Below are 576,716 nucleotides of genomic sequence, written 5' to 3'. Positions count from 1 at the left end.
CACAGTGGATAAAGTATCAGCCTTGGATTCGGAAGAACCTAAGTTCAAATATGGCCTCAGATACTTGACACTTACTTCCTGTGTGACCCTGGGCAAGTCACTTAACCCTCATTGCCCCACCAAAAAAAGGGAAAAAAAAGATTCAACCTTTTTTTTTTTCCAATTGCTGAATGAAAGCAATTTTTTTTTCAAATTCAGTTTTATGAACAACTAATAGTATATTTTGTATAGAATCAGAAAATGGACAATAGTTTGATTCCTGATTTAGAGAAGCAGAAGGAAGGGGAAGAGGAGGAGGAAGAGGAGGAGGAAGAGAGGGAAGAAGAGAGGGAAGAAGAGGAGGAGGAGGAAGAGGAGAGCTGCTAGGTTACCTTTGAGAACATGTAATCTCTTTTAAAAACCCCTAATTTCTTCCAAAAACAGAAGGGCCATATTTTATCATGAACATTCTACCAATGGTGATACATGATTTTGAATTATGGAATAATGTATTCTGTGAATAACTTTAAGGAATTAAGAATTAAAAACTGAGTGAAATGTTTTGTGAGAGAGATCTACATGCTTGAAAAATAAGATCAGTTGGTACAGGTAGCAAGGATAAGGTAGACCCATTAAAAAAATCTGTGTACTTCACTACTATATGCAGAATTTTAGGAGACACTGAGGAAGGCAAAATGGGTGAATTCCTTGTGGTGAACTCATGGGAACTCATGGTAAAAAGTTGTACATAAGTCAGACATGGATGAGTTGTTTGTTTTTTTCCTCTATATGATTGTTTCTGGATATAGAATCAATATCTCCAATGACAGATGAAAAGATGTTATCAGCCAACATCTACCTCCAAACCTAAAATGAATCCCCACTATCCAGTGCCTAAGAAATGATCATTCAGTCTCTGAAGACCTCCATTAAGAGGAAAACTATTGCCTCTCAATGTAGTTCATTTTACTTTGGAAAAATCTAATTGCCAGTATTATTTTTAATTTAGATTTTTTTCCCTTTATAACCTTCACTCTTTACTACTGGCTGTGCCTTTTGAGGTCTAATCCTCCTCCTCATGACAACCCTCCAAATAAAGCTATCAAGTATAAACTGAGCCTTCTTTTCTTCAGGTTAACACCTCCAGTTCCTACAATCAATCCTCACATGGCATTGACACAAGGCTCTTCAGCATCTTCATAGCTCAAAAATCTATTAATCACAGATTTTTCTAACTCTTCCCCTATACAGGTTTGGGGTTTTCTATTACAAACTATCATTCATTAATTTACGAAATAAGATAAAACTACAAAAAAATGTATGTAATGAATTATAGGTGTGCAGTGGGAGTGAAGAAATTGAGGGAATTAAGGGGATTAGGATAGTAAGTGCTTCAATGTGAGAAATGAATGAAACATACTGACTCCATCTTGTGACTCAGTTCCCTTTCTATTCAATTATGGGTCTACTTCAATGTCTATCATGTAAGAAAATTCATTCAGTTGTGGAAATTGGAAGAAAAACTTACCATATTTTTTTAAACCTAGTCCTTCATGGTTGGGAAGCTGGATCAACTAAACCTGCAATGTAGAGACCCTTAACCATGGATACAGGTTATGCTGACAAGAAACCCACTCAGATCCAAAGATTCATGCAAGGAGGATTTTTTTTTCACAAATGTCTATCTCCAGCAAACCATAGGTCTTATCTGGAAACTGTCCTCATTAATGAGCTATTGTTTCCATGTTTTTTTGATCTTTTACAGACATTTGAATGGAGTGAGACGTTTCTTTTTCTAACTTCAGGGAATTGGACCTGTTCACTCTCCCCCTCCTAACTTGGAAAGTTACAAATCTTTCATCCAATTAGAAATTAGATTACCTAATATTGCATTTTTCCTTTAAATTATTTGGTATGTATATGACCATATAATACATATGCATGTCTCTAAATAAGTATATCCATATTTGTCTCTAAATTTGGGGTCCAGCTCTAAGCTTGCTTCTGTTTTCACATCTGTAAAATTAGTTGGGGAGAGAAATGGCAAACCACTCCAGTACCTTTGCCAAGAAAACCCCAAATTGGGTCACAACGTGTTGGATATGACTAAAAAAATTACTAAACAGTATTAATAAATGCCAGAAAACTCATCTATAAAACAGTAGATAAGTCTGATAGAGTTACATGAGGTTCAGAGTATTCAAGTGACTTGACCACAGCCAAAAGGATCACAAATGGCAAAGTCCAAATTGGAATTCAGATCATTCTGAATACAAGCTCAATGTTCTATATACTATGGCATGCTACTGTTTATATAAACCTGAAGAATCACATAATTTCATTATTCCATTTAATGAATTAAAATACTTTTACCCACATATTGCCACAGGTATAGTTATTTCTCCTTTCCATATGATACATACAAATCTTATTTTTTCTTTTTTTTCCTTTTTTTTAGCAAAGAATTTCAAAAATCCCTCACAGGTTATCTAAGCCCATTCTCCCACAAAATGGAGGAGTCCCTACAAGACTGGTAAAAAATCTTTAAGATCCTTACAGTTTGAATTCTTTTCCACAAATGATTCCTCCAGCCTTTTGGAATTTATTGAATATTGAAATTGTTTACATAAAAAGATGGATACATGTATGTTCAGTAGTACAAAATGTGTGTATAATCTAAACATTATACATTAGAAATTGATGTATTTTATAGCCATCCACAACATAAACATTTTTTTCCTTTTCCCTATATTCATAATAGTGAAATCAGCACAATTAATTGCTATGAGATTAATTAAATTAATGTTAAGCTTCTTGACAGCAAAGATTAACTTCATATATCTGATATATACTAATAAATTGTCTAGTAGTCAGAAGTCATCAAATATTTAATGAAGAAGAAAAGAAGGGAAAGGGGAAGGGAAAGGAGGAGAAGAAGAAAAAAGAAGAATGAGAAAAATGAGGATGAGGAAGAAAAGAAAGAAGGGGAAGAAGAAGAAGAGGAAGAAGAAGAAGAGGAAGAGGAAGAAGAAGAAGAGGAAGAAGAAGAAGAAGAAGAAGAAGAAGAAGAAGAAGAAGAAGAAGAAGAAGAAGAAGAAGAAGAAACATTTATCTAATGCCTCCTACTCTGGGCCAAGCTCCATACTAAGTATTTTACAAATATCACATTTGATCATCATGACAATGGGATGTAGGTACTATTATCACCCTCATTTTACAGATAAAGAAATTGAGACAAAAGGAAGTTAAGTGATTTGCCCATGGTGACATAGCTAAGAAGTTTCTGAGGCCAGATTTGTATTCAAATCTTCTTGACTCTAAGCCAAGATCTTTATCCACTGTAGCAACATCATAATTGTGGAGAAGGTGCTATTATAAATTGGTAGAAATAATTTCCTGGGCAAAAGAAAACAAAACAAAACACCCTTACATTACTGCTTCCTATAATGACATCATTGGAATGCCTATTGTGGGATATATATATATATATATTTGTTCTTTGGTGAATGAAGAGGATATTATTGTAGAGTAATTCCAGATATATTACTCTACAATAATATAATTCCAGATATATATATATATATACATATATATATATACATATATATATATATATGTATATATATATATATATATATATATATCTGGAATTACTCTACAATAATATCCTCTTCATTCACCAAAGAACAAATCCCTTTGATAGGTTCCAGACTAACAATAAAGCAGGTAGTAACAGAGCAATGCTGTCAGTATATTTCTACATTCCTGTGTACCTGAATTTAGACCTAATTCATTTAGAATATGAATTCATAGAAATGAATAGAAATAGAAATAGGGAGAACTTAGTTTTGTGACTTGTCCATAATTCATGAATTCATTTAGAACAGTTTATATGTCCGAGAAATGCTCTATTAAAGAAATAACACAAAAGGGAAATATTGATTCAGGAAAAATGTTCTAAAAGCCCACATGGGTAAGTGGATTTAAGTTTATATGTACAGCTGTACACTTTCTACATTCCTGCAATGTGTATTATATGCAACAAAGAACAGGATGACCAGGCAACCTGAACAAATTGAAGAGACATTGACTGTGAAATTTATAATGCATTGATCATAAGCACAATTCAATACCATGTAATGCTTTTCCATTTTTTTGAACTTCACCTTAGAATGCTACATCATTAAGTAACAGTTACCGAGTTCTTAGATAATAGCTGAAGATTAAAGGAGCTAAAATGTAAAAGAGGAGATGTGGAGAGTGAGGAAAGAAAAAATAGCCCCTTCAGATGGCAGATGATGCAGGTGAAAAAAAATTTTCAGTAAAAGCAGGACTAAAGAGTGAAAAGTAGGGAGAAAGAAATTATTGGAAAAGGACTATATCTTCATCATCACTACAGAGTTCAACTGGTTTTGTGCTATTTTCCCCTTTCTTTATTTGAAAACCTTTGATAGTTTAACTTTGCTGAACCATGTGGGCCTAATAATCATCTATCTTCTGTGCCATGTGTGTTTCCAAAATTTCTTCCTTATACATGTGCCCCTTGACTTTCTCAAACATTCAATGGAGAACTTGTATTTAAGACCTTCCCAATTGGCTCTACCTCATCCTCTTGGCCATATATCATGCTATTCACCCTTTATATATTCTGCCTTTCACTCAACCTGGTATGTTCACCCCTACACTAACAGCACATCTCATACTTTCCTCCTTTCTTGTTTTCCCTCACACCATTCTCTCTCTATACTTGAAATATTCTCCTTCTATACTGTTACCTCATTGATACTTTGGGGGGGGGTGTATCCCTTATTCAATACCTGTCTAGACACTTCAATATTTTATTTACTTTTTGAGGAAGTCTAAATCTGTGCATACATTATTAGATCTTACTCCTGGAATAGAAACTTTTCCACCTAATACAGATCAGCCATTTATCTTTTTCATATATTCCTAGCTGCCTAGAAATAGGGAGAACTTAGTTTTGTGACTTGTCCATAATCACATGGTTGAAATTTTGAGTCATTTCAGTCATGTCTGACTCTCCGTGATGCCATTAGGGGTTTTCTTAGCAAAGATACTGAAGTGGTTTACCATTTCCTTCTCCAGTTCATTTTGCAGATGAGAAACTGAGGCAAACAGGATTAAATGATTTACCCAATGTCACATAGCTAGTAAATGTCTGAGACCACACTTGAATTCAGGTCTTCCTGACTTCAGGGCCAGCACTTTATCCACAGCACTACCTCAATGCCCCAATCATGTGACTGGGATGTGTCAGAAAGGGCAATTGAATCTCAATTTAACTGACTTGAAGACTGCCCTCCTGTCTTTAGCATATAGTAATTCCTATTGTAGGTATTATAACTCTCCAATTGTTAGCTTCTTCAGGGTAGTTATTATGCATAACTTAGCTCTGAATCTTCCTCAATATCTAGTCAGACATTACATATATTCAGGACTAAGTATATGTTTGTGGAATGAATGAATGAATTTTTTAAAGATTAAAATATGTTTGGTTATATCTACTCAGCATCAACAACTTCAATCAGCAAAACTATTGCTTAGTGTAATAGAAATCGAATAATCCACATTATTAATATTTCTCCTTAATGAATTGATTGAATAAATTGATGACAATGCTGCTATGTAAACATGAGCTACATTAAGTGAAAACTAAAAACAATTACTGAACAGTCTCTATGGTCATATTTATTAATTTTTTAAGTTGCTCTATTTTATGCTGAATTGCTCACTGCCCACTGCCATAATCCTATTTCTTATGAAAATTGTAAGTGAACTCAGTGGGAAAAAAGAAAATTCCCAGAATGGTTGGAGAGCTGAAGGAAACATAGTGTTCATAAAATGAGTGATCTATATTTGGCATCAAACAAAACTACAAATGACTAGTTTCTGTTCAAATAAAACTCAATGTGCAGGGCTGTCATTATTTAGGACTGAACAGATTGTGTGGATAAACACTCTAGCCAAATGAAATATCATCAGATTCTTCCTACCAAATGACAGCAAACAGATGACATAAATGTGAGACTTTAGGACAAAGAAATTCAGCAAACTGAGATCATGAAAAACTCTACAGATAGCATGAGTGCCTGGTATTAAAGTCTGAAATCATTCAAGGCAATCACATGAATGAATGAATGAGTTAACTAATTAATTAAGAGTAAATGATCCAAAGGTATTTATTAAGCACTTAATATGTTCTAAGCATTGTGCCAAGTCCTGGGTATAAAAATACAAAATTAACTAATCCTTTCCTTCCAGGAGAATATATCCTATTAGATGGAGAATGGACATGTAAGGGAGTATTAGTCAAAATGCACGTTCTGTTTGAGAACTCACAGGAAAGAGGAGTGGAGCTCTGAGTTAACTGGTATAACATTTCCAGAAAAAAAAAAAAAGTAATAGTATTAATTGATTTTTTTTTCAGGGCAGTGAGGGTTAAGTGACTTGCCCAGGGTCACACAACTAGTGTCACGTGTCTGAGTCCGGATTTAAACTCAGGTCCTCCTGAATCCAGGGCTGGTGCTTTATCCACTGTGCCATCTAGCTGCCACAGTATTAATTGATTTTTAAAAATTAACATTTTTATTTATAGTTTTAGGTTCTAATTTTTGTCGCTCTTTCCCTCCCTCCCCTCCCCCCTCCCTGAGGCAGCAAAAAATCAGATATAGTTTATACATGTATCATTATGTAAAACATTACCATATTTGGTATTTGTACAAATAATGTACATATTTGTACAAGAAAATTGAATAAAAGAAAACAATGAAAGAAAGTGGAAAATAGTATGTTTCATTCTTTTCCATCAGTATCAGTTCTCTTTTTGGAGGTGGATAGTACGTTTCATCAATAATCCTTTAGGATTGTCTTAGATCATTGTATTGTTGAGCATAGTTAAGTTATTCACAATTCTTTAAACAATATTGCTTTCTCTGTGCACAATGTTCTTTTGGTTCTGCTCATTTCACTATACATCAGTTCATACATGTCTGTCCAGGCTTTCATGAAATCATCCTGCTTATCAGCACAATAATATTCTATCTCCATAATATACCACAGTTTGTTTAGTCATTCCCCAATTGATGGGAATTCCTTTCATTTCTAATTCTTAGCCACCACAAAAAGAGCTGCTATAACTATTTTTGTACAAATATGTCTTTTTTCTCTTTTGGGGGAAGTCTTTGGGGGTATTTATTAAATTAATTGGTTTGCCAGACCAATAGGTGAAAGGGAAAAGGGACATGTCTACAATGGCAGGATAGATAGCAAGGATAGGACTGCAGTGGAAGATCATATGGAACAGGAAACTGAGTATAAAATAAACATAAAATATGTACATTATAAATTACATAGAAAATATAGTATATATTTCTTGGTAGTTTCCTATATGATCCAAACTGTCAAAGGCTCTTTGGAATCTTATTACAACTTGCTGGGTAATTTGATTTGTTCAGTATAATTTATTGCTATATAAATTAAGGAATTATATTACTGAATGATGAAATAGAACAAAGTACTCAACCAAGGAGGTTGGTTGGCATGGTTTATCATCATCATCACCATCACCACAAACACCCAAACCATCATAAACTATAGATAATATTTATATAGTGTCTAATATGTGCCAAGCATTGGTTTCCTTGATTCCATTCAAGACTTCACTCAAATTGCACCTTCTCTGAGAGCCTTTTTAATGGTCCCTTCTAAAAGCTTTCCTTCTTTTCCTTCCTGTCTCTGTGGTTATGTGTCTTTCTGTGTCTCCCTCTGTCTGTTTCTCTGTTTCTGTCTCTTTCTCTTTCTTTCTCTCTCTCTCTGTCTGTCTCTGTCTCATTGCTTCTGTCTCTGTCTCATTTTGTTCATTCCTTTGTGTCTCCAAAACTTAGTGCAATGCTTGGCATATAAGAAGTATTAAATAGCTTGTTAAGTCACTGTCTTTTCTGCTTCACAAAGTTAAAAGTATTCTTCCCATCATTTGTGAAATGCCATTTATTGAATTAAAAATTAACAAGTATGCTGAATTGGGGCCATATAGATGATGTGAAGAAGAGGGAGAAGGCTAGAGTACAGAAAGAGAGAAGTGTTAATTGGGGAGCAAGAGAAGATACTTTTTCAAGGAGAATCAGGACAATCCGAAGTCATTATACCCAAAGGAAAGGAAAGTCTGGAATATGGTGTCTTCCTGAAGTTGTACCTCTTCACCTCTTGGTTTGATAATGGCTATGTCCTATTAGCATCTATATTTCTACTAATACCTATCATAATATCTTGCACATAGTTGACATTTAACATATGTTCTTGGAATGATTATAAAAATGATTAGAAAAGGAACAAAACTTGTAGGCATAATCTTACGCAAAAAATACAGTCTTTGGTTTTAGCAACTACCATGTATCTAAATCAAAATTCCTTTATAAAAGCAAAGTAATGAAATAAAGGCTCACCAACAACTGACTTGACCTTCAAACTGACAATGTAATTCTGTAAAAGCAGGAATATTTTTCATGCAGTTCTTCAATATTAAATGATTATTTCTGTTCTCTCCAGGTAGTATGGAAAAAACCAAATGGTTTCCCATAAAACAACATTAAAATCTCTTTTAAAAATATGCAATTCAACATTGATCCACAGTTGTTCTTCCAGTAGTAGTGGGAATTCACCACATTTTGATTCTTTAAATAAAGGTCCCTCACTGCATATCAAGGCTATGTTTATACTTTAGTATCAACTAAAAAGTACTCTATCAACTATACAATGTTTTCCTAAATGTTCTCTATCCAGAGAGATAAAGTGAGGCAATAGATGGATCATAGCTGATTACACATATAGTGAGTTGCAGATCTTGAATTAGAATCCAGAGACCACTGTTACTAAATTTAATACATTTTCCACTAAAACATAGTGTAACAAAAATAAGACTAATTCACAAAATTTCAGTCTACAAAGCTCTATTTAGAGTTTTATAATAATAATAATAATAATAATAATATGAATGTGTATACTATGAATAGATAAATAAAAAATGAATGGCAATAATAATAGACCAGCTTGGCGGCTAGGTAGAGTTCACACTCAAATTCAGATACATACTAGCTTTGTGCCCCTGGGCAAGTTATTTAACCCTCTTTGCCTCAGTTCCAATGAGCTGGAGAAGGAAATGGCAAGCTGCTTTAGTATTTTTGTCAAGAAAACCCTAAATATAAATATTTATAAGGTGATGGCTTTGTCACTGGGAAAAGGGAGGAAAAGACTGGTCAGAGATTGGAGGTTGATTCTAGGCCTGGGAAACAGCATGAGCAAAATTAGTGTGACCAGGGGCCAGGTAGGTGACACAGTGGATAGAGCACTGGCCCTGGATTCAGGAGGACCTGAGTTCAAATCTGGCCTCAGACACTTAACAATTACTAGCTGTGTGACCCTGGGCAAGTCACGTAACCCCAATTGCCTCACCAAAAAAAAAAAAAAATTAGTGCGAAAAGAGATAATAGCACAAAGATTGCATATAAGGAGTATCCTAATTTGACTTGAGTGTTTGAATGGACATCATTCAAAGAAAGATGGGGTAAAATTACACTCACTGTGGAGGATCTTGAATTGTGGATTTAGTTTATATTTATTTTATTCATGTGAATTAACTTCCACTTGACCAGTTTTGATTTTTTTTTTTAAGTGAGGCAATTGGGGTTAAGTGAATTGCCCAGCGTCATACAGCTAGTAAGTGTTAAGTGTCCAAGGCTGGATTTGAACTCAGGTACTCCTGACTCCAGGGCCAGTGCTCTAGCCACTGAACCACCTAGCTGCCCCAATTTTGATTTTTTAAGGAATTATTTTCCTCAAAGAAGTTTTGTACCTCTTCTACCAACCTATTAATTCCCTTTTCACAACTTTCTTGCGTCATTCTGATTTCTTTTCCAAACTTTTCCTCTAGTATTGTTACTTGATCTTTAACATCTTTTATTTGCTTTCTTTAGCTCATCCAAATATTCTTGGTCAGATAATGTCAACTTTACATTTTTCTTTGAGGCTTTCCTTGTAGCTGTTTTTACATCCTTGTCTTCTTCTAAGGTTCTGTCTTGATTTTCCCTGTTATTATAGTCACTTTTTATGGTTGTCTTCTTTTGAAGGGGGTTGTTTGCTCATTTTTCCTGGCCTATTTAATTTTTAGATTAGTATAATAATTTATTTCCCCCCAATTACATGTTTTTTCCTGTTTCCCTCTTTATACTTCTCTTGAATCTTGTAATTTAAGATCAAATTTTCTGTTCAGTTCTGGTCTTTTCATCAGGAAACCTTGAAAGTCTCCTATTTCATTGAATATCCATCTTTTCCCCTGAAAGATAATGATCAGTTTTGCTGGGTAGTTGATTCTTGGTTACAATCCAAGCCTCTTTGCCTTCTGCAGTATCATATTCCAAGCCTTCCAATCCTTTAATGCTGAAGCTGCTAGGTCATGTGTAATCTCAACTGTAGATCCATGATATTTAAATTGTTTCTTTCTGGTTGCTTGCAATATTTTCTCTTTTACCTAATAATTCTGGAATATGGCTACAATATGCCTTGAAGTTTTCATTTTGGGATCTCTTTCAATGACTATTTCATCCTCTGTTTCTAGGAAGTTCTCCTTGATAATTTCCTGGATTATGGTATCTAGACTCTTTTTTTAAATTGTGGCTTTCAGGCAGTCCATTAATTGTTAAATTACCTCCTCAGGATCTATTTTCCAGGTCAATTATCTTTCTGATGAGGTATTTCAAATTTTCTTTTTTTTTCCATTCTTTTTATTCTGTTTGACTGATTCCTAGTGTCTCATAGAGTCATTATCTTACACCCACCCAAATCTAATTTTTAAGGCATGATTTTCTTCACTAAGCTTTTGCACCTCCTTTTCTATTTAGCCAATTCTACTTGTTTAATGAGTTATTTTCTTCAGTGGATTTTTTTTTTCGCATTTCACCAATTTAATTTTTTAAGGAATCGTTTTCTTCAGTCAATTTTTGGGTTTTCTTTTCCAAGCCGTTGACTCTTTTTTTCATAATTTTCTTCCATAACAACAACTTCTTTCATTTATTTTCCCATTTTTTCCTCTACCTCTCTTATTTGATTTTTTTTTTGGTGAGGCAATTGGGGTTAAGTGATTTACCTAGGGTCACACAGCTAGTAATTGTTAAGTGTCTGAGGCCAGATTTGAACTCAGGTCCTCCTGAATCCAGGGCCGGTGCTCCATCCACTGTGCCACCTAGCTGCCCCATCTTATTTTATTTTTAAAATCTTTTATGAGTGCCTCAAAGAAGGTTTTTGTTTTGTTTTGTTTTTTGTCTTGAGACCAATTCATCTTCTTGTTTAAGGATTCACTTATAGGCATTTATAAACCCTATTGTCCTCATCAGATTTTGTGTTTTGGTCTTCCCTGTCTTCATAGAAGCTCTTTATGGTAAGGTTTCTTTTCTGTTTCTTACTCATATTTTAGCCTGTTTTGTGAATTGAGCCCCTTCCCTGGGGCACAGAGACCATTATTGTCAGCTTCTTGTGCTGAGAACCAGGTGCCTGATCATTGGCTTTCTGTTTTGAGGCCTCTGGAGCTCACAGATATTTCATTTCTATGGGCTTGCTTTCTGGGCTGGGATGGTTTGGCCTAGTTGTACCTGTCATGTGGGTGGTTCTCTAGATGGCAGTTTTCCCTGTCAGCCAGGGTTGGGGGGGTGGCTCACAATTGTCCTGCTATGCCACCAGCTTGCTGAGCCAGGACCAAGGGGACTCAGCTGCTGATCTGTTCAGTGGTTAAGAGCCTCCTGCTGACTTTCTCAGACATTCTCCACACTGTACTGTGCTCCCCTTTGCCCAAGTGAGACAGATATTTCCTGAAGTTTTTTTTTTTTCATTATCTCAAGGTGGAAGGTTGTTTCCCTCTCTCTCTCTTTTTATGTTCTGTAGCTCTGGAATCCATTTATAGGCTAGATTTAATGTTTCTGAGAGAAATTCAGGAGAGCTCAGGCAACTTCCTGGCTTCTCTCTACCTACCATCTTGGCTCCACCACTCCCTCCCCTTCCGCCCATTACAAGTTAAAATAATTTTGAAATATTTTTTTAAGTTTTGAGTTTTAAATTCTATCTCTCCCTCCCTTTTCTCCTCCCTGAGACAATAAGAAATATGATATAATTTATATATGTGCATTCATGTAAAACAAATATGAAAATCATTTGTCATTTTTTACAAGAAAATTAAAATAAAAAATGAATGAAATAAAAAAGTGAAAAATAGCATACTTCAGGTTATAATCATATAGTATCAGTTCTTTCTCTGGAGGCAAATAGTATGCTTCATCACTAGTCCTTTGTAGTTATCTTGAATATTGTATTGCTGAGAATAGCCAAGTCATTCACAGTTGATCATCTATAATATTGCTGTTACTGTGTACAATGTTCTCCTAGTTCTGCTCACTTCACTTTATATCACTTCATGTAAATCTTTCTAGGTTTTTCTGAAATCATCCTGCTTTTAATTTCTTATAGCACAATAATATTCCATCATAATCATATAACATAATATGTTCAGCCATTCTCCAAATAATGGGTATACTTTCAATTTGCAATTCTTAGCCACCACAAAAAGAGCTGCTATAAATATTTTTATACAATTAGGTCCCCATTATTTTTTATATATTGTTTTTTTGAGGGGTAGGGCGATGAGGGTTAAGTGACTTGCCCAAGGTCACAAAGCTAGTAAGTATAAAGTGTCTTAGGTCAGATTTGAACTCAGGTCCTCCTGAATCCAAGGCCAGTGCTTTATCCACTGTGCCACCTACCTGCCCCCCCCCCCACACACACTCCTTTTTTATATCTTTGGGATATAAAGCTGGCAGTGGTATTGCTGGATCAAATGGTGTGCATGGTTTTATAGCTCTTTGTGTGTAGTTCAGAATTGTACTCCTGAATGGTTGGAGCAGTTCACAAGTCCACCAACAGTGTATTAGTATACCAGTTTTCCCACATCCTCTCCAACATTTATGTTTCCTTTTTTGTCATATTAGCAAATTTGATAGATGTGAGGTGGTACCTCAGAATTGTTTAAATTTTCATTTCTGTGATTAATAGTGATTTAGAACATTTTTCTTAGCCAGTATAAGATAGTTTTGATAATTACCACTTTATAATTCAACTTGAGATCTGGTATGACTAGACCACCTTCTTTCACATCCATTCTATTTCTTGACTGTGAACTTTATGTTAAAGTTGGGCTCTATTCACCTGGGAAAGGGTACTAGGCACCGTGCTAAGCTTCAGGTTTCTGTTTGTTTTGTTTTGTTTTGTTTTCTGCACTGCTGTTTTCACAGATGGTTCTTAGGGTTTGTAAGTTTGCAGTCCTTCTGAGGAGGTGGGATTGGCAGAGAGATGTGGTCACTGATTTCCTGATCTGCCCTCTTATTCTTTCTTACCCTGGAAGGCCCCCTGGTTCCTTTCAGCTTCAAGTGCTAGTATTCCTCTTAGGCCTGGAAGCATCATCTGAAACTGGGTGTGTGCAGTAGAATTGCTAAGCAGTGCCCACTCCTAAGCCCAGTGCCTGGGTCCCTTGTAATCTCTTGCTATACAGTTGTCTAATCCCCTTACTATTTCTGTTGAGAACTCTTGCAGCTGTTGCTCTGATTTTGTAACCATCTCTAAGGCCCATGACCGGTGTTGTTGCCTCATGTATTCTGGACTAACCTCATACTAGACCCATCTTCTGGACATCCTACTCTACTCTACTCTGCCAACTTTGCTCCATCCACCCGATTTTATTAATTTATACCTTATTGTCTCTAAAATAATAGGCAATAGGGAGCCATTGAACATTTTTTACACATATGATCACTGCTTTGCATTAAATTTATTCAAACAGTGAAGAATGGTTTAGAGACATGACAGATTGGTTATCTGGAGATCAATACTAAGACCACTGTCTGGAAATGAAAATATGAGAACTTGAATGAGAGTGATCCATGCCATGGATTCAGTTTATGTTAAGAATTCCTTCATTCATTTTCAGGAGAGGACTGGGTGGATGGTGGAGGAAAGGCAGTGACTCAACTGCGCTTTCCCCAAGCCCCTCCAAATACCTTCAAATAATGCTATAAGACATTTCCTGGAGCAGTGGAACCCACAACAGGACATGGTAAAATAACTTTCCAGCCCAAGACAACTTAGAAGTTTGCCAGGAAAAGTCTGTCCCACCTAAATGAGAGTGGTGTGCAGTCCAGTGCAGGCCATGTCAGTACAGTAACAGCAAGTGCATACTCAGCCCCAGCAAACCACCAGTAGGTCTTGGGATCTATTGTTTTGCATGATTACACATGTATAACTTATATTGAATTGCTTGCCTTCTTAAAGGGGAGCTGTTGGGGAGGGAGCAAGGAAGAGGATTTGGAACATAAAGTTTTTTAAGTGATGTTAAAATTATTTTTACATCTAATTGAGGGAAAATAAAATGCTAAGTAAACAACAAAAACATAATGCATTCATACCTTTGAATACAAAAAGAAGTTATTTAGGGAGAAGCCTTAAGAAATCAGATATTATAATATTTTATTTCTTTTTCTCACTATTATTTAATCTAGAGTCTAAAGATTCTTAACCTGAGCTATGTGTACATATATATATATATATATATATATATATATATATATAATTTCAGCAAAACTAGTTTCCTTTATAGTCCTATTTATTTAATTTATGCACTTAAATACATTATTCTTAGAAATGCAACACAGGCTTTAGCAAACTACTATGGGGGTCCAGGATGCAAAGACAAAATATGTTAAGAACTCCTGATCTAGATTGATCTGTATGCATGTATGATGCCATCTATCAACAACTTGTCTGGTCACAAAACTGCTTTTGACAACTAGAGCTTTCCTTTAGTTATTTTCCTTAAAAAGAGAAAGACAGGGGCAGTTAGGTGGCACAGTGGATAGAGCACTGGCCCTGGAGTCAGGAGTAACTGAGTTCAAATCCAGCCTCAGACACTTAACACTTACTAGCTGTGTGATCCTGGGCAAGTCACTTAACCTCAATTGCCTCAGTAAAAAAAAAGAGAGAGAGAGAGAGAGACAGAGAGAAAAAGAAGAAGAAGAAGAAGAAGAAGAAGAAGAAGAAGAAGAAGAAGAAGAAGAAGAAGAAGAAGAAGAAGAAGAAGAAGAAGGGAAGAGGAATGTAGAAACAGAATATTTTATACTATGGAAAACCTACATAGGGTATCAGATGCAATGTAAAACTCATCTTAAACCTAGAAAAGAAGATACATGATTTGGAATTTTCCTGCTTTTCTCTTGAGAGTCCTAGAGGAACTTGATTTTGCTCTCTTTGAATTACTTGTTATTTTTAATTATTACCATTTTATTATATCCAAAGGCCAAATGAACCATGGTACAAGCACAAAACTTTAACAATAATATATAATGAATTCTACATTGTTTCTGATTTACAAAGTCAATATTTTAATGAGTTTTCAAGTCACCACACATGAAGCAATGAATATCTTCACAGGCATTGCTATAATCCTAGTGAAAATGGAGAGAAAATCTGTTCACTCCCCATGCTGTGATTGGTTTCTTTCCCAAGCATGATAGTGATGGTTTCCATACATATATCATAAAATGTCAGAGTAGTGATGGCAGTAGCTTCTTGTTTTGAAAGCTATAGCTGTCACAATATGCCCTTAGTGGCCACCTGTCAGCTAGGTATGTTTACTGTTCTAGCTGAGTCTGGGGAATAAGGACCGTGTCTTCTCTGGGACAAATATCTACCCTTGCCGGAAAAGTCTAAACCCTTCTTAACTGAGCTAGAAACTTTCCTCAGAATTGAGGTCCCTTTTGGCATTTCTATTTCCCATTTGTCCTCACTTTAACATTTGCCTTCATAAACTCCTGCATTTGTCATTTAAAGATTTGGGGGCTTTATGTTGTTATTGTTTTTTTTCATAATCTGTACCCTTGTAGCCTTTGTAGTCTTCTTAAATTTTATCCCTCCTGTGTTTTTAATCCATCCATAATGGCTTAATGTTGTTCTTTGATGATGAATCTGTCTTCCATTTCCAGATGTTTTTGCTGGCAGTCCCTTGTGCCTAAGATTTTCTGCCCCCCTCTATTAGTTTCAATAGCTTCCTTGAAAAATCAGCTCAAATCCCACTTCTTTCTCAGTTTATTTTTTTTCCTTTCTCCTGGTAGCATTATTCCAAGATTATTATCTGTCCTGTAGATAGAAAATTGTAAATATGCACTAAGATTCTGGAGATAACCTGAATATGAATATGTTGTATTTCCAAAATCATGCAGGATTCCAGAGGGCAGGGACAATGCTTTTTCCTTTACTTTCTTTCCCAGAGTAATGCAGTGATTGGCACATGTTTAGATGTTACTAAAGGCTTGTAAATTGTGTGGATTTACTGGTTCCTGCCTCAACTTAAAAACCCATATCCCTTTGCCCACCTCTATTCAGAGTAAGAAAATCCAATTTAGAAGATACTTCAACATTTATATAGTCCAATAAGTAAATTCCCAAACAAGAAAAATATAATCATTTTTATAAATTCTACTAAATCCGGGGTATCAAACACATCACCCACAATACTCCCAAGTACAACCTGAGCTAGATAAAAATTTAATTGGGAAATACTTATTTAAATTAATAAAAATACAATAGAACACAGATAATATTACATATCAAACTAAGCTGACATGAAGCTCTCCCTCTCCGATGCCAAGGTTCTTCATTGTGGTACCCATTTCTATTTGAGTTTGATACCACCATACTAGATATTTTTTCCTTGAAAATGTCCCCTGAGAAACCCATTTCTTTCTGAGGACTGCCATTGCATTTTACTATACATCAGAATATGAGGCCATGTGTCTTTACATTAATCGGAAATCTGCCTCTCACAAACTACCTCCCATTACACCAAGTAACAATCTCTGTGGCCAAGAAGAAGAAGTATAATATCTATTCTTCATAATAGCCATTTAAATATTTGTGGACTCTTCTCAGCAGAAATGATGGAGGCAATTTAAAAAGACTCATGATAGAAAATACTAGAAACATCCAGAGAAAGAACTCTTGGAGTCTGAATGTAGATCAAAGCATACTATTTTCATTTTCTTTATTTTTTTTCCTTTTGTTCTGTCTCTTCTTTGAAAAGATAACTAATATTGGAATATATTTTACATGATTTCATACATGTAACCTATATCAAATTGCTTAGTCTCTTAGGAAGGGAGGAGAGGAGGGAGGGAGAAAATTTGGAACTCAACATTTTATTGACAAATGAATGTAATTTTTTTTCTTTTCATGTAATTGAAAAAATGTTATTCAGAGTATAAATAAATAAATAAATGTTTGCAGAAAACTGCCAATCCTCTTCCCTTAGCAAGTCTCTTCTCCCAGCAAAACATATCGTGTTCCTTCAATAGCCCTCTTATGATATGATCTTGAGACTCTTCATCATTCCAAGTTAATAAGATTATAGAGTCATAGCTGGGAGTAACTGATCTAGTACAAATGTCATCCTCTTCATGCTATAGATGAGGAAACTGTGACGCAAAGAAGGAAGAGTAATTTGTCTGATGTCTCATAGATATTAATTGTCAGAGCCAGGACTTGTCAATGAACGCTCTAACTTAAAGCATACTGGAGGGGCATGGGGCATTTGTTTGTTTTTCCCACCAAACTGCTCCTCCTACTGATTTGAATGGATATATATGTTCTGAACTAAAGTCAGTACCTTGAATTCAAGTGTGCTCCTGTATTTGGAAACCTAACTAGTTGTGAACATGTTTACTCTGTCTCAAATCAACAGAGTACCAGGGTCTTGCTCAAAGGAGGATTTTAAGAAACTTTGTTAAATATTAATTCAGCACTCAGTGTTTCTCTAGCTTAGCAAAAGCATTTATATTACTTATGTACCCAAGAATAAAATAAAACCATGAAGAAGTAAGGTATGTTTTCTACCAAAGTAGAGTCCAAGGTTGTGCTACAACCAGTTCACACCAGTTTGCGAGAAACTATTGTTAAATTTTCAACATGAGTATTTACACTTTGGAAATTGGCTGAAGCTCCAAACCAGGGCTTGCTTGCTTGCTTGCTCATGTGTTGGATTGGTTGATTGATTTTTTTTTTCTAAACTTAGGGAAGTGATGGAAAAAAAAATATATGTAAATTTAACTTAAAAGATGAATGGCAAAATGACCTAATTTTGGTCAGAACATACTTGGAACAAGTTCTGCAAGTTGACCAGATGCTTTTCATTGTCTAGCCTAGGGGGGAGCTTTCTTTTCTATAGAAACACAGGTGTCCATGTTCATGTTAGCAATATCTACTTTACCTACAAGACTGTACAGGGCTTCTTAACCTGGGACCCCTGGATTGTTAGGGGATTCATGGACAGATTTCATGTGATCTGTGAACAAATCTAGGGACAAAAAAAAAATCAACTTTATTTTCATTAACCTCTGACTGACATTTAGCATTTCATTCAATTAGTCATTAAGACAAAGCAAAACAAATAATATTTTGAAAGGAGTCTACATATTTCACTAGACTGCCAAAGGTGTCCATGATGAAAACAAAAGGTCAAAACTCTCCTGTCACAGAAGCAGAGATAAAGAAGACAGTCCTAAAGCATTTAGACAATAATTAGTTGAATGTGATAATAATAGACATATGTAAATGAACAACATATTTTCATTTAAAATTAATTTAAATTTCTAGAATATTTCATTGCATTTACATACAATCAAATAAATGTTTTTAAAGTTAAATGATAAAAATGAAAACATATATTATTGTTTGTTTGTCTAGGTGGCATTAATACTTAAAACAACTCAATTTCCTTCCTGTAAGATTACCCCAGATTTTGGGTGTCAAGTTTGTAAATAAACATTTTACTAGCTTGCTTTCATTTCTTTTTGACTTCAAAAATATACAGCATTGTTTTTTCCATTGGAATATTTTCAAATATAGTTCATGCTTATTTCATAAACTCACATACTGATGCCATCACATGCCTTATGCTAATGATGATCAATTAAATGTTTATATTTTTTAGTTTTATTTATATATGTTAATGGTATTGTTATAATAATATAATGATATAGAACTATTGTATAATTGCTCTACAATTCACTCATTCCACGTTTCTTTGCTTCTTGACCATGCTGTAACTAGCGGTGAGCAAAGAGGGATTTTTCTAACATAGCAAACACATTTTCCATAGTCTCATGAAGATAGGCAGCTGTCATCTACTGGTTAGACAGATGGCCTCAGGGTCAGAAAGACATGGGTTCAAAGTCTGTCTCTAGCATATATTAGCTATATTACCCTAAGTATGACACTTAACCTCATTGCTTTGAGCAAATCTCTAAGAATATAAATTACAGAAAAGGCATGCTGATCTACATTGGTAATAGGAATATCCTGATCTGGGATTTTCCTATACAAGAGAAACTGAAGAGCTAATCCTATCCTTTTTCATTATAATGGATTTTAGTTGGCAGCAGTAAAGAACACACTACCTTTGCTCCTAGAGTCTGCAGTTTCTTGGCCAAGGAATTCTTTATCTTTAGTAATAATACTTCTCAGGTTCCTTCTGGTCATATCATTTATCTCCATGTAAATGACAAGGAATGAATTTTAAATCTGACAAGTCTGAAAATATTAGTCAATCTAAAATACATGCCCCAAGAAGGCAGTAATATACCCCTGTTACTCATGTGACATTGAAACCTGCCACACTGGTATTCACCATAAGGGAATGACTAAAACCAGAATCTCACCTTTTCTTCTACTATATAATATTGAATTATATCTTTCCAGGTTTTCTAGTAAAACCACATTATCCTCTTTTAGAGTACAAGAAATTTTTTTCTTTCCTGGAGATTTCATCTCTGTGCTCTATAAGAAAAGACTCCTGTCTATTTAATATATCCAGATTTCAATAATCTTGAGTTTTTCCTGCCTTCTGTGTGGCAGATTCTTCTCCCACTATATGACTGATTGACACTGGATTGAATGAATGCCCCCTTGTGTCTTATTAAAATCTTTTTTTTTCTCTTTGTTTTTTATAAGTGCATTGCAGGGGGCAGCTAGGTGGCGCAGTGGATAAAGCACTGGCCCTAGATTCAGGAGTACCTGAGTTCAAATACGGCCTCAGACACTTAACACTTACTAGCTGTGTAGACCCTGGGCAAGTCACTTAACCACCATTGCCCTGAAAAAAAAGTGCATTGCGGGAGTGAGTAAGCTGTAAGATTTGCCCAATAAATAATTGTGTAGGAGATGTTGCATAAACAGAGGGAAGTATAGCCAGAAAATGTGGCTAACTGGCCACATTTATAGACAACCATATAGTATAGACAACTTATACACAACCATATGGTTCCTTGGTGCTGGTATGAAGTCACGAACTTTAAAGGAAGATACTCACATGTTAGATAAGTCTCCAGTAAACAAGCCTTTCATACAAGAAATGGTAAGTGGATTGCAACCTACACTAGTAAAGGAAATGCCCACATTAATGAGATCACAGATCCATCAATACATCAATGCTATTTCTTTGTCTATAGAAGGCTTCTTCTGTTCTTTGAAGAAATTCTTCATTTTTCTTTAATAAAAGAAGAGTAGTGATCTATTCTGTTAGCACTTTCATCTTCTCCTGTCACAGGAAGATCAGTTTCCACTTTGTGTATGCCCAGCTGTTACTTAGAACTGGCAGGATCACTAATGTAATATAGTCTTTGCAAAATTTTCCATGTTCCTCTTTGAACTGGAGATATATCTCTTAGTGCTCTCTCATTATTCTGACTAACTATTGCTTGTTTGCAACTTAGTTTAACAAATCTTTTGGGTACAAAAATAATCAACTTCTCAAGTACAAAATGGGGGAGGTGTGATTAGGTACTAGTTTTTCTGGAAAAAAATATGTGGGTTTTAAGGGAATCACTCAAAATTAGTCAGGAGTGTAATGGGGCAGCCCAAAAAGGAAGTCTCAACTTTGTCTTTATTGAGAGCAGTATAACTTCTGTAACAGTGAAGTGATAATCCCCTTGTACTCTGCCCTTGTCAGATAGTATGGGGAGTAATGTGTTCATCTCTTGGTACTGTGGTTTAAAGAGTACATTGATAGGATGGAGAGTGTCCAGAGGAAGGCAGATAGACAGGTCAATGGCCTTGAGTTGATGTCATATGAGCATTGGTTGAAGGAACTAAGGAAGTATAGTCTAGAGAAGAGAAGACATGAAGATAGCTGATGGTTCTATCCTAATATTGGAAGGGTTATCATAAGGAGGGGAGCTTAAGCTTGCACCAGAAGCCACAACTAGTAGCAACGGATCAAATTTGCAAGGAAATCAACTGAGGCGTCTTGTTAAGAAAAAATGAAAATAAAATACTTTATAACAACTAGAACTATCCAAGAGTAGAATGCGCTGTCTTAGGGATTGGTGAGTTCTTTGGCCTTGAAAGCCTTTAATAATGATGGGATGACCATTTTTCATGTTTTGGTGAACATAAATTTTGGTTATGGGTTGAATGAGAGTCACAAACTTCCTTCCAGTTCTCAAATTCTGATATTCTGCTTTATCTTTGTTTGTGCTGGGAGTAGGGGGAGGGAATTATCTTGCTTCATCTAGAGTAAACTGAAATGTCTATATAATAAATGATCTATAATAAACCAATGGAATCTTTGCATCCTTGAAACATTTAAAAATTTCATGAACAACAGATCTCTTAAGGATATAACCAAACTTTATTAGCATTGCTAGAGAACCAGAAAATTTTGTTTCCTTTGTCTTTCAAGTTTTATAGTGTTAATGAAGACAAAATGCCCTTATGTGTATGTTACCTTCTACTATGGCTTAGTTGGGGCTATGCAAAGGATTAAATAGATAGCTGTAAGGTAGAGAAATATCACCACGTGTCCACTCAGTAAGAGAGGAGTCAAGTAATGGAATTCATCATTAGTGTTAAACAAAAGTGTAGCAAAACACATGGTATAGGATTTGAATTGGTAATATGAAGAGAGAAAGAGTTGACAAATCACAGAACCATGAATACCCAGGGAGCTGAGACAGCAGACCAGATTGTCCACACAGGGATGGAAGAAATACTGGAGGGAGAATGTTTTCTAGTAACTGAAGCCAGGTAATAGTACTAATTAAAATGCTTTAGCCTACTCAGAACATTTGCCAATAGGAGCAACTTTTGTGTGAAATCAAGTTCCTTTAAATTGTTAAATAGTCAATATTGCCAGTTCTCAGAGCCTGCACATTCATCCCTGGTCCCATTCTAAACTTTTGTCTAAGAGTTTTCTGATATTTCTGCTAGTATTCTCCTCATATAAATATAATTTTATGTAGAAACAATATAATGTAATGGATAGAGCATTGTGACACAGAGTCAAGAAAACATAGGTATAAATCCCTCCTCTGACATTAGCTTTGTGACCATGGATGACTCACTTAACCTTTTAGTTTCAGACATCTCAAGATATAATTTATAAATTTATAATTTATGATCTGCATCATTAGTAGAAGTACTAACACTGATATTCCTAAACCAACAAAATCACATATTAATGTATGTAATTATGTTAAGTCTCTAATATCCCTTCATATACATTTTCCCAAACCATGAGTCTGATTTCTCCTACAAGGGCCTCAACAAATCTAACCTTTCTAACACTGTTACACAGATTCCATAGAATCCCCCTTCCACTCACACTTGCCCCCATACTATAACATACTATTTGATGGATTTCTTCCAGGGGAGATTCCTTTCAGACTTGGACTGAACTAAATGCTATCCTTTCAATTCTCAAACTGTGTGATTCAGTGATCTGAAGAGCTGGTGCTGCCAATCTCAGCAGACTGACAGTAGTTTATCACATCTAGAGAGATTTTATGTCCTTAGTAGTCATTTATAAGGATTGGAAGAAAGGTAAATTAATGTAGTATATTAGGCATAAATAAGGTAGTATATCTCTACACTCCTGGCTTTTGATCTAATATTAGAATGTTACAAAGCAAATTTTCACTAGTACAAATGCCAATGATTCTCTGCAGCTGAGGAGGAAACTAGTATATCAAAAAGCCACAGGGATAAAGTAGCTATTAAATACACATTTTACTTATTAACCAACATTTAGGCTACAATTTTAATTCACCACTACTGGTTGTTTCCGTCACCATCATCATTGTCGTCATCATCGTCGTCATCATCTCAGGCATTTAAATAATAAAGTGTGCAAAACGCTTCCACAAATTATCTCATTTAATCCTTACCACAACCCTTTGAGTTAGGTACTATTATTATCCCCATTTTATACCTGATAAGACAACCTGAAAGGTTAAGTGAATTGCCCAGAGAGACAAAGCTAGGAAGTTTCTGAGGCAATATTGGATATAAGCCTTCCTAACTCCAAGTCTAGCACTCTAACCACTGTGCTACCAAACTACTGCTGCTTCAAGGATATGTGATTTCATCAGTCTGATATTCCCACCTTTGGTAGCAACTCCTCTTTGCCTTTAGGAGAAAGTCTTTGTCAATTTCTGTGGCCAAGAAAAAATACAGTCACTTTCCAGTGATAAAATTATTTGGTGAATTCTCAGAAGATAGTTTCAGAGTCTGTCACTGGGCTTAACTTGAAAGCTTTCCAATTTAGAGGATCTGTTTATGCTCTCCTGACACAGCCTTCAACAATGCAGGGTCACCTCCACCCCGGGATGAAGAATCAGCATAGGACTTTAGTGAAGAAACACTGCCAATATACTGTGTTACTCTGCTGTATTAGTAGGTGAATAAATAGTGCTTGCTACATTTCTATTAGAATTTTGTGGGAGAAACAGATGGTTGTGTTATTAAATAAGGTGGAAGTTTTTGACTAGCCATTATTCCTGTTACCTAACCTTCAGATATAACATGCATACATGACAGAACTCCAAATAACAGTTGTATTTTTTTTAAATATACATCTCCTGCTTTTCTACAAAAAGTATATACATCAAGTCAAAAGAAAGTTTAATAGACTTACAATAAGGGGCATGAGAAGTTAAGTCTAAGAACACTTAGGATTCCAATTAAGTTTCTCTGTTTAGCTTTTTTTTTTTTAATTAATTTTTCTTTTTTTTTAGTGGGGCATTTGGAGTTAAGTGACTTGTCCAGGGTCACACAGCTAGTAAGTGTTAAGAGTCTGAGGCCGAATTTGAACTCAGTTACTACTGACTCCAGGGCCGATGCTCTATCCATCCACTGTGCCACCTAGTTGTCCCTGTTTAGCTTTTTAGAGTATTTCATGTGCTTGATCCAATCTATGCTTTTATTCATATTATAGATTATTCTCCTTTTTGCACTCTATGGTTGAGCTAAACTGACCTTCTTGCATCCCCTCTTCTAGCACCTTACATCTCTGGTCTCTGCACCTTCAAAACTGCCCTTTCCCATGCTCAGAATGTAATGTCTTCTCACCTCGTTCTCTTAGATTTCTTTGTTTCCTTCAAAACTCTCTTAAGTGACACTTTCTACTTGAAGATCTGATCTTGCTATCACCATACCCCACCAAAATAATTGCCCTGTATTTATTTTATATTTAATTATTTATACAGGGATTCCCTCCTGGTAGTGTCTACACACTTCTGTTTGTAGCTAACGCATTGACTGTGCATCAAGACCCAAAACAGAAAAGAGCCTCTTGAAAGAGATCTATAATTATTAAAAAGAATTTATATTGTCTATCCACAGAGAAAAGACTAAGTGAATAAAGAATGGTTATTGCCAAAATCTTAACATATATTTCTGTAGACCCTATAGGACTTGTCCAACAGTGCATAGGGAAGAGGGGAAGAGGAAGGAAAGGAATGGGGCAAGGAGGAGAGAGAGAGAGAGAGACAGAGAGACAGAGACAGAGACAGAAAGACAGAGACAGGGAGAGATTATTTCTCAATCTATCTAAACACACAAAATACATACATATATAAACACACACATATTTATGTGTGTGTTATGTATGTATACACATACACTTGAAATATATTGCTGTTGTTCAATCATTTCAGTCTTTTCTTACTCTATGTTTCCGTTTGCATCTTTTTTGGAAAAGATACTGGAGTGGTTTGCCTTTTTTCTTCTCCAGCTCATTTTAAAGATGAATAAACTGAGGCAAAAAAGGTTAAGTGACTTGCTCAGGATGACATAGTGTCTGAGGCCAGATTTGAAGTCAAGTCTTCATGACTCCAGGTTCAGTGCTCTATCCTTTGTACTACTTACTGCCTATGTGAAATAAACACACACACACAGAGAAACATTTATATATATATATATATATATATATATATATATATATATACACACACACACACACACATATATATATACATATATATATAATGCATACACTACATATATACATAAATGGGTCTTGTGAATATGCATTTACTGATATACATATTATGATTACACATATATATTTATATGTTTGTGTATATATGTCTATATGTGTGCACATTTATGTATGTGTAGTGTGTATATTGGTGTATTTAGATATAGATATAGATAGACAGTACAAATGGACAACTAGCTACTCCCAGAGTTGAATGGGAGGAGGAAAGTGGGAAGGATTGTTTAGACTAAATTGTAAAACTTTCATACTAATACAAAGCTTTACATAATAGTAAAGGTCCAACCTTTCAATAGCAATATTTTACTTACATGGCTATATAGTAATAAGAGAAGGAACCATGCTTATTCTGAAGAACTAAAAATGAGTGATACACACAATAAAAACAATGGAGTTGTTCATTGTGGGTAGGAGGCGATGTCAGCAAGGAATTGTATAATAGAAAATGAAGATGAACTTTTCACATAATGATGACAAGGGATGACAGATTGACAATTAGAGTGCTCCACTGGTAGTTGTTCAATGCCTGGAGAAATAAATGAATGTCTCCAGGACTTTGGTTTGACCCTCGGTGGTGATCTTTTAGGAGGACGTGGATGACAGTTGCACAGAATTAGTAGACATGCATGGGTTGTAATCTCAATTTCACATCTATTCACTGTCCTCCATTTCATCTGCAAATGCTCTTGGGAAAATCTGAATGCATCATGAGATAGCAGTAAAATACTGAATTCAGATTCAGGGAACTTAGATTTAAATTTTTGCTCTGATGCTACTAGTTTATAGATTTTCACCCCTATAAGACCTCTATTTTATGCTTATAAAGTTGATTTTTTGTTTAAAAAAGACATGGGAAAAGATTTAGCAGGATTTGTCTTTCCTGACTAAAGAAAACATGGTTTTATTTTGTTTTATGTACTTTCCATAATTTTTTTTTGGGGGGGGGGATGTTAGGGATGTACATGTAGAGAGGAATGGGGAAGATCTATTACCAGATAGGAATGATCCATTCTGAAAATTTTCTACCGAGTCATGACAATGATTCCCCTAACTGGTCTTCTGAGCAACAAAAGTTAATGACTGAGTGGTTTGTAACGGGAGACAATGAAGCTTTCTCTCATTGGTTTCTGATCCAGAACTCAGTGGATGTACAAAAGTGGTGACCGAGCCCTCTACTTTCTTTTCCTTTTTTGGCTATGAAGCCAATTATTAGGAATTATTTTACCCAATCTTATGCCAATTAATCTGGTAATCTAAATGAAATGGATGCATATTTTTTTTAAAAAAATAGATTACCCAGATTAACAGGAGAGGAAATAGAATATTTAAACAACCTTATCTTGGGGGGGGTGGGAAATGAACAAGACATATATAAGCTCCCTAAAGAAAAATCCTCAAGATCATATGGATCTACAAATATTTAATGAACAATTAATTGCAAGATTACATAAACTGTTTGGGAAAATAGGCATAGGAGATATCAAAGGCAAAGAATTGGAAGTTTAGGGGATGTCCATCAATTGTGGAATGGCTAAACAAGTTGTGGTATATGATTGTGATGGAATACTATTGTGGTAAAAAAACAAATAATGAGCAGGATGGTTTCAGGAAAAAAAGCAACATGCAACTTCTTATATGAGCAGAACCAGGAGAATAAGTATACACAGTAACAGCAATATTGTATGATGATCAAATTTGAATGACTTAGTTATTCTGATCAATATGATGATGCAAGACAATTCTGAAGGACATTTGAAAAATATTATTCAACTTTAGTGATATGGTGGATTCTGAATGAAGATTGAAACATTTTTTTTCAACAGGGAATTTAAGAGCCAGAACATTGAGAGAATAGCTATCCTTGCTAAGGCAGGGATGATAGATGGAAGATTTTAATCTGAGTCACAATGTCTTGGTCAATCAAGGTAATTGTGTGAATGAACATCATGAGCTTTTGAGAGTACACTTATAACTGTAACTTTGTCAGTTATTATAAGAAAAGTTGCAGTGAAGTCCTTAGAGTTGCCCAAGCTGTCCCATGGAATTAAAACTAAACAACATCAGATTCTAGGAGAGGTGATAGAATTGTTCCCATCCTAGTGATGGAAATGAAGGACATCATAGTTCTTAGTTACAGTGTATCTACTTACCTTAATCCTATTTGGATGGTAAGAAAGGTAAATAGCACATGGGAGCTACAGTGATGTATTGGGACCTGAATAAACATATTATGTTGATTGCTAAGACCATTACTGACTTCATCAATGTAGCATAGCCATATAGCCCAGGAACTGAGTAGCATTAACCTCAGTAGTGTTTTTTAACTCAGTTTCTATGGCTGAAATTATTTCATAGTACTCCAAATCATGAGTCCTTTAATCCAAAGGAGGATTTTTTTTTACCACCCTCTATGAAAGAAAGGGACAACTTTTCATTAATAATTTTTTATCAAATATTTAGCCTCACTCCCCCTAGTGGGATTAGGGATCACTGAATGAGATGGTGTTATGGAGCAAATATTATTTTTATTTATTTATTTATTTATTTATTTATTTATTTATTTATTTATTTATTTATTTATTTATTTATTTATTTATTTATTTATTTATTTATTTATTTATTTATTTATTTATTTATTTATTTATTTATTTATTTATTTGTGAGGCAATTGGGGTTAAGTGACTTGCCCAGGGTCACACAGCTAGTAAGTGTTAAGTGTCTGAGGCCAGATTTGAACTCAGGTACTCCTGAATCCAGGGCCGGTGCTCTATCCACTGTGCCACCTAGCTGCCCCTGGAGCAAATATTATTAATTCAGGCCCCAGGAAAGGTTGTATGCAAGAGGGTTATGACCAATTAAGTACCTTAATATAGGTGAACTTGAAAAATCATGAAGATAAGTTATTGTCCTAGAAGTATCATCATTTTTTTCTTTGGCTCTGATATTCTTGTTCATGTACCTGCTAATCAACAATACCTTATACCACAATACCCACTGTAAAATATAAGGATTTCATGCCTCTCTTATCTTTCACTGGGGCTTCCAGTGGTCTGGCTAGTGAAGTATGAATAGTCACCCTCCAAAAGAGGATAAATTTATATTTTTTGTTAGCAAAAGAAGGAAGCTTTTGTGCCTTGAAGAAGGTCAGATATTGAACCAGCATTTATAATTCCCCCTTCCTCTAATCTTAGATGTAACATGGATCAGAAATTTAAGATCCAGAACATGATGATTCACAAGGGTGAAGCTGAATCCTGGAATTTATGGTTTTGGTTATCATCCATATTTGGATAAGATGACATGGCATTCCTTTAATATCTTACATTTTTTCTTGTCTTTTCCCTTTTTTAAAAAAATCTTTCTGTTTTTTTTGTCTATATCAGTCTTCTGATACTATATTTAGCAGGTTCTTTGCAAGCATGAAGAAAAAGTTATTAGTAATGGTCCTTAAGTTATTTAAGTGATTAAAAGTCTTCTAGAAAACCTTTAGGATCTTGCTATTAAGGTATACAATTTGTATACTTTAATGTGGTGAGGACTACTATTTTTCAGTTCAGGAACTATCACAGGAAGTCCTATATTGTGCCACTGGAAACTCACCAAACATACCATTAATATTGTAAAAAGTCAATGAGATTGTCCTTGAAACTTGATAGGTCCAGGTGATTAAGACTTGAACTTTGGCAATAATTCCTTGCCTGACCAGCTACCTCTAGTATAAAAGGTGAGTTCATAAGTTGTGAGGATTCCTCAGGTTTGATGGACTCTCCACTGACATGTGAGTAAAGAGATCATTCTAACTGGATAAAATCCAATGGGGAATTGGAGATCATGGTAAGAGATTTCAATGAGAAATCCTTGATGAGTATAATTCTATTCTTGAATAAATTATCTTGGTTTTTTTGTTTGTTTGTTTCTTTTTTAGTGAGGCAATTGGGGTTAAGTGACTTGCCCAGGTTCACACAGCTAGTAAGTGTTAAGTGGCTGAGGCCGGATTTGAACTCAGGTCCTCCTGACTCCAGAGCCGGTGCTCTATCCACTGGGTCACCTAGTTGCCCCATAAATTATCTTGTTAATGTTGTAAGATTTACAAGTTTCTAATATCCTTCCAGCTCAATACACTTCATCATTTGAGTTGAACCCATGGCTAAATGAATACCTTTTATCCCTCCTTTCAGTATAGCTACCTAAGTCTTTCTCCTCTCTCTTTTTCAGGTACTTCTCTACTTCCTTCCTTCTTTCTTCCTTCCTTTCTTTCTTCCTTCCTTTCTTTCTTTCTTTCCTTCCTTCCTTCCTTCCTTCCTTCCTTCCTTCCTTCCTTCCTTCCTTCCTTCCTTCCTTCCTTCCTTCCTTCCTTCCTCCCTCCCTCCCTCCTTCTCTCTCTCTTTCTCTCTCTCTCTCTCTCTCTCTCTCTCTCTCTCTCTCTCTGTCTTTCTCTCAGATTTTACAGTTTCTTGTATCCCCAAAGCATACCTGCTAGTTTGTCCCCTAGTTAATACCTAAATGTACCATGAGCCATCTCTTTGGAGTGATTCTTAGTATTTCCAGAAGTCTTCTTTTAAAATGTAAATTTCCTAGGAGTGGTAACTCATTAAGCTATTATAATCCATTAGCTATTTAGTGTGAACTAATCTTTCAGTTGTCTCTGAAGGTCCTTGGGGAATGAAGTGTCATTAGAATGAGATGAGATTTAACTAGAGAAAAGGAAGGTTCAAAACAAGTCAAACTAGTGTCATGGTGTTTGGAGTGATGGAAGGTGGAGGGGCATCAGGCATTAGCATGAAACACACAGCCTGATGACAGGGAGCAGGAGACTGAAGGAAGGGCACTTGGGAGGTTTTGACCTCCCAAGGAGTTCAGGGAGCATAAGCATCTCTGGTGTAAGGGCTTCGAAAGCCCTTTTCAGGGATATTGATCCACCTTTGGTATCCACCTGTCCACCAACTCTTACCTGTGGCCCCAAGAAACTGGCATGTGTTCAGCAGAGAGACAAAACCAGGTTGAGGGTAACTTACAGTCCTCAGACCCATCAGTAAGTTAGGGGGGTGTCTACTCCAAACACATGAAGACTTCCCCCAGTGAAATGAGTAGATGAGGTTTTTTGTGTGTTTCTTTTTTCCCCCCAATAACCATGAAGGGAACTGAATCAGGTGTTGTGGGGCACTTGGAGCTTGGTCAGACATAGAAAACTCCAAGATCACCAACTGTATCCCAGGCCATTCATTACCCGTCTTTTTGCCACTGGACTTCTAAGACTCTAGAAGAGAGAGTGAGATTGATGACTTTATCCAATTCTGCCTAGCTTAAATCCAATTCACTTACAAGATATCACACCATGATACCATTGGTCTTCTTCAAAAGGAAGGACTAATAACTTAAATCTACCATTAGTCATTCCTTTGAAATAATTCTTTGTATCTCCAAAAGTCTTCTTTCAAAATGTAAATTTCCTATGAGTGGTAACATGTTAATCTATTATAATCCATTTGCTGTTAAATATGAATTAATTTTTCAGATACCTATGTAGGTATTTAGGGAATGAAGTGTCAACAGGATGTGATGAGATTTAACAAAAGAAAGAGAGATGATTCAGGTTCAAAGTCGGTGTCATGGTGTTTGGAGTGTTGGAAGGGCAGGGGCACCAGGGGTGAGCATGAAAACACACTTTGCCTGATGATAGGGAGCAGGAGGCTGAAGGAAGGGTACTTGGGAGTTTAAAGATAAACTCTGTATACTGCATTATTCTATCCAAACCAGCAAACTGCAGATAACTTCAGTAAACGAAGTAAGGCTGAGCTCACTTGCCAAGAGGCCCTTTCAAAACCAATCAATCAAAAATACTTCCTGACCACAGTGTGCAAGGAAGTAGTCATCCTTTCATTTATTTTCTCTTTTCTACTGCTACCACTGAAATAAGGCCCTCATCAACTCCTGTAGAGACTATTTTTTTAATGTAGCAAACATTTTTATTTACAGTATTGGGTTCCACTATTTTTTTTAAATAAACATTTTTATTTAAAATTTTCAGTTCCAAATTCTATCCCTCCTTCCCCTTACCCCTAGCTAAGTTGGTAAGCAAGCAGATACAAGTTATACATGTGCAATTATATAAACATTGCCATATTAGTCATTTTGTATAAGAAAACTTGAATAAAATAAAAACATGAAAGAAAGTAAAAAATTGCATGTTTAAGTATGTGTTCAATCAAAATTAGTTCTTGCTTTGGAGGTGGATAGTATGCTTCAACATTGGTCCTTTGGAATTGTCTTGGATCATTGTATTGCTGAGATTAGTTAAGCCAGTCACAGTTCTTCATCAAACAATATTGTTGTCACTGTGCACAACATTATCCTGGTGCTGCTCAAGTTGTATATCCCTTTGGGCATAGTTCCAAATTGCTCTCCAGAATGGTTGGATTAGTTCACAACTCCACCAACAGTGGATTAGGATTTAACTTTTCCAACATCCCCTCCAACATCCAAGATTTTCCTTTTTTGTTATATTTGACACTCTGCAGACTATCACAATAGTGCCCTCAATCAGTGTTTTAGCCCATTCTAATCCATACTTCCTGCTGCTGTCACATTAATCTTGCACATGCAACAGTTTTATTAATGTCATTCCTCAGCTCAAAATCTTTCAATGGTTTCCTTCTCCCTCTGAACAAAATCTAAAGTGACTAACTTGGCATTCAAAGTTATATTTGTCTGGTGATGCCCTAGCTGTAGTTCACATGATTTTCATGAAATGAATGTTCTAGACAAGTATAGACCTATAGGGGTACACATTTCATGCTTTCCCCCCTGCTTGACTTTGTTCTGGCTATGTCCTTGTGATGAGTAAAATTATATGTGTGGCTGCCTTATTTCTGTCCCAAGTTCGGAGAAAATTAGTTGAGGTTTCTAATATATTTGTTACTTATAAATTAGAAGCTTTAGCACCAGTGTGGGGGCATTAAGCGTTTATTAAAGCATAGCAATTATTAGTAAAAAGAGAACACCTGCATCAGAAACTTAAGAAAAGGCCTATCTAGCCTAGAGCTCCAGCCTGGCCTGCTTCTTCCTCCAAGTCCCTCACCATGAGTCTGTTCAAGAGCCCTACTAAGAGTGGAAGGTTTCTCTGTTCCTGGAGGAGAGGTGGTCCTTATACACTGCTTCAAGCTAATTGGCTAGCATCACCCCAATCCATTGGTTGACTGGACTCGAAGGGTGGTTCCATCTTGAGGTCAGAGTTCACACCCTCTGAGAACACACCCTCTTGAAGGCCAGGCAGGTGTGGTTTTAATTGAATTGACTTTAAGTGAGTTAATCAGCAAAGTCAGTCAAACCAATCAACCCAGTATTTTCTCACATCCTACATCTAAACCTGGTTCTCTTTAGGGCCTCTCTATTGAAATTCTATCCATGAAGACTCAGTCAATAAGACCTGTGATGATGATGATGGTGATAACTCCACTTGGAATAAAAGGAGAAAGAAAAATTCCTCTCCTCAAGAAGCTTACATTCTAATGGAGGAAGGCAACTTCTAGAAAGAAACTGGGGAGGGGAAAGGAAAGTTGAAAGTAACTAGTGAAGGGTCATGGAGCTGATATTGTAGAGCATAGCCTAGAAAGAAAAGGCTGGCCATGAAGCCTTTCTTAAATGGAAGTTCTGAGAGGAGCTATCCAAGCAGAACAAGAAACCCAAGGCGTGGAAAGTACTTCCAATGTGTAAACCCCAGGGCTGCAGTGAACTTCAGCTTGAAGAAGTTTCTAGAGTATGGTACAAAAAGTTGGGAGTGCAGCCTAGAAAGAAGTGAAAGCCCCTTGAAATTCTCTCTTTATCATAAAACATTTCCAAATCTTCTAGTTGAAAATGTGTTTCCCATCCTCCCCTCCCCACTCCTTCCTCATGATTTCCTTTATATGATTATGGTTTTGTGTAGGCATTGTTTGCCTCTATCAAATGGTAAGTTGCTAGAGGTCAGGGACCCTGTCTTAGCAACACTGTGCTCTGCACATAAAGGAAATTACTTGAATTATTGTTGCCAAGAAACAGATGACACATGTATCCTGCCCATAAGGAGTTTATAAAACAAGATAAGGAGACAGGAAAAAGATATACATGGATGAATTAGAATTTCATAGCATAAACTTATGAATAAAACTATGTTTGCTATAAAATAAAATGCTATGGTTTAAAAGGTTTTTCAGGGTCATCATAATGGACATGATATTTTATTCATGGTATGTTCATCCATTTACAATACAGTATTAGTAGGTACAGAGTAATCATAGCTATATCTAATGGTGTTTATGTAGTGCATTATGGTTTGAGAAGCGCATAAATTTGAGAAGTATGTATACATACATACACATAATTATCAAACCTTAAAGGTCTGTGTGTATATACATGCTTGCACATACACATATGCATACACATGTATGTGTATATATATGCAGATATATACACAGGCATGCATGTGTATATGTTCATATTTTTATTGAATCCAGCATTCTTAGTAATATACTAGGCCAGGAATGGTAGAGCTCTAGAATAAGCTTGTCTACCTGGAGAGCAAATATGACCCTGAGAATGCCTCAGTGTTATCATTTGTATATGAAAATAAGAATGGTACCTGCAACTTAGGGCTGTTGTTAGGATCGAATGAGCGAGTATGCATACATGCATGTATGTGTACATGCATGTACATGTACTCTGTGCACATGCATGCATAAGTGGATGTGGATTGTGTTTGTATGAAGATTTGCAGGTATAGATCAAATGAGTATATACATATGCATATACTCATTTGACATATGTGCTTATGTATAGGTATATATGTATGTGTTTATATGCACATATGTTCACATATATACCTACACATTTGGTTTTGTGTGTGTATATATATATAAATATATATGTGTATGTATGTATGTTTTATACACACATGCACATATACATACACATACACGTATGGCAGCCAGGTGGCACAAGGGATAAAACACTGCCCTTAGAAAGAGGAAGATTCATCTTCCTAACTTCAAATCTGGCCTAGCTGTGTAACCCTGGGCAAATTATGTAAGGATTTTTGCCTCAGTTTCCTTATCTGTAAAAGGAGCTAGAAAAGGAAATGGCAAATGACTCTAGCATCTTTGCCACAACAACCCCAAATGAGCTCATAAAAAGTCAGACTCAACTGGAAAAAAAACTGAACATCAATATTTGTATGCATGCATGTACACATATATGCATATATATGTGTTGCATGTATATATGCGTAAATATATTATGTGAATATGTGCATATATGTGTGTTATGGATGGATGGATATGTTTATGTGTATGTAAGATGAAATGGAGCAAGTTGGGTTTTAATAAAAAACGGATTCAAATTCTGTTTTTGACAATTACTACCTATGTGATCCTAAGCAATATTATATTTATTTGTTTTATTAACAAAGGGTTAGGTAGTTAGGTGATACCACTTAGGAAGACCTAAGTTCAAATCTGACCTCAGTTATTTACTAGCTCTGTGACTCTAGGCAAGTTGCTTAACCTTTAGCTGACTTGGTTTCCTCACCTGTAAAATGAAGATAAGAACAGAACCTTCTTAAAAATGTTGTTTTGAGGATTAAAGAAGATAATGTTTGTAAAGTACTCAGCACAGTGCTGGGCACAGATTACTATACAAGTGTTAGCAGTGTTATTTAAATGTTAATTATTATTGTCATTATTAGTATTACCATCATCATCATTATTCAATTTAACAAATATTTATTAAACAGCTAATATGTGTCAAAAATAGAGGTAATTATGTATAATGGGTAGAGAGATGTGCTTGAAATAAAAAAAAAAACGGATTCAAATTCTGTTTTTGACAATTACTACCTATGTGATCCTAAGCAAGCCATACAACCCATATTGGTTCAGGAAATTCCTTAACATTTCTCTAGTAAGTAATAGCCAGAATGCAAGCCAGATGGGATTGGAACTCAGGCTCTCTGACTTCAGTCAGTCAGGGCCCCTGCAGGATGTTTTATTCCTTCACCTTTCAGTTAACGTAACTGGAAAAGTATGGTCTGTTGTCGAATGTGATTTTTGAAATTGTGCCTATTCCCTTCTCAAACTTGCACCAAGGATGCCCTTGAGGCATGCGTAGGGTATTTTCATAAAGATTCTGTAGAGCTTGGGAAGTAGGAAGTAGTTATTGAAATAATATTAAAAGTCAGTAGTTATTGGCACCCTCTCAGTTTCCTTTTGTGAGGGAAAGTGTGGATAATACTATCTGTGATATTTTCTAAGACTTTGGTATACTCTTTCAAATATATTATGAACTGATCCCTCAACACCACCAAATTGTGTCCCCATCAGCACAGATCTCTCCGGTCTTTAGGCAATAGAGAAAATACTCAATTTGTACATGCCAGAATTGTTTGTTTTCAGAATTCTCTTATGAAAACTGATATGAGCTAGAGTCAAACAGCACTCCTTAAAATGGAAACCCAGTTTATATTAGTGAGGCGCTTAAAAATTGTCCTGTCAGCTATCAGAGAAGAGCTTGCATTCACCCTTCAGGAAAGACAATTTTAAATTCATTTCACTCATTGCTTATAATTGAGTTTAACATCCAAAAATCCTTCAGCTGACCTCCTGTCTATCTTTGTTTTCCTTTTAATACAATTGCTCAGGACAAAAATAGTACATCTAACTGCCTGAGAATGACAGGAATATTTCCTGGCTGCAGTTGGTGGGGGGGTGTAGGGAGGGAAGGCAAATTTTGTTGTGATTTTTAAAATCAGAAACAAACAAAAACAAAGAAAAGCCTCGAAGCCATCTGTTTGGGGGACATTAGAACTCACAGGTAAATAATTGAAACAGGTTAAGTGGTCTTTTTTTCCCCCCCACACAAAGAAAAATTCCAAGGCACACGACACAAATAGATCACATATGGAAACTAATTAAAACCCTGTCAAAGTAAGCTTGTCATCTCTTACACTGCAGTAAGTGAACAAGAAAATAGGACAAGATTGCATGCAAAATGGGCACAATGGTTGGCTTTGAAATCTGACAAATATTTGAGAAGAAACAGATACCTCAGTAACCAAAGCTGCTTATCTTGGGAGTTTTTGCTTATTTGGATCAGGCATTAACCCAAATTTGAAACAATTTAGCCAGGGTTTATTCCAATTCTATGTCACAGAAGACTTGAAATGTTCTGACACTTAGCATTTGAGCATCAATTCACATTTAAAAAAATATTCCCGTGTCTACCACAGGAAAGTTTTGCCCAAGGGAGCATTATAGATAAAAGACACAGAAAAGTTCTATTCCAATGCCTTCATTTTACAGAAGAGAAGCTGGAGTGGTTTGCGATTTCCTTCTCCCGCTTATTTTACAGGAAACTGAGGTGAACAGGGTTAAGTGCGTTATCCAGGGTCATACAGCTAGTAGATGTCTGAGGTCAGATTTGAATTCAGGTCTTCCTGATTCACAGGTAGGCACTTTATTCACTGTACCACCTACCTTCCCCTGTGTGTGTGTGTGTGTGTGTGTGTGTGTATGATCATGGAGGACCAGCTCCTCTGGCATTAGGGCTTGCCAAGCCCTTTTTGGGGATGTTCATTCACCTGGGGTGTCCATTTGTCTCCCAGCTCTCACCTGTGACTCCAACCTATGCAGTGGCCATGCCCTGATAAACCATCTCAGGTGGGCTAAACCTGATTGAGGGTAACTGACAGGCCTCAAACCGCTTGGTGAGTTAGGGGGATGTCATTCCAAACATATGAACACTTCCCCTAGTAGAATGAGTGGATGAAAACAATTTGTTCCAATAGCCATGAAGGCACATGAAGCAGGTGCTGTGGGGCCCTTAGAGCTGGTCAGACATTGAAGACACCAAGTTTTTCCACTGCATCTGAGGTTATCATTATTCATCTTAACTGTTTTCTTGCCAGTGGACTTTGATGTCACTGGACTATAGAAGAAAGAGTGAGGTTTATGACTTTGTGCATCTCTGCCTCACTTAAATCGAGTCCAAGTGTAAGTCAAGACATCACTCCATTATGTCACTGTTCCTCTTAGAAAATAAACGACTGACAAAAACAGCAATAACAGATGAGAAAACTGAGGTCCAAATGTTTATTTAAAGTGCAGGGATTGGGGCAGCTAGGTGACACAGTGGATTGAGCACTTGACCTGGAGTCAGGAAGACCTGAGTTCAAATCCAACCTCAAACACTTAACACTTACTAGCTATGTGATCCTGGGCAAGTCACTTAAACTCAACTGCCTCTCCAAAAAAAACAAAAAGAAAGAAAGAAAGAAGGAAAGAAAGAAAGAAGGAAAGAAGGAAGGAAAGAAGGAAGGAAAGAAGGAAAGAAAGAAGGAAAGAAAGAAGGAAGGAAGGAAGGAAAGAAGGAAAGACAGAAGGAAGGAAAGACAGAAGGAAGGAAGGAAGGAAGGAAGGAAGGAAGGAAGGAAGGAAGGAAGGAAGGAAGGAAGGAAGGAAGGAAGGAAGGAAGGAAGGAAAGAAGGAAAGAAACAAAGAAAGAAAGAAAGAAAGAAAGAAAGAAAGAAAGAAAGAAAGAAAGAAAGAAAGAAAGAAAGAAAGAAAGAAAAAAGAAAAGAAAAGAAAAAGAAAGTGCAGGGATTAATTTAAAGAACCTTTCCTTATTAAAACTGACTTTAAAAAGAACTTCTAGCCAAAGTTTCCTTTGATGTCATATTGGAGCATGTTGGTGAACAGTGAGGCCCTGCAGGCTATACACAAATTATGACAATTCCTATCCAACTAGAAAGAACTCAAGAGCAGGCCAGCAAAAGATTGTATACTTTCTGTGCAAGGACAACCTTAAGACCACAGCCTAACTAAATTTAGAGATGTTCATTACCAAGTATTTGGCCACAAGATGAAGTTTTGTTTTGTTTCTCTGTCCCTGGAAGTGCATGAAAACTGTCTATAAAATTGTAAAAATCATTCCATTCTTCACTGATGAAAGAGGGACCCAGCTGAGATTCTTCAAATAATTGAAGGCATTGGTCTGACAGAAATGTTTTTGCTACAAAAGACCTGGATTCTGAGAGCATCTTTCAATATCAGGACTCATGTTTCTGAGTTTGATGAATTTCAAGGGCACTTAGATGTTGAAGCAGGTGAAGACAGACAATGAGAGAAGTTGGGATGAAATGATTACCAAGTTAATACCTGTTAGAACACTGTGTGGTTGTTCTTAGAGGCTTCTCAGTACTTTTCTAGTTTGTATGAAGTCTGTGGCTATATGTAATACTTGACAGGGTAGTTGCCTCAAGATGAACACATGGCTGTTGCCTTAAAATGAGTCTCCACTGACTCAGTTGAAATAGGTTAATAGGAGATTTTTCAAGCTTCAACCCTGTTTAAATATTAAATTTACAGTTTGCTCTATAGCTGCCAAGGACTTATTAAATAGAACCATAAAATGTTAGTGAGGAATAAGCAAGAATTTTGGTAAAAGTCTCTCCTTAGTCCCCTAACTGCTGGTGCTTTCCCTTTTTAATGATATATTAAGCTTATTTGATAAGTATTTATTTATATACTTATTCGATAAGTATTTTCCATACAATTATTCTGTGTACACTTAGATATACCCCCATATGGAATATAATAATCTGTGAGAATGATTTTTTTAATGTGTTTGTGTCCCTGGAATTTGGTAGAGTGCCTGGAACATATCAGGGACTTAACAAAGGTTTGTTGATTAATTGACTTGTCCAAGGTCACTCATCCACTAAGTAGCAGTGCTTGGATGGAAATTCAGTTACTTTGATTCTCAGCCCAGCTTTTTCCATTGTATTATTTTGTTCGAAGCTTAGTAAGTACTTTCTAAATAAATTAATAGCTAAACTTTATATAGTGCTTAAGATTTGCATTTTTTCTGTTCCTTTTAAAATTTGTTATATTGATATCTTTTATTTTGATAGTATAGTCATCCAACAGAGATGATGAAAATTAAAAAACAAAACAGCTGATTTGCTGACCATATCTGACAATTTAAGAGCAAACAGTATGTCCTTTTGGTGGCTCATTTCTTTTCCTGAAAGTGAGATGTGTTATATTATGTGGCAATCTATTTTTTTTCATTTATTCAAGGTTAAATTTTTTAGTAGTCTGTATATTAAAAGGTGAGTAAATCATTCACTCAAGAAATAACAGCAACAACAACAAACATTGAGGGAATCCTTTGTTAGAGACATTGGACTAAGCTCAGGGGACTTAAATACAAATATCGAAATAATCCTTACTCTCAAGGAGTTTATTACCTATTGAGGGAGATTATATGTAAGTGTAACCTTAAGGATCATCATATTAGGCTCCTGGTCTGATGAAACAGATTTTAATTCTCAGATTCATAATATTTATTCCCACAGAAGTATAATTATGAAACATATAAATGGCTCAAGGTCATGCCCCCAGTCAGAGAGAGAAAGCTCTCTAACAACAAGCCGGAGTTAGGGTGAGGGGCGGAGTTGGTATCTCAGCCCCACACTAGCACTAGGAAAGGTGGCTGTCTCCTGTGTACCATGTCCTTATTCTGTGAACAAAAATGATACAAAGAAATACAAGGAAAGGGTCAACCATTGGTATTTAAGAGCAAGAAGATTAAATCAGTCAGATGCAGTATTTAACAGAATAAAAACAAATGTATGGAAATAGATGCTAATTGTACCTGGCTGAAATAAGGCAGAGAAAAGAGAAAGGACTATCTATTCTGTGACTGTGTGTGTGTGTGTGTGTGTGTGAATGCATGTGGACACGTTTCCTTAGTGCCCCAAACATCAAACTCTGTAACTCTTAATTGAGGGGGGAAAAAGTGGACGGGGTTATATTTTCCACTAGAGAAAGAGCTGGTAGATCAGTAGTTGAAGGTTGAAGGTTGAAGGTGGGGAGAGGATCATTAAGACTGAAAATCTGTTGAAGAAGGTAGGAGATAATGGAATTAAGAACACTCTTAGAGTCATTGGCCTTGACAATGAGGACTTTCTTAATATCAGTGCCTGGAGAACAGGAAGAGGAAGTGGGAAATGATGTCAAGGAATTTTAAGGTGAAGAGAAGGGAAAAAGCATGGTCTCAAGGTGGATGGCCTCAGTTTTATCAGTGAAGTCAGAGGAACGGTCTTCATGCAAATTGGGCAACTCCTTTACTGTTTTACAACTCATAGTCTCAGAGAGTTTCCTGGAGAAAGTGAGACCTAAAGTGATTTGTCAAGGATGACCGAGAGTATTGTAAAAAGTAAAAGATGAAGGGGTAGCTAGGAAGTGAAGTGGATAACACACCAGCCCTGGAGTCAGTAGGACCTGGGTTCAAATCCAGCTTCAAACACTTATTTGCTGCATGACCCTGGGCAAGTCACCTAATCCCAATTGCCTCCAAGAATAAAAAATATAAAGTGGAAGATGAACCTAAATATCTCTGTCTCCATCTCTAGTTCTGTCTCTCTATCTCTCTGTGATTGTATTTGTCTCTACATCATTAATTCTAGCCCTAGCTCTTTATCTATCAGTAGATATCAAATAAATATATGTAAAATATAATATTATCAGGAAGTTCTTTTAGATTCCCATTTTTGATCAAAAATATTTTCTATATTTCTTCCATTGTTGTTTTCTCTTCCCCTCCTTTTCCCCAGTCTTCCCACAACTTGTCATCTTTACTATCATCCATTGTATTTAAAAACCTGGGTTTTTGAAACCATATCTTATGTAATGGAAAAACAGGGAACATCAGAATACCTGAGTTCTAGGCCTGGATATGCGATTGATAGGCTGCCATTGATCAAGTTAAACTTTCTGAGTTTCAAGGAAGTTACGGGAAGCTTACCTGTAAAATTAGGGGATTGAAGCAGATGTGAGAGAATAGCTGAGGTACCTTCTAGCTGCAAATCCATTTCATGCTCTTCTTTAGTAGAAGTGCCAAAATACAGTTCTTCAATATTGTATCCATTTTCAAAGTATCATCTTACGTCATAGGTTCTCTACTAAGGGGAAACTTATGGCTGGGCCTATAGTCAGGAAAGACCTGAGTTCAAATATGGCTTCAGATATTTATTTCCTATGTGACCCTTGAACAAGTCAGTTAACCTCAGTTTCCTCAATCATAAAATGGAAATAACATCCCTCGTGGGCTGGTAGGTGGCACAGTGTCTAGAGCCCTGGGCCTGGAGTCCAAAGGACCTGAGTTAAAATCTGGCCTCAGACACTAGCTATGTGACCCTGGGTAAGCCACTTACCTCTGCCTCAGTTTCTTCATCTGTAAAATGAGCTAGAGAAGGAAAGGCAAATACTTTAGTATCTTTACCAAGAAAACCCCAAATGCAGTCACAAAGATTCAGACATGACTTAAAAACAACTGAACAAGAACAACAAAAACTGTCACAAGGTGCTTAGTCAAATAAAAATTGTATGTAATTCACAGCACCGCAATTAGAGTTACCATGCAAAGAAAAATTGACCCTACTTCCTATTTTATTTTTAAGGACAGCTAGGTGACCAGTGGATAGAGCTCTGGGCTTGGAATCAGGAAGACAACTTCCTGAGTTCAAATTCAGCCTCAGAGACTTACTAGTTGTGTGACCCTGGGCAAGTCACCTGTCCCTCTTTGCCTCAGTTCCTCATCTGTAAAATGGGCTTGAGAAAGAAATGACAAACCACTCCAGCAACCTTACCAAGAAAACTTCAAATAAGGTCAAGAATAGTCAGACATAACTGAAATGACTCAACAACAACATCAACCTTATTTGGGTTCTTGTATGGATCAAACAGGATTATATTTGTAAAGTGTTTGGCATAATTCGTGACCCATTAATCCCATATAAATTCTTAATAACTTCCCACTCCCCTTCTACTTACCCAGAGAAAGATTATAGGCAGTAATATGCTGGTAAATATTCAACAACCTACTCTCTGGGGAAAAAAGTTTTCTTGTCACATTTAAAAAGTTTAATCATTATTAACAAATATTTCTTCATTACTTTCTTAAGCTTGGACAAGGGGCAGCTAGATGGAACAGTGGATAGAACACTGACCCTGGAGTGAAGAAGACCTTTGTCCAACTCTCACCTCAGACACTTACCTAGCTGTGTGACCCTGGGCAAGTCATTTAATCTCAATTGACATATATTTGGGGGCATCTCCAGTCATCTTGATACACACACACACACACACACACACACACATATATCTTGTCATTGGATCCAGATGGCTCTGGAGGAGAAAGTGATATTGGTGATATTGCATAGTCCTCTCACACTTAAATCCAATTCAATGCAAGTCATGACATAATCTCCTTATGCTGGCAATTACTGTAAGATATAAGGTTGGACATTAGATTCTAAATGCTTGTCTATCTATGTATTCTGAAAACTATGTAATATAGAGTGTAGAAAAAGGAATGTAGTAAATGTTGGTTCTTATGAGTGTGTTTTCTAGAAATCTTCAGATACAAATTCATGGGTTGTCGAGATTTTCAAATCCCAAGACATTTCTGAATGGTTTATCTGGTTATAGATCCCTATTTCTGCCATAGTAGAACCTCCATCCTGTGGGGACTAATTTTTAATTGAGGAGTGTTAGCTAAGCAGCTCGCTGCAATATTGGGGCAAGGAATGAGACCGGCAGCCTCCCTCAAAACAGAGCAGGATTTATTTAACAAGAAAGAACTTAAACACACACACACACACACACACACACAAACAGGATCAGTAGGATCCAGGGAAAGGAAATAAAATGGGGAAAGGGAAATTATAAAACCTGAATGAATAACACCACCACCCAGGAATCAGCTGAGAATACACAGCAGCTTCCTCTCGCTTTCCAACTTCCAGCTAGAATGCCGGAAAAAACTCCCTTCTTCTGAGCACACCCCACACAGCCCCCAGCCAATTGGCTGGCCGCTCTGGCAGTCACATGACTGCCCCCACTAGGCTTCCAATCATTATAATTTTGCCAAGCCCATGTAGGCATCAGCATGAGGTGCCAGCACCATGGCAATGGTTACAACCAGTGGGTGGAGCACCGTGGGATTTGCGGAGCCCCAGGCCAGTGTACAGGAGGGTTTTTTGTTTTTTTTTCTTTAAATTCTAGCCAAAAGATGGGGTCATAAGAACCTCAAATAACAATTAATTCTTTACAATCCAAAGTGTTAGTCAAATCTGACTGAGGGATACACACTGATCTTCAGATCTCACAGACTTAGTATATTGACTAGAAATATCAATAATATGTTCCGAGCTTAGTCCCCATACTAAGGAAACAAAGAAAACTGAAGAAAGTGGCTTAAAACCTAAGCAAAGACTGAGCTAGACAAGACATATACTTTAGTTGCCAAGCTATTATAGCTTCCAAATTGCCTGGATATAAGAAAGGTACCAATCCTGCCTCCAAACCCCTAGGGAGTGGCTCTTTCTATGCTGTTATTCTATGGTGATAAGGTGTATACATTTACATCTATATACATGCATGTATATGTATATGTATATGTATATGTATATGTATATGTATATGTATATGTGTATGTGTATGTGTATGTGTATGTATATGTGTATGTGTATGTATATGTGTATGTGTATGTGTGTGTGTATATATGTATATGTATAGAGAATGGATCTAGGGAAGTCCTAAACTAAGAAATGGCCTTTACCAATGAAATCCAGTACTTTCTCTGGGTTTAACTGCTTTAAAGTGTTATCTAGGGCACTAAGAGATTAAGAGAGTAGCCCAGTGTCAAACAACCAGTATGTGTCAGAGGCTGACCTTGAACCCAGATCTTCCTGACTCTGAGACTGGCTCTCTATCCACTATGACACATTGACTCACTTGTGTGTGCATGTGCGTGTGTGCAAACACACACACACACACACACACACACATTAGACTGTACATACAGAGCTTAACTACCCCTAAAATATATTGACTTTCATTAGGTAGAGAACCAGATTTGAATGGTGGTGTAACTTTGTCCTCAGTACTAAACAACTCTCCCAGTTTAGAAAGATACCACTTAACATCATGTAGATTTTATACAGATTTAGAAACATAGAAGTTTAAGCATTTCTCACAGGAGCTCCATACTTCTATCCCAGATTCTGCCGAAGAATATGCATATCTAATTAGAGACTAGGGGATGCTAGATGGTTAACTAACTAAACCCGATAGGCTGCCTTAAAACTAAAATGTTTTTCCATCAACTTATTCTTAGTTACTAGTCTCAGGATTTCAGTGCTTCAGAATATAACCACATGATACTTTATCGTCTTGTTTCACAGCTGCATTCATATGCCATTGCAGAATAACTGAAAAAGGCAGAGTTAGGCTCATTCTTGTTATGCTTCTGGTAAACTTAAATATTGATGCGGCATAAGACCATTGAAATAAGGATAATGAGTGCCTCTTCTACAGTTTATAGTTCAGAAGATGGAAATCTATGTTGTTTGCACTTAGGAGAAAAACAAATCACAATGCTTTCTGTTTCTAGAGTTAGTTTCTTAGCAACTCATCTATAGGTTCATGGGGACATTTAAATCTAAATATAAATGGGGGGGGGTGCATAGCAAACAGCTTTAATTATTTCTTAGTGCTCAGTTTTCTATTTTTCTATTAAGATACTCTTCTTTGGTTCTATAAATGGGAATGGTGGAATTCAGTGAATAATACCAATTAACTGTTGTATTCTGTTTTTTCCCATCATCTATAAGGTAAACACTGAACTGAGCATATAAATCTGTGGTCATTTTTAGTGAAGAACAAATCAGGACTACTTTGAATTTAATCTCTACAGTCACCTGAATGCATTTTAATAGAAGTAGATTTATCAGAAGGCAGCCATAATGTAGTGGATAAAGAACTAGCCTTAGAAGAAAAAAAGACATTTGCATGATTAATGGCATATAGTAGGCATTTAATAAATGCTTACGCACTAACCCACAACTTCTAAGAGCTACAAGGAATCTCTCTAATATGCAAGTGCCTATCGGCATTGTTGAAAGAAGTTTCCTCACTAAGAATTCTCTACATATATGAAAACATTGATCTAATAAAAAAATAAAAATAAAATTGCCTGTTTCAGATTGTCATCTAAGCGTTTTCCTTTCCCCAGAGCAAGAAGAGGGCAAGGAAAATGGAGACAGTCAGTGTGAGTGAAAATATTCATAAGCATAGGTCAATGAAATTCTACTCATACCTGCCTTTTGTTTTACCTAATCTACTTATAACTGGTATAGTCAAAGATAATTAGGGTTTGCTTGTCTAAGTCTGGTGTATTTTTAAGTCTCTAAGTCCCTTTATCTGAATAAGTATAAAACTATGCAACCTCTAATATCTATCAGATATGCATGTTGTCTGGATGAAGTGGGCTGTCAGCATTGCAGTTATGAATATGGCTTCATCTCCTCCAAGCAAGACCAAATCCTGGACCCCCTGGGGGGTAGTTAAATACTTCACATATCCATCTTGTTTGAGTAAATACATTAAATTCATTCTCACATTATTGGTGAGCCCTGTAAAGCTCAATACTGTGATGCTTGTCTTAAAATTCTCACCCTAATACATAATAAACTTTTGCTGATGGCCTCCAAGCTAAACAAACAAACAAACAACAACAACAACAACAACAAACCCTAACCCAGCAGATCAGAAAAGGCATTGTCAGCAGAGGCCCATTGTTTTCAGAAATTCCCTTTTAACACAACCTTAATTTGTTTACTTTCAGGTCTTGAGTTTGGCCTACTGTGAGTTCTTTGCATAAATGCTTTTAGTTGTATTATGGCATTTTCAGTATATAGTAACTTATGGTAAATATTGGGCTAAGGTTGAAAATCTAAATAAATACAAGCAATAAATGAAAAGAGTATGCAAACTTCTACTCAATTGCTGACACAGCAATGTTCCCTTCACATGGGTATATCTGCCACTATATTACGTACATAACATAAAGCTATCTGTATTCTTTTAGCAGAAAACCCCTGTATTTCAGGTTACAAACTAATTCATCTCCAACATCTTTCACATTTTATGTGTTTTGTCTCACTGGCTCATTAACATAGGCAGCCAGGTTGGGAGCAAAGCTTTCCAAATTTTTCCAAAAGGATCATTAAAACAGAAAGTTATCATCCACTGAGGAAAATAGAAATCTTGCTAAATTGCAGTTGCTAACCAACCATGAATTGCCAATCCAGCAACTGAGATACACAGTATGGAGAACTAATGCAGTTTAAGAAACAAGCCAGACAACAACATTTACCTCTGTTTTTACTAATTGAAGAGTTTGTGAAAAATAATCTTTAATTTACCTGCAAATGGCTGATGGCTACTTTATGGTTTTTATTTTAGGCTCTCTTTTACACTCCTTTAGCTTTTAGAAAATATAAAATGCTAACAGTTACTCATCTCAAATCATATAGATCACCATCATTTCCTTTTTGAATGGAGTTATTATAATGTTAGATCAGGAGATTTTTGTAGATGTGGTTCCCCTAGGTTTCAACAAAGTATTTGTTAAGGTCTCTCGCCATTCTTAAGGACAAAGGTGGAGAGATGTGGACAAGATAGTACAGTTAGGTGAATTAGTAACTGATTGAATGGCCAGACCCAAAGATTAGTCATACATACTTTAGTAGTTCAATGTCAAACTGGAATGTTGCTTTTGCTGAAGGATTGACAGGATAAAAAGTTGTCTCTTAATTATTTGCTATTTGTTAATTTATTTGAATCAATGTTTTGAATAACAGAGGCATACATTTAAAGGGGAGGAGTGGGAATGGAGGAAAGAATAGAATTTGGAACACAAAATTTTAAAAATGGATGTTAAAAATTGTTTTTACATGTAATTGGGGGAAAATAAAATTTGAAATAAATAAAAAAATAAAAGAATGGGAAAAAAGAAAGGCATACATTTGACTAATATGGGAATGTTTTGCATGACTATGCATATATAATTTATGTGGGGCAAGAATGAAGGAAGGGAGAGAATTTACAACTCAAAGTATTAAAAATAGATGTTAAAATTGTTTTAACATGTAATTGGGGAAAATAAAATACTAAGTAAAAAAAGAAAGGCATACATATAATACTTAACAAATCTACAGATGTTACTACATTTTTATCTTTCCTAAAAGTATCAGTAAATTATTCAGTATTATATTTTACCTCTATTCCTTTTGCGACTACATTTATTTCCTCTGCCTCCCCTTTCTTTACTTCCTGTTTTTCATTATACTGAAGATTTGCTTGAAATTGAGCAAAGAATAGTTTACCTGTCAGATCTACAGAGAAGGAAAAAATGTATGACCAAACGAGATACAGAGCAATATTAGATATAAAAATGGTTTTGATTATATTAAATCAAAAAGTTTTACACAAGCAAAACTAATGTAACTAAGATTACAAGAGAAGCAGAAAGCTGGGAATTTTTTTTTCTACAGAAAATGTCTGATAGAAGCTTCATTTCTCAAATACATAGAAAATTAATTTAAATTTAAAAAAATACAAGTCATTCCCCAATTGATAAATGGTCAAAGGATATGAACAGGCAGTTTTCAGATGAATAAATCAAAGCTATCTATAGTCAACTTTTAAAAAAAATGCTCTAAATTACTATTTATTAGAGAAATGCAAATTAAAACAACTCTGTGATACCACATCATATCTATCAGATTGGCTAATATTACAGAAAAGGAAAATAATAAATGTTGGAGGGGATGTCGAAAATTGGGACACTAATAAACTGTTGGTAGACAATGTTGGTTAACTGATCTAACCATTCTGGAGAGCAATTTTAAACTATGCCCAAAGGCCTATAAAACTGTTTTGATCCAGCAAAACCACTACTAGGTCTATATCCCAAAGATATAAAAAAGGGGAAAAGGACCTATATGTACAAGAATATTTGTAGCATCCCTTTTCTGGTGGCAAAGAATTGAAAATTGAGGGAATGACGCTCATTTAGGGAATGTCTGAACAAACTGCAGTATATGATTGTAATGACCTTATACTGTGGTATAAAAATAATGAATAGGCTAATTTTAGGAAAACCTAGATAGAATTACATGAACCGATGCAAAGTAAAGTGAGCAGAGGGGCAGCTAGGTGGCACAATGGATAGAGCACCAGCCCTGGATTCAGGAGGACTTGAGTTCAGATCCGGCCTCAGACACTTGACACTTACTAACTGTTTGACCCTGGGCAAGTCAGTTAACCCCAATTGCCTCAAAAAAAAAATGTTCATGTGAGCAGAACCAGGAGAACATTGCACATAGTAACACCAATACTGTACAATGAGTAACTGTGAATGACAGCTTCTCTCAGGAATATAACAATCCAAAACAATTCAAAAGTACAAAGAATGAAAAATGCTATCTATCCCTGGGGTCAGGGAACAACAACAACAACAACAACAAGATGGAGTCTGAATTCAGATTGAAGCACACTATTTTTCACTTTCTTTTTTTATGTGTTTTCCCCTTTGAGTCTGTGTTTTCTTCCACAACATAATTAATATGGTAATATGTTTTACATGATGGAGCCTGTAAAACCTATATTATTTGGGGGGGGGCAGGACAATGACGGTTAAGTGACTTGACCAGAGTCACACAGCTAGAATATATTAAATTGCTTACCGTGTATGGGGGTGGGGGTAAGGAAGAGATAAAATGTATAACTCAATTTTTTAAAAAGTAAATTTTAAAATTTGTTTACATGCAACTGGCAGAAAAATAAAACAAAAATTTGCTAGAAATTACCAGCATGAGATTACTTGCATGAGTAGGGCAAATATTTTTATAACATTTTCCTGTATCAAGATGTAGTAGAAAGACTGAATGTTGCCAACTTCTTTGTCCTCTGGCTTCTATTAACTTAAATTACACATACTAGATGAACATACTTGATATATGGCCATACATAGAAAACAAGCCAAACAAACCAAAAAGCATGGCAGGTCTGGGGAGGCAGGCATCTACCCACTAAACCCATTAACCATGTTGACCGTTCTACTAGGTAAAACAAATAGCTCACCTTAGAAACAGAACCTACTTAAGATATCATGTAGGCCCATTATCATTTTAGAAATGAGATCCCAAGGCCCAGAGAATTTAAGTGGCTTATTCTTGATTGCCAAAGTAGTAAACATAAAAACCAAAATTCGAACTCTAGTCCACAGACTACAAATAGGAAGTTTTGTTTTGTTTTGTTTTCCCCACCAAACCATGACAAAACTGCTGAGATGGTTAATTTTTTTTTAAATCAGCATTCTTGGTTGCCCCACAAAATTGACAAGTAGATAGCATTGCAGTAGTTCTTATAGTATGTACCCTTAAGCATTATTGACAAGTATCCATTATTTTCTAAAAACAAAAACAAAAAACTAGGTACTTCATAGAGGAGCAGATAAGAGACACCTCTCCCTATTGGGAAGCCTAACAGTTTTCATCACTTCTCTGATTAGTCTGGTGGTGTTATTCATTTAGCAATGATGATAGGAAAAAAATTATTGGGAAAAATCTTGGTATAAGAATTCCTGGAGACTACAATGTGAAGGCAATAGAAATTTATGGTATAAAACATATATTGATGAATATAATTTATACTTTTAAAAGTATTTATATGTTTAAAATAAATTATATGTTAAAAAGGTGTGAGCGAAGTAGTATGAGTTAATCTTAGAGTCAGAAAGTCCGGGGTTTATGCCTTGCCTTTGATATATACTGGCCATGTGATCTTGGGGAAGTCATTGACCCCTTGATACCTCAGAGAAATTTCTAAAATTTTAAATTGCAGAATAGAGGCTTAGTTGCATTTGTAAAGGGAGTTTCCTCACCAGGAGTTTCAAAAGCCAATGAAATCATGTCTGGAATTTTTTTAAAGCAAACATTATACACTGAAGTTATTTCCAAGAAATATTCTGCATGCAAATTCAACTTCAGTTATTTAATGAAATGACAAAACCCAAGAACAGTCCCTTTGTGTAGTAGAACAAGATGGACCAAAAATGTAAAAAGGAGGGGGAGCATATTTAGGTGAAAGGAGGAATAAACATTCTCAGTAACTCCAAATGTCAGAACCTGGATGCATAAGTAAAAGTTACAAAGAAGATTTTGACTTAAAAAGAACTTTCTGATAATTGTATTTGTGCAAAAATAGGTCTGACTGACTCAAAAAAAAATTACTTTATGTCCATTGAAAGTTATTGGGTGAGGGGCAGCTAGGTGGTACAGGAGATAGAGCACTGGCCCTGGATTCAGGAGGACCTGAGTTCAAATCCGGCCTCAGACACTAACACTTACTAGCTGTGTGACCCTAGGCAAGTCACTTAATCCCAATTGTCTCAAAAAAAAAAAAAAAAAGAAAGTTATTGGGTGAAATCTGAGTGATTATTGGTAAGACTTTTGTAGAGTAAATATATTTTATGAAAGAGTTTGGAAAAGATAATTATTTTCAACTATAAAATTCTATGAGATTATTTATCCTGGAACAATGATTGTTATATAGATGTATAATACCTTTCTTCAGCCTTACCAAGTTTTTGAAAAAGTTGAAGATGCAGGTCATTCAAAAGGCAATGAAGTAGAAGAAAGTGGGCTTTAACATTTTACTAATGAATAATTGCTCAAAGGTGGCATAAATAATGTTCTCAAAGAAATATATGACCAGAAAGGTTGATGCCTTAGTCATATAGAAACACCAAGGTATGCCTGATTGATAGCCATGTGGTTCACTGAAATCCATACAATGTTAAGACATCTAGGGGAAAGCTCATAGAATTTTGGGTGAATCCCTTGTTGAAGATTTATGGGGAGATTAGGACAAAAGTTACACAGAATGAGAAGGCAAAGATGGGTAATGATCTGTACTACTGATGAAATCTTTTGAGAGAGATGGTGTGAAGTTTAAGAAAGTATAATGAGGTAGAAACTTAAAACCAAAGTTCTAGTCCAAATTTTGACACTAAATAGTTGTGTAACCTTGGACAAAATCACTGATCTTCCCTAAACCTTTGTTTTGAATCTAAGAAATATCCTAGAAATAGATGAGAACAACTCTATCTATCTATCCATCTATCTTTCTGTTTTTCATTCATTAATTTATTATTAAGGAAGAATCCAGTAAAAGTAATATGTTAAAACATTGTGTAGTAGAATAAACACTAGACTGGGAATCAAGACACTAGAGTTTTGTCCTGTCTTTTTTTTTTTTTACTACCTATGAAAATTTTAGCACTTATCTTTTGTACCTTAGTTTGCAGTGAAGCATGTAGGGCAAAAGGTGATTGCATTTCAAAGGGGGAGCATAGCACAGTGGAAGGTTCTGGTTCTGTGACTTGCAAGTCTTTTAATTTCTCTGGGCCTCAGTTCTTTAGCTGAGGGACTAAATTAAAGTATCTCTAAGGTCTTGTCCAGTTTTAATTAAATTACTTATTTCCCAGTTTGGAAAAGAAAACAAAAAATCCCATCAGAAAGGGTTTCAAAGACTTCTTTATGTTTCTAATTTATCTTCTTTCCATGCACAAAACTAGACATTCTTTATCTCCCATTCTACCCTTAGTGGAGAGGGACAGAGAGGCAGAGAGACAGAGACAGAAATAGAGACAAAGACAGAGAGACTGAAAGAGAAAGAGATGGAAGGGGAGGGAAGGGGAATGGAGAGGAAGGGGAGGGGAATGGAGAGGAAGAGAGGGGAGGAGATTGGAGGAAAACCTTTTTAATAAGCAAAGCAAATTCCTACATTGGCCATCTTCAAAAATAAAGTAATTTATGGTTCATTTTGTATCTTGAATCTGTCACTTCTTTGTCAGGAAACAAGAGGCATGCTTCATCATCAGTCCTCTGGAATCACAGTTGGTCATTATATTTATCAGAGTTCTTCAGTCTTTCATTTTCTATTTTTCTGTGTTGCTTCAAGAACTTCTTTATATGTAGACAGAAGAAATGCCCCATCATAAAGAAATAAAAATGCACTTCTAGCACAGGTCACAGGTCTTCTCTATTCTATACTGGGTGATATGATTTTCCTCTCATTTTTGCTTTTGCTGGCTTGTTTTTTGTTTGTTTGTTTTTACTTGGGTTATAGATAATCATAGTTAAGATCTTAAAGTAGTATTTCTTATAATATACTCATAAGACCTCTTGAAGCTCAGCCTGCTTCATCTACAACTTTGAGAGGAAGATACTTGAGATTCTACTTAGGTTGTATCTTAGACAAGACTATTGAGCTTGAGAAACACATTCAGGTTCATATCATTCAGAGAAGGTCCCTATTCTCTCACTGTTATTACCCAGAGGCTTTGAAATGTGTCGGTGAGGGTTTGGTTGTTATTGTTGTCATTATTGCTATCATTGCTTTATTTTGTGTGTATGTATATACATACACATACATATATACCTATGTGTGTGTACATATATGCACAATGCATACATATATGTTCATCTAGTATAAATACGCACGTGTATACAAGGCATATGTATATATGATGTTTGTATGTAATATATATGTGTGTATACATACAGTCATGTGTTCATACATATGTTTGTTTCTTTGTTATCATTTGCTGACTGAGAACCCATCCTGCATGTTATTTCTCTGGGGTAAAACAGGAGGCAATGCCTGATTGTCATTCTGTGCAACAATCAACATTATAAAGAGACCTAGGAAAATTCTAGCAGCAGGGAATCCATTCTCTCTTAAAGACAGAGCAAACTGAGTTGTGACAGGAGCAATCCAAACAACAGTAAATAAATGGCTCATTGTTAGATATAGGTTTGACTGTGTAAGGCCTGGGTGTCACAGCTGCCTCTGTTTGTTTCTCTATGTGGTTTGTGAGACAAGTGCATCAGTGCGCGGCCTGCCCCTTTCATGCTGTCTGACTTCCAGTAGTGCTACCAGTGTTGTGTGCCTTTGTACCTAAATAGAATATTTTTAATGTAATCAATCAAGAAACATTTATTAAGTGCTTACTATGTACCAGGCACTGTGTTAATCACATATATAGATGATCTCAGTATTTTTGGCATGAGTGAAAAAGATAGGGTGGGACAATGGAGAGTTCAACAGACTTATTTACCCTGGAGAAGAGGAAGATTCAGAAGGAATACACTAGTTGTGTTTGTTTGTTTGTTTTCAAATGTTTGAAGGCCTGACGTGTAAAAGAGAGTTGAGACTTTTTTCTGGTGAACTCAAGGTTACTTTGGCTTGAGAACTCACAGAACTGGTAAGTAGAGTCATAAAGGGAGCTGATTGATCTGCCTTTTGTCCAGTAGTTTATAGCTATACTAATTTAATCTCTCCACAGTTGGAAAGTGGGGGGAGAGGGAGAAAGGAAGTGGGTATATCCATGGTGGAAGAAAGAAAAAGTGGGTACACACATGGTGAAAGAGAGAGGAAGTGGGAACATACATGGTGGAAGAAATGAAGCATTGTTGGGAGTGGCTAGATATAATGGGCCCTTGATACATTCATCTAATAGGACAAACATAGATCCCAGGCTAGGAGTTCCAGGGCTACAGAAAAAGGGAAAAAAAGACTAGAATTCAAAAGGGAAGAAGTGGGAATAAAGAAGGAATGACGCTTCAAGACCTCAACTTACATTCTAAAACAATAATCATCAAAATCTTGCCTCTTTTCAATTTTGACTTATTATTCTTAATTCAGCCCTACTAAAAATCAGGTAAATACACTCCTTCTCACTCACTCACTGGATCCTCCCAGAAAACTTACCTGCATTTCAAGGTACTCTGTAGGTGCATAACCACTCAAAAAAACAAAATCTTTTGAGTCTGCACTGATGTTTACTTTTACTAGAGGGAGGACATTATCAATTCAAAACCAGTTGGTATCAGTTACTCAAATGCTCAAATATGAACATGATCTTTCATCTCATTGATTCAGAAGTTATTTCCAGTGATGCAAACTAATATAATCATACTTGTCCGTCCTTTTCAACTCTTGTCCAAATTTAATAAGTTTGCCACAAGGAGTCTTCTCCAACACACCGAGGGGCCTTTTTATTTTCTCTTGGCATTATAATGGCATGAATGGAGTGCTCTGAATGTTTACCCATCATTCCTCACCATCATCATATGGCCAGCCTCTCTACTTTTCCTAATACAATTCCTTGACTGCATCTACTTTTTAAAAAAACGTTTCTCCTCAAATTTGGCTAGTGGTTATATGTTGCTACCCTACTCAGAACCACCATATACCTATGCATTGTTAATTCTATAGAGACTGTTGTATTCCATATTTCACTGCCACATAAACTTTTTGGCTGTGTTAATCAAGAATGCTTCTACCCTGGCATCAAAGCTCTACTTCTATTATAATCTTGTATTCCTAGTATCTTACTGTCTTTCATTACCTTATCTCCCAGAGGGAATGAACACTAAAATGCATTTGTGCATCTTAGTGGCAATATATATACATATACATATACACATATACATACATGTGTGTGTGTATAGAGTGAGGGCCAAACTTCGATATATGGAGCGTTATTTGGGTGACTAGCCTTAATATTGGGGTCCCAGAAATATGAGGGATCTTTTAAGTTCACCCTCCCCTTTGAACTGCCCTTTTTAGATAATTCTCCCAGGCCAATAAGAAAGGAGACTTTAAGCTTTAATTCTCAAAGGATCAGATTTTATTACTTGGGAATTAATTAAACAACAAAGGTAAAACTAATAAAAATCAAAGATAAGGAAATAGAAAAATAGAAATACAGATACTCAACTCTAAACTTAACCTATTCAATCCTCAAACTCTTTCCAATTAAGCTAGTTCAAAGGAATTTAGGGTTTTCTGTAATTAACTCACCAACACCTGACCAAAGAAAACAGCCTCTGGAGACAGAGTGAGCACGTGCCACCACTGCAAGGGCCGAAGAACAAGAGAGTACCTTCCGGAAGAAGCCTAGCATTCCGGAAGAACCCTCTGCCTCCCTTCAGGGAGTGTTCAATCTTTTTTCCCCCAAAAGGGGAGGTCCTTCAAAAATTGCCTATGGAGAGTTCTCCTTCTGACCTCAGTAGCATACGTAACTTCAGGGTGAGCCAGGTGTGGCCCCTCCCAAATGAGTCAATTAAAACGCCAATCTTTATCACAACTTTATCAACTTTATCACAAATAATTTTTACCACAATATTATACACACACACACATATATATATATGTGTGTGTGTATATATATATATATATATATATATATATATATATATATATATACCTGTGGTTTGATGTTAAGTGCAATCCAGTAGTGTCAGTGATGAAATGATGGGAAGGGGTTAAATGTGATATAGATACATATAATGTAAAAGTCAAGAAGAAAAAAACCTGTATATGAATAGAGAGGTGATGAAGGTTGATGTAAAGATTCTATGTATTTCCCTGTATTTGGAATTATGACTTTTGTACTGAACTGAACTTAGGGAATTAAAAAAAAAAACAAAACCTGACCCCTTCTGAAAACTTGCACTTGAATTTTCTTTATCTTGTTCATACAAAGGCCCTCTGAGGATAGATGAGCCTTCCTTATAATGTTATTTACATAAGCACATTTTTTAGCCTCTGTCTTTTAAATGTTGCTAAGTGTTCCATAACTACTCAGGCTAGTTTCTAGGAACCTCACCTCCTTGATATCAGCCAAGCAGCACCTGCATGAGTTTTATAATGCCCTAAAGAGAGAAACAGGGGAGTTGTTATAAAGATAAAACAGGTGTTTCACACGGAGGCTGTGAGTATTTTGTACTTTCCCATCTCATTCCTGCCAAGGCAATGTCCTAACCAGTTGCACAATATAGCACATGCCACCTGCAAGTTGTTTACCTTAGGATTACATTTCACCTGGTAACAAGCTAAAAAACATACCATCCTTTGTCATCACCACATGGCTTGCCTGGATGCTCTCTTGAATTTATTTTTTTCCAATGACTAGTGATAGAAGAAAGGTTACTTCTCCTTATCACTACCCCCACCCCTGCAGCCCCTTCAGTTTCCCTTCATGACACAACCTCCTGAAGTTAAATTAAAAATACACAACTGTAAAATAGTATTCCCTTTAAAAAATATTAATCTAATTTCTAAGTAAAAGTCCAATTAAAAAAAAAGAATAACTACAACACTCTCCATGGCAAGCTCTACTCAGTTGAGATAAAAGTTAGACATGGAAATAATGAAAACACAATCAAGAGTAATAGGACCACACTTCAAGATAAGATCTATGAAGAATGCTGAACATTAAAATGCTCATTTCTTTCTTCACCTCTTATGTTAACAAGGTAAAAATTATGAGCAGCCATTCAACAAAGAGAGTTAGAATGAGAGCGTCATGTCTAGCAATGATAATTGCATGTTAGGACATCTTCTTGAGTAGATAATAATTCAAGCATGGTGACATTAACTAATTATATAGAATTTCAACTGTTCTCCAATTGAGAAGCAACATGGTGTGGCAGTGAGAAGTATAATGGAATTAGGAAAACTGAGTTCAAATCTGACCTCCCATACTTTATAGGCATATGACCCTTGGTAATATGCTTCATTTCTATGGACTTCAGTTTCCTAATATACAACATGTGAATATTTCTACTACCTGTCCTCTACTTCTACTACTTGCCTATCCAAAACAAAGGATTGCTTTCAGTATCAAGTGAGATAATTTATATAAAGGTTCTCTGTCATCTTAAAGAGATATGTATATTTAAAGGATTCTCCATAGTCTATAGAGTCTCCAAGATTGGGGTTCAAGTCCTGCCCTAACCCATAAAGGTTCTCTGGACATAAGTATATTACTTAACAAATCTATGCTCCATACAATTCCAAAAGCCTATAATTTACAGAAGGCTTGCCATTGTTACTTGGTGGAAAGTGTTTCCATACTAGGAGCTGCCCAGAATGCTGGAACCATTCTCCCCTCAAACCTCCCAAATGAACCAAGTGTCATTATGGTCTATGTCCTGTCTTTCAGTGACATGGGGCTTTAAATAAAGCCATAACCTTAAGGCAAAATTTGAAATGAATCTCATCCTACCCATTGGATTGCATTCCCTACTCCCTTAATGGTCAGAAAAGAAAAAAAGATACAAAATCCCAAATAAACAGGCCGTTCAGTGGCATTAGCAGTAAGACCAAGATATTGCACTCAGAGGAAGAGGAGAGGAGAGGGTCTAGTAAGTTTATAATAGCAATAATATCTCCTAGGTTGGGCATTTCCTGTCATTTAATGACTAACTTGGTTAGAGAACCCCAAGGCAAAGCTTATTTCTTAAACACTGAATAACTGATAAAGTTTTTCATATTGATATTTGCTAAGGTTTCCCGCTAGCCTCTTTTGAAATGTGTGTTCTCTATTGATCCACACCGCTGTGTTCCCTTTTAGATAGTGTTCTCAAGAAATATACATTAATAGATTAGTAAATTTGTGCACAAAAAAGAAAGCATGACCTCAGGAAAATATCATGGGGCACTGATAACAGCATTCATTGTCTGAACCAAGGTGGGATCACTCACTTGAGGGAAGAAGTTAACCAGAAGCTAAATTTCTACAGAAAATACAATTTTAGTAATAAGATTCTTAAAGATACAAGCACAAGGGAAAAATTCTTATTAAGAATGAAAAACTTTGGGGCAGCTAGGTGGCACAGTGGATAGAGCACCGGCCCCGGATTCAGAAGGACCTGAGTTCAAATCTGGCTTCAGACACTTGATACTTACTAGCTGTGTGACTCTGGGCAAGTCACTTAACCCCCATTGCCCCACAAAAAAAAAAATTAAAAACTTTCCTATTCCTTGTCTAGCCAAGTGGGACACATTTGTGGTATAATGTACAGAGTGATTGCCTGAACAAAAACATCTACTATCAGCTTATTTCCTTATTATCTCTCCTATTTAATGAAAAATCTACTAGTTTTGGATATCTCAGAGAATACTAGCATTAAAAAAAATCTTTCTCAAATTGGCTGGCCACTCCCCTCAGTGTAAATTGAACGAAATATCCTCTAACTTTTGGGTTAATTCACCTTTATCAATCCAAAACCATGTCTTTAGAGGCTTGGGACCCAGATCATTATAAATGGCCATACAATTTAAAAGCAGTTTCAAGAAACATAAAAATACCATTCAGTATTTTATTTTATTTTTATTATTTATTTATTTATATTTATTATTTTATTAGGTGGCACAATAGATAGAGCACTGGCCCTGGAGTCAGGAGGATCTGAGTTCAAATCTGGCCTCAGACACTAAACACTTATTAGCTGTGTGACCCTGGGCAAGTCACTTAACCCCAATTGCCTCACCAAAAAAAAAAAATACCATTAAATATTCAAAGGAAAAGGTTTCTATTTGCAGACATGGAGATTATTGCCAGAAGTTTAATTAAACCTTTTACTCACCAAACCTACCTCTCCTCCCACCAGTCACAGGGAAAACTGGGAGTGAGTAGGGGGATATGAAAATAGAGGGTGGTTTCCCTAGGCAGGGATTTGGAGAAGTAGGAGGACAAAAAGATGCTATTGACTAGATTCTGGCACTTACCTAATACCACATGTGCTATTTCCCATAAGTTCTTCATTCCAATCTATTCTCATTGGTCTGACTGTTCTGGCCTCTACCTATGTTTGTGTACTCTGCCACAGCTCATGATCTTTCTCCACTGTCTGTCCCTGAAGCAGCCCCCATTCCTCTCCCTTCATAGTTTCTCTGTATTTCATCTCTGTGACTTCTCTATGGAAGGAAGCTCATTCCAATGACAAAACCCTGGTCTGGAAAGTATTTACAGCTAATCCATGGTTCTCTGCATGCATAAGGTAGATTCTTATTGTCATGACTTCTCTTGCTGAGAAAGATTTAAGCATTTAAAAGGTGTCAAAATACTTCCACCAAACACCTGAAAACTGAAGAATCACATCACAGGTAGGTTCCACCATCACTTTGTGTTGCAGCAGGACATAATAACTAAGGATGTCTGACCAGGTTACTTTTGATTACTGCCCTGTTTGCAAATATTCAACTACTATAAGGACATCCATCTATTTTGAGTCCTCTACCTCATCTGAAGGGACAGTGATGAGCTATATATGCAACAATATTGAAAAAAAGACTATCATTATTTGTTGGTACCAAAGTCTCTTCTCTTAATGAACAGGGGAAGAGTTTGCTTTGAAACCCTGCTCCCATCCCTTGCACCACAAACACATACACACACACACACACACACACACACACACACACACACACACTGGAATTCAAAGGTTAGCCATGCGGAACAGATTACATCCACAGAGTAAGTGGTCTCAATCCTCATATATATATATATATATATATATATATATATATATATATATATATATATATATATATATATATATATATATTTGGAAGAGGGGGGTGGGCAATGAGGGTTAAGTGACTTGCCCAGGGTCACACAGGTAGTAAGTGTCAAGTGTCTGAAGCCGAATTGAAGTCAGGAGAACCTGAATCCAGGGCCGGCGCTTTATCCACTGCACCACCGGCCCTGGATTCAGAAGGACCTGAGCTCAAATCTGCTGCTGCTAGCTGCCCCTACTTCCTATATTTTGAATAGCAGTTTTACCTTTCATGTTACAAGAATTGCTCTAATCACTGGAAGGAATAGCTCCAAGAAGCTTGTAAACTGTAATGTTATGACAGAAAATGGCATTAGAGTAATAATTTCATGAAAATTCTAGAAAATCTAGAAATGAGAAGACCACATTTGAGACTTGACTTTGACAAGTGATTGAAATTCCTTGAGCTTGAGATTCCTCCTCTGTAAATTGGGAATAAAAATGCGTATGATTCATGTCACAGAGTTGCTGTGAGAAAACATTCAATAGTGAGCTCTTCAAGGTCATTCTTTCGTGGTATCCTCAGAAATTAGGACAGTGCCTGGCACTTAATAAATGCTTGTAGATGGAATGACTAACCAACATAGATAAGAAAAGCAGTACTATCTTCATCTTCCAATGGAAGAAACTGAGACTAACTGTTTAAGTGCTATGTCTATGGTCACAAAGTAGTTTCTGTTTTGAGTGCAGGTCTCCAGTCTTTAAGGCCAGTCTTCTACATGGCCACAAGCCCAGTAGTCTGCTCTTAATAATCTCTTAAGGTGTATTTTGCATCGAAAACATTATTTTTTCATACAAAATAAATAAAATCATATTTTAGCAGCTTGAAATAGGGTTGGAAAAATTGGGCAGTGAGGGCAAGGAAAGAGGGGGTAGAAGAATAAACAATTGCTTACTACTTGTCTTAAGATAAAAGGTTTAGAGCAGTCATTTAAGATATGAGATATATAAGGAGATTTTTTTTCTTTGCTTCTCATTCTATGTTAAACCTTCAGTACTCTGAACAAGATGTGCCTTCAAATGGACAACACTTCTCAGAGAAGAATTGAAAAAAAAATAATACATCCACTTTCTCTCTTTGTATAGTAGTAGGAGTATAGGTTCAGAGACTTGCATAAATTGTCACATAAAGTTGAGGTATTAATCATTTTGCTGATTTTTGCATTTTTTGAAAACATATTATTTTTACAAGGTATGGCTTGCTGAGTGGTGGAGGCACATTAAGAAATGAAGGTAATATAAAAGCAAGAGTTACCCATAAAAATGAGATACCTAAAATCCTTTCAATTATGCCACCATCCAATAATTGGTTACCATGATTATACAATACATGACTTAAAATTATGCTGAAAAATGTGAAAGTTGAAAGCTTGAAGAGGAATACTTGCTCCTCCCACCTCCCAAAATAATGTTATGGTTGTCATAGTGATTTCTATGAAATAATTAATCTTGTGAAGGGAAAAATGAAATGAGAGAGAAAGAGAGAGAGAGAGAGAGAGAGAGAGAGAGAGAGAGAGAGAGAGAGAGAGAAAGAGAGAGAGAGAGATTCTAATACTGTGAAATTTCAGATTTTCAGGAATTAGAGCACAACAGTATGTTCCCCCTGTAAGGCTGCCATATGTAAGGGGCTAAAATTTCTAGCTATGATGCCTAAAATCTAATGAGTGGTTGCCCCAAATTAGCAGCTTTAGCAAGAGTTTCGACTTTTAAGAATTTATTAGAGAGGGGCACCTAGGTGGCACAGTGGATAGAGCACTGGCCCTGGATTCAGGAGGACCTGAGTTCAAATATGGCTTCAGATGCTTGACACTTACTAGCTGTGTGACCCTGGGCAAATCACTTAACCCTAATTGACTCCCCCCCCCCCAAAAAAAAGAATTTATTAGAGAGCAATCAGAGGTAGGTGAGGAGAAAGAGAGGTCTATTTCTAAGAGACCCCATCATCTGACCTCTGCAAACCAAGGTCAGGAACCCAGAAGAGCCAACACTTTCTTCCTCCTCCCATAGGAAACAGGGCCGTCCACACACACACACAGAGCTCCAAGCTAATTGGTTGGCAACCCTGATTGACAAGTCCCACAGGTGGTTCTACCGAAGTAAATTCCCAGGCAGGTTCCTGGACACTGGCCAACTTCCGGACAGTAAAGTCACATGGCTTCCTCTCAGGCCAGAGCTCACAACGTTCCTCCCAGCAGGGGGCATCATTCCAACTCTCACAGTCCCCCTGTGCTTTGTGTGAAGAAACATAGTTTCCTCATGTGAAGCAATAACATTACAGATGCTTATGACTAACTAAGTAAAGGGAATGAAAAGAGAGAAAAAGAAATTGAGTGATGCATTGACAAAGGCTAAAGGGGACACTCCCTTATTAGCAGGTGGACATTATAAATAGTGTATACAATGTGGAAAATGAAACAGGAAAATGTCCATTTAAGTCTTTGGAAGTCTTTTCTCAGATGATTCTTGGAATGTCCACTGGGTGTAGTTGTGGAATGGAAGTCTTTTCAGGTGTTGATGTGTGGATGCTAGTAATCAGCCAGGAAAATTTCCTACAAAATTGAGTGTGACACAACTTTAAATAGCTTTAGCAATAATCAAATCAAACCATGAGAGTTCAAAAAAACATGTTTAAGGGAATTCAGAATCTTAGTTGTTAAACATGAAACATATAATAAAAACAAACATTGAAACATTCTCTAATACTTTATATTACTACACTCCTCTAAAACTTAATTTTACTATAGTCCTCCCTATGGAGGATAAATTGCGAAGACAATTGTGATATTAACTTAGAAGATAATTTTCATCTTTGTTTCATCACTTTTTGCATCATCTGCTTAATTATTATCATGCCATTATGAGAAATTAAAGAATCTAATATAATTGGTAGCAGATATCAAGGCCAAATCCAACATTATATTTATCATGACACCTGAGATAATTATGGGGGTTACCATAAAAGAACAGAGAAATAACAAAGGCAGGCTAAATCAGATGCTTAGGATTGATATGTCCATGACATCAGGCACATAGGAGGGGGAATTAAAGTCAGGTGTCTAATGAGATGGCCTAGCCCGGCCACCCTGTGCCACATGGGGGAAAACTAAACCAAGAAAATCTAACCTCAACATTTGTCAATAGCCATTTTCTTGGCCTTTTCCAAAGCAGTGAAGTACCTTGACTTCATGCGTGTCTCCCCTCATATGACAGTTCAATGTCTGCTCTTGCATGTATTCCTCTTGCGACTGGATGGCATCCTGGCCAACTGGCATCTGATAACTCAGAATGACAGCAATTACTCTCTTAAATGATAAGTTGAGGATAATAATGATTGCAAAAAACATGAATGTGCCTAGACTCAAAATATAATATGCAATAATTCCAAATAATAACTTTTTCTTTTACTAAGTATATAATTACTTTTGTGAAAAATCAGGACATATTTTAATACAAGTTAAAACACAATCTTAAAAGCATAAGAATCTCTACAAAAATAAGTAGTTGCAATAGCATAAAAAAGCAACCCTTATGTAACATTTAAACTGACTTTTAAAAAAATTAATATCTAAAATATCCAAATAGCAAATTATTCTATTACACACCCCACAACAACCTGGTCTCTTCATGCCTTGGAGACTTCTGAACAAAATCCTTATAATAAACTAAACCAGAGGTAACTTTTGAGTCCACCTAGAAACTTAAGCTGGGAGAAAATGCAATTTAATTAACTAAATGGATTTTAATTAAGAAGTTATGTGTACTAGATCACATTCCTGTTTCATACTGGGTGCTTATGTATGTATACAAATGATAACCTGGGTCAGGGTTGCTTATCTGGGAAATGAAGAAGACAGATGCAAAGTCATTCACAATCTAAATTTTATTACTAAAATGGTTTGAAGTAATTCTTTGATATTTCAAGGGATCCATGATCTCCCTTTACTGAAATAAATATTAATATTGACTTCTGCATTTTTGGGGGGGAGTATCAAATACATTCTATGGGGCAGTTCTTCACATCCTTCTAGAAGTACTACCCAATGGTTCAGAGGTCTTCCTCTAGGTCTTTTTCTGTCTTATATGTACCAACTCAGACCTTGAGAATTTCCATCTGTTCTTCATTATTGCTACATGGTTAGGCCACCTACTTTTCTGATAATCTATCTGTTGATTAATATCTTTTATGACATTTCTTGAATGTAATTAATTAATAATATGTTGGAGCTCATTTACTCCTACCAATACATCATTCAATTGCTGTTTGGCAACGTTAATTTTCCCCAATTTTAATTCTTCAGAGACTGTGCTAGACCTTTGGCCTAGAATTAATTTCTTCCTCATCTCTACTTCTTAGAATCCCCAAATTGCTTTCAAAATTCAATTTAAGTTCTAAATTTTGCACAAGGCCTTTCCTAATTGCCTGTGCCACCAGTTATTTCTGCAATACCTTCAAAACATATTTTCTATGTATTTAGCATTTTTATCTATGTGCTCATGTAGTTTTCTCCCAACAAGATGTAAGCTCCCTGAAGGCAGAAATGATTTTTTTTCTTTGTGTCATCCATGCCTAAGACAATGCCTTTCCAGTGTTTTAGTAAGTGAATAAATGAATTATGGCATGCTGTAATTTACAGTAATATAACACCAATAAAATCTAATTGGTATTAATTATTTTTTGTTTCTATGTATAGGTTGAGATCCTTGATAGCCCTGAACAATCTCCAAAATGTAGTACAATCTACTATTTCCCTTCTATTCATTATTCTGTATTTGTCCAAGAAATATATAATGTCTACTTGATTAACCAAATCATCCACTTCTGTCTCATATATAGTCTGTGCAATGAGTATTCTTAAGTTAATTGGTTGTTATCTTGGAACTTGATGAACACAATATCATCTTCCAGTAGAAGTATATGGAGATCTTCTATTAAGAATATTTCCTTCCTTTTGTAGTCTGTGCCAGACATTATTCACAACAGTGACAAAAAAAGTTTTTTTTATGATCTTATGTTTATCTACTTAACTGTTATCTCTCTTCCTTATGTTTTTATATCTCAGAAGACATCTGATATGATATTGGCCCCTTATTATAGTTTTTGGCTTTTTGTGTTTTTTTTGGTGGGGCAATGAGGATTAAGTAACTTGCCTAGGGTCACACGGCTAGTAAGTGTCAAGTGTCTGAGGCCGTATTTGAACTCAGGTCCTCCTGAACCCAGGGCTGGTGTTTTATCCAATGCAACACCTAGCTGCCCCAACCTCTTATTATAATTAATACTTAAGTATATTCTTTTTTGTTTTGTTTTGTTTTGTTTTGTTTGATTTTTACATATATTCTTAAGGTAGAATTTTCTATGTGCACTTGTTCCCTCCTCTGGAGTTCCCCACCAAATTGCACTAACAATTGGATTTATTGAGGAGTAACTACAACAGATTCGAAATACTCTATGAGTTCACATTCCTAAAACTGTAGTTCATTAGCCACCTCTAGGAACTTATCTTTAGTAGTTAGCCAGTAGACACCATTAGTTCAAAGTAAAGCCATTTAACAAAATGATGAAATGACATAGCATGAATAGTAATAACAAGTCCCTTTCCCAAAACACCTTGTCCTTCATTCATAAAGAGGACCAAAAGGACATCACTATGTTGGAATCAAGGCACAGCATATTTTACTGTGGCTGATCAGACCAATATGAGATTGGGAGGCTCTACCACAGGTTGGCCACAAATAGTCTATGTGAATATTTGGGGCAGATTCTCTAAGTTTTTCATCTTATGTTTCTTCTGAGTTATTGTAATTCTGCTTTGCTCACAGAGCACAATGCCTTGGTTGAGGCAGGCAACCATGATAGGCCATCCTGTGTCAGTGTCTTCCATGTCTCACAATTGATTCCAAAGTTCTTCATAGAGACTTTGAGAGTATCCTTGTATCATGTCTTCTTACTTTCATGTGAGTGCTTGCCTTGTATGAGTTCTCCATAAAATATTCTTTTAGGTGAATGCATTTGGCATTCCAACAATGTGGCCAGCTCATGGAAGTTTTGCTCTCTGCAGTAGAGTTTAAATGCTTGGCAGTTCAGTTTGAGAAAGGACCTCAGTGTCTGGCACCTTATCTTAAAAACACACATGGAAAAGATGACTAAGGCATCTGGCACTGAAGGACCTCAAATGGCTATTTTTCATTGTGGTGTGCTTATGGTGCTCTCCCTGACTGCAGCAATTTTGCTGGGTATCTTACTTCATTTTGATCTTTGATCCTGCTTTCTCCCCAGATCCACTGATTCTATAATTGGACTCTCTGGGTTAGCTTGAATTGGTTGGCTAAAAGCATCCTAACAATGACTGGGTCTACATCCTAAAGAGATCATAACAAAGGAAAAGGACCCACATGTTCCAAAAGTATTTATGGCAGCTCTTTTTGTGGTGGCAAAGAATTGGAAATAGAGGGGATGACCATCAACTGGGGAATGACGGAACAAGCTGTGTCATATGACTATAATGGAATACTATTGTGCTATAAGAAATGATGAGCAGGCAGATTTCACAAAAACCTGGAAAGACTTACATGAACTGATGCTGAGTGAAGTGAGCAGAACCAGGAGAACATTATGCATAGTAACAGCAACATTGTGTGCTGATCAACTGTGATAGAATTAGCTTTTCTCAGCAACGTAATGATCTGAGGCAATTCCAAAAGACTCATAATGGAAAATGTTATACACATCCAGAAAAATAACTATGGAGTCTGAGTGCAGATTCAGGTATACTATTTTCACTTTTTTTTCTTTCTCATTGTTTTGATTTTTCTTTCACAACATGACTAATGTGGAAATAAGTTCAACATGATTCTACTTTATAAACTATATTAAATTGCTTGCAGTCTTAGAGAGGGAGGAGAAAAGAGAGATAGAAAATTTGCAACTAAAATCTTACAAAAATGAATGTTGAACACTATCTTTACATGTAATTGGAAAAATACTATTAAGTGAAAAAAGACTATTGTGAGAACGACAGAGGAAAGAGAAAGACAAATTCACTCACCATCTCCACAGGAAAAGGTGAGGAATAATTATTTCTCAAGAACTTGGTTTTTCCCTCAATAACTATCTATCTTTCCAAATGTGAAGTATGAATCCAAAGAGATTATGTCTGAAGAACTGACTAGCTGTGCTTTTTAAAGATCACCTTCTGGTGGGGCTGTTCCTTATAATTCTTATATTTCCTATCAAGTTGTTTGATCTTTTTCATTCTCCCTTCCCCAAGGACCAATGGAGTGTAATCACTTCTGGATATTTACTTTATATTCCCAGAATGGTTCTTTTCTCATTTTGTATCCTTTACAGTCTATGAAAACGTCCTTCAGAGTATAAGCCACTCAAGGATTCACATCTTTTACAAGATAGACATACAACAGTTCCAAATCTGAAAAGAGCAAAACCTTAATGACCCATTGCCTCTGTTATATACCCTTCCATTCCATTCCAGTTGTGGGAATACAAATGTTCACATATTCTGTGATCAGATCAATTCTAACTCCATGTCTACATTGAATTAAATTATAAAAATAATAAATTATTGTGTCTCCTGCAATACTTTCATTCAATAATGGGAAGCTGATGTTGAAGTGATAATCAAGAAGGTGCTCTGATAGTCTAAAATGAATTTGTTTCAGATGGAGCATGGATATAAAATAAAGAAGTTAAACTCAGGAGTGTGTAGGCAGCCTGTACCTACTTCATTGAGGTTGACTTCTTGAAAGAGTCACTTTGCTGACAAGCAAGAACTGATTATGGGGCAGTCATTAAAATGTGTCCTTTTTCTTTGTATATCTGTATTTAGATATTTTGGCAAGAGAAATATTTTTGTCTTATTCTTCACATCTCTGCCCTAAGTTTTTGGACCTTCTGTAATCAAATCTTGATAAAATTATTTGGCAATATAAAACAATGCATTATAAATATAAATATAATATAAAACAAAGCTATGCTCAATGAATTAAAAGGAAATTATTCGGATTATGGCTTATTCCTGAAAGGCCTTTCTCTCAACTACCTACTATCTTCTGTCCCTACATGGATCTAAAGTGTCAAGAATGTGGCTATGATAATGCAAGTTCACAACCTATCCTTTCTCTAATTATCAGATTTAACTCTTGTCCATATCCTCCCATAAATTTTTGCCAAAGCATACATCCTTCTTCCACTTCTCTTGGTATTTCATGGATATAGTGATACATATATGAACAGTCTATCAGTTATCACTCTCTCAACATATGATTGCTTCACCTTCTCTTCCTGTCAGATGGATTTCTCATTTCATTATGTATATACTTTTTTTACATTATTATTGGATGGTAATATGTTTCATATTATAATTTGTCATTTGAATGGCATTTAACCTTAATTTTGTTAATCTATGATTCATCATCACCCAGCTTATTAATTACTGATTAATTAATTGTTCACTACATGATGAGTATTTGTTTCAGTGAGAAGCTTGGAATAATTAAAAATCTTTAAAAAATTTCTCCAAAGCAATATCTTTTTCTCTTCCTGTTGGATTCTTGGACAAACATTTGCCCAAAATATACATATTGATGGACCAACTCAATGGATGGTCCATCCAATTGTATGTCATAGTCTGGACAACATTCTTCATCTTCATTTTTCCCATGTTGGATATTTATGCTATATATAAGAATTCTTTTTTATTAAAAAAATATTTTATTATTTTCAGTTACATATTAAAATATTTTTCAACATTTGTTTTCCTAAGACTTTTGCTCCAAATTTTTCTTCCTCCTTACCTTACCCCCCCTCCTCAAGACTGAAAGCAATCTGATCTAGGTTACAAATATACAATCACATGAAACATATTTCTGCATTAGTCATGTTGTGAACAAAACAATCAGAACAAAAGAGGAAAATCTCCAAAAAATAAAAAAAAGAAGAAGAAGAAGAAACAGTATGTTTTAATCTGCATTCAGAATCCACAGTTCTTTTTTTCTGTATGTGGAGAACATTTTCCATCATGAGTCCTTTGGGACTGCCTTGAATCATTGCATTGCTGAGAAGAGTTAAGTCTATCACAGTTGAATAATAAGAATAAGAATTCTTAAAAGATGTAATACCACCTGTAACTTTGAACGGTGATTTTTTGACTATTAATTCCAAATGATGCATAAAAAACAATGACTGAAGCTCACAAAACATTTGCTACCAGTAAGGAAGACATTGATCCTAGAGTCTAAAGGGAAAAGAAGATTATAATCGGTAAGGTCCTTCAGGTATCCCCTTTTACAAATGACTTTGAACTATTAACCTTGAATTACAGAGTATTTTAGATTCTCCTTAATTTTTTGCATAATCATACAAAACTATAATAACTATTAAGGATTTAATTGATATAAGCCATTAAAAGTTATCTTCTATGTTTCCACATTTCAACAATGAGACTTTTTAAGATTAAAAGGCATCAAAAAAAATCTCATGAGAGAGCAAATATTTTTGTATGAAGAAGGATCTGAAAATTTCTTTCAAATCTGACCACATTGTCAGTCCCACTTCTTGCCATGATTTCACTCTTATATCAGTCACCATGACACTATAACATTTCCCAATTTTACCTGTAGAAAATTAGAAACCAAAATTCCATCAAATTGGATCTCTAGCTTCAGCCCACACCTTAAATTTATTCACTCTTCAGGATACAATACAACCATCTAAGAAATCCAATCAAGTTATCTGTATGTATACATATATATATATATATATATATATATATATACACATTTATATATATATGCATATATATATATATATTCAAAATTTTTGAAATTTTTCATTCACCTTCTGACAGTTGAAAAATCATTATAGTTTCTGGGAAGGAAAACCAAAAATACCTTTTTTCCAACTTTTAAATATCTTACTGGTTTCATATGAAAGATAATAATTGAGACTGTCCATGTAAGAGCTAAAAATACACATTTTAAAGAGTTGGAATTTTTTATTATTTTCCCTTGGTATTATTTGCAATTTTGTGATTTTGCCTTTGAAGTAAAGATTACACTCATTCTACCCAATGAGCTTGAGCCCAGTCCTTTGAATAATTCATCCTTACTCAAAACTATTTAACAGCCGTTTTTCATCTGTTGCTGCTTTAGGTCTTAGACAACAGTGGATTCTATTATAGTCTTTGGCCCCTAGAAGCTTACAACTTCAGACTCCCTGATAGAAACTAAAAGATACTATGCAGACAAATGCAGAAAACCACTTGTAATAACATTCCATATGCATTCTCATATATTTTGATTCCATTATCTCAGATTCAATTTGATTATTTTTTTCCATTGACAGGTATTAGATTGCCATAATAGTGCCTAACTTTTACTGGTTTTTATAGATTATAAAGGATGAGTATCTTCGGGGCCTCTGAGACAGTGTAAGCATTGAAACTGTTAAAGTTTTGGATAGATAAGTGAATACGCATCTTCCAGAGTTTGATATCATTCTTTAATTTTAAAGAGCTCTGTTGTATAAAATTTGAAGAGACCTGTAGCATCTTTGGTGTGGGTAACATTTAAAGTGATACAGATCTCAATTCTACCACTCATCCTTTAGTATTCAATTTAATTTAGTTTATACTTGCCTATTCGATGCACTTAGTGATCAGGGGGTTTTCAGCTGGTACTCCGAAATAAAGACTTCTCTAAATAGGAAAAATGTTGCTTTAAAAATTAAATTTGAGAAAATCACTTGAGAAAATCAGGGCATCAGGAGTCATTTGGTAATAATTTAATATAGGGATTTTCAAAATAAACATTGACTTTGTGGACTTTGATTTTTTTATAATACCCATTCCAAAGTCTTATCTTGAAGTGCAGATGACCCTAGGTTATCTAAGGCTGAGCCAATGAATCATAAACTCAGCCATTTTGTTATTGTTCAGTTGTGTGCAAATTTTCATAACCACATTTGTTTTTTGTTGTTGTTGTTGTTTGTTTGTTTGTTTGTTTTGGCAAACATACTGGAATGGTTTGCCATTTCCTTTTTTAGTTTATTTTACAGGTGAGGAAACTGAAGCAAACAGGATTAGGTGACTTGCCCAGGGTTACACAACTAGTAGGTGTCTGGGGCCTTGACTCCAGGCCTGGCAATCAAAACACAATGCCACATAGCTAACCAGAAGGAACATTAGAGACCTTCTAATCCAACATCTTCACTTTACAGAGGAAAGAATGTATGCTCAGAGAGTTTAGGTGACTTGCCTAGAATCACAAAGCTATTCATTATAAAAGGCAGAGTTTGATGCCAGATCTTTCTGACTTGAGGTTTCATGCTCTATGCAATATACCCCTTTGCTTCTTATAAACTACTAAGGATTATCATCAACTACTTTGAATGTTTTCTTTTACGAGAGAAAAAGACGTTGCAGGAGGCAAGGTGAGCACTAAACAGTACTCTAAAGGAAATTTTTCCATATATTTCTAATCAGTTATTTGATCAACAAGTATTTATTAAGTGTTTACTATGTTCCAGGCATTGTGTTATTTGCTAATGATAAAATAAAGAAAGCAATAAAAGGAAGGCAGGCAGGTAGGAAGAGAGAAGGAGAAAAAAAAAAAGAAAAAATTAAAGGAAGCAAGGAAGGAAGAAAAAAGATAAAAAGGTAGGTTTCTGTTTTCAATGAACTCGCAATCTAATAGAGGAAGGAATATGCAAACATTTATATATTAAATAAGACATAGATAGGATAAATTGTAAATAATCACCTGAGTGGCACTACCATTAAGAGGAGTGTGGGGACCAATTTTTAATTGGGGAGTGCTACCTAAGCGGCTCGCTGAAATATTGGGGCAAGGAAGGAGACCGGCAGCCTCCCTCAAAACAGAACAAGATTTATTTTAACAAGAATGAAATTTAAAAAAAAACCACAAACAGGATCAGTAGGATCAAGGGAAAGGAAATAAAATGGGGAAAGGGAAATTACAATACCTGAAAAAATATCACTGCTCAGGAATCAGCTGAAAATACGCAGCAGAACACCTGTCGCTTTCCAGCTTCCACCTAGAATGTCCAATTCTCCTCCCCCAAACCTAGAAACACCCCACACAGCCCCAGCCAATGGGATGGCCACTCTGACAGTCACATAACTGTCCTCACTAGGCTTCCAATCATTATAATTTTGCCAGGCCCACGTAGGCGTCAGCAAGTGGTGATGACTTGAGGTGCCAGAGCCCTGGCAATGGCTACAACCAGTGGCTGGAGCAGCATGTGGTTTGCAGAGTCCCAGGCCAGTGCGCGCCAAGGCATAAAAACCTCAAATAACAATTAATTCTTTAAAGGAGTTAGTGAATGCTTCTTAGAGGTCAATTTTAGCTGAGATGTGAAGGAGGCCAGTGAGGCCAAGAGATGAAAATGATGAGGGAGAGAATGGGTTATAGCCAGTGAACATACCCAGAGTTAGGAAATAGAATGTCTTGGGCATGAAGTAACAAGGAGATCAGTGTGACTAAAGTTCAGAGTATCTGGGAGAAAATAAGGTTCAAGAAGATTAAAGAGGTAGGAGGGAATCAGGTTATGAAGAATTTTAAATATCAAACAGAGGATTTTAAATTTGATCCTGAAGGTGATAGGAGCCCCTGAGTTTATTGAATGGGGTGGAGTTGGAAGTTGGGATGAAAAGGTCATACCTATGCTCAAAGATGATCAATGTTGTAGCTGAGTGGAAGAGTAAGAAGAGAATTGAGGCAAAGTGACCAACCATAAGGCCATGATATGAAGTGATGAGAGCTTATACAAAAGTGGTATTGCTAGAGGGAAAAGAGAGTGAATGTGAAAGATGTTACAAAGGTAGAAGTGACAAATTTGCAACAAATTAGATATAATGGGTGAAAGAGCTGGATAAATAGATTTGGAAATTATCAACAGTTGTTCATTGCAGCAACAGAAGCTGAGAAGATATCAATTGGAAGAATAAATAGGAAGAAGAGAAGAGAGTCAAGGCCAGGGCCTTAGGCAACACCCATGGTTAGTGGGAATGATATAGATGAAGATCAACCAAGAGAGACTGAGAAGGAGGGGACAGATAAGTAAGAAGTAAACTAAGAAATAATAATGTCTCAAAAATCTAGGGAGAAAGGAGTGAAATGGAGGAGAATGTATCAAATAGTATCTATATCTGCAAAAAAAAGTCAAGAAGGATGAAGACTAAGAAAAGGCAATTAGATTTGTGATTAAGAGCTCATTGGTACCTTTGGAGGGAGTGATTTCACTTGATTGATAAGGATAGAATTCATGCTGCAGAGTTCTGAAGGAAGAAAGGAAAGGAATTGAAGGTACTGATTATATGTATGAAACAATTTCCATAATAAGAGGGAAATGTATCCCAGAAATTGCTAGCCAGTAAATACTAGTTCTTCTTGTCAATTAGAAAGACATAAAAGAACTGGGCAATGCAAGTTTGAAATATAAAATCATTTGTAAAATACAGCATAGAAAAATTAGGAGATTTATTGCCTCATAGAAAATGGAAAAATAGCAAAGGTGAAAAATATTGCTTTGGGAATCTTGGAACAAGAACCAATTAAACCATAGCACCTGAGGAACATTCATAGATGAAAACATAGCTAAAATAACAATTATTTTAGATTTGCTAGAGCATTTATAGGAATCTCTTTGCATCAACAATAATAGAAACACCATTTTTACTCAAGTACTCACTATGATAAAACTCAATGTCAAGAAAACCAAGCACAGATCAGGAAAATATATTTGAAATTTGAGACCATCATTGGATAGAGCACCAGCCCTGGATTCGGGAGGACCTGAGTTCAAATGTGGCCTCAGAGATTTCACACTTACTAGCTGTATGACCCTGGGCAAGTCATTTAACCCCAACTGCCAATTGCCCTGAAAAAAAAAAAAAGAAAGAAAGAAAAGAAAAGAAAAAAATTGAGACCATAGAGAGACTGCTTGATAAAAAAAAATATATTATGATGGTTGGGAGGAGACAAATAAATTTTAAGTATATATAAATAAACAATGTTACTACTTCAGAAAAGATGACTGAGAGGGTATCAATAATGGCTGATGTATATGTGAATTTTTCATCTTTATGAAATGTCTATCATAATGATCTATACACATACTGAAGATAGTCCTGATGATGATTTAACATGGGAATATGTAGGATTAAAAAATGTTTAAAGCACAATTCACTAAAAGCATCAGAGAATACAAGATATTATAATGCTTATGGTTCAATTTAAAAAATAAAACATTTTTTCTCAATACATAGAAAGAACAATGTAGGGTTTTTTGTTTTTGTTTTTGTTTTTGGTTTTGGTTTTGTTTTTGTTTTTAGTGAGGCAATTGGGGTTAAGTGAGTTGCCCAGGGTCACACAGCTAGTAAGCGTTAAGTGTCTGAGGCCAGATTTGAACTCCGGTACTCCTGACCCCAGGGCCGGTGCTCTATCCACTGCACCACCTAGCTGTCCCCAGAACAATGTAGTTTTAAAGAATACTTTTTTTGCAAACAAATGTTTCAATCTACCATATTCACATAAAACTATTTCATAAATGCAATGTCAGAAATTATATTTCTCTCATTATAAACATTAATTGAGGGATAAAACAGTGATAAGCATGTTTAACCAAAGTATTCGCCACTGTTTGGGGGATAGCTGGTTCTAAGAGCTAATTAAAGAAGGATTTCCAAAAGTCCTTCAGATAGTCATATTTGTAGAAATATCATGCTGATCATACCAAGCCACAGAATATAACAAGGCTTTCTTAATGAGATCCTTAATTACTCAAACGTGATCAATCTTACAATCCATATTTTTAAGTGATAAAAAATATTTCTGTCCAGATATGCAATTATAAGAATAGTCCATTTATTTAATCAGTACACATATTTGGGACCAGAACTGTATATGAAAAATAGATTGGAGCCTAACCTGGATACAAGAGGAGTAAGGCCTTCATTACTTGTGGAAAATTATACTATATTTATAATCATTAAAATCTTTTCCCCAGCTCAGAAACATAGTTGTACCATTGATGATTCATGGTTTCCATTCTTGAAATATCAAAAGCTCTTCATGATCAAATTGCCTTGATGTTCTACTTCATTCCCACTATGTTGGTAAAGATGATAAAAGATGGGACTGATCAATATTAAAAAGATTGCCGGAAAATAGTCACACTGATGTACTGTGAGTAGAGCTGCAAATTAGTACAGCTAGTCTGGAAGGCAATTTGGAATTATGAAAAAAGAATGGCTAAAATCCCCATATGCTTTAACCCAGCAATTCCATTGCCAGGCTAATACACTAATGAGGATATTGACAAAAAAGGCTTCATATATAAGACAGTATTTATAGATTGATCTTTTTTGTAGAAGCAAAACTAGAAACAATGTAGAATTATTTCTTTTTTTTTAAAATTCTTTGTTATAAATGATATCTCAAGGAATATAGTAGGGAGAAGAGGGACATAGATTTAGGGGGCTCTCTAGATCCTTGTTGTCAAACTCAAATAGAAATGGGAATCACTAAATGCTACATAAGAGTTAAGATAAAGTAGGAGATGTATATAAGATGATTCTAGATTAAGGGAAGAAGTTGTCAGAAGCAAAAACAATTATTGAGACAGTAATGGGGTAAAAGAAGAGAAGGATAAATGTTAGAAAACAGGATGGAGAGAAATAAACAGTACTCAAAACTGTGAACATGAATGACATGAAGTCATATACAAATTGAAAGAGAATAACAAATTGGATTAGAAAGCAGAATCCAACAATGTATTGTTTACAAGATACACACTAGAAACAGAAAGACAGAGTTAAAATAAGGGGTTGGAACAGACTCTATTATACTTCCTTTGAAGTGACAGTTAATGTGAACCAGATATGAAATTTTAAAAAAAAGTAATGAGGAAAGGGCAGCATATCCTAAAATATAATTTCCCCATATATTTTATTATGATGATGATATGTGTAGGGAACAATTTTTAACTGGGGAGTGTTAGCTAAGAGGCTCGCCACAATATTGGGGCAAGGAAGGAGACTGGCAGCTTCCCTCAAAACAAAGCAAGATTTATTTAATAAGAACAAACTTAAAAAAACACAAACAGGATTAGTAGGATTAAGGGAAAGGAAATAAAATGGGGAAAGGGGAAATGATACAACCTAAACAGCACCACTGCCCAGGAATCAGCTGAGAACACACAGCAGCGTCCTGTTGCCTTCCAGCTTCAAGCTAGAATGGCGAAAAACCTCCCTTGTTCACAGCAGACCCAAGGCTGAACATACACAGCCCCCAGCCAATTGGCTGGCCACTCTGACAGTCACATGACTGCCCTCACTGGGCTTCCAGCCATTATAATTTTGCCAGGCCCATGCAGGTGTCAGCAAGTGGTGATGACATGAAGTGCCAGCGCCATGGTGACGGCTACAACCAGTGGGTGGGGCACCGTGCTGCCTGTGGAGCCCCAGGCCAGTGCTCCCACCGAGGTCCCTTCTAAATTCCAGCCAAAAGATGGGGTCACAAAAACCTCAAATAACGATTAATTCTTTACCTATGTAAATGTTATGTCCACAGAGTACAAGCTGTTAAAGGGCCTACCAAGCTGAAAATTCTTAGATTATGGTTTAATGATGGTCCATGATGTGAGAATCTGACAAGTAAAAGTTTGGAGAGACTTATAGCAAGGTTAGCTAAAGAGAGATTAATTTTTCAGCTACAAGTTGCATAAGTCATCCATTAAATACTAAAGCAATTGTAGTCTATCAGTCCAGGGAATACAAAACAAAAATTACAGATATAATCTTACATAAAAATACAGATTATAATAAAAGATGGACTGGCCTGCAAATAGATTGGAGTCTGAGAAAGTTAGGAAGTAATTTAATTAATTTAATTGAGATTTAATGACATGAATATATTCATTTGTTTAACTCACTTTAGGTTGTGATGATTTTGAGGACTGGTTCTGTCTTTTGCCTCTTTGTATATATTCAGTGATCAGCAGGGTCTAGAACATAGTAGGCACCTAATAAACATTTAGTGATTGACTAAGTGGTTTGTTGGTTACTCTTTGAGTAGAAAGAAAAGGATGAGTATGAACAATATTTTTGAAGTAATGTAATGTTTTTAGGTGTATGAATATGTGGAATGAGGGAGACTGGGGAGTTGAGGATTGTGCCAAGATTATGAACCAGAGGAATTGAAGAATGGTGGTAGCTTTATCAGAAATAGGGATGTCTTGGGAAATATTTATAGGAAAGTTATATTTTGAGCATATTGAATTTGAGCAGCCTCTAGGTCATCTAGTTTGAAATGCTCAAAAGGCAATTGGTAATGCAGAACAGAATGCCGGGGAGAGATAGAGGCTCAGTTACAAATCTGTGAATAATACACATAGCAATGATATGTAAACCTCTAGGAGCTAATGAGATAGATAGGGTACAAAGAGAGGAGAAGAGGGCCACAGAAAGTGTCTTGGGAAGCACTCAAAGTTTGATAATGTATTCTATGATCTTGTCAGAAATAAAGATTACTTTATTGGATCAAATAGCTTACAGATCTCATTCTGATGGTATTTGTTGAATTCACATCAATATTGCAAAGTTCACTCACTGTTGTTGTTGTTGTCATGAATGTCTCTTCATGGCCCTATTTGGGTTTTTGTTTTTGTTTTTTCCTGGCAAAGATACTGGAGTGGTTTGCCATTTCCTTCTCTAGTTCATTTCACAAATGGGGAACTGAGGCAAACAGGGCTAAGTGACTTGCTCAAGTTCACCCAGCTAGTGTCTGAGGACAGATTTGAACTCAAGAAGATGAGTCTTCCTGACTCCAAACCCAGCATCACTGCGCCACATAGATAACCTTTTGTGCCATAGCTTGTATGTATCATTTTGTTTTGTTGTTATTGTTGTTAATCATAACAAGAACACAAAGTAAGAAATAAAGTGTTTTATCTACTATAGAAGGGTATATATGGCACAATCAATTTTCCCCCACCTCTTTGCTATTCCATGTCCTTATAAGTCCTTTTGTAGAGAGAGAAAAAAAGAACTGAGTGGGGAAGGGCAAGGAGAGAAGCTAGTAAGTTATAAGATTATTTTATGGTTTTATAGTAACCAACATTTTACCATCATAAAAAAGTAGCCGTTCACATGTGTATAGTTTTTTTTTTCTTTCTTTTTTTGTGGTGGTGAGGCAATAAGTGTTAAGTTATTTGCCCAGGGTCACACAGCTAGTAAGGGTCTGAGGGAAGATTTGAACTAGTTCCTCCTAACTTCAGGGCCCATGCTCTATCTATTACACCATCTTTCTGCCCCCTACATAGTCTTTTGAGTTTTATTCTCAAAAAATTATTCACAACAATGCTTGAGATAGTTAATTGAAGTACAATGTAAATAGCATGCTTCAGACTGTGTTCAATCAATATCAGTTCCTTCTTTGAAGGTGGATACTATGCTTCATCCATTACTCATTTGGGATTATCTCAGATCATTGTTTTCCTGAGAATAGTTATTAGTCACAGTTCTTCATCAAACAATATTGTTGTCACTATGCACAACATTCTCCTGGTTCTGCTCACTTCACTATACATCAGCTCACTTCCTGAGCCTTTCTCTAATTGTCCTGCTTGTCATTTCTTATAGCACAATAATATTCCATTACAATCACATACCACAGTTTTTTCAGCCATTCCCCAATTGATGGGCATTCCTTTGATTTCCAATTCTAAGCCACCACAAAAAGCTGCTATAAATATTTTTGTACAAATATGTCTTGTTATTTTGGGGGGGAATATCTTTGGGATATAAACATAGCAGTGGTATTTGCTGAAAACAAGGGTATGCCTAGTTTTATAGCCCTTTGGGCATAGTTCCAAATTGCTCTCCAGATTGGTTGGATCTTTTCACAATTCCACCAACAGTGTATTAGTGTCCCAGTTTTCCCACATCCTCAAAAAGTTTATATTCTTTTGGGGAGTACAAAGCAGACTATGAAAAGCTAGAATTAGCTCTATGATATCATGGAGCACCAGAGGAGAACTTAATTGAAGTTATAATTGGAAGAATCACTCATTTTATAGACCATAGTTCTATAGGCTAAGATTAATCCCTTAGGCTTGCCCATTATATATGTAACTAGAATGGGTTGATATGAAGGATAAATTTTGGCTGAGGAGAGCTGCCCCCCTTCCAACAGAAAAAGGGGCATGGCTGATTATCCCAGAGGAACACCTATTTCCATTGGTGGTATGTTTTTTTCCTTTGGCTGATGCTGTCCCTATAGCTTTACTTTTCCCTTTCCCTTTCTCTTCTTCTCCTTCTCTTCTCCTCCTCCTCTTCCTTCCTCCTCCTCCTTCCTTCTTCCCCTTTTCCCTTCCCCCTCCCCCTCCCCCTTCCCCTTCCTCCTCCTCCTTCTTCTTTTTCATATTCATCATCATCATCATCTTCTTCTTCTTCTTCTTCTTCTTCTTCTTCTTCTTCTTCTTCTTCTTCTTCTTCTCTGTTCTCTCTCTTCCCTTAGACTAGGGGTGGTGGTGTTAGTGATTACCTATCTTAAGATCAAAATGACTCCAGCTCCATGTAAATAGAGATTAGCTCACAATTTTTGCCTGAGATAAATTTGTCCAAGTTTACCTGCATTTCTTATTCCATAAAGTTAGAGATTTTTTAAAATATGGATAAAAAATAAGAATCATAAACGCTCATCTTTGCTCACCAGATGAGCAACGAGGATTCCGTGACCTATTAAATGCTGTGTATTCAAGTACCTGCTTCACCCTAGAAGCAGCTGCTCTCTTTGGACAAAACCAATATAAGACAATGCAGTGGACTGCCTTCAAGCTTATAAGCTCATATATAAGCTTTATATAAAGAGAAAGAATTCAGGATATAGAAATTGGTTAAAGGGATGGCAAGGAATGTAGACAGTACCCATTAATACATGCAACCATGGGGAGAGCATGACTGAAGAGAGAAAAAAAAAACTTATTGGAAATTCTTTAGTCCTTAAAAGGAATAATTTTTATTAAACCCCATCCTATTTTTATTGTTTTATTTGTTTATATATTCATTCATTCTTTTAGTTTGAGGGTTTTATTCAAAACCTTTTGTTCCATAAAGCAGAATATAACTTTTTTTTCTGGGGAGAACAATGAGGGTTAAGTGACTTGCCCACAGTCACACAGCTAGTAAATATCAAGAGCCTGAGGTCAAATTTGAATACACATCTTCCTGAATCCAGAGCTGGTGCTTTATCCACTGTGCCACCTAGGTGCTCCCCAGAATGTAACTTTGAATCCATTCTTCCATGCTTATTCTCCAATCCCATGGCACAGACCACAAATCTTTTGTGTGGTTCTAGTAACCATCCTTGCCTCAGTTGCTCCTCTATCTCTGCCACAAAGTTTTGTTTCACTAGGCCCAAAATTTTCCAAGTTCACTTAAACCCACCATTTTCAGTCCAAAATGCAATAGTCCCTTTCCATATCTAGGAAAGATTACAAACCTCTCACTCTCTAGAAAGCCTCTGGATGCTGACTGGGCTTTTGAATAGATGTAGTATGGGCAGCTAGGTAGCACAGTGGGTAGAGTGGCAAGCCAGGAGTCAGGACAATCAGAGTTCAAATCCAGCCTTAGACCCTTAGTAGCTATATGACCCTGGGCAAGGTACTTAATCTTATTAGTCTCAATACCCTCATCTGTAAAATGAGCTGGAGAAGGAAATTGCAAAATGTTCCAGTGTCTTTACCAAGAAAACCCTAAATGGGATCATGAAGAGTTGGACATGAAAGAAAAGAGCAGACATCAAGGTGACTTTTAAGGTATCATGTTACATGGAAACATAGCTGTGGGGTTTTTTATATAATATTTTGATAGTAACCCTCAAATAAACTTAAGAATTCAAACAACTCACCTCCATGAAAGACTTTATAGAGCCACCTAATAAGAATGAAGAATAAATAGGAAAGGTATCTAAGTTTTGCAAATGCATCTACTCCTTCATAAATAGAAATTAAGCTTCAGGGGGCAGTTTAAAATTTCGCACATTTTACTGCTAAAATCAAAATTCCATTATCTCATCCAAGTCTCAGCAAACTATCATTCATAGTTTAATATTAAAAACTGGTTGTGGTCTACCAACAATTCTTTTATAGACATAGGGACTGAAGCTAAGAAATGAGACAGCCATGCATTATGTCAAACATTTATTCAGTTTGAGTCATTCAGCCAGCTTGTCAGTCCACAAACTAAAATACTTTGGAAGAAAAGAATGGGGGAGTGAAGAAAGGTCAGGTACAATTTCTTCCCCCCCCCCCCCGACAAGTGTACTTGTTTCTTGAAATGGTTTCAATGAATCATTTCAAAATTGAACAAGAAACAGATGTCAGTTAATTAGAGATTTGAATTTAATGACATGGTTGCATAGGTATGGCACAGAAAACATCTGTGTTCTAGTACCTAACATTAATTTAATTTCTTTACAGGAGTCATTTACATTTTTCTTCATTTCCAATAAATTGTTTTTCACAGCAGAAAATAACATTGAAGTTTTGAAATCATTGATGCCCTGCAATGATAGTCCACAGACAAATCCCCCGCTACATTTCCATTGCTGTCTAGGAGCTCACATTTCTGCACGCTGATTGGTCAATTGACTCATGGGTCAAATGATTTGACTATTCTTGGGCATCTATAATCACCCGTTCTTTCCCCTATATAATTACTAGGGACCTCTAGTCTTTTTTCTCTTTAACAAGCAAGCTCAGAATTAAAAATTACATTCACACACACACACACACACACACACACACACACACACACACAGAGCTTTCCAGGTGATCTGTCTTTGGTTACATTCTTATGATACTCAAAACTACTTATCAAGCCCTTATGCTGACCTCTAGTCCTTTATCTCCAATTTCCTATTGGCTATCCTGAACTGGAATGTCTTGTAGACAACTTAAATTCAAAGTGTCGAAAATTGAACTATTTTTAAAAAATTTTGCCCCAAGTAGTCCCTCCTTACAAACTTTCCTATTACTTTTGAAGGCACCACCATCCTCCTAGTCCCTCAGGCTGACTACAGAGGTGTCATTCTGACTTGTCAATATATCTCTACTCCCATATTTGATCTATTGACAAGCCCTATCTATTTCATCTTTGTAGCATATCACAAAGATGCCTCCTTTTCTTCTCTGACACTGCTACCACCCTAGTGCAGAGCCTTATCACATCATTCCTTGACTATTGAAATTGGCTGCTGATTGGTCTACCTCCTTCCACTCAGGTCCATATGTCATTCAGTGACCAATGAAGTTTACCTAAAAATCAGGTCTGAGCATGTCACCTTCCTATTCAATAAACATTAATGGTTTTCTATTTCTTCTAGGATTAAATATAAAATCTTGTTTGACCTACAAAGCACTTTATAACCTGCTCACACATTGACAATACTCTTTTTTTTTTGTGTGTGGGGCAATGGGGGTTAAGTGACTTGCCTAGGGTCACACAGCTAGTAAGTGTCAAGTATCTGAGGCTGGATTTGAACTCAGGTACTCCTGAATCCAGGGCCGGTGCTCTATCCACTGTGCCACCTAGCTGCCCCCAACAATTCTCTTAAACCTTTCACCTACCCTTCTCCCATGGTATTCTTCAGGACAAAGGTTCCCCTTTTCCTTAAACAAAGACACTCCTATTTCTCAGCTCTGGGCATTTCCACTGATGTCCATGCCTAGAATGCTCTTCCTCCTCATCTCTGACTCCTGACTTCCCTGGATTCCTTCAAATACCTGCTAAAATGTCACTTACAGTAACCTTTTCCAAATCCTTCACAGTTGTAGTTCTTTTCTTTATTTGGTTTTTCCTGTTTATATTGTATATAGTTTTTACATAGTTATTCGCATGTTGTCTTTTCCCATTAGATTGTGATCATTTTGAGAGCAAGGACTGCACTTCTCCTTTCTTTGTATACCCAGAACATAGCAAAGTTTTTGGCACATAGTAGGCATTTAACACATACTTATTGACCAAATGGCATACCTATTCTAGAATTGATTAAGTTTTGGGGGAAAATAAGGCATCTCATTGAGATAGTGTCTCTACAATGAATTTTCATTAAAGTTTTCCTAAAATGTGCTTATGTTTTGAGTGCTGCATTTATTTGGAAAGTGAATATAGATTAACATTTTAAAGGTTCTGTCATCTTTTGCTGGGTAATATCGACAAATCTAAGAAGCAGAATTTCCTTTAAGTAATGTTCTTGAACAACTGTTTACCATTTATATCCTTTACCAAAAATTACCCAACTAATGAATTTATTGAGCAGATACTTATTCAGCACTCTGTCTTTCTTATAAATTTGATACAATTTGTCAAGTCAACAAACATTTATTAAATATCTACTACCTTCCAGGCATTGTTACATGCTGGACATTCATTATCTCCCCTCTAACTTCATACTCCTTTCTGAAAGTTTGAAATTTGTTTGATTTCATCATAACATCTGCCATGCTCTCAGCAAGTCTTTCAGAGCTTAACCATAGACATCTTCTCCTTCAGTGTCCATCCCCAACCCCATCCATAATGGTACTTAGCCTAAGAATCAATGAGAAAATTTTGGATCTGCTTTTCCAACAAATAAGGTTCAGGTCATGAACAATTTACCATTTCCACCACACCTTCATTTAGCCACTCCAACATTGGCCTAGTCCTATATGTGCCTATATGGTTAGTAAAGCATAGATAATTTATTCACCATACAAAAAATGACTACAATCCATTTCCAAGTACATCCCAACGTTCACAGACACTCTGTTCTTTTGCACAACCAGACAAACCTTATGAAATTGGTCCTGTAGTATCAAATTTACAGGGGCTATTATCATTCTGCATATATTTCAAAGAACCATATTCTGGAAATAAATGTATGTCTGTATATTTATATGTATAAATTGCGCATATATTAAATTCCTCATACATTTTCAAGAAATTTGGAGTTTAGAAGAGATTGATAGTTTAAAGCATATTTAATGAAAATATCAGCTTGGAATTTGACTTTGTTCTGGGTTCATTACAACCAACAAATTGTTCCATGAAAAACAAAAAAAGAGATAAGAAAATTTGGATGCTTTCCATATTGACCTTGGATTAATACATTACTACCCCCTTGTTACCCCCTCCCCCCAAATGCTCTCTGATGGTCATTTTGTAAGTGAGTAATCTGTAATGACTGAAATTGCTTACCCTACAAGGACACAGATCTGTTGCCCTTGGTTTCATAGCTTAGTAGATGCAGCAAAATTCAGCTGTTATTTCAAATGGTAGCCTTGTCTTTATTACTTCTCTTCAGGAGTTTGAAACTGGTTTCCTCGTGCTTTCTGACATCTTATTGTATGACTCTGGGAAGAGCTATAGTGACTTTCAAAAAGAGCAGGAGTTATTTCTGTACTCTAGAGAATTGAATTCTTTAACGCAAATACAATTTCTGTGCCATGATTAGTGAATAAATAGGCTGAGTGAAGAGACAGCATGAAATGATTGTTCCCTCCTTGAATTTTTCATCATATTCCTTTTAACCTCCCCTATGTACTCAATCCTTTTCTATCTAGTATATTTATCCATGTAGGAATCCCATCACCCCCTACTCAATTCCAAGTTCCCTTTAACTGAATTCAGTAATCATTTATGAAATGCTTATTGTGTACAACACTCTTTCCTAGGTAATGGATACACAAAAACAAAAGAAAAATTGCTCCTGTCCTCAAGGAGTTCATATTCTCCCAATAGAATGGATGGGAAAATTGTACAATGCATGTAAAAATGTTGCCTTATCTCTAAAATGAAGGGATAATCTTTGAGTTCTCTTTGATGTCTAGATTTATGATCTTAAATAAATATAAAATCAAACAAATTAAATACAAAGTCATTTTGGGGGGTCAATCCTAACAACATGGGAAAGGCCCCAAGAAAGAGGTGTTACTTGAGTCAATACATGAAGTGAATTAAGGAATACAGGGGGTCAAGGGTCATGCAAAGAGAAGGAATGTTGTATTAAAGATACAATAAGTTGGCTAATATGATAAGAGTACATTGGGGTGGGGAGACAGCTAGGTGGAACAGTGGATAGAGCACCGGCCCTGGAGTCAGGAGTACCTGAGTTCAAATCCAGCCTCAGACATTTAACACTTACTAGCTGTGTGACCCTGGGCAAGTCACTTAACCCCAATTGCCTCACTAAAAAAAAAAAAAAAAGAAAGTACATTAGAGGAAGTAATAGAAAATGAATTTGGAAATTCACAGGTAAATCTGGATTGTTAAAGACCATACCTGCTTTAAAAAGTTTTCTTTTTAACCTAGAGGGTATAGGAAACCACTAAAGGTTTCTTACACAGGCTATGATGTGGGTAGACCAGAGTTGTAGAATCAATTTGGAAGTCATGTGGAGGATAAATTGGAGATTTGAGAGACTGTAAATAGGGCCACATTTAGGAAGGCACTGAAATAGTGAGCTGACAAGAATATAACCTGGGGTTGTAGTTGTATGTGTAGAAGGAAGGGGGATAGCCTATGAAAAAAAAATTAAGAACTAGAATCTACCAGATTTTATTGGGATTGATTGAATTGAAAAGAACTCTGAGAGTAAGGTATTGGGTAAGTGTAAAGATAATGTCAACATCTAAAGAATACAAAAGTTAGGAAGTGAGGTAAATTGAAGGTAAGGTTGTTAAATAACCAACCATAATTACAAATAATAATACAGTGATAGTACTTTTCATCTTTGTATCTTTGAGACCTAGCATAATATCTTCAAAATAGGAGGTGTTTAATATGTCTGTTGTTGTTTTTTCTTGTATTGAACATTAAAAATGAAATTAGGGGCAGCTAGGTGGCACAGTGGATAGAGCACCAGCCCTGGAGTCAGGAGTACCTGAGTTCAAATCCAGCACTTACTAGCTATGTGGCCCTGGACAAGTCACTTAACCCCAATGGCCTCACTAAAAACAAAAATGAAAACAAAAACAAAAACAATGAAATTAGATTTTAAATATCTAAAAGTGTATTATTAGGGGAAAATTTTTGAAGATTAGTGACAATTGAACTTGGAAAAACTCATTCAACCATGTACTTTGTGACAAGCACTTAACTAGGCACTAAGGAAGCTGAAATGATAATGAATATATGGAACTTTTTATTGCATAGGAGATACCAGATACCCCCAGATATACATGCACATATATACTCTCATACATCTGTGTGGATAGATAGATAGATGGAGAGACAGAGACAGAGACAGACAGACAGACAGAGAATTTGGTGGATTCAAATAGTTCCATATGGATTAATTTAGTTTCATTCAAATAATATTATTTAATTAACCTAATATTTGACCATGAAACTACTCTAAATAATATAAAATTGGGATGATAAAGATTTTTAGAACTGGAACAAAACTAATAGAGCATCTCACAAGGGCTCTGAACCTGGGGGCTGTGAACTTTTTAAACTGATTTTTCAATATAATGGCTTCTAAATGGTTTAGTAAATATAGAGCTGGTCCTGGAGACATGAAATGGTTGTTTAGTCATTTTTCACTTGTGCCTGACTCTTTGTGATCATATTTGGGGTTTTCTTGGCTGAGACACTGGAGTAGTTTGACATTTCCTTCCCCAACTCATATTACAGATGAGGAAACTGAGGCAAGCAGAGTTAACTAACTTGCCCAGGGTTCACACAGCTAGTGTCTGAGACCAGATTTGAACTCAGAAAGATGAGTTTTCCTGATTCCAGGTCCAGCACTCTATCTTCTATGCCACCTAGCTGCCCCAGGAGTCAGAACAACCTGAGTTCAAATATGGCCTCAGACACTGAATAGCTCTGTGACATAAGGCAAGTTGTTTAAACTCAGTTTGCCTCAGATTCCTTGTCTGTAAAATGGGGATTATAATAGCACCTAAGTCCCAGGGTTGTAAGGAGTACTGGATAAGATAACACTTAAAAAGCACTTAGCGGAATGCCTGCCACATAGTAAGCACTCTATAAATGTTAGTGAGAATGATGATCCTTTGCACAATGCCTCATACATAGTAGGTGCTCTATAAATGTTAGTGAGGATGATGATCCTTTGCACAATGCCTCATACATAGTAGGTGCTCTATAAATGTTAGTTATCAATGTTAACATCCTACTTATCACTATCATTACATTTCCTTTTTTTAATTCTACTTATTTTATTTTATGAAATTTAAAATATTCTCTTTGAAGAGGTTCATAGACTTCACCAAGGGTTCAGGACATTAAAAAAATATATTAGGAACCCTGATCTAATCCAATGCCCTTATTTTACAGATATAGAAAATAAGGCCTAGAGATATGTGACTTTCTTCAATCTTCTTGCCACAAATCTATGAAAATCCCTGTGGATGCAAAGGAGAGCACATTCACCAAACAAACTGTGTTTCTCTGGGCATGTAATTTCGCCCTCCCTCTCCATAAGTGCCCAGTTGGTAATCTCAAAGAAAAGACCTGACTGTGTCACTCCCGCACTCAAAAAGTCTGCATTGCCCTTAGGATAAAGTCCAATTTGCTCTGTTCAGAGTTTAAAGTCCATCACAATCTGTCTCCAGCCTCTTTCTAGATTAATTGCACAATACTCATCACATTCTCTACCTTCCAGCCAAACTTTCTTCCCTGCCATTCCTCATACACTGTGCCTTTGCACAGAATGTCCTCTACAATGGCTCTCTCTCCCCATCTTTTAGCTTCATCTAGGCCCTAACTTTAGCCCTGTCTTTCAAAGGGACTTTCCTAATTCCTCTAATTGTTAAAGTCTCTCACCCTCCCACCAGAATCACTTTGCATATGTTTTTATAGAGTCTACAAGTGGCATTCTCTCACTGGAATATAAGCTCCTTGAGAGAAAAAACTGACACACACCCCCCGCCATTTTTAAAATCCCTAGCACCTTACACTGTGTCTGACATATAGCAGGTATTTAATACATCCTTGATGAGAAATCTAAATGACTGCAGAGGTTTGTTCAAACTCTCAAACTCTGTGATTATGTTATAGAGTAATTGATTGGTGGTGGGTGAGTATGAATAGAAAGCCCTTATTGATGGTTCTTTTGTTTTTCAGTAGTTTTCAGTCTTGTTCAAATCTGTGATGCTATTTACCATTTCTTTCTCCAGCTCATTTTGCAGATGACGAATTTAAGCAAATAAGATTAAGTGACTTGTCCAGGGTCACACAGCTACTAATGTCTGAGGCCAGATTTGAACTCCAGGAAGATGAGTCTTTGAGAGTATAGGCCTGGCACTCCATACACTATGGTGCCACCTAGCTGCCCACTGATTGTTCTAGGGATTAGTTAGTATTACTGCCTTCTTCCAAGTATACTTTATCTACTTATCTCTAGAATGTCTCTGCATAGAGGATGATTTACTCAGGCCAGGCCCAGCACACATGTCCTCAAATGAGCTGTATGGGTGGTTAGAATATAGCTCTTCATATCTTTAAGTGCAGAAGTCTGTGCTTAGTCTTTCATTCCAGTTGTCATTAAATATGAAAAGCTATATCTCTACCCAGCATTGTAGTAAATGGGTTTCCTCCTCACCCTTATCCCCCTGTAGCACTGGCTCTCCTCCATATACCTAGATCACAATGACTGATTAATATTATTCAATATGATAAGTGGTTCCATGGGAAATTTAGTAATCTAAATGGATCATATAGGGAAATAACTATTAGAAAACCAAATATGGTCTTCTGTACTGATACTACATGCCTACTTATTGTTTAGAGACCCAGAATATTTGATTAGAGCAGTAATGCACTAGTTAGGGGAAGTGGTCTATTCATGGACATAAATTTTGACTCCCAGGTGAGACAAGAGAGCTTGGTTATTCATGTTATTAGAACCAAGGGTTATCCTGTATCAACCAAATCTACTTGTAGAAAACCTATTACTCTATATCTACTTTACCCATGTAACATCAACATTGTATCCATCCATTGTCCACCAGACACTCAGCTAGGCATAATGAATTGTTTTGGATATTTTGAGTTTTAAAAACTTATGCAACATATAGAGGTATGTAACTGATAGCTAGCAATGCAAAGGTGATAATTGGGGGAAAATGGACTGTATACATAGATTGGGGAGCTACTAGAAGAATTATTAGTCCAAGAAGCAAAAATTCAATTAGGCAAGTTTATCACTAGCAAGCTAGGAGAGTTGAATCAAGTTACTCAACATGTCTTTAGTTTTCCGCACCATACCAGGGGTCTTATGAAATAAAATGAAATGAAAACCATAGCTCACACTTAACTTGACATTTTACAGTTTATAAAGTACTTTTCCCAATGACCCAAGGACAGTTGTACAAGTACTTCCCTTCATTTTTTGATATGGAAATTTAAATTTCATGACTGACTAGTTGACTATCACAGCTCATTAGTAGTTCAGGTAGATCTTAAAACCCAGGTCTTGCAACTCTGAATCTAATGTTCTTTGTACTAAACTAAGCTGTGAAATTGATAAATGGTCAAAGGATATGAACTGGCAGTTTTCAGACAAAGAATTCAAAGCTATCAATATAGTTATATGAAAAATTACTCTAAATCACTATTGATCAGAAAAAATGCAAATTAAACCAAATCCAAGGTACCACCCCACACCTATCAGAGTCTCAAATATAACACAAAAGGAAAATGTTGGATTTTGAAGAGAATGTGGGAAAACTGGGATGCTAATACACTGTTGGTGGAGTTGTGAACTGATACAAGCATTCTGGAGAGCAATTTGGAACCATGCCCAAAGGGTTATGAAACCCTTTGATCCAGTGATACCACTGCTAGGTTTATATCCCAAAGACATCCCAAAAAAGAGAAAAAGACCTGTTTAAACAAAAAATATTTATAGTAGGTTTTTTTGGGTGTGTGTGTGTGTGTGTGTGTGTGTGTGTGTGTGTGTGTGTGTGTGTGTTGGCTATGAATTGGAAATCAAAGGGATGCCCACCAATTGGGGAATGGCTAGACAAGTGTGGTATATGATTGTAATGGAACCTTATTGTGTTGTAAGAAATGATAAGGCGGATATTTTCAGAAAGGCCTGGAAAGACCTATATGAATTAATGTATAGTGAAGTGAGCAGAGCCAGGAAAAATTGTGTACAGTGACAGCAATATTGTTCAATGAAGAACTGTGAATGACAACTATTCTCAGCAATACAATCATCCAGGACAGTCCCAAAGGACTAATGATGAAGTATACTCCTCACCTCTAAAGAAAGAGTAGATATTGGTTGAACACATATTGAAACATGCTGTTTTTCACTTTCTTTTTTTTTAATTAGAGTTTTTATATACAAAATGACTAATACGGTATTGTTTTACATACTTACACATGTATAACATATATCTGATTGCTTCTCACCTTAGGGAGAAGGGGAGGAGAGGGAGGGAATGAGGGCTAGAATTTGGAACTCAAAATTTGAAATAAAAATGTTTATTAAATAAATAAACAAGGATGTGTGGTGGTCATTTTATGAAAAGAAAAACAAAGATATTCAAATATTAGGAATTCTCTGACTAGAGAGGAGCTGGGTTTTCCTATTTCTCAAAGAATGCCCACCCTGCATCATGTTTCTCAGTATTTCTACAATGTCCCATTAACCCTCATGCGATTCTCTATTTTTTCCTGCCTCTCTTATGCTTCCCTTCATTTAAACCAGGCTTTCCCTTGACTCAGTTAAACTATCATTCAAGAGTGTGACCTTTCCTATTATAGGTACAGAGAAATCTCTATTAGGAATTGCTGGATTGTTGAAAACTGTTAGGTAACTCCCTCTCACCCTCATGCTTCTGGCCTAGTCTTTTTTTTTTTCTTTCTTTTTTTTCCAATAAGTGAGGTCATACCTTGAAAAGATAGGTGACTCATTTTTTATTACAGTTTCATAAAAGCTCATTATTTCTTTTTTTAAAAAATCATGTTTGTTGAAAAAGAATCTCCCAGATTTGCATTCTCTTACACTATTCATTATGGGGTAAAGAAAAAAAGAAAAGAAAAAGAAAAACACAAAGAGAGCTAGGAGGTAGCAGCCATAAAGCAGGGAATAGCCTAAGAAGGTTTATTGGATTCATATTGAGATACTGAGAAACAAGGGGCTCTTCAAGGTCCTATCTTAGTATTGCTATAGTTACCAGATGCTTAAGAATAAACTCCATGTTAGAAAATTGGGGGAATGTAATTAATGCCTTTGGAAAACTTTAAACAAAGTTTAAATAAAAACACCATGAGAAGAATGAGCATGCCAAATCAGATCTGTCCGTTTTCAAATGCAAACAGGTGTCTGGCATAAAAATTCCTCTTCCCCTACTTACTGCCTTCTATTTAAAGTGGCTTTCAATTGTCTCCTTTCTTCCACTTCTGGGGGAGAGGGGTTGATACAGTGCTAACCCTGCTGGCACTTTTTGGCAACTCAGTGAGTGCAGAGTGACATTCCATAGTATTAAGCATGATGGCCTTGCAATGGGGATTATAGATTACTAAGGACAGTTTTGGTGCGACAGATTATTTGTGTGATTTCTATTCTGTCCCTGAGCTACTGTAAAATTAATCTGTTTCTCACTAAGACACCTGAACACCAAAGCCAATTTGTGGGAGCTCTGCATTCCTTATATTATTCTGTTATGTTATTTATGACTTTGCTATAAATAAGCATTACTAATGTTTGGGTCATTTTTAGAGTTTGCAAGGTCATTTTGCCCCTTGACAAATTAATGTTTTATAAGATATCTCAAAACATAAGGATGGAAGGGGCAACACAATCATTACTCATTAATGACAAGAGATTGAAATCTCTTCTGCATTTTAGTTAAGTTCCCTAGTAATCAGTGATATATAAGTAAAGGACAGTTGTGATTTAAAAAAACAAAACAAACAAACAAAAAAACCAAATGCATCCTATAAGTTTAAATGGAAAGAAGGAAGAAAGGAAGGAAGGAAGGAAGGGAGGGAGGGAGAGTGAGAGAAAGAAAGAAAGAAAGAAAGAAAGAAAGAAAGAAAGAAAGAAAGAAAGAAAGAAAGAAAGAAAGAAAGAAAGAAAGAAAGAAAGAAAGAGAAAGGAAGGAAGGAGGAAAGAAAGGAAAAGAAAGGTAACAGTTTGAGAGAAAGGAAACCATAACCAAGAAACTTTCTGAAATGAAGCACAATGGAGCATGGAAAGATGAAGCAAAGTAATTAGGGATAGATAAAGCTCAAAACATAAAACTCAATGAAAAACTAAAAATAAATAAATAAATGTTGGATTTCAACCAAGGATTTTCTCTCTCTCAGAAATGTCTCTGATGTTCCCTCCAAATCTCTGCAATGTCTTTTAGATAATCACAAAATGTTTCCTGCTTTGTTCCTCTCAGTTTCAATCTATAATTTCTTTCCCTATCTCAGCTCTTGGTGTTTAAGTAGAAATATTTATTTTACTCTTTCCTGGAATTTTCTATGTATCTGGAATGACATTTGAAAGATATTCTTAATGAACACTATCAGACAAATATCACTCATTTCAAAACCAGACATTCCTATTGCTTTTAAGTGGTACTCTAGAATGATAGCCTAGAGGGATGCCATTAATTCATTCTAATTCATGGATCTGATTACCAAGTGTGGTGTGGGAAGTGAGATGTAGGACATCAGCCTAAGAATCTACAGACCTCTTTTAGATAAATCATTGTGATGATAAACTTAGCTTTTCAATCCCTCAGGCAAATCTCTAAAGCTCTATATTCCAGAAAAGTTTCTTATCTCCATTGATAGAGGGGATTTCCAAAAAGTTAATTGCCCATAAGGATGAAATCACTGGTGTTGATGTCCAGATACTTACTACCCCTTTTCCCTACCAATTAAGAACAAAATAAAACAAAACAAAAACAAAAGCAAACAAACAAAATTATCCAGGAAGCTTAGGAAAAAAAAATACAAACAGTTCAATAGAATCGATCTTTTGAAATGGAAAAAATATTCAGGACATAGAGATTAGTATTTTCTTCATGTGAAGACTGCCATGTTAACAGGTAATTCAGGTTCAATCCATGTTTTTGCTTTCTTTCTTTTGATTTGTTTTGTTTCTTTTTTTTTTTAACAGATCTATGCATTCATTGGTGTAGAGAAAATCTTCTATCAATGGAGATAACCACTTTCTCTTTTTCTTATATCTTATAGCAAGACTGTATTAAAGGCAATAATTGAACCCTAGTATACTTGATTTAAGTCCCACTCTCTTATTTAGTGGATATAATCAGAATGTTCTGGAAAGATTAAGCTTATATCCAGAATTTTCTATGTATCCATTAACAATATAAATTTACTTCAAAGATTGGAAAAAGAAAGGAATTCCCTTATCCCCTCTCTAGAAGCAATTCTGTCCTTTTTTTTTGGCAGGCCAATGAGGGTTAAGTGACTTGCCCAGGGTCACACAGCTATTGTCAAGTGTCTGAGGCTGGATTTGAACTCAGGTCCTCTTGAATCCAAGGCCAGTGCTTTATCCACTGCGCCACCTAGCTGCCCCTCTAGAAGCAATTCTGAATACTTATATTTCATTGAGAACTTCTGCCCTAAATTGGATGCTAGAATTCTCCAATATTTCTTATATAAGTCAATTAGATTATGCCTTTAATGAGTCCACTGTCATTATTCCTAACATCTACTGCCTTCTTTAAATCCTTGTTTCAGACCTTGCTTTGAAACAGAAGATTGAATTCTTTCTAATATCATATAGGAAGAAGAGAAAAACTGATTATACATGTATGTTGACCATTTAATGACTTCTGTATGATAATACAGTCTAATATTTGATTAAGGGTTGCACAGGGTTTTTCTTTTTAAATTTTTTTTCTTCCTATCTTCTCCTGCTGGAAAAGAGATTAGACCATCAAGAAATCCAAGTGTAAGCAGGAAAGCCAAGAACTTTGATAGTCCCTCACTGGGTCGAGAGATGAGAGAGAGAGAGAGAGAGAGAGAGAGAGAGAGAGAGAGAGAGAGAGAGAGAGAGAGAGAGAGAGAGAGAGAGAGAGAGAAAGAGAGAGAGAGAGAGAACAAATTGAGGGCCTGTGTGAGCCATGGCTATTGAGTCCCAGAAAACATAGCAAAGTGTATTCCAGAATCAGAAACTGAGTGTGTCATGATATCTTTAGTGAAGCTGTGCATCTCAGAGTTGGAAGAGACCCCAGGGATTACCTCATCCAACCTGTGCCCGAACATGAATTTTTCTTGCCAACATCTCCAGTAAAGCATTATGCAAATGTCAGCAATTATTAGAATAATAATAATGCATAGGTGCATGGATACAAGGAGTTGGCCTTAATGGGAGTGAGGGGCCCATAAGAAAGCATTAGAGAATTTACTCTCTCAACTCAAACTATAAAGGCCATCACCAAGGTTCACCTTAGGGTTGTAAGAATATTTTAAATTGACTGGGCTAATTTGGGGGGCTAAATTGATTGGGGTACTAATTCTGGGACTGTTGACTAACTGACTATCTGGCTGCGTTTAATTTAATATGGGCCGTTTATAAAGTTCCACCACACTGCTCCACTCCCAAATTGATAAGCAAAATATTAAGAAGCCTCTTAACTAAATAATCCAAGCAGAGTTTATTTATGAGATATTATTTAAAATTAAGAATACAGGGAAATAAAACGTACAACCTAACTGCATTGCAGTGAGTCTTGGTGGGACTCTTTCCACTGCATCTCTTTCCCACCTGCTGTGCCTGGAACTTTTTAATACAATAAGGGCATTAGCCACCTCTCGCCTCAGGGTATGTACTTTCCCTGCTCAGCTACTTTCTTCTAACTCCTCTTAATCTTCATTCTCCAACCTATACCTTGTGCTGACAGGTTCTGTGCACTCCACTGCCTCCTGTTCATTCTGTATTCTACAGCCTTTGCTCCTTCCTCTCGTCCCCCCATCTCTCCTTTCTAATCTCGTCAGCTGCCCTTTTGACCTCTTCTCAGCCCCCTGTCTCTTTGTCTGACCCCCGGCTTCTAACCCCCGGGTCTATATATACCTTTTCTTCTCTCCACTCAAATCTCGGGGCTTCCTGCCCCCCCCCCCCCCCCACACACACACAGACCAAGCTAATCCACTAGCCAGGGCTGAGACTGGTGTGTGTGTGGGTGGGGGTGTTCCAGCCTCACATACCTCAGCACAGGCTCTCTGGGATCTTTCGGATAGCTACGCTCAGGTTGGAGGGAGCTGGGGGCATTTTTTTTCCCCCAGCTGTCTGACCTGTCATCTTGTATAGCCCATGGGGCTTTTTGACTCAGCTGAAGCAGAGGAGGAGGGGAAGAGACCCTGAGGGCCTAAGGCTTTCTAATCTCAGCCTAAAAGTAGGGTCCCCAAATCAAAATAAATTTCCACAGAGTATAGTAGTACCTCAAGTATAATCATTTGACTATTGCTAAGAGAATCTGCTCCTCTTTACACCAACCTAATTTAGATCCTAGTGGAAAGACAGCATTATGTAGTAAATGGAATACTGGACTTGAAGTCAGGAAGACCTGGATGAGAATTGGATCTCAGACTAAGTGACCCTAAATGAATCAATTCTCCTCTGGCCTTGAAGACCTCATATGTAGAACAAAGCTATTTGCCTCATTGACTTCTCAGGTCTCTTTCAGTTCTAAATATATAATCCCATGATCTTAAATGTTATATACATAGAAGAAAGGCCACTATAATTGGAATTAGGAAGGTCTGGATCCAGATTGTGCCTAAAACCCTAGCCATGTAACTCTAAGATAATCACTTAACCTCTCTGTGCCTTAGTATTCTCATGTGTAAAATAAGAGGTTTGGACAGTATAGCCCTCAATGTCCCTTCCAGATATAAATTAATGATGCCCACAGCTATGGTAATACCTTCCTAATTAGCCTGCTTGCCTATTGTCTTTCCTATCACTAATCTATCTTTCACATTACCTCTACAATATACTTTCTTATCCAAAAGTCTGAAAATCCCCTTGAGGATTAGAAATTGATCACCTATCACCTATCTTGTAAGATATAATGATATTGCTTCTCATAATCTTGCTTTCTATTATACTACTGATGGTTTATATTTATAGTTTTTTTTAATTTACACATATCTGGTGACACCAGAAGACAAGATAAATAGCATAAGTGTTACACTAGTATCCTTAAAATATTTTGGAAAAAAAAATCTCAAGTCAAACTTTTCACATTGGTTGATCCACAGTGGAAGATTAAAGTGAGTCAATAAACATTTATTAAGCACTTACTATGTGTCAGGCACTATGCCAAGCCCTGAGGATACAAAAAGAGGCAAAAGACAATTCAGGCCTTCAAGAAGCTCGCAATCTAATTGGGGAGAGAACACACAATTAATAAACACAAATTAACTATATACAGAATATATAGAAAATGAGTAAAAGAGTGAAGGGACTATAATTAAGAGAAATTGGGAAAGGCTTCATATAAAAAATAGGGCTTTATTCAGGAATTAAAGTAATCCAAGGAAGGCAGTAGGCAAAGATGTGGAAGGTGAACATTTCAAGCACAGGCAACAGCCAGAGAATATGCCTGGAGAAGAAAGATGGAGTAACTTGGTCATGGAATAGCCAGGAAGCTCATGTCTCTGGAACAGAGTATGTCTCAGGGAGTTAGGTATAAGAAGAGTGGTAAGGTAGAAGGGAAATAGGTTATAAAGGGCTTTGAATGTCAAATAGAGGTTTTTTGTTTTGTTTTTATCCTGGAAGTTATAGAGAGCCACTGAGATTTATTATTAAAGGGAAGACTTGGGTGGAATGAGAGATGATGGATGGGTTCCTGTGGATTCACAAAATGATATGGGTTCATAGAAATGATTATCCAGATTCATAAAATCATAGATACATAAAACTATTGAAGTGACTGTTATTAATGAAAGACTGCCTTCATAACAATCCTGTGTGTTAGTCTCACTATAGAAATGAAAGAGTCAGAATGATGTAATATATAAGGAATTCAAGCCTTATATAAGGAATAACTTCTTTATTTAAATTATACTTACACATACTGGCTATCTGACCTTATACTTCAGACCCCGAGTAGGTTACTTATCCTTACCATGTCCCCAGCAACTCTCTAGAGCTTGCTTAGAAGGGAGTAATCTTTTTTGATGGAGTTTCCTCATCATAAGCTTCTAGTATCAATGGAATCTTCTTTAAAAACATGAACAAACTGAAAGACAGGAGGAATAAAAAAATTGTCAGAGCATGATAGGATTGTAGATTTACAAGTAGAAAGTTACACAGTTCAACCTATTTATTTTCTAGATGAAGAAACCAGACAAGTGACTCAGACACAGATATAAAAGTTGTAATTGTCAGGGATCTTTACAATATTTAGAATTTTATTTTCCCCCAAATTATATGTAAAAACACATTAACGTCCATTTTAAAAACTTTGTATTCCAAATTTTCTTCTTCCCTCCCCCCTTAAGAACATAAGCAATTCAATGTAAGTTATATATGTGTAGTCATGCAAAACATTTCCACATTAGTCAGATCATGAAAGAAAACAAGAAAAAGAAACTTAAGAAAAAGAAACTAAAAAAAAAAATGCTCCAATCTGTATTCAGACAACATCAATTCTTTCTCTGGAAATAGATGTCATTTTTTGTATTTTATATTTTTCTTTTTTTTTCTTTCTTTTTTTTAACAGAGCAGTGAGGGTCAAGTGACTTCCCCAGGGTCACACAGCCAAGTGTCTGAAGCTGGCTTTGAACTTTGGTCCTCCTGAATCCAGGGCCGGTGCTTTATCCACTGCACCACCTAGCTACCCCCATGGATGGCATTTTTCATACATCCTTCAGAGTTGTCTTAGATCATTACATTGCTGAGAATATCCAAGTCATTCACAGCTGATCATCTTATAATATTGCTCTTACTTTGTATACAGTACATTTCACTTTGCAACAGCTCATGTAAGTCTTTTCCAGGTTTTTCTTAGAGCATACTGCTCATCATTTCTTACAGCACAATACTGTTCCATCACAATGTTATCCTATGTGAAACTTAAAGATCTAACTTTGATGTCTAAAAATCTGATGTGTGATTGCCTTAAATTAGAAGTTTTAGCACCAGTCTTTGGGCATTAAGAATTTATTAAAGTATATTTGAGGTTAGCAAAGAGAGAGAGAGAATCCACCTTCACCTAGCTATCCCAGAGAGTGAGTCCCCTCAGTTCCACCAGGAAACCCCCTGCCCAACCAGAAGAGGGTAGTCCACACACACAGCTCCAAGTTAATTGGTTGGTTCATTGACTGACATGACTTACAGGCAGTAGACATAACTTCCAGAAGCCAATCTGACCTTCAAAATCTCAGAACAGTCACCTCATGCTTTCTCCTCAGGGTTGAGCTGCCCTGGTTCTCACAATGTCTTTCTCAGCAGGGTGGTAGCACTCTGATTCTCACACCAACAATTTCTTCAGCCATTCCCCAAATGATAAGCAGGGCATCTCCTCACTTTCAAATTCCTTGTACCATAAAAAGGCTGCCACAAATATTTTTGTACATATAAGTCCTTTAACTTTTTCTTTTAATCTTTTTGGATACTGACCTAGTAGTATTATTATTAGGTCAAAGAGTATGCATGTTTTATAGCCCTTTGGCCATAATTCCAAATTGCTCTGCAGAATGTTTGAATCAGTTTACAACTCCACATACAGTGCATCAATGTCTCATTTTCCCCATATCTCCTTCAGCATTTGTCATTTTCCTCTGCTGTCCTATTATCCAATTCAATAGGTATGAGGAAGTACCCCAGAATTATTTTGACTTGCATCTATCTAATTAATAGTGAATTAGCATTTTTCTTCATATGGCTATTGTGCTATTTAAAATCTAAATGTGCATTCTAATCTGCCACCTGTTTGGGGGGAAAACTGTCTAAAATATCTGATAAATTGAGTAAGAGTTTAGGCTTTTAAGGATTTACTAAAATGTATATTATAAGATAGTGAAGAGAGAGAAAGATTGAGAACAGATTCCTTATAGCATGGAAATCCTAGCTTTCCTAGCAGCTCATGTGAAATTCTACCACCAAGCAGATGTCTGGAACCAAAAAGAGCAAGATCCAGTCAGTTAGCCTCAGCTTCCTACTTCCCGTGTTCCTCCCCTAAGTAGGAGGTTCTTCAAGTTGATTGATTGAGAGTGGTCTCCTGTTGATGTCCCAGTCCATAGCCTCTGAGAACACACGCTACTCAGGGCCAGCCAGGTGTGGTCTATATCCAATCACCCTTAAGTAGGCACTTAGTTTCTCATTCTCACCCAATTCAAACAATACTAAATCAATCAGGTGGGGTCCCTGGATGTCTGCCAAATTCCATTATTTTATCACACTATAGATAGTTTTGATTACTTCATCTAAAAACTCTTCATACCTTTTGATCATTTATCAATTGGGGAATGACTCTTTAACACCTTTGATTCAGTTCTCTGTGTTTGAAAAATTAGGCCTTTATCAGACCAACTTGCTACAAAATATTTTCATTGTTACTATTGCTAACCAAATTTCCCTCCATTCTACTTCCTCCCCATATCATTTACTCTATTCTTTATCTCCTTTCATCCTTTCCTTCCTCCAGGGTGTTTTGCTTCTGATTGCCCCCTCCCCCAATCTATCCTCCCTTCCATCACCTCCCCCCTTATCCCCTTCCCCTTCTATTTTCCTGCAGGGTATGATTTTAGATTCCTATACCCAATTGAGTGTGTATGTTAATCCCTCTTTGAGCAAATTCTGAATGAGAGTAAGGTTCACTCACTCCCCAGCACCTATGCCATCTTCCCCTCAACTGTATAAACTTTTTCTTGCTTCTTTTATGTGAGATACTTTACCCTATTCCACCTCTCCCTTTCCCATTCTCCCAGTGCAATCCTCTCTCACCTCTTACTTTTATTGATTGATTAATATACATATAATATAATAAATATAATGTAATTAGTATGATATGTATGATGTAATATATAACATAATAAGATGTGGTAGTATATTATCTAATATACTGTATAACATATTACATATAACATGTAACATCTATATATTTTAAAGTGAAGAAGCAAAAAATATTAGTTTACTCATTTTTTCACATCTGTGTACATGTTTAGGGCTTTTCTATTCTCTTCTTTCTCAAGGATTCTGCTCTTCTAACCTCAGAAATATCCCTACATCCCCATAGCGAAAATTATATACTTTGGGGGACATTTTTCTAAATACTTAGAGGGGGAAAAGCTTCAAAGCATAAGTGGAGGAGTAGAACAAAAAAGAAAATAACATTGAGGATGCAAGAAAGGGAATTAATAATAGTAGGTTACATTGATATTGTATTTTAAAATTTGGAAGGCACTTTACAACTGTTATCTCATTTTGTCCTCATAATAACTATGGGAAGTAGGTGCTTGCCTATTTACAGATGTGGAAACTGAAGCAGACAGAAGTTATGTGACTTGTCTAGAGTCACACAGCTACTAAGTATCTGAAGCTGGCTTTGAATTCTGGTTTTCCTGACTCTGCTTAAAGCATTCTATTTACTTTACCACACACATGACTCCTAGATTGGTTGGAGGTAGGACTGGATGACCTCTGAAATCACTTCCCATTCTCATAATAATTATGAAGAAATGGAAGTAGCAATTTATATTTATAGTTAGACAAACTTTATATAGACTTAGACAACATTTTAATTTGATTTCTCTTAATCCAACAACCCTTCTCAGTTGAGTATTTGTGGAAGTATTACTATTTCATTTTATAGATGAGGAAACTAAGGCTAAGAGGCTTGAAAAAAACAATTCATATCTTTAAAATATTAAATGAGAAGGAATGAGGGAAAGAAGTAACATAAGAAAAAAGAATATATATTTTCAAAATGATTAAGGCAAAGGGAAGTAATGTGTAGTTATGAGAAATAGAATTTAAGACATGGATACAAGAGAGTAAAACATGAAGGATTTCACTTTCAAATGTATAAATTTATTTTACAACTAGAAGAATTAAAGCTAGTGAAGAAAATTTTTCAGAGGTTCATGTTCCATATTAAAAATATAGTAATTATATTTAATAGCAACTCCTTAGATGCATCAGGATAGAGCACTATGTAAATAGGAAGGGGGGAGATAGTTAAAATTTTCAGTGATCCAGAAGATACTTTTTTTTTTCTAATATTGGAAAGGAACATAATTGATTTTTTGTTTTTTTGTTTTTTGTTTTTGTGGGGCAATGAGGGTTAAGTGACTTGCCCAGGCTAACACAGCTAGTGAGTGTCAAGTGTCTGAGTCCAGATTTGAACTCAGGTCCTCCTGAATCCAGGGCTGGTGCTTTATCCACTGCACCACCTAGCTGCCCCTTTTGGGTTCTAATAGTAATAGGAATTCAAAGGAGAGAATCAAGGTCAAGCATGGGTGCCCAGCAATGATGATGGAGTAATCATCCTAGATAACAGCTCTAATTATCGCAGTCTCCTACATGAAATACATTAATAGTCCCCCATTGTCTATTCAACGAAGACCATATTCCTGGACTAGGTAAATAAAACATGAGAAAGCACTAGAACAGTATTGTTATTTATGGAGGAGGTGATATGCAAATGGAGATTCTTTATGACTTATAATAATTGATATTTCCAGCATGTCTTTTATGTGTTATCCAAGTTGAATCTAATTACAACTGGGTGAGGTAAGCAAAGGAAATATTAATTCACTTGGTATATGAGAAAACTAAGGCACATACTTAAATGAATTGGCTCAGGTTCATACAACTAATGACTATCAGAGATGAGATGTGAACCTAGGCTTTCCTGACCCCAAGCTGAACACTGAATTCACTCATTTATACTGCTCCCTAAGATGAAGAGAAATTATGTTTATTAGCAGGTTATACAGAAAGGTAAAAACTATCAAAGAATGTAAGCTCCTTCAGGGCAAGGATTTGAATCAAGACCTTTCTGAAAAAATTTAAAACTTTAGTCACTGGTTTGCACTGTTCCCTAAAATGGAGAAAAATGTAAATTTCTTAGCAGGTGATAGGAAAAGACAAAAACTACCAAAAATATAAGCTCCTTAAGGACAAGTAATGTTTCATTTTTTTTATTTGCATCCCCTGTGGTTATCACCATACCTAGATATAGTTGGTACTTAATAATTGTTTGTTGAAAGATTAATGGAATGGAATTCTTTAATGCAAAAATATTGTCAATAATATATTCATACATAGGCCTTAGAGCTGAAAGAAAGTTTAGAAAGCACCCAGACTTTCTCATAAATTTTATTTAAAATGTATTATTTATTTTTTACATTTTTTCTTTTTAAATTTAGTACCAAATTCTCTCCCTCTCTGCCACCTCCTTCCACACCCACTGAGAAGGCAAGCAGTATGATATCAATTATACATGTGATATCAGGGAAGACATTTCCATATTAGCCATATTAAAAAATATATGCACAAGAAAACTAAAGAAAGTAAGAAAATCATAATTCAACTTGCATTCAGAGTTCATCAGTTCTTTCCCTGGAGGTCGCTAGTACATTTTTTTCATCATGAGTCCTTGGGAACTGTTTCTGGATCATTCATTGTATTGATGAGATTAGCCAACTCTTTCACAGTTGATCATCATTACAACATTGCTGTTACTATGCACAATGAATGATCTGGTTCACCTCACTTCATTTTGCATCATTTCATATAGGTCTTGCTATATTTTTTTTTCCTGAAATCACTCACCTCATTTCGTATTGCTCAAAAGTATGCCATCACAATCATATGCTACCATTTGTTCAGCCATTCCCAAAAAATTAGCATTTCCTTGATTTCTAATTCTTTGTCACAACAAAAAGAGCTGCCATAAATATATTTGTAAATATAGGTATTTTCCCCCTTTTTTAAAAATAATCTCTATGTGATATAGACCTAGTAGTGGTATTTCTGGATCAAAAGACCCTCTGAGGAAAGTTCCAAATTGTTCTCCAGAATGGTTGGACCAGGTCACTACCTCATCAGTAGTTCATTAGTATACCTATTTTCCCCTCTTCCCCTCCAGTGTCATATTCCAAGCCTTCTACTCATTTAACATGGAAGTCACTCAATCTTGTGTGATACTGACTGTGGCTCCACGATATTTTTTTTTTCTTTCTGCCTGTTTGAAGTATGTTCTTTTTAACCTGGGAACTCTGGAATTTGGCTACAATATTTCTGGGAGTTTCCATTTTGTGGTCTGTCAGGTGGTGATTGGTGGATTTTTCCAATTTCTGTTTTATCCTCTTGATCTAAGATATTAGATGATTTTTCCTTATAATTTCTTGAAATCTGATGTCTGCTCTCTTTCTTTCATGATGGCTTTCAGGTAATCCAGTAATTCTTAAATTATTTCTCCTCTATTTTCCAGTTTGTTTGTTTTCTGATAAGTGCCACTTAAAATATATATTTTAAATGTATATCCCTGTCCTAAGATATTGGGGAATTTATCTGGGGTTTCTAATATATTGCTACTTATAAGTTAGAGGCTATTGTACCAGTTTTGTCATTAAGCATTTATTAATCCTATTAAATGATAGTAAAAAGAGAGAGCACATTGTTCAGAATTAGAATCTCTACATACCTAGTTAGAGAAAGAAGAGAGGGGGGATGCTTGGTTGTATCCTCTGGAGTCCCAGCCAAGAGAGAGAGAATGAGAGAGCATAAGCTTCCTGTGGTCTGGAGCAGAGGTGGCCCATACACACTCCTCAAAGCTAATTGGCTAGTATCATTCAAATCTATTGGTTTACTGGATTTGAGGGTAGTCCATATTAAAATGAGCAGTATGTTCTGAGGTCAGATTCCAAGAGACAGACCCTCTGAGGGGGTGTGGTTTTAATCTCTATGGTCTACTGAGTGTTTGAGTCAGCCTGATCTCCAACTCTACTGACCCTAGCCTGGCTCTGTGAAACCAGTCAGGCCCCGAGTGGGTGGAAGTTTGTTTCTTGGGTCCCCCCAAAACCCTATTATTAATAATTTTCTCATAGATAAGATAGTTCACATTGTTCGATTTTTTGTTTCATTCTGTTGGATTTCTTTTATTGTCTCTTGAATCTTCATACAATCATTTGCTTCTACATGTCCAATTCTAATTTTAAGGACTTAGTTTCTTCAGTGAGATGTTGTACCTCCTTTTCAATTTGTCCAATTCTGCTTTTTAAGGAGTTCTTTTCTTCAGTGGATTTCTAGGCCTCTTTTACCATGCTGTTAATTCTCTTTCCATAATTTCCTTGCAACACTCTCATTTTGTTTCCCAATTTTTCTTCTACCACTTTCATCTCTATCTTTAACTCCTGAAGGAATTCTTCTTGAGTTTGGCTCCAAATGGCATTTTTCTTTGAGACCTAGGTTGTAGCTATTTTTACATTGTTATCTTCTTTTGAGCTTATGTATTTGTCTTCCCTGCCACAGTAGTAACATTTTGTGGTCAAATTTTTGTTATCATTGTTGTTGTTCCTTGACTTTTAACTTTATTATGTATGTATGCATGTATGTATTAATTCATTCTTTCAATTACTTATTTGTTTATTTGTTTTTGTGAGACAACTGGGATTAAGTGACTTGGCCAGGGTCACACAGTAAGTGTCAAGTGTCTGAGGCCAGATCTGAACTAGGTCCTCCTGACTCCAGGGAAGGTGCACTATTCACTGCAACACCTAACTTCCCCTGAACTTTATTTTAAAAGTTGGAATTGTTCACCTCAGGATAAGAAGGCATTATCCCAAGCTTCAGGCTTATTTATGCTGCTGTTGTCAGAGCTAGTTCTGGGGTTCTATCCATTTCTGGTGCCTCTGAAGTGGTATGATCTATGGAAAGGTTTGGTAATTGATCTCCTGGTATGTGTTCTTGTTTTTTTTACTGAGGAAGGACCCCAGGTCCCATGTAGCTTTAAACTCTGGTATTTCTCTTGGACCTTGAATTGTGACTAGGGCCCCTGCTTCCTAATGACTAACCACCAGCAATTTTATCCACCCTTAAACTAGGCTGCATACTATCTCTGGGCTAAGAGTTTTTGAAGCTGCTGCTGCAGTCACTGTTGCCACTGTAAGGTCTGGAAATGATTCCAAATTAGTGTGAACCAGGTCTCCTGGTGACCTGTTACATTATCTCAGGTAGGAAAAATGTCTCACACCAACATTTTGTTGGCTCTGCAATTCTAAAATTTGATCTGAGGCATTATATTAAAGTTGTTTAGAGGGAAATGTTGGCAGAATTCAGTTGGGTGGCTGCCCATAATCAGCCATTTTGACTTTGCTCACATCCCCTTCATTTTATTTTTTTGTTTTGTTTATTTTGGTTTTGGTTGCTGTTTTTTGTTTGTTTGTTTTTGTTTTTGTGGGGTATTTTTGCTGAGCAATGAGGATTAAGTGACTTGCCCAGGGTCACACAGCTAGTAAGTGTCAAGTGTCTGAGGCTGGATTTGAACTCAGGTCCTCCTGAATCCAGGGACAGTGCTTTACCCACTGTGCCACCTAGCTGTCCCCATCTCCTTCATTTTAAACATAAGGAAACAGATTATTTTAAAACTGACTGACTTGATGTCAGTCTTTGAGTTTCTAGTTACTGATTATATCAAGAAAGATTTGAACTCAGATCTTCCCGACACTGAGTTCAGCATTGTTTCCACAATAAAACTACACTATTTGAAAGGTAAATTTGCCTTGTTTGGAAAAGAATTAAACAAAGACACAAAATGCTAAGAAAGGAGTATTAAGACATGGTCAAGAATCTATGTCATAAATATGGAAGCTGGGAGTGGAAGAAATGTATCACAAAAATTACAGAATATAAAATTTCAGCAGTATATATGGAATTAGGAGAGTAAATTGAGTATACTAACAAGATGGCATAATAATCTGAGAAAAAAAATCATACAAATAAAAATGTATGACTAGAGTTCAACAATGTAGGGAAAAACATTTAAGGAAAATGGGTTTTATATTTACTAACTTTTACTAATTGCCCTTCACATAGGAAAATAGAAACAAAAGAAAAAATAGAGAATCAAATTGTCAGTAGAGGATTGGAAGAATTTTTTAAATTAAACTTGGTTGTAATGTCATAAAAGACAATAGAAACATTGATGAGAAAAATCTGCTGAATAAAAGAAACAATTGTGACTGTGTGCTGCAGACCTCATGACATACTGTAATGATCAAGGATTGTGAAGTCAGATTACCCTTGTTGAAATCTAAACTCTAAAAAGGTATATTTTTTAACTCCAAGTTATTTAATCTCCCTTAGCCTCAGTTTGCTAATTTATAAAATAACAGAATTGAACTGGATAACCTATGTCAATTCAAGGTTTAATTTAATCTATGAAACTGTATAAGAAGAAGTACCTCTTTGCCAGGGATTGTATTATATAAGGGCAATAAGGGAAGAAGTATTTGTTAAGTGCCTATGTTGTGTCAGACATTTCATGAATATTAAATCATTTGAATCTAACAAACCTGAGCGGTTGATGTTATAATTATCCCCATTTTATATTTCAGGAAACTGAGGCAGCTGAGATTAAGAGAGTTGCCCAGAATCACACAGTAAGTAAATGTTTGAAGTTGAATTTGAACATAGGATTTCTTGCTTCCAGGATCAACACTATCCACTGGACCACCCAACTTTAAATTTAGAGAAGGCCACTAAAATATATAGTTGAGTGAAGACAAGGTCTGATAAAGATTCTTTAATGTAAAATCTCAGGAAATAGTTGAAAACTGCCCACAAGTATCCATCCACAAATCCAGGGCTGATAGGAAATAGGAAGGATAGTAAAGGATGCAGAATATTCATATAGATGGATGAATAATTCACAGGATATATTACATAGAAAAGGTATCATGCTGAGTATCATGACCTCCTGTGCTTAAAATAAATGCATATATCATTAGTAATGTCAAGTCTTAATGTTTATGTGTGTCCACATTTGTGTTTGTGTATGTTTATCAAAATACAAAGATTGTAGAGAATCATAAGGTTCAACTCCTCTACCAATATATCCACTATTGGTCAAAATAGACCAAATTGCACAAGAATTCTATATTTAGAATGCCAATAGTTATATTTAAATTTTTGATGGTTCAAAACTTACATGATTCTTAGCATCATTTACCCTCTTTCCATCATTTTGCAACCATTATGAAATAAGTGGAAGAATGTAGCAAAAGACATCTTTATTTTTATTTATTTCATAGGTTGCCAGGGACAGAAAGAAACCATCAACAAGTGGTCAGTCTTTTAATGATGTGCCTCATCATTGGCTACATGGGTCATCAGAAAGCAAAGTCATTATGCTGTTGCAGTCATAATTGAAATCTTTCTTCTTTCTGGGACCTTCTAGAGGCTATGCTCTGCTGGGCTAGATTTTGTGAAGCTAAGTTTATCTTCATGTTGTAATGAGGGAATGAAAAAAGATTTTGTGAGGGCAAAACTTTAAAAAGACTGTTATTCCTTAAGCAAAAGTTAGTATTTTAGGAGATATTTGCATTTCCCCAAACAAAATTCAGGGGTTTATTCACTTATTTACAGGTTTGAACTCAAGGTTTTATACAAAATTCACATATATGTTAGAAAACTGTAAAGGCTAAAATTCTAGCTGGTCTGTCTAAAATCTAATGAGTAGTCACCAATAAATTATAAGCTTTAGCTTATAATAGAGTTAGACTTTTAAGCATTTATTAAGGAGAATAAGAATTTGGTGAAGAGAAAGAGAAAGGCCTAGCTTCATTTATCTATTAAAGGGAGAGAGCATTCCTAGCTCCGCTCTCCACCAGAGTCCACACAAAAGAGAGTGAGTCAGAGCGTCAGGCAACCCTTATTCTTCCCACAAGCAAATGTCACTTCCTGATGCCAAAGAAAAGACGCATGGTCTTGCCCTTAGAGACCTTCACCCTATGGTGGAGCTTTTCTACAGTAATTCTCAAGCAGGTGGCATCATTCCAATCATTACAAAACATACTTGTGTATGATTTTTTAAACATTAGCAATTCACATTATACAGTCCTTTCAAGTCTACAAAGCATTTTACAAATAGAGTTGGTGTTTCTATATCATCTTACTTTGTGGAAATTGGAACAGCTCTTGCAATTTCCTCTTAGACTGAGACAGGTAGAACAGAATTAGTAAGACACCTGGAGAAGATTAAACTGCTCTCTAGGAAAGAATGAGGAGACAGAGAAGTAGGACTGCCCTGAGTAAATGCTTCCAGAGGACATGAAGCTACACGAGAAGATAAGAAAATGAAAAGATCTGTACAGTGGTGAACAAGCAAGTCTACATCCTTTTCCTGATCATTTATCTTTGAGATAAGGGACTGCTTGATCACAAAATAGCAATGAGGAAACTGTTGTAATGTCATACTTTGGGATTGGCCACTCTTCTAAATTCATAAAACCTTAATAAAGGGACAATTGTAGAACAGCACAATGGAAGTAAAACTAATGAGAATCTCATTGGCTGATAAGGTGAAAGGGAGATAACTTTGTTTGGCCATACTTCCTCTGCTTTTCCTTGCTTATACTTTGTGACTCTGAGATGGGGCCAGATATGTCCTTCATTAATATTTTCTATAACCTTTTTGTGTGGGTGCTTTGAGACTTTTTCTCTGAATCTCAAACATGAAAGGGCAAGCAAATGTGTGTTTGAGCAAGTGGTTAGTAGTATGCCTCCACCAGTTGCAGACGACCATGGATCATCACCTTGAAGAGTCACAGGCCACAGTGTGGCTGTGCGGTTCGATATGGGAGCTGCAGTCCTGAGTGACTGCCGCATCCCATGGTTGTATCTACCGCATGAGGAGTAGCTGGAGTATCCTCTCCAGGGCACTGGCCTGGACAGATCAATATGGAAAATAAGCTGTTGCCCATGCAGCAGGTTTTCCCTCTCCGTGACATTGGTGGATCCAAAGGAGAGGCAGAGCCAATACAGTTTGGCACCAGAGCTGCCGCAGGAGTTGCCAGAGGGATGTGATGTCCAACATCCAACTGCCTAAGGGACTCCAACTCCTGATTTTCCCTCGGGGTTAACTCCAAAAGACTTTCCCATATATGGGTATAGATGCAAGGCAGCAGAGGTTTAAAATCAGGGTTTCCTTCCTCTAGGCGGGTTGATGGCCAAGGCTAATGAGCCCCACCTGCCCGAAGTGACTGGTTTTAAGGCAGCAGTGACTCGCCTTTGCCCCTTCTCCTGTTAGTAGAAACAGTTCTGCCATGAGAAGGCCAGGAGTTGCGCTTCGGTTGTCAGAGGCTATTTGAGACACACCATTGGAGTATTTTATAGAGAATGGGAGCTTATCCCTACTCCCACCCCGGCATGACAAACCTTTGGAACCAGTTTAGAGGTAGTTAACTTCATGTAGGAGCACTAAATATTTTGTCCTTACCTGTAACATATTCTGTAAACTATGGAACAACAATATTCAACATAGGTTGAATCTATTTGGGCTTTTTGACAATTCCAGAGGAAAAGTTGACTTAGAGAGGAGACTACACTTAGACTATGGACTCTAGAGTCATAGACTTCATATTCCATTTCATTCCCAACTTATCTCCCAAGGTGGACCAGGAAACCACTTGAAGCTCTAGGTTAAAATCCAAGTAGGGGGAAAGTAGAGGTGTTTGTAGATTGAGCACCCTTTGGTATCACTGTGATCATCAAAGAAGAGTGTCACATTGTAGACAACTGAGATATTGAACTCTCTGTTGAATAATCAATATCCTGAAACATTGCTTTTGTGTAAGCTTAAGGAAGATGGCACAAGAACTAAACTCTATTGCTCATGCCAAAGTGCCACTATATAGTAATGTCCCACACATCTCATGCATGGAAACAAAGTATCACACATTCATTACCTTACATAACCTTGCCCAAATTTGCATAGAAATTATCTTTAGGAGACAAGTAATCTTCAGAAGACTATATAAGGAAAGAAAAGAGGAACAAAGGATCTCCCTCATGACAGCTATATGAATGATCTCTCTTTAAACCTGGCCAGAAGACCTCTAAATATGCAGCTCTTGCTCATCCAGGCAGTGATCAGTAGAAGTCCCTTGTCTATAACAAATGCCAAGGTTACATCTCAAGATTCTGATAGGGTTTTCTCTAGTCTTAGAAAAATGAGCTCACTGGTGTATTGGGAAATATTTATCAACCAGCTCTCTTGGGGGGAGGATGATGTACACTCCAAAGATTTTAAAATTTAGCCTTCATTATCAACATTTTCTCCATAACTATTCTAAGTGTAGGCAATTAACAAAAGATATTGATTCCTGCTTTGTAGCATTTGTAAAGTTTTGAGGCTCACATGGATTTTTAATAGCTATCCCAAACCTCTATAAGCAGGCTCCAACATACTCCTGTATGAGCTTCTGACTTTAATCTTTATGATCTTTTATATTTTTTTGGCTACAATGTTATGAATTTGTTGTCCTTGTATTCCTATGACCAGAAGCAAGGTCTACAGTGTCAAGGGCAGGTTGTTAACCTAGTTGTTTAATATATTAACTCCAGAAGTCTGTGAATTTATTATTTATTATTATATATTTACTCTGTGCAATATTGCCTACTAAGAACATCTATATGTGTGATAATTGAGAAGAAAGGTCTAATAAAAATCTAAGGGGTGGGGGGCAGATCCAAAATGGTGAAGGAGAGGCTGTTATTTCCACAAGCTCCAGATAAACCCATCTACTCATTCCCAAATAATGCCATAAGAAAAATCCGAGTAGCCTAATGCACATAAGAAGAGAGTGAGACTATTTTTCAGCAAAAGAGGACAATTGTAATCACCTGCTGATCATGGTCCAGACCCAGCCAGGAACAGACAGTGCTTCCAGCATGGCTCAGAGTCTTCAGCACCAATAGCTTCTTCTGAGGCTTGGCTCATGAACCAGTGAGGGAGTTCAATGGTAGGCAGTCTCTGCTGGAGTGGGGGTGAAGCGCCCTGGTCCTGAACTAGTGGGCTGAATCAAGTGGTGACCCAGTGGGGGAAGGGCACAGGCACACCAAGCTTGAGACCAAAGAGAATCAGATTTCAATCAGACTTCTGTTTCTGGGTCAAAGAGAAAGCAACCATGATTATTCACAGGCTGTGCAGGCTGAGAAGAAGTCCAATTACCACACTCCCCCTCCCCCAGCCATGCTGTAGCTCAGAATAGTGTGTCCTGGAATCAGTGCTACCCTTTAAGAAGGAGCTAAAAGCCAAGAAATAGGCAAACCATCAAAAACTTCTTTGGGGGAAAGGTAGACCAGAATGCACCCTCAGAAGAAGAAGATAATAACAAAGTCAAAGCTCCAACATCCAAAGCTTCTAAGAAAAATATGAATTGGTCTCAGGCCATGGAAGCACTCAAAAATGACTTTGAAGATAAAGTAGGAGTGATAGAAGGAAGATTTAGGGAGAAGGAGGAAAGAATGGAAAGAGAAATGAGAGAGATGCAGGAAAACCATGAGCAAAAAGTCAACAGTTTGGAAAGCCAAATAGAAAAGGAAATAGAAAAGCTCTCTCAAGAAAATAATTGCCTAAGAATTAGGATTGAACAAATGGAAGCTAGTGACTTTATGAGGAACCAATACACAGTAAAGCAAATCCAACTGAATAAAACAATAGAGAGTGATATGAAACATCTCCTTGGAAGAGCAGCTGACCTGGAAAATAGATCCTGTAGAGATAATTTGAAAATCATTGGACTACCTGAAAACCATGATCAAAATAAGAGCTTAGACACCATCCTCCAAGAGATTGTCAGGGAAAATTGCCCTGATTTTCTAGAAGCAGACGGTAAAATAGAAATTGAAAGAATCCACTGATCACCTCCTGAAAGACATCCCAAAAGGAAACCTCCAGGAATATTATAGCTAAATTTGAAAGCTCCCAGGTCAAGGAGAAAATATTGCAAGCAGCTAGAAAAATGGAATTCAAATACCATGGAGCTAAAGTAGGGATAAAACAAGCTCTAGCAGCATCTACATTAAAGCACAAGAGGGCATGGAATATGATATTCCAGAGGCCAAAGGAACTGGAATTATAGCCAAGAACGATGTACCCAGCAAGACTGAGTATAATCTTTCAGGGGAAAAATGGGTCTTCAATGAAAAAGAGTACTTTCAGACATTTGTGATGAAAAGACCTGAACTGAATAGAAAATTTGACTTTCAAATAAAAGACCCTGGAGAAACATAAAAAGGTAAACAGGAAAAATAAATCATGAAGGGTATTAAAAGATTAAACTGTTTACCTTCCTACATGGTTAGATAATACTTCTAACTCATAAGATCTTTCTCACTATTAGAGCAGCTGAAAGGAATATACTTAGAGGGCACAGGTGTGAATTTAATATGAAGGGATGGTATCTGTAAAGCATTTATTTTTTGTTTATCCTTCTTTTTTTGTGGAGCAGGCAGGGTGGGGTAGCTTATGGCTGGGGCTGTATATAGGCTCATGTCTTCCTGGGTTCAGGGCTGGTGCTTTGTCCATTGTGTCACCTAGCTGACCCATGATGACATCAAAATGAAGTTAAGGGGTAAGAGGAGTGCAGTGGAAGAAAGGGAAAGGGAGAAGCAGGTTGGAGACAAGCAGTTCACATAAAAGAATTAGGAAAAAGCTTATGGAGTAGAGGTGAAGATGGGGAAGGATCAGGGAATTGGATTAAAGAGGGTATAATATACATACTGAAGAGAGGATAGTAATCTATCTTGCCCTGTGGGATAGTGGGAGGGGAAGAGGATAAGATGGAGTGAAGGGGTAATGGAAGAAAGAGCAGATTGGGGGAGGGGGCAGTAAGGAGCAAAACACTTTCAAGGAGGGATGAGTTGAAGGAAGATAGAAAGTAGAGTGAATAACAAGGGAAGGGAATAAGATGGAGGGTAATACTGTTAACAATAGTAACTGTGAAAGAAGTGATGAGCAGGATGCTATCAGAAGGACATATGAAAAATGCAAACCATCAACAGAGATAGAACTGATGGCATATGAATACAGATTGAAGTATAATTTTATTTGTTAGCTCCTCTCTCTAAAGGTATTTTGTCTATTTTATTTCACAATGTGATTAATGAGATGTTTTGCATAACTTATGTTATATATAATTTATGGATGACATATATTTAATTGCTGGATTTCATAGAGATGGATAAGGAGGGAGGGAAGAAGAAAATTTAGAACACAAAGTTTTAAAAAATCAATGTGAAAAATAATGATGAGCAGGAGGAGTTGAGAGAAACCTAGAAGGACTAACATGAATTGAAGATGACTGAGAGGAGCAGAACCAGGAGAACATTGTATACAGTAACAGCAACATTGTGTGATGAAAATGGTGATAAACTTGGCTCTTTTTAGCAATGCAATGGTCCAAAATAATTTCAAATAACTTCATAAGAGAAAATGTTCTCAATATCCAGTAAAAAGAACTGTGGTTTATGAATGCAGATTGAACCATACTGTTTCTTCTTTTTAACTTTTTTCCCTTCTTTTATGAGGTTTTTCCCTTGTGCTCTGACTCTTCTGTCACAATATGACTAATGCAGAAATATGTTTGTGATTGAACATAAATAACCTACATTAGATTGCTCTCTGTCTTGGGGAGGAGGGAGAGAAGGGAAGGTGGGAGAAAAATTTGGAAATGAAAATCCTATGAAAACAAATGTTGAAAACTATCCTTATATATAACTGGAAAATAATAAAATACTGAGCAGAAAAATCTAAGGAATAAGGATTAAATTATTTGAGTAATATATAGTATCAGAAACTTATTAATATGTCATATTTAAGATTGGAAAGAATGTTGGACATCTTCTAGACCAACTCTCTCATTTCAGAGATGAGGAAAACTGATGATCTGAATGGCTAAATGGCGTGCCAATGGTTATATAGTAAGTGAATACCAGAAGCAAGATTTGTCCTTTCATTGTAGTGTACCAACCTGTCTCAGTGTATCTCCCTCATTGTTTTCATTAACAACAATATTTTACTGAGGTGCCCATTATGTGTAAAGCTCAGGAAAAGAAAATGCAGTATCTTCTCAGGAAGTATACATAAAAACATAAATAGCAAGCTTTAGTAACAAAAGTTAAGCATCAAATGAGCCATAGGGACAACTAATGTTAAGGGTGTTCAGAGGTATCACAAGTGGGCTGAGATAGCTACCTCAATACTTCTTGAATGTTTCACTTAGAACACAATTTTTTAGCTACTAATCAGTTCATTAGTGGTAGAAACATGGATGGGATTTATTTAAAATAAGATATGAAAATAAAAGCATGTGTTTGTTAATTGCACAGATGCTATTGATTCCTCTAAGCTGATGTTTCCATGGCTAGTGAGATTCAATACCATTTGTCATATTGTATAGCTAGAATGAGTCAAAAGAGTTGGACATTATTTATAGTCAAAAAAAAAAAAAAAGCTGAGGCACCAGAAGTGATGGCAGTTGAACATGAAAACTTTGGAACCACTTTTTAAGATTTCATGATAATAGCTTTTTAGAATTCTTGCAAAATTACTTTCAAATAATAGCTTGGACAACTCAACAACATAACTTTATTCTATTTAACTCAAAAATTCCTCCCTAAACCATCTGGGCTGGCAGGTGTTCATCATCAGATCTAGGTTGCTATGAGACTGGAACTTGCTAATGCTAATTCGTTATAAAGCAAGAAACCTCAATTCTGCTCGTTTGAAGTAACTTTACATTTGCTACTACTGGAAAGGCAGGAAACGCTGATCCAAAATGAAGCACTTGTAATTAGGGGTCCCTAAGGAGGCCATATGACTGGTCATAAGCTAAAAAGTAAATTATTGATGACTTCTATTTGACTCTATTTTAGTGTTAAATTCATATGAGTGATTCTGGTAGATTTCATGCAAAAGGGGACTCAATATCCTCCTATTTCTTTTCAGTAAGAGAGCAGGGAAGAGGGAGAAAATATGTATTCCTTTACATGCATTCTATGACTTCTCACTTATAGGGAACATGACTAGGTTCGTCTCAGACATAATTTTTTTAAAGTCTAATATTTTATTGATGACCTCCATGATAAAATTGAGTGGAAGCTCATTAAATTTGTAAAGAACATAAAGGCCATATCTATGTAAGAGTTTGCATAGTCTTAAAGATCAATCTGGTAATGCAATATGGCTGTGAATAATGGAATACAAGAGCTTTGGAAGAATCAAAGTTGTAGGTCAACCAAAGTTCAGTGAAGAGATGAATACCTAGCATGAATAGGCTTTGGCATATTACCAAGGAAGAACTGCATACATAAAGCATTGCAAAATACATGATCAGAAATCTATGACTAGAAAATAAGGATTGTTCTGGTAATCAGGATGAGGGAAAACTGATGCACAGTTTGTTGCCCATATAATTTCAAGAGATCTAGAGGAAGGACACATTAGAGGAATCTACATATGGTGGATTTATAGAATGTGATAACAATTTCAAAGAATGAGAAGGTTGTAATCTACACCATTGTAAAAGATCACTGAATGATCAAATGAGGGGACAAAGACATTCCTGTCCGAAGGTGAAGGGAATTTTCATGGAAAGAAAAGATACACAACAAAGAAAGTTTAACAAAATAGATACCTAGTTCCACAGAAAGAAAAGTGTAAGAGTATTGGATTAGATTATATCTAAGGTCCCTTCCAGCTCTAAAATTCTCTTAATTATTTGAAAGGGAATATAATTACTACTCATATTCTTAAAAAATGAAGATGAAATAGACAAATAAATAGCAAGAAAAAATCACCAAAATTGCAATAGAAAACATGCTGATTATGAATTGGTAATATTCACCCCTAGGGATCAGAGAGTAAAAATGAAAAGGGACCCCCCCCAAATAATCTATTACAACAATGCCATTCCATAAATGAAGCAATCTGGGTTAGTTGGATTATTGAGATAGTCCAATTATCAGAATTAAGACTTGTAGCCAGGTCATCTGAATATAAAAATTAGGTGTTCATAAGCAAATTAAGAGAGCATGGAATCATATCTGTCAGATTTATGGGCACAGGAAGAATTTAGGATCAAAGAAAATATAGAGTAAAACAAAATGTAAAATAGATAATTTTGATTATTCAAAATTTTAAAAGTTTTTGCACAATCAAAAGTAATGTAACCAAGATTGCCAGGAAAGCAGAAAACTGGGAAAGAATTGTTGAAACAAATATCTCTGATAAAGGCCTCATTTCTCAATTATATGGAGAACTGAGTCTAATTTATAAAAAAATACAAGTCATCCAATTGATAAAGGATCAAAGTAAATGAACAGGCAGTTTTAAGACAAATGAAAGTTATCTATAATCATAAGAAAATGCTCTAGATAATTATTTATCAGACAAATGCAAATTAAAATGACTCTGAGGGATCACTTCACATCTATCAGAGTGGCAAATATAACAAAAATGGAAAATATTGGATGTTGGAGGGAATGTTGGAAAAGTGGAATGGTAATCCACTGTTGGTGGAGTTGTGAAAAGATCAAACCATTTTGGAGAGCAATTTGAAACTATACCCAAAGGGCTATAGAACTGTGCATAACCTTTGGTCCAGCAAACTGCTAGGGTTATATCACAAAAATATCCCCAAAAAGAGAAAAGGCCTTATTAGTACAAAAATATTTATACCAGCTCTTTTTGTGGTACCTAAGAATTGGAAATCAAAGGAATGCCCATCAATTGGGGAATGGCTAAACAAACTGTGGTATAAGATGGTGATGGAATATTATTGTGCTATAAGAAATGACAAGCAGGATGATTTTATAAAGGCCTGGAAAGACTTGTATGAACTTATGTATAGTGAAGTGAGTAGAACCAAGAGAACATTGTGCACAAAGACAGCAATATTGTTAGTTGAAGAACTGTGAATGAGGAAGGGGAATGGGAGGGAAAGAAGGAGGTATAAAAATTGGAAGTCAAAACTATAAAGAAAAATGTTTATTACTTTTTTAAATGGTGTTTTTTGTTGTTTTCCCCCTCAACACCAAGTTTTTGTTATTAGCTTGTATTATCTAAGATATGGCCAATAGTATCAGGGAGTAATCTTTCATAAAGCATTGGTTAAAACTCAGCTGTAAAACTATCCTAATATTTTAAGAAGAATATAAAGGAATTAGAAACTATCAAGAAAGTAGCAACCAAAATATTGAAAGGACACAAAATATATTGGGTAAAAAAAAAAGAATCACCTGATCTTTGATCTCCCTTTGAACTCTAAATCTATGATCCTAACCCTAAAGTATTGTATTAGATATTAAAAGTCAATGAGTAGGGGAGCTAAGTGGTGCAGTGGATAGAGCACCAGCCCTGGAGTCAGGAGGACCTGAGTTCAAATCCAGCCTCAGACATTTGACACTTAACTAGCTATGTGACCCTGGGCAAGTCACTTAACCCCAATTACCTCACCAAAAAAAAAAAAGTTAATGACTACAGATTTAACCAAAAAAAAAGGCCCCTTATGGAAATGAATATCTATATAGAGATAAATATATCTGCATTTTTATAATTTCATATAACTATATTTTATCATTTATATGCTATACTGAATATGTTTGTGTGTTATACAGAATTAAGGTAGCCTGAAGCAATTCATCAGTACATTAGGATATTAGCTCTTCTAGTAGACTTTCCAGAATTTTCTATGTAAGAAAAATGTTGCAGAAAAAATGGTCTTAAAATGGTATGCAGCAATCTTGAAACTAAAGTCAGACTATGGGATAAGAGCTGAAATGAATTCCAAAGTCAAGTCATAGTTGGATTATTTTTTAAACTTAAATTTAGAGAGTTTAGAATGGTTTTAAAGCAAAGTTCTAAAACCTCTAAAAATTCTTTATAAAACATTTTCAAAATCACTTCTTCCAAACAGTTCGTTCTCTCTCTCTCTCTCTCTCTCTCTCTCTCTCTCTCTCTCTCTCTCTCTCTCTCTCTTTTGCAGGGCAATGAGGGTAAAGTGACTTGCCCGGGATCATACAGCTAGTAAGTGTCAAGTGTCTGAGGTCAGATTTGAACTCAGGTCCTCCTGAATCCAGGATTGATGCTTTATCCATGGTGCCACCTAGCTGCCCCCAGCAGTTGAATTTTTTTCTTTTTAAAAGAAGCAAATTATTGCAATAGAGATAATATAAATTCTCTTTCATAGTTTCCATAAATATATTCAAACTCTATCTCCAACAGTTGTTTTCTAATTCATTTTAAAGTTTTAGCTTGACAGTCAGAGCTATAAAGAGACATTACTAATAGAGCAACTAAAATCTGAGCAATGAAATAATTAGGGTTCTGATGGAAACTCTAGCTTTATGATGATGTTGAAATTATACACCAACACTAGTATTTTCTGAAATTTTCTTTTTAAAATACCATACTAGATGTTTTTGGTGGGGTCTATCTATCAAAAAACATCTGATTCAATTGTACCTCTCTTGAAGAAGCCTGCTCTTACCAAAGATGAACTGAAGCATTCTGTCCCTCAACTGAAAAACTGTTGGATATCACTCTAATGGCAAGAAAGGCTTGAAATCCTAGGCAACCATGAAGGGCCTACTGATTCCTTGGAAGCTCGATGCCTTCCTGGAATTTTCTTAAAGGGCCTGAAGTTAAATTAGCAGTTCTTGACTGGAAGATAAGACATAAAAAAGAAAGAAAGAAATGTTTTCAAACTCCTATATAAAACAAGATCAATTTGTAGAGGTCATAAAAGACAAAATATCATGAGTCATATTTGTCCCTCACTTTATAGAACTCTTTTAAGAGTCAAAGTCAAATGGCATTTGAATTTGATTTTAAAATATCCTTTCCTTCTTCCACTTAGGTAGAAGAAGCTAAGATATCTTTGTTAATTAAGTAATTAGGTTCAAATGAAAATCACTTGACAAAGTCCCATTTGACTTTCTCTTAACTACTATACATGAGTAAAACACAACAACATTTCAATGATTTAAGATTACTCTGTCATATCACCTCAGTATCTGTGCTTCCCGATTTGTTCCCATCACACTCTAGGACTGGACCCAATTGGCAGAACCCATTCAAATGTATCAGAAAGGTTTCATTAGGGGTGTATGTGCTTATGTGTCATATCTTACAATTGGGGATATTTAAGCTCATCTTAATTCCTATCAGTGAAATTTAGGAAAAACAAAGTTGCCATCTAACACAAAAGACTAGCTAAAGATAACTAATTAAGAAAAAAGGATGAGTTTCAAAGTGGATCATAGTTTCAGAAAACACTTGTCTTTGAGAGAAGTAAACACCAGAAATATAACTAGGAATTTTTGCATCTGGGTCACATGCCAAAAAATATGTTTAGGGCAAGCAGCAGGAAATATACCCCCAGTTGGGCAATGGGAATAAGAGAGAGTATGGAACACTGCTACAAAGACACATCAGGGAAGAAAATGATGGAAGATGAAGAAGAGATCACATAAGCATCAGATCCCTCTAGCTTCCTTTTATAACCAATTGTTGTTTTTTTCAGGGCAATGAGGGTCAAGTGACTTATCCAGGGTCACACAAATAATGTCAAATGTCTGAGGCCAGATTAGAACTCAGGTCCTCCTGAATCCAGGGTCTATACTTTGTCCACTGCAACACCTAGCTGCTTCCTTGAACAATTATTTTTGCTGATCATCTGCAAAGTTTCTGTTGTTTCTATACAAGGAGTACAAATAGTATCAACTCCTTTTAAATATGACACCTGGAATCATAGCCTTCATCACTTTATTGTAGTTATTTTGTTTGTTGTTATTGAGTCTTTTCAACCAGGTCTGACTGTTTGTGTCCCCATGTGGGAGGTTTCTTGGCAAAGATACTGGAGTGGTTTGCCATTTCCTTTTCCAGTTCATTTTGCAAATGAAGAACTGAGGCAAACAGGGTTAAGTGACTTATGCAGTGTCACATGGCTAGTAAGTGTCTGAGGTCAGATTTGAACTCATAAAGATGAGTCCTGATTCTAAGCTGAGTGCTCTATCCACTCAACCACATAGCTTGGGTCAAAACTACTAATTCAATGATCCCTCCCCCCTTAAAGCACATCAAAAGGGAAGTATATCAACACCCATTCTATGAATGAGATGAAGACCCCATGATCAGCTTATTCAGAAAAAAAAAACAAATGCATAGCACTGTTGATCCAGAAGCAGGCATTATAATTGAAGAGAGCTCATTTACTATTTCATGCTAGTACATCACTTTAATGTAATATTTTTAAATTTCCTGAACATCAATTGCATATTTAGGTTCATGGATAAAACACAACCACATTTGAATACTTCTGCTTGGGCCTCTATATTATTAAATGCTGTCCATTCTTTTTAACAGGTTTTTAATTGGAAGCTATTTGCTGCCCCAGGTTCGCAACTTATGACTCTTTTTACTTTAATAAATTGGAGAGACTGTGCTGCTAAACTAATTAGGCAACTGGCTATCATTAGTGTTGTGGCAGCCTCTTGCCAGCTTGGATTTTACAACTGAAATGAGTGATGATTCCAACTCACTCTCTAGCAGACATTTCAAATAACTGTGCTTTATTTGGCACACCTCAGTAATTAGCTTACTCTCCAACTGTACTGCTTTATCCAATGCCTAGTTTCTTCTTCTAAAAGAAGATTTAAAGAAAGTTGGAAAGCCAACCAAACCCAAGTCATGATCCGAATAACTAATTCTACCATGATAAAAGACTTATGGTCCCTAATGAAGGGTGGGGTGGAATTTTGAAAATCAGTTTAAATAGGGATGCATGCATGCACATAGTTAAAGAGTGGTTATAGTTCTATGTGTAAACGATATTTCTTTATGCATATTTCTATGTGTATAGTATATTTCTGTGTGGAAATGAAATGGATTATGATGGCACCAGGAGGAATAGAAAAATACATTTTAAGAGAACACTCAGATTCTGGAATTTTTAAGTAATAGAAGCTCCTTTAGCCAATATTTTGAGTAATTTTATATATGAGCTAAAACTCAATGAGCTTATAGAGAGGGGACCCTTTGTTTTTCAGATAAATTACACCTACCTGCCACCCACACACCCCAGAAATTATGGACAATCTCACAGACAACCTGCTTGAGAGAAGTAGGAGACATCTTTCAGGATATTCCCACTGATATTTCATTGAGCTTCTTAAAGAGAAGATCATTCATGCAAGAAACCTTGTGGCAGAAAAGGGGAAACTATGAGACACCACATGCTTCCTAGTGAAAAAATGCTTCAGTAGGTGGTACCACACTGCTTTAGGAAGCAAAGAATTGAACCATGATATGTAGGAACAAAGAATCTAGATTTTGTCCTCCACTATTGAATGAATTATTTTAATAGTTCAGGTTGTATATGTGAGGGAATCGCTAGACTAGTGATTTCAGGTTCATATCCCTTAGGGAATAAGGAAGATTCAGACTTTTAAGGCAGGAGTCTCTATCAATTTATTAGGTTAATGAAGCTTCCCTGATAAACACTCCACAGAGAGCAGTAGAGTCAGTATTTTTAGTGGATTAGATGGCATTTCAATGTCTCTTGAATTTCTGTATTTTTCCAGTGATGTGCCCTGGTATCAAGTGTCATATATTTGGCATGTATGATTCAAGTGACCCATGGAATGAGTTAGAAGATGTTAAAAATTAAAATTTAAACTATTTTGTGATTCTAATGTTAGATCTTAGACTTAGAGAGAGAGGAAGAAATATATTTTCCTCTTTTCCTTGGAGAAGTAAAGGACTGTGTATACAGAAGGCTAAATACAGTGTCAAATATGATTGTTTTACTGGTTCATTTAACAACTTTTTTTTTCTCTGTTACAAAGAAAGACTCACTGAGGGTCTGGGGTGGGTATATGCTAGTTCCTTTCCCTTTGAGATTATCTTCCCTCCACTCTGAATGTATATGTGTGTATGCGTATATGTATGTGTATGTGTATTGTGTATGTGTGTATGTGTATATGCCTCATATGTGCCTGTTTGTATATACATACACACACACACACATATATATATGTATATATATATATATATACATACATATAGTTACTTACATGATGTTTTCTATATTATGGGAATAATATGGAAGAATGGGAATGCCTTGAGGACAGGAACTGTATTGGCTTCTATTGTATCCCTACCACTCAGGACAGTGTTCTATTATATGATTAATAAATGTTTGTTCACTGACTAGTACATCTGAAGATGGCTATGGTGTTTTTTAAAAGGGTGACATTCATAAAATATTTTAAATACATGTAATTACTGAAGCTATGATCAGCAAAACCATCATAATATTTAGGATAACATCTAAAATGATGATAAGTGCTATAAAGAACTTTAAAGCTGAGAAAGTGCTTTTGTCACAAATGCCTTGTAAAGTGGGTAATGTAGATGAGGAAATGGAAACTTAGAAAACGACTTGTCCAGAGCCACCTTAAGAAATGTACCTCTCTTTTTAAATTTGGAGAGATGGGAAACTATGGGCAGAGAATGGGATATATGCCATCAGACACAGTTGCTATTTTTTTTTTTGCTTAACTGTTTTTCTTTGTTACAAGAAAAGGCTCATTCAGTGAGTGAGATATGTGCTGAGAGTGCCTTTCCATATGAAATTATCTTCCATCTACTCTGCAGGTGTGTGCAAATTTAAAATTAAGTCTCCTGATGCCAAGTCACTACAGTAAAGAAAAATTAGGGAATTAGGCTTGAGAACTTGGATAACATCTCTGGATATCTAACTCCTAAAAGGACTACAATGTTTCAGTATATAAAATTACTTTCACTGTAGATTTCTTGAAATATTTCTATGCCTAGATTAGATGTTAAATCATGCTATCTGCAGATTTTTTAAAAAAAATCTTAGGTTACATCTATATTTGGTCACCAAACTGAGTAAGAGGATGATGGATCCAATGATTTGGGTCATCTTCATTGGATATATATATATATGTATGTGAGTGTGTGCACGTGTGTGTACATGCACATGTACATATGCACACATATATACATATACATGCATACACATATGTGTATATGTACATATATATGTGTGTATATATATATATGTATATATATATATATATAATTTCCATAGGAATGTTTCACATCAATCATGAAATAAGCAAAATGACCAAAACAAGCAAATGTTATAGTCCTATCATTTTCTGAGCCTAGAACTGAGCTCACGTGAAAGACAAACTTCAAAGAGGAATTGGAATGGGGCTGCTGCTCATCATGCAGAAGCATTGCTCTATTATACATTTCAGATTTAAGGCCATTTAAATAAAAGAACCCAATTCCGCACAATAAATTAGTAATCTGTAATGCAGACCACAGCATTTCCTTTTACACAATGATATGATTAGCATGGTATATCTGAATAGTCCATATAATGCACCATATGTAATACTATGGTGTTTGTGTATTTTTCATTTATTTTGTTTTAGGTAACTTTTCATGGTAACATGACAGCATAAGAGAAAAATACACCAACTAAAAGAAACACATTGAAGATGTGTGTGCTACACTTGAATTTTGAGTACTTTGATTCTCTAAAAGTTCTATTTTCAGTTAAAAATATCTAGCGAGTAATGTCACCAGTAGGAAGACCTTTTAAAGTTGTTTATCTATAACTTATCAATATTTATTATTTAATAATCAACCAAGTCTGTTTTATCTCCCTCTAACTTTTGCCCCCTTGTGAAAAACAAAAACATAATACATATTCATTGTCAAGCAAAGCAAATTCTCTTAATAATGGAAAAAGAGGAGGCACTGAAAGATCTTATGGAACAGGAAAAAAAAATCTATTAAAAATATTGATTGTAGATTCCCTCCTTAAGGATTTTCCAGAAAGATCTGAATTTTCCCTGAATTAAAGCATTTTGAGGTGGCACAGTGGATAGAGACTTGGCCCTGAAGTTGGGAGGACCTGAATTCAGATCTTACCTCTGACAATTACTGGCTGTGTGACCCTGGGCAAGTCACTTAACCCCAATAACCTTAAACATCCAGGGCCACCTCTAGTCATCCTGATGTACATCTTGCCACTGGACACAGATGGCTCTGAGGGGAGAGTGAGGTTGGTGACCTTGCACATCCCTCCCTCCTTTAAATCCAATTCACTGCAGGTCATGACATCACCCTGGTGTTATGGTCCTCTTCTAGAACACAGGATAAATAGTAACAACAACACTAGTGGGAATATCTAAACTATTTTTTGCCAATGTGTAGGTACAGGTATCTTAATGAACTCTTCACCTTGAAAAACACAGAGTTTTATAAGAATAGGGCACAGGATATCTAAGTTTTGCTTTGGAGGATAGAAATAGGAGAAGCTTAAGAGTCTTCTGGAGAATTTGATGCTCACAAGGACCATCACAAAGGAACTGATTTTGACATTTAGGGCATAACATAAGGCTTGGAGTCCCCTGAAGGGTGTGAGTGGGAAGGAGGACCATCTGAAGATGTAGGAGACTCTGAAAACAAGCTTTGGTATTTTGCTTTAGGTTGATCAGACATAAGTGTAAGTCAGTGTCTGTTCTATAAAGGTTTACACAGTTCAAAGAAAAAGAAATTTGGAGCTTAAACTAGCCCAAGAGAGTCAGGTGGTAACATTTCCCTATGTGAATTCCATTTCTCATTCCTTTTTTTCTTTCTAATTCTGTAATTCTTTTTTTTTTTTTTTTGGTCCCGCAATTCTTGATGAAATAAACCTGACTCATAACTAGTTCATCATTTTCTTGGTGTGGGTGTGCTTTTTTTTCTCTTCCAGGGAACATTTTGTGCCTCAGAACTCATTAGGAACAATGTTAAACTTGTCCTACCTGGTTCAGAGTAACTAGCTCACCTGAAAATTTTTTTTTTAAATCCACAGCTCTAGAACTGGAAAAGTTGTAACAAAATGAGTACGAACTATAACATCATCAGTGCTTCTGTTTCTCAAAGTGGTTCTTAAGAGGCTGGAATTCCTTCTATTCACGACCTACTTCACAAAGGTATGAGTCTTCTCATTATTCACACGTAGGTGAGCTAGGAATAGGGAAAGAGAGCTCATAAAGGGAGACATAATTAGTATCTTCAAATATTTAAGTGCTATCCCCTGGAAGAAGAATTAGATATTCTTTATCGCTATATGACTATATCAGAAGGTAAATATCACTAGGAGGGAAATATGACTTCACTATAAGATGAGGAGAATACTTTCTAAAACATGGAGGTCTTGAAAAGATGTAGAATTAAGATAAATCTAGGGAAAAGGCAAACACATTCCAGATAGAGATGATGCAGGAGTTTAGCTCTGGTGGTAGAAAACCACACAGCAGTTTAGGGAAGTCAAGGGTTTAGGCAGAGGAATAGTGAATGTGAAAATTGAGACCTGGCTATGGAGAGCCAACTGCAATTTCAGGGCACTACTTGTAATCAAACAACCAAGTCTGAAGGGGCAAAGAAAGAAACACTGATCAATTGAAGGTACAAATTGAGAGATTCAGATGTCTCAAAAACAGTAATTACAGGCCTTACCCAGGAAACTGATCACAGTGTGAAGCCTATATTGAATCTAAACTATTAGTAACTACAAAATGTATTCAACTGGATTATTTTTTCTTCTTAAAAATAACTTTGTTTTGAAAAAAAAATGTTTTGGAGGCAGAGACAAGTTGTTAAAAAAGAGTCTGGAACCCAGCTGAACTCTCCAAACATTTGATTCCAAACAAACTTTAAAATAAAGCCTCAAATCAAATTTTGGAGCAACAGATACAACAAAAGGTCAAAAGGAGGTATTTTTCCAGCCTAAAGCAACTTTGTATATTTGCAGGAGAAGTCTGTAACACAGGCATGGCTAAAGGCCTGGCTTGCCACAGGAGCATTAGCAGTGGGCCTTAGAGGTGATTTGATAGCAGCACGTTCAGGAGGTCTCAGCCCGGAGAGAGTAAAGGGGTCAGGTGACTGCTCAGAAAGCCCACAGGGGACTCTTTACATGGTGTTACTTGGAAGTGTATAGCCCATGGGTCACAGTTAAGGAGGAAGAGAGCTGGTCATAGTTCCAGGGCTAGGAAAAGTCCTAGTGCTGGCAGCTGCAGGGAACAGAGGTCGTTCTTGGGTAAAGACAAGAGAACCAAACAGAATAGCAGTGACCACCTTGGGGAAGATAGTGGTCAGAAGCAAGACAGACTTTTGAAAAGGAATAGGATAAAAAGATAAACAAAGGGAAATAGGTTGGAGTGAAATGTATATTTAGCAATCATAACTGACTGTGCATAGGAGGAGCTAAGCCATAAAATGGAAATGAATAACAGAATGGATGAGAAACCAGAATCCAATAATATGTTGTGTACTGTTGTCTCCCAAGAGACAGACTTGGGACAGAAAGAAACAAAGAGAGTTAAAATGAAGGGCTGGACCAGAAATCATTATGTTTCAGCTGGAATGAAAGAGGGGAAGGTTAGTAATCATGTTCTTAGGAAACACTATATCAAAAATAGACCCAATTGAAAGAACTAACTAGGGAAACTACATTTTGCTAAAAAGGTACAAAGACGATGAATTAATATCAAGAAACTTTACATCAAGTTTCTTTGATAAAAATATCATTTCTCAAATATGTGGAGAATGAGGTCAAATTTATAAAAATAAGAGCCATTTCCCAATTGATAAAATGGCCAAAGATATGAACAAGCAGTTCTCAAAAGAAGCATCAAAGTTATCTCTAGTCATATGAAAGAATGTTCTAAATCAGTATTGATCAGAAAAAAAAATTAAAACAACACCTTTACATGTATCAGAAATGACAAATGCTGTAGAGCATGTGGAAAAATGCATACTTTGTTAAATGTTGGTCAAGTGGTGAACTGCTCCAACCATTCTGAAGAACAATCTGGAACTTTGTTCAAAGAGCTATAAAACTATATATGAGGGGCAGCTAGGTGGCACAGTGGATAAAGCACTGGCCTTGGATTTAGGAGGACCTGAGTTCAAATCTATTCCTACAACATGGCAGACAATGAATACATATCTGGAATCAGTGTGAATAGTAGCATTTTTACCTCTGGCTAGAAAACAGGCTTGTGTGAGAGCCACAAGTTCAGCAGCCTGTGCACTAAGATGTGAAGGCAGAGAAACTACCCAGATAGTACCATAATCAGAAACTACAGTGGCACCTGTATAATGGGTACCCTCACACATAAAAGAGGATATGTCAGTATAGAAAATAAAATCAGGGTTTTCTAAGGGTGTGTCAAAAAGATCATCACAAGGTTTCTCAGCTATGTTACCTACAGAGGTGCAGTCATGCAAAGGCTCCCCTGAGAGTGGCAGGTTACGGAGCAGTGCTGCTGGGTTAAGGATTGTAAAACACTTTAAAGTGATTCTTTCATTTGCTAGCAGGGTTACTTCATATCTAGTGAGCCTTTGATCTGAAAAAGCCTGTGCCCTATGATGCAGTAAGAGATCCTTAACCTCATGAGGGCACTGTATGATCAGAGGGTTACCTAAGACCAGATCAGAGGTTTTCTCTACCAAAAAAGCAGTAGCCACCCTGGCCCAAAGGCAAGGTGGCACTTCAGCAGCTACAGAATCAAGTTGAGTAGAATAATGAGTTATTGGGCACTAGATAGATCCTAATTTTTGAGTCAGGACCCCAGAAGCTACTCCTCACTGTTCATGTAAAAAAAGAGTAAAAGACTTACTGTAGTCTGGGAGTCCTAGTGCAGGTGCTGATAATAAGGCCTGTTTTAATTCTGTTATAGCTGAAAGATGCTGGGAATCCAGCTGCAAAGGTTCTGGGACAGAATTTTTGGTTAGAGATGTAAGAAACTGAATAATTTCATCCAACAAGGGTATCAAGTGTCTGCAGTACCCAGCTGCTCCCAGAATAGCCTTAGCTTCTTCTTAGTATAGGGAGCAGAGAGTTGTTGAATAGTCTAGACACGCATAGGAGAGATGGATCAAGTGCCAGCAGCCAAACAAAACTCATATATTCCACCTGAGGTAGACACAATTGTACTTTAGACTTAGGGACCTTATGGCCTTGTTTGTGCAACTCTATTAACAAATGGCAGCTGTCTTCCTGGCAAATCTCAGCATTAGGTGCAGTGAGGAGTAAGTCATCTACATATTGCACTAAAATGGAACCTCTAAATGCAATGGAAGCCAAATCCTGTTCCAAAATTTGAGAGAATGGTGTGGGACTGTCAACAAACCCCTGTGGGAGTCTGGTCCAAGTCCACTGTCTATTCTTTCAGGTAAAGGCAAACAAGCATTGGGAATCCTGGTATTGAAAGGAAAACAGGATAGATCTGCCATTGTGAAGCATGTTGCTTCACATGGGATTGAGGAAATGATAGTAGCAGGGTTGGGTACTATTGGATATCTAACTATAACATAGGAATTAATTGCTCACAAATGTTGTACAAAACGGTAAACAGGCTTGCCATATGGCCCAGGCTTGGGCTTTTTAACTGGCAAAATAAGCTTATTGCATGGGGAATAAGGGCATGGGACAATTATGCCTTGGTTTGTCAAAGCCTCAATCATAGGAGAAATTCCCTCAATGGCTTCTCTAGATAAGAGATATTGTGGAATGGATGGTTCTGGGTCATCTTTGGTCTTTATGTTAACAGGCACAGCAGATTTAAGGAAACCTACATCAGCACAGGAGGAAGCCCATAGAGACTCAGGAATATCAGAAGGGATTTCAAATGTATCCCCCACTTTTTCCTGAGTGTCTGAGATCAAAATTGGCAGTAAGTGGACCATATCCTCTGGCAATTCCAGGGAAATGCCACCATCTGGGGAACAAGATATCATTTCTCTAAGTTTACAAAGGAGGTCATGACCTAATAGGTTTGCAGGAGAGTCAGACATACTTAGAAATGAATCTTCTACTGTTAATGGTCCGGGATTCACTATGGGAGCGGTTAATTTTGTAACCGATTGAGCTTTTCCTGAAATTACAACTACATTTAGAGGTCCAATATATGTACATTCAGGGTCAGATTTTCTCACTAGGAATGATCCTGAGGCTACTGTATCAATGAACAATTATAAAAAGTATCTTCAACCCTAAGGGTTATGTGGGCTTCATTATTTTGGGGAGGTAAATGGACTGGCACAAGAGGGCTAAAAATTTCAGGGTCTAGAAAGATAAAGTCTTCAGATTCTGCTGTCCTTTCCCCTCCCCTACACCATCATTCCTCTATATCTCTCTGATCGGTACCCTTTTAGAGGGTCTGTAACTGTTCTCATTTTGCTCCTCTATATCTCTCTGAAAATGCCTATAATTGTTTTGACTCTACCTATCTGTATCCCCCTGAAAAGATCTATGTCTATTTTGATTCTGCCTCTCCATACTCCTCTGAAATAAAATATATCTGTTTCGGTTCTCTTCTCTTAGAATAGGGAGCAGAGAGTTGTTGAATAGTCTAGACACGCATAGGAGAGATGGATCAAGTGCCAGCAGCCAAACAAAACATTACTGCATTATGTGTCCCTGTCTATTGCAGTAATAGCAAAATCTAGGGAGTTGATAGCAATACTGGAGTTGATAGTGATACTGGGAATGATAGTGATTCTCAACTGCCTAGCCTCTCTGCCTTGTTTTTTTTCTGTACAGGAGCTAAAATGCCTTGTCTGTTCCTTTCTTCCCTCTCATTTCCTTCATAAATATATGTTGCTATTTCTTTAAGTCTGTCAGGGCTCAAGGTATTCCAACCTCAACACTGCTTTTCAAAATATTTCCATATTTCTGGTATATAATGAGAACAGATAACATGGGCATCTCTAGCATGTAATGGGTATAGTCTAGCATATTGCCTGGCATGCTTACACAGTCTGTCATAGAATCTATTAAGTCTCTCATTAGGTTCCTGAACTGTATCTATAAATTTTGCCAGTTATCAGTTTATCTAGAACAGAATTACATTGCCTTAAACAATATTTCTCTTGCTTCCTTCAACATATCAAAATGTTTAGGAATATTGGGGTCTCAGGCAGGGTCTTCTAAAGGCCATCCAAAAGCAACTTTTCTTGATGTTTCTAAAGAGTTCACTGTAACTATTATATCAGCTCTTCCCCCTGGGAATAATATTATTTCTATGAGATCAGTAGCATCATTGCAAGTGGGCTTATATCCTCTAAAAAGTGCCCTAAACTGGCTGATAACTGCTGTGGAATTCTCATCAAATTTAGGAATATTTTGTTTCCACGAAGTCACATCTTTGGGTGTAAAAGGTGGGTACTGTCTGAGCTTTCAACTCAGACTTTCAATAACACCTTTCTGACCATGGGTGAGGATCTCATGAAAGGAAAAAATTTTGATCTTCTATGTCTCCTCTACAGGTGAATCTTTTCTGTTCTTTTTTATTTGTTTGGTTGGCATGTAGGAAATAGATGGAGAGGGAATAGGAGTTGGGTCATTTGGTGTTTCAGTCTGAGAGGCCTTGAATTCAAGCTCAGGCTTATATTCAGTTGGGTCATTTGGCATCTCAGTCTGAGAGGCCTTGCATTCAAGCTTGGGCTTGGATTGAGTTGGGTCATTTGGTACTTCAGTCTGAGAGGACTTGCATTTAAGCTCAGGCTTGGATTGAGTTGGGTCATCTGAGAAACAGACTCAGATTCAAGCTGGGTCCTGGATCCTCCTTGTCCTTTATCCCCAGTATCATAATCCCTGTGTGCTCTGAACCAGATTTCCAATAAAGTGAATGTTCAGGTGGACATTGGCATAGGATTCTTTGCAAATGCCTCAATGTTTGGGGATTAAATGACCAATGTTTGGGCCATTCTTCCTGTAATGTTATATGCCATATAAAACACAGTTCGAGAAGCTTTCCTCTGGTCATGTTTGTTTTTGCTATACGTTTTCCCTTATCCCAATCCATGAGTAGCTTTCCTAATGGGAAATCCTGGGGAATCTCACTCATTGTAATCTCCTTTATGACCTTCCAAACTTTCCATACCACATAACAAAGCCTGGCAAAACTAAGAAAAGGAATAAAAAGTATTCATTAAATTCAAACTGACCAAGTGTCAACATGACCTTTTCCTCTGCTTGTCTGATTAGCCAAGCTAAAGTTAGAAAAGGGGTACTTAGGAAGGTTAAAAAATCCATTTGAAAATCTAAAGGAAAAACAGCCAGTACTTAGCAGTACTTTGGAATTTAAAGGGACAGGGTAGGGAAATTTTCTTACCCAACTGGAAGATCAGAAGATCAATGTTCAGCTTTCCTCTTTGTGGTCGCCAAACTGTGATGTTTAAAATCTAATGTGGGTCCTTACCTCTCCCCGTCCAGTCCTGGGAGGAAACTGGCTAAGATTTACTGATAAATTCAGCAAGAGTTTAGGCTTTTAAGTATTGATTAAAGTGTATTAGAAGTTAGTGAAAAAAGAGAGGATGAGAATAGATCTCTTATAGAATGGAAAACCCTAGCTTATATCTATGCAGGATAAACAGAGAGAAAACCTCCCTTTACCTAACACTTGAAGTTCTGTCACCACACCAAAGTCCCAAGCAAAAAAATAAGTCAAACCAGTGAGCCAGGCTCACCTTCCCACTTCCTGTCTCCCTCCCTGAAAGGGGATGTCCTTCAAGCTGATTGGTTAAGGGTGGTCTCCTGTTGATATTGTAGTCCACAGCATCTGAGAACAACACCCCACTCAGGGCCCACCATGCATGGTCTTGACTTTATCAACCTTAAGTAGGTTCTCAGTCAGTTTCTCAGTCTCACCCAATTCAATTAATTCCAAATCAATCTTCAGGTGGGGCCCCTATGCATCTGCAAAATCTCATTATTTTATCACACTACTTAAAAAAAATTGCTACAAATATTTATTACATTTGACCACTTGAGTGCTTTTGACAGGTTAAAGGAAATGCGGCTAAGTGACTTTAGGGGTATAATTCAGTTATAGAATGGCTACAACAATTCACTGTTTCACCAACAATGAATTAGTGTGTCTGTTTCCTGCAGAAAATTTTGTTTTTCTATTAACAAAATCTTTATTTCTCTCCCTCTCTGTCATTGGGGGAATATATACACACATACATAAATACATACATATATACATTTATATGTGTGTTTATATATATAGGAGGCAACATTTATTATTTTTCCTTTTGATCATCTATGTGAACCTAATGCGTATGATGTGAAACCCCCAAGTTGCTTTAACAAGAATTTATCTAATCATAACTTTATAATCAACTTTGATATTAAATGACAATATAATATTTAGTTCCCTGTAATAATTTCTCTTGTTTGCAAACATAGAACTATAAGAATTTGATGTGAATAAGAATAATAACTCAAAGGTTTGCAGATTGCTTTGTGGATATTATCTCATTTCATCCCCCTTATTATTCCATATTGTAGGTACTGCTGATATGTTTATCCTCATATTACTGATGAGAAAATGAAGGTGAAGTGATTTCTCAGGGGTCAAATAACCAGTAAAGTATTTAAGTCAGTGTTTGAATCTAGATTTCGATTTGTGGGAATTTATTGTGATTTGGGGACCCTGCCTTTGGGCTGAGATTAAAAAGCCTTAGACCCTCAGCGTTTTTCTCTGTGTGAGGACTGGTGCCCCTCCCCTTCTGCTTCAGCAGTGGAGCTGAGAAGCCCCATGAGCCTTAGAAACGCTGAGGGAATATACCCTGGAGATCTCAGGCAGCCCTGGGCATAGCCTGTGCAGAGCCCCAGGAATGCAGCAGGGGACACAGCCCCCTGGAACCCTAGGTGTGGCGAGCACGGCTCACTGGATCCCTGCAAGGGCGTCATTAGGGTGGCCAGCGAATTAGCTTGGCGTGTGCGGGTGGGGGGGGGGAGTCCCCAGGGAGCCTGAGGTTTCAGGGGAGAGAAATTAATAAATAGAGGCGCTGGGAGGTTCGGTGAGAGAGGAAGCACTTGTGACAGTACAGAAAGGGCGGTTCGCTAAGGAGACGGTGGCTATAGTAAAGAAAGGGGGTTCACAGCAGGATAGAGTAAGGGGCTTTTCAGGGGTCACTACGGTGTAGAGAGGAAAGTTAGTTGGAAAGGGGGAATGCTAGAAGAAGGTCGGTTGGTATAGAGATGATGAAGGAGGACACTCAGAAAGTTCCAGGTGCGGCAAACAGGAAGCACAAGCAGCAGTAGGAGAGATAGTTAAAAGATAAAGTGGAGAGTTCATTGGCAGAAAAGCTGACAGGTTGTATTTTACTTTTGTTATCCTTGTTTCTGCATTTAACTCTAAATTTATTCATCTAAATAAATCCCATATTTGCTTTAATTAAAAGAGGCATTTTAATCCTTTTTTTCTTATCAATTTCGGAGGAGCAATGTGGAAACTTTTAAATGGCCCTAATAGACTGGCTTAGGAAATTAATAGCAGTCAGATAGCCAGCCAGTCAACAGTCAACAGATTAGGGCCCAGCTAGTCAGTAAAATCTTTTAGAGATTCCAAATCCAACATTCTATCTATTCCAAAACCTTTACTAGAAGAAGCTTCTCTCTGCAGGGGAAGAAAAAAAATGGGGGGGGGGGGGTTCTCTTGAAAATAAGAAAGAAAAAATATACTGTATCTTATAGAAAGGAGAAGGTAGTTTTCTTCTAGGGCCACAGAACAAGGGCTTTCACCTACTATGTGCCAGCAGTATAGCCCTGAAGGACAGTGGTTACAGTGGCCTCTATAAATAGCAGGAAAATCACAGCCTTTCCATGAACTTTGTTGCTGCATCCTCTATCTAGTCACGTATTGCTAAGTGAACTGTTGCGCTTTTCTTGGCCCTGTTCCTGACCTTCTGAACTTCAAAGCCTTCCTCCTCTGTTGCCAACTCATCCTGGAACTTCCCTCAGCATCCAGGGCTACCTTGCCCTGGAAAAGCCTATCATTGTAGTATGCAGATCACCCTGAAAATTGTTTCCAATAAGTCCTATCACACCTCCCACTTCTCCCATTGCAGCCTTCATTTTTTGGGAAAAAACAAACAAACAAACAAACAAAAACTCTGCCTGGTATTTTTCCTCTGAATGATCCTGTTCTGATTTTTTTGGATTTAAAAATCATGCCCCAGGGTTGTGTACCTTCATCCTTCAGTTCACCTGACCTTTTTAGCTCCTTTTGCTTGTCTTATTTTCACCCATTAGAATGTCAATTCTCTGAAGTCAGGGACTTTCTTTTTGTTTGTATTGGTAGCTCAAACACTTTGTACTGTATGTACTTATTAAATGCATCTTTCCTTCCTTGTTAAACCTTTTGTAACACTAGTTCTTACAATCTGCCCTTCACCTGCCCCTTAAGGACTATAGGGCCTTTTCAGCTGACTTATGACTTCCAAGTATGTTGTGTCCCTCCAATTAGAATGAGAGCTCCCTGAGAGCAGGGACTGTGTCACTTTTCTATTCATATTCTTAACACTTATTTAGTCAAAACTTTTTTTCATTCATTCATTCATTTAGCAGAACAAACCTCTTTCAGAATGTAAAACTCTTGAGAGCACAAGCTATTTGGTTTTTGTCTATGTATTTCTGGTGTCTAATTCTCCCTTACATGTTATAATAAATATTTGTTGAACTTTTTTTTTTCAGGACAATGGGGGTTAAATGACTTGCCCAGGGTCACACAGCCAGTAAGTGTCAAGTGTCTGAGGCCAGATTTGAACTCAGGAACTCCTGAATCCAGGACTGGTGCTTTATCCACTGAGCCACCTAGCCGCCCTTTTTTTCTTTTTCTTTTTTTTTTTTGCAGGGCAATGGGGGTTAAGTGACTTGCCCAGGGTCACACAGTTAGTAAGTGTCAAGTGTCTGAGGCCAGATTTGAACTCAGGTACTCCTTAATCCAGGGCTGGTGCTTTATCCACTGTGCCACCTAGCTACCCCATTTGTTGAACTTTTGAATCCTATGATTCAACCATATCCTTTATGATCACGCTAAAATGAAGCTGTTTTCCATGTTCAGGTGGAAAAAAGCAAAATTATTTCCTTTCTCAATTCAAGAAGATTTTTTTTGTCTTTTGTAGGGGAAAACAAAAGATTAAAATAGGAATTTTCCCTTAGTAAATCACAGAAAAGTAAGAGTGGGCTCTCTATAGAAACTTTCACCCTAAAAGGTTGCATTTTCCAATATCTTCAGTAGCCCAAGGGAAAGTGAATTGCAGGAAAAAAACCAACTCTATCAAATATTATTGATTTTAACTTGTTAAAAAGAGAAAGGAAAGTCAAAGGTAGACAAATATCAGATAGAATTGGAAGGGAGAAAAAAAAATTGGAAGGGAGTACAGCCACCACTTTTTTTTTTTTACCTTTGCTAGTTAATTTGTTTGGTTTTCCTCTGTTAAATGTTAAGTATTTAAATAAGATTTCATCCATCAAGGTTTTCTTTTTCTTTGTACTAGTTGATTATTTGTTTTGTTGATTTTGTTTATATATTTATGAACACACAGGTTTATGTGTGTGTGTGTATGCACACTTTAAATTTAGTCATTCCCTGAGAGTAAAGGGATAAATTAAGGTTCTATCTACAAGGAATCTAAGTAGGAAAGTAAAATTGATTTCATCACAAGGTTGTCTAAAACCAATAATTTCCACAAAATAACTTACTTAGCTTTGCAAAATTAGCACCTACAATTGACAATAACTATAGAGTGCATATTTCTTAGCTTATTCAGTCCTCATAGTGGGAGTAGTGAGGGGAACTATTGGGAACCTACTGAATTCATTGTTGTTGTTTTCAGTAGCACTAGCCTATTCATTTAGAAAGCATTAAATGCTAGCCATTTCACCATTGAAAAGACAACTTAACATATTTAATTTATCTATATGAGAAAAAAAGCAGCTATCTTGTCATTATTCTCCTGTCTTTTTTTTAATCAAAGGAAGCTGGAGTTCTCTGCATAGGAGAAAACAGATTTGCGTATAAGCTGGCTGACCTAAGAATATTTATATCATTAAATAGGTAGGAATGGTGAAGGAGGAAGGATGAAAATGCCTTGTATATACAGAACAAATTTGTACCTGGATACACCTCTGTCCATTACCTTTGCAGACTATTCAGCTTCACATGGCATCTTGACCCTTAAGCATTGTCTGCATGGAGAGAGAGATAGACTAATGCATGTTATCTTGGGACTATACAATCGTTGGTTCCTTTCCATGCAGGGTCCAATCAGATCTTTAATAAGTGAAGATACAGTCCTTCAAGGTAGCCATTCAGGTGCCGATATAGTTATTGTAACAACAATGGGATTTGCAGAGATGTTTGGGTGACAGGACTCAGATTATGGGTTGTCAAGGTTGGCATCAATCGAGACTTTTACACTCAGAACTTGCTTTGTGAAAAACACAAGACATTTTTTAAATGTGTTCTTAAAATAATTTAATTTCAGTGTAACTAGGGATACATACTGTCCCTGCAGGGTAGAAAAAATTCTGAAACTTTTATTGGGAAGTTTAGGAACTATAAACCCAGAGAGATAGCTTCCACTCTCTGCCCTGAGAAAGACCAATATTATCACAAATTCTTAGCCAGAGAATATACTTTGATCGCACCGAGTTTTGAACTAGTCTGCAGGGGATGGAAAGGGGGAGGAGATGGGGCCAAGAGGGGAGTTAGTTGCTGTGGGAGTAGTAGTATCCTATCATTGACACTATGACAATTATGTCCTGCCTCATAGGGTGCCTCAGCCTAGGGGAAGCAAAGTGTAGTGGCTACAGTAATAGACCCAGGTCAGGAAGGAATGGATTTCAAATCCAGCCCCAGATACCTATTAGCTGAATAATGCTGCCCACATCCCCTAATCTTTCTTGGCCTCAGTTTCTCATTTCTACAATGAGATAGTTGAATTTAATGATCTTTTAAATTTCCTTGAAGTTTTAATTTGATAATCCTATAATTAAAATATGAAGAGTGGCTGTCACCTTCCAGTTATTAAAAGGGGAGGAGGGGTGTTGCTTCTGTCAAATCACCCATCTCTGATGGAGGAATAGGATGGAACTAGAGTGAAAATCAAAAGGAAGATCATACCCAGACACTTGGACCTACCATTGGAAAGAGAAAGGCATGATCAGGAAAGAATCTACTCTTTTATATTTGCCCACTGAGCAAACATAATAAAAAAAGAGTGTCCAAGCAAACCTTGCCCTATGGTAACACCTGCTGGTTACAGCAGAAAGTTCCACTCCCCATAGCACATAGACAGGGTGCTGTGAATCTTATATGAGATAATGGATGGGAACTACTTAGTAAACTTTAAAATACTATAGAAATTGATGTTGATGGTTGTTGTGGTTGTTCTTTGTTTTACACTCCTCAGTTCTCTAATCTAGTGATTACTTCAATTCCTAAACCTTCTCCTCCACTCATGAGCTCAAGCAATGTTTAAAGCACAATGTAGGCATGTACTGCTAAATGTTTAACAAACAGGCTCTCCCAAAGGAAAAAAAAATTCATGTACATTATAATGATAATATACATTGTTAACATTTTCCTGTCTTTATTTAAATTATCTCAACTTAAAATAATTAAAAAAATAATAAATAAGTCCTGATTTGTTGTAATTGTCAGTTTTCTGAGGTGTAAATGTTCACTTTGAAAACTTAACAATTGACTCTCACTGACTAGAGGTGATTCCAGTATACCGCTGTATATAGTTGTTTGTTCGTTTGTTTTGTTGTTGTTGTTTTCTGGAATAACCAAATTAAATATGTTCGTGTAAAATTTTCAAAGCTTCTCCTAAATAATAATTTTCAGGGAGTAACAGTTTTCAAACCTTTTCCAGGGCATACAAAAGCCTTCTGGATCTGATGTGTGAGTACCATATTAAATTAATTGAATAAACCTAGAACAAGTATAAAGAGAAGATTCTTTTTTATTTAAACCTAGGATAGTCCTACCTCTAGGTGAAACAAATACATAGAGAAACAAATTGACTATTTTTGTCATATTGAATTTTTGCTATGAAGTCAAATGGAATAATTCACACATTACTTTTGAGGGCAAAAAGAGCCCTTTTCTGCTTCCTTGATGTGTGTGTTGAGGGTGGGGATGGTGAGTCAAAGTCATAGAGACTTATCCATCTACAAATGATGGAGAGATTCTCTTTACCTAGTATGATTTCATCACAGAATTCCCAAATCCTTCCATCAAAGTAACTTCTCTAATTGTGGAAAATAATTATTTTTGTTATTAATAAACATTTTTATTTAAAATTAGGAGTTCCAATTTCTGTCCCTCCCTCCCCTCCTTTTCCTCCTCCCTGAGGTGGAAGCATTCCAATATAGGTTATTCATGTGGAGTTATGTAAAATATTTTCATATAAAAAGAATCCAATGAAAGAAAAACAATGAAAGGAAGAAAATGAAAAATAACATGCTTCTATCTGGGTTCAATAAATATCAGTTTGTTCTCTAGAAGTGGATATTATGCTTCATCATTAGTCATGTGGGATTGTCTTGGATCATTGTATTGCTGAAAATAGTTAAATCATTCACAGTTCTTCATCAAAGAATTTTGCTGTCACTGTACACAACATTCTTTTTTTTGCAACAAACATTTATTTTATTTTTTCCAGTTACATATAAGGGTAGTTTTCAACATCCATTTTCGTAAGATTTAGAGTTCCAAATTTTTCTCCCTCCCTTCCTCCCTTTCCTCACCTCTCCACAATATCACAAACAGGTTATATATGTACAATCCGCAAGTGTCCTTTTTATCAGTTCTTTCTATGGGGGTGGATAGTAAGCTTCCTCATTAATTCCTTGGGATTGTCTTGCATCATTGCATTGCGGAGAGTAGTTAAGTCATTCACAATTGCTCATAGAACAATACTGCTATCACTATGCACAATGTCCTCCCAGCTCTGCTCACTTCACTATACATCAGTTCATGAGACTTTCCAGGTTTTTCTGGGATCATCCTGTTTGTCATCTCCTATAGAACAAGACCATTCCACCACAATCATATAGCACAGCTTCTTCCATCATTCCTCAATTGATGGACATTCCCTTGATTCTCAATTCTTAGCCACCACGAAGAGTTGCTATAAATATATTTGTACAATTTTTCCCCTTTTCTCTTTTTCAAGATTACTATTGTTAACTGTTTCCCTTCCATCCTATTCCCTTTCCCATGGTATTTATTCTATTATCCATCCTCTTTCATCCTATCCCTCTCCAAAAGGGATTTGTTTCTGTCTCTCCCCTCCCCCAAACTGCCTTTGCTTCTTTTGCCCCTCTCTCTTTATCCCCTTCCCCTCCTATTTTTCTGCAGGGTTAGAGAGATTATTCCACCGAGTTGAGTGTGTACTTATTCGCTCCTTGAGCCAGTTCTAATGAGATTGAGGTCTTTGAGCCAATTCAGATGAGTGTTAGGCTCATTTACTGCCCAGATTAAATAGGTTACTCCACCCAGTTGGGTGTTTGTGTTAGTCCCTCCTAGAGCCAACTCTGATGAGTTTAAGGTCTTTGAGCCATTTCTGATTAGTGTAAAATTCATTTACTGCACTGCTCCTCTCCTATCTCTCCCTCTACTCCATAAGCCATTTCCTGTATCTTTCATGTAGGATTTCACCTCTGCCCTTCCCGCTCCCCCAGTGAATTCCCTTCACCCATCAATTTAACCCTAAAGATGTCATCATGGGGCAGCTATGTGACATAGTGGACAAAGCATCCACCCTGAACTCAGGAGGATCCCAACCCAAACTGTTCCTCAGATCCAAGAGAGTCACCCACTGTATGACCCCAGCTATATCCCCCAACTCCAATTTTTTATGGTTCTCTAGGGTCTTGTATTTGAAAGTCAAATTTGCCATTCAGTTCAGGTCTTTTCATCACAAATTCTTAAAAGTCCTCTTTTTCATTCAAGTCCCCTTTTTTCCTCTGAATGATTATAATGAGTTTCACTGGGTAGGTGATTCTTGGTTGTAATCCCAATTCCTTTGCCCTCTGCAATATCGTATCCCATGCCCTCTGGTCCGTTAATGTAGAAGCTGCTAGATCTTGTGCTATCCTGACTGGGGCTCCACAATACTTGAATTTTTTCTTTTTGGCAGCTTGCAATATTTTCTCCTTGACCTGAGAGCTCTGGAATTTGGCTATAATATTCCTAGGAGTTTTCCTTTTGGAATCTCTTGCTTCTACTTCTAGAATTTCAGGGCAATTTTCCCTGAGAATATCTTGGAAGATGATGTCTAAATTCTTTCCTTGATCATGGTTTTCAGGTAGACCAATAATTTTCCAATTATCTCTCCTGGACCTATTTTCCAGGTCAGCAGTTTTTCCCAGAAGATATTTCACATTGCCCTCTATTTTTTTATTCATTTGGATTTGCTTTATTGTGTCTTGGTTTCTCATAAAGTCACTGGCTTCCATTTGTTCAATCCTAATTCTTAGGCAATTATTTTCACCGGAGAGCTTTTCCATTTGACTTTTCAAGCTGTTGACTTTTTTCTCATGTCTTTCTTGCATCACCCTCATTTCTCTTTCCATTTTTTCCTCTACCTCTCTAACTTTATCTTCAAAATCCTTTTTTGAGTACCTCTATGGCCTAAGACCAATTCATATTTTTCTTGGAGGCTTTAGATATAGGGGCCCTGATGTTGACATCTTCCTCTGAGGGTGCACCTCAATCTTCCTTGTCACTAAGTAAACTTTCTATGGTCCTCACCTTTCTCTGTCTGCTCATCTTGCCTTTCTTTTACTTGACTTTTAGCTCCTTAAAGTGGGGGCACTGTTTCTAGGCTACAGTATCCCAAGCTTCAGGAAGTCACAGGTGGTATGATTTAAGGAGGAGCAGGTTCTCCACTCACCTGGCCTGTTCCCTGGTCTGTAGATGATCCCAGACCAACTTGCTAATCAACAAACTTTGTGTGTTGTGGTTGTGAGCTTTGATGAGCCTGCTCCCCTCTACCACCTGGGCCACTGCTACTCAAGCCTACCTCCTAGTTCTCAGCAGGGTTGAAAAACCCGAGTTCTGCCTCAGTAGCAGCATAGACCCCTGTAGTATCCAAGGCCTCAGCCCTCTCACCAGATTGTGAGCTTAGTTCCAGTCAACACTGATGCTTCAGCTAATTCAGAGGCTCTGGGGGTCTCCTTTTCTGGTGAGGCCTTTCTGGGACTGGATCTGTGTCAGGGTAACAGTGGGGTTGGGCTCCATTCCTGTATCAGCACAGCAGCTCCCTCCTTCTGATCTTCCAAGCCATTCTTGGTTAGAAGATGATTTCAGCACATTCTTCTGTGGGTTTTGCTGCTCCAGGCATTGTCCTATGGCATTATTTGGATTTTTTTTGAGTGATCATGTCATGAGTTTGAGAGCTGACTGCCTTTCCATGTGCACAGCATTCTCTTGGTTCTGTTCACTATATATGAGTTCACAGAAGTTTTTCAAGGTTTTCTGAAATTATCCTGTTTGTCATCTCTTATGGCACAACAATATTCCATTCCAGTAATATACCACAGCTTTTTACCTATTCCCCAATTGATTTCCAAGTCTTAACCACCACAAAAAGAGCTGCTATAAATATTTTTCTACAAATAGGTCCCTTTACTTTTTTTAATTGGATTTCTTTGGGATATAAACATAGCAGTCATTATGCTGTATCACAGTTTTATAGCCCTTTGACCATAGTTCCAAATTGCTCTCCAGAATGGTTGGATTAGCTCACAATTCCACCAATAGTGGATTAGCATACCTTCCAAATCCCACATTTTCCTTTTTTGTCATATTTTCCACTCTGATAGGAGTGAGGTGGTACCTCAAAGTTGTTTTAATTTTCATTTCTCTGATCAATAGTGATCTAGAAAATTTTTTCACATAACTATAGATAGCTTTGTTTTCTTTTTCTAAAAACTGCCTGCAACTGTGAAAATTTAGTGACAATTCCACTCCAAATGTTCATATAGAGTATTTATGCTTTCTGGGCTTAACTTGGTCTGATTAGCCACAGTCAGACTCGTTCTACCTTCACCCCAACATAGTGATGCCATTTTAGTGCTTTTTAAGAACAAAGGACAAGAACCAACCAGCCAAGCAATAGACAAATCCCCAGGAGTTGCCTGAAGCACACAGAGGTTTAAATTATTTGACTAGGGTCACTGAACTAGTAAGGTTCAAAGACAGGAACTGAATTTAAGCCTTCCTAACTCCAAGTGCAGAACTCTATCAAGTATACAATACTGCTTTGATCCCCTGATGGCTCTGCTTTCTAAGGAACGATATAGAAGAATGGGAAGAGTGCTGGACCTGGAGTCAGGAAAACCTGGGTTCAAAAATCTATCTCTGACACATTAACTGTGTGATCTAGGACAATTCACTTAATTTTTCTGAGGCTCACTTTCCTTATGTGACAAGCACAGTGTTAAATGGCAGAAATAGAAAAACAAAAGTAAAGACAATTTCTAGTATAATAGCCAGGGAAGAATTATTTTGCTCTTTTGGTATTTTGACATCCTAATGGAAAGGCAGAAGGTGAAATTAACAGGATACTCAAACCAATACCTCCTCTTGGACCCCAGTAGAAGCATTCCTGACACAGAGTTCAAGAGCATTGGAAATAACTATGCTCCCCAAATCACCAGTCCTGTTAACTGCCCAGCCAGCACAAGGATCATGACAGTCTGCTATTGTCCCTGCCTTCTCAGTCACTACTATTGAAAAACTCCTTGGTGCTAGTAAATAGCTCAACATGAGAAAAGTACATGGTTTTATCAATAGAAATAGCATTAAAGAAACTGCATTACCATTGGTTTTGTCACTGCGCCCTAAAGACCACTAGGCCTTTCTATCTGATTTGACACTAATCCCTTCTATATGTGTTGTCTCCCTTGTCCAAAGCAAGGATTCTGCTTTTGTGTTTATTTCCCCAGTACTGAGAATAGGTTCTTTGCAAATGGCAAGTATCGAATACTTGCTTGTTTCATCCATCCACCAATCCATCCATTCATCAATCCATCTTTCCGAGAGTGGCTAAGAACACCCTTTCCTGTAATGCCAGTGGAATTCACAAAATTGTATTATGGTTCCAAAACTGAAAGGGGAGGTAAAAGGGAGAAGGAGAGGGAGTGCCTAGAGGAAATCAATGCATTTTAAATAGGATGGTAAGATAATAAAGAGATTCATAGTTATGATACTCGAATTTTAGACTTAGAACCTCGGGAGGTCATCTTCATTTGACTTTTAAAGTCACAGGATTTCAGAGCACCTCATTCACTTCCGTGCTAGGTCCCTCTCTTTTGTGGTTGTTTCCCGGGATTACTTTTGGGAAGTCTGACTTATAAGTGGGGAAAATAAACTCCTTGATTCTCATATTCATTTATTCCTCAGTTCCACATTAGTAACTCACAGGACAATTCAATTTTTGGCTGTAATCTAAGCTTTTCCCAAAAAGGGTGGGGTCGGGGGAAGCACAAAGTTACTCAATATATAATGATGAAGCAGATGCTAAACAAATTTATCCCACATAGAAATGGTATTACTAAACACACAATAATCATAGTGGGAGAGGCTTATATTCAACATTTCGTGGGATTTATAATTTTTATAAGACTAATAATTATCCAGTTAACATTTCTACTTCATTGAGCAGTTCTATCAAACACCAACTCTCTCTCTCTCTCTCTCTCCCTGACTCCCTCCTTCTTCTTTTTCCCTCTTTTTCTCCTTTCTACCCCCCTCATTCTATGTCTCTCATTCTGGCTCTGTCTCTATGTGTCTCTGGCTCTGTCTCTCTCTGTATCTCTCTGTTTGTCTCTCTCTCCCTCCATCCCTCCTTCCTCTTTTTCTCCTCTATCTCTCTTTGCTTTCAACACTTCCTCTTTCTGTGTCTCTGCCTCTGTCTCTACCTCTATGTGTCTCTGTCTTTGCCTCTTTTTCTGTTTTTCTGTCTCTGTCTCTCCATCTCTCTCCTCCTCCTACTCTTTCCTTGATATAACCTACTCTTTCCAGAACATACTGACACAAAACTACAAAACTCAAAAAGTTTCTACAAAGAAAGAAGAAAGACTGTCCCTGCCCTAGAGGAGCTCACAGTCTAACAGGGAGACAATATGAAAACCACTATGTACAAAGAAGATGACCTTTTGCTGGGGATGTTATAGAAAGCATTTGTGACTTTGGTCAGGATTGAACTCAGTTCTAAATTTAAATCCCTTCTGACTATACTTAGGTGATTCTGTGACATGCCTAAAAATATATACTAGTAAAAAAATACAGTTGTCCCTTCCACATCATTGAGATTAGATATGCGGTAGCCCTGTGATCTAGAAAATCCATATAAAAAGTTTTTGGCCCTGCCTTTATACTAGAGAAGTCTTATTTTTTCTTCTTTTTCTCTTATGGAGCCTTTATAATACCTTATTATAAAATTTGGGTTGATATTATGTGTATGTATATATATAATACATTTCAGAGTTTCTAAACTTTATTCTGTGTTGTCTGCTGACCTTTGCATGTCATTTGTGACTTCTGTGAAACTCCCGCAAAATCCCCATTTAATTTCTTGTGGTGACCCGGTGATATATATATATATATATTTTTTTTTAATAGAATTTTATTTTCCAAAATATATGTAAAAACAAATTTTAACATCAGTTTTTTAAAAAAATTGTTCCAACTTCTCTTCCTCCTCCATTCCCACCCCCCACCCACTAGAACTCAAGCATTTCAAAATAAGTTATACATGAGTAGTCATGGAAAACATTCCCACATTAGCTAGGTTGTGAGAGAAAACAGTCAAAAAACTCCCTAAACTTCACATTGAGGAATTGTCAAAGAGAAAAAAAATTTTTTGTGCAGAGTAGGGGAGGGGACAGTCAGAAGTAAAACACTTTTGAGGAGGAATAGTTTAAAAGAAGATAGAAAATAGAGTAAATAGCATGGGAAGGGAATAGTATGGAGGGAAATAGTTACGATGACTTTGCTGGGCTAATATGAAGAAAATTCTTTGTCAAGTTTAAGGTACTTTATTTAGGTTATGATGAACTGGTGATATATTGAAACTGTGATGGGGAAAGTCATGATGTGGAAGAGCTAACTGTAACAATAATAACTCACCTGAATATTTTGCTTTATGACTATAAAACACTCTAGATACATCATATCATCAAACTTCAAAACCGTTTGGTGATAAGGATAGTCGAAAATAATAATATTCTCACTTTACAGATGATCAAACTGAGACCCAAAGTATATAAGTGCCTTATCCAAAATCTCTGCGCTAGTAAGGGGCAAGGGTGGAAGTATGAACAAAGACTTTTTTTTTTAAAACTACAAAGCCAGTCATTTTTTTTTTCTGTTATATTGTACTACTAAAGACTATGCATACTGGGCCCTTTGGGGAGGTCAGTGAGTGGAGCAATTAGAATAAGCATAAAGAGAACTCAAATTGGTAACCATACATCTTATGGAAAAGCAACCAAAAATAATTCACTTCCTATCCCTCATGAAAACAAATTTAGCTATAGGCAAGCTGTATGCCCTTAAATAGATTGATGATAAGAAGAAAAAAGAAACCCTTTTTGTGATTTAGAACTATGAAGGGAACTGATTAGAACAGGAGAGATAGATACATACATACATACACACATATATACATACATAGATGCATAGATAGATATATTGATACATAATACATCAATACATAGATACACATCAATACATATATTACATGCATACATATATGTTTACAGTGTACATGTATATATGTATAGAATATATTAACATAATTTATACACATACCATATATGACAATGCACATATGTATACAACACATGTGTAGCACACATGTGCTGTGTGTGCATAATAGAAATGTGCATTGTATGTCTAATATACATACATGAGGTTTTTAATGTATTCACACATTCATACATACATGGACCTCTTTTAAGCTTTGCATCTACCATAAAAGGAATGTTTTAGGACTGAAACTTTATGAGAGCCAAGTTTTTCCATTCCCCATTGCACAATGTATCTCTAAAATGGCCATATTGTACTGTTCCAAGGCAAAGAAAGTCACTGTCTAAAATGGATCTGTTGCTTAATGGGTTTGATATTAATTTTAAACCTTTGGGAAAGCATTTCAAATAGCTTCTTTTCCAAGCCTTTTTAGTGATGGGGTAAGGAAGAGGTTGGTGTCACAGAAAACAAAACAAACCAAACCAAAACAAAACTGAGTAACTAGCTTCCCCTGCTAGCAAAGTCAATCTCTATTCATAGAATGGACATGCCACTGAGCCTTAGCAATTTATGTTTCTTTTATTCTGAGTACAAATAGTAGTGAGTCTCATATTTCAATGTTATATAACAACATCAAACTCTACCTGTCCTCATGCTCAGAGTGTTCAAAAGAGCTCTCATTTCACAAAGTTATCCGTCATACTCTGCCACGGTGCCCACAGACCCAAATCTCCATTTATATGTTACACATGTAACAACAGTCAGACATATAGAGTACTAATAGTTATAGCAGTATGCTTGCTAAGGAAGTCACAGATTTCAAATGATTTGGCAGGTTTCCTCCTCTTATATAAACTTTCAGCGATATGCATCTATTTCATGGAAAGTTCCAGAAGGATTATCACCTTCTTTTTTCTTTTTATCTTACTTTTTACTTTGATTGTGTATAGAGATAGAGATATACACATACATACACACAAAAATAAATATATATAAACATACATACATGCATACATAATACATACACACATTTAAATATAGCATTGTATACATATATGTATAAATTACCTCATATTCTGTATACATACACAGCAATAATTTTCATTCGAAGTATTTTTCCATTTATTTACTTATTCACTCACTCATTTATTTATTTATTTATTGCTGGTCCATTTATTTATTCATTTATTTATTTTTCATTTATGTATTCATTCAATCATTCATTTATTTGTTTATTTGTGTTGTGGGTCAATGAGGATTATGTGATTTGCCTAGGGTCACACAGCTATTGTCAAGTGTCTGAGGCCAGATTTGAACTCATATCCTCCTAAATCCAGGACCAGTGTTTTATCCTCTGTACCACCTAGCTGCCCTGAAGTATACTTTTAAAATTCTACATGTATGTATATGTATATATAGAAATATAAAACACTACCAACATATGTAACTAAAAAAATTGTGGTTTTATATATATGTTAATATATTTGTTAAGTGTATATATTTGTTATATATATGTTAATATATTTGCATGTATATACATAGGAATATAAAACACTATGAACATATATAACTAATAACATATTGCTTATATATATGTTAATATATATTTGTTAATATATAAATATATAATTAAACACTACCAATTTATATAACTAACAACATTTTTTAATATACTTCAAATGAAAACTCTTACTGTAAATGTATACAATATATGAGGCAAATTTTTAAAGTGATAGGAAAAACCAATAAGAAATTGGACTTACGGAATTTCATTCCCAAATTGTATCTAAATACAAAAGTTCAAAATTGTTTAAAGAACTTCTCTGGAGGAATTTTATTTGGTTTTCTATTTTGTTTTGGGTTTAGGTGGTACAATGGATAGAGTGCTGGGCCTAGAGTCAGGAATAATCATCTTTACAGGTTCATATCTGGCCTCAGACACTAATTGTGTGACCCTGGACAATTCACTTCACCTTATTTACCTCAGTTTCCTCATCTGAAAAATGAGCTGGTAAAAGAAATGGCAAACCACTCCAGTATCTTTGCCAAGTAAACCCCAAATGGGTTCACAAAAAGTTGGACATGAGTAAAAACAAAACAAAACAAACAAAAAAAGAAGACCTACAATTTCTTTGGCTCCTAGGGAGCCAAAGAAACACATTAAACTATTAAACTATACATTAAAACTATTTTGCCTATTCAACTCTTAGATGGTTGTCTGGGACTCTAGGAATTGCCCAGTCTCAGACATTAAATGATATAATCAGTAAATATCAGAGATGGAACTTGAAACCAGATCTTCTTGACCATGAAGCTGATTTTCTATCATTCTTCCTGTTAAATTTTTTGTTTTTCCTTTTTTCCCATTTATGAGTGATTCAGTTGTTTCAATGGAATCAAACTTGCAGAATTCCACAAATAAAATGTTGTAAATTTTAAAAATGAATTGATTTAAATTTGTGATTGCAGTGAGACTCTAACAACCTAGGAAGAAAAGATCAGATTGAAGCTTTATTTTCCATAGATGGCTTCTCTCAAACCTTCTTACTAGAAGTCCCAGAGATGAGCCTTTAAAATCTTATTCTCTCTCTCTGCCAGTACTCACATGAACAGATATCCCCTTCATATCTCATATGTCAACATGTATAATTTCTAAACATTTTGCTCCTAATATGTTTTTCTATAAATTGTTTATTTTTCTCTTTCCATTGCTGTGCCTCTGTCTCGATGTATCAAAGACCTATAATGGGGTATCAGAGCAGTTGAGAGAGTACTATACTGGAAATCTAGCTGTGTGCTCCATTCTGTTAAGCTGTTATTACTATTCTTTATTTAGATGCTATTGTGTGATTGTAAAAATATAAAAATATCTACCTTGAATTCTTTTCTGTTGTTATTTTAATCTTTTACTCAATTAAAAACTTCGTCAGATTTTAATTGAATACTTATTGTGTAAAACCTCATAAGAAGCAAAAGGAAATAAACAAGAAATATGTGATGTCTAAGGATGTCAGTGAGGTCTAGGAATATAGAACAACAAAAAGAACAAAAATCATATAGTCCCTACTCTCAAGGAACATACGTTCCAATAGATGAAGTTAATAAATAAAAGGAAGCTAAGGAAAAAAAGGAGTGTGGTAAAATATGAAAGTTTTTAAAGAAAAGCAAAAGAAACAAAAGTAAAAAAAAAAACCAGTGCCTTTCAAAAGTCAAAACAAAAACAAAAAAAAACAAAAATTAATAAAAAAAATAGTTGAGGTGGGCCAGAAAACTAGGCCATGTGCTTCAGTGCTTTTGCCTGTAGGAGGAAATGCTTGTTAAATTTTAAGGTATTTAAGCTGCTAGAGTTTGGGGTATGCCACATTGTTTTAACTGGTTCCCCAATTCTCTGCATGCCAAAGTGGCAGGGGTTTCTGAATTGTCATTGATCTTTCTAATGCTGTCATAATGTTCTTTATGGTAGAAAATGTGGAGTTCTCTAGCATCAGTTTTGTCTGTGCCACTGATTTTCAATAAAGGCTGATTTAATTGATGAACCACAACATTCAGCTGATGCTGCTTAGCAAATGCTACAATTGTATCATTTCCTCCCCACTTTCCAAATTTCTTTAATTCATCCACATATTCTTCAAAAGGGGAGTCATTTACTCTAAAAGACTCAAACTCTTGTCTATGGTTAATCATATAAGAAGCAGCTTCTTGTCTGTGTCTGAGATGATTTCTACAGTGACCTTCTAGCTGGTCTGCTAAAGCCCTAAAAAGGCAATTTCCGTCTCCTGATACTTTACGAAGACTGAGTCCCAAAGCATTTAACTGATCAGTGGGATCTATCGTTAGGGTTTTTACCTCTTTAGCGTCTACCTCAGGTCTATCTGAAATCTCTTCACCTATGAATGGTGAATATGGAAACTTATCATTTCAGAGACTAACTTGCTGTGAACTCTGATGCAGGCCCTGGAGAGAATATATGTGCAACAAAAGGAGAGACAGGTATACGTAAGTCCATGGTTTGCTTATGATGGTGGCTATGTAGAGCACAATTACTAGGCACAGTCCAGTATTCATCCTCTCTCCCTCCTAATTTAACCTAATTTAACTGAACTTACTTATCTTTTTATCTCACTCAGTTGAATTCACCTGTGGCCTAGCACAATCACTGGCTGTCTCAGAACCATGAGATATGGTATGATAACCTTTCCATAACATTTTCAGGTGTCATGAACACATACTAAATTTGGCTTTGATCCAGACACATGGTGGTAAAAAGTGTTACACATCGCATAACTACCTCAACCCTCTATTACAAGTCTAACCATATAAAGGAGGGAATGTGATGGAATTTATTAATTTGATCATTGACAATGCTATGCTAAGGTTTTAAAAATACAGCAATTCAAACAGTTAAAGAAGATAATCCAGCTTTCCAGACCAGAGTCCAGAGTCCAGAATCCAGACCAGAGTCCAGAATCCAGTTTTCCAGACCAGAATCCAGTTTCCTCCTGATGACATCTTACCACTTCAAGAAGACAAGAGAACTCAGAGACTTTATATGAACTGTTTTGCTTTATTAGCTTTTACTATCTCCTTTCTGTTATATACTATCTGTAACTTGTACTCTCTGCAGAGGCTCTCCCTTTGCAAGACTAATGTCAAAGCGTCGGTTCATGAGGAAAGAAAAAAAAAATCGCCCCTCTGGACAAAAACTTTCCTCTCTTCCTTTTCTGTATTGTTGTTCGCATATTATTAGTCAGCAAAAGTTATTATATTCTTTTTACTGTTCCATCAAGGAAACATTCCGTTTCTTGAGGAAGCAAAGGGGGGAAATGTGGTAAAATATGAAAGTTTTTAACAGTCGGTTAGGATAACTGAAAGACGCCAGTTTTTCAAGGACCACCCTTTTGGGGAGGAGATGAACAGTCCGCCTGCTGCGCATGTCAGACTGCCTGCGGGGTTTTTTGACTTCCGGGGTGGAGAGAAGGAGAGTAGGCCTTTTGCCTGCTTGGCGGGACTCCTGACGGCGCGGCACAGACTCTCTCTCCAAAGGTGGCCTTGTCGGTTTGGTGAGTTTTTATAAGGAATATAGACTAAGCTTAGACTTAAGACGATTTGTATTGTGTTTCTACTTTCCTATCCTTCTAATCAACATCACCTTGTGACTATCATAACCATAAATAAAAAGGTCTATCTAGAAAACCAAAAGCTGCTTCCATTTACTACTTTGGGAGATAAATTAAGGGAAAGGTTAAGTAGGGGAGATTTATGATCTAATATCCAATTTTAAATCTCACAGGAGGAGATTATGTCAAGATAGCTGTGTATAGGTATACACATAGGTAGAACAAACCAGTATGGCAGGGTCAATGGGGCACTTTAAGATATGGTGGTTCCTGAACGTACTCATCAATGCATCACAGGAACTTCAGGGTGGAGTCAGCATATGTCAGAGTTATTCTTATTTGGAGCCAACCAGAGAGTGAGCAAGATGGGAAGTGATATGAGGAAGTGAAATATGAATCAATGTGAAAAATTTGATATATACCACAACTAATAGCTCTACATGCTAACATAACATTGTACAGTTTTCAAAGAACTTTGTCACTCTCCTTATAAAGCAGGTAGAATTGATAGCACTTTTCCTATTGCAGAGGAGAAGGATGCATATGTTAGGTAATATGTAATATCAGATGTCATTTTAGTTCAATCCATGTGAGTTTTCCCATCTGTGAAATGGGAGGAAAACTGTATTACTTAAATCATAGGGAAATTCTGAAAAAAAAAAAAAGGTTTTGTTAATGACAAGCTGTGATATAACTATGAATTATTATCTTTATCATTGCTCCTTTATGTGCACATGTATGCTTTATTGTTGTTGGGGATTTTTGTTTGGCTGTTGTTGTTGTTGTTGTTGTTGTTGTTGTTGTTGTTGTTGTTTTTGCAGGGCAATGAGGGTTAAGTGACTTGCCCAGGGTCACACAGCTAGTAAGTGTCAATGTCTGAGGCCAGATTTAAATTCAGGTCTGCCTGAATTCAGGGTTGGTCTGCCATCCAGCTTCCCCCTCCTTTATTGTTTTAGTCATCTTTCAGTCATGCCTTACTCTTCATGCCCTCTTTGGGGGTTTTCTTAGCAAAGATGGTGAAAAAGTTTACCATTTCCTTCTTGAGCTCATTTTACAGATGAGGAAACTGAGGCAAAAAGGATGGAGTGATTTACCCAGGATCATATAGCTAGTAAGTGTCTGAGGCCAGATTTGAAGTCGTCTTCCTGAATCCAGGCCTGGCACTCTATGTACTGAGGCACCTAGCTGCCCCTAACTCTATATGGATGTGTGCTACATGCCACAAATGAGACTACCAGCATTTCCCCAAACACAGATCACTTTCTCATTTCCTCATCTTTACACATGGTTCCTTCACTTGGATGACCTTCCCTCTTTGAATGCATTCTTTAGTGCTCAGATCAAATGTCTATCCCTCCATTATACCTCCCCTAATGTTTCCAGCCCATCTTTCCCTCTTCTACTTTTTGGGAAGTTATCAGAGACTGTTGCACAACTTTTTTTTTTAATTAATTATTTTTTTTTTTGGTGAGACAATTGGGGTTAAGTAACTTGTCCAGGGTCACACAGATAGTAAGTGTTAAGTGTCTCAGGTCAGATTTGAACTCAGGTCCTCCTGACTCCAGGGCCGGTGCTCTATCTACTGTGCCACCTAGCTGCCCCGTAGCACAATTGCAAAAAAATGAAATTATTTGTGTCATGCATGTAGCAGACACTCAATATTTGTTGATGTGGAGTGATGTCAATTAAATTTATATATTTATCTTCCTTCTTTTATTGATTTTAATGTATCTGAAAATGGGGGCAACCTATGGCACATCTTTGTGTTGCACATGGTGCTTAGCACATAATGAGTTCACATTGATATTTGCTAAATGAATGAATGAGTGGATGAACAAATGCATAATAAGCTCTACATGGACTGTTTTCCCCTCTAGTATCATTCTACCTGGCAAAATCATGATATCTGCTACTCATAGAAACAATGGTGATGGTTTCACCTATACTGTTCTAAAGCTGAGAATATTTCTCAAAAAAAATGAGTTTGTATTAATGAATTTTTTAAAATCACAAAATGCTTTTTCACATGGAAATATTGTTAAGGTAAAGATGAAGCAGAGAGAAGACAAGGCTTAGGTAGGAAAACTAAAATTTCTTAAATGTTTCCCCCTCTTTCTCTGTCTCTATCTCTCTATGTAAATATACACATAGGTATATATGTAAATATATATATGATTACATTTTTATGTTCATATCAGTATGTAAAAGATACTTTTATTTACATGTATATTTCTTTCTTTTTTGTGTGTGTGTGTGTGGTTTTTTTTGCCGGGCAATGAGGATTAAGTGACTCGCCCAGAGTCACACAGCTAGTAAGTATCAAGTGTCTGAGGCTGGATTTGAACTCAGGTCCTCCTGAAACCACGGCTGGTCCTTTATCACTGCACCACCTACCTGCCTCCTACATGTATATTTCTAGATTTTATATGCGTGTGTACATATGCACATGTGTGTAGGTATGTATGTAGACTCCTCCATAATAAGATAATGCCTATAAAAGACTAAAATCATGACTTTATATATACTTGACACATTGTCACATTTAAGTAGGTGATACAAAGCACAGAGCACTAGGCCTGGAATTAGGAAGATGACTTTTAAATTGCCCTTAGACACCTGTGTGACTCTGGACCCATCATTCAACCTTCATTTCCTTCAGTTTCCTCAACTGTAAAATGATAATAATAAAAGCATCTAACTCCTATGGTGGTTGTGAAGATCAAATGATATAATATTTGGAAAGTGATAATGTTGTGCCTGGACTATAATAGGTACTAAATAAAGTTGTGTTTTCTGCCTTCCTCTAATGAGTCAGGTGATTAATTTAGTGCCTTTATTTGCTTAATATCAAAAATCTTATTTAAGAAAAGATAAGGGCTGTATATGTTCTTATCAAAGAGGACTAGCACCTCTGCTTTGAAGGCTTGCTAAGCCCTTTTCAGGGCTCCTCATCCACCTTGGGTGTCCACCTGCCAGCTAACTCCAAGAAAATTTCAGCAGATGCAGCATCCACCCCTGGTAGACCATCTTAGCACATGGGAATAAACCAGGTTGAAGGTAATTGATGGCCCACAAACCCATCAGTGAGTTGGTAGGGTGTCTAACACAAGCGTGTGAAGATATCCCCCAGAAGAATGGGTGGATTAGAATAATTTGTTCCAACAACCACGAAATTTGCTGAAGCAGGCACTGTGGAGTACCCAGAGCTTGGTCCAGCATCTGAGACACCAAAGACATCCACAGCGTTCCAGGCCATCACTAGTTTTCCTGATTTTTGTCTTGCCCTTGGACTTTGATGACACTGGAAGAGTGAAGATAAGGATCTTGTGAAACTCTGCCTCACTTAAATCCAATTCACACATGAGTCAAGATATCACACTGTGATGTCATTGGTCCTCTTTGAAAACAAGGGACAAATAACAACATTACTTCCCTCTCACAATCATAGCAACAACTAGATGGCAGCAAGAACATGCACATATTTAGTTTAACTTGAAACTGGGCTGTGTGTTTCATTCCCTGAACAAAGGTCAGTTAGTCATTTGGTCAACAAGCTTTTGTTAGGCCCCTACTATGTTATAGGCATTGTGCTAAGCACGGGGGTTACAAGGAAAGGAAATGTCAGACACTACTCTCAAAGAGCCCACAGTCTAGTAGAAGAGACAACAAGAAAAATTTTTTTTAAAGTATGGAAACAAGTATATATGGAGAAATAGCAAGGGGTCAGGTTATGAAGATCTTTAAACACCAAAGAAAGGATTTAATATTTGATTCCTGAAGGTGCTAATAAGGCACTAAGAGAATTACTTGGTATGGAGGAGGGATACTTTGAGATTAGGGGAACCATATTCTCCCCAAATGGGAGGGAAAAGTAATCCTAGAGGTCAAAGACATGAAGCTACAGGGTTGTATAAATAAAAACAGACCCTGAGTCAGTATTTTATTCAGCAATGATTTAGGTCCATGGTCTATATCTTGAAGGAAGCCTCCACTAGTTTAGAGATTTTCTGCCCCACCAGGATATTTTGATAAGATTCTCCTTGGAGAAATACATTAGTGCACTGGAACAAATATGATCTTTAAACTCCTAAGATCCCAAGGTGAACAATTGCTACCCAAAATCATGGGATATCCTATCTCTATTACTTGACCTCCAAAATAAGGAATATGGTCAAACAGCCTCACCTGATAAGCTCTTTTCAATTTCATGAAATGTCACCCAGTGTAAAACCCTGTAGGTATGCATCTCACTTTGTTCAGAGTTGCTAACTGACCTGGAATCTCCCCATCTGCCCATGATAATTAAACCTTTTAATCATCTAGCTTTGTCTCTGGATTAACTGGCCTCCAGTCATGGGAATCCAAATGAGAGAACTCACTCTCTCAGAGGATCTTCAGACCTCTGGGTTGGGGAATACTTCAACAATGATCAGATCCAATTTTTGTCCAATTGCATTGTGTCTATGGTGAAAGGGAAGGGAATAAGCTTCTATATGGCTCTGACTTTGTGTCAGGCACAAATATTATCTCATTTACAAATATTTTACAAATTTTACCTCATTTGATCCTCAAAACAATCCTGTGAAGTTGGAGTTCTACTGTCCCCATTGTATAGCTGAGGAAACTGAGGCAGATGATGGTTAATTGGTTTGTCCAGAGTTATAGAGCTAAGTATCTGATGATGGAATTGATCCCATGTCTTCCTGACTCTATGCACAGAGTTCTGGCCACTATACTACATAGCTATCCATAGTGTTTTAATGTAATTCTGCTTAGTGTCTACCCATCCTTCCCAATATCTTCCACCACCATCTCCACTACAAACACACACACACACACACACACACACACGCACACCTTGATGCATACTCATTGGACAGCTCATTCCTGAACTAGGAAAACTCTAGGTTAACCGAAATATTGTTATATGAAGAAGGGAAGAATTGCTCACAGGAATGGTTCCCCTTAACCTACCCTAAGCATGTATCTCCAAATAGTTCTAGTGCTTTAGGAAATGGAGAGCATGACAAGAGAGAAGGTGAGGCACATGCTTTAATCTCAGAAATAATACAAAGGAGACCATAATGAAAACCAGTAACAAAAAAATAAAATAAAAAAGGATGATATTTGTAAAACATTTATTTTTTGTTTATCCTTGTTCTTTGTGGGGCAAACAGGGTGGGGTGTCTTATGTCTGAGGCCGGATTTGGACTCGGGGCCTCATGGGTCCATTATTTATTTTTTTGAATTAAAAAAAAAAGTTGTCAATGACTCTCATGAGAACAACTCTTGTTCCCTCAGTAATCTTAACAAAAGACTTAAACATGGAAGGCCATTGTAAGAAGTGATTGTGACAGTTATGCCACAGAACATATGTATTCATTTTCTATTTCATCCAGAGAATATTTCTGGGCCAGTGGATACATTTAGTCCTCCTAAATTGTCAAGGTTATTTAAAACAAGGATGGATTTAGGAAGCATTTGACTCAGTTCCCCCTTTTTCAAGAAGAAAGATGCTGGTGGTTTTCCACCACTTTTCCCAGATACTCCCAAAGATTTTTTCTTACAGGGAAGCCTTTTTAGCAAATGCATAGCAGAGACCTTTCATTAGGGAATATCATGGACCTAGAAGTCCTTGGCAACTATGTCCTTTCTTTGAATCAGTGCTGCCCACTCTGCTGGAGGCCAATCACAAGCAGATAATGAGACTTTGTTTAGAGCTCCTATGGCCATATTGGGAGAAGGAGGTACAGGCCACCTTTTCCTTCAAGTAATTATATGCTAGGGAAGAATGGTATAGGATTATTACACAGCCTGAAGCTTTGAAGAAGGTGTTTGGGCAAGGGGGGAAGAGATAAAGCTCAATCTCATGTACAGTGAAGCTTAGATATTTCATTTATAGTAAAGAAAAGAGAAAGGATGCATCTATATGTATATTCATATATGTATATATGTGTATATATACATAATTTATCAAGTACTATGCTAAAGCCAAATAATTTTTATTGATCTTTGGAATCTAGAATGTAAAGTAAGGTAAAAGACTTTTAAAACTCAAGCTTCAAGAATCAGGTTGGATGAAACACATCTAATTCTCTTTTTGTCTATTTGGTTTATTGCTATAGAAATGTATTCATAGATACACAATATACACACATGCAGACATATGCCTATACACATATATAAACATGCATGTTTATATGGGTCTATATTCATACATGTTTGTATATATTTATATACATATAATTTGCTAAAACATCTATTAAAATCTGTTAGGTAGCATCTCCATTTTTATCTTCCAATGTAGGTTAAAGCTGTATATTTTCTCACTCTAATAACTGACTATCAAGTAAGTTCTAAAACACCAATGATAATAAATTTAGAGTGAAGAAGTAAAGTGTTCCTGTCAGTTGGCTTTCTGAATATTAATGTACTAAGCTTATAACTACATTGCATGATTTTAAAAACTGACTTTTTAAATAACTACAGAAAACATAAAAGTTTATGTTCATCTGTCTCCTTGAATGCATTACTAATTTTATTCAAAGATTTTCCAAATTTTCTGCAAATATGCAGAAAAATCAATATTTTATATATAGACAAGATGGACATTTTGTTTTTCCTGCACCCCATGCACACACATACACAAAGCCAGAGCTGAATTTCAGACTCTTTAAAATGTTACATGCCAGGGGCAGCTAGATGGCACAGTGGATAAAGCACGGGCCCTGGATTCAGAAGTACCTGAGTTCAAATCTGGCCTCAGACACTTAACACTTACTAGCTGTGTGATCCTGGGCAAGTCACTTAACCCCAATTGCCTCACCAAAAAAAAAAAGATGTTACATGCCTCACCCCATGCATAGTATGGTCACAGGGTCACAAACTGACACAACTGAAGGACTGAATGACAATATGCTTATATAGTACTTGTATTCCCCATTAGAAAGTAAACATAGTATCATTTATTATATTTGTATTCTTAGTACCTAACAGAGTACTCAACATGTAAGAGACACCGAATAAATATTGATTGATTGATTTAAAAAGCTTTAGTTAACATCCATATTTAGTATACAGGAAAAGGTAGATGAATCAATAAAGAGAAAGATTAAGAGAGAATTAAGAAAAGTATAAGGAAAACTAGGAAAGAACAGTGTTAGTAGGCGCTAAGGAGAGGATCAAGAAGGATAGTCTAATCAAAATCATCAAATGCTGAAGAAAAATCATAGTTCTATTGAATGCATTGTTCACATGGGAGAAGGATCAGCTTCTTTCCACAATATGTAAATGATAAAGAGAACTGTTGGCATTACAACAAACATTCTATTGTCTACATAATGACCTACTCTGCAATTCTCTGGTACCTCTGCTCTTGCCATATACTATGATACTTAAATATGATTTTATATCTTGAATTGCATTCGGTCTTCCAGCCAGGTAGAAAACTGAAGAGACTGGAGACTATAATAAAATGAGGGAGGAAGAAGGAAATGGAACAGAAGTGGAAGCAGTAAAGTGAACCTTTTATTTTAAAGACAACCCTTTTTTTTTTTTTTTAAAGTTTTACTATTTAAAGGAGGAATAAACCTGAAATTGTTGTTCTTAACCCTGGCAGACCTCATTTAAATATGACAAAATATTGTCAACCAAATAAATATATATTTTTTTGCCTCAAATCCATGTTGGCTTCATTACAAGAGTTGCACAGTTCTGGGAAAAAATAGGGAAAACAAAGAGTCAAAATAAAGTTGATTGGCAATAAATTTCATGAAATACCCCTCCCAAAATACCCCACAACTTTTTTAAAAGTTATGGGGGATGATAGAAGATTAAAGATAGAATAGCACCATTATTTTGGATGGATACAATAATGATAATGAAAAAGAGAGACAAGAGAACTACTCAGTTATTATATCCATTTTTCTCTGACAAAAAAGAAAATTATCTGGAATGGAAAAGGTAAAATAAAAACAATAAGAAGTTAAAACATCATATAAATTATTGTTGTTGTTGTTGTTGTTGTTGTTTGACCTTTGTTTTTGAATAGGACCATGACATCAGGGTGATGGCATGACTTACACCGAATTAGATTTTAAGTGAAGTCACCTACCTCACTGTCTGCTCCATAGCCTTCTGGGTCCAGTGGCAAGATATATATCAGGAAGACTGGATGACCACCAATGTTTTTGTTTGTTTGTTTATTTGTGTGTGTGTGTGTGTGTGTGTGTGTGTGTGTGTGTGTTTTAGGCAAGTTAGTTTAAGTGACTTGCCCAGGGTCACACAGCTAGTAAGTATCTCAGGTGACATTTAAACTCAGGTCTTACTGACTTTAGGGCTCTATCTACTACATCACTTAGCTGCCAAATGGATAAACTGCTTAAGTATCTAGCTCACCTCAATGAATTCAAGTAATCATCTTTGATAAACTACATCCCAGAACATTAGAACAATGGATGAATCTGATTGCTGAATTATTTGTAATGGTCTTTGGAAAATCATGAAAAATTAAGGCATATATAGCAGGAAGAATGGTACATCAATACTATTTCCATTATTTCACCAATAGGTTGTTTGTTTGTTTTTTAAATATGTGGTGTTTTCACATTATTGGTCTGATTTAGACTCCTGACCAAATTCTGTATCATATAATTGAAGAGAAAGTTTATTAAAATTTAGAAAGGGAAAGAACCATCATCACTTTTTTTTTTTTGTGGGGCAATGGGGGTTAAATGACTTGCTCAGGGTCACACAGCGAGTAAGTATCAAGTGTCTGAGGTCACATTTGAACTCAGGTCCTCCTGAATCCAGGGCTGGTGCTTTATCCACAATTCCATCTAGCTGCCCCCCCAGAACCAGCATTATTTAATCAAGAACAGACTTTGAATCAATATCAAATTGCTTTCCTTCTCAAGGGGTGGGGGAATGGGAGAGAAAGAGAAAATTTGAAACTCAATTTAAAAAAAAATTATTATTAAACTTTTTGCGTGAAATTGGGAAATATTTAATGTAACGAAGAATAACTTTTTAAAAAAGAACAGATTTTGAAAGACAATCCTGACTTCCTTTTTAAACTAGGAAAGTATATAGGAGAATAGCGTAAATGTTAGGTATCCAAATTTCCACAATGCATTCTAAAAATCTTTCATACTATCATTATTGACTAGAAGGTGAGGTGTGTGATTTAGTCAGGTAGACTCCGAACTGATTAAATGACTATACCCCCAAATGGGTCACTAAAAGGTTGATGCAGAAGTACACTGGTAACTGGTTATCATTCAATTCTCTGAGAGAAAAAAAAAGTATAAACAGCACACTTTTAAATATAACCTCAATTATCAACGTGTTCATCATTTTCTTAAGACTAGATAAGCAAGAAACCAATAAATCAAGACCTTATTTTTAGCCTTTGTTTACACTAAAGATTGAAAAGTCACCTATCACAAGCAGGTTTAAGTTGACTCCAGCATGCCTCCAGTTTGATGAAATTTTGGAGAGAGGCCCCTGTATTGTGCTACAATGATAGGTCCTTTATTTTATATTATTAAATCTTTTTTTTAATTAAAGGCTTTAGTGTATGTAGTAGATAGCATAGATAGCATGCTTAAGAGTGCCCTTTGAGGGTAGAGAGCAGAGTAGGACAGAGCCAAGATGGAAGAGAAGAAATAGCAACCCAGCTGAACTTTACCAACTTTCCCCTACAATTTTCTTTTTTTTAATAAAAGTATTATTTTCTAGTTACATGTAGAGATACTTTTCAACATTTGTTTTTATAAGATTTCCAATTTCAAATTTTTCTCTCTCCCTCCTCCCCTCCCCTAGATAGCAGGTAATCTAATAAAGGTATATATATATATATATATATATATATATATATATATATATATATGTGTGTGTGTGTGTGTGTGTGTGTGTGTGTGTGTGTGTGTGTGTTTAATGTTATATATATATATATATATATATAACATTAAAAATATTTCTGCATTAGTCATGTTATAAGAGAAGAATCAGAGCAATGATGAAAAACCTCAAAAAAGAAAAACAACAGCACCAAAACCAAAAGAAATATTATGGTTCAATCAGCATCCATATTCCACAGTACTTTTTTTTTTGTTTTGGAGGGCCTTTTCATCATGTCTCCTTTGGAACTTTCTTGTACCGTTGGATTGGTGAGAAGAATCTAGTTTATCAAAGTTGATCAACACATAATGTTGATGATATTGTGTACAATGTTCTTCTGGTTCTGCTCATCTCACTCATCATCAGTTCATGCAAGTCCTTCCAGGTTTCTCTGAACTCCTCCTGCTCATCATTTCTTACAGCACAATAGAATTCCATTACATTCATGTACCACCACTTGTTCAGCCATTCCCCAATTGATCGGCATCCAATTCCTTGCCATCACAAAGAGAGCAGCTATAAATATTTTTGTACATGTGGGTCCTTTTCGCTTTTTTATGATCTCTTTGGGAAAAAGACCTAAAAGTGTTATTGCTGGGTCAAAGGGTATGCACAGCTCTATCGCCCTTTGGGCATAATTTCAAATTGCTCTCCAGAATGGTTGGATCAGTTCACAGTCCCAACAACAATGCATTAGTGTTCCCAGTTTTCCACAGATTCTCCAACATTTATTATTTTCTTTATCATCATATTAGCCAATCTGATAAGTGTCAGGTGGTACCTCAGAGTTGTTTTAATTTGCATCTCTCTGAGAATCAATAGTGATTTAGAGCATTTTTTCATATAGCAATAGATAGCTTTGATTTCTTCATCAGAAAACTGCCTGTTCATATCCTTTGACCATTTATCAATTGGGGAATGACTTGGATTCTTATAAATTTGATTTAGTTCCTGATATATTTTAGAAATGAGGCATTTATCAGAAGTACTGGCCATGAAAATTGTTTCTCAGCTTTCTGCCTCCCTTCTAATTTTAGATGCATTGATTCTGTTTGTACAAAAACTTTTTAATTTAATGTAATCAAAATAATCCATTTTGCATTTCATAAAATTCTTTATCTCTTGTTTGGTTATAACTGTTCTCCTTTCCAAAGATCTGAAAGGTAGACTATTCCTTCCTCTCCTGATTTACCTATGCTATCACCTTTTATGTCTAAATCATGTACCCATTTTGACCTTATTTTAGTATAAGGTGTAAGATGTTGGTCTATGCCTAATTTCTGCCATACTATCTTCTAGTTTTCCCAGCAGGTTTTGTCAAATACTGAATTCCTATCCCAGAAGCTGGAATCTTGGGGTTTATCAAGCAGTACATTACTAAAATCATTTACTGCTGTGTCTCCTGTGTCTAGCCTATTCCATTGATCCTCCACTCTCTTTTGTAGGCAGTACCAAATAGTTTTGATGACTGCTGCTTTACAGTAGAGCTTCAGATTTGATACAGCTAACCCACCTTCCTGTGCATTTTTTTCATTATTTTCCTTGATATTCTTGACCTTTTGTTTTTTCAGATGAATTTTCTTATTATTTTTCTAACTCTAAAAATAATTTTTATGTAGTCTGATAGGTATGGCACTGAATAAGTAAATTAATGTAGGTAGAATTGTCATTGTTATTATATTAGCTCCGCCTATCCATGAGCAATTGATATCTTTCCAATTAGTTAGATCTGATTTGATTTTTGTGAAAAGTGTTTTGTAACTGTGTTCATAGAATTCCTGGGTTTGTCTTGGCAAGTAGATGCCCAAGTATTATATATTATGTACTGTTACTTTAAATGGAATTTCTCTATCTCTTGCTGCTGGACTTTGTTGGTCATGTATAGAAATGCTGATGATTTATGTGGATTTATTTTATATCCTGCTACTTTGCTGAAGTTGTTAATTGTTTCAAGTAATTTTTGAGTGGATTCTCTTGGATTCTCTAAGTATACCATCATATCATCTGCAAAAAGTGATAGTTTTGTTTTCTCCTTGCTATTCTAATTTTTTAAACTATTTTTTCTTCTCTGATTGCTAAAGCTAACATTTCTAGTACAATATTAAATAATAGAGGTAATAGTGGACATCCTTGTTTCACCCCTGATCTTATTGGGAAGGCCTCTCACTTATCTCCATTTCATATAATGATTGCTGATGGTTTTAGGTAGATACTGCTTACTATTTTAAAGACACCTCCACCTATTCCTAAGCCCTCTAGTGTTTTTATTAGGAATGGGTGCTGTATTTTGTCAAAAGCTTACTCTGCCTCTATTGAGATAATCATATGATTTTGGTTAGTTTTCTTATTGATGTGGTTGATTATGTTAATAGTTTTCCTAAAGTTGAACCAGCCCTGCATTCCTGTTATACATTCCACCTGGTCATAGTGTATTATCTTGGTGATCACTTGCTGTAATCTCCTTGCTAATATCTTATTTAGGATTTTTGCATCAATATTCATTAAGGAAATTGGTCTATAATTTTGTTTCTCTGTTTTTGCTCTGTCTGGTTTTGGTATCAACACCATATTTGTGTCATAAAAGGAATTTGGTAGAACTCCTTCTTCACCTATTTTCCCAAATAATTTGTATAATATTGGAATCAATTGTTCTTTAAATGTTTGGGAGAATTCACCTGTAAACTCATCTGGCCCTTCTGTCTGCCCAAATACATATACAGTTCTCAAGAGTTATAAGTATTTTTTTCCCAAGTAGGGATATAAATAGTTTAACCTTATTGAGTAAATTTTTTCCCCTCTGTTTACCTTTTTAAACTTCTCTTGAGTCTTGTATGTTATGATAGAATTTTCTATTCAGTTCTGGTCTTTTCCTCAGGAAACCTTGAAAGTCCCCAATTTCATTGAATGTCCATCTTCTCACCTGAAGGAGAATGATCAGTTTTGCTGGATAATAGATACTTGGCTGCAATCCAAGCTCCTTTGCCTTCTGGAATATCATATTCCAAGCCTTACAATACTTTAATGTTGAAGCTGCCAGGTCCTGAGTAATACTGACTGTGGCTCCATGATATTTACATTGCTTATTTTTGACTGCTTGGAGTATTTTCTCCTTCACCTGATAATTCTGGAATTTGGCTACAATATTCGTTGGAGTTTTCATTTTGGGGTCTCTTTCAGGAGGTGATCAGTGGATTCTTTCAATGACAATTTTATCCTCTGATTTTATAACATCAGGGCAGTTCTCCTTCATAATTTTCTGGAATATGGTATCTAGACTATTTTTCTGATCATGGCTTTCAGGCAGTCCCATGATTCTCAAATTGTCTCTCCTGGATCTGTTTTCAAGAGGAGTTGTCTTTCCAATGAGGTTTTTCACATTTTCTTCTATTTTTTTCATTCTTTTGATTCTGCTTGACTGATTGCTGGTGTTTCATGGAGTCATTATCTTCCAACTGTCCAATTTTAATTTTGAAGACGTTGTTTTCTTCAGTGAGGTTATGCACTTTTTTCCATTTAGCTAAATGCATTTTTTAAAGAATTGTTTTCTTCAGTCAACCTTTTTCAAGCTGCCGATTCTATTTTCATAATTTTCTTGTGTTGCTTTCATTTCTCTCCCCAGTTCTCTCAATTGATTTTTATAATCCTTTTTGAGCTCTTATAAGAAGGCTTTTTGTTCTTGAGACCAATTCATCTTCCCTCTTGAGGCTTCACATGTAGGCAATTTCAGAGTATTGTTCTCATGTGAGTTTGTGTTTGCCTCTTCCCTCTTGATACAGAAGCTCTCAATGGTAAGAGCTCCTTTTTGTCTCTTACTCCTATTGCATCTTATTATTATTTTTTTAAAGTTGAGGTCTGCTCTTGGGTCACCAGGGCCTGTTTCAATCTTCTTGTGCTGGGGGATAGTGGCTGTGTCACTGGCTTTCTACACTGAAGCCTCTATGGCTTGTGGATTTCTCAATGACCTGGGCTTCTGGTGGCACACACTGGGGTTGGTAGGCCTGGTAAAGCCTGTCCTGTGGGTTGCTCTCTAGCTGGCAACCTGCCCTCTCTGCTGGTGCAGGTGTGTTTTGCCATTGTCCTGCTGCACCACCAGCTTGTTGAGCCAGGATCCAGGGTCCTCAGTTGCTCGGCTGAAGCCCACAGCTTCCTACTGACTTGCCCCAGCCCTATCTGCACTGCACCTCCTTTTTATCTGAGTGAGACCAACCTTTCCTGATGTCTTCTAAATTATCTCTGGTTGGAAGACTATGTCTCTCTGTCTCTTTGCAGGTTCTGTATTTTCACAATCCATTTAGAGGCTTGACTTGATGTTCTTTTTGAAGAAACATAAGGAGAGCTCAGGCAACTTGCTGGCTTCTCTCTGCTATCTTGGCTCCCTGCCCTACAAACAATTGTGAAACAATGCCTCAAATCAAAGTTTGGAGTGGAAGAGCTAACAACATGTTGGAGTGAGATATTTTCCCAAGGTAAGGCAACTTGGGAGGTTGGCAGAATAGGTCTGTGACATCCTGGTTGAGCCAAGACCAGAGTGAATGTGACATCAGAACTAGCAGTGGACCTTGAAGGCCACTGCAAAAGCTTCAGCAGTTTTTGGAGTTCTCAGACTAGAGATAGTAAGGGGGCTAAGACAAGTGGTTATAATGATTAAAGGAAGGGACAGCTAGGTTGTACAGTGGATAGAGCACTGGCCCTGGATTCAGGAGGACCTGAGTTCAAATCCAGCCTCAGACACTTAATAATTACTAGCTGTGTGACCCTGGGCAAGTCACTTAACCCCAATTCCCTCATAAAAAAGTATGATTATAGGAGGGGCAACTATGTGGCACAGTGGATATAGCACCATCTCTGGGTTCAAGAGAACCTGAGTTCAAATCTGGCCTCAGACACTTGACACTTACAATCTGTGTGAACTTCAGAAAGTCACTTAACCCTTATTGCCCTGCAAAAAAAAAAAGACAGAAAGAAAAAAAAAAGAAAGGAAGAAAGGAAGCAAGGAAGGAAGGAAGGAAAGAAGATAAATAGATTACAGGGGACCTTTGCTGATTCTGGCTGCAGTTGGTGTTGACTGGTAGCTGTATTGCCCATACACAGTGCTAGGTCATAGTTTCAAGATGGAGAAGATTGCTTGTGATTGAGCACAAAGGAGCAGGGACCAAGGTCATAATTTCAAGGTAAAGATCACTAGTATTTGTGGCTGTAGGAGTACAAGTCACCTGGTCTTGCTTCCAGGGTCAAGAGGAATGCTAACATATGTGGCTTCAGGGCACCAGGTAAGCCAGTTAGAGTTCCAGGGCAAAGAAAAGATCTTGTAGTTGACAACAGGGCATGAGGAGCTCTGGTCACCATTCTAGGGCCAATAGGAGTACTAGCTTTCCTGGGTAAAGACCAGAGCACAGACTAGGAGAACAGTGACATATCTTTCCCAGGATCATACCTGGGCAAGCAGAGACCAATTTTAACATAAAGTTCAAAGTCAAGAAATAGGCCAGAAAAAAGGAGAAAGCAAAAACAACAACAAAGGACTTGACCATTAAAAGCTACTACAAAAGCAGGACAGATCAAGAATAATTAAGAAGAAAACAACAATGTGAAAACAGCTACAAAACATCCTCAAAGAACAATGCTCATTCCACCCAAGTCCAGTAAGAATTCATAGAAGAGTTAAAGAGAGAGGTAAGAGTGTTAGAGGAAAAATTGGGAAAATAAATGGAGATGATGCAAGAAAATTATGAAACAGGCAAAAAATGTTGAAGAACATAATACCTGAAAAAGCAGAATTGGCCTAATTGGAGGAAGGTGTGTGTGTGTGTGGGGGGGAGGGATACAAAAACTCAATGCAGAAAATACTTAAAGCTAAAAACTCTGTGAGAGTTCAAGAAACAATACAACACAGTAAAAGAAAAATAGAAGCAAATGCAAACTCTCATCAGAAATAAACAATTTATTTTGAAAGTAGATCAACAAAAAATAATTTAAGATTTATTGAACTGTCTGAAATTCATGATAAAAAAGGAGCCTAACAACCATGTTTCAAGAAATAATCAAGTAAATCTGTCTCAATATCTTTGATCCAGAGGGTAAAAAAACAAATTGAACGAATTCACCAATCACCGCCTGAAAAATATCCCAAAATGAAAATTTCCAGGAATATTATAGCTACACGAAAGAGTAATCAAAGAGAACTCAATAAAGTTAAACTACTGACATTCCTTATTGGGAAGATGATACATTTACCTCCTAAAAACTTTTTCATTGTTAGGGCAGTTAAAAGGAGCTTACATAGAGAGAGGGCATGGGTATATGTCGATTATGTTGGAATGATGTCCAAAAAAATTGAAGGGGTGAGAAAGAGGGAAACCATGAAAAATGGAGAAAGGGAAAGGTAGGATGGGGAAATTTTTTTCACTTTATAAAAGAGGTGCATGAAGAAGAGCTTTCATAGTGAGGGGGGTGTTGAGGGGGATGTCAGGGAATGTTTGGGCTTCACTTTCATTAGAATAGATTCAAAGAGGGAAGAATACTCACACTCACCCACCCACACTCAGTTGTGTATAGAAATGTATCTCATACAATAAAGAAATAGGAAAGAAAAGGGATAAAAGAAAAGGGCAGCTGGGCAGAGTGGAGGAAGTAAAATGAAGTACAGATTATGGAGGGAGGCAGCAGGTAAAAACAAAACAGACTTTTGAGGAGGGATAGGATAAAAAGAGACATGGAAGAAAAAATGGAAGAAAATGAGATGGAAGGAAATGAACAGTAGTAATCATAACTGAAGGGAACTTGAAGGAGCTCACCCATAAAACAAAAGCAAATAGTGGAATGGATTAGAAATGAGAAAGCAACAATAGGTTGTGTTTTGTTGTTGTTGTACTTGCTGTTGTTTGTCTTATTTTGTTTTGTTTTCTTTTTCCCAGACACATAATTGAAACAGAAAGATACAAAGGGTTAAAAGGCTGGAACAGAATATAGTATGCTTCAACTGAAGTAAAAAAAAATAATAATGAGCTCAAAAAAAGAAAATGCAAAAATAGATCTAATTAAAAGAGATAATGAGGGAAGCTACATTTTGCTAAAAGGTACCATAGACAATGAAGTAATATCAAAAAGTTTTACAGCAAGTTTCTCTGGTAAAGGCCTTCTTTCTCAAATATGTAGGTATTGTGTCAAATTTATATAAAAAAATAGGAATCATTCCCCAATTGATAAATCGTCAAAGAATATAACCAGGCAGTTTTCAGACAAAGAAATCAAAGCTATCTATAGTCACATAAAAAAAAATGCTCTAAACCACTATTGATTAAGGAAATTAAAATTAAAGGAACTTTAAATACTACCTCACACCTATCAGAAGTGACAAATGCTAGAGGGGATGAGGGAAAAGAGGCACATTAATGAACTGTTGTTGGAGTACTGAACTAGTCTAACTATTAAGGAGAACATTCTAGAATATATGACCTACAGCATAAAACTGTGCACACCCTTTGATCCAGCAATACAACGTCTAGGTCTGTACCCCAATGAAATTAAAGAAAAAATTAAAAAGATCAAATATACAAAAAAATTATAGCAACTCTGTGGTAGCAAAAAAAAAAAAAGAAAATTTAGTAGATGTTCATGTGAGATTTAAAATTGGATATTAGATCATAAATCTCCCCTACTTAACCTTTCCCTTAATTTATCTCCCAAACTAGTAAATGGAAGCAGGTTTTGGTTTTCTAGATAGACCTTTTTATTTATAGTTATGATAGTCACAAGGTGATGTTGGTTAGAAGGATAGGAAAGTAGAAACACAATACAAATCGTCTTAAGTCTAAGCTTAGTCTATATTCCTTATAACAACTCACCAAACCGACAAGGCCACCAACCGACAAGGCCACCAACCGACAAGGCCACCTTTGGAGAGAGAGAGTCCGTGCCGCGCCGTCAGGAGTCCCGCCAAGCAGGCAAAAAGGCCTCTCTCCTTTTCTCCACCCCGGAAGTCAAAAAAAACCCGGCAGGCAGTCTGACATGCGCAGCAGGCGCACTGTACCTGGCAGGCAGTCTGACATGCGCAGCAGGCGCACTGTACCCGGCAGGCAGTCTGACATGCGCAGCAGGCGGACTGTTCATCTCCTCCCCAAAAGGGTGGTCCTTGAAAAACTGGCGTCTTTCAGTTATCCTAACCGACTGTTAAAAACTTTCATATTTTACCACATTTCCCCCCTTTGCTTCCTCAAGAAACGGAATGTTTCCTTGATGGAACAGTAAAAAGAATATAATAACTTTTGCTGACTAATAATATGCGAACAACAATACAGAAAAGGAAGAGAGGAAAGTTTTGTCCAGAGGGGCGATTTTTTTTTTTCCTCATGAACCGACGCTTTGACATTAGTCTTGCAAAGGGAGAGCCTCTGCAGAGAGTACATGTTACAGATAGTATATAACAGAAAGGAGATAGTAAAAGCTAATAAAGCAAAACAGTTCATATAAAGTCTCTGAGTTCTCTTGTCTTCTTGAAGTGGTAAGATGTCATCAGGAGGAAACTGGATTCTGGTCTGGAAAACTGGATTCTGGACTCTGGTCTGGAAAGCTGGATTATCTTCTTTAACTGTTTGAATTGCTGTATTTTTAAAACCTTAGCATAGCATTGTCAATGATCAAATTAATAAATTCCATTACATTCCCTCCTTTATATGGTTAGACTTGTAATAGAGGGTTGAGGTAGTTATGCAATGTGTAACACTTTTTACCACCATGTGTCTGGATCAAAGCCAAATTTAGTATGTGTTCATGACACCTGAAAATGTTATGGAAAGGTTATCATACCATATCTCATGGTTCTGAGACAGCCAGTGATTGTGCTAGGCCACAGGTGAATTCAACTGAGTGAGATAAAAAGATAAATAAGTTCAGTTAAATTAGGTTAAATTAGGAGGGAGAGAGGATGAATACTGGACTGTGCCTAGTAATTGTGCTCTACATAGTCACCATCATAAGCAAACCATGGACTTACGTATACCTGTCTCTCCTTTTGTTGCACATATATTCTCTCCAGGGCCTGCGTCAGAGTTCACAGCAAGTTAGTCTCTGAAATGATAAGTTTCCATATTTCTGAAATCTCATTAATTTCACCAAAGACAATATGATGGTAAAAATGTGTGCTATGCTGCATAACTGAGAATATATTAGTGATATATACAATAATTCCAAACCATACCCAGAGTATAATGACATATAAATAATAAACGAATGTAAATAGCTGATTATATTAGACATTGTTACATAATCTTCTTTTAGACATTATTACATAATCTTCTTTTAGCAAGTAGACCACATCATCTTATACATGAATTCTCTGGTATAACAGTAGCAGATACTTAAAGTGGTGATTAATTCATCAAAAAGAAATAAGACTTCAATTAGCAAGATTCAATATTCAATGTTTTCAGTGAGGTATCAAGCAATTTCTGGTACTTTTTAGTTAAACAGAACAACATACAAGAGAAAGGAGAAAAATAAATAAATAAAACAAAACTCATTAGAACTCATGGTTCTCTCAAAAAGAAAGAGTAAATAAAAAAAAAGAAGAATTCTGGTAGCTTCTGAGGCCCGATAGCCTCACCCACAGCATATACTTAAAATGTCTTTGAATAATCACTTAGTTTACAAAATTTAGTTTTAAAGAAAAGCAAAAGAAACAAAAGTAAAAAAAAAAACAAAGCAAAACCAAAAATAAAAAATAAAAAGCAAAAGATTCGCTAAGCACCCTTTTGTGCTCTTAAAGAACTTAAAGGTGCAGTCAATTCCAGGTCTTTTCAGTGCCTTTCAAAAGTCAAAACAAAAACAAAAAAACCCAAAAATTAATAAAAAAAAAATAGTTGAGGTAGGCCAGAAAACTAGGCCATGTACTTCAGTGCTTTTGCCTGTAGAAGGAAATGCTTGTTAAATTATAAGGTATTTAAGCTGCTAGAGTTTGGGGTATGCCACATTGTTTTAACTGGTTCCCCAATTCTCTGCATGCCAAAGTGGCAGGGGTTTCTGAATTGTCATTGATCTTTCTAATGCTGTCATAATGTTCTTTATGGTAGAAAATGTGGAGTTCTGTAGCATCAGTTTTGTCTGTGCCACTGATTTTCAATAAAGGCTGATTTAATTGATGAACCACAACATTCAGCTGATGCTGCTTAGCAAATGCTACAATTGTATCATTTCCTCCCCACTTTCCAAATTTCTTTAATTCATCAACATATTCTTCAAAAGGGGAGTCATTTACTATAAAAGACTCAAACTCTTGTCTATGGTTAATCATATAAGAAGCAGCTTCTTGTCTGTGTCTGAGATGATTTCTACAGTGACCTTCTAGCTGGTCTGCTAAAGCCCTAAAAAGGCAATTTCCGTCTCCTGATACTTTACGAAGACTGAGTCCCAAAGCATTTAACTGATCAGTGGGATTCTTAAATGGGAACTTCCTGTTTCCTCTGAACTTTCTTTGCTCTTTAACAGTTGCTATCGTTAGGGTTTTTACCTCTTTAGCGTCTACCTCAGGTCTATCTGAAATCTCTTCACCTATGAATGGTGCAGGCTTTATATGAGAGCAATGAATCCATGAGTCTTTTTCACCAATTTTAATGGCGGTAGGAGTTGTCAATAATACCTGAAAAGGTCCTTCCCAGGCAGGTTGAGTTCCACTGGTTCTCTGAAAATTCTTTACATATATTTTATCTCCTGGGTTGAAGTTATGCAATGAAAAGTCTAATGGTCCTGCCTGGACCACAGCTCCTGCCTCATGGAGTTCACGTAGCCTGGTCTGTAATTCCTGCATATAGGAAGCAACAGAAGTATCACCTCCCACCAGTGATGTATAAACTGGGGAAAAAGTTTTAGCTTGGATAGGAGGGTGACCAAAAAGCATTTCATAAGGAGATATATGAAGTTCTCCTCTTGGTCTACTTCGTAGATAGAATAATGCCAATGGTAGAACATCAGGCCATTTCAAATGGGTTTCAGTACATAATTTGCCAATCATACTCTTAAGCTCTTTATTCATATGTTCGACTTGGCCTGAACTTTGTGGATGGTAGGGCGTGTGGAATTTTGGAGTCACTCCCAAGAAAGAGTAGATTTGGGATAAAATCGAATCAGTGAAATGTGTGCCTTTGTCAGAATCGATGCGGGCTGGTGGGCCAAAACGAGGTACTATCTCTTTAAGAAGAATTTTGGCAACAAAGGCAGCTGTGGCTCGGGGGCTGGGAAAGGCCTCCACCCACCGAGTGAGCTGATCAACTATAACAAGGCAAAATTTATAATGTCCTGCTTTTGGCATAGTAATATAATCAATTTGTAAGTGCTCAAAAGGTGTATATGCTAGAGGACGCCCTCCATAAGCTTTGGCCTTAAAAGCATACTGATTATAAGACTGACATGTGGAGCAGCCCGAGCAGATTCGAGATGCTGTATTAGTCACACCTGGTGCTATCCAGGTTCTCTTAATAGAGTCTACAATGCCTTGTGTACCAAAATGGCCTTTTCTGTGAACAGAGAGGCATACCTGGTGGTAGAATTTCCGGGGAAGAAATGGCTTACCTTCCGGAGACACCGAGATGCCATTGATCTGTTTCGCCTTAAATTTCTTTTTCCACTTTTCTACTTCAGAATCGTCATAGGTTAGGTTGGAAGGAATATCCTCAGAAGGTGAAAGGTTAAATACATGTTCAGGAGCTTCTAATGCAGCAAGCTTGGCTGCAGAATCGGCTCGTGCATTTCCCTTTGAAACAGGGTCACTATTCCCTGTGTGGGCAGGGCAATGTACAACGGCTAGGGAAGAAGGCAGTTTTAGGGCATCTAAGAGGTCCTTGATAAGGTCCCCATTGGCAATAGCCTTGCCCGAGGATGTTAGAAAGCCTCGTTGACGCCAAATCATACCAATAAAGTGGCATATGCCAAAGCCATATTTCGAGTCAGTAAAAATGGTGGCACTCTTATCTTTAGCTATATTACAGGCCTGTGTAAGAGCCACAAGTTCAGCAGCCTGTGCACTAAAATGGGAAGGCAGAGAAGCTGCCCAGAGGGTGTCATAATCAGAAACTACAGCAGCTCCAGTAAAACGGGTTCCCTCTCTCATAAATGAGGAACCATCTGTATAGAGGACAAGATCAGGATTTTCTAAAGGTGTATCAAAAAGATCATCACGGGGTTTTTCAGCCATATCAACTAAAGAAGCACAGTCATGCAACGGTTCCCCCGAGAATGGTAAATTAGGGAGTAGTGTTGCTGGATTAAGAACTGTGCAGCGTTTTAAAGTGATATTCTCATTACCTAACAGGGTTATTTCATACTTAGCCAGCCTTTGATCTGAAAAGGCTTGTGTCCTGTGACGTAGTAAGAGAGCCTCCACTTCGTGAGGGCATTGCACAGTTAGAGGGTTACCTAGGACCAAATCAGAGGCTTTTTCTACCAAAAGCGCTGTGGCCGCCACTGCTCTAAGGCAAGGTGGCACTCCAGCCGCTACAGGGTCCAGCTGAATTGAATAGTAGGCTATAGGACGCTGGTTAGGCCCCAGTGACTGAGTCAGGACTCCAGAAGCCACCCCCCTTTGTTCATGCACAAAGAGAGTGAAAGGCTTACTATAATCTGGCAGTCCTAGGGCAGGTGCTGATAACAAGGCCCGTTTTAATTCTTTTATGGCTGAGAGATGCTGGGGATCCAACTGTAAAATGTCTGGAACAGAACTTTTTGTAAGAGCTATGAGGGGTTTAGTAATTTCACCAAAAGAGGGTATCCATTGTCTACAGTACCCAGCTGCTCCCAGAATGGCTCTCAACTGCCTCTTAGTAGTGGGGGCAGAGAGTTGTTGAATGGCCTGGACTCGCTTAGAAGAGACAGAGCGAGTTCCAGCAGCCAAAATAAATCCTAAATATTCTACCTGGGGCAAACACCATTGTACCTTTGTCTTAGAAACCTTGTGTCCTCTCTTGTGCAGCTCCAGCAGTAAGTGACGGCTATCTTCCTGACAAATTTCAGCATTAGGAGAGGCCAAAAGTAAGTCATCAACATATTGTACTAGTGTGGAGGCTTTAAAGGTAATAGAGGCCAGATCCTGCTGTAAAATTTGGGAAAATAATGTGGGACTGTCTACAAATCCCTGTGGGAGTCTAGTCCAGGTCCACTGTCTATTTTTCCAGGTAAAAGCAAATAAATATTGGAAGTCCTCATGTACTGGTATGGAGAAAAAGGCAGAGCAAAGGTCTACCACTGTGAAACATGTAGATTCATAGGGAATTGAGGAAATTATCATAGCCGGATTTGCGACTATAGAATGTCTAGGAATAACATAATTATTAATCGCTCTAAGATCTTGCACAAAGCGATAAACAGGTTTACCATCTGGCCCAGGCTTGGGTTTTTTAACTGGCAAAATGGGAGTATTGCATGGAGAGTGATGACATGGAATAATAATACCCTGGTTTTTCAAAGCCTCAATTATAGGGGTGATCCCTTCTATTGCTTCCCTAGACAATGGATACTGTGGAATGGAGGGGGGTGGTCCCCCCTTAACTTTAAAGGTAACAGGCATGGCAGACTTAAGGAGCCCCACCTCATTAGGGGATGAGGCCCATAAAGACTCAGGAATGTCAGAGGGGATTTTGGATACCTCCCCTGCTGTTCCTTGAGCTTCTGTAAGTAAAATTGGTAATAAATGAACAGTATCCTCTGGCAATTGTAAGGAGACAGCCCCATCTGGAGCACAAGATATGGTTGCTCTAAGCTTGCAAAGGAGATCACGACCTAATAAATTTACAGGGGCATCAGGCATGAGTAAAAATGAATGTTCTACTGTTAAGGGCCCCATAGATACCATGCGAGGATTCAATTTTGCCACTCTCTGGCTCTTTCCTGAGACTCCCACTACATTCAAATATCCTACAGGTCTACACCCAGCATCTGGTTTGCTTACTAATACTGATTTAGAGGCTCCTGTGTCTAGCAGACAATCATAATAAGTCTCCCCCACTTTTAGGGTGACATGTGGTTCATTACTCTGGGGAGGTGAATGGACTGGCACAAGTGCATTCAAAAAATCCGGATCTGGGAATATATGGCTTTCATTATCTATGTTCCATTCCTCCCCAAGACACCATCATTCCTGTGTCCTCTTCTGAGGGGGGTCTTGGTTACCATTATTCTGGTACTGCCTTTCTGTATTCCTCCAAAAAGATCTATTTCTATTTTGATTTTGCCTGTAATTAGAATTAGAATTTCTTCTCCAAGTCCTACATTCTCTCAATTCATGCCCCTCCTTACGACAGTAACAACACACCTTAGTGTCCTTGCTCCGGTATCCACATGGCTGACTAGTAATCGCTGGTGCCAGAATGCTCTGTTTAGGGTGATCTGGATCTTCCTCACGTGAGTCAAAGACATAATTTGCAAGTTCCTTAATTCTATCTACTGAGAGATTTCTCCAGTCTGGACATTGTTTCAGAAAGTATCTGCGTATTTCTGGCAGTGAATTATAAACAAATGTGTTGAGAATGATACAGGAATCTCTTAAATCTACTGGATCCAATCTGGTGTACTGTCTAGCGGCCTCACAAAGTCTATCATAAAATCTGTTTGGTCTTTCATTAGCCTCCTGAGGTAGGCTTAAAAATTTCTGCCAGTTTTCTGGTTTTCTAGAGCAAGATTCCATTCCCTTCAGAAGTGTTTCTCTAGCATCTTTTAATCTTTGGAAATCCCTATCATCATTATAATTCCACTCTGGATCCTTTAGAGGCCATTCCACATCGGCCTTACCTTTCGCAACAAGGGCATTTCCTGCTGAGATAACATCTGTAATCTCAGTTGGGGACAGTAAAGTTTCCAAAAGGCAAGTAACATCAGCCCAACTGGGTTGATATGCATTAAATATAGTCCTTAACTGTGAAATTACAGTGTTAGGATTTTTCTCAAAACTAGGGATGATTGATTTCCATGCGCTCAAGTCACTTGGTCTAAAGGGGCTATATTTTCTGACTTGAATTGGCACTCCCTTCTTACTATGTTCTATAGCTTCCTGCAGAGGGAGTAGTTTCTGCTGATCTGATTCTGAACTTGGATCATCTCTAGTAGAAACAGCCATTTTGAGGTCTCTCTCCATATGTGAGAATTTCATTTCGAGGTCTCTCTCCATATGTGAGAATTTCCCCCATATCATAACAATGATAATAACAAAAACAATGATAATAACAAAAACAAAAAAAAACCAAAAAAAAATAAAATCCTTAGTCGTATGAACTATGGATGTGGTATTAAAAGGTATTTCAATTGCAGGCATAAAATTTCTACTTATATTAAACGTATTTTCCCAAAGATTCTCACGTATACTATTATACAAAAAACTTTTTGCTGCCTGAATGAGGAAAAAACCAATAATGTTATGAAGGACCATTGAGTAAACTATTCCTCTAAGTCGGGATGTTATGCTGTCCCAATACATTCCGATGAGAAAAATCAAAGGGATAGTAGAATATTCGAGCATCTTGCCCTTTAAACTGGGCTGGCTTTTCTGTTTAAAGCAAGACTCTTAGAGGCTTAAAGTCTTTAAGGGAGATTAGACAAAGGGAAAGTCCGTGGGGGGGGGGTAATTTGGAAAATCCACCGAATTGGCCGGCTTATGGCCAAACTAGGGAGGGTGGGAGGGTCCTTAAGGTCCCTTCGGGGTCGCCAAAACTGTGAGATTTAAAATTGGATATTAGATCATAAATCTCCCCTACTTAACCTTTCCCTTAATTTATCTCCCAAACTAGTAAATGGAAGCAGGTTTTGGTTTTCTAGATAGACCTTTTTATTTATAGTTATGATAGTCACAAGGTGATGTTGGTTAGAAGGATAGGAAAGTAGAAACACAATACAAATCGTCTTAAGTCTAAGCTTAGTCTATATTCCTTATAACAACTCACCAAACCGACAAGGCCACCAACCGACAAGGCCACCAAACGACAAGGCCACCTTTGGAGAGAGAGAGTCCGTGCCGCGCCGTCAGGAGTCCCGCCAAGCAGGCAAAAAGGCCTCTCTCCTTTTCTCCACCCCGGAAGTCAAAAAAAACCCGGCAGGCAGTCTGACATGCTCAGCAGGCGCACTGTACCTGGCAGGCAGTCTGACATGCGCAGCAGGCGCACTGTACCCGGCAGGCAGTCTGACATGCGCAGCAGGCGGACTGTTCATCTCCTCCCCAAAAGGGTGGTCCTTGAAAAACTGGCGTCTTTCAGTTATCCTAACCGACTGTTAAAAACTTTCATATTTTACCACATTCATCAATTGGAGAACAAAGTGTGGCATATGATTGTATAGAGTACTACTGTGGTATAAGAAATGATAAGGGGGACAATTTTAGAAAAACATTGGAAGACCTATAAGAACTATCACAAAGGGAAGGGAATGGAACAAGGAGATCATTATACAAAGTAACAGCGATATTGTCATGATGATCAAGTGTGAAGGATTTAGCTGCTTTAATAAATACAATGGTCCAAAATAATTCCAAGGGGCTTGTGATAAAAAATGATACACTCCTCCAGAGAAAGAACTGATAAACACTGAGTATAAATTGAAGTATAATTTGCTCACTTTAATTTTGTTTCCTTTGTGATATGGCTGATAAGGAAATAGGTTTCATATGATTTCACATATGTAATTAATATATTGTTTGCCTTCTCATTGAAGGTGGGAGGAAATAATTTGTAACTTTAAAGTTTAAAATAAAAAATGTTAATAATAAAGATTTAATTATAAGTTTAAACAAAATAAATGAGGAAAAGCTGTCATAAACAACAAATTTTCATTTTGCACAAAAATAGAAGGAATAACTAAAATGGCAGATGACACTCAGGATCCAAAAATATACTGATATAATCAAAATATGGTTCAAAAAATAATAAAATGAAATTTTAGAGAAAAATGTTCCTTTATTCCTTTTTAAAAATATTCTTTTGGGGGCAGCTAGGTGGCACAGTGGATAAAGCATCAGCCCTGGATTCAGGAGGACCTGAGTTCAAATCCTACCTCATCCACTTTACACTTACTAGCTGTGTGACCTTGGGCAAGTCACTTAACCCTCATTGACCTGTCCCTCCCCCCAAAAAATCTTTCAAAATGTTCTTATACAATTCTAGGTAGATTATTTGACAAACTTTTTTTCTTTTAGTTTTAATAGTCAGCTTCATAGAGTCATAGATTTGGAGTCAGGAAAATCTAATTTCAAACCTACCTCATACACTTACTAGCTGTGTAACCCTAGGGAATTCACCTAACCTCTCCATGCTTTAGTTCCTCATCTCTAAAAATGAAGGCATTGCATTAGTTGACCACAGTCACTTCCACCTCAATATCAATAATCCTAAAATCCTTATTTCTTCTGTTCAATTCCCTTACATAATCATTTAAGGCAAGGAGGAGTTCCTTAACAGTTAGAGCTTTGCAAAAGTGGAATGGGCTGTCTCATAAAGTAGTCAGTGACTCCTCTGCAATTCTGCAAGTAGCGGCTATCCAATATTGTCAGAGATACTATAGAGGGGATTCCCAGTCAGGTTCAGGTGTAACGAGATAGCTTCTAATCTACCTTCCTTCTCTCACATTACACTTTGTGTTTAAAAAAAATTAATGACAAGTATTCAATGGAGGGGTGATAATTAATGAGAACAAATGAACTAGATCTGGGCTGGGATTAAAATATTGTAAACTCAATTTAAGTCAATAATGTATCATAGCATCTAGAATAGAGGAAAGAAGATGAGAGGAGAGGAGTGGGGAGGGGAAAGGAAGGGCAGGAGAGGAGGGAGAAAAGGAGGAGAGAAGGAAAGGAGGAAGGGAAGGAAGGAAGGAGGGAGGGAGAGAGGCAAGAAAGGAGGAAGGGAAAGAGAGAAGGAGGGAAAGAGAGAGGAGGGAAGGAGGGAAAGAGGGAAGGAGGGAAAGAGGGAAGGAGGGGAAGAGGGAAGGAAGGAAGGAAGGAAGGAAGGAAGGAAGGAAGGAAGGAAGGAAGGAAGGAAGGTTTTGTGCCAGATACTATGCTAATGCTAAGTGCTTTGTCAGTATTATCTCATTTGAGTAGGTGCTATTATTATCTTCTTCTTTTTTTTTTTGTTTTTTGTTTTTGTTTTTGTTTCTTTTTAGTGAGGCAATTGGGGTTAAGTGACTTGCCCAGGGTCACACAGCTAGTAAGTGGTAAGTGTCTGAGGCCAGATTTGAACTCAGGTAATCCTGACTCCAGGGCCGGTGCTCTATCCACTGTACCAGCTAGCTGCCCCATCTTCTTCTTTTTTTAACAGTTAAGGGAACTGATGCCAACAGAGGTTGTGTTTTCTCAGAATCATACTAAGTGTGTGAGGCTACATTTGAACTCAGGTGTTCCTGACTCCAGGCCCAGCACTATATCCACTCTGCAACTGAACTCCCTAAATACAACCCTAGTCTGCTTTAATAAAGGCATGCTATCCAGAATATGGGAGATGATAGTCTTGCTGTGCAAAATACACTTCATTCTCTCCAATACTAAGATTCTATGCTTCTGAGGTTTGGTACTTCCTTACTCTGTTCTATTATTCTCTCATATGGGGAACTCGAAGACAGAAGCTTCTGCCAGTAGTCCTAACAGATCCATTGTCCCTTCTCCTTTCTGACATATGGGCAACATAAAATCAACTATGATCCAAGCTTGTGGGATGATGATAGACTGGCTCATTTTGTGAGCTTTATGTTTTAGAAGGACAGTCAGATCTCATTCTGGCAGAACATTGTGGCTCTGGGGAGTCTTGTTACCTAGGTCGCTTTTCCCTGTGAGCTTGTATCTATTTTTTGCCTGTTTTGTGGGTCACTGTGGAAAGTCTTATATATTGGACCATTCTGGAAATCCTCGGAGCTCTTCAGAACAATGCACACCAAAGAGCTATGTCACCAGATCAGAACAAGTTACATCTTTGACGACAAACACCTGCTGCATCCTTCCTATTCACTAGTACAAGAGTTCTCAACTAATGTTTATGCATTTATTTGTTAATATTATATAACTATATATCTACATCTACATCTATAACTATATCTATATGTTCCTTCCTAGGCGCAGGTATTTATTTTATCCATCAAAACAATTCTTCTGAGAATGTGCCCATAGGGTAGTTGAGTCACTCAGTGGATAGAAGACTGTTCCCATTGTCAGAAGGATCTGATTTCAGATTTGTACTCACACACTTACTAGCTATGTCATGCTGAGCAATTTACTTAATCTCTGTCTCATTCAGTTTCCTCAGCTAACTTTAAAATGGGTATCATAATAGTAATAATAACAACCCTCACAGGGTTGTTGTGATAATGAAGCAGGATCTTAGCACAGTGCCTAGCTCATAGTGGGTACTTAATAAATGTTTGCTTACATCAATTCAACACATTACTTAAGGGGTCCTTAAAACAAGGATAACAATGCTGGTTTAGGTTACTCCTGATTCAGAGGTCACAGACTATTCACAATATGGTCCAAACACAAAAGGTGAATTTTGCTTCTTATTTGGCTATAACCCTATTAATTTTAATTGCACAAATGAATTTTTTTACTGTCTATAAGTAAATTTCCACATCCAAATATATCATAAGGATATTATACTTTAAAACTAATACCACAATTCCACATGTATCATAATGGTTTAATAAAGTTTGTTGGATTTTGAATGAGGTAGATGAAATAGAGCACTCATCAAAATAATCAAATATAATCCCTCTCATTTGTAGGGGGTGTCATCAATTCTAGAAATCCCTATGGGAAGGCAAGTCTAAGAATGAAACCCTTTCTCTCCCAAGCTCTTAGATTTTCCAAGCTATGTTTTAGTCCTGATTGCATCACGAACAAAGTCTGTGTAAAATGCTATGCCCATATCATCTGCTAATCTTTTGACAGGGAAGGTGTGCCTTGGGCTTTCTGGAGGCATCAGCAGCAATAGTTGCCAGTGAATGAACAGGGTGGGAAGGATGCTGCAGTGGTACCAAGGATGAAGTAGAAATTGAAATTGTCATGTCACACAAAGAGTATTTAAAATTATGAACCTTTTCTCATCAAATATGGAAAGTGTTCTGTATTATACAGAATGATATCAACCCAATTAAATGTCTTTATAAATTCTATAGTAGAGACAATATATTCCCTAGTTATTTAATTGAAAACATGGTGTGTATTACTTCCTTTAAGATTCAGTAAAGATTCTAAGGTCCTTTTATGATTAAAAATATAATAAAGATTCTAAGGATTCTAATAAAATCAATCTTAAGCTTACATTGGAAAGAAACAGTTATACTTTCAACATTTTTGGACTCTTAATCCTTCACGATTTCCCCTCATGTTCGTAAATATTCTCTCAGATCAAGTATTAATTATTCCAGGATATTTCTTGTAACCCCTTTTCCTCAGTGAGGCCAGCTCTAGGCAAAACAAAGGAAAAGAGCAGGGCAATTCCTTAGAAAACATAGTCAAAAGAAAGTTTTTCTCCTGAAGAATCCAAACAATATCACCAAATATGTGGATATTTTAATGTGTAGAAATGTGAACATTTCACTTTGTTCAGGATTTAATTGTCTCATAGGAACTCCCCAAAATAGAGACTGCCTTTGTGGGAACTGAGTGAATCACACTCACTCCATCTTGTTACTCAATTGTGGATGTAGATTAGTTCTTTTTCTATTAATTATGGGTCTGGTTCAATTTCTGTTGTGTAAGAAAACTTTATTGAATTGTTCGAACCTAGCCCTGTATGACTGGGAAGCTGGACCACATCTACCTGCCAGTTACAGACCTTCAATGTAAGTTACGTTGTCCAGAAACCCAAACAGATCAGAAGATTGACGCAAGGAGTTTTCTCATAATTATTCATCTCAAGCAACACAGAAGTCTTAATCTGAAAAGTGGCCCCAAACTAGTCAATAAGTTATTGATTCCATGTTCCTTTGGGGAATGGGATATCTCCTTTTCTTATTTCAGGGAATTGTACCTATTCACCCTCCCTCTCCCAACTTGGAAAGTCCCTAATCTTTCTTCCAATTAGAAATCGAACTACTTAATCTTGTCTCCTGGTTAATTTTTTTCTTTTAATTAATTGGTCTTATTTGATTAACTGTTTTTAACACATAAAAAAATCTGTCTCACTCTGCACTCAGGGTCTTTGGACTAATTAGGGGATCTATTGACCCATTTATTATATCTGTTTTGCTAGTAAATCATATACCTCAGGGTGCATCAACAGTTATCATTAATTATCGACCATGTCATCATCTGACAACATTGAAGCATTTTGTCCCAAATCTTTGGACAAAACTCACTGAACAGACCCTTTGGTAAAATGTTTCTAAGAAGAAAGAAGATGGGGCTGCCCAGACACACACACACACACACACACACACACACACATACACACACACACACCTCCTGCATACTATTTCTGATACTTTGCTTTCTGGACTGTAATGCAAAGTTCACTCAGCCTACATTGGGCAGCCTTAAAGATATTTTTCTGGTGAGCCTACCCTTGGTAAATGACTTAGGAGAGGACAGTTGGGCATAATTTGTAGCAAGTTCAAGTTTTGTGGCATTTCTCCATTGTTAATTTGAGATATAGTTCTCTCTCTCTCTCTCTCTCTCTCTCTCTCTCTGTCACTCTGTCTCTTTCTGTCTCTTTCTCTCTGGCTCCACCTCTCTCCGCTGTCTGTCTGTCTCTCTCTCTGTATCTCTCTGTCTTTGTCTATCTCTGTCTCTTGTCTCTGTCTCTCTGTCTCTGTCTGACTCTGTCTCTCTCTCTCTCTCTGGCTCTGCCCCCCCCCCAACCAGTTAGGCAGTACTATCCTTTTGTTGTGCAAATTTTATGCATTTATAATATAATTCACATTTTCAATGATTTTCCCCCTCTATTCATTACCTCCAACATGTTCCCTTCGGGTAAATTATCTCTATTCTTCAGCACTAAGTATCATCTCTTCTTTAAGTAAGAAGTAAAAGTAAGAAGATAAGGTAGCTATCTGTGGGAGACACAACTCCCTACCCTTTGATCTTTATTTAATTAACATTTTTATTATGAACTTAACAATTATCAAAAACAAATACTCCATTGCACAAATGATGATGCCCATGATGATGGCGATGATAGTAGCCAGAATTCATATAGTGTTTGATACTTGCAAAGCACTTCATGTACGTTGGCTCTCTTGATCCTTAACACAATTCTATTGTGGTTTTTATTTTACAGATTAGAACACCGAGGATGAGAGAGGATAAGTGGCTTTCCCAGGGTCACACAGCTAGTAAGGGTCTGAGTCAAGATTTGAACTCTACTTACAACATCTAGCAAGGGAGCATATACTGGGTTACAAATAACACTGACCTATTTGTTTGAGTCCCATCTTGAACTTTTTGCTTTGTTTTGTTTTCTTCTGAATATTTTCAAAGATGTTATTGGGGGCCAGCTAGGCAGCATGGTGGATAAAGCACTGGCCCTGGATTCAGGAGGACCTGAGTTCAAATCTGACCTGAGACACTTTGACACGTACTAGCTGTGTGACTCTGAGAAAGTCACTTAACCCTCATTGCACGGCCAAATAAATAAATAAATAAATAAACAAACAAACAAACAAACAAATAAATAAATAGATGTTATTGATGTTCTTTTTATATAAGTTTTACTTCCCATTGAGTTACACTGCCGATCCTCCACCAACTTTGTAATAATAAGTAGAGTCAAACAGAACAAGTTAAGAGATTTAACACATCTGAAAATGGATGTTTCATTTTATACCTCTAGTCCACACCTACTCCATAGGTCAGGAGAGCTACTTTGAAATCATTATTAGCCAATCCATTCATAAATTTATGAAATAATTCATTATTTTGCTCATCATGCAAATTATATTCCTGCTTAAGTTTATTTTACTTGTCATCAAATCTTGCATGTCAGTCCAAATATTTCTGAATTCATCACATACCTTATTTCTTACCCAACTGCTTTACATTCTTTGGTTTGTTTAGCCTTTCCCTAGTGATATGCAACCAATTCATTTCTAGTTATTTGCTACAGCAACAACAAAACACTGTTATAAATATTTTTGTACATTTGGGGTCTTTCTCGCCATCTGCCTTTGACTTCTTTGGGGTATATGCTCATTAGCGTTATTGCTGGCTTAAAGGATATGTCCAGTTTAATTCTCAGCATTTCCAGCTCTGCTTTCAGACACAGACTACACAATTATTCAATATTTCCACTACTTAAAGTTATTTATTCAACAAATATTAGTGTAATACTTAAGATGAGCCTCTTCCAAACTTGGGGAAATTGATGGATCTTAAGGGCAATTCATAAGAGATAATGAGATGTAAGGACAGATCTTATTAAGACTGCTTTCATGGGGCAGCTAGATGGTGCAGTGGATAAAGCAAAGGCCCTGGATTCAGAAAGACCTGAGTTCAAACCCGGCCTCAGACAATTGACACTTACTAGCTGTGTGACCCTGGGCAAGTCACTTAACCCTCATTGCCCCACATTTCAGGGAAAAAAAAAAGACTGCTTTCATATCTTGCAGAGTACAAACCCCCTTTTCAGAAGTGGGCCATTCTACATTTCTCTCAGAATGTATTTTCAGTTCCTTTCAAATACATCATTCTGTTCCTAGTAAAGGATATAAGACTCGGCTTGTCTCATTTGCATATGAAAAAGATTCCATTGACCAATAATTTTCCCCCAGGGCACAGATTGCCACTGTAAATTTTCCTGAGCATAGATCCACAGGAGAACCTTTGAGTTTAAAAACAAACAACTGTGGAATGCTTAACCCCAGAGCTCTTTAGTGATTATTGAGGAAAAGGTCATTGCCTTTTTATGTCTTAACCTACAGAGACAAAGTTTTGAAAAATGTACTGTCTCTTCACCAAATGATTGTAAATAGTAATTTTTATTAAGGTGGTGGTAGTAGTAGTTGTAATGATATCATTGCTGCTGGTGACAGGGATACTGGTGGTAGTAGTAGTAGTAGTAGTAAATAATATTAAAAAATGCCTAACATTTATATAACATTAAATATGTGCCAGGCACTGTGCTTAGTTCTTTACAATTATTTTCCTCATCTTATCCAAACAATTACTCTGGGAAGTAAGTGTTATTATTATCCCCATTTTACAGAGAAGGAAACTGAGGCGAGCAGAAGTTAAGTGACTTGCCCAAGGACACACAGCAGTAAGTGTCTGAAGCACGATTTGAACTCACATCTCCCTGACTTTAGGACCAGCATTCTATCCATTCACTACCTTGCTGCCTATAAAGCACTCATCACAGTGCCTGGCACAGAGTACATCTTTAATAAATGTCCCTCTCCCTCCTCTGCACCATAACTTAGGGTTAGGTTTCCTCGCCAAGAGGACCCAGTCTTGTACCAGGAAGGATTGGTGAAAGAAAAGGTTTTATTATCCCAACACTTCAGTCTAAAGGACATTAGCTTTCTGGGATGGCCAGGCCCTCTCACCTCCTTCTGCAAAGGTGACAGGCCTCAGCACCAAAGCTCCAAAGGAGCAGAATTAGGGAGACTTTTGCCAGACGTAGGGTAAGAGTCTCTGCTCTTTCTAAAAAAGAACAGCATCACACTCAGCTAAGGACTGTAGCTGAGATTAAGGCTAGAAGGGAGAATGGAGGAGGAAGCCAGAGTAGAAGAAAGTAAAAGGCCAGCAAAAATGTCATTCCCTAAAAGGGTGGCTAGAAGGAGCAGTGGAGAAAGCACTGGCCCTGGAGTCAGGATGCCCTGAGTTCAAGTTTGACCTCAGGCACTTACTAGCTGTGTGACCTTGGGCAAGACACTTAACCCTCTTTGCCTCAGTTTTTTCATCTGTACAATGAGGTGGAAAAGAAAATGACAAACCACTCCACAATACCAAGAAAATCCCTATAGGGGTCACAAAAAGTAAGAGACCACTGAAACAACTACAAAAGCAAAAAAGGGGAGCAAGTCCTGTTCACCACTCTTTCAATTCAGCAGTTAACTTTATAAGATCTCTGGGAGGAGAGAGGACATCATTTTGTAGTTGTTAGTTGCTTTGCCCCCATGCATTCTCTACAACATGTGGCCTCACCATCTATATATAGGTGTATATTTTGGGAAAATGCGCCTCAGGTTTTGGTTGTGGATGAAGAAGTTTGTAAACACTATTTAAGGTAAATGATTTTGCTAAGAGCTAATTCAGTCTATATAATGATTATTAATATATGACTTATATAATTGGGGGATGGTAGCCTCTCACAGAGTTAGTCCCAGGACCAAAGTTAAGGACAGAATCCATGAGTGCAGGTGAAAGTTGAGGGAATATCCCAGCAGTGATGCTACCTTTATTGTGTGTAAGCCTTGTATAAGAGACATACAAAAATAAATAAAACATATTAAAAGCATCAGAATACTTAAAGTTTAATTGCCTCTCAACCTCAAAGGATAATCTATAAAGATTTTTTAGCAGCTTATTAACATGTACCCATTGTTATCCCTTGTTCTATTCCATAGAAAAATTATAAAATAACATAATAAATGGGTTGAGTAGTGAAGGAACCTTAGAAATCACTGATTCCATTTTATAGATGAGCAAAATGAAGTCCTAAAAGATAGAAATAATTTTAGTGACTTGTCTAGTCTAGAGGTAGACAAACTAAAGCACAAGGACCAAATCTGCCCCATTTCTGATACTCAGTTTAGTTTAATCCCTTGCTACCAATACAGAAACTGAGTCCCACAGAGATAACTTGACTTGCCCAAGTTTACAGAGATACTAAATATGTCAGGTTTCAAATCAGGCCCTCTGATTCCAAATTCAGGACTCCTTCCTTTGCGCTTACTACAGTCTACCCTACTAATTGTTCTCACAGTGCCAAATTCCTATGACTTAATTCAAAGACAGAAATGCAATCAGAATTCTAGGTAGATGATGATGAATGCAAAAGTCCTTAAAAGTGTTAAGGTAAAGGAAGGAAAAAAAAATTGTCATTCTCTAGATGGATGTAATGATTGGAATGATGCCACCTACTGGAGACTTGCTGTGGGAAAGCTCCACCATGAGGAAAATGCCTCAGAGGGCAAGGCCATGTGGCTTTTCCTTGGCTTCAGGAAGTGACGTTTGCTCATGGGTGCTGTCTATCAAGGCTACCAGCCAATCAACTTGAGGAGCCTCCTATTTTCTGGGAGGGGACAGGAAGGAGGAAAGAGGGCTTGCGTGGAGAGCTTGGGCTCTTTTGGGTTCCTGACTTGATGGTGGTGGTGGCGGCAGAGGACTTCACAGGAAATTTGAGGAAAGATAGGAATGCCAGGCTGTTGGAATTCTGTTCTCAGTCTTTCTCTTTCTATTTTTCAATAAACCCTTAAAAACCTAAACTCATTTTATCAGTGATTTTAGTCAGTTTCCCCCAAAACTGGGGGAACAGATTAGAATCTACATTTAGAATCTTAAATTACACACAGATCAGGGGGCACAGTAGAAGGAAGCCGGGCCCGGGATCATAATACCTGAGTTCAAGTGTGGCTTCAGACACATACTAGCTGTTTGACCCTGAGCAAGTCACTTAACCCTGTTTTCCTCAGTTTCCTCATTTGTAAAATGAGCTGGAGAAGGAAATGGCAAACCACTCCATTATCTTTGCAAAGAAAACTTCAAGTGAAGTCATGGAGAGTCAAACCTGACTGAAACTACTGTATATCCAAAAAAGACTGATCAGAGGTATGTCATTTTTGAGATTAAGATAATAATTATATCCTTTCAAAATACATTGAAATAAAGTCTGGGGGGGGGTGGCTAGGTGGCACAGTGGATAAAGCACCGCCCCTGGATTCAGGAGTACCTGAGTTCAAATCCGGCCTCAGACACTTGACACTTACTAGCTGTGTGACCCTGGGCAAGTCACTTAACCCCATTGTCCCCCCCCAAAAAAGAAAGAAAGAAAGAAAGAAAATCTGGAAGGAGAAAATACTTTCAATGCCAATCCAAAATGTAATTTTTAAAATCCCTTAATTTTTATTCTTGTTGCAACCTTCCTCTTTAACAAATATAAGAGAAAACAAGATAGTTTGCTCCCAGCACACTCAATGACTTAGAGACCTTGATTAGTGCAAACTTAAATGAAAGGTAAAATCCAATAACAATCCCTAACTTCATGGATTCAAATTTTAATTATAAGGGAGAAAGTAGCACCGAGTGTATCATGTCAAAAAATGAAGAAAAGAAACATCCAACAAACTCCTGGGAAATTATTGAAAGTTTGCTGTGTTATGAAGATTGGGCCAATGATCTGCATATAGAAACTGAAAAAAAAATTCCAGTTATAGTTCATCAATTAATTAATCAATTAATGTGACCTCATTGATATGAATTCACTTTACAGTCAAGTCAACTGCAAGCCATGCAGGTCTTCTCATTATCTGGGACTCTTTTCAATACATTATTATAAATCCTTAATAGAGGAGAATTTATTGGTGCCTTCCTCTAAATATCTTCATATTATATGAGTACCAGTATATCACATGGACTCTTCATCTATTAACTACCCATCATTTGTACTCCACAGCTGGCCCAGCTCCTCTTTCTTTTTTCTAGTCATCTACATCTTGAACAACGTTTTTATCCTACATCTATCCCAAAAGTTATCATTAAAAATTTGCTGCTATTTTTCCTCAATTATTTCTCTCTATTGTTCTCTGTAATTCACCATTTTGTAGTATTCTACAATATGTCACATAACAACACTACAAGAATATAGGCATTAAAGTAGTTTGGTTTTTTCAGATAAATAATTGGGATCATTAAAAGTGTGGCATAATTTATCCTTTCATAAGTCAGCCCAATCTACTTTCTTTCTCCTTTTTGATTCTTGGTCAAGATCACTGTTCATGTGCTATAATGTTACAAGATGTATTTGTAGTTGGGTCAATTCAATGACCTATCTTCCTCTACACAGACAGAACAAAAATTCTGTTTTATTCATTTTTTTCCTTTTATGGATTGTTATGCTGAAATATTTTGAGCAATTATAAAATTTCATTTAGAAAGCTCAGAGTGTCTTGGGGCTTGATGAAATAAATATTTTATCCACAAATAAAAGCAATTTGAGGATCTTGATTACCATAGGGAATTCTTCCAAATGAACTCTGAATTGGGTCTTCTCTACAACAGTTGTAAAACCTTTGCTAACACACATTATCCTATTTTGATTGGGGAATATTTTTTGGAAGAGAGCCTTTAAGGTAGTGCTTTACTGTATCACATGATATGCATTCTTGTAGTCAAAGAAGGATGTTTATTTATTTATTTATTTATTTATTTGCAAAGCAATCTTATATCTGTAAAGTTTAGCACACTTTAGAACATTGTGAGCAATAATTTGCTTATTTCTCATATTTTCATCAAGAATGGCCTTAATATGTACATCATTTTCTCAAAGATTCTGCAGAGGTGAAAAATTAGGAAGATACGTTGGTAGTAATTAATGTTTTCACGCAACCTTTTTGAGTATTACTATGGTACAGGTACCAGAAAAAATATACATAGAGGATATGTAATGTTGAAAGTTAAACAGCTTAGAGAATATCAAGGGGTTAGTTCTTAAGATATATAAAAACATGAAAGACATTAAATGATAGGAAAATTCATGTACATTATAAAAAATCTAAAAAAGAAACTAGAAAGCTCTTTGGTCAGTAAACACTTGTTCTTCATGGCAAATGGAGAAACATCATCAGAGAACAAAGAGAATCTTAAAATAGAAATTCAGCATAGAAGATTATGAGTGAAATCATTTTATAAAATAGTAAAATGTGTAGAAGCAAAAACTAATTTACAGAAAGTTTGATTGGACACTTAGCTTAGCCAGATCATTTAAAAACACTTAAAGATGAAGCTGAGGGGCAGCTAGATGGCACAGTGGATAGAGCACTGGCCCTGTAGTCAGGAGGACCTGAGTTCAAATCCGGCCTCAGACACTTCACACTTACTAGCTGTGTCACCCTGGGCAAGTCACTTAACCCCAATTGCCACACACACACACACACACACACACACACCAAAAAAAAAAAAACAACCCCAAAACAAAAGCAAAAAGACACGCTAAAAAGATGAAGCTAAAAATTCAGAAATCAACTAAAAAATATAAAAGACTTTTCAACACTTTTACGACTAACTATTTTCATTAACAAAGCTATTGAAACCAGCACATGTTCATTCTGACAACTCAGGCCCCAGTTCACTGTATGAAGAAACAGAAATGGCAGTAAAAAAAAAAAAAAAGAGAGAGAGAGAGACAAGAAATGAGTTGTAGCATAGCTCGTGTGGCCAAAGGCCCCCAATAACTAAGATTAGTTTTCCCTGCAGTCTACCCTAGTCATGATTCTCAATAGCATAAAATGAATCTGTCCTATAGCAGTGTCAATATGGATTTGGAGATGGAAATTTTGTGTTTGAGACTTGGCTTAGCAAGTACTTGTCTTAAGTAATAACCTTTATCTAAGCTTCCATATGTTCATCTGTAAAATGGGGCTATAGAGGAACTCACATATAAGTTTTTAAAAAATATGTTGCCTCACAATGTTACTTGTGGAACTAGTAGAGGTATATAAAGGCTAGTATTAGGTCTTATATTACATTTTCAAAAATCAACATTACAAGTAAAATAAGAGGGGGGCATTACTGTTATCCAGTTCCTTTGGAAAAGAAAAGATCTTGGGATCTTAAAATAAAAAGAATTACAACTACTCAAAATCATATTAAAACTGCTACATCTCACTGATAATTAAAGAAAGACAAATCAAAACAATCATGATACCTCATACCTGCAAATTGGTAAAAATGATAAAAGGATGGAAACAATTAATGTGGAAAGGGTTATGGGAATATAAACAAATAATTCTTTACTAGTGGAACTATGAGTCAGTAAAGTTGCTTTACAAAGTGATTTGGAATTATACAAATAATGTACCTAAAACCTTCATACCTTTTACCTCAGAAAGGTGGCACAGTGGATGGAGTGCCAGACTTGAGTCAGTAAAACTCGTCTTCCTGAATTTAACTCTGGCCTCAGACACTTACATCCTGTGTGACCATGAATGATCACTTAATCCTGTTTTCCTCAGTTTCCTCATCTGTAAATTGAGCTGGAGAAGGAAATGGTTAATCACTCTTGAATCTTTGCCAAGGAAAACATCAAATGGGGGTCATGAAGACATTAGACATGACACTAAAACTATGGAATAGCAATTCCACCACTAGCCTTAATCAAAGAGGCCATTGATATGAAGAACGTCTGCCAATATGACAAAATAATTACAGAAACACTTTTTTCTTAATAGCAAAGACAGGAACAAAGGAGATGCCCATCAATTGGCAAATGGATATAACATTTGTAGTACATACATGAATTGGACGAAGAACAGAAAGAATTAGGTAAACTGATCCGGAGGGGCAGAATACCACACAATACACACATATATATACATGTTTACAGATATATGTATATATACATATACATATACATATATATATATATACCCAATATATCTATAGCTGCACATTATATGTATACACGTAATCATATAATACACATGTATACACACAATGACTATAGTCATAGGTTTATTTGATTTACTGATCAGATTTGCTTGATATTTTTCTCTCTTGTTCTTTTCTTTATTTAAAAATTTATTTATACATATGATAGCTCTCTGGTAGGAGAGGGGGAGAGATTCTGGGAAAAATTTTGTTGATGTAACAAAATAAAAGATATAACTTTTTTAATGACTTTATCTCGAAGAGGGATATAGATGGTATATCAGGCCCTTGCAAGACAGAACTAGGAAAAGAAGCAGATGTATCAATAAGGCAAAGTTAGAAGACAGTTAGGGTATTATTAAAACACTTATAAATTATTGTGTACTATGTATACTCTGGGTATACAAAACAAGAAAGTAAGAGGGGTCCCTACTCTCAAAGGCCTTACAATCCAATAAAGAAAGACAAAATATAAAGGAAAGCTAGAAGGGGGCTGAGGTATCCCCATATTGCACTAGATAGCTGGAGAAGAGGGGGGCAGAAAAACTGGAGAATGAGTTGAAAGTGAAGCAAGGTAGGTGGCTGAGTGTCTTTAAGATAAAGGAGTCCTCCTTAATAACGCACCAATCAATAAGCAAGCCATACATTTAGGTTTAATAACTAAAGTAAATATCCAAATAATTTGTGCAAAAATGCTAATAACTAGTGGATGGACTGCCCTGGGAGGTCTTGAGCTCTCTCTCATAGTAAGTTTTCAAGAAAAAGACTGGGATGGCCATTTGTTGAATATGTTTGTAGAAGAAATTATTTTACCTTGTTTGGATTAGACAACATGACTTTTGACTTCTCTTCTAAGAGCACAAATCTGCAAATCTATGAAAATAAAAGGAGATAAACTCATTCATATATATATATGTATATATATATTACTATTATATGCAAATGAGATGCAAACTCCTATAAATCCTAAATGTCTTTATCATTTCTTAAAAGGTCCACCTTTAGAAGTCGTATCCAGGCCCAGCAATGGGCACAAGGAAGAATTACTGGCTTGTAAATGGCAGTGATATGTTACTAATAAGACAAGATAGTGTGATGGAAAAGGGTTTATAGAAAAAACCTAGGCTCCAAGCTCTAATTCAGATAATAGCCTGTAAAAGGTATTCAGACACCAGTTAATGGATAACTTACAAGTCAGGATGCTAGGTACCACAGTAATCAGTACCCATAAGTGCACATAAAGGGGCAGGTCATATAACAATGAAAAAAGGACAGGCTATCGAAGATAGTTTCCAGCATTTGTTATATAAGATTTCCAATTTCCAATTTTTCTCCCTCCCTCCCCTCCTCCCCTCCCTTCCCCCTTCCCCTAAATGGCAGATAGATATAGGTTTATATATATATATACACACACATACATATACATAACAACATTAAACATATTTCTGCATTAGTCATGCTATAAGAGAAGAATCAGAGCAATAAGGAAAAAACATCAAAATAGAAAAACAACAGCACCCAAAACAAAAGAAATAGTATGGTTCAATCAGTATTCATATTCCAAAGTTCTTTTTTTTCTGAATTTGGAGAGCGTTTTCCATCACGAGTCCCCTGGAACTTTCTCATACCGTTGTATTGGTGAGAAGAATCCAGTCTGTCACAGTTGATCAACACATAATGTTGATGATACTGTGTATAATGTTCTTCTGGTTCTGCTCATCTCACTCATCATCAATTCATGCAAGTCCTTCCAGGTTTCTCTGAACTCCTCCTGCTCATCATTTTGTACAGCACAATAGAATTCCATTATATTCATATGCAACAACTTACTCAGCCATTCCCCAACTGATGGGCAACCCCTCAATTTCCAATTCCTTGCCACCACAGAAAGAGAAACTATAAATATTTTTGAACATGTGGGTCCTTTTCCCCTTTCTATGATCTCCTTGGGAAAAAGACTCAAAGGTGGTATTGCTGGGTCAAAGGGTATGCACAGCTTTATCGCCCTTTGGGCATAATTCCAAATTGCTCTCCAGAATGGTTGGATCAGTTCACAGTCCCACCAACAATGCATTAGTGTTCCCATTGTTCTACAGCTTCTCCAACATTTATTATTTTCCTTTTTTGTCATTTTAACCAATATAATAGGTGTCAGGTGGTACCTCAGAGTTGTTTTAATTTGCATCTCTCTAATCAATAGTGATTTAGAGCATTTTTTCCTATGGGAATAGATAGCTTTGATTTCTTCAACAGAAAACTGCCTGATCACATCCTTTGACCATTTCTCAATTGGGGAATGACTTGGATTCTTATAAATTTGATTTAGTTCCCTATATATTTTAGAAATGAGGCATTTATCAGAAGTACTAGACATAAAAATTGTTTCCCAGCTTTCTGCCTCCCTTCTAATTTTGGTTGCATTGCTTCTGTTTGTACAAAAACTTTTTAATGTAATCAAAATAATCCATTTTGCATTTCATAAAATTCTTTATCTCTTGTTTGGTTATAACTGTTCTCCTTTCCAAAGATCTGAAAGGTAGACTATTCCTTCCTCTCCTAATTTACTTATGGTATCACCTGTTATGTCTAAATCATGTACCCATTTTGAACTTATTTTAGTATAAGGTGTAAGATGTTGGTCTATGCCTAATTTCTGCCATACTATCTTCTAGTTTTCCCAGCAGTTTTTATCAAATACTGAGTTCCTATCCCAGAAGCTGGAGTCTTTGGGTTTATCAAATACTACATTTCTAATGTCTTTTACTACTGTGTCTCCTGTGCCTAGCCTATTCCATTGATCCTCCACTCTATTTCTTAGCCAGTTCCATGCAAACAGTGTAAAAAGGGTTTGGGCCATGGGCTAGTTGGTTTTGCAAATACTGTACACAGCTGCAAGGTGAGGAGTATGACCTTTTGCTAAAGAATTACAGGGATGATTCCTAAATGCATAATGTCTGTCAGGTTATCTAAACAAAGCAAATACTGATCTTTAACTTATTACCTTGAATAGAACCATTGTCTGCGAAATGTTGATGATACATCAAACTAAACTCTAGCCTATTTCTCAGCAAAGCAAGTAATGGAATTCTACGTTCAGGGAGAGTTGCTGCAGATAGTAGGTGGTGCTTTCTAGGAAAAGTGAGAGGAAGATTTGTGCTTTTTAAAACATCAGGAACAAATGATATGAATTGTTTAAATGCTATTATCTCTACAGTAGAAGCTAGCTAAATATATAGCCACTCAATAAAATGATCAGATTACGCAAAACACATTTAGGGTTTTAACTCCCTCAGATTTATAAACCTCCTTAGAGAAGATCTGTCTGTGGTTGCCTGTTCTGTAATCCCTCTGCTAGAGATAGTTGTTTTGCCCAGGAGAGAAGTCAGGAGTAAACTGTTTGTTCCATCATCCATTGGCTGCTCATTGGAATAGAATAAATCTATGGAGCTCAGTTTCTCCTGACTGACAGCTAGCAGCAGAAAATTGACTCTATAAAGCTGGATGAAACTTAGCAAGAGTAGAGGAAACGAGGAGGAGGAGCACAGCAAAAGGGGAATCTGTAAAGGTTAGGGAGAAGAGATAATGCAGAGAGAACAAATAGAGGGAAAATAGTGCTTTCTTCTAAAAAAAGAATAGAATATATTTGGAATTTTAATTAAAGAGAAGATGTAGTGAAAAGATTGCTGTATTTAAAGACCTGAATGGTAGCCAGGTGGCACAGTGGATAGAGCCCCAACCTTAGAGTCGGGAGGACCTGAGTTCAAATCAAGTCTCAGCAACTTACTGTGTGACCCTGGGTAAGTCACTTAACCCCAATTATCTCAAGAAAATTAAAGATGACTTGAGTTCAAGTCATATCTGTCTTATTCACTGTCTTTTTGGCATTTAGTAAATCACTTAACTTGTCTGAACCTCAGTTTCAAGGTCTTTAAATTGGGGATAATTTAACCACTTCATTTCCTATTTGGCAGATGAAAGAAGTGAGACTAATAGAGAGAAAATGTAGTAAATTATGGATTAAATGCCAAAGGCAAAACTTGGACCCCACTTTCTGATTGAAAGTTGATTTTCTTCAGAGGTAGCCAGGTGAATAGAAGATAGCATTGTACTTAGAATCAGGAAGCCCTGAGTTCAAATCTGATCTAAACTCACTACCTGTGCAATTCCAGACAAGTCACCTAATTTATGTTTGATTCAGTTTGTTCATATGTAGAATGGCAATAATTATAGCACCTTCCTTTCAAGGAGTGCTTAGCACAGTGGCTGGTGCATAATAAGTGATATATAAACACTTAATCCCTTCCCTTCCCTCCTTCTTTGTACCCTTTCCTTGGCTGCTCACTTACCATTCAATGTTTATGATAATGAAATGTGTTTTATCAAAATTAAAACCACCCTAATTGTATAAGAAAAAGATCTTAGGAATACCATAAGAAATCTATACTATAGTATATAGAAATACTATAAGAAAGGAATATTAAATTTCCTTTACATGTGATAGATTCTTTGTTTTGGATTGGGCTAATTGATAAATAAGAGTCAAAAGAGATTATTCATATAAACTGCTTTCTAAGTGCAGAATTACTATATACATGAATAGGTAAGATTATACAATAGGAATTCTGTTCTTTTATGAAAAGATAAAATTATTACTTCACCAACCATCCATCCATTCAATAAGCATTTAACTAAGTAGGGAATAAGAATATAGCCCCTGTTTTCGCAAGGAAAATAATACATACATAGAAACTTAATTACAAATGATTGTGAGAAAATAATTATTAATAATGGGACTTCTTGGGGAACACAGGGACCCTGTCTTAGCTCTCTCTTTACCCCCAACCTCAGAAAGCCTAGTTCTTAGAAACTTTAGCTAATCCCTTTTACGACCAGCCTAGGAACAATCAATAAGTAGATCAATAGAAATGGAAGTTCGACTAGATGAGATAGCCATACTGGACTTCATCTGCCCCTTGCCCTTCAGAGATGGTCTTTTTGCCCACTAGCTTTTGGCCATTTTCAATACTTCATTAGATCATAGGTAAAACTCGTTTTAATGTGGACCACATCAGGTCATGTAACCAATGGAATTGAATGATTCTAGACAATTAACTTTGAATCGTAGAGCCCACCTCTATCTGCAGAGGAAAAGAGATTGAGATGAGGAGGCAAAACACCATTTGGGTGGCACTCTAGGAGAGGAAAGCTGTCAGTAGCAGAGCTCTCTCTGCTTTATGTATTGTAGGGCTTCTGAACTCTGCTTGGAGACAGTGCTGTCTCTCAGAGACAATGTGATGCTGGGGTTTTTTTAGCTTGTGTTAAAAATGCGGACAATGCTCTCTAACATATATATGATTTAATAAATGCTTACAACCTAAATGGGAGTTTTTATAAGTAGCAATATCTAAGAAACCTCAGCCTAGTTCCCCAATATTTTAGACAGAAACAGGCTAGTCCCACAATATTTTAAATAATACACAATATACAAAGTAATTTTTGGTGTGGATGATACTAGCAACTTCAGCGATTAGGATAAGCTTCTTGAAAGAGGAGACATTTGAGGTGAGTATGAACAAAGTGAGAGATTCTTTCTAATTGAGGAAGAGGTACCCTTCAGAAATGGAAGACAAGAAGAGGAAGAGGAAATAACATGTACAGGGAAAACCAAGTGGGTCAATTTGGCTGAAACAGAAGGAAGTTTACTAATGCATAGATAGGTTCAAATCAGATGATGAAAGGTTTTAAAAGTAAAAATCAAGAGCTTATCAAGTCAGTGATATGTTCAGCTGATCCATTGGGACTATATTAAAATCATCAATACAACTTTGCTAGTTATAATGATGGATAAAAATCACACCAGTTGACAACTAGTCTCCCCATCATATTGAGGAAAAATAAGAGACCCTTGTGTACTAACAAATAAAATAAGGAACTTAGAGTGAGTAACTGAGGTTGCATGTTGTCTCTTTAATTTCCCTATCTGTATGGACTTGAAAGAGTCCATAAGTCTCTCTGAGCCTCAGTTTCCTTTTTTATAAAATGAAGGGGCTAGACTAGATGTCATCTATAAGTACTTTCCCATTCTGGATCTGATTCCAAGAAGAGCAAAGGTCAGTTGTCTTTCTGTACTCCCCTTTCACCCAAGTGAGACAGACCTGTCCTGAAGTCTTCTAAATTATCTCAAGTTAGAAGATTATACTCTCTCTATCTTTTTGTAGGTTCTGTACTTCTAGCATCTATTTAGAGGCTTGATTTAATGTTGTTTCTGAGGATAACTTGGGAGAGTTCAGGAAAACTTCCTGCCCTTTGCTCTGCCATCTTGGCTCTGACCTTCCCATGAAGAACAAAGGAAGCCTGAAACATTTTTGCTAGCAAAGTTCTCATGTCTTTATCAGCACAGATTCAGTATCCTTGTGGGTATTAGGGGGCATGGTAAAGATTAAGAACTAATGAGGGATTTTAAAAATAAAACATATATTATAATGGGTTATCATGGTACTTCAGACCACATGGCAGTAGTATTTTCAGACTATATTTATAGAAAAGCAACATCTATCATGACAAGTGTCCAAAAGTGGATGTGAAGTAGATTTACTCATTTGGAGTGTTGGAAGCAAATGGGTTTGTTTTTCCAAAACTATTTTCCAGTGAACAGTAGATGAGGTGAACCATTAAGTGGAGTTTAACTGACTGCTCCAGGGACCTTATCTCATCTTGCTCTGTGACCCATTATGTAGCTCCCAGTTCATCACTTTCATAGACTCAGAAAAAAAGTGTTCCCACTCGATGAGTTCATCAGGGTATTCAGGTAAAATAATAAAAATAATATAAAACCAGGGCCTTAGAACAGTCTCATTTTAAGGGCATTATTCCAAGTCCCTACTTATTTGAGAAGGATGCTTCACAACAGTCCTATGTCCAGTTAAAAAAATACCTTTAAGCTTGGTTATTTAAATATTAAATCATCTTCATCATTTGGAGAGCTCTCTAGGAGGCAATCATAATAAGCAAAAAGTAAAATATTTCAGGTCAATAAGTAATAGGGAGGGAGGGGAAAAGAAGGTTTTTTTATTTTATTTACTGTTGTTGTGAATCAACACATCCTTATTTAGACCATACCTTTCATGCCTCAAAAGGGAAAGAAAGACAAGTGCCCTGGTTTCATAGCAACAGAAACTATTATATCCATTTCTTGTCCCTATGTAGCACTACAATAATAATGCCTAATAGGAAACTGATACATATCCCAAGTCCTCCTAATATATTTTTTCTAAGAATGGTGTTTCAATCCGTATTGAGGACACGGTATTTCTGAATGCTCCAGGATTCCCCAAAAAATGTTTTACATGATTGGCAACATGTATACCCTATATCTGATTACTTACCATCTCAAGTAGGGTGTAGCGGATAGAGAGGGAGGGCTAGGATTTGTAGCTTGAAACTTAAAAAAAATGTTAAAAATGTTTTAAACATGTAATTGGGGGAAATAAAATATATTAAATTAAGTGCAATGAATGAATGAATGAATGAATGAATTTCATGAATAATTATAAGGCTAGAAAATCTGGTGATCCAATGTAGGGAGATGGGTGGCAATGGAAAAATGCACCTGAGGTGAAAGATCAGCAATTGAGGTAATAAGGAATCAGATGATGCTCCCTAATAGCTAATAAATGCATCACTAGGCTTATCTGCAACATGGGTCAATAATTAGATCAGTCTAATTGGCAAGGGGGGGATACATTTTCTATTATAGAAAAGGCTCTTTTTCCTCAAGGTTCTTGCCAGTAGGAGATGATGGTAACTGTTCTCTATTATTCTTTATAATAGCTTTATGATTCTAGTGACTGAACCTATAAAAAAAAAATAGAGTCCCACAAATATGCTATGTGGTTGCTTGCTTCTGTTACATAATACTCATCTTTTAACTAAAATGGTTACCAAAAATGCCAGTTCTTCTTTGCACATAAGAGAGTTTCTTGGATGATAAAAATAAATTGGTTTGCTAGATTCTGGACTCCTAATAAAACTGGGGCATAACTAGAGAGGGGGGTGGGGAGATGGTGAAACTCATGGAGTAATAGTCCAGGAAGACTCAATAAGGGGAAAAGGAAGGAGAAGGTGCATTAGCTGAGGTATATAAAATCAAAGTATACTAGAAACAAGCCAAAGTTACTAGGCTGGGCCTCTAAGTTTCATTGTATTAAGTACCCCAGAGTCTGGGGTAACATCGAATTTGTCCTGTATGAGAAGATTATTAGTTTCCAGGAATAAAGAGAACAAGTGTGCCTGCTGAGAAATGAGGATATCTATAAGCAGTTACAAGGAAAACAATTAATATGTATTTGTTTTAGTTCCTACTATTGCTTAGGATTGTGGGTATAAATACAATGAATGAAACAATCCACAGGACCAGAGTCTAGAAAGGAAACCAAAGTTCAGAGGCCACCTAGTCCCACCTCCCCAATGTTAAACTATGGGAAGCGAATAAGAGGGAGAGGGAGAAAGAAAGGGGGGACGAGAGAGAGACAGAGAAACACAGACACAGAGACACACATGCACAGTGAAACTTCAAATGTTGTTTGGTGAGAGACAGAACTAGCAGTTGAGGGGCTCAGGAAAGATTTCATATAACAAGGAGTACTTGAACTTCAGCTTGAAGTAGAGAGGGATTTTGAGGCGAACGTGAAGAAAGAAGAAAGTACAGGTCCGGGAGTGGCCATTACAAAGAATTGGGATGGAAATGGAATGTGATATTTGAGGAAAAGAGAGAAGGATGATTTGGCTAGAGCACAAAATGTGCTGGAGAGATGTAAGACGAGGTTAGAAGCTAGAATGGGGCCCCCCAAAAGCCCCTTTTTCTAGTAGGAATATACAACCAGATCCATGGGCTTGTGTTTTGGAAATAATCAGCAATTTCTTTGCTCTGGGGAAAATATCTGCCAATGCACCTTGTATTCCTGCCCTCACTCTACCATTCGATGGCAACAAAAAAGAGAAGTTAGCTCTGATTCTGCCTCCATTCCTCCCAAATCCCTAGGCAGAAGGCATTGGAGGTATTGGAAAGGAGACATAGGCTCTGCCTGAGGCAGCAGTGCACAGACTCATAAAGAGAAAGTAAACAAACAAAGGGAGAACAGGGAGAGGGTCAGCAAAGTACTGGGGCTCACCAGGCCTAAAAGAAAAGGAGACTATCATTCAATTGAGCCAGTTCCAGTTTGCTCATAAAAATACTTGGGACAAGGTCTGAGGCTAGTAAAACAGTAATTTCCTTAATTGGAACACTAATGCATTGTTGGTGGAGCTGTGAACTGATTTAACTATTCTGGGGAGCAGTTTTGGACAATGCCCAGGGGGGCTATAAAGATTTGCATACCCTTTGACCCAGCCATACCATTATTAGGTCTTTTTCTCAAAGAGATCATAAGAAAGGGAAAGGACCCACATGTAAAAAATATTTATAGCTGCTCTTTTTCTGGTGGCAAGGAATTGGAATTGAGGGGTTGCCTATGAATTGGGGAAGGCTGAACAAGTTGAGGTTTAAGAATGTAATGGAATACTACTGTACTGTAAGAAATGATGAGCAGGCAGATTACAGAGAAACCTGGAAGGACTTGCATGAACTGATGATGAGTGAGATAAGCAGAACTAGGAGAAATATTGTACACAGTATCATCAACAGTGTGTATTGATCAAACTGTGATAGACTTAATTCTTCTTAGCCATACAATGGTCCAAGATAGTTCCAAAGGACTCGTGATGGAAAATGCTCACCAAATCCAGAAAAAAAAAAAAAGAACTTTTGAATCTGGATGCAGATCAAACCATACTATTTCTATTGTTTTTGTTGCTGTTGTTTTTCTTTTTTTGAGGTTTTTACTTTTTGCTCTGATTCTTCTCTTATGACATATCTAATGCAGAAATAGGTTTATTGTGATTTTACATATATAACCTATATCAGATTCTTTGCTGTCTTGGGGAGGGGGAAGGAAGGGGAAGGAGGGAGAAAAATTTGAAACTAGAAATATTATAAAAACAAATGTTGAAAATTATCTCTAAATGTAACTAGAAATAATAAAATATATGAAAAATGACAATCAGCAGATGCTTGATTAAATCAGGGCTTGATTGTTTAGACCTAAGAAAATGATCAGAAAAAATGTCCATAATGCAAATTAAACCTTAAAAATGAAAAAAAAAGTAATTTCTGTAAAGAATTAATTGTGATTAACCCTGGGGTGTGCCCAGGCCAGTTCATACCCTCTCCGTGCCAGCACCCACCCACTGGCTGTAGTCATCACCACATGCTGACTACATGGGCCTGGCCAAATATAATGACTAGGAACCCCAGTGAGGCCAGTCATGTGACTGTCCATCAGGGCTGCCAGCCAATTAGCTTGGGGCTGAGTGTGGACGGCCGGGGTTTTCTGGGAAGAAGAAGGGAGGAGATTCACGTTGTGGTGTGTGAGAGGTAGGAGCGATGGGGAGCAGCCGTTTTGCTCTTTGGGAACAGCTGAGTCCAGTTGGTGTGATTCTAGGTCATGTTATTTTCCCTTCCCCATTCCCATTTTCCCTCATCCCTAGTTCTACTAATTTCCTAGTACTGAGAGGCAGCTGAGACAGCAATAAAGTCCAATACTTGGGGGGAGGCATACATTATGACACTAATAGTCACTATGCATTTAATAAGTGCCACAACATGCCAGGCACTGTGCTAAGCAAACATTATAAGGCAAGTAATCAGAAAGTGAGAAAAAGTAGAATAGAAGGGAAAGAAATTGAAAAAGATCTCAGAAGGTTAAAAAAACATAACTAAAAATCTTGATCACAAGTGAGAGAAAAGACTCTATTTGGACTCTTCTCACAGCCCTAAAGGCAGAGAGTGAGTCTGGTTTCAGGCCTTACATTTTGTTTCCCTAAACTTCCCCACGGTGGGGCGCCCACCACAAAAGGCTCTAAGGAGCCAGGCTCCTGGGCCTTAGGACCAAGCAGGACCTGGAATGAGGCCTGTGTTTGGTGAGAGCTGAGATAACCTGGGAATTCCACCTTGACACACCCAGGTGATCCCCCCATGACCCCAATGTTCAAACCCCGACTTAAATTGTATTTCTTGACATGTTATGTATGGTTATTTGTGTTAACACAGCACTGTTCTAGTGAGGAATAAGGACATTCTTGCCCAGAATAAGGTTTTAAGGCCTAGTGCCACAATCTGATAGTTGGTATGGGGCAGTCTGATTGGCCAACTGGTACTACATGCTGTGATTGATGTTTTTGTAATGCTGTATGTAAATGGGACTTGTAATGTGATTGGTCCAGAGGACGCTTGAAGGGGTATAAATAGAGGTGAGGGACCTCATTTTAGTGTACTCTCCAGCACATTCAGAAGAGTGCCATCTTCTCAAAGATGAATAAAGAGCCTTCACCCACTGACTGTTACCAACCTTGGATTCTTTGAGGGGCAACCTGCTAGCAACACCAAAGCTGCTAAGAATTGAGCTGTTAAGACACGAGCTGCAACATTAGAGCTGCACAACACTATTTGAGCTGTTAGTTGCATTTCTAACACAAGCAGGTCAACAGCAAAGTTATTCATCATAACAAAAGGAAAGATGAACTCCAGGAGACAAAAAATTCCAAACATCTTTGTAAAAAGAAAGAAAAGAATCAATATCTAAATTTGGCAGAATAACCCATGGATTCGCAAGAAGTCATAGAAGCACAGCAGGATGTTCCTGAATGGTTCAGGAAAAATTATAAAACACACACACATATACATATATCCATATTGCATGTATATATATATATGTAATATGGTAGATATATACACAAATGCACATAAATACATATGTGAGATTTTAGCAATAGAAAAGATACCACATGATGTACACACATGCACAAATATACATTTACATATATGTTTGTATGCATATGCGTGTATGCACACACAAGCACCACACTATATATGAGTGTGTGCATATGCATGTGTGTATATATGGGCACATCTATGTATCTGTACATGTATAGTCATGCATACATACATATAAAATAAGAGAGAAACAAGTGACTGGGAATATAAATACATAAAAATGAAGGACAATCTAGAAGAGGGAAAGCAAAATAAGCAATAACATGAAAAAAAGCAGAATTTCTATACAAGCAAAATATAGTGATCTTGAAAACAGGATATATTAAGACAAGTAAAGATATAGGTCTCCCAAAAGATTTCAAGTGAAAACTTGAACACTATAATACAAAAATAAATAAATAAATAAATAAATAAAAACTACTAGATATTCTGGAACACGGGGAAAACAGTGCTAATTAAAAGGAAATGCAAATTGCCTACAGAAAATAAGCAAAAACTAAATGAATGAATGAATGAATAGATGAATAATTAAAAAACATTTTAATCTTAAACACTTCAAAAGACATAAAGCTTAATTTAATAATTTCTATGAGAAACAAAAAATCTGTAAGTGCAAAAGGAAAACATTTAAATATAAAGGAAAGGACATTTCATTAACAAAACTATTCTGTACCGACCTGAAAGAAAATAAGGGAATGGAATGTGTTCAAAGGGCAGAAAGGAGCTGCTGATGCAAACTAAAGTGTCTTACCATGGTAAACCTGCACCTAATCTCACACCCCACACACACACACACACACACACCACACACACCACACACACAGAAAGATGGGGTTTCCATAAAAAGAAGCATTTCACGAATTCTCACTTTCCTCCAAAACTGTGAGCAAATGATTTGCTGTTCAAGCACGACAAGGCAACAGAAACAGAAAAACAGTATACAAATTAAGCAAACAAATGACGTACACAAATAAAAATAAATTAACCTAGGATAAAAAAGGAAAAATAAAGGAAAAAAAAAACTAGAAAAAGAAATGCATCTGTTGGGTTAACATAACATCAGCATGTAATAATTGTGAAGTACTTGGGTTCTGGTCTTGTTTAAATTTCCATTTATCTTTCCATAAATTTAAGGAATTATAGTCATTCCATTGTGGTTTTCTTGTTGCTTGGCATTAAGAGTAGAGAAATATACACTTATGTAGAGCTTTGTAAACTGCTTCTAGAGGCTTTATCTTATTTAATTCTCCTCTCTTTAATAACATAAAAGCTATTATTTAAAATTTATTTATCCTTTATTCACAGTGTTTCAAAACTTTGATGAATCTGTAATATTCTTGACACACTCTCTCTACAATAACACGGACACCCCCCTCAACCTTCTTAGTTTGTTCGAGTTTCATTAATTGCCTCTCATAAGTCCCCCACACAGTGTGTTCATCTGAATCTCTTTACATGCAGGCTGTCCACTGATTATTCCTCATTATCACTATGTAATCATTCCTCTTCCTTTTCTGGTCATATAATTAGCTTATAATATATTTTACTCTACTTTTCTCATACCAATTTTACTGTAAATATGCAACAACGATCTTAAAGAATAAACAAAACACTGATATGCCACCCTCAGTTATAATTGCTTCGCTATTTTTTTTTGTGTGTATATCCATCAAATTATTGATATTTCACTTTAAGTAAATGTGAAGTATTATAAGACCCAGCTATACCTATCAAAGCTCTGGTCATTGCTACCACACCTAAATATGTTTATACCTTCATCCCTGAAATATTTCTTGGAGTCGTTAGAGTGAGTTCCTTTCAATTAGAAGAATTTGGCTAATAAGCTGATTAAAGTCACATTTAAATAAGTCCCACCAAATTCCTTGGAAAGGGTGTTATGATTTTGCTAAAAGCAAAGAACAAAGGTGTCTGAAGCTCTATTATCCTGGACTTTGTGGAGAGAACCAATCTATCCCTCAGAAATTGAGTAATGCATAATGGGCAGGTAGTAGGTTGCTTAAGTGAACAAAAGGAAAAGTAATTCAACTAACAATTCAGTATTACAGACTTCACAGCAAAGAATATAATGGTCTATTCTCATATAAATAGATTTCATTAGAATGAAAGAAATAACCTTTCCCCTTCTGAGTTCAAGCTGCTCGGCAATGGTTGATCCTTTATTCATTAGTTGACTAATGATGAAAGCCAGTTTTTTGCTAAAAGTCTGCTGGGGCAAAAGGAAGACCTTAAAGAACTCATATGGTCTGTATGCTCTGCATTATTCTCAAAATGAAACAGAAATCAAAGCAAATGAAACTATTCATGCAAAAGGAGTCATCAAAGAATAAAATTCTCGTTAGCAGGTAGGGAATACAGTTTCTATTCGAATGGATATCCACTCATTATTCAGTCATTCAACAAGTTATTTATTGAGGGTTTAGCAATGAGCTGGCACAAAATAAGTCTTAATAAATGCTTGTTGACTTGAACCTAATATATTCAAAGCACTCCAGAACAAGTATACCTTTTATAAAACGAAAAGTAAGTTAGTTCTTGTCCTCATGTAGCCAATGGTCTAATAAAGGGAGTTAACACACAGCACACATATACTGGGAAATCCTTACCTCTCCAGGTGGAATAACTCATAGCATTGGTTTGTCAGATAGTGGGAGTGCTTTGAATTTCTTCAGTAAAGTCAGTTTGGCCTCGGAAAAGCCTCTATTTTTTCTCTAGTGACTTACACGGAGAAGGTACCATTTTCTCCATCCATTTACTCTCTTGCCCCAAATTGACAGGATCAGTTGTAAGTAGCTGGCTGGCAGCATTGTATGCCTGCTTCTCACACATGTGAAACTGTTAGTGTAGAGTAAATGCATAAAGAGCTGTGTTGTGAATTTGGGTGAAACTTCTCCCCCCACCCCCGCAAAAAAAAAATGGCCTTAGAAGTCAAAGGAATGGAGCAATTTCTATTCACAATGATTTTTTTAAAGGAGGTCTCAGTGGTCTGATCTCTGATTCGCCACTGGATATTCTGATAGGATTAAAGCTATTTTCAGCCCCCCAAAAATGGTCCACATAGGAAAAACTGGGAGGAAAATATAGCTAGGAGAAATTAATTTGATATTTGACAACTCCTGAGGCAAAAAAGATTAACTAGTTAAAAACCACTACCTTGGAAAAAGACGTCCTTCCCAAGTTAAGGCCCATCACTTCTAAACTCACCACCAGGCTGCTAACTTAAGCCTTGATTGAGTCCACTTTCCTCAGCCTCCTCTCCCCAATGGAGGGCTGGAAGGCACAGGAGCAAACTTTTCCCAATGCCTTCCTTTATAGAGGACAGGAATTGGCCTCTCAGATCATTCCCATCAGGCATCTGCTGCTCTGTTTCATTTCAACTCTGTTACAAGAAGCCTCTAGTGTGTGTGGTTCTCCTCTCTGTTAGAGTGTAAGCTCAGTGAAAGCAGGTGCTGTCTTTTTATTAATTGTATTGGCAGCACTTAGCACAGTATCTGGCACATCATTTGTTGTTGTTGTTGTTCAGCTATTTTCAGTTCTATCCAACCCTTCATGACCCCATTTGGGGTTCTCTTGGCAAAGATACTAGATTGATTGGCCATTTTCTTCTCCATCTTGTTTTACAGATGAGGAAACTAAGTGAAACGTGGTGAAGTGACGTGTTTAGGAGACCTTCTGACTGAAAGTAGGATGCTTGATTATGTATCTTTTAAGTATGATTCTTTAACAAGCAGCAACTGGTAAGTTTCCCAAATCACGGAAATGAAATTAGGCAACTATGACAGATATTTAAACTGAAGGCTTAAGTAAAGAATATAAAAAAGACATCTTCTTCATAGGAGATAGCTGTGGTGAATCAGAAAGCTCAATGGATTTTGAGTTGGAAGCCTTGAATTCAAATCCTGTCACTTAAAAATTTCAGCAAATCACTGACCCTCTTGCTAGGCCTCAGAGTGAATTGAATTAGGAGACTTCTAAGAACCTTTCCAGCTCTAAATCTATGACCTTTATATATTCTATGATATAAGAAACATATTTTAAATCATCTACCATGTTACTCCTTTCTACTGCTTTAGTGGGGTGACTATTAAACCCATTTTCCAGATTATGAAAACTTTCTTTCCATGGCCCTAGTGTATGACCCTCTCTTTTTCCATGAAGAAAAGTACCATACTGAGCATTTGATCAGACTAATACAGTATTTTCTTTCCATATGGAAAAAAAAATGCTACCTTCTTTAATTCCAATAATTTAGCATTTATGTGTACAGTGAGCTTTAATTGGTCCTTCCTTTTTATGCCTTTGTTTAGTTTCTTCCACATTAATATATTACATCACTTTCACCTAAATTTAGAGAAAATCAATATCCCTCCACCCCCATGAAATAACTAGATATCTCTCAAAGTTCTGTCCTGGTACTTTTTATAATATATTTCTATATTCCCTCACTTCATAATCTCATCAATCCCCTTAGGTTCAATTATCATCTCTATGCAGATAACTTTACTTCCTAAATTCCAGTACCACCAAAGGTTGGTTAGACAATTTTAACTGAATATCCTGTAAACATCTCAAAGTCAATATGTTCAAAACAGAATTCATTATCTTTCCCTACAGACCCACATTTTTCTGAACTTTTCCATAATTGTGTAAAGAACCACCATGCTTCCCTTTACAAAGATTCTCAACCTTGGTCTTACACCAAACTTTTCATTCTCACTCATCCAATATATCTAATTAGTTGACAAATCTTGGGTGTTTCTACTTTCACAACATCTCTTGTATCTGTCTCTCTCTCTCATTATCTATGCTATCACCATTCTACCTCAAATGTCATCATATTTGACTTAGATTATGGCAATAGATTTATAACTGCCTTCCCTGATTCAAGGTTTTATCTTCTCCAATGCCTCCTCCTCATAGACACCAAAGTTATTGTCCTAAATTACAGGTCGGATTATCTCATGTTCATGTTCTTAGTAAATTCCAGTGGCCATGTGTAACATCTAGGATCAAACACAACCTCCTTTTTTGTCAATTAAAATACCTTATAACTTTGGCAAATCTTCATATCCAGCCTAGTTTCACACAACTTCCATCTTCAATCTCTATGGTTCAGTCATAATGACCATCTTGATGTTTCTCACATATGACAATTCCTCTTTGATGTCTATGATTTCTTATTGGCTAACTCCCAAAGTCTGTAACATTCCCTCTTATGCTCTATTTCTTAGAATCTATGGTTTGTTTTGAGCCTCAATTCAAGCACAATTACTGCAAAGTCTTTCCCTAGCAGCAAGTGCTTGAGAAATATATCCTCAATGCCAATCTGTTGTGTATGCAATGGGTATGTTTTCTTGATTCATATATATGTATGTATGTATATATGCATATTGTCTTCATGTTCTTAGAATTAAAAAAAAAACCTTATAAGTGTTATATTGTCTTTTTATTCCCAATCTAACAGAATGCTTGGTACATAGTAGCTATATAATAAATACTCACTAGATTGATTAATTGACTTATTTTGAGTATATCTCCTATAACCTGTTGTAATATTGGGTTTCCTGTTCCAAAATACTATGTAAAAATATGTTTATAAACATCTAGAGTTTATTATAACAAAAAATATTTTTTAGTGTCTGAGCATCTCAGTTTCCTGGTAATCTTGACTCAGGTTTCTTCGGGTTCCAGTTTTCCCTTTTTGTTAGCCTTACCAGGGTTTGACTTGGCTTAGACTTGGCAAATTGGATGTTCTCATTTATGCCCCTCTTATCTATTTACTCAGATCATTCTGTAAATAGGGGCTTAGCCAGCTTTCCTGGTAACAACCAACAGGCAAGTTAACTTGGCAACTCTAAGTTTTGACACGAACGCCAGCTGCCCATGCAGATTCCCAGCTGGCCTTCCTTAGTGACTCACAGTAGAATCTGGTCAGCCCAAGTTTTAACTGCTCTCTGACCATAAATCAAGTGGTAGACAACCGATTTAACCTCTCATATCCCTGATGAGACTGATGTTCTTACAATGACATAGATAGTCACTGCTACAGAGAAATCCTGGGTGAAGAAATCCCCTGTTTTTCTTATAGTCTAGTGTCTTCTCTACAACTTAAAGTATTAAAGACTTAACTATGGCAATGAAAGGTTAAGTGACTTTCCCAGGATCACCAAGTAAGGGCATCAGAATCTAATAATAAAATAAGCTAAACTGTAGCTTAATTATAATGCTTTTGTGAGAACCAAAATTCATGCCCCTAATTTTATCATAATAAAGAACAAAAGACAAAGGCTGAGGGAAAGACCTGGGACTTCTCTCTGCCCATGAGATTATTGAACCACGTGAATTTTCACCAATTCAAGCTAGAGAATTAGAAAGATACTACCAGAATGGTATTGTGGTATAGGAAATGACAAACAGGATGATCCCAGAAAAACCTGGAAAGACTCATGAACTGATGTATAGGGAAGTGGGCAGAGCTGGAAGGACATTGTGCAGTGACGGCAGTATTGTTCAATAAGCAATCGTGAATGACTTAACTATTCTCAGCAATGCAATGATCCAAGACAATCCCAAGGGACTAATGACAAAGCTTACTATCCACCCCCATAGAAAGAACTGATAAAATGAGCACTTGTGGATTGTACATATATAACCTGGTTGCTGTCTTGTGGAGGGGGGAGGAAAGGGAGAGAGGGAGGGAGAAAAATTTGGAACTCTAAATCTTATAAAAATGAATGTTGGGGGCAGCTAGGTGGCGCAGTGGATAAAGCACCGGCCCTGAATTCAGAAGTACCTGAGTTCAAATCTGGCCTCAGACACTTGACACTTAATAGCTGTGTAACCCTGGGCAAGTAACTTAACCCCCATTGTCCTGAAAAAAAAAAAAGAAAAAAGAATGTTGAAAACTACCCTTACATGTAACTGGAAAAAATAGACATTGACTATAGGAAATAATTCTTTACTGTGCCATGTCCTTGTTCAAGATATTTCAAAGCTTTCTCCTTGTCTATTGGGTAAAGCCTAAACCCCTTTTATTGTAGTCCCTCTTTACCATGACTCAACTCTACCTTTCCAATCATAATTCCTGTTCATGTGAATCTACAAATATCCATTTCAGGTAGACTGGTCTACAGAAGATGCATTAAATATTGCTCAATCTCTGCTTCCGTACTTTTGTTCATGACATTTCCAAGACATGAAATACCCTAAGATACTATACGTATCTTTCCACTATCCTAAGAGCTAGTGAATTAATACTTCTGCCTGGCTATTTTCTTATAATATTTCTAAACAATGGGAAAAGATTATTTTTTCTTTGAAGTCAAACAAATCTCTTAGGATATAGTCTAGGCATAGGCCTACTTTTAGGAACAAAATGGTAATAGGGCTGGGAATTAGAGGGGATGGGGCATTAAATCTTTAGCTTGACAGTGTAAGCTTAGGAATATGAACTATGATCATGAAATCTGAAAGGAACCTCAGAATCCAACCTGTACCAGAAATGAAATTCTCACTCTAAAACCACCAATCTGTGGGCAGGCAGGACTGCTTTAAGATTGATAGAGATGGGGAACACCTTACTTTCTTAAGACATTCCAATTTTTTATAGTGCTAATTATTTGGAACTTTTTTTCCCCTTGTAGCTGGCCCAAATATGACTCTATAACTTTTTTTTCCTTTCTCCATTGTTAGATATGTAGGATCAAATAGAACAAGTCTAATCCCAAATACACATTATACTGCTTTCAAATATTTGAAAGCAGGTATCGAGTATCCCACAAGTCTTCTCCAAATTAAACATGTCCATTTCCTTCAATTTATTCTGGCATAACATGATTTCTAGGCTTCTCAGAATCCTGTTCCTTTCCTCTAGTAAAAGGGATTTAAACCTTTTTTATTTGTCATAGACCACCTTGGCAGTCCAGTAAAGTCTACAGTTCTTATCTTAGAATAACGTTTCTAAATGAATGAAATGAAATACACAGCATAACAAAGGAAATCAAAGGTTGGTCAGTCAGTTACCCAATGACCATTAAATATCAACTGTGGGCCAGAACTATTATTTGTGGTGGGGATACAAAAAAAGTCCTTGCTTTCAAGAAGCTGCCAGTGTAATGGGGTAGATAGATAACATGAAAACAATTATGTAGAAGTTATATATGGGATAAATCAGAGATAATCAGCAGAGAGAGATCAGGCATAATGAGGTGTTGCTGAGGTTGATATTGTGTTTTGTTTTTCTAGCTAATAGCTAAAATCTATCCATGGACCCCAGGTTAAAAGCCTCTGCTATAAATATGCTTCATTTTTGAGCAGAATTTGTTAAATGTCATGCACAGGAACAAACACCATTGTTTTTGTTGCTGTTGTCGTTGTGTCTGCTAGAACATAGCATCAATTAGCTTTTGGGGCTGCCATATCATGTCATTGACTCAATTTTAGTTCTCAATCTATTAAAATTTCCAGATGTTTGCACAGGAACTATTATTTAGCTATCCCTCTCTAATTTTGTACTTGTAAAGTTGATGTTTTGAACCCCAAAAGAGGATTTTACATTTAACGATCATTATGTAATCTTATTGTCTTATTTAATCATTCTAGCCTGTCAATAAAGTAGAATATTATTTTCTTTCTCTGTCTCTATATTTCTCTGTCTCTGTCTCTATTTCTCTTTGTCTCTCTGTTTTAAAAGAGGCAGAAAGACAGAGAAAGAGACAGGCAAAGATAGAGGGAGATGATATTATTCTGCTTTATTGACAAGCTAGAATGATTAAATAACAAAAAGGAGAGAGAGAGAAAACAAGGGAGGGTATGTATATGTATTTGTTTTGTATACTTGGACTTGTATTAAGTAATTATATGAAATTTTGTAAAAGAGATCTGAAAGAAAATTATATCCTCCAATTAGGCAAATTAATTTGAAAAAGCGGATGTTGCAGAACTTCTTACTACTTTGACCTTTATATTGCCACATTTAATGAACTTGTTGCAACATTACCAAGTTCAGCTACTGAGATCTTAGTTTTTAAAAGTTAAAAATGAAATTAGACTTTGGGAAGAATGTATGAGATGACAGTCCAACCTTTATTCATGTGGATGGACATAAATAATACAATTTTTAAAAGGGCAAATCCAAATGAGTTAATGCCAGAAAGTGAGCTCATCATTTGAAGCTCACTCAAGTACCTTATTTTTCTTACACAATTTTAAAGATAGCTTTAAAGCTATTGAATTTGATCCTAAGGCAGCTTTTTAAAAGTCTTCCAAATGGCATGGTCTTAAATTTTTAAACTTGCCTCTCCTATTTGACACATCCCTTTTAGTATTTTTATTGAACATCTGAAAGTTAGTAGTTTGCTTTCTGTTCCAAGAAAAGAAAGGACATCCTGCCAGAGATTCTTTGGCTTCTCATCAGCAACAATAACAACAACAACAACAACAACAACACACACACACACACACACACACACACCACAGAGGCTGTACTGTTGGGTGGGATATAGCTTTAAATAACTATAGCAAATTCTCTCTTTCTCAGGCTGAATGTGAGCTGATACTTTTCTACCTTAGATAGCCATATTGGGCTTACTTGGATGTAGAGAAAATCTTCTTCTCTGCCAGTTCTAGGCTATATTAAGTGTTATCCAAAACAGAGAAAGGATGGAGAGACGTAAAGCTATGTACAGCTACAGGAATTCCACAACTGCATTTCTTGGCTCTTTATACACCATCCCAATACTTAACCCTACTCTGTTGTCTTCATTTGTATGCACTGAAAATTACAATATAAAAGATGTCATAATTTCAGTTATAGTTAATTTTTCCTAACATCAATTGGTTCCAAACATCTCCTCCACATTAAAAGCAGTATCCAAATAATTCTCATTATGGGATAGATTTGAGACTATATAAATATAAGCTGTTAATATCATAATTATTTTAATAACAATTAAAACATAATAATATGATTGTATAGGTTGTTGCAAGAAAAGATCCCTATAAATCTTAGAATGCTTATGTAAATGGATGTCTGTATTATTTATAATAATGATGGTGATAATTAAAATAATTAGTCTTGTGGTTATTTTTGTGTGTGTGTGATTATGTATTAAAGAGTCCTATATGATGGGGCAGCTTAGGTGGCTCATTGGATAAAGCACTGACCTTGGATTCAGGATGACTGGAGACAGTCCCAGATGTTTAAGGCAATTGGGGTTACGCGACTTGCCCAGGGTCATACAGCTAGTACATGTGTTTGAGGTGAGGTTTGAACTCATGTCCTTCCAATTTCATGGCCAGTAGTCTATCCACTGTGTCACCTGGATGCCCCTATGAGTATAGAGATAGCAGAGAAGAGAAGAGGAAGTGAGTAAGATTTTATATTTGCAATTGCTGGGTTCTAGGCACTATGTTAAATGCTTGTTAAAAGTCAGTCTCATTTGAATCCCACATTATTTTTGAGACAGGTGCTATTATTATCTACTTTTTATAGTTGAAGAAACAGACAGAGATTAAACAGCTTGTTCCAGTTCATATAGCTAGTGTCTGAGAATAGACTTGAACTCAGGACCTCCTGACTCCAAGCCTAGCACTCTATCCACTGTACCACCAACTGCCCCTAACAAGCCTATCTGCCACAGAGTATATATTGCTAATCATTCAGTCTTAGAGCTGAGAAGAGACATTAGTGTCTTTTTCCTTCATTTTGCCAGTAAAGAAACTGAGGAGCAGAAGTCCTAAGTGCCTTGTTTACATTTTTACAGATAACTTGTGGCAGAACCAAAACCAGAACCTCTATCTTCTGACTGTCAGAGCAGTCTTTGCCCTACACCAAAATTGAGCTCCTTATTATCTTTAGTCCCACTGTGCTAAGAATAATTAAAACTTCTTTAATCTGGATTCCTAAAAAAACAATCTTCCCTAATTAGACCTCTTGTCAACTGACACAGAATCAGAGAATCACTGAGCTTGGGAGTTGGAAGAGACCTCAGAGTCTATCTACTGCCAAGCTATACATGAAAGGAACGTCTAGCATCACATACCTTCTGGGACAGAACCATGAGCTCCCAAACCTCCAATGAAGGAAGGGGATTTGGGAGAAGGAAAGTAATCTCTTTGTTTTCTACCATTTCTCATCAGTCATGGAGCTTTTGGGTTCCTTTGAACTTCTCCATTAGGCTCGCACTCTGGGTAACTACTTTCCCTTCCTATTTTTAGCTTCCCTTTGGATATCATCTTCCTCCATTAGACTGTAATCTCCTTGAAGGCAGGGACCCTTTCTTTTTCCTTATATTTGTATCTCACATTGCCTGGCACATAATAATGCTTAATAAAATTTTATTGAATGGTTTTTCTAGTTTCTGTTTTAGCAATCTACCACCTGTTAAGGCAGCTCATTCCACTCTTGTGAAATTTTAAGTTTTAGAAAATATTTACTAACATCAAGATTAAATTTGCATCTTTGTAACTTCCAACAATTGTTCCTGGTTCTGGCCTGCTAACACCAAATAGGAAAAAAAGTCTTCTCTTTCCTCCACATAGAAGTTCTAATAATTCAAGACAGCTCTTCTGAATCTTCTCTTCTTTTCCAGTTTCTTCAAGCAATCCTTATATGTCATGGATTCAAAGCCTTTTACCATCCTGGTTGCCTTCCTCTGGATACCCACTAGCTCACCAAGGTCAATCTTAAAACATGGTCTACAGAATGGAACTGTAATGATTGGAATGATGCCACCTACTGGAGACTTGCTGTGGGAAAGCTCCACCATGAGGAAATGCCTCAGAGACATTGTGGCTTTTCCATGGCATCAGGAAATGATGTTTGCTCATGGGGGCTGTCTATCAAGGCTACCAGCCAATCAACTTGAGGAGCCTCCTATGGTCTGGGAGGAGACAGGAAGGAGGAAAGGGAGCCTGCACAGAGAGCTCTGGGGCTTTTTGGGGTTCCTGACTGGATGGTGGTGGCGGCAGAGGACTTCACAGGAAATTTGAGGAAAGATAGGAATGCCAGGCTGTTGGAATTCTGTTCTCAATCTTTTTCTTTCTATTTTCCAATAAACCCTTAAAAACCTAAACTCGTTTTATCAGTGATTTTAGTCAGTTTCCCCCAAAACTGGGGGAACAGATTAGAATCCACATTTAGAATCTTAAATTACACAGAACACATTACCTAGGTAAAGTCCTGAGACAGGAAAGATGCAGTGGATTTATCTCCCTAATGTGAAAACTCTGCTCCTTTTAATTCAGGCCAAAGCAGAATTAGTATTTTTTTAATGTTGTTGTTACAATAGAACATTACTAACATATTAAGCCTATCATCCACTAAAACCCTGTTTATTATTATTATTATTATTATTACTATTACTATTATTATTATTATGTTATAATAGTAATCTATCACTACTCACAAACCATTGGCCTCACCAATACCCTTGCCAAGAACACCGGAAATTATGCCTTGGAAAAAAATTCTGCCCTCATTTTAAATTATTGGTTGTTTTCCTTAGTCAATTATTTTGGGAAAGCCTCAGCAATGCTTTGCTTCACTCCTGACTTTTCCTACATCTCCTGCAAAGCCTGGAGAGTTCTGAAACCATGTACTATGATCAAGCCAACTCTTCCATAATTTATGTATGGGACATATAAATCTACTCTCCTACAATCTCCCCTCAACATTCTTAAAGTTATGAAAGTTTGTGTTCTTAGAAAACAAGTCATGGTGCTTGAAAATCTTGATCACTAGACATGTGCATTGCAAGTTATTTTGAAAACATCTTAGACAATCCTAGTTGTTTTGAGGAGACATACTTTATTTTCCCTTTTATTATAATATTAAGGCTGTTTTAATATTTTAACTTTTCTGCCACTTATATTTTTATTATACTTTTTAGAATCTATAATGTATTAAAATATATATTTATAATATATTATATATGTATACTACATATGTTATATGTATATTACTAGAATATGTTTATATTACTTTTATTTGTTAGATTTTGAAATGAACTGGAAAGAAACATTAGTCAGTAGTTAAATATAGTTTTTGTGAAAGTATATAGCCCAGGGGACAGCTAGGTAGCAGAGCGGATAAAGCACTGGCCCAGGATTTAGGAGGACCTGAGTTCAAATCTGACCTCAGACATTTGACACTTACTTGCTGTGTAAGGACCCTGGGCAAGTCATGTAGCCCTCATTGCCCTACAAAAAAAATACAAATAATTTAAAGTATATAGCCCAGTGTAGAGGAGAAGAAAATCACTTTTGAAGAAATTATTTTCTTTTGAATGTCAGTTTATTTATAAATATTGCTAAAATGAAGCACTATGTGCAATTGAACTTTACTTAGTATAGTTATTATTTTTTCTTATTTAGTATTTTATTATTTCCAGTTACATATAAGGATAGTTTTCAACATTTGTTTTCATAGGATTTTTAGTTTCAAAATTTTCTCCCACCCTCCCTTCCCTCCCCAAGACAGAAAGCAATCTAATATAGGTTATATATGTACAGTCACATTAAGCATATTTCTGCATTAGTCATATTGTGAAATAAGAATCAGAATATAGGGGAAAAACTCAGAAAAGAAGGAAAAGAAAAAAAAACAGCCCAAAAGCAGAAACAGTATGGTTCAATATGCATTCATAAACCACAGTTCTTTTTTCTGGATGTTGAGAACATTTTCTATCATGAAGTTCTTTGAAATTGTTTTGGATCATTGCATTTCTAAAAAGAGCCAAGTCCATCACCATTGTTCATCACACAATGCTGCTGTTACTATTTCAAAAGTTGTGCTAAAATCTAAGCAAATTCTATCCATAACATATCACTCATTTACTAGTTTATAACCCTGTAGAAAAATGAAATGAGTTTAGTCTGGCATGGCCTGTTCTTAATGTCACCATGGTGACTTTTTGTGAAAGTTGACTCACTTTTTGGTTATTTACCAACTATTTATCTATCTATTTATCTATCTATCTATCTATCTATCTATCTATCTATCTATCTATCTATCTATCTATCTATCTATCTATCTATTCATTCATTTACTTATTTATTTGTTTGTTTATTTGTTTATTTATTTGTTTGTTTATTTATCTGTCTTAGAGATTTCCCACAAACTCAATTTCAGATGAATAAACAACAGATTTCAGACTTTTTTTCATTCATGATCTTTCAAAATTTGGACATTTGACATTCTGCAGTCTTTTGGTACTTCTCATATTTTCAAATATCACTGCCATTGACTGAGTAGTCATATCTTCCACTTGTTTTAGGTTGAAGTTTATCTAGATCAGGTGATTTGAATTCATCAAGAACAGTGAGGTACTCTCTTAATATTCCCTTAATTATTTTGTGTCAGCTTTTTTTGTTTCATCATTGATAATGTAAAGGGCATTTACACAGAAACACACAAAAAATTGAACAAGTTCACTTTTTTTTCTTTTGTCAATTATTGTCCTATTAATTACAGGAAAAGTCATATTCCTTCCCTGATCTTCCTTATTTTCCCAATTTGCTTTCAAAACTATTTTTTGTTGTCCTTAGCTTCCCTTGCCAACTTTTGTTCATTCTGAGCTTTAGCATGTCTTGACACTCTGTTTAAAAAAAACATATTATAGTTGTAGGGTAGGGTGATCAAGTCTGAAAAGGGAAATGAAGCAATTCCAGTCAATTCACCTCCTCCAAATGGAGAATCATATAGGAATTTATTAATAGGAGAAGGGGGAGGGGATTGAATATGAGAGAAGATTAAAGGACTCAAAGAATTCCTCTATAACCTCAAAGTTATCAGTGACAATGAAGTGTCCCTAAACAACAAAAACAAGTATGGTGGATACAGAGATCACATTTGGGTAAAAATGAGACTTTCTAGGAGATTGGAAAGCAAAATAATGCCACTATGAATAGAAAGCAAAGGAAAAGGACTTGGAGCTAAACAAAGGGAAGAAAAAAATCTTTAAGACAAGAAAAGAGAGAACAATATTCTCAGAAGGAAGCAGCTGCTTATACTACTAGGAAGGGTTAGAGTCACAGGAGCTAACAGTTTGGAGAAACGTAAAGGTCTGAGAAAGAATGGTTAGAGGTACCTTGCTCAGAAGTACTGAGGGAACTACTTCTCAGCCTGTTAACAACACTAAAGAAGTCTGTTACAAATTCAGGATATGACAGAAGACCTCTGAAGACATCAAAGCAGATGAATAATACCCACTTCTTCTTTCTGTAGGCACAAATTATACCGACAATTGGAACCCATAAAGTATTGCCAAATATTCTTGGCAAAGATGCTACAGACCATTAGGGCACAGCTTATGTTTTCTTCACTGCTTCTCATTGAAATCAGAGGATACAGAAGAGGAAAAAAAAAGTCTTGAGACATTAACAGATGACTAAGGAAGTGGCATCTGAAAAAGATTCAGATTTTTATACCATGTATTAAAATATAGGTATGACAAATTCCTGGCAAAGGATTAAGTATACCAAACAAAGGCTGGTGACTGATGATGATAAGGAGGAGGAAGAAGATAATGAAGATGATGATTAATTTATCTAGCACTTTAAGGTTTGCAAAGTGCTTTACAACTATCATCTCATTTTCTCTTCATAGCAACCCTGGAGGCAGGTGCTATTATCATCTCCATCCTGAAAATGAGGTTATGAAGGTAGACATAAGTTAAGTGTCTTTCCCAGGGTCACACAGCTAGTAAGTGTCTAATATAGATTTGAACTCAGCCTTTTCTGATTCCAAGTCCAGTATAAAGGCCATGACTGGAACATAGCTCTGAGTCAGCATACCTTAATGAAAGCAAACAAACAAATGAACCATATTTTTTTTTAAAGTTCACATGTAAAAAGAGGTAGGAGGTTGGAGTCATATTTTATATTAAGGACATACATGTAGTTTAAAAAAGGCAGTAACAAAGGGGAAGCATGGTAGAGAATGTTTAAATGAAGATTAATGTAGGGGAAAACAGAAGCAACTCTGTTATTGGAGTATACTACTGATGACCTGGAGAGAAAGAGGAAATAGATGTGTAGTTCAGTAAACAGATCACAAATATAGCAGAGAAATATAATGTAATAGAACTGCAATTATCCAGATACCTACTGGAGTTCTATGGCCAAAACAGAGAACCCAAATACTTATTATTATGAAAATGATTATTTCATATTTCAAAAGATAGAATAAGCATCAAGTAATGAATATGGAAACTCAGAATGAGTTGAGTCTTGTGAGGTAAGCTGAGGAAAATTAAACTTTATTTTGTTTTATCTATGTTAAGGAGAAGCAGTTCAATAATGAGATACGATTGCTTCTTATAGTAATAATTGTCTTTTAATTTCCTTTGCCTTCCTTGTTAAGAGTTATCTTTGTATTAGAAAATGATAGGACAAAATGGATAACAAGGAGTTAATACCAAAGACAGGTAAAGCAGTAGAACACACAACTGCCTTGGATAAATTCAATTGACCTGGTCCCTGGTGAACTATAAACTCAGTTACTGAAAGAACTGGTGTATGTTATTATTTACACTCTGTTGGTTGGGGCAGCTAGGTGATGCAGTGGATAGAGCACTGGTCCTGAAGTTGGGAGGACCTGAGTTCAAATTTCACCTCTGACACTTTCTAGCTGTGTGACCTTAGGCAAGTCACTTAACCCCAGTTCCCTTAAAACACTGGGGGCAATCACCAGTCATCCTGATATCTATCTTGCCACTGGACCCAGATAGCACTGGAGGAGAGCGTGAGATTGGTGACCTTGTGCATCCCTGCCTCACTTGAATCCAATTCACTGCAAGCCATGACTTCACCTCGATGTCTTCTTTTAGAACTAAGGACAAACAGCACAATAACCCTCTGTTGGTGAATGTTTGAAAAGTCATGGGAGAGGCAGAGCCAAGATGGCAGAGGAGAGACTGTGACTCCTGCTAGCTCCAGATATACCCATCCACTCATGCCCAAATAGTGCTATTAAAAAAAAAAACAGAGCAGCATAATGCACATAAGAACAGAGTGAGGCTGTTTTTCAGCAAAAAAAATGGCGATTGCAATCACCTGCTGATCGGGCTGAGCAGCTCAGCATGAAGTACAGACCCAGCGAGTCTTCAGTGCCGGCAGCTTTTCCTGAGGCTCGGCTTGTGGATGGGTGAGGGGGTTCGGCCATAGGCCTGGGTGAAGAGGAGGCAGTCTCTTCTGGAGTTGGGGCAAAGTGTCCTGGGTTCTGAACCAGTGCAGAGGGGCACAGGCACACCAGGCTTGTGACCATAGAGGATCAGATTTCATTGAAACTTCTGTTTCTGGGTCAAAGAGAAAGTGGCCATGGTTACTCACAGGCCAGGCAGCCTGAGAAGAAGCCCAATCACCCCCTTCGGCCATGATGTAATTCATAACAGTGTGTCCTGGAAGCAGTGCTATACTTTAAGAATTAGTTAAAAGCCAAGAAATAGCCAGCCTATATGAGCAAGCAGAGAAAGCAGCAGGCCATCAAAAACTTCTTTGGGGGAAAGGTAGACCAGAATACACAATCAGAAGAAAAAGATAATAACAAATTTAAAGCTCCATCATCCAAAGCTTGCAATAAAAATCTGAATTGGTCTCAGGCCATGGAAGCACTCAAAAGGGACTTCAAAGAGAAAATTGGAGAGACAGAAGGAAGATTTAGAGAGAAGGAGGAAAGAATGGAAAGAGAAATGAGATCAATGCAGAAAAGTGATGAGAAAAGTCAACAGTTTGAAAAAGCCAAATGGGAAAGGAGATAGAAAAGCTCTCTCAAGAAAATAATTGCCTAAGAATTATGATTGAACAAATAGAAGCTAGTGACTTTATGAGGAACCAAGACACAGTAAAGTACATCCAATAAAATAGAGAGTGATATGAAATATTTCCTTGGAAAAACAACAGACCTTAAAAATAGATCCAGGAGAGATAATTTGAAAATCATTGGGCTACCTGAAAGCCATGATCACAAAAATAGCCTAGACATCATCTTCCAAGGAATTATTAGGGAAAATTGCCCTGATATTCAAGAAGCAGAAGATAAAATAGAAATTTAAAGAATTCCCCAAAAACCTCCTGAAAGAGACCCCAAAAGGAAAACATCCAGGAATATTATAGCCAAATTCTAGAGGTCAAGGAGAAAATATTACAAGCACATAGAAAAAAGAATTCAAATACTGTGGAGCTACAGTAAGGATAAAACAAGATCTAGCATCATCTATATTAAAAGACCAGAGGGCAGGGAATATGATATTCCAGAGGGCAAAGGAACTGGGACTACAGCCAAGAATCATGAAAGCAGCAAAACTGTGTATAATCCTTCAGGGCAAAAAATGGGACTTCAATGAAAAAGAGGACTTTGAGGCATTTGTGATGAAAAGACCTGAACTGAATAGAAAATTTAGAGAAGCATAAAAAAGTAAACAGGAAAAAGAAATCATGAAGGATATTAAAAGATTAAAATGTTTACATTCCTGCATGGGAAGATAATACTTGTAACTCATAAGATCTTTCTCAGTTTTAGGGCAGCTGAGGGCACAGTTGTGAATTGAATATGAAGGTATGATAGCTATAAAGCACTTATTTTTGTTTATCCTTGTTTTTTTGTGGAGCACGCAGTGTGGGATGGCTTATGTCTGGGGCTAAATATGGTCTTGGGGCCTCCTGCATCCACAGCTGGTGCTTTGACCACTGTGTCACCTAGCTGACCCCTGATGACATCTTCAAAATAAAGTTAAGTGGTAAGAGGAGTACATTGGAAAAAAGAGAAAGTGAGAGGCAGTTTGGGGAAAGGTAGTTCACATAAAAGAAATAAGAAAAAGCTTATGGAGTAGAGGAAAAGATGGGGAAGGAGCAGGGGATTGAGTGAGTCTAACTCTCATCAGAATTGGCTCAATGAAGCAATAACGTACACACCCAAGAGGGTATAGAAATATATTTTGCCCTAAGAGAAGGTGGGAGGGGAAGGGAATAAGGGCAGTGGTGGGGGAGAGGCAATAGAAGGAAGAGCAGATTGGGGGAGGGGAAATAAAAAGCAAAACACTTTCATGGGGGGATAGAGTGAAGGAAGATAGATATCAAGGGGTGGGATTAAGATTGAGGGTAATATAGTTAACAACATTAACTGTGAAAGAAATGATGAGCAGGATGCTATCAGAAGTATGAAAAATGCAAGCCATCAATAGAGATAGAACTGATGGTATCTGAATACAGATTGAAATATACTTTTATTTGTTAGCTCCTCTTTCTAAAGTTATTTTGTCTATTTTTACTAATGAGAAGATGTTTTGCATATCTGCACATGTATGACATATTGAATTGATTGATTTCATAAGGAGCGTGAAGGAGGGAGGGAGGAAGAAAATTTAGAACACAAAGTTTTAAAAAATCAGTGTGAAAAGTAATGATGAGCAGGAGGGTTCAGAGAAAACTGGAAGGACTTACATGAACTGATGTTGACTTAGAGGAGCAGAACCAGGAGAACATTCTGTAAAGTAACAGCAACATTGTGTGATGAACAATGGTGAAAGATTTGGCTCTTTTTAGAAATGCAATGGTCCAAAACAATTTCAAAGAACTTCATGATAGAAAATGTTCTCAGGGCAGCTAGGTGGTGCAGTGGATAAAGCACTGGCCCTGGATTCAGGAGTACCTGAGTTCAAATCCGGCCTCCGACACTTGACACTTACTAGCTGTGTGACCCTGAGCAAGTCACTTAACCCTCATTGCCTAGCAAAAAAAAAAAAAAAAGAAAAGAAAATGTTCTCAACATCCAGGAAAAAGAACTGTGCTTTATGAATACAGATTGAACCATACTGTTTCTGCTTTTGGACTGTTTTTTTCTTCTTTTTTCAAGGATTTTTCCTTGTACTGTGACTCTTCTGTAACAATATGACTAATAAAAAATTGGTTTGGAGTGATTGAAAAGTCATGGGAGAGGGAAAGACCATAAGATTTGAAAAGGGCATTCAGATTTTCAAAAAAGGGAAGATAACTTATTCTATAGAATTTGAGTCAGTGAGCTGGACTTTAGTTCCTGTGGAAATTCTAGAACAGATCTTTCCAGAAATGATTAGAAAATCTAAAGAAAATAAAGCAACAAATATTTATGACTACATAAGGACAAACCTATTTTGTTGCCTTTTTAAAAATTAGTATCAAAACGTATTTATCAAGGGAAATGTGTACATAATATACCTAGGATTTTATAAAACATTTTAAAAGTATGTCATCATAATTTTTAGCAAAAATAAAGACAGGTAGAATAGATGTTAAAATATTAACCTCTTTTATACATGCTCCCTTCTCTGCATTGACATAACCACCATCCTCACCACCTCTCATCTGTACTGTTGCAATATATACTTTTCTGTTCTTCCTATTTCCAGACTTCCTCTATTCTAACCCATCCTTCACATAGCTGCCAATTATTTTCCTATGGAGTAAATCTGAACATATCACCCCTCCAAGACTTAAATAATACAGTGACTGTCAGGCAATGTATGAATTATATTCTGCCTCTGTTGCCCTCTACTTCTTTACAAAGAGGAGATAGGAAAATTGCCTTATCTATTCTACTTCCAGAATCAAATATAAACTCCTATATTTAGCATATCCCAATCCTTTCATACCTTTTCTGTCTTTTTAAACACTAGCCCTTTCCACACATTCTGTTATCCAATCATCCTATGCTCCTTTCTTTTCTTACAAATGATGTTCTAGGGATCATTTCCTTTGCACTTCTTTGCCTCTATGCCTTGAACACCCTCCCTCCTTACTTCTTCCTCTCATAATCCTTGGTTTCTTTTAAGGTTAAGATCAAACATAACCTTCTACTTGATTTCTTTTTCTGATTTGCCACAATTTTCGATGCATACCACCCAAAGCTACCTTATAGTCATTTTGTAGATGTGTTGTGTATACTTATAATAATGCTGATAGCAATCGTTTATAGAGGGCATTAAAATTTACAAAATATTTCATATATTAGCTCATTTGATCTTCATAATAAACATTAGGGATAAGTGGTATCATTATCCCTTTTTAGAGATGAAGAAATTTAAGCTGAGAATAGTTATCTGCCCCAGATCCCAAAAATCGCTGGGTAAGTATCTAAGACAATATTTTATTTTGTCTTGATGACTCCAAATCCAGGATTCTGTCCACTGTGGCACTTACCTAGCTGTCTCCTCTATAAAGGTAAACTTATTGATGTCAAGAGACTGTTTCAATCACTGTCTTTTCTTCTTTTTTTTTTTTTTTTTTGGTATTCCTAGAGCTTAGGAGAGTGTACATGGTAGGTGCTTAATAAATTATTGAGTGGGCAACAGAATACAAACTCGACCTCTAGGAGACTATACTAAGTAGGAAGCTAAACCACTCAGTTTTGAACACTTTTAGGCTGTGCATCATCTTTACCAAGCCATTTTCTACTTTGCTTAAAGTGTATTCTCCTCTATCCATTCCTTGCTTTCCACCTCTTGCTCTTAAACCTAATAGGCAAAGCAATACTGCCATTACCTATAAAAAGAGTATGTCAGGGGGCAGGTAGGTGGCACAGTAGATAGAGCACTGGCTCTGTATTCAGGAGGACCTGAGTTCAAAGCTGGACTCAGACACTTGACACTCACTAGCTGTGTGAACTTGGGGAAGTCACTTAACCCCCATTCCCCCACAAAAAAAAAAAAGAGTTGTGAATAGACATATGCCAATCCTGTGATTTTCCAATCCAAAACCTTCCCCTGCCATTATTACTCCCCTGTAAGTATCCCCCTTCTTCAACTTGAATGTGTTTTTCTTTTATATTTTTGTCCCTAGGATTTAATATACTGCTTGACACATAGCAAATAGTTAATACATGATTTTCATTCATTTGTTCATTCATAGATGGATTCAAAATTGGTTGGATGGCCAGACTTAAAATATAGTTTCTAATGGTGTTTATTTTGAAAGTCTCCAGAGTAGTGCCTGAAAGATCTATGCTTAATGTTTTGCTGTCTAATGATTTAATCAATGGCTTCAATAGAGACATAGAGATGTCATGTTTGACAAATTTATAGATGAGCAAATCTGGGAGGAATAGCTACACACTGGATGACATCCAAGGTTCACCAAGGTTCTGACATACTAGAGAATTGGGATGAATCAAGTACAAAGAAAAATAATAGGGATTAGTGTCAACTTTCATAATCAGGTTTAAAAAATATGTCTTCCTACTTTAGGATGGAGAAGCTTGATTCAATATCACTTTGTTTCTACCAGTCTGGGGGTTTTAAAAAGCTAGAAGCTCCCTTTTTTCTCCTTTAAAAAACATCTTATTATATGGAGTAGAGGGGTACTAGAAGAAATTAGGCAATGTGACAACAAATTACATCAATAAAAATTTTTAAACAAAAAACAAAACAGAACAAAAAAGTGCTAGAAGTTTAACAGTGTGATATAATGGCTAAAGAAGTAAATGAGATCTTGGATTCCATGAAGTCTGGTACAGAATCCAAATAATAGTCACTCCTTGATCTGACCTCATAACACTTCAGCTGCGTTATTATGTTCAGTAATTGACATTATAGTTTAAGGAAGGCATTGATCATTTAGAGTATATTTATAAGAGGGCAAATGGGACAGTAAGGGATCTTAAGTCCATGTCACAAGTGTGTCAGTTAAAGAAAGAGTAACCGAGCATACATAGACTGGAGAAAGTATTATGGGTAATACAATGCCTGGATTTAAGTCTTTTAAGGACTGTTCATATAAAGGTGGGATTACCTATTTCATTTGGCCTCAGAAGGCATGTTGAGGTACAGGGAGTAGACATTTCAAAAATGCGAATTTTGACAGTGTCAGGAAAAACTTTTGTAGCTATGGGATATGTCCAAAAGCAAAACTGTGATCTATTCTAGTTATGAAATTTTGTGATTTTCTGTGATTCTGTAATTGATTAGGACCAGTATTAGTTTTTTTTACCATAATTCAAAGTGGCTTTCATTTAGAATTCCTTTCACTTGTGTTCTTTAGTCATCATGGAAGCTGTTTTCCTATTTTTGCTAATTACCTTCTTAGAATCCCTAGTTTCCTTCAAAGCTCAACTAAAATACCACCTCTTCCATGAGGCCTTCTCTCATTATCCCTGTTGCTGGTGTATCCCTCTCAAAATTGTCTTGTAAAATGTTTTATGTGCTTATTCATGTAAATGCTGTTTCCTAAGATAAAATATAAACTCTTTGAGGGTAGGAACTGTTTTGTTTTTAGTGTTATAATTCCCTACCTGTAGCTCATTATCTCTGCAAAAAAAATAAGTGTTTAATGCATGTCTGTTCATTGATTGATTATTTTCATCCACAAAAATAAATGGAACTACAAATATTTTAGTTCAATACTCAATTCAGTTTTAAAAGTCTTTATTGAGCTCCTCCTCCAATAAAACTGAAAACTCTTCTGTGTCTCAAAGAGCTTGTATTTCACGAAAGATCTTAAATATTGTACCTTACTTCCTGTCTATATCTTTTTTACTGTATATGCCCAGCAAAATTGCTGGGTCAGCTTATGGATCTTTCCAGGAAGTCAGTCTCCTTCTAATCAAGGAAATAGCTTTGTTCAGCCATTATATATCTTAAATAATCTGTGGTAAGATTTCAGAGATGACCTCAGTTTAAAATCAGTCTAGAACTGCTAACCACTGTAATGAGGCTAGTCAGTGCCTTTTAAAATAAAAATCCTATACACATGAATTTGCATCTGACCTCAACTTTGAGCTACCCTTTTACTAAGTAGATATTCACACAAAATTGCATATATTTTTCTTCCCAATCCTATTTGCTGTGCCTGCCCTTTTCAGAAGTGAGTTCTTATTCACCTAATCTCCTCATCACCAAGGTTTAATCATTTAATAGTAATGGAAAAATAAAAATAATGAAATGAGGATGCTTTAATTCACTCTTCTAAATGTATTAGTAGCCTACTTTTGTAGTGATAATTGAAGTTTGTTTTGGACACACCTAAAAATGGCTGAAGGTCATTCAGAGTTAGATGAATGAAAAAGCATTTATCATGTAATTACTATTAGCCAAGCACTGTCCTGAGCACTTGGGATAAAAATGCAAGAGTAGAGAAAGGCCCTAACCCTCAAAAAGCTTAAAATCTAATGAGAGAGATAACTGACATATAGAGAAATGGTGGCAAGGGAGGGTATTTTAGTTTAGAAAGTTGTAAGAATGATGTATAGAGCCATAGGGGAAGGTATTGGCAGATCCATTCCAGTACCAAATAGTAGTACTGCCTTTAGTAAAAATTTAAGAGACAGTGTGAATAGAGAATCTAGATCAAGATTTGAAGCCCAGAAGTCCTACCTCTGACACATACTAAGTGCTTTGGGTACTTTGGTTCTGTTAATTGTTTCCAATTTACATAGTTCTTTTCATATTGTCTCCCCCAATAGACTGTGAAACAGCATAAACATTTTAGCTATCTTTGTTTTTGGTTTTTGTTTTGTTTTGTTTTGTTTTGTTTTTTTAGTTTGGCAATGAAGGTTAAGTGACTTGCCCAGGGTCACACAGCTAGTAAGTGTCAAGTGTCTGAGGCCTGATTCGAACTCAGGTACTCTTGAATCCAGGGCTGGTGCTTTATCCACTGTGCCAGCTAGCTTCCCTTCTATCTTTGTTTATCAGCAATATGAATAGTATCTGGCAAATACTAAGTGCTTAATAAATGCTGGTTGACTGATTAACTGCATTAGCTGCCTTGCAGCAGCAGCAGCAGCAGCGCAGGCAGTGGTGGTGGTAGAAGTAAGAAGAAGTAGAAGTAGAAGTGGTAGAAGTAGTAGAAGTAGCAACAGCAGCAGCAGGAGCAATAGCCCTAGTAGTAGTAGAAGTAGAAGTAGTAGTAGTAATTGCAGCAGCAGTAATAATAATAGTAGATTATCAGGCTTGAAGTTAGGAAAACCTGAAACAAATCTGGCCTCAGGCACTAGCTGTGTGATACTGTGCAAGTCAATTAACTTCTCTCAGCCTCAGTTTTCCCTGTAAAGTGAAAAGTTTAGATTTGATGGTTTCTTAAATTGCCTTCTACCTCCCTTGATCCTGTGATCTTTAAATCATCTAGTCTCTCAGAGATATGTCACCTAATGAGTGCCACTTAATAATGGCTCAACATCATTAATGTAATTTGTTACCACCCTACTATCACTTAACCAGATAACTTTCATTTAGCTTTTACAAAATGAAAATTTACTGAGAAGATATAACAAGAGATGACTCCCCCCCCCACAAACACATACACCCATATATATATATATATATATATATATATACACACACACAGACACACACTTAAAGTGGTGGATACAAAGGCTTTAAGTCACCAAGTTCACTTCCAAATGTGGCAGGCACAGCTAATGGAAAGAGTCTTTTGCTCTTATAGGATAGTACATCCCAAAAAGCAAACTGATGCTGAGATTAGTAAAGTAGGTTACTCTTGGGACCTCCATGGCACCTCCTTTGTCTTACCTGAAAACAAAATCTAGCATAGGATACAATTCCTAGAGTCCTAATAGCTCTCCTGAACTTTTAAAACTCACATAGTCTTACTAGGTCCCAAGGAGATAAAAACAAGAAGGAAAAGGATGCATGTATATAAAAAAAATACTTATAGCAGCTGCTCTCTTTGTGATGGCAAAAAAAAATTGAAATTGAGGGCATGCTTATCAATTGGGGAATGGCTGAATAAGTTGTGGTATATGATTGTGATGGAATATTGTTGTGCTATAAGAAAATATAAGCGGGATGCTCTTACAAAAAACCTGGAAACACTTGTATGAACTCATGCAAATTGTAAAGAACTAGTAGAACACTGTATACAGTATGATGGTGTGATGAGCAACTGTGGATCACTTAGCTATTCTCAGCAATCCAGTGATCTAAGACCATTCTGAAGGACTTATGATGAAAAATGTTATCCACCTCCAGAGGGGAGAAAAAAAAAAAAAAAACTTATGAAGTCTAGATTCACATCAAAGTATATTATTTTTCACTTTATTTTTTCATGGTTTTTTTTTGGTCTTCTTTCACAACATGACTAATATAAGAAATATGTTTTACATGACTGTACAAGTATAACCTATGTAAAATTACTTGCCTTCTTAATGAGGAGGAAGGAGCAGGACAGGAGAGAATTTGCAACTCAAACTTTAAAATGAATGAGTCTTAAAAGTTTTTAAATGTAATTCAGAACAAAAATAAAATATTAGTGAAACTCACGTGGGCAAACCCTATCCTGTTCCATGTCCAATATTTCTTTATGTAATAGCAAGAAAGAACAAAATATAAAGGGATAAAGAGAGGCCCCATTGCACCCCGGACATTGGTGGAGGAGGATAAGCAGATGGCAGTGGGAAGCTACTACTTACTATCTCTTCTTAAAAGCTTATAACAGCCCTTACTTTCTTGTTTTTTACAGTAATAAATATTTTTTATTTATAGTTTTGAGTTCCAATTTTTATCTCTTCTCTCCTCCCCTCCCCCTCCCTGAGGGAGTAAACATTCAGATATAGCTTTTACATGTATGATTATGTTAAACATTATCATATTAGTAATTTTGTATATGAAAACTTGAATAAAAGAAAAAATGAAACCACTTATTGTTTCTATGATTTTTGACCATTCATTTAAGATAACATTGTCTTTATGTCCATATCTTTTGTGTTTTCAATACTAATTATGATATTTATTATGTCGTGGTTGATAAAATATATGTTTACTTTCTGATACTTTATATTGATTTAGAATTTAGCTATGCTCTCACAATGACATTTTTTCTTTATGCTTAAGACCCCAAGTGTAGAGAGACCTATGTTTGGTGAAGGCTGCTGATATGTGTGCGTATGTGTTTTGGGGTGTGGAACTGTCCTTGTGTGACTCAGAGGAAGGCAGAATAGCCATTTCTAGCCTCTTCTTCCTCTACCCTTGTCCAAGGAAGACTTTGACGCCTGTCAGAAAGAGAAGCTACTTTCCTTTCCTTAGGGAGAGAAGGTACCAGGCTAGAAATACATCTATCTGCTACCTTAATTATCATTAGTCAAAGGGATATGATCCAGTTCTAATTTTTGATCATTCTGTTATTTGGGGTGACAAAGGAGACCCCAAGATCTATATCTAAGACTTGTCCCCCTTCTTAACAAATATGGCTTTTACAATGAACCTTTTTTTGAATGGAAAAGAAAACCCATTTATCCAAATGAGTAACAAAACAGAAATCAGAGAAGGTATATATAAGAACATGTATACCAGACAATACAAAGTGAAGGAACACTCCTACTGAGAGTGAGATAACCCAGCTCAATGAAGACAGAGTATCTTGGATCTCATCTAAGGGGAAAACCTCTGAAGTTTCTACTATAGGAAGCTGGAGGTAGAGACATAATGGAGATTTCCCTGTTTTTAATTATTTTATTTTTAATTGACAGAACAAAACAAGCATTTCCATAATAGTGCAATAAAAGAGATGATTGCACATGAAACTCCAAATCTTCCATGTCCAACTCGCTATTTCCTCTAAATATGTAGCAAAGTTATCATGTAAATTTACTGTTCTCCTTTTTTCTTCCTTCCCCCCATCCTAGAGATGGCTACCATTAAATACAAGTAGGTGCATGTAAGTACACACATGCATGTATGCATACAATTATTCTATATGTGTTATTTATCAGGTCTTTCTTTGGAGCCAGATAGCCTCTTCATAGGTCCTTTATTTTTATGTGTATATTTACAACAGTCAAAATGAATTGTAGCTGTCTTTCTTTTTTTCTTTTATTTTTTTATAGCTGTCATTCTTAAAACAATATTGTCATTACTGAATACAATGTTCTACTGGTTCTGCTCACTTTGCTTTTCATCATTTCATTCAAGTCTTTCCATGACACTCTAAGATCATTGAGCTCAACATTTCTTATACCACAGTCATATTCTATCATAACAACACACCCCACCCTTTTTGGCCATTCCCCCATTGATGTGGATCCCTGAAAATTCTAGTTCTTTTCCACCACAGAGAGCTGCTATCAACATCCCATTCACATTCAAAATTATAATTATTATTTGTGAATTTCCCTCCATCTTATTTTTACTCACTATTTTCTTTCTCAGCCTCCCTTTCTACCCGATTCCTGCTATTTTCTCTTCTCCCCTCACTCTCCCATCTCTTCACCAACGTACCTCCAATCTCAATACACATATCCCTCTAAGAGTCCCTCTCCTCCCCTGTCCCCTAGTTTTCTCACCTGTCTACATGTTCAAAAGTTTTCTATACCCTTCAAAATGTATACATTGTTTCCTCTTCAACCCAGATGAGAGTAAATTTCCAATATTACCAGCCTTCCCCCCCACCTGCTTCCTCTGTATTAATTCTTCCTTTCATATTATAGTTGCACCCTTTTACCTTTTCCTACCCAATTGTGGTTTTTAGAATCACCCCCATCATGCACAACTCAGCTCCAACTTTTCTTTCAAAATAAATTAGGAATGATGACAATTTTGAGAGTAATGATAACATTTTTATATATGTATATGTGTAACAATTGGAGTGACGCCATCTGCTGGAGAGTTACTATAGGGAAGCTCTGCCATGAGGAGAAGGCATCTGAGGGCAAGCCATATGGTCAGTTCCTTGGAGTCAGGAAGAGACATTTGCTTGAGGGTACTGTGTATCAAAGCTACCAGCCAATTAGCTTGGAACAGTGTGTGCATGTGGGTGGGATATTCCCAGTTTCACAGGAAGCTTCTGGGAGGAAGAAGGAAGCATTGGGGCCTTTTATTTTTCCTGACCTTGGCATGGCAGGTTGAATGATGGGGTCTCTTAGAAATAGTTAGATTCTTAACTTTCTCTCTGATCATTAGATCCTAATGCTCTTTAATCAATACTTAAACACTTAAATACTCTTGTTAAGGCTTCTAATTTATTGGCAACCACTCATTAGATATTTTAGACACACTAGCTAGGATTTTAGCAACTTTACATATGTATGTGTGTATGTATATGTATGTATATGTGTATGTGTATGCATATATATGAATATAGAAAAAGACATATTACTCTTAGGACTGCATTAGTTGCATTCTATATGTTTTGTTATATTATTTCACAGTTCTCTTTATGTTTAAAATATTTGCTTGATGATTCTATTTGGTTTGTGTCCCATTTAATATCCAGAATGTCATTACTTAGTCTTTATTTATTCTGAATCTTTTTAAAAGTTTCCCTTTATTAATTGGTAGATTTGTTGTAATTTATTCTATACATGCATTTTATATCTCAACTTTACATGTATTGATATATTTAATGTTATATTCTGACCAAAAGAATAATTTTGTTTTTTTTTATAAAGACACAATGATAAAAAGTGTATTATTTAATATTCTAAATCAGAATTCCTCATAGGTCAAATCGGCCAGCTAAATCTGGTTTCTATAACAACTTTTTCAGTCTTATATTTTATTTATTAATTAGATTTTTTAATATTTCTGAGAGGTAAATATTAAAGTCTACTATTATTGTGTAAGTATCATAAGATCATAAGTTTTTATAGTTTTGTTTATATAGTTCCTATATTGGTCATTTCATTATTTTCCTAAAATATTAATTTTATGTTCTTGTTAATTAGTTAGAATATCTATTATATCTATGGGTTCTTCTACAGTAATATCATATTTCAATTGTTCCATTTACTTCCATTGATTTCTTGTAATGCTGGTGTGATTCTGTATTATTCTAATGGGCTTTACTTTGAATTTGAACATCCCTTTCTAGTTACCAGAAAAACAATTGTTCTTGGGAATATATTTGAAAATTGGACTATGATATTTTTAAGTGAGTTAAACTTGGACTTTGTTTCTGTGTTTTGTACATACTTTTATCTGTACTTTGCTATGTGCTTCTAATATTTCTGTCCAGATCTACCCCCCCAAGATTCTTTGAAGTGTAGAATTAAGTCTACTAGACAATATTTAATGTTTAAATTTTTCTCTTTGCACCATATCTTCAAGTTCTAATGTCTTGTTTTGTAGAGCAGTCACACATTTTTTTCCATTGATTTGCAAAAAAAATTGCATTAATTTTCCTTCTGTTTCTACATTTTTGCCTTATGTTTGTCATTCTCTTATTTAGATAACTCCCTATAATGTAAAATGCTCCTTTTTGTCTTTTGTTCTATTTTTTTTCTCATCCTATACTTTCTGATTGCTTTCTATTTTTCCTTCTACCTCTCTTATTTGGTTTTTAAAAGCCTTTTTGACCTCTTCAAAGAAGGTTTTTTGGTCTTGAGACAAGATCATCTTCCCTCTTGAGTCTTCACTTGTGGGCATTTTGATCAACTCATCTGCATTTGAGTTTTGGTCTTCCCTTTCACCACAGAAGTTGTCAATGGCAAGGGTCCTTTTTTTATTTCTTGCTCATGTTGTAGGCTATTTTTTAAACTTAGAAAGTTGAACTCGGCTCCTGGGGCACAAGGTTCACGGTTGCAAGCTTCTTATTGCTCTCAGCTGCCCCATTTGCAGCTGCTCCACTCGCAGCTGTGTCGAGTTGCAACAGTGTTGAGCTTCCCACTGAGCCGAGCTTTGCTGAGATGAGCTGCCAGCTGGGACAAGAAGTGCTGAGCCACCCTTCCCTTTCACCCATGAGAGACAGACCTTTTCTGAAGTCTTTTAGCTCATCTCAGGTAGCAGGATTTTGTCTCTCTATTTGTAGGTTCTGTAGTTCCAGAATCTGTTTAGAGGCTTGATTTAACGTTGTTTTTGAGGGAAATGAGGGAAAGCTCAGGAAAGTTCCTAGCTTCTCTCTGCCATCTTGGATCCACCCCCAGAAGTAGTCCTCTGATTACTTTCTGATTATTCTTTTTTTTCTTAAAAAAAAAAAAGGTTTGATTGTTTTTTTATTATTCTTTAATTACTGAATGGATCTAGAAATTTATAAGAGGTCTTCCTTTGTCATTTTAGGGTACCTTTTAGGATTCTATTGTAGTAACTGTTTAAAAGGTAAGGTGGAGGGGCAGCTAGGTGGCACAGTGGATAAAGCACTGGCCCTAGATTCAGGAGTACCTGAAAAAAAAACAAAACAAAACCTTGGCGTGCACTGGCCTGGGGCTACGCAAACTGCATGGTGCTCCACCCACTGGTTTTAGCTGTTGGCATGGTGCTGGCACCTCATGTCATCACCACTCGCTGACACCTACATGGGCCTGGCAAAATTATAATGATTGGAAGCCTAGTGAGGGCAGTTATGTGACTGTCAGAGCGGCCAGTCAATTGGCTGGGGGCTGTGTGGAGTGTGCTGGGAAGAAGGGAGCTTTTCCCAGCATTCTAGCTGGAAGCTGGAAGGTGACAGGAGCTCTGTTGTGTATTCTCAGCTGATTCCTGGGCAGTGGTGTTTTTCACGTTGTATAATTTCCCTTTCCCCATTTTGTTTCCTTTCCCTTTATCCTACTGATCCTGTTTGTGTTTTTTTTTAATTCTAGCCAAAAGATGGGGTCATAAAAACCTCAAATAACAATTAATTCTTTATACCACAAAGACCTGAGCTCATATTCAGCCTCAGAAACCACATACATGACCCTGGACCAGTCTGTATGTTTGAGTTTTCTTATCTGTACATTGGGTGTTTTGGGCTCATTGGCCCCTAAATTACCTTCAAGCTCTTAATATATTATCTTATTCACAGCTTGTCATGGTACAGTTTTTAAAATTATCCATATACATAAAGAACTAATAAAAAAGTAGAAAAATAGAGCTATTAAAGATATCCATTAATGACCACAATGAAATGCAAATTATAATGAGAAGAAATTTGAATAAAGGCTTCCAACTCAAATGGAAACTAAGTAATAGAAGTCTAAAAGATGCATGGGTTGCAAAAGAAAATCATAGAAAAATACATGCTTATACATATTTATATATAAAATTATCTTTTGTTTTATGATTTTTTATATATAGACATATATTCTACATACACACATACAATGTTAAACAATTAGATGGCAAATCTGTAAGTATAGGAAATTTTGTATTTCTAAATTTACTCCTCAATAAAAGAGAATAAAGAACAGATCAAATAACTTAAGACACATTTAAATAAAGAACTAACTAGAAACATAAAGATTATAAAAATCAAGAGATTAACAAATTTGAAAAAATGATTGATTAAATGAGTTTTTTTTAAACTGGAAAAACAAGGAGGAATATTCATTAATTTATAAAAGAGGAGAAATTTCTACAATCTATAATCCTACAACCTTATAAAAATAAAAAAGTAGAATTTATAATGGAGAGTTAAGGAAATTATTAGAAATTAGTTTATCCAATTATACTTAAGAATAAATGGAAAACATATTTACAAAAAATTAAATATCATGTATATGAGATAAGAAATAAATAAGCTTTAAAACCTTATTTCCAAATGATAAATTTATGAGTTAGAAATTAACTTCCAGGGGAAAAATGCCCAGGTTCAGAAGGATTCACAATGGAATTCTATCAGATTATCAAAGATCAGTTAACTTCAATATGTCATTTGCAAAAATAGAAAAATAAGTCATCCTTTTAAACTCTTTATTTGAAACAAATATAGTCTCGTTACCATAGGAAGAATAAAGGAAAAAAAATCTATAGAACACACACACACACACACACACACACACAAACACACACTTTTTTTTTTTTTGCAGGGCAATGAGGGTTAAGTGACTTGGCCAGGGTCACACAGCTAGTTAAGTGTCAAATGTCTGAGGCTGGATTTGAACTCAGGTCTTCCTGAATCCAGGGCCGGTTCTTTATCCAATGAGCTACCTAGCTTCCCCCATAACTAATAAATATTGATGCAAGAATATTGAATAAATTATTATAAAAGACTTTACAGAAAAATATAAAACTTATACACCATGATCAAATCATGGTTATATCAGAAATTCAGGGTTGATTCAATATCAAGAAAACTGCAAGTATTATAAACCATATTAATAAAAAATAAAAACACGGTCATATTAATAATTATTCTTTCCAAAAATAATGCCCATTTGTAATAAAATCCATCAGATTACACAAAAAATGGACTTTTCTTAATTTGAAAGGCACCATTTAAAACCCAAAATAGCATTATATGTAATGAAGAAAAGATAATGGCTTTAAAATAAAATTAGGGGCAAAGCATGAATGTCTATTTTTACTAGTATTAATTTCTCTAATTATAAAAAATCCAATAATAATGCTAAATATATTAATGGAAAAAGGAAAGCAAATAACTAAAAGTATTGCTTTTGTAGATTATATAATCTTTTACGTAGAAGACCCTAGGGAATCAATAAAAAAATAACTGGTACATTCAATACTCTCTGTAAAGTAGCATAACATAAAATAAACCCATAAATATTATCAACCTTTCTGTGGAGCCTCAAATGAATCCATCAAGAAGGGATAGAAAAATCAGTCTCATTCAATATAACTATGGGATATATAAAATATATGGAGGTTCATCTACCAAACATACTCAGGAATTATATGAATATTCATGTTCAAATATTGAAACAATTCACTTTATTCATATGATTATAAATGATATAAATGTTATAAAATTGATCCTTTTAATTATTGAAATTTAAAAAGGTTTGTACAAAGAAAATCAATGCAGTTAATTAGAAGAAAAGCAGTTATAACTGATAAAAGAATCTTTGAAGTAAATTTTGTCAACAAAGTTCTGATATACAGGAATTAGATCATATATATATATATATGTATATATATATATGTGTGTGTGTGTGTGTGTGTGTGTGTGTGTGTATATATAACAAAAGCCATTACCCAATCATAAAATTGTGAAAGGTTATAAATGTTTTCAAAAGATTTGTAAGCTATTATCAGCTATATGAAAAAAGTCTTCAAAATAACTAATTTTAATAGAAAAGCATATTAAAGCAATTCTGATTTGCCACCTTTCTACCCATCTTATTAGCTAAAATGACAATAAAAGAAAAATGACAATTGTATTGGCTGTGGGGAAAAAAAGGAACACTAACTGATGCACCATTGGCAGATCCTTGAATCTGCCCAACTGTTTTTGGCAGACTCATATTAAAAATATATATATTTGGACAGCTAGGTGGCACAGTGGATAAAGCACCGGCCTGGATTCAGGAGTACCTGAGTTCAAATCTGGCCTCAGACACTTGACACTTACTAGCTGTGTGACTGTGGGCAGTCACTTAACCCCCATTGCCCCACAAAAACAAACATAAAAAAACAAAAAACAAAAACAAAACTATATATATATATATATATATATATATATGTATATATATATATATATATATATATATATATATATTTATTTATAGCAATATTTTTTTAACACACCCAGGAGACCATGATATGACATTGATTGGTTTGTGATTAATTAATTATAAGGTGGAAAGATGTGTCAATTCCAACCCTCCCAATAAGAGCTAATCCTGTTGTTTTTTTAATTATGACTATATAATATCCTTCATCCATCATTGTTCAATATGCTTCAATTTTGCTGCCTCTCAGTGTTGGTCTTTGTGACTGTGCCCAGGCATTGTACTGGATATAGTTATAATCTAGCCATGCCCAGTGCCCCACACCAGTTTTAAGGCAAAATTACCCAATCCTACATAGTGACATTCCCAGATCACCATCTAGCTATGATAAGTACTAATCTAGGGCAGTGTTACATAATTAAGACCCCTTTGTTCTTCATCCCTTTAATTTTTTGTAAGATAGTGAATTACATGGGATAAGAAGGCTTAAGTGCCTTTCAATCTGCCTCACTGATATCATTAGATTATTGTCCTAGATCCCAAATTTACTCCTCTTTGGTGGAGGGTACCATAATCCTTAGAATAACCTGTGTTTTTTGATGTTGGTTTCATCTTCAACTTGTTAAACGCTTTGAATCTCCACTTATCAAGTCAGTTGTCAAATCTCATCTAACTTCGTAACACCTCTCACATCTGTCCCCATGACTCCCCTAATGCATCAACCTCTCTAATTCCAACCTGCATCAATTGTCACTTCAAATATTGCACTAGCTTCCTAACTGACCTTCCTGCCAGTAATCTCTTTCCTCTTCAATTGGTCCTCTGCACACCTGCCAAATTGCTTTCTTCCTAAAGCATAGATCTTACCATGTCTCCTTCTACTCAATAAACTCTAGTACCATCCTATTAACTCTACTGCCAAATGTCTTACTTATTTTATCTCTTTTTAATTTACCATTTTTCATATGTTTTATAAGGTACATATTTATTAATGTCATACTGAGAGACAAAAAAAGTCCTTATGTCTACAGTCTGTAAACCCAGGTCTTGAAGCTTCAAATCTATGATGTCTTTTGGGTTTTAAGGAAGGAGAAAGATCCCATATGAATATATTTTAGCAAATATGGCTATGTGGGAGGGGTGTTTGATTTTTTTTTTAATGTGAGGTGGTTTTAAGACCAATGATGTAAAGGACCTGGATTCTCTTTTGTTACCAACTGTGTAAACTTAGAGAAATTATTTAAATTTGTTAGGTTTCAGGTCTCTACTATCTATGAACTACCAGAGGGGAGATCTTGATTAGTAATATGTAGAAAGAAGGTCATGAGCTCTTATCCTAATGAGGCCCCAAGAATACTGAACCTAGCCAGGATTAAGGTATTTGGTAGGTCTGCATCTTCTAAAAAATAACCCTATATTTAAATTAGGTACTTACTGTTGTTTTTACTCAACCAGAGGACACAATTCTTGAACTGAGTTGAAGGTAGGCAAAAAGTAGAGGAAGAAGGAGGAAATTACAAGGAGAGACAGACAGAGATAGAGAAAATTAAGTAGGGCTGGTTGAGGTCCTGCAATATTAAGGAATTCAGTTGTTTTTTTCTTTTAATTTTTTTTTGTTAGTTACTCTTTCTAAAGTTATTTTGTCTGTTTTCTTTTTCTTTTTTTTTCTTTTTATTTTGTTGAGGCAATTGGGATTAAGTGATTTGCCCAGGGTCACACAGCTAGTAAGTGTTAAGTGTCTGCGGCTGAATTTGAACTCAGGTCCTCCTGAATCCAGGGCCAGTGCTCTATTCAGTGAATCACCTAGCTACCCTGAGGAACTCAGTTTTAATGCATTGTTCTTGATTGTACTGATTACATTTGCTCAGCAAAGAACTCATTTGTTGTTGTTGTGTTGTTTTTTTTTTCTCATGGTAACTTTGGGATCATTTAAATTAAAATTTTCATCCAACTTTGAAATTCCTGTTAAAATAGTTTTGAACTTGTTAAAATAGCTCCTCTTATTTACTCCTCAAAACAATAAAACATAATAAGGATAATTACCGATTGTGAAACTGCTCTCTTCAGTTCCAGCCTGTGCTTTCTCAATTAAAAATACAGCATTTGATGATTTTCTCCCAGGAGGTTTCTCTTAGCAATTCTTCACAAACCAGGCAGCTATGTGAACAAATATGAATTAAGTGATGGAGCTATAATCCACAAAACAAAGTATGAAGTAAATTGATTTTTATATGAGAAAGCACTTTTATTTCACCATTGTTTTTTGATCCAATTGGGTCATCAGAAAAAGGCTTAAGTGGGGTAAACTTTTGCTGCCTGGTTATTCTCAAGTTGTCTATAAGAAAAAGGACATCATGTGAGAACAACTTCCTATGATGTTTATAACAGTATTCTAGAACCAATGAATAACCACAAATTGCAATATTTTATGAATTTATAACATGGCTGAAATTTACAGTCCTAAACTGGGCTAGATTTATTCAAAAGTTGTAAGAATGGATAAATATTTTCTAAACAATTTAGAAAATGTAGAACTTTTAAATAGTTCTCTCAGTGAAAGTCCATTTCCAGTTTTGTGTCTTCTTCCAAAGGGGGAAAAAAGTTCTTATAAAGTGTAACTGCTGAGTTGTATGTTACCTAAGAATGTTTAATCCTATAACATATTAATTTAAACCTCATTTCTTAGTTTAAAAATGTTTTTATATTTTTCTCAGTTGAATATAAGAATAATGTTTAACATTTGTGTTTCTTTTAATTTTGAGTTCTAAATCCTCTCCTTCCCCTCCCTCTCATTGAGAAGGCAAGCAATTTGATATAGATTATACATGTACAATTGTGCAAAGCATATTTCCATATTAGTCATGTTGTTAAAGAAGGCATAATAGTATTCAGCTTATTCCCACAACTTATTCAGACAATTTGCCACAATTTAGTCAGCCATTCCCCAATTGATGGGCTTCCCATCAATTTTCAATTGTTTGTCACCACAAAAATGGCAGCTATAAATATTTTTGTACATGTTTATATGTATGTATGTATATATGTATGTATATATAAAGATTTATATGTATATGTATATATATATACATATATATCTTTTTATGGTATATATGTGTGCACATATCCTCACTCCTTTTTTCATAAAAGTATTTTATTATTTTCTAGTTACAGGTAGAGATAGTTTTCAACATTTGTTTTTATAAGGTTTCTAGTTTCAAATTTCTCTCCCTTCCCCCTCCTCAAGACAGCAGGCAATCTGATATAGGTTATATATGTACAATCACATTAAACATATTTCTGCATTAGTCATGCTGTGAAAAAAGAATCAAAGCATAAAGAAAAAACCTCAAAAAAGAAAAAAAAATAGAAATAGTATGGTTCAATCTGCACCGAGATTCCATAGTTTTTTGTTTGTTTTTGGATTTGGAGAACATTTTCCATCATTAGTCCTTTGGAAGTATCTTGGACCATTGTATTTCTGAAAAGAGTCAAGAATTTCACAGTTGATCAACAACACACAATGTCGTTGATACTGTGCAAAATGTTCTCCTGGTTCTTCTCATCTCACTCATCATCTGTCCATGCAAGTCCTTCCAGGTTTCTCTGAAGTCTGCCTGCTCATCGTTTCTTACAGCACAATAATATTACATTACATTCATATGCCACAACTTGTTCAGCCATTCCCCAATTGATGGGCAGTCCCTCAATTTCCAATGCCTTGTCACTACAAAAAGAACAGCTTTAAATATTTTTGTACATGTGGGTCCTTTTCCCTTTTTTTATAATCTCTTTGGGAAAAAGACCTAATAGCCTCACTTTCCTTTTTAAAAAAATTTATTTGGGATATGATAATACTTTTAAGAATATATTTATTTGGGGCAGCTAGGTTGCACAGTGGCTAGAGCATCAGCCCTGGAGTCAGGAGGACCTTAGTTCAAATCCGGCCTCAGACACTTGATACTTAGCTGTGGGACCCTGGGCAAGTCATTTAACCCCAATTACCACACACACACACACAGAATATATTTATTCACTGGCATCAGCTGCTTTCCTCCTACTCCCATGCCTCAATTAGGTACATATTAAGTACAAATTAGAAAAAATAAATCCATACAGCTTATTTAACCAGAGTAATCAGGGAATGGCAACTAAGTGGCAAAATGGGTAAAGTGCTGGGTCTGGAGTCAGGAACACTGAGTTAAAATCCAGCCTCAGATATTTACTAGCTGTTTGAACCCAGACAAGCCATTTAATTATGTATGCCTCAGTTCCTCATCTGTAAAATGAGCAGCAAACCACGCCATATCTTTGCCAACAAAATCCCAAAAGGGTTCATGAACTGGAAAGGAGTGAAAATGCTAAGCCTCAACACAATCAGGAATGCAAAATTTAACTTTCTGTATAGGCTCTTAAAAGTAGATATCTTGAGAGATACACTAAATACTATACACTAAACCAAGGCACTCAATCTGATAAATCATATTGCTTTCTCAAAGTCTCATTAAAAATCTATTGCATTTTCTTGAAACCCACATTATACCAGAAAGACTAAACCATGGAACTATAATAGAGATACTGTTTCACTAATAGAAGCAATTTTTTTTTTGTTGTTTTGGAATTAAAGGAACTTTCAGTGGCCATCAGCATCCCCACTTCACATCAGATAGGGATTCTCTCTATAACAGGTAAAATATGATCATTCTGTTTGACAACCTCCAGTGAGAGGGAATGTCTCACTTCTCAAGGGAACCTTTCAACCCATTCCAATTTCAGACAAGTCTTTGCTGATATCAAACCCAAATCTGTCTCTTTGCAACGTCCACTCATACAGAACAAGTCTAATCTTTTCTTCATACAACAGCCCTTCAAATACTTGGAAATGGCTATCAAAAGGCCTGGGTTATTCTTTGCTGTTGGTCACAGTAGGAAAAAGTCAACAGTATTAGAAAATAGAGATGATCGCCCTAGAGCTTGCTGAGTCCTCAGAGTCCATTGAGTCCACCTCAAACATTTTGTAGATAACAAAACTAATAAAATTAAGTGACTTGCTCAAGATGACATGGTTGTAAATATCAGAGGCAGAATTTGAACTCACATCCCCTGTCTCTAGAAGCTAGTGTTCTATCTACTCTGCCACAAATATATACTGGATAGCTACTTTTTTTTTTGGCTGCATTCTGTGGAGAATATAAAGATGCTTAAGAGAGTATATCTGTGGGCATTTAGGTTACACAGTACATAGAGCTCTGGCTCTGGAGTCAAGAGGACCTGAGTTCAAATCCAGACTCAGAAAATTACTAGCTGTGTGACCTTCGGCCAGTCACTTAATGCCAATTGCCTGAGAGAGAGAGACAGAGACAGAGAAACTGAGAGAGACAGAGAGAAAGACAGAGACAGAGAAAGAAACAGAGAGAATATCAGACTTCTAGATATTTACAATTTAGTAAGGGAGTTAAATATACCTAAAACATGTACAATACAAGGCTCTATATGATACATGCCTAATTAGTCGTATGTTGCATAGTGGATGAAATGCTGATCCTGGGGTCATATCATCCCTCAGACACTTATTATGTGAACCTTGGCAAGTCACTAAATTTCTGCTTACATCAGTTTCCTCATCTCCAAAAGAAGGATAATAATAGCACTTACTTCCATGGGTTTTTGGGAGGATCAAATGAGATAATCATTGTAACAGGCTTAACACAGTGCTGGGCACATAGTAAGTATAGTAAATGCTATTGTTGTTATTAATAATAATTGTTATTAATATTACTGTAAATATTTAGAGGAAGAGATAACTATGGGCTGGGACTATCAGATCTATGAATAGGAGAAAAGTTGCTAACCAAAAGAAAGGAATAGAGAGGACTACTGAAGATAAAATGGAAAATTGAAACATTTTAATTTAATAAAATGACAAAGATTTTTCACAGACACTCACAATAAATGTAAAATTAAAAGGGAGATAACTGTGGAATAATCTTTGCAGCAATTTTCTTCAATAAAGATCTCTTTTACAAATTATATGAAGAACTTACTCAAATTTAAAATAATAACTCATTTCTCAATTGATAAATATTTTAAGGATATGAACAGAAAGTACTCTTGTCAAGAAATCCAGGCTGTCCATAGCCATATAAAAAAATGCATTCATCTGGGTATTGAAAAATAGAATTTCTCTAAATGGGAATGGGAGGTAAGTAATTTAAAGAGAAGATATAGTATAAGTAAATAATGGTAAGCTATACCTTTAAAGGACTAGGTCATAGTGTAGTAAATTGATTAATAAATGTTAGTTAAATAAAATTGCATTGAATTTTGATGGGGTAAAAGGTTCATGAAAAGAAAAGTTTCCTAATTTGTGGTCCAAAGACCACCAAGGCTTCCATGGATAAATTTTAAGATCTCTTTAAATTTGGATGTAGGAGACAAAAAACAATTATTTCCTAATTTTAATTAACCTCCAATTAGAACTTAGTTTTCCTCCAATTATAAATGTAGGTGAAAACATTATTCTGAGAAGCGGTCCATAGGTTTATTCATCGTGCCAAAGGTATCAATGAAAAAATTGTAACAAACTAGATGCAAGAAATGAAATAGTAAGTGATAAGGACAAAGCTGGAAAGGTAAATGAGGGCCAGATTAAACAGGGCCTTCAATTCCAGCAAAAGGAGTTTGGACTTCATCTGGCATATTAGGGGTCCTTAGACCTTAAAGGATTTTGTGTGAAGAGGATTGGGTAGAGGGGTGATAATTATGGGGAAAGAATAAACAGAAGGGAATGAAGATAGTGACATTAATTATGAGTCCTGGGATTAGAGATTTAGAGATGGAAGAAGTTTTGGAGATCATCTAGCTGGATCTCTTATAATTATGTAGGCTAGAAGTACCAAAGGTCTCTACTAGGCAGCTGTGTTGTATTAGAGCCATCCCTCCACTTTGAATCAGAATAGTCCTAGGCCAAGTTACTTTCCCACTTAGATTCATTTTCCTCATCTGTCAGGTGAGGGGATTAGACTACCATGATCCCTAAGGTGTCTTCCAGGTCTCCCATTATATCAGAGCAATGATTGAGAAATTGAAGAGAAACCATGTTATTTTACCTTCTCACATTTTTCTCATTGGAGCTCAGAAAAGAAATACTATTGAAGCTAAAAATCCATGTTTGCTCTTCAGAACCCAATTCTTCAGCCTTTGAAAAAGTAAAATAAGTTTCATACATTTCATATGAACTCATTAACTTCATCAGTGAAGGTGTAGAAGGCTACACTCTCACTTTTTCTGGCCAAGTGGGCTGCATATAATAAAACACCTATCACTTTGGGGACTTGAAATTAGCAAGCCATCTGCCAGCAAAAAATTAAAGAGGACAGCATTACTCATGAGAGAGGACTTGGGTCTGACTCACAGGGCTAAACAGCACTGAAAATGATCTATTTTTCTTTTCTTTCCTTTTTTTTTTTGTACAAAGTTAAAGTTTCCATTCTTATTAAAATGTTATATGCCTAAAGGTCAGACCTTTTAAATAGGTTTCTGTGCTGTGGCATAAAAAATATGCCAATAAGAATACTAAAGGGATTATTAATGAGATGTAGCCCCATTTTCTCTCATCTACCCTATATTGTAGCATTGGGACACTATGAATTGTGTATGTCAACCTCCAGGTGTTAGCGTTCATTCATCACAAATAGGATTCCTACCTTGGCACAGGTACTTCCTAGTACAATCATATGAATGGAATAATGGAATAACCTGTGCCAGGTGTATGGTTCAAAAACAGTCTTGGTGAAAAACCTAGAAAAGTGTACTGGACACTTGGAAAAGATAAGCTTAACTAGCACAGTTGTCAGCTCTCTCTATTTCATTTCTTATATACAGTACCACAATGTAGGACATCTAATAATAAGCATCCTCTCCTTGCAAATGACAGATGGACTTTTTTCCCCAAACACTTTCTGACTGTCCAAGTTATTATGTAATTTTCAACTTTTTAAATAGATGGGATTTTGTAGTTTTCATCCTTTGTGTTCCTGTAGAACCCTGTTTGGTTCACCCCCACACAAAATTCCAAGGCTTATCTCATTGTTTTCCCAAACAACATAAGGATAGATCCCTAAAAGGAAGTCACAAAGTGGTCTAAATAAAATTCATAGCACAAGGACACACATGTCATACACAATAGGATTCCAGATTTAGAACTGGACAGCACCTTGTAAATCATATACACCATATCCCTTATTTTGTAGATGAATAAAACAAGTTCCTTAGAGGTGAAATGAATTGTCCTAAGTTGCTAAGTGACCTAGGCAGGAATCAAACACTGGTCCTTTGGCTCTAAATCCAGTATATTTTTCAACTATAATAATACCTTCCAGCTTGAGAATACTTCATGCGTTCAAGGCTCATAGTTTCATGTAGTCTTGGAATTGTTTTCAAAAGTCATCTAGGGCAAATCCCTCATTTTAGAGATGAAAAAGCTGAAATCCAATGAGGTTAAGTCATTGTCTAAGTTTACAGAGAAGACAAGCGTCAGAGGTGTTTGAATCAGGAGTTCTCTCTACTAATCTCTCATTTCATCCATAGGAGTTAGATGGGACAGGTATTACAATTTTAAATTTACAGATGATGAAACTGAGGCCCAGAGATGTTAAGGGAATTTTCTAGCCCTTCAGTTAGAACTATAAGAGACATTATGGTTAAGGAAGAATTATTTGACTGTTATATATTTCTTTTTTTTCTTCCAAAGAGAATGGGTCTATGGACTAGAAAGGATAAAAACAAAAATGTTTAGCATAGAGTTTGAATCCAGGATAAGAATGAAGATATTAAAACAAACCTTGTTGGGTTTGTGTCATGTGGGCACAAAAAAAACCCCAAAACAAAAATAAAACCAAAACCAAAACAAAGGAAAAAAAAACATCCCAGGGTATTCAAAGAACTAGCAGCTATAATGATCTTTGCTGCCCTTATTTTCAGTAAAGGGAAAACAGTGAACTCTTTACAAACCAGGGAGTTTCATTTTTGTTCCTTGAAAAATTATTAGAAGAGTATTAAAGGGATGATTTTCCATCATACATATTGTCTACTTTCCCCTATTCTAATGATAAGCCAATTCAAAGAATATCAATATTACAATAATGAAGAGATAGCAAAGTTATAGAAAACAAAATGATTCTTGGTCCAAGAGATGGCATAAAAGTTGAGTTATTTCTAAATGATTTTAATGGTTGCTATAACATACTAAACATGGGCCTAAACAAGGGCAGTGCTAGGACACAGGATAGTTCCTGATAGAAGGAAAGGAGGGAATGTTTTTCAAGGTTAATCAAACAATGCATCATTAATTGTTATATCACCTGTGCCAATTTTGTCACATTTTGGAATCTGTATGATAGTTCAAGGGAATGTCTTTTGCCTCTTTTTGCATCCCCAGCATTTAGCACACTTTCTGGCATATAGTAGGTGCTTAATAAATCTTTTTTGAATTGAATTGTTTACATGCCACTGAAATACAGTTGTTGTTACTCAGTGAAGCAAGTTTGATGAGTTTGCCCAAAATGAAAGAATAGCTTGCTACCATCTCTCTCTAGAAGTTCTAGAGAGGAATAAAGGAAAGAATAATGCAAAGAATCATGCAGAAAAGAGGTGCATGAAGTCCTATATTTTGGAAAATGGGAGTTCTTGATTAGTTTTGCACTAAAAGAATAGACCCAGGCCAAGATGGTGGAATAAGCACTAAACAGCAGTAACTCTCCCATATTCACCTCCAAACAAACATAAAATATTGCCACCAAACAAATCTTGGAGTGGCAGAACCAGCAAAAAGATGGGGTGAAACAATCGTTTAACCTAAGAAACGTGGAAGATCAGCAGGAAAGGTCTGTCTCACTATGGTAAAAAGAGAGTGCAGGTCAGAAGAGAAAGCATACCAACAAATCACTAGCAAGTCCCACCTCAGCAAACCAGTAAGAGATCATGAGCGCCAGTGCAGTGGAGTAGGCAAATGCCAAAACCAGGACCCGCCCCCACGTCCCTTAGCACCCAGGGCAATGGGTAGAATCCAGCAACAAGAACTGCCAGTAACAGGTCACCTCCAGTGGCCTCCAAGTGCTTCTGTGTGGACCCAGGGAAATGCAGAAATACTCCACTGGTTTCTGCACCCAGCAGATACAACCATGATGACCCCCGCTCAGCAAGAGGTCAGCTGCCAGACCCCTACGGTCCCTCTAGCAGTGCTAGCCAACCCTCACCCCACTCTCACTTTGTAGCACTTGATATAGGGTTTCCCTTAGGCCTCAGAGCAACATCAGTGCAGCACCAGGTAAATAGCCAGGGCCCATAGTCCCTGACACAAAAAGCCTGAGACAGTGCCCCTTCCATTCTGGGAGCAGAGCTCAAATTTTTAAAAAAAGTGAAAAAGGCCCCAAAAGATGAGCAAAACCCAACAATAACAATAACAAAAGAATCTGACCATAGAAAGTTATGGTGACAGGGAAGGTCAAGATATAAATTCAGAAGAGGACAACAATGTCAAGACACCTATGGGCAACCCCCACCCCCAATCCCAAAATGGGAAGTGGTCTGCTCAAAAAGCAGCTTAAAGTTATATGAGAGGGGCCAGCTAGATGGCGTAGTGGATAAAGTACTGGCCCTGGATTCAGGAGTACCTGAGTTCGGATCCAGCCTCAGACACTTAACACTGACTAGCTGTGTGACCTGGGGCAAGTCACTTAAACCCAATTGCCTCACCAATATATATATATATATATATATATATATATATATATATATATATATATATATATATATATATATATATATATATATATATATATATATATATAAGAGGTGGAAGAAAACAATGTGAAAAGGAATGAGAGTGATATGAGAATTAAGGGGGAGTTGAAGAGTCAGTAGCAGGAAAACAACTGCTTCAAAAGGAGAATTGGCCAAATAGCAAGCAAAGTACAAAAGCTACCTGAGGAAAACAATTCCTTAAAAGTTAGAGTTGGGCAGGGGGAAGCTAATGACCCTATGAGACATCAATCAAATAAATTCAAAGAATGAAAAAAATAGAAGAAAATGTAAAATACCTCTTTGGAAAAAACAACTGAGTTGGAAAATAGATCCAGGAGAGATGTCAGAATCACTGGACTACTTTTAAGAAAGCCATAATCAAAAGGAGGACCTGGACAGCATTTTTCAAGGACTTATTCAGGAAAACTGCCCCAGAGGTCAAAATAGATACTGAAAGAATCCCTGAACACCTCAGGAAAGAGATTCCAAATAAAAACTGCAAGGAATATTATAGCCAAAATTCAGAACAATTGGATCAAAGAAAAAATATTGCAAATGGCCAGAAGGAAAAGATTCTATTGGGCAAGCCACAATCAGGTTTATAGAGGATTTAGCAGCTGTAACATTAAAACATCACAGGTCATGGAACATGATAACTGGAAGGCAAAGAGCTAAGACTGCAACCAAGAATCACTTACCTGTTGAAACTAAGAATAATACTTCAAGGGAAAAAATGGTAATTAAATGAAATAGAAGGATTTCAAGCTTTTATAAGGATATGACCAGAACCGAACAAAAAGTTTGATCTCTAACATTAAGATCCAAGAGAAGCCTAAAAAGGAAAAAGGGGGAAAGAAAACATAAGGGATTCACTGGGGCTGGACTGTTTACTTGTAATTCTTTTTTTTTTTAAATTTTTTATGTCTGTATTTTCTTTTTGGAGGGGGGAGGGTGAGGCAATTGGGTTTAAGTGACTTGCCCAGGATCACACAGCTAGTAAGTGTCAAGTGTCTGAGGTCGGATTTGAACTCAGGTCCTCCTGAATCCAGGGCCAGTGCTTTATCCACTGCACCACCTAGCTGCCCCCTACTCCTAATTCTTAAAAAAAGAATCACTAAAAGTATAGCTAAGGGAAATATACATAGACAGAGGGCATGGGTATAAATTTGAGGGAATGACATAAAAATGATTAAGGGATGAGGAAAGAAGAATACATTGAGTGCAGAAGGAAGGGAGTAGTAGAATAGAGTAAATTATTTCTCATGATGTGTCAGATAAACCTATTACAGTGGAGAGAAAAATCACACAATATACAAAATATACACAAACATTTGAATATAGAAGTCTGTCATACCCAACAGGAAAGTAGGAGGGGAGAAGACTAAACAAATGGGAGGCGGGAGGATTGACAGAAGACAGGACAGATTGGGGGAGGCAGTAGACAAAAGCAAAACACTTTCAAGGAAGGAAAGGATGAAATGAGAGAGGACAAACAGGAGGAAAAATAGGATGGAGGGAAATACACAGTTAGAAATCATAATTGTGAATGTAAATAGGATGAATTCTCCCATAAAATTGAATTCGATAGCAGAATGGATCAAAAACCAGAATATGTTGTTTTCAAAAAACACACCTGAAGCAGACAAACATAGAATAAAGACAAGGGATTGGAGCAAAATGACTTAAGTAAAAAAAAAGAAAAGTAAGGGTAGCAATCCCAATCTCAGACAAAGCAAAAGCAAAACTAGACCTAATTTAAAAAGAAAAGGAAGTAAACTACATCATGCTAAAAATACCATAAACAGTGAAGTAAAAGCAATATTAATTACATATGCACCAAGTTTTATAGTATCTAAATTCTTAGTGGAAAAGTTAAGTGAGGTACAGGAAGGAATAGACAGAAAAAATATACTAGTGAGGGACCTCAACAATTCCTTCTGAGAACTCAATGAATCCAACCAAAAATAAGCGAGAAAGAAATTAAGGAGATGAATAGAATATTAGAACTTATTTATGACAGACCTTTGGAGAAAACTGATTGGGAACCAAAAGAAATATACCTTTTTTTTCTCTCAATAGCACATGGCACCTACACAAAAATTGACCATGTATTAAGGCATACAAACTTCAAAATCAAACATGGAAAGTAAGAAATATTAAATGCAATCTTTTCAGATCATAATGCAATAAAATTACATTCAAAAAAGGCAGTAGACAGATTAAAAATTAATTGGAAACCAAATAATCTAATCCTAAAGAATAAGTGGGTCAAAGAACAAATCATAGAAACAATAATTAAAGAGAATGACAACAATGAGAGAGCATCCCAAAATTTATGGAATGAAGCCAAAGCAGTACTTAGAGGAAATTTTATCTATTGGAATTCTTACATCAACCAACTAAAGAAATAACAGATGAATGGATTGGTTATGCAATTAAAAAAAACTAGAAAATGAAAAATTAGTAATACAAAATTGAGCGCCAAATACTGAAAATCAAAAGTGAGATCAATAAAATTGAAAGGAAAAAATATGAACTAATCAGCTAATACATAAAACTAGAAGCTGCTTTAATGAAAAAAAAAACAATGACACTCAATCTATTGTTTACTCTGATTTTTAAAAAGAAGAAAATCATATATCCAGTATGAAAAATGAATTTGCTTAACTGTGTCTTGGTTTCTCATAAAGTCACTATCTTCCATTTGTTTAATCCTATTTCTTAAGCAATAACTTTCTTCAGAGAACTTTTTTATCTCCTTTTCCATTTGTTTTTTCAAGCTGTTGACTTTTTTCTCATGACTCTCCTGCATTGCTCTCATTTCTCTTTCTATTCTTTCCTTCACCTCTCTAAATCTTCCTTCTATCTCTCCTACTTTCTCTTCAAAGTCCCCATTAAACGCTTCCATGGCCTAAGACCAATTCATATTTTTCTTGGAAGCTTTGAATGTAGGGGACCTGAGGTTACTATCCTCTTTTGAGGGTGCACCTCAATCTTCCTTGTCACTAAAGAAACTTTCAATAATTCTCAACATTCTTTGATTGCTCATCTTGCCGTCTTTTATTTGACTTTTAATGCCCTCTTATAGTGGGTCCCTACTTCAAAGGTATGCTGTCCCAAGCTTCAGAGGGTCCCAGGTGTTTTGGTTTGAAGGAGGGCAGGCTTTTCTCTCACCTGTCCTGTTCTCTGGTCTGAAGATAACCTCAAACCCACTTGCTAACTAACCAGCCAGCAGAACTATGTGTGCTGTGTATCTGAGGTTCTACAAACCTGTGTCCCTCCCCGACATGGGCCTCCCACTGCTTAGGATTTCTTTGTGGTTCCCTGCTTGGGTGGGATAGCTGAATTCCTCCTTAGGTACTGTGGACAGCCCTGTAATTTCCCCCCTCCCCACTGCCAGCCATTCAGCCCTCTCACCCATAAGCTTAGTTCCAGAAGACACTGGTGCTGAAGCTGAATTGGAATCTTAGGGGTAAGTTCCTCTTGCGCAGAGTGTCTGTAGTCTGCCTCGGTGCAATTGTGGGGTTGGACTCTACTTTCAGCCCAATAAGGCCCCTTTAATCAGAAAATAATCTCAACCTGTCTTTTTTGTGGGTTTTGCACCATTAGGGCTTGTTTTATTGATGTTTTTGGGGGTAATTGTGTCGGGAGCCCTGTGCATTTTATGTCTTTCCTCTGTCATCTTCCAGTATCAAAAAATGAAGGCAAAATCACCACCAATGAAGAAGAAATTAAAGTAACCACTAGGAAATATTTTGCTCAAATATATGCCAATAAATCTGATAATCTGAGTAAAATGGCAAAATTGATGAGTATTTATTTAAATATAAATTATCTATACTAACAGATCAGGAAATAAGATTCCCAAATGACACCATTTAAGAAAAAGAAATTGAACAAGCCATTAATGAACTCCCTAAACAAAATGTGCCAGGGCCAGAGAGGGTTACAAGTGAATTCTACCAAACATTAAAAGAACAATTAATTCCAATACTATATAAACTATTTGGAAAAATAAGTAAAGGACTCCTACCAATTCTTTTTATGACACAAATATGGTGCTGATACCTAAAGTGGGAAGAGCCGAAACAGAGAAAGGTAATTGTAGACCAATTTCCCTAATGAATATTGATGCATGTAATTGGGAAAAAAATAAAATACCATTAAAAAATAAAAAAGATCTTGCCTCAGACACTTAACACTTACTAGCTGTGTGCTCCGGGCATGTCACTTAACCCCAATTGCCTCACTGAAAAAAAAAGTATAAATCCATAGCTACTACCCAAACTTATGTGGGCCAACAAAGCAAGTCAATAAATCCAGTTTTCCTTTGCTTGAGAGGCAACATGGAATAGAGAGCTACAGTTAAAGCCAGGAAGACCTGGGTCAAGTGCTCTCCCTGACACACACTGACTGTCTGATCAAAGTCATTTAATTTCTCAGTCCTCTAACCCAGAGATTTCAACCAAACAGTGCAAGTAAATCACATAAAAATGCAATTGGGGGCAGCTAGGTAGTTCAGTGGATAGAGCACCGGCCCTGGAGTCAGGAGGATCTGAGTTCAAATCTGGCCTCAGACACTTGACACTTACTAGTTGTGTGACTCTTGGGCAAGTCACTTAACCCCAATTGCCTCACCAAAAAAAATGTAATTGGGAAATATTTAACATAATAAATAAATACAGTGCAATAAATACAGATAATTTTACATTTTAAAACTAAGTCAATATGTGGACTACAGGTATCCTTATTATGGATTAGGGATCCATGTTTCTGTGTGAGTTTGACACCCCTGCTTTAGAGAACCCACTAAAATGTTATAGTCATAATACTGAACTCTTCATGTCTTCATATTCCGCCCCTCGCCCCTAGGCAGTTTTCCTTCAGACTTTAATTCCAGGTACTAGATACCCCGAATACCTTTAGTTTCCTTTTAAATATTGGAATCTCCATTATAATGTAAACTTTGAGGACAGGGACTGGACTTTTTTTCCCCCTCTTCTTGATTGTTTTGGTGTTCACAACACTTAGCTACATGTATGCCATATACTAAGTTTTTAATCAATGTTTGTCAACTGAACTGCTTTAGTGGGAATTTTCTCTCTCAGAAGGTCCACATATTTATGAAATCACAGGTCCAATCTCTATATCTATTCCCTTACTTCCAACTCTGAATCCACCATGAAAGCAAAGTCAGAAAATGGTATGCAAGTCATTGGCCACTTTTATTTCTAACTCCTAAGTTTAATTTTTTCTAAGAGGTTTTACTATTTTCTCCTATGATCACCTTATAGCTCAAGTCATTGAACATCAAAGAATAAGTTCAAAAAAAATTTTTTAAAAGAATATGTTGAATATTCTTCAAAGATTATGTCAAGAACTTTATATAATTTCTGTACTTACTCCTCTGCAATTGATATTTGCACTTATATTTGCAAAAATATTAAAATTACTAATATTTACATAAATATCAAAATGGTAATACATATTTTTGATACTGAACTAACAATGCAAATTGCAAGCCCTCCACACTTTTAAAGATTGTTTCATGACTTGTTTTTGCCAAAACAACAACAACAAAATATTCATCATTGCAAGTGATCACAACCCTCTTGTGATAAGCCTCTTCAAATATAATTAGACTGATTATTGAATAATAAAGAGTCAGACAATAAACCTCTAAATGAAGGTTTTATACCTCATGGGGTCTTGGAATTAGAGGGGAGGTCTAAAAGTCCTATAAAACATAAATGAAGTTAGGTTGACATGACTTATTCTAAGAAAATCTATGTTGACTTGTAGTAATCACTGCTTTACTTCTTGAGTACTTACAATGACTCCTTCTGATAAACTCATTGTTGAATTTTTCCTAGATCAATGCCAAACTCACTGTATTATATAACTTATGAAATTATAATATTCCCCATCTCCATTGCTGATAGATGAGGAGGTGAAGAGTTATTAAGTCTTCAGAACTGAAATACTAGAATGTGAATAAATGATTTCTTTTCTCAAATTTCTCAGCCCAACATGGAGTATACAAATTATTCAGGATTTTTGCTTTTAAAATGCAAGTCTCAGGGCTAGCTAGGTGGCACAGTGGATAAAGCACTGGCCCTGCATTCAGGAAGATCTGAGTTCAAATCTGGCCTCAGATACTTGACACTTACTAGCTTTGTAACCCTAGGCAGGCCACTTAACCCTCATTGCCCTGCCAAAAAAAAAAATGCAAGATTCTCCTCTTATCATTATCATCATTTTCTATTCAAAGCCCTTCATTTAAAGGCAGTTGGGTGACACAATCAATGGATAAGAGCACTACCCTGGGATCAGGAAGACCTGAATCAGATCCAGCCTCACATACTTAGTAGCTTTTTGTGACTCAAGGAAACTCATTTAACATTTGTTTGCCTCAGTTATCTCCTCTGCAAAATGGGGGTGATAATAAAAGACTTTTCTCCTAGGGCTGTTGTGAACATCAAATGAGATAATAATTTACAAGTAGTTAGAACAGTGCCTGGCACATAGTAAGCACTATATAAATGTTAGCTGCTCTTATCAGTTATTACTAATTAGCTCCCTATTGCCTCCAGGGTAAGATTCAAACTCCTTTGGATCATACTTATATTTTTTCTTAGTCTTTCTTCTTTATCTTTGCAAGCATCCCATGTTTCTTATTCCCTCATATTCTACACTTCATGCAAGTAATTTTATTTGTTTTCCTCCTAACATCCAGTCATTTCCTTTTTCTCTGGATTTTTTCATTCCTTTCCTTTCTCCCATCATGTCTTCTCTTCCCCTAACTATTAAAATATTTTATATTTTCCAAGACCTACTTCAAATGCTACTTGCTGCATGAAATCACACATATACTAGTCCCTTCTCACAAATCACAAATGCTTGTTCCTTCCTCTATGGCCTTCCTCAACTTCCTCTCTTTCTATATTATATTGCAATTATTTCTATGTTAGTCTTATTTATCCCATTAGTTAATAGGGTAGGGACATCCCCTAATTTGCATTTGTTTTCCTCACAGTATTTCCTACCCAAACACCAATCATAGTTTAAATGAATGAATGCATGCATGCTATTGAAAGAAGTTTGAATGAAAAAGATCTGAGGATTTCAGTGGACTGGAAGTTCAAGGAGAGCTAGCTGCACAAAATGGGAGCCAAATTGCAAAAGTCCCACAACCTTTACTTTCTAACTCTTCTTTTTAGTTGTCTTCCATCCTCACACTTGAATATAAACTAAATGGTGATAGTGGCTATTTTTCTTGCTTGTATAATGCATCTCTGGTACTTCGTTTGTGGGAGGAAAAAAGGAACATTCATTTATTAAGCACTTACTATGTGCCCTTAACCCTGCTAAGCACTTTACAAATATCATCTCATTTGATTCTCACCCTATGAAAAAGGGGATATTGTCATTCCCATTTTACAGGTGAAAAAACAGATAGACAAAAGTTAAATGACTTGCCCATGATCACATAGCTAATAACTGTCCCAGGCAGAATTGAACTTTCATATTCCCGACTCCAGGCCCAGAGCTCTATCCTCTGTGCTACCTAGCTGTCTCATTAAGTAATTAATTGATTGATCTATGCATAAGAAGTAATGTGTTACTACACTCTATGTACTACATCTTAGGATGGACATTGACATCTGTGAGATTCTGTGAATAATACTTCTCATTTCATTAAATGTTGATCTTGTCTGGAAATTGAACCTTAAGGTTTAACATAGTTTCTCAGTGTTGCTTAAGGATCCATTTTTGCATGTTTTAAAATGTTCCCTCTCAAAAACCAAATGAGTAGTGAAAACAAAACAATTATCCGATGAATTCAGCCAAAGTCTCTGAATTATCTTTCTACCTTTGACAGATGGGTAGCAAAGTAGGATAGGGAATTAAGGCTATTATTAAGATAATAAAAGCAAAAATGCTACTTTTGTCTAAATTACCAACCTATTTTCAGCGAAAGATCTCCCCCCCTCACCAGTCTTCTTTCTATAATTAAGCAGATAACTGTCCCTACTCATCATTTGACTTCACTAATGAAATTGGGGTTTAAGTTACAAGTTATTGGGATAATTGTCTCAATTATTCAGGTAATTGCCTTGAAGCCTGACTTCTTTTTGACATTAGTAATTTTGCTTTCTTCTTCCTTTGGTTCTTTAAAAAAAAACATTGAAAATGGCTATTGCAAATATGTTGATCTGAAACCTGGATTTTTAAGGTGGAAAACAAGCTAGTAGTGAATTGTGATGTTATGGAAATATGGTATACGCTTGCAACGTTGTCCTTATATTCTGTCTCTAAAGGGGATGCAAAAAGAATTAAATCTTTGTCAAAGCTGCTATTTGAATAGAGATTATTATTATCTCATTATATTTCCAGTTTAAATTTAAAATGTTCATTATGGATTATAATTTTAAATGAAAGAAATAACATTTCCCAGCTTTAAATGGCCTGTTTCATTTTAAATTAAATATACAAACAATGTTCACAAAGAAAGATTTGGTGAAGAGGAAAATGTCGGAAAGTGTTCTAAATACATTTTAATGTAGATAATTATGCAGGAATAGTGAAGCATAATTTGAATGTTAGACTTTGTGATACTTAATGTACTCATATTTCATATTCCATATTTACTGGAAAATAAAATAGTTATTATAACATCAGTTCCAACTTATGAAAATTAGTATACAGTTACAATAAGCAAAAGACTTCATTCTAACATCTAATTAGCAGGATAGTAACAATCACTGATAAGGAGAAGGGTGAGAATTTCAATTCTTAGCCTTTTTACATGTTACTTATTCCAATTGAAGTGAACTAAAATTAAAGCATTATTGACATAAAGAAAGCTATATTTTCATATTCTCATCCTGAATACATGTTTATGTGCATAAATGCATTGAATTCTGTCATTTAATAATGTAGGCAATTCTTTTATCTTGCTTATGGTTTCTCTATCTTACTTAGAATTAAACATCCTATCTCTTACCCCATGGCAACTGTTTCTATTTTTTATTTTTTTCCCTTTTTGCTCAAACTCTCATCTACAAGCCACATTTACAGCAGGTTTGGTGCAATTCAATAAACATTCTTAATCACCTACTATGTTCAGAGGATGCAAAGTTTAAGTATAATCCAGCATTGTACTTGAGAAAAAAAAATCATTTTCCCCCCTGATTATAGTCTTACTATGGCCAAAAGACAGTTTGTTTCTATTTCCTAGCCATGCCCCTTCATCCTTCTTGGTATCTCTTCCTTTCAACTTGCTCCTTCTCTGGAACTCTACATATCTCTAATCTTCTGTTTGGGGCTAGGAATTTATGTTTTCTTACTTTACTAGTGTTTCCTTGCCTGTCCTGCTAAAGCAGGACCCTGGCCCTCTCTATAAAAGATCTAAGTTCCTCTGATTTCAGAGCTCCTGTGAAAGCCCTACCTAAACAAGCTGCCTTCACCCCATAGCTACCTGAACTTCCTAGAAGCATGGATTTGCAAGTCCTAAAGAGACCTTCATGTAACCAAGTGCTAAGTCAGGGGAGCAGCCCTTCCTCTAGTCTCTAGACTAGAACAATTGGTGTCAAACTGAAATAGAAATTGGGCAAATTAACTCTACATCTCACATCTTTACATTAGGATCCTGCTAAGCAGTCTCTCTCTCTCTCTCTCTCTCTCTCTCTCTCTCTCTCTCTCTCTTCACACATATCTATCTATCTATCTATCTATCTATCTATCTATCTATCTATCTATCTACCTATCTATCTATAGTTTATTAATATAAATGATTTAACAAAATAAATAAAATACGACATATATTATTGAATTTTATTTATTTTGTTTAATATTTCCCAATTGCATTTCAATCTGGTTCTGGCTTCACTTTGGAATATTGTCACACCTCTGGACTAGAACATCTTCCACTCCCCATTCCTGCTGTGGTCTACAGATCATTATTTCCAAGGGTCTCTGGAGAAAACTCTGATTTCATCTTTTCCCAGCCCCATCTTAGGCCCATTTTAGGCATGCCAGCGCTAGCTCCACTGTAAATTCAGTTGACTGCCTTACTCTGGAGGAATCATTACTTACTCTTGTCTGAAGGGTGTTAGTGATCTATCCCAAGACATTTTCCCCCATTCTTTTTTTTCCTTTACTGTCTCCAGGTAGGCCAGGTAGTCTTTTCTTTCAGACTTGCTTTGAAATATACTGAATGAAAGTTATTTTCATTATTGACTCCTTTAACTAACTCTTGTGCAAAGGCTTGTTTGCTCCAGTGGTGTTATCATTGTTAGCAAAGTCCATGGACTTTCCTACCCAAATGCCATATCTGTTGAAAACCTCCTCCACTCTAGGCAAGCCTGAAGCACACATCTCTCCATCCCTTGCTAAGATACCCTGAGGATCGCAATACTCTAAGCCCTGCATTTGGCTAGAGAGGGAGCTCAGAGACACATCGTCTCCTATGTTTTAATAGTACACAGGAGGGACTATAACCAGAGGAAGGTGGCTTGAAAATTACAATCTTCCTCCTAATCCTTAAACTTCTGGAAGACCTCTGATCTAAAGATGGTTAATCCCTGTTCGCAACTGGCCTGAGAAGGCCTGGAGATAGCACTTCCTACCTCATCACTCTCATTCTCGATTTCCATCAGCCTCGGTATGGTCAGACTTTCTCTAGCCTATAAAGAATACCACAGCCTCCTGGTCATTTACTCTTCCAGATGCCTCATAGGACACAGCACAATGTGAGGTTGGGAAATTAAGGGGAATGCCAAAACCAAGAGAATCCACATCGAAATTTCTATTAACCTACCTTCATCAGTAAACGTTACTGTTACTGTGCCTTGGCTCCACACCCCCCCCCAGTAAGGAATATATTCCTAATCCCTCTTATTTTGGACATTCTAGTGAAATTGAGTCCATGACTGACTGAAACACTCCCCTCTCACCCCAGTTGTTAGGTCTCCCATTCCCATCTACATCAATTCTACTTACCACAATGTCCTAGATCTGTTTACACCTTACACTATGCCCTTTGGAAGATAAGCTTCATCAGTAAGACATTTTCTCTCATCTTGTACCACTCCCTCTATTACTCTTTCTATATTCTGGTACTCATTAAGACTTAGCTCCCAATCCACTGTTGGTGGAGTTGTGAAAATATCCAGCCATTCTGGAGAACAATTTGTAAGTATGACAAAAGGACTATGGAACTGTACATACCTTTGGTCCAGCAATACCACTGCTAGGTTTATATCCCAAAGACATCCCCCAAAAGAGAAAAAGACCTATTTGTACAAAAATATTTATAGTAACTCTTTTTGTGATCACTAACAATTGGAAATCAAAGGAATGCCCATCAATTGGGAATGGCTAAACAAGCTGTGCTATATGATGAGGATGAAATATTATTGTGTTATAATAAATGACAAGGAGGATGATTGGATGATTTCAGATAGGCCTGGAAAGGCTTATATGAATTTATGTATAGTAAAGTGAGCAGAACTGAAAGAATATTGTGCACAGTGACAGCAATATTGTTTGATGAAGAACTTTGAATAATTTAACTATTCTCAACAATACAATGATCCAATACAATCCCAAAGGACTATTGATGAAACATACTTTCCACCTCCAAAGAAAGAACTGATATTGATGGAACACTGACTACAGCATGCTATTTTCACTTTCATTTTTTTTCTTTTATTCAAGTTTCCTTGTATAAAATGAGTAATATGGTAATGCTTTGCATAATTATACATGTACAAACAATATATGATTGCTTACTTCCTCAGAAGGGGGGAGGTAAGGGAGGAAAGGAGGGATGAAAATTGGAACTCAAAACTATAAGTAAAAATGTTTATTACTTTAAAAAGACCCATCCCCTCACTGTCCCCCATTACTTCACATTCCTGGCCACTCTTTCCAGTAATTTCTACTTTTTCTTTTTTCACATAACTCAGTTGTGATGGAGGGGTCAGAATACTACTTGTTCTTCTTTGCCACTTCCAGACTCTCCCTCTACTGTCAGGATTCAGCAGATACCCCTTTTTTGAGGTTTATGCAATATAAATTTAACAACCCATATAAATTCTGGTAGCTTTTTTCTATGAGCCATCAGCATATTATCACTCCTTTCTCAATGTGTTCAGTGCCTAGTTTATAATTTTTATCTCCATCACAAATCTGGGAACTTCAATATTCATGTTGATGTTCTCCCAAATATCTCACTTTCCTAGTTCTTCAGGCTCCTGGATGATATATCTTTTCTTGCTTTATGTGATTTTGCTCTTCCTTAGTTCACCACTTATAAGCCTGTTGATCAACTATTTAGTCACTTTTGTTGGTGTCCAAGTCTAGGATCCTCTTCTCTTTTTTCTCTATTCTTTGTCACTATGTGATCTCAGTAGTTGTCATGGGTTCATTTATCATGTCTATGCAGATGTACATTGTTGTTCAGTTGTTTCAGTCATGCCCAACTCCTTGTGAAATCATTTAGAGTTTTCTTGGTAAAGATAATCAAATGGTTTGTCATTTACTTATGTGACTCATTTTACAGATGAGTAAAATGAGGTAAACAGGAATAAGTGAAGAGTCCTTCTGACTCCAGGCCTGGTTCTCTACCCATTGTACCACCTATATGCCCCATGCATATCAATAACAACTCAATTTAAACAGTCCTATTCTCTCCTTTGAGCATCACGCCATATCACCAACTACATACTGGGCATTTGAAACTGGATGTCCAGTGAGCATCTCAAGCTCAATATGTCTAAAACAGAACTCATCTTTTCCCATAAATCCATCCTTCTTTTAGATTTCTCTGTAATTCTTGAGATTCCTCTAGTTTTCTAGATAGCAAGGTTTGAAACCTCAGAGTCATTCCTAACTTACTAATCCCACATGTTTAATGTTTCCAAATCCTGTACTTTTTCTTTCACTCTACAGCTCTCAAAAATATTTCCTTCTATTCTCTCACAGGCTCATCATCTTTTTCAGGTCCTCATTACTTCTCAGCTCAAATATTTATCAGTTCTAACAGTCTTCTAATTCGACTCCCAGTCTCAAGGCTTTCTACTGCAATCTATCCTCCACAATCTGCCAAAGAGATTTCCTAAAAGTGATTGTTCTCAAAGTATGGTCCACAGATATCTGGAAGGCCTCAAAATCTTTTCCAGTGGTGCATGAGGCCAAACTTTTTTTTATAATAATACTACGATGCTATTTTCCTTTTTTACTCTTTCTCTCATGGTGGTACAGAGGAGTTTTTCAGAGGCTACTTGTCCTATAAATTAAATATTTAACTACATACATGAAGAAGGAGTTAATATCATATGTGCAGAATTGCACTTTTGACTTATAAATTATTGATAGATGATAAATAGATTAGATAGATGATAGATAAATAGCCACAGACAGGCAGGCAGGCAGACAGACAGACAGACAGACAGACAGACAGACAGACAGACAGGCAGTCAGATAGATAGATAGATAGATAGATAGATAGATAGATAGATAGATAGATAGATAGACAGACAGAAAAACAGACAGACAGACAGACAGACAGACAGACAGACAGACAGACAGACAGACAGACAGATAGATAGATAGATAGATAGATAGATAGATAGATAGATAGATAGATAGATAGATAGATAGATAGATGTGGCTGAACTAGCTCTCATGCTTGTATTCATCTTGTATAAGCACATCAAAGATATTTTATGTGAATGCTTGGCAACAAACACAATTTGTGCTGAAATATTTAAAGTGTTGAATTTTTTTTTAAATTTCATAGTTTATCCTAGAACAACTGTGTTGACATTTGCAATGATGATGCAAAAGCAATGGTGGGTAAAACCGCTGGTGCTTTAGCATAAATTAAGTTAGTGGAACCAAACAGTACAAGTAGATATTGTATTCTGTCATGAACTCATAATAAAAATGACAGTTGAACTTAAGAATGTCCTTGATAAAGCAATAAAATAATCATTTAGAATTTTAACCTTTGAATACATGTCAAAAAGATAAGTACATATGGAATGCTTCTGTTTCTTCTGCTGTGATGGTTATCTCAAGGAGAAAAATACTTGTATAATTGTGTGAGTTGTGAGCTGAACTGTTTTTGTTTTTTTTCATGAAACACCAATTTTCCTTGAAAGAATGACTAAGAAGAAAACTGGTTATTCAGATTTGGAAGTTTATAAGACATTTTATCAAAAAATAAATAAAGTGAGACTGTTTCTTCAAGAAAAAATAACTGACTCTGTGTTGTCAATGAAAAAAATTCAAGCCTTCAAGCAAAAATTAGAAATTTGAAAAGCTGTGTCTACCACTAATTCATTATTGGTGGAGTTGTGAACTGATCCAACCATTCCAGAGAACTATTTGGAACTATGCTTAAAGGGCTATAAAACTATGCATACCCTTTGACCTAGCAACAGCACTACTAGGACTTGTATTTCAAAAAGATCATAAAAAAGGGGGAAAGATCCACATGTACAAAAATACTTAGAGCATCTCTTTTTGTGGTGGCCAGGAATTAGAAATTGAGTGTATGACCATCAACTGGGAAATAGCTGATCAAGTTGTAGTATATGCATGTAATGGACTACTATTGTGTCCTCCTAATAAATGATGAGCAGGCAGATTTTAGAAAATCCTAGAACGTTTACGTGAACTGATACTGAGTATGGTGAGTAGGACCAAGAGAACATTGTAGACAGTAACAGCAACATTGTGAGATGATCAACTCTGATAAACTTAGTTCTTTTCAGCAATACAATGATCCAAAACAATTACAAAAGACTCATGATTGAAGCGCTCTCCATGTTAAGAAAAAGAACTATACATTCTCCAATTGAGAAATGGTCAAAGGATATGAACAGGCAGTTTTCTGATGAAGAAACCAAAGCTATGTATTCCCATATGAAAAAATGCTCTAAATCTCTAATGATTAAAGAGATGCAAATTAAAACAACTCTGAGGTACCACCTGACAACCTATCAGATTGGCTAAAATGACAAAAAAGGAAAATAATAAATGTTGGAGAAGCTGTGGCAAAATTGGAACACTAATGCATTGTTGGTGGAGCTGTGAACTGATCCAACCATTCTGGAGAGCAATTTGGAATTATGCCCAAAGGGCGATAAAGCTGTGCATACCCTTTGACCCAGCAATACCACTTTTGGGTGTTTTTCCCAAAGAAATCATGGAAAGGGGAAAGGGACCCACATGTACAAAAATATTTATAGCTGCTCTTTATGTGGTGGCAAGGAATTGGAAGTTGAGGGGATGCCCACCAATTGGGGAATAGTTGGACAAGTTGTGGTATATGAATACAATGGAATACTATTGTGCTGTAAGAAATGATGAGCAGGAGGAGTTCAGAGAAACCTGGAGGGTCTTGCATGGGCTGATGATGAGTGAGATGAGCAGAACCAGAAGAACATTGTACACAGTATCGTCAACATTGAGTGTTGATCTACTGTGATGGATTATATTCTTCTCACCAATGCAATGGTACAGAAGAGTTCCAGGGAACTCATGATAGGAGAGGATCTCCAAATCAAAGAAAAAAAAGGAACTGTGGAGTATAGATGCTGAATGAACCATACTATTTCTTTTGTTTTTGGTGCTGTTGTTTTTTTCTATTTTGACGTTTTTCATCATTGCTCTGATTTTTGATCTTATAACATGACTAATGCAGAAATAGGATTAATGTTTTTATGTGTATATAACCTATATCAGATTACCTGTTGTCTAGGGGAGGAGGGAGGGAGGGGAGGGAGGGAGAATAATCTGAAATTGGAAAGCCTGTATAAATAAAAGTTGATAACTATCTGTACATGTAGTGGGAAAAAAAATAAAATACTTTATTAATTAAAAAAAGAAAAAGAACTATTGAGTCTAAAAGCAGATTAAAACACTGTTTTCACTTTTTTTCTTTCTTTTACAACATGATTAAGGTGGAAATATGTTTAATATGATTGTATACATATAATGTATATCAGATCACTTGTTTCACAGAGGGGGGAGAGAGTTAACTTTGGAACTCAAAATCTTACAAAAATGAATATTGAAAATTATCTTTGTATGTAATTGGAAAAAATAAAATACCATTAAGTGAAAAAAATTACAGTCTCCAGCATTGTGATCTGGGGAGCTTTCAAAGATTTAATATTTTTCTGGTGAGATTAGTGGCAATAATAATGATTGTGGAGTTTTGCCATATGAAGAAATTTGTCAACATTTAGAAGAGCTGCATAATTCAGTGAACACATTTTTCCCCCAAAATGACTGGTATGATGTTATAGAATCATTCATTAATAAAAAATCCTTTCGAAGTACAGGAGATACCAATATATGTAACAGTATGAAAAGTTCTTTGATATGGTTCCATATTCCTAACTGCAGTTAATATTTAAAAAAAAAAACATGTCAAAATTTGGTGTAGAATCCAAGAAAAATATCCATAATTATCTGAAAAGACTATTAAAGTAATTCTTTTTTTTTTCCAAATACATATATGTGGGAAGCAGGGTTTACTTCAAATACTTCAACAATAAGAAAAAATAGTTATTGCAGCAGATTCAAAGAAGAGGGATTTATGAGAATATAGGCATTTTCTCTTTTGGGGGGGTTTATTTATTTAGAATTTTCCCCAAGTTACATACAAAAACACATTTTTTTCACATTGATTTTTCCCATAAAAGTATTTTATTATATTCCAGTAACATGTAGAGATAGTTTCCAATGTTTGTTTTTATAAAACTTCAAGTTTCAATTTTTTCTTCCTCCCTCCCCTCCCTCTCCCCTCCCCAAGACAGAAAGCAAACCAATATGTTATACATGTACAATGTCATTAAACATATTTCTGCATTACTCATGCTGTGCAAGAAGAATCAGAGCAAAAAGGAAAAACCTCAAAAAACAAAAACAAAAAAATAGAGATAGTATGGTTCAATCTACATCTAGGTTCCATCATTCTTATTTTTTTGCTTGTTTGTTTCTTTTGTTTTTGTTTTGTTTTTTTGTTGTGTTTTTTCTGGATTTGGAGAGCATTTTCCATCACAATTCCTTTGGAACTATCTTGGACCATTATATTGCTGAGAAGAGTCAAGTCTATCACATTTGATTAACACACACACATACACACACACAGACACACATTGATTTTTTGAAACTTTGTGTTCCAAATTTTCTTCCTCCCTCCCTCCCCGCCACAAGAAATCAAATAATTCACTATAATTAATACATGTGCACGCATGCAAAACATCTCCACATTGTTCAGGCTGTGAAAGAAAACAGACAAAATAATTTTAGAAAAAGGAATTAGAGGGGCAGAGCCAAGATGCCAGAGGAGAGGCTGTGACTCCCACAAGCTCCAATAAACCCATCCCCTCACTCCCGAATAATACCATTAAAAAAACCAAACCAACAGAGCAAGCTAACTCACATATGAACAGAATGAGACAATTTTCCAGCCAAACACAGCAACTAGGATCACCTGCTGATCCGGCTAAGAGAGGGGCTCAGCACATGGTCCAGACCAAGCCAGGAACAGACCACACCTGCAGCACCTCAGTCTTCTGCAGCCAGTGGCTTCTTCTGAGGTTTGGCTTGTGGACTGGTAAAGGGGTTTGAACCTGGGCTTGGGTGAAATGGCTGCAGTATCTGCTGGAGTTGGGGTGAAGTGCCCTGGTTCTGAACCAGTGGGCTGACCTGATTAGTGGAGGTCAAGTTGGGGAGGGGCACAGGCATGCCAAGCTTCCTACATTAGAGAATCAGATTTCAATCAGACAGCTGCTTCCAGGTTGAGATGAGGAGGCAAAGAAAACAGCTTACAATAAAGAGCTTTTTGAGGGGTGAAGTACACCACAATACACCCTCAGAAGAAGATAATAACAAAGTCAAAGCTCCAACATCCAAAGCTTCCAAGAAAAATATGAATTGGTTTCAGGCCATGGAAGTACTCAAAAGGGACTTTGAAGAGAAAGTAGGAGAGATAGAAGGAATATTTAGAGAGATGGAGGAAAGAATGGAAAGAGAAATAAAAGCAATGCAGGAGAGTTATGAGAAAAGAGTCAACAGCTTGAAAAGCCAAATGGGAAAGGAGATACAAAAGCTCTCTGAAGAAAATAATTGTCTAAGAATTAGGATTGAACAAATGGAAGCTAGTGACTATGAGAAACCAAGATACAGTAAAGGAAATCCAATTGATTAAAAAATAGAGGGCAATATGAAATATCTCCCTGTAAAAACAGCTAACATGGAAAATAGATCCAGGAGAGATAATTTGAAAATCATTGGGCTATCTGAAAGCCATGATCAAAAATAGAGCCTAAACATCATCTCCCAAGAAATGATCAGGGAAAATTGGCTTGATATTCTAGAAGCAGAAGGTAAAATAGACATTGAAAGAATCCACTGAACACCTCAAAGATATTCCAAAAGGAAAACCTCCAAGAATATTATAGCCAAATTCCAGAGATCCCATGTCAAGAAGATACTATTTCAAGCACTTAGAAAAAATGAATTCAAACACTGTGGAGCTACAATAAGGATAAAACAAGATCCAGCTGCATCTACATTAAAGGACCAAATGGCATGGAATATGATATTCCAGAAGGTAAAGGAACTGGGACTACAGCCAAAAATCACCTACCCAGCAAAACTGCCTATAATGTTTCAGGGGGGAAATGGGACTTCAATGAGAAAGAGGACTTTCAGGCATTTGTGATGAAAAGACCTGAACTGAATAGAAAATTTGACTTTCAAATACAACACCCTACAGAAGCATAAAAAGGTAAACAGGAAAAAAGAAATCATGAGGGATATTAAAAGATTAAACTTTACATTTCTACATAGGAAGATAATCCTTCTAACTCATAAGAGTTTTCTTAGTATTAGGGCACCTGAAAGGAATATACTTAGTCAGATGTCACAGGTGTGAAATTAATATGAATGGATGATATCTGTAAAACATTTATTTTTTGTATCCTTGTTTTTTTGTGGGGCAGGCAGGGTGGGGTGGCATATGTCTGGGGCAAGATATGGGCTGATGGCCTCTTGGGTCCAGGGATGGTGCTTTGTCCCCTGTGTCACCTAGCTGCCCCATGATGAAATCTTCAAAATAAATTTAAGGGGTAAGAGGAATGCACTGAAAGAATGGGAAAGAGAGAGTTGGACTGGGGGGGGGTAGCTCACATAAAAGAAACAAGAAAAAGCTTATGGAGTGGAGGGGAAAATGGGGAAGGAGACAGGGAGTGAGTGAACCTTATTCTCATCAGAATTGGCTCAAAGAGCCAATAACTTTTATACTTCAGTGGGCATTGTGATATATTCTGCCCTGAGGGAAAGTGGGAGGGGAAGGAAATGGGGGGAGAGGTGAAGGAAGGAAGTGCAGATTGAGGGAGGGGGCAATAAAAAGCACAACACTTTTGAGGAGGGATAGGGTGAAGGAAGATAGAAAATAGAGTAAATATCAAGAGGAGGGAATAAGATGGATGGTAATACAGTTACTAATAGTAACTATGAAAGAAATGATGAGCAGGATGATATTAGAAGGAGGCAGGAAAAATGCAAACCATCAACAGAGAAAGAACTGATGTTATCTGAATATAGATTGAAATATAATTTTATTTTTTAGTTCCACTTTCTAAAGGTATTTTGTTTATTTTCTTTCACAACCTGACTAATGAGAAGATATTTTGCATAACTGCACATGTATGACTTATATTGAATTGCCAGACTTCATAGGGAGGGACAAGGAGGGAGGAAGAAAGAAAATTTAGAATAAAGATTTTTTTAAAATCAATATGAAAAGTCATGATGAGCAGGAGGAATTCAGAGAAACTTGGAAGGACTTACATGAACTGATGCTGAGTGAGAGGAGCAGAACCAGGAGAACATTGTACACAGTAACAGCAACATTGTGTTGTGAACAGTGGTGATAAACTTGGCTCTTTTTAGCAATGCAATGGTCTAAAACAGTTTCAAAGAACTTCATGATAGAAAATGTTCTCGATATCCAGAAAAAAGAACTGTGGTTTATGAATGCAGATTGAACCATACTGTTTCTACTTTTAGGCTTTTTTTCCCTTTTTTTCCCCCTTTTTTTTGCTTGTGCTCTGACTCTTCTTTCACAATGTGAATGGAGAAATATGTTTAATGTGATTGCACATATATAATCTATATTAGATTGCTTTCTGTCTTGGGGAGGAGGGAGGTAAGGGAGGGTGGGAGAATAATTTGGAACAAAAAAGCCTATGAAAACAAATGTGGAAAACTATCCTTGTATGTAACTGGAAAATAATAAAATACTGAATTTTCAAAAAAAATTTTAAAAAAGAAAGAGGAACTAACAAAAAATTGCTTCAGTCTGTATTCAGATACCATCAATTCTTTCTCTGTAGATGGATTGCATTTTTCATAAATCCTTCTGATAGCATACTGCTCATAATTTCTTTCACAATTACTATTACTATCTGTATTGCCATCGATTCTTTTCCCTCCCCTTGATATTTACTCTATTTTCTATCTTTTTTCACCCTATCCGTCCACAAAAGTTTTTTGCTTTTTACTGCCCCCTCTTCCAATCTGTCCTCCCTTCTTTCACCTCTCTGCCTTATCCCCTTCCCCTCCCACTTTACCTCAGGGCACAATATATTACTATACCCACTTGAGTGTGTATGTTATTCACTCGTTGAGGCAATTCTGATGTAAGGTTCATTCACTCCCCCACTCCTTCCCCATCTTGCCCTCCACTCCATAAGCTTTTTCTTGTTTCTTTTATGTGAGCCACTTTACCCCATTCCACCTCTCCCTTTCCCTTTCTTTCAGTGCATTCCTCTTATTCCTTAACTTTATTTAGAAGATGACATCATGGAGCAGCTAGGTGACACAATGGACAAAGCACCGGCCCTGGACCCAGGAGCCCCAGAGCCCAAATCTGGTCCTTGACATAAGCCACCCCACCCTGCCTTCCCCACCAAAAAAAAAAGGATAAACAAAAAATAAATGCTTTACAGATCATTCCTTCATATGCAATTCACAACTGTTTTCTCTAAGTCTCTTCTTTTTAGCTGCCCTAATAATGAGAAAGTTCATCTTCCCATGTAGGAATGTAAACAGTTTAACCTTTTAACATATCTCATGATTTCTTTTTCCTATTTACCTTTTTATGCTTCTCTAGGGTCTTGTATTTGAAAGTCTAATTTTCTATTTAGTTCAGGTGTTTTCATCACAAATTCCTGAAAGTTCTCTTTTTCATTGACGTCCCATTTTCCCCCTGAAAGATTATACACAGTTTTTCTGGGTAGGTGATTTTTGGCTGTAGTCCCAGTTCCTTTCCCCTCTATAATATCATATTCCATGCCCTCTTGTCCTTTAATGTAGAAGCGGCTAGATCCTGTGCTATTCTTCCCATGGCTCCATGTTATTTGAATTCCTTTTTTTGAGCTGCTTGCAATATTTTCTCCTTGATCTGGGAGCTTTGGAATTTGGCTATAATATTCCTGGAGGTTTCTTTCTGTGACCTCTTTCAGGAAATGATAGGTGGATTCTTTTAATTTCCATTTTACCTTCTGCTTCTAGAATATCAGGGCAATTATCCCTGACAATTTCTTGGAAGATGATGTCTAAGCTCCTTTTTTGGTCATGATTTTCAAGGATTCCAGTGATTTTCAAATTATCTCTCCTGAATCTATTTCCAGGTCAGCCTATATTCCAAGGACATATTATATATTGCCCTCTATTATTTTATTTATGTGGATTTGCTTTGTTTTGTCTTGATTTCTCATAAAGTCATTAACTTCTATTTTCTTTATTCTAATTCTTATGCAATGATTTTCTTCATAGAGCTTTTGCTCTTCCTTTTCCATTTGGCCACTTTGGCTTTTCAAACTGTTGACTTTTCTTTAATGACCCTCCTGTATCATTCTCAATTCTCTTCACATATTTTTTTCTTCTACCTCTCTTACTTTGTCTTCAAAGTCTTTTTTGAGTGCTTCCATGGCTCTAACTGTCCTCCATTGGGCTGCTGTTGCTCTATTCAACTTACTGCAGAGACCGCAGCTATTTCTCCCTGGCTAGCCATCGAACTCCCTCACTGCTCTGTGAGCCAAGTTTCAGAAGTAACTGCTAAAGATTCTGAGGCTCTTTAGGGGCAGCCTGCCTAATCTGGTTTTATGGCCCAGCACTGAGCTCCTCTCTCACTCCTAATAGCAGGTGATCCCAGCCACCTAAATAAGTCATATTTAGCAGGAAAATAGTCTCAATCTGTTCTTTGGTGGATTATGCTGCTCCAGGTGTTGTCTTTTGGCATTTTTGGTGGTATGTAGATGGATATGTTGGGACCTCTGAGAGTCACAGCCTTTCCTAGGTATTTTCTGTTAAGCTATACATTAACAATATTTACAGAGGAAGCTAGGTGGTGCAGTGGATAAGGCAGCAGCCTTGTATTCAGGAGGACCTGAGTTCAAATCCAGCCTCAGACACTTGAGACTTACTAGCTGTGTGACTCTGGGCAAGTCACTTAACCCTCATTGCCCTGAGGGGGGAAATATATTTATATATATATTTGCAAACATGTAAAATGTTATGACTCTTATTAAATTTGTTTTGTTTTGGAAAATATAATTGTTTTCATAATTTTTAAAATTTCTTAACATAAAACAGAATTATTATTAAATTGAATCAGTATTTTTTTAAGTTTTACTTTTTTGCTTTTATTATTGTTAATATCAGTCAGTATAACACACTTAAATAAAAGCACTTTTGAGGTCCTTAATAATTTTAAGAGTTCAAAGGTACATAAGAGCAGAGTTTTAGAATCACTGCCTTTAAGCATAGGTCTGACATGGTTATCTCAATACACATTAAGCTCAAATGATTCCCTATTACATCTATCAAATATCATTTTCTCTGTTTATTATTTAAGCATCTTCCCGACCTGGGTCCTTCTTATTTCCCTTTGTATCACCTTCTTGGCAGGAGGTTAATGGGAAATCATGTGTGTATGGGCAGAGGGCGGGGGTGGTCTGTGTGTCTGTGTGTCTGTTTGTTTTTTTCCTAGCTGGAGGAAGAGACTGAACAATCATAGAAGATGAAATCTTGAGCAATTGGAGTAACATGGGAACCCTAGCATATTATGAGCCTTTAAGAAAAAAAAAATCAGGACACATACTAGGACAGGTCCTGACAACCAATTAATTACAAGTCAAAGACAATACTACCTCTGAATTATAAGCAATTGAAGCTTTGTTTGGTTGACTGATTTAATGAATGATCTGCCTGGAGAGAACCTTGTTGTTTCTTTGACTGTTTTTGTTACCAGAACCTGGTGAACTTATTCTCTCTATAATTCTTCCCCCTCCCTTGCTTCTTCACTTCCTGTGATCTGGCATTGTTTCACTTCAGGAGGTTCATAGTGACTTTACAGTTGGTTTATTTACTATAAGTATTTTATAATGCATTTTTTCTAAAGATAAGATAAGCAGATTTTTATTGCACTCTGAATGAGTGATTGGTATAGAACAATGGATACTATAATGGGAAAGAATAAAAGGGAACTCAAAGACTAATATTCCTAGACTGAGCCTATTTTGAAGCTCTCTCTCATGCCACCCCTCTCTGGAGAAACAAGGAGAGATTTCAACAGTCTTTCAACACATTACTCTACTCAGTGCCTGTTATGATACAGAGATTTGGGGACCACTTGCTATTTCTTATATACAATACTTCATTTCCCACCTCTGTCCCTTTTCACTGGCTAACCCTTTTGCTTGCAATGTACTTTCTCTCTTTTTTTTTTTTTTTTTTTTTTTTTTTTTTTTTTTTTTTTTAGTGAGGCAATTGGGGTTAAGTGACTTGCCTAGGGTCACACAGCTAGTAAGTGTTAAGTGTCTGAGGTCAGATTTGAACTCAGGTACTCCTGACTCCAGGGCCAGTGCTCTATCCACTGTGCCACCTAGCTGCCCCCAATCTACTTTCTCTTAAACTGAATCTCATGACATCCCTATTTCCCTTTCAGACTCAACAGAAACACCGCCCCTGAAGAAAGACTTTTCTATTCCTTTCAGCTGCTAGTAGATTCTCCTCTATGGCTATCTTTCATTTGTTCTGTAGTTATGTTGTATATATTGATTTATGTATATTTATTCTCTCCCCCTATAATATAAGCTCCTCGAAGGCAGGAACTATTTTTACTTTACCTTTGTACCCCACAAAGCTTTACACAATGTCACTAAGATTATATGACTTTGTTACTTTATAACTGTTTGTTGATTAACTGAATAATATTTGTCTATTATTAAAAGGGAAAAAGTATATTTCCCCAAACGGTTTATTTGTAATAGAAATGAGGAAAGTGTTCTTTAATTTTTATTAAATTTCACTAATGTTAATCATTGACTATGATCAGAATTTCCTTGTCTCTCTAGTCTGACTATTGTAGTCACTGTGAATTTTCCTCTTTTGCTTTTGCTTTCTGCAACCTCAATAACTTAATATTAATCTTCCTTGCATTTATATGAATTCTTCATATTTCCTATTCCTTGAGTAATAGTAATATTCTATTATATTGACACATCACAATTTCTTCAATCATTCCCTGATTTCTAGATATATATTTTTTCCACTTAATCATAATCACAAATAATTCTGTTAACATTTTTGTATACATGGATCTTTCCATTTTAACAACCTCTTATGGGCTTACCCTAGCAAAGGAAATTCTGGGTCAAAAGGCCTGAAACATTTAGGAACTTTTCTTGCATAACTAATCATGATTTTTGAGAATAGTTAAAGCAATTCATAGCTCAATTCAAAGGCAGGAGCAAATATGCATGTTTATCTTCCATATCCTTTTCAATAACCAGTTTCCTCATATTCCATCTTCCCTGTTAGTTTGATTTGTATGAGGCAGTTTCCAAAAATTGTTTCAGTTCTTACATCTCTAATTTTTAGATAATCTGAAATTTCTACACCCTCCCCCAATTCTTTATTGTAGTTCTTTATTTCTTTAACCACATGCATAGAATTTGATCATTTGTCTTAGGGGAAATAACACTTAATCATATATACATATATATGCATATATTTGTGTTTGTGTGTATCTATTTATATGTGTATGTGTGGGCATGTATATATGTGTGTATATGGATGTATATGTGTGTGTATATGCAGATATATACATGTATGTATGTATGTGTATATATATGCACATTTCTTTGCAAGATAAATTATTTGGATTTAGTGTAAGCTTCTCCTCCCTTTCCTTCCCCTCCTCCTCCTCCTCCTCCTCCTCCTCTTCCTTCTTCTTCTTCTTCTTCTTCTTCTTCTTCTTCTTCTTCTTCTTCTTCTTCTTCTTCTTCTTCAGTAGGCCTAGGTGATACTGACTGTCACCCTTAGATATATTATCCCTGTTTTCTTGATTGATTTCAATACTTACTCTTTGGCCTGGAAGCTCTGTGGTTTCATCACAACATTCCTGAAGGAGGCCAGTAAACATGGTGTCTGCTCTGATGAGGTTGAATATATTCTATGAATCAGTACTTTGCTTTATGATTCTGATACTTCCAGTTACTTTTCTTCAATGATTCCTTAGACTATGTAATTCATGTTTTAGTCCATCATGTTTTGGGTACCTAATGATTCTTGGATTATCTTTCTGAGCTTTTACTTCCAGGCATATAAAATTTCATAATGTTCAAATGTTCTCCTAATTTTGCTGCCTTTTGCATTTAATCTAATAGCATTTGTTGCATCAGTATATATTTTGGGTTCCATCTTCCCCATTCTTTTTCTTTTCCAGGGTGACCACTGCTTTGCTATCATTCAATTCTAAGTCATGAGCTTTTGTATTTTTTCTTTTTGATGAAAATATCTAATTTCCCTTCCTTATATTTTCCTTTCATTCTTTCACTAGACCTTCCAACAACTATCAGGGTTATATGATGGGTCTTGGGGCTCTACTTTTATTTAATACAAAGGTATTCATTTTTGTAGATTTTTTTTTGCCCTGTCAGTGTTTACTTAAGTCATTTCTTCATTTTAGACAAAGGTTTCTTTTCCTTGCTTATTTCCTCAGTTGCTTTGTTTTTTTCTTCATGAGAATTTCTTTCTTTTTCCCTATTGCAACCTTTTTTCATTAATTTAACCTAGACTGGTTCTAATATTTTTGATGCATTGAGTGGGGAACTAGACTTATTGCCTATGTTATCCTGTGGTAAATTCTTGGTGAAGCTTGTTAGACATATTCTTTATACCTGGTCCTTCTACTTCTTCATCACACACTCTCTCCTTTCTCCTTGCAATCTTGATACAGTATCAGGTACTCTACTAAAACTTTCCAATAATGATGCCTTTTTAAAAAATCCAACGACCTAATTCCTGTATTCAAGCTCTTTGATCTTTATAGCATTTGGTATTGTTGACTATACCCTTATTCTGTATATTTTCTCCAACTCTTGATTTCAGAGAAATTGCTTTATTTGGGCTTTCTTTTTGTCTTTCTGCTTTCTCTATCTCCTTTAACACCTTCTCCTTTTCTGTATCTTCCTGAATCATTAAGGTTGGCATACCTCATTTCTTTCCTCTTTATACTCCTGGGTAATTTGTTTTACTGATGCTACTACTTTATACTTTACCTTATGGATTCACTACCTTAAGATAATTTATTTTATAATTCCTTGAAATATAGAATTCAGACTTTGTAGTGTTTTTTTTTCTTTTTTGAAATCAGTGATTCCTAGATTATCTTTGTAAGCTGAATTTTCCAGGAAATATTTCTTTTCAAATAATACATTTTAGAAATGTTCCTCCAATTTTGCTCTATTTTGACTGTATTCTAAATGTCTTTTTAGTTTCCTTTTCATCATTTTTAGGGTGTACTCATTACTTTTTTAAGGTGTAATTCTAAGTTGACTCTACAATTATTAATTAAATAGATCTAATATATTTCCTCATACATTCCTTCAATTAGTACTGTAGACCTTCCACTACTCTCATGGTTCTTGTGACAATTTATGTCCTGCTTTTTTTTTTTTTGGTGGGACAATGGGGGTTAAGTGACTTGCCCTGGGTTACACAGCTAGTAAGTGTCAAGTGTCTGAAGCTGGATTTGAAGTCAGGTCCTCCTGAAGCCAGGGCCGGTGGCCTATCCACTGCACCACCTACCTGCCCTCATATGTCCTGCTTTTTAACTATCATATCTAAGTAGATAATTAGAAAGTCTCTATCAAGGTGTAATCTAGCATCTACAAGGGCTCAGAGAGCATCTTCACCTGAATGTCGAAGTGGCTTATTAAACAAAACATTTCCAAAAGCAAATACTGTATTTCCTTCCATAATCCTATTTTTACACTGACCTTACTAATTTTATTACTGACACTACCCTTCCCCTGGTTTTCTATTATTTTTACCTTGAAGCAGGTTAGAATATAGCCTCCTTCTAGGTAATAGCCCTAACTATTAGCATAGTATTTGCAATTACTTAATAGCTGATTGATTGGAATTTTCTTTGACTCTTCAATTTCCCTCAATCCAATAGACTATATTATCAACGTTTGTATAACCAATATAAATAATAGTTCTCATACTTATATCTATTCCTTTTTATTTCAGTGGTCACAACCTTTATATAGACCTTCATTATCACTCACCTAAATAATTTCCTTAACCTCTTAACAGGCTTTCTAAGCTCTACTCTTTCCCCTTCAATTCAATATAGACCACTTTATTCAAAATAAACCACTTTCTCTCTCTCCTTAAATAGGCCCCCTCTTTTTCTTCACATTATTCTCTAGGAATGGGATTTAGATAGATAGATAGATAGATAGATAGATAGATAGATAGATAGATAGATAGATAGATAGATAGATAGATAGATAGATGGATGTAAGAATGATTCGACAGATGGGTGGGTAGGTAGGTAAATAGGTGGGTAGATAGGTAGATAGAGAGACAGAGATAGAGACAGAGATTTTTTGGTTCCCTACCTAATTTACATTTATCAAGTTACCTGCATTATGTATGACACTGAGTAGTGTTCTGAGTCAAGAAGTTGTGTTCTTTCTGTAGATACTGTGGGGTTCTTACTCTAATAGAGCTTATAGTGGATCATGTGGGAATATACTGTCGATGGGGAAGATAAAATATCTGTCTAATACCTACCCATATTTTAAAGAACTTAACTACCTTATCTTTCAGGAAATCTCTTTGGTGTTTCCATAAATCCTAATATCAGTTTGCTTTTATTTCTGTGAAGGATTTTTCATTTTTTTTAAATTTTGTGTTGTCTTTGGTTAGTATATATGTCTTACTCCCCAACTAGACTTTTCTCAGAGTGCTGAGAAAATATTTTATCTTAATTTTGTGTGTGTGTCTCTCTCCCAATGTACCATAGTCACAGTGATCTACATACAGAGGATGTAGTAGTAGTAGTTGTTGTTGTTATCATTATCATGATCATCATCATTATTTTTTGGCTTTGTGATCTGTGACCAATCTCTTTATGTCTTACTTTCCTAACCTATAAAATAGAGGGGTTGGACACCACCACCATCACCACCAGCACCACCAGCACCACCATCACCACCATCACCACCATCACCACCATCACTACAATCCTTATCCTAATCATCCTCATTGTTAATATTTATAAAGTTTATTAGTATATTACATATGAATATAGTAATGTATTAATAATATATGTATATATTAATTATATATATAATATATATACTCACAACAGTACTGTGAGGAGGCTACTATTATTATCCCCTTTTTATACATGAGGAAACTCAGAATGAGATGTCACACAACTAGGAAGTTTCTGATGCAGGATTGGGATTTGATGATCTCTTATTTCTTTCAGCTTTAAATCTATTATCTTGTGAAATGCTTTACCTATCTTAAATTGCTATATAAATACAATATATTACTATAAAATTTAAATGATTTTGTAGGTTTTATAAATGAGAAAGGCTTTCTGCACAAATTATGGAATCATGCTACCTTAAAATACCGTACAACAAATTAGTGCCCATGGAGTATATGGATTTCTTTAAAGAATATTCATGTGATCCTATTGTGGCATTATGGAAGCAAAGTATTATATCTAACTGAGATACAAGAAAGTAAAAAAAAAAAATCTGCCCTCAAGGAAATTATGCAGCTATGTCTTTATTAGTACAAACAACAAATACCACAAAATGGTAGCATATATTCAAATTTGAGCAATTTTAAGTTAATATTATGTAAAATATGGCAATTGGTTCCACCCCAGTGGAAAGATGTGGTGTGAATTAGACTAATGTGACACATTCAGGGGATTAATTGTATGGACTAATGTATATCTGGTTGCCATCTAGTTGAAGAGAAAATACATGAATGTATAATAGAATTGGAGAAGAGAGTACTATATAATCAAGTAGTAGAATATGTAGTAAACACTATGGATTTTATATTAGGGGTATAAAATAGAAATTCCTGAAAATAGTAGGGATAAAAGTATTTTTGTTCTTTTAATTTAAAAAAATGCAAAATTACTAATACTGATGTTGCAAAAATACCCTGCCATTTATCCAGCAGCTATAGCCAGACTCAGCAGCAGGTAAGAGTAAAGGTGTTTAGCAATGAGCTAAGGCCTTATATGCCTACAGTTGACTGAGTCAGAAATATACTCCATAATTTTTACCAACATGACAACCATTTCTCAATTTTGTCTTCTACTGTATGTACATCATACATCTCCAGCATGAAGCTCTTTAGTTAACAGATGTTAATGCCTTGTATGAAATCACTAACAATACATAAGCTTTATTTTTAGTGGAACACTACTCTCACTTATAAATATGTGTTGAGTGCCCTACTGTGTGTCTTTTTATCAGTGAAAATCAGCAAATAGATGAGAGAACTGAAACCAACATTGTAGCATTTTTTAACATAAGTGAGAGAAATGCAACCAAAATGGTAGCATTATTTCACAGTCAAGAAAAATAAGATGTTGTTAAGTCATTTTTCAGTAGTGTCCAACTATTTGTGCCCCCATTTGGGGCTTTCTTGGCAAAGATAGAGGAGTGGTTTGCGATTTCCTTCTCTAGATCATTTTATATATTATGAAACTAAGACAAGCAGGGTTAAATGAATTGATTAGTTCCCACAGCCCTTAAGTATCTGAGGCCAGATTTGAACTCAGGAAAATGAATCTTCCTGACTCCAAGTCTGGCACTGTATCTACTTTGCCAACTAGCTACTTACATGTAGTAAAGTAAGTTTATCATACTTTCCAATTGTTAAGGCATGTATTTGGTTTAGAGAACTTCCTAGTGAAATAAATATTAACTATGTAGATCAAATTAAAGTTACAGACCTCAAATTAGTTTTCCTAAAATACTAGTGACTTAATAAACATTAATTTAGGCAAATGAAATATATTAATTCTGTATAGGTCTGTGCTACTATGGTGAATTGAATATATGGCCTAAACTTGTATGGAGTCACTGTCATTCACTGAGGGACATCAGTCCTAACAATTCAGCCAATTCATGCATGGCCAATAAATGAAAATCTTATAAGATATATTTTGTGAAAAGATTAACATCAACACATATTGGGATATATTTAATGGCATTTTTAAAAATACCTCATTCTTGGGTATGGTTCACTGATTTTTTGTAGCCTTCAAGTTTAGCAAACAGTAAGCAGAACTACATTATCACCAAGCTCATTTCTACCATTAAGTGTGTACATTTACATATTTTTAGCTGTGTTACAGCCCTTTAAAAAGGTTATAGAGAGCACCAGTCCTGGTGAATCCAGGACCTGAGTTCAAATCCAGCCTCAGACACTTGATACTAGTTATGTGACCCTGGACAATTCACTTAACCCTCATTACCACGCCCCTCCAAAAAAAAAGAAAGCCCATGGAATTTCTAAATTCTTCTCTTCTATTTGCATAGATAGATTTTTATTAAAGGCTTCAGCAAATTACCAACTGAAGAACCCTTTTGGTTGTGTGTCTTGGTTGTTCAGGTAGTTACAATACACAAATCCCCCACACCCCAACCACACCCCACCCCACCACTAGCCCTGCCTCGTCCCAAATTCATTTAGGACTAACCAGATACAGGGATTATCAAATGAGATGAGTCCTAAAGTTGCAAGTCCATGCTTCTTTAAGCTCTTCTTTAAATGGGTACAAATGATTGTCAGAGTTACTCAGTCATCAAGATAGTGACTTTCAGGTGGGCTGATCATCTCAGAGCTATCTCCTTTTTTATTGTTCCAAAAATGTCATTTTATTCACTAACTGTATATGAACATGGTGATTTAAGTTCCTGACAACAGTAAAAATGTTGAATTATGAAACAGAATTAAAAGTAATGATTTAATTTTAAGGCAATGAAAGAAAAAAAAACCTTGAAGGCATTCAATTCAAGTCTTTGAAATGTGATACACATATACATATATGTATATATAATGTGTGTATACATATGTGTGTATATAAATACATATGTGCACCATATGTGATAATTTTAATCTTTATATTATTTGGAGTTATAATGATAGGATTCCAACACAGTGTCATTTAGGCTAAATGATCCTATAAAGCATATAGATAATGTATTTTTTTGTCTCTTCTTACCTATGTTAACCCCCTTTCAAGCAGGTAATGCTCACAGCTTCTGGTTAGATAAAACTCCCGACAGACTGAAAAAGTCTGAGTCATCACCCTTCTGATGTCTTAGACAATCAACTCAGACCCTTTTCCAGTTTCTGGTACTGGTAAAGAATTTCCCCCAATTTGATGATCACCCAAGCCTGGTATCAGTAAGTAATCCTGAGAACTTCTCCATCACATCTGAGTCTTATTAGGAATATTCTTTCTCTTATCTGGCACCCATTACCTATTTTCCACCAAACCCCCTTTTACGGTATGCAACTTTGTTACTTAAACCCCAATTTTGAGTTTTCTCCCCTACACATCTCTTTTCTTCCTTATGCTGGGTGAGTTTCTCACATATACAGGGATGAATCTCTGTCTTTATAGACATATTGTTTGTGTGTATTTTTTTTAAAGGGCTGCAGTACATAATAATAAAGCTCTTTATAACCAGTTTCCTGAGTACCAGTTTTCTGTAAAATTCCTGAACAAAGGGATTTGTTTTAGCCTGAGCCATGAGGTCAAATAAAACAGTATTTATATGCATACATATATACACAAATATATATACATGTATATGCATATATACAGTCACACACATGTGTATGTATATACAGAAGCTGTAAGTATCTAACTCACTGATACTGAGTTGAGTTCACTCAGACAAAAGAGAAATATCCTTACATGTAGCATACTTAACTTTGTATATAATAATTTTTGTTTAAAAGTCTTTCAGAAAAAGATAGTACTGACTTCATTTCAGAAACTTAATATGGGGCTTTTATTTATCATTTTCATTTTAACTGAATAACCTAATAGATATAGTTGTCTTAGTATATAAACATATATGCATAAACTTGCCATCTTTAACATCAATACAGGCTTGCAAAAGGATTTAATAAGCAATCAGAAAAAAAATTATTGAAATACAATGTAATAGAATGCAAAAAAATATACAGTGTTAACAATATGCAAAAAAGGCAAGGCAATAGGCTTAGAACATTACAAAAATAAATTTCTGCAGATAAAGGAGTTTACTATTAAAGTCAAGATTTGGGAAAATGAGTAGCACCCTTAGTTAGTCAAATGATTGTCAAAAATTTCTCTATGGTAAGCTAAAATAGAGCACTCATAATTTAGCAAATAAAATTAGTAATTCTAAATGTATTATCAAGCATAGCCACTTCATATTTCAATATTTGCATAGCGTATTTGGCTGACAGGATAGAAAAATGGGGATTTTCAAAGCAGAGTATGAACTAAGAAGTAGAAGTCTTATAAATGGAAATTGACCACACAATTTCCCTAATGTACCTCCTGCCTGCATAAAATAGAATACTATTGATATTTTCTAAAGGCATCTGAAAAGTCATTGCAAATTACATGCAGAACATACATCTTCTGCCCATACTTTGGGGACCCATGATTTCATCACTGTGAATATTGCCTCCATGAACACAGATCATAACACTTTATTGCCTTGTTCCTTGTTAATTGTAATGGAAGAAAAGGATAACTCTTATGGCCAATCATCTAGTGATGACCCCATCTCTGAAATTGGCTATGCTACCCATCTGTTGAAAGACATTCATTCTGTCTTTAGCCTTGAGAATGGCCATACCATACATAGTTTCAAAGTGAACATAGAGTAAACTTCAGTAGCTATGTTAAATGAGGTTTCTAAAATATCAATGATGTCCACAAATTGTTGTACTGCAAGGATAAGTTCTGTGAGCAAAGGTACAGTATTCTTCAGATAATTGCTTAAGGAAAAGGTTGCTTAGAAATACACAATAACATTTTTATATAGCACTTTATAATTTATAAAATACTTTTCTCTCAACAACCTTGTGAGATAAGTAGTGCAAATATTCTCATTTCCCAGATGAACAAACAGCCTCAGAGAAGTTAAGAAATTTGCTCAAGGTCACACAGCCAGTAAGTGTCAGAGCTGAGTCAGGAATCAGATTCAAGTCTTCCACATAATAATGGATAATGCTCTTTCTATTATACAGATGAGTGGTTGAACAGAATTATGTATGAGACTAATGATAATATAATATTGTAGTTCTCTGAATGTAGTCAACTCCTAATAGAAATCAAATGGCAATGCTTTAAATTAAATAATAAAATATGTTACTATAAAATTCATTTTCTTATTTTTTTGGCAGATCTTTTCATTTTTTATTTACTAAATGCAGAACCTATTATGTACATATAAAAATTCTAGAAACAAATAAAAATATATTTCCCCAATGATACAAATAATGAGGACTTAAAATACATTCAGCTGTAGGAAAGTAGAGGAAAGGGGAGCTTTTATTTCCATCATAAATTATAGCAAGCATTGAAGTTAAAGGAGAGATAATCGTCAATGATCATTTATTTGGTAAAACTTTTTTAATTGAATACAAATCCATGACAGATCAGGTGAATCCACATCCACATTCTATGTCATTTTCTCAGTAAAGCAATACTTCTGGCTATTTCATTCAACTGAAATTGACTGATTCCATGAGCATCTGATCAATTTTTCAATTATGAGAAATTAAGATTTTAGAAAAAACTCAGAAATAAAAGTCATCTATATTTTTTGTTAAACTACATGGATATAGTCTTTCGGAATAATTAAATTTAGAAAAAATAACTACAAATAATATTCTATCCACTGCACCACCTAGCTGCCCAAATTTTTATTTATTTATTTGTTTGTTTGTTTGTTGATTGATTAATTGGTTTTGGCAAGGGCAATGAAGGTTAAGTGACTTGCCCAGGATCACACAGCTAGGAAGTGTCAAGTGTCTGGGTTCAGATTTGAACTCAGGTCCTCTTGAATCTAGGGCCAGTGTTTTATCAACTGCACCACCTAGCTGTCCCTTAAAAGAATATTCTAAATCTAATTCCCTCCTCCATTTTAAAAAAATCTACAAATGTTAGTCATATATCTGTAATTAATAAGGAGTTTCTTGTGATAAAATAATGGTGATGAATTAGGGACTTTCAATCCACTTTCTACGTGACTGGAAATGTTTAGGGAAGAAAAGCTTGGGGTGAAAGGTGATGAGACATGAGTTCATTCATGTTGGAGAGTGAACTTTCCTAGGAAATATTTTATCAAGACTTTGGTTTCAAACAATCATTCTTTGTTGTGCTGAGGAGATACTTCTATTTAAACATGAACAAATTATCCCTTTACGATCTAAATCTTATGGTAAATAATAATGGATAAGGACTGTTCCTTCCATTTCCCCTAGGATGAAAGGTTAAGGCAGGAGGTAAATCTTTATACCTGGTGTGAATTCTGAAGCCACCCTTCTACACTTACATTTGCTTGAAATACTACCTTTTTCTGAATACCATTTTCAGGTTTAGCTTAAGCAATTCTGATTTTCTAGCAAATAAGAACAGAAGGGCACTTTCTTTCTATGCAAAATAGATGAGCCACTATAGAAGAAAGGTTGCTATTTGGTATAATAATGGAAGATGTGGAAGTTAAGGCACAAATGATATTAACAAATTATCAATGAGAAATGAAAACATCTGAACCCAAATATAGTGACTTCCATATGTATGTGTGTATGTATATATGTATTATATATATGTATATATGTATAAAACACTATATATTATTATATATAATTTTGTCTAGAATTCTTATCAAAATGGATTTGGTATAATGATTATTTCTGTGCATTCCCCCTTCTCCCAAAATAGGCTATAAAAGTCTTGAGAACTGAGGGATTTTTTTTATCCCCCCCCACCATTGCCTAGCACAGTGTCTTATCCCTAGAAGATGCTTCATATCTATTTATTAAGCTTTAAATGTTTGCCTCATAAGGACCACCTGTAAAGTGAATTCAGTAATAACTCACATGCCTCATTTAATTATTACCTTGGATAGCGCAAAGCTCTCAATTTTACATATACAATATAATTATGCATATGTATACATATATGCATACATATTTATACATATACATATATAAGTTTATATTTCTTTTATATGTTAATTGAAATTGTTTTTAAGATTTTTTCTGTATTGTTAGTTGCTCTATCATTCAAGAACCATGACGTCAACTTTATTTATTTGTTTTTAATTTCAGCATTTTATAACTGAAAGAGATTATCTAATCAATTCTCATTTTATAGAGCAGAAATTGAATGACAGAAAGCTGAAGGAACTTGCCCAATGCATTTAATCTAGATAGTAATTAACAACAACAATAATAATAACTATCATTCATAGAGCACCTACTACATGTAAGGAAGAGCAGGGACTTGAACTTTATACACCAAGTTCAATACTCTTTCCACTATACCAAACTTGAATGTTTCTTTAAGTAAAGCAGGTGCCCCCCGCACTTCCTAACAGTGAACAATACATAATGAAATAAATTTTCCTGATGACAGCTATCTTCCTACTTTGCATCAGAAAGGGATGATTTTCCAATTACATTTTTCTCCCTGCAAGATAAGGATCATTATAGACTGAGGGCTAGAAACAACATAGAAGTCTCAGTCTAATTCTTTCATTTTATAGATGAGAAAATTATGTAGGCAGCAACTGGAAGAGCTGGCAGATCTTGTGAACCTACACTCCATGCCCTTTCCTCTGTACCAAGCTACCTCAAGGACATATTGGGGAAGTTTCACAACCAAATACCTGTTGGAAAGTTGGGTGTGTGGGGATTGTTCCTCCATAAGGACAAGCAGCTAAGCTTTGCAGATCCTGGGACTAGCTAAGTCAACATGCAACATTTTTTTGTTTGTTTGTTTTACTTTGGACTTATCAGTTGGGCTTTGACCTATTAAGTTAAAAGAGTAGAAAATTAGAAGTTAAGGTAGCATGGTGTTAACAAATGATTAGTAAGCAACAACAATTTTAGACTAAGTTAAGTGACCTCTTTCTCGATTATTTTTTTTTTCAATTTCTTTAGCTCTCTACTTTACCTTTATTACAGTTTCTCTTAGATCCTGAGATTAACCAAATCCTGATGGTAGACATTATTCCATCAGCAAGTTCATACACAGAATAAGGTGTTGATTTTTTCTTATTAATAATACTTTTATCAATACCATCCTAATAATTTCTTTTCTATTTTCAATTTTCTGTTACAAAAGAGCATGAAAGAAATTAAATTAAAAAAAAAAACTAAATTCACTGGGAATCCTCTAAGCAGACATTTCATTTAAATACACTAAGTAAAGGAATGAAAAGAAATGCACATAGTGTGCCTGAAACTAAATGCCTGAATTTTGGGATTTTCTCACCACATGAAATGTTTGAGAGCTCTCAACATATATGGTATAAATTTTTCTTATCTTTAGACATTCAAATTGTACTTAGGGATTTCCCCAAGCTGTTTTTCAAGGAAAAAATATGTTTATCCCTTTGGAATTGTATGTATACTAGATAATCCCCTTGTGTCAACTAATAGAGCCCATAGACCTCTTAGAGATAAGGTATTAATTTATCTTGGATGATTATTCAGATTTTTAATATCTATATTATGTTTGATGGTCCTTAATCCAGATATGTGAGGTTATATTTTACTTCTATATGCATGTCTGAATAGGCTGAGCTATGTATGGATATAATACATGGAATAAGCTTCCTATATATAATATTATAAGTATATATTTCTAAACGTGAATCAAAATTTAAATTTGTTGCTAAATTAAAAGCACTATTATTATAAGCTTTGTTAGCCAGTCAACTTATGTATTTAAGGATATCATTCATTTTATTTGAGGGAACTAGAAGAAAAAAAAAGTCAGGATTTTGTATTTGCTTTTGTTTTTTCAGAACCTCTTCCATTCACCATTTTATCTGTCTTTATATAATTGTGTCCCATAAGACAAGAAACTGCTACTAATTCTTATTTCTAAAATGTTCCCAGGATTACCTCCTTACATAGGAATAGTAAAATTACTGCTTCTATTGGAAAATACACACTGCTTTATGAGCAATCCTTTGGTGTTGAGCTTCTATGCTCTTAGTTAATCGGATCCTTTGAAAGCCAGAAAGAAATAGAAAAAATGAGATGGAAATAGAGCAAAACAGAGAACAAGAGAAATAGACAGTAATGGGGAAAAGTCTAAGGATTGTGGTTAAGTATTATTCAGAAAAAAAGGATTATTTTGGAAAACAAAATTCACTATTTGTAAAAAGTATGAATGAGGCCAGTAATCAATATTTATTCAAAATATGCCTATGTGTTTTTTCTTTCTTTTCCTTCAATATATCCCTTTACTTAGAGACAACCTATATATGAATCAATACATAGATATCCTCTTCTAGGAATTCAAGAGTTTACCAAGTAACTTTTCTTTTTAGAATGATTTTGCTCATCTTAGTTAAACAGTATGAGATAGTATGCATACTAAGAATATGTTTTACTACTTCTAAAGAAACTATAGATAATGATGACATTTATCTTTAAATGCCAAATACCAACATTTGTACCTTTTAAGTAAAAAGATAATGTTGGCTATGGAGAAAAAATAAAGTTCCTATCATTATAAATGTAAGTCACATCTTTGAGAAATGTGGCATCTACATTTTAATAGTATACAAAAACAAAAAACAAACTCTCTCTATATATATCTATATATATATGTGTGTGTATATGCACACACACATGAACACACACACACACGCATGTGCACACACACACATACACAGAATATTTCCCTCAAGGTGAATATTTTAGCAATGTAAAAATACTGAATTGGTACAATATATCTTCAGAGAAAAGCATATGTTTGCCAAAGCATGTTAATTATTAACTATCTGAGTTTTACAACATGAATTTTTTTGCCTAACAGAAAGCAAATATAAAGGGTGATTTAACTAGAGGATATCCCATTCTATGAATTTATAAGATTACTATAATATATGGTACATATGATTTGAAAAAAAATATTCAAAAAAGAATTATTCATTAGCTTAACAACATTTTGGGTACTAGAAAATTTTTGCCTGCTCTGGGAAACACTTTAAAGGGAGCAATAGCTATTTTCAAAGATTTGAAGGGTTATCATGGAGACAAGAGATAAGACTTGCTCTTAGTGCAGAGTACAGAACTAGGGAAAATAAGTGGAAAAAGTTAAAAGACTCACTTAGACTTAATGTAAGAAATCATTTCCAAACAATTAAAATTAACCGAAAATGCAAAGAACTGTCTAAGTAGAGAGTGGCTTCCCTTTCTGTACATGTTTTTCTGAAAAAAAAAAATGCAAGGTCTTTATGACCACTCCTAAGGTAAATTGAAGAAGGGATTATTGCCTCATTTACATGGCCTCTGAGGTTACTTCTATCACCAGTATTTCACCAAAAAACAACAGCAAAATCTTTGCAACATACAGAAAAATAGTTGATTCTTAGGCAGTAATGAGCATCTGTCATGGTTAAAAGAGAATAGGAAGCCCATATTAGAATGTCACTGAAAGGACTATATTTGAACATTATTCACCTTATCATAGGAGCTTACAAACAAATATAAAGATCAACAAAGAAATGCAAAGTCATTCAGGCAATAAAGCAAAATGAAAAATAAGCATTAACATTGCCCTCCAAAAACATTGCTAAAATGACAACTAGATCATAAGCATTTCATGTCATGACAAAAAAAATTATTTAACTAATTAAAAATTTTAAAACGTACCAAAACATTTCTAGAAAATTTGAAAATAGCTTCTATCAAAGGTGTAGAGTCCCAGGACATGATATTATTAATAGATAATTATTTAGGATATTTTTGATAGCTGTTTTCCACCTAAAGACATTCAGTTTCACTGGTGAAGGCAGGGAGTTTTTCATTCACATCCTAACTTGAACAAATTTTATGTATCATAGCATTCTTTGTATTAACAATTCACTGGTGAAGTAAAGCTGGACTCGAGTGTCAAAATTAATATCACAACCCAGATGCTTGAATAAAAGTAGTTATATCCATAACTAAGGACAATATCTTCAACACAATATACCTAACTTTAAAATGAATAGTTGCTTAAAATATTCAGACTGTTGGTTACGTTAGGAAAGGAAAACATACATACATATATATATATATATATGGTTTGGGACCAAATTAATTTTTTTCAAGTATATCAACTAAAGTAAATTATTACTTTGGTAAACCATAAAATATTTTTGTGTGTGTTATCTAATTGGAATTTTCAGCCTTCATAGTGATCTTCCACTTCCCACCTTCCTATTTGGGACCCTACTTTAAAATTGGTGACCATTTCTATATAAATGTAAAAACAAACAATCAACAACAACAAAAAACAACCCTGAAAGATGAAGGAAAATTAGAAAGGGTGGAGGAGGCTACTGAGTGGACATACCACTGTCTCTCTAGTATAAACATAATTGAAATTGCATACTTAATGTAACAAACATTACTTCAGCAAAAATTCATTGATATCACTCAATAGAAAGTAAATTTCTTAACAAGGCCTTCTTTCATTTTTTTTTCTGTGTAGCCCCAGAGCTTAACACAGTGCCTGACATGTACTAAGCATTTAATTTTTTTTTCATCACTGAATCAAATAGAATTGAAATTGGACTACCCCAAGCCTCAATGGCATTATTACATGTGATCATCTCTAAATGCATTATTCTGTATAGAGTATTTGCTTAATAAATATTCATCAAATTAAATATTCACTGGATTGTAAAGTTTTAAAGGTTTTTTTTGTTTGTTTTACTCTAAATATAAAACTATATATTTAGTTGGAAGAAAATAATAGAAACAAAAGTAAGTCTTATGAATAGGCAAACAGTAGGGCATTATTTGGACTATTTGAATAGTTGTTTAAAACATGTGGGAAGGAGAATAATCACTTTTTTAATAGACTGGAGACAGGATGGGATATTGGGAAAAGAGATTCAGGAATCATGAGTTCTAGTTCTGAGTCAGTCATTAACTTAGCCATATTACTTTAGGCAAGTCACATTATAAATCTAAGATTGAGTTTTTTTCATCTGAAAATTGGAAGAGGGAGACAGGACTGGATAATTCTTGAAGTTCCTTTCAAGTTCTAACATGTAAAGTTAACAAGACAGCAGTAAATGAAATTATCAGTTTCAATGAAGCAAAAAAAAGATGTAAATACATTCCAAAGAGAACATGGAATTTGAGTTGTGTCATAAGGGGTAAATTGTATACAACTATTGTAAACTAATGTATCCCAGAAAAAAAGCATTAAATGGTCTAACTCATATATCCTTTTTCCTGTTGTGATTATTGCTAGAAAAAGTACCAAACATGGAGTCTATCAGTACAACTTGGCATGGAAGATAACACATTCTTTAATGAGCAGTTTTTATTTTTTTGCATCACAACAAACAGCTAATGAGCTATTTGCCATTAATAGAGAATTAGATAATCATAAAAATTAATAACATTTTCTTCTAAACCCAGCCCCAGGGAAATATATATGATGCTTGAGTTATATAAATACAAGTCATTATTATTAATGAGGAAAAAGGAGTTACATAATAAATGACATAGGAAGTTTTTCATTGTTAGCATTATTTGGAGACTAGGGCAGGAACATTTGCATTTCATACAAATGCTAGCAATTAGAAATGATGTATTTGGGTTAAAGCAAATCTAGTTCCCAGCAAACTTCTAAGAAAAACATAATGTAAATTATAGCAGAAATGTGGGGCATTTGGGGCACATATTTGTTAATCATTCTTTGCTGTGTAATTAAATGGCTTCCATTCAATTTTAACCTATCATTATTAGGTTTAGATACCCTGTGGTTTGGCCCACATAAGGACTAAATTCTCTTATACTCAGACTGTAATGCCTAATGCAGTGAGTCTAATGCTATGATCAATTTTTATAGCATTTTTCTTATAGCTGATCTGGGATTTTCTTCTTGATGTTCCTAAAGAAGTAATATTTCTTTAAAAAGGGAAATTGACGTAAACTTTTCCTATACTTAAATTTTCATGGTGTTTTCCATCATTTCCTTAAAGCAGTGTTACTCATTTGGATAGACATAGGTCAAAATGGTTTATAATGTGATTATTCTAATATTACAAACTTAAGTATAACACTATTATGAAGGTGTTTAAAGTCAAATATATGAGTACATGGGCTCAGAAAGAACATGATGTTTAGGTAAAGTTTGTGAATCAATTAGCTTTAAACAAAAGGAGGAAAAATAGATTTCTTTCTAAACTACCCTCTTGACCATTTCTCTCAAATTTATGTTGTGGGTTACAAAAAGCATTGGGCAGGAGCATACCCAATGGATTGATCAGTGCAATCAGATAAAAAGACACAAAGTTCTTGTCCTACCATTCAGCTGATAGTAGTTCATTTGTGCCATTTTTGTGCAAGGAAAAAACAAACAAACAAACAACATATCATTAAGGGGAGGTTTGTGCATGGTAAAAGGCTTACTCATGAAAACATAGGGAACTCAATTCTCTCACATTTTTCCAGGCTTTATAAAAATGAAACTCCTTTCCATAGCAACTCTGGAAATTCCAGAGCAAATGATTCTCCTGCTTAGTGCAAAGAAGTATGGTATAAACAGAAATCATCTATGTTTCTGGTTTATGACCTTTTGTTCTAATAACATGGCATCAGAAGTCTTCAGAATAATGTTAAAATAAGACTAAAAGATGATTTAAGTAGGTTCATTTCACATGCTTTTCTGCAGAGTTGAAACTTATACAACCTTCAAAACAGGGGAAAACTATACCCAACATATATTCTTTCAGTCACATAAAATCTAATAGGTGTCCCCTCATGAGACATTATATTGAAGACCCTTGGCTAAACTAGAAATGAAATAAAATGAATCAAATCCTGATGGAATAACTTTAGGCTACATTATCACCAGATCTGGTCCGAGTGGGTATATCTTTGCCACTATTACAAGTGTGTTCAGTTTTAACCCCCATTATAATTGTGAATGTGAATAATAAGTGCATATTCATACTTTTGTGAAGTGCAAGTGTGTTGCTCTAATAGATTTTGAAGCCCATCTCATGAGTAATAGTTCTATTCTATCTCTCATTTAGAAAAAAAGTTTAAAAACAAAAGCAGTACTAGGAAACATGAATCAATCACTAAGCCCAACAAATGAGAATGTTGGTTTAACTAGAAACTGATTAGCCAGAGCAGATTATAAAAAATGTTTCCCCTCCCATTGGATGAGAGAGAAAGGGAACAATAAAAATCCAGGCCACTGCAGGAGAGTCCACCTCCAGCTGATGGAAAGGACAAGAGTTTCATACATTGGGGTTATTTAGTTGCTATACATGGGACTTGAGATCCATATTATTTTAAACATACATTTTAGGAGATTAAGAATGAAAGAGATTTTGTTGTTGTTGTTTACAAAAAGGTGTTTAAGTCTAGAGAAGGGAAAGATACTTTGTGATTATGCACCTTTTATGACAAATCAGAGTAGAATATAAAAACATAAATATATGAAAATAGTTAACATCATGATCAGATGCAACTCACTTAAATATACTCTCATACTTGCCAGATTTTCCCTGATTTGTTTACTTGTGATATTGGCACATCTTGTTCTACTTGACATTATTTTTGGTATGTTAACACTTCTTACATGCTATTTTTAAAAAGTGAAGGGTAAATGAAATGTGAAATTTCACCTAAAGAAGATATATAATTATCTTACATAAACAGTGCATAAATATTTTATGAATCAGACGCTCATTCACTATTTCAACAGGATTGATACAGAGGTGTTTTCTTATTGTCTATCAGAATAGCCACATTCCCTAAATGAAAGAAAGAAAGAAGGAAAGAAAAAAGAAGGAAAGAAAGAAAGAAAGAAAGAAAGAAAGAAAGAAAGAAAGAAAGAAAGAAAGAAAGAAAGAAAGAAAGAAAGAAAGAAAGAAAGAAAAAAAGAAAGAAGGAAAGAAAGAAAAAAAGAAAGAAAGAAAGAAAGAAAGAAAGAAAGAAAGAAAGAAAGAAAGAAAGAAAGAAAGAAAGAAAGAAAGAAAGGAAGAAAGAAAGGAAGGAAGGAAGGAAGGAAGGAAGGAAGGAAGGAAGGAAGGAAGGAAGGAAGGAAGGAAGAAAGAAAGGAAAAAACAGTAGCAAGAAAGAAAATTCCATTTGACATCATTAGGGTCATTTCATCCCAGTAAGAAAGCATAAAATATCTTATTAAGTATAATACTAAGCTAAATTTCAGATCTATATAAGTCAATATTTAAAACTGAAATTGCCCTGTTATTAATATTTTCCTAATTTAAAATGTTTCTTTTTAAATCATTTTAGAGACTATGAAAGAACAAGGGTAAGATCCAATTTTCCTTAAAATGCTATTATATATTTCCTGAAATTTTACAAGGGTTCAAAGATGAGAAACTGGTCCCTAAATTTGAACAGCAGCAACACAAGCTTCTCATCATTATATTCTATGTCTATAATATTAAAATGGAACAATTAAAATGATCAAAACCCAACTTGACCCTTTCAGTTGCCTCCACAAGCTGTGTGAGTCTGATGGCTGCAGGATTTGAATTTTCCAGTACTATCATGTTTAGGCTTTTGAGGTTAGCTACCTTTGTGCCTAGGATACTGGGAAGACCCAGTGGATTGGACCCACAGTAGGGCCAATCAGATTGCTCATCTTTAATGTAGACACTCCATCTAGGGATAGGGGAAAGCTAGAATTTAGCTTCCATGAAGATCTGTCAACAAGAGGGCCAGCTGGTTATACTATATGTTGTCAATAGATTTGTCAAAAAATAAAAAATAAAACTCTAATCTGATATTAGTAGTATATTCAACAGAGATCCTTGTTTCCTCTTGTCATTACAGACCTAAATCTGTTTTAAATATATTGCTTTAGCTGATTCTTAACCATTTTCCTTTATTCTTGTCTCTTCTGATACCTTTATTTGGGGTATTTTAATGACTAAACATCTTAAAAGATAAGATATGTTTCTTTAGGTCATATTCAATCAACTGTCATTAAAACATTTGGATTAATCATATGGGCTCAAAAGTAGTTGTTTTAACATATCAATTTCTTCACTTTTCACAAAGGTTACTATATATGAATATCAGTGTGTGCATGTGAACACACACACACATTATCCCTTAGTCAACCATTAATTGCATTTAGAATAAAGACCTACACATTTCAACTTCTGATTTTAACATCCATACTGCAAAGGTTAATGCAAAAATAATACATCCATTTTGTCCCCTTGGGCATACTGTATTTTATAAAAACAAACAAAAAGTCCTACAAATAGCATCTTCTTGGTTGCTTTGTATGTAGGTGTCATGTTGGTTTTATCCTCAATAATCTTTGTAGCAGACTTTCCCCTCCTTTAGTCAATTCCATTCTTGTATGTCAAGCATTAAAAAAAATAAAAATAAAAACACTGTGGAGAGGAGAGATCCACGGGAATAATGATCATCCTGAGGATTCAGACATATTTTCCTGTAGCACATGAAGCAGATAATATAGTAATGAGAATTTAATTCTAGATTTGTGACCAAGTTCACTTGTCACTGGAAGACTTTAAATCAATACCTTACCCAAAGGGTTCAGAGTCACAGATGAGACTGGACTCCTTTGTATGTTTGCAACTCAACAATAACAAAAATCTCACCACCACCACAGTCACATAAAGAAAAAAAATGTTGATAATAAACAGATTAGAATCTTGTCATTGAACAAAATTCTATCTCCGTCAATAACAAACAAACAAAAAAAACCCACTGCCCTATATTTTAAGGGAAGTTGGAAACTGACATCTGAGTGATGATTTCCATTAAATATTTGTTTCTCTTTCTGAGGGATCATCAAGTACTTTGGTAGCTCTGGCAGAAACGTCATCATTTTCATTGTTGGTCAAAGGCTCCACTTCCTTGGAGTCAGCATGGTTTAGGGCTTTCTGTTTTTCTTCTTCCATAATTTTTTCCTTTGCCACCATCCTATAGTTGATAGCATTTCCAATAAACAGCCATATGCTAGCTATAGTAACAATCACCCCACAGCAAAAATACATGTACTTATATTCTCCAGTTTCATCCACCAGTTTACCTGAAACACAAAGAATATGTATGAAATGAGATAAAGACTAACTTGAAAATTGTAACATTTTTCAAATGCAAGCTTTTTACTGCTATAAATACAGGGTATCTCATCAGTCAGTGCTGTTTAAAGCTTTCACAGCTTAAAATTGCACTAAAAGTTTTTGGAACATCCTTTATGTGGATATATTCCATTTGAATTAATACTAAGAAAGGATGATACTTTAATGTATAAATTCTTTTAATTCATATAGGACAAAGATACTCTATGAAAACTAGAATATATTCACAGAAGATAAAATTTCAGGGTTTGATATTATTGTGAATTCATAAAAAGAAAATAGGCACATACAGAACATTATTGTAAATAAGTATCTCAAAAGTGCTTACTTCTTTCTTTTTTATTAAGAGGGTCTTTAAAAGCCATATTAAGTACCTTTAGACTTGTAAGATGGCTTGATCCCTATCCTCTAGGTTAAATGATATTTTATCCTATAGGTTAATACAGTTCTGATTTACTTTACATGACTCTGGCCTGCCAAATAAGAATATTTGTTTCAACAACCTTAGTTGCAATATTAATGGATATCTATCTATTTCTGTCTATCTATTGATCTACTGATCTATATCTATCTATCTATCTATCTATCTATCTATCTATCTATCTATCTATCTATAGTTTTAAGTTTATGGTTACTTACCATGTCCCTCTTTTCCTCTTTTCTTCTATGATTATTATAATGCATAATGCATATGAAGGAAGAACATAGAATGTACTACCCTAACTGATAATGAGAATCACTATTCAATTCAACCTTTTGTGCTTTAGTGATTCTGTCCTCTTCCCTGTGTTCTCCCCAATTTCTCCTTCCTTCATTTAGACTCTAAAGCTGATATAATAGTTTCAAATGTATTTAATTAGAGGTGTGGCCTCCAATGTATGTACCCCCCCCATTTTGTATGAGTGTGATTTAGGGGAGATGGAGCAAAATATTAATTTGTTGAACTGACAAAGCAATACGAAGTTTTGTTCTGAAAATGGTTTTATATTAGGGAAAACACACTTAGGTTACAAAAAGGCGATTTGATGGGGTACAGCTTAACTAAGTTAGTACCCAGTTCGGAACAGCCCCTTCCCCTGTCTCCTGGGGGCTTACTAACAATTATAATAGCAGCAACAATAATGGTGGTAATTTTATACATATAGGTTCCTATAAAGTAAACATGTATGATGTTTTCAGTTAAATTCACCTCTTTGTGATCCCATTTGGGGTTTTCTTGTCAAAGAAATGCCGGAATGGTTTGCCATTTCCTTCTCCAGCTAATTTTTCAGATGAGGAAACTGAGGCAAATAAGTTAAGCTACTTTGCCTAGGGTCAGACAAGTATGTATCTGAGACCAGATTTGAACTTATGTCTCCTGGACTCTAGGACCAGCATTCTCTTCATTGTACCATGAAATTTTACCAATTTTACAGATGAAGAAAGTGAGGCAAACTAGTTAAATGACTTGCCAAGGATCACACTACTAGTAAGTATCTGAGACCAGATTCTTCCTGAATACTTCCTGATTCTAGGACCCACACTCTATGGATTGTGCCACCCAGTTGTTATATCTTCTAAGTACAGATGATCTTGGTATAGATTAGATATAGTTATTCAAAGCAGCTGTTGCATTGAATCATATTAACCTGAGATGAAATAGAGTACTATCATGCTATTCTAATGGAAAAGCCAGTTCAGTATTGTTGGAGCAGCAAGTGTGATACAAGTAAATTGCAAGCAAAGTTATCAGTTATGCGTTCCTCATTTTAGGAAGGAGATTAAGCAACTGAAGCATATGTAAAAGATGTCCTCCAGGATGTGATAGGTTCATTTTATATAAGACTTGGAGGAAGGAACTGAGGACATCTAGCCTGGAGATAAAAACACTATAATACTTGCTGTTTCTGTGAATGTTTGGGAGGGGTGAGGAGGATAAGAAGTCTCTAACAGTGTTCATGGATTTAAATTGTGAATGGCTATAATCTTGAGAAGTGTAAAGGCTTGTTCTTCTTGGCTGCAGGGAGCAGAACTAGAGAAAATAGGTAGAATTTCGAAGGAAGTAATTTAGGTAGAGGTATTGTAAGAGGTATTGGGAAGGAACTTTCTGTCAAGCAGAACTCTCCAGAAATGTAATGGGACACTTTAGTGTGTAGTGGGACCTCCCCTACACTGGAAGTTTAATAAAGTCTGGATAGTCACTTGCTGAGCATATTGGAATTAATTTTTTGTAAATCATTTTTCAAGAATGATTTAGACTAATCAGCAATGAATTATCTTTCATTGTTAAGATTCAATGATTTTGTGTAAGAAAAATTCTGAGAACAACTCATGACTACAGTTTGAGAAAAAATGGTTTCCAAAGGAGAATTTGTCATTTGTATTCTGGCATTCACACTTTGGCTCATCAATAGCAATAGAAGGTAGACTTGGGGGATCCTGGACATGATAGGTATATTCAGGATTCTCCAGTCATTGTATCTATTACATGTTATTCATGATAGCAAAAGGATTATTGTCCCCCTAAAGCTGGAACTATTTGGTTGTCATCATGGCTCTTCTAAATCCTTCTAGTTCTCAGCTTCTAATACCCTTTCTGGTTCAGAAACTAATAGTTCTATTCCTTGATCTCCTAACATGCTATACTACTGCCAATGGTAGAAATTCTTAGATTTAGAGGTAGAAAGGACCATAAAAGTCATCTAGTCCAATGCTCTTATGTTATAGATGAAGAATCTGAGGCCCAGAGAGAAATGATGTGCTCACAGGTAGAAAAAAGTAGATCTGGCTTTTGACCCAGGCTTTTGAATCTGACCCTAAATCCACGATTCCTTTCGTTTTTCTTTTCTTTTCAATTAAAACAGAGGTTATTACCTATTTTATGTCATGGAGCTCATTGGCAGTATGAAGAAGTCAATAAGCCTCTTTTTGAAATTTTTTTAAAAATAAATTCATACTAGAAGAAAATTTCAATTAGGCATTTTTGAAAATAAATACATAATTTTCCCCACCCAAATCCATAGATTCCCTAAAATTTATCCATGGATCTCTTGAGGATTCATAGATCCCAATTTAAAGAACCCTGAAACTTATTATTATTTCTATTATTGGTGCATCAGATCCTAAGATTATGCTTACATGATGTTAATCGACAAAGTCATCCAATTGGAGCCAAATAAATTGTTTGCAATGCATAAAAAGCATACAGATGACGGACTTCATTTTTGAGTGGTATTTTAGAGGTTATATAATACATAATAAGAACAAAATCAATAAAAATAAATATATGATTGCTAAGGTCTAAATCTGATGAGCAGCTCGGAGGTATACCAATTAGTTATGATTAACTGGGGCTATGCTAATTGGAGAAACTGGAAATTCTTCTGCATGAAATATTGGAAGAAGGAAATTAAAATTTGGATAACTTTGCTTATGTAATGTTTTTGACTTCTTACACATTTTAATTTGTTGTCTGATGCCAATTTGACCAGAGACTCAAAAATGCAAAAAGCATGTGACAATTTAGATTAACCCATTTGATTTATGGCCATAAGATGATTGATACAATAGATGCAATAAAAATCATCCTTCTCCAACATCAATCAAACATAGTCCATTATTCCAAATGACAGTTGGCGAAAAAAAAATAGAATTTTATATAAATGTGATTATTACGTGACAACATTCAACTTTATATGCAAACATCTATAACATACATTATAGAATTAAAATATTGATTCTTAAAGTGGTTATCAATATTTCAGAAACAAACATTAGGATTTACCTTTTGTAAACATTTGCTTTTTTGTAGTTTTATATAATCATTTCCCCTTAGCATATGAAACATATTTTAGGATTTTAAGACTATTTTTGTTATCACATATCATATATGCCTTGAACCTAAAAATAATTTAAACACAAATATAAACATGTCTTACCTTTTGGAATTGACTTCATTAAATAATTCTCATAATTCAAAGGAAATTTCAAAATTCAAATGTTAATTTAAATGAAAGTTAATTTAAATATGGAGAACTAAATAACCTTTACTCAACCCGGCTGAAATTATACACATATCCATGTGTACATCTTAATTGCATATGAATAATATTTATTAAATAATGACAAATTTCAATGCATGTAATCCAACTCCAAATGAAGATGGATACAATTTCAATTAATTCAATTAGAAAACTTTAATTGTACAAAAATAAAGACTATGGGGCAGCTAGGTGGCGCAGTGGATAAAGCACCGGCCTTGGATTCAGGAGTACCTGAGTTCAAATCCGGCCTCAGACACTTGACATTTACTAGCTGTGTGACCCTGGGCAAGTCACTTAACCCCCATTGCCCCACAAAAAACAAAACAAAAAAAAACAAAAAAAAATAAAGACTATGGAGAAGAGAATTTGCCTTCCCAATTCTCATATTTTTAAAATTACTGAATGTAAACAGAACATTTGAATATAAAATGTAAAAGAGTAAAAAAAAAGAAAAGTAATCAGTAGTGTACCATACGATCAAGGACAATTAGGCCTAGACCTTAAAAGAAATTATAACAGGATGAAAATTGATCATAGTCTATGAAAATTTAAATAAAATTGAACATATAGCACTCAGTAATCATAGTAACAGATAGATACCTTCAGGGTATCAGTATTTATTATTCAGTAGAATGTAAGGAAAAGGTTAATGAAACTATTCATAGACTACTAAGATCATTTTTAGAACAAAAGTGGTTTTTATTGAACTTTTCTAAAAGGCTTTAGTAATGAATAGAAATGTCAAATTTCTCTTCTTTGGAAGAATACAATTATAGAACATGTTTTAATAAAGGACTGAACCAGGAGTAAGAAAGAATGATTCTAATCTTAGTTCGGTTCCTCATTTCTCTGTGGGTTCTTGGCCAATTTACTTAGTCTTTCTGAATCTTATTTTCTCCATCTGTACAATGATGGGGTTGAAGGGATCGCTAAGACAGCATCCTTTTCATTCTATAATTCTGCAGTTTTTGAAAAATAAACTTACCTGCTAATGGAGGGCCAATAAGAACGGGGCAGCATTCCACAATGGTGACAAGTCCAACTGCACTGGAAAACCTTGTGGGACCAACAAGGTCCATGAGGGTTTCAAAGAGGACACTGCTGACCATGCCAAAGGAAAAGCCAAAAAATACAGAGTATACCACTAGGCCAGTGTAGCTCTCTGCCAGAGGGCACAAGAGATGACAGATGCCATTATACAAGACTGCAAAACTGAAGAAGTACTGGATACGAGGCCGAATCAGCTTGGTGTTTGCTACTAGACCCATAGAAGGCCGAGCAAACATATCTACAAAGGCCAGGATAGACAGCAAGAGAGCAGCAGAATATTCATCAATTCCCTTGTTTTTTGCATACGGTGCCAGGAACACAATTGGTGCAAAAAACCCAACAAACATGATGACATTTCCTGATAGGTAAATGAGGAACCCTCTGTGTTTGAAAAGGGACAGGTCTAAATATTTATTGATGGTTTCACATGCTGATTTCTTCTTGTTTTTCTGTAAAGCTACATCTCCCACTGCTTTCTCAGCATCTTTTTTAGCAGGTGCTTGTTTGGGTCCAAGAGGTCTCATGAGTGACCCAGCCACGCAACAGTTCAAAAGGAGCCCTCCTAAAATCAAGAAGCTCCCTTTCCATCCAAACTGATTGAAAAGGAATTGATTGAAAGGTGCCAGGGTACTTAAGAACACAGGACTTCCAGCCATGGCCAATCCATTAGCAATGGGTCTTTTCTTGTAAAAGTACTTGCCAATCATGGTTAAGGCAGGTTGTAGGTTGAAAGCTAAGCCCAAACCTGGAAGGAAACAATAAAATTAAAGATAAACAATTTTCATAAAATGGGTATCTCTGAAGAACATTAAATTGGATACAACAACTGAGTCCTATAAATAAATACTTGTGATGCTCATTGTGATATGGAATGGAATTTTTTTTTTAAAGTTTTTATCACTAGGCACACAATGGGAAAGTTCAATATTATGCACACATTATTTCACAGTCTTACTCTTTCATATAAAGACAGAAGTAGAAGAATACAAATTCCCACTGATGTTTGAATGATGTTACTTAGGATGAATTAAAACAGGAACAATGATATCCAGTGCTTCAATACTCCGAAATATCCCTGATTTCCTTAGTATGGGTATTAAACTGCAGATCATAGCTCCTCTAAAGTTCACCCATGTACATGAGTTGTTTCAATGGGGAAAAAGAAATCTTTTGATGGCTTATCTTCTGGTACTGACCTTCTCCAAATGTGTTGTCAGATCTTGAGATAAAAGACCCAGAGTTTGTCACTGTTGCCATAGATTAAAACTTTCTAACTTAGCAGAGCTTATTATGCTCAGTTGGCATAGCCTTCAAGGAGCTTTGAGTAACCATTTCCTCATGTTGTTATGAGGCATCATATATATTTCTAAAGTGTAATTAGACTTAATAAGTATATGGTTGTGGTATGTATTTATATGCTTTTACATCATTATTGATGTTGATTTTAAAGTTGGACTTTAAAAGTATTCTTTAAAAATTTGTAATCATTTTATGATTCTTTTTTAGAGAGTAGAAAGTGTGTGGGTTGATTATTCAGGTAACTCAATCCCAAATCATCATTATTGGTCATTCACACATATATACATTATTTACATATGGAAGATGACCAGTATGTAAATGTAAGTGTAAATGTAAATCACATAAGCATAGGGAAATTATAAAAACTCAAACCATTTAAAGAAACATTTTAAAAATTTCATTTTAATGGAATTTTTTGGGATGTATATAACTTCCATTTCCCAATGTATCTTTCCTCTAGTGTGCTCCTATCAATCTCCCTTAAAAAGCAAGCAAATGGGGCACCTAGGTGTCACAGTGGATAAAGCACTGGCCCTGGATTCAGGAGGATCTGAGTTCAAATCCGGCTGCAGAAACTTGACACTTACTAGGTGTGAGACCCTGGGCAAGTCACTTAACCCTCACTGCCCCACATTAAAAAAAAAAAGCAAGCAAGCAAACAAGAGGGGGGGTGTTCAGCTTATATATACACACACATATAAACACATATCTACATATCTATACATATACATGTATATATGTGAATGTAAACACACATACATATATGTGTGTATACAGACATACACAGAGAGAGAGAAACACACGCAGTCTTCCATAGCCATATATCATCTCTAATACTTCTCCCCAGCAAAAACAACAATAAAATAAAATAAAGTAGGAGGAAGGCTTCTGTTGTAAGCCAAATCAGGTCAATCTGGAGTTTCAGTATGAATATGAAATGAGACACTCATAGACAACCTAACATTTAAAGGCTATGCAGCATAGATCCAGCACTGATTCAATTAGGCATCGCTTCCTTGCCTTTTGTTGGGCATGGTGGTCTCTTGGTCTTCTGAAGGCAAGGGCCTGTGGAAGGCATGTCTAACTCTTGTGTGCTAACTTTTGTGCTTAGGCTACCAGGAAGCTATAAAAGTGTTTTTAGTCTTAGACCTTTGGGCCCATCAGATCTTAAGGATTACTTCAATATCTATCTATCTCTTTTCCTTCTATCCCACCTTGCCTCTTCCTTAAGAGCAAGGAACTGAGGTTCTTATAAAGCAAAGCTTCTTAAACTGTGGGTCCCAAACCCATAGGGGGTTGCATATCAGAATGTGGGGGGTATACAAAAAATTGGCAACAGTAAAAGTTTATATATACCTGGGGTTGCATAAAAGTTTCTCCAGGAAAAAAGGGGTCACAAGTGGAAAAGTTTATGATGCCCTGTTATAGAGGAGTTTCCATCATTTGAATGACTCAAGAAGCTTGTTGTAGGTGGCACTGGACAAGGAGTTAAGTTAAAAAGGGGGAAGGGATAGACAAGGAAGAAAAGAGGTGTTTTTTTTTAAATAAAAGCAATGTTGCAGTCCCCTGAATAAGTCACAATATAGAGGAGCACAGTACCACAAATCTCAGACTTTACTACACCCTCAAGAAATAATGAATTTTGGATCATAATAACATGGTCTTTGTGGTGAATGACTCCAAATCTATTATTCATAATAGGTCTCTTGAAGCAAAGCACTAACAATGAGCAGGAGCAAACACTAGGAATACCTCTGGCAATAGCACAGATGATAAAATGTCCATCACAGTCACCAATCCTTATCAAAGGTCAAGATGAGTTTTGCTGCTAACAAGGGCAAAGGACACTCTGCTGGGACACATGTTTTTGTCCACTCCACTGCCATTTGAGCCTGCACTGCTGCCTACTTTGCTGCCTGCTGACATTGGGGTTGAAGTTACAGCTTACTGCACTGCTCATTGTCACTGGGTCCCCTGTTACTCCCCAATCCACTTCTGCTTGGCCTCACACTACTCTCCATTATATGAGAAAAAAGTACTATCATGGAAGAGCCAAGTGATGCCAAGTACTTCCACTGCCACACCATGCTGGCATTCAACTGTGTTCCAATGCCAAAAGCTGATCATTGGCCCCTGTGCCAGACTAATCTCTACCCACCTATGCCAGGCCTCAGATACTACCTTTGCTCTTTCTGTCAATATTTGAACCCTGTCATCAGCACAACTTCTTCAGTACCTACTGCCTATGCCTCAAGCCAGGGAGGAACTTCCCCTTGTGGTTCACCATATTAATGAGGTCATTGAATGGCCACAGAGGGTGGCTCAGCCAAGTTTTTAGGGATTCCGGCCAGCTAGTCCAGGGCTTCTTTTCTTCCTCCTGTTACTGACCATCCTCTCCAAAGAAGGAAATTCAACTTACTACCAGTCATCCATAGCCAAGGCTAGGTATGTCCAATTCATGGTTACTTACCAAAGCTCGAGGAAAGAAACACAAAGTAGAAGTGGGGAGCCAGATACTCTTCTAAGCCATCACATGTGTCCTAGCTGAGATAAATGAGCAAATATATTGTCTATATTGCGGGAAACACACAGGGAGGCCTATGTAGGGGCTCATTCTCCAGAAACCTCTTACTTCCTCCTCATTCAAAGGTCCCAGCAAGTGTTATAATTCACAAGAGTGACAGCAGGAGCTGTGTTTCCTTTTATACTGATCTAGGTCCACCTTCCTCAGAAAATCAACTGCAATGGATTTAGCATACTTTTTTTTTATAGACTCAATTCTAAAAAAGGTGTCTGGAGTATGAGATAAAATCAAGCATTATCCTTTTACATGAATTTCTCAGGACTTTCCACTAAGAAGACCCCCCATCCCCCCAAAAAAATCCATGTGACACAGTTCCTGATGGCCTCTCAAATACAATAATAAAATGACCTAAGTGTTTCATTCTGCTTAGTTCTTAAAGAGCCCCAAAATGACAGCTTGAAGGAAGACCCAAACCTAGCACAGGTTGTTATCCCTGTAAATCACAATTACTTGCTGAATGCAGTGTTCCAAAAAGCGACAGTTTAAAGCTTTCTATGGGACAGAAACTGTACTAAGCCCTGATATTAGTAAAAGAAACAGGGGCAGCTAGATGGCACAGTGGATAGAGCACCGGCCCTGGATTCAGGAGTACCTGAGTTCAAATCTGGCCTCAGACAATTAACACTTACTAGCTGTGTGACCCTGGGCAAGTAGCTTAACCCCAATTGCCTCACTAAAAACCAAAAACCAAAAACCAAAAACCAAAAAAAGAAACAAACAGAGAGATGATCCCTGCCCCCATAGAGTTTGTGTTCTGATGAGGGAAGGCAAGGCAAAAAAGGAAGCTGAAAAGGGAATTAAGTAGGAACCTAACATGAGGGTATAATGAAAAAAGAAGTTTGGTCTAAAAGAATTATTTCCCTTGCATTCATATTTATAAAAAATATTTCATTTGATTTTCTAGCTGTTCCTTCAAACAAATTTTATAATTATTTTGTCTGTCTGTGTAAAGCAACTCCTTTGTATTCAGATTGATAGGTACAGAAACTATAAATTAATTTTGAAACTATTTTTATTATTTTCACACAATATAGCCATAGATACTAACTTTCTCTCCAATAACTTAAGTTATTCTTAATTTCTTTAAGAAATTTCATCAAATAACATTTTAAAATTCTAAGACATACAAGGCACTATGTTATATGGCAGGGTTACAGTAATACTTATATAACAGACCCTGATTTTAAAAGGTTTTAAGACTTTGAAAGTTTCCAAAGTAAATGATATTCCTATCTGTCCTGCCTTCCTTTACATTTAATCCAACAAGAGTAAAGAAAAATTTGTTTTAGATCATAGGGATTTTTTTTTCCAAATAAAAAGTATACCCCTTATTTCATGCTTCAAGGAACTTTTTTTGATTGGACTGAGCCAAGTAATCACAGTATAAATATAGCTGATTATAGATTATAGATATAGATGAGAGAGAGAGAAAGTTGTGTGTATAGACACACCACACACATATTCCCATTATATATGTTAGATATATTTCTAGAAGGATAATTAATCATGGAAAATTAGCAGAATAATATTTGGTGAACAGACAGTTCAGGGCAGGAATCTAGATAGTCTCTTGCTAGTAGAGAGTTAGGTTGGAAGGCATTTTTTTCCTCAAATCACAGAAAATAGCATTGCAAAACTGTTGGTTTTTCTCCTATTTCCATTCAGACATTTTGACCTGGTAGTTATGAAAAATATAAGCTAATAGAAATTACAAATATAAAATGTCTGAGGGCTGTTAAAAATAAGCTTAAATGGCGCTTCTCAAGTCCTCCTACACCTGGATTTGTTTTAAAATACAGAGACAGGAAAATTCTGGGAGTGAGAAGGGGTATGCTATCCCAATAATCTACTCAACATTATGCTGTGAGGCACATGCCAAGGAAACACTGACAAATCTGTGAAAACTCAGAGCTTTTATGGATATCTTTAGGTATTTATTTCCTATGATTCCTTAAAAGATTGCAGAATATTTGATTCTGTTTCTAAACAGCCAATTTTCTAGATATTACTTTTCACCTTTATACATTGAGTCCTTAAAGCTAGGAGTCATGTCAAATATGGTCTTAACTTGTTCTCACTTATATGCAGGGAAATGATTTCTCATTTCCATTTCCACCTACACCCAAAGGAAAGACTTAATTGGAATCTCTGGAAGTTACAATGCCTGCTTTGTATGTCAAATACATAGAAATCTCCATTATGTAAATATTCTGTTTGTTGTAGGCATCTTATACATTGGTATGGGTATTTAACCTCTTTGCATCTGTTTCCTCCTCTCTCTCCTCTTCTCAGTTCTAACAATCTGCAGATCTAAAACTCTATTGACCTGGAGAATACTGGGCCTGGACTCTCCCCTGATGTATTTCAGCCAAGCCCTCTTTGACCAGGGACATTCCTAGTAGGTTAAGTATATAGCTTTTAAAAATAGATTTGTATTTATATCTTTTGTTTTAACATTGCCTAAATTTCCATCTTCATTTTTCTCTTCCCCTCCCCTCAGAAAGCCCGCTGAAATAATTTAAAATTAAAAGAGAAAGAAGAGGAAAAAATTCAGCAAAACTGATCATTACATTAAAAAACATATTATAGGTAATGTTTCACACCCATGGGCCCCGACATCTATAAAGAATTTAGGATGGGGGAATTTGTATTTCATACCTTCCTAACTCCCTTAGGAGCACTATTTTAATTTTAATTCTAAAGTATTAATAAAGTGTGGGTTGGTGCAATAGAAACAGTAGTGGCTTAGAAGGTAAAGGTTCTCAGTTTGAAACTTGGATTCATTACATTGCTGGAAATTTCCATTTCTATTTTAAATTTTCACTTTACATTTCTGGCACTAAGTTTCCCCACTAGTAAAGTTTTCTAAGGTGCTTTCTAGTTTTAAACCCAGATAACTTAGAATTAAAAAGTGTGCCCTTTTTCCTAGGAAGGAGATAAAAATCCAAAGTAATTAAAGTATAATTATGGAAACAGCAACTAGTAGTAGTGCATTAATGTTTGTAAAACACTTTACAAATATTTTCTCATTTTATCCTCCTGACTGTAAGAGGTAATTGATATTATCATACACATTTTGCAGATGATGAAAATGAGGCAGGCAGTGGTTAAGTGTCTTCCTCATGGTCACAAAGCTAATATGAGGCTAAATTTGAACTGAGGTGTCAGGATCCCCATGCCCACACCAAACCTCCTTCTCTGTTTTACTCTTTTTTACATCTTTCTTTTTACTGTTAGAAAATGCCCTATTTTCCAGAACATGAGGCCCAGTAAGAAAGCTGTGTCTTGATCTTGGCATAACAACAATCCTTTGTGCTTACCCTCTATATGCAACTAAAGCACAGAACTGATGGTCCCTGAGTTTGGGCAAGCACCAACAGGCCTAGACATGAAGCCCTTTTACGAATGGACTTTTTGTCATTGGACAACCTGGCTTTACAGTTGCTGTTAAGGCTTATCACTGTTGTTATTGTACACAGATTCTTTGTCTAGCCACACATATATAAATCAAGCTTTAGCCCCACTGCCTTGGGTCCCCTATTAGAGAAGGCCTCAATATGTGTCTAATTTCTCTCGTGCGATAGGATAAAAAGAGCTTTTTGCTTATAACCTATGTGAGCTCTTTGGTATTTTTGGAGTTAACAGTAGTTGCAAATCTTCTGTGACTCTTTGGTCATTTGTTACCAGAGTTGACACAAGTCTCCCTGATTATAAGTCCAGAAGTCTATCTACCACTCTACCTAGCTACCAATCAGAAACTATGTGGTTGACATTGTTGTTCTCCAGTTGTGTCTGACTCTTCCTGACCCCATTTGGGTTTTGTTTGTTTTTTTTTTGACAAAAATACTGGAGTGTTTTGCCATTTTCTTCTCCAGTTCATTTTAGAAATGAAGAAACTTATGCAAACAGGGTTAAGTGACTTGCCCAAGCTCACATAGCTAATAAGTATCTGGGACTGGATTTGAACTCAGATCTTCCTGCCCCAGGCTTGGTGCCTAAACATTTATTAAGCATCTACTATGCGTCAGGCACTGTATTATGATGTAGAAATACAAATACCACAAGGAAATGGCTGCCTTATATTTCCTCCTTTAATAGAAGTTTTGAGAAGATCTCTTCACTTCACCCTCTAATCAGAGGGCACCCAAGGACAGAGGTTTAGTACCAATAAGGTTTAGTACTGAGACCAATGGGAGCTTACATGATGACATCAGGTAAAGGGCATAGAATCACCCTAAAATAACACTAGGTGTCTTTTTCCACTTCAGAAATAGAGTGAGGGGAACGTCTGCCTGAAAGCCCAGGGCAGAAAATGGCCTGGTGAAGGTAAGGAACTGGGGACCAACGTCTTAGTGCAGTTTAGAATATCCTTCTCTTGATTCAATTACAGTTCCATCCTCCAAATCAAATCCCCAGAAGCCATGCCTGGGAGAAATTGCAGGTAAATTCTAACAACTCATCAGTACAAACTGTAGGAGGCTCTGAATATATTAGGTGAGAGGGGGAATAAAACTATGTGTTTACCTTGTGTTCTTTTAAAAAGGGTTTAAAATTCAATATTGTAACTTAATTAATGTTGACTCTATATAACAGATGAGATTTCACATTCTTTTGAGCATTTATTGAAGGAACTAATAAACTAGGGCTTTCAAAATTTACAAACTCAGGTCACTTTGAGTCCACAAAGACACAACAAATGAAGAAACACAACAATTAAATGAAAAATACCTTTTTTATTTAGGTAATAACTGCCTATCCTCCTAGTGCTTTTTAAAAATTAGAATCACTCATGTAATGAAATTATATGACATAACCATGCAGGTAGAATGTTCATAGTGCAATTGCAAAGCCTCCAGAATTTATTTGTGTTATTCAGTATTTAGTCGGCAACAATTTTAATGTTAAAGTTAATTAAGAGTATCCAGAAAAATCTATTCTTTGGACACATTTGTTTTTTCATGAACATGTGTTTGAAACTCCAGGTGGTCTGAATGTGAATAAAAAGAAAATTAAAAAAGAAAATAGAAACCCCTTGGATGACTGTAAAGCCAAATTCAATATTCCAACACCACCGACTGAAGAACAAACAATTTTTGGTTAAAAAAAAAAAACTGCTTGCACATGTATTGTATGTTATGCCAAATAAATAACCTATTTTACAGATTTTTTCCACTTGATTGAGAAGTTTTTGTACTGTGTCTATATAACTTTTGAACAGAGCATGGTTCAGAGGACAGAATATGGGATTTGGAGTTAGAAAGACCTCACATCTCATCTCTGAAACAGCCATGTGACCTATGCTACTCTTTTAACACATAACTATCTAAGGTAGACACCTAGGATTTAGGGTACATGTTCATCTGTTTAGCATCTTCTTCATACTAACATAGTGTCAACCTTCATTTTCAGTCTTTAATGATGATCTTTCATGCACTTTATGGTTCAGGTAAACTTGATGTGCTATATATCAACATGATATTCAATCTGTCATCCCTGTGTCTTTGCACAGTCTTTCCCCCATACTTATAATATTTTCCCTCCTCATCTCTGACTCTGCACACTCAAGTGATCTCAATTGATAAGCACGTATTGCTTCTTGACTACTAAGGGCACAATGTGGTAAATACTGAGGATACAAAAAAAGGGGAAATGGTGGGGGGAGAACAGTCCCTCTTCTCAAGGAGCTCAATCCAATGGGGCAGACAATATACATATATCTATTTTTCTAACTGAGAAACTTTGGACTCAATTGTGTGACATGGGAGTCACTGGAAAATGACCTCCCAGCATGGCATGCCTACAACAAAGAAGATGCTGTGCTCTATCAGGGAAGCAGAATTGCAGGAGCTCAAAAGACATATGAGGTGCTCAAATTAAGACTTCTCTACTCCAAATGTTCACATGGACTATTTGGGCCCAACCTGTGGTAGAGCCTTCTGAGCTTTTATCTGTCTGATCAGCCACAGTTCAACACACTGTGACTTGACTCCAACACAGTGATGTCATTTTGGTCATCCTCTTCAAGAATGAAGGACTACAAACAAGCAATTAAAATATTCACATACACACATATGCACACTATATACAAATACACTCTTACTCTCTCTCTCTCTGTATATATATATATATACATATAAATATGCATAGAAAATTGTATAGTTAATCTCAAGGGGAAGGGACAAGTATGAACAGAGTTTGAGAAAGCCTTCTTACAAAAGGTGAAAATTTTCTCTGAGACATGAAGGAAACCAAAGGACAAAAGAGGTAGAGATGAGGAGGGAGAGCCTTCTAGGTGAAAATAAACAAAGGTGGGAGGGCAGCCAGATGGCACAGTGGATAGAGCTCCGGCCCTGGATTCAGGAGGACCTGAGTTCAAATCTGGGCCTCAGACACTTGAGACTTACTAGCTGTGTGACCTTGGGCAAGTCACTTAACCCTCATTGCCCCACAAAATCCCCCCAGAAAAACAGCAACAACAAAAACAACAAAAAACAAAGGTGGTAGATGAAATGTCTTGTGTACAGAAGAACAAAACCAGTGACTGAATGGCAGATTATATGGAGAAGAATAAGGTATAAGAAGTGTGTAAAGATAGGAGCGGGGCAGGTTAAATAGGGCTCTTAAAGAAAGAACTTACATGTGATACTTCAAGTAATAGGGGGCCAATGGAATCTAATAAATAGAGAGATGGCATGGCCAGATGCACACTTTAGAAAAGCCACTTTGGTAGTTGAGTGGAGGATGGACTGAGTGATATGAGGCAGAGAAACCAAATAGAACAAATAGAAAGCTTTTGCAATGATGTAAGCATGAAATGATAAGGACTTCTACCAAGATGGTGGCAAAGTCAGAGGAGAGAAGGGGTCATATGTGAGAGGTGTAATGAAGATAAAATCAACAGGCTGTCACAACAGATTGGATGTAGAGGATGAGGTAGAATGAAGAGTTGAGCGTGACACATAATATGGAAGCTTGAGTTACTGGGTTTATGGTGGTGCCCTAGAGAACAACGGAGAAATTAGGAAGAGGTTCAGGTTTGGAGGGAAAGATAAAGAGTTCAGTTTGGGACAGACTGTATTTGAGAGGTCTATAATACATCCAATTCAAGATGCCAAATAATAAGCAATTAAAGATGCAAGACCAGATGTCAGGAGAGATGTTAGGGATGGAAAATAGAGACTTGACTTGTCTGCATAGAGATAATTGAATCAATGGGATATGATAAGAGCATGAATTGAAGTAGCACAGGGGGAAGATGACCAGAACAGAGACTTAGGAAACCTACACAGATAATGGGACATAGATAGTGGGAACAAGGAAAATGAGGAGCCAGGAAAAGAGACTTTGAATGAGCAGTCAGATATATAGGAAGAGAGAACAGTGTCACAGACACCAATAGCAAAAAGAATATCAAGTAAAAGAACAGTGCTAAAGGTTGCAAAAAAAGCCAAGAGGAGGAGAATTGAGGAAAAAAAAGCTATTAGATCTGACAATTAAGATATCACAGCTGATTTTGGGAAGAATACTTTCATTTGAATTATAAACTTGGAATCCCCATTGAAGAGAGTTAAGAAGACAGTGAGAAGAAAGGAAGTGGAAGCATTGATGGTAAAGAGTATTCTTGAGGAATTTAGTCATGAGAGGGAGGAGAGATACATGATGCAAGCTAATGGGAATGGAAGATTTTTTGAAGAAGGGAGAGATGGGTATGTTTGGAGATAGCATGGAAGCAGCAAGTAGAGTTTGACAATTAGTGAGAGAATGGAGGGAGCAATCTTCTGGAGTAGATGTGAAGGAATGGGATCACTTGTGCTTGAAGAAAGTTTTGTTTTGGCAAGGAGGGCCACTTCCTACTATGTGATATGGGTAAAGGAGATTATAGTAAGAGATGACATCTGTGTTATATGAGATGATTAAGATAGGAAAAGAAGGTGTCAATGAAAAATAGCCTCAATGTTTTCAGTTAAATATCAGGAGAAGATCATAGGATTATAAATTTAGGCCTTGGAAAAGCAGGTCTTTGTTATTGTTCAATGGTTTTCAGTTGTGTCTGAATCTGTGACACTATTGGTGTTTCCTTGGCAAAGATATCGGAGTGTTTTGCCATTTTCTTTTCCAACTCATTTTATAGATGAGACTGAGGCAAACAGGCCCTGTGCCATGCAGCTGCCTGAAAAATGGGTTGGAGGTCATATATTAAGTTCCTTGTTTTACAGATGAGGAAACAGAAGTTATAGTGAGGCTGAGTGACATGCCCAAGGTTCCAAAGCTACTTATGTCACAGAGGCAGGATTTAAACTCATTTTCTTCCCAATTCCACATCTAGTACCCTATTCTCTATCTCTCTGAATACCTGGTTTCCTTCAAACCTCAGCTGAAACATCACCTTTTACATGAGGCCTTTCCTGATGTGCCCAGATGTTACTGCCTTCCTATGAAAATTACTTGATGTTAATTTTTGATATATTTTGCATATATTTATTTATGTAAATGTTATCTCCCTTGAAAGAATGCGAGTTCCTTGAGAGCAGTGACTGTTTCATTCTTTGCCTTTCTATCTCCCATAGCCTAGCATAGTACCTGGAACATATCAGGTAATTAATAAATCTTTTGTGCTTGATTGACAGAGTGACTGATTGATTGACATCGCCTAAGTCACAGATACTTATGATCTTCCTCTTGGTATAGTTCATTGGGCCAATGAAGTCACTGATCCTTCCCAAATTCTTATAAAGGACTATACTAAAAGAGCTACTATAACAAAAGTAAATCCAATTAAAACTATTTATAATAAAAAAGTCCCAGTGATAAATATAGTAATTGAGAATACATTTTGGGCAACAGAAAGTACAATATAATGAAAGTTAAGTGAACAGAAACCTTGAAAAATAGACTTACCTCCAACAAATCCCACACAGAGGTAAAGTTGTATTACACTATTACAAAAAGAAGCAGAAATCATTCCCACAGAACATAGTATACCTCCTGCTATCATTACTGGCCGACTGCCATATTTGTTCACCAAAATGCTGCTTATTGGACCTAAAGGAAAAAGAAGATAAATTAACTTTCACTCTAAAGTATTTTTCAATTATTATTTTTGAAGTTCAAAAAGCATGTGTTTTATTTTAAGAAAAAAATTTACTTCATAAAATACAATTTATGGGGCAGGTAGATGGTGCAGTAGATAAAACACCAGCCCTGGATTCAGGAAGACCTGAGTTTAAATCCAGGCTCAAACACTTGACACTTACTAGCTTGTGTGACCCTGGGCAAGTCACTTAACCCTCATTTCCCCGAAAAAGAAACAAACAAACAAAAACAATTTAGTACAATCTGGCTAAATAACTCTCTTGTCCCTATTACCTTTTTAAAATGTGAAAGTTCTTGAATTAGTATCTTTCCTTAAATCCAATTCAACATGCATTTATTAAGCATCTCCTATAGGTACAAGGCACAGAGCTAAGTGTTATGTATATAAAAGTAAAACATACAGACTGACAGATGGCTACAACAGTGATGCAACTAGGGAGAAATAGATTAACAGTGAATTTCAGAAGAGGAGAGGTTAGTTGGTGATGTCAATGATGAGAAAGGAGAATGCTGGGGGGCATGAGGAAAACAATCTACTACTGGAAAAGTAGGTGAAGGATACATCTTCTAAGGGTAGTCTAGAAGAAATGTCTAAGAAGGAGGGAAGTGTGTTAGTAATAAAATGGGACTTTCAGAGGACATTAAGAAAATACCTTCCTCTTATCCCTTCCCTACCCACTGAGAAGGCAAGTGATATGATATCAATTATACATTTCATATCATGAGAAACATTTTAATGTTATCCATATTGAAAAAAAGGAAAAGAAAAGTGAGAAATTTATACTTCAATTTGCACTCAAAATTCATGACTTTTTGTCATCGTGAGTCCTTTGGAATTGTCCTGGATTATTGTATTGGTCAAAGTAGCCAAGTCTTTCATGGTTGGTCATCAATATAACATTGCTCTTACTGTGTACAATGTTTTACTAGTTCTCAGTTCTCTTTGCATCAGTTCATATAGAACTTATCATGTATTTTTTCTGACCCTCCTTGTAATTTCTTATACTACAGTTGTACATCACAATCATATGCCACAACTTGTTCAGCCATCCTCCAAGTGATAAACATTCCCTCAATTTTCAGTTCTTTGCTACTATAACAAGAGCTGCTATAAATATTTTGAATACACACACACACACACACACACACACACACACCCCTTTTTCTTTGCAGGTCAAAGGGTATATACACAGTATAATGTCTCTTTTGACATAGATGCAAATTGTTCTACAGAATAATTGTACAGTCTATTACTCCACCTACAGTTTATTAGTGTAACTACTTTCCCTCATCCCCTCCAACATATGTCATTTTTGGTAGGTGTGAGATGATGCTTCAGTTATTTTAATTTGTATTTCTCTAATCAATTAGTGACTTAGAGCACTTTTTCATCTGAATATAGATAGATAGGTTTGATTTCTCCTGATAACTGCCTGTTCATATACTTTGACCATTTATCATTTGGGTAATGGCTCCTGTTTTGACAAATTTGTTTCAGTTCTCTATATATTTGAGAAGTGAGGCCTTTATCAGAGAAATTTCTTATATTTTATAGTACTGCATTATCTATGATCCCTTTTAGCAAAATGTAGTTTCTCTAATTTTCTCTTTTAAATAGGTAAGTTTTTGCTCTTGCTTTGTTTGAGATCATGATCACTACTTCAGCCTTTTTTTACTTTAGAAGAAACATATTAGATTCTGCTCCTGCCCTTTACTTTAACTTTTCATGTGTTCTTCTGTTTCAAGTGTTACTCTTGTAAACAACATATTGTTAGATTCTGGTTTCTAATCCATTCTGCTATCCACTTCTGTTTTGTGGATGAGTTCATCTCATTCACATTCACAGTTATGATTGTTAACTGTATATTTCCCTTCATCCCATTTTCTTTCATTTATTCTTCTTTCTCTTTTTATTCTGCCTCATAAATCTATTTTGCTTCTAACTACTGCCTCCCTTAATCTGCCCTACCTTTCATTATACTCCTACAACCTTTCTTATCCCCTTGCCTTTCTATTGCCCTATTGGGTAAAATATATTTCTATACACAAATCTTTTTTGGGTGTATTTCCCGTCTATTAATCAATTCTGATGATAGTGAGATTCAAACATTCCCCCTTCCCTCCATATTTTTCCCTCCAGTATAAAAGCTTTTTTTGCAAGCCTCTTTTATGTGAGAACATTTTCCCTATTCTACTTCTCTGTCTTCCTTCCTTTTCTCAAAGCATCACTCTTGCTCACCTCTTTATTTTTTTTAGATTATTCCAACATAATCAACACTCATGTTCTTTGTCTATATGTACACTTCTTTTAACTGTCCTAATAATGATGAAGTTCTTAAGAGTTACATGAATCATCTTCCCATATAGGAAGTAAACAGTTTAACTTTATCCAGTCCCTCGTGATTATGAATACAAACACTTGAGAAGTCACAGGTTCACATTCCAGACATAAAATGAAACAAATCTTTTTCACTGTTACATGGGCTTACCAGTTAGGACAATACATGAAAGATACACCCCTTTGGAAAATGTTACCTTGTACTAATGGGACACACATAAAACATTCTTTTCAGTTCACTGAAGTTTCATAGTTGGATCCCTTAACCATTGCTTTTCATACCTACCTCGCATGTAATATCCAGGGCCAACCAATAACTATACAGTGTTGAATTTGTTGGCCCTAATAGTAAAAATATTAATCTGGAAAGGAAAACTATTTGGTTCTATGGGAAAAAATAGAGAACTTATGATACTATTGTTTTAAGAGTATCTGAATACTCTTAGAATTTTGTTATATGGTCTTTTGACTACTGATATGGATGCATTCACAAGACTAAGGAAAGCTTCAGAAGGTGTTTTGAGTGATATCTCTGATTTTTTTTATGTGATCTCATTATTTCACAATTTTCTGATGTATTCTAAGACTTCTGAAAAATTCCAGGAGAGCACAATACATAAGACTTTACCTAAACCTAAACCTTAATGTGGGATTCTCAGAAAAAAGTAACTGTACATAGATTCAAAGGGATCCATGGAATCTAATGGAAAAAAAAAACACTTTATTTTCAATAATTTCTAATCAAAATTTAACATTCCTTTTAATTAAAAGGCAACAAACGAAATTCAGAGAAAAGGTGCATAGTCGTAAATATACTACTAAAATCTCTACCATACAACACACAAAAAGGTAAAAAAATGCTTCTTTTGAAAGATAGAGGGAAATAAAAACACAGACACAGTAGGGGAACGAGGAAGGATATACAGATAACTATATTTCCCAGAGTTGCAAAATCTCAGTGAGGTTTCATGTGGCTTTCCATCCCTCAAAAACACAGTTCAACCACTGTAGTAAAATCAGGCAGCCTAAAAACCCAGGCTTTTCTTCCATTTATCTGCTGCTCCCAGAATGTCTACTGACAATAGGTTATTGCTTGTCTGGTGTCACAACTCAACAGCTCTACCTTCACTGGTTATTTTAACATATGCAATGACGATTTAGCAATGTGCACCCTGGAAAAGTTTGCATCAATGATAATTTTCAGGACTTTTCTCTAGAAAAAAGATATGATCTAGGGTCAAATTTAATTGAACCTAGAGATATTACTATTAATTATCAGTTAAAATAGCATTTAGCAAGTTTCTAGTACTCCAGATCTTGAGGAATCTCATCATATTACACACATAAAGATAAAATATATTCCCTGTCCTCACAGAATATGAAATTTATAATCAGAAGACACAGCTCATATATGTACATATATGTATACATGCATGCATATATAGACACATTTGTGTACATAGTTAAACACCTCTATTTACAGAGATACATGAGTCTGTATATACATATATAGATGATAGATAATAGATTCATGTATATGTACATAGTAAAAGACAAATTAGCACACACATGTATATATGTATAATCAATGAATCCTAATGGTAAAATGAAAGTCTTACGTAATATCATAGAGGAGATTATTATTGACTTAGGAAACTGTACAAAACTTCTTAGAAATGGGAATAATAATTGAGCTTTAATTGTTAGCTCTGAATTCAAGAGTTGGAGAAGAGATGATTTGAGTCATGATTATTAATATGGCCAAAATCAAGGAGTCAGGAGAGTATCTAACATTTATAGATTAGTGTGAACAGTCCTATTTCACTGAAGCATTGAGGACGCAGAAGGTGGTGATATAAGATAAAACCTCAAAAGTAGAATGCTTATCAATAAAACATTAATTTTTATAGGGAAAAAAATGTCAAGTGGTGGCCAACTGTTGCTAGGCTAAGAATACAATAGTGAATCATTGAAAGGTTTTGATCAGAGAAATGCATTGGTCAGATCTATAGATAAGGAAGCTATCTGGCAACTAGAAATTTTAGGAAGAATCACTCAGTCAGAGGAAGGGGCTACAGAGGCACAGCATATGTGAAAATTACAGTGGTGGAATGAACTTCAAGGCTGAAGAGTCTTCTGTAGCATGGTAAAGAAAGTCTACAGAGTCTTCCCCAGGGGGAGGGAAACTGAGGTAGAGTTAAGTGATTTGTCTGGGGTCACACAACTAGTAAGTGTCTGAGGCCAGATATGAACTCATGGAAATGAGTTTTCCTGACTCCAGGCCCAGCACTCTATCCACTGCACCAGCTAGCTGTCCTAGAGGGTACTGAATACCCTTGCTAAAATGTAAACTTTGTGTGTGTGTGTGTGTGTGTGTGTGTGTGTGTGTGTGTGTGTGTGTGTGTTGGGGGGGGGGTAATAACACATCATACCATTACCCATCATTACCAAAGCTTAGTGGTCACTTAAGAAGCCAATGAGTAAGTGGGACATGGCTGGTAGTTTATTTTATGGAGCCAGCAATCAGGCAGTGAGTCACTGAAGCATAAATTATTCATCAAGAGAACCCAAAGAGGGCAAATTAAAGTTGAATGAATGCTGGGCAAGCAGAGGGCAGTCAGGAACTCTGGATGCCTAAGAGAGGACTGGATCTGAATGAGAATGATTGTGTCCAAAGATAGAAACACAGGGATAGAGGAGCTAGAAGAAAAAAAAAATAAAATAAAAAAAAACTTTACCAGCTTCAAAATTTGTTTTTTTCTTTTTAAATAAAGTTATCTTTATAAATAAGCAATATAAATAAATGAACACAAATATATTTCCTGTAGCAATTGATAATAGCATATGTGATGATCCCCATTTAAATTGTTTTCAAAAAAGAGGCTAATTCTATTAAATTTTCAAGTTATAACCACATTAAAACTTCGTGAGACTTTATAATTTGAAGCTAACTCAACCATTACTTTCATTTTACAAATGAGGAAACTGAGGTCCAGGTGACTTTCCTGAGTTCTCTAGGTTAACTAATGGAAGAGGTAGAATTGAAACTCGAGTACTGGTGTCAGCAAGTCATTCAGTCAATAAACATTTATTAGGCACCTACTATGTGCCAGATACTGTAATAAGTACTTGGGATACAAAAAGAAGCAAAAGACAGTCCCTGCCCTAAAGGAGCTCGTAATCTATTGGGGGAGAGAACAAGAGAACAAATATGTTAAAACGAGCTACTTACAGCAAAATCAGGAAAAATTTTCAGAGAGAAATCACAACCTATTTAAATAACTTTGTACAAACATGCTCTTTACAGGATAAATTAGATGTAACATTTGAGGGATAGGATTAGCATGGAGAGGGATCAAGAAGAACTGTAGCAGAAGATGGGATATTAGTTGGGATTTGAAGTAAGCCAGGGAAGGCAGGAAGTGGAGATGAAGAAGGAGAGCCTTTCAGGCTTGGAGGACAGTCAGTGAAAAATTCCTGAATATGAGAGATGGGATACCTTATGCAAGTTAGTGTCACTGGATCAAAGTGTATATGGTAGCATATAAAGTATAAGAAGGTTGGAAAGGTGGGAGACAGGAAGTAGGAAGGACTTTCATTACCATATGGAACATTTTGTATTTGATACACACAGTGATAGAGAGTCATCAGAGCTTATTGCAGGTCAGACCTGTGCTTTAGGAAAAAAACTTTGGTGCCTGAATGTTAGATGAATTGGAGCAGGGAGAGACTTAGGGCAGGCAGACACACCAGCAGGTTATATTGTACTAGCCTAAGCATGAGGTGATGAGGGTCTGCATCAAGGTGGTGGAAGAATTAGAGGAGAAAAGGAAGTATTTTTGAGAAATGTGACAAAGGTAAAATTGATAGGCCTTGGCAACAGACTAGGTGTGAGAAGTGAAAGATAGTGAGGAGTCAAATATGATACCTAGGTTCTAAACGTGGGGCACTGGGAGGATGGTGGTACCCTTGACAGTAATAGGTAAGTTAGGGTGGGGGGAGGGTTTAAGGGTAAAGGTATTGAGTGGGAGGGCAGAACCAAGATGATGGAGAGAAGCCATGAAGTTGACTGAGCTCTCATGAGTTTCTCTCAGAAATCACATTAGATCAAGCCCCTAAATGGATTCTGAAACTACAGAACCTACAAAAAGACAGAGAGACACAAACTTCCAACTTGAGATAATTTAGAAGACTTCAGGAAAGGTCAATTTCATTTAGGCAAAAGGGGAGTGCAGCACAGCTCAGGGGAGTGCAGCAGAGCTTAGGGCAGTGCATTGCAGAGGGGATCTGGGCAAGTGAGCAAGAGGCTCTTGGCCAAAACACAGCAACACTGAGGCACCTTGGTCTGGTTCAGCAGGCTGGTGGTGCAGCAGGCCAGTTGTGAGAACCACCAGCACCAGCTGAGAGGGCAAACTGCCAGCTAGAGAACCATCCACAGGACAGATGTGACTAGGCCAAGCCATCCCAGCACAGGGAGCAAGCCCAGGGTAGTGAGGAATCCACAAGCCATAGTGGCCTCAGAACACAAAGCCAGTGACCTATCACTCAGCACAAGAAGCTTGCAATAGTAGCCCCTGTGTCTCAGGAGCAGACCTCAAGTTTAAAATAAAAAAAAAAGACACAATATGAGGAAGAAATAGAAAAGGCCCTTACCATTGAGAGCTTCTGTATTGATAAGGGAAGTCCAAAACACAAATTCAGATGAGGGCAATACTCTCAAAATGCCTATGTGTGAAGCTTCTAGGGGAAAATGAATTGGTCTCAAGACAAAAAAGCCTTCATGGAAGAGCTCTAAAAGGATTTTAAAAATCAAATGCGAGAGGTAGAAAAAAATGAGAAAAGAAATGATAGAAATGAAAGTTACACAAGAAAATCCTGAAAAAAGTATCAACAGCTTGAAAAGGAAGCACAAAAATTGACTGAAGAAAACAATTCCTTAAAAAAAAAGAAAATATATTGAGTTCAATTTATCATATTAGTTTAAGACATCTATTGGAAATCCAATTCAAGATGTCTGAAAGACAGAAAGATGATAGTATGGTAGGTAGATTTGAAAATCATCAGCATAGAAACTAATGAAATCCATGGGAACTGATGAGATGATTAAGTGAACTATTGTAGAGGGAGAAAAGAAGGCCCAGGAATAGAGCCCTGTGGGATACCTATAATTAGGGGGAGTGACCTTCATGGATATCTGGCAAAGAAAACTTAGAAGTAGAGGTCAGATAGGTGTATAACCAATTCATGAAAGAGAATGCCTAGGACATGGCTTTTCCCATTATAATCCACTGACTTGAGGTGCACTGGTGAAAGTATTATTATTCACTTGTAGATTGGACTAGTTATTCTCTAAGCTCACTTCCATCTCTGTGATTATGGGGCTGTATTTCAGTGCATGTATCAACTAAATGATTTTTCTCATGAAGGAAATATTCCCAAAAATTATTAAAGTCCCATAAGGTTTTCAGCTTCTAGGAGAAACCCAAAGAAGAGTAAAGAATCTTAGCCAATTTTGGTATGCATTGTTTTAAAATCTAATAAAAGTCTCATGGTTCACATTTTAGTGAATATGAATCTCTCTAACTTCCAGCTGTGAACCTGTACTCATCTCTTTATGAGCATACCTAAATCAGATTCTACATTTAACGCCACCTAAAATCAGTTAACACTTCCCATATGCCTGCTTATATACAGGGACATACCATATCATATTTCTTTTATCTTTAATCAGAAGAAAAATAAACACCCACGCTAAAAGCATATGTCACAGAACCAAGGACACTTATATGAATTTTTAAAGGCAAAGGAAGGGAATAGAAGTGGAAGAGACAATACTATATCTGAGTGATAATTGGAGAAAAAGCTTTATTGATTTTGTCCTAAATAAAATAAATGTCCTTTCCCATTTTTCAAGACCACTTCATAATTTCTACTTTTGCCATAATCAAAAGGAGAAAATGCCTTGCTATTAACTACTACTACTACTACTACTACTACTACTACTACTACTACTACCACCACCACCACTTTCTTTTCCTCCTCCTCCTATGTTTCTTCCTCTTCTAATTATCATCATCATCATCACCATCATCATTCCTACTCTTACTTTGATTACTACTATCCCACCATAAATGAGTTTCTTCCCAGTTTAAAAAAAATTGAAAGCAATGATCTGCCAAAGAGGAGAGTCCTCATGAGAGTTCTTCATATCAAGAAAGATTTAGCTCTCATCTCTATTTCTATCCTAGGTTTCATATAATTCCTATTTTCCCATGGTACCCTCTTAATCCTTTCTTTATTCGTTCTCTTTTCCTTTCTTTTCATTTGTTTTCTCTTCTTTCTTCTTTCTTTCCATTCTTTTCTTCATTTTCTCCTTTGTTCCTTTCTTCTTTTTTCCCTTTTTTTGGTTACTCAACCTCTACTTTCCTCTCTGCAGTATGTTGTCTGATCTCATCATTCAAATGAAACTATTCTCTTCAAAGTTACCAGTGATTTTAAGTGTTAAGTAACCTTTTCTTCACCTTCTTAACCTCGTTGTAGCTTTCTGACAATGTTAATCATCCATCCTTCTTTGATACTCTCTTTTCTCTAGGTTTCCATTACACTGTTCTCTCCTTGCTCTCTTCCAACGTGTCTTCTTTTCAGTCTCCTTTGTTTTATCTTCATCCTCACCGTCCCCACTAATTGTGTTGCTAAAGGATCTGCTCTGGGGCTTTTATTTTCCCTCTATCCTGTTTGGCTTGGTGATTTCATCAACTCCCAAGGATGTAACTATCATTTCTATTCAGATGATTCTCCCATCTATTTCCCAGCCCTAACCTCTCTCCTGACCTCTAGTCTTGCATCTCTAACTGCCTTTTGGACATTTTGAACTAGATCTCTTGGACACATCTCAAAAACAATATATCTGGAACTGAACACATTATCTTTCCACCCAAAACCTCCCTTCTTTCCTAAATTTTCCATTACTATATAGGCATCACTATCCTCCTAGGTACCCAAACTTCCAACTTAGATTTCATACGAGACTCCAAATATAGTATCTTATCAAGTCTTGGTAGTTGTAGATTTGTCACATCTCTCATTTATTTCTGCTTTTCTCATTTAGCGCTGCTACCTCCTTAGCACAGCCCTTCATCACCTCAAGCTCACTGTTTTGTTTCTACTTAATTCTCTCTTCCCTCCAGTCCTTTCTCCACTCAGATGTCAAAGTGATTTTCCTAAAGCTCATGCCCCTATTCAATAAACTTCCGTGGCTCCCTGTCACCTCCAGTAAAATGTCACCACATAAAATGCTCTGTTGGGCTTTTAAAATTCTTCATAATCCATTTCCTTTATTTCTTTTTAGTCTTCTTCCATCTCACTCCCTTGTTAATACTTTATAATCCAGTAACACTGGCCTCTTTCCTGTTCCTTGTACAAGGTGCTTCATTTACCTACTTTTGTGCATTTGTGCTCTCCATTCTCATGTCCACTTCATGGTTCCCTTGGCTTTCTTCAGTTCTCAGCTAGGTATGTAACTATGAAAAAATTTTCCTAATCATGACTGATTAGAGAAATGCAAATTAAAACTACTCCAAGGTACCACCTCACACCTATACAACTGGCTAATATGACAAAAAAGGAAAATAATAAATGTTGGAGAAGTTGTGGGAAAATTAGAACACTAATGCACTGTTGGTGGAGCTGTGAACTGATCCAACCAATTGGGAGAGCAATTTAGAACCATGCCCAAAAGACTATAAAACTGTCTATACACTTTTACCTGGTAATACCACTACTAAGTCTATATCCCAAAGAGATCATAAAATGGGAACATGACCTACATGTAAAAAACTATTTATAGCTGCTCTTTTTATGGTGGCATAGAATTAGAAATTGAGGGGATGCCCATCATTTAGGGAATGGCTAAACAAGTTGTGGTACATGAATGTAATGGAATGCTATTTTGCTGTCAGAAATTATAAGTGGGTGGATTTCAGAAACACTTGGAAAGACATATGAATTGATGCTGAGTGAAAAGAGAAGAAGCAAGAGACCATTGTACACAGTATCAACAACATTGTGTGATGATCAACTGTGATAGGCTTAATTCTTCTTAGCAATAAAATGATCCAAGACAACATCAAAAGACTCATGGTGGAAATGCTTTCCACATTCAGAAAAAGAACTATGGAGTCTGAATGCAGTCTGAAGCATATTATTTTCACCTTTAAAAAAAATAAAAAAATAAAATTCCACTTTGTCTCAAGTATTTCCTGAGTCCTCCCTATGCTAATAATGCTTCTATTCTGAAATGATATCCAGTTTATTCTGAATAAAAGGACCTATATGTACAAATATATTTATAGCAGCTCTTTTAGTGGTGGCAAAGAAATGGAAATTGAGATGTCCATCAATTGGAGACTGGCTGAACAAGCTGTTGTATATGATTGTGATGGAATACTATTGTGCTATACAAAATGACCAGCAGAATGCTCTTAGAAAAACATATAATGACTTACATGAACTAATGCAAAGTTAAATAACCAGAACCAGGAGAACATTGTATATAGTAACAGCAATATTGCATAGGGTGGGCCAACAGTCATGATGGAATCTCTTGTTTTAATAACTTTTTGAAAATCATTTTTCTTTATTTTTAGCCATATATGAGATTTGATTTTTAACATGTGATGTGAATTAATTCCCTATGTATACTGTATATGATGCTATGGTATTGTATGTTTTTAAAAAGGAGTTATTAAATATTCATGACTTTTGACCCACACCATTTGATGATCTACTATGAATAACTTAGCTATTCTCAGCAGTAAAATTATCCAAGAGAATTCTGAAGGACTTATAATGAAAAGTGCTTTAGAGAAAAAACTGGTGGAGTCTGAATGAAAATTGATGATACTTTTTATTTACTTTATTTTTCTTGGGTTTTGGTCTCTCTTTTCTTTTACAGCATGACTTATATGGAAATGTGTTTTGCTACATTAGCCATGTATAATCTATATCAACTTGCCAATATTCTCAATGAGGAGGGGATAGTAGGGGAGAAAGGGAGAGAATTTAGAAATCAAAATTAAAAAAAAAATTAGTACTTACTCTCCATTTTACTGTGCTACTGTGAGAAGTGAAATATGTATAAAGTATTTTGCAAGTATAAACCAAAATCTGTAATTAATCTATTATCGTTAAAGGAGCAGAGAAGAAGGGGTACAAACTTAGTGACTTTCAGAGATGAATTTGAAAAGATATTCCATCTCACTACACACTACAAACAGGTTCATGTCTATTTGCACTTATTAAAAAAAACACCCTTATTAAATACCTTTTTAAATACTAGATAAATGAAGCAGAATGCTTTTGGCTGGATCAGGATTATCTACTTCCTCCCCTCTATGTATTTTAAAAATAATTTGCAAATGTGCTAATTACACTATTAATAAATGCTTTCAGTTTAGATATTTTATATGTAAATTTGAATATAGTCTATGAATCAACATCTAATTTGCATAGTTAATGAATTACTGATAATCCACAGTCTAGGTTTTCCCCATTAGCCCTGAATAATTAGGATTAGTTACTTTAGCAAATGATTGAGGGGTTGGCCCTGCTTCCTTCTTTTACTGAGTCTGTTAATGCCATTTAAATCAAATTGATAAAATGAGAACTTTGATGTTTAAAAAAATAGACTGCCTTTTAAATTACATTTAAATGTATTTAAATTATTTAAATGATTTATTTCAAGTGCATGCTGAATTTTTTTAAATTTCTCATACTTTTTCTACAGTAAAAAAGGCCTATGCATAATAAATCTAACAAAGATGCTAAAAACAGCTTTGCTCTCATGGTTTTGTAAGTAGTTAGAGATCATTTAAGTAATAGAACCATATGTCCACTTCATATTATCTAGTAGTACTGTTAGGAGATAAATTTCAAGGCACTAAATAAAACTGAAAATAATTTTGTAGTTTCTTTATATATGTTTAACAATAGGTTAGTACCTGGAAGCCCAGAAGACTATTTAATATTGAATATAAATCAAAATGCCAGAAAATATCCCACTTCCCAAACAAGGGTAGAGATGATTTGGTTTACAAAGTCGATTAAGAAAAAAAAAAACAGTTTTGAAAACCAAAATACATTTCTTTGTCAATTGTTTTCTGGTATTTTCATTTAACTTTAGAAAGGGCCTCAGGCTAATGTTGAAAATTAGTCTTTTTTTTTTTTTCAATCCTCATCCCATCTTCTCCCACTTCCTCTAGGGCCATTTTCTACCCTGTCAATGATTACATTTTTTTTCTTTCTCTTATTCAATATGTCTCCTGCTACTGACTCCTTCTCTACCTATACACAAGTATATATTTATTCTCTTCTAAAATTGGGCAGGTAGGTGATATAGCAGATAGAGTGCCAGGCCTGGAGTCAGGAATTCTTTGTAAGTTCAAATATAGCTTCAGACATATACTAACTGTGCAACCCTGAGCAAATCACTTAATCCTGTTTGCTTCAGTTTCCTCATCAATGAGCTGACAAAAGAAATGGCAAAACAGTCCAGTAAATGGGGTCACACAAAGAGTCAGTCACCATTGTAAAAAAACTGAACAACAAAAATTCTAAAATTAAAAAAAATACCTCTTTCCCCAAAAGAGTAAAAAGAAAAACTGCCAGTACTTATTTGTGACCTTCTTCTTTATTCAAGTTATTAATATAATTAATTTCATTGTTAAATTCCTATAGCAATCTGCAGTTACTGCAAACACTACTTCATTTGTTTGTTTATTCTTTGACCCCTTGATAAACCAAAACTTCTTTTTTTAAGGTTAATAGTGACCTGTAAATTGCCATATTCTACATTTTTTCTGTTTTCATGCTCTTTGACCTTGTTGAAACATCTGACACCATTGACCACCTCTTTAAACAAATTAGCTTCAATTCACGGAAGAAAACAAGCATCTCCATAACATAGTACAATAAAAAGATGATTGCACGTGAAACTACAAATCTACCATGTATAACTTTCTATTCCCTCTAAATATATAATGAAAGTATCACGTAGATTTCTTTTCTCTCTCCCCACCATTATCCTACAGATGGCTACCTCTTTATTCTGTATATTATTTCCCTGTTCCATGACACAATTCTCTTCTTTTTTTTCCCCACAATTCTCTTCTGTTTTTCTTCCTACCTGTAGGACCATCCCTCCTCAGTTGGTCTACTTTGTTCCTTAATTTTTCTCTTCCTTTCCCTAAAAGGTGAAAGCTCCACTGGAGACATCTTCATAGAAACTCCATTAGCAATTACAGATCTAATGGACTGATGAAGTGTGTTCAACTATGTGAGTGTTTATTTCTGTTTAGATATATTGATGCACATATAAAAGATAAGGGACTGGACTTGTGATTTCACTGGTATAGGGCACTCCAAAATAGAGGAAGTATTTTGCTTTTCTCTGCAGAGAAGATGAAGGAGGGAATAGAAAGTTATACATGGCACTGAGAGATAAAGTGACTGACTCAGCAATCATATGGGTAGTGTCAAAACTGAGACATGATTTAAACCCAGGTCTTCCTGGTTTCAAAACAAGATCTCTCTCCACAATGCCATATATCTGTATAATATGTTATGTTATATTATCATGTCATGTCATATAATACATAACACCACAGAACACAAACATATCATATTATATCAATCATGCCAGTCCCTAAAAGACTTACCTCTACTCTGCTACATTCAACTTTCTTATTTCTATTGATCATGGATCTAGGAAGGAGTTTTAGTGCCCATCTAGCCTAACCACCTTATTTTAGAGATAAAGAAACTGAAGCCCACAGAATTTAAGTGATTTGTCCAATATCACAAAGGTAGTAAATATCAAATGTAAGATTTGAACCCAGGTCCTCTGATTCCAAAACCAGGATATTTCCATTATAGCAACATGATCCCCCAAGTTATTCAGGCTAGCAACTTTGGGTTCATCTTTTACTCTTTGCTCTTTCTTATCCAGTCCTGCCTGTTGCTAGGTCTATATGTAAGATTTCTCCAACTCATAGGACTTCTCAGAGCTCATGCTCCACTGATATAGTTTTTGAGATTCCAAGGTCCATACTCTGATGAAATACCATAGATAGAGATTTTTTGGATATCTAGCCCTATACTTCTGTGAAATATTTCTCAGGTCATCCTTATTTGATATTTTTACCATCATCTCCTTAGTTCAGGTGCTCATCACCTCACAATTTTATTATTATAAAAGATTCTACTTGATCTTTCAACTCCTATTTCCCCTCTTTCTAATTTATCTTGTAAAGTATTATCAGATTAATCTTCCTTATACACTGTCTTGTCACCTTTGATCTCCTTTTGACTTTATCATAATGTATAGTCTCTTCTGTTTAGCTATATTGCCTCATGTTATTGTTGTTAGTGGTGGCTTCTGTTGTTGTTTACTCATTCAGTCATGCCCAACTCATCTTAACCCCATTTGGGATTTTCCTGGCAAAGATAATGGAGTGGTTTGCTATTTCCTTCTCCAGGTCCTTTTACAGATAAGGAAACTGAGGCAAACAGATTTAAGGTGACTTGCATAAGATCACACAGCCAGTAAGTGTTTAAGGCCTTACATAGAAGAGTCTTCTTGACTCTAGGCCCAACACTCTATGCATTGTACCACCTAGTTGCTCCAGATATTTTTCCATCCCAAATAACAAATGTAGTCACCATGCATCCTCAGTATGAACTGAAATTGTATCAGCTGCATATATAGAGAAATAATTATGCCTCCATTTTCCTTCTCATGTGGTCCTGTTGGGCAGTTTTCTTTGCCAGTTTTTGTCCTCTGTTATCCGTTGAGTTTCTGCTCATCCTTCATGATTATGTTCAAATTCAATGTCATTTATGAAGGTTTCCTAAACTACTCCAGGGATACTGATCTATTTTCCTGCAAACAGGCAATCTATTTGCAATGTAGTTGATAGCCTATAGTCTGGGATGTATTTGCTCTCTAATTTCTTCACATAAATGTGTTAGCCTTGGCAGTGTTGGCCTCAATTAGACTGCTCAAGAACAGTAACCATGCTTTATATACAGTACTGAGTACATAGTGAACACTCAATAAAGACTTGATAACTAAGTAACAAATTTTATAAAGTAGATTTAATTCAAGATTTAGTGAAAAAACCACTGACAGAGTCAGGAAACACAGATTTCAATTTTGGCTCTGATACTTACTAGCCATGAATACACTGAGTCTCCATTTTCTCATCTATATATTATAGATAATTATATGCTTCTTGCTTATCTCGAAGGATCATTCTGAAGAAAACAGTATAAACTTTAAAACATCATGTGAATGTAATTCCTTTTTTATCACTTTAAGCAAAGTATGACCTATATATAAATAGAAGAAAAACTTGATAATTACTTGATGATACCTTGCAAGGGATTTAAAAAAAAAATTGGTCATAGAAAAAAAATCTTAATTTAAGATTATATAATAAAATTTTTTCAATGCCTTAGTAATAGCCATGTGATATGATTTTGCCCGAATACATTCACAATTTATTTTTTAGTGAATAATTATTTATGACCTCTTATTCTTTCTTCTTTCTGTCCCCATCCCCACCCCACCATTCCTGCAGAAGGAAATTAGGACTCATGGCAGGATTTAGTTTTTTTGTTTGTTTGTTTGTTTTTTCCTTAGTGAGGCAATTGAGGTTAAGTGACTTGCCCAGGGTCACACAGCTAGTAAATGTTAAGTGTCTGAGGCCGGATTTGAATTCAGGTACTCCTGACTCCAGGGCTGGTGCTGTATGCACTGCGCCACCTAGCTGCCCCTGGATTTCGTTTTTAAACCTTCTCAGATATGTAATAAGCATCACTAAAAGACAAAATGAATGTTTAAATTTTGTGGTCTTTAGAGAGCTAGCCAAGTAGTTTGAAGAAATTCCCCTATGTAGGTTTTGCTTTCAAAAATGCCTTCAACTTATTGTCCTGTATCTCTCTTTCCTTTGTCAAACTATTTGAAAATGTCTTCTACACTCTAGATGCCTCTTGTTTGTCCCCTCTCACTAGTCACTCATTTGTGATCTAGCTTTCAACTTCTTCAGTAAACCAAAACTGTTCTCCCCAAAGTTATCAATATCTTAATTGACAAATCTTTTTCAGTCTTTTCTCAGTACCAATATTTATATTGTTGACCACCACCTCACCTTCTGGATACTCATACCTCTTTGGGTTTCCCAATATTATGTTTCCAAATCTTCCTGAATCTACTTTCATAATACCTCTTGAATATGAGGCCTTCTCTCTACTCGCAAAGCTACTATTTTAGTTCAATCCTTCATCTCCTCACATCTACATTAGTATCACAACTATTTCCTAAATCATTTACCCCTGCCTCAAGTTTCTCCCCAGTTCAGTCTATCCTATGCTCTACTGTCAAAGTAATTTTCCTTAAGGCTTACTTGCCCTACTCAATAAACTCAAATGACTTCCTATTGGTTAAATATAAACATTTCTATTTAGCTTCTAGATGGCCCTACACAACCTGATACAAACCATACATTTCAGGTTCCACTGGAAATTATTCTCTCTCCTATACTCTGCTGCAACATAAAGTGTCCTCTCCATCTGTCACATGGACACTTCTCGCTTCTCTGTGACTTTGCACTACCTTTTACCCATGCCTGAAATGACCTTTCTTCTTACCTTGGCCTCAGAGTGCCTTCCTGACTTTAAAATGCAACAACTATCTTCCATCTTCTGAATGAAGCTTTTCTTTCATCAACAAAATGCTAGTAATCTCTTTCCTATAATGCCTTGCATTTAAATACTGTGCATGCATTTATAAGATATATATATATATATATATATATATATATATATATTATATATATATATATATATATATATACATGGACTTGTCTCTTTCAATGGAAAGTAGCTGCTCTGTGAGTAGAGATTATTTCATTCTTTCTTCTTGTATCCCTAACATGTACCATACAGCCTGGAACACAGTCAACTGATTTATTGAACATCGCCCAGTACCCCATGAGCTATCTCAGAACTATTTTCAAGATGCAGTTTTCAAAATGATACTAACCACTCATAAGTGGTAAACTCATCTCATTATCTACCTTGGTCCTTAGAACAACATAATAGGACTTCAGTTAATTTATATCATTGCCATTATTACCATTGCAATATGTGATACAATTTCTTTGCTTTCAAAGAAGACCATATTAACCTCCTATCAAAGATTAATCACCCATGTATATCTTGCAAGATGTTTATTTTTGCCTGCAAAGATATCTCTAATTCTTTGCTCTCCTGCACCTTGCCTTGTTGGGATGCTTGTAGATGTTTCTATCTTCTGCTTATGGGCTAGTTTCACTTGGAGGGTGTTTCCTCTAAAAGGAAGTTTCTATAGGCTCTAAATCTTGAGAAGGATGTTAGTTTGAATTTATTTTTGTTATTCAGTCATTTTTCAGTCATGTCTGACTTTCATTTATTCATTCTCATTCATTTATTTGTTTATTTTTAATGATAAACTTTTTATTCATAGTTTTGGGTTCCATTTTTTATCCCTCTTTCCTTCCCTCCCCATACCCCTCCCTGAGGTGGCAAATAATCGGATATGTGTTATACATGTATGATTATGTAAAACATCACCATATTTTTCATTTTGCACAAGAAAACTTGATTAAAAGAAAAAATGAAAGAAAATTAAAAAAATAGCATGCTTCAGTCTGTTCCATCAATATCAGTTGATTCTTTGGAAGTGGATAGTATGTTTCAGCCATAGTCCTTTGGAATTGTCTTGGCTTACTATATTATTTAGAATAGTTAAGTCATTCACAGTTGTTCCTCAAACAATATTGCTGTCTCTGAGCACAATGTTGTCTTGCTTCTGCTCACTTCACTATACATCATTTCATATATGTCTTTCCAGGCCTTTATGAAGTCATCTTCCTTGTCGTTTCTTATAGCACAATAATATTCCATCACCATCATATACCACAGTTTGTTTATCCATTCCCCAGTTGATGGGCATTCCTTTGATTTCCAATTCTAAGCCACAAAAAAGGCTGCCATAAATATTTTTGTATAAATAAGTCTTTTTCTTTTTTTAGGAATGTCTTTGGGATATAATACTAGCAGTGGTATTGCTGGATCAAAGGGTATACACAGTTCTATAGCCTTTTGGGCATAGTTCTACATTGTTCTCCAGAATGGTTGGATCTTTTCACAACTCCACCAGCAGTGGATTAGCATCCCAGCTTTCCCACATCCCATCCAACACCCAATATTTTCCATTTTTGTTATATTGGCCACTCTGATAGGTATGAGATGATACCTCAGAGATGTTTTAATTTGCATTTCTCTGATCAATCGGGATTTAGAGCATTTTTTCACATGATTATAGATAGGTTTGATTTCTTTGTCTTAAAACTGTCTGTTCATATCCTTTGGCCATTGATTAATAGGGGAATGAATTGTATTTTTAAAAATTTGACTCAGTTCTCTACATATTTGAGAAATGAAGCCTTTATCAGAGATTTGTTTCAAAAATTTTTTCCAAGTTTTCTAATTCCCTTGTAATCTTGGTTGTATTAGTTTTGTTTGTGCAAAAGCTTTTTAATTTTCCATAATCAAAATTATCTATTTTATATTTTATTTTACTCTCTATGTCTTCTTTGGTCCTAAATTATTTCTCTGCCTATAAATCTGACAGATAAATTATTCCATACTCCCTTAATTTGTTTATGGTGTCATCCTTTATGTGTAAATCATGTACCCATTTTGACCTTATTTTAATATACAGTGTGAGATGTTGGTCTAGACCTAGTTTCTGCCATACTGTTTTCCAATTTTCCTAGCAGTTTTTGTCAAATGAGTTTTTGTTACAAAAGCTTGAATCTTTTGGTTTATCATATACTAGATTATCTATCCTATGCCACTGATCTACCTCTCTTTTTCTTAGCCAGTACCAGATTGTTTTGATAATTCCTGATTTATAATATAATTTGAGATCTGGTACTGCAAAACCACCTTCTTTCATATTTTTCCATTGATTCTCAGGATATCCTTGAACTATTGTTTTTCCAGATGAATTCTGCTTTATTTTTTCTAGCTCTATAAAATATTTTTGATATCTTGATTGGTATGGCACTAAAGAAATAAATTAACTTAAATGGAATTGTCATTTTTATTATATTGGTTCCAACTACCCATGAGCAATTAATATTTTCCAATTGTTTAGATCTGACTTTATTTTTGTGAAAAATGTTTTGTAGTTCTGGCCATATAGTTGCTGTGTTTCTCTCAGGAGGGAGACTTCCAAATATTTTATATTAGCCACAGTTATTTTAAATGGAATCTCTCTTTCTAGCTGTTGCTGCTGGACATTATTGGTAACATAGAGATATGCTGATAATTTATGAGGGTTTATTTTGTATCCTGAAACTTTTCTAAACATGTTAATAATTTCAAGGAGATTTTTAGTTGATTCTCTATGATTTTCTCAGTATAACATCCTATCATCTGCAAAGAGTGATAATTTTGTTTCATATTCTAACACCTTTCATTTATTTTTCTTCTCTTATTGCTATTGCTAACAATTCTAATACAACATTAAACAATAGAGGTGATAATGGGCATCCTTGCTTCACCCCTGATTATATTGTGAAGGCTTCTAGCTTATCCCCATTACAGATTACAACCATGCTTCCTGATGGTTTTAGATAAATAGTACTTATCATTTTAAGGTAAGCTCTTTTTATTTCTATGGTCTCTAGTGTTTTTAATAGGATTGGGTGCTGTATTTTGTCAAAAGCCTTTTCTGCATCTATTGACATAATGGTATGATTTCTGTTGCTTTTGTTATTGATATGGTCAATTATGCTGATAGTTTTCCTAATATTGAACCAGATCTGCATTGATGGTATAAATCCCACCTGGTCATAGTGTACGATCCTTCTGATATATTGTTGTAATAGTTTTGCTAGTACTTTATTCAAAATTTTAGCATCAATATTCATTAGTGAGATTGTTCTATAATAGTCTTTCATTGTTTTGGCTCTTCCTGGTTTGGATATCAACACCATATTTGTCTCTTTGTTCATTTGACTTTTCTTCACTTATATTTTCAAATAATTTACATATTATTGGGATTAATTTTTCTTTGAATATTTGGTAGAATTTACTTGTGAATCCATCTAGTCCTGGGGATTTTTTCTTAGGAAGTTCACTGATGGCTGGTTCAATTTCTTTTTCTAAAATTGGGTTATTTAAATATTTGATTTCTTCTTCTGCTAATCTGGGTAATTTATATTTTTTGTAGATATTCATCCATTTAATTTAGATTGTCAAATTTATTGGCATATAATTGGGCAAAATAGTTCCTAATAATTGTCGCAATTTCCTCTTCATTGTGGGTGAGTTCACCCCTTTCATTTTTGATACTAGTAATTTGGTTTTCTTTTTTCCTTTTTTTGATCAAATTAACCAATGGTTGGTTTATCTATTTTATAGTTTTTTTTTTCATAAAACTAGCTTCTAGCTTTATTAGTTGCATGGTTTACTTACTTTCAATGTTATTTATCTTTCCTTTGATTTTCAGGATTTCCAATTTGCTGTTTAGTTGGGGATTTTCAATTCGTTAATTTTCTAGTTTTTTTTTCAGTTTCTTGTCCAATTAATTGATCTGCTTTTTCTCTATTTTATTGATATAAGCAGTTAGGGAAATAAAATTTCTCCCAAAACTGCATTGGCTGTATCCCATAAATTTTGATATGTTCTCTCATCATTGTCTTTTTTTAATGCAAATCATCTATTGTTTCTATGATTTCTTCTTTGACCCACTTGTTTTTTAGGATCAGGTTATTTAATTTCCAATGAGGTTTGAATCTCTAAATTATCCAATATTGAATGCAATTTTATTGCATTATGATCTGAAAAGGATGTGTTTATTATTTATGCCTTTCTGCATTTTGTTGTAAGGTTTGTATGCCCTAATACATATGTAGTCAATTTTTGTGTAGATCCTATATTCTGCTGAAAAAAAGTTATATTGCTTTCTGCTCCCATTCAATTTTCTCCAGAGATCTATCCTATCCTACCTTTCAAGAATTTTATTCATTTCCTTAACTTCTTGTTTATTTGTTGGTTAGATTTAGCCAGTTCTGAGAGGAGGTTAAATTCTCCCACTAGGATAGTTTTATTATCTATTTCCTCCTCTAACTCATTCAACTTCTCCTTCAAAAATTTAGCTTCTATACCAATTAGTGCATATATGTTAAGTATTAATATGACTTCACTGTCTATGGTACCTTTTTAACAAGATATAGCTCCCTTCTTTATCTCTTTTAACTAGATCTATTTTTGCTTTTGCATTGTCTGAATTGATGATTGCTACCCCTTCTTTCTTTGCGTCAGCAGAAGAATAATAGATACTGTTCCAGTCCTTATGTTTACCCTGTGTGTATCTCTCTGCTTTAAATGTGTTTCTTGTAAACAACATACTGTAGGATTTTGGTTTTCAATCCATTTTGCTATCTGCTTCTATCTAATAGGTGAGTTCATCCCATTCACATTTATAGTTATGTTGACTGGTTATTTCTATCCATGCTATTTTTCATTTGTTTATTCTGCCCCCCCCAATCTGACTCCCCATCCTCTCTCTTCTCACAAGAGTTTTACTTATGATCACCACCTTCCCTGATATCCTATCCCTTGTATCAGTACCCGTTCCCCCTTCTATCATCATCATTCCTTTTTAAACTTCCTTATAGAGTAAGATCCAACTGAGTGTGTTTGTTATTCCCATTTTGAACCAATTTTGATGATAGGAAGGTTGAGTCTTTGCCCATGCCTGCCATCTTCCTTTCCATTATGATAGTTCTTTCATGCCTCTTTGTGTGTATGTGTGTGTGTGGGGGGGCAATTCACCCCCATTCAATTTCTCCCTCCATTCTTCCTCCAAGCAATTTCTTTTTACCCCTTTATTTTGTTTTTTGGGGTGTCATTCCATCAATGTTACCTTATAACCACACACTCTGTCTACATATTCTCCTAATTATTCTTATAATAAAGTTGTTAAGACTTATAAATATTATCATCTCTTCAATATTATCTTATGACCACATTCTCTCTACATATACTCCTAATTGCTTTAATATTTGCTCTTATAATAAAATTATTAAGACTTAAAATATTATCTTATAATATAGAAATATAAACAATTTAACCTCATTGAATTTCTGACAATTTTTCTTTTTTGTTTCTTTTTTACCTTTTTATGTTTCTCTTGAGTCATGTATTTGAAGGTCAAATTTTTTATTCAACTCTGGCCTTTTAATCAGAAATGCTTGAAAGACCTCTATTTTGTCAAATATCCATTTTTTCCTGAAGGAATATATTCAATTTTGTTGGGTAGGTGATTCTTGGTTGTAAACCTAACCACTATGCTTCCCAGTATGTTATATTCCAAGCCCTGCAATATTTTAATGTGGAAGCTGCCAAATACTGTGTAATTCTGAATGTACCTCCACAATATTTTAATTGCTTGCTTTCAATATCCTTCTGCTTACTTGACCCCGACTCTCTCTACCAGGCTTGACTCACAGATCAAATCAACAGCATGACATAGAAAACAAGAAACCACCACCACCACCAACAACAACAACAATAAAAGCTAATGCTATGCCAGGCTACATTGAGGGGTAATTTAGAATAAGTCAAATCAATGAAAATTTTGGGGATGAACACCGGACATGTGCTAATTAATGTTATTTACTAATACATAACAGAATTCAATACAGCAAAGCTAAATAATGGCTATAATAGTAAGTACTATATAAATGTTTGCTGTGATGATGATGATGATGATGACGAATATATTTCTTCTCCTCCCTCATATATATGTACACACAAATATACACATATGTCTATAAACACATATATAAATATCTATTTTACTCCAGGTTCATTCTTTTTTTCCACAGAAGCATCCATGATTGTGTGGAGATATATATGTATATGTATCTATGTATATGTACATTTATGTGTATATATCTCATTTTCTCAGTGTTTCTTCATTTCTCCTTCAAACATGAAGTATATTTATTCATTTTAAAGTGCTATCTCCATGGGATTGATTGTAATACACCAAGAAATAGAGACACACATACACAAACACATGAATGTCATACACTGGCACACAAACACATATGGATGAGATAGTGGAAAGAAGAATGGTTTGAAGTCAGGGGATCTGGGAATATGATAACCTCAGTATATTTCAGTTTCATCACCTCTAAATTCACAATCTAAAGATCCTATGACTATCAAATTTAGAGGAAACTTACACCAGATGTCTGTATCCGTGTGTGTATGTGTGTGTGTGTGTGTGTGTGTGTGTGTGTGTGTGTATGTATGTTTCTAAAACTTAAAAGCATTTAACAGGTGCTAGTAGGAGTCAGATTTGGATGGTTTAGGGGTAATTAGAAAATCAAAAATAATTAGGTTCAATCTGGCACCAAAGTTTAGGGCTGTTATAAAATTTAATTTGAGTGAGGTAAGGTGTTTTTTTTTTATTAGTTTGGGTTTTCTTAAAGAAGTATTTATAATTGCCACAATAAATTAAATGGATCTTGGCTGAGCAAAGTGAGTGCAGTGGGCTTTTTGAACTTCATATTATTTCACATTGAGGAATAAAGAAAATGTATGATAGTATCAGGGTTTCCTTTCACTTCCACATGACAAACTACTTCTACTATTGTATTTAAATGTGCAATAAAAGTTTCTAAGAAAGGCATCTATATTCCCTATCAAAGATATCACTTTCTAGATTGCATACCAATAAGAAATATGCCCCATCCTTAGCATCATTTTCATTGGTATGAAAAAAACAACAGTCTGAAAAAGGGGAAAACAATTGTAACTGGGCTAGCACTCATCCAGAAACACCTACAAGAGTACTATATGCTTTCCTTCGGAAAAAAGAATTTTTAAAAAACACAATCCCCCATGTTAAAATTATAACAATATATGCAAAGCACTATATACATATAAATGTGCTTTAAGAATACTATGTTTATTTGTCATCATCACTATCTTCACCTCTTTTATTAATTACCAAAAGCACAAAGGTAATGCTTATGTTGCACAGAACTATTCAATTCAATTCAGCAAATACTTATTGAGCATATATTTGGTGAAGAATATGATGCTAGAAGGGGCAGCTAGATAGGGCAGTGAATAGAGTGCTTGGCCTGGAGTCAGGATAACTCATCTTCCTGAGTTCGAATCTGCCCTCAGACATTTACTAGCTGTGTGGCCCTGGGTAAGTCACTTAACCCTATTTGCTTCAGTTTCTTTACATACAAAATGAGCTGGAAAATAAAATGGCAAAATACTGCAGTATCTTTTCCAAGAAAACTCCAAGTTGAAACATGAAGAGTCAGACAGGACTGAAACAACTTAACAACAACATGGTTCTAGGTACTATGAAAGAATCAACATTTTACAAAGGCAAGGTCATGCCCTCATTGAGTTTATAATCTTATAGCAGTGTTTCACCCATGGCAGGTACTCACTAAATGTATTTTTAATTTCACAAAATATCCACAAAACATACACATACATACAAATAAATATTTTCTCTTCCTCATTTAATAAGCAATCAAAAAAGAAGCTGGTGTTTCCTTTTTCTCTTTTTTTTTCTATTTTTTCTTTAATCAGAAAAATGGATCCAATAAGATTGGCATTTAGAATATAATTATTCTTCTTGCATTAATTTACTAAAATCATAAACAAATATTCTAAAAATGATTTTCATGGGAAAAAAAAAGATTACTGTGACTTCATTCTGCCTAAGTAGTGATACACAAAGAGGCCAAAAATATCAGTACCAAAAAAACAAATAAAAAACCAAACAACACCAAAAAACACCTTATGTTGAATAAGCAGGTAAATAAAAAAAAAAACACAGGTTAAGATCTCAATTTACTTCCATTCATCAGATAAAAGGATTTATGAACCAGTATAGAATAAGAAGATTGAATTGTCTCAAAGCTCTTTGGATAAAGGAGATTTTAAAATCATCAACCTATGTTTCTTTTTCAGGTAATGTACACTATCATGAGAAATGGAAACAAAACTTAAAGGGTTTTCTTGTAGGGTCCCTAAGGACCCATGAGGAAATATGCAAAGGTTTCCAAAGGGTTTGCTGAAAATAGTGAGGAGAATGGGAACTTATCAATGAAAGTTCACAAGATTATGAGCTCTAAGTAAGGGATCTGAAAGGTAATCTAAAGCAATATTCATTTAGATGGAATTGAAGATGATATAGGATGATTTACCCAAGATCATTCAGGTAATAAGTGGCATGGAAAGGATTTGTCCTCAGGTTTTCTGACTTTGAATCCAAAAATCTGTCCTCTACAAATATGCCATGTCTTAAATTCTGCATGAGAACACTGTAGTTACCAGAGAGAGAACCATTTGAGAGCAAAAACCATATAAGAGGTAGATGACTTCAGGTGAGTGGATAAAGCACTGAACCTAGAAATAGACCCTTGTTTTGTTTTGTTTTTCCATTTTTTTTGTTGTTTTGGTGGGGCTATGGGGGGTTAAGTGACTTGCCCAGGGTCACACAGGTAGTAAGTGTCAAGTGTCTGAGGCCAGATTTGAACTCAGGTCCTCCTGAATCCAGAGCTGGTGCTTTTTCCACTGTGCCACCTAGCCATCCCGACCATTGGTTTTCAAACATTTACTAGCTGAATGACCTCAGACAATTCATTCAGATTCTATTTGGCCCAGTTTCCTCAATGGTAAAACGGCAATAATAAAATCCCTTGCTTCATAGGGTTGTTGTGAGGATTATATGAGAAAATATTTTTAAAAACACTTAGTACAGTATTTTCTGTCATGTTGGAGGCATCATAGAAATGCTTATGCTCTTCCTTCTTCCACTTCAAGCATGATACCTGATGAAATATGAAAATGGCAAACTCATGGAAATTTCCAACAGTCAGTTTGGTTAGGGTTTTTTCCTTCAGTTCTACCACATATCCTGACTTGCAATGCATTGCCTTAACCATTTTCCCATATTGTCCATTCGCTCCTATGGTTACCTCTCTTTTCTTCATTCATTCTTTCCTTTGAAAATGATGTTTGTCAAAGTTGCTAGGAACTGGACAGGTTAAGCATGAACTTTAATGCACCTGAGCTGTTGGACAGAGGGGGAAAATGGGTAGGGGACCTGATATAGAGTAATAGAGTTTGAGAAGCATGACATTAATAAAAAGAGTATGCATATGGAGGCTTAGATTCACAATCCTAGTTAGAATGATAGGATCCATCCAAAAAAACATCCAAATAATGCCATAGGGCAATGCCTGGAGGAGCAAAACCCACAGAAGAATGTGCTGAAATCATCTTCTAACCAAGAATGGCTTGGAAGGTCAGAAGGAGGGAGCTGCTGTGCTGATACAGGAATGGAGCCCAACCCCACTGTTACCCTGACACAGATCCAGTCCCAGGAAGGCGTCACCAGAGAAGGAGACCCCCAGAAACTCTGAAATGAGCTGAAGTGTCAGTGTCGACTGGAACTAAGCTCACAGTCTGGTGAGAGGGCTGAGCCTTTGGCGGGGGGGGGGGAAGACTACAGGGGTGTATGCTGGTGCTGAGGCAGAACTTGGGTTTTTTTCCCCTGCTGGGAACCAGGAGGTAGGCTGGAGTAGAAGTGGCCCATATTGGGGAGGGACACAGGCTTGTCAGAGCTTTCAACCACAACAGACAAAGCTGGTTGATCAGCAAGTTGGTCTGGGGTCATTTATGGACCAGGGAACAGGCCAGGTGAGTGGAGAACCTGATCCTCCTTAAATCATACCACCTGGGACGTCTGAAGCTTGGGATACTGCAGCCTGGAAACAGGACCCACTTTAAGGAGCTAAAAGTCAAGTAAAAGAAAGGCAAGATGAGCAGACAGAGAAAGGTGAGGGCCATAGGAAGTTTCTTCAATGACGAGGAAGATCGAGGTGCACCCTCAGAGGAAGATGTCAACATCAGGGCCCCTATATCTAAAGCTTCCAAGAAAAATATCAATTGGTCTCAGGGTATAGAGGCCCTCAAAAAGGACTTTGAAGATAATGTTAGAGAGGTAGAGGAAAAAATGGAAAGAGAAATCAGGGTGATGAAGGAAAGACATGAGAAAAAAGTCAACAGCTTGAAAAGCCAAATGGAAAATCTCTCTGGAGAAATTAAATGCCTATGAATTAGGATTGAACAAATGGAAGCTAGTGACTGTATGAGAAAGCAAGACACAATAAAGCGAATCCAAATTAATAAAAAAAAAGAGGGCAATGTGAATTATCTTCTGGGAAAAACTGCTGACCTGGAAAATAGGTCCAGTAGAGATAATTTGAAAATTATTGGTCTACCTGAAAACCATGATCAAGGAAAGAGCTTAGACATCACCTTCCAAGATATTCTCAGGGAAAATTGCCCTGAAATTCTAAAAGCAGAAGCTAAAATAGAAATTGAAAGAATCCACTGATCACCTCCAGAAAAAGATCCCAAAAGGAAAACTCTTAGGAATATTATAGCCAAATTCCAGAATGATAGGATCATGGATTTAGAACTAAAACATATCTTAGGAGCCATTTAATCCAATACTTTTCTTTCTTTTTTTGATAGGAAACATTTTTATTTAAAGTTGTGAGTTCCAAATTCTATCACTCCTTCCCTCCCTCCCCTGTCCCCACCACGAGACAAAAAGCAACCAGATATAGGTTATGCATGTGTAATTTTCTAAAACATTACCATATTAGTCATTTTGCATAAGAAAATTCAAATAAAAAAAAAGAAAGATAGAAAGTGAAAAATAGCATGCTTTAATCTGTGTTCAGTTAATATCACTTCTTTCTTTGGACGTGGATAGTATCCATAGGAAGTGTCTTACTACTTTCTAGTTGAAGCAAAGATAGAAAAAATACAATTCCTAGAAAAATCAATTAGCTCCATTTTTTACATTTCATTTTCAGAGGACAAAGCAAGCTCATAGGTAAGAAACTTTCTCACTCACTTAAATTCTGTGGAATCCTCCCTTTGCCAGGTTAAACTCAAATTTAGATAGCCTACATTTGTAAATCATTCCAGTCTTTTATCTTTGATGAGGAAAGTCTGCTTAAATAAAACAGGAAGAATAGAATAAGTACCAATTTAGATAAATCCAATCTGTTTGTAAAGTGTTTTATCATCTACTCTTATTGGCTTAAAGTGTTTTAACAAGTCCATTTGACCCAACTGCTCTATATTACTCAATGACCACCTTTGTGTGAAGGACAATACTGTTGCAAACTCAATTTGTAATCCATGTTTGCTGTTGGGTGTTTTTGTGAATACCCAAGTTCTTAATTGCAGAGTGTACTATTTTCTGCTCTACTGAAACTGCTTTTCTCAATGTCACTAATGGCCTTTTAACTTTCTGATCCTATGGCCTTTTCTCAATCCTTAGCCTCTTTCACATTTTCACAGTACTCACACTGCTCTCTTTTCCAATTCTTCTTGTGTGACCTTTCTTTAGTCTATTTCAGTGATTTGTAACCAGTTTCCCATGCTCTGGTTATAGCCTGGACATCTTTTCATCAGCCTAAATGCTACTTTGACACAAACCAGACATATAAAGACCATGTCCACAAGGAGTTAAGAAGTTCAAATTTAGAAGTTATGCCTCATGGCCCTTTGGTCCTGATTGGTGGGAGCCTATGCTATATGTACCATCCTGGGCTTAATCATGCTTTACCCAAGTCATTACTATCTGCTCTCCTATGACGGGTATATACTTATTTCTACCAATCAGTGTTCTACTTCTTTCAATGAAAACCATAATCAAATCAACTCTAGAAATCATTCGGGAAAGGGAAATGTTAAATGACTGCCCTATTCTGTTCACCACCACTATATCTTTCAAGAAGAAAGCACCCTTCCTTGGTCACCAATCACTCACTTATATGTGTTGTTTCCTACTATTAGAATGCACACCTTTGATGGAAAGGATGGTCTCAATTTTGTATTTGTATCTCTAGTTCTAATATAGTGTTTGACACACAGTAAGCATGTTTTTATTTATTCATTTACTCATTTGCCATATTCTCCCTCCCAATAATATTTTCTACTCTCAAATCTTAAAATATCAACTTTATCTAGATGACTCCACAATCTCCACATTTAGTCTTAATCTCTACCATGAATTCCTGATAATTTCATCATTTCACTTACCCTTTTGATACCCCCTGTTTTTCTTTGTTCAGGATTTTAATTTTGACTTTTTTTTCAATTATTCTGAATTAGACAAATGCGAAATTTCCATATACAAGAAGGGAAACAGAAGACTGTAAGGAAAATGTAAATGTCTATTAGTAATGACTTTTATTTTAAGGTATGTAATAAATTCAGCAAGTAAAACTCAGAGTTGTACAATTTAGTGACATCTTCCTCCATTTGAAAAATATTTCTTTGACTCTCCTTTCTCCTTCCTTCCTTCCTTCCTTCCTTCCTTCCTTCCTTCCTTCCTTCCTTCCTTCCTTCCTTCCTTCCTTCCTTCCTTCCTTCCTTCTTGCCCTTACTCCCTCCCTCATTCTTTCCTTTCTCCGTTCCTGTCTTTCTTTTTGACATTTGATATTATTATCACCTGTCTCCCCCCAAACTCCCTTCCCCTGCCCTCCTGCAGGTAAAGACATAACTCATCATTATTCTTCTGAGATAATAACTGGTAATTTCATGGTCAACATTATTGTCTTTGTATTTTTTACTTTTCTTACTTTAGAATGTTTTAGTCATTCTATAAATTGCTTTTTTTAATAAATTATGCTCCCTGCCCTTTATATCTGTTAATCTAAATCTGTTTTTTCTGAATCCTTCCATTTCATCACTTCTTATGCTGTAATAATATTCCATTACATTCACATACCATAATTTATTCAGCTACTCTTTACTTAGTGTATGCCCATTTTGTTTCTAGTTCCTTGTATTAAAGAAAAAAAGATGCTACCACTGATATTTATGTGTATATACATCCTTTCCCTCTTTTTTTAAATTCTTTCAATACATCAGTCAACAGGAATACATTCTAATGGGGGAGCTACCATTGATATATACAAACATTTAAGCATAAATATAAAGTTAGAAAATAATTTTAAAAGTTAGAAAAAATATGTTCAAAGTAGTTCATTAAAGGTACTTTGGAAGAGAGGATATTATCAATTGTTTGACGAGAGGATGTTTAATGGGGAAGATTGTGCCTACACTGCATCTTAAAAGAAGTATATTTTTCAGTTGTTTTGTCATGTCCAATTCTTCATGACCCCATTTGGGGTTTTCTTGGCAAAGATAGTGGAGTGATTTGCCATTTCCTTCTCTAGCTCATTTTATAGATGAGGAAACCAAGGCAAACAAATGACTTGCCCAGGGTCACACAGCCAGTAAGTGTCTGAAGCTATATTTGAATTTATGAAGAAGAATCTTCCTAGCTCCAGATCCAGTGCTATCTCCATTGTGCCATCTACCTGCCCCATTAAAGGAAGAGTATCACTCAAGATAGAAGTGATGAGGGAATATATTTTAAGTATTTTGGTTGGCCAGTGCAAAGGCACTGGCTCCTCAGGGTAAGGGTCAAGAAATAATATCCAGTGAATCTGGAAAGATAATTTGGGGTTGGGTATGTAGAGTTTTAAAAGCTAAGCAGAGGAGTTTATATTTTATTCTAAGAAATAAGAAGTAACTGTATTTGACTAAGCTGGGAGAGTAAATATAGTTTGATTTCATTAAAGCAACGTTATGTTGGCAGAGGATAAATTGTGGTGGTCAAAGACTTGAGGTCAATATCCTAATTAGGAGGGCATAATAATATAGGTGAAAAATATCATAGGACTGAATTAAAGTGGTAGCTACTTGAATCCAAAGAGGAAGTAGAAACAAGAGATATTGCAAATGCAAAAATGCAAAATTCAGCAGCTGATTTAATATGTTGGGTGAAGGAAAATAATGAGTTGAGGATAATGCCAAAATTGAGAATCTGAGACAATGGAAGAATGGAAGTGTCTTCCAATGTGATAGGGATGTTTAGAAAATGAGATGTTTTAGAGGGAAAGAAAGTGAATTCAGTTTTAGACATATTGAGGTATTTTGACATGCCCCCTAGGAAATTTAGTTTGAAAAATCTAATAGAAAATTGGCAATGTGAGAATGAAGCTCAGGTGGAAGAGTTGTTATTTGTCCTTTGTTCTTGAAGAGGACAATGACATCAGAAGGTGATGTTATGATTAGTGAATTGTATTTAAGTGAGGGAGGGCTGTGTACACTCAAAAGTCTCACTTTCTCCTCCAGGGCCATCTGGGTCCAGTCACACAATGCCTGGCACAAAGTAAGTGTTTAATAAAATGGAAGAATGGAGCTAGACTGGATATGTAGATTTTATTCATCTCTATAGAGATATTAGCTAAATCCTTGGGAGCTGTTGATTTTACAGAGAGAAGAGACCTAGAATATAGGGAGACAAATGGGCTCAGGAGAGAAACTTGGAAAATATCCACAGTTAAGGAACATAATGTGGATGAACTAGCAAAGGAGATGAATAGGTAGCAGTTAGACAAGCAGGAAGGTGAACCTGGAGAGACTAGTGTCGTAAAACCTAGAGGTAAGGGTATCTAGAAAAAGGGGGGTGGTCAACAGTATCAAATGCAGTAGAAACATGCAGTTCAAAAGGATTATCACTGAAAAGAGACTCATTTGGGCAATCCAGAGATCATTGGTAAATTTGCAGAGAGTACTTTCAGCCAAGTCATAAGTTCAGAAGCTAGGCTGAGAGTGAGAGGAGAGTTAGTGAGTAGAGACAAGTTTTGTTTTGTTTGGTTTTGTTTGTTGTTTGTTTTGTTTGTTTGTTTGTTTGTTTTGTTTTTGTTTTGTTTTTTAGGATGTTGAGAAAGGGAGGAGAGATATAGGATGACAGATTGAGGGAATAGTAAGGAGGAGTGAAGGATTTTTACTTAATGATGGGGAAAATTGGGCATATTTGAAGGTAGAAAGAAACCATTGGTAGGTAGAGATTAAAGCTCTTAGAGAGGGAGGGGTGAATGAAGATGCAAGGAAAAGATAGCTAGAAATAGAATCAAGTGGCCTAGAGGCCTAGGGAAAAGTAAGGGCCAACTTTTTGTTGGATTTTAGGAAAAAGGATAGAGTAGAAGATCATGTCAAGGTATTTTGAGATGAAGAGAATTAGAGATAAGGAAGCTGCCATCTCTAGAAGGGGAAACTGGCCCCAAATTTTTTTCAGTAAAATATGAGGAAGGGTTCTTAGCTGAGAGTGTGGAGGAGAAGGTAAATGACTTCTGTGTAGCATGATACCCAAAGTTCAGGGGTTCTTAACTAGGGGTCCATGAAATTGTTCAAATATACACATATATTTAATGTATATGTATTTGTTTATGTTAGTAACTATATTTCTTTTTTTTTTGTTTGTTTGTTTGTTGTTTTTTTTTTTGCAGGGCAATGAGGGTTAAGTGACTTGCCCAGGGTCACACAGCTAGTAAGTGTCAAGTGTCTGAGGCCGGATTTGAACTCAGGTACTCCTGAATCCAGGGCCGGTGCTTTACCACTGCGCTATCTAGCTGCCCCTAGTAACTATATTTCAACACAAATGGTTTCCTTTGTAACAATATGTATTTTATTTTATTCCTTTCAAAACATCAACCTAAGAAAGGGTCCATGGCCTTTTTCAGACAACCAAAGGGATCCATGCCAGAGCTAAACCTACCCCTTCTCCCCCGCTCCCCCAAAAAACCCAACCACAACTATATAGCTCTGTCCTATTTCCTAGTGTACATTCTCCTCAAATTATCTTGTATTTATTTATTTGTTTATGTGTTTCATTCAAGTAAAATGTAAACTCACAGAAGTCATGAATCATTTCATTTTAGTTGTAGTGCAAGTATCTAGCAAAGTGGTTTTCACATAGTAGGCCCTTAATAAATGGGAAACACATCTTGGGATCTATTCCTAAAACAATATGACCAATGTCATGACCCCTTTTAAGTTCATGAGTACTGGAGCTATCCCAATATTTTATTTGTTCATTGAAGAATATTAACAGTGTGTGGAGGGATGTTGGGGAGTTTGGAGAGATATAGAGGTAGTGGAAAATAAGGGAAGACAAAGAGTAAGTCTGTGGAACTGCCAATATTGTACTTTGAAAACTTGAACTGACCTCATACCTAGGAATTATGTCCAGGCGAATCAAGGATTTTGTTTTCTATTTGTTTATTGTAACAAATAAATACTAGTCTTCACCAACAGCAGTAACTTCTTAGTTTACAAGGATAAATGTCATGAGAGTATGTAAAACATGAATTAAGAAAATAACATATTGTGAAAGATGAATTGTATGTGTTTCTTATCACCATGGTGAATTACAAAGAAAAAAAAAACCTCTATATTAGCCAAAGTCTAGATAGAGACTTATAAAAGAGATTTGTATAAATAGATATGTAGTAGTACATATTTAATCAAAGTGTCCTATGCCCTTTTGTATTACAAATTGCTAGAAATAGAAACAGCACATGATAAGAGATTTGCACATGTCCTATTGCAGATAACAAAATATTTGGATAACCCCCAAGTGTAACTTAACTACTAAATATTATCAGCATGAACATTAGAAAAACTAGCAAACAATTGTCAGAGGTTGAGATATATTTGTAAGTATTTCTGAAAAAGTAAGTGCCTGACTAAATTTTGACTACTTAGAATTTAACAATGTTTAGTTGCATTTCTCTGGTTCTCATGAAATTGTTATTCTATGTTCAATCTGTAGCCTCTATGGATTGTGAAAAAAAATCATGATATCTTAACTCTGCAAAAGTGAACTTGGAAAGAAGAAACTGCCCCAAATTCATATCAAATGGTATCTAGTACAAGATTTAAATAACTTCACTGCCACAATATATCAATTTATTTCTCTGTTTACTTGCTAATCCAATCCTATTGGGTCACCCTTTAGGCAACAGTCACAAGGTCAAATTTAATAGGATTTCACACCTGAGCTCAGGAAATTTTGTTTGAGAAAAGTGTTACTGTAAACAATGGGCTTCAGCTTATTTGTATACTCCTTGTTCTTGTCCACACAATACTATTGTTTTCAAACTAAAGGTATGGTACTATTAAAAAAAAAAAAAAAACCTTGGAAAAATGCCAGATTTCTCAACAGTATATGGCATTAAATTTCTCTCCAGCTATAAAGAACACAGACTACTTTTCTTGATTCACCACTTAATCTCATTAGAAAACCAGACTGACTAGAGCTTACGTTATAATATTAGAAAATAACACTTTAAAGAAATCTCTGGTATATAAAGATACTATAACGCTAAATAGTGGCGGCTAGGTGGCACAGTGGATGGAGCGCTGGATTCAGGAGGACTTGAGTTCAAATCCAGCCTCAGACACTTGACACTTACTAGCTGTGTGACCCTGGGCAAGTCACTTAACCCCAACTGATTCACCAAAAAAACAAACAAACCAAAAAAAAACCCCAAAACACTAAATGAATTATGTCAGGAGGATATAAGTCAAAGGCCTATATCTGTTAATAGTTTTGTTTTCGTCTTTCTACTTGTACATCTCTTTATTTTTCATTCCTAAGACCTCAAGGTATTGTGAAATGCACTGCTTTACCCAGAAATTATTCCAAATGGGTTATAAATGTTTTTCTTTTTATATTACTTGTGAATATACTTTTGGGCCCAACATACATTTATGTCTCTAGAACACGGAAGTTCAAATGGGTTGTTGTTTTTTTGTTTTGTTTCTATAAATAGCAGCAGTTATAATGCTCACAATAATTTGAATTTCTATAGTGACATAAACTTTTAAAGTACTTTACATGATTTAATTTAATAATTGATAGATCTAGAAATAGAAAGCAAGGTATTTGTAAAAAAAGATAAAGTAATGATATTGATAGAAAAGGAAACAAAACAGGAAGTATAACTATTCATATAGAAAAATTTTTGTTCAGAAAACATCATCTTATGGAATAGTGCCTTAAATTATATGATTAAAAAAACAACAACATGTATTTGTAGGGCAGCTAGGTGGCGCACTGGATAAAGCACCGGCCCTGGATTTAGGAAGAACTGAGGTCAAATTCTACCTCAGACACTTGACATTTACTAGCTGTGTGACCCTGGGCAAGCCATTAACCCTCATTGCCCTGCAAAAAAACAAAACAAAACAAAACAAAACAAAACAAAACAAAAACAAAAACGTATTTGTTCCCTCATTATAGATCGAAGATATTTAAAATATTGCTTAGAAATACGATAAGAATTGTATAGGTAAGATTAAAAATGTGGCTTTCCTTTATTTTCCCCTAATTTCTATAACATAGAAACTCATACAAAGACAAAATTTACTTTCCATGATCTAATATTGTCATTATACCAGAACATTTGGCAATATTTCATCATAGGATCATAGATTTAGAGCTGGAAGGTATCCTAGAGGTGAGTAAATTCAATCTTCTTATTTTACATATAAAGAAACAGGATCTGAGAGGTTAAGTGAATTTCCCAATCATAAATCAGTAAGTGCCTGAAGTATGATTTGAACTAAAATCTTCCTAATTTCAAACATAGTACTACCTACCACTTTTTTCCCTTTGAGTTTTTTTGTTTGTTTTGCAAATAATAAGCACTTAATGTATGTTTCCTGAGCTGAGTAGTGACAATAATGATAATAATAAGTCCACATCTGTGATTTCATCTCTGTAGAGAATCTATGAATGCAAAAATCTTTCACTCACAGACACCAGCAAATCTATGATTTATAGTCCAAGCACTGTGGTTATTACACTTTCTTTGCTCATAGACTGTATTATTCTTTGTCATAAGAAATACTAGGGGCAGCTAGGTGACACAGTGGATAAAGCACCAGCCCTGGATTCAGGAGGACTTGAGTTCAAATCCAGCCTCAGACACTTGACACTTACTAGCTGTGTGACCCTGGGCAAGTCACTTAACCCCTCATTGCCCAGCAAAAAACAAACAAAAAAAAATACAAAAAAACCCCCCAACAACAACAAATAAAGAAATACTAATAGTAACTAACACTTGTTTAGTGAAAGGGCTTTTTAGTTATAAAAGAACTATCTCATTCATTATCTCATTGTTTCATCACAACCTTATGAGTTATATTGCTGTTCTTCCTTCACTCTTTTTTGTTTTGTTTTGTTTTGTTTTTTGTGAGGCAACTGGGGTTAAGTGACTTGCCAAGCATCACACAGCCAGTAAGTGTTAAGTGTCTGAGGCTGGATTTGAACTCAGGTCCTCCTGACTCCAGGGCTGGTGTTCTATCCACTGCACCACCTAGCTGCCCTCCTTTCCTTCACTCTTGAAGGGAACCAATGACATGACATTAGCAGGGTCACATCTCAACTTGCAAATGAATTGGATTTGAGTGAGGCAGGGGTGTGCAAAGTCCTCAGCCTCACTCTCTTTTCCAGAGTCATCTGATTCCAGTGGCAAGACATAGGTCAGGATGACTGGAAATGACCCTGGATGCAGTGGGAGACCTTGGTCTTTTGAAGTTAAGGTCTTTACTAGGTCTTAGTCTGTCTGAGGCAATACCCATTCAGTATTTAAAGGCTAGGTAAGAATTGAGGCAAAAAGATGGTGTAGTTTGCCTTCATGAAAGAACCAATCCGAATGGGGAAGATCCTAAGACTTTCTGGAGAGAACAGAAATAATTGCTATTTACACTCACTGGGAGCCATCAAAACCCAAACAATGAGCTAGTAAGAATAGGGCCTTTTATTGGCCAATCATTGAGAGCCAGAGTGATTTGAGTTTAAAGGCATAGTCTATTAGTTCCATTTGAATCCCAATAGGACTTATCAAAGCCCAGTTTTCTAGGAGTATATTTCAAGAGTGGGGCACTCATATCCCATCTGTCTGACTACTGTTTAAATATTATTTCCCTTACAATACCACACTTTTTTTTTTTGGTGGAGTAATGAGGGTTAAGTGGCTGGATTGGAACGCAGGTCCTCCTGAATCCAGGACCATTGCTTTATCCACTGTGCCACCTAGCTGCCCCCTACAATACCACACTTTTAATGGAGGCTGATGGCTTTGGTGATTATCTTCAATCATATTCATGTTATACAGTAAGATAGTTTCTTCGAGTAAACTAAATTATAAAGAAAGGTGCATTTATCACAATCTGTATAACCAATCATTTTTTTTTGCAGGGCAATGGGGGTTAAATGACTTGCCCAGGGTCACACAGCTAGTAAGTGTCAAGTGTCTGAGGCCGGTTTTGAACTCAGGTACTCCTGAATCCAGGGCCTGTGCTTTATCCACTGCACCACCTAGCTGCCCCTAACCAATCATTTTTAAAGCAATGTGGAGCTAATTTAGAAAGGATATCAATTAACTTAAAGCATTATTTTAAATATTTTGTAGCTAAAAACGTAAGACAAACAATACCCCAATTTACATTGAAATACTTTTCTTGTTTCCTTTTCTTGGTTCTATCTTCCCTATAATGATAACTTCTGACCTTTCCATTATTTAAACATTTCCTTTACCAAAATTCACAATCTCCTTTTATTATTGTAATGGTAATTATTAGTGGAGCATTATGAATCACTTGAGTAACTGTTCTGAAGTTTGCCCCCCATACCCCATCTCTAATAATGTGTTCTGTGGCCATGCAAGCATTATTCCCCTCCCAACACAGTCTTTTGCATATTAAACTACATTCTGAATGTTGCTTCTTTGTGGGTGTAATTTCCATGCTTTCAATCCTCTGCATGTCTAACTAATTGCAGACACAAGTCATTTCTTGTGGGTGGAGAGATCTTCATGCATCCTTTCAATATGAGGTAAGTAATGGAACACAATCAAAGTGAGAAACTTCTGAATGAAACTGGATTAAATTAATTGCATATGTAATTTTACAGAAAAAGTAAAAGAGTGGGGAAAAAAAACATCCACGTATCTCTCTGTATCTCTATTTAGAGATAGCACATAGAGAAACAGCATGACCTCAGCTTTATGACTCTGGCCAAATCACTTAACCACTTAGTATGCTAGGAAATGCTAAGACTGTAATATGTAGAGAAGATGGCTACCTACATTGATTGGTAGATACCTATGAAATTGAATGATTGACATTCTCTATTCAAATGAAATCACAAGTCCAGACCCTAAGGAGAATCTGCTTCCTTTTCTAATGGTGAAAAGTGAAAATTTATTGGTCCTGCCAAAACTGAAAGAAGAACAAGTAGCCTAGTTCCCAATGCTATACTCATATCACTGAGTAACATTTGTGTTTTCCTGTGAAGTTTAAAAATTTCTTTCCCACTTGGTTTTGCTTTCAGATAGTTAATAGCAAATTCAAAACAAGAATCATAAGTGAATAGTTATCAGCCACCTGTGGTTCCCCATAATCTACCAGCTCACTTAGAGATTTTGATCCTTTATTATTACCTTTCTTTTCCCCTCCCCACCCCTACCTTTTTTTCTTGTGCTTTCCTGTTTTCACTTCAAACCTCTGCTTTGTTTTTCCAACCTCAGAGGTCATTTCCTTGTATTCCTTTGTAACCATCTTCTCTACTCAATGCCTCTCTGGAGATGGGGAGGGGCGGGAGAGAGATCTGTGATGGCTGGTGGCAAAATGACTGTTGCTTGGAATCCCCTTGCTGTCTTGTAATTATCTAACTGCATGTGGTTTAGCATAAAGTAGCTCTCTTTAGTCCACTGAGTCATTCATTGCAAGGATAAGAGAGCTTCAGAAATCCCTAGTGATAATGCCTGTTAAATAAATGAATGGACCTGCTCAGTCTGACAGAGGAGAAGACAGGGTAGAATTGAAGACTCAGATCTGGGGCATTTGGCAGGGGAAACATTCTTAATATTCAATTTCCTAGTCCTGAAAAAGACACAATATGTCTTCATGCCTCTTTGCCTTTCTCTGCTTTCAACTTATACCTGTTTGAAGACTCAAGAAGTTGATGAGGGACAAACACTTGTGACTTGATTAAAATGCAGAAACTATTCAGTATAACCAAGTAAGTTCTACTATAAAAAAATGACCTATGTGATATAGTAGATAAAGCACTAGGCCTAGAATTGGAAAGACCTAATTCAAATCCAGCCTTAGACGCTTACTAATTGTATGATCTTGGATAAGTCACTTATCTGTTTGTCTCAGTTCCTTCTATTGTAAAATGAGGATAGTAATAGCACCTACATATCAGGGTTGATGTGAGGATCAAGTGAGTATATTGTAAATGCTTAGCACATAGTAGATACCATATAAATGCTAGCACATTATTAAATCTGGCCTCAGGAACTTAATAGCTATGTGACCCTGGCCAAGTCACTTCACCCTGTTTTCCTCGGTTTCCTCATCTTGTCAAAAGAGCTGGAGAAAGAAATGTCAATACACTCCAGTATTTTTGCCAGGAAAGCTCTAAATAAGGTCATAAAGAATTGGGCATTATTTAAAAATGATTGAAAAACTTATTTTGTTATTGTTGATGATGAAGAGGAATTATTTTTCTATTAAATTCTCTAATAGCATTTTATTTTAAATGAAAAAGTGGCAGATTTAAAAAAAGATAGTATATATATATATATATAAACTGTATATATTTTAATAATTGAAAATATATAGCCTAGACCTCAGAGTACCAGCTGGGGAGAACAGTGGTCCTAGTCAATCACACTACTATTTTGCAAATAGTAGACAAATGTCTATCAAGTCTCACTTTCCCTCCTATACTCCATTCACCCCAAAATGAGAGTATAAGCAAGCATCAGTCTGCCACAGTGCAACTCTGTTCTCTGGCTAGATCCTTGATATATCAACATGATAGAATACATATAGCAATTCCTTGAAATGATAAATGTCAAAAGGTTGAAACATTTCCTTTGGTGCCTTGGAACCTTTATGGGAATGATTTAACATAAATGAAGAAATGAATGATAAGTCAGAATGTGATGGTAAATGATAAGTATCTCATATAATAAAAGTATTACTGTGCTTTGTCATGTGCACTATTTTTTTTTCATTTTTTTATGAGGCAGTTGGGGTTAAGTGACTTGCCCAGGGTCACACAGCTAGTAAGTGTTAAGTGTCTGAGGCTGGATTTGAACTCAGGTACTCCTGACTCCAGGGCCAGTGCTCTATCCACTGTGCCACCTAGCTGCCCCCGATGTGTACCAATTTTTTTTGGGGGGGGAGTGACTTGTTGGGTAGAGGCAAGTAGGTCATGTAGTGGGATAGAGTGCTGCACCTGGAGTCAGGACGATCTGAGTTCAAATTCAGCCTCATGATCTTCAGGCCTTCTAAACAGTGGGTTGAAGAGAGAGTAGACTTAAGTGGCCATTTTGGATTTTAAACCACCTAGCCCAGCTCTGATTTTATAGATGACTAAACTAAGGCCCACTGGAGTGAACCAACACCCCAAAGGTCACTCAGCTGTTTAGAAGCAGAGCCCAAATATGACTGCAGGTCAGTTAAATTTCTATCATGCAACACTCTGTCCATGTTTCTTTTTCTTATGAGTGTAGTGCTAATGATGATGGCAATGATGGCGATAGCAAACTTATAGCTTCCCTTTTCATTTACCAAATACTATGTAATATAAAGAGGTCCCTTTATTGTTTTAAAAAGGGCTCACATTTTAAAGGGCAAACTAGGTGGTTCCAGAGTGCATAAAGTGCTAGGCCTGAAGTCAGGACTGACTCATCTTCCTGAATTCAAATCTGGCCTCAGACACTTACTTACTAGCTATGTAACCTTGGGCAAGTCACTTAATCCTGTTTCCCTCAGTTTCCTCATCTGGAGGAGGAAATAGCAAATTACTCCAGTATCTTTGCCAAGAAATGCCCAAATGGGGTCATGAAGAGTTGGCACGACTCAACAACAACATTTAAAAATATCTAAATAAATTTATTAAGTGTTTCTTATGTTTCAGGTACTAAACTAAGCACAGAAGATACAAATGCAAACAAACAAGATGGCCCTTGTCCTCCAGGACCTTACATTCTAAGTAAACACTGGTAGTACAATTCCTACTAAGCCAGAAGGAATGAATAACCAATAGTCTGCATTGAAGAATTAAAGGATAGAGATCTATTTTCATTTGCCTTGACTTTCAGCAAGTCACTGATTTGTGTCTTGTTTTCCTCAATTGTAAATCCATCTGTATATGGAATTGTAAATCATGCTGTGCAGTTACCATCATCTGTCTAAAGCTAGGCAAGCAGAGAAGGAAGGCAGTACAGAGTACAGCGGCTCCTGCTCCTCTAGTGATCTATTTATTTTACAGTTTAACAAAGGATGGAGGGGCCCCATACCTAATGAGAGGGAAATGTCATGACTCCATGTTACATTATCTTTAGAATAGCTGTAATCATTTGACAACACTTGCCACATGGGGGAGGGGAAAGAAGTGCATCAAAATGAGAAGTGATTAGAAAATTGATTTGGGAGGATCCTTCCTCTTTCTTGATCTTTTGATTTTCTTTCCCTTTAAATTGGCATTCAGGGTATTCTGAAATCATGTTCCCACCTTATTATCTTTCCAGCCATATCTCTTGTTTCTCTTATGAATCCTTGGCTTAAGACAAAGAGATACAGTCACCCTTCTTGGGCATTTTGCCCTTTCTGCCTCTGAGCTTTTGCTTTTGTTGTTCTTCCTGCCCAGATGCCCTCTCTAAATCTTAGGTTAAGTCAAAACCCGGCTCAAATGACCTCTTCAAGCCATTCCTTTTATTCTAATTTGATGTGATCTCTCTCTCCTCTGACCTTTGGCAGTACTTTCTGTCTGGATCATACCTTTGGCAGTACTTACTGTCTGTATCATTCTTTTGGTGATTAATCACTGTAGTGTTTTGTGACAGCTCATCTATCATTGCCTCCAACTGTGTAAAACAGCTCTTGTGTATTTCATCAGGTGTATGTGTTCTTTAACCAACCAGACTGTAAGATCCTTGAAGACAGGGACTGTGCCCTGTGCTTCATTATGTTCCACATTGTACCTAGTGCAGTAGCCAAAACCAAGAAGATACTCAATTGTTTACCTTTTTTATGCCATTTTGTAGGTGTTTCACATATGTCTTTCTCTTATGATCTGGCTCCATTAGTTAAAATATAGTGTTCTAATCTCACGGCATAATTCCTCTAATTTTACTCCTTTTTATGTATCAAGTAGGTAACTGAAAAGAATGTGACATCTACAGTGACAGTTTTTCATTTTAAAATAACCTATGTAGTTCTATATGATAAATCAAGGAGAAAAAATACAAATGGGAAGGTTTAGGGAGAATTCTAGGAAACTTCCCTATTCTCATTTTATTGTAGACTTTTTGTTTTTTGTTTTTTTGTTTTTTTGGTGGGAGCAGGTGAGGGGATTTTAAAATGGGTATCTTTTCCTATTTGACACCAAGAAATAAAACAACCCACCACAGACCGAACTCATATTCCCCATGAACGGATGTAAAGCATCTTATTTCTAATAACTGCAATGCATCATAAATTCAAAATAAATTAGTGGTCATTAAGTCACAGTCTCCTTATCATTTGTGTTACAAATGATGCCAAGATGTCAAACATTACTGGAAACACCTTTCATTGGAGGGGCCATATTGATATCCTTCTGCCAAAGCACATGAAAATGATATAGTGAAATATAGCAACTTTAAGAAAGATGGGATTATTGCATTCTTCACGTAAGAATATTATTTAGGCTTCCTGGTAGGAAAAAAAAAAAAAAACTATTTTCTTCCAATATAAAATCTATTTCCCAGGTAGAGATTAAGTATGCCTCAAATCAAAATGACAACCTAGTACCCCCAGAAGTGGCATACTATTTATACCTTAGCTATTCACCATCTAAATTGCCTAGCACATAGATAGCATTCACAGTATATTCATGAAATGTAAATGACAATATTGCTTTCTTTCCTTTTTATTTCCTTTTCATATCATGTTTATATGTGGTATATCACACACACGTATTATTTAGTTATTATACAGGATGGGAAATTGTGTTTTGTTATTGGCATCAGAGAAATGGAAAATTTAACCTGAATATTAAGAAATGATAGAATAATAGGAATTAATGAATTTATATATTAGAACATGATTCTTTTATACCACAAAATTAAAACTTTATTAAAATAGAAAACTTTGGCCTATAATTTCTTGTGAATTCCACCTTTTGACTTTATCTATACACAAATTAAAATAGGAAATTAAGAATTAATCTGGAGATCTGGATACATATGGACCCAAAATGACTCTTTAGTAATGGGACATGAAATTTTGAGAAAATGATTCTAATTCATTTTGCTTATGTAAATATGGATAGAAAGTCACAACTGGAAGACAAGGCCTTCAGGTTCTAAAAGTATAATTTTTTTAACTAAACAATTGGGCACTCAGGTATATGAATTTGACATGAGTTACACATAACCCTTGTCTTACCTCTATAATCTTTATGAATTCTCCTTTTTGGGTAGGTGTTTCTTGAAAATATTCTTATATGACATTGGTTATTCAACTACTTGTTCTCTCAAATTCCCTGTTTACTTAAAGTGGCATCTATTCTCCATGTAAATTACTAAAGGAGTCAGTCCTTTTATCTAATACACTCTCTTTTGAACAGTTTTATTACCTGTATGGAACTGGAAGAGGAGATTGCTATATTGATCAGAGGGTAGGTCTATTCACTACTAAATCAACAGTATCTGCATATTTAGCATACAACTCATATTAACTCTTCCAGGGGACATTTTGCCTACTACCAGCCCACATTGCTCATTTATCTGATCTTTAAGGAAGCAATAGAAGGAAGCTGGGGGGTTCACTTTCCTCCTTATTATCTCTTTTAACACTTTCCAAAATTCAGGTACCTGCATTGTAATTAAAATGTTATTATGGGGGGCAGCTAGGTGGCGCAGTGGATAGAGCACTGGACCTGGAGTCAGGAGGACCTGAGTTCAAATCCAGTCTCAGACACTTGACACTAGCTGTATGACCCTGAGCAAGTCACTTAATCCCAATTGCCTCACCAAAACAACAACAACAAAAACAAAACAAAACAAAACGTTATTATGGGAGGAGGAACAACTGGCCCCAAAATGGAAGTACAATCTGAAATAGTCTTGTATTAACACTGAATACAGCACTTTTTCTTCCGCTCAGATTGCCCTAAAAGATAGCTCAGGTATAATAATAATAATAATAATAATAATAATAATAATAATAATAATAATAATAATAATAATAATAAATGATTATGATTATGATAATGATGATAGCAATGGTGATGATATAGTTAACATTTGTGCAGTGTTTAATGTGCCAAGCTTTGTACTAAGTGCTTTACAATTTTTATCTCATTTGATCCTCAAAACAGCTCAGGAAGGTTGGTGCCATTATGTTCCCCATTTTCTAATGAGGAAACTGAATCAAATGGAGATTACATGACTTGCCCTGCATCACACATTTATGGATGTGTTCTTTGGGATATTTCAGGAAAAAATATGGCATTCAGGGGTACTTGCAGTCTAAAGAAATTCATTTTATAATAGATGCTAAAAAGAATTAAGCATTTTGAATCACAGTATTTTTAGTGAAAAAAAAAAGGGAGGGCCAGTAGATAAAGTAAAGACTGTGAAAATGTGGGGGATTTTTAAAGAGGTTGAATAGCCTAATTTTTATTTTAGCCTAAATCTAACATTTACTATTTTTAACTTAAGAAATAAATAACATGCTCTATATCTTTTGAAAAACCCTGATTTTTTTTACATGTGATAAAAGTATAACAATTTCCATAAATAAGTTTGAGCGTACAACTTAATTTTATGTGCAGTATAAATACCAAAATATTTTTGGTAAGTTAAAAAAAGAAATCAGGTCAAGTCACAAGGAAAAGAGGGAGCTGGCACACATAAAGATAGGAGCCAGAATAATACTCCCTACTGTCACTGTTAATGTGTTTCCTTTGTTAACTAGTACATAACATGGTAGATTGCACATAACAAATTCTACACAGACAGACACATAGATGATAGATGATGGATGATTGATAGATGGATAGATAGATGATAGATAGATACATAGATCTATCTATATAAAAACTGAATGATTGAGTGAATGAATGCCATGTCAATATTTATTATGATTGATACTAATGTTTATTCTTTACTAGCATGAAAGGAAAGGGAAGTAAGAAGCATTTATCAATCACCAACTATGTGCCAGGCATTAGGCTAAGCCCTTTACTAAAATTATCTCATTTGATCCTCATAATAGCCCTGTGAGGTAGGAGCCAGTATTATAGCATTTTATAGTTGAGGGAATTGAGGCAAGCAGAAGTTGTGACATGTCCAATATCATATATCAAGAAACATCTGAAGTAAGATTTGGATTCAGGTCTTTCTGACTGCAGCCTTTTGTATTGTTTAATTTTTGTCAATTGTATGACCCTATGTGGTGCTTTCTGGCATGACATATTACTTTTTATTATTTTTAATTTTTTTTCCAATTACCTGTAAAGACTTTTTTCTTTTTTTCTCCCTCCCCCTTTTTTGTGGGGCAAAGAGGGTTAAATGACTTGTCCAAGGTCACACAGCTAGTAATTGTGAAGTGTCTGAGGCCAGATTTGAGCTCAGGTGCTCCTGAATCCAGGGCCTGTGCTTTATTCACTGCACCCCTTAGCTGCCACAAAGACAGTTTTCTACAACCATTTTTTTGGAAAGATTTTGAGTTCCAAATTTTTCTTCCTTCTTCCCTCTCCTCCCCTTTCCCCACGATGGTTGCCTGAAGAAAATGAAAACAGTATTCTTGATCTAGGCTATGCAGATAATTAGGAGGAGTTAATAACAGCCCTTCAGTAGTAGGGCCCAGTTTCCTTCCAATTTATTTTCAGTTTATAACAAGCAAATATTGTTGTCATTATAATTGTTATTCAAGAATAGTAATAATAGTTCTTACTTCTAAAGTACCTTAATAAGGTTTACAAAGCACACAAACACTGCCTACCTCCTACTACCCAAGAGTTAGGTGGTATACATATTAAGAAATTTATGTGATAATTTTGTTGTATATTTGGAGACAATAGCAAGTTATATGTGGTATATTTGCAGTCTCACATGTAATCATCTTTTGTATTGTCCTGTTTTATGGGAATGCATGTTCTGTTTCCTGAATTGAAAACAAAATAGAAGAAGGAGGAGGAGAAGAAGGAGGAGGAGAAGGCGAAGGCGAAGAAAGAGAAGGAGAAGGAGAAGGAGAAGGAGAAGGAGAAGGAGAAGGAGAAGGAGAAGGAGAAGGAGAAGGAGAAGGAGAAGGAGAAGGAGAAGGAGAAGGAGAAGGAGAAGGAGAAGGAGGAGGAGGAGGAGAAGGAAAAGAAGAAGAAGAATCTGTTATCAGCCAAGCACCATGCAGGGTGCCTAGAACATAGTAAGTGCTTAATAAATGTTTATTGAATTGAATTATTGGAAGAGATACAAACTTTACTTCTTCCTCCCTATAGTGATTTAATCCCAGTAGGGGAAAAACACTGACACAGATATTTGTAATAAAGAATTGCATAATAAGTAAGTTTGAACATGACCAGACAAAACAAAAACAAAGCAGCAGCAGCAGCAACAAAAACAAATGCAGTGGAATGGTTCTGAGTTCTGAGTGTAAGTTCTGAGGGGAAGGTTGTTGCTGCCCTGGGGGATCAGGAAAGTTTTTACTTATGGGTGGCATTAAAAATGAATAGGGATTCTAGGAGCAAAAGAAGCTATATGACATTTCAGGCACAGCATGATTCCCAGAAAACACACAAATTTGGGACAGTGTACTCTGAGTAAAGAGCAATTAATTCATTACATGTGGTTCACAGTGTGTGGGAATAACATAAGAATGCCTTATGTAGGTAAGGGAGTTATAACTGACAAGTGAAAACTTGTTCTATCGCTCAAATTAACATGGTCAAATATTTAAAGGACAAGAGTCTTTCATCTTCTTACCACATTATATTAATAATCAGAGGCAAACTTCTCAGAAAAAAAAAAGATGGGCTCTATCCCTACATCATGACTTAGTTTCCTTATTTATACAAAATTAAAAAAAAATAATGATAATCACATCTACCTCATAGGGTTATTGTAAGGATTATGTGATATATCTACATGTGTGTATATCTATATGTATATCTATATACATATATATAAATGTATATGTACATAGTATATACACATGCAGCATTGCAAACCTTAAAGTGTTATATAAATTTCATTTTTATCATTCTCAAACCATCACTACCATCACCATCATCCTTATCAATAATAAAATAAGATTTATTCTTTAACATAAAATCGACTTTGAAATGCTGCCTTCACTTTAAAGGCTATGGAAGCTGTTATCATATAAGTGGGGCATAAATTTATTGAGAATAGTTTGTGGTACATTGGGCATGTAGGAATAAGACAAATTGCTAAACATCTTTTTAAAAAAGCTACAGATCATAAAAGTAATGAGTTTAAAAATTATTTTCTTCAGTAGTGACTATGCCTCTTATGTCATAGACCACTTCAGACTAAGTGAAATTATACAATTTACTACATGGACATGACCTTTAAAAGAGATATTATTTGATAGGAAAAAATGGGTTATAGAATCATTCAAATTATACATGTAAAAAAGAGCTGGGTACAAAATTTGGCAAAATTGTGAAGAGATTAGATTGCTCCTAATTTCTCTAGTAATTTGGGAGTACAATTAAAAATTAATTTGTTAATAGTTCAAGAAAGGGGCAGCTAGGTGGCACAGTGGATAGAGCACCGGCCCTGGAGTCAGGAGTACCTGGGTTCAAATCTGGCCTCAGACACTTAACACTTACTAGCTGTGTGACCCTGGGCAGGTCACTTAACCCCAATTGCCTCACTAAAAAAAAAAATAGTTCAAGAAAAATCTGAAGGTTGATGAAAGCTTTGGAAAATGAAAAGAATGACAATCAGATTCAAAGCTTATTCTTCTAATCATTTGAATTCAAGATTTGACCTACTCAAGGTTTAGAAACTTTTTAAAAATGGCCTATGTTTTGATCTCTTTATAATATTCAGAGGAAAGGGTTGCTGATAAATGAATTCATTTGGGGAATGGGATAGAGAAACTCTGCTTGCTCCCTCCCTCATGAAGCCTTTCTTTATCTCACACTAGTCATTCTCTTCCTCAAAATACTTTGATCACTTTCTCCATACTTGTATTTAGTTCTCTACAAACAAATTCGATCTTCTAATTATTAGCTCTTTGAGGGCAGTATCATTTATATCTGTATTCCTAGTATCTGGTACAGAGTTTTGCAAATAATGAGTACTTAATATTTATTAGGTTGAAATCAATTAAATTGAACATGTTTCTTTTTCTTGCTTTTGTTTCTTAAAATAACATGGCTAATGTGGAAATGTTTTTTTATGTGTAATAAACATTTTTATTTATAGTTTGGGGTTCCAATTTTTATCCCTCTTTTTCTCCCTATCCTCCCCCCTTCCTGAGGTGGCAATCAGATATGGGTTATACATGTATGACTATGTAAAACATTACCATATTTATCATGCTTTTTAACCACAGAGGCATGCTTACCTGAATCCTGGGGCAGAAGGTGACAATTAATCCTTATTTGAGTTTAAAACTACTTAATATTCAATATATGCTGGAAATTGACCTTCAGGTATAAGAAAGAAGCTCAGAATTGTTTTAAATTTTTAGTTTTTTAAAATTTTATTTATTTATTTATTTATTTTTCTGTGGCAATGAGGGTCAAGTGACTTGTCCAGGGTCACACAGCTAGTAAGTGTCAAATGTCTGAGGCTGAACTTGAACTCAGGTCCTCTTGAATGCAGGGCCCGTGCTTTATCCAGTGCACCACCTAGCTGACCCTTTTTAACTTTTTTTTTAAAATCACCTTGCTTTATTAACAGTATTGATGTTCTTTGTTTATATTGCTTTTCTCCAAAGCATCTTACATATCAGTTATCTAAGTGAAAAGCATAGTCTTACTCTAATACTTAGCTATTAACAAACAACTCGAATTAGTTGTGGATAATAGCTATAATCACATATGAAGTTAATTTTTAAAATCAAAAACAGGAAGAAAGTAGGAAAGGAAGAAAGTAAATAGGGAAAGAAGGAAGGAAGGAAGGAAGGAAGGAAGGAAGGAAGGAAGGAAGGAAGGAAGGAAGGAAGGAAGGAAGGAAGGAAGGAAGGAAGGAAGGAAGGAAGGAAGGAAAGAAGGAAGGGAGGGAGGAAGGAAGAAATGAAGGAAGAAAAAATGAAAAAAAGAGAAAAAGAGAAAACATAAATGACAAGGGATTTCACTGAATCTAGAAAATTGAATAAATGGTTAAAGGGTTAGTTTCGTCCAGTGTAATTTCTGTTGCCTGGTGAGACCACACCAGGCACAATATGGTCATTTTAGTCAGCTCACTCAAAAGAAAGATGTTAGGGTTTGAACAGAGCCAAATAAACTGTCGACATTCCAAGTATAAATTACAATAATAACCACAGGCAGTTCAGGGAAAAAAACAACGAAAGTGTCTAAGAGGCTAAAGGGGCTGATTGATGAGGTAAGATTAAGAGAACAAAAAATAAGTGATGTGGCCAAATAACACCAAAGAGAGCAATAAAATAACTGAATATATATTTTAATGGTACAGTATAGCCTAAAAAGAATAGAAATGTTTAGATGATCTAGAAAGGTTAAGAAAGATATTCTGCAGAAAGGTATATCTGCTATGTGCCTCTGATCTATTAGTTTAGTAACTGGTATGACTTGTTCTTGATGAAGCTTTTTATTTTAATCAATACTTTCTTTTTCTAGCTGTTTATTAACCAGCCCTTAAATGATCCATTCCAGAATTTCCTCATGTTAGAAATAATGAGTTCTAGCCTATAATTTGAAAATTGTGTTCTCTTTCCTTTGTAAACAATTGGGATTTTTTCCTGCTCCAGTTCTATAATACTTTTCTTATATCCCATAATATTTCAGAGATTACTGACAGTGCATCAGTGATCACATCCACCAATTCAACCAATTAAATTGCCAACTTTGTGCAGATGATTCACAAATCTATTTATTCAATCTTGGTCTCTCTTCTGAACGCCAGACCCATACCACCTTGTAGACATCTCAAACTACATGGTTGGTACAAAGCACAAACTCAGCATATCCAAAACAAAATCTATTTTCTTTCCCTCAAAATTCTCCCCTCTTTTGAATGTACCTTGTAGGCACCACCTTCATTCCTCAGTCACCCAGGTTCTCAATTTTGTGTGTTACCCTTTAATTTTCACTCAAACATCCTACATATCCAACCATTCACCAAATTCTGTCATTTCTACCATCATGGCATCATTCATGTGTGTGTGTGTGTGTGTGTGTGTGTGTGTGTGTGTGTGTGTGTGTATGTGTGTGTGTGTATGTATACATCCCCATCTCTCCATTCACAAGGCCATCAATCTAGTTTAGTTCCACACCATCACTCACATGGATTATTTTAATGGGCTTCTAATTGGTCTTTCTGCTTCTCGTTTCTCTTAACTGTGACATATCCTTCATACAGCTGCCAAAGGAATTTTCCAAAGTGTAACTCTCACCAATTAACCTTCCTGCTCAATAAACTTAAATGGTTCTCTTTTACCTCTATAATCTACAAAAGCCAAGTCCTCTATTTGGCATACACAACTCTTTACAATATGGTCTCTTCCTATCTTTCTTGTCCTTTCACAATTATTTATTTAATTCAAATACCAGGCTTTCTTAAACTTTTTCCACTCACAACCCCTTTTTGCCTGAGAAATTTTTTATCTTACCCTGGGTATATAGGTAAATAAAAAGTTATACAAATCAAATCAAACATTTATTGCCAAACTTTTCATGATTCCCCACATTCAGTTATGTGACCCTATATGGAGTTGTGACCCAAAGTTTAAGAAGCTTTGCTGTATACTGATTTTATGGTCTAGTGATACTGGCTGATTTGTTATTGATTACACATAACACTACATATCCTCTGTCTCCCATTTCTACATGTAACAGAGGACTGGCCAATGTGTTCAAACCTTAATATAGCAAGAGTGCTATTGATGCAATTGCCCATGTGGAGATTTATAATGATATGTGATGGAATTGCCTTAGAAAGTCTTTGGAGCATTTGTAGGCATTCTATAATTGGTTCTGATCTGTTAGCAATGTCATAGACAACAGCCTCTTTGATTCAAGTTGTGGAACTGAGAAAAGGAGGTGGGGGGCACCTTAAAAAGGCTTTAATCAGCCTTGAACTTTTCTCTTGCTTGTATCTCTCTCTCCATCTCTGTCTCTGTCTCTGTCTCTGTCTCTGTCTCTCTGTCTCTGTCTCTGTCTCTCTGTCTCTGTCTCTGTCTCTCTGTCTCTCTGTCTCTGTCTCTGTCTCTGTCTCTCTGTCTCTGTCTCTCTCTCTCTCTCTGTCTCTCTCTCTCTGTCTCTTTCTCTCTGTCTCTATCTCTCTCTGTCTCTCTCTCTTTGATTTTCATCCTGGTGAAAGAATGCTATGAGGCATCACCAACACATGGTCCCACAAATAGGGACCTCAGTTCTCCATCCTGGTATTTGTTTTTTAGTTTAAGGGAAGTTGAAAGGTATAACCTTGTGAATTTCAAAAGATTCAGAGAGTAAGCCATCTGGACACCAGTAATCTGGAAGGCTAGGTGTTAAACTTCTACTACATTTTTAGCATAGAAGCCCCAGTGACACATCCTCATTCCTTTGGAACTCAGGATAGGTGTAGCTGGGATGAGATCTTATCTTTCAGTGATGTCTCAGTTGGATATTAACTTGGCAGGATCAATGATATGTAGAGATGTCATTGAGTCTGAGCCTACTTTCCCAAGAAACCAACTTGATACAACAGAGATTGTGTCCTTGAGCTAATGGAGGAAATGTTTGTCCCATTGTTCTCACTATAAGCCTCAAAGCAAATATCTCTTTGTAAAACCAAACTGATGTAGTTTAAATGGAAATAGGGCAATAGTCACTTTTGGCTAACAGGGAAGGAATCTACCTTTAATGTGGGATCAAACCAAAGGCATTAGATAAAATCCCAACCCCTCAACATCTGAGGGGAAGATTTAGCCAGCCTTGCTTTGGGAGAGTTAGGTCTGAGAGATAAGGACTATATCATCCTGTGCACTGGTTGTCCCCCATTCCTGGAAGGATCTCTCTTTTCACCTCTGGCTCTCTGGCTTCATGTTTGTCTTCCTTCAGGAATCAGCTCAAAGTTTTATGTTACCTTCCTAATACTCTGCATGGATCTATTTTAGCCCTATTTATGTATATGTTCTCTCTCCCATTTTCAATTATAGTCTTTAAGAGAAGGGAATATATTTTTAGGAATTTTTGCTTTGTTTTAGCTTTTTTTGTGTGTGTATTTTTTTCTTTTTATCCCCACTGCTTAGCACAACCCCTCCCATAGAGTAAGTGCTTAATAAATGCAGATTATTTAAAGATTGAGTTTAGATGAGTTAGGTCACTTGATATCCACCAGGAAACCAGGTGCTACCAGAGATCTTTGCATTTGGTCTGATGCTGCCCACCTCATCCCCAGAGACCATGACCTGACCCTGCATTTAATCCAGTAGACAAGTCGCTCTGCCCTGGAGCTGTTGTTCTGCTTGAGTACATATGAGCTCATTATACTCATTATACCTAGTTGTTCCCTGTTCATGTTCTATGTTCCACTCAGCCATCTAACCAGAAACTCAGATATCTTAAGATGTGTGCTTCCATTGCCTCTGCTTCCTCACCCTCTCTCTTGGGGAATAATAATCAAAGTTAACATTGCTACTGGAAAAAGTGTGACAACAAATTCTGGGACCCCTTAGGCCAAAACTCCCCTCTCTACTCCCCCATTAGAATACAAACACTATGCTGGTAAGGCCTACCCCATTTTTGTATTTCTATTCTTGGTGCCTAACTCAGTGCCTAGAAAATATTAAGCATTTAAATACTCTTCTTTTCTTCCTAATAATTATGAGACTATGGAAAAATCTCTGTAATATAAAACTGTCATGTAATATTTTTAAAGGAAACATGTAAATCAAATTGAACACAGGAATTTGAATCTGCAGGAAGAAGGTAATAGTTTTAAAAGTCTGATATTTTTCTGGTAAGTTATATACAATATTCATATGTTTATATATGCATACACATATATAAGAATGCAATAATGGTATGTTTATTGATAAGTATATGAAAGAAATCACTAGCTATAGATATAGTGTATCCCAAAAGTCTTATTGCAATTTTAATCCATTAAAGCATAAAAAGTTGAACATTGGTGAGTAATAAGATCAAATGTCTGACTCCACCTTTGTGTGGCTAAGGTAGAATGAAAGCATACATCTTTCAACATGCAGTGAGCTTGATGAACTGGTAAACAGAGGTAATTAAAGAGCTATCAATGTATAATCTGAAGTACCCATGTATAATGACCCTGTTTGGTGTGGAGGGGAAGATGGTTAAGCAGGTTCTGCGCAAAGAGGGAGAATCAAAAGCTTCTAAGGTACTCAACTCTGCCATCCAAAAGGAAACTATATGCTATTTGGAGGTCAGTCAATAGATTACTATCACCAGGATCTGGTTAATGTGCTAAACTGGCTTGTTTACATTTATCCATGAAAACAAACAAAAAAATTAACTCATGAATTTCTTTGGAAGACTGTGAGGCAATTAGGGCAAGAAGTGATTTAAATAAATGAGTGAAGGCATTTCCTCCTAAGGAAATGACACACTTGTCAAGCTCCTTGTCATTGCTAAATGTTAGCCATATGTATAGTCCTTTTCCATACCTCTAACTTTGAAAGAAAACACTCCTTAAATGCCAAGGACATTGACTCAGCTTAAAGTATGTTTTTGATGTAATTCTTCTGACTACCATTTATTAAACAGTCACCAATGCTTCATATAATTAAGTCCTCCATAAACTCACAGCTAAAGTCATGAAAAAGCTAGCCATATTGCATGCTTCAGCTTGACAAATAACTCATATATGCCCCCTCCTCCGGTTACTCTATTTTCTTAGCTGTTCTATTTCTTAAAACACAACATATGTTTACTTCTTTGAATTAACTGCAAAGTAATACTTCAAATATTAGTGATTTCAGTCAAAATGACTTATTAGTCACTCATAGCCGGTCAGTAGCCTTTATGTTATTTTCAATCAGAAGACAGCGTTTAGGGGTTTCCAACATAATGGCTTTGACTTTGATGTGTGACAGGGTATACATGTATACATTATTTTCTTATAGATATGTGTTCTTGAAAACTAACACTCAACATATGATGAAAAGCTTAGCTTTCAGGAAAGACATCAGATATGCCCTTTGGCTGCTGTGAGGGGTGAAACACTACACTATTTTGCTACATTACCATACTCTCTATTCCACTGTAAACTAATCCTTACTGCTAGAGAGATCTAGACGAAAGCAGTATTCCAGTGAGATTTAAGCACAACTTGCTTTTTTTTTTTTAATTTTAAGGACTCCGGTGTCCCTTTTTTTCTGCTATCAAGTTTGCTTAGATCGTGAATTTGAATTCTCACCAAGGTGAGGTGGCACCATAACTCCATGACTCTCAAGCAATTTATTAACGATTACCAGAGATTAAAATTTCCATGTAAGCTTCTGAAGCCCATCTCTCTCTCTCTCTCTCTCTCTCTCTCTCTCTCTCTCTCTCTCTGTCTCTGTCTCTGTCTCTCTGTCTCTCTGTCTCTCTCTCTCTCTCTCTCTCTCTCTTTATATATATATACACACACACACACACACACACAAACACAAACACATATAGGTGCTTGTGCATGTGTGTATTTTACTGAGGAACGAAGAAAATGTAATCATTATATTACCACATAACAAGAACAGGAAAAAACAGTTGTCAAAATAAAGGGAAAGAAATAGCAGAAGAAAGAATGAGATGCAAATAGTGAAACAGGAGATGAAAAGAAATGACTGTGGTTTTAATATATTTTAGTAGAAAGTTGTCTCCAGAACTTTTCAAAAGACTGTTTCCTACTTGTTGTGCAATGCATGATCATTACTGAAACATATGAGGCAATTCTTTTTCCTCTAAATTCTTTCTAGACAGTGGGTGTTTAGTCATGTTTGAATACATGTAAATATAGAAGCTTTATAAATCAATATGTATTCAAACATGACTAAACACCCACTGTCTAGAAAAATTTGCCTATTTGACAGGGTCACAAATAATGAGATTTCTTAACTCACTATATGCCTGAGAGAGGGACTGGCAAAGAAATCTGAAGGAGAGATCATTTCTGACTATGAAGATAAAGTAAGATAATGAAACAAAAGGCATCTTGGCATCTCCAATATTCCCTTAAGTATAAGAAAGACATCTATAGATGAGAGGTGCATGAGGGAGAATGTTCCATGTTATGTGTGAATAAAGATACAGGACACAGTGGATCAAATTCATTGAACAGAATTTTTAACAACTTTAAGTTTATTAAAGCTTAATTTGGCCTGTTTCTATTTATACTTTGAGTCTATGTCACCTTTTGGAATAATGAATCCCCCCATTTTCTACCATCTATGTAAGGGAAAATATCTTTTATATGGTTTAAATTTTACCTTTTTCAAAGTTCAAGACATAGCTTGATTGTTTTCATGCCTCCAGCCATGACCACTTCCCCTCTTCTAGCATTTAGGGAAAAAGTCCATGCTTATCTGCTCTATATACTTCATGGCATAATAGATTTTGATTTCAACTATCCTCTCTTCACCTTGTCAAACTGAGAAAAGATCAATTTTGTATTCTGTTCCCACAACCTGTTTGAGCTTGTAAGTTGTACTCTGGATATTCTGCAGCACTGTTCTGATTTGAGATATACTAACAACCTTGCATGTGTACTGTGACAACACTTGTTCATTCAGATGAGCCAGGTAGGTGGTGCAATCTATAGAACAATGGTCCTGGAATCAGAAAGATATGAGTTCAGATCCACCCCCCACATACTTACTAATTTTATTATGTTGAGTAAATTATTTAACCTCTGTCTGCCTCAATTTCCTCATCTATTAAAACTGGGGATGATAATAGCACATTCCTCTCAGGTTACTGTGAGAAGCAAAGGAGAAATTATGAAATGTTTTGCAAACTTTAAAGCACTACATAAATGGTATTATTAATTATTAACATTATTGTTATTATTTTACAATGACTTACTATTTACAAGCAAATAAGAAAAACTGAATTAGTCTTTAAGAAGTATAGTTGTTTAGGGGCAGCCAGGTGGTGCAGTGGATAAAGCACCAGCCCTAGAGTCAGGAGAACCTGAGCTCAAATTTGACTTCAGACACTTGTCAACTTACTAAGCTGTGTGACCCTAGGCAAGTCACTTAACCCCAATTGCCTCACCCCCCAAAAAAAATAGAAGTATAGTTGTTTTTACTGTTAGGCATACTCAAATTAGACTGATTGCTCTTTTCAATCATTTTTCAGGGAAAAGATGAAAAGAAAGTCACTATGATGAGGAATTTCACAGACTACAGTTAAATACAAAGGGAAGCAAGAGGATTAATGGATGGTGGGTAGGTAGCACTAGAGAAAGCATCACTAGAATGTACCAGATGTTCTCTTGGTTGCCCTGATCTTTGCGGGTCATTCCAGATGAAACCATAGATTTTCCTTGCATATCATTACTCTCTTTTCCAGGCTGCTTTGCAGAGTTTTTATACTAACAGACCTCTGCCTCACACAGTATAGTTATGAGACACACGAAAACATCATTGCCTAGATGAATTAGCAATCAGCATCTAGACCATCAGTGTTGATAGAATTGGTTATAATGCAATTCTGGATGATTTGCCAGCTTGCTTATCCAATGTTAGAAAACAAAGGAAGGCTAGGATCATTCAATCAATAGCCATTTATTAAATACCTACTCTATGCTAGGCACATGGGGATAAAATGAGAAAAATGAAATTTTCCCTGCCCTCAAGGAGTGTCCATTCTATTGGGGAGATAAAGGCACATGTGTCAAATATCGACATATCAATAAAAGCTAAATTTTTAAAGAACAGCAACATGAGGGGATTAGGAGAAAAGTTAGTATTTATGGAAGGTTTTGATGGAAACCAAGGAGTTTAAGAAACCCAAGTGAGGGTAGTGAGCATAGCCATGGGTGACAATGTGTGCAAAGCCATAGAAACAAAAGATGAAGTGTCATGTGCAAGGAATAGGAAAAAAGTCCATTTTGAGTGAACCACAGAGTATGTGAAAAAGAGTACTGAATAACAATGTTCAAAAGGTAGGTTTGAGCCCAGTTGTGGAGAAGTTTAAATCTCTAGGAAGGGAGTTCATATTTGATTGATTCTAGGAGAAATAAGTAATGTATTGAGTAGTACTCTAATACATTAATATCTGAACTTTGGAAATTTGACTTTGGTTACCATATGTAGTTTAGATTAGAGAAGGGGAAGATGTGAAGCCAAGAAAACCAAGTACACAAGGTGCCAAAAGATTCCATGTGAGAGACAATGGTGGTCTAAACAATTTTGACAGCAGTGTGAGCAGAGAGAAGGTGATAGATGTGAAAAAACCTGTAGAGAGAGAAATGACACAACTTGGCAACAGATTGTATGTGAAGAGTGAAGAAGAAGGAAGAGTCAAGGGCAATGGCAAAATTTTGAATGTGGTCAATAGAACAGAATCAGAAGAGGGGTGGGTTGGTGTGTTTGTTGGGGGTGGGAAGAGACAGGAAGAAAATTAGTTCTTTTTTGGAAATCATGAGTTTGAGATGCCTATGAGAAATCCACTGGAAATGCCCAATAGGCAGTTGAAGACAAACCCAGAAGGGAGACTAATGATAGATAGATAGATAGATAGATAGATAGATAGATAGATAGATAGATAGATAGATAGATAGATAGATAGATAGATAGATAGAACTATCTATCTCTATCTCTATCTTTCTATCTATCTATATGAGAGATGATAAGGTGATCAAGTTTTAGAGGGAAGATAAGGGCCTAGAATGAACCTTGGGGCACACTTTCATTTAGAGGGCATGATACAGTTGATAATTCATCAAGGGAGATTAACAAGGAACAATACGACTTCTATAACTAAGAGCAAGGTCATGAAAACCTAAAAAGGAGACTATATACAGGAAAAGAGTGTGATTAGCAGTTTCAAATGCTGCAGAGAGGAAAAGAAGGATATGGATCCAAAAAATATCATCACATTGGGCAGTTAAACCACCACTGGAAAATCTGGAGAAGTGAACCTCAGGTAATTGGTAAGGTTGGAATCCAAATTCAAAAGGGTTTGTGAAGTGAGTAACAATAGGGTAATGGAGCCAACAGGAATGAATAGCTTTCTTCAAGGAGTTTAGTTAAGAAAGAGAAGGGATGTAAAGAGTAAGTGAGGAAATTGTAGGGTCTTAGAGAAGATTGTTTTCTTTCTTTTCTTTCACAATTGGGGAGACTCAGTATGTTTTGTGGGTATTGGTGAAAGAACAAGTCAGTCAGCAGGTAGGGAAAGAAAAGAGAAACACAGAGAGGGGAGGAGGAGTGCAGAATGGGGAGAGGGAAGATGAAGAAGAGGAAATGCAATTAAGTCTATGCATATTGATTGGACTTGGTGAAGACTTGGTCCACCTCTTAGCAAAAAGACTTGAATAAGAGGGGGAATGATATTAAAGGGATGTGAGAGGTAGAAGTTAAAGAAGAGGGCACTTATAGTGAATGGCTATTTTCTTGCAGAATGTCTTACTTGTGAGTAGGGAGGGAGTTATGGGAGAAGACTTGAAGAGAAAAGAGGTTTTGGAACAACCTCCCTGGGGAGTGAGATAGGGAATCAATTATTTAGGAATAATAGGATGGATAAGACACCATCTAGACCACAGGAATCCCCAAATGTCCCACTGTGTTTGGAGACTTGGTGACAGTCTACCTCTCCAATCTGTCATCTGAAATTAATTCTTCAGTTGATTGATAATTCTGATTTTTCCAAGTGTGAAAATAGGATAATTCTTAGAACATTCTGGATAATAGACAACCTGTAAAAGTCTAAGCAATTGGACAAATACAGCATAAAATCTCATTTTCTTTGCTTTTTTTACTTTTTCATAAGAGATTATAGACATAGATAGACAAGTGGATTTATATCTATATCTATATCTATCTGTGGTTATAGATAACCAATACAAATCTTGGAAACAAGGTGCAGAGTCAAATAAAACCAAATACTTACATGCACTTGACTCTGAAAGGCAGAATCTTAAAAGACAAAAGTTTCTTTCTTTTCTTAAATTCATATCCTATCCTCTCTATTGCAAATAAGGTTAAAGTAAAGTTAACATTCTGGGAGGGAAGGCAGTGTGTGCAAAAAATATAGCCTCAATATTAATTACATTTCTTTCACTTTTGAGTAAACTTAAGAACAAGAATAGCTAGTCTTTCTTTATTCATAAGCCTCCATTTAACCATAAATGGATTAGCAATCAGTCTTCAAAAACAAGCAAAATATATCAACACTAAAAATAATATTTCCTATAATAACCACGGCCAATATAAAGTTCGACAGAAATAAGTCAATCTATATACTAGTATCATTCAACAGATAGAGTTTAATTTGAAAGCACATCACTAAGAAGCTTGATTTAGTACAGATTTGCTTCTGAAAAGTTCATGGCATACACATATTCATGTTTTAAATATATAAAAATATATATTGAGGTCAAGACCTAGGTAGAAATTTGACCTCTTTATAAGAGGAATGTTACCATAAATGAATTCTCTTAAATTCCTAAGGGAGGAAGAATGGCTAGGGATGTCAGGTGTAGTTGGAATAGGGGATAAACAGTTGATATATATTTATCTTGTTTTCATACAATGAGACTTTTAAAAAAAACAGTCATTCAACAGACCCTGACTCATTAAGTCTATGTGAAAATAATCAGCTAAAAGAAAAATTGAAAATGTTTCTCTAGCTCTGGAAGCATTAAAATGGCTTTCTAAATAGTACTTTTAAAAAGAAATACAAATGAAAGAACTTTCTCCTCACTCTCATGCATGCATATTTTGAAATGTTTATTTTGCAGAAGCCCAAGTGATTTTTTTGTTGAGAAGGCTATTTCAAAAACACTCATGAATAGCCTCTAGCTTTGAGTTAAGTAGCATTAGAATGAATAGCAGAGAGAGATATCTTTGAATAGCAAAGGTTATGCTGCCTTTGAAGTGTTTTATCTGGTTCCTGTGACATGTTACATTTGATTTAAGGAGCAACTATAAGTAATATTCTGGGCACTCCAGAAATGCATATGTGTGTCAAATATATGTTATATATATATGTAATATATATCTACACACACACATATACATACATACATACACACATATACATAACATACATTACATGTATATATAATACATGTATATTATATATTATAATAATCTATAACAATAATATGAAGACCAAATTAACTCTAGATGTTTCAAATATATTTTAAACTAAATGTGAAATATTCCCTCAAGCCCAAGAGGCATTTGGAAAGTTGATGATAACTTATGCATGTTCAAGGACGCTCTAAATGAGGTTATTAAAATTCAACACTTTGCATACTGTGATTGGGACATGGGGGTGGAGTTTGTCCCTAGCAACAAGGAACAGGGGATTCAGGAAAGTCCAGAAAAGTTTGTTGATTACTCAATCCTTGCCTACTCTGTTTGAGGGTGACAAAAACCTGTCAGGTGAAGAAAGGTGGCTATGCATTATAAGAAAACAGTCTGTATTCCAGTCTTTGTGCAAAAGTCAAATAAGCACCCAACTGTGATTTGTGTTACATGGATTTAATTAGGGCAGAGATTGTCTTTTGACTCTTTTTGTACCCACAGCACTTAGCACAGTGACTGGCACATAATAGGTGCTTAATAAATACTTATTAATTTTTTTCCAAATGTTTATTGATTGACTTCATCTATCATTCCATCTTACCAACAATATCAGTGAAATTTTCACTCTGAAGTTTTCAAATATTTTGATTTTATTGAATAGATTCTTCTCCAAATTTATATTTGAGAAGAACATACTAATCATTTGCCTGTAGGTTACTCTTCCACCTTCACATTCTTGTGAACCATGATGTCTATTCTACTCATAAGAAGAAATCAAAGCAACTCCCATCTGATTACAAAATCCCACCCACACACACACACCATTTTTCCCCTTTTTCCATCTAAAAGTCAATCATAGTTTTCTCTTTGGGTTCTCCTAATAATGACCCTTTTATCTTTCATTTTCTGAGGACCTTCACAAATCTTGAGTAGTTTGCAGCTTTAACCTTTCATCTTTCCTCTTCATTAGCTTCACTTTTAGGTCTTAGTGATTGGGGAATTTTCATTGTTCTATCTTTGTTTTACTGCAGGGGAGCTATGCCTTAATCATTAATAATTTCCTACACTGGGTGTAGAATACTAATCAATGGGAAACTATAATCACTAGACACTGTCCAACCATGTGGTCTGTATTTGCTTCTTGGAAGTCCCTTGTGAATATAATTTCAGGACTGTGAGTAATAATTTGAGGATGGGTCTTCTAAAAACTAAGGTCCCATTTTGTAGCTACTATTTTCCATAGTAAAAGCTCTAATTGAGCAAAAGGAATTTAAATCAGAGTATAAGAGCATAAAATGTTACTTAATAATGAAAATGGCATAATAATAATATTAGCTAATTAAGGAAAGGATCATATCATATAACATAATGAAGTACATGTGAAAACTAAAGACTTATAGATTTAGGTAGCTATTAGTCCTTACAATTGTGCACACTAAGTTAACAAAGCATCTGAAATTATAGAAAATATTGTTTGGGTCCAGAATGAAATTTCATCTATGTGAAGATAAGATAATTCCTTTCATTGATACAGATCAGTAACTTTGCTTTAACTTAGAGACACAGAGAGATTTCTGAGACATGGAGAGATGAATTGCCCTTGGTCACAGAGCTAGTTTGTCCCAGGGGCAGGACTTGAACCCAGGTCTTTCTGACTCCAAAATCAACTACTATATGCTGCCTCAAATAAAGTAAAAAATAGGTAGGTGGCACTGTGCATAGGATGTTATACTTGGAGTTGAGGAGATCTGAGTTCAAAGAAATCCTCAGACACTTATTAGCTATGTGAGCTATGTCATCACTTATACTCTGCCTTGGTTTCCACAATTTCAGGGTATTTGTAAGGATAAAATGAAAGAATATTTGTAAAGCACATTATAAACCTTAAAATGACAAATAGATGCATATTACTTTTATTATTATTATTATATTGATTATTTCAAGAAGCAAATCCAATCCTGCTTAAAAAAAAAATCCCAAGTTGATGTACTCTATACCTTGGGTGGGGTTCGAGGCTACTACTCTGCATTATCATTCTTCTTTCTTAGAGTCCTCTCTTCTCATCCTCTCATTTCATCAGCATGTGTAATAATTTGTGAGTTTATACTGTTTTCATATATAAACATAGTACAAGTCATCATCTCTGGTAGAGCTTGTATTTCAGTTATGTTTACATACAATAATGACTGATTACATTATTAATAATAACATTATTATTAATAATAGATTACATTGGGTTATCGTTGCTTTCAATCAATCTTTCCAAAGCCAAAACCTTTGTGTGATGTCTGGAAGTAGTTGAGTTGAATGTACAAGTCATAGGAAAACACCATTGGTCCATCCAAGAAGCCAATATATGGCTTTGACTACTGTTAACATATTGATCTCTTCTAGTGAGTCAGATCCCAACTCTATAGTAGATCCAAGAAGAAATCAAGGATAAGAAGTCTCTCCTGATCTAAATAATTTACTTTGTTAATGCCACTACCTCTGAGGAGACAAGAATAAGGATCCAACATACACAGCCAGGTTGTGATGACTAAAAATACACTGTGTGTTTTTGCTCCCACCAGGCCCTTTAAAAATATTTAATTAAAAGTTATGTGTTTTGTAAAGTGAATGATATCATCCAGTTCCCTTTTCTATTTTAGCATTTAAAACATGGAAGATAAATAATACACATTTGGAAATTAGCATAGGATTTACAATTCTATAAAACAGAACTTCTAGCCCTCTTTGTACTATATACAGTGTACAATACACTAATTGCTTTTGGACACACAGATATATACATATTTATGTAATGTGTGTATATATAACAGATACCTACATAAATGTACATATATATGTACATATCTAGCATAGCAATATTTTAAGATTTAATGGTTTAAAACTGACAATTAAAATATCATGTAGATGTATATTATATATTATATGATATGCATATTCACATTCTTTTGGTAAGATGAAAATCAAAGTCATACACTACCCAAATACACACATGCACATGCATATACACATATGTTTATTTAAAAGACTGTCTAGTTTATTTAAGTAGCTTGTTATAAAGCTAAAATATATCCTAAGAAATGCCTGAAATCTGTTTTTAGAGTTATGTAGGATTAGCTTATTTTCTTTTTCTAAGAAGGCAACATTATATAAAATATTTCAGTCATGACCACTTTTCTACATAGAGAACATAAGGTCACATCATGAAATGAAAGTAATACATGCAATTAAAACTAAAGCATGCGCTTTTCACACTGACCTCCTATGCCTATAACATCCTGTTCTTTGGCCTCCAGGAAAACAAGTTATGTGGTCTCATGCTTAGTCTCCTGGGTGGAGGAGCCCATCACAAAACCATCTCCCTTAATTTAGCACAATTGGCAGGCACTACTCAAGAGAGGCAGAAGAATGGGTTACCATGGAGACTAAACTACCTCTCATCTCCAGAGAGGCTGATTCTTCCAAGTCAGAACAGAGATCCAGATAAACACCAAGTGGAAGTCACACTGCCACCGGCAGCCTGATACCTGTGCTCAATAATTACATAGCAGACCAGTTTTCCCGAGCAGACAATCCCATCCACCAACAACAAATATTAAAGCAAAAGATAATTCCATGCACTGGATGTTTACCAAGTATTCCATTCACCTAAACAAAATGCAAGAACTTGAAATCTGCTGAAATTTTTCCACCTCTGCTTAGTGCTTTATTAATGGGGTGATCACCGTGCTTGACCTATTTGCTGAAATTAACCAGAACTCCAGGAGACCATATGGATTGCCAGATGGTCTGCTATAATTTAATGGCATTATTCTAAGTATGAAGTAAGTGATAAACATAATTTGCATTCTTTTCTGTCCTTACCAGGGGTTTTTATTAGTTACATTTTTATTCATACAGTAGAAGGTGATACCTTGGTACTAAAACACAGATGCCAGCTAATTACAGCAATGGGCTATACTCCTCTAAGCATAGGCCAGGGCTCTGCATCTACTCCATCTTGCCCAGTGACCCCGCCACAGTGATTAATAAGTGGAATGCTAAGCCCTAATGAGCATGTCAGATCTTAGATGTACTTCAGGTTAACTTAATTAGCATTATGATGAAGATAGGGTTTCCGTAACTTGTTAGATAGACTCATTACCCTTCAGAGAACTCTATGCCTTCTCACCTTGTAGGCTCTGGGCTCTCAGAAATATGAAAGTTTAGCTATCAATGGAAGTCTTTCAGGCAGTAAGAGAAAAAAATATGCATTCTGCAATCAATGAAAATGTGCTTTATTCATAGTCATTGCTCAATTTTATCCTGTATGAGTAAAGCTATCTGAGGCTATTATGGCAGAACATCAGAGATATAACACTGGCACTGGGTAAAAAGTCTAACACCCACGGCTGAGCGTGTCATATCAGGCTTTTTACTGAATATAGTTATTATGTCTAAGGGAAGTTACTTGACTAGTACCATGTCTGAAGTCTCATAATGAACCACATCCTATTCAAGTTCTACTAAATTTCAGTAATCATAAAGCTGCTCTAAATCTTCAGAGCTTAGCAAGTTATTGTGATTAAAATATTAAACCTCATTATCACAGTAGTCAGTACCCAATACCTCATTTGAGTAAACCATAGAGTAAGAAGAAAACTCTGTTCTTTGTTCAATAGTTGGGTTAAAAGTTAGCAGGTTATGTTCCAAGCCTCCAGGCCACTGTTCAGTAAGGACAGAAGAGCTGCCGCACAACAGATTACTCCAGTCTCTGGTAAACCTCCATGTCACATCTCAGATTGCAAATACACTGTCACCAAGCCACCAATTTAGATCTCCAAGGTCTGAGACCAGATCAACACACACAAAACCTTCACACTGATTTCTCAGTACTGACAGGGAGCAGAACAAAAAACATTGTGATTCAAAGTGATACTTATTGATATCTAAAAGTCATAGACTTGTCTCTGGGTGATGGTATGGAGAAGTATAGCTACCAGATTAAAAGTCCTTGTTAATATCTAGCTACAAGGAGATTTTAACCATTTATTTTAATAAAACTTTTTTAGGTGATCATAAGAAAGGAGTATATTATACAAAACTACCCTTTTCTTAAAGAAATCTCATATACAGGTCAATAATGTTAAAACAAAAACAAAAACAAAAACAAAAAACAAAAAACTATGGGGGCAGCTAGGTGGTGCAGTGGATAAAGCACCAGCCTTGGATTCAGGAGGACCTGAGTTCAAGTGTCCAGCCTCAGACACTTGACACTTACTAGATGTGAGACCTTGGGCAAGTCACTAAATCCTCATTGCCCCTGCCCCCCCCCCAAAAAAAAAACCTATGGAAAAGACTCTGAAAATTCAAATTAGTCTATGACTTAATTATGGATCCATATCCAGTATGTTCAGCAGTATTTTAATATATACAATTAAGTCGTATATGCTTTTAGGTATGTCATACCTATCTAATGGTACCTAACCTATCTAATGGTGGAAGTTGTCAAAAAATATCATTACTTCATTATGATATTGAGATAAACGATTATTAATAACTAATGATTTGTGGATATCCAGAGCTCTCCCATTTTTCTATAGTCCTGGTTTTTAAAAAGTTAATTGATGATAAATGAAATTAGATTTCATTGTTCAGACCTCACCAAAGTTGAGTAACCTTTGTGTTCTTCTCGGGTTGAGTGTGGCATACATTCTTTTAATAGATTTCCCAAGGCTGGGGAGAGTCTGGGTATAGAGATAAGTCTCTTGGTCTAAGGATTACATGGTGTCATTCTCAGGCCCTCATTGAACACCTACTCTTCAAAGTATATATAAACTATTAGCCATCACCATAAATTGTCTTTGGTCTAAAAGAGATAGCCAAATGACCTTACTTTTATTAATAATGTGCTGGCCTTATAAATAAAATGATTAAATTACCCAGAAACTAAATCTCTTGAGCATTTTTATTCAACACAATATGACAAAGATACCCCTGGGCACTGTAGTTAGACCTCTAGACCTGGAGTCAGGAAGACCTGAGTTCAAATCCAGACCAAGTCACTTCAGCCTGTTGGCATCAATTTCCTCATCTGTACAATGAGCTGGAGGAAAAACAATGGTAAGCCACTCCAATATCTGACAAGAATTTCTCAAATGGGGTCATGAAGAGTCAGACATGACTGAAACATCAGAACAAAAGCAACCAAAAATATTCCTCTATGGCTTTATGTGAAGGACAGTGGTAGGCATTTGGCCTAATTAATAATACCTGACATTTATAGAGTCTTTTAAGATTTGTGAAGAACTTACATGCAATACCTTGTTGATACAAACATTTAATAAGCATATACAATGTTAAATGCAAGGGAGTGGAAGAAAGAAAAGGCAGCCCCTGGCCACAAGGAGGTCACAGCCTAATTTGATGTTTATGTGTGTGTATGTGTGTGTGTGTGTGTGTGTGTGTCAGGGAGATGATATTTAAAAAACTAGGTAATACAAACTATATACAGAGTAGATGGAAGACAGTGTCAGGTGGGAAGACAGTAGGAGCTGGGTGGGCATGGGGGATTACAGACAATGGAAAAGGCCTCTTGAAGAAGGTAAATTTGATTTGTCTTGAAGGAATCCAAGGGAACTAAGAGTCAGAGATGAAGGGGGAGAGTGTTTCAGTCATGGGGAATAGCCAGTCCATGAGTGTCTGAATTACTGTTCATCCTCTATCATTGCCACTGATACCCTAAAAAGTACCTGATGAATTTCACTCAACTTAAATAGGTGTGTCCTTAGATGACACAAACAGGACACAATACTCGGCCATCTTCAAAGACTTTTGAGTTTAAATATAGTCTTCCAGAGCTTACATTCTATGGGTCTAATGTTTGAGAAACCAAGGTCCCCTTTATGCCAAGATGAAGCATCAGTCGGGGCTGTGAATAGGACTTGAAGTCTGAGTCCTTGGTGCTGATCAATAGCTTTACTATAGGAGCATTGTATGAGCTTTGTCCTCTGCTTGGCACTGAATGTTCTTTCCAACCTATTCCTTTACCACCTCTCCCTCGTCTTACACTAATACCTTTCTACACACTCTATGTTGCTACTTCCTACTTACACTGTCCTACTTACTATTCCCTGCAGAGGAGACTGCATCCTTTCCATCTTTCAGTCTTTGCACTGTTGGTCCTCCATGCCTAGAAGTCCCTCTCCCTACACCTCCACCTCATCCTTTTCCTGGCTTCCTTAAATAATCATCTCAAATCTCACATTTCACAAGAAGCATTTCCCAATCCCCAATCCTCTGAGGTGTTGTTATTGTTCAGTTGTTTCAGTTGTGTCTGACTCTTTGCAACCCAATTTGGGGTTTTCTTGGCAGAGATATCTGAGTCATTGGCCATTTCCTTCTCCAACTCATTTTACAGATGAACTGAGGGAAACAGGGTTAAGCGACTTGCCCCAGGTTAGAGAGTTAGTGAGTCTCTGAGGCCAGATTTGACCTCATGACGATGAGTCTTCCTGCTTCCAAAGCCCTCTGTTCTATTCACAGTACCACCTAGTTGGTGTCCTCTGAGGTCACTATCCATCTATTCTGCATATATCTTGTATGTACTTAGTTTCTTACATGGTGTCTCCTCATTAGAATGTGAGCTTCTTTATAGAAGGGACTATCTCTACCACTATAATACTAGAGGCAGCTATACTGGCCCTGAACTTGGGAGGACCAGAGTTCAAATATGCCCTCAGACACTTAATAGCTGTGTGACCCTGGCAAGTCACTTATCTTTGTTTGCTTCAGTCTATAAAAATGGAGATAATAATAGCACCTACCACCTGGGGTGCCTGTGAGCATCAAATGAGATAATTATAAAGTGTTTAGCATAGTACCTGGCACATAGTAATCACTATATTAGTATTATTATCACCATCATCATCATTAGTGTGGATGAACTCTAGTTCTCATTCTAAAATTCTATGATTTTTATATCTGTGTCTATGTAAAATAATTTATATATTTCAAGAAATCCAAATTGAAAAAAATTGAAGTAAGTTATCACTTGAACTACTTTAAATATCCTGATGGTCGTTGTTGATGTTTATCCTTTGCTCTCAAAGAGGACCATGACATTGGGGTGATGTCATGACTTGATCTATATTGAATTTAAGTGAGGAAGGGCTGTCCAAGGTCACCAACCTCACTCTCTCCTCCAGAGTCATCTGGGTTCAGTGGCAAGATATGCATCAGGAAAACTGGAGATGGCCCTAGATATTTAAGGCAATTGGGGTTAAGTGACTTGCCCACAGTCACATAGCTAGTAAATGTCTGGGGTGAGATTTGAACTCATGTCCTCCTGACTCCAAGACCAGCTCTCTATCCACTGGGTCACCTAGCTGCCCTGAAATGGCTGGCACTACATAGGAAAATATACATAAATAACTGATTTGGGGGTATGCGTGTATGTGTTTTAATATTATTCTTTAACATTTTTTGAGACATTTTGGTTCCATGGAACCATCATCATTCAGAGAAACCAATGTAATAATAAACTAATTTTCAGTGTTGTCTTCTTTTGATATATGCTCAATGAAAGGTATCAATAACTATACATACCCATATACAAATATACATCACAAAATGTTTTCATTTGATGTAATGCAATATAAAAAATATGGCTTATAGGCTCCTATTTTGGAAAAGAAAACCTTATAGGATTAGATTTTCAGGGGCAACTAATAGCCAAAATGAGAATAATCAAAAAATGGGAATGGGGCCTAGTAGTAAGGGTTAACACTACAATTTCAGCATTCATAACAAAGAACTTTGTATGCATGGTAAGTTGACCATGATCTATGAAGTCTTTTATTCACCCCAAACAACCAATTTCTAGGTTTATTATACTTCAAAATAATTTCCTTGAGAGAGAGAGAGAGAGAGAGAGAGAGAGAGAGAGAGAGAGAGAGAGAGGCAGCTAGGTGACACAGTAGATAGAGCACCTTCCCTGGATTCAGGAGGACCTGAGTTCAAATCCAACCTTAGACATTTGACACTTACTAGCTGTGTCACTTAACCCCAATTGCCTCACTAAAAAACAAACACAAAAACAAAGAGAGACAGAGACAAAGACAGAGACAGAGAGACAGAGAGAGATAGAGATTGCATCATTGATAACCTGTTGTTGTTCAGTAATTCAGTCATGTCTGACTCTTCATGACCCTGTGGACCATTTGTCCATGGGATTTTCTTGGCAAAAATACTGAAGTGCTTTGTCATTTCCTTCTCCAGTTTGGGGCAGACAAGAACTAAATGACTTGCCCAAGATCACACAGCTATTAAGTGTATGAGGCTAACTTTGAACTCAGGTCTTCTTAACTCCAGTCCCAACATTATATCCACTGTGCCATCTAGCTGCCCCAATAACATTTAGTTCCAATCAAATAAATTTGTTTTAAGAGAATACAGAATTACAAGAAATTATTTTAAGATAATTAGACATTAAAAGGTATCCAGTGTGACATAGGGATTACTTCTTGAACAAGAAAGTAATTTGTTTAAAAGAATCTTACCTCCTGCATACATAACGGCAAGCATAATGGATGATATCCATGCTATCTCACTGTAGGTAGTGTGGAATATCTCCTGAATTTCCTTGAAGAACACTGTGATGGCTTTGGGAAATGCATAGGAAAATCCAATGGAAATGAAGGCTCCAAGGACTACAACCCAGCCCCATCCTCCATCTGGGGGTGGATACTGAGGTGGACCACTTGCTGCTGGTGGCATTTTGGTGTCCTTTTCTGTGACTCAAATACCTGGAAAACAATATCATCAATAATTATAAAAAATTAGAAGGAATATCTTAAATTTATCTTTCAATTTCCCATAGCTCTTTTGTTAGAATGACTAAATGACAAATAGAGCATTACCTAATAATAACCATAATGTAATTACAATACTCTGCCCTAGGAATAGCTAAAAATTTCAAAGTTAATAGAAATGGTATGCCATGAGCTTCCTTAAGTTTTATGCTTTTTTAATGTGATAACTTAATAAAATTTCAATGGCTTACTTTGCATTTAAAAAAATACTCAACAGAAATAAGAATTAATGTCTGAATCAAAGTAGCACTTACAAAACTAAGGTTCTTTTAACCCTAAGCAAGTATACAAAAGAAACGGAGATATTAATTTGAAATTATATTTTACAGGGGAGGGGGGAGGGAGAGGAGGGAGGAAGAGGAGGGAGGAAGAAAAAATTGAAACTAGAAATCTTATAAAAACAAATGTTGCCAACTAACTCTACATGTAACTGGAAAATAATAAAATACTTTTATGGAAAAAAATAAAGTATATTTTACTAATCTACAAACCACATTTCTATAAGTTTTGGATAAGGCACAAAAGTAGCACAAAGCAATGCATATATTAAATGCTTTCCAAAATTGAAATTCCTATCAATCCTATTAAATGAGAATGTTCAATCATTTAGACCAGATCTATATTTAAGTTTATGGTTCCATGAAATCAAGTAAATTTTAATGTACTTTAAAACTTAGTGGGTTTTTCTCATTTTATAAATAATGGATAATTTCAATTTTATGTAATTGATTAAATTACATATTATATAATTGATTGATCTACATATTACATAGATGATTGAATGCTTCAAGTGAAGGGGTAAAATGATTTTGCAATAGGCTTAGGCATGCTCAAGCTCAGTTTCATTTGCTATGTGACCATCTCAAGAAACAACCAACACACAGAACCCCAGATTCTCCCAGTAGGACACAATTTGGATTCTCTTTAGTATCACAAACATTTTAAAGCTTAGAAATACTTCAGTGGGTGTCTGATTTTAAAACATGTACATTGCAGATAACAGTTAATGAGACAAAATCAAGATAGATTTTTTTTTTCCTTGCGATTGCCTTCATTATCAATATGGCTTCTACAGTACTACTCCTCACTAATTTTTCCCCTGAGCTAACTTCTTTTAATTTGCAGATGTTGGTGGGTTCTCATACTCTCTTTTTCCCATTCTATTTGTGGAGCTTTCTCAATGGTAATGTTATTATTTGTGGCAGGAAGAAAGAACACTTTTAGTGGAAGCTAATGCTTCAAATGTGTCAATGCCAATTTATTTTGTCAGAGTTTGTCTTTAGAAGCCTAACAGTAAAGCTTAACAAATAGCTATAATAATAGACAAGGGGAATTTTGGTTGTTGTTGTACATCTAAATATGTCCAAGGTATTTTCAGTAATCTTCAAATCACCCTGAGGGATATGGGGTCAAATACTATTTTCCACATAAGTGTTTGCTTGTTTGCTCAATGATGAAACATGAAAGTAGCTTCTTTAATGGCTCAAGATAGGAAAGTAAACATTATTTCTCCAAAAGCTTTTAAAGGAGCCACACATCCACAAAGCATTATTACAGTAAATTATGATTATGATAGTAACTATAGTGATATTTATGATTCATGATGCTTTTAACTAGCAAATTTAAAATCACTCAGTGCAAAGTATTTCAATGATTTATGGAGAATGGCAATGGTTATTATCACCATTTTACAAATAGAGATATTGAGATTTTAAAAGAACTAATTTGCATTCATAAAAGTTTTGAGTGCCTAAGAGAATAGATAATTATATTCTACTTGGATCCTTCAAGATCAAAGTAGTTAAAAACTGTTGACCAGTGACTCTTTTCAGAAATCATCTCTCTTCCCAACTTTGTAGATACCATTCTGTATTGGTTCTATTACTACAAATTTACCTATTTAGTCTATTCTTCCTTTGATTGTTCTTTACCCCCTTCCACCCTCTTTGGGGAGGGGGGATTCCTCAAGGTCCTTCCACTGACATTCTTTTTTTCTATTAACATTTCTTATCATAAGAATCTCATTTATCCCAAGACTTCAAATATACTTCCTAAGAAGACTTTAATTTCCTGTCATGAGCTCAGAATAAGTTTCACCAACAACCTACTCTGTGTGTGTGTGTGTGTGTGTGTATCCTGTTGTCTTAGAAACACATTATTTGTCCAGTATCCCATGTCCTTGGATTCACTTGTCTTTTATATATTATATATTTTGAATGAAATATAATGTTATTAAAGTTGGCTACTGTTTTTCATGTTGTCTTCATATCCTTAGCACATTGTTTTAGATATAGTGGAAGCTTGAGTCTTGGTGGTGGGTTTTTTTTTTTAATGCAATGAACCTATTTATGAAAACATTTCCTTGGTGGTGTTTTTTTTTTAAATGTAATGAACCTATTTATGAAAACATTTCCTTGGATAATGCTCCATAAGAAAAATAACTGATACTTCATTTTTTTAAAAGAAAGTGAGAAGAAGGTTGTCTGTTTTTTTCAGGGCATTGGGTTAATTTTCCTTTCTGACTATGATGAGTAGAATTCTTGATATCTTGCTTAAGAAGGGATACTTATGTTAAAACTGTATAATCACATTCCATGTTTCCTTATCTCTGCTGACATTTTTTAAAAAAGGGTTTATCTTCATTCCTAAATCATTAAAAAACTCAGGACCTGATACTCATGTCTTTTCAGCTTCTCCAGATGTGGAGACTCTATAAGTTGGTTAAAGGAGAGGGGCAAATCTACCATCTGGAAACAATAGCTGAAGAACGAATGATGCAAGATAAAAACCATTGTCTAACAGCAAGTATGTGGAAGAAATGGGCTGGACTATAAGTTCCAATCTAAGCAGTATTAACTTCATCATTCTCTAAGAAAAAAAAATAACAACCACTCATGCATTGTACTTGGTTAGGCACTGTAGATATTGGGCTAAATAGACAAAGAAGAGATATTAATGCATAAGTCAAAACTACAGGTTTTTCAGAAATATTTAAATTGAGGCAGACATAGAAGGATAAAACCTCAAGGGTTTATTCTAACAAAAAACAGGTGTCTCAGTGTTCTCTGCTTTTGAGAAGTTCCTTCCAGGCTCCAGATGACTTGTGGCACCCTTTGCGCTTTCAAACATCTATGCAAGAAAGGAAGTAAGGCTTATACTGCTAAGCCCATACTTTGCTGATGTGGTCAAAATAGAGTGCAAACAAAGAAAAACACTGAAATAAGTTGACTTTTACTGCCATTCTGGAAAGAAAGCAATATATACCAAATGAAAAAGGGCAACATGGGTAAAAGAAAGAAAATACTTTTCCACATTTCTAAGAAGAAAGCAAACTATGAAAACTACCAAACATAAAAAACAAGTATCAACATCCCTCTGTAACTCTTTATTTCAGGGGCATTGTGGAGTTACTCAATATCCTCTAAAAAGTAAAATTATTTGCTTTAAGACTTATTCTGCTAAAAAATGGAAAAAAATTTAACATGATTAGGTAAGAAATCATAGCCTGAAATTCTCAGAAAACTAAATTTTTCATAATTAAACTGTAAATATTTAGGCACCTATTTTAAGTCAAATGATTCATTGGTATCTAATTTCTTGCAAATGAGAAAATAACTTGCAATGTTCATATATATTGTTCTTTGTCAAGTTTAAACATGCAAAAAAAAATAAAAAAATGTTAAAATTCCTGTTTGTGGGAGTAAATTTAGAAGGTAATGCTCATCCCTACTGAATGCTATAAAAAGTTAAAAGGAAGCTGTCTCTATCAACAAGGTCAAAGCATGAGCTCTAAGTAAAGACAAATCGTGTCTCTTGGTATCATACACTGCAGATTCCAGTTAGTCACGATCAGTGATGTAGGAATGCTTTTTGCCAAATGCATCATTAATATTCTGTGATCACCAACTGCCAGAATCAACCATCAATGGAAAAGCATGTAAAGAAATATTGTGAAGGTTTTTATCTTCCTTGTGTTTATAGAGCCTCCATTTTTTCAGATCATTGCTCCCTGAAAACAGAGTAGAAAATTATTATTTTTTAGAGGCAAATGTTTTTTGGCCTTTGCCTTCAATATGCAAAGTATCCACCTAACTTAATGAGTAGTCAGCAGATTGAGAATGGAGTGTGAATATGAAAAATACACCATTGATTTAGGAAGAAAAAATAAAGGAAGGACAAGGGTATATGTTGACTATAAATTAAGTCAGCTTGGGAAAAAAGAAAGAAAAAAAAACAACCCTCTCCAGTCTAGAAAATGCTTTTCTATATACAACTATCATATTTGTAAGTTTTCATAGTTTTGATTGCTTAAGCTTAAAAACAATTTTACATCTTTAGAGAAATGTGCTAGTAAAACTTTAAAGGAAATTTATGTGATATGAGTTTTTGCAGTGTGATCAGGGTGTAAACACAGTTATTTGAGGTTTAAACTCCTCACTCTGCAATTTTTTTCCTGCACCCACAAAGAAAAACAAACTATCTTTTATTACTAATTCATGAGTTTAAACAAAATTTTAGGGTTTTTTATTATAATATCTACTATAGTGAGCCTTTAGAAATGCTACCATCTGCTTTTTTTCCTGACCACTACACACACACACACACACACACACACACACACACAAACAGAGGATAAAATAACTAAGGATTTTCAATCCTGGCTTTCAAAACATGTTATAAATATTAATGTTTAAGCATAATAGCAATCTTGGTCAATATTGTTATTGTTTTCATTTTACAGATAGGAAACTAAGGCCATAGCAAGTTTAAATGATTTTATTAGGTTCACCCAATGAATTAGTGGCAGCACTAGAAATAAACTCTAAGAATTTGAATTCTCTGAGCTATTAAATTATGCCCTGGCATATTAAAGTAGATTTTCCTATTTGCCTTTTCTAGATTGCTATAAAACTTCAGAGTCCTTTAAAAAAATGAACTTAATTCTTCTATTTTGAAAACTGTAAATTCAGAAGAAGGACTAAAGGGGAGAATAAGGCTGACTGTTTTTTCATGTTAAAGCTCCAAAATCTTTTATATCCATTTCTATACCCATGCCATACCATGGAGTAAATATGCATACCTATATTGTTGGTATAATCATTATTATTAACTGACATTTTTATATAATACTTTAATGCTTTGGAAAATGGATCTTCCACCTAAGATTGCCAATTGAAGCATTGGCATACTTAATAAGTGATTATTGAAATATAACAAATATTACATACACACATGTGTGTATGTATATATATATGTATATATATATGTATATATATATGTATATATATATGTATATATATATGTATATATATATACACATATATGTATATATATATGTATATGTGTATATATATATATATATATATATATATATATATATATATATATATACAGAGAGAGAGAGAGAGAGAGAGAGAGAATAATGAAAGAAAGCTAGAAGGGCCTAAATGATGTTTTATGTCCTAATGGGGAAAATGGTATTGACCACAGATGTTATAGAGCCAGCTTAAAGATATTTGTGATAGCCTATTGTTAAATTTTCTTTCTTAAAAACAGTTTATTTTTAATTTATGTATTAAAACAAGCATTTCCAACACATAATTTAATAAACAATATTATACCTGAAAGTACAAATCTACTATGTACAACTAGCTATTCTTTATAAATATATAGTATTATCATGTAAATTTATTTTTTTCACATTTTCTCCCCCATCTTAGACTGCTACTATTAGCTACAAATAAGTGCATATGTATGTGTGTATACATATATGTATACATGGACATATATTTATATACACACATAAATGTGCATATATACTCATATAAACATACACATGCAAGCAATATACTAATACATACATTTATATGTGTGTGTTTATGTGTGTATGTGCATACATATATATATATATATATATATATATATATATATATATATATATATGCATTTATATGTAATTATTCTATACATAGTTTTAGTTATCAGTTCTTTCTCTGGCTGCAGATAGTGTCTTTCTTCATATGCCCATTTTGGTTAATTTGTGTATTTTTGATATTCAAAATTACTTATTCATTCAAAGTTATTCTTAAAGTAATATTACTGTTATTGTATACAATTTAAATTTTCATTGTGAATATTTATACTTCAGAGATCAGTCATCAGTATAAATCAGGGTCTGAGTTATTCTTTTGTTGATTTTTAGACTTGTGTTAATAATGAAGATTAAATTTAAATGTGGGTGTAGATAGATATGTATATAAACAAACATAGATAGGCAGATAGATAAATAGATGATAGATGATAGATAGATAGACACATCTATGTAGAGAGATTTACTATATGCCACATACTGTGCAGAATGGTTTAAGAATCCAAAATAAAGAAAATGAAAATAAAAATATGGTCCCTTCCACTATCAAACAGTCTAATGGGGCAGGGGGATATGACAGCACATTAACAAGTATGTACATAGACTATATATACAGTGTAAATGGGTAATAATCTTGGATGAAATGCATTAGCATTGGGAGGAAGAAAAGTATAGAGGACCTGGAAAGTCCTCTTGTCAATGGTATGATTTAAAGAAGGAATGAAACCAGGGAATTTGTCAGGTCAAGAAGGGGAAAAAATTACACATATTGGGGATAGACAGTGATAAGACAGAATTAAGAGACGATTCAAGGGTCAGAGCTAAGATAGTGGAGGAAAGGCTGTGACTTATGAGCCTAAATTGTACCACCTGGGACCCCCATGTAGCTTAGGACAGTGCATCCTGGAAGCAGCACTCCATGACAAGAAAGAGTTAAAAATACAAGAAATAGGTGGGCAAGATGAGCAGGCAAAGAAAGCAGCAGCAGACCATTGAAAGCTTCTTTGATGGCAAGGTACATAAAAATACACCCTCAGAAGAATATAACAAAGTCAAAACTCCTACATCCACAGCTTCCCAGAAAAATATGAATTGGCCTCAGGCCATGGAAGTGCTCAAAAAGGACTTCGAAGATAGAGTGAGAAAGGTACAGGGAAAAGAGAGGTCGAAGAAAAAATAGAAAGAGAAATGAGAGTGATGCAGGAAGGTCATGAAAAAAGTCAACAGCATGAAAAGCCAAATTGGCCAAAGGGAAAAAGAGGTACATAAACTCTCTGAAGAAAATCATTGCTTAAGAATTAGGATAGAGCAAATAGAAGCTAATGACTTTATGAGAAATCAAGACAAAATAAAGCAAATCCAAATGAAAAGATAGAGGGCAATATGAAATTTCTCCTTGGAAAAATAGCTGATCTGGAAAATAGATACAGGAGAGATAATTTGAAAATCATTGGATAAGTTATGCATGTGCAGTCATGCAACACATCTTCAAATTAGTCGGTTGTGAAAGAAAATAGACAAAATGACTTTAGGAAGAAGAACTAACAAACAAAATTCTACTTCAATCTGTATTCAGATATCATCAGTTCTTTCTCTGTTGCTGGTTTGCAGTTCTCATACATCATTCTGTTAGCAACCTGCTCATCATTTCTTTCACAATTACTATTGCTAACTGTATTACCCTTCATCCTATTCCTTCCTTTTGATATTTACTCTATTTTCTATTGCTTTTCACCTGTGATAAAATAATGGGATTTAGCAGACATTCAGGGGTCCCACCTGAGGATTGATTTAGAATTGTTTGAATTGGGTGAGACTGAGAAACTGACTAAGTACCTACTTAAGGGTGATTGGATGGAGAACAAAACTGGCATCGGCAAGAGGCCACTCTCAACCAATCAGCTGGAAGGACCTCACCTTTCAGGGGAGGGAGAGAGGAACTAGGAAGCAGAGGTTAGCACACTGTCTCTGTCTCTCTTTTTCATTGGGGAACCAGAGAACAGGAGTGCCCCTCTTGGTTGTTCGAATGTCGGCTTGATGGTGAGAGATTTCATGTGGGCTGCTAGGAAAGGAAATTTGTTTCTTTCTCTCTGGCTATACCAAATAGATCCAAGCTATGATTTCCATGATATAAGAAATCTGTTCTCAATCTCTCTCTCTCTCTCTCTCTCTCTCTCTCTCTCTCTCTCTCTCTCACTCTCTCTTCTTTATCTTATAATATGTTTTAAAAAATCTTTAAAAGCCTAAACTCTTTCTGAATTTATCAGGGATTTTAGCCGTCTTCCCCCAAAAAACTTGGGGGGGGGGCAGACTAGGATCCACATTTAGATTTTTTTTTTACATATAAGATATTTTATTTTTTCTGTTACATGTAAAGATAGTTCTCAACTTTTGTTTATACAAGCTTTACAATTTCAGATTTTTCTCCCTCCCTCCCCTCCCTCCCCCCTTCCCTAGACAGCAGGTAATCTGATATAGGTTATATCTATATATCTATATACATATATATATACCCATAATAACATTAATCCTATTTCTGCATTAATCCTGTTATAAGAGAAAAAATCAGAGCAGTAATGCAAAACCTCAAAATAGAAAAAAAAAAACCTAACAGCACCCAAAACAAAAGAAATAGTATGGTTCAATCAGCATCTATACTCCACAGTTCTTTTTTTTTTTTCCCTTGAATTTGGAGATCCTCTTCTATCATGAGTTCCCTGGAACTCTTCTGTACCATTGCATTGGTGAGAAGAATATAGTCCATCACAGTAGGTCAACACTCAATGTTGATGATACTGTGTACAATGTTCTTCTGGTTCTGCTCATCTCACTCATCATCAGCTCACACAAGACCCTCCAGGTTTCTCTGAACTCCTCCTGCTCATCACTTCTTTTTTTTTATGTATAAGGTATTTTATTTTTTCCGTTACATGTAAAGATAGTTCTCATCTTTTGTTTATATGGGCTTTACAATTTCAGATTTTTCTCCCTCCCTCCCCTCCCTCCCCCCTCCCCTAGACAGCAGGTAATCTGATATAGGTTATATCTATATATCTCTATACATATATATATATATATATATATATATACACATAATAACATTAATCCTATTTCTGCATTAATCCTGTTACAAGAGAAAAAATCAGAGCAGTGATGCAAAACCTCAAAATAGAAAAAAAAAAACAACAGCACCCAAAACAAAAGAAATAATATGGTTCAATCAGCATCTATACTCCACAGTTCTTTCTTTCTCTTTCTTGGATTTGGAGATCCTCTTCTATCATGAGTTCCCTGGAACTCTTCTGTACCATTGCATTGGTGAGAAGAATATAGTCCATCACAGTAGGTCAACACTCAATGTTGATGATACTGTGTACAATGTTCTTCTGGTTCTTCTCATCTCACTCATCATCAGCTCACATAAGACCCTCCAGGTTTCTCTGAACTCTTCCTGCTCATCATTTCTTACAGCACAATAGTATTCCATTGTATTCATATACCACAACTTGTCCAGCCATTCCCCAATTGATGGGCACCCCCTCAACTTCCAATTCCTTGCTACCACGTAAAGAGCAGCTATAAATATTTTTGTACATGTGGGTCCCTTTCCCCCTTCCATGATTTCTTTGGGAAAAAGACCTAAAAGTGGAATTGCTGGGTCAAAGTGTATGCACAGCTTTATCGCCCTTTGGGCATAATTCCAAATTGCTCTCCAGAATGGTTGGATCAGCTCACAGCTCCACCAACAATGAATTAGTGTTCCAATTTTCCCACAGCCTCTCCAACATTTATTATCTTCCTTTTTTGTCATTTTAGCCAATCTGATAGGTGTCAGGTGGTACCTCAGAGTTGTTTTAATTTGCATCTCTCTAATCATTAGAGATTTAGAGCATTTTTTCATATGGGAATAGATAGCTTTGGTTTCTTCATCAGAAAACTGCCTGTTCATATCCTTTGACCATTTCTCAATTGGGGAATGACTTGGATTCTTATAAATTTGATTTAATTCCCTATATATTTTATGCTCATCACTTCTTACAGCACAATAGTATTCCATTGTATTCATATACCACAATTTGTCCAGCCATTCCCCAGTTGATGGGCACCCCCTCAACTTCCAATTCCTTGCTACCACGTAAAGAGCAGCTATAAATATTTTTGTACATGTGGGTCCCTTTCCCCCTTCCATGATTTCTTTGGGAAAAAGACCTAAAAGTCGAATTGCTGGGTCAAAGGGTATGCACAGCTTTATCACCCTTTGGGCATAATTCCAAATTGCCCTCCAGAATGGTTGGATCAGTTCACAGCTCCACCAACAATGAATTAGTGTTCCAATTTTCCCACAGCTTCTCCAACATTTATTATCTTCTTTTTTTGTCATTTTAGCCAATCTAATAGGTGTCAGGTGGTACCTCAGAGTTGTTTTAATTTGCATCTCTCTAATCATTAGAGATTTAGAGCATTTTTTCATATGGGAATAGATAGCTTTGGTTTCTTCATCAGAAAACTGCCTGTTTATATCCTTTGACCATTTCTCAATTGGGGAATGACTTGGATTCTTATAAATTTGATTTAGTTCCCTATATATTTTAGAGATGAGTCCTTTATCAGAAGTACTGGCCTCAAAAATTGTTTCTCAGCTTTCTGCCTCCCTTCTAATTTTGGATGCATTGCTTCTGTTTGTACAAAATTTTTTAATTTAATGTAATCAAAATCATCCATTTTGCACTTTATAATATACTCTATCTCTTGTTTGGTCAAAAACTGTTTTCCTTTCCAAAGATCTGATAGGTAGAATATTCCTTTCTCTCCTAATTTACCTATGGTATCACCTCTTATGACTAAATCGTGTATCCATTTTGACCTTATTTTAGTATAAGGTGTAAGATGTTGGTCTACGCCTAATTTCTGCCATACTATCTTCCAGTTTTCCCAGCAGTTTTTGTCAAATACTGAGTTCCTATCCCAGAAGTCTTTGGGTTTATGAAACACTATATTACTAGTGTCATTTACTACTGCATTTCCTGAGCCTAGCCTATTCCATTGATCTACCACTCTATTTTTTAGCCAGTACCAGATAGTTTTGATGACTGCCGCTTTATAGTAAAGCTCCAGGTTTGGTACCGCTATCCCACCTTCCTGTGAATTTTTTTTCATTATTTTCCTGGATATTCTTGATTTTTTGTTTTTCCAGATGAATTTTGGTATTATTTTTTCTAGCTGTATAAAATAATTTTTAGGTAGCCTGATTGGTATGGCACTGAATAAGTAAATTAATTTATGCAGTATTCTCATTTTTACTATATTAGCTCTGCCTATTCATTAGCAATTGATATCTTTCCAATTATTTAGATCTGATTTGATTTGTGTGAAGAGTGTTTGGTAGTTGTGTTCACAGAGTTCCTGGGTTTGTCTTGGCAAGTAGACTCCCAAGTATTTTATATTATCTACCGTTACTTTAAATGGAATTTCTCTTTCTATCTCTTGCTGCTGGACTTTGTTGGTCATGTATAGAAAAGCTGATGATTTATGTGGATTTATTTTATATCCTGCTACTTTGCTAAAGTTGTTCATTGTTTCAAGTAATTTTTGAGTTGATTCTCTAGGATTCTTTAAGTATACCATCATATCATCTGCAAAGAGTGATAGTTTTGTTTCCTCCTTGCCTATTCTAATTCCTTTAATTCCTTTCTCTTCTCTGATTGCTAAAGCTAACATTTCTAGGACAATATTAAATAATAGGGGTGATAATGGACATCCCTGTTTCACCCCTGATCTTATTGGGAAGGCCTCTAATTTATCTCCATTGCATATAATACTTGCTGATGGCTTTAGGTAGATACTGTTTATTATTCTAAGGAAAGCTCCACATATTCCTAAACTCTCTAGTGTTTTTATTAGGAATGGGTGTTGTACTTTGTCAAAAGCTTTCTCTGCATCTATTGAGATAACCATATGATTTTGGTTGGTTTTCTTATTGATATGGTTGATTATGTTAATAGTTTTTCTAATGTTGAACCAGCCCTGCATTCCTGGTATAAATCCTACCTGGTCATAGTGTATTAACCTGGTGATCAGTTGCTGTAATCTCCTTGCTAATATCTTATTTAAGATTTTAGCATCAATATTCATTAGGGAAATTGGTCTATAATTTTCTTTCTCTGTTTTTGCTTTGCCTGGTTTTGGTATCACCACCATATTTGTGTCATAAAATGAATTTGGTAGAACTCCTTCTTCACCTATTTTTCCAAATAATTTGTATAATATTGGAATTAAATGTTCTTTAAATGTTTGGTAAAATTCACCCGTAAACCCATCAGGCCCTGGGGACTTTTTCTTAGGGAGTTCACTAATGGCTTGTTCAATTTCTTTTTCTAATGTGGGTTTATTTAAGGATTTTATTTCTTCTTCCGTTAACCTGGGCAGTTTGTATTTTTGTAAATATTCATCCATTTCATTTAGATTGTCAAATTTATTGGCATACAGTTGGGCACAATAATTCCTAATTATTGATTTAATTTCTACTTCATTGGTGGTAGCATCACCCTTTTCATTTTTGATACTGGTAATTTGGTTTTCTTCTTTCTTTTTTTTAATCAAATTAACCAATATTTTATCTATTTTATTGGTTTTTTCATAAAACCATCTCTTAGTTTTATTGATTAATTCTATAGTTTTTTTGCTTTCAATCTTATTAATTTCTCCTTTAATTTTCAGGATCTCTAATTTAGTGTCTAATTGGGGATTTCTAATTTGTTCTTTTTCTAGCTTTTTAAGTTGCATGCCCAATTCATTAATCTCCTCTTTCTCTTTTTTATTCATGTAAGCATTTAGAGCTATAAATTTTCCCCTAAGCACTGCTTTGGCTGCATCCCATAGATTTTGGTATGTTGTCTCATTATTGTCATTCTCTTGGATAAAGTTATTGATTGTTTCTATAATTTCTTGTTTGGCCCATTCATTCTTTAGAATGAAATTATTTAGTTTCCAATTGATTTTCATTCTACTTTTCCCTGTTTTCCAGATCAGTTGTCTTTCCAATGAGGTATTTCACATTTTCTTCTATTTTTTCATTTTTTTTTATTCTGCTTGACTGATTCCTGGTGTCTCATGGATTCCTTATCTTCCAACTGTCCCACTTTAGTTTTTAAGGCATTGTTTTCTTCAGTGAGATTATGCACCTTTTTTTCCATTTGGCCAAGTGAATTTTTTAACGTATTGTTTTCTTCAGTGAGATTATGCACCTTTTTTTCCATTTGGCCAAATGAATTTTTTAAGGCTTTGTTTTCTTCAGTGAAATTATGTGCTTCCTTTTCCAAGCTGCTGATTCTTTTTTCATAGTTTTCTTGTTTTGCTTTCATTTCTCTCCCCATTTTTTCTTCTACCTCTTGCAATTGATTTTTGAAATCCTTTTTGAGCTCTTCCAGGAAGGCTTTTTGTTCTTGCGACCAATTCACCTTCCCTCATGAGGCTTCAGATGTAGGCAATCTGAGGCTATTGTCCTCATCTGAGTTTGTGTTGGCTTCTTCCCTATTGATACAGAAGCTCTCAATGGAGAGGGTTCTTTTTTGCTTCTTACTCATTATTGCAGCTTATTTATTTATTCTTTAAGTTGAGGTCTGCTCTGGGGGCACCAGGGTCCCTGTTTTGGGCTTCTTGTGCAGGGGTATTGGTGCTGTGTGACCGGGTTTTTACTCTGAGGCCTTTATGGTGTGTGGAGATCCCCCGCCCTGCACTTCTTGTCTGATTGTGCTCGGCCAGCCAGGCGCGGGACCCCGGCGTCTGATCCCACCTGACCCAATCGTGGCCCTCTCGGCCGGTGCAGGTAGGCTTTTCCACTGTCCTTCTTGGCCACCAGATTTTTGAACCAGGTTCCAGGGGCCTCAGTTGTTTGGCTGTGGCCCGCAGCTCCTGCTGCCTTGCCCCGACCCCCTCGCTTCTGGGTTGCTCCCCTGCGCTGGGCCTCCCTTTTGCCTGAGTCAGACTGAAATTTTCCTGAAGTCTTTTAAATTATCTCTGGTTGGAAGACTGTGTCTCTCTGTCTCTTTGCAGGTTCTGTAGTTTCAGAATCCATCCAGAGGCTTGATTTAATGTTTGTTTTGAGGGAATAGAAGGAGAGCTCAGGCAGCTTGCCGCTTCCTCTCCGCCATCGTGGCTCTGCCCCCCCACATTTAGATTTTATACAACATAAACCCTATCCTTCCTCAAAAGTGTTTTGCTTTTTACTGCCCCCCCCCAATCTGCATATGTGTGTCATATTAAATTACTTGATTTCTTAGGAAGAGGTGAGGAGGGAAGGAGGAAGAAAATTTGGAACACAAAGTTTTGAAAAAATCAATGTGAAAAAATTTGAAAATCATTGGACTACCTGAAAACCATGAACAAATTATCTCTTTTCGATCCATTTTCCAGGTCAGCTGTTTTTCCAAGAGGATATTTCATATGTGCTTTATTGTGTCTTGATTTATGATAAAGTCATGATTCTGGAGCTAATAAGGAATCACTGGAATTTGCTGGGGGGAAGTCAGAAGGTAACATGGTTGGATAGCACTTTAGGAAATCACTTTGGCAGCTGAATGGAAAATACCTTGTAGTGGGGAGTTGTTGTTTTTTTCCTTCATTCTTCAAGAGGACCATAACATCAGGGTCATGACTTGCAATGAATAGGATTTAAGTGAGAGAGAGCTGTGCAAAGTCACCAACCTTACTCTCTCCTCCAGAGCCATCTGGGTCCAGTGGCAAGATATATATTAAGACAACTGTTGATGACCCTGGATTTAAAAGGCTATTGGGGTTAAGTGACTTGCCCAGGGTCACATAGCTAGTAAGTGTTTGAGGTGAGATTTGAACTCAAGTCCTCCCAACTTCATGGCCAGTGCTCTATCTACTGCACATCTATTTGTCTTAGTGGGGAATAACTCAGGGCATAGGGACCAACTTAAAAACTTCTACAATAGTTGAACTCTAAGGTGATAAAGGTCTGTCCAGAGTGGCAGCAGTGTGAGTGGAGAGAAAAGTATGCACATAAGAACATGGGTAAAGGAAGAAATGCATGGCTTGGAAACAGATTGGCTATGTAGTAAAAGTGAGGACTTGAGAAAGACACTGAGGTTATTATCTGTGGAGACTGGGAGGATAATGATGCCCATGGCAATAATAAGAAAGTTTTCAAGAAGGTAGTTTTATTTAGAACACTAATTCTGCCTTGAAAAGATTTGAGGTGTCAACAAAATATTCATTTCAAGATGTCAAATAGATATTTAATGATATAAGATTGGAGGTCAGTATAATGATTAGGGTTTTATTAATGGATATTACAATCATCTGCATTGTAATGATAACTGAACTCACTGGAGCTGATGATATCACTAAGTGAAATAATACAGAGTGATTAAAGAAGAGAGCCAATGGAGGGACATCCATAATTAAATGGGTTGGACCCAGATGAAGATTCAGCAAAGGAGACTAAAAAGGATTTTAGACAAGTAGTAAGAAAACCAGGAGTGAACAGTATCACAAAAAAAATCTAGAGAAGACCATCCAGGAAAAGAGGGAGATTGATTAAAGGCAACAGAGTTTGGTTTGGTTTGGTTTTAAGAGCATTGAGAAAAGGCAATCTGACAATTTAAACATAATTGGGAACTTTGTAGAGAGTAGTATCATTTAAATGATAAGTTCCGTTGCCAGAATGAAACAACAACCTGCTTGACCCAGTCCAATGGCAGAAAGACCTTCATTAATATAATAGAATAAGAAAGTAGCTTGGGCATCAGCTATGACACACCCAGAAGTGAACCTGGCAGGGACTCTCCAAAGGGAAAAAAAAATACTTTCAGGCCCAAGAGGTACCTTTTATCCCCACATGTTCCCTGAATGTATACTTCTGTAGTTCAAGTTTGAGCCCACTTTCCCAAGAGATAGAGGGTAATCTATGGTTTGAAGATGGTGTGTTTTATAACATTTGTCCTTACTCTGACTTCTCAGAAAATATCCAGTTGTAAAAATTCATATCATTTGCTTAATTGATATCTTGGCACACTAAATGGGAACTCATGAACTATTGTATTAGAAGCCTTTAAATATCTCTAGAAGCCTAAAAGAAGTAGATACTTTCTAGTATCTCAGGCTACCAGGATGAATAAGGAGTTAAGAGAATGAGCCCAGAGAAGGTGCTACAACTATATGTGGTAGTTCACAGTTCTTATACTTTTCTCTTCCATAGTCTTCATATCTTGAGACATTTTTCAATGTTGGATTCAGAAAAAAAATGACAAAAAGGAACACTAAAGGTTTACATATATGATGGATGTCATTTACTTAAAAAGGTAATTAATATGTCAAATGATTTTCTTTTGAAGAAATCTGGCATCCTTAAAAATTTGAAACAAATAAAAACATATCACCTACTCTCCCTTCCTCCCCGCCCCTCCCCAAGACAGAAAGCAATCTGATATAGGTTATATATGTACAATCACACTAAACATATTTCTGCATTAGTCATACTGTGAAAGAAGTATCAGAAAGGAAAAAAAAAACTCAATTAAAAAAAACAGAGCCCAAAAGTAACAACAGTATGGTTCAATCTGCATTCAGAATCCACAGTTCTTTTGTCTGGAAATGGGGAACATTTTCTATCATGAGTTCTTTGAAATTGTTTTGGATCATTACACTGCTAAGAAGAGCCAAATCTATCAAAGTTAATCATCAAACAGTGTTGCTGCTACTGTGTAAAAATTATATACATTTTTAAAGCGAAAAGCACAAATGCATTTTTTTCCTTTGTACCCTACTAAAAACGCACATTTAGCAGATGACGGTTCATCAGTCAAATCTTAAAATAATCTATGTGAATATCTCCATAGTCTTTGTTTACATGAAGATTTGGAGTAACTTTCATTCTTCCAAATAAAAACAATAAAATTAATGTCAGATCTACTTAAAGTTCCTATTTAAGCTTAAAATTAAATAAATGACTATTAAATGAAAGAGAAACAAAAGAAAATAAGTAGAAAATAAATATACCTAAGAGCTTCACCATGACATTTTTCTTGGTTATGGTCCATATCATGTTTTAACCTAGAAAATGGTTCTAATTTAAATCACACTACTTTAATAAATAAACTTATTTATTTCAATAAATAAGCCCAACTCTAATGTACCTTATGAAAAGGTAACATAACATCACTGAGATAATTTTATTTGTAGTCAAAAGAGCTTCATATAGAATATATAAAATATATCAGGTAATACTGTTGCAAGCAACAAAGGCCTTGAAGAGGTGGTTCTAATCTTTTTTTTTTTTTTTTGAGTATGAGGACTTCTATACTATAAACAATTTCACAGACTCCCTCCTATATACAAGATAATTGTCATACTTTCAATATAAATGAATAAAAACATATGAGATGAAATCCCTTGAGAAATCCATCATATCCAGGATTTCCTCTATCACCAATATTCAATATTGTACCAGAAATGCTGACAATAGTAGTAAATAAAGAAAAAGAAAGTGAAGCTATCATAATAGAAAATGAGGAAATAAAACTATTTCTTTTTGCTAATGATATGATGATGTTCTTGAAAAATTCTGGAGATTCAATTAAAATTGGTTGAAACAATTTTAGCAAAGTGGGAGGATATAAAATAAACTCATGTAAAACACCCTTATTCCTAAATCTCACCAACAAAGCCCTTCAAGAAGAGATGGTGTGATACATTTTTTAAAATAACTGTAGACAATATAAAATATCTAGGAGTATTATCTGCTAAGACAAACCCAGGAACCATATGAACATAATTATAATACTGTTTTTTGGTTTGGGTTTTTTTGTGACGCAATTGGGGTTAAGTGACTTGTCCAGGGTCACACAGCTAGTAAGTGTTAAGTGTCTGAGGCCAGATTTGAACTTAGGTCCTCCTGATTCCAGGGCTGGTGCTCTATCCACTGTGCTACCTAGCTGCCCCAATACACTTTTTAATACATATAAAGTAAGATTAGAATAATGGAAAAATATTGTTCATCCTTGAGCAAAGCCAATATACTAAAAATGCCAATTTTACCTAAGCTAACCTACTTATTCAGTGCCATTCCAAATAAACTACCAAAATTTATTTAATTAACCTAGAAAAAATAATAATAAAATTCATTTGGAAGAACAAATGGGCCATAATATCAAAAGAACTAATGAAAAAAATGTAAAGGAAGGAGGTCTAGCAGTACCAGATCTTAAACAGTACTTTAAGTTGATAATTAACAAAACTATTTGGTACTGAAAAAGAAACAGAATGGTGGATCAGTGGAATAGAGTAAGTATGCAATACATAGTAGTAAATAAATATAGAAACCTTGTGTTTGACAAATGTAAATGTCTAAGCTTAGGAAATAAGGACTCACTATTTGGTAAGAATTGTGGGGAAAACTGGAACACAGACAAACAGAATTAAGTATACCAGTTAGATACCAATTATCTTACATGGTTTACCAAGATAAGGTCAAAATGGATACAAGACCTAGCCATAAAGAGAGATATCCTAAGTAAATTAGAAGACCATGGTACATGTTACCTATCTGATTTATGAATAAGAGAAGAATTTATTAATAAAGATATAGAGAGTATTGTGGGATATAAGATAGATAATTCTGATTATATTAATTTTTTTAATTCTGTACAAATAAAACCGATATAACCAAAATTAGAAGGAAAACAGAAAATGGCAAGGGGGTATTATATCATTTTCTCAGATAAAGGCCTTTTATCTCAAATTTATGAGAATATGGTTCACTCCCCAATTGATAAATGGGCAAAGGATATGAATAGGTAGTTTTTAGAAGAAGAAATCAAAGTTCTATATAGCCATATGGAAAAATGCTCTAAAACATTATTTGTAAGAATAATACAAATTAAAACAACTCTGAGAGGTGCCATCTCATTCCTATCATATTGTCCAAATTTACAGAAGGGGAAAATGACAAATATGGGAAAAGATGTGGAACAATTGGGATACTAATATACTGTTGGTGGAACTGTAAACTGATCAAACCATTTTGGAGAGGAATTTAGAATGACTCCAAAAGAGTTATAAAATAGTGTAAACCCTTTGACACCTACTGTGACCATTGATAAATCATTTAATTCTCTGTGAGCCCCAGCATCCTCAACTTTAAAATGAATATAGTATCTGTAGAACATAGCTCACATTGTGCCTGTCAGGTTAAAATGAGATAATAAATGTAAAGTGTTTGGCAGGGTTTTTTGTGTTGTATAAATTCACACTACTATTAACTTTATTGCCATTTTTTTCCAAACTGAGTCCTGCTGGCTATTTTATTTGAAGAGAGAGAGATCAAAATAACAGTGATTAGAACCAAAGATCACTTCTAAATAACTTCAAGGACCCTTCATATCCTAAATCCATAGATAGGAAGTGGTTGGTTTCAACCAGGAGTTCCTAATCTTCTTTTGTATCATGGAACTCTTGGGCAGTAGCAGTCTGGTGAAGCCTATGGACTCCTCCTTTGAATATTGTTTTTAAGTGTATAATGTAATACACATAGAATCGCCAAGGAAATAAATTTTACAAACATACACATACACACACACATATATATGTGTGTGTGTATGTGTATATGTATATATGAACCTCTATACACATATACTCACATATACACACACATATCTCAACAGATATCAACTTATATTCAATATATATGAATATGTGGTCTGTGTATATATATATATATTGCATAAAAATATGTATATATGTATATTTATGTGTTTGTATGTGTATAAAAGATCCTAGTTTAAGAGCCTTTGATCTATGTCACTTATTTCCCTCCAAGGAAATATTCCATGAAAAGATTTTCAACTAGCCACTCTTGGGGCAAGGAAAGGACATCCTCATAGTATGTAATATATTACGCCAGGGCTCGCTCACTCTCTCTCTCTCTCTCTCTCTCTCTCTCTCTCTCTCTCTGCAAAACTGCTTAAACACAACTGGGACCTAGACATTAGGTATATTTAGTGCACAATAGTTCCTACAGATCTTTACTGTCCCCATTAAATTTTTTAAATCATTGCAGGAAATCTCTCCTTATAATAATAGATTATTATAGCTGAATTTTGCTTCACAAGAAAGATTTTTAAATGTGCTTTTATATGTAGATTTGGGGGGTAATGCCATATAATAGCTTAAATACAAGTAGGAAGCTTGCTGCATTAAAGGAAATGTTAAGTGACTCCTCATAATCAGAAGAATTCTTTTTTAATTTGAGTAATCTCTTTTCATCTGTTTCATTAAGTTCATATTTTCAACCATTAGGGGAACACTGACAATCTTCTGATTATTCAAGAAAATTTGGGGTAAACTATATTTAAATAAAAGTGATTAAATCAACTGTCACTTTTTTACTTAAAATAAGTTTAGGGGCAGCTAGATGACTCAGTGGATAGAGCACCAGCCCTGGAGTCAGGAGGACCTGAGTTCAAATCCGGCCTCAGACACTTAACACTTACTACCTGTGTGACCCTGGGCAAGTCACTTAACCCCAACTGCCTCACCAAAAACAAAAAAAAAACAAAAAAACAAAAATAAGTTTAATGTAATTAGAATATCATTCTGCCTTTATAAAATTATCCATGAGCACATGGTCACCTTCATGTCTTTAGACTATTTGATATATCTTTCCTCTCTGATCTATTGAGTCTCCTTAAATTATATCATCATCATCACATTTATATAGCAATTTAAGGTTTTCAATTTTTTCCATAGGTTACTTAATTTGTCCCTTACAATAATCGTAGAATGTATGTGTATTATTATACCAATTTTATAATTGAGGGAATGGGCTGAGGGAGGTTAAGTGACTTGTCCAAATTTACATTATATATTTCTTAAATTTTTATATTCAAGTATCCTTTCAAAGAGGGAGATAAGGGAGCACAGAAGTGAATAACAAACCAAACTCTCCTTTTTCACCTTAACTCACTAATCTTCCTGTGTAACTTAGAAACACTGAACCATAACCATATAAGCCTTCAAACCACTCTCATGACAGCCCCGATACTGAAGAGCCAAAGCAAGCAAATAAATAAAAAATATTTGGAACTTTCATATCTTAAATTAAATATGTTATATCTTAAATTTTATAACTTAGGCTCCTAAAGGCCTAAACGTTATTTATCTCCATCAAAAAATGAAATTGCAATTTAGATTTGCTTCAATAAGATTGAGAGAGAATGACACAGTCATTTGTTGTGAACACTATTCATTTAATAGTTATGGGATTGAAAGCAGAAAGGGACTCTAAATATTAGTCCAACTTCCACATTTTACAGATGAAGAAAATGTGGCCCTTTATTAGGAACTAGAGCTAAGATTCAAACTCCTGTCTTCTCTTTCTTCATGCTGTTCTTTTCCCACTGGACTCAGTTTAATTAAATGAATTAAACACTTAGGAGCCTACTATTTGCAAGGTCCTGTACCAGGCCCTGGGTAGAGCTGCTAGGTGGCACAGTGGATACAGCACTAGACCTGAAGTTGAGAGGACCTAAATTGAGATCTCATTTCAGAAACTTTGCTAGCTGTATGACTCTGGGAAAGTCACATAATCCCAATTGCCTTAAATATTCAGGGCCATGTCCAGTCTTCCTGATGTATATCTTGCCAATGGACCTACCCAGATGGCTATGGAGGAGAGTGAGGTTGGTGACCTTATGCAGTCCTCTCTCACTTAAATCTAATTCATTTATGGCAAGTCATGACATCACCCCTATGTTATGGTCCTCCTCGATAACAAAGGACAAACAACAACAACAACTAGGCCCTTGGGTATATAAATATTACAAAAAGAAAAACAAAAAACCCTCCAATTCTTACAGTGGAGTTCATTTCCCTTCTGATTTAGCCCTTTCAAGAGTCTTATAATACAACAGCAGAGACAGGAAAATAAATAAATATTATTCAAGATAGAATGAGATAAATAAAAAAGAGAGGGACAAAAAATTACCAGTGGGGGAAAGATTAAAAGACATGTATATTTTAACTAAAATAAAGATGGATACATTTTAATTCCTTTTTAAAAAATAATCATTAAAAATTCCTATGTCAGGGGCAGCGAGGTGGCGCAGTGGATAAAGCACGGGCCCTGGATTCAGGAGGACCCGAGTTCAAAGCCGGACTCAGACACTTAACACTTACTTACTGGCTATGTGACCCTGGGCAAGTCACTTAACCCCTAATTGCCTCTCAAAAACAAAACAAAACAAAAATTCCTACGTCAAAAGAGTTGAACTTAAAAGAACATTAACTAGGAAAATATATGATTCTCTTGCAATGAAATATCTTTTAATAGTAGTCTAGAACAAATATCTAAGGAAATATAATTTGATACATTTCTCATTTCTCCTCAACCTTTCCTTTATCAATTTACTCTAAGTATAAATATAACCTTATATGGGCAATGGTGGCTGCCATAAAGGTAGCTTTTAAAGCTGGAAATAGAATTTGGAGGAAACATTGGGGAAAGGGGCGAGGACATGGGGTTGAAGGGGCGGGGCAGTAGATTTAAAGGGAAGATCACTACTACCCCACATGGAATCCAAAATTCTCAAGTTTCAGCCTTTTTTTTTTTTTAACCATCAATGAAGCAGTTTGGGTTGCTTTTCTCTCATTTATTCCTTGGTAACTCTTCACATGAGAGAGTCAATTCAAACTGCCTCTATGACATAATTAAAGGGAAGACCTCAGTTCACCTTTCTAACATCTTTGATCAGCTAGAAAGACCTATAGAACTCAAAGCTAGGCTACCTCCTTTGTCCATCAAGAAGAAGCAAGAAGAAACACCTTAAGAACAACAAAAACAAGTGTGCTTTTTGTAATGGCCTTGAGCAAAAACACACCTCTGTCACTTTATTCTTTCATGCCTTCCTCCTTTCCTCACCTCAAATCTGGGAATGGATTTTTTTTCCCTCCTTTCACTTACCATGAGCTGTTTCTTGACAGAACTATTGTTCAAATGTACTTAGACGGGCACTCTTTTTTTTTTTTTTTTTGGTGAGGCAATTTGGGTTAAGTGACTTGCCCAGGGTCATACAGCTAGTAATTGTCAAGTGTCTGAGGCCCGATTTGAACTCAGGTCCTCCTGAATCCAAGGCCAGTGCTCTATCCACTGCACCACCTTAAAGGTCTTATCTATTTATAGATCACACAATCCATTGTCCTGTTACCAGGACATCTTAAAGGACTTATGCTACTAGTTTCAGCTGAAGACCAGCAGAAAGATCTATTGGAAAATCTTTTTTTTTTTATAGGACTAGTATTTCTTCATGATAGAAAAACGATTTGACCAACTAATCAAGGAGAAGTTTACATAAGGTTCACCACAAGCATTATAGCCAATTAAGGAAGGAAAAGGACTTAATGAAAATTTAAAGTGAATAAAGAAAGGAAAGGATCATGAAATGCTATCTAATTAAAAACCTTACCTCTATAAGTCTATAAACTTAAATTTTATATATATGTATGTATATATACACACACATAGATATACAAACACACATTTGTGTATGTATATACATATATGTATATGTATATATGCATATATACATACTTGTTTTTCAACATGATTGTGGTTTAATCTTTTGTGTTTTATTTCGTGAATTTAAAAACACATTCCTAAGAAGGGGTTAGGTTTCACAAGACTCACAAAGGGGCCTGGGAACCATAAAAGAATAAGAATCCCTGCTGTAGAAAGATATCTCACACCTGAAGGAAAGAAATTGTAATTTTTCATATTCTTGGGCATCAGGCATCTTTTCTAACCAATATTTCTAATGTTAATAGTTCATACTTTAAAAATACATATGTATATATATATATATATATTGTACTAAGGGAATATAAAAGATAGTAGAATAATATTTTTATATAAAGTGACCTTTCCCATACTTTAAGACCATTCATAAATTGTCCATCTATTCTCTTTTCCATGATCAATAATGCCAGTTCTACTAACCTTTCCTTAACTTATTTTACAACCATTTATTGATGATACTAATCTCTTAAGATATTTGATTTAATTTAATATTTGTTTAATGTAATATATATGTAAGGAAATGTTAAGGAACTTAAAGTATGATCTTCTAATAAGGATTTCCCTACTAAATAATACAATGGAATTAATTTCTTATTGCCTACTTTTTAAATATATATCATCATTCAGTATCCCAAAATACCATCATGCCACTGATTTGGTACTGTTTTCCACCTAACATCCTGCTATTTTTACTAGGTTGTTTTTTTTTTTAACCTAGTCAATAAAGAACCTACATGTGCTCAGGTTTTCGTTTGTGTAATATCTTGGACTATGCTATGATTATTAAACTTCATTTTAGGACATGCCACTGATTTATGAAATTAATTATAATCTTACTCTCCAAGATGTGTGAGCCAACACCCAGAACAATTATTTCAAAGGGCCTTTAGAGGTTATCTAATGTGTCCTTCCTCTAGGCATCATGAAAATGCTTACTAATGGTAGCTCTAGAAACAAACACACCTGAGGAACATCACAACTTATATCATAAATGCTTGATATTTGATTTTTAATACTCATTAAACTTTAAACTCCTTGAGAGTAGGGACTGCCTTGTGCACACACACGCGCGCACACACACACACACACACACACACAGCAGAACAAAACAAAAGACAGAAGGAAGGCTTTAAAGTCATAATTTCTTATTTAACTGAAGAGATTATCCAACCAACTACAATTTAAAAAATAAAATAAAATAAATTCCAAGGGCTCCACTAGCTTTACTTTTGTTATTTCCTAGATTTCCTTCTAAAAATCTGCTCCAAAGAAATAAATAAATAAAACATTCAGTTAATAAGCCAAACAAATAGAAGCTTTAATGCCTAGCTTTTAGAAATATCAGTAATTTCATATCAAAATTCCTATCTCTGAAAACTTATTTTATCAAAATATAAAAGAATCATATCAGTGAAATAAGCTATCAAGATTCTAAAGGCAATAGATTAGCAAAGCAATCTTGAATGAAGTAGAAAGAAACATCTTTCAAAATAAAGGAGAAATAAGAAAACATGAAAATAAAAACTTTAGAACTAATGAATAAAACTAATCTATTTTTAAAAGACTTAAAATTAATAAACAACTAACTGGAACAAGAAAAAAGGAAATTAAAGTGTAAAACTAAAAATTTAACAAGATGAATTCATAATAAAAATATAGAATATAAAAGTAATCACTGGAACTTATAATATGATACTTTTTCCCCTATACTGTTTTTCTTGGTGATTGCATAAGCTTCAATTGATTCAACTATCATTTCTGTACTAAAGTCTTGAACACCTATACCTAACTTCTCTCCTATCCTCTAGTCTCACATATACAACCATGTATTGGATATTTTAGTCTAGATGTCTCTCAGACACCTTAAACTCAACATTCCCCAAATTGAACTCATCTTCCCCAATATTCTCCTGTTTCCCTTCTTCCCAACTTTCCTATTACTGTCAAGAGCACAAAAGTCATTCCAGTTAAAAACAGGTTTACAAACTAAATGATATCTGGAAGGGAGAGAGAGAGAGACAGAGAGAAACAGAGAGGGAGACAGAGATAGAGATATACAGAAAAAGAGAGACACAGAGAGACAGAGAAAGAGGAGGGCTTTATGTGTATTAAGTGTATTGGAATGAAAATGTTACAGTACCAGATAAACAGCAGTCCTGTACACATAGGGGATACATGGCAACTTTGTCTTTTGATCAGTGACTTGTAGCTATGGTTTCTTATACTATCTCCCCAACACATCCTAGATAGGAAGCCTCTGGCCAAGAAGTTTAACCCCATTCCTTATAAGTAGTAGGCTAGGATGTGAGTCAGCTGCTAAAGTTTCACAGAAATGAACAATTAAAGACTACCTGAGGCTACATTCTGGATATACCTTCCTTTTATATAGAATTTTATAGTTCTGAAAATTCTTTCACATATATGAGCCCATTTGATCTTCACAGGATAGGTTTAATTATGTCTTTTCCAAACTAAAAGAACTTTTAAAAAGGAGGTTTTTTAAATCTCTATTTGATAGAAAACAAAATAAAACAAATAAACAAAAATAAATGGAAGTTACAAGCAGCTAAATGTTCCATCTTTGTGATATGACAGAAATTTTCTGCTGCACAGGATGGGTGTGGGGAAGACAAGTTTTTTGGTTTGTGTATTTATTTGTTAGTGTCAGAGATAATACATATAGATTTGGAGGTTGGTGGCTAATGGTATTGTACACTTTTTGTTCCTATTCAATTTCATTTGCATGTCAGAGATGATCTGAGATCAATTGCTCCAAACTCTACAAAGTTCCAATGTCTTTTTTGTTTGTTTTGTTTTGGCAGAACTATTCAAAATGGGTTAAAGGTGGAGAATATAATCCCACGTAAGAGATTAAATAGCAATTTCAAGGAATTTCTAACACTAAATCAGAGAAGTCTCAAATCTGGGATTATAGATTTATTATCAACACCAAATATAAGCAATCAAGAGAAAACGTGTTAGACTAGAACACTAAGCCAACATTTTGTTGGCTTCATTTTGGTAGATGTGATTGCTAATAGCCTTTGCTGTGCCTTGAAAAGTTATCTGCCTCCCCTCATTGAGGGAGAAGTTGAGAGACAGACAGAGAGAGACAGAGAGAGACACAGACATTCTAGTCACTGAAACTTTGAAGACCTTGATTGAAGAGCTGTAGCACAAAGGATGAAGGCAGAGAGAAGCTTAGCAAGCATGAGATGAATAGATGTCCAGTAAAGCAGATGACCCCAAAAGAGATGACACACTCAGGAAAGAACAAAGATGAGACACCAATTAGAGAACAACATAAGGAAATACCCAGAGGCACCAAGAACTCTGTGGCATCACAGATTTAACTAGACCTATTCTTTACATGCGTGCCTTCCACATGCATTCCTTGAGAATGTGGGTTCTTAGCATATATCATAGCCTGTATGATTATTGGTCCAAGGTGGAACTTACAGGTATGCCCTCCATAAGTGCTCCCTATTAATGCATATTTTCTATGTGTCTCCTTCCCAATTAGTGGTGTGGTAAACTATGGGAATACACATAAATTTTTATATCAAAATGGGGTGGAGTGCCACTTTTTCTTTTCACTATAATATTTGATTTTTTGTATCCTTCAGCTGAATGTCAAAATGAAACGCATTGCTAGAGCTTTTTTTTTTTTTTTTTAGTGAAGCAATTGGGGTTAAGAGACTTCCCCAGGGTCACACAGCTAGTAAGTGTTAAGTGTCTGAGGCCAGATTTGTACTCCTGACTCCAGGGCTGGTGCTTTATCCACTGTGCCACCTAGCTCTCCCTAGGGCTTTCTAAACTATGATTTTGAGTGTGTCTTAATCCATAGCCTTGAATCTGGAGTAGCTTTTTGGAGTGGCATATGTGAGAAGGGTTGATAAGAGGGGGTGTTCCTCTTTGCTTTTTTAGCTAACAAATAGCACAGCCATAAATAGAATTCAAGTCTTCTAATTCATAACCCAGTGCTCTTTCTACCCTTCCACATTTTGCCTGACATCTGTTCTCTGTGTTTATAATTACCCTACTTCTTCTTTTTATATGACAGCTGATTGGTGCCCGGCTGTTGTCTATTCTTCATACATGTCTTAATCAGTGAAGTTCTGTTTACCACTTCCACTGGCTATTTTCTAAAACTTCATCATTAGAGATATGAACATGTCATTTGTGTCTACTGGGCTGAGAGATGATGAAGTAATAATAGTTTACCTTTATTTATACAGTACTTTGAATAAGAACAAATGAGATAATATTTGTAAAGCACTTAGCACTCTGTCTGGAATATAATAGGTGCTTAATAAATGATGATATGAAAGTAGCTCACATTTATACAATACTTTAATGAGATCAAATGAAATAATGTTTGTAAGCCACTTAGCATAGTGTCTGGCACATAGTAGGTACTTAATAAATGATGCAATAATAGTAGCTCACATTTATACAGTATTTTAATGAGATAATTTTTATAAAGTACTTATGTACAGTGTGGTCCCTAATAGGTGTTTAACAAATGCTTGTTCCCTTTTAAGTTTTAAAAAGGCTTTCATTGCAACATTATGGTGGTGTGGAAGCAAATCTGCATTCTTGAAGTCGATGACATCAGATCATAAGCTATGGGAGTTTTTACTAAGATATAAACCCTCTGAGTATAAGCCTGTCAATGAACTATATGCTTTTAATTTGAGGAGAAGCTAACTATTTTAATTTCAGAAAAACTCATTTCCAGATTTTCCACTTTGATTAATTCTCTAACCAAAGCAACTCATAAACAATATCTGATAAGGCCAAGAGGGTTTGCAATCTATTTTGGTGAAGAAAATAACCTAAAATCATAAATTCTTGGAATACTGAAGTATTTGTTAACCACAATCATGTGAAATAAGTATTGCAACTCATTTGTTTGTTTGTTTGTTTGTTTTGGTGATGCAATTGGGGTTAAGTAACTTGCCTAGGGTCACACAGCTAGTAAATGTTAAGTGTCTGAGACCGGATTTGAATTCAGGTTCTCCTGACTCCAGTGCCAGTGCTCTATCTACTATGCCACCTAGCTGCCCCATGCATCTCTTACTATATTACTTTTACAGATAAGAAAATTGATATTTATAGAAGTGTAGTGATTTCTCCAAAATCACATTACTACTATGTTTCTGAACTGAGATTTGAATATATCACCTGGATTCCAAAGCCAGGACCAGATGCTGTCTCTTTAACATTATGAATATATTGTTTACTGAATAAGGCAGGAAAAAAAAAACTTTGTAAGGAACACCAATAAAAATTAGTTTGAAAAGAAACAGTTTCTCAGATTAAAAAAGAGAAAGAAGAGACAGAGAGAGAATGTTTTGAGGAAATGACAAAACACTTCCTTTCAGAAGTGTTTTCAGAACACTTCAGAACTATCTGAAGTCAGAGTATTAACTGAGTTAAAGATGGCTATATTATATTGTGAGCCATTAGCTCATTTATAAATTTTACTCTTTTAAATTTTGATGGCTATAACTGAAAATGGGAGGATTTCCTAGGGACTATTGGGATCATATCTGGCAGAAAAGTGTTTTGTTTTGTTTTGTTTTGTTTTTGTTTCACTATAACATCATATGTTAGAGATGGTTCACTGTTTACAAGAAGGTGCTGATCTGAAACATTAAAAGGTTTGGAGAAGACCACATGACAATAGAAGTAAAAGTAAAAGCAGAGAGCACAGGAGGCAAAAAGAAGAGTTACTTACAGAACACAGAATACAAAGCTGAAAGCATGTGATCCAAACTAACAGGTAGGTTTTTCTGGGAGATTTGATGATTGAAAAAGTATTGCTTTTCTGAGAGCTGATGGTATTTCTGTGACTGATTTTGTCTAAATGATAACCATACTGTAGGTGAAGGCTTAGGCACTACAATGGTATCTTGTAGGAGTCTATCACTCCAGCACTAAAATTTTGCCTAGCATCCTGGGGAAGAGTGTTTGAGTGGTTGTCTCATGGCTGTATGTCTTGTGACTAACCTCCTCTAGAGGTGGCATAAGTGACCCAGCTCTAACTCAGAGAGATGAGGGAAGGTTAGCAGTAGGTACTATACTACTAACTATACTATGTGTGTACTATACTACTCTGGCCAAAAAGTGATGACAGTGCTTGTTCTTAAAGTTCTAAGTTAAATTTTATCTTTTCCATCAAATTGTTTTCATATGAATCTCTCCTTCTCCTGCACTATTATGGAATTTAGAACACCTCATGTCAATATCAGTATCAGTTTTTGGCTCTAGCCACTACTAAACAAACTTAACTATTTAAAGAATTTCACCAACATGTCTAACTGAAATTGTTAGTTGGAATGAAGATAATAGGCTTCTTGATAATGGTAGAAAAATTAAAGTTTAACATGCTTGAATCTTCCTCCATTACTAATACTTATGAGGCTGTTAGGACAGACAGGGTTTATCACTAGTAATAAAAATATAATTGAGTCTTTTTAGCCACTTTGCCTGTAAACATGTAAACATGTTATGGATGGGCTTTAATTCAGGCCTGCCCATTGGTAGTTTAGATCTGACATTGGAATTAAATTAATCTATTTTTTTAATAATTAAGAAAATGGTGTGTGGAGGGGAGGGGTTATCAAGTACCAACAGCAAGTGTTTAGGCCTGGAGCAATTATCTGCCCAGGTAGAGAGAAAGAACTGAATGCTCCAGCAATAGCAAGTAGTAAATTGTACAACACTGGCCACAGCAGTAATGGCAGTTATACTAGCCCAGTGTTATCAAGTAACAGAGTAGACATTATAACAGGTCACAACGACAGTGTCAATAGGGATTGTCATGGGCAACAGTAGCAGTACAGTGTTTAGAGTCATAGCAAAGTTGGCACTGGCATGGACAATGGCAAAGTTAGGACCAGTGTAGCTCTTTGATTAATGTAATTTGGAACTAATGGGACGCTACTACATTGCTACCAGAGAAGTACTCAGTAGTATTGGAATAATGGAGAAAGCTGAGAATAACAAGGGGATAGTATTGTTGGGAGATAGCTTACTCTGATGACAAACGGCAGGTGAACTCATCTCATGTGCTTCTATGGAAGAAGTGGGGTTAGCATTTCTGAAGAGTTCTCTAAAGTGCTGGGAAACTCTACCTGATTGGTAGCATGTGGCAATTCACAATTAACCCTAACACTTGCACAGGCTATATTCTGGAGGGTAACAGGATCTTGGCTACCTTGATGACCTGGATTCATGATAAGGATCAGTGGTTATACATGAAGTCTTATTTTCAGTGTAGTTTTGATCGTTCCTGGTAGTTCTCTGGACCATTGTCACCTCTTTACATTATGAGTGAATGCAAAGATTTGGCATCAGCTAATACATGAACAATATAGCTTAGATCCAAACTTGGTCTTTATGAAATAGGGGAATTAAAAGTTAGAATTTGTGGTCTTCGTTCTTCCATATTCAGTCAATTGTTTTAGGGTTATCATCTGGACTGTTGTTTCCTTTGTCTCTGTCTCTTTTTTACTTATCTACCTTAAATTCTTTCTATGCCTTGGTTGGGTCTTCAAAATCCTTAGGTCAGTGTGGTCTAGAACAATAGCCTCAAAGCTATTTAAAGTGGTAAGAAGTCCTCTAGAAGATTTTTATTGCTCTAAAGCCAAGGAATGGGATATGATAGGAACAATAGTCTAGGGCCATGTCATGAAAGCTAGGCTAATTTTTGTTTTTGTTTTTGTTTTTGTTAGGTCAGTGAACCAGCTTAGGGTGTTGATTTGAATTCCAGGTCACCTAGGTTAAAAAGATCACATATGTAGCTCTGTATTCTCTGAGTTTTCTCAATTTCTTATTACTTTCTTTTTTTTTTTTTTTTTTTTTTTTTGGCAGGGCAATTGGGGTTAAGTGACATGCCCAGGGTCACACAGTTAGTAAGTGTTAAGTGTCTGAGGCCAAATTTGAACTCAGGTCCTCCTGAAGCTAGGGCGGGTGCTCTATCCATTGCGCCACCTAGCTGTCCCCTCTTTTTACTTTTTAATCTCAGAGCCTCCAATGGATCATTCTGCATTTCTACCACCTAAATAACTTTTTGCTTAGCTCCAGAATAGAAAAATCACGCTTTGCTGAGATGGTGTACACCACATGCATGGAGCAGGAGCTGGTCTATCTGCAGCTTGGACTAGCATAGCTTCAGCAACCTTCAGAGACAGATTTCTCTAGGGGCCCAGAACAACAGCATGACCAACACCAAGAAGCTTTGGTCAACTGAACTAATGTGGTGTCTTCTCTGAATATACTTATTGAATATTTTTTCTTTTATATGGCTAAATAAATATTTTTAAATGCTGAATGATTCACAAATGTCTTATTGTATTGCATTCTCAGACCTAAACTACATACTAGGTGACTAGTCTGAATTAGGCCCCTGCCCTTGACACCTGATGTTCCGGTAGAGATTTTGTTATCAATTGGGGCTTTCAATAGGCTTCAGAAGGCAGAAGGAGTGAACTTTGAGGATAGACTTTGAAGATAAAAGACAGAAACTATAATATATTGGAGGCTGAGATGCATATGCCCCCTGCCCCTCTTAGCATTAGATTTGGGATAGTTTGGGGATTATTTTCTGCAGCATTTGGATAATTCATTTCAGGCTGGAATAAAAAGGGCATTCCAGGCACAGGCAGACCCTGGAGCAAAGTTATGGGATCCCAGGAGAGGAGAGATGCTAGGATTTTTTTTTGGGGGGGGGGTCAATAAGGGTTAAGTGACTTGCCCAGGGTCACACAGCTAGTAAGTGTCAAATGTCTGAGGCCAGATTTGAACTCAGGTCCTCCTGAATCCAGGGCCAGTGCTTTATCCACTGTACCACCTATCTGCCTGATTCTTAAGAAGTGATCCTTGTTTGCCCATGTACCTGGGATCATTAGATTTACCAAAGTCTCTACTGTGCTCCTTAAATCAATTGCCATGTAATCATATATGCCCCTTTTCTACATTATATAGAAACAGGGGGAGTGCTAGATTAAGATAGGAACTTCCCTACCAGCTTTAGTTTTGCTGTACTATGGCTAGGAGACTGTACAGTGGTGAAACACACTTCAGTCTAAAAAAAAGAAGTAGGTTCTTCATTAATGGTGGGAACAAGGAATTAAGTGGAATGAGTGGTTTATGTTAGAAGTGATTAATGTTTTTGGTTTTACTCTTTTTTTTCTACAAATCTATGACAACTCTTTAAAAATTATATGTTTGAGTAAACGCAGATAAATTAAGCAAGTCAAAAGGAATGCAAAGGAAGGGGCATGGTTTAATAGGTAGAAAGTCAGCCAAAGATTGAATGAATCACCCTTTTTAAATAAAAATGCAGGGCAGAACAGCATGAGGGCAGAATGTTGTTTAACAGTTATACACCGCAGGGTACTAACTATGGACAAGATCCAAACCACTACTGTTAGTCTACTTGTCGTACAGGCCAGCCAGATGCTAAGATATGCCACTGTCCTAGGTTCTCACAAAGAGGCACGCCCATGAGAACAAGGGGAAGTCTGAGAAGGTCCTGTGGCACCGCACAGGCACCTTTATTAAATGCTGAGCCTTAAGCACTCACTTGGCTCTTCCTTTCCTTCCAGACATCACAGTAAGCTTTGTTGTAGAAGGGGCAGCTCAGGAATAATAGTCCAGAAGCCAAGGCTAATGCTGCTTTTATAGGCTGGCAACAAGAAATTTCAGAGGGAAACAGAGGTCTTAGCTCTCTGAAGATGGAATTATTGGCAACAGGCATTGCCCTCTTCCTCCACAGATTAATTTTGTTCTGCCTTCTGTATTATGGTCCAGTAGTTTTCTCTCTACCATTTAAGGCAATATATAAATATAAGTGATTATGAATGTTAATCTTGTAATTTTTGGTTGAGCAAAGCCATGTAGTAGATCCTAGATGTTCTTTAAGAAAAAGAGGCAATTCCTCCTTATCCTGTCACTTAAAGTGACATTCTGAGGCCTTAGAACAGCCTGCTAATCTCAGGAACAGGTAAGAACTGTGATCCCCGAATCTGATTCTATATAAAATATTTGTGGTTACAGAAAGTCAATTTGAATCAGTGGAGGTTTCAGAAATCGAGGAACTTAACACAGGTTCTTCCAAATTTCTTTTAGATACCACATAGTTACCCCAACAAGAGGTCTGAAGTTTGCCTGGAGAAACGACCTTTTTCTTTTTCCCTTAGTGAGCTAACATTTTGGTTTCTTTACTCTCTGTTTTCACCTTTCTTAAACAGAAAGGAATGTCAATGTCAAACTCATGTGTGATATTTAAGTTCCAGTGACAACTAGCCAAGTTATATAGTAGGAATTAAACTGAGACAGATATTCTTTTTTCTAATACATACATGAATTCAAATTGGACTTCAATGCTGGAAGGCTATTTCATCTTCCAACTTCCAAACATATAAAACCAAATGATGGGGCAGCTAGGTGGCGCAGTGGATAGAGCACTGGCCCTGGAGTCAGGAGTACCTGAGTTCAAATCCGGCCTCAGACACTCAATACTTACTAGCTGTGTGACCCTGGGCAAGTCACTTAACCCCAATTGCCTCACTAAAAAAAACAAAAAACAAATGATTTATTTAAAAAAAAATTGCAATACTAAAATAATGTTATCTAAGAAGCCTATCAAATAGGATTGGTTCACAAACTTTCAATAATACAAACTTTGGATTAGTAATAAACACTAGTTCTATCATAAGAAAAAGAGTAAGCAATCATTGAATTAGCAATGAAAAATACCTAAACTTTATTCACATCTTCACCAACAATTTATCTGGATAATTTTGACCATTCTAGGTTTCAGTTTAAGTATCTGAAAAATAATGAGGTTGGTTTAATTTATCTGTAAAGACCTTTGCTTTATTTTTCTAATTTGGGAAAAGTTAAGTGAAAAAGGATAATAAGGGATATTAAGGAAAGATGGGGGAGAGATTATCTTTGATGGTGGAATTTGGAAATTGAAATAATCACATTGATTGACTTTTGCATTTTAACCTTAGAGATGGGGAGAAATTCTAAGGAATGTGTACAATGTGCAAGTCACAGGTAAGGAGATCACCTGCTGTTCATCCATTTAATTTCTATAGTTATACTTTAATGACATGGATAAGAGGAAGTATTAACATAATAGTAATAATTTCTCTTTTGACCTTCCATTAGTTGTTAAGCATATTTTAGTTGTTTTTAACATATAATATAGTCATATTTTAAATGATTTTAGTGGCTAATTTTATTGTTTAAAGAAAGGTATAAAATGGAATGTCTGAGCAATGTGTTTTCATTTTATACTACTGATTAAAAATTTGTGGCCTAACCTCTAATTACAATTAACTTATCTAGATGAACAAGTCTAACTCTTTGCTCTGGGCTAGCATAAAACGTAGGAAGCAATGTGCTTTTATTTATTTTTTTGAAAAAGAACAAAGCTTTGGGAGAAGATAGAAAGATTGACATAATGAAAATTCAATAAAGTAATAATATTTTAAATGTGATTAAACTGGATCTAAGAAAGTAAACCCTATTTCCAAATGCCTCAGGAATATTTATTATTACTTTTATTAAAAAATAATAACAGTCACAGTAAATCACATTTCACTGTTTTCTGGTTTGAATTCTCTTTGCCTAGACCAGAACCAGATTACTCATTCTTTATATATACTGTGTCACCTAGCTGCCCCCCATATCACTCATTCTTGATCTTTCTTTTTCTCCTTTTATGACCATCCCTCTCCAGTGGAAGTTTGCATTACTTAGTTCATTCATTCATTGGTTCGTTTGTTTGTTTGTTCTTCCATTCACTCACTCACTCACTCCCTCAGCAAACATTTCCAAAGTGCAAAGAGACTGCTCAGTGCTGAAATAGATGCCCTAAAATTTAAATAAGACACCAAGTTTCCTACACTTAAGGATCTTATCAAGTTTCCTAATATTATGGATCTTATCATCTTAATTAGTATGGCACCATAAAACAAAGATAACCATAATTAAAATATAATAATTGATTTAATAATTAGTATAATATCAATATGCAAACAAAATGCTGTTTGAATTCTAAGGGCACAGTACATTAGAAAAAGTGGGGCCTCAGACCAGGTGCTATGGGGAAAGTAGGATAGGAAAAAAGTGTCATGGAACTTCAGTTGGGCTTTAAAGGATATTCATTAGAACATTCTCAAATTTAATAACTTGCTGAGAGAAATTAGTAAAACTACCTAAATACTCAACTTTATAGTACCATGGACTATAAATTCTTTGGAAAGAAAACCCTAAATTCTTCTTAATCATTCAAAAAGCATTTTTTTTTCAATACTTAATGTAAGTCAGATTTCACTTTTCTTTTGACCTCAGCCTTCTCTTTATTTTGTATACAATCATGGAATGTACTTGCTATCTCTTCATGAAACGTATAAGCTCTCTGAAAGTAGGGTGTCGTTCTTTACAGTGCCAAACACATAGCAGATAAATGCTTGGAAATTAATCGATTTATATTCTCAGTTTCATATGAAGCCCTCTTTTCTTATTTGTTTGGTGAGGGGGGAATTTATTTTTGGACATTTGAACAGTTGATAGTAACAAAGAGGAATTCAAGCCTCCAGGGCACACTAACATTAGCTATGTTCTCTTAAGCAAATTATTTGGCTTCTTTGGGTCTCAGTTTCTTTGACAGTAGAATTAAGATATTATTCTCTAAAGTCTCTTCCAGTTCAAAAATTTTATGATTCTACAATGCTTTTGTATCGTTGACTCGATCATGGTATGACACCTAGGGGAAAAAATATTACATGGGAAAATGTCAGTCATTCAACAATAAACAACAACAAAAAAACAAACGTCCATTGTTTGAACAATTTTGTGCTAAAGCTCAAAAGCATGAGTTCAATGGGGGGAAAAATTTACTTGAAGTAGAGAAGTAGAGAAATTTCATGACATAAGCACAGAAGCCTGTGTGCTTAACATTCATGTAGTAGAGGTTCCTGAAGGCTAAATCTTAGTTCTTCAGTAGTAGTTGGAATTGACTTTCATTCTAAATCACATTTAGATACCACAAAAGTAAAATTATGAAATCCTTAATGGTTTTGATCAATTTTGGTGCACTTTTCTCCCATATCAGGCACAACAAACATTGGAATAGATTTTCATATTCTTCAAGGCATAGAGAGTTTGCATATGATCAAAATAATCTATCTCTTTGCTGTAAAATTATATAGTATGCACAATAAATAACATTAATATTCCTTTTAAAAGGCAGAATGAAAATGGGGACATTATTTATAGTGCTTTACAAAGCATTTTATTTCTTTAGTGTATAGATACTAACATAAGTATAACTGCTTAAATACTTATATTTGCAAACACATGCAAAAATATAAATTGCAAAGCTATCAGATAGGCACTCCATATTTGTCTATCAGTGTATATTTTACAACAATCAAAGTGTGCTAACACTATAGAATTTGATATCACTAATGATTTCTGAGGTATTTCTATATTGATGTCTATTTCAATATCTAGATAGAGATATCTAGAAATTGCAAACAAATAATTTAGCTTTTCTGGATCTCAGTTTCTATGGCAGCAAAATTAAAGCACTGACCTAGATATTCACTAAAGTCTCTAGGAGTTATAAAATTTGGAGATTTTATGATTTATGATTTAGTTATCTAGATCTAGCTCTCTGTTTATCTATCCATGTACCTACATATCTACCTACATGCCAGTCTACTTTGTTTGTCTGTCAGTCTGTCTGTCTATCTATCTATCTATATCTCCCTATTATCTCTTCTAGCTATCTGTTTGTGTTTCTCTTTGTTTTAAAAAACACCTTAGATAATTGTTTCATTTGTATAACTACAAGAGTTAAGTAAAATAGATTTTTTTTAAATCTCTATTTTAGAGATACAGATAAAGTTAGAGAAACCAATACTCAGACGTTGTTCAAATCCTCACATTGACACTACCTATATGACCTTGGGCAACTCACATGCAAGGATCTTAGTTTTCTCAAATGATATGGTTGTCCTAGTGACTCTTAAGGTCTCCTTAGGCTCTAAGTGTATGATTTTAATAGATAACAGCTAAATATCAAAGACACTAAATAGACACCAAATGGACCTGTATTTCTCCTGACTTGCCATGTACAATACTCATTGCACACTGCAACACTTTAGCGCAGGATAAATGTTAAGTGTTACTTTAATGCGGGATAAATGTCACCAATGAGCAGCTCTTGCCAGAAAGCTACACTGTGAAATTTCATGGACCTCATAATTAAAAGTTCTTTAAAACTCAATTTAATTATTGATGAGTGTGACCACTTTGTGCACAGCATCATACCAAGTTAAAGAATGAAGTAACATAGTCCTTGCCCTTAAGAAGATGAAAATCTGGTAGTAGTAGGCTAGATATACCCAGATGACTATGGTATAATAAAGTTAAAATATGATCAGGTGTAGAGGAAGAAGCATATAGTGGAGAAAGCACTGGCCTTGCAGTCAAGAAAAATCTGAATTCAACTGTTGCCTCCCACATGTACTATGTGACCATGAGACTGAACATGACACTGAACCACAAAAAGTTCTCTGGGTGACTTTCTTGCTACTGTGCTGACTTATCACTTGAAAATTTTGTTGTTTATTGTTGCTTATTTTTTTTTGTTTTTCCATCCAGAATGATAATTTCATCATAGTCACTTGATGGTTTTGCAGATAACTTGCCAAATTGGCAGAATGCATTTCCATTCTATAGGAGTTCCCTATACTGAATCAGTTCTGCCCTGCTACCTCTTTTCATCATGCCCCCACTCTCCCCAATACCCCCCCACCCTCATAAAAAGATTCCAGAGGCAAAATGAATGTCAAAAGAGATGCCAAAAGGGAGAGATCACTTTTAACTGGGGTGGGAGAGCACAGAAGGGAGGATCAGAAAAGATCTCTTGGCCTTTGAACTTGTTCCTTATGGAAAAGAAGGATTTAAACAGCCTAACATCTTGGAAGAGATCATTCTGGGAATTATGACTAAATGCTCAGAGGCAGGAAAGGGCAGGATGAGTTGTGATAGCATTATTCTCTAATATCAATTGATCATTTAGAATAAATTTGGTGTCGACAGGAATAATGAATTGAAAGTTAAATATAACTCAAATGTCTCCCCACTATAGATCATCCTCAGTACTGCTGCTCAAGTGATTTTTCTTAAATATACATCTAACTATATTACACTCCTCCTCAATAAACCCCAGTGCCTCTGTACTGTTTCTAGTACAGAATATGAACTCTGGTTTTCAAAGCCCTTCACTACCTGATCCCAACCAATTTTTCCAATCTCATTTTATGTTTTTTCCCATACATAATGCCATATATTTATATATACTAATATTGATAGGAACTCTGGCTGGTCTCTTTTAGAGCCAGCAGAAAGTTGCATTGGATATAGATTTCTTTGTGACTGGCTAAAACCATAACTACTTGAAAGTACCTTTGGCCTCATGGGGTCTGTCTTTTACTAGACCATAATGTCATCAAGGTAGAGCTCATTTTAATGTGCACCACCCTCAAGTCACGTCAGTGGAGCAGAATGATGCTAACCAATTAGCTTAGAGCAATGTGAAAGAGGATAAAAATCCCTGGGGACATGAGGATCACTCTCTTACTCTGTTATGCTCTTCTCTTACTCACTCTCTTACCCTGGACTTGCTCTCCCCACCCCACTTCCTGGGCCTCTTTATGCTGGGTATGTAACTGTTCAGGCCTATAAAGCTTATAAGTAGTGGGGAAGTCAGACACATGGTCAATACTTTAGTAATATGGGATCTTAATTAATAATAAATGCCTACTGCCAAAACTGGTACAATAGCCTTTAATTTATAAGTAGCAATATTTTTAGAAACCCCAGCTAGTCCCACAATATTTTAAATGACACGCCTTGATTTTTTCTGTTTTAGTCGAGATTGCACCACGCCAAAAGAATTAAATGTTTTTATTGCCATTAATGTAGTAACCACCTCCAAGCTTTAGCAAGAACAGACCTGATGGGAAAGGCAAGAAGTGTTCTTTGCTCACTCTAGACACATGTTGCCACATTCTTTTCTCTGTAGGTCATTATCTCGCTTTCATTCAAAGAGTACTTTCTACATAGAGTAATACACATAATCTAGGGCAAAACCTTTGACTCTAGTGCTGAAGACTAATCTTAATGCAATCAAATGCAGTTTCATTTCACGTCACGTTTTTGCTTCTACACTTATTGCCCATATAACCAACCCATATGTCTTTAACCCTTCAAGTTTCCAACAATAATGTGGCCTGGATATGATGCTCATGTATTTTTCATCTTGAACACCAGTTATGAAAACTCAATCAATTCATTCAAACTTCCAGAGCCTCTGTTTATTTTCTTTTCTCTTTCTTTCTTTCTTTCTTTCTTTTAAAAATGTACATCAGTACTTGTTCTCTTAAGCACTCTGGGATTTTGTGAGGAAAATGTGAATCACTATAAAAATGTGTGTTGTTTCCTTCTTTCTTTCTTCTTCCCTCTCCTTTTTTTTTCCCATTCTATTCCTATTGCGACCAATATTTATGTATTTATAACCTCACTGTATGACTATAGCAGGCTCCTAACTAATGGTCCTATTTCTTTTTTTTTTTTAATTTTAGTGAGGCAATTGGGGTTAAGTGACTTGCCCAGGGTCACACAGCTAGTAAGTGTTAAGTGTCTGAGGCCGGATTTGAACTCAGGTACTCCTGACTCCAGGGCCGGTGCTCTATCCACTGCGCCACCTAGCTGCCCCCGGTCCTATTTCTATTCTCCCTTCTGCCCCTGCTTTTTATTTCTACCTCCCAAACCATTCATTCTCTTCACCATGATTAAATTAATTTTTTTATAGCTCTACATTGATTGTGCCACTCTTCTCCACACAAGGTCAATGGTTTCTCATTAGGTACTGAATAAAGTCTAAGATAGTTATTTTGTCATAAATGGCTTCCTATGTTTTGTCTCCATCTGCTGAGAGTTGCTTCACTCAGTATTTTATGTACAGATTTTTTTTCTTTCCCACTTCTAGCTCTTTGCTACTTCTACCTAATATATCTTCTCCCATTAATGCTACCTGATGATATCCTATATATCCTTCAGACTTTTTTTGTTATTTAGTCATTTTTCAGTTGTACCCAACTTTTTGTGACCCCATTTGTCATTTTCACAACAAAAATACAGGAATAATTTACAATTTCCTTCCCCACCTCATTTTACAAAGGAGGAAACTGAGGCAAATATGGTTAATTGACTTCCCCAGGGTCACTCAGCTAGTAAGTGCCTGAGGCCAGATTTTAACTCAGCTGAGATGAGTTTTCCTAACTTCAGTCCCACCAAGCACTCTATCCATTATCCTTCTGAGCTAACCTCAAATTCCATGTGTTTTTTTTAATGAAATTCTCTGATTCCTCCTCCTCGAAATCCCTTCAACTTTTGATTTTTGCCAGTCTTTTGACATATCAAATTCTGTCTTATGTTGTTGTTATTTTTATTACCATATTTCTGCACTTTTAGATTATTAGGTATTTTACTTCCAGGAAGAAGGCAATATGGTATAGTAGGTAGAAAGCTGGCCTTTAAGACAAGATCGAAGTTCAAGTCCCACAACCGGCTCATATTAATTGTGTGATCCTGGGTAATTCACTTCCTGTTTTTTTGTTCGCAGGTAACTTTTTAAGACTCTAAGTTGCAGAGAAGGTGCCAATTTGAATTGGTACGCAGAGTTCCTCACACATAAGGTCACTATTCTAAGAAAATAATAGATTACTCCCTATCACTTCTGGAAACAATAGTTAAGTGAAAGGTTTCAGACAAGTTCAATTCCCCTGAAAAATGACACAGAAAGCATGGAGAAGAGTTCCAAAAGAAGCAAATAGCAAATAAAATAGAAAAGAAAGACCAAGTACCTTTATCTAGACAGGAAATACATAAAAGGACCCAAAGCTTTCAGGCATTCTGCTCTGGGGCCTTTTAGGGAAGGCCTCAATCCAATGGACTCTGAAAAATGGGCCTCCACTGCTAGCAGAAGATCAACTCCCAAATTGTGAGAGTAGCACAAGAGGACAAAGCAAGCACACATTGAAATGGAGGGGCTAAGACATCTTGGCAGCATGTTCCATGGGGTACTCCACATCTGAAACTAATGCACTGATAGTCAATTGGAAATGGTTAGGGACACACCAAGTGACAAGCAAACAGATGATAACACCAAGAATCAAAAGTGAGAATAATCCTACTAGGGAGGGATACAATATAATAGAAGACTCTACATCTTTCCTAAATAAATACAAACAAACAAAAACAACAACAATCAATAACAAAACCAAACCACCAAACTTAGAAACACCTTTAAAATGCAAACACCTTTAAGAGAAACTTAAGAAAGGAAGGAATTAGAAGGGCATGCTAAAGACAACATGGTTAATTTCTAAGGAAGGTAATAACCCTACAGAATCTCTTTATTTTCAGGGTTACTGATGGAATAAAAAAGAATAAAAATAGGGCATGGCTTTGGTTTTCTTCTGTTACAGGTTAATAGAAGGGAAGTCTAGGGAGGAAATGAGGAAGAAGAGGGGAAACTTGCTATTTCATCTGTATTTTAGAAGAAGTATATATAAAGATTAAGGGAGTTTTCGTATCTTAGGAGTCTCATAGCAAAGGGGTAGCGAACACATGCACTCACATACACGTTTACTGTAGAAACATATTGAGACAATAAATGGGGACAGAAAAGGAAGAGAAGTGGGGTTTTAAAAAGAATGTCAATTTGGGAAGGGTAAGGTAACAAGGAAAGTAAGTTTCAACTAGAGAGGGATGATCATAAAAGGAGATAAAGGGTAAGAAAAAATGGTCTAGGGGCAGCTAGGTTGTACAATGGATAAAGCACTGGCCCTGGATTCAGGAGGACCTGAGTTCAAATGCGCCTCAAACACTTGACACTTACTAGCTGTGTGAACCTGGGCAAGTCACTTAACTCTCATTGCCTCGCAAAAACAAAGAGGCGAAAAAAAGAAAAAAATCGTCTGTTCCTGAGCTAGGCAAAGGGAGGAAGGTCAGAGCTATAGTATTAAACCACTCCAATTATGGATTACTACTTTTGGTCACATTCCCCTTCTATACTCACTTTCTTTTCCTTTGTGTCATGAAGGCAAAACCATAATAAAAATACTATCAATGAATGGGAAGAAGATGATTTCCCTCACAAAACTGGCAGAGGTGAGTATTACTTGGAGGATACATATTTATGAGGAAGGGAAACTAGGCACTGAATTTTTTGAGGAAGTATAAGTGAAAGGACAGCAAATCTTGGAAAGGATAGCCAACTATTGGTTAGTGGAGAAAACAACTAAATAAAAGAGAGAAATACTTTTAAAAGATAAAATGGAGAATTCCATTTACATAAATGTAAAAATCATGACATATATAAAAATGCACTTAGAAGGAATTGAACTGGGATAAATATTTGTAGCTAATTTGTCTGATAAAAGTCTGATATTCAAGATACATAGGAAATAGATATAAATATTTAAAAACATATGATAGTTCTCAGTAGACAAGTGGCAAAAGGATATTAAACAGGTAGTTTCCAAAGGAAGAAATACAAGCCATCATTCTTAATATTAAAAATGTTTCAAAATCACTATTAATAAGAGAGATACTAATTAAAACAGTTATGAGCTTCTACTCCATACTCATCAAATTGACCAAGTAGGAAAAAAACTAAAAACCAAAACAAAACCAAACAAAAAACAATTGTTAGAAAGGATCTAGAAGACAGATGCAATAATGCATTGTTAGCGAACCTGTTAATTTATTCAGCTACTCTTTTAAAAAAGGACATTTATTTCATTAAATATTTCCAAACTACATGTAAACTAAAAATTTAAACAATCACTTATATTTTTTTTGAATTTCAAATTCTCTCCTTCCCATCCCCCTCTTTTCTTTGAGAAGGCAAAGCATTTCATATCTATTATACATGTGAAATCATACAAAACATATTTCCATAACCATGTTGCAAAAGAAAAACACAAAAATTTAAAAATAAAAATAAAATTTAAAAGTATACTTCAATCTAAATTCAGATTCCTTCAGTTCTCTCTCGCTCTCTCTCTCTCTCTCTCTCTCTCTCTCTCTCTCTCTTTCTCTCTTTCTCTCTCTCTCTCTCTCTCTGGAGGTGCATCACATTTTTTTCTTTTCTTTTTTTAAATCATAAAAATATTTTATTTTCCAGTTGCATGTAAAGATAGTTTTCAACATTTGTTTTTATAAGATTTCCAGTTCAAATTTTTCTCCCTCTCTCTCTTCACTCCCCTCTCTCCAATACAGAAAGCAATCCTATATAAGTTATATATAGCATTTTCTTTTCCATGTATCCTTTGGAATTTTCAGGCATCATTGTCTTGATCAGAGTAGCCAAGTCTTTCACAGTTGATCATCATTACTATATGGCTGTTACTGTGTACAATGAAATATTCCCCTGGTTCTTCTCACTTCACTTTGTATCACTTCACATAAGTCTTCCCAGGTTTTTTCGGAAACCACCCTGCTCATCATTTATCTCACAAAATCATTCCATCATAATCATACACCACAAGTTGTTCATCAGTTCCCCAACTGATGGGCATCCCCTCAATTTTCAATTCTTTGCTACCACAAAAAAGCTGCTCTAAATATTTTTATATAAACAGATCCTTTTTTCCTTTTCCTTTTTTCCTTTTTTTCCTTTGGGATAGAGATCTAGTAGTAGTGGTATTGTTGAGTCAAAAGGTATTCACTGTTTTAATAGACTTTTGGACATAGTTGCAAATGGTTCGACAAGTTCACAGCTCCACTAATGCTTCATTAATGTCCCAATGTATCCACATCCCCTCCGACATTTGTAGTTTTCCTTTTTTGTCATGTTAGTCGATCTGATAGGCATGAAGGCGTATATTAGAACTGTTTTAATTTCCATTTCCCTAATCAGTGGTGATTTAGAGTATTTTTATGTGATTATGGATAGCTTTAATTTCTTCTGAAAACTGCTTGTTCATAGCCTTTGTTGATTTATCAATTGGGGAATGACTCATTTTAATCAATTTGGCTCAATTCCCCTATATATTTGAGAAATGAGGCCTTTATTAGAGAAACTTGCTGCAAACATTTTACCATTTTTTCTGTTTCCCTTCTAATTTTGGCTGCATTCATTTTATTTATGCAACTTAAAAAATCCATGTAAGCAAAATTATCCATTTTACCTCCTATGATGTTCTCTATCTGTTGTTTGTTCTTCCTTTATCCATACATCTAACAGGTATATTTTTCCTCGCTCCCCTAATTTACTTATAATATCATTCTTTATGCTTAAATCATTTATCCATTTTGACTTATGTTGTTGGTGTGAGATGTTGGTCTATGCCTAGTTTCTGCCAAACTGCTTTCCAGATTTCCAACGAGTTTTTGTCAAATATTGAGCTCTTGCCCCAAAAGCTTTGATCTTTGGGTTTATTGAACAGTAGCTTATGATAGTCATTTTCTGCTGTGTATTATATACCTAATCTATTTTACAGATCTACCACTCTATTTCTTAGCCAGTAACAATTTGTTGAGATAATCACTTTATAATATAATTTGAAATCTGGAAATGCTAGGCTGCCTTCCTTCATATTTTTTCATTGATTCCCTTGATGTTCTTGACCTTTCATTCTTCCAGATGAAATTTATTACTATATTTTTTGATCCTATTGAATAATTCTTTGGTAGTTTGATTGATATGACACTGAAAAAGTAAATTAATTTAGGTAGAATTGCCATTTTTATTATATTGGAATTGTCTATGATCAATTAATATTTCTCCAGTTGTTTATATCTGTATTTATTTCTGTAAGAAGTGTTTTATAATTCTGTTCATATAGTCACTGGGTTCTCTTCAGAGGTAGATACTCAAGTATTTTATATTGTCTGCAGTTAATTTAAATGAAATTTTTCTTTTTATCCCTTCTTTCTGGGTTTCTTGGATTGTATATGCTGGTAATTTGTTTGTATTTATTTTATATCTAACAACTTTGCTGAAACTGTGGAGTGTTTTGACTAGTTTTTTAGTTGATTCTGTGAGGTTCCCTAAGTATAACATCATATCACATGCAAAGAGTGATTGTTTTGTTTCCACAATGTGTAGTTTTATTACTTCAATTTCTTTGTGTGTGCATGGGTCTTATTGCTATAGCTAACATTTCCAGTACAATATTTAATAAGAATGTTGATAATGGTGATCCTTGCTTCACTGCTGTTCTTTTTTGTTGTTGTTGTTGTTGTTCTTTTGTTTTTGTTTTTTTGCAGGGCAATGGGGGTTAAGTGACTTGCCCAGGTTCACACAGATAGTAAGTGTCAAGTGTCTGAGGCCAGATTTGAATTCAGGTACTCCTGAATCCAGGACCGGTGCTTTATCCACTGCACCACCTAGTTGCACCCTTCACTGCTGTTCTTATTGGGAAGTCTTCAAGTTTATCCTTGTTGTTAATGCTTAATCTTGGTGTTAAATAGACACTAATTATCATTTTAAGAAAAATTCCATTAATTCTTATGTTTTCTGGTGTTTTTAATAAGAATGGGTGTTATATTCTGTTGAATGTTTTTTCTGCATTTATTTATATAATCATATCATGTTGATATAATCATATTATATAATCATTTTTTAATTAATCATATTGTCAGTTATTCTAATTGTTTTCTTAAGATTGAACCAATCCTGAGGCAGCTAGCTGGCACAGTGGATAAAGCACCGACCCTGGATTCAGGAGGACCTGAGTTCAAATGTGGCCTCAGACACTTGAAACTTATTAAGTGTGTAACCCTGGGCAAGTCAGTTAACACTTATTGCCCTGCCAAAAAAAAAATATATATATATATGTGTGTGTGTATATATATGTGTATATATATATGTGTATATATATATATATGTGTATATATATATATATGTGTATATATATATATATATATATATATATATATATATATATATATATATATATATATATGTTGAACCAGTCCTGCATTTCTGTATTAATCCCATCTGGTCTTAGATTATAATATTTTTGTTCTCTTTATTTTTTAGTAATCTTCTTGCTAGTATTTTATTTTAATTTTTTGCATTGATATTCATTAAGGCAATTGGCTTATCTTTACCTATTTTTGCTCTTTCTGGTTTAGGTATCAAAACCATATTTGTGTCATAAAAGTAATTTGGTAGGACTACTTCTTTATTTTATTTTACTTTTTAAACAGCTCACATAGAATTGTTCCTTACAAGTTTCATAGAATTTACTCATAAATCCATCTGGTCCTAGGGATTTTTTTCTTAGGCAGTTCATTGTCTTATTCAATTTATTTTTTCTAAGAGGGTAATTTAAGTTAATTTTAAATTAATTTTTTATTATGGAATTATTTCAGTTAAAGAAAAAAGTTATTTTCCCTCCTCATAATCTGGGCAGTTTACATTTTTTGCAAATATTCACCCATTTCACTTAGATTGCCAGTTTCACTGGCATAAAATTAAGTGAAATATCTCCAAATAATTGCTTTAATTTCTTCTTCACCAGTGGTGAATACCCTTTTCATTTTTGATACTGGTAATTTGATTTTCTTCTTTCTTTTTTGCCAATGGGGTCTTCTTTTTTTATTTTTCATAAAGCCAGCTACTAGTTTTATTGATTAGTCAAATGGATTTTTTTTTTATTTTGTTTGGCTACTCTTGAAACAATTTAAAACTACAGCCAAAAAGTCATTGAACTTTTCATACCTCTTTGATCTATCTATATATGTCCACAGGACATTGAGACAGAAGAACACACACACAACACACGATGAACATATATGCATTTTCCTTTCTGCACTCATGTTTATAATATACATCTATAGATTATACTTTACTTATATATTACATATACATATATGTATACAATGCAAACTATTTGTTCTTCTAGGACATATATTTTTGTGGTAAAAGGTGTAAGATGTAGATGTTTCTATCTAGGATGTAGATCTACACATGATCTACATATATAGATATATACATCTACATATGTAGGTATTTCTATGTGTGGCTATACACATATGTATATCTTTCTGACTTTTCATTGTAACAAAGAACTAGGAATAAAGCAGAAATATATTAATTGGGGAATTGATAAACTGATTATTTTATAGGGGGATAGGCACTGTAGAAAGAATATCAACTCTCTGGGGTCAGAATGTGCATACTTAAATTTTACCCATGATGCTAAATATCTGTATGACCATGTAAAATAATGTTACCTTTCTGTTACTCTATCTCCTCACCTGTTAAATGATTGGGTTGAATGGTAGCCGAGGTCCTTTCCAAGTATAGATCTACAATCCTATGAATGTAATGGAATATCATCGCACTATAAGACATGACAAATTTGACCCATTAAGAGAAGCCTGGGAAGACTTTTAAGAACTGAGACAAAGAGAAGGGAGTGAAACCAGGAGAACAATATGCAGAATGACAGCCATAGCATAAAGGAAAGCAATTATGAAAGACTTCAGAATTCTAACCAATATAACGATTAATCAGGACTGTATTTCCTAACAAAGAGGTGATAGACAAAAAGTATAGAATAAGACATACATTTCCAGACATGGACCAGTATTATGTCTTGTTTTGCTTGGCTACATGAATTTGTTATAAGGGAGGATTTTTTGTTTGAGTGGTGAGGAGAAGTTGACGGACTATGATAATTATGTAAAGAGAAAAAAAAAGATAAAAGTTTATGAAACATAAAAAACACAGAAGAGGAAAAAATGAAGAAATGAGTAAAGACAAACTGGGAGTTTTGTCACTACAACTTTTATAGTCCCTTTAAAAACTGAACAATGGTTCAAAAAATGAACTGGTTTCATAAACAATCTTTCCCATCTTTGTATTTTGAAATACTCATGATTGATAAATTCATGATGAAAATATTTTAAATAGATTTTCACCTTTTTAAAGGCTTCATGTTCTCATCTTTGATTCCCCATTGCACCTAGCCTTGTACAGAGCAAACGTTCAATACATATTTTTATATGAATGTATAAGTCCACAGAGGGATCACTAAAGCTTTTATCCAAGAGTTCATTACATCTCATTTCCTCTAGTCATCACCATGGTGAAGTATGCAAGTTTAATTATAACAACAAAGCACTTAAAATGTTTGACCCCTACACAGGGCTTGCTGTTGATGCAATTCTAAAACTGAGATCGAGGCTGTAAATTAAATCACAATCTGAAGGCCATGATAAGGTCATAAGATCTACTTATTAAATTCAGTTTAAAATAATAAATCTTATTCAGCTCAATAAATGGAATGGAGTAACATATACTGCCTAACCACGGAAAGATAATAGAATAAGTATTAAATACAACCAGGCAATGAGCCATTTGACTCCTCAGTGAGACTCTTGAATGAGATTGGTACAGTTCCAAAACCCTTGGAATTCCAATTATATTACGATGTATTAGAAAGATGAACAGAAAGATTAAGACAAGGAGGAAAGAGAAGAAAAAAGAGGAAAAGAAGGAGGGATAGGAACTGGACCCATGTTTTCATTGGTATAGTGAACTCCCTGATATAGAATTTCATAACAATGCAGATTGGCATCTTTCCTATAACTTATAGCCTTAGAGAATTGCCTAGAGAGCTGAGAAGTTAAATGATTTACCCAAACCAGTGTATGTCTTTCTGCTTTCAAGGATGCCTCTCACTATAGTAAGCAGTAGAAATAGTAATACTAGCAGTAAAAATACAGATTTCACCCAGTTTCATAGTAGTCTTATGCTTAGTGTAAAATGATGTGTATGGCTAGGTGGGGACTGTGAAAGATGAGTCCAAAGTGGCCTCTTACCCATTTCTGTTGCCAAAGACCTGGAAAAACATTAGTTTACTATATAGGTTTTCTTTCTGAGTGTGTGTTTTTTTTTTAATTTTCCTTATTTCATAGGTGATCATGGCAACATTTAGTGGACCTAGTCTTACTTAAGAAGAGTCGTATATATTTCTGGACCTCTACCTACCTTTGAACCCAAATCTGGAATAAACAAAGCCCTAAAGGACATGATCTTCATTATTTGAATTTCTATATTTCTAGTACCTAGGACTGTGCCTTTAATATTGTACAGGGTTAACAAATGATGGCTGAACAGTTGTGAATGACAACTTCACTGGAGAAATGTTCTTGAGTTTTAGCTGGCACATAGAATTTCAAAGTTGCAAGGGAACTTAGTGACATCCTACAGTCCCCTGATTTTATAGATAAGGCGAATGATGCTCAGAGTTTAAGCAGTTTACCAGTACTTACACAACTAAGATGTGGAAGAACCAGGATTCAAAGTCAGCTTTTATGACTGCAATTTGAATACCTTTTTCACCACACCACATCTAAGGATATTGCTAACCCTCCCAGACATGTAGAGAACCAGGCCGGCTCTTGGTAAATACAATATAAGTAGTCTTGAGAAGTAGGTAGATTGAAGAGTCCTTTGAATGAAAACATTCAGCTCCACTCTAAATCAGTCAAGGTGTGGTGGCACACTAAGGAGTACTAATACTCATCACTACGCATGACCTTTCTAGCTTCTGGTTTCCTGCAACAAGAGTTATGGGGAAGGAAAAAAAAAAAAAAGGCTGTGGCTTTGGGAAACGTTGGAAGAGGAGGGAAATTCATGGTACTTCTGAGAACTGCACTTTAAGCAAACAAACAAGCAATGTAGCATAGTGGCAAGAAAGGTTGTTGGGTGAGCATTATAATTTTTTTTTTGGCCAGGCAATGAGGGTTAAGGGACTTGCCCAGGGTCACAGTTTCAAGTGTCTGAGGCCAGATTTGAACTCAAGTCCTCCTGAATCTAGGGCCAGTGCTTTATCCACTGTGCTACCTAGCTGACCCCTAGCATTAGAAAATTTTAAAATGTGGGATTGAAGTTGGTTTCATCAACCAATTAATAAGCATTTGCTAAGTGCCTACTATGTGCCAGGGCTAGAGATACAAAAAGAAAATAGAGCAGCTTCCGGCCTTGAGCAGGTTACACAGTGACTTAGGAGTGTGACTATTGATAAGTCACTTAACCTCCTTAGTCTCAACTTCCTCCTTTATAAAATAAAATTAATATTATTTGCCTGCTTCCCACCTCATTGAGTTGTTCTGAGGATCAGATAATAAAATGTATGTAAAACATTATAAGATCCAAGTATTAGCAGCAATCTTCTTCACTAGAGGGGGCAGCTAGGTGGTACTGTAGACAGAACACTGGCCCTGAAGTTGGGAGGACCTGAGTTCAAATATCACCTCAGATACTTACAAACTCTGTGACCCTGGGCAAGTCACATCCCCACTGTTTAAAAAAAAACATCCAGAACCATCTCCAGTTGTGTCGATATATATCTTGCCATTGGACCCAGATGGTTCTGGAGGAGAGAGTGAGGTTGCTGACCTTGCACAACCTTCCCTCACTTAAATTCCATCCACTACATCACCCAGCTGCCTCTTTGAGAATGAAAGACAACTTTATTAAAGAATATGGGTTAGAAGAAAGGTTTTCCCTTTTGTGACCAGGAAAACCCTATTCAAATCAGAAAGGAAGATTCAAGTTCGAGAGACTCTCATTTAGAACCTTCTGTTCTGAGAGTACTCGCTGAAGCACTTGGAATTATAATAATAAATGACAGGCAATAATGCACCCATGGAGCTGACAACCAAACAGATTTATTCTCAAAGAGAAATGGTCTTAGCTGTACTCATTTCTTATGTAGTCAATCTTTGATTATTCATGAAATCTGGTAAGCTGTTAGCACTCCTTATTTCTCCTTCCTTACCACCCACTGACTTCTCATTCCTTAGCAATCTGGCTTCTTTTTCCTGATTCTACAGAAAGAGTTCCCTCCAAGGTCACAGGGAACTCAGAGGTAACATCCACATATTAGGAAGCTGATGACCTTTTGTTTCGTGCTTTCCTCAGAATCGCTAAAGAATCCCAAACGTATCCTTCTTCTGTTTCTGGCACCCTCTGCTTTTTTGACTTCCATGACTTCCGTATACAAATGACTCTATCTCCTTTCCTTATTCCTCCTCTTCCCCTGCTTTTAAAACATGGATGCCCCCTAATGTTTCTACACTCATTCCCTTTTTTTTGGTCTCATCTGCTTTTATGTATTTATGTTCATCTCTGCTAATGGCTTTCAAATCTCTTTCTCAACTCCTCACCTCTTTTCAAATTTTTATTCCTATTTCCCTAACTGCCTGCTAGATAGCTCCAGCTGGATATTCTTCCTGCTTCTCAAATTCAATATGTCCCAAGAGTTTTATCTCATTTTAACCTCACTTGCCCTCTCTCCAAGGCATCCCTTGGCTTCTTTAACTCTGCTTATGGAATTGCAATTTTTCTAGTTTCCCACTCTCTGAACTTCAGAGTTTTCTTTCACTCTTCTTTCTTTCCGGCCCCCTCATCCAATCAATTATAAATTTCTTTTGATCATCCTTCTAATAATAGTTCTGGACTCTGTCTCCTTCCCTCTCCTGCAATCACCTAGGTTCAATATTTCATCATTTATCAGCTATACCAATATAACCTTCCTAACTAATATTCCTACCTACTGCTTATCCTTGTAAGGATTATTTAATTTATCATGTTTGTATCACTTAGCACAGTGCCTGACACAAAGTAGATGCTTAATAAATGCTTGTTGACTGCCTGATTGATTGATTGATTGATGTCTCCCATTTCAAATTTCTCTGGACTATTTTTTGGCTACTTACTACTCTCTTTCTTATGTCATATATATTTCTGTTAGTATCTTCCCCACACACTGGATTATAATCTCTTTTTTAAAATAGGCTCTATAACACAAAGTGGTTTTTTTTTGTTTTATTTTGTTTTTTAGTTTCACATTAACTGGTTCTTTATTGGCTTAAAACCTAAACATTGTCAGTTTGAGAAGAAACCCACTTTGATGTGGTACAGCAATCTTGCTGTTAAAATCTAAATTCCTCTTGATCCTTGGGAAAATTTATTCCAAGAAAAAGAATAGATACATATTTATTTTAAAAACAGGAACCATGGATATTTAGATCTGAAACAAAGTCACTTAAATGTTGGTGCACTGCTCCCCTGAATTTTTATGTTGAGTATCTCTTTAACTACCTAAAGACTTTAGCATGAGAAAAGGATTTCTTACTTGTTCCTATTCTCCTTGAGATGACCAGAAGTGAAATAGAACAAAAACAAAACAGTAACAACAACAACAACAACAAAAACCCACACCAAAAAGTCATGTGGCCTGGTTGTTCCCAAATGGGGTCAGAAATATGGGAAATTTAAGGTTGTATCCACATTTATCACCTTCCTGTCTAGTTTAGATTTATGATTTAAAAAAAAATTAATATACACATTTTTGTCTTTGCTGACAGTGATTTTTTTTTAAATCAGGTAAATAAGGAACAAGCATTTTCATTTGGAATCCTTATTGTCCTCTGGATTCCTGCTCACCTTGATAACTTTTACTAAAGTTAATATTCCAATAGGGTTTGCCTCAATCTTATTGCTTCACCTGTTAGTAACCCTTTCATTTTTTTTTAAAGTTAGGTGGTAAAATCATTGGATATTTTGTCATGGCTTTCACTGGAGATTGGGAGAGAGAATAGCCAATAGATAAAGGTAATTTAAAAAAAAAAGCATGACCAAAATTTTCTCTTAAAAAAGGAAGGGGGGAGAGGAAGAGATGCTGCTATCTCTCCCCAGCAAGGATGGATGGGTGGGTGGGGAATGGAATGAGGGAAAGCATTCAAAGCCCATGAGTCAAACCATAGCAAAAACCATGTTCTACCCCTAAGTAGATTTTCTTTTTTTTTCCTCTTTTTTTTTTTAAATAAAATCTCCCCAAAGCATCACTTTTTAATCTTCCCCAGACTAGGCTTCATCTTCAGACCCTTCATCCCCAGACTTTTCTGGTGGGGGGCTAGAAGACCTTTTCTTTTCTGGGGAACTTTCTGGCTCTTCATGCTCTTCTTTGGGGGAAGGATTCTTTTCTTTTGATGCTTTTTTTGCTGTGGGACGGCCCACTTTTCCTTTTCCTTTCACTGGACTTGGCGTCACTGTAGCCTTTAGCCTAGGTTTGGGCATTTTCTTTTCTTTCCTTTCAGGCTTGCACTACTTCACAATCTTTTTGTTTTTCTTTTTTGAACTTCCATAATCATTATCATCATCATCTTCCATTGGGAAGTCTTCATCACTGCCGGGATCTTTCTCCTGGAATATTGCCTCTTGTTCTTCTTGTTCCTCTTCACTGCCCACATCTTATATGAGCATCTCGCTCTGCTTGGAAGCTGCTTTGGATGCTGCCTGACGCTGTTGGAGAACATTTTTGTGATCTTTTTTTTTCATCTTCACTATCCCCTGGTGAGTGTGAATCGTCCTTCTTGGTCTTCATATCTTTTTCTTCAGAGTCCTCACTATCTTCCCGTGATTTTTTCCCACACCGCCTCTTGTTTTTAGCCTCTCGGGGTAATGATCGGATTTTCTTAGCTGGAGGGGCTGAATCTCTTCCATAATCGTAATCTGCACCATCAGATTCCTGAAACTGTGAATAATCGACCACCTTCCTGTTTCCAACAGGCCTGGACATGTTCGCAGCCCAAACCGGACTTCCAGCGAAGCCAAGATCAGACCCAAACCAACCCCTGGGCGCTGTGCGCCCCTATACCCGCCCCCCCCCCACCACCAAGTTGCTTTTACCACTAAAGCCCGAGCCGCTATTTCTCAGGATCTGCCAAGCACACCCCACCCCGTCCCTGTCTCTTCAAAGTGCTAATACAAGGTTGTTGGTTTTTTTTTTTAAATTGATGTCAAAATTTGTTTTTACATGTGATTTGGAAAAATAAAATTCTAAAAATAGGCTCTATGTCATCTTTATCTTTGTATTCTCATTGTCTAATACGTTAAAATTAAGAGCTTAATAAATCTTTGCTGAGTCACTAAATGTAGTATGTAGAATTTCTTAAAGAAATTTTCTTATGCTAAAGTATGGAAAGTATAGCCCGATAGGATTTAGAGTAGGAAGGAAAAAAAAGGAAAAATAAACAAATAAATAAACAAACAAACAAACAAATAAATGAATAGAGTAGGAAGGAACCTTAGAGAATATCTAGTCTAAGCTCCTCATTATAAAAATGAGGAAACTGAGGCTCAAAATGATTGGGTGACTTCTCCAACTTCTTGTACAAAATAGAAGAAGCTAAATTGTAACTACAAGTTTTCCCTTGCCAAATCCAGCACATTTTTTTTACAGTACAGTACTTTCCAAAGAACCAGAAAATCTCAGCCCTAATTTTGGATTTTCTACTAACTTAAAACCCACCCACCCATTTTTTAAAGGTAATATATCCTTTACCCTAAAGATACATAACTATGAACTCCTTGGAAGGAGAAAAGTAATACATAAATTCAAGCTGTATTAAAGTACTATGGATGAATAAACAAAACAAAAAAACATAGTACTTTCTTGTTATTCAAAGAAATATGAACTCCATTCATCATGACTTGTGTCTAATTTTCTAAGTATTGTACCTTTTTAAAGGTATGTTTTCTGCAACTAAATAGATAAATGTTTATCACTCTGTGATTCCTCAACAATTGTAGACTTATATATGTTTAGCGTAAAGTTAATTTAAACCAATAACTCAAGGGATAACTCAAAAGATCAAAGAGAACAGATTGACTCATGTTGGCCTACACATCCATAGAAAATATTTCCATCAACAAAGTAGAATTTAATAGGATTATTTTTGGCAAAATTTCAAATGATTCAATAAAAAATCATTAGCATTATTGTTTTACTCCCATTAGTGAAAAATAACTACAACAAAACTCAACTAAGAATCCAGATGAATCCTCCAACTAGAAGTCTAATAAATCAGGGGCAAATGTTATTGAATATACACAGGGCATTGAGAACATCAATCATTCCAGTGTTTCAGCCATCATTTTTAAGATGGAGACTTAATCAGTTCAGTAGAAAAAACTCATGAGTCATGCTTTTCCCCAATGATACATAAATATGTATATGTAGGCAGCTGCTCTCAAGGAGTTCTTTTCACTTTCTCCTGAAAGTCAGTTTATAGGAATTATTTTGTAATATATTATAGAGACAAGGTGTTTAACAGTATTATTATTTGACCTTCTACTTAGGTGTACATGGATTCCAGATAAAACTTATAAAGTTATAAATGACACATATGTACAAGGGGTAAAATATTTCCAAGGTGTGGAGAAGTAATGACATGCAAAGATAAAAACTAAGTGGTATTTGAAATTTACCCAAACTCAAAGTATACTTTTCATTTTTTTTAAAATTCATTCATTCATGATCCATCAATTTAATTCATCACATCAGAATATGCCACAACTTTTTCATATATAAAAAACAATAGTAAGAATTTCTATTTATCCAGCAGTATATGCTTTTAGAAAACCTAAAGAAGACCCATGAGGCCAGGAGTGTATTGTTATTATCCCCATTTTCTGAGGAGAAACTGACATCTAAAGAGTTGCCCACAGTCATCTACTTAAGTAGCAGAGTTCAAAGGTCTATAGATCTCGATTGGGAAGGGATCTCTAAGGCCATCTAAGACAACCCCTTCATTTTACATATGAGAAAATCAAAGTTCAGAGGGATTAAGTAATTTGTTCAGGATCCCAAAGGGAGTTAGCTCCAAAGACAGGAATTGAACTCAGATGCCCTGATTCCAGAACAAGTCATCTTTCCATATATGTTAGAGCCAGCATTTGGAAATATCTTATTTTCCATGCTCCAATTGCTGATTTATTGTTCACATAGAAAAAAAAATAATATTTACTCCAGAATAAATAGATGTCAAATATAATGTTAGAAGTGGAAACAAAATGTGCCAAAGTTCCTTAAGTCATTCTAAAAGCAGCTGCAAGCATAGAAAAAGGAATTTTTATTGACTAATGGATAGTGTTTTGCCCTCGGTATTTTTTTTTACTCAGAATTCTGATTTTATTTTTATAGAGATTTCCCTTAAGGAAAAACTCTCTACCAGTCTAGATTGAAAACTGTTCTGCAGCTTAGATCCTCAGACAGTTATCTGGGTCACAAAGTTAATGCACATACACATGACATTTATGTAATTATATATATATGTATATGTATATGTATATATATGAGTGTGTGTATGTAATTATATGTATATATACATATGTATGAGTATATACATATATATATATGCAAATCTATATCTATAAATCTATCTATATCTATATCTACACACATTTATGCATTTGAGTGAGTAGGTCTATAGAGTGCTAGGACTGGAGTTAGGAAGACTCATCTTCCTAAGTTCAAATCTGATCCCAGACACGTCCTAGCTGTGTGACGTTGGGCAAATCACTTAACCATGTTTGCCTCAATTTCCTCATCTCTAAAATGAGTTAGAGAATGAAATAGCAAACCACTCTACTCTCTTTAACAAGAAAACCCCACATTAAGTCACAAAACTCTGTGTGTGTGTGTGTGTGTGTGTTTGTGTGTGAATTAAGGAGATATTTTGAACCCAGCACTTCCTGACTCAATTAAAGCTGGCTGCTTCTTTCTCTTAGGATAACGTGTCAAAATAGAAAAAAAAAAAGAAAAAAGAAAAAAGAAAAAAAATCCCTCTACCTTCCCAGTATTTTTTTTTGGACTTTCTTATAAGCACTGCTTAAAAATAAAAACCTAAAGCTAAATCAAACTCTGCTTCTAAATTAGCTTAAAATCAGCTATACTCACTTATTGTTTTTGGGTTTTTTTGGGGGGGGGTTTGCGGGGCAATGGGGGTCAAGTGACTTGCCCAGGGTCACACAGCTAGTAAGTGTTAAGTGTCTGAGGCTGGATTTGAACTCAGGTACTCCTGAATCCAGGGCCAGTGCCCTAACCACTGCGCCATCTAGCTGCCCCCTATACTCACTTATAAGTTAATATAATAATAACAAATAATAACAGATCAGCAGATCTGTAACTAGAGTGTAGTCACTGGAGTTTTGCCATCTGTATACTGAAATTTAGAAGACAACTATTTTACACTCCTTCAATAGCATAGAAACAATGGAGCCTTTTACCTCATTAACAAGAATAATTTAAAATGGGAAATTAATTGATATCCTGGGACCTCTCCTCACAGTGGCCTTAGGTCTTAGAGTATTTCTATGACTTTTCAAATGAATTTGTCCCCCCAGAAAGAGATGTTTTGTGTACTTACTTCATGATGGTCCCTCCAGGCACTTCCTAAAGCTTGCCCTGAGCACAAGAATTGCCAGTGAAAAATATAACCAAATAATTAGATAAATGAATCCTGTATTCTCTCTGCAAGTGGTTAACATTTCAGCTGAGGAGAAGCTAAATGCAAGTCAACTACGTCTGCAGGTATGTTGAGACGTGTGCATAACTGCACACACACACACACATACACATACACACACAGAGTTTCCTCCCCTGACTAAATTGAGCAGCCAATTCAACCAGTTTCTTCATCATATTCTAGAATTGTTTTGCCTGAATTATTCACTCAGTTGACTACTACTTTGTGATTGAATTGATGGGACAGATTTCTTGTTTGGGTTTCATATAAACACAGACTATTTGTTCAGGAGTCATTGGCACCTTGAAAAATTGTCTATGAAATGAATGACATTTCCTTTTTTTAGTAACTCCATGGTTTAATGCTAAGTGCCTATAATTTCTCAGAATCAGCAGATTCTGTGATTTTATGCATCATGCTGGTGACCTGTGTGACCTTAGAAGGTCACTTCATTTTTCTAAATTTTCATTCTCAGGCATTTTTTATTGACCCTAGCATTGAGAATAAAGCATTTTCATAAGAATAAATGTGAAATGGTAAGCCAAATAGATGTTAAATGCAAAATAAAATGATGACCTTATGAATAAAGAGACCTTTACTGTGAATTTCTTATAGCCTCTTAAGGCTATGAGATCTTGACTCCTCGATTAATTTACAGAATACCCATCTCACTGAGTTTATTCCTGCTCTTAATAGACCTCATGAAAATCTTTCATTTGATATTTGTTTTAATTTAATTTTACCTTCAATAATTCTATCTACTTTTATTGTGCATCTTATCTTCTGCCAAGTATATGTTTGGGCAATTATTTTATGTAATGGCATTAAATAGGAAATATCCAACTGAGTTCCACCAAATCAGTTGAATGGAAATCCCACAGCATAAATTTTGTACACATGTGACAGGGGTTCATTTTGGAACCAAAAATATATGAAGGAAAGAAATGGGGAATAGGCATGAATAAGAGAGCTTCCTTAATAGTACTGTGTGAATTCTGTCTTACAATCCAATCCAGGTCCCTGAATGGGGAAGTTTTCCACTTTTAAAACTTTATCCTAGAAGAATGAGAACAGATAAGGAGGATTCTGTCATGATTGAAACTAAAACTTTTAAAAATAATAATAATAATAATAAATATTTTATTTAAAGTTTTTAGTTCTAAATTCTATTCCTCCTCTCACTTGCCTCCCCCCTTCATGAGGTGGCAAACACTCAAGTTACAGTTTTACATCTGCAATTATATAAAACATATTAGTCATTTTGTATAGAAGAAAACTTGAAGAAAAGAAAGAAAAGAAAGAGTGAAAAATAGCATACTTCAGTCAAACTAAAAGAAGGTTAATCAAATGCAATGTAAAATTGAGAATGTTGGATTTTCTGAGCTTTTGGATCACTTCCAAATCTAAATCATGGATACTAGGATCCTAACAATTGTTTTAAAAAAAGAATAAAAACATTTTGCTTCTTCGAGCAACAGGAAGGATCCCCCCTTGCAAAGGACTGATTGGACTAGCAGCCTTCCTAACAAGTGAATCCATAAAGAATCTCTCATGTCTTCTCCACAGAAAATATGACATATTTATTACTAGTTAACTTGGTAGATTAGTTTCAGGAAGTTTTGTGTCACAGATAGAGTGACTGGAGCAAGAGGCAAATAGTAAGTAAGTGTCAGAGGCATTATTTGAGAAAAGATATTCCTAACTCTAAAAAGTAACTTGCTATAGTGTAGAGAAAGCCAGTCTCAAAACTAGAAAGACCTGGGTTCAAGTCCTGTCTCTTATACAGATCTGTTCTGTGACCCTAGACAAGTCATTTAACTTCTTAGTGCAAAGAATATTTATATTGTGGTTAGAAGTTACCAATCATAGTCCGTATACTTATTGCTAACTTTAAGTCTAGAACTCTACCCATTCTTTCATCTTAGACTTTTGAAGGAACCAAGATAACTCTTATACTAGTACTCTGTTTAGTTCAAAGTGAAAATAAGCTGTAATGTGAGAAGCATTGTGCTAACCCTGAGTCTGGAATCTTGGAGCCACCAGTGCAGGGAAATTGGATAATTTCCTGTCCTCTTCTTGCTGTTTTACTGCGTTACAAATATGAGGGTTATTGAGTTTTGTTAAGAATCTTTGCACACGATCCTCCCATATGGTCAGCAAAAGTCTGGGAACCTGATAGAGTATCCTATGTTTTTAAAAGAGATTCTAGGGGCAGCTAGGTGGCACAGTGGATAAAGCACCAGCCATGGATTCAGGAGGACCTGAGTTCAAATCTGGCCTCAGACACTTGACACTAGCTGAGTGACCCTGGGCTAGGCACTTAACCCCCATTGCCCCACAACAACAACAACAACAACAACAACAACAACAAAAAGATTCTGGATTTCAGCTCCAAAAAAAAATGGTTTGAAACAAGCTATAGTCCTAGGCTCACATGGGGAAAGAGGTTAGAACTAGAGATGAACAGGTTTGCTTTATGCATATGGCACCTCAAACAGCTTTGTGAACCTACTCTGATTTACTATTAAATTACCTATAGACTGTTTTCCAATCTGTCAGCATCTTTGCCTTTGAAGGGCATCTTTTCTCTCTGGTAATCTCAGAAACTACTCTACCTCTTTCTCTCCTCAAGTACTTTTATTAAGAGGGATGCTTTTTTCTCCCTCTCATAAATGTTTGCATTTCTTCAAACGGCTTTTAATTGTGTTTTGCAGAAAAAAGCCATTCTTTTCCTGCCCCTTTCACCAAATAAGAAAGGTCAATCCCTTACAAACTTCAATGAAAAAAAGGTAAAATAAACTAATTTATTTTTCAGATGAGGAAAGAGAGGCTCAGAGATATAAAGCATTTTTTCCAACATTGTACTAAGTTCCAGGTAGTAGAGACCAGAACCAAAATTCTTCGATGAAAAATTTAGTATCAATAATCTAAAATTTTCAAAATAAAACTCCTTATTAGAAATAATTTATAATTTATTAGAGCTAACTAAAGACCAAAAGGGGCAGCTATGTGGTGTAGTAGATAGAGCACTGCACCTTAAATCAGGAAGACTCATCTTTCTGAATTCATATCTGATCTCGGGCACTTACTAACTATGTTACCCTCTGCAACTCTATTTCTACTTCAATTCTCTTTTTTCATTTTTACCCACTGAAAATTTTAACTTGTACACCAGGATGATGTCAACTTGCTTTGGTACACAACAGAATCAGAATTGGCCTGATTACTATATCTAGTCTTGTGTAATACTTCTTAAGAATAAAGGTTTGGGGCAGCTAGGTGGTGCAGTGGATAGAGCACCAGCCCTGGAGTCAGGAGTACCTGAGTTCAAATCCGGCCTCAGACACATAACACTTACTAGCTGTGTGACTCTGGGCAAGTCACTTAACCCCAATTGCCTCACTAAAAAAAAAAGAAAAAAAGAAAAAAGAAAAAAAAAGAAAAAAGGTTAGATAAATATTAACATACTAATATACAGTTGAATGAATATGACTGTAGGTATTGCATTCTATTGACAATCAAAAACTATACTAGCTATACATTAAAAACAAACAATGCACTCGTGTTTTAAAAAAAGCATGAGGTTCATAATTTTTTAAATTACATTTTTACTTTTTTGCTATTCTAAATCTGACAAGCATCAACAAATATAAACATTTCCATATACAAAGAAGAACAGCAAAAAGGATAGCATATGAAATTGTCCATCGTTCATGTACCATTTCAATTTTTCAAAGTGTATTGAGTACTTAATTGTAAGTTACTTCATTACAAAGCTTAATACAAATTATTTTTTTTTACAAAGATACCCTGATTGTCAATTTCTCCTATTGAATTCCCTTCTGTTCTCCTTTGTGCATTTAAATGTTTCAGTGATGTACTCTTTTTTTTCTTTCCTCATCCTCTCTACACCTCTTATCCTGCCATTTCTCTATCAAATAAATAAGTGAGTGAATACTTGACTGAATGTTCTCCCTTGAAACAAATCATCATAGTCAAGCAAAACAAACCCATAATTTCCCCCATGTACAAAAGAAGTCCCAGATTTTTAGAATAAGAGTGGATCTTAAAGGCTGTTTCATGTAACTCTCTAATTTTACAGATGAAAAAAAAAAATGAGGCTCACAGGCTTTTAAGTTATCTGTCCATGGTTAACCAACTAGTAATTTGGAGGGTGAAACTTTAGTCCTAAGACTTCACTCTCCAAATACAGTACTCTTTTTCTTATATTACATTGCCTCTCAATTATTCTAAGTATACCTATAGGTAGAAATAGATGAACGTTATGATCTTATAGAAATTTATAATTATTATTTATGAATTATAAAAGATCACATACATTATTTCTATTAACCAAAGAAAACCATTTAATTACATTTGTCTCCTGGCAAATTTAAGAATTAATAATCATTATTGTTTAAATTCAGTTTGAAAGAAATATAATTGGAGAAGTATGGGTGGAACCACTAAGGAATTAATATTACTACTAAGCTTCTGGTGTTTTACTTGCCTTTATTACCCAAGGCTAAATTCCATCATAGTAAGATGTTTTTGTCTTTGGGGCCTTGTTGAATGAGTCAAGGTAACAATAGTTAAGTTTGGAACATGCTTAATTCTTCATAAATGTTGCCAATTGATGAGTATATTTCGCCCATGCCTTGGAGACAGGTATCTACAGGCAGTATGTACTTGGAAGAGAATGAGATAGCATTTTTAGAGAGTCTGAATTGCTCCTTATATGTACGTATATATCTGCATGTGTTTATAGATGCATATGTATCACACATATATGCGTGTATATATGGATGGATAGATAGATAAGTAGATAGATAGACAGATGATAGATAAATCATCTATCTAATAAAAAGCACCTAAAATTATATCCTAGGTAAGGTAGGGAGGCCCATTATTTCCTTTTGTCATCTTTGACTGTAATATTCATAGAACTTATCTGTTTTCCCTGAAGCAGATAGGGAAATATCTTTAAGCAGCTTGCCTGTCTTGTAAATGTTTTCTCCGATCTTTCTAGAATTATAGAGCTCAAAAATTTGTGAGAACTTATAGTTTGTTTTCTTCATTTTATTATGGAACTTCTACAGGTAATAGACATCAAGGTTCCCTCTCTGTCTCTGTCTGTGTATGTGTTTCTCTGTCTCTGTCTCCATACACATACATATGTACATATATATGTATATACATTTGCATATATAATAGTTTGGTTCTACTGCTTTTAGAAATCTGTCACTAATGAACCATGTTCTTAACATAAAAAGCTAATATTATTTACTCTCTGATTAAAATAACTGTATGGGTGGCTCTCTAATAGGGTAGAAGTAAATTATCTGAAATGTCATTTAAAACTAATTGTTTCTGTAACTGTTTATCTTTTCCATCATTGAACAAAACTACCCAACATTATGAGAAATGTGATTAAAAATAGAAGGTAAACTCTTTAAATTATTAACCAGAATGAAACACAAAGCAAATATTTAAAGTTAGGGAACAAAATCAATCCTCTGTACAGAAGGTTCTGGGATAAAACTTTTTTTGGTTCTCATCCCAAACAAGACTTCACAGCAAAGCAATTCAGAAAATTATTTTATACTATTTATACACACAACAGCTTCTCCTACAGTACTCAGCAACTTCCTTAAAACAAGAATTGAAAATTCTTTCCCTTTAACAGAGCCTTAACTTTGAGGTTCATGTATCATAGGACCTGCATGATGGAGAAAGTTTTTAGCTAATTCAGATACCGGGAAACTCACTTAAACAGAAATGCAGGCACCTTCCCTCCACCAAAGCCTTACCTCTGAGATTCAAAACAAAAACAAAGACAAACTCTCCCCAAAAACAAATCAAGAGATATAAACCAGAACATATTGAGTTGTTTTTTTTTTCATAAGAGTAAAAAAGTTAAAATGAATTGGTGTAAAAGAAAATAAATATCCAAAAATCTCAACTCAGTCCCAATAAATGTATGATCTATAGAATTCAAAAGTTACCTGAACAAAGGGAGCTCTCCAGAGACTGCCACTTTTCTCAGCTGCTCAAAGCTAAGGACAAAAGAAGCCAATCATTAACCTTTAGCCAGCAGCAAACTTACATACATTTCTCAAGAGTCTCCATGCCCTTCATTCTCTTTCCCTTCTGATAGGGGAAAGGTGGTACATTTAACTTGTTGAAGGACTTGTTCTGGCAAGTACTACTATTAGTTCATACTTCCACTTTGACAAACTCAAACTTAAATTATATCCTAGGCAACATAGGGAGGCCCATTATATCCTTCTGTAGGCTTTGACTATCATATTCATACTCTTTATCTTTTTTTTTCCCTGAAGTTTATAGAAACATATCTTCAAGTAATTTGCCTCTCATGTAAATGATCTCTCAGATATTTCTAGAATGACAGAATTGAAGAATTTGAGAGACCTTGTAGTTCATTCTCTTCATTTTATTGTGGAGGAAACTGAAACCTAGAGCAATGCCATGACCTTCCCAAGGTCACAAAGAAAATTGCAGAGCCAGGACTAAAATTCTCATCTTCCAGTACACACTCCAATATTCTTTGTACTGCTCTACTGAAAAATGTATTACAATTCATTTCCCCCTAATAACTTTTACAATGTATATGGCTGATTAATTGTTGAGTACACAGGCACTAAAGAGACCAAGGTTTCAGGGCTAGCTTCCTAAAGTGCCTGGATGCCTTCAAGAACAATTAGCTTTCCACAGTCAGAAGGTCATCTCATCAGACTACCATCAGACCTCTATAAAAGTATCTGCCTGTCTCCTGCTTGAGGAGATAGGTATCTCAGAGCCATGCCTCTGTGCCATGCCTTCTCCCCATGAGAAGTCCAAGGATTTCTCTCTTGGTCTCCTTTCTCTAACACACTAAATAAACTATTATTTTATTCTAATTGGGTTTGTGTGAAAGAGGGTGTAATTCTTTAAAGAGGAATTCCTAAGGATCCCTATCCAAAACCCCTACCCCTATCCCAAACCCCCACTGATTTCCCCATAACAGGTCACAATGCCTTTTCTATGTTCCTCACAAGTGACAACCCATCTCCTGCCTCAGGATGCTGGTACTAGCTAGCTCCCATTCATAGAATACACTTTTTCCCCCCTCACTACTACTTCCTACACTCCCCATTTTCCTTCAAGATGAAGGTCAAAAGCCACCTTCTACATAAAACTTTTCCTGATTTCTTCAACTACTAATGTCCTCTTTCCCAAACTATCTTGTATTTAACTATACACACCATACTCAAATGCTACATTATATTATTCAAGTCACAATAATCCTTTGAGATAGGTAATATAGTAGTAGTAGTAGTACGTAGTACGTAGTAAGTAGTAAGTACTAGTAGTAGTAGTAGTAGTAGTAGCAGCAGCAGCAGCATCCTCATTTCATATAGGATGAAATAGAAAGCTAAAAAGTCTTTTTCACAACCACATGGATCCTTAATATCAGAGACATAATTTCAACTTTGGTCCTATTTGGGAATTAATTCATTGTGCCATATTCCCTCCTACTCTATGTTACACATACAATTTCCCCTTCCCCATACAATACACTCCCTTTTGCTTGTAATTATAAACTCCCCAAAACATTATTTTTTATTCTTCTTTAAATCTCTAACAAATGGATTATCTCGCATCTATCAAGTAGGCAATTGATAAATACTTAATGAATTGAGAAAATAGCATCAATAAGGACATTATGAAAGGAAAAAAGAGATGATCTGGCCATGTGATGAGAGGAAGGGATGGATAAACAAGGATCAGTCTGAAAGCTTCAGTGCTACCTGTGGATTATTTTTAGAATGGAAAGTTTATGGAAGGACAAAAATGAGAATGAGAGGGGCAGCTAGATGGAACAGTTGATAGAGCACCGGCCCTGGATTCAGGAGGACCTGAGTTCAAATCCAGCCTCAGACACTTGCCACTTACTAGCTGTGTGACCCTGGGCAAGTCACTTAACCCCAATTGCCTCACACACACACACACACACACACAAAAGTGAGAATGAGAAAGTATGGAGTTGGAAGGGCTTACAACATAGATTGGTAGAATATGAACCCATAACAGCAACATCACAAGTACCTCAGAATGGAGGGAAAATGTTTCTAAATAGTTTGTACACTCTTTATCCTTCCAGCTGATCCATGAAATCTCTGGTTTTCATGACAGAAAAGGAACTGATAACAAGGTGTTTAACTAAAAATGCAACCTAGGCTTCTATAAGAGACGAATATTTGACTGACTGCTAGAGTGAATTAGAAATGAGACAACTGGAAAGGACTAATGACCAATAATAGGGTGTGCTACCAGCTAACCCTTAAATATCACTTCATGTGAAAACAAGAGAAGAAAAACCTGGTTTCTTAAGACCTTTGGTAAAGGTGCATTGAGCTATAGAAAGGAAGGCCATGAAAAGAATAATTCAAAGACAAGCAGAGGCAATCACTTCCAAGAAAGGGACCTAGCCTGAGGTTGAGGCTTGATTGACTCATCAAGCCAATGGTTATTAAGAATGTTGCTCCAAATGTTGTATATCTGAGATCATTCTGCACAACAGACTCCAGGGCAATGATATGCTTTCTTATTTTTTTCTCCTTAGGCTTTCTCCTGGAAACCTGAAAATTTTTCCTCTGGGCACAGGGAAAGTCTGTTTACTTTTTTGGTTAAAGAGATCTGCTTTGTCTTTATAAACAGTGTTAAACAAAGGCCTTCATTAGTCTGGATGTACTGATTAGAAATGCATTTGAAAGGAATCAATTGAAGAGGGAACATTTTCAAAGAAGAGATATATTTAATACTGTCATGTCTTGCCAAAGATTGTCCCTGGGCTCAGAGTTAGCCAAAATCTATACCTGTCTGCCTGCCTTCCTGTCTGTCTATCTATCTATGAATTCTCTCTATGTATGTGTGTTTGTTTGTGTGTGTGTGTGTGTATATATATATATATATATATATATATATATATATATATATATGTGTGTGTGTGTGTGTGTGTGTATACAAAAATAAATATATAATATAGACATATATTAAATATATTATATAAAGAAATATAAAGAAAGAGGACATGGAGAAACTCATCTACCTAACCAGTATTTGGAAGAGAGGGAAAAGGGAATAATTCAACAACCCTGTTTGCCTCATATCCTCCCCGCTGTTATATTAGTAAAAGTTAATACATTCTCACTTATTATATGCCAATGAATTCCTGACAATTAAGAGGAAGGGTATCAGGATTTCTATAGTGACTACTATGTGTCAGGCACTGTGCTAAGTACTTTTACAAATATTATCTTATTTGATCCTCACAACAACCATGAGGCATAGATGCTTGCATTACTGTTCTTTTTTTACAGTCAAGGCAGAGGTTAGGCAGCTAGGCCAGGGTCACACAGTTAGTGTCTGAAGTTGGGTTTAAACTCTTGTTTTCCTAATTCAAGACCCACAGCTCTATCTGCCATGCCACAGGCTAAAAAATTTAAATTGTTTAAGGTATTACTCCCAAGTCCCATGCTTCATTTCTGTCTTCTTTAATGAGATTTATAATATTTATTACCTTGTGTCTATATACCAGGAAAAGCAACTGGTTTGTGTTAAAACAACAATAAACTCTCCTAACTAAAAGGAACAAGAGTTTTTAGGACCAAAAAAACAAGCAAACCCCCCCCAAAACCCCAAAACTAGGGAAGGTGGTTTGTGTATTGAAGCTTTGGTTACCATTGTCAAAACTAAAAAAAAAAAAGTTAAGTAGAAACAGAGGGAACAAAAAAAATTACTTATGATGAAGAGTTTCTCATATTTTTTGCCAAACTTATCACTTAGCTTTTATTTTCTTAAGAAGACTACTGTCATCATAACAGCTATAAAGTGATATAAGCCCAGAATTTTTCTTTTGTAAAAGATAGTATTGAGGTATTGGGTGGAGCCTAGGACTCATTGCCTAATTGAAGAGACAGCTCAAGTTTTGTTTTGATTAATTTTCCCTGATATCCTGAACTCAGACTTCCTCAACTCTCTGTCAGAAAGCGAGATTGATTCCTTCTGTTGTTAGAGCTATTGATGGAAAAAAAAAATACAAGGGAAATATTTGGTTAAATTCCCTTACAAATAGAAATCCCTCCTCAATGAACAAGTTACCTAATTAGTGTAGAAAGCACTAGGCTTCATTACAAAATGCAAATGTCCAACCATTTGAAGCCATTTCCCTTTTTGCTAACATCAGAAACATTAATGAAACCAATCAACTGCAGAAGTAACTGGTAAGCATGTGACCCATTTAGGAGCTTCTGCCAAATCGCCTGTCATCCAGTCTCAGAAGACAATGAACGCTACAGTGAATACAACAAATTAGTACAAAGAAAGACAAGGATTTAACATGTCTTTAGAATTAAGTACTCCTAGATCCAAATCTGAGCAAATTTATACTCTGCTGTTATCCCACTCCAGCCAGGTTTCCACAGATGAAATGAAGAACTTTGGAAAAATTATTTGGGATATTCAGGTAAATTATATCATTAATGAGGATTAAATTAAGGTACTTCTGTGACTTAAAGTGTTATACTAGATGTTGGGGAAGTTAAAAACAATTAGATGATAGAATTTTCTTTCTGACCCTGACTTCTGACCCTAAAATGCCTTAACAAAAACTAAAGCTTAGAATCAGGAAACTTCATTGCTTTTTTTATGATGTGAGCTCAAGCATGTCCCTAAAGGTCGATGTGGTGGTACAGTTTCCTCATGTGTGAAAGAAGATTGTACCATGTGATTACTAAAGTACTGTCCCGCTTTAGAAATTTATAACATTATGAAAAGTACTTTTGTAAACTTGGGCTCTGTGTGCCTGAAATGGAAATGATATCCATTTTGACCAGGTTATGCAGATAAACTGAAAAATTACTAAGACTTACTGATGAATAAATATGTCGAGGAAATTGAGAAGAAACAAGGTTAAATCACTTCCCCAAGGTCACACAGGTGCTAAATTAAAGAGCTTAGATTGGAAATTAGGTCTCTAACTCCACATTCAGTTGTTTAATGATTATGTGTAGTATGCTGCTCTACCATTATTACCACTTTGATTCTTGAATAGAACTCTAATTTCATTGTTATAGGCACACCCTCCAACAATGCAGATTATTTCCCATCCATGCCTTCTCATTTAGTGTAACTTTTAGTAATGACCTCCTATAGATACTAAATATTGATGCTATTTATATACCAGTAGAGTAAATGAGCTGTTTATTGATTATCACTCATTATCACTATGTTACCGGATTAAATCATTTTTATTCTGGTAATTCTTTTAATTAGTAATATTTTGTTACTTACTTGTGACTACCATGATACTTTTCCATTGTTCTTTAGGTAACACAAAACTTTAATGCTTAGGAGACTTAAGGCTTCACAGGTATAATGAATCATTGATGGGATGAGGAAAAGGGAATATGCATTTACATAGCACCTACTATGTCCCAGTCACACACTGGGCTAAACACTTTTTACAAATATTCAAAGCCTTCCCAGAGGAAGAGGGGGAAAAAAGATCTAATGCTATCAGGTTTTTTCAAAGCCCCATCATGGTCTAAGGGCACAGAAGAAAAAAGAGAGGGAGAATTACAGATCCTTTAATATAATTCCCCATGGCAAAAAGCATTTATATGGAGAAATCCTCCTATGCACCAAGTCACTGGGGACAAGGAGAGGGGAAAAGGAGTGGCTGAACATATCTGCTCATCACACATCCCTACCACTATTAAGTTAACAAAAGGGAACACTTTTCTTTTTAACTTTATGCCAGTGAATTACTGGCAAATAAGGGGAAACGAATAAGCATTCATATTGTGCTTACTATGAGCCAGATATGGAACTAAGAATTTTTACAAATATAATCCTATTTGAACCTCATGACATCCCTGGAGGTCAGTGTTTTTATTATCTTCATTTCCCAGATGAAGTAACTGAGGTAAAAAGAGATTGGGTAACTTGACCAGTTAATAAGTGTCTGAAGCTGAATTCAAACTCAGGTTGTCTTAACGCTAGGTCCTGTATTCTATCCAGTGTGTCACCAGCTGCCTCATGTTTTTTTTTTTTGTTTGTTTGTTTGTTTTTTTAATGAGCTCTTATTTCAGGGGAAAAAAAAGCTAAGGGCCATTAAAAGCTACATACAGGTTCCCAAAGGCAATCCAGGTTGCTCTGTTGTTCAATTTATTGTCTATTTGCACAGTCTGATGATTATAGTTATGGGCTAGTTCTATGGGCTTTACATCTCATGCACACATATGTGTGTGTATATCCATGCATGTATACGCACATAGAGGGGTGGATAGATGTATGCACACACACACACACATATATACACATACACATATGCATACATATACACATACATACCACACATATACATATTACACACATGTACATGCATACTACATACATACATATACGTGCATACCAGACACATATATAAGAGTACTTTACATGTTTCCATTATGAAATCCATATGTCATCTGTGTCCATGCATATGTTGTATAGGTGTATATTTACATATGTGAAATATATATATACACATAAATGCATGTGGTATAGATGTGTGTGTATATGTTTGTGGTATATATGCATATGTGTCTATGTATGTGGTGTGTATATGTGTATATGCATGTGTTTTCGATCTATCCATATATATGTATGCACACATATACATATATGTGTGTATGTATCTGTGTATATCTCTATCATCTCTATCTATCTATACACATTTACACACACGTGTATAAATTCCCATTTCTAGACTTCAGTTTCCTTATCTGCCAAATAAGCTGGTTAGCCTAGATTATATCTAAGGACCTCTATGCTATTATATATATACACACACATACATATATATATATAATTATAAAATAACCATTAACGAAATAACACAAAACTGGAAGATGTAATTCATATACATGGAAAGACGCTATACCTAGAGAATCCAAAAGATTACTAAACTTCACCTGGGTAACCTGAAATGACTTCATAAACATGGACTCTGATATGGTGACCTTCATAATACAAAGGCTAATTTAGGTAGAAAGTCAAAGAGCATTGCCCTGGTAAATAAAGTTTGCTAAAGAAGTCCCTAGTCTTAAGTCCTTTTGTAATATCTGTAATGCAAAAAATAGTCTTCGTTGGCTCTTTAAAATTTTGTAAAACTGAATACATCTGAAAATGGAGAGGAAAAAAAAACACTGACTTTAACACGCTTGCACTAATATTTTCAGAGGGGAAATAAATACATAATGACCCTTATTCATTAACATGGAGACTTTTACTTCCACTGATTATGTTATATATATATATATATATATCCCTGTTGCTATAAAATCTAAGACAATGTGACTTACTTTCAATAAAAAGAACCTCACGAATATCAGTGCAAACACATGACTAAAAAATTCAGCAAATATCTAAAATTTATGACTCTCTTCTTTACAAAGTTCAGCAGATCATTATTGCTGGGAAGTGCCACCCATAGTATTTGATGCATTCAACTCTTGTTTGATTTATAATGTTATGAGTACCAAGTTAAATTCCCAGGGATGGTATACTCAGGAGACAATTTATTTTGTATAAATTATAGATTTTTTTAGAATGGAAAGTAATTTAAAAAATAATATAATCCAGGTTTTTCATTTTGCTGAAATGGAAATTGAGGATCATCAAAGTTAAATAGATGAAAACTAGATTTTTGGACTCATGATAAGGAGCTTTTTTATATTTCACCATTATCAGAGGTCAGTCTGAGAAGCTGCATTGTACCAGCTTCTCTTTATGTTCCCACTGTTATCCTTTCAGGTTAATCTCAAGGGGAGCTATCAGATCATGCTTTGAAGGCACTTGCCCACAAGGTACACTTGAAGGTACACTTTAGGCCACCCACATTTACAAGGTATAAAATATGTGTATTGGGGGTAGCTAGGTGGCATAGTGGATAAAGCACCGGTCTTTGAATCAGGAAGACCTGAGTTCAAATCCATCCTCAGACACTTGACATTTACTAGCTGTGTGACCCTGAGCAAGTCACTTAACCCCTGTTGCCCTGCAAAAAAATGTGTATTAATGAAATACTCCCTTTAAATATGTTTCCTCCTGGAGGGACTTACATGAACCGATGCTGACTGAGAGGAGCAGAACCAGGAGAACATTATACACAATAACAGCAATATTGTGTGATGAACAATGGGGATAGACTTGGATCTTCTCAACAGTGCAATGATCCAAAACAGTTTCAAAGAACTCATGATAGAAAAATGTTCTCAACAAGCAGAAAAAAGAATTGTGAATTATGATTGCAGATTGAACCATACTGTTTCTACTTTTGGACTGTTTTTTTTTCCTTCTTTTTTGAGGTTTTTCTCTTGTGCTCTGATTCGTCTTTCACAAGATGACTAATATAGAAATATGTTTAATGTGATTGTATATATACAACCTATATCAGACTGCTTTCCTTCTTGGGGAGGAGGGAGGGAAGGAAAGGTAGGAGAAAAAAATTGGAACCAAAAATCCTGTGAAAACAAATGTTGAAAACTATCCTTATATGCAACTGGAAAATAATAAACTACTTTAAAAAATAAATGTTTCCTTAATTTTTTCATGGTAGAGGAGAGACAGCATGTTGTAGGGGATAAAAAGCCAGCTTCAGTTCCAGTAAGACCAGGGTTAAAATACCATCTCTGATATATTCTGGGTCTATGTCTCTGGAAAAGATACTTAGCCTCTCAGTGCTCTCAACAAACTTCAATGACTATAAATGCTAGAGTTGTTGTCTATTTGCATTTATAGAGGGAATTTCCTCAGCCAGGAGTTTTCTAAACCCATAAAATCATAGGTATAGTCCATATTATTCACCTCCATGATAGAGAGAAAATGACCTAGCCCACTGGCCAAATATTAGTCAAATCTTAAATAAGAATCTTTCTTCCATTGTGTTTCCCATTATGAAATCCATATGTCATTCACTTTGGTCAATCAACAAATCTGTGTTTTATATTAATTCACAGATACCCAGATAGAAGAAATGAGAAGCTCTTATTATTTGGGGAGATATACAAGAGTGAGAATCCAATGTTTCACTAAAAATACCATTTAAGCATAATGACCAAAATCTTCTTGCAAATGAAAAAGGAGAGTTTTAAAACCTCTGGGAGAAAACTAAACAAAACGGAAAACAAAAACCAAATATATGGTTGCTTCTTAGATTTTCTTAGAATGGAATCTTTAATAATTAAAGCTTCTGATGCCATTTCCATGTGAAAATGAAACATTCTTTCGAGCAAAAGCCTAGACTTCATTTCAAGAAGTTTATGTCCTGTCAGCAAAGTTTTCCCCACTCTTCTTTATCTCTACAAATCTAGCATGTTATTCTGTGCTTACTTGAAATCCCACCTTCTCCATGGAGCTTTCAATGAATAGCCCTGGCCAAATGGACAAGTTTCTTAGAACTTAGAGATAACCCTTGACCCACATCATTTTGTTCCTTTCTACATGAATTAATGAGGGAAGAAATCAGATTTTCAAAGTTAAAACAAAACAAAACAAACAAAAAACCCTTAGAGATCACTGAGTCCAAAATCCTCATTTTATTTAAGAGGAAAGAGAAACTCAGGGGTTAAATGAATTTCCCAGTGTCACACAACTAGCATGTGGTCAACTTGGACTGGAACCAAAGTCTCTTGATTTCCAATTCAATTCACTTTCCAGTATACCAAACCACAAAATTTGGACCAAGGTCCATAGTTATATCTTAAAATTCAAGAGAATGAACTATATAGCTTTGCATTTTTCCAATTAAACTTCATTTTTTAATTTAATAAAAAAATTATTCTCTCCCTCTTACCCTGCAATTGAAAAATTAAAGAAATGTATGTAGGCGAGCAAACAACAGCAACAAAAATCTTTATTGGCCATTCCCAAAACGGGCAGCTAGTCGGTGCAGTGGATAGAAAGTCAGGTCTGGAGTCAAGAAGACTAATATTTTTTAGTTCAAATCTGGCCTCAGACATTTACTAGATGAGTGACACCTGGACAAGTCACTTAACCCTGTTTATTTCAGTTCTTCATCTGTAAAATAATCTGGAGAAGGAAATGGTGAACTACTCCAGTATCTTTGCCTGGAAAACCCCAAATAGGGTCACAGAGAACTGGTCATGACTGAAATGACTAAATACACACAAATGCACATACATATATTATTTGATTCTAGAATTTTAGTCTTGTACCTCTCTGTCATGAGGCTAGTATCATGCTTTATTATCAATTTTTGTAATCATTTTATCCTCTGTGTCAGTGTTCTTTTAAATCTATTCTGTATTTACAATGCTTATTATTGTATAATTTTTTTCTGATTCTGCTCACTTTGCTATGCACCAAATCATGTCTTCCCAAAATTCTCTTAAAGCATGCATTTCATCATTTTTATAGCAAAATAATATCTGATTATATTCATATACCATAATTTGATCAGGCACTCTCCAGTTGATGGGCAAACCTTTACTTTTCTAGTTTTATAGTTCCACCATTGTTCACTGGTCACTGGAAAAACAGCAAAAGCTCACAATTATCTAGCACACTAACATTTACAAAGCACATTCTTCACAATGACCTTATGAGATGCATGGGTAAATTTTAAACCCATTTTTATCAGCTGAGGCTTAGGAAGAATGAGCCCAAGACTTTTGTTTTTAAGTCTGGTACAGTAAAATAAAGGATCTCCTAACTGCACCTCCTCACTGTGATCTGTTATTTAACGACTAAGTTCATATCTACCCTTAAGCATTCCCCTCAATCTAGGAGCCTGGTAATAGAAAAGGGAGTAGTGCCTAAAAGCAATTAATACCAGTAGCTTTGAAATGGAAAGGTAATTTGAAGGCACAGTTTAGAAGAAGAGGAGGCAGGTTACTACAAACTTCCATCATAAATAGTTGATTCAGAAAAAAGTGACATTATATTCTAATAACTGTCATGAAAAGCTTCCAACTTGTGGGATATACCATAATAACATGATTAAGTGTAGTGTGGCTGTCTGTTGCTATAGCCACTGGGACTATTAAAGGCAGCTTAATGTGCTGTGGATTTTTCATTACCATTTGTGAAATCAAGAGAGGTTACTTTTTTCGGTTCTAAAGACATTACAAAAAAAACATTAGAAATGCAGAAGCAATGTGGTAATGGTGTTTAAGGGAACATTAAATCTACTGGCTAGACCACCACTCACATGAGATAATGTTTGATATTCTTCTTAAGAAAATAAGAATTCATCCAAAAATAAGGATTAATTGAAGATAAAGTAAAAATGTGAAGCTTCTATGAAAGAAAATTGTCCTATTTGATTCGACAAACAGAATGTTCTACATAAAATCATAACCTTTTATAATAATCCAAGACATTGGCAGAAAGCATCAGTCGCAAAAGTCACTTTATTATTTAAGATAGATTTTAATCACGGACTTATTTTTTTTTCCCACAGTCAGTATTTTCCCTTTCAAAACAGATTTCCTCAAATTTCTTCCTGGAAAGGGGAGCTCAGGGGCTTCATTGTCCTTTATTTGACCACCTGTCCACAGGTTCCTGCCTCATCAATGAGCTCCTCTCTCCTAGGGATCCAGCTGGGCTCACAATAGGGAAAAGTATGCCCCCCTCCCTACTTTTAACCTGCCCAGTTGTACTTCATCTTCCTGTTCCAATGGATTTCTTTTAAAAATTTGCCATTACAGCGATCTCTCTGATTTATTTAGGGTTTGTATTTCATTTTTAATAGTTTTAAGTTTCTAAAAATAGAGTAGAACTTCTTATAGCATGTCTTTTTATTACATGAATTCAAATATACTTAGCCCAATAAAGTCTCTGAGCCTACAATACTTTAAAAGTTTAATATGACATGGATAATCTATGAAATGTTTTTAGTCTTAAAACACCAAAATTAAATGGGGGTTGTGCAATACTTGAAAAAGACTATGCTAACTGCTGTTTTTCAACTCTGTCATGAAAGAGAGGAAGCATGGCACAGTGAATAGGGCAAGAAGATCTCCATCAGGAAGATCTAGATTAAAGTCCAGTGGCTGAAACAAACTAGTTGTGTGACCCTAGGTAAGTCATTTAACCTCCCTCCTCCCAGTGCCTACCCTCAGACAACTCTGTAAGTTTCTGCCCTAGTACAGGGATACAGCCTAATGGGAGTTCCCTAGACCATTGGAATGATAGGCTTGATCAAAAAAAAAAAAAGATCATAAAGCCTCAACCTGAAGTATATAAATCAACACATTTGACTCAAAAGCATGTGGGAAGGCTGAAACCTTATATTCAAGTAATGGGAAAAGTAAACATTAATCTGAACATTAACCAATCTACAAATAAAAACATTTCTGTTCCCTGGAAAAGACATCCACATATAAAGAAGAAAACTTGAGGCTCCCGTGAGTAGGAAAAAAAGAATTGAAGAAGTGTATGATTTTTCTCAACTCTCTTCTATGCCATAAGTAGTTTTGTGTACACATGCACACACATGTTCACATGCAAATACATATGTATTTCATCAATAAATGGAACTTATGGCATGGAAATCCCATTAATACAGACCAGCAAGTTCTCTTCATTTTATAGCCTTAGAAAACTGTCAAAACCACTAAGATATCAAGTTATTTGTCCATGGTCACAGACTAACATATCTTCCTAACTTCAAGGTCAACCCTCAATTCACTATGTAACTCTGTTTCTGTCTCTCTGTCTCTCCCTTCTTCCCTGTCTGTCTCTGACTCTCATTGTATCTTTATCTGCCTCCAACTATACATACAGATGTATAGATATGCATGTGTGTATATACATGCATATAACATACATGTGTGTATATGTGTATACACACATGTATGTATATGTAAGCAAATACACACCACACCTATGCCAAGCAGCACTGCTTATTAGACAGAGCTAGTCTCAGAGGCATGAAGACCTGTGTTCACTGCTTGTCTCTGTCTTAGCCTGCCTGTGTGTCCTTGGACCAGGCTCTTAAAACTTAAAAGTGGGGGCAGCTAGATGGTGCAGTGGATAGAGCACTGGCCCTGGAATTCAGGAGTACCTGAGTTCAAATCCGGCCTCAGACACTTAATGCTTACTAGCTGTGTGACCCTGGGCAAGTCGCTTAACCCCAATTGCCTCACTAAAAAACAAACAAAAAAATAAACAAAAAAAACCTTAAAAGTGATGAGATCTTCATTTGTTCCTGACAAGAAAGTCCCTAAACTTAAGCAGAGATGTGTGTCTGTCTATGTGTGTATGTGTGTCTGCCATTGAATCTCACTACAGCACCAAAGGAACACAGACTTTCAAAGTTCTTCCTGGAAACAGACACAATGTTTCCTAACCAAACACTGGCCTAACTTATTTGGAGGAGCTTATCATCCCCAGAAGCTTTGCCCCAGTATGGAGAGTGGTTTGAGCTAGACAATGACTCACGAATGGAATCTATTAGCAGGGCTGTCATCTATACACCTAAAGGGATAATATAATATCACATATCCTCAAACTATGTATACCTATGCATACACTTACAGCTAGATAAAGCAATAGAGAGATAAAGATAGAGAGCTGGGCCTGGACTCAAGAAGTCCTGAGTTCAAATCTGGCTTCCGAAACTTACTAGCTATGTGACCCTGAGCATATCACTTTGCCTCAGTTTCCTCATCTGTAAAAGAGAGATAATAAAAAAACACCTACCTCATAGGGATATTTTGAGGAGCAAAGGAGATAATAATTGCAAAGTCCTTAGCACAGTGCCTGGAACATATTGTTGTTCAGTTATTTTTCTGTCATGTCCCACTCTTTGTGACCCCCATTTGGGGGGTCTTGGCAAAAATATTGGTGTGGTTTGCTATTTCCTTCTCCAACTCATTTTACAGATGAGGAAACTGAATTAAATAAGGATAAGTGACTTGCCCGAGGTCATTTAACTAGTAAGCATCTGACATCAGATTTGAACTCATGGAAATGAGTTTTCCTGATTCCAGCACCAAGCTCTCTATACACTAAGCCACCTAGCTGCTTTGGCACAAAATTGGTAGCTATTGTTGTGGATTTAAAAATTATTATTATTATTACACATATGCACACATAGATGAATATGCATATACCTGTGCATATGCATATTTTATATACAGGTTAACATCACTGATTGCTGATATCAAATAATAAAACAAAAAAAATGTCAAAGGCAATGGCAACTCTCATGGAGGATGTTCATTGTAAGGGCACAGTGAAAGACGAATCCCTTAGATATAGTGAGGTCCTTCAGATTCTCTTCTTTTCAAATGATATTGTATCTACTGTTTCATCCCTCAAAACATAAGACAATCTATACAGAAAAAAAAATTAACCCCTAATTGAGTCTCAAATGTCTAGGGTCCAGATTATGACATGATGCAGTTGGTTGGTCAGTTTGTTGAATTAATACAACGTTATTTGGGACAGGCACTGCATGTGGATAATATGGTTCTACAGAAAGTGAGTTATACCCAGAACAAAATAAGAAGAAAAAGCCGGGCAGCTTTGCATTTGAGAAAACAATGCTTTCAAGAAGTGCAAGCTGTTCCCATGTGTAAAAACACATTGGTTAAGCAAAAGCATTCTTCCCAGTGATTCTGAGTAGTTGAAAATATTGGAACATCAAAATCTCTCATTAAAGTTAAAACTGACAAAGCATTGGAGAGACAGACGATACACAAAAACAAGTAAGTTGCCTCATATTTCTGACGGCTGCTAACATGGAAGAAGTAGCATAAGGAATATCATCGAGCAGAGGTACAGAAAAGGAGGGTAAGTACTCATTATCAAAAGTACAGGAAAAGGGATAGAAAGCCTAATCTCTATAATAAAGGTACCCATGAGGCACAAACCTCAGTCACTTTGGGCAGATTTTCTGTGCTCGATTGCATGAGGGAACATGAGCAAACATCACCCAGGATAGGTTGTCATCTGAACTAAGTGAGGGAACACCATATCAATGAGTTCACTGATTCAATAAAGCACCAGAGTTTGCAATATCTATATAATAATATACGTGTATGTATATTAACATTATTATGTATAAAATGGTTTATATTCAAGCATAAACATGTATGTTTTTAAAAAGGTGTACTATAAAAAAAAATATGCACTGGAACATGAAATAGTTCCTAAAGTCCAAGAGGTCCCTCCATAAATCTTTGCTGACAACAAGCTAGTCTGGCAGTTCCAACCCCTACCTTTGGAGACCCAATCTGGAGCTATTTTTAAGACAGCTGACTTTAGATTTTCACTCCTCTGGTAAATATCTGTCATGCCAAAATAATTCTGGACCTGTGCCAGGTTGAGCTCCACTTTGAGATAATAGGGGAGAGTTCTAGGATATAGTTTGTTTTCCGATTAGTTTATAATGTATACTTATTGCACCCCTATAAATTTGCCATGTAATCATTTTTAATATCTCAATTTATGTAGCCTTTATTGAGGCCTCCCATGACAAGCATGTGAATTTATAATGATGGTTTGGTTGAGTCAGAACACTGCTTATTGAAAGGGTTTGTATAAGAATAATGGCTCAAAATTGTAAAAAACCAATAAAATGATTATTTATCAATAAAAAATTACCAATTACAATCATAAGAAAGATGATAATTAAATTTGTGTGCTTATGGGTTTCCCAAACCCTGTCACCCTATATTACCATGGTTGAACTTCCTGCCAAGAATGCCATTCATTTGTAGGCCATTAATTAATTCGAGAACCGGATTCAGAGAAATTAGATAAAAGAACAGCATTGTGACAAACCAAAAGGACGTACTCACAGATTAGCTCTCTAGGCACAAGCAGCCTGTTCTGTTCCAAGATTCAGCTTGAATGTGCTTCATAGGCCAGCATTGCACTAGGTTAAAGGCCTGCAAAAAAGTCAAAGAACATAATAAATGAGAAAGGGCTATGATGTTGGAACAATATACAATGCAGAAAAGTTTATTTTTTTTTCTGATCTGCAAAAATGCTGAGGGAAAAAACATATCTGCAATCGTGGATTGCTCTTAGTCATCTCCTCTGGCCTTGTCATTCTCTGCTTATCCTGTGTCCTCTCTTTCAGATATTTTTATGGCTTCAGTGAAGGTTGCCAGTGGATTTAGTTGTAGGGATTGACACCAGCACTAAGGTCACCACTGGCTTCTTGTGACTAGAGCATTGGCTCACCTTGTCTTTCCTTGCATGCATCCTTGTGCTCTCGGTGAGATCCCACAAGAGTAGAGAAGACCTGGGGTGCAAAACTGGAAGCTTGGATCTATGCTAAATCACCAGTACTGGAATTTAAAAATATGAAATGAATTCACTTTTTAAATTTTTCTTCCTTTACTTTTATTCTTATTATCTGTTTTTATCTATATGTGCATGGGAAATATTGATCACATTACATTCACCTAAAAAATCCATTAAAATTTAATTAGCTGAATCATATTTATTTAATAACTTCATGATTTAGATTATTGGAGCTGTCTCCTAAATGGTTTCACCTCCCTCAAGAGTTTCCCCTCTCCAGACCAGCCTAGACACTGCCAAAGTAATTTTCTTAAAGCTCAGATCTAACCATGTGGACCCCACCCCCAGCCCCACACTCCAGACTCAGTCAATTCCAATGGTTCCTACACCTCAAGGATAAAGTATGAATTCTTCTGTTTAGTTTTTAAAGCCCTTCAAAACCTCCCCGCCTCCTATCTTTCCAATTTCATTGGGCATCAATCCCCCTCCTGCACTCTGTAATCAAGCCAAACTGGCCTTCTCTCAGCTCTTTACACAGGACACTATCTACCATCTGCCTGTATTTGCCCTGTCCCCTTCCTTCTCCATGACTGAAATGCACTCCATTTTCACTTCGGTCTCAGAGAATCGGGTTCTTCATTCTAAACAGTTCAAATTTCACCTTGTACATGTAGTCATTCCTGATTCCCCCTAATAGTGCACTCTCTCCTTAACTACATTATATACATTTACATTTATTTTCTTTTTAATATACATAAAGATCAACATTTGTATTTAATATATACACATATACATTTATATATACACATATGTGTATCTCTCTATATACATATATACACAGAGTGTGTACATATGTGTGCACATGTGCGTGTGTGTGTGTGTGTGTGTGTGTGTGTGTTTGTGTATCCAGGTACAAAGTACTGGGACAGGAAGTACAAATTCAGCTTTAAAGCAAGGCAACAAGAACACACACAAATTCACATAAACACATATATACATATATTTACTTAACTATATTGCATATCTTTATATATAATAGTTTTGTTTTGAGTATAGAATGATACATAGAGAGAACATACAATATAAATAAGTAAATGTATGTATGTGTGTATACACATATACACACTAACAGTGCATGGTACATAGTGGGTGATAAATAAGTGATATAATATACACACATACATGCCATTTATTAATATGTCCCTTTTGCCTCACCATTAGAATGTAAACTCCTTTCTAGGCTTTTCTAATTACTCATACTTCAAATTCCAGTGCCTATTATAGTTCCTGGTACATAAGTGGTATGCAATAAATGCTTGTCAGGGATAGCAATCCCTCATTTTTATTCATATATCCATAAAACAGCATAGAATATAGCCTACTTGCCTTGTGTTCAAGGCCCATCTCCTCTACTTACTAGCATGTTGAGCAAATGGTTTAATCCCATTGAGCCTCAGTTTTCTCTTCTATAAAATAGTAAAGAATATCACTGTACCATTCACCACCTAGAATTATCATTAGGATGGAATGAAGAAATAGGCATGACATAAAGTACTATGTACGTATAGAGTGGTGAAGATCTTAGGATCAATTTACAGCCAAAAGGCACACTAGAGGGCATCTTGTTCAACTCCCTTACTTCCCAAATGAGAAAACTGAAATCAAGAAAGTTTAAGTAACCAGCCTCAGGTGACAGAAGTCTGAGAAAGAATCTATCCAAGTTCTCTGAGCCCAGAGGTAATCCCCTTTCCACATGATCATGACAATTATACACTCCAACTACAAAAGGATTCCTCATATGCAAATATTTGTTTTGGTTTTCTAAAGTCACCAAGATTTCCCTTCTAATAATTTACTCCATGCAGAAAAGCTAGTACCTGTAGCTTTCTGATTGTTTGAGAAATTTTCTGATTAGACAATATCTGGGAAACATGTCCCTTATTGAAGAAAGCAACTTGCCTTGTAATTACTTTCGTGGAAAACCAATCACACAAACATAAGCTTTCTTGCACTATTCTGGAAAAGTTTACAGATTCAAACATGTTATTTAGAAGATTAAAGTAAAAATCAACATAAAGGAAGACTAGCAAGAAAGCAAGAATCTGAGTTTTTCAAACTCTTAAGGTTCAATTAAATGTCTAATCCCTTATCCAAGTGCTATTGTTGTTCAGTTATGTCAGACTCTTCATGGCCTCACATGGGGTTATCTTGGCATTGATGCCGGAGTGCTTTGCCATTTCCTGCTCCAGGGCATTAAGAAAAACAGAGGTTAAGTGACATGCCTAAGGTCACACAGCTAGTAAGTCTCCAAGACCGGATTTAAATTCAGGGCTTCCTAACTCCAAGCCCAGCACTTTATTCACTGAACCACCTAGCTGTCACCAATTAAGACTAAGTAAAAATCTGATGATTTTTTAAAATCCTTTGCAACAGGTATGAATTAATATAGATTTCACAGAGGAGCAAGAGTAGAATTGTTCTACTGTAGTTTCATAACCCTATGGTGACATAAAATCCTATTCATGAAATATAGAATAATTTCCTCACAAGTAAAAATCTAAGATTCCTAGTTAAAAACCTAATTTCACAAACATTATTTAGTCATTTAATGATGTTCCCTATCTCACAAGTGAGTGATTATAAAACATATTTAGATAAAACTCTACTTATACAGAGGTATTTTTGAAATATGCTAAATGGGCATGCTCCAGGGAAAAGAAAAGTGTTACTGATACCGTGTTTAATTACTGAAGGAAAAATAAAGACAAAGAAAATACTACATTTGTGAACTGGAAAAGGTACATAAATTAATTGGTATAGTTTAATTCATATCAATACTACAAAACAAAGATGTGTTTTATTTTAAGTAACCATTATTGATATTGAAAGGTATATTTAAATTTTATCATCAAACTGTTTCTCAGGTAAGATAGAAAATAATTGTACTGCTTACAAGCAGAGATTCTTGCCTTTAACTTAGCAGCATTATCATATAATGTCTGTAAATTCTCAGAGGTCTTCGGGCTTTGGGAAGAATTAATTTCTTCAGACAAAATATTCATTCAAATTTCATCTATGATTAGTCATTTTGTGGCAGTTGTTAGTATTAGTAATAAAGCTAAAAATAACTGAATAGATACTCACAACCTTGCATTTTTAATACCTGTCCCTATTTCCCTTTCCTCCGATTCAACGTGTTTGTTTTGGAAGCAAAGTGCCAACACTTGACTGAACTGCACTTAAAATGAGTGACTAATGGTCTAGAAAAACAGACAAGAATGCATACCTTGTCAGCTGAATAAGTGGTCAGGCTCTACCTTAGGCCTGTTTCATCCAGACCAGGGAAACATGGGGCATGTGATACTATTATGGCAACCAGGAATAACTTTCCTAGTGCTATTTAAATGACAGACATGTGGCCTAATGTACCTCTAAATATCCACTAACAAAACCATTATTTCAACTGTATACAGCAGCTAAAGTTGTCTTTAAAAGTCACGAGAACCAAAGGCTTGTTAGCCAGAACCATCACACGAGTGCCTACTTTGTTGATCACATGGAGAAAAGAATTTGTCTGACAAGTTTCAGCAGTACTATCCTATAAAGAACAAAGGAAAAAGAAATCCTGGCAATTTCAACCCAATAAAACCCAATGTGCCAATAACCAGCCACCTATTAGTAAGAAAGATAAATTTGTACTCTCAGCAACTCTAAGCAAATGCAATACAGTTATATGAAATGAATATTTGAGCTGAAGAAATGCTTTTTTTTTTTAAAGCAGACTGTGAAAAGCACCTTGGAATGAAAATAGAGTAATAAAAAACACCTGAGCAAATTGTGATTTTACTTTTTGGGTAAGAACTGGCAGATATAACATAAAAATCAGTATGATTTGGTTCACTTCTAAAAGTATGGAAGATGTTACTAAGATTCGGTAGGATAAGTTTAAGGGAAATGGCTAGTTATTGAAAATTAATGCTATTAAGACAATAAAAGAAGAAATTTGTTTTGCTAGACTATACGTGTTTGTAATTATTATTTTTCTTGCTTTCTCATTGGATGGGGGAGATAGGAAAGATAGAGAGAAAATTTGAAACTGAAAGAAAGAATAAAAAAGTATTTGTTTTAAAATAATTTTAAACAATGAAAAAGATGAAAAAAACAAAAATTTAAGGATAAAAAAGAAAGTAAAGAAAGAAAATTAATGGAATTAAATCATCATAGTAACTTTTAGTAACTCTTTAGCTGGGCAAGTGGCCAAAGCATCCTCTACAATAGTAATGAGATATTTCTGCTAAGGTGTCCTGGTATCATCTTTCCTTTTCTTCCACAATGGGGAACACATGTGACCTTTGTACAGAATCTACTCTTGCTTCAGTCTTTACAGTAGGAGACTTTACACTTAATTTCCACTCAAATAAAGGAAACTGCATCCTCTGAGCCTGCAACTGACTCATTTCAGAGTCAATGTTAAAGTGGAAGAATTGGGACTTTCATTGTACAAATAGGGAAATACCTGTAAGCAAGTCCTTCCTGGCTTCTTCTATGAATGGAAAATGTTGTAATCTTCATTTTTTTAGAAAAAATATTCAGAAATAATAGTTCACTGGTCTAAAATCTGTTTTTAGACCCCTAAGTTTGAAACTAGATTAGGTCAAGGACAAAGTCCTTTCTCCTTGGGAAATGATTAAGAGTAGAAGCGAAACTGTGACCAGACAATATAGTAATTCTTGCCTTGTTTCAGATCATCACCTTCTACCGCTGAAGTGATTTGGGCAATAAATTCATCCAAAGAACAGTCATTTCCTCCAACTCTTAAAGAAATGGGGCTGCTACGCACACTTCTTCTTTGAGAGAGGATGATATTGATAAAAGGGAAGAAAAATATCTATATTTTCTCCAGGAGAACACTTGAGGGAATTAGTCAGAAAAAGAACTACACTGTGACTATTATTTTGGTATGTCAACCCCAAAATTGTATTTTAATATGTAGAATCTTTGTTCAAGAGTCCTATAAATGTTACTTCAAGTACTCTTGGAATGTTAGAGTACATGGACAAACTATGCTACCTTGGATATCTCTTTCTTTAAGCTAAAGATGGCTTAGATATCAATGTTAAATAAAACTATTTTGGTAGACCTTACACACTGTATAAATATTATTTCTTTTACATATGCATAGAAGAAGAACACAGGAATAATGTGAAGACATATGGTGGAGTTCGGTTCAATCTATACATAATAATGTGTAAATATACATTGGGTGCTGATACTGAAACCTGGACACTTCTGAGGAAAAATGTTGTTCAACAATGAAATGACTTGGAACTTTCAAAGCATGATACACCAAAATCTGGGAAGTATCTTGTTCCTCCCCTACCCCATGACAGTACCTGGTGTATGACATGATTAAAATGGAGAGACAGATTCCAGCTCAATCTATTCCTTGGGTTCTCATATACTGCCATGTTTCTAGTCATACCAGTTGCTAACCTCAGTGTTATTGATTCTCACTCCCCATTTCTCATCAATTGCCAGATCTTGACAACTGTACCTTTATAACCCCAATCATCCATGTTCTCTTAATTCCCCTTACATGACAACTGCCCTGAATCAGATCCTCATAGTTTTTCACCTAAACTATTGCATTGTCTCTCAGTTGGTCACCCCGACCCAAGTCTCTCTGTTCTGAAACCCATTCTCCATGCAAGCTGACAAATTCATATTCTTAAAACACAAGTCTACCAATGTCACTTCTCTCCTTTGGAGGCTTTAGAGACTCTTTAATGCCTCCAAGATAAAAAATATAAACCCTTCTGGTTGCCATTCATATTCCTTCATGGTACAGGCTCAACTTACCATTCCTGATAATTTTCATTCACTTTATGCCTTTTCACATAATCTAAGTTCCAGATAAATAAGCCCTCTTTCTATCCCCTATATCTAGCATTCTGTCTTCTGTCAACACACTCTTACATAAGCTGTCCAATATTTCAGAAATATATTCCTTCCTTACCTCTGCTTCTTGTAACTTCTAACTCCCTTCATAAATTGCCTCAAGGTTGTTCAGTTGTTTTGCAGTCATGTGTGGCTCTCCATGACCTCATTTGGGGCTTTCTTGGCAAAGATTCTTGAGTGACATGTCATGTCCTTCTTCAGCTCATTTTAGAGATAAGGAAACTGAGGCAAACAGGATTAAGTGACTTGCCCAAGGTCACACAACTAGTAAGTGTCTGAAATAAGATTTGACTCAAAAAGATGAGAATTCATAACAACAGATCTAGTATTCTACCCCCCAGCACTATATACAACCTCTTAAAAGAGAACTTTCCTATTCTTGTCCTCTTCTAGTTCTGCCTCCTCATTTTATGGATATGGAAACAAATCTAGAGAGCTTAAGGACTGACCCAGGGTCACAGAGCTAGTAAGTCTGGAAGGCAGTCCTGAATCTAGGACCTCCTTACTCTTAAGTTTCCTGATCTCAGCAGCATAGAATCAGAGATATAAACCTAGTACTAGCCTTATAGGTTATCAAGTCCAAGCTTCTCATTCTACAAATGACAATCCCAGAGACTTTTAAGTGACTGTCCAAGGATTACATGACTTGCAATTGAGGCATAACTTAAACCCAGATATTCCTAACTACTACTCCAGCTTCCCTGCCAAAAATGTTGGTTTCTATTTCATTTTTATTTATGTCATTTAAGTTTTTTTTTTATTTTGTTTATATTTTGTATTTCAATTTCAATGTACATGCTATCTCCCCCAGATGGAGAATGAAGGATGAAAACAATTTGTTTATGCTATCTCCTCACCCAACACAGTGCTTTGTCCATAGTGGACATCTAATGAAGGCTTGTTTATTAATTTTACAGATGAGTAATCAGGGCCAAAAGAGGCAGGGACTTGTCCTGGATCAAATCATGAGTATGTTTCCTGTTTATTCAAATCATAACTCTTAAAGGCTGCCTAAATTTTTCTACAGGCTTATACAGCACAAAGGGATTATAAATACATAAACCTCCATTCAATCATTCAATTTTAAATGGGTACATTCTACTCAGATATGAGATAATAGTAATTAGGGCTAGACAAAGAACTATGAAGATAATTTTTGCCATTTATGATGAGTTTATAGAAAAGGCCTGACAAAAGACAATGCTACTGTGTATAAAATTGATGGATAATTAAATCAGACCAATAAACAGTGATAAGAACAGAAACTACACTTTCTTTACTGTAGGGAGCTCCCAGGTGAGGAAACTGACTTTACTGATGCATATTGGCACCTTCTCTGCAATGCACTTCCCTAGAGAGTTTTCCAGATTACTGAAGTTAAATAATTATCCCAGAGTTAGATGGGCAGTGTGTGACAGAGATAGTACTTAAATCCACATCTTTCTGGCTTTAAAGCCAGCTTTCTATCTACTACCTCAGTGGTGTCAAACTCAGTTAGAAACAGGAACCATTAACTCAAGTATGAGGATTCTTATTGTCATGATCTTGTTATGTTGCATATATTATTATCTTATATTGTATTTTTATTAATTTTATAAAATTCTTTCCAATTCCATTTTAACCAGGTTACCCTTTGGGGTATTGTGGGCTGCAGAGGGCCCATGGGCCATATCTTTGATCCCTCTGCAATACATCAATCTGCTGTGAGAAAAGAGTAAGATAACCACTTTTAAAGATAGGGTTTCTCCGATGTTTGTTAAGTTGATGACCATCCCGCTGGGCCTCAGTTTATTTACAAAATAAGGTGGCTAGAGTACATAGTCTCAAGATCTTTTTCAGCTCTAAAGCCTATGATTCTGAGAAACACTAGCAAGCATCCAACAAGGCAAGTATGTGGGGCAATGATAAAGATAAATAGATTAGGAAAATGGAGAGAAATGGGGAGCACAACAGGAACAACCAATGAATTCAAGTCCAAGGTGAATATATTGGAAACGTTAGACTAATGTAAGATAGATTATGGTTTCTTACTAGTAGATACCTTTATTTTCCTTGTTGTGTCTATTTTTTGCCTTATAATAAATCACAAAATGACAGATTCACCAAAGCACAGAATTTCAGAATCAGAGGGGACTTCAAGGGTCATCTAGTCCAAGCCATACATGATGAAGAATTGCCTTCACGACATCCTTGACAAATGATCATCTAGCCTCTGCCTGAAGACCCCAAGTGAAAGAAAAGCTTTCCCTGCTCCCTCTCCTGGGGCAGTCCAATCCTCCAAAATAACTCAATTTTTATAGTAATGCATTTCTTACATAAAGTCAAAATCAGCCTCTGGCAGTTTCCATCCATGGTGCTTAGTTAGACTGTCTGGGGCTATGCAGAACAAATGGTGCCTCTCTTTCATAGCCACATTTGATTATCTCTACTATGCTGTTGGTTCTTAGATCTTTAAATCCAAATTTTGTTTCTTTGTTGAGCTACAGTCACACATCCCCAATTGTCTTTTGGATATCTCAAACTAGAGCCCCCTATAGCTATCTCAACCTTATTTTGTCCAAGACAGATCTTCAAATGTCTTAGTGTACTTATCATTTTCTCCTTAACCCTTCTCCAGGTTAAATATCTTAGGTTTCTTCCACCAATCCTCATTTAGCATCATCTCCAGCTCTCTCACCATACTGATTATGTTTATTGATACATGTTCTAACCTGTTAGTGCCAGGGCAGTGAGGTGGCACAGTGGATAGAGCACTGGGCCTACAGTCAAGAAGACATCTACCTGAGTTCAACTCTGGCCTCACACACTTACTAGTTGTGTGACCCTGGGCAAGTCACTTCATTCTGTTGGCTTCGACTTCCTCATCTCTTTTTGTTGTTCATCCTTCATTCTTTCCTTTTCTTTTCTTTTTCTTTTTTTTTTTTTTTGGTAGGGCAATGAGGGTTAAGTGACTTGCCCAGGGTCACACAGTTAGTAAGTGTCAAGTGGATGAGGCCGGATTTGAACTCAGTTCCTCCAGAATCCAAGTCCGGTACTTTATCCACTGTGCCATCTAGCTGCCCCTGTTTGTCCCTGATTCTTTTGTTTTGTTTTGTTTTAGTGAGGCAATGGGGGTTAAGTGACTTGCCCAGGGTCACACAGCTAGTAAGTGTTAAGTGTCTGAGGCCCGATTTGAACCCAGGTACTCCTGACTCCAAGGCCAGTGCTCTATCCACTGCGCCACCTAGCCGCCCCTGTCCCTGATTCTTAAAGAGGACCATGACATCAGGAGGTGATGTAATGACTTGCACTGAATTGGATTTAAGTGAGGGAGGGCTGTGTAAGGTCACCAATCTTACTATCTTCTCCAGAGCCATTTTGGTCTAGTGGCAAGATATATATATCAAGACAACTGGAGATGGCCATGAATATTTAAGGAAATTGGGGTTAAGTGTCTGAGTTGAGATTTGAACTCAGATCCTTCCAACTTCAGGGCCAGTTCTTTATCCACTACACCACCTAGTTTCCCTTCCTCATCTGTAAAATGAGCTGGAGAAGGAAATGCCAAACTATTCTAGCATTTTTACCAAGAAAATCCCAAAATAGAGTTAGGAAGAGTTGGACACAACTGAAAAATGACTAAACAACAAATTTGTCAATAAATTTATGAAATGAGTTATTAGGAAAGAAGATAAGGTCACAAATAAGTTTGGGCCAGGGCAGAGTACAGTGAGATTATTATCTTTTTTATCCTAGGAATTCTATGTGTCAGTGCAGATAATGAACTTTGAACTTTCTCTTGTTGACCATGATATACTATCTCTTGATGGATCTCATCTTTGGAAACATCATGATATCGAGTCCTGCAAATGCTCCCTATTTCCTTTTTTAGGGACCTATAGCATATGAAATATTCATGACTAAGGAAATAGATTAGGGTTCTGAAGGAGTTTTGGAGAACTCAGCTATTGCTGCACTTGTGTTATTAAATCATTATCACCCAGTTATTACTCGTGTGGATGAAAGTGGGGCTTTTACCCCGGGGCACCAAAAATCCCAGGAAGTATATATACTTGGCATGCTGGGCCAGTCATTAGGTGACCATCTGCACTCTCTAATTCAGTCTGTGAAAACATTCCAGCATTCAATAGTCACTCTCATGACATCCCATTCTTGGAACTTGTATTCCCTCTTTTCATTAACAATTCATGCACCCATTTTTTTCAGCTGAGTAAGAGGTGGGAATAGTTGTGGGCCTGTTATCCCAGTGAGAAAGACAGTGGGAATAACAACAAGAAATTGTGATGTTATTTACCCAAACATAAGCTGTTGCTTCAGACCTTGTATACCCTTCAAACTCTGAAGAGCTCAGTTCAACTATTATGAAGTCTATCACTTCATTCATCTTTGTAGGGAGTACAGATTTATGTCACATTTCATAACTGACTATACATTCTAGAAAATAATCAGATATATCTCCATGTATATGTATGCGCATATAAGTAGATACACCTATATGCAGACACACACACACATATACACTTTTGTTCTGTTAACTTATTAAATTTCAACAAACATGAAGAATGTGAAGAACAGAAATGAGTATTATATGAAACCAAGTGTGAAGAACAGAAATGTGTTATATGAAACCATGAATCTTACATACAGCTTGTTTCTTTAAAGTATATATTAGATTTATCACTAAGATAACTCATAGTGCCTTGTTCTTCTCTGTTCCTTAAGTATCTAGCATTCTCTACTATGAATTTTAAAAATGTTTCAAGGATGATATTTTTTTCTTGGTGGGGAGAGGCATTACTATCACTCCAAACTTGCTTCCTCTACAATCCCCCCCCCCACCTAAATGAAAGCTTTTCCTTATAGCAAATAAGTACACAGAAGGAAAAGAAATGGACACATTGGTCATTTCTGAAAATGCATGTCTCATTCTGAACTTCCCATCTATCATCTTACTGCCAAGGAATGGCAAGAATGCTTCATCATTAGTGTTTGGGAGTCATAACTCATCATATCATTGACCAGAGTCCTAAGTGTTTTTAGAGAGGTTTTCCTTTCTTTCTATTGGAGAGTTTGTTATTCTGGTTCTAATCACTTCACTGTATCAATTCATACATGTATCACCAGATTCTGGCTTTCCTGATATGATGCCTCTTTCAGGACTTGCAGGCTTCCATCTATCCTTTGGTAAAGTCTTGGGTTCACCTTGGTTTCTCTTTGGTTTTCTTAATCATTGTTTTGCTGCCCTTTTTAGTACTTAGCTGGATTGTGTGTGGGAGAGCTAACCTCCTCTGTGGCCTTTCATATTACCATGCCCTCCACATACTTTGAAAACATGATAAGTAGGACTAATATTATTCAGTTGGCATTTTGTTCTACTAAACAAAGGAGCAAAGGCTCAAACTGCAATATACACACCTACATCCTAAACATCATATGTTAAGCACAGATCTTTGCCCCACACTTTGGAATGAGTAGATTTTTATTTTTTAAAAGATAAAGTTGTATAAAGAAACCTGAGTTTCAGAATCTGACAAATTAAGAGCCCATATTTGGGGGTGATCAAATAATAAGCAATAAAAAATATGCATCTGATGAATCTTGATTTAAAAAACAAACAAAAGGGGGTGGCTAGGTGGCGCAGTGGATAAAGCACTGGCCCTGGATTCAGGAGGACCTGAGTTCAAATGCGACCTCAGACACTTGACACTTACTAGCTGTGTGACCCTGGGCAAGTCACTTAACCCCCATTTCCCCACAAAAACAAAAACAAAAAACAAACAAAAGACCCACAGGGGGTAGCTAGATGGTACAGTGGATAAAGAACCAGCCCTGGATTCAGAAGGACCTCAGTTCAAATCTGTTCTCAGATGCTTGACATTTACTAGCTGTGTGACCCTGGGCAAGTCACTTAACCCTTATTGCCCTGTAAAAAAATCTCCCCCAAAAGCTCCCCTCTCAAAAAAAAAAAACTCTAAAGATATATGTTAGTACTTTTAGAACATATATATATATATATATATATATAATTACCACATACATAATATTTATATATAATAATTAATTATTATAATAATATGTATAAAAGTCCTTTAAAGTAGAGGTGTCAAATATGCTCCCTGGATCTCCTTGAGATTAAAATGTATTTGAGAAATATTTCAGAAAATAAATAAAAGTACAATAAAACATAGATAATGTTAATATGTGATTGTCTAAGTCACTATGTCCCTGGGGACCTTGAAGTACTTTTAGCAATGGTTAAATGGTCTTTTAGTTTGGGATGACTGCTTTAAAAGAAAAGATAATGGGAAATTAAAAATAAAAAATTTTAATGTTCTTTTGACTAAATCATACAGAAACATCAATTAGAATAACAAAAGAAAATATTCTCTGAAATCATAATCTGCATTTCATATGCTGTTATGTCAACATATCAAAATGAATATTTTTCATGAAAAATGGAAATTTAGAATGATCAGTTATTGTGTTTTAAAGGTTTTTTTTAAATGTGGGACTAGAAACGTGTGTATGTGTGTTTGTGTGTGTGTGTGTGTGTGTGTACCCAGACACACACATTCATTGAAATTGTTCTTAGGTTTTGAAGTCATGTATTATTGTTGTTATTCTCTAAGGAATATCATATATATGCATGTATATACATATACAGTTGCTGCCTTTCTTCTACTAAAAGTTTTTAAGCTAACCTTTCAATCCTTGCTACTTGACTACATAACAATTACCAGAAGGTAGCTGGATATGTCATCCCTTCCCCAAATTCTAGACTGCAGTTATCTAATGGTCTAAAACTAGTAACTTTTATACTGTACAGTCTTTGATTGCTTCTGAGTTTATTACATTCTGGTAATGTCACTCATAAACCCATGTTTTGGTAAGTATTCATATCTTCCATAATAGTTCTGCTCAGAAATGTTCCTGAAACTAGATACATTCTATCAGACCACTCACCCATTGGCTTGGTCCTGTAGCTATAAAGTAGCTGATGATTTAGCCATAGAATGAAAATTGCATTGGGCTAGAATTAAGGTGATCCTGGTCTAAGTATCATTTCTATCACTTACTAGCTATATGACTTTGAGCAAATCATTTGACCTTTGTGAACCTCAATTTCAGAGGATAATGAGGCAATAATTAATCTTTCTGAATCTCAATTCTCACATCTGTAAAATGGGAAGGGGGGGAAGGGAGGGAAGGGCTGGATTGACTTTAAGGTCTCTTTTATCTCCATGAGGCACTCACTCATTCTCTCTAGAACTGCCAACAGAGCCACTCTTGAGTGTAACCGGTATAAAAGCAGCTAACCTTAGTGTTAATTAATGAAGCAAGAGGCAGGACACGTTTGTTTCTGATGATCTTAGTAGGTGAGCTTTGGGGAGCCTAGAGGAAGCACAGAGGGACTGGAGAGGTGATGATTTCTATTGGGAATCTGAATTCCCTTAAGCTCCAAATTGGCAAACTTAACTGAAGTGAGCCACGGATAAGGATCAGAAGGAGGAAGGGCACAAAGGGAAACATGATCGTGAGAAAGAACATTTATAGGAACACAAAAGATAATTGAAGGTGAGCAAAGGAAGAGAGATGACATGAAAAAATCAGCTAGATGTCCTTAGTAGATAGGGTGCTAGATTTACAGTGCCTGTGTGGCCTTGGGTAAATATCTAAACATTCGCAGTTTTCTCATCTCTTAAAGAAAGATAGTAACATCTGTAACACTCACCATGCAGGGTTGTTGTGAGATTCAAATGAGATAATGGATTTTTAAATAGTATGTTTTAAGTGTTTACTATGTGCCAAGAACTGTATTACATAATTAGGATACAAATAAAAACTAACTATTGGCCCTGACTTCAAAAAGCTTATACTTTTTTTTTGTTTTTGACCATTGCAGGGCACACAGCTAGTAAGTATCAAGTGTCTGAGGTCACATTTGAACTCAGGTCCTCCTGAATGCAGGGCCGGTGCTTTATCCACTGCACCACCTAGCTGCCCCAAAAGCTTATACTTTAATAAAAGACTACAACACTTAATGGGTGGTTTAAAAGGAATATTTCAAGGCTACTGAGTGAAGCAAGAAGGGAGTAGAATGATTCTGCTTTTCCAGAAGCAATGAACATATCAATTATGGATCCAGATCTGGAAAACCAGACACAGGGAAAGGAGAGGATGGACAAGAGGGCACATAGGAGACAAGGTAGTTGGTAAGGAGATGGCCAGGGAATGAAGTGAAGCATTGATGGAGATGTCCTCGATGAATGTGGTGCTGATTCCAGGCACTCAACAATAAGGACTATGAGGCTACAGGGAGAGAATAATGGAAATGGAAGGGTTAAGTTCTGCAGAATGTGGTCCCTGGTTCAGTCAAGAAGGTAAAGCATGGGCCAGGGAGTAAGGCAGGCAAAGCCCTACAAAAATATTAACTATCACTTAAGAGAAGATAAGAATGGGGCTAAGTCCCAAAGCTCCTAGGGAGATTACATGGAGAAGGGAATGAGAAAGCCTGACTGAAGGAGAAGTGGTGTTGAAATAGTTCCCTTTTCTCTGAAGAGGTGGGGAAAGAAGGGAATAAAATCTTTCATAGACTATGAGATATGGTTATATTGGTTCCTATTTTTCCTGACTATTTTATTGTTTTAAGGGAGATGCTTATGTGTGAGAGGTACATAATAGTAGGAAAAGACCTTTATAAAAATAACAAGCATCAGTAACTTAAATATATATCTATAATGACAGGCTAAAACCAAATGTAAAGAAAACTATGAAATTGTGGGGAGTGTTACAGGAAGAGGATGTGGTCTATAATTATGCATTACAATTAGAGCAACAGGCTTCCAGCACTTGTGATTTTTACATTATTTATTTATATATGTCTGATGATAAATCTATCCAGTATCTATTCAAATGCTAGCCAGTACCCTAGAAGTCCATTTTCTAAAATTTCACTGACTTATAGTTGAAAATTAAAAGACCAGTTTTTCCATGAAGAGAAGTTAGAAGCTGAAAGGATCTAAGATAAAAGTCTGGTGTGCTGAGAGTTTACAGGTATGAGACAATTTAGAAAAGCTAGCCCAACCTTCTTATTGGACAGATGAGACCCAGAAAGGAAAGGAGGCTTGTCCATGGAAACATTAGTGGCAAGTAAAAGGTCCTCTGACTTAAAAGCCATATTCATTACACAACACCATCTTGTCTTCCATTCCAATCTTCATTCAAGATATCTTCCCAGACAAAAACATTTTCCCAATATTCTACTACTAGCAACTATCCCTAGAGCCCACAAAACTGTCCCTAAGGTGCCTTCCACAGCTAACATAGAATGTAAGTTTCTATGATCATTAAATATTTTTTTTCTTTGAGTCAACACTAATTGGATTATTATACCTGGGAAAAGTTATATGAATGCTTGTTTTTTTCCTCTTTTTAAGTTTTGTTTTATTTTGTTTAAATTACTACAAGGAATTAAGTACATCAGTATTTTTCCTGTTGTCTTTTTCAATTCAACACCAAATTTAAATACATACCTGTAACATAATAAATTGTACACTCTTAATGAATTTGATGGTTCAGACATATTTGAGGAGGAGGAGAAAGAGAAGGAGGGAGGTGGAGGAGGAAGAGGAGAAGGAAAAGGAGAAAGAGAAAGAGAAGGATGAGGAGAAGAAAAATTTATTGTGTTTTTTATTCTTGTTTTTTTATTTATTTCCCCACCCCCACCCCCAAGAACTCAAGCAATTCAATACAAGCTACACATGAGCAATCATGTAAAACATTTCCACATTAGCCAGGTTGTGAAAGAAATCAGACAAAAACAAAATTTATGATAAAGGAACTAACAAAAATTATTATATTGTGCTTTAAGGTTTGCAATACCCTTTTAAAATATTATCTTGTTTGATTCTACTAACAATCCCATAAGGTAGATTCTATTTCTACCATCATTTTATGATGTGGAAACTGAGTTAGAGGTTAAGTGACTTGTCTAGGGTCCCACAGTGAGTAAATATCAGGCTGAATATGAACTTAAGTCTCCTTGACTTTAGAGCCAGTGCTCTATCCACTGTACCACCTGTCTCTAATATTCTGTAAATAAAGATCAACATTTCTCTGTGTTTGTAATTCCTAAAGGAAATGACCTTATCTTCAGCATAGACATTGTTGCTATTCTCTCAAACAGCTTGGTCACTATGACTCTGATCACTCTAAAGTAACTTTCCAAAGCTGAAATATGACTCTGACCTTTGCTATATTCTTAAAATTTGTCAAGGGTGGCATCTGTGTTTGCTCCTAAAAAAAAGCAAACAACTCAGCAAAAAGGCATCATGTCAAAGGGAAAGGGTTACAAGAGGACCAATGTCTTCATATGGCTCAGAGTGATTTTCTTAATGCAATCCCACTTACCTTACAGCTTTTCTTAACCTCTGCTTGAGTTTCAGTACCTAATATTGTATAGTTAACTACATTTGCCAAATGAAGTACATCAAACTGATCCTTTTGTTATCTGTCATACTACTTCTATGTAAGAGGCCTTGTTGGTGAAATCTAAATAAAATACAATTATACCTCTGTTCATCCTCTGCATCTCATGTTGTAAATAGGCATGTTTCAGACATACTTTGTAATCAAATTTTGAGATGATACTTTAATCATTCCACTGGTATTAAAAATAGATATTTTCCTATCAAAAGTTCAGATTAAGTTTATAGGATTATAGACTCACAAGATCCTAGATTTAGAACTGTAAGAAAACAGAGAAGCTATCAAATTTAACTCCCTCATTTTACAGGTGAGTAAACTGAGACCCAGAGAGTCACATGTCCAGGGTAAGAGAGATAGTTAGTAAGTTTTGTTTGCTTCTTTCTTTGTTTATTTTTCCTTTTTAGGTAGAAAAATCTATTTTCATCAACTAAAATTTTGAGTCTTTGTCCTTAAGTCTTCAGATTAAAATCTCACCCTCCCTTGGGCCTGTTGTGCCATTTATAGTAGGCAATTATGAAAATAGTTCATATTCATCTAGTATTTAATGCATGTAATACTTTTTTTCATGCTGACAACAACCCTGTGAAGGAAGTGCTATAACTAATCTTCAGAAAGGTCCAGAGACTCAACCAGAGCCACAAAGAAAAATCATGGTATACCCATGGCCCTTTGAAACAAAACAACTCCAAGAAATTTTCAGTTTCCTTTACTCCACATTCCCAGTCTGTTCTCAAATCCTAAACTTCATTGCCAATATTTCCCAAGTCTATCTCTTACTCTTCAGACCTCTAATTATAATATAAAGCAATGGTCAAATACACTCTAGGTAACTACTGATGTCCCTCCTAGGGGTAAATCTATGACATTGGGAGCCTGAGGCTAAACTACTACAGATTCACTTTCCTAGTATGCACACATTTTGATACATGCAATGGAGGATCAAAAAATTTTAACTGTAATAGTAGTCAAAGGTTGAGAGTTGAAAGAGACCTCATTGAATTCAGGATCCTTATTTTATAGGTGAAAAAGCTGAACCTGAGACAGCTAAGTGACTTACCCACGATCACACAGCTAGTAAGTTAGAAGTTCAATAACACATTGCTGCCAAAAATGTTTTCTCTGCACAATTGTGATTATGATGCTATTCTCCATGAGGCAACATGATTCTTTTCAGTATCTTCCAAAGACCAAAACTAGACATTGATTTAATTGCTTAATTTATGATAGGATATAGTTTACGTATCAATCATATATATACACAGACACACACATACATATATATGTGTGCATGGTGTATATATGTGGTATATATATTTGGGGTGTGTGTATATATGGTATATATGGCTTATGTATGGTATGTGCGTGTATATATAGAAAGATACATAAATATAGATATATACATATAGATATATATACACACATCTTTGGAATCATGAATACCAGTTATTGCCTTAGTGTTTTAAAACTCTGTTTGTACACATATATGTATATACACAAATGCATACACATATACTATATGTGTATAATATATTATACAAATATGTATATGTATGACATATATATTATATTGTACAAAAAAAAAGCAGCACATATTCTAAAATATTATTTTTTGTTTTTTCCCTCTTTCACAACATCATTTACATATCCCCTGAATTCCACCCATACAGCCACCGCCCATTTCAGGCAGTCATCACCTCTTGCCTAGACATACTATTGCAATAAGCTTCTGACTGTTCTCTTTGCTTCAGGTCTCTGCATAATCCAGTTCAACCCCATAAAGTTGCCAAAGTGATTTTCCTAAAGTGTATGTTTGACCATGTACTTCCCTCACTCAATAAATTCCACAGGTATTTTCTCATCCATGTTGGAATTCCCTTTCTACCCAACACTGTCTCTTGATTCCTTAATTCCTTTCAAAGGTTGGCTCAAGCTTTTCCTAATAACCCCAATTATTAGTGCTACCTCCCAATTGTTCGGGATTTACTTTGAATATTAAATAACCAAATAAGTGTTTAGTAAGTACTTACTGTTTGCTGGGTACTGTTCTAGCTGCTAAAAATAAAAAGAAAACCATCAACAGCCCCTGACCTCATGTTCTAATGGAGGAAGCAAAATATACACAAATAGCTATATACAAGATTTATGTACATGCTATTTCTCCTCGTAGTAAGTTCCTGAGGTCAGGGACTGTTTCATTTTTGTTCTTTGTATACATAGCACAGTGCTTGGCACATAGGATTTGCTTAATAAATGACAGCTTAATGAATCAATAAATTTAATTTCCCTTCCTTTGAGAAACTCCTCAATGATTGAGTAAACTTGGGCCTATTATACATGGATTAAACTAGTACTGCCTTCCTGTTTCTTTCTGCCCCAAATTCCCAAGTTATTTTTCAACAATACAGTTACCCTCCCATCAGATTGCTCAGCATGAAACCGAAGGGTTCCAGAAGGATCTTTGTATAAGTACCAAAATATTCTTTTTTACACAACATGTTCAGAATCTCAAGCTCAGGTTGCCAAAATGAAAAGTGTTTAATTAAAGCTGTTCATACATGGCAGGACTTACTTTTGATAGATACTGCCAAATAACCTTCAGAGTTTCTGTCAATCACATGGCAAAAGGGACAAAAATCCTTGAAAAACCTTCACAAGTACAAATAGTTGGCAGGTCTAAAGGCATTTTTGGTAACCAAAGGTGACACGGAAGCCCTTGCTATTTGGGTGAGTAGCATCCAAGTCTATTTAAAGAAGAGCAATGCACTTTTAGAAACTTTCAGCCATTTAAATACCAGTGGCATGCAAAGCAGTCATTAAAATGTGTCAGAGAAAGGAAGCTGTGAACAAGCATTCCAGTATTTACAGAGTGCTCAAGCTGATACCAGTTATCATTCCAAAAGGAAATAAGGATGCACTTACCAAAATATAACAGAAGGAAAACCTGTGATCATCGGAATGACCTAAATTACAAGGAAGAAAAAAGGAAAGAAGATAAGAGCAAGAAAGAAACATCTTTTTAAATTGTCCTCAAGTTTACTTTCTATTTTGAGCTAGATGAGTCTATTTTCTCTCCGTTCCTACCTACAGTTTCTTTGAATGGGCTTGCACCCCTTCTGGTTCTGGGGTGCCGATGAGAAATAGTAGCCCCACCAAGATTGATTCCCTACAGAAGATGTGATTTTAGACCTATATGAAGAACTCCATCATATAACAGTATAATGACAACTGTTACCCTTTAGAGCGAAAGTTTTTGACTTGGGCTGTATAAACTTAAAAAAAAATCCATTTTGAGAACTGTATTTCAATATAATTCATTTCCTTTGTAATCCTATATATATGTATATATTATTTTCTGCATTTAAAAAAGTATTATTCTGAGAAAATGTCCATAGATTTCACCAGACCATCAAAGGTGTCCATAACACACATACCCCAAAATGGTTAAAAGGCCCTGCTTTGTAGCCAAGAAGGCTGCCTATTGCTTCATACTTGGATAACATGAAATCCAGATTATTGGCTTCTATCTGCCTAATAATTTTGTAATAGTAACTGGAGAATGCTTTAAAAAAAAAGAACATAAATAATGAGAATATTGAAAGGGGGGACACATTCTTTTGCAATACCTAGAAATTGATAGAACAAAGAGTTCCATAACAGACACAAAATGATAGGCCCAATAAAAAAATAATGGCATAGACCTAAATGTTATTACAATTAACTTCAAACTCCTGAATTTAGTCTCAACCTTACAAAGGAACTGTAGACTAGTATCAAGATAGGTCAGAATCAAGGACAGAATGGATTAGCCAACAGTATTATAAAACTTATTCATACATAGATTGCTGAGTTGTTGCCTTTTCAACTACAGCCCCAAACTAAAAAGTATATGCCATTAAAATGGTAGGAGAGGCTGAAACATAGAAGTACTCTTCTGAATACAGAATAAACAGTTAATGTGCAATTCAACTCAACTGTTAATAGAAAAAGACAGAGAAGCAGGAAGTCACTTATAAGACTAAATGCAAAAAAAAAAAAGGTGAAAAAAAAAAAAGCTATGTTGTTTTGTAATCCAATACCATATGTGCATGAAATTGGTCACAAGCAGGTATATCTCTCAGGCTTTGGGCGGGGGGGGGGGGGGGGGGGGGTAATGTGTATGTCCCTAGGATCCTTTTAATTAAAAAAAAATCAATAGATACAAAATGATTGAACTTAACTATGATTCTTGACCACATCTAAATGTTACTCTCTCCATTTTTTTGTATGTGTAAAAGCTAACAGAGAGGACGAGAATATTTGTTTCTGGGGCCTGTCTGAACACTGAATCAGTAGAAGCCCTGGGGATAAAAAGCAGCATTTCGGAATTACATGTAGTACGATCTGATTACCCTATTATCTGAAGTAAACCACTTTTGACCTTAACTAACTGTAAAACGCTCGAGCTGGAATCATTAATATTATCACTATCATGGTGCTTGATGCTCCGCAAAACAGATACAGAGTCACAGAGACTGACCTAAGGAGACTACATAACTAAAATACACAAGATACATGCAAAGACACCTGCTACCTACTGATCCTCTAACTCAAGTTCCGCCTAGAATTCTGTGAGTGGCTGCCTCTGATAAGATATAATAGTCAGAATATGTTACTCACTGATATTTCCTTCACATAAACTAAGTTAGGCAATTTCTCTGGCTTCCACAAGGCTTTCTAAGGAATACAGATCTTAGGCTGTATACTTCAAAATCTCAAAAGTAAGCACATTTTGGGGGACTAAGGGTCATTCTAAATGGATTTGAAATTTGGGTTACAAGTGGGATTGTCTTTTTTTTTTCATTTTAGAATAATTTGAATTCATGGTTTCCCATTTAAAAAAATAAAAAAACAGAACTGTAGCATGATGTACTAAGAACAAATGACCAACTTTGAATAGAGACCTGAATGAACACTCCTGGTTGTATACTTCCTAAGCAGTTTAGGTATTTATACAGGATGCAGCTTTAAAATAAAATAAGATCTTTAGACTTTATTGAGTTATACATTCAAGCAATGTAAGACTTTCCTGTTCTAAATAATTCAGTTAATGGGCATATTATTCAGTTCAATTAAAAGTATTTATTAAGCTATGAACAAGACACTGTACTACTAAGCATTGAATACAATCTATAGAGATGTATACATCTACCTACATGTATGTATACAGACACACATATATGCATATATGTATGTGTGTCTGTATCTATAACAGTTCCTGCCCTTAGGGAACTTACATTCTATCATATCTAGGCTTCCTAACCTGAGGCCTGTGAATTTATTTTTAAGTTTCTGACAACTGGATTTCCATATATTTGGTTTCTTTTGTTATCTATTTTTAAAATTTTATACATTTAAAAACATTGTTTTAAGGACTCCACAGGTTTCAACTAAGTGACAAATGAGTCCATTAGTACTTGAGGGATAAAATAAGCAAAGGTAAATAAGTGTATGTATGTATGTATGCATGCATGCATGCATGTATACATATACACACGTGCATGCACCTATATATGCATACATGCACACGCACATATATACATATAAACACAAAAAATTATTTCAATATAGCAAATGCTAAAAATTGGGGGAATAAAGATATGCCCCTCCAAAAGAGGTAACAAATGAACAGTGGTATTCTAAGAAGGAAGAAAGAAGATGGATGATCATTTACACAACAAATGGATGTTGTATAAAAAGGATAGGCTAATTCGACTGGAATGAAGAGTGAATAAAAAAAAGTAAGAAGAAATAAGGCAGGCAAGGTACATAGAAGGCAGAGTACAGAGTGTGTGTGTGTGTGTGTGTGTGTGTGTGTGTGTGTGTGTGTGTGTATATATATATGCATAGGTATACTTCATATTTATCTATATCATATATGTGTGTGTGTGTATACACACTCTGTACTCTGCCTTCTATGTACCTTGCTGCCTTATTTCACCATATATATAAGTAATTTTAATGGATGAGCAGTAGTATATATTGGAAAGATCCCTGGATTTGAAATCAGAAGACCTGGATTCATTTCTGGAATGGGCTGCTTAACTAGCTATATGACTTTGAGCAAATGTTTTTCCTTCTTTAAGCCTCAGGTTCCTCATCTGAAAAAAAGAGAGGATTAAATGAAATGATTTCCAAGTTCACTTCTAACTCTAGATCAAAGTGTAAGAAATTTAATTATATTTTTATTCAAATGAAAAATCAATGTGGCCCTTAAAGTAATTGATAGAGGCAGAATTGTTTTGTATAAATCACTATTGTACAGAATTTTTCCCCCATTGGATAATTTATTATTTGTTTATTTGTTTATTTATTTGTTTGTTTGTTTGTTTATTTATTTATTTTGGTGAGGCAATTGGAGTTAAGTGACTTGCCTAAGGTCACACAGCTAGTAATTGTTAAGTGTTTGAAGCCAGATTTGAACTCAGGTTCTCCTGAACCCAGGGCCGGTGCTCTATCCACTGCACCACCCAGTTGCCCCCTAAGATAATTTATTTTTAAAAAGACCAGTAAAATTTTGTCCATAGATAAAGAGATTTAGATTGTCATATTATTTTAGTGATCATAATTTTTAATTAACTTCTATTTTCCTCTATTATTCTATTGGACTAGATATAGGTCAACTCCAAAATATGTGTCATGCCCTTAAAATGAGGTTTCTTTGAAAAGAAAAATATGTATATATACATTGTTATATACTAATGATGGAGTAAAGAAATTATACTCTATGCCTCAGGAGAAGAGATGATTCTGGGATTTGGAAGTTTATAATGTTGAGGGGTAAAAGCCCTGGTTAAGTTCTTCCCAAGTGGAAATATTTCAAGTTATACCTGCTGCCCAGGGATCAACAGATCTAAGTACATAAAAGTTTCTCATAAGGAGATTGGCTGCTACAATATGAAATTCTTAGCTACAGGGATTCATAAAAAATAGAAAGAAAAACACAAGCTCACACTAAGGAAGGCATTACAGGGTTTCATTCCACTGCTTTGATGATAGTGAAGGAAAGGGAGAAAAGGGAACAGGGAATATTGAAAATAAAATATTTTCAGACTACTAAAAAAGTATTAATTTAATGTTTGGTATTTTGAAAATGAGATGTTTGGGCCATGAATAAGTACCTAGTGAATTGGGTGATGGACTTATCTGAGTTTGAATCCTGCCTCAAACACTTAATTGCTTAATGGCTAGACAAATCAATTAATTCTCTCAGCTTCAGTTTCTTCATCTATAAAATGGAGATAATAATAGCTCCCACCTCCCAGGATTGTTTTGAGGACCAAGTAAAACAGTAATTGTAAAGAACTAGTACAATGCCTGGTACATAGTAAGTGGTATATACATGTTACATATGATGATCATGAATGTATGCACATATACATATATGTGTGTATATACTCACATACACATATACAGGGTTTCCCAAAAGATGTCTTTTTGCAGTTTTAAGCTATTAAAGTTGAAAACTACATGAAGTTTTTGGCAGACCTTAGACACACACATTTGTTTATGTGTGTGCATGTGTATGTGTAGAATTGTTTTTGTTAGTTTTTCCCATATAAATTGTATGTGTCTATAATGGTTTGGCTTAGAAGAAGACATTGAGGGGCAGCTAGGTGGCGCAGTGGATAAAGCACCGGCCCTGGATTCAGGAGTACCTGAATTCAAATCCGGCCTCAGACACTTGACACTTACTAGCTGTGTGACCCTGGGAAAGTCAGTTAACTCCCATTGCCCTGCAAAAAAAAAGAAGACATTGATACCTCTAGAGTCTCCTTTACTAACCTTTCCCCAAGATAGACTTTGATTCCCACAAAAAGGGAAAACAAGAGGTTAGGCCCAGAGGCTATCTACCCTGTTGTAATAGAAATATATCTAATGGCTCGTTCCCTTCATAAATTTTGTTAATCTAGGGGAAATCATTTTTAGGTTCAAGCTGAGCTCCTGGTCACTATCTTTTAATGGGAAAAGAGTATCCAAAATCACATATTCCAGGCTTGACTCCTTTTTCATCAGATGCCAGTTACACAATTACACATCCAGCAAATAATAAAAAAGAAAACAAATCCAATTATCCAAATATATAGCAAACAGAAATCAGGAAGTCATGCATATGAGAATATACCAGAAAATTCTCAAAGTGAATGAGCTCTGATATTGGAAGTGAGGTATTTCAGCTCAACCAAAAGTAAAAGTCCCAGATCTCACCCAAAAGGAAATTCCCCAAGGATTCTACTGTAGCAAATCCATGATAGAAACCTGCTCCTTCTTTCCAGTCTTCAGTGACCTCTCCTAAAAGGTATTCTGGTATAGATTTTCTTCTTTCTTGAGGCTAGACATTTCTAGCACATTGAGTAGTTAATCTCCACCAATGAGGAAAGACTCATTCAAATGGACTTTAAGCTGAGTATGTTAGCTATTATTATGATATAAGATACTTATATTCTCACTATAAATGAAGCCAGCACACATAAATAAGCGGAAAAGAAGTGGAAGGATTGTTCCTAAATTTTGCTTGGAGAGTTGAATAAAGAAGTTGCTTAAGTTGGTTTCACCATACATCCAAAATCAACAACAACAACAATAACAACATTGTCACCTTTGCCTCTGCCTGTTCATGCTCTCCATCCCCATACTTCATTAATTGCCCAATCTTGTGGAGTCTCCTCATTATCACATCTTTTCCATCTATTCCTTTTTCTCCAGACTGTCACCACCCTGGTTCAGGTCTTCATCATCTGTCATCTATATTGTTGTATCTTGATTAGTCTCCTGGCTTATAGACCTTCTTCTACATATACAATCTTCTACATAGTTGCCCAAAGAAAAGGTCTGATCCTGTCACTTTATTTAAAAATCTCTAGATGACCTGTGTTAGTTCATTGAGCTACATCTAAGTTATGTTTGCTTGTTTTATGTTACTCACCTTCCTACAACCTACATACAAGCCAAATTCTATTTCTCACCTCTACAACTTTGTAATGACAGGAATTCATCATTCGACCTATCTTTTGTTTACATATTTAATTCATTTTCTACCTTGTATATGTATGTTTATATCTATATCTATCATCTATCTAGCTAGATATATAATGTATATAGTATGGCTAAGTACATATATAATATACACAATACATTAAGTATACATGTTATAAATGCATACACATGTGTATATATACATACACATGTGTGTATATACACACATATAATGAGCTACTTGGAGCATTAAACATGATGTGTATATGTTGTGCATGTGCATACACATAATGCACAAATCATGCATACATGTATACACAGATATGAACATGTGTAGGTATGTCCACAGCTCTGTGGATATGTATATACATATGAATATATGTGTAAATATTTATGTGCATGGATATCTGTATATATACACATACAATATCTGTGTACATGCTCCAAATAGCTCCCTTGGGTAGGGACTACTTTGAAAATCTTTTGCCAGTCTGAGGAATTAGGCTGAATTTAATAATATGACACCAAGTAGAAATGTAAAGTTTATTTCAGACATAAAAAAAATACTGTATAAGAGGCATACTTAGATAGTTGGTAAACAATGGGAGAGTTTGTTCTACTGTAAAAACAAATCATCAGCATAATGTGGTAGCCAAAACAATTTCATTCAATCTTAGGCTACATTAGGAAAGACATAGCTTCCAGATATAAGGAGGTCATAATCCCTTTGGATTCTATCCAGGCAGACCACATTTGGATTATACTTTTCAGTTATGAGTACTACATCTCATGAAATATCTATGCTAAAGATTATACAATTGAGGCCAACCAAAATAGTTAAGGGATCTGAGTTCATTTCATATGGAGATCAGTCAAACAAATTGAGAACATTTGTCCTGGAGAAGAGAAAACTGGGGTAGAGAGAGGAAATATCATAACAGCATTTAAATAAGTGAATAGATGCTGTATGGAAGATCAATTAAACTCATTCTATTTGGATCCAGAGGAGAAAAACAAGTGTAATGGATGGAAATTGTAAGAGACAGCACTTAGTCTTGATGTCAAGAAAGACTTCTTCAAAATTAGAATTGACTACATGTGGATTGAACTGTCTTAGAAGGGTGGCCCATCACCGAGCATCTTCCAATGGAAGCATGATGATCACTTGTTAATTGTCTTATATAGGAGACTTTTCAAGTATGGATAAGAATACATTCCTACTGTTTTATTCTGACTCTTAAAATTCCTTTATTTTCTTGGTCACATTCCCACTGACTAGTAGAATATTATGACCTTTGGATTATTATTTACAACTTCTTAATATCCTGTGAAGCTAACTTTATCTGCTTAGAGACTGTTTACTTCCAGAATATTGTCCTGATCTCAGTAACATTTTTACGAATGCCAGAGATAACTGCAAGAAAGTATTTGTTCCCCAGGTCCTGGATATACCTAAAACATCTTTCTTTGGGGTCTCCACATGCAGGATTTATTTTGGGTCCACTCAAGCTTGTGTTAATGGTTTTCCTTCATGTGATTGATGGGTGACCCATTTGTGATACCTCTATCAAAATCCTATATAATTCTTTCTGGCTCTTTCTCTGTACCATATAACCTAATACATTTCCTTTTAAAACTATTTCAGATTTAGGTTTGTTCCTGTGAACAATAGTAAGCACTTAGTAAACATTTTGTTGAGTTAAAATTTTTGTTGAATTGAATTATTACCCAGAATTTTAGCCATTTTGACTTGAAATATTCATGATGTTCATAAGCAAAATTACAAAAAGAGCACTCTCATAATCATCACAGTCTATATTGAAAACATATGTTAGAAATAATGAAGAGGTAATTAAATCCTATTAAGAAATAGGCAAGTTTTTCCAAATGATGTCAAAATAATTGATGACTATGATGTGGAGAGGGGCATAAAGGAAGATGGAAAATATTAGAAAATATGATTTGGTATTAAAAAAGGTAAAAAAATGTACAGATCAATCAGAAGCTACCCATTTGTTTATTACAAATTTTTCCTTTAAGAAGAAAACCAGAAGATACCAAATGAGGCAAGGAACAATCATTATCACAAAAGAAAAATTAAATGGACTATATATTAAAGAGAGAAAATAAATGTTTACTGATTCCGAAGTCAATTACAACTGACTTCTTGTTGTACATTCAGAGCATTAACTAATTAGAGCAAAAGTAAAAAATCAACACCAAAATAGAGCAAAAATAAGGATGAGAGGGGGCAGCTAGGTGGCACAGTGCAGTAGATAAAGCACCGGCCTTGGATTCAGGAGGACCTGAGTTCAAATTCGGCCTATGACACTTGATACTTACTAGCTGTGTGACCCTGGGCAAGTCACTTAACCCTCATTGCCCCACCAAAGAAAGAATAATAATAATAAGGATGAGAAAAAAAGTCATCATGCATTACTCCAACTGCTCTGATGTGACTGATTAATACAAGCTGTCCATTCTGAAAAATGAGAAATGTATAAGGAATAAGACTTTAACTTTGATGACAACTATTTCTTATGTATATTAATATAAGCATAGATTAAAAATCAAAAGAATCCTTAGATGTAATCCATTTCAATCCTCCCCCCATTTTTTTAAATGAAGACACTAAAGTAAGGCATCAATTGGAATATAAGCATTCTGTGCACTTATAGAAGTTTTCATGTGGAAAATGTCTTGGTCAGTTTCTTCAATTCATTTAAAAGCCAATTCCTCTCCAAATATTTGACCACAGTATAATATAAAAATGGCAAGAAGGAAGAATATTGGCCCTGGATCTGTGTAGAGTGAGATAAGGAGAACTCTCATCAAAAAGAAGCCCAAGGCTTCCAGATGGGAACTATAGTAATTGAGTATGAATAAGAGATTGGAGCAAGAAGGCCTGACAGAAAAATAAGATGAAAATGGTGTCTCATGAAGTTATCTTTGGTGCAAAAGGGGAAAACATTCTAGATTGTTTTCAGTTACCAAAAAAAAGACATTAAAGAGCATTTAAAGTAAAATAGGTAACCCATTACTATGGGCCTGGGTTTCCCTTAGATTGAAAAGGTCTCTTATGACCTTTTCCCTACATACAATCACTAATTAAAATTCTAAAGAGGGAGAATGAAATTCCAATACAAAAAGTACCTAAAAAAAGAAAGAAGGGTTTTAATTATGAATATAGCTGTATATAAATCTGTATATGCCTATAAATGTACTATATATGGCAAGCAAAACCAATTTATTTACATTATTGATGAAGAATATAACTAGCAGTTACAAAATTCCAAAATGGAAACATATGCTTTTACATACTGGCAACTAGTGGAGTAAGGAAGATCTCAGTTCAAATTTGGTCTCAGACTCTGACAGCTTTTCTGACCCTAAACAAGTTATATCTTTCTTTGTTTCCTCATTTTTAAAATAAGAATAATAATACCTACCTCTCAGGATTGTTGTAAGGATGAAATGATATTTATGAAGCTCTTTGCAAATCTTAAAGCATTATATAAATGGGAGGTATTAATGACATATTAAGAAGGGTGATAGAAACCACAAACCAAACCCTATTAAATGAATTATGGCAGCCATACCTTAACAGTTCCCAGAAAAGAAGCTATTTAAGTGACTTGTTGAAAGACCTCTAGGAAGCATATTTCAGAAGAAGGATTTGAAATCAGCCCCCTCGGCCTCAAATCTACAGCTCTTTAGTTCAGGACTTGTGGAATTTTTTTTTTCTAACAGTTGATTTAGCAACATTTCCTTCACTATGCTTTTAACATACTTGGACCACATTTGATCAAACACTGTGGCAATAGGTTTGAATGAAATAGAGTTGGCTAAACACCAGAGCATTCAGAAGAGTAATAACTTTCAGTCAGATGCACACAGGTTTGATGAAGCTATCTTATGACAAGAAACAGTTTTTTAAAAACTACAGTTTCTTAAAAACTTTTTTTCTAAACGGTTTACTTTAGCAACTATCTGCTGAATGGGACCAGTCTGATCAGAGCCATAACTGCGGATTCTGATGCCTAGGGCAAGGGGAGGAGGTAGAGACCAGGAGGTCAGCCAAAGAGTCACACAGCTAGTAAGTCTCTGAGGCCATATTTGAACTTAGAAAGATGACTCTTCTTATTCCAGACCTGGCACTCTATCTACTGCACCACCTAGCTGCTCTAAAAATATCTACCCATATGTATATTTTCTCATTTCCATAAAATATTTATAGAAGGAAGTATGTACAAGTAGAGAGAATATGCAAATAAAAAGCATAACAATAGGCAGGTTTTAATATTTTAAAAGGCAGACGACATCCACATATTTAACCCAAAAGTATAATGAATATAAGATCCCACTCTGTTTTTAATCTATTGATGACCCAAAAAGCATTTGATTTAGTAGAACAAAATGCACCCTTAAAGACTCTTCTTCAATAATGTGTCTCCCAGGAACATCTTCTGGTCATGTAAGATTCCTTGACAAACATATCAACAGAGGAATCTTTGTTCAGTGGCCTTCTAGTTATTATTATGAAAAGTATAAAACAGGATGATGTGCACTTGCCAAAGGCATTCAATACTATTATGTTAACATTCAAGACAGAGCATAAAGGGAAAAATAGATAGTGAGGTCTACCAGGTACCCTTGATATCACGAAGGAAATGTATCATCAGGAAAGGAGCCAGGGATAGACCATGGACTAGAGGAAAGAAATAGGATATGCATTCTCAGACATAATCAAGGCACAAATTTATTTTGCTAGAATATACATATTTGTTACAAGTGAGAGATTGCAATAGAGGTATAAAGTTTGGTATTTAATTATATATATATAATATGCAGAGAGAAAAAGTGAAAAAGTTATTGGGTTAGAGTCAAGAAGAAAAGATAAACAATGCACTTTTACAAAAAAGTGAAAAGACATGACAAAGGCCTTCCATTCGATTCAATTCAATTAACATTTTTAACATTCTTGATATGTGCAAGGCTAGTCATTGGAGATACAAATACAGTGTCCCTCTCACTCTCTCTGCCCCACCCCTTCCATCAAGCTAGAAGAAAAAGGAACTTTATGGGACTTTCCTGGAGGCAAACACAGAAAATGAAGAGAAACAGTAAGGGATGGAAAGGGTGTATTCAAGGCTGAAAAGTAATGTCAACCTTGACAGAGGGAGTACTTCATATCACTGGTTCCTCTCACATAATTCAAAATGGGCTAGCAAAATCAAAATTGGTCAGTGGTCCCTACCAGTGACAAGGTAAGCAATACCAAAAGAAACACCCTAAGCTCCATTTCACCCCAAGATTCCAAGGTCCCCAACTATAATTCCCTTTATGTTCTCTGGAGTTCTCACCTCTATTTCTGATAACTGGTTTTATTGAAATATGATTCAAATATTCTTTGGAAGTTCTATACACTTTTTGGTTCTTTTGAAAGGGAACTCAGATTTATTGAACTGTAGAAATTTATATTGTGCTTTTTTTTGATAACTTCTATTTCCAGATTGATTATGTCTATGGAGGAACACACAAGAGTTTAAATGTCTAACAACATGGTAGATGTTTCAATGTTTTATTATGTATTTAGTATTATGTATTGTTTGTTTGCACAAGATTCTATGATAAGAGTAAATGTTCCATACTGTATGCAAATACAAGTATCTGATTTTGGGGAAAGCCAATGGCTTTGGTCTAAGGTCACCTTAGTAGTGTTTGCTGAAATACAAGTTCAAGAAGGAGGAGGGACTCACAAATCAGTAACATCTTGGAACTAAATTCTACTTGGCTAGTCACAAATTCCCATACCCTTGAAAAGCTAGGATTATCCCATAGAGAGAGACTGAATCTCTCAGTTCTATGTTCAAGCTCACTCTACAGAAATATTATGGAGGCAACTTTATTACTTCAGCTGATCAGTTTTTAATAGGACTATGTAGAGTAAAACATAGATTAAACATAGTACATGAGAGTATTATAAGATTATTTCCTTTCTAATATTGGGAAAATATATTTCTAAATACCTAGGAATCTGGGATCAGAGAAAACAATTCCAACTATTCTTTTAAAATGTTAAAAGTACAATATGAATTTTTATTTTGTCCTTTACCTAGGGATTCTGTACTCTTTGTTTAAAGCATAAATCTCCTCTATTCATTGAGAGAATTTCAGTATTTGCTAGGCTGTATAGTCATGGATTATTGCTTAACTAGGCACCCCCTAGTATTGGGATATATTTGACTGTCTCTTCTTCTTTTGCCCAGCCCTTAAATTTGGCTGTTGCCCAAGATCCTTAGTCATCCCTTTCTCCATAATCCATAATCTTGGTCATTTCATCCATTTCTTTGGCTTCAACTATTCAAGGCTATACCTCTTCTCAAGGCTCCAACTCCACATTACTAACACCCGACTGGACCTATTCAATGGGATGAATTTTCATTTCCTTCAACTCAATATGTCCAAAACAGAACTCATCAGCTACCCTCTACTGCCATTCAGAAATCTTAATTCTGTAAATTCTCTATATCACTTAATAGCATTCTCTACCTCCCAAACACCCTAGCTTAAAACTTTAGAGCCATCTCTGAATGTTCCATCTCAACTCACTTCTCAAATACAACCAGCACTTTGTATTGTGTTTAACATAAAGTGCATAATAAATGCTTATTGATTTCTTGTTTAAATCAGTTGCCAAGACCTGTCCTTCTTACTTGTCTTCCATATCCATCCCCTCCAAATTCAATCTTGATGGTCTCTGAAATGCCATCCAATGAACTAGACTAAGTTTGGTTCTCATCACCTCCTGCCCAGACAATTGCATTAGCTTCCTAAGTAATCTTTCTGTTTCCCATCTACCACTTCTCTAATCTTTCACATGCTATCTAATTATATCATCTCTCTATTCAAGTCTTTCATGGTTCTCCATTGCCTAAATGGAGAAAAATAAGTTTCTAGTGTTGGCATTCGAGGACCTCCCTCTATAATCTAATTCCAATTCACTTTCCCACTTTCTTCTCAGACTACTCCCATTCATATACTGCACTTTAGAATTGTATGCTCTAGTTAAAGTAGACTACTTATCACCATACTGCATTCTTGTCCTGCCTTCTCTAATCTCCATACATATGATAATGTTGTCCCTAAGATTAGAATATACTCCCCCCTTCCCTCTTTTATTTTAGTTTATTTTCTTCAAGGTCCAACGTAGGTATTGCTTCTTTCTCAAAACTTTCTGTTATCTGTCTCTCCATCTACTCTGAAAGTGATCTTTCTGCTCAAATGTCTTTGTCTGATTTTTCTTGTGCACTTATTTCCTGCCTTATACCATAGTTATCTTATCCCTTCTTTAGATTGCAAGCAACTTGAGGGCAAAATTTCTGACTATACTCTTTTATAACTACTACCTAGCAAAATTGGACATAATAAGTTCTTAGTTAATATTTACTAAATTAAATGAAACATTTAGCACAATTATTAGTCACGTGATTATGTATCTCAACCCAAAAGGTCCCATCTGTTGCTAGAGATATGCAAAGAAGCTATTTTAGAATTTCTATCAGGCACCCAAAGAACTTGCAACTCATGTATCTTCATCCTATGGAATTTGCTCCTGACACTTGGGCACCAACTTCATGTGGTATCTCCAAATAGATGACAGATCCATTAAGCCACTCCCATGTGTTCTGGTAAAAGGAGAGGGGGAGAAGGGGAAGGGGGGGGAGGTCAATAACTACAAGTATCAGTAATTATGGACAACTCAGAATTGAAAAAGGAAGCAGAGAGCTAAGTAATCATTGTGTAGACCTAAAGGTCATTCCAGTTCTCTTCAATGTCAAAATTATTAAGACCGTTCTTTTGTTTTAGTGCATTGCATGATTTGTATGTCTTGAAGAGCAGACTCACTTTATCAAAAGAAAAGAGGCATTTGTTTCAATAAGATTTCCAGGAGAAGTGAATTGGTGGAATAAATCACAAAAGTAATGTTAACAAGGAGCAAAATCTCTGGTTCTGATAGTTCATTTTGTACTTGGATATAACCGCAAATTTTCCAATTAAGACCAAGTAGTAAGCTGAAAACTCCAAGTCCACAATTTATAGGAGGAGGTTACCAGTATGTAATGAGAATTTGAAGTACATATATCCAGTTATAACACCTCTGATGCCTGTGTAGCTTCTAATGGCAAAAGCTAATGGCTCCATGACTGATAAATAAAGGGAAAGGAATATTCTAGCCTCAGGCCGAGAATAAGGAAAACTGTAATCACATTATATAATTTTCACTAACACTGGCAATGGGAATGAGATTAGAGAAGTTACATTGTTTCACATATATCAGCCAAATTAAAGATCTAGAAACTCAGTCTGGCAAACAAGTTTCAACTTTACTTAATCTTTTTCTATGAGGTATTGTTATTCTAGCCTTATCTCTACTATTTAAGAATCACTATGGCTAATATATTCTGAGCATAGGTCTGAGGATAAAGAGAAGAACTGTAAGGGAAGCTAGGTCATACAGTGTATAGAGTGCTGGCCCTAGGGTCTGAAAGATCTGAGTTCAAATCCCACCCCAGAGACTTTCTTAACCTTGTGTGCCTCAGTTTCCTCACCTGCAAAATGATCTGGAAAAGGAAATGGCAGTATCTTTGCCAAGCAAACCCCAAATGGTCATAGTCAGACATAACTGAAAAATGACTGAACAACAACAAAGAACTGTGAATGGTGACTAGTCAACTCATTAGCATTTCCAAGGACAATGATGAAAAATAATCATATTCTGAAGTCCATACTAACTAAACAGCAAGATGTGAGAAGAGCAGTTTGCTAAGACATCAAAATCTAGTGATCCATTGTCTTCTTTTCTCCATTTGGCAACATTTCTATCTACCTTTGTCATTGCTCATATTTCACTTGGGGAAGTCAGGTGGTTCAGGTTGGGAACTAGAACAAGACACTTGTAGATCAGTTATGAGTTAACAAAAGAACTTAACTATACAATGGAAGGGATATTCAGCAAAAATACAGCATTGAATCACGAGGCCCTGATTCTTTCTTCTTAGTTTGTTTTTTTGTTTTCTTTGTTTGTTTGGTTGGTTGTTTTTTGTTTTTTTTTAACATAGGCCACCAGAAGGCTACACCATACAGTAATTTCAGTCTTAGTTTCCAGAGCCAATTAACCCTAAAAGATGGTCTCAGTAACTTTTCAGGAAAAACTAGCCTAACCTTTGTGGGGTCTTAGAGACTTAGGAAAAGCGAGCTCAGCCTCTGTATCAGGTTCCTGTGAAATATTTCTCTTGCCACAACCTTGGTGACACCGTATCTCTTTGCTTCTCTGTGTTTTAGCCTTCTCTAGAACTGTCCTACTTATTTGTCTATTTTCCCTTTTCCCCCCTTTCTTTGTCTCTGTCCCTTTCACCTGTGTCTCTCCTTTATTTCTCTCCCACCCTCAATACCTTTTAGCCAACCATAATGTGCAAATGAGTTGTGCTTTAAAATAGCTTATTGACTACATTTGTTTTTTTAAAATTTTATTTATTTTTTTACTTTTTTTGTTTTTAGTAAGGCAGTTGGGGTTAAGTGACTAGTAAGTGTTAAGTGTCTGAGGCCGGATTTGAACTCAGGTACTCCTGACTCCAGGGCCCATGCCCTATCCACTGCGCCACCTAGCTGCCCCTACATTTGTTAATGTAACTTTTGTTTTTGTTTTTGTTTTTTTGGCGGGGGGGGGGTGCAATAGGGGGTTAAATGACTTGCCCAGGGTCACACAGCTAGTAAGTGTCAAGTGTCTGAGGCCAGATTTGAACTCAGGTCTTCCTGAATCCAGGACTGGTGTTTTACCCACTGTGCCACCTAGCTGCTGCCCAGTGTAACTTGTCAATTTAAAATTAGATTAGTTTCTGATGAGAGTTAAAATAGTCTACTAAACTGACTGTAAAGAAAGCTGGGTTTGTATGAGCTTTGTCACCTATGAGCAATGACCTCAGACAAGTCTGGACAGCTAGGGGACTACATTGGGCCTAGAATCAAGAAGACATGAGTTCAAATCCAGTCTCACATACTTATTAGCTGTGTGGCCCTGAGCAAGTCACTTAACCTTTATCTGCCTCAGTTTTCTCATACGTAAAATGGGGATAATAATAGTACCCACGTCCCAAGGATGTTGTGATGATTAAATAAAATAATAATTATAAAGTGCTAAGTACAGTTCTAGCCTGGCACATATAAAGGAAGCACTATATAAATATTATTGTTATCATTATTGTTAGCTTATGTCTTTTAGTTTTTCTGGACCTCAATTTCTTCATCTGTAAAATAAGAATGTTTGTTGGAGCTCTGAAATGTTATCTTTCAAAATTATGAAATATATGATTTTTTGTTTGAAGCAACCATTTTAGAGATGATGAAACTGAGGCCAAGAAAAATTGGATGCCTTGCCCAAGATCATACTAGTGATAGACCTAGAAGTAGAAGTGGAGACATCTGATCATCGCCACAACTAGTTAATTTTGTAACAATGGGAGCATATAATAATCTGCTCCTTCCCCAACCATCTTAATGTTACTTCCTCAATAACTTGGGGAAATAGATGCAAATTTGATCATTTGTTATTTTTTTTTTGTAAGCTGACGTTGAACATGTTCCAGGTAAAAGCCACACTTACCTCTTCTTTTTAATAGTTTCACTTCTGACTCAAGTGCAGAGGTATTCCTATTATAATATGGGGATAATATACACATATGTTGTTTTTGTCCTTCATTCTTGAAGAGGACCATGGCATTAGGGTGATGTCATGACTTGCACTGAATTGAAGTGAGGCAGGGCTGTACAAAGTCACCAACTTCACTCTCTCTTCTAGATCCATCTGGGTACAGCAGAAAGATATACATCAGGATAACTGGAAATGGTCCCGGATGTTTTAAGGCGATTGGGATTAAGTGACTTGTCCAGGGTCACAAAGCTACTAAATGTCTATGGTCAGATATGAACTCAGATCCACCCAATATCAGGACCAGTGCTCCAGCCACTTGGCTGCCCCATACACATATGAAAAATGTAAGAATATAAAGTAAACAAGGTGACACATGGATAAGTGTTACTGTCAGCTCCATGAGAGAAAATACTTGGCCTTCTTTGAATTCCTCTCATCACCTAACACGCTGCAAATGCTCATCAAATGTTGTGAGACTGAAAATATTTGGTACAAAAAATAATACATCACGCTTAGATCATGATGAGCAGTAACGATTAAGAAAATTTTATGAAGGAAGTAAGAGTTAAGGGGGTCCTAAAAGCATGGTGGTCCTCTACAATTTCCTTTGTTGAGAGTAACTATCCTCCTAAACATCAGTACGCCAGTATTTCACATTAAATACTAGGAAAGTGGATCATCTAGTCAAGTCCTTTCATTTTTACAGAAAAGAAAACTAAGGCAAGGAATGATTAAGTTACTTGTTTAAGTTTTCACAGCTGAGAAGTAAATTCTGGGATTCAAACCCAGGTTTCCTGATTACAAATACATTTTTTTATTGTACCGCTATGAATATGTGGACCATTTGGAAGCATGGTCTAAGGACTGAAGAGGCAGAGGCAAAAAGGACATTAAAGAGGAAGAACCTATGGAAGTATCATTTGGATCCTATATTATTTATAGATGTACGGTGCATGTATATATGCATGGTATATGTATGTGTTTACAGACATGTGTGTATATGTGTATATATAATATATAATATATAGCTACATATACACAAATATGTTTGTGCATATATATATATATGTATATACACAGAGAGAGAGAGAGAGAGAGATTTTATAAACAAATGCTACTTATCCAAGTTTAAAACCTTGACCAATCCTGAGAATTAGTTAGTAATATATTCATTTTACAGATGAGGAAACCCAATGAGATTAAGCATTATCCCTAGATCACAGAGATCATCACTAGTGGAGAAAACTAGAAAACTAGAAAACAGAGGTCTCTGTATTCTCATTTGAGTATTATTTCCATTACATCAGCAATGGTAAGCCCCACCCCACAAACAAAACAAAACCTCTTACATACAACTAAGGGTCAAATTTCTCTGTTCTGAAAAATAAGCATATGGGAAGAGTTTGGCTGGCACTAAACCTGGAACCACAGTTTCATTTAACACCTAATCCTACTTCTGATGTCACTCAGTCTGAACAACTTGCCCTCACAATGAATTAGGGTCTAGGAAGGAGGAAGTACTTTCTTATTTTGGAGCCCAGGAATGTGAATCACTAACTTTATCCAAAGCCAATGTGAGAATCGCATGGTCTACCTAAGAGGAAGTGTGAGAAAGCAGATAGAGTCCTGGAGTAGACACTCTGAGATATGGATTCTAGCCCAAATTTAACCATTTGTTATTGGCTTTGTAACTGTGGGCAAACTATCAAAACTTTCTGAGTCTCATTTCTCTAACTGAGAAATTGAAGGTCGGGGGGCAGAGCCAAGATGGTGAAGGAAAGACCTTTAACACACAGAGCTCCTGACACAATTGCCCTCCAAATAGTCATAAAACAATCCCTGGAGCAGCAAACTCCACAAAAAGACAGACTGAGATTATTTTCCAGCCAAAGACAGTTTAGAGGGGGCTATGCTGGGCATCAAGAAGAGTCCAACCCAGAGTCTCCAGGCAGGCTGCACCAGAGAAACTTACCCCCGAGGTTCCTAATCAGCTGCAGCACTGGCATCTTCTGGAATTAAGCTTATGGTCAGGTGAAAGGGCTGAATGGCTGGTGGGGGGGAGTGGGGGGGTGGGGAGGAAACACAGTGGTGTCTGTGGGACCTAAGGGGGAATTCAGCTATCCTACCCCAACAGAGAATCAGGAAGTAATCTTGAGCAGTGGGAGACCCACATTGGGGAGGGACACAGGCTCCTCTAAGCCACAGCAGCACAAAAAGTTCTGTTGGCTGGTTAATTAGCAAGTTTCCTTGAGGTTATCTTCAGATCAGAGGATAGATAGGCCAGGGAGAGAAAAACCTGCCCTCCCTCAAACTTAAACACCTGGGACTCTCTGAAGCTTGGGACAGTGTAGCTTGGAAGTAGGGCCCCACTGTAAGAGGGAGTTAAAAGTCAAGTAAAAGATAGCAAGATGAGCAAGCAAAGAAAGTTGGGAATTATCAAAAGTTTCTTTAGTGACAAGGAAGATCGAGGCATACCCTCAGTAAAGGATAACAACCTCAGGCCCCCTACATCCAAAGCTTCCAAGAAAAATACGAATTGGTTTCAGGCCATGGAAGTACTCAAAGGGGACTTCGAAGAGAAAGTAGGAGAGATAGAAGGAAGATTTAGAGAGGTAGAGGAAAGAATGGAAAGAAATTGAAGGTTATAGAAGATAGGATTTCCAGAAGGAAGTAACCTTAAAGACAATCTTTATTTTTCAGGAATCAGTTTGAATGAGGTTAGATAACTTGTCTAAGGTCATGGATCTAGGGAGTAGTAAAGCCAAAATTTGAATTCAGGTCTTCTGACTTTAGTTGCAGGACTTTAAAAAAAAATAATACATACTTTCTCATTATATGTTTTCCTGAACTCAGAAGGAGAGCAAAAGGATACAATTATATAATATATATGAAAGTGCTTTGTAAGCTATACAATTGTATATAAATGGAAGAAAATCTTTCTACTAGATTTCCAATTCTTTTATTTTTTTAAGCATTCAGATTATTGCTAAAATTCAGTGTATGGTGTATCAGTGACACATTGCAGATTGTGGGTCACCTACAATTTTTCAAGTGAAAGACTCACTAATAACTTAATGACCTATGTAAATTAGGCCTAATTTCAGTCACCCTAATGGATCTGTATAATAGAAAGATACATGCAACCTATTAGTTTCACAAAACTTTAAATCTAGACATGAGCATGAGCTGTAACAGAATTTCTTACTTAACAGCCTCATTTTATAATGAGGGGGGAAAAAGGCAAAGGGAAATTTACAAGATTATACAGATGGTACCACAGGCAAAATGTCAATCCATATCCTCTGAATCCATGGCAATTGGTCTTTTTCCTTTAACATTCTGCCTCCCTTAGAACATAGCCATTAAATCCAATTGCCTAATTTTATTGATAAGCAAACTGAGGCACAGAGAAGTAAAATCATTTGTCCATTGTCACAAAGTCACAATTCAAACTTAGGTCTTCTGACACATGCCCAAATCTTTATTTCTTAATACAAATGAAAATCTGTATGGTAAATAGCATCCTGGAAACTTTGCCTTCCAAAATGGAGAAGGAAGAGAAGAAGAATTGATGAAAAATCTGTCATAATGTATATTGGCCAGCATAAAGTATGAGTTTCACAGAAGCTAACATGTACCAAATATAACAGGACATTATACAGCTTTCTTATTTCCAGCTTCAATTTTCTTTCTCCAGCAAGATGCCTCTATCTGTTGCCAGTTTGATGTCCCAAAATACTGTAGGTTTGTCTTCAGTTGGTAACAGGCTTGACATTTTGCTACAAACAAAAGCACAGCATGGAATGTATTTTCTTCCCAAAGGCCTATTCTAACTAGAGAACAGCTCATCTCTTTGCCTGATCTATTGAGCCTAAATTCTGGAAGAAAATAAATCCAATTACTGGTAAGAGTTGAAAAAAAATAACCTTGTGGCATGTCAAGCCTCTCTAGGAAACCAAACTGATTTCATTTGAAGACACTGTGCCAACATTTTCCATTTCACACTGAATCTTGAAACTCTTCTGAAATAATTCTATATTTATATTTTTAAAGTCAAAATAAGTTTAAAATCAATATAATAGGTTAATGGCTATAGAAGAACATTTCTAAAATGTATTTTTATAAGCTTTGGCTAGTTGAATGAAATGGGTTTCCAAATTTGTTCTTCAAAATCAGAGTAGCTTGGATTTTTTTAGGGGGTAAAACTGACTGCTATTTGAGTAATAGAAGTTTTCAATGTTCAGAAAAGATAGTCAATATACATAGAGGCAGATATTCTTGAGCATTTGCCCTTGAAGAAAAATGTACTTTGTGTTACTAACTGCATGATAGAATACTCAAAACCATCCCCCTTATAATATCATGAAAGCACTGAACTTAATTATCTAACTTTCCTATCAGACTTAGTTCAAGCTACAACTAACCTCTGAAAAGGTTGCATTCCAAACTTAAAATCACACATTTCTAGCTGAGATGATGAGGAAAGACATCATTAAGACAGTGGAATAGACCTATGTTTGTTTCAAAAAGAGTACAGATCATCCAGACTATGGTGGAGGATGCCCAAAGGGACAAAGGGATAATAACACAAAATAGGGAAGAAGGTGAAGAATGTTTTTGCCATTGTCCTGCCTTCTCTACCAGTACCATTATATCTTTTATACTGCTGTTTTCTCCAGTGTCTTATTCTCAGCTGCCAATTACTTAGTTCCCTCAAAACATGTGACGCTTTTGAAAAGAGAATCACTAGTGCACTGTTGGTGGAGTTGTGAATTGGTCCAGCCAATCTGGAAAATAATTTGGAACCATACCCCAGAAGTTACTGAATTGTCCATATACAACAGTCTAATGGCTGGTTTAGAAACAGCAAACTATGAAACTGGGCTAACTCCACTTTTCTAAGATGATTATAGGTACTTTCAGATGGGGAAATAGACATGTCCTCATCGGGTTTATCAGCAACGATTACTGATTTCCAGACTCTCTGACCAAGTATCCTTACTACCCCATTGAGTTCTATTCCTCTAAGGCAAATTCTCCCTCCTTCCTTTTCCTGGGAAGAAGAGGAAAATTTGATCTCCTTATAGGGACCTTGGGGAAATTACTACACTGGTCTTGATATAGAACCATAAAGCTCATGCAAACAATCATTCATTATGCATAAACATGCCATGGCTTAATGTCTGAAGCATAGCACAGTTTAAGAAATACCATAGTATAAAAACCACAAAAAACCACAGTCAATTTATCCCATTGAGTTATATCTTCATATTACAAGTACAGTCTTTACCTCATTCACTTAGGCTTGCAATCTCATAATTTTATTTGTCTTTTCCATTTCTCTTGATCCTCAAATCCAATTAGTATGCCTATGTCTCTACCATTCACTGTTGTATTGAAACTAAAAGCCTTCCCAGCATATCTCAGTATCTACCTGTCCACTATTATTTTACCATCATGCCTCCTTCTTGCCCTTCTCTTAAAGTAATAATTAAGGCCAATAGCCACACCATTTATTTTTTCTGTCTCCTTTGGACTTCAGAAACACAGGTAGACTGACAGTTTCTATGACATTTTTCTTCCTCCCTGCAGCATCCCTGCTAAAACCAGAGGCTTGAATGTAGAAACCCAGGCCTACCCAGGGATTCTACTTGCCCTTGTGAAAAATATCTGCAATGCCTTCCTCACAGGAAGAATAGCTGTTTGTCAATTTTATTTTATAGGTTATTTTGTCTCATGTTCCCAACTGTTATTTGAGAAAATCTGAGAGGTCCCCTTTTTAATCAGGTTCAGGAAAGATATTTGAAAGGTATTAGATTCAGATTCACGAAACTTCAGGAGTTCCAAATCCTTGCCTCAAGTATACATCCTCTCTCTAGAACAGGGTTTCTTATTGTGAATTTTATTTAAAATTATTTTTATAATTATATAAATAAAATGTTTTCTATGTAAAACTATTATTTTATTATATACATTTAAAAATATTACTCCAAGGAGGAGTTCACTTCTTTTACCAGATTATCAAAGGTGTTCACGAGACCACAAAGGTAACTGGCAAGAACTGTTACATTCCAAACTTGTAAAACAATGACAAATTGTTCCAGTTTTGTTAAAAGTTATCTCCTTCTAAGGTACATCTCCCCTGCTTCCCTTTCTTCAGGGAAGCAACCCATAGGTTATTCTATAATATTCCCAAGTGGTCTTTCTTCATCCCTCACTTGAAGACTTCCCATATCTGTGAAAACACTACTTCTCAAGGCACATCATTTTGCCACAGCTGCAATATATTTTTGAAAGGTAAAGTTTATAAATGAAGTAAAAACTTCCAGTCAGATGAAATGTCTTTTTATATGTACAAATGATTTGATACAGTCTATTTGTTCTCCTTCTTACCTCCATGTCATCAGCAAATTTGACATGTCAAATTAGATCAACAGTGTCAAATGTAACCAAGACAAACTGGGGTACTTATATAAAAATAACTTGAAGTTTTACAAAGATAAGATAACCATTATTCTTATTATCATTATATCACAGGAAGTGTAAAATAGCATCAGTTGTTGATCACATAAAAGCTTGTATCCTGTGTGGAGTGCATTTTTCTTAGTATGTAGCCATATTGCAAAGTAAATTAATTCAATATATTGTTGTTTAGATTAAGGTCTTGACATAAAACCATAAAACTCATGCAAAAAATCATCCATTATGCATAAACATCCCATAGGTTAATATATGAAGCATTGCATAGTTTAGGAAATATCATATTATAAACAACTGCCAAGAGTAAACTATAAGCTTTGCATTCCTAACAGAGAGAAAATTTTAATTTACAAGTGAACTCAACTCTGAAAGTACAGTAGCACTAATAGGAATTCATTTATACACTGTACATTTAAAGGTCAAGGAACTCTTATGACTTCCATCTTTTTCTTTGAGGTTTAAAAATAACCCCACAAATTTATGAAATAAAATGTGTAAATCTTACAAGATCAGTTTCCTGGTTGTGCATTCTATTTTTTGCACATTTCTCATTTAAGATGTAGACAGAGAGAAAATTAATAACTAGAATACTTTTATACTTGGGTACATTTGTGATGTCATCAATGTGTATATTCCAACCAATGAAGAAGATAGCAATCCACCCTGTTCAACTATAATTTATATTCTAACTAAATACAACTTAGGAGAATTCATCTAATATGCTAGGAGCAGAGGTAGAGGTTGGGAAGAGGAAAACTTCCTTTAAATAAAATGTATTCTATTTTCCTTGGTCTGAACATAATAATACCTGTTATGACCAAAGAACGTGGTATTAGACATTCACTGATTGGGAGAAATAATGTGTCCACTTCTAAGCATTATCCAAAAAAGCTACTCCAACAATCCCTAACCTATATTAAATATTTCCACAAAAAACCCGCAGGCAATTTCTCCCATTGAGTTATATGCTCATATTGAAAATACAGTCCTTACCTCATTCATTGGGACTTGGAATTTCATCATAATATTTTTCTTTTTCCTTTTCCTTTGGTCCCCATATTCAATTAGTCACAAATTCCTTATGCATCTTACCTGGTCAATTTATCTTGCACCCATTCCCTGTTTTCCATTCTCATTGCAGCCTTTCCAATTGAAACTATATTCATTACCTCTACCTTGAGTAGTAGAATATCCTCCTAAATGGTCTTCCCAACCTCCAGTCTTTCTCATCCACAATTCCACTTGTATGCTGCTGCTAGATTAAAATTTCTAAAGTTCAACTCTGACTGTGACACTCCCCTGATCTAAAATGGATTGCTTCTAATTGACTTAATAAAGAGTTAATTCCTAAGCCTGTCATTCAAGGCCTTATATTATCAGATCCCAGCTAATTAGTTTCTAGCAGGAAAAAAGATAACACAAACTCAGAAAACATGGCTTCTATTATAGCTCTACCATTAATTAGCTCAAAAGAGTTAACCTTTTTATGCCTTAGTAAAGTCAACTATAAAATGAAGTTTGAATTGGAGATTGCTAAGAACCCTTCCAATTTTGAAATGCTAAGAATTTATATTTCTTCTGCCTTATTTTCCACTACCAGTCAGTCTTTACATATTAAAAGCTCCACCCAATTTTTACTCTTGTTGCTTCCCTGTTTACTACCCCTACATTCCTCCAGCTCTGTTTCTTTGCTTATTGTCTTACCTCTCCTTGAAATTCCCTTACTATAATTTCACCTGCTTGAATTCCTACCTTCCTTCAAAACCTAAGATAACTAATTATAAACCTAATTCAAGTGATAGCTCCTGCAAGAAGTATTTTTAATCCTTACCATGATCCAAATAAAGTTTCTTCTTTTATACTCTCCATAAGTATGCATATATAAATATTTTGCTGAGGCAATAGGATTTAAGTGACTTGCCCAAGGTCACACAGCTAGTGTCAAGTGTCTGAAGCCAGATTTGAACTCAGGTCCTCCTGACTCCAAGGCTGGTACTCTAACCAGAGGTTCACCTAGCTGTCCCTCTCCCAAAGTATTTTATAGAATTCATATGAGAACTATCTTTTAACTTTTAGCCTAATTGTGTGTGTATATGTAATGTCTTGAATAACAGAACAAGAATCTAATACATTTTAAGTACTTTGTGGTTCTTCAGCCTCCAAAATGTCAAGAACTTCCTTTGCTTTACCTTGATTTTCTCCATAGATTCTAGAAGAATGTATTGAGCAGGTATGCGATCTATTTTTTTGTTCATTGAATTAATGAAAACATGACTGTTGTGAGTTTATGTTAGGGGGCAGTTAGGTGGTGTAGTGGATAGAGCACTTGACTTAGGAACAGTAAAACTCCTCTTCTTGAGTTCAAATTCAGCCTCAGACACTTACTAGCTGTGGGTCCCTACTCAAGCAATTTAACCCTGTTTGCCTCAGTTTCTCATCTGTAAAAGGAGCTGGAAAACAAAATGGCAAATGACTCAAGTATCTTTTCCAAGAAAACCTCCAAGAGACAGATATGACTGAAATGACTCAACAGCATGTGTTCAGTTTATGTTTTAAAATGTTTCAAGATCAATCCACAGGATGTGCTTTTTCTAAATTAATAATAGCAATATCCAAATATATTTTAAAGTTGTAAGAAATAAATTATAATAATTTATTTTTTACATTATATACTATAACTGTTTCATTGATGAAACAGACAGTTTTATTTCACCTAGATGAGGCATGTTGAACTAAATTATTCTGGCCACATCTATTTACCCTTAATGTATATAATATGGAATTAGAAGATTATTCCTAAGAATAATAGAACTGATATTTTCTCCAGGTGGAGGATTATTTTATTAAGGAAATTGAGTTGAATTTACCAAGCCCATGAAAACACAAATATTTCTCACTATTACATTCACTTCAAATATTTTCTTTTTTTCCCCTTTAGAAGAAAACAAGGATTTAGTGATGCAAGGCCACTTTAATCTTGGGATGAATGAAACCATGTTCCTTGATCCCATTCAATATGACCTTGCAACAATAAGAAATGAACAAATTAAACCCTGAATGGAAAACTGAAAATGCCTTACTTAGATCAGCATTGTGTAGCTATACCCAAGGTTTTTTTTTTCAACTGTTATATTAAATTAACTTTTTACCAGAGTCAAACCCTATATACTTTATTTAAATTATTATAAATCCTATGTGTGATGGGTCAAATGACAACAAATAATGAACTACATTACCTAAGAACTATTAGATTTAGAAAATATTTTCCTTACACAATCCTGATTAATAGATAGTAATAACATTACTATCATTATAAATATTACTAATTGAAATAACATGTATGAAATCTACATGTAAAATCATTCATCTTTTAAAACATACAGTCAACATAACAGTATCTAGAACAACTGATAGAAATTGTATTGTATATCTGAAGGACAGGTTAACCCCCTTGAGGTGCTTCCTAGCTTTAAAACTATTACCACCTCAGGGGCAACTAGGCAGCACAGTGGATAAAGCACTGGTCCTGGATTCATGAGGACTTGAGTTCAAATCCAGCCTTACTAGCTGTGTGACACTGAGCAAGTCACTTAACCCACATTCCCCCTCAAAATATATATGTACACACCCACCCATATATATATATATATATATATATATATATATGGCCACCTCTCATAAATAGAATCAAATTGGACCCATTATCACCTCTCCTAAATGATGAACCTTTTCCAAATTAAAGAAGTTGGATTAAAATACTTTATTGATAACTTGATGTAAATGGAGGAAATAAAGTTGTGTCTCTCAATCAAAAAAAAAAAAACAAAACAACCAAACGATTGTCTCTGTCTTATGGAATCTTTCTTTAATAAAAGCAAAATGTCATTTGGACTCAATGAATGTAAAATTTTTAATGTATACAAATTGAATGAATAGTCACCTGCCTTGGCATCCTTCAGGAAAGAAACATGAAGCAAAAGCTTGTAAAGGAGAAACCTGAGGTAATCTGCATCAAGAGACTTACTGACATATAAAAATCAAAGCTCAGTGTGCAGAATTCAGTAAAATCATTATCATCTACACAATACCCATATTAGCATACACTCTGGGAGACATAAAATGGACCATAAAATAATTGGAAAGTATCTTAGCTAAAACCTGAAAAATATTAATGAAATATAGGGCTCATTGTCTGAAGACAATTATGGAATTATTAACAATTTATTATAAAAAGGAAGAAGAAAATTGATAGACTTTCTTGGAGCACACAAAAAACAAAGGGAAAGAAAGTAAATAAGCATTATTTAGTGCCTCCTATGTGTCAGGCACTGTCCTAAGTGCTCTTTAGAAATATTATTTCAATCAATCAGTTTAGAAACTTACAAAAATACTAGTGAAAGAAACTGATATGAACTTCACTGGACAACATTAAAGGATGACAAATAGGGACATAGCAGTGGGCTTGTCAAATGATGTTAAAGTGGTTTATCTCCAGATGAAGCCTATGAAATAATTAAGATCCAACAATAGAATCAAAAGGCCCTCCATGAGTGATATCCACATGAACTCAAATAATAATATTTCAAAATCATTGAACAAATAGCTGTCACACAAACTTGTTTAGAGAATTAGCAGTTCATGAAAGCAAGTAAGCACCACATCATTGCCACCAGAAATTCTTGTTTTTATACCCTAAAGAAACTTAGATGTTACCCATTAGAGATTATGCAAGGAAATGTTAGAAATATCATTGCAAAATTTCATTGCTGGCCTGAAAAATGTATCAACTCTCAAATCCCCAACAAAATATGTCATGGTAGATAGAATTATGCAATGGAAGGATAAAAAATATGCATAACAAATCATTATATTATGAATATAGACCTTAAAATTTTCTTGAGAATTCAGGCAACTATACCAGAACTGGACACGTATTGACTGACCCAACCTACCCAAAATAATGCAGATATAACATTAAGATCAATATTTTTTCTAGATAATGTCATACCAAATTATTTATAATCTCCAAGCTACATAGAATAGAATACTTTCCAAATTAAACCCCTAACAGAATATATATATATATATATATATATATAAATCAAAAGGGTATGAGAGGAGTTATATATCACCTTCATCATACTTTCTGCAACTAGCCTGGGTCTTAAAAATTATTCCATTGAGCGTGAGATTGCATCTCAATACTGCTGCTCAAAAATCAGCTATTTTATTTACATATGCAATCAGTCACAACATCACAGAATTTGAAAGTGCAAAGGTACATCAGCAGCCATAGAGTTCAAGTCATACACAAAAAGTATACCACTCAAATATAGATAGATAGATAGATAGATAGATAGATAGATAGATAGATAGATAGATAGATGTAGATATAGATATAAATGTATAGATATATAGATATGGCAAGTGGCTGTCCAAACTATTTGAAGACCTTGAAGGAGAGAAAAGACACCACCTCTTAAGGTAGGTAATTTATTTTTTGATACCTCTAATTGCTGAGAGGTGCTTCCCACCCCCCTCCCCACCCCCGGTATCAAGTTTAAATTTCACTCTTTGCAACATTCACCCTTTGCTCCATATTCAGCTCTCAATCTATCTTCCACATCTGTCTGTCAAATATTTGAACACAGCTACTATGTATACTTTAGGTCTTCATTAAGGCTAAACACCCCCTGTTCCTTCCACCAATCCTCAGATCAGAAACTCATGATCCTTCATTATCCTGGTTGCTTTTCTCTGGAAACTTTCCAGCTTATTAATGTTCTTCTTGAACTGAACACAGGACTCCTAATGAGACTTGATGGGGTCTGAGTACAGTTGGCATAGCACCTCTGTATTCCTGGAAACTGTGACGCTCAATGCAGCTGATGACTGTATTAGCTATTTTCGCTGTCATACTAATGATTCATAATTACCTTGTAGTCCACTAGTACACTCAAATATTTTCCACAAAAATGCTAATCATATTCTCCATGTTATATTTGTGAAATATATTCCCAAATTGAAGGGTTTATATTTATCCCAATTGAATGTCATCTTATTTGATTCAGTCTAATGCTCTACTTCAGAAGATCTTATCCCTTTTGCAAACTTTTTTGATTGATGATGTCTATGAATCTCTTCTCAAAAATAAGTTTCTAACATCCTGAAATAAAATATACAGGATTACAAAGGAAGTCAATTAAATTGAAATAAAATTATCAAAACATTAAAAAATTGATGTACCCCAACATAACAATACCTGCTCTAATGCTATAATTATCTTTTTGGATTCTATTGATACTATCCAGTATTTTAGCTGTCCTTCCACACTATATATGACCCACATATTTGAAGTGCATCCTCTCTGTGACTATCCAAATCATTTATAAAAATGTTATCAATATTTTTGCGGTTTTTTGTATTTTGTGTTTTGTTTTTGTTTTGTTTTGTTTTTTTGCAGGGCAATAAGGGTTAAGTGACTTGCCCAGGGTCACACAGCTAGTAAGTATCAAGTGTCTCGGGCCAAATTTGAACTCAGGTCCTCCTGAATCTAGGGGCAGTGCTCTATCCACTACACCACCTAGCTGCCTCAAAATGTTATCAATATTACCATTAAGTGCTATCAAAGAACCAAAAGACCAAGCACTGATCCCTAAAGTATTACACTGGACACTTCCTGCCAAGATGAAGTAGAATATTCATGAGGATGAGTCCTTTTTAAAAATGTTATCTTTTTTCTTCCAGTTTCTCCTATATTGCATTGTATGTTGTAAGCATGATAAATGATTTTTTTTAATTTTTGTTTTTGTAATTTGTTTCTTTTTTATGTTTTTCGAATGAATAATCTGTGTGGTAGTACATACACATAATGTTACCTCAATTTCATAGATGAGAAAAATGAAATCCACAGATTTTAAGTGAATTGTCCATGGTCAGAAATTTCAGAAATGTAAAAGCAAGGGATTGCACTACACAATATTGTGTCTTAAGTTCTGTTTTATATAGAAATTGTGAGATAATTTTGAGGTCTATAAAAGTGGAAAATTGGAAGGATACTTCCACCTGGGGCCCCCAAATGGAATGATTGTCCAGTATAGTTATGATCCTGTAAATCTTTATTTAGTTTATCTCTAAACCCTCATAAGAAAATTTGATTTAAAGAAATATATACTTATTGGAATATTATGATCTAGAAATAGATAGATAGATAGATGTAGAAATATTATATATATAATTAAATTTAATTATATTAATAAGAAATATATTTCTTCAATTTTATTAAAGATAATTATATTAAATGTAAATCATATTGTCTGGCTCATTGAACTTCTTTTCAAGGGTCCAGTGAATAAAGTTCTCTACTTGGAATCAGGGAACACTTGAGTTCTAATGCAGTCTCAGACATTTACAAGCTGTGTGACCATGAGCAAATCATATAAAACCTCTTGTTTCAGATTCCTTATCAGAAAAACAAAATTCCTTATTCGAAAAACAAATGAGTTGCACTGAATGGCCTATAAAATCCTTTACCAAATCTATGATCCTATGATCATCTGAATATGCAAAAGATAAAAAGAAACCCATCAGTGTAGTGAACATCCCTTCAAGTACTAACAGGTATATAATTATTTCTAATTAGCAGCATAATTAAAAAAAAAAAACCTGCAAACCTAGCTACATGAAGTCGAAAACAAGCCCCTAAAATACTGGTATCTTAACAAAAGAAATATTAACATTTTAATAGAGAGCTACAACCACATTTTCATGGGCTAAGCAAAACAAACATTCCTCTCATGTACCTATAGTGCCAATAGAGTGATTTTTTTTTCCATTTCAGGATAATATTATCATTTTATGGTTTATTTAAAATATTGGTAGTCATGTTTTACCTTTGCAATAGTGTTTTCATTTGAATTCAATATTTAAACTTTAAGGTTACCTTCATTCATTCAGGAGTTTTTTTTTTCTTACCAGCCACCAAAGTCAATCTTTTTTAATAAGAACAAATGGACTTTTTTCATGGAATCCACTGGAATATTATAATTGACTTTATGGTAAATTTTAGGAGCATATATTTTTTAAAATTTTAATGGACTTAATATTGTATTAAAAGATGCATGGGGGGGGCGGCTAGGTGGCGCAGTGGATAAAGCACCGGCCCTGGATTCAGGAGTACCTGAGTTCAAATCCGGCCTCAGACACTTGACACTTACTAGCTGTGTGACCCTGGGCATGTCACTTAACCCCCATTGCCCCACAAAAAAAAAAAAAAAGATGCATGGACCATTTCTCAAACTAGCAGCTAAAAGCTTACAGAAGATAGAACATTTTTCTATGAATAAATCATGAAATTTATGTAAAAATAATGTTTCCTTGTAATTATTTTTCTGATCTCATTTTTATTTGTATATTTCTTGATAAAATGATATGATCAGGGGCAGCTAGGTGGTGCAGTAGATAGAGCACCGGCCCTAGAGTCAGGAGTACCTGAGTTCAAATCCGGCCTCAGACACTTAACACTTGTTAGCTGTGTGACCTTGGGCAAGTCACTTAACCCCAATTGCCTCACTAAAAAAAAAAAAAAAAAAAAGAAATGATATGATCATCTGCAATCATAGATAACTGGTATATATAACCACAGTGCACACCTATTTGAAAATATATTTTAAAACCAGACATTATAATTATCATTTCTATAGTTCCTCAAAATGTAATCATTTACTTATATGATTTATATTTATATTATTTATTAATTATTTATATTATTGGTTCCTTTTACAGTGGTGTTGAGTAACTAAGACTCTTAAAATAAATAAATAAAATAAAATTTGATTTTCTGCTTGGAAGGAAGACCATACTCGCTTAGACAGGTAGCTTGGCAACATGTAAGTAGAATGATAATAATGTTTGCACATGTAATTAGAGACATTTCTAATACTATCTTGCTTGTCATGAAAAGATAGAGCTCTGACTCACATACCAACCTTGATTTCATTTTGATAATGCCATATGATTTTTTAAAGACTCATTCATACACTAGGGGGATCAGACATGGTTAAGGTTGCACAATCATGTCATTCTGAGGCATGCAAAATCAAAGGGAAATTAAAATGCTATACCATGCTAACAAATATTTTATCATCCCCAAACTTATTTGCTAGAAATTCTATAAGAGAAACATGAGGATATAATAGGAAAATAAGTTATAGCTATTAAGCTTTATTTCATGTTTTTCTACAGGGCAGAGTGAGAAAAATAAATCATTTAATAAAGCATCAAAAGTGAATTAAGACAATGGAATACTATTGTGCTGTAAGAAATAATGAGCAGGAGGAGTTCAGAGAAACCTGGAGGGTCTTGTGTGAGCTGATGATGAGTGGGATGAGCAGAACCAGAAGAACATTGTACACAGTATCATCAACATTGAGTGTTGATCTACTGTGATGGACTATATTCTTCTCACCAATTCAATGGTACAGAAGAGGGAACTCATGATAGGAGAGGATCTCCAAATCCAAGGGAAAAAAAAAAAAGAACTGTGGAGTATAGATGCTGAATGAACCATACGATTTCTTTTGTTTTTGGTGCTGTTGTTTTTTTTTCTATTTTGAGGTTTTTCATCATTGCTCTGATTTTTTCTCATATAACAGGACTAATGCAGAAACAGGATTAATGTTATTATGTGTATATATATATATATATGTGTGTGTGTGTGTGTGTGTGTGTATAAATATATATATGTATATGTATATAGATATATACATATATAGATATAACCTATATCAGATTACTTGCTGTCTAGGGGAGGGGGGAGGGAGGGGAGGGAGGGAGAAAAATCTGAAATTGTAAAGCACGTATAAACAAAAGTTGAGAACTCTCTTTACATGTAACAGAAAAAATAATGTACCTTATATGTAAAAAAAAAAAAGTTAATTAAGTACCTATTATGTTCCTAGCACTGTATTAAGGGGTAGGGATGTATTTTTTATAGTTAAATATGCCCTGTCCTTAAGCAGCTTCCATTGTAACAGGATAGACAGTTTGTACACACACATATGATACATAATATGCAGATATATGTATTTATATCTACATATACAAACATGTTTATGAATATTCAATATCATTTGTGTGAAATGTCTACAATGTTAAGTACATGTACACATGTGTGCACACATTCGTGAATGTATTGTACATATTATGAATGTGTATATGAATAAGAGTTTGGTTTGGAGAGGGAGGCCACCAGAACATGTGAGGATCCAAAAAGACTTCATAGAGAAGGCTGATTAAGCTGAATCTTGAAAGAAAACAGAGATTCCAAAAAGTACAGGTGAAGAGGGGTGCATTTCAGGCATGAAAAAACAATATGAGACAGAGTAGGGAGAGATGGAGCAGCCTGTTTAAAACTGGCCTCTTTGGCCTAGTATTATTTTACCATAGTGTACATGGAGGGGGAAAATGTGTATGTAGATTGGGAAAGCAAAAAAGGAGAAATAAATGAAGAGTTATACATACAATTTATACAGACATTTAAGCAAGAAGATTTGGCAAATTGTTAGATATATGGATTGAATAAGAGTTAGAAGTTGAAGAAGACAATATTTGTGACAACATTGATAACATTTTAGGGGTAGCTAGGTGGCACAGTGGATGGGCATCAGTTGCTTGGCATCATAGTGTGCAGGGGGCATCATGAAGCCTAAGATTAGCTTTGCCAGATTGCCTGAGATCTCAGACTTCAAATCAGCCATCAGGTCCCGCCCAAAGTGGCATGGGCCATGGATTCAGGAGGACCAGAGTTCAAATCTGGCCTCAGATACTTGACACTTACCAGCTGTGTGACAGTAAGCAAGTCACTTAACCCTCATTGCCCCACAAAAACAAACAAACAACAACAAAAAGTAAGGCTTTTATTAATGAAGAGGAATATTGTGGGAGAGAAGTAGGGAAGGAGGTAGTGAGAGTGTTTCAAAAAAAGAAGAAAAGAAATAAGCCTTAATAAGACATTTTAAAAATGCACAGAAGATAGCAAACAAATTCAGAAGGTACAAAGACATGTATGAAAGTATTGGTACTATCATGTTTAATTTAATATACAGCTTTAAAAGCCGTACATAATAGAAATTTACTATTTCATATAAAACCTTTTTCTACTCTTTATATGTGAAATAACTATATCCATTAAGGCCCCCCCCCAAATGGTCAAAAAGCAAAATGTGGCAAAAAATTCCAATAAAATACAGAGAAGAGAAATTATACAGGAAGAGGACTAAACAAAGGCCATTAGATTTGGCAATTAGGAAACATTTAGTAACTTCAGAGAGAATAGTTTGAGATGAGTTAAGTGATCAGAAGCCAGATTGCAGAGGCTTTAGAAGAGGGGAGACAAAAGGTTCTAACTGTAGAGGGTATGAATCATGCTTTAATTTTATAAAGCAACATATAGAATTAGCATATATTGCTATGTAATGTATAATGGCTGTTCAGTGAAATATCAATGTGTTGTTTTCCGTATCTTCTTTAGATTGCTAGGAAAAAGGGTGAAGTAAAGATGAAGATATCCCTTGGTTTTCAGTATACACACATACACACATCTGCATACACATCTGCATATAGATGTATGTATACATACATGTGCACATATATGTGCATATACACATAAACCTATGTATGCCTGTTCCATATGCATACATTGTATATACATGTATGCATGTGTATATATGCAATATGCCCGTGTGTATCTATGATATATTTATATATACTGAATTTATATAATATATACAGATACATATACATATGGTTATAGATAAATGATAGATGGATGGATGGATAGATAGATAGATAGATAGATAGATAGATAGATAGATAGATAGATAGACAGACAGAAGCACATAGCTTTAAATTTGGAAACAAGGCACTTCATTTTTTCATCATGGGTTATTTAATGTAAATGTCTGGTGGAGGGGAATATCCAAATGTTTCAAATATTATTTTTTATATTTTCACTAACCTTTCAGGAAGATATACTACTTGTCGGTAGTTATAGTGTCTGGTTCATAGTAGGCACTTGATAAATGCTTTTTAATAGATTGATCAAGATACAAAACAGAACAGACTCTACATGTTAATAAGATGATATCCTTCATGTAATTAGTATACAATGGTTGTTTTTAAGAATGTATAAAAAATAAAAATTTCTAAGTCAGTTTCTGGGTTGGGGACACCGTGTGTGTGTGTGTGTGTGTGTGTGTGTGTGTGTGTGTGTGTGTATGTGTGTGTGTATGTGGTGTGTCTGTATGTGTCTGTGTCTGTGTTTTGTTTCTGTGTATTTGTGTGTGTATATAATGTAAATGTCTGTAATTATTTAGTAAGAATAATTGTATCAGGGCAGCTAGGTGGCACAGTGGATAAAGCACCGGCCCTGGATTCAGGACACCCTGAGTTCAAATCCGGCCTCAGACACTTGACACTTAACTAGCTGTGTGACCCTGGGCAATTCACTTAACCCTTATTGCCCTGCCCCCCCAAAACACACACACACACACACACACACACACACACACACACACACAAAAGAATAATTGTATCTAAAGTTTGTTCTCCAAATCTGGAAGAACAAATTTTGGGATTTAATTTTTGTATCTTCAAATCCATGCAGTGGGACTTCAGAGATATAAAGAGCCTAAGTGGACTGCCCAAGATGATATAGTCAGTTTTTTCCCTTCAAATAATTTTTATAAGTGCTATGCTCATGTAAAAATTGCTGTCATTTCTGTATAAATTAGTTGTGTTTTCTTGTTAGGTCAAGGGATTATGCAGTGAAACTGCCTCAGACAAGGATATCCTTTCATAAAATGTGGAAGTCTAACCAGCACTTCTTGTACCCTATACTATTGTATTTGTTGATGTCTAAATTATATAATTACAAACCATCAGTTTAGGAATGAGACATAAAAAATAACATTCAAATAATGGAAGTTATCCAGATGGAAGTAATGGGTTCCCTATTACTTGAGGACTTTAGGCAGAGACTGGATGGATTCTTGCTGAGTAGTATATAAAGGAGATTCCTATTTAGTTATATATTGAACTAGGTAATTTTTAAAAATTATTTTACAGAATGATTTAATTTGAATCTTGTATGTAGTTGAGATCCAGTTACTTTTCTGTACAGTTTGAAACTACTTGATGGATCTTTCTACCTGTCCATCTTTTCTTTTTCCTTCCATTTTCTTTTATGCTCCACCTACTGCTACTTCTATTACAAACAAATTCTCACCATCTCCTATCCTACTCGATTTCCAGCTTCCTAGGAGTAAATGGCTATTATTTCCTCCTCTCCTCCTTGAATATGCCTTTTCCATGTACAATTCCAAGTCCCCTTAGAATTCTACCATGCCCTTTGGAATTCTATTCAATAAAGAACAATCTTCCCCTAATTTTGGATCAGTTCCTCTCAAACTTCTTTCATGTATGTACATTCAGAAAGACTTGATCTTCCATACATAACACTGTATCTCTGGTGATCCTCTTCATAACTGACTGCATCTTCTATTGTACCACCTTTCACATTGGGAAGGGAAAAGTGGAATGCTCTTTAGTTTCCATTTCTACTTCCAGATTTTCCCTTTCTCATCATCACTCAGAAACCTCTCCTCCATTTGGTTCATTCTTGAAATCTTTCACCGCAAACAAATCAAAGTGGCTGTTGCCTACCAACCTACATATTATTATCCTTCCATTCTCATGAAGTTTAATGCTTGGCTCATTGTCTTTCTCTCCTTCCCTTTTACTGTAGATGTTAATTTCCATGGTGATATGCCTCTAAATAGCCTAATCTCCCTGTTCCTCTGTCCCTCAAATCTCATGACTTCCACTTCAGTTCAATAATGAATAGCAATATTCATTGCCTCAATCCCACTATTATCCATAGCAGTTTACATGATCAAAAATTCTGATATCCTTTTCTCTGAACATAACTTCATAGCATTCCATCTTTCCCTTGAGAATCAACAGGATTTTGAATTTAATCTGGCATTTATTCATTTTTCTTTGTCTTATATATGTTAAGAGAACTTTATAATCTCTTAGATAATTTACTACGCAATATTCCTTCTGATTTGAGGATCATTTATGATTATTTATCTCCTTGTACTCTTGTTTTTTTTTCTTTTTGCTCTCTCTCTCATATATATGTGTGTGTGTATATGTGTGTATACACACACACACACACACACACATATATAGTAACAATTGGAATGACACCACCTGCTGGAGACTTACTGTAGGAAAGCTCCGCCATGAGAAGAAGGCATCTGAGGGCAAGCCACATGACTTTTCTTTGGCATCAGGAAGTGACGTTTGCTTGTGTGAGGAAGAGCCGGTAAGGCTGGTTCTCTCGTGCCCTTTTGCCACCAGGACTCTCATAGAGAGTGGAGCAGGAGAACTGTAGCTCCCTGTGATAGACAGCTGAATCTAGGCCTCTTTCTCTCTTCACCAAATTCTTATTCTCCTTAATAAAGGCTTAAAAGTCTAACTCTTGCTAAAGCTTATAATTTATTGGCGACAACTCATTAGATATTTTAGACAGACTAGCTGGAATTTGACCCCCTTAATATATATATATATATATATATATATATATATATATATATATATATATATATATATATATATATATATATATATATATATATATATATATATATATATATATATATATATATATATATATATATATATATATGTATGTATGTATGTATGTGTGTATATATATACATGTATGTGTGTGTAAGTATGTATATATATTGCTTAAAACTAGTTTTCTATTATTCACTTTCTGACACTACTCTTTTTGCTAATAAGCACATATCCCAAATTGGGCTATAATTCACTGAATTTCAGGCCTTGTCTTTGCCCCAAGTAGCCTCTGTAGAGTCAAATTGGCCCCAAACTGTTGTATTCCTTCTTTCTTCACAGTCACTCTTACTGGCTCCCTAAGTCTTCCCTTGGCTCTCCTTTCTTTTTTGTGGCTAGGCCACAACAGCACTTTACACTTTCACATGGTCTGGGTAGTATGTGAAGTATATTTCATTCAGGGTTTCCACAGCCATATAGGTACCTAATCTACATCTGGGTCCCATTCCGAAAGAATCGGCTCCTTCATGTGCTGGGCAGAGTTAGTGTCTACTGCTTGTTGTGGGATAGGGGGCAGGCAGGTGTGAAATGTACTAGCAGAGTTTCTGCACCAGATGGGATTCCAAGATGGGCCCCAGGTACAAGCCTGACGTGCCTCTGTCTGCAGAGTAAGGAGTGATGAGTGAACAGTGAACATTTTAAAGATTAGAGTTCTCCAAGGTTAATTCATAAGGCTTTTACCTTGTTTGGGGGGCTCTAAATATTATCCTATGAAATCATCTGTAATATGTTTATATCTTGTGAATAACTTTTTTGCAGGTTGAGCAATTAAAGGTGTCTGAAAAAACAAAGTGACTAATTTGCTTTCTTGCTGGTTGAATGATCTTTAAGATGGGCCTTGTTTTCTTCTTCTTCTTCTTCTTCTTCTTCTTCTTCTTCTTCTTCTCTCCATCTGTTTCTGTTTCTCTCTGTCTCTGTCTGTCTGTCTGTCTGTCTGTCTGTCTGTCTGTCTGTCTCTCTCTCTCTCTCTTTCAGTCTCTGTCTATCTCTGTCTCTTTGTCTCTCTCTGTCCTTAACTCAGGCTCCCATGACTTCTCACTTTAATTCTTGTAATGGCCTCCTATCTTTTTTCCTTGTTACAAGTCTTCCCCCCACTCTAATTCATACTCCTCATAGCTGCCAAAATGGTTTTCATTCAGTGTGTATTGAATCATATCATTTCTCAACTCAATAAACTCCCATGGCTCCCTATTGCCTCTAAGATAAAATATAAACTTTTCTACTTGACTTGCAAAGCCCATCACAATCTGGCTGCAATCTATATTTCCAGCCTCATTAAAACCAATTCCTTTTTCTACATGCCATGATTCACTAAAATCTGATTTCTCTGTTCCTCAAATATAGCACTATATCTTCTCCCTCCATGCATTTGCAGTGACCATTTCCAATGCCCAGCATTCTTTCCCTCTTCACCTGCATCTCATATTATAGAACACCTCTTCCTTCAAAATGCAGCTTAAGCATTATTTTCCACATGAAGCCTTTCCTGATCCCACAAGTACTAGTGTTATCCACCCAGTTAACAACCTTATTATTTTTTTTAATTCTGCAATTATTTGGTCTGTGTATAAATGTACATGTACATTTATATTTCTACATGTTTGTATATATTCACACATGTATATATTCATATATATGTGAAAGTGTATATACACACAGAGAGACTAAAGTGATTTTCCTAAAATGCAAGTCTGATCATTTCACCTCTCCTTCTCAATAAACTCTAGTAGTTTCCTTTTGCTTCCAGGATAAAAGATAAAATGTTCTATGTGACATTCAAAGCCCTTCATAACATAGGCCCTTCCAACCTTTCCAGTATTCTTATACATTGCTTTTTCACACATTCTCTATGATCCACTGACACTGGCCTCCTGGCTATTCCATGAACAAGACACTCCACCTCTCAGCTCTGGGCATTTTCTCTGGCTATATATGACATCTGGAATGATTTCCCTCTTCTACACTGACTATTGATCTCCCCATCTCCCTTTAAGTATCAATTAAAACTCTACCTTCTACAGGAAGCCTTCCCAAAAGCTCTTAATTCCAGTGTCTTCTGTTGGTTAATATTTTTATTTATTCTGTTTATAGTTTGTTTTGTTTATATTTGTTTGTCTGTTGTCTCCTCTATTAGATTGTATGCTCCTTGAGTACGGAGGCTATCTTTTGACTCTTTTTGCACACACACACACACACACACACACACACACACACACATGCTTATCACAGTGCCTGGAACATAGTAGGATAAATTTTTATTGAATTGAAATTGTTTGCATAAGATGTATGTATGTGTATATGTATGTATGTATGTATGTATGTATGCATGTATGTATACAAACAGATGTGTGGAATTTAAACTCCCTAAGAGCATTTCATTGTCTTTTCATTCCAAAATGCCTAATAAGCCTTAAAACATTGATCGTTAACTAATTTATAGGTAGCTATTCTTTTCACCCTTTATTCCCTACATTTTTCTTTCCAAATTAAAGCAGGAATAGTGTGACTATTTGATTTGTACTCAGGAAGAACTGGATACAAATCTTACTTGCTAGCTCAATGACCCTGGGAAAGTCATTTCAATTTTCTGTGCCTTAGTATTCTCATTAATAAATTGGGGACAAAAATAGCAGCCTGTTTCATAGAGTTACTGTGAGGATCAAATGAGATATGTGATGTAAAATGTGCTGAAAACTTTACAGACTATGCAAATGTAAATGATTTTTGCATACATGTTATGTATCTTCATTTTTTCCATTTTCTGATAGTAAGATAAAATGACTAATAATGATTTTTTTTAATAAGTGCCAATGTTAATTGCCCTAGTCAGTAACATTTTGCTGGAAGGTGAAAAACACAAGGGAACTTTTAAAATATCAAAATACTGTCAACCAAACATTAGGGGAGTTATAATTCAATATTCTGAGACCTGTCTGGTGCATTGCTGAATGCAATGTATTCTTTACAGACTATCTAGATATATAAAGTTACCTGGAAGCATGGGAACATAGCCCAAATAATTTTATTTAAATAAAGGGAATTTCATAGGAAAGAGTTATTTGTTCTAAATTATGTGGGAAGTACCTTGATTACCTATTACTTACATGACTTTGCATTTTCAGGCACATTTGGGGAGCAAGTGTGATCTAGAGATTTACATGAGCAAAATTTTGGTAGATTGCCATATATGTCAAATATATGTCTGTGTTGCCGATTTTCATAAGTAAGAAATATAAGCACATGGCATTTAAATGTGCAATTTTCCCCATGTAGTTTTATATTAAAAGAGCCTTTTCTACTTTTAATAATGTTGTGACATAGTAATCTTAATATTTAAATCTATACTCCCACAAAAATCCACTGTTTGTTTCTTTAGGGATGGTGATGGAGATATCCTCTACATCAAAGAAGTGAAAGGTATTCCTGGTAAGAATGAAACTAAAGTGTGCTGAGACAAATTTTCATTTGCATAAGGAATAGTTTATATAATCTTTCTTTTGGCACATTAAGCAATTACTTACAATGTATCATTTAGCCATTTGACAGATTTCTAGGTAAAGTTTTGAAATCATAGGAAATGAATTTCCCTGGAGCCATACTGGTAAGTGTTTTAAATAAAAGTAGAAAGGGTACTGGTATAATTGCATATGATTAACATATGTTAACACAGTTTACATTCTCAAATACATTTAAAGTTAAAATTTTGTGGCTTTTTTAGAGGTAGGAAAAGTAAAAAAGAATCTGTGGGGGAAGCAAGACCTAGAAGAATACGTAATTCACGAGAATAAAATCATTAAGACATTAGGGGGGAAAAAAAGATTAAATAAGGGAGGAAATGTGAAAGTTGTCTAAACTGACAAAGATACACAGAGAACCCATCAAGCAACTTAGATTTTAATAAATACATGAAAAGAAGATAGAACCAAGAATAGGTAAGAAAGGATGAACAGATGACATGATTCTATTAGAATAGTGACAGAAGTGCAAAAAGTCAAAATGGGCTGAGGTTGACAAGCAAAATTACAGATAACAAAAAAGGCTTTAGTTAGTTAATATTGGGGGGAAGAGGATAATCAAAAATGAGATGATGGCTTAGAGCAGAGAAGATGATAAAAACTTAAGATGGATAGAGGGAAGAGCTATTAAATTTTCAATTTTGTTTCTATTTTCTCAGCCAAGGACAATGATCTTTGGACTAGAAAGTATAGGATAAATATTTTTAATAGGGATTTCATACATAAGATAACTAAGGAACTAGAGAGCATCTATCTAGCTTGGAGGAGTTTGAGTCACCTGCCCCAGATGACCTACTTCCTCATATTTTGAAAGTAGATGTGATTGTTAAATCACTACTGTCAGTGATCTTTGAAAGATGCTGGAAAACAGAATTACTAGAGGACTAGAGAAGGACACATGCATCGATTTCCAAAAAAATTGGAAGGAGAATGGAGCTTATAAATTGTAGATGAGCTTATAAATTGTAGATGTTTTCTTACTAAGATGTTAAAAGGCAATATTATTAAAGCAATGGTTAAGGGAATACCTAGACAAAGAAGTAGTAATCACAAAGATTTGGTGTGGCTTCATAAGGAAGAGGTCATTATCAGACCACCCTTATTTCTTTTTCTTACAAGGTCATTCACTCAGCATGTTGTGGTAGTGCTCTGTAGATTTCATCAAAGCATTTGACAAAGTCTCAGAACTGGTTGAATAACTGGAACCAAGGAGCAGGCATTATTAAAAAATCAAAGGCAATGTACTTGTAGTTCTACAGTTAAATATATACTTAAATATATACAGGGATATACACTTGCTTCTGTGCTGTTTAAGATTCATTTTTGTAATCGATGACATGTATAAATGCACATGTAGCATTGTTAGTATATGTGTATGTGGCACAAACCTGAAAAGGATAGACAGTAACTTGGATGACAGCACTGATATTGGTGGTGTTGTTATTGTTTGATGTCTTTCATTCTAGAAGAGAACCATGACAGATGTCAAAACTTGCACTGAATTGGATTTAATTGAAAAAAAGGCTGTGCAAAGTCACTGGCCTCAATTTCTCTTTCAGAGCCATTATGTTATAAGGACAACAAGAGATGGCCCCAGATGTTTAATCCAATTGGTGTTGTCACTTGCCTGGGGCCACAAACCTATTAAGAGGTGATATTTGGGAGGCAGCTAGGTGGTGCAGTGGATAAAGTACTGGTCCTGGATTCAGGAGGACCTGAGTTCAAATCTGGCCTCAAAAACTTGATACTTACTAGCTGTGTGACCCTGGGCAAATCACTTAACCCTCATTGCCCTCACCCGTCCCCAAAAAGGTGAGATTTGAACTCAGGTCCTCCCAACTTCAGGGCCAATGCTCTCAATCCGCTGCACCATCCAAGCTGCTCCAACAGCATCGGGTTTCAAAAAAAACCTTGACAGCCAAGAAAACTTAGCCAAATCTAATAAAATTTAATTTTATATGGATAAATGTAAAGATAATAATGTTAGCACAAATGGTAATATTTATACAACACCTACTGTGAACCAGGCACTCTGTTAAATACTTTACAAATATTATATAATTTAAGACCCACAACAACCCAGAGTGGTAGGTTAACCTCATTGTATACGTGAAGGAACTGGAGCCAACACAAGTTAAGTGACTTGCCCAGGGTCACAGAGCTAGTAAGTATCTGAGGTTGGATTTGAGGTCAGGTCTTTTAGACATCACTTCTTCCACTGTATACTCATCCACCTTCTACATAAGTTTTATACCAAAATTCAAAGAATGGACTTTATGAGTACAATATAAGGGACAGTTCAATTGTTTGTCAGAGAAATATTTGTGGGGTTTCATGGACTGCAAGCTAAATATGTAATTGACAGAATTGGCTCAAAGACTACAGTCTCATCAACATTGGCTCAAGGCGGGAATAACAAACACACTCAATTGGGTGGAGTGATCTCTGTAACCCTGCAGGAAAATAGGAGGGAAAGGGGATAAAGAGAGAGGGGCAAAAGAAGGAAGGGCAGAGTAGGGGAGGGGACAGACAGAAGCAAATCCATTTTGAAGAGTGATAGGATGAAAGAAGATGGATAATAGAATAAATATCATGGGAAAGGGAACAGGATGGAAGGGAAACAGATAACAATAGTAATCATGAAAAAGAGAAAAGGGAAAATTGTACAAAAATATTTATAGCAACTAAATATGTGATTGATACTGTAAAAGAGCTACCAAGAAAGCTAACATGATATTGAACCACATTAAGAGATTTTTAGCCTTTAGGAAAAAGGAAGTGATATCTCTGTAACCAAGATGGTGAAGGGTCTCAAGGACATGCATATGAAAATGGTCTGAATGACCTAGAAATGACTATTTAGACTAAAGACAACTGAAAGGGGTGTGTGTGAAAGGGTGAGGAGAAGGATAATTTTTATATATACTTGAAGGGCTCTCATATAAAGGAGGGATTAGTTGTATTTGGCTTTCCCCCAAAGAACAGAATTAAGAGCCAATGCAGAAAAGGCATGAAGAGGAAAGTTGGTGTAAGTAAGGCTTGCTTTAAATACATTTTCTGTCAATTTGAAGGTGATAGAAACTGAATCTGTGATTCCTTTGAGACAGGGAACTTCTGTCTAAGAAAACTATAGCTGCAGTTTGGTATCTTCTTTGGAATTTAGAGTCTTAGTAAGTTCCTTAGAACAATGAGATATTAAATGTCTTCCCAGTTAGAACATGAACTAAGATATTCCTGTATTCCAGACCAGTTCTCTATCCAATATGATATGCTAGGTTGAAAGATAGGGAGTTGTTTGTTTGTTTGTTTTTTCTGTCTGAAGGTGTTCAAGCAAAGTATATATGACCACATGATTGGTATGCTGTAATGCAATTTCTTGTAAATATATTGGTCATGCAAAAATACATAGAGATGGGAAAAGTCATACAGCCTGATAAAGAGTTAAATTGGGATGGGGGAGTGGGGAGGTGAAGTAGGGGAATGAAAGAATGAATAGAAATATTTTCTTGATTACTTATAGTCCCTGTGCTGCACACTGAAGAAAATTGTTCAATACATATATATCCCATTTACTATGGTTCCTCTGTGATAGGATCAGAATTTCAAACTAGAATGCAATATAATTGTCAGCAAGTATAATACCCTTAATTTTATAGACAAGGATAGTGAAGGTCAGAGGGTTAAGAGATTATACCAGGGTCACACAACTTCTAGGGGTTGTTTGAGGTAGGATGCAAAATTATATCTTCATGACTCTAAGTCCAGCATGCTATCCTCTATCCTACCAAGGCACTGTAGTAGATGATGTAGATACAAAGACAAAACTGAAAAGTAGTTCCTGTCCTCCAGGAATTGACAGTACATCAGGGAATACAACCTGCAAGGGGAAGAGGAGAGAGACAGGGACAGAGAGACAGAGACAGAGACAGACAGAGACAGAGAGAGACAGAAAGATGGAAACAGGGAGAGATAAAAGAGACAGACAGAGACAGAGATGAGCAAAAGAAGGGGGAGGAAGAGGAGGAATAATGGAGGGTGGAGGGACAGAGGGAGGGAGACAGAGATAGAAGGTAGGAGGGACAGAAGGAAGGAGAGAGAGAGAGAGAGAGAGAGAGAGAGAGAGAGAGAGAGAGAGAGAGAGAAAGAGAGAGTCATAAAGAATAAACATTAACTACCAGAGGGATCAGGGAAAGCTTTGAGTAAGAGGTAACACTGGGGCTAAGTCTTAATGGAATGGATGCCAACAATTCTAAGGGATGGAGTCAAGGGAATAGATTCCAGGGAGGGCAGAGAGACAGTTTGTGCAAAGGTAATACAGTAAGAGATACAATGTTGAGTTCAGGGAAGGAACAAGTAGACTAGATTGAATAGAATATAATAGAGTATTTAGGTGAATAATGTGAAATAAAATTTGAAAAAGAAGGCTATGGGCAGCTAGGTGGCACAGTGGATAGAGCACCGGCCCTGGAGTCAGGAGGACCTGAGTTCAAATCCGGCCTCAGACACTTAACACTTACTAGCTGTGTGACCCTGGGCAAGTCACTTAACCCCAATTACCTCACCAAAAAAAAAAAAAAAGAAAAGAAAAGAAAAAGAAGGCTAGAGTCCCATTATAAAGGACTTTAGATGTCAAAATGGAGAGTTTTATTTTAACATGGAAGTAATAAGGCACAAGTGATAATTTTTGAGTTTGGGTGTGAGCTTCAAGATTATTTTGATAGTTGTGCAGAGTATGGATTCAATTGAGAAAAGACATTTGAAGCAATGAGATAAATAAGGATTCCTTAAATAGTTCAGGCCTGAGGACCTGAGATAGGATATCATCTTTATTCATTGAGAGAAGGGGCACATGAGTCAAACATTGTCTAGGTAGAATCAGCAAGACTGGTTAGAGGATGTTTTTGATATTCAGTCATTTTGGTTAAATTCTAGTTCTGACTCAATATAGGTTAGTCATTTTATTTCTCTGATATTCATTCTTTCCATCTATAAAATGGGTATAATGATGCTCATCCACCAGTAATTGTGAAAATTATATACTGCTGATGCCCATATCAAACAGAATAAAATTTGTCCTTATATAACTGAAATGCAGGGCTTAAATTGGAGAGGGTTGTATAGGTCTAAAGATGGAATGTTTTGTTTTGTTTTGTTTTGTTTTCTGAGAGAACAGGTCTAGGAAATGTGCCATGCACTTTGTAGTGAGGAACAGTTTCATTAAAGTTAGAACATCAAAATTCAGCAAATATCAAAAGTATACTGAAAATGAAAATATAGTATCGAAGTTTTCACACCCATTGAGCTCCTTGCCCTGGGAATTTAATTAAAACATCCTATTGATTATGACTTTTCTCTAGTATAAAGGTAAACTAATCTTTCTATAACTTCAGTTTTATAACCCATTTCTACTAAATGTTCCTTGGTCTTAACATTATGAAATTTCAGTTTTAAAAAATTAAATGGTCAATAAATTGCAATGAATAACATTTCACAATCTAAGAGAATGGTACGAATATTTTTGCACAAAAAAGTAGGTGTAAAGGGCAATTTGAAAAAGTAAAAAAAAAAAATGTTTCCTTTCCACTATAAAGAGTGAACAAACAGGCTTGTACTTGGATCTTTTGGAGCAGTAATTCCTAAAGTAGAAGCAGGGGGCTCCTGAGAAGCTCTTTTCTTATCCCCAGGGTTGTGTGATTAACCCATCTGGGTATAAAAAGAAAGCATTCCAACCTACCCATAAGAGCAAATCTTAAGTGAGTATATCCCAACACAAACACACATACCATTATCCTAACAACACTTCCCTTTGCTTTGGACGTTACCAATTAACCACTACTTTGCACCACACATCAGTCCTTTCAGGGAGTTACAACCTTTCCCAGAAACCATAATAGCAACTATGTAAGTACCATTGAAAAAAAAATCCCCTCACTCTATCGCTAAGATCATCTTGTTGTGGCTGTTGCAGGAATTCCTATGAATTAGGGCTCTGTTTCCAGGACAGTGACCAGTGAGTAAGAGCTCTAATTCCTTGAATTGCACAGAATGAATATACATGAACCAGTTCCAAGACTAATCATAGATTTTATTTCCTCCCCAAACCCATCCATCTTACAAACTCCCCTTTTCCTCTCAAATACAGTTATTCTTCCACTAACCTAGTTACACAACATCAGTGTCATCTTCAACCCTTTACTGTTACCCCACTAGTTACCTAATCTTGTCATCTCTACTGCCAAATTTCTCACATCTGTTCCATGTTGCTACTCATTCAAGCACCTAATTTCAGGCTTTTACTGTCTTTTATCTTGACTATAGTAATAGCCTACTCATTGTTCTACCCAACTGATCTCTGCAACCTACCCCCTCCAAACCATTTTCTCTGCTGTTGTCAAAATACTTTTCCTAAAGTACAGGTCTGATCAGGTCAGTACAGTTCCTGTGGCTCTCTTTATCCTAAAATGGAATATTATTTCATCTTTAGATCAATTTTAGATTAAAATTTAGATTAAAATTAAAATTAGATTAAATTTTAATATGCATATTTATCAATACAGTAGTACATGTATATAATTTCCAAATAAATAATATACATGTATTACGGATTCAAGATTTTTTAAAACTCTTTACCAAAAAAGTTTGCAGAGCTTGGTGGGATCTGGTGATGTTTGTCCTCTACAAGCATTCATGTGATCATTCAAAAAAGTATTTATTAAATGGCTACTGTCTATATTTGTGTATATAAATTGGGAAAAACAAGGTCACTTCCATGCCATTATAAGATATCTGAAGAGTATTTTAGTTGAGAATATTTGACATAAGATGAGTAAAATATTACAAAACTGAACATTTATGTAACATAAGATTTTTTTTTTTTGGTGAGGCAATTGGGGTTAAGTGACTTGCCCAGGGTCACACAGCTAGTAAGTGTCAAGTGTCTGAGTCCGGATTTGAACTCACGTCCTCCTGAATGCACGGCCAGTGCTCTATCCACTACACCACCTAGCTGCCCCAACATAAGATTTTATTGATTTTAAATTCATTTTAATGATTTATTGTATATTCTTTTTTTCTCTTACAAACAAAATAATCTCTAATAAATTAACCAGATGAGGACTATCTTAAAAAAATATTCTTTGATCCTGGTTTCACTCTGTTCTGTCAGTATTCAAGTGTATCTTTTATCTCATTGATATAGAAGTATCCTCAATATATTCATATCATGGGCCATCTGTTCTCACCCATCTGGTGCAACTCTTGCCCATAGTTATCCCAAAGTCAATTGAAAGGATTTCCTAAATATCTCGAAAGTCCTCCTTGATTTACCTTGAAATTTCTAAGACACTAGAGGAACACTATGGCTTTCTAGGTCTTTTCATGTGACAAGCCATTGTCTCATCCTGCAATTCCTTGATGACACCACGTACCCTGTTCTTTGGCAGTCTTAAATGTTTATGTATTGCAGCATGCTCACATTTCCTTTCACCTCTCCACTTAACCTCCATGTGATACTCATCTTTAGTTCTTCAGAGGTAATAGTATTTTATGTTTTACTGCCATCTGGCAAAACCAGTAACACATTAGTATTGAAAAGATGGGCCTTGGCTTTCACGGGAAGCTCAGGATCAGTAAAAGAAACATACAATTTCCTGATGGCAATCCAGGCAACTATCTTGCACATGCTCTGGGCTTAGCTCATTGTCCATCTGTACTGTCTTTCTCAGATATACATATTGTTGGACAAGTTCCATTCAGTGCCTATCCAAATGCTTGTCAAAAATTGAACAAAAGACATTTCCACTTGGTCTTTTTGGGCAGGCCAAACTACTTGCTTAGTTATTATAGATATTTTCCAGGATCCTTTGAAATATTCTGAGGTTTGATTGCAATAAGTACAATGTCATCTGCAAACAGGAAACTCTGGAGAACCTAACTATCCACAGGGATTCCTTTCTTTACTTGGACCCCGGAACAGATCTCCTCCATCAGAGTGACTTTGAATACAACATACTGTTCTCTGATTTATTATAAGGGGTTACTGAGCAGGGTTGTTGCCACATCATCCAAGGAATCCTGGATGATCTTAATGTATAGATGGGAGACATCTTGCAAAATAATCTGTAAAATGATATTATTATCTGTCTAATCTTTTTTTCATAATTAACAAATAGCAAAATGCTATCTTATATTTTCTACAACTTTCGGTTACTTAGGAGATGATGTAAAAGCCTGCTTCTCCACAAAAACACTCATGGAAGATTCACTTTGCACTAAACATAAAACCCAAGCTAACATTACTGTGAAATCAGAATAAACTATTTTATCATGCAAAGCATGAAAGAGCCCACTATCAGTTTTCTGTTTTAAAATTAATTTTGTCTTTAACTTTTCCTATTTTAGTTATAAAATACATGGAAAAGTAAATTAGTGAAATTAGAGAAGATAATGGAATGAAGTTAGTAGAAGACAATAGACTTTAGAGCAAATATTTGTATTCTATGAGATCGACCAAAATACTAGTTTTCCCTATTTTCCCCCATTTAATAGTACACACCAAATAAACAGAGGTAAGGACAGGTGAAACAAGAGAGGGAAGGACTGTAGGAGATAACAAAACTTAGCTTAAGACAAAAATATCTGATCTTGTGGAGCTTATAGAAGGCAGAATACCACTACGGAATATATACTTATTCTGTAAACAGATGACCTGTGTTCAGATACTGCCTTTAATGTTTACTTCCAGTATAATCTTAGGTTAATCACTTAACCTCCCTGGGTTTCAGTTTCTTTACTTATGAAGTGTGTATGTGTGAGGGGAGGGGGGTGGACTAGCTGGTCTCTGACTCCCTTATAACTAAATGACACACACACACACACACACACACACATATATGTATATGTATACATTTATATGTGTGTGTGTTTGTGTATAAATGTGTATGTGTGTATATATCTATATCTATCTTTCATCTATCTACCTATCATCTATCTGTTTATCTATCTATCATCTATCTATCTATGAGAGCCTGTGACTCCTACAGTATAAGAGCTGAAAAGGATCATTTAGGCCCTTTATTGTACAAACAGAAAAACTGAGGCCTACTCATACCTTAATGGTGGAATGATTCAGGATGTTAGGGAGAAGAATCTTTTCTTACATGATATTACTGACATACTTTTTGGTCCCTCTTTTCTCTGGAAATCATTAACTTCCCAAAAATAATTTATCACATACCACTCCAAGGTAACCAGGAAGTATTGTACCAGGTACAGGTAAAATACCAATATCAATAGTCAACAGGATTATCATAGCTAAGTCATGAAGCAAGAGTCAGAAACATAGAGGTAGCCACAAGAAATAGGGGATATTGAGGCGGCTAGGTGGAGCAGTAGCTAGAGCTCCGGCCCTGGAGTCAGGAGTACCTGAGTTCAAATCTGGCCTCAGACACTTAACACTTACTGGCTGTGTGACCCTGGGCAAGTCACTTAACCCCAATGGCCTCACTAAAAAAAAATGGGGGATGTTAAAAATTGAATGACACATAGAAAGACATATAAACTGATATAGAAAGAAGAAAGCAGAAATGGTAAAATGTCAAGCATAGAGAAGGACTAAATATGAATGGGAAGAATACCAATAAACAAAAATTCTAAATATTTTATACTTTTAATAACCAAGCTTGACACCAAAAAAGACATGAATATACCCTGCTCCCATCTTTGAAGCAGTATGATCATTCACACTTCATAGAATCAATCTCATTGAGAGGAGGATTACACGCAATGAAATATTTAAAAAAGAAAATAAAACACTGTTCACGTTCCTCTCATCCTTTTTAATTCTATTCATTGTTGTTGCTTTTGAGAGGGCCACACTTTTATTTTGGTTCCTACAGAATGTGCTTATCTGTAATTTACCAGCCCAATTTAATTTAATTCAATTCAATCCAAAAAATATTTATTAGGCACTTACTACAATAATAGGTTAAATGTCTTTGGTGTGCTAAGGTTTATAGAGTATCTTCTTTAGAACAACACCATTATTATCATTCCTAGTTTACAATAGAGGAAACTGAGGCAAAGAAATATGAAGGGACTCACTCAGGGTCGATACAACTAAAATGCAAATAAGGAATATTTAAAACTAAATTGCAAGCTCAGGACTTGTTCTTTTATTCCACATTGTATATATGCAAAGCAACATAATATGGGCTGAAGAAGATATAGAATAAGCCACAAATGCTCTTGACTTCTGGGGCAGAGGCAAGGTGGTGGAGGAAAGGCAGTGGGCTCTTGAACTCACTACACAATCACTCAAAAAAAATCTAAATAATGCCATAAGACAATTCCTGGAGCAGCAAAATTCACGGAAGCATGTGCTGAGATAATTTTCCAAAAAAGGAGGGCTTGGAAGGTCAGAAGGAGGCAGCTGCTATACTGAGAAAGGAGTGGAGGCCAACCCCACACTCACCCTGACACAGATTCAGTCCCAGGAAGGCCACACCAGAGAAAGAGACCCCCAGGCCTCTGAATCAGCTGCAGCACCAGTGTCATCTGGAACTAAGCTCACAGTCTGGTGAGAGGGCTGAGCCCTTGTCAAGGCAGAGATTACAGGGGTCTCTGCTAGTGCTGAGGCAGAACTTGGGTTTTTCACCCCTGCTGGGAACCAGGAGGTAGGCTTGAGTAGCAGTGGCCCAGGTGGGGGAAATACACATGCTTATCAGAGCTAACAACCACAGCACACAAAGCTGTTCGATTAGCAAGTTGGTCTGGGGTCATCTACAGACCATGGAACAGGCCAGATGAGTGAAAAACCTGCCCTTCCTTAAATCATACCACCTGGGACCTTCTGAAGCTTGGGATAGTGCAGTCTGGAAACAGTGCCCCACTTTATGGAGCTAAAAGTCAAGTAAAAGAAAAGCAAGATGAGCAGACAGAGAAAGGTGAGAACCATAGAAAATTTCTTTAGTGACAAGGAACATTGAGGTGCACCCTCATAGGAAGATGTCAATATCAGGGCCCCTATATCTAAAGCTTCCAAGAAAAATATGAATTTGTCTCAGACCATAGAGACACTCAAAAAGAACTTTGAGGATAAAGTTAGGGAGACAGAAGAAAAAGTGGTAGAAAAATGAGGGTGATGCAGGAAAGACAAGAGAAAAAAGTCAGCTTTCTGGTAAAATAATTGCCAAAGTATTAGAATTGAACAAATGGAAGGCAGTAACTTTATGAGAAATCAAGACAAAATAAAGTAAATCCAAATGAATAAAACCAAAAAGAAGGCAATGTGAAATATCTTCTGGGAAAAACTGCTGGCCTGGAAAATAGAGCCAGGAGACATAATTTGAAAATTATTGGTCTCCCTGAAAACTATGATCAAGTAATGAGCATAGATATGATCTTGCAAGAAAATATCTGGGAAAACTGTCCTAATATTCTTGAAGCAGAAGGTAAAATAGAAATTGAAAGAATCCTCTGATCACCTCCTGAAAGAGATCCCAAAAAGGAAAACTCCCAGGAATATTATAGCCAAATTTCAGAGCTCCCAGGTCAAGAAGAAAATATTGCAAGCTGCCAAAAAGAAAAAATGCAAGTATTGTGGAGCCTCAGTCAAGATAGCACAAGATCTAGCAGCTTCTATATTAAAGGACCAGAGGGCATGGGATATGATATTCCAGAGGACAAAGAAATTGGGATTACAACCAAAAATGGGACTTCATTGAAAAAGAGGACTTTGAGGTATTCATCATGAAAAGACCTGAACTGAATGGAAAATTTGACTTTCAAATACAAGACCCTAGAGAAACATAAAAAATTGGAGTTGGGGGACATACCTGGGGTCGTGCAGTGGGTGACTGTCTTGTATCTGAGGACGGGTTTTGGCTGGGGTCACCCTGGGTCCAGGGTGGATGCTTTGTTCACTGTGTCACCTAGCTGCCCCATGATGACATCTTTAGGGTAAAAATGAGGAGTGAGAGGAATGCACTGGGGGAGGGGGAAGTGCAGAGATAGCATGAGGTTAAATCCCACATGAAAGAAACAGGAAAGGTCTTATGGAGTAGGGGAAGAGATGGGGGAAGAACAGGTCAGTAAATGAACTTTACACTAATCAGAATAGGCTCAAAGACCTTAATCTCATTAGAGTTGGCTCAAGGAGGGATTAACACACACCTAATTGGGTGGAGTAATCTATTTAAACTGGGCACTAAATGATCCTAACACTCATCAGAATTGGCTCAAAGACCTTAATCTCATCAGAATTTGCTCAAGGAGGGAATAACATACACACTCAATTGGGTGCAGTAATCTATCTAACCCTGCAGGAAAATATGAGGGGAAAGGGATAAAGAGAGAGGGGAAAAGATGGGAGGGCAGGTTGGGAGAGGAGACAGACAAAACCAAAAACCTTTTGAAGAGGGACAGGGTGAAAGAAGATAGATAATGGAGTCAATATCATGAGGAAGGGAACAGGATGGAGGAAAAGAGTTAATAGTAATTGTGAAAAAGAGAAAATGGGGGAAATTGTACAAAAAATATTTAAAGCAACTCTATGTGGTGGCTAAGAATTGGGCATCAAGGTAATGTCCATCAGTTGAGGAATGACTAAAGAAGCTGTGGTGGTGTATGATTGTAGTGGAATGGTATTGTGCTATAGGACATTACAAACAGGATAATCCTAGAAAAACCTGGAAAGGCTCATATAAACTGATGTATATTGAAATTAACGGAACTTGGAGGACATTGTGCATAGTGACAACAGTATGTGTGATAAGCAATTGTGAATGACTTTACTACTCTCACCAATACAATGATCCAAGACAATCCCAAGGGACTAATGATGAAGCATACTATCCACTCACATAGAAACAACTGATAAAAAGAGCATTTGTGGATGGAACACATATAACCTATACTAGATTGCTTGCTGTCTTGTGGAAGGGTGAGAAAAGGGAGGGAAGGAGAAAAATTTGGAACTCTAAATCTTATGAAAATGAATGTTGAAAACTACCCTTACATGTAACTAGAAAAAATATAATAAATATTTGTTGCAAAAGACACAGCAAAACAAAACACAGAATATGCACAAACTCTTACACTCAAGAACTTTAGAATTTAGTACTGAAATTTCATATCTCTATTCATATCTATGTATCTATATATAGACATATACACTTGTGTCTTTATGTATCAAGTCACTTTATATATATATATGTGTGTGTGTATATATATCTATATCTATATATACACTTTGGTAGGTATAGAGAAGAGGCATAAAGTATTACGAGAATACAGAGGCTGGAGAGAATAATTTTTGCAGTGAGAATCAAGGAATACTTCATGGAAGTAGTGACTTTTGAGATGAATGAAAGGATAGATAAACAGATGATAGACATTAAAATTTTATTAGATAGATAAAATATCAACCTTTCATTGTGTTCTGGGTATTTTGCTTTTCAGTTGAGTTTCTAATGATATCCATAATTTCAGCAGCTAGAAGTGTGCAAAGAAAACATTGAAAAAAGAGAAGGATATGAAGAAAGATCCAAAGGCAGGAACTGTGTAGAGAACATTTGGGGAAAGACAAGTACCATTATTTTGCTTTCAGTGAAAGGTTTTGCAAAGGGAAGCAATATGAAATAAGCCTAGAAAGGTAAGTTGAAGGTAAAAGTAGGCTTTGAAAGTATCCTAAGCAGATTCTATATGATAGATAATATGGAAGTATTGAAAGGTTTCTTTGTTTTTGGTTTTGTTTTCTTTGAGCTGAGAAGTTATATAAGAAATATGCTAAGGCAGATAGGTGGTGCAGTTGATAAAGCACTGGCCTTGGATTCAGGAGGACCTGGGTTCAAATGTCGCTTCAGACACTTGACACTTAGTAGCTGTGTGACCCTGGGCAAGTCACTTAACCCTCATTGCGTGCAAATACATACACACATACATACATACATACATACACACACACACTCACACACACACATATATGCTAACAGTATCCTATGGTAACAGTGGAAATAGACAATAAAATAAAAATGAAAGCAACAAAACATTTTTAGAAATCAGACAAGCCAACCAAATTGAAGCAGCACAATTCCCTGAGGGAACCAGGAAACATCATCTGCCGTCAAGTCAACCCACCACCACTTCAACTATCATCCCCCCTTAGATTTTGATGAAGACCCAGTACCCTGAAATCCAGAGCCCTAGAAATATTTGTTTCCCCGATTCCCCAAAACTCCTATATGTATTGTCTCTCCCAATTGGTAGGTGAGATCCTTGAGAGCAGGTATTCTTTCCAATTCTCTACTTTATATCTGTAATACTTGATATAGTACTTTAACCATGATAAACAATTATATATTTTTAAAAAATTTATTCATTGGCAAATAAGCAAATGACCAGAGTTAGAGAAGACCTAAGTAAATCTAAGGTTAAAAGCCTAGGTAAACTAGCTATTAGATAAATAGTAATTAGTGGTGCCATTAACAAAAAGGTGACGGTTTGAATTTTGTACATGTTGAATGTCAGGTATAGACAAGTTATCTAGATGGGACTATACAATAAGCAGGTAGAAATGGATATCTATAGCTAGAAAGACAGGATGAAGATAAACATATAAATTTGGGGTCATTTTCATTGAGGTGATATTTTACATCTTGAAAATGAATGTGATTGCTATAGTCAGAAGTATATAGAGAGGGAAAAGAAAGCCTAAGTCAGGACCCTAAAGAATACCTACATAAAGAGCCTGAAGAAGAAAAAGAAACCATTAAGATAAAAAAAGAAGTGGTTTGGAAAGGTGGAGGATAATCAGTAGTGTAACATTATGCAGTATACAGAATGACTATTTTAAAAAGCAAGAAAAAATTATCATTTTAAAAAATATTGTTTCAAAAAGTAATCTCACCTCTCTTGGTGAGAGTTTTTGTATCTGTACAATGATTGGATTTGGTTAGGTGACCTCTCCCGTACCTTTCAAATCTAAAATTCTATAAAGATCATCCTGTTCCAAATATTTAGGTTCCTAAGGCGGGGGGGGGGGGGGGGGGGGGGAAGGAGGGGCGGGGGGGGGGGCGGTATTTGGCATTCTAATAATTTTTACATAGCATAATCAGTAACCTTGAGGTATTTCTATGTAGATCATAAGTATTGTTGCCTCTAGAGACAAAGCTATTATAATTGATGGAGAGAGCAAAGTAGGGAACAATTTAAATTAGCTGCTGGAATAGAAAGTTGGAAGGAACGATGTTTTTATTTTATTTTGTTTGAGACTCATTCTCCCTATCTTGTGCAGGCTTGAAGTGTTCCCAATACTGACAGTACAAAAACTTTAACCTGTTGGTGTTTTTTTTTCCAACCTGGTCCAGACTGCCCCTCCTTGGACAGTTTGATGGGTCTCCACCACTGGTGACACACCATATTGGTGTCAGAGTTAATGTGTGCACCTGATCAACTTTAGCCCTACTAAAACTCAGAATTTCTGAATTCAAACAATCCCCCAGTTTCAGTGTCCTTGGAAACAGATATTACAAACCATCACACCAGGACCAAAATGTTGCTTCCTAAAGAAAAGTGATAAGGAAAACATGATTCCTTTGGTCATGAATACATATAATCTAGAAGGTAAACTCTTCTAATTATAAGTTAAAAGATTTGTTGTTGTTGTTTTTTTAATTGGCTTGAACAATTAAGAAACTGTCACTTTTCTTTTTTCAGGGTATTTGTAATCTAATGTAACAAATGTCATCTGACAGAAACAAATATGTGTGTAAGTCCTGATCTGAATGTATTTTAATTTGTATTTTGCTCAAAACAGGAAAAAAAAAACTGAGTAAAAAAGTTATGATCATAATTAAACAAATAGTGATGATGGAAAGAAGGGATTAGTTTCAACTAGGTTTAAAACTCATGTCATTAATGTCATGTCATGACCATTAATGTGTCTAATTAATGGGATTCCCTAACATCTATATGGTCAAATGCCCATTGGGATTTTAATGTGGTGCATAGGGAATGTAGTTAAATTTTCTTGAACTCCCTTGGCTTTCATCTGAGTCCCTCTCCTATCTATTCTTTTGACATGTCCTTCAGAATCATGGAAGCTGTTCAGCTGTATCCATTCCCTTTTATATCAGCAAAAGGCTGCAAATAAAAGTCCAGTTTTATTGCTTCCTTCTCCTTACAGGCAGCATTGCCTTCAGGAAAATATATTTAAGCATCAGGAGTCCCTGCTACATCAAAGAGACACTGTGAGTGAGGCCTTCAGCAGGGATTAGAAAGAGCTCCTGAAGAAATAAGCAACATATCTGGGGAGGAGTGGAGAGGAGAGAGATGATATGCATAAACAATAAGAAAATGACTAAGAAAGGAAAGAAAAAGAAAAGGAAAAAGCTAAGACTGCCAGAGGGAAACTAGAAAAATGAGAATATTGCAAAACATGTTATTAAAGTACAAAAGTTTTGAGGATGGGCTCAGCAATTGATTGCATGTTTTACGTATTTACTATCCATGGACAGTTGAGTTATAAGTAGAAAGGTTCCATTCCCTAAAGGATGGACTAGGATAAATACTTTCATTAGTAATGTAATAATGTATTAATTAATGTATTAATTAATAATGTATTAATGTATTGAATGTATTAATTAAATAATGTATTAATTAATAATGTATAAAAGGTTGGAATCTGTGTCATTTAGGGAATATTCACTGAGTGAAATCACAAATCTTTTAAGTTATTCTAACATCAGATATTTTGCACCATGATCCCTTTGACTGTCTTTTTAATTCGTATGTATATATCTCTATCTTATTATCTGATAGATAGATATCAGATAATTAGGGAAATAACTAGATTTTTGTCTCCAAGACTGCAGGCCCTACATATGCAAGCATCATGACTTATCCTTTTTCTTATCCATAGCATCTAGAGAAACATGATATTCATAATAGAGATATTAAATTCTTATTTGATTTAAATCGAATTATGTTTGAGGATGGTATGGGTCACCTTTCACAAGCTAACTATAAGGAGAGGAATTATTGCAAGTCTGTCTACAGCTGCTACTTAATGTGTCTGTCCACAGGTGATATTAAAACCCAGTGTAAAAAAAAAAAGAGAGAGAAAAAAAAACAGTGTGAACTAAAAAATTCCAATCTTATAAATTCCCGTATGAAAGACAATATTCCCAGAGGCACATTATGAAATTTTGCAAGCTAAATAGGTATTTATATCTCTATGCCTATGCAATAACAATTTTATCAAAGAGTTTCATACCATCAGTGCCACAGAACTTTGTTCTTAGCTGTGAGCTCCTTATCATCATATTCAATCAATAGTTAACTTAGTTTGTGCACCAGTGGTGTTCTAGACTATATTGTAAACCAAAAAATAAAGTTTCATAACTGAAATTATACTGGCCCCCGGAAAATCTTTTAAAGACAAACCTCTGGTATAGGCAGGGGAGAGGAGTCAAAAAGAGGATCATAGATGACATTAGAATCTACAAAAAAATTTAGAGATCTAGCACAACTCACTACATGAAACAGGGATTTGAAGATGTAAAGTGATCTCACCAAGGTCAAAGAGGTCAAATTTAACTGTCTAAGCCACAGGTAAATAAGATAGAGGAAAGATAGAGGAAGAAAAAGAAAGCAAAAGGAATGAAATGGAGAAGAATGCAATATAGAACAGAAGGGAAAGGCATGGCAAAGAGAAAAGGGATGAGGAAGAGAAGCAAAGGGAAGGGGGAGGACTAAAGGAAAGGGGAGGAAAGAAGAAGGGAAGAGGACAGCAGACGACCATAAAAAAAAAAAATTAGGACTAGTCCTATAAGTCTGCCCATACCAATTGTCAAACAATGCTCATACAAATGAGTACCCTAAGATATCACTTAACAACAACAACAACATTAATAATAGTTAAGTTTATGTAGTACATACTATGGTACCAGGCACTATGCTAAGTGTTTTACAACTGTTATCTTATTTGTTCTTCCCAACAAATCTAGGAAGTAGGTACTATTATTATTCTTATTTAACAGACAAGGCAACTGAGGTAAAGAGAGATTAAGTGACTTGCCCAAGGTCACATGGGTAGTGTCTGAAGGTAAACTAGAACTCAAGTCTCCCTGACTCTAGGCCCAGTGCTCTACCCACTGCACTGTCTATCTATGTAGTTCAAAGTGATCCTAATAAGAGAGTTATATAAGTTTTACCAGAACACACCTTTGTTAAAGATTTCAATGTTTTGCACATGTTTAGTAGTGTACTCACACACCTCCTTATTTCAAGTACCTCCTGAGTATTTCATTCCCCAGATGCTAGCTCACCCTCTCTAGGAAAGCCTGAAGATTTTCCTTCCTTCAGGCCTGTAGAAGAAAGTAACTTTAGATACTCTCATACATATTCTTTCTCTGATTTTTGTCTAGCTTCCTAAGCTCCTCAGACCATTATGGTTCATAGATAATAATTCTTTTCTCCAGGCCTCAGTATTGAGAAAAACTTCCCAGTGCTGCCTTTGTAATCTAAGGGAGGATTGTCCCTTCAAAGAGAGTCTGTGTTTTGTTCAAAACTACCATTCTTCCTCCCACCTTTTTTGACAAAGCATATTATATACATATTATTAATTGATACAAACCTGTCAATTAGGCCAAGTAAATATTATTTGTCCATATTCTACAGATGAGGAAACTGGGGGGGGGTCAAATTAGATAAGTGATTGCTCCCAAAGTCATGAAACTATCAAGTCTCTGAGCTAGAATCTGCACTCAGGTATTATAACAGATACTATATTCTGTCTCTCAACTAAACTTATCATGTTTAAAGAAAATGGTTATTTTTCTTCTTTTCTTAAAGAATGTTTCTCCTTTTGAAGTAATCTATCCTCTAACAGAAAGAGCTTAACCTTGACCCTTTTTTTATATATTGCACATTTTTTATTCCAGAATTAATTTTATATTACACAATTTTTTCATAACAACCAAGAACATTTATTTTTAGTCATTAATAATAATGTCCTTCCTTGAAAGGATTCCAGTATCCTAAAATGTTTGACAATCCCTTTTTTTAAAATGTTCAATTCAATTCAATAAACATTTATTAAATGTTCACAATATGCCAGGCACTGTTCTAAATACTGGGGAAACAAGAAAGTAAAGGACAATCCTTGTTCCACAGGAGTTTACAATCTAATGAAAAATATCCTGTTTTCACAGAACTTGTGGTTTAGAAAACACAAAAATGTATTTCTTGTCTAGCCTCTTTTTTGTGTGTATGGTTGTGGTTGAGGGAATTGGGATTAAATGACCTGCCTAGGGTCAAATAGCTAGTAAGTGTCCGGGACTTGAATTCAAACTCTGGTCCTCATGACTCCAGGGAAGGTGCTCTACCCACTGCAAAACCTAGCTGCTTCTTCTCTAACCTCTTCTGATTAATCTTGTCTTGTCCATACTGTAATAATCAAGATATAGGAACTACCTTACACCAATTCAGAACACAGTACATCTATAATTAACTATAGAGGAGTTAAGTGATTTATTTTTGGTCACACATCTAGTCAATGACAGAATCTAGACTTGAAACTAGGCCTTTCTGCCTCTAAGTTTGGTCTCTAGTCATGACATCACATTGTTAGGCTATATGAGCTTATATTAATAGCAATATATTATATGGTATGGAGATGTATTAGTTACCATCAGATATATGTACCCAGAAGAGAAATTAGTTCTGAAAAGTTCATTCAACCGTGCTGTTAAATTACAAAAATCTCTAAAAGAAAATAACCCTTGCAATCTATAAGTGTTTTCAAATATACATTAAAATGATTTTTTATATGCACATTCAAAATCTGACCTTTATTTTCCATGGATAGGGCCTTTTTTACTGTGGCATTTCCAAAATGGAATTTCCAGTTTAGAGCATTGCAACACAGACACATTTTGTTTGGGGGCTGGTTGAACTAACTACACAAAACTTTTGGCCAAAATTTCCTCAGACCAGCTGCCTGTAGCTGCCACTCATATGCCCTGCAATGTTTCCAGGAACTTTTTTGGGATTTCAGTGATTGCCCAGTGGAAACATTTGCGAAAGTGTTTTTGGAGTTAAGTCAGGCAAGGCATTTTCAAAAATGTTTGTATGTCTGATTCTTTTCAATAACATGAATACTTGCCCCCTCACCCAACCCACGCATACAAATGTCACCTTGTTTAATCATTATCCAGTTAACTTGTGTTGACTTGTCGTTAATTTATTTTTCACCTATTTTCACAATTTTTTTCAAATCATTTTTTATTTGTTCATTGTTTCCAATGAAGCATGGCATTATATTTCAGAGGAAATTCTGATTTCTTAAAAGACCAACTGGGTGGTGCAATGGTTAGAAGTTCTGGGCCTGGATTCAGGAAAATCTGAGTTCAGATCTGGTCTTAGACATTTATTAGTTGTACGACCTTGTGAAAGTTAATTAACTTGTGTAGGTCTGAATTTCCTCATCTATAAAATGGGGATAATAATTGTACCAACCTACATAATGGTGAGAGAGATCAAAGGAATATGTGTAAAGTGCTTAGTTAGCCTTGAAGTACTATGCAAATGCTAACTGCTGCTACAGCTGTTATTGAAGGCTGTTATGATTTGTCTTACAAAGGAGCAAAAGCTCTATCATCTCTTATCCAGATGAAGTCTTCAGCAGATGACAGGACTGTATGGAAATTATCCATAGATCAATCTAATTAGACAGGGGAAGGGTGTTTAGTAGGTTGTTTACTTGCATCTCAGTTGTATCCAATTCTTTGTGACCCCATTGAGGATTTTCTTGGCAAAGATACTGGAGAGTTTTACTGTTTCATTCTTCAGCTCATTTTATAGATGAAGAAACTGAGTTGTTGCTGTTGTTTGAAGAAGGCCATGATAGATGGCATGACTTGCACTGAATTGGATTTAAGTGAGGGAGGTCTGTGCAAAGTCATTAGCCTCACTCTCTACTCCACAGCCATCTGGTTCCAGTGGCAAGATATACATCAGAACAATTAGAGATGGCTCCTGATTTTTGAAGCAATAGGGGCTAAGTGATTTGCCATGGCTCACACAGTTATAAGTGTCTGAGGTCATATTTGAACTCATGTCCTCCCAACTTCAGGGACAGTATTCCGCCTAGCTTCCCCAAACTGAGGAAAATGAAGAAACTGAGAAAAATGAAGAAACTGAGACAAACAGGGTTAAGTGATTCACCCAGCATCACACAGGTAGTAAATGTCTAAGACCAAACTTGAATTCAGGAAGATGAGTCTTCCTGTCTCCAGGCCCAGTGATCTACCCATTAGGCAACCTAACTGCCAACTTACTAAATTGACTTCAGAGTAATAGATGGTTCATCTACATACAGCACTTGAAGACCATTTGCTAGGTTATGGAGGGATTTCATTAGGCATCAATGGCATACTGCTAGCACCAATGAAATTACAGACCCTTCAAGTGCTTGTGGTAAACTAAATTAGGCAGCCTGAGTGACAGTATTTATTAGACTATTCACTCTTTATTATGATTGAGTAGAAATGTGGTCACTTATTTAAGACAGAAACTAGGTAGTTATTCAAGGGCACTGCATAAGAAAAGTTTAGTTACTACATAGGGGGTTAAGGCTGCAACTTCTTGCCAACACACACACACGCATGCATACATGGACACCCATATGCCCACATATGTGACAACTGGGTGTGCTGGTTTGATCCAGTCTAATCCAGTAACCAATATTTGAGAGTGTAGTATGCAGATACTGTCTTGGGTGACAACATCAGTAAAAGTATACACACTGAATGGCTTACGGTGCAATACAACACTCTGTGATGACTAATGAGAAAATTATGATTTAGACAGTACTGTTTTCTATAAAATGTCAAGCCAATCATGAAAGTGACTTTTTTCAACCTTATCTTGCACATAGTAGGCATTTATTTAATCAATCAGTACACTTGGAGTACAGTTCTCACCTCTCACAGTTTTGCCAAACAAGGTTTGTTCCCAAACCCCAAGGTGGAGAAGACCTTCTGTTGAGCCTTTTAAGACTGCCCTGAGGCCAAGCTTTCACTCTGTTTCAAGCCTGAATCAGAGTTTTCCAAAGACACTTCTGTCTCCAAATCAGCACATCTTTGAAAAGGAAGGGCAGTTATGCAGTCAGCTGCTGACACAGTTAAAAACTGCGAATAGGGGCAGCAAGGTGGCACTGGCCGTGAAGTCAGGAGGGCCTGAGTTCAAATAAGACTTTAGAAACTTACTAGCTGTGACCCTGGGCAAGTCACTCAAACCAAATTACCTTAAACATTCTGGACCATTTCCAGTTGTCCTAATGTATATCTTACCACTGGACCCAGGTGGCTGTGGAGGAGAGAGAGAGTGAGGCTGGTGACTTTGCACAGCCCTCCTTCACTTAAATCCAATGTACTGTAAGTCATGACATCATCTCAATGTCATTGTCCTCTTTGAGAACAAAGGAAAAACAACAACAATTAAGTGAGAGTAAGAGGGGGGAAAGTTGTTTCCCCAAGTTTTAGAGGTTGCAGCAGTTCAGGATCTGAAGTCTGCATAAGAGGGTCAGGCAATACAGAAAGACTAATGGAAAGTAACTTTTTTCTTGCTTCTCATTACATGTTCCTCTGAGACACAGAAAACAGAACATTTTCTACCTTGTTGGTTCTATTAACTCCTAAAGGTTTCCTACTATAAATTGCTTCATCCAAAGGTGAAGAATTACGCTTAATATTTGTAAAATTCCAGCCCTCAGAAGCTGTGCCCTGATTCCTATATAAATTTTACTTTAAAAGGAGGTTCAATGGAGTTTGCTTTTTTTTAAAGTGCTGAATTAGACATCTGAGAATCTTGTTTCAAACAGTAGTTTCCTTGTCTAATAACTCTTTATGTGACCATGGCTTATTTTGAAAAAGGCATTTCATAATTTTTAAAGTGCTATATAAATGTAAGTTATTACTACCACTGCTCATTTCCTTCAGGAACTTTTAAGATAAGTATCACTTTGAGATTGATGGGGAAATAGGCTGAAAGTTCAACAGCATAAGAGGCAGGATCATTCACTAGATATCATATTGAATTAGAAGCCAGGAAACCTCTTTCTAATCCTGTTTTTAACCATCATTGAATTATGTAGCACTAATCAAGTGTGATCTGTCAAACTAACTCCTTTGTAAAATGGATATAATATTTGCCTCTCCTTTCCTTCCAAAGTGTTTTGTTTCTGTCTTTGTTTGGTATTTAGTTGGAGGTCATGCTTGATTCCTATGTTTCAGTTCCAGCTTCAGCGTAAAAGAGGAAATTGGTAAAGTCATATCTAACTCATCTAAATTCCTAGTGCGTCATTTGACAATAAAAGTAGAGGCAGTGTTTTACCCATAGTATGTAATATTAGTTGAACTGAATTGAATTTGGAAGGGAGATGCATAAATTAAGGTTATTAATTGTGAAAAGCTATTCTTTTGAGTTAGGATTAGGTAACAGGAAGGATACAGAATCCCCTTTTCCAGAAGTGATTTTCGAATGTCTCTGGCTTAATATGACTGGGTATAGTCGTGCCATAGAAGCAGAGGACTGGACTAATTGACTAACTGAATTAATTTGACTTAGTATTCTCATTCAGGCTCTCGATTTGCGCCAGTGCTTGAAGTCTCAGTGACACAGCAAATCCAGCCCAACATGCCTCTTACAAGTTTGTTGCCGTCTGAACTCGGTGGTTGGGCTGATAGCCACAAGGCTCCCCAGCCAGGAAAAGGGCATCCAGTGTCCCGCTCTCCCTCTTTCCCAATCGCTACTCTCATGTCCTCATCATCCCTTCCCCGCTGACTCCCACGGGCCGCTTCCTATTGGCCAGCCATAGGGAGGGGTCCATGAGATAATAACCTACAGCTAGACTCATTGCTTGTTGCGCACTCCCGCCCTCGGCCCAGCCTAGCCCAGCCTCTAGAGCCAGGAAGGGCAGGCAGATAGCGTGTGTAGGAAGGCGGGAGAGGCAACAGCCTTCCAGAAATCTTTCCTCATTTGCCCTCTCTTCTATCTCCCACCCCCTTATTGCAATTACAAATTCCCGGTCCCAGCCTTAACGGAAAAAAGCAGCCACCCGAATGACTCGGCGTCCTTGTGCCTTTGCCAGCCAAGGCCAAGGCACCGAACGTCCCCTTTGGCGGAGCAAAGACGAGACAGACTGGGGGAAAAAGGGGCGGAGGCAACAGACCTCGCGACAGTCGCCTGAGAGATGAGGACACTCGCACGTGAGAGGCACAGCCACCTGGCTGGGACTTGGGGCCAGGCAGCTCCGCACAGCTGGCCTTGGAGCAGCGCATGGTCGTAGTTGGGAGGAGTCTGCCGGAGCCCGCCCTTCCTTGCTTTAGCTACTGCGGCAGCTGCAGGGGTCCATCTCGGTAGTCTTTTCCCCTCCTCCCCCGACCCCTCACTAGCCCTGCAGCCTATTGGTTTAGCCTCCTTCATCCCAGGCACACACCTTCTATCCACCTCCCCATCCCCCATTCCCCTTCTCCAGTAGTCAGAGAAAAGTGATCATTCAAGACTATCTCATTCTCAGCCTCCCTCCTTTCCCCAGTCAACCGAGTTTTGGCTGAAAATGAACTCACCCCCTCACCCCCGACACACACACCAGCACCACCACCCCTCCTCCCCTTTGCTGCACCGGCGCCATCCTCGTGAGCAGTTGCCCTTGCCGGCCTACGTCCCGGTTTCTGCATTAGGATGCCTGTGAGATGCAAACGCGATACACAACGTCTCCTTAGAGACTAGGAGACAATACCATGAGTCCCATGGCCAGGGGCTAGGGAATCTCCTTCCAGTGCTAAATACCCCACAACTCCACCACCACCCTTCAGGCAAGAACCGATCCGGGCCCCAGTCCTTCCACCAAACAAACGCCCACAGGAGCTCACCCAAGACTGCCAGGAGTTCTTGTATGCCCACCCACTCCCCTTGCCTCCCACTCAACAAGCGCGCCCGTTCAAACAATGCTGAAGCTGAGACCCCAGTGTCCAACACACACACACACTCTCTCTCTCTCACACACACTCCTCTGGGGGCAGCTCCAGCTTTTTGTCTATATATGGACTCCCCTTCCAGCACTCCAGTAGCATGTATGTCACATCGTGCACACAATGGGCATTCTTAGTACACTCGTGCGCAGCCCTTCTCTTTAAGGGCATCTGAGAGCACCGGAGGTCTCTTTTCTCCTCCACCTCCACCTCCTCCTCCTCCTCCTCCTCCCTGTTCCACCCGGTATGTACTTACTTTACCTGGTCTCTAGCTCGGGGTGAGTGGGTGGGCTCTCGGCTCTGTGCGTGCCCCCCTGCCGCAGCCGGTTCTTTTCGCTGTCACAGGGTGAATGGATTTATTTATTTATTTATTTCCCTTGACGTGTCCTCGCCAGCCGCAGCCAGAGGAGGAGGAGGAGGAGGCAAAGGCTGGGAGGGGAGGTGGAGGACTGATGAATGCCCTTGTGTATGCCTCCTGGCGCGCGTGTGTGTGTGTGTGTGTGTGTGTGTGTGTGTGTGTGTGTGTGTGTGTGTGTGTGTGTGTGTGTGTAAAGGGGAGGGGACAAGAGGAAGGGCAGGCGGCTGGAGGGAGGTAAAAAAGAAAGAGGAAGGAAGGAAAGAAGGAAGAGAGGCTTCATGGGCCAGTCGGGCTACAGTGTAAAAGCTTCCTACTAGCGCCCCAAACCTGCCCTGACTAACTGAGCATGCCCAGCTCAAGTCATACAGACTTTCCATGGACTAAGGGCATTCGCTCCCGCTCTTTCCGGATTTTAGTGGTGACCTGAGAGCTAGTCCTGAGGAAGCCCCAAGGCAGGTAGAGAGATTACTAGAGCAGCACCAGCCCTGACAGGCTTGGTCTATAACGTGAGAGACAGGTGTATTGTGGCACCCCCTGGACATCTCGGTGAAATATGAACTCTGAATGGAAAGGCAGCTAAAAGAGGAGACACCCTGGATCTTGAGTGGGCAAAAGAATTCTCCTTTGGCTGCAGAGAGACTTAGAGGTTATTTGGGCACTAGATGCTTCGGGCCCCCAACCTAATTGTTCTAGTGCAGAGTAATGAAGGAGAGCTATAAGAAAAGAAAATATAGGAAGAAATGGAAGTAGTTTGTAAAAAGTTCCGGTCATGTAATTCTGAGGTCACCAAAATATAGGATTCCTCCAAAAGGATTTTTTCCCGGGGTGGGGGGTGAGGGGTCTAAGCCTGTGATTTAAATTGTGTATATAAAAAACCTTCCTCTTCTGAGGGAGAACAGAGAATAATTTCTAACTTTTAGGTTCAGAGTATCCAGGAGTACTGAGGGGTAAGTGACTTGTACACAACTGATGTATGCAAGAAACAAAACATTAACTTAGATCTCCCTTAATGGCAAAATTCTGCGTGGCTGCCTTTGCCTTCTATGCCATTCTTTTTTTTTTCTTTTTTCTTTCTTTCTTTCATTCTTTTTTTTTTTTGAGAAGTATTAAAGGTCTTTATTTACATTGGCTTGAGAATGGGCCAGCTCCCTAATGGAAATGGTCCTCCTGTGCCATTCTTGCTGCTGCCTAAACCTTAGGAAATAAGACATTTTGTTAACTGGAAAATGAAGAATTATAAGGGTAATAACAAAAATTTACATTTTTATTTAGTTCACGAAGCAACCCATGTGCTTTCCAAACACCCTTTTTTCCAATGAAATAACTTTCTGTATAATTTCTCCTGACTGAAAGAAAGCTTCTTTTAGAGAAGATGGAAATTGAAAGGATAAGTATAACTTTCTACAAGCAAGTAAGTCAGGTTTTCCTGTCTTTAATATATAATTGAACTTTAAAGTTGTTCAGAAGACAAAATGGAGTAAATGGACTTGAATTCATGGTGTTAGTTTTCTTACCAATTTCTTTCAAAGAATGAGTGGTTTTGCAAACTACTTAACTGTTCATCATGACCTTAAAATACAACTTTGGACTAGTTTTGTTTCTGATTGTCAAAATTTCAGAAGGCATCCTCTCTCAGAAAGAGTACTTTGGCAAATAAGAAAGCAGAGAGAGAGAGAGAGAGAGAGAGAGAGAGAGAGAGAGAGAGAGAGAGAGAGAGAGAGAGAGAGAGAGAGAGAGAGAGAGAGAGAGAGAAAGAGAGAGAGAGAAGCTGGATTGGGAAAAGAACTACAAAAATGATTAGGTAATACAGTCCTTTTAAACAGGATTGTATATGCAGTAACTTTTCAAGGTCTAAGACTTTCTGTATTAGGTAGATTGATGGGCAGCAACAGATGTTTTCTATGAACTAATGTCCAAGAACATTCTATTTTCTTAGAAAACAAATGGACAACTAAAATGTCAGGATGTGCTTTGTAAACATTTGGCACAATAACTCAAAGAAGAACTTGCAAGGTCAGCTCTGTGTGTGTGTGTGTATGTGTGAGAAAGAGAGAGAGAGAGAGAGAGAGAGAGAGAGAGAGAGAGAGAGAGAGAGAGAGAGAGAGAGAGATAATGTCTGTGTGTGTCTGTATGTGTATGCTTATGTATATGTATTTGAATATATGTATGTATACATCCATTTGCATATGCAGATAGGTATACACATACACAGGCACATATGCATATATGGATACTGTAGAAAAACAGAGATACCCTAATTTGTTTGATGTTGCCTGGTTATCGAGGTAACCAGAGGACTGTATAAACATCCATTTCAGTAGCCAGGAGAGAGGACCCTCTGAAGCAGTTAGAGTTCATATCAGTTTATATACATAAAATTTCCTATTGACTTTGTCTTACTGTTTATACTCCAGATTTGAACTGTCAGATTTCAAATGGAGTAAGAAACTTAAGTGTTTGTTATCAACAGCACTGGTGACAGATTCCTGACTGCACAGATATCTTGCTTGCTGGGAAAAAACAAGGTCATAAATCTTAACTGCATCCCCTAAAACTGTGCCCCTGATGTTTAAATACCACCTTAGTTGAGAAATATGTGGGGCTCTCTCTTGAGATTGCCTCACATATGCCTTTAATTTTGCAAAGGAGAAGCAAAATGGGTACTTGTCTAGATAACTGTGCTTCACTCTGTTTCTATCTTTGTGGGGGACAAGTTTTTTAAAAAAATGCAGATAATAAGCTAACATTTATATGGTGTTGTCTATGTGTGAAGCACTGTGTTAAGTACTTTATAGTTAATATTTCATTTGGTCTTGACAACAACTCTGGGAGATAAGTGCTATTATCAACCTCATTTTACAGATAAGGAAACTGAGGCAGAGGTTAAATGATTTATGCAGGATCACATAGCTAGTAAGTTTCTAATGTCTGATTTGAACTCAGGTCTTCTTGTTTCCATGTCCTATACCCACCTAGCTGCTTATTTATGCATAGATATATGTGAGTACATATCTATTAATAAACATGCATATGTATCCATATGTACATAGATATATGTGTCTATACATACATATATATATACACACATGTATAAATATGTTTGTGTGTGTGATGGTGTATATATATGAGTGATTGACCTTTTCTATATTTCCTCTAAATCACTTCCTTTATTTTTTTTAATCTTTCCTGCCTCTCTTTTTTCTTATTTCCTAGCCACTAGCTTCTAAGCCTTCATAATTCTTTACCTATTAGAGGGAGCTGGTGCCATATATAGAGCATTGGGCATGGAGTCAAAAAGACTGAGTTCAAATCTAGCCTCAGATCCAGATCCTTCTAGTTGTATGGTTCTGGGCAAATCACTTAACTTCTGTTACTCTCGCTTTCCTCAACAGTAAAATGAGATAATAACACCTACCTTGACAGCCATGATGTGAAGATCAAATGAGATAGTATGTGTAAAGGCCATTACAAAGGGCCAGGCACAAAGTAGGCAATATATAAATGCTGATTTCTTCCCCTATTGAACCCTGAAAAATTACCAGTCATATCTAGTCAACTTTTGACTATTTTTGTATTGCTCTCCCAGGACTATTAAGCCTTTAGTCATTCTATCTACTACTTACCCAGAGTTAGTGATGGAAAACTCCTTTGGATATTCCCCTGTCAAGATGACTTTCCTGAAATAAAATTTGTAATAAACTGAAAAAGTGAAATCTGAGCATATTGATTTATTAGCAAGGTAAACAGTTGCATAACAAATTGCATCCAAGAACCCTTAGTAGACACAAGAACCCTGAATTGCAGTCACCAAAGATTTCTTATAGTCAACAATGAGGAATAAATCAAATTACATAATCTTGAGCAAAAAGGATGTTACTTCTTTCTGATTAGGTAAGCATGACAAAACTAAATGTATTCACCACAAGCTGTTTGAGAACATTTTATGTTATTTTCAAGAACAGTTTTTGGTCAGCACTAGGTAAATGAAACCAAGATGTTAGAGAAAACACAGAGACCCACCTGAGCTCTCCCACGTGCCCCTAAAAACAGAACACATATAATGGGATGGGATAAAACCATTTTCCAGCCCAAGACAAGTTGTAAGATTGGAAGGAATGGTATGTCACACTGCGGTGAGTGGAGTGCAGTCCAGTGCTTGGCGCCAGAAAACTAGCAGCAGGTTTTGGGAGTGACTGAAACAGAAGCACAACTTCTAGAGTTCTCAACCCACAGATGGTAAGAAAAATCAGACAACTGGTCAGAAAGATATTATAGGGATCGTTGCTAACATTTGGTTCAGGATTATGTTGTATTGCCCATTCACAAATCTGAATCACAGTGCCAAGTCATAATCCAAAGTAAGGAGGATCAGCCTGGGTTCTGCTGGGAAGAATAAAGGAGGAGTTTAGCCATTGTGGTCAGCCTAGGGTCTGCTGGAAAGAAGGAGGGATGAGGTTCGCCTTCCAGCTTCAAACTAGAATGGTGAAACTCCTCCTTTCTTCTTCCCAGCAGACCCCAGGCTGACCACACACAGCCCCATGCCAATTGGCTGGAAGCCCTGACTGACAGTCACATGACTGCCCTCACTGGGCTTCCAGTCATTATAATTTTGCCAAGCCCATGGAGGCATTGGCAAGAGGTGATGACATGAGGTGCCAGTGCCATGGCGACGGCTACAACCAGTGGGTGGAGCACCGTGTTGTTTGTAGAGGTGCTGCGCCTGAGCCCTAGGCCAATGTCCATGTTGGGGGTTTTTAAATTCTAGCCAAAAGATGGGGTTATAAAAACCTCAAATAACAATTGATTCTTTACACCTCAAAAACAACATTATATCAAGCCTCTAAACAGATTCTGGAACTACAGAACCTACAAAAGAGAGGCACAATCCAGCTACTTGAGATAATTTAGAAGACTTCAGGAAAGGTCTATCTCACCTGGGTGAAAGGGGAGGGCAACTCAGCACTACTCATCTCAGCTGGCAGCTCAGCAAAGCTTGGCTTAGTGGGCAGCTCAACATTGCTGCAACTCGACACAGCAGAAAGTGGGGCAGCTGAGAGCATTAAGAAGCTTGACACAGTGAACCCTGTGCCCCAGGATTAGACTTCAACTTTATAAGTTTAAAAATAGGCTACAACATGAGCAAGAAACACAAAAGGACCCTTACCATTAACAACTTCTATGGTGAAAGAGAAGACCAAAATTCAAACTCAGATGATTTGGTCAAAACAGCTACAAGTGAAGACTCAAGTGGAAAGATGATCTTGTCTCAAGACCAAAAAGCCTTCTTTGAAGAGCTCAAAAAGGCTTTTAAAAACCAAATAAGATGGAGGACAGCTAGGTGATTCAGTGGATAGAGCACCAGCTCTGGAGTCAGGAGGCCCTGAGTTTAAATCCAGCCTCAGACACTTGACACTTACTAGCTGTGTGACCCTGGGCTAGTCACTTAATCCTCATTGCCCTACAAATACAAAAACAACAACAACAACAAAAAGAAAACCAAATAAGAGAGAAGAAAAAATTGAAAAAAGAAATGAGAGAAATGAGAGTTACACTGCAAAAAGAAGCACAAAAATTGACTGAGGAAAATAATTCCTTAAAAAATACAATTGGCCAAATGTGAGGGGAAAAAAATGGCCAAATGGAAAAAGTAGTGCAAAAGTTTAGTGAGGAAAATAAGGCCTTAAAAATTAAAATTGAGCAGATGGAAGCTGATAACTCCATGAGACATCAAGAATCTGACAAGCAGAATCAAAAGACTGAAAAAATAGAAGAAAATATGAAATACCTCATTAGAAAAATTAACCTGGAAAATAGATTCAGGAGAGGTAATCTAAGAATTATTGGACTACCTGAAAGCCATGATCAAGAAAAGAGTCTAGACACTATTTTCCATGAAATTATCAAGGAGAACTTCCATTAAATTGCAGAATCAGAGGATAAAATCATCATTGAAAGAATCCACCAATCACCTCCTGAAAGAGACCCCAAAAGGAACACTTCAAGGAATATTGTAGCCAAACTCCAGAATTATCAGGTGAAGGAGAAAATGCTCCAAGCAGCCAGAAAGAAACCATTTAAATATCATGGCTCCTCTGTCAGGATTGCAGAGGACCTAGCAGCTTAAACATTAAAGGATCACAGGGCTTGGAGTATGATATTCAGGAAGGCAAAGGAGCTTGGAATACAACCCATGATCAATTACCAAGCAAAACTGATCATTCTCTTTCAGAGGAAATGATGGACATTCAATGAATTAGGGAACTTCCAAGGCTTCCTGAGAAAAAGACCATAACTGAACAGAAAATTTGATCTCCAAGTACAAGACTCTAGAGAAATATAAAGAGATAAAGAGGTAAACAAAGGGGGTGGGGAAGGTTGTTCAATGATGTTAAACTGCTTATGTCCCTATGAGGAAGGATAATACTTTTAACTATTAGGATCTGTATCTCTGTTAAGGTATTGTTATTGATCAACTTTGATGTGATGATATAAAGAAACTAAAGGGGAAGAATAAAGAAGACTAGTGGGAGGAGAGGAAGGGAAAGGTGGAATGGGGTTAACTACATCATATGAAGAGATACAGAAAGAACCCATTACAACAGAGGGAAAGAAGGGAGTGATGGGCATTGTGGCAACCTTGCTCTCATCATATTTGGTTCAGGGAGAAAATAAAATACACTCCCATTTGTATAAAGAAACTTAGCTTACTCTTTAAGGAAACAAGAAGGGAGGGAGAAAAGGGTGATATTGATAGAAGGGAGGGCACAAGTGGGGGAAAAAGGGGCAAGAAAAAGAAGGGCAGTTGATAAAAGAGGGCAAATTGAGAGAGGCAGTGGTCAGAAGCAAAACACTGATCAAGTGGAATAGGGTGAAAGAAGGGAAAAAAGAGTAAACAAAAAGGGGAAAAGAAGATGGAGGGAAATAAACAGTTAATAATTTTAACTATGAATGTGAATGGGATGAACTCTCCCATAAAATTGAAGCAAATAGCAGAGTGAATTAAAAATCAGAATCCTACAATATGTTGTTTACATGAAACACATTTGAAGCAGAGAGATACACACAGAATAAAGGTAAAATATTGGAGCAAAATATATTATGCTTTAGCTGATGTAAAAAAAAAACAGGGGTAGCAATTTTTATCTCAGACAAAGCAAAAACAAAAATAGATCTAATTAAAAGAGATGAGGAAGGAAACTACATCTTGTTAAAAGGTATGATAGACAATGAAGAAATATCAATACTAAACATTGTCGCGAAAAAATTTTTTAAGTCCAAAGGAAGAACGAAAATAACAAAGTTTCCAGGCTGAAGCAAATAGGTTTATTGAGAGAGGGTTAGTCCCTCAATAAAACCAATAGGTTTATTGAGAGGGTTTTAGCCTCCCAATAAATCCGGTCATCCAGGCATTGGGCCTGAAAGACCCAGAATTACAAAATTCATGGGTTTATATACCCTTCCAAAGTTACACTTGTACAGTATTATATCATTAGTTACATTTCTAAAATTAAAACATATTCTTAGGAAATATAAGGAACTATCTAAATAACTATAAATGACAGCATTATGATAACAATAGGGTGGATCATTGTTAGGCCACTGGTCAACAGCGTGAACTCTTATAGGCACTCATGATGATTAAAATATAGTATTGCTGACTACTAGATCTTGTGATATTACCTAATGCTTGTCATTGGAAAATTAAGAAATATGGGGAAAGACTTAACCTTTTAACCTTATGCAATCTATATGAAATAGAATAAATCACAATTTTTTAGTTAATATATCGATTATTATCTTAATCAAATCACTTATAACTATAGTAAATCTCTTATAACTAAGGGATGGGGAAAATCTCACTCACAACATGTATGCACCAAGTGGCTTAAATGAGTTAGAAAAAGAAACAGCAAAATTATACTAGTGGGGTTCTGAACTTTCCCCTCTCAGAATTACATAAATCTAACTGCAAAATAAATAAGAAAGAAATTAAAGAGGTGAGTAGAATATAAGAAAATTTAGATATGATAGACATCTGCAGAAAATTGAATGGGGATAGAAAGGAATATACCTTTTTCTCAGCAGTACATGGCACATTTTCAAAAATTGACCATGTATTAGGGCACAAATACCTCATAGTCAAATGTAGAAAGGAAGAAATAGTAAATGCATCCTTCTCAGATCATGATGCAATAAAAATTACATGTAATAAAGAGCCATTGAAAGGTACACTTAATGAAAATTAATTGTAAACCAAACAACAAACCACAGAAACAATCACTAACTTCATTAAAGAGAATGACAATAATGAGACAACAGACCAAAATCTATGGGATGCAGATTCTTAGGGAAAATTTTATATCTCTAAATGCTTACATAAATAAAAAAGAGAAAGAGGAGATCAATGAATTAGGCATGGAACTAAAAAAAAAACTAGAAAAATAACAAATTAAAATTCTCCAACTAAATACTAAATTAGAAATCCTGAAAGTCAAAGGAGAAATTAATAAAATTGAAAGAAAGAAAACTATAGAACTAATCAATAAAACTGAACTAGTTCTATGAAAAAAAAACACAATAAAATAGATAAGCCTTTGGTTAATTTGATTTTACAAAAAGAAAGAAGGGGCAGCTAGGTGGTGCAGTGGATAGAGCACTGGCCCTGGAGTCAGGAGTATCTGAGTTCCAATCCGACCTCAGACACTTAATATTTACTAGCTGTGTGACCCTGGGCAAGTCACTTAACCCCAATTGCCTCACTAAAAAAAAAAAAAAGAAAAGAAAAAAGAAAGAAGAAAACCAAATTACCAGCATCAAAAATTAAGGGGGTGGACATTAAAGCAATAATTAGGAGCTATTTTGCCCAACTGTATGCCAATAAACTTGACAATCTAAATGAAATGGATGAATATTTACAAAAATACAAATTGCCCAAGTTAACTGAAGAGGAAATAAAATCTTAAATAGGCTCATTTTAGAAAAAGAAATTGAACAAGCCATTAATGAACTCACTAAGAAAAAATCCCCAGGGCCAGATGGGTTTACAGGTGAATTTTACCAAACATTTAAAGACCAATTAATTCCAATACTATACAAATTATTTGGAAAAATAGGTGAAAAAGGAGTTCTACCAAATTCATTTTATGATACAAATATGGTGGTGATACCAAAATGAGGCAAAGCAAAAACAGAGAAAGAAAATTATAGACCAATTTCCCTAATGAATATTGATGCTAAAATCTTAAATAAGATATTAGCAAGGAGATAACAGCAAGTGATCACCAGGATAATACACTATGACCAGGTGGGATTTATACCAGGAATGCAGAACTGGTTCAACATTAAGAAAACTATTAACATAATCAACCACATCAATAAGAAAACTAACCAAAATCATTTGATTATCTCAATAGATGCAGAGAAAGGTTTTGACAAAATACAGGACCCATTCCTAATAAAAACATTAGAGAGTTTAGGAATAGGTGGAGCTTTCCTTAAAATAACAAGAAGTATCCACCTAAAACCATCAACAAACATTATATGTAATGGGGATAACTTAAAGGCATTCCCAATAAGATATGGAGTGAAACAGGGATGTCCATTATCACCTCAATTATTTAATATTGTATTAGAAATGTTAGCTATAGCAATCGGAGAAGAAAAAGGAATTACCGGAATTAGAATAGCCAAGGAGGAAACAAAACTTTCAATCTTTGCAGATGATATGATAGTATACTTAGAGAATCCTAAATAATCAACTAAAAATTACTTGAAACAATTAACAACTTTAGCAAAGTTGCAGGATATAAAATAAACCCATATAAATCATCAGCATTTCTATTCATGACCAACAAAGTATAGCAGCAAGAGATAGAAGGAGAAATTCCATTTAAAGTAATGGTAGACAATATAAAATACTTGGGAGTCTACCTGCCAAGACAAACCCAGGAACTCTATGAACACAATTACGAAACACTTTTCACACAAATAAAATCTGATCTATGTAGGAAAAATATCAATTGCTCATAGATGGGCTGAGCTAATATAATAAAAATTACAATTCTACCTAAATTAATTTACCTATTCAGTGCCATACCAATTAGAAAACCAAAAATTATTTTATAGACCTAGCAAAAATCATAAAAAAAATTCATCTGGAAAAACAAAGAGTCAAGAATATCAAGGGAATTGATGGGAAAAAATTCACAGGAATGTGGTCTACCCATACCAAATTTGAAGCTATTCTATAAAGTGGCAGTCATCAAAACTATGTGGTACTGGCTAAGAAATAAAGTGGTGGATCAATGGAATAGGTTAGGCACAGGAGACACAGTTGTAAAGGACTATAGTAAACTACTGTTTGATAAACCCAAAGACTCCAGCTTCTAGGATAGGAACTCAGTATTTGACAAAAACTACTAGGAAAACTGGAAGATAGTATGGCAGAAACTAGGCATAGACCAACATCTTACACCTTAAATCAAAATAAAGTCAAAATGAGTTCAAGATTTAGACATAAAGGGTCATACAATAGTTATCTATTAGGAGAGGAAGGAATAGTTTACCTCTCAGATCTATGGAGAGGGAAACAATTTATGTCCAAACAAGAGATAGAGAATATTATGAAAAGCAAGATGGAAGACATTGATTGCATTAAATTAAAAAGCTTTTGTACAACCAGAAGTAATGCAGCCAAAATTAGAAGGGAGGCAAAAAACTGGGAAACAATTTTTACAGCCAGCATTTCTGATAAAGGCCTAATTTCTAAAATATATAAGGAACTAAATTAAATTTATAATAATCCAAGTCATTCCCCAATTGAGAATTGGGGAAAGGATATGAGCAGGCAGTTTTTTGATGAAGAAATCAAAGGTATCTATTGCCATATGAAAAAATGCTCTAAATCACTATCAATCAGAGAAATGCAAATTAAAACAACTTTGAGGTACCACCTCACACCTATCAGATTGGCTAATATGACAAAAAAGGAAAATAATAAATGTTGGAGAAGCTGTGGAAAAATTGGAACACTGGTGCATTGTTGGTGGAGCTGTGAACTGATCCAACCATTCTGGAGAGCAATTGGAAATATGCCCAAAGGGCTATGGGACTGTTCATACCCTTTGTTCGAGTAGTATCACTGCTATGTCTGTATCCCAAAGAGACCATCGAAAATGGAAAAGGACCCACATGTACAAAAATATTTATAGCAGCTCTCTTTGTGGTGGCAAAGAATTGGAAATCGATGGAAGGCCCATCAATAGGGTAATGGCTAAACAAGTTGTGCTGTAAGAAATGATGAGCAGAAGATTTCAGAGAAATCTTGAAGGACTTACATGAACTGATGCTGACTGAGAGGAGCAGAACCAGGAGAACATTGTACACAGTAAAAGCAACATTGTGTGATGAACATTGGGATTAGACTTGGCTCTTCTCAGAAGTGCAATGATCCAAAATAGTTTCAAAAAACTCATGATTGAAAATGTCCTCAACATCCAGAAAAAATCTGTGAATTATGAATGCAGATTGAATCATACTGTTTCTAATTTTGGACTGTTTTTTTCCTTCTTGCTTGAGGTGCTTTGATTTTTTGTGCTCTGATTCTTCTTTCACAAGAAGACTAATATAGAAATATGTTTAATGTGATTTTACATATCCAAATTATATCAAACTACTTTCCATCTTAGGGAGGAGGGAGAGAAGGGAGGGGGGGAGAAAAGAAAAATTTGGAACTAAAACTCCAGTGAAAACAAATGTTGAAAACTATCCTTATATGTAATATGTAACTGGAAAATAATAAAAAATAATTAGTGGACTGCCTAAAGGCCATTATAAAAAAAAGGCTGGGGGGAGTTAGACATCATCTTTCAAGAAATTATGTAGGAAAACTGCCCTGATATTCTAGAACCAGATGATAAAATAGAAATTAAATGTATCTATCCATCATCTCTCCAAAGAAATCCCAAAATGAAAACTCCCAGGATTATTATAGTCAAATTCCAGAACTCCCAGGTCAAGGAGAAAATATTGAAAATAGCCAGAAAGAGACAATTTAAGTATTGTGGAGCCACAGTCAGGATCACATAATATTTAGCAGCTTCTACATTCAAAGATCAGAGGGATTCGAATATGAAATTCCATAAGGCATAGGACCTATGATTACAACCATAATAACCAAAAATCACCAAAACTAAGCATACTACTTCAAGGGTGAAATATTGATATTCAGTGAAATGGAAGACTTTTCTTGCAGTCCTGTTGAAATGACCAGAGCTGAACAGAAAACTTGACTTTCAAATATAGGATGTGGAAGAGATAACTAGATTTCTAGACTGGGCTGGTTTGCCTCTCCTTAGACCACCTAGTGGCATGTGTTCTCTGTAGCTCACAAATTCATGCTAGACTTAGCGTGGAGAGTCAATGCCAATAGCCCAACACAGCTCAGAACTCCCAAACTCAAGAGATCTGCCAGACCCAGGATCCCTGGTAGGTACATTGACACATGGTACATGTCACCTTCCTCAGCTGCCATTTTAAAAAAAATCAATGATTTAGGTAAAGGCCAAGATTACATTCTTTAAAAATTTAAAGGTGACACAAATCTAGGAGGGATCAATAGGACATTAGGTGATCTAAAAGAACTCATGGCTGGGCCAAATCTAAGATAGCATTTTATAAGAATACATGTAAAGTAGGATCATAGATCTTTAACTCAACTGAATATCTAATCTAAGTCCTACATTTTATAGATAAGGAATTGGAGGTCCAGGGATATTATAAGTGATTTGCTTAAAGTTGTACAGATATTGTTAGATGCAGGCCTTAATCAAAGTCTTGTGATGCTAGTATCCCTTTCCTTGTAATACACACACACACACACACACACACACACACACACACACACAGTGTGTGTGTTTAATTTCACAAGCAGAAAATGAAGAATCTGATTTGAGAATGAGGAGGAATGCCTTGACAAAAGTTTGAGAAAACAATCTTGCTGTATTATGACCTAAACTGTCCACATCTAGAATGTGACATTCAGGGTTTGTCATGATATTTTAGTAAGGATATTGACAAATTTAGAATGTGATAGTGAAGGGCCTTGAAGTCATGGGATTTGAAAGGGCAATATCTTACAGAATGGAATAGACTTGTTAATTTCAGAGGGTAGATCTGGGAACAATATGTGAAAACTGCAAGGGTGCAAATTTAAATCTTAATACAAGGAAACATTTCTAAATAATTAGAGCTATCAAGAAATGAAATCAGTAGCCTTTGGAGACATTGTATTCTCATTTTACTGGAGTTCTTAAATCAAGAAATGGATGACCACCTTTGGGTCTATAGTAGAGTAGATTCTTGTTCATCTCCAGGTTGGAAGAGATATTCTCTATGATCCCTGGAGACTCTAAAATTTTTGAACCTGCATTTATGACAATACCTTATAGAACCACAGTAGGCAAAGAAAAGTAGGAAATAACAAGAAGATGTGAGTTCCCATGTGTGAATGAATAAGACGTGGGGAAGAAAGATTTAGGAAAAAAGAAAAGTGAATTGATCTTGGGTGGTGTATAGTAGGGACAAATGTCCTAAATTTCCAACATTCTCAGCCAAAGTGATAACAGAACAGTACTGGCCATTCAGTGGCAGCCCACTGTGAATGAGATTGTAGCTAGCTAGCAGCTGTGAACAAGATTGCTATGACCTGATTTTACAATTTATATACACAGGATAAAAAGTCTTTTTCCCCCCTACTAGATTCAAATCTTGAATAGATTTATATATGTAGCTTTGTGTTATTTTTCTAAGTCTTCTCGTAAAATTTGGAGGAATCTGAAGGTTTTTTAAAAAATATAAAACATAATAAACAAGACAATATTTATGATAGATGCCATAACATTCACGTGTTCTATAACTACAGAAAGTCATAGGAACTTGCATGTTATTTTATCAAAATATATGACTTTATACTCAAAGAATCTCTTTCTGTGTCCTCATTTGGAATTCTTTCATTTTGAGTTCTTCTGGTCTTCTTTTTATTTTATATCAGCTGTGGCATAAGCTTTATTCATTATCAAAGAAGTATTAATTGCTTAAACAATTTGATGAACATTTATTAAGCAATTAGGTGGATTTGGCACCTAAGTTCATATCCAAGCTCAGGAATTTACTAGGTACATGATGTTGGGCAAGTCACTAAACATTTCTCAGCCTCAGTTTCTTTTCATCTGTAGCATGAAGATAATAATAGCACTTATCACACAGAGTTGGTGTGAAGACCAAATGTGATTGAATTAATGTAGTGCTTTTCCAACATTAGTTTCTTATATAATCATAACTATTGTTATCATTATGATTTTTATTATTACTACTCCATATAGAGCATTATTTTAGATACTAAGGATACAAAATAGCTATAATATGCATCTTGCTATCCAAAATTTTACAAATTTATAATAAATCTTTGAATTAATGAGTAGAGTAGAAGGAATAGACATATAAATAAATAACAATGATATGAGAGGAAGTTTCATACACATAAAAAGATATTCAAGAAAAATTATATAAAAAATATGAGGGTTGAGGAAAAATAACCCATCTGAGAGGTGGAATGAGACAAGTATTTATGTAAGAAATGGAAACCGACTTGGCCTTGAAAGAAAGGATTCAATAGAGTATGATAGGAGAACATCCATTTCAAGTATAGAGGGATACAAAAGGACAGACATGGCAATGGGTAGGATAATAACAGGGAATGAAATGAAATCTAATTTAAATAGAATTTAGAGTATGTCAAAGGGAATAACAAGATACAAAACCATAAAATAAATTAGAACCAGATTATGGACCTCAAATACAAGGTTCAGGAGTTTCTACCTTATAAATTAATGAATGATATACTTAGAACATTGTTTAAATAAGATTACTCAGGCAGTGGCTGGAAAGAAGAGACTGAGGTACTTGTAGATATTTAAGGTTGGATGGAAGATGTATAAGCACCTGGAAGTTACAGACCATGTTTCATTCATCTTTGTGTCCTCTCATGATACATAACACAGGCACTGCATTGAACAAGCTGGAAAAGCTTTATGGAGTGAGCACTGAACTGGGAGTCAAAAATGTTGAATTCTAGTCTTGGTTTTGCAGTTGATTAGTTATGTTCCCCTCTCCCAGACCATTCAATATCTCTAGAGATAATTTGTAACTCTAAATAAAGGTGATCCAACTAAATAGACTCTAAGGTCCTTCAGATTTTAAACTTCTATTAATTGCATGGTATAAACAATCAAGTTTGTATAATTTCCCAATGTTTTTGTTAATATTTTATTTGAAGGGAAGGGGGAAGGTGTGTGGGCCTCAGGGGAATTTTTCATTTACATGTGTGAAAGGTAGTATCACACAGAAAGATAGCCTTAGAGTCAAGGAGAACCTGGGAAAGTCTCTTAATGCCTCAGTGGCCCAGGTGACTCGTTAAAAATATAACTTATAATTAGTTATTCCTCTGCCAGTAAGTGTCAAGTGTCTGAGGCTGGATTTGAATTTGGGTCTTCCTGAATCCAGGACTGATGCTTTATCCACTGTGCCACCTAGCTGCCCCCAGACAGTACAATTGATTGAACAAACAATCCAACAATATATTATATAGAAGAAACACACTTGAAATAGAAACACACACAGCATCAAAATCTATTAGGCTTCAGTGGAAAGGGAAAAAAGTTAGGAGTAGTAATCATGATCTCAGACAAAGCAAAAGCAAAAATTCACATAAGTAAAAGATATAATTGGGGAAACTACTTTTTTGCAAAAAGGTGCCATATATAATTAAGTAATATAAAAAATTACAGTGAGTGTTTCTGATAAAGGCCTCATCTCTCAAACATATAAGAACTGAGTCAAATTTATAAAAATAAGTGCCATTGCCCAATTGAAAGGATCAAAAGATCAGATCAAGCAATTGTCAGAAGAAAAAAATGAAGCTATTTACAGTCATATAAAAGATCTAAATAACTATAGATTACAGAGATGCACATTAAAATAACTCTGACAATGTCACACCTATCAGAAATGACAAATGCTGAAAAGAATGAGGGAAAACATGTACCATAACAATCTGTTGTTGGAGTTCTTGACTCATCCAATCATTAATTATAGTGGACAATCAGGAGCTAAGCCCAAAGGGCTATAAAACTGTGCATACCCTTTGATCCAGCAAAGTCACTATTCGATCATATTTCAAAAAGATCAAAGAAACAAGGGAAAAGAACCATATGCATAAGATATTTATAGCAGCTCTTTTGTGGTGGCAGAGAATTGGTAATCAAAGGGATGCCCATCAACTGGCGAATGGCTGAACAAGTTGTGGCATATGATTGGAATGCAATATCACTGTGCTATGAGAAATTATGAGGTGGGTGGTTTTTGACAAAAATATGGCAAGTCATAATCTGATGCAAAATGAAATGAGAACTAGGAGATCATCATGCACAGTAACAATGATATAATGATGATCATCTTAATAACTTTGATCAACACAATGATCCAAGACAATTTTAAAGGACTCATAATGAAAAAAAGCAAGTCATGTCCAGAGAGAATTGATGAACTTTAAAGGCAAATTCTCTGGCCCTCAGTTAACTCATTTTCAAAATAGGAAAAATGATACTTGCCTGAACTAACTCAGGATTACTGTGAGCTTCAAATAACACCAAGAATAAAAACTGCTTTGAAAATATTAGGCACTAGGGAAGCTAAGTGGCTCAGAAGATAAAGCATTGGTCCTGGATTCAGGAGGACCTGAGTTCAAATCTGGCCCCAGACATTTAACATTTACTAGCCGTGTGACCCTGGGCAATAGTCATGATGAAAAATGCTATCCACATTTAGAGATAGAAATGATGGATTCTGAATGTAGTTCAAAGAAAATATCAAGCATTATATCTAGGTAAGACATTATTACTATTACTTCTATTATCATTATATTTTTTTCTTTTAAAATTTCTCCAATTACGCTTAAAACAATTTTAACATTCTTCTCTTTTAACTTTGGTTTTGAAATTCTCTCTCTCCCTCCTTTACCTCACTCACTGAGAAGGCACACAATTTGATATAGGTTATACCTGTCATTATTGTTTTTAAATTAACATAACTACTTAGACCATATTTACATAGTTCATAATTCACTTTTTTGCAATATGACTAATATGTAAATATGTTTTGCATGACTTTGAATGTATAATTTATATATTTCTTCCCATCTCAGTTAAAGGGGGAGTGGAATATGAGAATATATTCATAAGCAAAGAAACAACAACTATTTTCTTCAGAATTCTGGTTTACCAGGTGCTGCAGTAAGAGGATGAGGCTAGGTTTTATTCCCTCTCATTCCCCCAATTCACCTTCTCTTTTGAAGACAAGAGAACCAGAAAATAGCTATTTGGCTATTTAAGAATATCCATTAGGGACAGAGGAGGAGAAAGGAAAAATTAAGGGACCCATTGTTGGAAGCAGATCAGCCTATTCCCTAATCTGATGCTTCCACTGGCATCTGAGATCAGCTCATATGAGCTGCTATGACCTTACTTTTCATCATGGGCTTTGTGACCTCCCTTAGATTTGTCAGAGAAAAAAAAAGATTTGTCAGAGAAGCACTGGACCTAATAATTATCTTCACATTCTTTATTCCTCTTTCATTCTGGAAACTAATTTCAATTGAATATTTAATGTTTTCTATTTAGCTAAAACAGTAAAGATATTTGTAGTACCTTTCAATCACAAACTTTATGTGAGTAGTAGATACAGTGGACCCAGGTTTAATATTTCTGGACAAACAACACTAGAACAATATCTATATGTGGTACCTGGGGCTTCTCTCTAGCCCCATCAACCTATGTAGTCTTCATCTATTGTGCTACTAATCCACTTCCTTCACTCTCTTTCTTTACTTCAAGATGCTTATGGTATTTATAGTACTCCTTCCATATTCTAATCTCCCATTTCTTCTCTGCAGGAAAGGGAAAAGTGAAACTATGTTCTTTCATTACCAATTTGCAACACCCCCTCAAACACACACAAATACATAGGATAAGAGCTTGTTTTCCAGCTTGTCCCTCTCTTTTTTTATTCAATTCTATTTATAAGCTGATAGGCTTGCCTATTGGACCTACCAGGTGTTCTGAAAAAGGTGTACTTTGCCAAATGATCTAGAAATTCTATTCAAAATTTCTCTCATCATCATTCCCTCCCAGACCAACTGAAAAATAAACTGAAAAAAAAATGGATTAATTAATGCAAAAAATCTCATGCAATGATACTTAGCAATTCAAACTTAACTTCATGTGAGTGAATTTCACAAAAAAGAAAATCTCTGGGGGTGGAGCCAAGATGGCAGAAGAAAGACACTAAACCCACAGGGCTCCTGATACAATAACCCCAAAAATAGCAATAAAAGAAACCTTGGGGCAGAAAAACAGACAAAAATATGGGCTGAGAGTTTTCTCCAGCTATAGATAGATTTCAGGGGGCTGTGCTTGGCCACAAATTTAGTCTAACCCCGCAATCAGGCCAACTCAGCAGACACCTGCCAGAGGAATTTGCCCCAGTGCCTCTGAATCGGCTGCAGCACTGGTGTCTTCTGGAACTGAGCGCAGGGTCAGACTGAATGACTGGCCCAGGGGGGTAAGTGCAGGGGTACCAGTGGACTGGGGGGAAGGATTCGACTGTCCCATCCCAGCAGGGAACCAGGAAGAAATCCTGAGTGGTGGGAGACCCAGGTGGAGGAGCGGAGCAGGGGAGCAGTCTCATCGGAAGCTGAGAATCAGACCACAAAAAGCTTTGCTGGTTGGTTCCTTAGTAAGTAGGCCTGATGTTATCTCCAGACCTGAAAACAGGCCAGGTGAGATTAAAACCTGCCCCCCCCCTCCCGCAACCCAAAACACCTGGGACCCTCTGAAGCTGAGAACAGGAGTGGAGCTGAGAAGCAGCTCCCCACCCCCATCCCTCAGTGGAGAGTTTAAAATCAAATGAAAGCAAGGCCAAGCAGGCTTAGAAGAAGCCCAACCATGCCCCGGGCCAGGCTGTAGCTTGAACAGTGTGTCCTGGAAGCAGAGCCACACTTTAAGAAGGAGTTAGAAGCCAAGAAATAGCAAGCCAGGATGAATAGGCAGAGAAAGCAGAAGACCATCAAAAACTTCTCTGGGGGAAAGGTAGACCACAATACAACCTCAGAAGAAGAAGATAGTAACAGGGTCAAAGCTCCAACATCCAAAGCTTCCAAGAAAAATATGAACTGGCCATGGAAGCTCTCAGAAGGGACTTTAAAGAGAAAGTAGGAGAAATAGAAAGAAGATGTAGAGAAAAGGAGGAAAGAATGGAAAGGGAAATGAGAGTGATGCAGGAGAGTCATGAGAAAAAAGTCAACAGTTTGAAAAGCCAAATGGAAAAGGATATTAAAAAAACTGTCTGATGAAAATAACTGCCTAAGAATTAGGATTGAACAAATGGAAGGTAGTAACCTTATGAGAAACCAAGACATAGTAAAGCAAATCCAATTGAATGGAAAAATAGAGGGCAATGTGAAATATCTCATTGGAAAAACAGCTGATCTAGAAAATAAATCTAGGAGAGAGAATTTTTTTCTTTCATTTTTTCTCTTTTATTTGAGTCTTCTTATATAAAATATGGAAATGTTTTACATAATTGCACATGTATAACCTATATCTGATCATTTGCTTACCATCTTGGGGTGGGGGGAGGGCTGGAATTTGGAACTTGAAACTTTAAATTAAATTTTTTTTTAATTTTAGAAACATAATTTATATGTTCATAAGAAAGAATGCAAACAAAATAGACTTTTAGTACAAATCAAAGGTGCTTCTCATATGTAAAATAAAGCATTAATTCTAAAAAAAGATACCCGATAGGGGCAGCTAGGTGGCGCAGTGGATAGATCACTGGCCCTGGAGTCAGGAGGACCTGAGCTCAAATCCGGCCTCAGTCACCTAACACCCACTAGCTATGTGACCCTGGGCAAGTCACTTAACCCCAATTACCTCATCAAAAAAACATTAAAAAATAATAAAAGCAGTGATTACTGTTTCATAAAATGAGTAACAGGTGCATCTTTGACAATGTCTTTTGAGCCTTTCCATATTCTCTTGGTTGAACTTGTGCCAGTGATCTTGGGACACTAGCAGTCAGTGCTTGTGGATACCCTAACCCGTTTAGAATATATTGTCTTCCCCCAACCTCTTAAAGAATTGAAAGACCCTTTCTCCCCAACCTCCCCTAATCATTTTAACCCTGGATAATATATCACTCTTGTTATATTCTTATATGATTTACCCATTTTCCCCTTAAACTTCCTATTCTAACATGCTCAAATTTGTCAATTAAGTGAAGAGTCCCACACATGCCTTTCTAAGGCATATAGATTCCTTTAGCAATCTATATCCTAATTTTGTTTGTTTTTTTCACCAATGCAGAAAACTTCTGGGTACCACTGATTCCAAGAATTATTATAATTAGCATTTTATGACTTGTCACCATCACCAAGCCATAGTTTTGTGCTTTTGTCTATGTCATCGGTTGTATGACCAGTGATGATGCATCACCTGCTGATCACCTTTCTGTCCACAGTCCACTTTAAGCTTAGCTAGGCTGGTCTTATGATAATAGATAGGTAGGCTCTTGTCATCCTGGAGAGTTTTTTTTTTGTTTTTTTTGTTTTTTTATCATTTTTTTTATTGAATAGAATTTTATTTTCCAAAATATATGTAAAAACATATTTTAACATCAATTTTAAAAAAAAATGTGGTCCAACTTCTTTTCCTCCTCCATTCCCACCCCCCACCCACTAGAATGTAAGCATTTCAAAATAAGTTATACATGAGTAGTCATGGAAAACATTCCCATATTAGCTAGGTTGTGAGAGAAAACAGTCAAAAAAACTCCCAAAACTTCAGACTGAGGAATTGTTAAAGAAAAAAAAATGGTTAAAAATGTGTTTCCAGGGGCAGCTAGGTGGTGCAGTGGACAGAGCACCAGCCTTGGAACCAGGAGTGCCCGAGCCCAAATCCGGCCTCAGACACCCAACACCCACCAGCTGTGTGAACCTGGGCAAGCCACCCAACCCCAATTAACTCACCAAAAAAAAAAAAAAAAGAAGAAAAGAAATGAAATGAAAAAAAAATTGTGTTTCCATCTATTTTCAGATACTATCACTTCTTTCTCTGTAGATGGGTTGCCATTTTCATAAGTCCTTCAGGGTTATATTGGACCATTGCCTTGCTGAAAATAACCACATGCTTCCCAGCAGATCATCTTACACTATTGCTGTTATTTTGTATACAGTACATTTCACTCTGCTTCAGTTCATGTAGGTCTTTCCAGGTTTTTCTGATAGTATCCTTTTCATCATAACCTAAATAAAGTACCTTAAACTTGACGTAGAATTTTCTTCATATTAGCCCAGCAAAGTAGGTACCATATGTTTTGCCATTATATTCAATCATCATAACTATTTCCCTCCATCCTATTCCCTTCCCATGCTATTTACTCTATTTTCTATCTTCTTTTAAACTATTCCTTCTCAAAAGTGTTTTACTTCTGACTGTGCCCTCCCCTACTCTACACTCCCTTTTTTTTCACCCTTCCTTTCTTATCCTCTTCCCCATAGGGTTAAATAGATTACTCCTCCCAACTGGGTGTGAATGTTATTCCCTCCATGAGCCAACTATGATGAATTTAAGGTCTTTGAGCTAATTCTATGTTCCAAATTTTCTTCCTCCCTCTCTCCTCAACCCTCCCTATGAAATCAAGCAATTCAATATGTCATACTTGTGCCGTTATGCAGAGCATCTTTACCTTCCTCAAAAGTATTTTGCTTTTTACTGCTCTCTCCCCCAATCTGCCCTTCCCTGCTTCCCCTTCCCCCCCCTTATCTCCCTCCCCTCCCTCAGGGCAAAAGTACATTACTATACCCGCTTGAGTATGTATGTTAGTCCTTCTTTGAGTCAATTCTGATGATATTAAGGTTCACTTACTCCCCAATTCCTTCCCCCTCTTCCCCTCCCCTCCATAAGCTTTTTTCTTTTTTCCTTCATGTGAACAACCTTTCCCCAGACCATCTCTCCCCTTCCCCCTCCCCCCTCCCCCAGTCTATTTCTCCTACACCTCAACCCTATTTTAAGGATGTCATTATGGGTTAGTTAGGTGGCACAGTGGACAATGCACCAGCCCTGGACCCAGGAGGCCCCAAGCCCACATCCGACCCCAGACATAAGACACCCCACAAAGAACTAAACATAACATCCCTTCGTATTCAGTTCAGACCTGTGTCCTCTGTTAAATCCTTACTGAGACAGTTCTTATGAGTTTGAAGTATTATCTTCCCATGTAGGAATATAAATAGTTTGATCTTTTAATATCCCTCATGAAGTCTTTTTCCTGTTTATCTTTTTATCCTTCTCCAGGGTCTTGTATTTGAAAGTCAAATTTTCTATTCAGTTCAGGTCTTTTCATAACAAATGTCTGAAAGTCTTCTTTCTCATTGAAATTCCATGTTTGCCTCTGAAAAATTATACTCAGTTTTGTTGGGTACATGATTTTTGGCTGTAGTCCCAGTTCCTTTGCCCTCTGGAATATCATATTCCATGCCCTCTGGTCCTTTAAGGCAGAAGCTGCTAGATCTTGCTTTATCCTTATTGGAGCTCCACAGTATTTAAATTCCTTTTTTCTAGCTGCTTGCAATATTTTCTCCTTGACCTGGGAGTTCTGGAATTTGGCTATAATATTTCTGGAGGTTTAACTTTTGGGATCTCTTTCAGGAGGTGATCAGTGGATTCTTTCAATTTCAATTTAGCTTCTGCTTCTAGAATATCTGGGCAATTTTCCCTCACAATCTCTTGGAGGATAGTGTCTAAGCTCTTGTTTTGGTCATGGTTTTCAGGTAGTCCAATGATTTTTAAATTATCTCTCCTAGATTTATTTTCTAGGTCAGCTGTTTTACCAAGGAGATATTTCACATTGCCCTCTATTTTTTCATTCAATTGGATTTGCTTTACTGTGTCTTGGTTTCTCATAAGCTCACTAGCTTCCATTTGTTCAATCCTAATTCTTAGGCAATTATTTTCAGCAGACAGTTTTTTAATCTCCTTTTCCATTTGGCTTTTCAAACTGTTGACTTTTTCTCATGACTCTCCTGCATTGCTCTCATTTCTCTTTCCATTCCTTCCTCTCTTTCTCTATATCTTCATTCTATCTCTCCTACTTTCTCTTCAAAGTCCCTTTTGAGAGCTTCCATGGCCCAAGACCAGTTCATATTTTTCTTGGAACCTTTGGATGTTGGATCTTTGACCCTATTATTATCTTCTTCTTCTGAGGATGTATTGTGGTCTACCTTTCCCCCAAAGAAGTTTTCAATGGTCTTCTGCTTTCTCTGCCTACTCATCCTGGCTTACTATTTCTTGGCTTTTTACTCCTTCTTAAAGTGTAGCACTGCTTCCAGGACACACTGTTCCTGTTACAGCCTGTCCCAGGGGTGATTGGGCTTCTTCTTAGCCTGCCTGGCTTGTGAGTAATCACAGACACTTTCTCTTTGACCCAGAAACAGAAATCTGATTGAACTCTGATTTTCTATGGTCAGAAGCTTGGTGTGCTTTTACCCCTCACCCACTGGGCCACCACCACTTGATTCAGCCCACTGGTTCAGACCCAGGGAGCTTTGCCCCAACTCCAGTAGATACTGCCTCCACTTCACCCTGGCCTACTGCTGAACCTCCTCACCAGTCCATGATCAGAGCCTCGAAAGCTGCTGGTGCTGAAGACTCTGACATGCGCTGGAAACAGTGTCCTTGGCTGGGTCCAGACCGTGGACTGAGCTTTTCAGCCTGATCAGTAGGTGATCAGAATTACCCTCGTTTGTGGAGAAATAGTCTCACTCTGTTCTTATGTGCATTAGGCTGTTCTGAGTTTTGATTTTTGCCGCATTATTTGGGCATGAATGGACGGGTTTATCTGGAGCTTGTGGGAGTCACAGCCTCTCCTCCGCCATCTTGGCCCAACCTCTAGGAGAGATAGTTTGAAAATAATTGGACTACCTGAAAACAATTACCAAAACAAAAGCTTAGACACCATTCTCCAAGAGATTGTGAGGGAAAATTGCCCCAATATTCTAGAAGCAGAAGCTAAAATAGAAATTGAAAGAATCCACCAATCACCTCCTGAAAAAGATCCCAAAAGGAAAACCTCCAGGAATTTTATAGCCAAATTCCAGAACTCACAGTTCAAGGCGAAAATACTGCAAGTGGCTAGAAAAAAGAAACTCAAATACTGTGGAGCTCAAATAAGGATAAAGCAAGATCTAGCAGCTTCTAAATTAAAGGACTGAAGGGCATGGAATATTATATTCCAGAGGCAAAGGAACTGGGACTTCAGACAAAAATCACATACCCAGAAAAACTGAGTATAATTTTTCAGAGGCGAAAATGGGATTTCATTAAGAAAGAGGTCTTTCAAGCATTTGTGATGAAAAGACCTGAACTGAATAGAAATATTGACTTTCAAATAGAAGACCCTGGAGAAGCATAAAAAGATAAACAGGAAAAAGACTTCATGAGGAATATTAAAAGATCAAACCATTTACATTCCTACATGGGAAGATAATACTTCAAAATCATAAGAACTATCTCAGTAAGGAATTCACAGAAGACAGGGCTGAACTGAATATAAAGGGATAATATCTGTAAAGCATTTATGTTTTGTTCTTTGTAGGGCAGATAGGGTGGAGTGTCTTATGTCTGGGGCTGGATTTGGGCTTGGGGCCTCCTGGGTCCAGGGCTGGTGCTTTGTCCACTGTGCCACCTAACTAATCCATGATGACATCATTAAAATAGGTTTGAGGTGTAGGAGGAATAAACTGGGGGAGGGAGAAGGGGAGAGATGGTCTTGGGAGAGGTAGTTCACATGAAGGAAACAAGAAAAATGCTTATGGAGGAGAGTAGAAGAGGGGAAAGATGTTGGGGAGTGAGTGAACCTTAATATCATCAGAATTGGCTCAAAGGAGTGCTAACATACATATTCAAGTAGGTATAGTAAAATATTTTTTTCCTGGGTGGGGAGAGAAAAGGGGAGAGGGGAAGAAGGGAAGGAGGAAAGGGCAGATTGGGGGAGAAAAAAAAAGCAAAACACTTTCAAGGAAGATGAATATGTTCTGCATTACTGCACCAGTATGACATAATGAATTGCTTGATCTCATAGGGAGTGTGGAAGTGGGAGGGAGGCAGAAAAATTTAGAACACAGAATTAGCTCAGGGACCCTGATCTTATTAGAGTGGGCTCATGGAGGGAATAGCTTTCATACCCAATTGGGAGGAGCAATCTATTAAATCCTGCAGGAAAATAGATAAGGAAAGAAAGGTGAAAAAATGGAGTGTAGAGGGAGGGAGAGGATAGTCAGAAGTAAAACACCTCTGAGGAGGAATAGGTAAAAAGAAGATAGAGTAAATGTCATGGGAAGGGAGTGGAATGGAGGGAAATAGTTATTATGATTGATTATAATGGTAAAATGTATGGTATCTACTTTTCTGGGCTTTTATGAAGAAAATTCTCTGTCAAGATTAAGATACTATATACAGGTTATGATGAAAAGGATACTATCAGAAAAACATGGAAAGACCTACATGAACTGAAGCAGAGTGAAATGTACTGTATACACAATAACAGCAATATTGGGGGATGATCTGCTGGGAAGCATGTGGTTATTTTCAGCAAGGCAATGATCCAATATAACCCTGAAAGTCTTATGATGATTGCAGCCCATCTGCAGAGAAATAACTGATAGTACCTGAAAACAGATGGAAGCACATTTAAAATCTTTTTTTTAATTTCCTCTTTGACAATTCCTTAAAAAATAATCTCTGCTAAAAAGCAAATTCACCATCAAAGAGTTATCATCCTCTAATAAGATAATAATTTGATCAATTCCACCCTCTCATTTCATAATAAAAGAAGCTACTTTTACTTTATGGGTTGCAAAGGTGTAGAAAGTGTTTTTTAAAACTAGTTGAGTCAACCAAAGAAAGACTAACACTCATTCCAGGTGTTTCCAAAATATAGTTGAAGGAGCAATCAGTCCATCAGGATTTGAGAACAAGTAACTGAATGAAATCTCAGCAGTATTTTGGACCATTTCTTTCATTTTACAAATGAGGAAAGCAGAGTTAGAGAAGTTAAGTAATTTGTTCAAGGATACATAAAGGAATAAAAAATATCAGAGCTGATATTTGAGTCCAAGCTCCCTAATTTCATATCCAATTCTCATTCAACTGACCAATGTAGTCCTTCTAATTTTACAGATAAGGGAATTGAGTCCAAGAGAGTTTATGACTTGCTTAAGATCATACAGGTAAGTACCAGAGAGGTTGTCAAAACATAAATAGTCATACTCCAAATTCAATGTGTCACTACTAAAACAAGACTTTCATGAGATAGAGGACACTGTGAAATGCAGAGTGGATCATTTTGACTACATTAAATTGAAAAGTTTTGCACAAACAAAACCAATGCAAACAAGATTAGAAGCAAAGCAGAAAAGTGGCAATATTTACAACCAGTGTTTCTGATAAAGGTCTCATCTCTAAAATATATAGAGAATTAAATCAAATATTTAAGAATACAAGTCATTCCCCAATTGAGAAATCGTCAAGGGATATGAAGAAGCAGTTTTCAGATGAAAAATTAAATCTATCTAATGCTATAAGAAAAAATGCTCTAAATCAGTATTGATTAGAGAATTACAAATTAAAGCTACTCTGAGTTACCATGTCACATCTATTCAATTGGCTAATATGCCAAAAAAAAAAAAGGAAAATGATGAATATTGAAGATGTGGGAAAATTGGACTGTGAACTGATCCAACCATACTGGAGAACAATTTGGAACCATGTCTAAAAGTCTATAAAACTGTGCATACCACTATTAGAGCTATATCCCAAAGAAATCATAAAAAGGGAAAAGAACCTACATGTACAAAAATATTTATAGCTGCTCCTTTTGTGGTGGCAAAGAATTAGAAATTGAGGGCATGTCCATCAATTGGGGAATGACTAAATTGTGGTATATGAATACAATGGAATACTGTTATGATATGAGAAATGATAAGCAGATGGATTTCAGAAAAAACAGGAAAGATTTACATGAATTGATGTTGAGTGAAATGAGAATTACCAGGCAAACATTGTACACAGTATCAACAACATCATGTGATGATCAGCTGTGACAGACAATTCTCAGCAATACAATGATCCAAGACAATGCCAAAAGACTGATGGTAGAAAATGCTCTCCACATTGAGAAAACAACTATGGAGTCTGATTGCATAATGAAGCATTCTATTTTCACTTTTGTTGTTGTTTTTGTTCTTGTTGTTGTTTATTCTTTCTTTTGTTTATTTTTCCCCTTTTGTTCTGATTATTCTCTTAAAACATTACTAATGTGGAAATATATTTAATATTGTAATGCATGACCTATATAAGATTGCTTGCTGGCTTTGGGAGGAGGGAGGGAAGGAGGGTGGGCAAAAATTTGGAACTCAAAAATATCTTTACATATAATCAGAAAATAAATAAACAAATAAGTAAATGAATAAATGAATAA

At 35.9% G+C, this 576,716-nt stretch overlaps 1 protein-coding gene and 1 pseudogene across 8 annotated transcripts; both read right to left on the bottom strand.

Moving 5' to 3' along the window:
• Positions 1–291,685: 291,685 nt before the first annotated feature.
• SLC16A7 (solute carrier family 16 member 7) lies at positions 291,686–549,241 on the bottom strand. Of its 8 annotated transcripts, none has more exons than XM_043966179.1 (9): positions 548,964–549,241; positions 482,172–482,212; positions 462,744–462,850; positions 462,356–462,445; positions 446,483–446,533; positions 382,258–382,503; positions 311,659–311,802; positions 298,813–299,622; positions 291,686–293,753 (listed from the first exon to the last, which is right to left on the bottom strand). In XM_043966179.1, the coding sequence occupies exons 6-9, from the start codon at positions 382,472–382,474 to the stop codon at positions 293,482–293,484; spliced, it is 1,443 nt and encodes a 480-aa protein (XP_043822114.1). In that variant the 5' UTR covers positions 382,475–382,503; positions 446,483–446,533; positions 462,356–462,445; positions 462,744–462,850; positions 482,172–482,212; positions 548,964–549,241; the 3' UTR covers positions 291,686–293,481. The 8 variants fall into 8 exon arrangements, with proteins under 8 accessions (XP_043822114.1, XP_043822113.1, XP_043822111.1 ...); XM_043966178.1 differs by having other exon boundaries at positions 548,969–549,241; XM_043966176.1 differs by lacking the exon at positions 462,744–462,850.
• On the bottom strand, positions 436,018–436,886 carry LOC122728076 (annotated as a pseudogene).
• Positions 549,242–576,716: the final 27,475 nt, after the last annotated feature.

Source organism: Dromiciops gliroides, chromosome 5, assembly GCF_019393635.1.
Source record: "Dromiciops gliroides isolate mDroGli1 chromosome 5, mDroGli1.pri, whole genome shotgun sequence".
Classification (NCBI taxonomy): domain Eukaryota; kingdom Metazoa; phylum Chordata; class Mammalia; order Microbiotheria; family Microbiotheriidae; genus Dromiciops; species Dromiciops gliroides.
This window is presented reverse-complemented; position numbering and strand designations above follow the sequence as displayed.

What these genes read in the sequence shown, in the direction of transcription:
- SLC16A7 (XM_043966179.1), bottom strand. Translation starts at nt 382,474, where the DNA reads ATGCCACCAGCAGCAAGTGGTCCACCTCAGTATCCACCCCCAGATGGA. An exon ending in CTGTGTGGGATTTGTTGGAG is followed by an intron (nt 299,623 to 311,658) that starts GTAAGTCTATTT and finishes GTTTCCTTCCAG; the next exon opens with GTTTGGGCTTAGCTTTCAAC. An exon ending in TATTGGCCCTCCATTAGCAG is followed by an intron (nt 293,754 to 298,812) that starts GTAAGTTTATTT and finishes TTTGTGTTTCAG; the next exon opens with GTAAACTGGTGGATGAAACT.